Here is a 576,716-nt window from a genome sequence, read left to right as displayed (position 1 = left end):
CACAGAGATCACGGTGAACCCACCGCTCTGGCAGCCTGGCTCGCGTCATCCATGCGGAACTGCACACAATGGTGAGCTTTATTGAAAAGGTTATCGGTCACCTCCTTATACATTTGTGTGTCACCGATTGTGAGATTCCACAAAGGACCCCAGGGAGCCCTGTAAGGACCCACCGGCAAAACAGCAGCAGTAACCTTCAGAGCAACTGGCACTGGATGCCCTGCAAGTCCACACGGCATGAGTTCCTCATGGAGAATATGACAAATATGAGCAACGAAATCCCTAGACAAGCGAGGCTTGTCTGTGGCACTGTCTTTCCTTCATCTCCATGTATGAGCCGCGTCTTCTATAGACCCTTGGTCATGCCAAAAATCTTTGTGGGTTTGGCCCCTCCTCGTCAACATCTGGGTCTTCCTGGGGCCTCGCCGGCTCTCGTCTTTCTTGAGCTGTGCCAATTGCCGACGGGCCCTTCTTCTCCTCATTTGCATCAAAGCTATCAGGAAGGCAGCCTTGCCCGAAGCCTGCATTCTCCACTCCTCCTGTATCTGTTACTAGATACAATTGAGCAATCAATGGTAGTCCCTGTGAAATGGTCTCCCTCCATATACAAGGCAGGATTGCAGTCTCCAGCCCTTGACTTTCCCTCAGTCTACACATCACATACCAAGGCTGATATCCTGGAGGACAACTCATGGTTATGTTCTCCCCTCAGATGTGACTGTGCATTCACAATGAGGGTCTTAATTAAGTTCAAAAAACCCAAGTCCTAGGGGCCACAGTCAGCCTTGCATTGGTTGTCCTCCAGTGGCCTTGACAACAACTATAGATATTCAACCCTTGCACTTATGCCCTGACTGCAAGCATAGTGCTTTGAATGCCATGGCCAATGCACTGGGAACATGGAGGCCTTTAGAGCCCATGCTGCCTCTGTGCAGCCAACGTGGACATTGATTTTTTGACCCTACATCCATTCTGAAATGCCTCTGTAAGGATCAGAAGCCAATTAAGACCATCGGCATTGCAGCACCTAAACTTAATGTGTTCTCGCCTGAATGTGCATTAGTAAAGGAAACAAGATCATTCATTGTGCATTGGACCCTCGGGTCCAGGACTCAGCTGAGCCATGCTCTCCACGGTTTGAGCAGGACACTTATAGGGTGTCCCTTCAATCGGTCAAGAATTGCTGTGCCGTATTCCTCCCACATGGCCTGATACCCCTCCCCGACTGATTTTTGTCGAGCTTGATTTTTGAACTGCGTTATTTTAAGGTGAGCTCGGAAATGATGCTACTGCCCTTGGTCTAGGAGACCAGCTTCCAGCCTCCCCCAAGTTCCCACCAAGTTCCTCCCATCCTCCTCCATCCTCACCACCTCCTAAATCCCATTCCTCCTGTCACTAACCAGCCTTCCCCATTACCCTTGAACCCATCATTATCCATGTGGATATTCCTGTTCTCCCCCCGAGCCTTTTAACGTTGATGTCACCATGTTCTTTGTCGAACTGACCCCTCCCCTTTTTGAAGCCACCTGACTTTCCGGGACCCCCCCCCCGCAACAAGACCATCCAATACCCTCTCATGACTTTTCATCTCCCGACTTGGAGGATGCAGATGCCTTCCCTGACCATGACTGCACTACCTGCCCCACAGTACCATGACTCTAACCCCCAGGACAAAATACCACAGGTGACTGACCACAGCCCTGTGCATGACCATCACTGCCCAGAGAGGCCATCCCCTGCCCAAGACCGGGACCAAGACATGCATGCCTCGCAGAACCCTTTAACATGGCCCACACAGACCCAGGACGGTCTCTTCAATATGCCCCTGACAGCATGGCCTCAGCCCCAGGGACAGTCTCTGACTCCCCCTTGGACAATCATATGACATTTGCCCCAGGACAGTCTTTCACACCCTGATCCTTGATCACTGCCCAGAAGCCTCTGTCTTCCCCCTTCCCCACTGCGTTCCAACCAGTCCTGCCTCCTCCTTCCCCCTCCCCATTGGTATTGCCCCCCATGCCCAGCCTTGGCACAGCTTCTGATACAAGCCCCCAAAATCTCACAGAAATGCTCTTACGTCCTCACTCCAAGTTAAGTGCCCTGCCAGTGAATAATTAAGAGGTAGGAGAAAGCAACGTCTACATACCACAAAGTCATTGATGAAGTGACACTCGCCAGGTGCAAGTCACTCAGGAACCAGACCATTCTAGTTATCCGCTGGCAGGGCGCTTAACTTGGAGGGGGTGGGGGTGCGTGATTCCAGCGAGTTGGCCTTTTAATTAGCATTCATGAGATGCAAATGAATGCAAATGTGGTTCCTAACATAGATCAGCGGGAAACTCAGCCCCCACCTTAACCAGGCATCAAAGTCGGGAGAACAAAATTCCAAACTACTTTCCTGCCAGCGGGAAACTGACTTTTTCCATCACGCCAAATCCCGCCGCGATTCCTGCCGCTAGCGGGAGATTCCGTCCATCAGCTTCACCCGTAAAGGATCGGTAAAGGACTAATGTAGCCGAGAACTCCTAGGGCAGGGTCTTTGGTTCGGCGGCTGCCCGCGATCCGCGGGTCCGGGAGAAGCCAGGGAAGAGACCAGCGACCGCGATTTCACGCTGGCTGGCGAATTAACGCTAAAGCGCTCAGCGCTGCCGGGGTGGGGGAGGGTGAGCGCTGAAGTCAGCGCGGGAACGGGGGAGTGTGGAATGACCAACTGCCCGAAGGCAGAGAGCTGCCTCAGGGAGCTGAAGAATCCAAAAGCAACAAATAAAGATTTTCAAATGCTGAGAAAAATATCCCGCGTCAGAATCAGTCACCTGCACCTGTGTACGGTGAAAATTCTGTCCAAACATTTTTATTTTTTCCTTAATTAATATCGGAAACCTCAACGCCCCCCCACCTCAGATGAGGTTTCCTCAAAAAGGCAAAAAGCCGCCTGGTCCATTCGCCCGTCTGCCGGCCGTAATGTTGGACGGGCAACGAAACATTTCCGTCAGTTACGTTAATGGCCTTAATAGGCCTCCTTATTATCGGCGGGCGCACCGCCGACTCTGGCGTGCCGACCGAAATATCGCGCAAGCGCGCGATGGCATCAGGACGCTTGCCCAACGTCATCATGGGCTAATTTCACGCTCGAGTGGGTCAGGCGCACGCCCGCACGCCGAACGGAAAGAATTCTTCTCCTCGTGCATTGCAAGTCTAGCAAGCATCACTATCTTTACCGGGGAGAATTTTATGCTCCCCTAGGGGCAGGTTGGAAGGTGGGTGTAAGCGTAAAATTCGGCGTATGCCATGGACACCATTCTCAACACCTACCCACCTTCACCACTTATTTAACAAGTGGTGGGGAAGCTGTGGGCAACCCGCCCGCCCATGGGCCATTAAATGGCCACTTAATGGCATGTTCCCGCACCCACTGCAATTTTTACCGTGTTCGGCAGAGACCAGCATTGAGTGGGAAGCCCGGCAGCTCTCAGTGCTCAGGCTGGTGTTGGGCAAGGGGGCTGATTGGATGTAGCCACCCCCCCACCCACCCAAAGGTCTTCTCCCTCCCTGAGGTTCAACTCCCCCACCCCCCTCACCTGTCTACCACAGGACCCCAAGCCCCACCCACTCACCCCCTTCCTCACATCCCCTCCCCTATTGCCTGCTAGCCTGGCCCACCGAAAGCCCACGCTCACCTCCCCATCCGGCTCCGATGAAGATCCCCGTGGGGGAACGGGATGGAGTCCCCACAGCGTCCACTTCTCCCGGTTGCTTTGCTGGGACCAGGGAGCTGCCGGCTATTCAGTTGTCAGCCATCGGAGGCAGGACCTCCTCGCCAGATGAGTCAATTAACAACACGCCGAGTGTTAAATGGCTGTGGGGCAACCCATCGGATTAGGCAGGGTTCACCCTGAAATTTATGCTGGGGGGGGTGGCGCGGTGGGCACCTTAGTGAAACATCAAATTCTGTCCTGTGAGCCAATGGGAAAGAAAGTGTTAAATTTGAAATTAGGCAATGCAACTGCAAGTTGTGATGGTCTAATGCTGTGCTTAAAGGGAAAGTAATTCGTCACTTGGTATACCAAGTGATATTGGCGACTGATTAAACCAAACTGATCACTTTAATCTTTCACTTCACATTTTTGTTTATACATCTTATTCTAGGAAACACTGTTATTATGGCCAGCAACTTCTGGGATAAAATATTGGTACCGCTAATCTGAATCAGCAATTGATGCAGTGTTGCTGGGCTGGGGTCAGAATTTGAGATGATATTGACCACAGCAAGCACCTTAGTCCACCCGAAAACCACAAATTAAACTGTTGATCTTTTTTTATATATGGGCATCCTAGTTTTGAGATATTTTTGGAGGATAAAAACATGATTTTGACACACAGCTTTCTGTCTGACCTTATAATTGCAAGTTGGTTTGGCTTTGACAGGTGGGCACCAATTCTACTATCAGTGCAGCTCTAATGTCTGACTGCCCCATACAGTTGGAAAACCCAGTGACCCTGCCACTGGGGAGAGTTGCTCAAGGTGCCCCCCATACCTCACCCCTTCCCAAAACCCACCCGTCTTTTTATGGGATGTGGGCATCACTGGCTCAGCCAGCATTTATTGCCCATCCCTAATTCCTCTTGTTCAGAGGACATCTAAGATTCAATCACATTACTGTGAGTCCAGAGTTCATATGTAGGCCAGACCAGGTAAGGATAGCAGACTTCCTTCCCTGAAGGGCATTAGTGAACCAGATGGGTTTTTACAACAATCAACAACGGTTTCATGGTCATCATCAGACTTGTAATTCCAGATTTTTATTGATTTCAAATTTCACCATCTGCTGTGGTGGGATTCAAACCCAGGTCCCCAGAGCATCACCCTGGGTCTCTGGGATACTCGTCTAGAGACAATACCACTACACCACCACCTTCATGTGCACTGACACTCAAATTCCTCAAGAGACAACATTCATGTTGTTGGCCTGGCATGAAGCTACCAGACTGGTTCAGCTTTCAAAAATACAAACTGGGGAATGAATCTGCACCCTTATTGGCCTCGGTACTGTACCTCACTCAGTCCAAATCATTATTCAACGGATGATTTATACAATAAGGAGAACTTCATATCATCTATTCATTTTCTCTTCCATTGCTTGATTGGAGATCTAAATCAAATCTTGTTGTGATTTCCTCCAGGCTTTGGGGCTGGTAAATGTATAAAGGCCCTTTCATCACCACATTTACCATCTATATTCAGATTGGTGGATGGAGCCTACTCAGAGACTTTACTGTTCAAATTTCTTCCTCCCCCCTCCCAATTTGTTTTGCTGCAAGTCTAATAGATGCGTGTTCCTATCATCAACCCATTCTCACTATTCTCATTCTTTCAGTCAGGGTAGTTAGTGGTTGTCTGCTTCTAACTGATAAGTAGGCGACAGGAAGTTTAGAGCACCATAATTATTTCCTTAGTCAGTGGTTTTTCCTTGGACCCAGCATGTTAAAAGCTGGAAATTTAACATTCCTGACTATGGGTCACTTGTTAAAAATGTTTTCAGGCTAATTTTATTTTTGGCATGTTCCTACAATTTTCAACCTAGTGTAATGTTGTGTATGCCTCCCCAAAGTGAACAAATGCTGTTTAGTACCAGTAGACAGAGACAGAATTTAGATTTCTGTGTCTTCCCATGGCAAATTCAAGGGCAGTGAATCATATTGAACCAACACTCTTCTATCCATTAAAACTAGTGAACAGAAACACTTCCCCAGCTCTTGTCTCTAACAATCATTTCTGTCCTCTAATCCTGCAAGCAATTACTTGGAGCCCAAATGTTAGGGAATCCATAATAAATAAGCCAGGCTGTGAGCCTTTTGCAACATCAGTTTTCAAGCTGGGTTCCACATACAATAAAGGTGGTCGGTGAGGAGATTCTAGGTACCTGCCATCAGCTTTCTATATTTCCTTTGTGTTTGTTGATTCACCAGCAAGTTATTTATTTTGCTCGTAGGATCATAAGACGATATAGCACAAATGGATAGACTACAAAGCTAGGGTTAATGCCAACCCTCCCAGAATCGTCCTCAATCCCCCAGCACCTACTAAAAGCAGTGCGGGAGATTTTAAAATTGTAGGGTTCCATTCTGGTAACAGGAAGCAGGTGCAGGATGTAACCCCATGGTCTCAGGGTTGCAGCGCGTGAATCTGCTAATGTAACCATCAGGAGGGAGCAGGCCAGGGCCACCACCAGCCGGACAGCAGAACCTGAGGAAGCTGTTTGTTAGCACCCAGTGTTCAGGGCATCATCCTTCTGGAGACCGTGTGTGTGTGTGTGTGTGTGTGTGTGTGTGTGCGTGTGTGTGTGTCAGTCAGGCGGAAAGACTGGGATCTGAGACAGAGGGGGGAGCGAGGATTTTTAACATTCCTTCATGGGATGTGGGCGTCGCTGGCTAGGCCAAAATTTATTGCCCATCCCTAATTATCCTTGAGATTCAGCAAAGGCTGCTTTAAAGAACACCTCGATCGTGATTCCAGAGGACACTCGGATGCAGCAATTCTAAACAAGGGTACAAAGTACTTTTGTCCATATATGTGCATCAAAGAAACCCATCCCCTCCCACTAGTGTCCGGGGCTTTGGACTTTGCCCCACTGGATGGGCTCACCAGCTCGTGTCACACCGCTGGGATTGTGACATCACTTCGACTGACGTCTCCTGGAATATACCCAGCTGGAGCTGGCAACCCTACATGCAGTCCATCATGTCTCCTGATTAGTTCCCACACCCCTGCCGATCCTCATAGACCTGTAAAAGGTTTCCCTTCAAATATTTAGTCAAATCCCTTCTCGATGTTATTTTTGCATCTGCTCCCGTCACCCTTCCAGGCAGCACTTCCAGGTCATAACTCGCCGTGTAAAAAAAAATGTTTTTTCATGTCGTCTCCGGTTCTTTTTACAATTATTTCTGTCCTTTATTTAATGACCCTTCTGCCCACTGGAAACAATTTCTCCTTACTTATCAAAACCATAACCTTCTCTGTTCTCAGGAAAACAACGCCAGCTTCTCCAATAAAACCAGAAAATGCTGAAATACTCGGGCAGGTCTGGAAGCATCTACGGAGAGAGAAACAGGGTTAACATTTCAGGTTGTGACCTTTCCTCAGAACCTTGGCTCAGCACCACCAACTCCATTGTCATTTAATGTCTCATATCTTCTATCACAGGCTTTCTCCTTTTGTCCTTTTCCCACCCTCCCCATTTGAGCAATTTAAGACTTATGACGTTTCTAACATTTCCCAGTTTCTTTATTCTTTCAAGGGATGTGGGCAGCAGTGGCAAGGCCGGCATTTGTTGCCCACCCCTAACTGCCCTTGAACTGAGTGGCTTGCTCAGCCATTCCAGAGGGCAGTTATGAGTCAATCACAATGCCCTGGGTCTGGAGTCCCATGCAGGCCAGACCAGGTAAGGATGTTGAAAGGTCATTAACCTGAAGCATTGGCTGGAATTTTCCGGCCTTGTTGGATTCGGGCTTCATGACGGGCCGGGCAGGGAATAATATGGCAAGAAGTCCAAAAATCGGTTTTGTGCCATCGTGCAACGAGTTTGCAATTGCCCACTCCACCCATCCATGGTTTCCCACCACCGCACATTGGGAAAGTCATTTTAATACATTGGCATCTAATTATAAGCCCTGCTCACCGGAATCATCCCCCCCGCGCATTAAATTTACTGCCCACGTTGGCGTGACTTCAGAACAACGTGCTTTACTACTGCCTTTAAAATCTGGCAACCTGATCTTCGAAGGGAGCTTGAAGGTGAGTGCACACAACCTTGCTCAGCGCTCACAGGCTATGCCTGTAGAACATCAAGGATGAGGCACCGCATGTTCATGGGGAGCACAGGCAAGTCGCTTTCTCCTGGCTGGTGTTCAGTGCAGCTCCGGGGCAAGGGCTCCAGTGTGGGTCAGGCCGGGGGGAGAGGGTGGGGTTGCGGGGCAAAGCAACACAGACTAAAGGAAATACTCAAGCACCTGCCGGGTGGAGGGGGAGGTGAGGGAAGCTTGTCTGCCCACTCAAGCAACGCAAAAACATGAAAGTGCCACCAAATGCTCCAGAACTTTACACCCCCCTCAGGCACAGACTGCAAATTAATGTGCATTTTAGGGGGCAGCAGAGCAGTTGGCCAACTGGGCAAGTTGTAGAATCCCCTGGCAAAAGGCGGCCATGGCACAGACACTGGTGGAGGTCCAGCCTTGCCGTGTGGGTTAGGAGAATGCCTGCGCCTGAGCTGAGAGCACAGCATGTAGCTCAGCGGCCGAGGCTGCCGCCAATCGGTCAAGTGGAGTGGGGCAGGGGTGCGTGGGGTTTCGGACAGCCAATGAGCGCAATACACATTGGCCACCCAAATATTAACACTCCCCCGCCCCGAGTCGGGCCTAGCTCTAACCTACAAGCACCCCCCCACCAACATCCCCAGGTCCAACCTCTCCCCGGAGACCCAACATCCCCCCGCCAACATCTGATCCCCCCCACCGAACCTGTGACCCCTCCGAAGCCTGACCCCACCCCACCGCCAGGCCTTCGACCCCCCCCTGACCTCTGATCCCTCCCAGGCCTCCAATATCCCCCCCACCCCCACCACCGGCCTCCAATTCCTCTCCCCCAAACTCCGATCCCCACCCCTCAAATCCTATCCACTTACCTTAGACACTTATTATTTCCCTGGCCTGTCAAGGACCCTTAAATTTCAATGGACCTTTAAACTGACCTGGTTTATGGCAGCTAGTGATGTAGAAAAGAATTATGCGGCCTCCTTCACCCGAACTCAGCTGCACTTTGATGCTGGGCCCTGGAGAATGTGCTGCACTCTATGAATCTTGCTCGATAGGCTGGGGAAAAAATTCAGGTAAGAAATTGGGCATGGAGTGGCAATTCTACGCTGGTTCTCACTCCAAGGAAATTAAAGCCCCTTCTATTTTTAATCCAAGTTTCCAGCTTGTGCAGTATTTTGCTTTTATACTTGTATTTATATAGCACCGTTAACATAGGTACACATCTCAAGGTGCTTCACAGGAGCATTATCAAGCAAAATTTGACACCGAACCACAAAAGGAGTTAATAAGGCAGGTGACCAGATGATAGGTTTTAAAAAGCATCTTAAAGGAGGAAAGAGAGAAAGCTGAGATGTTTAGGAAGGGAATGCCAAGGTTTTGGGTCTCAGCGGCTAAAGGCACTGCCACCCATGGTGGCACAGTTAAAATCAGGAATTCTCAAGGGGCCAAACTCAGAGGAGTACAGATATCCTGGAAGGTTGTAGGGCTGCAGGAGATTACAGAGATGGGGGTGTGGGAGGGACGGGATGAGACCATGGAGCGATTTGAATACAAGAATGAAAATTTGAAAAAAATCAAGGCATTTCTCCATGAGCCAATGCAGGCAGTGAGCATCGGGGTTACGGGTGAATGGGACTTGGTGCCAGATGATCTAGGACGCCTGAGGGAACAACCATCAGTTCTTCTTCGAATAATATCACAGGATCTTTTACATTCACCTGACAAGGGCCTCAGTTTAATGTCTCGTCTGAAAGACAGCGGGGAATTCCTCAGTGGAGTGTTAGCATAAATCTCGTGCGCAGGCCTCTGGATTCATGCTGATCCACAGGCAGGAGTGTTACCAATGAGCCAAGGCCAAGATGTTAATATTTAGTACCAGAATTTAAATACTAGTTAGAAACATTGTTGTGCCATTTGTGCATGATGTCAACAGGGCTCCAGTGGGTCTTTTCCCTTTATAAAAGGCCCCATTAAAGCTGCAGCTCTTGGCTTGTATCTTTCAATGCAAAAGGAGTTGCTGTGTTATCCTTATGCTCCAGAATGGAATCATTGCAATGAATTGTTTTAATTGTAGTCAGTCTTTATGATGGCGAAACCTAATTATTGTACACCAGAATGTAATTGAGGAAAATGTAGCATTATAACACCAGAAGAAAACCAGTGGCAGGAATTGGTGAATCTTTGGTTAATAAAAAGCTTTATTATTTTTGGATGTGCACAGGAGTGCAAATTAGTATGCAGGAGTAACCATCAATAGTTTCCAGCGTCTATATGATAACTCCGGATCAGCCATGAAAAGAGCAGGGTTAGTGTCATCATCGGTTGACTGGGAATTTTGTGTAGGGATTGCTGAATTTATTCTTGCTTCGCTTTTATTGGTGTGAATTTTGTGCTTATCACCATGGGGCGCCAGAAAGTGGAACCCTTCCCATTTCATGCCCACTCGTGCCAACATCAAGTCCTCCTGGGCCAGCTACAAGCGCAGTTGGATGCCGACTGAATCTACACTCTCTACACTGTGCCCCCAGTTTTGGGAGAGCACTCTTAACTGCACCATTTCTGTGCATGTTTTTTTCCATTTGCCACACCGGCTTCCTGTGGCCTCTTTGAAGTTGTGTTTTGCATGGTGCTCATGTGAAGCTGGCACCCAATGCGTGGGTCTCATGCAATGTTTGTAACCCACAAGTGAACTTGCTGAGATTCACTGAGGTTGGCAAATTTGCCTCCAGGTTGTGGACCCACGTTTCAGAACCCTGCACCATTAGCACAAATTGTGCATAATGCAGCTAGAGAAAAGTTGTCCATTTGGTGCTGCATTAGCTGCAGTTTATCACTGTTAGGTGTCATCCAGTAGGAGCTAGATTGGTACTTACATCTATATTCATTCTGTCAATGCAGGTTGGATTTGAACTTAGATCCTTAAAAGGCTGATTGCCATAGATCCACATCAACTGTTTTGCGATTTTCAGGCTGTAAATAAAATGTACAAGTCATACTTTTTGTGCCAGATGCAATTGTTTGTCAAGGGAAAGATGTTCTCCATGTTCTGATTGACGGCCAGCCCCTGTTTCAAATATTATGCCACCAATCGATCTCAGTTATACTGTCAGCTCTGCATTGTTCTCGGAAGCTTAGTACCTGTGTTTATATCGATATGCAAAGCTCTTTTTACCAATCTGTAATTTCTCATTTTGGAAAAAAAACAAGAAAGCAATAAGCTCCTTGCTAACAGGAAACTAAGAATTTATATAGCACCTTTCGTCACCCAACACACTTCACAGCCACAACATAAACAAAAATTGCTGGAAAAACTCAGCAGGTCTGACAGCATCTGTGGAGAGGAAGACAGAGTTAACGTTTCGAGTCCGAATGACTCTTCATCAGAACTAAAGAGAAATAGAAATGTAGTGAAATATAAGCTGTTTAAGGGGGGGTTGGACAGGTGAAGCTGGATAGAGGGCCAGTGATAGGTGGAAGCAAAGGAGAGATTGTCAAAGATATCATAGACAAAAAGTCAAAGGGATGTGGACGGTGGTGATATTAGCTAAAGGCTGTGCTAATGGTGACATTAAGGGTAGAAAGCAGGATGAGCAAGTGACAGATAGCCCTAGTGGGGGTGGAGTGGGGGGAAGGGGTTGAAAAAGGCTAAAAGGTGGGGTTAAAACAATATGGAAATAAATTGTAAAAATAATAATAGAAATGGGGTGGGAAAATAAAAAAAATATATATATATAAAAAATATATAATTATTTGAAAAAAGTGGATAAAAAAGGGGTGAGAATGGAGGAGACAGTTCATGGTCTGAAGTTGTTGAACTCAATGTTAAGTCCAGAAGGCTGTAAAGTGCCTAATCGGAAGATGAGGTGCTGTTCACACTTCACAGCTAATTGAGTATCTTTTAAAGTGAACTGTTGTAATGTATACAAATATAGCAGCCAATTTGTGTACAGCAAGCTCCCACAAGCAATAATGAGAAAGTGACCTGATATGTCTGTTTGAGCAGTGTTGGTTAATGCATAGATATTGGTCAGGGTACCAGGGGAAATTCCTTTTTCCCTCTTTGAAATGGTGCCTTGGGTCTTTTGTGTTCGCCTGAGAGGATACAAAGTATGGAAAAACTCAGCAGGTCTGACAGCATCTGTGGAGGGAAAGGGCAAAGTTAACGTTTCGGTCCGTAATGACTCTTCTTCAGAACCAAAGAGAAGTAAAAATTCTTTAGTTCTGAAGAAGAGTCATACGGACTCGAAACGTTAACCCTGTCTTTCCCTCCACAGCTGCTGTCGGACCTGCTGAGTTTTTCCAGCAATTTTTGTTTTTGCTTCAGGTTTCCAGCATCCGCATTATTTTGTTTTTATCTTAGGATACAAAGTATCCTCGGTTTAACATCTTTGCCGAAAGAAGGATTAGAATTGAATTTATGAAGATCCCAAGATGTCCAACCGATCATCTGGGGAACTTTTCAATGTTCACTTTACATTGCTTGTGCATGTGCTGCAGTTGGTTGGAAAGTGAAGTGGTGTGAAGTTAATGCACCAAAGTGACTGCTTACTGACCACAGCGCCAAAATACTTTAGCATGGACGCTTAACTGCAATTTAACTGACCTTGTAAATGTAAGCGCTGTAAACGTGAGACCTGTAAATTCAAGCTGAAGGATGCAGCCATTCGGTATGAAACAACACATGGTTGCTGTGGCTTCTAGGTCAATCATCAAAGGGGAAAAAAGTCTGGTTCTTCAGAACACCTGAAACATGATGAAAACAGGAAATGATATCTCACACCCGCTGCAGAAAAATCCCAAGGACACAGACACAGACCCTAACAAGGTTTTCATTTCCTGCGTACAAGTAATTGCTATTTGCAGCGTAGAGAAATAATATAGGTACACAGTGAAAATCAATTGACAGCACATGTCAGAATATATTATCAAAAGGTTTCTACCCAACTGGCTGCTGCCAACGCTTTTGTTCTGAATCCAGAGTTGATTAGTTTTGGATAATTTGAGAGTGTGACTTGAATGTGCAACACACTGTGTGCATTTTTTTTCCCCTCCCAAGTTTGGCTTCTTACAGAATGGAATTGTTGCTGCAATGTTTATGCTCACTTATATATGCAGAACAGGCAGCGAGTACTGAAGCATAGGGAGCAGTTCATTCAGTGACGTTGAGGGGATGTGACGTCCAAGCCCAGACAGTGAATGGGTGACTTCCTGCCCAGTGCTGTGACTTGAATTATTTCACGTATCCCATTTTACTATTGCTCTACTGTGAAAGAGCCAGCTGACAGTATTTGTTGGTGCCAATGCTGGTAGCGGCACTGGTGAAAATAATGTTGCTAAAATTGTAAAAAAGGAGGTTATTTTGGTCAAAAGAGGAAAACAGGTGCTAAATGGGTGCTGTGCCAATAATAAAAACAAAAAGCTAAAAGCTACTGCGGATGCTGGAAATCCAAAACAAAAACAGAATTACCTGGAAAAACTCAGCAGGTCTGGCAGCATCGGTGGAGAAGAAATCAGTTAACGTTTCGAGCCTTCATGGCCCTTCGGCAGTTCTGCCGAAGGGCCATGAAGGCTCGAAACGTTAACTGATTTCTTCTCCGCCGATGCTGCCAGACCTGCTGAGTTTTTCCAGGTAATTCTGTTTTTGCTGTGCCAATAAGATCAGCCTATTTGATCCTAAATGCTGATTACTGTAACTTAAATTTTGCCAGGAGGGACTGAACCAGAAACCTGGAGATGTCAGTCTCAAGTGTTAAGTAGACACAATGTTAGCTGTGGATTTCATGCACCCACTTCCACTGAAGGGGTGGAGTGCTCCGACCGACACACAGCGACATGTTGCAGGATGACTCAGGTCCCAAGGGAGATGGTATACAGATCCTTGGACGCAGTGCTGGAAAGCTGGTGGAAGAGTTTTGGAGGAGGTGGGATGTCCTGTATCCATGGCGGAGAGAGGATACCACCTCATCCTCCTCACCCTCCTGTGCCTCTCTTTGCTTCAGCTGGTACTGCTATGCCTGGCCTCATTGCCTGCCTCCTATTTCTTGTCCAGACCAAGGAGGACCCCTAGTAAAATGTAAATAACCAAGCCTTCCCTTTTTCCTGGTGATTCCTATAAGATGTCTACTAAGGTAGAGTAGTACATCACTGACTCTTTAGAGGTGAAGTTCTCAGAGAATTTGCAGGATAAATGTTGCTGTGTGATAGTGAAGTCTTGACAAGCTATGTGAGAAAGTGCCCCGATGGCCGGGATTTTCCGGCCCTGTGGCGGGCGGGACCAGCCGCAGGCGAGGAAGAGCCTCAGCCAGAAGTCCATTGACCCTGTGGACGATCTCAGCAGCGGGCGGGTGCAGAAAACCCCGCCCAGTGTATTTTACCGGTTGTCTTCACAGCTCCAGCAGCAAAGGACATGAAATGCTGAGTATCCCTTTTGTGCTTTAAATCAGCATCAAAGCTATGCTTGTTCCCACTAAACTTATTGCTGATAGGAGAGGGCTTTAATAGATGGGCTAGCTACGAAAATGCAATGAGCCTCTTTAACGAGCACTAGCAGACATTGTAAGTGTGAATCAGCTTTTAATGAGCCTCTGGTAGCACTGGTTTCAACTTCTTTACCAAGGTGACACCTTGTGCTAAATAAGATAGACCAGCATTAAAGATAAGACACCATGTTATCCAATATCTTTAATGGTTCTCTCACTTCAGGTATTGTCCCTTTCTCCTTTAATTCTGCTGTCATCACCCCTAACCATAAAAACCAACCCTTAACCCCACCATCCTTGCAAACTACCATTCCCAACCTCTCTTTCCTCTCCAAAGTCCTTGAACATGCTGCATCTCCCAAATCTGTTCTCATCCTTCCTGGAACTCGATGCTTGAATCCCTCCCATCAGGTTTCTGCCCGTGCCACAGTACTGAAATATTGGGATGACTGAAGCCATTGTGTTCATTCCCTGCTGTATATCCATTTCCGAGCTACTGATCCCATCCTCTCCCTCACAACTGTCCAAGACTGAACCAGTCTGCTCACAACCTTGGTGTCACATTTGACTCCGAGATGTGTTTCTGACCTCAAGCCATCTCAGAGGCCACCTATTTCCACTTTTGTAGCATGGCTCGACTTTGCCTGTCTCAGCTCATCTGCTGCTGAAACCTTCATTCATGCCTACATTACCTTTAGACTTGACAATTCCAATGTACTCCTCTACCCTCCATAAACTTGCGATCATCCAGAGCTTTTTAAGCCTGTGTCTTAACTCACACCACATCCCATTCTCCAATCACTCCCTGTGCTCGCTGACAACATTGGCTCCCGGTCAAGATTTTAAAATTCTCATCCTTGATTTCAAATCTCCCCATGACCTTGCCCCGCCCCATCTCTGTAATTTTCTCCAGCCTGTAACTCTCTGAGATATCTGTGCTCCTCTAATTGTGGCTTCTTGAGTATTCCTGATTTTAATCATTCCACCAAAGTTGGCAGTGTCTTCAGTTGCCAAAGTCCAAAGCCCTGGATAACGTCCCTACTTCTGCGCCTCTCTCCCTCACTTTCCTCCTTTAAGACACTCCTTAAAACCTACCTGTTTGATCAAGTTTTTGGGGAGACAGTGGTGTAGTGGTATTGACAGTGGACCAGTATTCCAGAGACCCAGGGTAATGCTCTGGCATTACAGCAGATGGTGAAATTTGAATCCAATAAAAATCTGGAATTAACAGTCTGACAATGAGCATGAAACCATTGTTGATTGTCATTAAAAAGCCCATCTGGTTCACTAATGCCCTTTAGGGAAGGAAATCTGCTGTCCTTTCTTGGTCCGGCGTATATGTGACTCCAGACCCACAGCAATGTGGTTGACTCATAAATGCCCTCCGAACAAGGGCAATTAGGGACGGGCAACAAATGCTGGCTGAGCCAGCGATGCCCACATCCCATGAACGAATAAATAAAAATCTCCTTTTGTTGCTCAGTGTCAGACTTTGATTTATAATGCTCTTGTGAAGCATCATGGGACATTTCCTTACATTAAAGATACTACATAAATATATAAATATAAATTTATAAGCTGTTGTTGTCATTTGCTTTTGCTAAGTGCCTGGAATTGTATTGAAAGGAGCTGGGGTTATTTCTTCATTTATTACTTGGATTTGAGTGCTGCATGCCTTGTTCATACTGAATCCCACATGGTGGTTTCTGCACACACAGCCAGAAAATGGGACCACCACCGTCAAAAATAAACAGTCAGCTTTGCCAACATACACGCACCAAGCTGCTATTTGTTCCACCTGGGAAGAATTTAATCTGCTCACTGACGCCAGCAAAGTGATTTCTTGCATTGTTCACCTGCGCACAAAACTTGCCCCAAATCAGTGGAGGTCTGTGGAGAGGAAATTTAAATCATAATTGTGCCTTTCAAATGTCACAGTTGGTTTTATTTTGCCTCTCGGTCTCAGCAACCCAATGACAAATGTTAATGGGGTAGATCCCAGAGCATCAGGAGCCTAGGTTGACCCATTTCCAGTTGAAATATTATCTTTAAGTTCTTCTTGCCTTGTCTCTCTTCCCTAACATTTGCTGACCTACGTTGACTCCCAGTCCGGCAATGCCTTAATTTTAAAATTCTCATTCTTGTTTCTAAATCCTTCCATGGCGACTGTCTTTAGTTCTGCAACCTCTTACAGCCTTACAGCCCGCTGAGATTTCTGAGCTCCTCCAATTCAGGCCTCGTGCATCCTGATTTCCATTGCTCAGCCATTGGTGGCCATGCCTTAGTAGCCTGAGTCCTAAACTCTGGAATCCCCTCCTTAAAGCTCTCCACTTCTTTACCTCTTTCTCATCCCTTAAGGCATTCCATTTGACCTGCCCTTTTGACCAACATTTTGGTCAACTATCCTCATATCTCCTTAAGAAGCTCAGTGCCAAAGTTTGTTTAATAATGCTCCTGTGAAGTGCCTTGGGATGGTTGACCATATTAAAGATGCTATACAAATGCAAATTGATGTTGTTGTTATTTTGCTGAAGGCATTATCCTCCTGCTAAATTACAGTTCTGCTGATACTGGTCATTCGCTCAGTTGAATGGCCGACATTACCTTCCCCTAATCCAGGGGCGTTGGGATTACTATCACTGATCCAGCTGAGATCACTTAACTCAACAAAGACTGAAGACCTGCCTTGTCAACTACTCAATGGACAAACCCTCTGGACCAACTGGGAATCATTTGAAATCGTTCCATACATCTCATCCTAAATGTTTAATTGTTTGGCAGTACATTTTGTTGCCTCTTGTGTGTGAGCCATTTCCTTCTCTTACAGTTTGCATGAGACTACGTCAGTTAATTCCCATTTGACACTCACAAGTTCTTCCAACCATCAAACCACAGTATCAGTACGAATGTCTCCTGACTCATGTTTAGTTTATCCTTTGAATCAACTGTGGCATAATTACTGACAGATGAATAGTGAACAACTTGGACGCAGTTTGGGAACACATCAAACTTTTAGATCTCTCTGTGTGGGTTATTTTTAATTCATAAAATATATCATGTCGAGTAGCTCTGCAGAATCTGAGACTCTGAGATTTCCAATTGTACGGGTATTGTAAATACTCTTTTACTTATTTTTACACCAGATTTCATAAAAGAATATTTGTATGACCTGACACACTTGTTTCAAATCTTTCCATATTCTCAACTGTACTAACATCTATGAAGGGATGAGGGGAAAGTTGGCTGTGGTAGACTGGATCAAAAGGTATGATGGTAGACAGGCAATACGGCCAACATTTAAAGATGTTATACATTCCTTTGAGGCACAAAAACCCAGCAGGAAAAGTGATCCAGCATTGGCTAAAAAGAGGAGTTAAAGATTGTATTAGATCAAAGGAAGAGGCTTATAAAGTTGCCAGTAAAAAGTAGGCAGCCTGAGGATTGGGAGCTTTGTAGAACTCAGCAAAGGAGGACCAAGAAACTGATAAAGAAAGGGGAAAATGGAATATGAGAGTAAAACTAGTGAGACGCATAAAAACGGAGTGTAATAACTTCTATAGGTACATAAAAACGAGCAAAAGCAATTGTGCACCCATTACGGGCATTGATGGGAGAATTTATAATGGGGAATAAGGAAATGGCAGAGATGCTAAACAAATACTTTGGCTGGAAATTTCCCCCTCCCGCCCGCCCGCCACGGGACCGGAAATTCCTGCCCGAAGCCGACAGACCTTTGGCTGGTCCGTCAAATTTTCCGTCCTGCCCACAACCATTCCCGCCACAGGTGGGAAGGAAGGTTTGGAGGGGGCGGGAACCAGAAAAACCCAACCTTTGTGTCGGTTTTCAGGGAGAAAGATACAAAAAAACCGCCCAGAAATACGAGAGAACCTAGGCACTAGCAGTAATGAGGAACTGAAAGAAATTAACATTGTAATAAAGTAGTACTGGAGAAATTAATGGGACTGAAAGTCGATAAATTCCCTGGACCTGATGATCGACATCCCAGAGTGTTGAAAGAAGCGGCTGCAGAGATAGTGGGTGCATTCTATAGATTCTAAAATGGGTCCTGCAGATTGGAGAGCAGCAAATGAAACCTCACTATGTAAGAAAGGAGGGAGAGAGAAAATGGAGAACGACAGAGCTGTTAGCCTTACATCAGTAGAAGGGAAAATGCTAGCATCTTTTATAATGGATGTGATGGTAGGGTTGACCAGAGTCAACATGGATTTCTGAAAGGGGAATCATGTTTGACATACCTGTTAGAGTTTTTTGAAGATGTAACTAGCAAAATAGATAAGGGGAACCAGTGGAAGTGGTGTATTTGGATTTTCAGAAGGCTTTTGAGAAGGTCCTACACAAGAGGTTAGTAAACAAAATTGGAGCGCATGGTATTGAGGGTAATAAACTGGCATGAACTGAGAATTGGTTAACCGACAGAAAACAGAGTGTAGGAATAAACGGCTCATTCTCAGGTTGGGAGGCTGTGAAAAGTGGGATACCGCAAGGATCAGTGCTTGGGCCCAAACTATTCACAATCTATATCAATGATTTGGATGTGGGGACCAAATGTAATATTTCCCAGTTTGCTGATGGCAGAAAACGAGGTAGAAATGTGAATTGGGAGGAGAATGCAAAGAGGCTTCAAGCAGGGTTAGACAGGCTAAGTGTGTGGGCAAGAACATGGCAGATGGAATATAAAGTCTTATTGTGTACTCTGTCTGATATACCACTCTGACTCCACCTTTGGGCACAACAATAACTTGTATTTACATAGCCTTTTTAACATGGTAAAATGTCCCAAGTTGCTTCAGAGGAGCGTTATCAAAAAAAAACATGTCTTCTTATTCTTTCTCCTGATATTCTTCTTAACGTCCTGCCCTTTTGAAGTATCTTATGATGTTTCACTGTGGTAAAAGTTGGAAACCCTACTCCAACCCAGGCAGGGAGCAGCCAAATGAGCAGTCTGGAGATTAGCCTGGAGACTTTATCATCTGTATGGCTGAGTGATACAATGCAAATGGCCTTTATCACCTGTCCAACAGGGGAACATGCTTTCATGTAACTTTTAGTGATAAGCCATTCTCAGTATCTCAGATAGATCATCATTTCCAATTTCACTGGAAGATCCTAACAGTGAACAGACACCTACATCCTTCCCACATGCCTGAAAAATTTCCTGCAATTCTTTGGCATAAACCGCAATTGTTGTAGTAATTTTCTCCGTACCCTGATTCACCTGCCTGGAGTGACACTCAAAATCTTCCATTCTTATGATAATTATAGTGTATGTTGAATACAACCTGGAAACAATCTACAGTGACCATGACATTCTTCAGCTGCAATAAGAATTATCTCATAATTAAAATCTTTTAAAATCATAATATGCATTTTGCTTGATGGTCAATGTTATAGGGGTTCATGTTATATTGATGCATGTTATAAGACTTGACATATCTCCCTTTAGTGGGCAGCCAATGTTGCAAGAAATACCATTTCCAATTACACCCTAACTAATGTCTTGTACAAGTTCAGTATTAAACTGTGCTTTTGTATTTTATGCTTCGGGACAAAGAACAGTAGATTCCATAAGCCATTGATCATAGCTGTAACTACTTATACTGATTTTAATGACCTACACTCCTCTTAGCCTGTTTGAAATTTAATTAAAGGTGTCTCTTTGTCCCCTAGTCTTATATCCAAAATGTATTACTTCACATTTTCCGCATTGAACTGAACATACCAGCTAACTTATCAGCACATCCCAGCAACTTACTGGATAGCAACCAGGAATGGGAATGTTAGTTGGTTTCCCTTCCCCAGCCCAAGAAAGTTGGGGTCATATATTCTGTTCTTGCTACAACACCAGCTGTGATCAGGCTAGGAATCCAACATGAGATCTTCCTGTTCAGTCTGGTTCAGGTCCGCACTGGACAGTCCATTTAGAAACAGCCATCAGGGGAGATGGTTGGCCGATACTTAATTCTAAATGGGTTCCACCATTAATGTGTCTTGAGGGGGAAACTAAATACTAGTTTCTATTCATTATCAGAGGAGAACTCCTGTGCTCTTCTTCAAATACAGCCAGTGTGATTTATTTCATCCACCTGATGTCTCATCCAACAAATTACACCTCTGACAGTGCAGCACTCTCTCAGAGTGTCAGCCTGGATTATGTGCTTAAATTAAATCATGCCATTATTTAAATCATACGTAGATTGAAATAATACAATGGTTAACTTGAATACAGAATATATTCAGGGCGCATTTGCTAGGGTATTTTAAAATTTCAGAGTATCAGGTAATATTCATTACTTTAGGTTTTGTCTTGTCTAATCTCATCCATATGTAATGTACCCTTTGGCAGTCTCACATACTATAGCAGTGATGTTGGGCGGGTATTGTGGTTAGTCAGAAAGAATCACACCTGAGTAAAGATGGTGAGAATATCAAAATGTTGCTGTGACTCTCAGATCGGGATTCACAAAAATGAAATCCAAGATGCGCCCGCTCTAAGACGGAGAATGACGTGTTTGTTTTCTCATGACAATGCCTCGCCTCATTTGGTCAGAGAGTAGCTTGTCTATTCCAAACAATCGCAAGGAAAGTGAAAACTGAACCCAGCAGTGAAGCATTCAATGCACGTCTCAATGTTTGAAAGGGAAAAAAAAAACGTGTAATGGAAGGCGACAGCACAGTGAGAAGAAGGTGGTCTACAGGACAGAAGATACACTTATTAAGCGTATTTTCTTTTCTTCCCACCCTATTCATTAATGGCAGCTGACAGGTTGAAGTAACTAGCTGATCTCACCTGGGCTTGTCTTCCCCTGCAGGCCCCAGTGGAGTCTATTGTAATTGAAGCACTCCAGTAGAAAAGCCTCTAGGATTACCACTGAATAACAGGAAAGCACACAGTTTCTTAAGTGTAACACTGATCTCTTACATGGAGGCAATCACTGAACAATTATACCTGTAATTTGCATTTTCCAGCTTGCACCAGGATCACTTTTTTTTATTGTACTGTGAAGAATAAACGAATTCAGGCGAGAGTCCAGGAGTGTGCAGGGCAGGTTGTGCATTTGCTTTGTTTTTTCCAGAAATCAGAGGAAGGCTGCTTCGTGTCTGAAAGTGAAGGAGCCGATATTTCAAGGAGAGGTTGTGCTCTGTGTACAGTACACCTCTCAAATATTTCATATGTGCGGTGATTGTGTGGCACCTCCAGCTGCAATCATTCTGGTGGTTGTTTGTTATTTGTGAGCTCTCTCTCTGACATCACACGTGTGCCCTAGCTTGGACATGTTAAAGTTATTATTGTCCTGTAATAAAAATGACACCTGCAACATTCATCAAAGCTTTGTTACACAGGCCTTCATGACGAGTAGCAATGTATTTCATAAGGTATGTGGCAATGAGTGCCTTGTCATGACTTGATCTGATGTTGTTTCCACTGAGTGACATCCAGGGCACTGTCATATTAAACTTGTTGGAACATATCCAACTGTGTACAATGCTAATTAAACAATAAAAGATATTATTATTATAATATATTATATATGTGTAGTGTTAACTGACAAAGTATGGTTTGAGGATTTTCACTGATGCCAAATTGTATTTTTATATCATGATGGAACTGTGCATAAATAAACAGAGGGGAATTATTCCATTTTAGATTACCCAATTATAACTGCTTCACCATTGTCATCTGCATTTTCAGTTGCCAGACCTCAAAGCTCTGGCATATCCTCCCTGAAACTCTTTGCCGCTCTACCTCACTTTCCTCCTTTGAGATGCTCGTTAAAACCTACATTTTCGGCCAAACTTTTGGTCTCCAGCTCTATCATCTCCTGTACAGCTCGGTGTCAAATTTTGTTTCGTGGAGCGCACGGGGACGCTCTATAACATTGAAGTGCTCTAAAAATACAAGTTGTTATTGTTGTTTTAACTAGTCTTAGGCAAAAAAAATGAGGCTACAGGCTCCACAAACCTGAAGTAGGAAAGTGTGGATTTCATTTATATAGAGCAAGTGGGGCCAGGCTCAATCCTTAGTGGGAGCTGGCCTTGCTTATGTCAGCCTCTGTAGCAGCAAAGACACTAAAATTGACTTTAGCACCCCTGAGCTAAGGTGGGGAAAATTTAGTCGAATTCCACAGTTCTGATCATTATCTAAAAGTTTCGGTTGGAATGTCAGGTCAGGAAAGCACCAGGCTTTGTTGTGATATCTCCCTGATTAAATAAGCTGCCAACATTGAAGGGCGGGTTTTCTGACTCCCGGCATAGGGCACAGAGCCTGACTGGCAGTGGGCACCAGAGACTGGCACAAAGACCTCATGCGACTGCTTTGCCAGGTACCAGATTTTCTACTGGCCATTTGGAGACCAAAAAAAAACAAGGCAATGCCACCGGTATGCACAGGGCTCGTTCCAACATCAAAATGAACTTAAAAACTCACACTGATTGTACTGACTTCAAGCAATACCCTCTCCACAGCTTGTCGTTTATACAGATTAATTGGGTGCATGGTTTTCATGAGCTTCAACCTGTTCCAGAAGGCTTCTTAAAGGAAGATGGTTTTTTGAGTTGTTAGTAAAAGTCTTTGGGGATTTTTTTTTGAGGTTTTAGTCAGACTTTGCTCTATGCAACGGATGATTTTAGTCTGCTATCTCTGCATTTTGGGGAGTGCAGAAATCCCTGTTAATGTTTTCTGCCATTATTCTTATTTGATGCTGATGTTTAAATCATACTTTTAATAATATAGTGGTCGGGATGGAGATTCCTACAAAAGTCCTGAATGTGTCACATGCTCTGGAAGAAGGAGTTGTTGAGGGGCCAACAAACGCACATGAAACGAAAGCTGATGTCTATTGGTCCTCATGCCTATAGACCCTCTCTACAGCTAGCTGGACATATGTCAGGGGAGACCTGTATTCATCCACCTCTGCTTCTCAGGAGTGGCTGCCAGCATCTGTTACAGGATAACGCAGAGCACATCTGGAGTGCAATGGTTCTTCTATCAAAGGAAAGGTTAGAGCATCTTGAGACACTCGTATCCCCTCATCCTTCCATTGACTGCTGAGAAGAGCTGTCAATTTGCAGTGCCCATTTGTATCGAGCAAGTGTCAGATGCTACACTTTCCCTCTGGAAAGAAGGCATCAGCTGGGCAAGATGCCCAGTTTTCACTTGGTGATCAGTTCCAGCAAGTGTAGGACACTGTAGATTGGAACATAAATAGGAGGAGGCCAATATTGAAATAGATCAATGCTAAATATAGAGATGGATTTGTCTATTGATTTTAATGACCATGAACAGATTGAAACAGTTTGTGTCACATCTATTCTGAGCACTTTTGATGTTACACAGGTTCCTGTAACATTGGTTGTCACAAGTCTCCACAGCCTCCACACCAGTTTATGACTAACCTTCACTTGCCAATGTCCTTACGTCTGTACCAGCAGACTTGCAAAGCAGTAAGTCTAGCACCAACACCAACAATCATAAACCCCACAATGTTGTACAAGGGCCAGTCCAATTTGCCTCATCAACATATTTTGCAATACACACTGATATGTCCTTAGACATGAAAGAAATCATAAACAACGTATGTCAAACTTTTTTTGTTCCTTATTTAAAAATGAACTCTGCTGAACCAAAAGATGGCCACCACAAGTCACCTGATGTCTGGAATTATAAGGCAGTATATGGATTGCACTGGAGACATTCCCTCACATGTTGGTCATGGAATCTCACACTTGGGAAAAAATATCACCCCCGTCAGAAGTGCAGGAGCGGGCGCGGGCATGCACACCTCCAATCAGCACCTCCGGTCGGGGATGCACAGCCATTTTATGTGGGCGGGCCAATTAAGGCCCGCCCAGCATGACGTCTGCCAGGAAGCGCTATGCGCTCCCTGTGCGGGCGGGGGGGATTCCCTCAGCCAGGAGTGCACTCTTTCGTGCATGAGGCTGCCTCAGGGAGATTGGCTCCAAATTTTAAAATGTTAATCAAATGATAGCAAGATTTCCCTGACATGTCCCCTCATGTAACACTGTCACTTTTGTCCATCATGTCCATCACTTTTACTGAAACCTTTATTAAATATTTTAACAACCCTCATGAAACTTCATCCCGCCTGTGGATGAGGTTTCATGCTTTTTCTTAAGTCCGCCAGGGCTCCTGGCCTGCCCGCCAACCCTAAGGTTGGACGTGCAGGTCCATTAATGAGGTCAATTACTTTTTAACTGGCCTCAATAGGCCGTTGACAGGTCAGTGGGCGTGCAGCTGATTCGGCTGCACCCCCGCCAACCTGAAAATGGGAATGACGCGGGGTGACGTCAGGAGTTCCACCCAACGTCATCCCGCGTCATTTTAACCGTCGGCGAGTGGGCCCCGCCCCTGCTCGCCAACCGAAAGACCCTCGCCCTGGGACTGTCAAGTTCCATCTTAAATTGAAAAGAAATGGACATCTTTTGCTTCTTCATGAGCTTACCACTCTAGTGGAGTCTGAGGATGTACCAAGACAATAGCTACCCAGAACAGGGTCATCAATATGGATAATGACTCTTTCAGCAGCTAATAACTAGGACATTATAGGCTACAAAACAAAAGCCAGATCCAGGCACTAGATAAACATCCCTTTATGAAACCTTGTGGAGGAAAGAGGTCACATGACTCGAGTGACCAATTTGAAATCTTTATCTATGGTTGAGAACTCAGAAGCAGGGGCAGTCTGCTGATTTACCTTCAACCTGAAAACATCTGAGAGCAGGACTCCAGGCTGACCAAGCAGCCTGCAATAAGCTCCCCTTGATGGCTGTTTATCTGGAAGCCACTGGCCACTGCCTGCCAAGCAGGCCCAGTCTGTGTACATGAACCTCATCTCACTGCATTGCCATCAGCTTTAAAGGAATTCAGGATTCAGCTTCTGTATTCAGCCAGGAACCCACCTTAACTGGATCTTTGCCGTGAAGGATGCCTCTGGATTTTGACTTTCTGGGCTCTGGCAAACACATGAACAGATATCCATTTCTGTGGTTCTTTTTACTGTGAAGTTATCCATAGTCGTAAAACCCCTCTTTCCTATTCCCTTACAGTATACTGGTGTGTGTGTGTGTGCGCGCGCGCGCGTGCACGTGTGTGTGTGTGTGCAAGCGTGTGTGTGTGTGCACGTGTGTGTGTGTGTGCACGCGTGTGTGTGCGTGTGTGTGCGCGTGTGTGTGCGCGTGTGTGTGTGCGCGTGTGTGTGCGCGTGTGTGTGTGCGCGTGTGTGTGTGCGCGCATGTGTGCGTGTGTGTGTGTGTGCGTGTGTGTGTGTGTGTGTGCGCGTGTGTGTGTGCGTGTGTGTGCGCGCGTGTGTGTGCGTGCGTGTGTGTGTGTGTGTGTGACTACACAAATAAAGGGTTTTTGGAAGGAGTGCCACAGCCTATTTTTAAAACAAAAACCACCTCTACTTACAGACAGCTGGCAAGAGAATAAGGAGTTCAGTTTTGCCTCCCTCTCCGTAACAAGGACACATTTCTAAAAACATGAATTATTGGGGTACTTCATATTGAAAAGTTATATTTTCTGTAGTCATACAGCTTCCTGTCTCTCTTAGCATTATCAATCTCCTTATAATATTACAGAATCTCTAACCACTGCAAATCATCAAAACTACACTAACCACATTCTAGAAACTACTGAGCTGTTTCAGTAGAGGTGACAGTTGCAATGATGCATAGTTAATTTTATTTTTAAACCTAATTTAAAGGGGGACCATCATATTCAAAAGCGGGTAAAATGGGTTGATTTTTCCCTCGCCTTGTGGTGGCATACTTGCAGTGGGGGAGACTGGGAAAATAGGGGTGAGCTATGTTGAGTCGTGCCCTCAATGCATCCCCGCCACCAGAGAACTTCCCCAGGGGTGGGCTAAGAAGCAGATTGGCTACCCACTTGACAGAGGTGGTCAGCCCAATTAACATAGTTGACACCCCAATTAGGGATGATTTTGCAGCCTTACACCGCAGGCCCAGGCCAGGGTGTCAATCCACAAAGAGTGCATTCATCAAAGGACGCAGTCACAGGTGAGACAAATCCAACAGCGGGTTTCCCCCTCTACCCCTTCTTATTTGCTTTCTGCTTTGCAGCACAGCAAGGGAGCCTCCATGTTGAGGGTGTCCCGGTGGTCGTCGACTTGCCTCAGCAGCACCAACCTCTCCCGGGAGCTCCAGGTCTGCAAGCCTTCCGATTGGGCTGGCAGCAGAGTGCCCACCCGCCACCCTTAATAGGGCAGTGAGCACAGAGGTGGCCAATTAAAAAGCTGCCTTTGGGGAAATCATGCCCACAGTCTGGGAAATGCCAGCTCAGGATGCCCGTTTGGTCCTGACACCATGTTCCCCAAGCCTGCAGAAAAATCCAGCCCAAAATGTCACCCACCTATAATGGTCAGTTGTGCAAAAGAGCTACCCAGCACTAGGCTGTACTAAAACCTAGGGCAGGATTTTGAGCTTGGCACGCTGGCGCGGTCAGCGGGTCCACTCGGGGTGCCACCTGCGATTGGCCCCTGACCGCCAGTTCACGCTGGCCGGCCAATTAACGAGCAGCCAGTGTGAAGGGCACGCTGAAATGCTCGGTGGGGGCAGGAGGAGGGTGAGGGCTGAAGTAAGTGTGGGTGTGGGGGGAACGCGGAATGAAAACTCCCTGAAGGCAGGGAGCTGCCTCAGGGAGCCGAAGAATTCAAAAGCCATGAATAAAGATTTTCAAATGCCAAGAAAAATGTCCACGAATCAGGATCAGTCACCTGACTATCTGGCTGATGTAAATTCTGTCCAAACATTTTTATCTTTCTTTTAATCAACATCGGAAACCTCGTTCCCGCCCTTGGATGAGATTTCCTCAAAAAGGTAAAGGCTGCCTGTCCGATTTGCCCACCCGCCAGCTGTAACGTTGGACGGGCAACGAAAAATCACCATTGGCCCCTACGTTAATGGCCTTAACAGGCCTCTTAATTGTTGGCAGGCGCGCTGCTGACTCTGGCGCGCACATGCTGAACGAAATATCGTGCGAGTGCCTGATGATGTCGGGACACTCGCCTAACGTCACCAGGCTTTATTTCACGCTCGAGTGGGACGGGTGTGCGCCCGCACACCGAGCAAAAAATCCTGCCCCTAAAGATTCCAGGTTCAATTCCCAATGCATACTATTTGTCTTTCACAACCAAGAACTCAATGAAAATAAGTCAGCTGGTCTCAGTTGTCCTGGGGTACGATAGGAAGCAATGGACTATGGTTTCCAATCCTGATCCCAAGCCAGGGAATTTTTCTGGAAAGTGAGGTGAGGATCGAGTTCACCTTGAACATCTCAGACAGTTCTATATCCTGTCAGAATTCACCAACTTGGCTGACACAAGAGGAATGAGCCAGTGGGACAAACATCTGCAGAAGTGTGAACTAATGCCTTCTGGAAGACAAGAGAGAAAGTTGGGAAAGGTTGAGGGCGTGGGTGGGTGGGGGCAATGCTGGAAAAGAAAGCTGAATTATTTTCATTCATTCACTGGACATGGGCATCATTGGCTGGGCCAGCATTTTTACTGCCCATCCCTAGTTGCCTTGAGAAGGTGGTGGTGAGCTGCCTTCTTGAACCGCTGCAGTCCCTGTGGTGTAGGTACACCCACAGTGCTGTTAAGGAGGGGGGTTCCAAGATTTTGACCCAGTGACAGTGAAGGAACGGCAGTATATTTCCAAGTCAGGATGGTGAGTGGCTTGGAGGGCAACTTGCAGGTGGTGGTGTTTCCAAGCATCTGCTACCCTTGTCCTTCTAGGTGGAAGAGGTGACAGGTTTGGAAGGTGCTGTCGAAGGAGCCTTGGTAAGTTGCTGCAGTGCATCTTGTAGATGTTACACACTGCTGCTACTGTGCATCTGTGGTGGAAAGAGTGAACGTTTAAGGCGATGGATGGGGATTGGTGGTGAATCCAAATGATAAAGTAACATTGCAGGTGACATTTCACAAAGTGTAGGAGCTACACAACAAGGCAATTTTGCCATCATTTAATGAGTACAAAATGGGAATGGAGAACTGACTTGAAGGAGAAAGGAAAATACTGGGCAAAGAAGCAGTTAAAATAAACCATGTAATCAAACAGTTGTGAAAGATCTTTAAGTGATTTCTAAGTGAAATGGTGTGGACTTCACAAGGTATAAGAGGGAAGAGCAGCAAACCTCGCTGTTGAGTTACTTAGTGAAGTAGAATAAATATAAAAAACTAAAAAATAAATAATGTGTGTCTTTACAATGTTTGAAATTAAGGAGTAGTTCTTTTTATTACTTTTAAAATAAGTGCAAAATGAATGTAGCAATAAATAAAGGAATGCTGTTTAAAGAATATAATAGATTGCGACATTCTTTGCCTGTTCAAAGCATGGACATTGTTCTATTTGCAGAATCTTCAAAGGCCTGTCTCTTGAGCTTTGGGAGGAGAAGCCAGTTATAGAATCATAGAATTTTATGACAGAAAGAGGTTGACCACACTAATACATCTGCACCAACTTTCTGAAATTGCAGTTACTCTCTCTCCCCTTTTCTGTACCCAAACCCTGTCAAACGGCCTTTGTTTATCCATTTCTCCTTCAAAGGTTACTTATGGATTCTGCTTCCACAGACACTCGTCGGTTCCGCCACATTCACACTCTGTATGTGGTGAAACACTGGCCTTGAGGTAACTGGATGCTGAGCCCACAGTCATCACAGAATTGAGAGGGAGCTCCAGGGATCTCTTGGCTCACTTTTTCACTTCACTGAGATGAGGGGGGGTAGTTGATTTTGCATCAGTGTGGTAAGCAGATTAAATGAAGGGTCAACCTGCTTTGCCAAATGCAACCAGCCAAATCGCTTACAAATTACGTAATATGATCATGTGCCTCTGGACATCACAAGTCTAAAAACGTCCCTTCTGAATGACCTAATGAAGTGAGGAAATAGTGAAATATTTTTTTCTCTTTCACAGGGTGTGAGCGTCGCTGGCTGGGCCAGCATTTATTGCCCATCCCCAGTTGCTGTTGAAAAGGTGGTGATGAGCTGCCTTCTTGAACCACTGTAGTCCCTGTGGTGTAGGTACACACATGGTGCTGTTAGGAAAGGAGTTCCAGGATTTTGACCCAGCGACAATGAAGAAATGGCTATATATTTCCAAGTCAGGATAGTGAGTGACTGACAAAGTACAGAATGATGGGTGACCATGGAACCATTTCCCAGCTTCAGCTTTGGCAGATGTGTGCCCTGGTCTATAAGAATAAACTATGTTTTTTGGATGCAAATCTGGGGCAGAAAAGTTGAATTTAGCAGCTCGAAAGGCACCTGAAATAGATTGAGTACAATGTTGGATGGGACAGTGTCCAGGCATTCCTAGCAGCCACCTTAAGCAACATATGTTAATGAGGGGCCTACTGCGTGTTTAAGGAGCCCTTTCGATGATTGGCCAGTGCTGAGTGAAGCCTGTGCCGTGCACACTCCCCTCAGATTTTCCTATTCATGCTGCATCTGAGCCGGTGATTCATAAAGGGGCCACTGAAGGCAACCAACAAAAACATATTTTTATCTTTTTAAAACCTTCATGAGCAATCAGAAGTAGTATTCACTGAGGCCACTGTTAAACCATCCTCACCTCCCCTCCCTGTCTCTCCCCATTGCCCCAAAACTTACCTGAGTGCTTTTGCTGCCATCACATGCTGATGAGGAGCCAGCGGCCTCTGGATTCCTGATTGGGATCAGCAGCTCGCCAGGATTATACTAATGCAGCACAAGGCCCAATTTTAGCCAACACTCCAGTCTCTGACTTCTATTGTTCAATCCGGGCCCATTGACTTTTGGGCCCAAAACCAGGCTTAAACCAATTTCTTGCTCTTGCATTCATAAGTTCAAAGATGGATCCTACCAGTGTAAAACCTGCATCATAGACTTTGGACCCTGGACCTCAGACAACCTTTGTAACTGTAGCTCACAATTTTCATCACCATCATTTTCAACAAGTTCTTTTAAGTAATGGTGGGTTCTGCATACAACGCTGGGGAACTGGAAACAGATGAATCATCTGTGGCGATGAATTAATTGGTTTTGACTTCAAATGCTTTCGCCACAAGAAAATTTCAGAAGACAGGAAATTAAAAGTTCATCAATATACATGAAGCACAGTCAGCAGTACTGAATATCCTGGATGATTTGCAAGACTTTATGAAACTGGAAAGTCTATTATAAAGAATGTTATGAATACTGAATGATATTAATTCTTATTTTTGAGTTAGTTGGAACTCTTAGCTGTTATCTTTGTGTTCAATGGATCAGTCCTTATAATAGCTTCCCATTGAAGTCAACAATATTTTAGTGGTTTAGCAAAAACAAATTTAAAATCTGATGTCCTGGTTTGCCAATGCATCCAGTTTGGCTTCCTCAATAAAATTCCCAAAGGACTTCTCTTTCAGGTGTCCTATTCATTCTAGCATTAACAGCTCAACATAAAATGCATGAAGCTTAGCACTGGTGAGCTGTGTGAAGTGCCTTTACGCCAAACAATCTAAAAATAACAATGCTTAGGTACTTTAGATACTTAAAGAAAAAAAATCAAATGTAGGAGGAGTGTGTTGAATAGAAAATCCTTCCCCACCCCCATACATGAAACACTGAAAAAAAAGGGTCCTAGCAGAAATCACCCAAATAAACCCATCTGATCAGGAGAGAATAAGTGACAGGAAAATTCAGTACTAAATTACTAAATACTACTGCTGCCCTGGTGCTAAACTTTCCTCACACTGACAGGCCAACCTGTGAAAACTGGCAAAAAAAAACCTCAAAGGCTTCAAATAAACAAACACTCTAAAACAATCTTGAAGATGGGCCTGTGATTTACAGTCATTTTGCACACACAGGTTGGACAGGTATATTCATCATTCCTTCACTTGAACAGTTTAGATTGTGGCGGGGAATTTCCCTCGTGTCTTAGTGGAGAATTCTCAAGCTAGTGTAGGTGTACATTGGTACTTTCTGTTGCCAGACCCTGGATTATTTTAAAGTTGCTTATAGGGTTGTCACAGTGACGCAGAAGGACTGGTCTCCCTGCCTCCACACCAACCCCCACCCCTCCTTCACTCCACTCACGCCATTCCCTGTTAACAAAGACAATCTTCTTTTCTCTCCTTGGCCTCCTTTCTGGCTTGGGACCCTTTTCCCTCTTTGTCTCAGTTTACACTGGCATTCTTTACCTGCTCCCATCTCATTCCTTACTCGCTCCCAACTAGCTCACTCTAGAACTCTTCTCTACCCAACATGGGTCAGCGAACATAAGGAGAATGGGACTTGGTACAAGTAAGGACACAGGTAGCAGAGTTTTGGATAACTTTCCAGTTTGCAGGAGGGTAGTACATTGGAGGCCAGCCAGGGGTACATTGGAATAGTCAAGTCTAGAATAACAAGGCAGGGGTTAGAGTTGCAGCAGCAGATGAACATAGAATATGGATGACTATGGGGATAGGTTTTAACTTCTGACAGTGGCGTAAAACAGTCAGCAGGGGATAGGCCGCCTGTTATGCACCCTGTCGACTTCAATGCGAAGGAAAATAAGGTGGATCTGTATAGCAGGTGGTCAATCTGCTACAGCCCATTGTCCACAACTGACGACAGTTAAAATCAGTGTCCATTTTTCAGTGTCTGAATCACATTCTGCCAATCTTCATTTCTTGAAAGTGAGTTCCCTTCTCTGAGTCTCAACTGTGTAGCAGACAGTCCAAGCTCCAGCATAAACCTTCCTGATATCCCTCTTAAATTTACATGTCATGTAAGAATGACCTGGTTTGACAAAGAGGTAACTCTGCTTGGCTGTTTCTTTCTACTTCCAATTCCAAGCAAGCATAACCAATGGCCATCATCAAAAAGAGAGGATATAACCACCCCCCCTTGACCTTCAACATTGTCAATCCCCACCATCAATATCCTGAGGGGTTACCATTGACCAAAAACTGAACTGGACCAGCCACATAAATACTGCGGCTACGAGAGCAGGTCAGAAGCTGGGAATTCTGCAGTGAGTAACTCACCTCTTGATTCCCCAAAGCCTGTCCACCATTCACAAGGAGAGTGATGGAATACTCCCCACTTACCTTGATGAATGCAGCTCTAACAACACTCAAGCTTGACACCATCCAGGACAAAGCCGTCCACTTGATTGGCACCCCATCCACCACCTTAAACGGGCACTCTCTCTACCACTGCTGTGATGTGGCTCCACCCTGTCCCATATGGACTGCAGCAAGTCTAATAGAACCAACTGGGCTCACAAAGTTATAAAAACAATTAAAATTGTCTTGTTTTCCCCAATGGATGTACTGGTACGAAGTCAACTCAATTTGCAGCTCTTAGCCATAGCCATCTTAGACAAGGCCAGTGTCTGTTTGTTCAAATTCTGCCCTCAGGCACCCACCAAAGATTCCTCTTGTAATACTGTTCCAAGCTGAATTCTGTAGCTACTGAGCTGTTTTTTCCTTTTCTCAGCCCATGAATTGCTCACGAACACACGGGAATATTGGAGCAGGGCCACAAAAATGACAGCCTGTCTCTCAGTGCAACAAGGTGATGCTTCAGGTCTGTAAAGTAAAGCTTGTAGTGAACTGGAGCATGGGGAAAAACTACTAGTTGAACAAAAAGTGTTAGTCTTGTTGAGATGGCAATAATTTTGGAAACTGATAACACAGCTAACTCCTTGCATATAAAGGCATTGAGAGTATTGTATTGAATGAAAACATTTAAATGAATTGCAGCACCTCTGGGAGATCATTCCACATTTCACTTCATTTCTTTGGGTGAAGTTTTTTTATTGACAAATTCGTCATTGTGAGGAACGTCAGTACAGAAGAATGAAGTATTTTTGCAACCTGTGATAGGAACATCAGACACTCCCGAGTCAGGTATGTCTATACACAGGGTCCTGTTTCCTTTAGTCCTCCCACCAACACACTGCCATCCCTCCTTTAAAATGCCTTGGGTAATTTCACAAGGCTAATGTTTATTTAAGTTTAACATTTGTTAGCACTATTCCTTATTTGGATAAAGGTATCAGTAGCACACGCAGGTCAAAACCATTAAACTGGGGGGGTGGGGGGGGCGTTGGGTGACAGTAAAATCTGACGTAGCAGCTGAGGGATAACACAAAGACTGAACTAAGTTTTGCATGTGGGCAGAACTGTAACCAGTGGAAGTTAAAATCAGAAGAAATGGAACACTGGGCTGCTGGTGCACTGGGAAGAATCGTTTCAGCCCTGCGGAGATGGGGTGAAGGCGGGACCCAGAGCAAAATATGAAATTAGTGGGTCGGGTCAGCTCCCTGACAATTTCCCGCCTCCTGAGCTCTACAGGTATCTGGAGGCAGCCTACTAACGGCACACCGTGGAGGCCAGAGATGCTTCCTTTCAATCCCCCCCCCCATCATGGAGCCGTTGGGACTAGAAGGTCACAGCCATGGCTACAAGAAATCCTGTGGAGGGGCTCCTCTTTCCACAATGATGACCTGACAGCTGTGGCCATTCTTTATTTTTAAATTTTCTGATGGCTTCAAGATCGTCTCCATTTTGAGGTGCCCTTGCCATCCCCTACCCGTCTCAGTAGCACCCACCTCTCCCGGCGTGGCTGCCGGCCATCCTGAGCTTCAGGTCCTCTGATTGGGCCTCCTGCCTCGGGAACCCAGCAGCTGTCCTTAGTTAGACAGTGAATGCAGAGCTGACAGCTTAATTGGCCACCTCCCGTACCATTATGATGCCATGGGGCTAGCCAATCCCAGTGGTGTTAAGACCCAGATTTGACCTCGATGGCAGACATTTTTCTGGTAATATTCCAGCCACACTCACCTGTTTTACACTAATACACAAGGTCAAGATCTACCTGAATAAATAGTATCAAATTGATTGGCAAGGCATTGAAAGTGGCTTGGCAGTGATGACAGACTCAGCATATTATCAAGTATATTATCAGCTCTGTGATATATAAGGTCATGATTCGGCCACTGTATGTTGTTCTGGTCAGGCTGCATCTTGAATACTGCATTTAATCTTGTCACCAAGGCACAAGGAAAATAATCCAAGCCTTGGAATTGATGCAAAGGTTTACAGTATAGAAATACAGGAATGGGCGAAAGCCATTAACACCTCAAGTCTATTCCACCATTCAGAGATCACAACTGATCTGCACCCTAATTCGTTCTACCTGTCTTGCCCCCTAACCCTTAATATCATTGGATAACAAACATCTATCAATCTCAGGTTCAAATTTACAGCTGGTGGAGCATCAACCGCTGTTTAGAGAAAAGAGTCCCAAATTTCTACCACCCTTTACGTGTAGAAGTGTTTTCTATATGCTCTTCTGAAATATCTGGCTCTAATTTTTAAACCATGCTCCCTAGTCCTAGACTGCACCACTCCCTGCCCCCAGCACCCCGCCCCCTCTCCCCCCAACCACCACCCCCCCCAAGCCTCCCAACCATTATAAATAGTTTCTCTCCATTTACCCTATGTGATCCCCTTAATATCTTGAAAACTTTGATGAAATCACCCTTCAGCCTCCCAAATTCAGCAGAATGCAGACCTCAGTTGTATAATCTCTTCGTAATTTGACATTTGGAGTCCGTGTGCCATTCTGGTAACTTTACACTGCACTCCCTCCCAAGCCCATTATTTCCTTCCTGTGGTGTGGTACCCAAAACTGATCACAGTACTTCAGGTGTGCTCTAACCAGGGCTTTATGCAGTTGAAGCATGACTCCTACCCCACTTGTATTCTAGTTCTCTAGATACAAAGGCCAGCATTCCGTTAGCCTTTTAGGTTTATTTCTTTTACCTGCTCATGGCACTTTAATGATCTATGGACCTAGAACCCCAAATCTCTTTGGACCATCACGGTTTCTAGAATTTCTTCATTGAGAACGTACCCTTTTCTATCCTTTATGGGTCCAAAGTGGATGACCTCACATTTTCATACATTGAAATCCATTTGCCCTAGTTTTGCCCATTCACTTAATCTCTCAGTATCACATTGTAATTGTATGTCTTTATGTTTCCATTGACAAGACCGAATTCTAGATTCAGGAGGTAGAATTATGAGGAAAGGATTAAAAACCAGTTCAATTTTTTTAGCCTTAAAGGACGGCTAATACCTCATCAAAATGTTGATAATTGGAATAGAAAGGATTAATTGAGAATATTGTATTAAGCTAAAGAATGATTGTAGAATAAGATGTAGATACATGAGGAAAATTTAGGCCTCCCCTGCTCCAGGCTCCACTCTGACCCTTCCTCATGAAGCCCTGCTGAAGCCCCTTCCCCGTGACTTACTCGAGCGGCGGGGGTCATCTCTTTGGCCCACACCTGCGTGGTCATGCCGCCCCCACATTCTATTCCTGTCTGCTGACCAGTGGCCACTTCCCACCAGTTTTAGGCTGGCAGCAGCCCTGCAGCATGCAGATGGGGTGTTACAATCGCCTGGACCTCACGCCGTCAAAATCCAGGTGCTTTTCGCTCGGTGTACCACTGACCTGCTCCCACCCGCACATCCTCAACTACTGCTCCAAATCCCCAAGTTAAAAAATTGAATTGGATCTAAAAACTCTGGGGTCGGTTAAAAGACAATTACATGCTTTGATAGGAGGACAGCAGCTCCCTATGGGAGGGTAAAATAGATAAGGTGAATGTCCTTAGCCATCTGCTCTTATCTTTGTGGAACACTATGCATTATGTTTTAGCTTAGTTTCACCTCCTGATGATGGCTTGCCCACCTTTGTTATTCATCAACCAACGTGCAGCAATTTGCTTTTAAATGGGAGGGTGAAATTCCTCATATGCTCTAAACAATGCACATCTTACATTTTATTATGTAGTAAATTTATGGAGTGTGCTAATTCTATCAGCATGCACTCATTCCCAAGCCAATGACATCACATTTTTTTCCTTTAGTAGAACGATCAATAACCAGGGGCCTAGATTTAAGGTAAGAGGTAGGAGGCTAAGAGGGGAGTTGAGGAGAAATTTTTTCACCCAGAGGGTGGTGGGAGTCTGGAACTCACTGCCTGAAGGGGTGGCTGAGTCAGAAACTCTCATAACGTTTAAGAAGTATTTAGATATTCACTTGCATTACCATAGCCTCAAGGGCTATGGGCCAAGAGCTGGAAAATGGGATTAGTGTAGTCAGACCTTTGTTGACCGGTGTGGACATGATGGGCCGAATGGCCTCCTTCTGTGCTGTAAACATCTATGAGTCTATCTGTGCTGGCTCAGACACATTCAGCAGATGGATGACGACCGTAAACTCAAAGATCTTCTGTATGGCGAATTGGCCAGTGGGTCACAGCCACCTGGGCGTCCATACCTCCTCTACAAGGGCACCTGCAAGCAAGATATGAAGATGGTGGTCGTTGACGCTGACAACTGGGAGACAGTTGCTGTTGGCCGTGACCTCTGGAGGCTGACTGTTTGGAAGGACATTGGAAGAGATGGGCAGAAATGAAAAGCTCAGCTGGCCAAGAAAAGGGCCGAGGGAAAGAGGGCAGTGAATCGGGAAACCTTCTCAGTCCACTGTCTTCCTCTGCAGCAAATGCAGCAAAGCCTGCCGTGCCAGAATGGGGCTCCTGAATCGCATCATGTGATGCTTCACACAGTGTTGACCACCACAGTGCAACCCATCGTCTTACAAAACGAAGGCTGCCAAAGAACATTTATGCCTCAGCAATAATGAAGACCTCTCTTTTTTGCCCTCTTCTATAATTGCCCTTATGTTATTCATGTTAACATTCAGATCCACCATTAATTGTTTTCTTTCCACCGATTGTTAAGCTGTTAACCACCAGTTAAACACTAGAATGCAAAATTGACCCATGTTTGCCTTTCAGCTCGCACAATATTACTGATCTCCGCTTAACATAACAAGGTTCCTTAGAAAGCACCTTCCAAACCCTCGACCGCTACCATCTAGAAGGACAAGGGCAGCAGACACATGGGAACACCACCACCTGGAAGTTCCCCTCCAAGTCACTCATCCTGACTTGGAAATATATCGCCGTTCCTTCACTGTCGCTGGGTCAAAATCCTGGAACTCCCTCCCTAACAGCACTGTGGGTGTACCTACAGTTCAAGAAGGCAGCTCCCCACCACCTTCTCAAGGGCAACTAGGGATGGGTAATAAATGCTGGCCTAGCCAGCAATGCTCACATCCCATGAATGAATAAAAAAACCTTTCCAGGTAATGGCAGGAGACCTGGCCAAGTTATGCTGGTTTACTATTAACCATTTCAATGCCTGGGGGGTAGATGATTTGGCATACTGGTGAACACAATAATGTCAGAACCAGGATTCAGTTGGCAGTTTTTAATGAAAGATGTGGCACCCATTCGAGCACCACTGCATTTATCAACAAAGATGTCAACCTATGAATATCCAGATGGTGTTTATCCACTGCCAAGGAATTATTTAGATGAATGTACGAATTCAATTTAAATGAATCCTTGGCTCACCATTTATTTCAGGGTGACAAGATTAATGATAGATCATCTTACGTGTGTAGGTGTTATCACCTTACATAGAATGTGGAAAATCAAGGTACAGGAAGCAATGTTTGTAAAGAACTGGAACATTTTCAGCTGCAAATAATGGTGATTTCCCATCCACCTATCATTGCATCGCATCATCCCAGACAAAGTGTCCCATCTACAGTTGGACAACATTCCAAGGTATCTCTTTCTGACATTTTTTTTTTTTAGAGAGCACACTGACATTATTGTATCAGCCAGTGAGTTGGAGGCAGGGTCGAACGTACAGAAACATGTTTTCTTCTCGTGCATAACACTGAGAGAGAATGGTGATTGGCCAATTAATTAACCTGGCTGGATAAACCAGTTCTGATGCTGGAGACAGCAACTGGAGCTGTCTGAGTGTGTCACGTAGGTGAACAAACCCGCAAAGTGAAAGTAATGGAGCACAACAATTCTTTTTCATAACTGGCATTAAAGAAAGCTCTTAAAAGAAAGGTGGAGGATTGTTGCAGCAATTAAAAACTGAAACCAATTCAGTGTTTTGCATTTTCTGCCATTCACTTGAGTTTCCGGGAATTATTTTAAACATTTTACTTAAAGTGCCCTTACTTAACTTGCCTTTCTTTTGGGTGTCAAAGTGATCAGCTGTTGCAGATATAGGGATAGACAGGGATAGTTTCATCACTGTTTTATACAATTCATGCTCATGTGATTTTTCATCTTTAACACAATGAACCTTAAGACATTTTTACCATCAGTTCTCCCCTTACCTGTGGCCCTCATAATATGCTGCTATAAGTGTCTCTGAACCATAATTCACAGCCTGCCTGTCACCTCGCAATGTTGCTGAAGTTATTATAGGAGATATGGGGTTTGTGGCCTTTAAGAAAAGATTAATGAGTAACTGCAGTATGAGAATAGAGGCAAAAAATGTCACAGGCTAGACATCTCCAGACAAAATTATGTATGTTCTTGCTGATCAATGATCTATTGTGTGATAATTACCACACTCACGTTAGAGAAGAGTGACAAAACTAAGCCTGATACAGACAAACATCATATCCAAGGATGCATTAGATCATTTGTTACCGGGCTAATTTCTCTCCAACTTTGCAAATTGGGCCTCCTGCAAGGTTTTAATCTTATTTTCTTCTCACTGAGTGTTCTTCGTATTTTCCATCCCTTTTCTTCATCTAGGACTGCAGCACACACTATTTACTGACAGGACAGAGTTGCAGGTCTGTGACAATGCTGCATTGTCAATGATCAATTGACAACGGTGAGCAAACTGCTCAAGGGGTCTCTCCTTCCACCTTTGTGGTGGAAGCATCGGACCCCCATTCACTGCCCGATCTTAATGTTAAAAATAACCCTCAATTAACCAGTAAAAATGCTATCAAATGTCCCAGGTAAAGATTTGTATTTTACTGTGTCAAATTGCAGAATTGACCTTTTTTCACACTCTTGAACTACTTGTTCCAAAAGCATTACACCAATCATAATCTGTGCAATAGATAAACTCTGTGTATGAATTCATAAGATATCTGAAATGGAAAAACAGTAATGTACACCATTGAACTGCTGGCTTTGTTAACCAGCCTTGGCTCAGTGATAGTGATCTCTCCTCTGAGTCCAAAGTTTATGGATGCAGGTGCCACTCCAGACATGTGAGCGCATAATCCAGGCTGACTCTTCAGTGCAACATTGGGAGAATGCTGCACTGCCAGCAGTGCTGTCTCTCAAATGAGAGGTTAGACCAAGGTCCTGACTTTCAGGTTCCACACCATTACTTAAAGAAGCTCTTTCCACTATCCTGGCCAATGTTTAATCCTCAAACAATGTTACCAAAAAAAGGCTGCTCTTTGTGAGGCCTTGCTGTGTGCAAATTGGCTGCTAGGTTTCCATGCAGAACAATAGTTCCTACACTTTAAAAAGTACTTAATTGGCTGCAAATCACTTTGGGATGCCCAAAGTCATATCAATGCAAGTTCTGTTACCAGCCCATGGAAAGATTTAACCAATAAGAATGGAACATAGACTCATCCAGTCACATATGTTGATTTATGGGTTCAAACTTTATCAACAGTAAGTCTCCACCAAGTAATCAACATGGGAAATATTGTTTTACGAGTGATGTACAGAGTTAGTTGGAAGTACTTTCCAGAGGAACCTCTGATATGGTCTTTGTTGCCAGACAAATCCAAGAAAAATGTCAAAGACAACACCAGGAACTCTTCATTGCAGCCATCAGCCTGACCAAAGCATTTGACTCAGAAAATCACGAATCTCTGTGGATTGTGCTCCAAAGATTTGGATGTCCAAGAAACTTCATCACAATCCTGCAACTGCTTCATGTCTGACTGCAACTGTCTTGAATTGGAGACCTGAAACAGATACCTTCAAAATCCAGACCAGTGTCAAGCAAGGCTGTGTGATAGCCCCCACACTATTTACAATCTACCTGGTAGTGGCTATTCACCTCACCTAATGATTGTGAGGAGCTTGTTGTGATATTGTACACATGCCAATGCAGACAATGACATGTACCTTTAGGAAGCTGCACAGTGACATCACTATGATATCACCGTGTGTAAGGCTGGAGGATAAAAGGTACAGCTTCCATGTTAGATGTTCCCTATTGCCTGTGATCTCTACTGCATGTGTTCACCACTGTCTGTATCAGGAAGACTTTATCTATACCTTATGAGTCAGGCATATAGTCAAGTAATCAGCCTGTGTAACTGTTAGGACCCAGGCTAGATTAGGCCTGCGCAGAGCCGTATATAGTTGTTGCTAGTAATAAGCTTCATGTAATTGTGTTCAACCAGAATCCTCGTCAGTCTCAATATCTTACTTAGCAATGGATAGCATAGAGACAGATCCCTTGAGGTCTACATCGAGTCCCTCAACATATATGGTGGCAGCAGACCAAAAGACCACAACAGAGCTTGCTACCAATCGTTCAAAATGACGACAATTTGTCCATTAAGCTGCATCACACTTTGAGTCCCAACATCTTAATGATGAGGCTGAGAAGGAAAGAAAAGGAAGCAAATCTAGCATTCCGGATCTCACCACCTCATGGGACATCCTGTCCCATGTGCCCAAAGATCTGCAGGTCAAGAATCGCCTGTTCAACCACATGAAGACTCTAAGTAGACGTCATCCTTGACTTGAGGGAGTCGACAATGGCGATGACAGAGCTGCACTAACTAGCCCCACAGAAAAGACTAATACAAGACCAAGAGCACAACACTCAATAAGCTTGACACCACCCAGGACAAAGCAGTCCGCTTGATTGGCACACCATCCACAAACATTCACTCCCTCCACCACCGACACACAGTAGCAGCAGTGTGTACCATCTACAAGATGCACTGCAGGAACTCACCAAGGCTCCTTAAACAGCACCTTCCAAACCCACAACCACTACCATCTAGAAGGATAAGGGCAGCAGATAGATGCGAACACCACCACCTGTAAGTTCCCCTCCAAGCCACTCACCATCCTGACTTGGAAATATATCGGCCGTTCCTTCACTGTCGCTGGGTCAAAATCCTGGAACTCTCTCCCTAACAGCACTGTGGGTGTACCTACACCACACGGACTGCAGCGGTTCAAGAAGGCAGCTCACCACCACCTTCTCAAGGGCATCTAGGGATGGGCAATAAATGTTGGCCCAGCCAGCGAAGCCCACATCCTGTGAACAAATTAAAAAATATATTTCCGCTGCCTTGTTGCGCTTTAGTGTCAGCTTTTCTGAAGTACAAGTTTGAGTTTTAACCATTGAATCTGTTAGTGCTCTCATATGATATAGTCTCAGCTTCAACAACAACAACTTGTAGTCATATACCACCTTTAATATAGTAAACTATCCCAAGGCGCTTCACAGGAACATCATTAAACACAATTTGACACCAAACCACATAAGGAGATATCAGAATAAAAGCAAAATATTGCAGATGCTGGAAATCTGAAATAAAAAACAGTACGTGCTGGAAATACTCAGCAGGTCTGGTAGCATCTGTGGAGAGGGAAACAGTTTTCAATCAACTATCACATCTGCAGACCTGAAGTACTACATTGTTTGTAAAGTGTTTTGGGACATCCTGAGGTCATGAAAGATGCTCCATAAATGCAATCTTTTCTTTCATTCTCTCTTCACCTGAAAACTTTCACACTGGCTGAGGCAACGTTCTATGACCACAAACAGTGTGAGTCCACTATTGGCTCAGTACTAATGCCCCCATGTTTCAAAAGACTCAGGCTCACACACTAAGGATGCCTACGTGTGTGAATACTGAAGACATCAGGTTCCTGAGTAACGGTGTCCCAGCATAAGCTAACCCCTTGAGCAGGGGTGGGGATGGTGGATAGGGGTGAGATGTCATGGAGAGGGGTGCTGTGGGCAGAGTCGGAGGGGGAGTAGAAGGGCTTAGGGGTTAGGGGAAGGTCGGAGCAATTCAAAAATAGTCTGAATATGAAACTAAAAACCTTTCAGGAACCGATCCAATCACTTTCTGTAGCATCCACTTTCCCCACAAGCCAAAAGTTAAGTGTGTTATCTAAACCTGGATTAAGAAGCCATCTGCTTTAACCAGCAGTTTGTTCAGGCAACCGAGTGACTCCTTAATCCAGGCTTTGGTGTAATTATGAGTAGCTCCATCAGCATAAAAGTTCCTGTAAGCTATAATTGCACTGTGCCTCTCCTAGTGGTATTACCCTGACAGAGAGCGGTTCTAAGATGAACATTTGTTTTTATGTTATCTCGATTGCATTGGCCATAATAGACGTGTCATGTATTGCAGCAGCAGTTAATGTTCAAAGGGACAATGGTTGTGAAACAGGGCTGTATAGATAATCTGCGGCTGAGAAAGGGCATCATTGTAAGAAGCCAACAGATATTAGTCAACTGGTAATAAAATATTAATTACAAATTATAGTTTAGGTAGTCGTGATGCAGTAGTGAGATGCCACACTTTCTTACTGAGGGTCACCCAGGCCTTTGTAGCAAAACTCCTAGAACCAGGTCCTAGATTAACATTAGGAGAAGTCTCAAGCTATCCAAGCTGCCAATGCGCCACAGAATATGCATGGGCAGCAACTTTACATGTGCAGATAGATAAAATAATTGACAAAAATCGTATCCTTTGACCTCACTCCATCCATGGAATGTTTACAGTCAACATTATGATGGGTTCCACCCTATCCACTTAATCCTTTTGAGAGGAAGCCCTGTATAAAACTTACTGACCCTCAAAGATAATGAAACCCAATTTCGCCATTTCCTTTCCCGCAGTCATTCTATCTAAATATGCAAACAAGCCTCTGAGTCCATTGTTGCACACTGATTAACGGCTTAAATGTGATCAGTTGACAGGGATGCAAACACATGCTTCTTCACAAAAGGCTTTTAATTCCCCATATGAGATATTTTTAACACTAGTGCAGCGGAATAGGTCACTGAGGGAATTAAAACCCACAAGGAATTCCCGTCTTAAGGAAAGCGGGCAAGTCTTTACTGGTCCCTTGGTGATAAGCTGGGAGACATGGAAGCCAGTAAAATGCCAGGGAGATGGTTGGCACGACCCCCCCCAACTGGAGATAGGCTGCCAATTTGGCCAATCAGAGGCAAGACATCTCCCCGGGGCTGTCGACTTTAAGGAAGGGGCCTCCCTCTGGCTTCATGGGGGGAGGGGATGGGGCATCACAGCTAGAGGCTCATGGCCCAAGGTGTGGACCCGCAGCATCAAAGGCCACCCGATGCTACTGCCAGAGGGAATACCCCTCTGAGTGCTGGGGCCTCCGTCATCCTCTCTCTCAGTGGCGCTGCCTGGGCTGCAGAGCTGCCAGCCCTCTGATTGGGCCAGCAGTGCAGAGAGCCAGCTCACCGTCCTTGATTGGATGGCAGGCCTCCTGACAGCCAATTAAGAGACCGCCTCTCTTTGCTGTTGCGGTCCCGGTGCCCGCCCATGCGGGCTCTTGATTCATACATGGTTCTGATGTCCGGACTTACCCGCATTCTGAGAAAACCCTAACCAGTGGCCTAGATAGAGAGAAAGAAGAAAAAATCTTGGCTGATCTTATTACCTTCTGCAGGCATTGAGATACAGAGGAAAGTTTGAGCACTGTCTGCTCTTCTGGCTAGGATTAGTCAACTCAGTGAAGATCAAGGATTGAATCTGAAACCTTCCTTGTTTTGATGGCTTTCTTAGTGTTGGTGTTTGCTTTGCTCTTGATATTTCATTGAAAAACCACTTGCTACTCAGTATTAGCAATTATACACAGCCAAAAGCTAGTCTGAAATGAATATACCTACCTTTCAAATGATTCATTTCAACTTTAACGGGTGGGATCATCCTGTCTAGGTACTCAGTTAGCACGCTCTGCTGATTACAAAGTTGTTATGCTGATTAAATTGGCTTTTATTGTCATTGCTAAATTTCATTCCAGTCTTGTGCTCTTATATCTTCTAGGAATAACCTGAAGTTCTCATGTTCTTAATGGTGTGAGTAAATTAGCAGTGTCAGGCATTGCCACCAGGGATAGGACATTACCTGTCAAACGAAAAACCATAGGCAGGAAATGTCTAAGCTGACCTACATTGTCAATGATTCTGTTTAGGCACAAATGTGCAATTAAGGCGGTTAAATGAATGGTTTATTCACCAATCTCATATTCTGTGTAATTTACTAACATTGGCCCTAATGGCATCACAGAGGCATTTGGAGAGCCGTTTGTAATTTAAGAATTTTTACAAACACGGCAATGACTAAAAAATAAAATCAAGCTTATTCAGGAATGACCGTGACAAACATCGCAAAGCTAAAAGCTGCCACTTCTGTGTGGCGAATAACGGGTGGAATCTTCTGCTCCTGCCAGCGGCAGGAATGGTGATGGGCAGGGGAGCAAGATTTGGTGGAAGGTCAAAAATCAGTTTCCCGACGGTGGGAAATTAGTTTGGAATCTTGTCCTCTTGACTTCCATGGCAGCTTAAAGGCAGGCTCAGTGTCCCGCGGAGCTATGTTGGGAAACCCGTTTGCATCTCATGAATGCTCATTAAAAGGTCAACACGCCAGAACCTTGCTCCCCCTCCAAATCAAGCGCCCCACCAGCGGGAATTTAGAACGTTCACTTTCATGACTGGACATAAGTGGCGTGCTCCTGGCAAGATAGACTTCTCCCTGAGCTTTGAGGTCAGTGGGTGCAGCTTTCACCTTCCTTTGACACCATCACTGAGAAGATACCTGTAGCACAAGCTGCGACAAGGCTGGGCACATCGGAGGGGTGAGACCGAGGCAGGACTTGGGGGGGGTGCCAGTCAAGGAGCAGTGTGGAAGAGTGATTGGCTGTCAGGGTGCTATTAAAATGTGGCCCGCGCATGTTGGAGCCTATGAGGTAGCGGCGGGCGGGCCATTTCCTGCCCACCACACCACGAGATTCGACATGCTCCTCGCGGATGCATAATTAATGAGCTGGACAACGCAAGATCTGGTGTGTTCAGCCGCACCGCTCTCCAGCGGAAGTCACTCCGACTTCCGCTCTCGCCACCCGACTTAGTCCCCAGAATGGAAGATTCCACTCAAATACCGGGAGGAATTTTCCAGTCCTGCCAGCGACAAAAGTCAAGGGAGGCCCAAAAACCGGATTTCCACCAGCGGGAAAACAAGTCGCAGTTTTCCCCTCAGCACCTTCATGGCAGCCGAATGGTGGGTCAACTTTCTTGCTAATCTATGTTGGGAACCTCATTTGCATGCTTTACCATATCATGAATGTTCATTGAAAAAGCAGCTCGCCAGAATTTTTTTAAATTATTTGTTCATGGGATGTGGGCATCGTTGGCTAGCCCAGCATTTATTGCCCATCCCTAATTACCCTTGCTCAGGGGGCATTTAAGAATCAACCACATTGCTGTGGGACTGAAGTCACATGTAGGCCAGACCAGTTAAGGACAGCAAATTTCCTTCCCTAAAGGACATTGGTGAACCAGGTGGGTTTTTACAACAATCAGCAATGGCTTCAATCATGTTCTCCCTCCTAATTACATACCACAGATTCAAAAATCTTCAGTGAATTAGCAGACCTCATTAAGCAACAATTTCAGCCCAAGCCCTCAGTCACAATGCAGACGTTCAGGTTCAATTCACGGAACAGAGTCCTGAGGGAGACCTTTGCTACCTGTGTGGTGAAATTAAAACAACCCTTAATGATATGCTCAGGGATCGTTTGGTCTGTGTCATGCAGGAAGATGCTATGCAGTGAAGGCTGCTGGCTGAAGTGGATCTTGATTTTAAGAAAGCGTTAGAAATAGCGCTTGTGATTGAAAGTGCTGTAAGGGATTCACAAGCCATTCAAGGTGCTCAAATTTGCGCTGCTTTCCTAGTTGGGCGGGAACGGTCAGCTGAAAGTGGCGCAAAAAGCCAGGACTCTGCCAAGAAGCGGGAAATAGCCCCGCTAACCAAAAATTTGGAGGAAACAGCTTAATAGCAAATTCAAAAAATATTTTTTATTGATGTGGAAATAATCATACTCCTGACAATTGGCAATTTAGAAAGGTGGAGTGTTATTTTTGTCACAAAACTGGGCACATATTGAAACATTGCAAAGCAAGATTAAAACAGGCTTCCAGGCAACAAATGAAGTCCAATTTGGCAGAATTGATCCCTTTGAACCATCCACAGATCATTGGTCTCAATATATAGAACGTCTTACATTCTACTTTCAAGCCAACAAAATCACAGGGGAGGAAAAGAGGAGAGCGATTCTCCTGAGTATTTATGGGAGCAAGACCTACAGTTTAATTTGAAACTTGACGGCCCCAATGCCCCAGATTCAAAGACCTTCAGTGAATTCATAGACCTAGAAGGAGACAGAAGAGCTGAAGAATCAGCTGAATGAAGCTACAGAGGCTTTGAAAGCAAAAGTTGTAGAACTTTCCAAGATGCGAGCAGATAATGAAATCATGGGTAGCTCAACTACTGAACTAAGATAAGTTGAGGTTTCACCTGAGAGAAGTCTGGCCAACACTGAAGTCAAAAAGAAGGCCAAGACTAAACTCTGTGGTAGAAAGAAGAAGACAAAAAGGAAGAATGTTCTGAAAAGACAATAAAAGATGGGAATGAAAAAGTTAACAGGTGAATCGTTGGAAATTAAACTTGCTCTTTTCCTATTTCACTACTGAACAACCCCACACACTACGACCGGTGCAGAATTACTGATGAGGCACCGTTTTTGAACAAGACTAAGCCAGATACTTCCCAATTTGGAGGGGAAGGTGGAGAAAAGTAAAGGGGGTCAAAAAGCGACTCATGATTTGCATAGCCGTGAGTGACAATTTTACTGTTGAAGAAGCAGCATATGTAAGGAATTTCGGTGGAGGACCAAAGTGGTTACCTGGTAAATTCAGCTCTGTGATCGGACCATTGCTGTACCATGTGGAAGTGGAGGGCCAGATCACCCATAAGCATGTGGGTCACTTGAGAAAAAGGGACATACCCCAACAAAATGATGTTCCACCTGTAACCATCGTTGAACCTGCGGTTTCTGTTGAGGTTGCAACCAAGGATAGACATGCCCGATGTCTCTGTCGGAGTGCAAGACGCTGTACTGCCTGTGCCTAATGAGGTACCTGATATTAATGCGGTTCCAGAGAATGTGGTCCCTGTCAAAGAATCGGAAGTCGTGGAGCTACGACGTTCCACATGGATCAGGAAACCACCTGAAAGACTGAACATGAAATGAGTAAATATTGTAGTGTCATGTGATAAATATCCTTGTAAATACAAAATGTGGAGAAAAGTTAAAGTGGGAGGAATGTAGTAATTATAGTTCTGATAAACATAGGACTGTAGCTTTAAGAATAATCCTGTGTTGTAAAATCACATGATCTGTGTAAACCAGTGAGTTAGCGGCACGGGGAACCTCTAGGGAAGAGTTCTTGTTTAGTTATTGAGTTAAATGCACACATGTAGCTGCTGCTGCTGTTTTGTAAATAAAGTTCAATGTTTCCACCAAAAAAAGTTGCCTGGCAAATCAACTCTATAACAATCATGAAGCCTTCATTCTTGTAAAGGTCAGCACCCAAAGCTGCATCTAACTGGTGTGCGAGGTGAAAGGTAGTACATCAGCGCGTACCCTGCTTCAACTGCACATTGGGTAGTGGTTGCCACCTGAAGGAGACACTTTGAGCAGTCACAGAGATTTGCACATAGCTGTAGAGGCCATAATGGCTCCAGGTCATGTGCTTTCACACACAATGAACACATCTCAGTGTTGATGATACACCATTACATTTAACTCTCCAAAGCACATGAGCACACATAATTCAATGGTGTATTGCAAAGATTAAAGGGTAAAATCTCAATGTGCAGTGACACATTGGCTTGACATATCTCCCTTACATGACACAAGGGGCAAGTGACAAAGATGAGTCTGTTAAACATTGCATGAGTCTGAGGCACACAAATGGAGGCAAGCAGTGAGTGGGGGCTTGGGTCACCCCATGCAATAAGAGGGTGCATAGATTCATATGCAAGAGGCATTCACATGATGAGACCATTATCATGAACTCAAAATGTATTTAAAAAGGTGCATGATATGTACAGTGTGTGAACACCCATCTTCCAATTGTGCTCTCAGTATTTCTTCGTTCTTCTAACTTTGTCATTACGTCTTGGTGCAGCCCCAACATCCGCAGCAGAAGTGAAGGTGGCCTGTTGACTGCTATGCCCTGTTGCCTGAGATGACTTCGGCGAGCGTCTTCTGGAGGGCTCAGGCCTTGAGGGCCCGGGCCTCCTTTGGGTGTCCTGCTGTGGGGCAGGCGCACCCTCCTGGGCTTGTACAGCTGGAGCTGACGGGGTCACAGGCCGTGGGGATTGGGAGCAGCTGGACACTCTTGGAATCTCCTGGGTGAATAACCCCAGGGTGTCTACCTGATGGTCCTTCTCCCTTTGGGTGCCCAAGGGCCCCCTCCCAGACTCCTTGAGAAGAAGGGGCACCTGGATGAAGCTCGAGGTGCCCCCTTCCCTTCTCATCTAGCCAGTAATGAATCCCACCTATGCCCAAAGTGATGGAGTGCAGATCCAAGCACAAATCCAGCAGAACCTGCTGGACCAGAGTCTCCAAAGCAGCCGTCACTCTTCCCATGGTGGCCTCCAAGATCATACAGAGCGCGGACAGACTCCTTCATCCTTCACTCTAGTCTGTCAACTGCCTCTCGCCACTCCACCTAATGTTCTTCCAGCATGTGTGCGATGGCCATTTCCAGAGGTTCATAGCTGACTCAGGCTCAGTGGGTGTGTAGCCTCCATCTGCCCTCCAAGCGCCAAAGACCTGCGCTGTCATTGCCTCCGACTGCTCAGAAGATGTGTCAGTGAGGTGTTCTCCAGAAAGCGACACCGAGCCTGATCTAGATCTAGGACCCTCCGAGGTGTGTGCCCCTGCGCTGGTGGATGGTGTGGGTGAACGCAGTGACGGGTCTTGATCGAATTGACCCTCATCTGAGGTGGCCTAGGGGCTGGGGCTGCTGGTCTGGCTGCACCTCTGCCTGGGCCTGCTGGTACCTGTAACAGAGAGAAGGTAGACTTAGTTCATGAGCAAGCAAAATGCAATATGGATGTCACTCACTGTGAACGTTAGGATGTGATCAACTAATGAAGGGCTCATGTGTGCTGGGCTGCTGGGGGAGGTTGATCTCGCCTTTACTACAAGAGCAATCCCTGTCCTCTCCTGCCAACTCAGCTGCCTCCTCCTTCAAGGGAGTGAGCTCCTGGATGTCCACTGTCCCTTCTCCTGTCTGAGACCTGTCCCTCCTGTTGTGGGCCAGCTTGGTCTGGCATGAAGACAAATGGATGGAATGTGCTAAGAAGGGATGGAGGAGAAGTTGAGAAGAATGCATGCCTGCCTTGTGCTCTGAGACCTCCCCAGTAAGGGCTGAGGATGGAGTTTGTGCAGCAATTTAGATGAGATGGTGGTGATGTTAAAGTGTGTGTTAGACAATCAATGCTGATGTCTCCTCTGCTTAATAGTGTGTGAGGAGTGTAACCCTGTGAGTGCCTGATGCCATTATGAGAGTGTGAGTTTGGAGTGAGCAGAAGGTTGACTTAACCCTGGCAGATCAGGTTAGATCATTCACCTTCTCCCTGTGCTGCAGAGCATTTCTTCTTTGGGTCTCAATGGCACAGACCTCTGCTGCAACCCCCCTCCCAGGCCGGTGAGTTGATTTGTTGGACCTCCTGGTTCCATCCTTCAGGAAGAGGACATCATGCCATTTGCGGATGGTGTTGGGGACAGCCACCAGGGAGTTATGGCTGAACCTTGGGCGCATGGCTTCTTTCTCTTGGGGGTCATTTCAGAACACGCAAGCCACACAGCTGGGCTGCAAAGAGTGAATATGTGTGTACGGGTGGTGTTTAAATATGGCGCCAGGACCTTCGACCCCCATAAGGTGATGGTGGGGCAGACAGATCAGTGCCTGCCCTGCCACGTGATTCAGAGGTTTAATAATGAGGTTTCACGCATACAGTCGGGTGCGAGAACCCGCCCTACGCTGGTTATCCAGCCCAACACCACACTCAATCTCCAGAACGGAAAATTCCACCCACAAGCTCTGTAACACGTTGCTTACATTCACTTTGCTGCGCTATATTAGACTGAAACTTTATGTGGCTCAGTGGTAGTCTCTGTGAGTCGGAAGGTTATGGGTTCAAGTCCTACACCAGGGACCTTAGCACAAAAATCAAAGCTTTAATACCGCACGTAAATTACCTTTATTCCCAGCTGAATTTATGTCTTAAATGTGCAACATCAATTAAAAGCTCATTCCCGTAACATTCAGGAAATGTCACTTCTGCCATTTCACATGCAACTAGACTACTTTGCAGAAAGCTGAATAGTGTTACACGCACTGACAGAAGTGACTGAATTCAACATGCAAAAAAATGAGTATGTGCCAATAAAAACATTTAGTTTGAGAGGGTGTGTTTATGCTTAGGAAAACAAAAGTTCAGGAGACGTTATCCCACACTTAAAGAGAAAAAAAATATATCTTTAAAATTTAAACAGGGTAAGAAGCTTTTGGTTTTGTGTTTCGCACTCGACTGGTAATTTTGGTGTAATTTTAAAAAGTGATGATATCAGCGAGAGTGGATAGTTATAGAGTGGAAATAAGAAAGGAAATAAGATTTCACTTATATCATTCAGTAGTGTTGATGCAAAGCATTTTGGCTTCTCAATAACACTAAATTTGTGTTATAAATTCAGAACTTGGGCACAGCGTCTGTTGTGCTTGCCAAGTCTCTAGGATTGTCCTAGTATCTTTGGGAATTAAATAGCAATCTCCAGGAGACTTGTGTGAGCAAAACAGTGAAGAAATATCACAGGGCACTGAACAAAATGGTGTTTTTTGCATTTCCTTTGAACTTTCATTTCTTATTGTTATAATCCACCTGGCGACCAATCAGCTAAAAGAACCAAACTTCCTGAACAACCCCAACAGAAAAAATGGATGGACAAGATTTCATTTTTCATAACTTTTACTTAAACAATCAAACCAAAATCAATATAAATTAAACGAGAATTAATAGGCAAGTTATATTCAATGGAAACTAGAATTACATTTTAAATAACTGAGAGAACAAAGATAGATGTCAATGATTTACTGGCAGCCACCTTAGCACATACAGCACCAAATTCAGCAACAAAGTCCTTCAAAACTCTGACCTCCTTGGGTAGATTTCCATTTCATGTCTCCACACAGGCTTTAGCCACCGATTAACTTCCAGCCCGAGCCCCACAGGCATGGTCTTTCCCAAAATGACTGGCTCTGGTTAATCAGTCCTTTCAAAATAACTAAAGCAGGGGCAATAACTACTTTTCTTATCTCGATTGCTACAACCAGTCTTCAGGTTTCCTCCTTTTCAGCTGCCCCCACACAACTCTCCACATCCTGCTTGTACTGCTTTGCTGCTGAAATCAAATCTCCGAGAGCTCTGTGTATTCCTTTTTTGAATCAGCTTCCATTTCCTTAGCAACTTAGGGTCTCACACATGGGCTGATTTTCCAGAAATCTGATGTTACAGCCAGGAACCCAAAGTCACAATCCCCTTTCCCAGAAAACTGAAGTTTTCGTTTTGCTTTCAGTCAGGGATTGTCTCAAAAGGAATATAGGCTTTGAAACCAAAGTCAGCACACCAACCAGAACAAGCTTCCCCACTGGTCCCGCAAACGACAGATTTGATCACGTTATTTAAGAGAATATTGGAGATACTGGGAAAAAGGCTGTATCACTAACAGTCACAAAGAATCCCAATGTATAGCAAAGGGGATGATTTTAATGTTAAAACTTTTCAAAGTTCAAACCCAACTCCAAACTGACTCCAACCTCCGATCAAACTGAAGATTTAGACATAAATATGCTATATAATAGGCTATTTTTACTTAGTTCTGTTGAAGGGTCATTCGGACTCGAAACGTTAACTGTGCTCCTCTCCGCAGATGCTGCCAGACCTGCTGAGTTTTTTCAGGTATTTTTGTTTTTGTGTTGAAGATTTAAACAGTCATTTTGCATCAGATTACGTAGGATACACAGCATAGAAACAGGACACTGAGCCAGCCAGTCCATATTGGTGTTTCTGCTCCACTCATGCCTCCTCCCGTCTTTCCTCATCTAAATCTATCATCGTAAACCCTCTGTTCCCTTCTCCCTCCATTGCTTCTCGAGTTTTCCCTTAAATTCGCCTACACTACTCCTTCAACCATACCCTTGGTAGCCTTTCACAAGCCTTTAAAAGTTGATTTATACCATTGTTACTATTGTAAGATAAATGTAGCCCAAAGCACTGTATGGCTCCTTGTCCTATGGCCCAAAAGACAAGGGCCAGTGAACTGGAATGCCTGGGATCATTGCCTGGACCATTAGTACTGGGGAAAGCAGCTTAGTCTGCTGGAATGATGCCTTCTGCCAATCAATGAACATTCAAAGCATCGTTAACTTGACTCAGGCTGCATTGCACAGGGAGAGGGGCGACTCTGCAGCTAATAAATGCGATCCTGACATCACCCAATGTTGCAAATTGTTAACAAAAACAGAATTACCTGGAAAAACTCAGCAGGTCTGGCAGCATCGGTGGAGAAGAAAAGAGCTGAAACAAAAACAGAATTACCTGGAAAAACTCAGCAGGTCTGGCAACATCGGCGGAGAAGAGCACAGTTGACGTTTCGAGCCTTCATGGCCCTTCGGCAGAACTGAAGCATAGTTAGAAGAAGGGAGAAATATAAACTGGTTTAAGGTGGGTGGGGGTGGTGGGGGGGAGAGACACATTGAGGGTGTGGTGATTGTGGAGATGAGCAGATAATCAAAAGATGTCACAGACAAAAGGGTCAAAGAGGTGTCGAAGGTGGTGACATTTGTCTGAGAAAAGTACTAATTAAGAATGGAAGACAGGATATTCAAAGTACAGCTCTAGTGGGGGTGGGGTGGAAAGACTAACAAGGTTTTAGTTTAGATTTAAAAATAATGGAAATAGGTGGGGAAAGAAGAATCTATATAAATTATTGAAAAAAAAAGGGGGGGTGGGGAAAGAAACGGGGTGGGGATGGGGGGAGGGGGAGTTTAAGATCTAAAGTTGTTGAATTCAATATTCAGCCCGGAAGGCTGTAAAGTGCCTAGTCGGAAGATGAGGTGCTGTTCCTCCAGTTTGTGTTGGGCTTCACTGGAACAATGCAGCAAGCCAAGGACAGACATGTGGGCAAGAGAACAGGGTGGAGTGTTAAAATGGCAAGCGACAGGGAGGTTTGGGTCTTTCTTGCGGACAGACCGCAGGTGTTCCGCAAAACGGTCGCCCAGTTTGCGTTTGGTCTCTCCAATGTAGAGGAGACCGCATTGGGAGCAACGAATGCAGTAGACTAAGTTAGGGGAAATGCAAGTGAAATGCTGCTTCACTTGAAAGGAGTGTTTGGGCCCTTGGACGGTGAGGAGAGAGGAAGTGAAGGGGCAGGTGTTGCATCTTCTGCGTGGGCATGGGGAGGTGCCATAAGTGGGGGTTGAGGAGTAGGGGATGATGGAGGAGTGGACCAGGGTGTCCCGGAGGGAATGATCCCTACGGAATGCCGTCAGGGGGGGGTGAAGGGAAGATGTGTTTGGTGGTGGCATCATGCTGGAGTTGGCGGAAATGGCGGAGGATGATCCTTTGAATGCGGAGGCTGGTGGGGTGATAAGTGAGGACAAGGGGGACCCTATCATGTTTCTGGGAAGGAGGAGAAGGCGTGAGGGAGGATGTGCGGGATATGGGCCGGACACGGTTGAGGGCCCTGTCAACGACCGTGGATGGAAAACCTCGGTTAAGGAAGAAGGAGGACATGTCAGAGGAGCTGTTTTTGAAGGTAGCGTCATCAGAACAGATGCGACGGAGGCGAAGGAACTGAGAGAATGGGATGGAGTCTTTACAAGAAGCGGGGTGTGAGGAGCTGTAGTCGAGGTAGCTGTGGGAGTCGGTAGGCTTGTAATGGATATTGGTGGACAGTCTATCATCAGAAATTGAGACAGAGAGGTCAAGGAAGGGAAGAGAAATGTCAGAGATGGACCATGTGAAGATGATGGAGGGGTGGAGATTGGAAGCAAAATTAATAAATTTTTCCAGGTCCCGACGAGAGCATGAAGCAGCACCGAAGTAATCATCGATGTACCGGAGAAAGAGTTGTGGGAGGGGGCCGGAGTAGGACTGGAACAAGGAATGTTCCACATACCCCATAAAGAGACAGGCATAGCTGGGGCCCATGCGGGTACCCATAGCCACACCTTTTATTTGGAGGAAGTGAGAGGAGTTAAAGGAGAAATTGTTCAGTGTGAGAACAAGTTCAGCCAGACGGAGGAGAGTAGTGGTGGATGGGGATTGTTGGGGCCTCTGTTCAAGGAAGAAGCTAAGGGCCCTCAGACCATCCTGGTGGAGGATGGAGGTGTAGAGGGATTAGACATCCTTGGTGAAGAGGAAGCGGTTGGGGCCAGGGAACTGGAAATTGTTGATGTGACGTAAGGTGTCAGAGGAATCACGGATGTAGGTGGGAAGGGACTGGACACGGGGAAAGAGAAGGGAGTCAAGATAACGAGAAATGAGTTCCGTGGGGCAGGAACAGGCTGACACGATCGGTCTGCCAGGACAGTTCTGTTTGTGGATTTTGGGTAGGAGGTAGAAGCGGGCCGTCTGAGGTTGGGCGACTATCAAGTTGGAAGCTGTGGGAGGAAGATCTCCAGAGGAGATGAGGTCAGTGACAGTCCTGGAAACAATGGCTTGATGTTCTGTGGTGGGGTCATGGTCCAGGGAGAGGTAGGAGGAAATGTCTGCGAGTTGACGCTCAGCCTCCGCGAGGTAGAGGTCAATGTGCCAGACAACAACAGTACAACCCTTGTCAGCGGGTTTGATGACAATGTTGGGGTTGGACCTGAGAGAACGGAGTGCAGTGAGTTCAGAGAGAGACAGATTAGAATGGGTGAGAGGAGCAGAGAAATTGAGACGGCTAATTGATGTTTCGGGTCCACATGACCCTTCAACAGAACTGAAGCATAGTTAGGAGAGAGGTGAAATATAAGCTGGTTTAAGGTGGGGGGGCGGGGGGAGAGAGAAGTTGAGGGTGGGGTGGTTGTGGGGACAAGCAAGCAGTGATAGGAGCAGATAATCAAAAGATGTCACTGACAAAAGGATCAAAGAGGTGTTCAGATCTCTGTAATTGTTCCTTATTCTAGACCACTTGCAGTGCTTAAAGAAAGAAAGCCTTACAGTTCTATAATGCCTTTCATAATCTCAGGACCTCCCAAAGCAAGTTACAGCCAATGAAGTATTTTCAAAGTGTTGGCCCTGTTGCACAAACACAGCAGCCAATTTGCACGTAGAAAGCTCCCGCAAACAGCAATGAGATAAATGACCAGATCATCCTTTTTCACTGATGTTGGTTGGGGGATAAGCATTGACCAGGACACCAGGGATAGCTTCCCTGCTCTTTTTCAAAATAGTGTCATGGAATCTTTCATCCACTTCTAGCCTGAAAATCATTTAATCCTGCATTAAGCTTAATGGTCTGTCACAAGTCTCAGTTCTCCATTGCCTAATATTTTAACAAATTACTGTGTTTTCATCCCACTATTAGTGACAATGTCAGTAACTTTCAGACTGAATCCTAATGCAGCCCTTCTGCATACCTCTCCCTCCTAAACCTCCTATAGGCGCAGACACATTTACTTCTTCTCGTAGAGAGGCATATTACCTTCAGCCAAAGCAGTTTCTGAGCTACTGAGGCATGACCCTTTGAGAGGGAACAGGGCATTTTGCATTGATGGTTCCATTATGCACCTCCACTTAGTGTGATCATAGGGATCAGGTGGTAGGGCAGCCCCTCCAACAGCAATTGAAAGACAATCACATCTTTCATCTGTGTAGCCTTTCCTTCCACACCCTAGTTGCTGTGCCTCAGAGCTCCACTTAGATGAATTTTATGAGTTTGCACACCTCCCTTTATGTTGGCTGAGTAGAATAAAGAAAGCTGCTTTCAAAGAGACAGCCCTGGGATTAATGATGTGACATTTAACCCTTGCAGCCCGCTTCAATGTGCCTTTAATTGCAAAATCATGGCGCCATAATTAAACATACTGCTATACAAACAACAAGGACATTTCTATGCTGCACTGTTTATTGCTTGCCGTCAGGAAAATAAAACCACGAACGAACTTTAACAAGGACAGTGCCTTAGCAAAACACCCAAGTCTGCCAACGCACAAACCACACACAGCACCTGGACTGAAGTACTATGGGATGTTATGGACCGCCTATTTCTACCACCGTATCATTGCTCAACTCCACCCCTACCTCAGCTCATCAGTTGCTGGAAATATCACCCATGGGCTGCAACTTCCGGCAGGGGGGGGAGGAGGGGGGGTGCCCGCTCGCCGACACATAAAATGACGGTGGGGGTGGACGTCGGACGTGAGTCCCGGCATCACCCCCGCATCATTCAGGTTTTCAGCTCAGCGGGCACTTAAGGCCTTTAGAAATGTAATTAAGCTAATGAAAGGGCCTGCCCGTCCAACCTTAAGGTGGGCGGGCAGGCCAGGAGGCCAGGCGGCCTTTAGAAAAAAACGTGAAACCTCATCCACGGGCGGGATGAGGTTCCATGAGGGCTGTAAAATGTTTATGAAACGTTGAAATAAAAGAAGTTGACGTGTCCCAGCTCATTCGACAGTGTCACATGAGGGGGCAGGTCAGGAATTTTCTTTCCACACTTCCACACATTTTTAAAACTTCCTGTGATCTCCATTTTCCCGGCTCAGGGAATCCCCCACCCCCGCCTGCACACCGGGAGCGCACAGCGCTTCCGAGTGGAAGGCACGCTGGGCCAGCCTTAATTGGCCCTCCCGCATAAAATGGCGGCGCGCCCCCAACTGGAGGCGCCAATTGGGAACCCACCCGCCCGAGCTCATGCCCATACACCCACCCCACCCCACCAACGGGGGGAAAATATTGCCCCATGTCTTTTTTCTGTCTAGACGTGACTATTCCTGTAAGCTCCTGGTTGGGGAACTAGGCCGGCCGCTCACATTCTGCTCTCCATAATCTGTAGACCATCCAGAACTCTGTTGCCCGTGTCCTAACTCGGCCCAAGTCCCATTCACACATCACCCCTGTGCTTGCTTCCCTAAATTTGCTCTTGGTTAATCAATGCCTCAATCTTAAAATTTTCATCCTTGTTTTCCCTCCATGGCTTTGCCCATCCCAATTTCTGTAATCTTCCTACGAACATAGAGCCATCGAACCATAGAAAAATTACAGTGCAGAAAGAGGCCATTCAGCCCATCATGTCTGCGCCAGCTAAAAAGGGAGAAAAGAAACTAGCCGCTCATTTTAATCCCACTTTCCAGCACCTGGTCCGTAGCCTTGCAGGTTACAGTACTTCAGATGCAGATCCAGGTACCTTTTAAATGAGTTGAGTGTTTCAGCCTCAACCACCAACTTAGGCAGTGAATTCCAGACCCCTACCACCCTCTGGGTGAAAAAGTTTTTCTTTATGTCCCCTCTAATCCTTCTACCAATCGCCTTAAATCTATGCCCCCTGGTAATTGACCCCTCAGCTAGGGGAAACAAATCTTTCCTGTCTACTCTATCTAGGCCCCTCACAATTAGGTCACCCCTTAGCCTCCTCTGTTCTAAGGAAAACAACCCTAGCCTATTCAATCTCTCCTCATAGCTGCAACCTTCAAGCCCTGGCAACATTCTTGTAAATCCCCTCTGTACTCTCTCCATGATATCTGCGCTCATCCAATTCTTGCCTCTTGGCCTGATTTTAATCACTCCATCATTGGTAGCCATGTCTTCAGTTGTCAAGGCCCTAAGCTCTGGTACTGACAGATTTTGAGATGGGCCAGCTAGAGGGTAATAGAATAATAATGCACCTTTTAAAAAACGTAAAGAAAGACTTGCATTTATATAGCAAATTTCACCATCACCGGGCATCTCAAAGTGCTTCACAGCCAATGCAATACTTTTCAAAGTATAGTCGCTGTTGTAATGTAGGAAACGTGGCAGCTAATTTGTGCTTAAAACAAAAGATTCCCCTCCTAATGGCTTGACAGGTGTACAGCCAAGTCGTACAGACTAGAAGAGTCTTAGGTTTGATCCCACGTTCTGGTGGATTAGCCGATGACAGTGAGGACAGCAGCTGTGAAACCAGCAATTGTATTCTGTGCCCCTTGGCTGGGAAGAGGAAGCAATCCTATGGTTCCTGCTGGGAAGTCTTCTCAGGTGAGAACAAGATTGTGCTTGGATTCACCATTTCGGCTTACACATGAAGAAACGTACCACAGGTGAAGCATCAGAAGTTTGCCACCATTTCTAAAAGTGCACATAAGCAAGAGGCAATCTCTTCAGGACAAAAGGGAAGAAGATTGAGGCAAAAAGTGGGAAAATGTGAGGTCTTCTTGATTAGCACAGGTATAACTTTAGCCTTGCCTCTGGTATCACCTATCAGTCAGGCTTTTCAAGTACTTTAAGGTCAAGTGTACTATAGATGTCACAAAATCTTTTATAGCGAAAGAGGAGAAAAAAAAATCTTGCATTTACATAGCGCTTTTCATGACCACCAGACATCATAAAGCACTTTACAACCGCACTTTTTGAAGTGTTCTAATGAAAACATATGAACCATTTTGCGCACAGTAAACTCCCACAAACAACAATCCAATAATGACCAGACAATCCCTTTCTTTGTGCTGTTGACTGAGGGATAAATATTCACCAAGTCACCAAGAATAACTTGCCCAGCTGCTCCTCCTCAATGGGGACTTGGTTTAACATCTCAATCTCATCCAAAGATGACACTTGTGACAGTGCAGTGCTCCCTCAGCACAGTACTGGAATGTAAGCCTTGATTTTTATGCTCGAAAGAGATTAAACTACTCACATGGTAATACTAGGTTTCTCAAAAGCCTTTGACAAAGTTCCTCATGAAAAGTTATGTCCAATCTTCACTACTAGGGAATGATGGGGACATTATTAAATTGGATCTGGCACTTCCTTACCAATAGAAGACAGAGTGGTCTGTGATGGGGAATCATTCTCTCGTAGAGCTGTCCTCTTCCAAGTGACCCAGGTAAATGTGTTGGGACCTTTATCCTTCTTGACATGCATAAATGACCTTCCCAACAAGTTAAAAAACAGGGTGCGACTATTTGCAGATGGCTGCATGATTTACGCATCGGGGAAAATTCAAGATCATATCAATTCATTCCAGACGATCCTCTGCAATTGCAAAAATGGCAGGACCAATGGGAGGTGGCATTCAATGCCAAAAAATGTCATGTGCATTACCAAAAACATGGATCCATCAACAGATGGCTTTAAGTTCAGTAATCAGATTCTCCAGTGGGGTAGATACAAAATCATACCTGGGGGTTCATCTTAAAAACTATCTTCAATGAGGATTCCATATTCAGCAGATAACACCCAAAGCAAAAGGGTTCTTGGATTTCTGGTATCACAACAAAAATATCAAAGTTATAGCTAACCAAGCATTTGTTCAGCCAATCCTGGAATAGACAAGTTGTACTAAGTAATCAAGGTGCAAAAGAGGGGGAGAAAATAAATACAATAACTATCACTAGAGAAAAAGTACGAGGGATACTAATGGGGCTAAAGGCCGATAAGTCCCCGGGGCCTGATGGGCTGCACCCTAGGATATTAAAGCAAGTAACTACAGAGATAGTGGATGTACTAGTAGTAATCTTCCAAGAATCCTTAGATTCTGGAAAAGCCCCAGAGCATTGGAGAACAGCCATTGTAACACCCTTATTCAAAAAGGGAGGGAGACAAAAAACGGGTAACAATAGGCCAGTTAGCTTAACATCTGTCATTGGGAAAATGTTGGAGTCTATTATAAAGGATGTAATAGCAGAGCATTTAGAAATACATAATCTAATCAAGCAGAGTCCGCACGGCTTCATGAAGGGGAAATCATGCCTAACAAATTTATTAGAATTCTTTGAGGAGGTAACAAGCAGGATAGATAAAGGGAAGCCTGTAGATGTAATATATCTGGATTTCCAAAAGGCGTTCAATAAAGTACCACACAAAAGGCTACTTAATAAGATAAGAGCCCATGGTGTTGGGGGTAGTATATTAGCATGGATAGAGGACTGGCTAACTAATAGAAGACAGAGAGTTGGGATAAGAGGAGAGTTTTCAGGATGGCAACCTGTAACTAATGGAATGCCACAGGGATCAGTGCGGGGGCCTCAATTATTTACAATATATATTAATTGATTGATTGATTGACACCACATCCACAAATATTCACTCCCTCCACCACCTACACACAGCAGCAGCAGTGTATACCATCTACAAGATGCCCTGCAGGAATTCACCAAGGCTCCTTCAACAGCACCTTCCAAACCCACGACCACTACCATCTAGAAGGGCAAGGGGAGCACATAGATGGGAACACCACCACGTGTAAGTTCCCCTCCAAGTCACTCACCATCCTGACTTGGAAATATATCGCCGTTCCTTCACTGTCGCTGGGTCAAAATCCTGGAACTCCCTCCCTAACAGCGCTGTGGGTGTGGGTTGCAGTGGTTCAGGAAGGCAGATCACCACCACCTTCTCAAGGGCAACTAGGAATGGGCAATAAATGCTGTCCCAGCCAGCGAAGCCCACATCCCGTGAATGAATTTTTTAAAAATGACTTAGATGAGGGAAGTGAGTGTACTATCACCAAGTTTGCGGATGACACAAAAATAGGTGGGAAAGCAAGTGGTGAGGATGACACAAGGAGTCTACAGAGGAGTATAGACAGGTTAAGTAAATGGGCAAAAACTTGGCAGATGGAATATAATGTGGGAAAATGTGAGGTTATGCACTTTGGCAGGAAGAATAGAAGAGCTGAATATTATTTAATTAATTGGAGAAAGACTGCAGAAGGCTACCGCTCAGAGGGATTTGGGAGTCCTTGTGCATGAATCCCAAAAATACAAGTTCACCAGGTAAGGCAAATGGAATGTTGGCCTTTATTTCAAAGGGAATGAAGTATAAAAATAAGGAAGTCTTGCTAAAATTAGTTAGACCACACCAGAAAACTGAACAGTTTTGGTCACCTTATATAAGAAAAGATATACTGGCACTGGAGGCAGTCCACAGAAGGTTCATTAGGTTGATCCCGGGGATGGAGGGATTTTCTTATGAGGAGAGATTGAGTAGGTTGGGCCTGTACTCATTGGAGTTTAGCAGAATGAGCGGCGACCTTATTGAAACATATAAGATTCTTAGAGGTCTTGACATGGTAGATGCTGAGATGGTGTTTCCTCTTGTGGGAGAGTCTAGGACCAGAGGGCATAATCTCAGAGTAAGGGGGTGCCCATTTAAGACAGAGATGAGGAGGAATTTCTTCTTTCAGAGGATAGTGAATCTGTGGAATTCTTTACCGCAGAGGGCTGTAGAGGTTGGATCGTTAAGTGTATTCAAGCTGAAGATGAACATATTTTTAATCAGTAAGGGAATCAAGGGTTATGGGGAAAAAGCAGGAAAGTGGAGTTGAGGATTATCAGATCAGCCATGATCTCATTGGATGGCAGAGCAGATTCGATGGGCCGAATGGCCTACTTCTGCTCCTATGTCTTATGGTCTTATGGTCTGTGGGATCCTTTTATGGCGAGAGATATAAATAATATTGATGCAATCCAAAAACATGCTACACAAATCAGTATGGGAAAGACACCAGTGTCACATACTGCATTGAAGATTTGGAATGGGAATCACTCCGGCAAAGGAGGGAAAAGAATAGACCGACCGTGTTCTGTAAAATATGGAATGGACTGGTGGGATTTGACAGAAACAAGTACCTGGTGCCCTCCGGCAAATGAGAAAACACGAGGTAGCCATCCACACAAACGACAAAGACCATTAGTTTCCAAGACAGTATCAACAATTTTTTTTCCCAACAACAATCCCAGAATGGAACAAGCTGTGAAAGGAAACGACATTTTTTTATTTGTTCATGGGGCAGAATTTTGCTGTCGGTGAGCAGGGGGCGGGGCCCGCTCGCCGGAGCGTAAAATGACGCGGGATGACATCGGGCGGAACTCCCGACATCATCCTGCGGGCGGAACTCCCGACATCATCCCGACCCATTTAAATTTTCAGGAAGGCGGGGGCACAGCAAAATCAGCCATGCGCCCGCCAACCTGTCAATGGCCAATTGAGGCCATTGACAGGATCATTTAAACAATTAAAGGACCTGCCCGTCCAACCTTAAGGTTGGCGGACAGGCCAGGAGCCCCAGTGGGGAATAGAAAAAGCATGAAACCTCATCCACCAGCGGGATCATGTAGGGATTTAAAAAGTTTAATGAAGTTTTACTGTAATTTATGAACATGTCCCATCTCATGTGACATTGTCACATGAGGGGGACATGTTAGGGAATTTTTTTTTTTCTATTTTTAATCTTTTTAAAAGTATAAGCAATCTCCCTGAGGCAGCACTTAGCCTCAGGAAGATGTGCGCTCTTTCATGCGCATGCGTGAAATAGCATACTCTCGCTTTTGGGGAATGCCCCCCGCCCGCACAGGGAGTGCATAGCGCTTCCCGCCGGACATCACGCTGGGCAGGCTTTAATTGGCCCGTCCACGTAAAATGGCAGCAGGGCCCGCTTCTCCAGTGGGGATCGGCTCCCCGCCCGCCAGAGGTTGGGACGGGCCCCCCCCCGCCCGGCAGGCAGAAAATTCTGCCCATGGGATGTGGGCATCGCCAGCATTTACTGCCCATCCCTAATTGCCCTCGTTCAGAGGGTACTTTTAAGAGCTAACCACATTGCTGTGGGTCTGGAGTCACATGTAGGCCAGACCAGGTAAGGACAGCGGATTTCCTTCCCTAAAGGACATTAGTGAACCAGATGGGTTTTTACAACAATCAGCAATGGTTTCGTGGACACCATTAAACTTTAATTCCCGGTTTTTATTGAATTCAAATTTAACCATCTGCCGTGGTGGAATTCGAACCCTGGTCCCCAGAGCATTACCCTGGGTCTCTGGATTACTAGCCCAGTGACAATACCACTATGGCACCGCCTCCTATCATTTGAAATCTTCATGACTCATCTTCAGATCATTTCCATATAAGAGTTTGCATTATCAGGACTAGCAATCTCAGCAGGTCATGCCTGGTTTAACTAGCACTACCGATATAAATATTGGCGGAATATGTATATTCGCCTGTGATGCCGATACAACTAAAGCAGAAGCAGATGACGTAAAGGATCCTACAATAGCAGCAGTCGCGATGTTACAATTGGCCTCAGTTTTCTTGGGAGTGTCAATCTCTCTTCTCTTTCATGAAAATTTGGGGTGGGGTGGTGTGGGGTGGGGTGCTTTCCACAGGTCAAACCAGCACCTGCCCAAGTGTAGGTTTCACCTCACTGGGTGTTCCGCCCTTCACTGTCACGCCAGACCCACTGAATTATAGAATTGGGGACGCCTGGTCAGGGGAAACCAGGTTTCTGCCATTTTCCAAGGGCTCCTTTCTGTCTCTCGTCTAAGTTATGAACAGAGGCCAGGGGAACATCGGAACAAATTGTCCCCAATATCCCAATTGCTGCCTAACCAATGAGTTATGTAGGTTTAACGTTCTCTCTTTGCTTTTGAGCTCTATTTCTCTATTTGTAAAATCTAGAATCTTATTTTATAGCTTTATCGACTTGTCCTTTTAAGAATCAATTAGTAAAGGGCTAAGGTATGGTACAATGAATAAAGACAACTAGTCTTAGAAATCAGAAATTCCTGGATTCAACTTAAGAAAGAAGAAATAAATGACTGACTGACTGTCTTACGTATATTTATACGGTGTCTTTCATAAGGATGTCCCAAAGTGCTTTATGGCCAATGAAGTACTATTTGTCGTATAAGGGTATCTGGCATAACAAGGGTTAAAATAGGACTGAGAAACAGCACCGCCCACAGTGTGATGTAAAGAGACACATGACCTGAGACTAGGATCAGTTGTAAGCTTGACAGAGACCTGTGTAGAAAGAAATATGGAAATAGCTCACAGTTTGGGCTATACCCTATAGATATGTACATAGTCATGGGTTATCAATAAACACTTAGGCCAGAGTTTTTCCCTTGTTGGGCAGGCTCGGGCGGAGTGGGCAGGGGCAGTCGGGAAGCCTGCGATTTCACACGGGCAGGCCAATTAAGTCCCACCCTGCGTGGATCATGTGCGGCAGTACTCAGCACTACCTGTGCGGGCGAGGGGGAGGAGGGAGAGCGGGCCTGGCCTGCAATGCGCGCGAGAGAGCGCTTCAATCTCCCTAAGGCACGGAGCTGCCTCAGGGAGATAGAAGCGCTTTTTTAAAAAACTTACTAAAAAGACAGTAAAAAATTTTTTTTAAATGTCCCCTTATGTGACTCTGTCAAATGAGCTGGGACACGTTTTTAATTCAAAAATAAAGTTTTCAGTTAATGTTTATTTGCTTTAGGAAACCTCAGCCCGCACGTGGATGTGGTTTCCAAAAAAATGTAAAGGGCACTTGGCCATTTCGCCTGCCCGCCAACTATAAGGTTAGACAGGGCAGCGTTAATTTGATTTTAATTAGTTTGTTAATGGCCTTAATAGGATTTCAATTATTGGCGGGCGCACAGCCAACTCCGGCACACACCCGCCGAGTGAAATATCGCACGAGTACACAATTACATTAGGACGCACGCCCGACATCATCACGCATCATATTGCGCTCCGGCATGTCGGGCACGCGTTCGCACACCGAACGTAAAATTCTGGCCTTAATGTTCAACCATGCAAGACTCAGAGCCTCTTTTTGAGACCTACAGAGCATACAACATACAACACTATTGAAGTGTAATCACTGTTGAAACATGGCAGCCAATTTGCACACAGCTCCCATAAAAACACAGCAATATGGTAATGACCAGGGTCATCTATTTTAACAACCATTAGGGCCAGGCCATTCAGGTGAGAAGTCTTCAAAGGCTGGTAGTAGTGTAGTACTCTACTCACAAAAAGCAATGGATGCCAGCTCAATGAATGGTTTTAAATCTGACATCATTGAGCTTTACTATACAAGGGTATAAAAGGATATGAAGCCAAGATTGATGGATGAAATTAAGATACAGATCATCCACGGTCACATGGAATGGCAGAGCAGTCTCAAGGGGCTGAATGACCTATCTCTGTTGCTATAGTGTAATGATGTTGGTTAATGGATAAATATTGGGCAGGCCCCCAGGCAAAACTCCCATGTTCTCCTTCAAGATAGTGCCAAGGGGTTATTTACTTCCACCCAAGAGTGCAAACAGGTTTAACATCACATCCAAAAGACAGCACCTCTAAAAATACAGCACTCCCTCAGCACTGCACTGAAGTGTCAGTCTAGATTTTGTCCTCAAATGGGTCTATGAACACATAACTATCTGAGCCAGAGGCAAAAGTGTAACCAACTGGGCCACTGAGGACACTGCGATCTCTGATAGTTGCTCTCAGGAAGGGCAGTGGTGGGGAGTGCAAAATTTGGCTGCATCTCTCCACTTCCCCTTGCTGAGAGGAAAGAGCCAGTTTATATACCTGCTCTTGATCACTGCCCGCAGTAGAAAGTGTGGTTATGTGAACAAATTACCTGCCAGCACATGAAAGGGATGTGGTGCCTCCTCTTATGAAAAACATGAGAATACCTGTTTTCCCTCATTCTTAATGACCCACAAACGGAATCGCATTCTCAAAAATTTGCACATTTCAAAGCAGCACATTCTCATAATTTTGTTAACGGGTTGTTAAATGTGAAGGAAAGCAGACATTTCCCCATGCTGCCTAAAAAGAAGGATTTCAGCCCCTGCTGTCTAGGTTTCCACATAAAGAATGCTTTAGAGTTAAGAGGATTGTCAGTGCCCATGGAACGTAAGCCTGCGTCAGTCATCAATGTCAGAAGAGGAAGGGAGAAATTTGGAACAAAAAGTTTCGCTCGTTCAAAATGGATCCTTAGTCAAAAAATTAAAGATCCAACACTTGACATTACTTTCCACCATACTTCAATGAAATTATAATTATCCCATTTGGAAGCAATATCTTCCCCTGAGTCACATTCAACAGAAGGACCAAATATGTCCATTTGTGAGGCGAATTGGATATCACATGCAAAACCAAGTCACAAGTAAATTGTGGTGAGCCTCACAAGTCAAGATATTTATCATATCTCACTGCTGCTGTGACTTTGCCCTATTTATATCATGTGTTAAAAATTGAAACTGAACAGCACCAGCACATTGTGCACCATTTATTGAAGTGCTATGTTTCTTTTTCAATGGAAGCAGTCCATAATTCTTAAGTTGGCACATGGTGGCAGGAAGGGGAGACCGGGTTGGAAAATAAAAGAAGGAATAATAGATCTGCATATCAAAAATGAAAAGTGATGTAGAGCATCATCAGAGGTTTTATGTTCACAGGCCAAATTATAAGAACATTAAAAAATTAGTTACAGGCTAGTGGTTTCTGGGTCCCCAGGCTTGACATAGAATCTGTTGGGCCTGCTGAGCTTGTGCCAGCAAAGTTTCAGTCAAGGACGACCATTTTCCACTCTTCATGGAGGAAGGTAGCTCTCTTCTTCGACTCTAGTGTCTTCACGTTTGCTAGTAGGCGATGCTGTACCAAGCAAAAGCCCTTCGGACTGACAAACTACTTATTCCCAGATATAGATGTGACCTTATCTGGGTTATATCTGGGTGCGGGAGGCAAGATGGAGTTGGTGGGATGGGCAAGAGTTATGGAGCTTGGTAAGCCCAGCTGTTCTCCTGAGCTGTTCGCCTCTTCATCTAATTCGTTCCCTAGAATTATAAAAAAACAGGTAGTGGAACTTTCAATTTAAAAAAGGGCATTAAACTGGCAGCACTGGATCGGCTGCTCATTTTTTTAAAAATTATTCTTTCGTGGAATGAGGGTGCCACTGGCAAGGCCAGCATTTGTTGTCCATCCCTAATCGCCCTTGAACTGAGTGGCCATTTCAGAGGGCAGTTAAGAGCCAACCACATTGCTGTGGATTTGGAATCACATGTAGGGCAGACTTGATGGCGGATTTCCTTTCCTAAAGGACATTAGTGAACCTTTACGACAATCGATGATAGTTTCATGGCTAGACTAGCTATCAATTCCAGATTTTATTATATACTCCTGAATTTTCATAAGAACACAAGTAATAGGAGCAGGAGTACACCGGTAGAAAAGATTCAAAAGGTGCTATATGAATACATGTTGTTATTGCTGTTGTTGTGGAGACTTCCATTGATTCAGCTAATGTTCCTATCACCCAGGCAGTGAGAGGATATGCAAGGCAATGTCTGTATTATTTCTACAGGATGGGCCTGGGACAGTGAAGTTTAGCAGTAATTGAGAATAATGAGGAGGACAAGCCTGGAAAATTCCTTTTAGGTTTGTTACAATTGCAACGAAAGTTTTAATCCTCATACTGTACCAGAGGGAAAAATATTGCCTTAAAACTCTGGACAGCGGAGTCTACCAACCTTGTAGGAATCCATTTCCAATCAGTTGTGCTTTATATATACTATCATTTGCGTTGGTATCAAGGGACAGGTCAGTGAGTGGAATATTTTCAGAAAAGCATCTCTTTCATCACCAGCTGATGGATTCTGAGGTCAGAAGACACATTTCCCTCCCAACGAGCACTATGTGTGCACCTACCCTACACAGACTAATGTGGCCCAAGGCGGCTCACCACCACCTGTTCAAGGGCAATTAGGGATCGGCAACAAATGCTGGTCTTGCAGTGATGCTCATATCCCATGAAAGAATAAAGAAAAAAGGCTATTTCTAATTTTCAGTAGCCCAGGATTGAATTCTGAGGTCTGCAAAGTTAATGACGTCTCATCTATTTTACAAGCATAAACCAGTCACCTAAACAAATGATATAGTGGGCACCATGAACAAATTTGGCATCAAAAATACACTGCCTACCCCAATGGTAAAGATTGAAGAGTAGGTGGCCGGGTCCCATGCCTGTAACAAGCTTAGGCCGTTTGCATATGCAAATAAGATTCCTAACACTTGTTTCAGGACCCCATTCCAAAATTAAGCTACCTTGAACATGGCCGATTCAATAACAATTTTAAAAAGGAAGTAGATGAATATTTGAAAAGAAAACAATTGCAAGACTATGAAGGAAAAGCAAAGGAATGGTGCTATTGGATAACTTCTTCAAAGAGTTGGCACAGGCACAATGGACCAAATCGCTTCTTTCAATGCTGTGAAATTCTATGATTTTATAATTAGCATTGAGCTACCCTTGGCAGCCTACCTTGTCCAATTTTCAATCCATGAGCTGGAAATTTTCTTGCTTTCCTTTAATACAATGTAAAAATGTACAAAGCATTTGAATCTAATTTTGCTTGTTAGTACAGAACTTGAATATTGCTGAAAAGAGAGACATGTTGCTGAAGCTTTTCATCTTGCATGCATCAGGACAAATACAAGAATGCCAAATTTCAAACAATCACAAAAACTTAAACTACAGGGAGCTTGGGAAGCCAATAGTTTCCCATTGCTTTCTCCATGGCAATGCCTCAGCCAATCAGACTGACTTGCCAAACAATCAGCCCCCTTTTGTCTTGTAGTATAAATTGTCATGATTGTTTGAAATTTGACATTGTTGCGTTTGTCCTGATGAGTGCAAGATGAAAAGCTTCGGCAACATGTCTCTCGCTTCATTAAATCTAATGGCCTGAATTTTTCAGATGGTGAGGTTTCGCTTCCTGCCATCTGAAGAGTCAGTCCGAGTCCCCAGAGCCATTTCACGCTCAAATGAACGTGAAGTGGCGGCAGGCGCGACTTCCGCCCCTCACTCAGAAGGAAGTCCCGCCTTAGAGAGCCGTAGCCAATCTGATTGGCTGGCAGCTCTTCAGTCCCTGCAGCAACAGGAGTTGCAGTGGGCTGGTGAGGAAACACAGGAGGATGCCTGAGACTAAGCCTGGACACCAGGGGCCTAGGTAGGTTTAAAGGGCCCCAGGGCAGGCAGCTTAGGGGCCTGGAGGGGGGCACGAAGGGGGTGATTGAAGTCTCAACAGAGAGGCCACAGGTGGGATGTGTGGAGGGAGGTCCAGAGTACACCTTAGTGAGGTGTCTAACCTCAGAAGGGGGCTTCTGATGAAGGCACCCCCAGCCCCATCAGCCTCTCCCACGCAACTTCAATCCTCCCGCTAGTCCTAAAATTGAGGCTGGGCAGGAAATGGCCTTTAAGTAGCCAATTATTGGCCATTTAAGGGCCTCAATTGGGGCAAGGGTGAGCATCTTGCCTACCCCAGCGTAAAATCGCTGCATGGTCAGGACAGGCAGGAACCCAGAGGGAATCCCAGCCCTTCAACTTCAATCTCCCCCCTCCCCCACCTAAAATCCCAGCGGTGGAGGAGGATAAAATTCTGGCCAATGTGTTGCTGCTCCCAGTTGGTTTGGAATTTTTTTTTTTTAGCCAAAGGGTTATAGCCTTGATTCTGAAGCCACAATGTTAATTTTGGCTTTTGATGTATAATTTTGCTTCATTTACAACTATTCCAGTCAATTCTCAAGGCCACTTTAACATTCCTTACTGGACAGACATTCCTGTACAGGGGATTGTTGAGAACAGCAATGGACACTTTGGCAAATGTCATCTAAATTGTCTGGGCTTCAGTAAAACACAGCCCAATGAGAGGAAATGGTGCTTCAACAGGTCAGAAATGTTAATCTAAAAGCAATTGAGGAATTGCAATTTTATGTAAAATAATGGAGTATTAATAAAACCTTTTGGGTTAAACATGAGCGTGTCGCTAGGAATGGTGAAAATTTATTGGTTAGCAGGTTAGACCAGGGCGACCAACTTCAGAATCAGGCTTTGGCCTTGGAGCTGTCCCAAAGTCCACTAGATTTTGCTCAGCTTTTTTCTGTCATTTTTGTCCTGCTCGAATGCTCCTTCTAGTTCAAAAGAAAGGGTCGCTTCATTTTTGCCAAAGTCCAAAGCAAAGAAGCCAAATTGGAAAATGACCAAAATGCCCATATATTTAATATTGCCAGGGTCTGCAGCATTGACTTTGAAAAAGAAATATTGTTGGAAACTGAATGTTGTCTTAATCATGAATTTCTTATTTGAAATTTGAGTTTATAGCTTAATAATAGAGGCCGCCTGTGTTCTTGGTAAGCTGAATGATAAGTCATGCTTTGTCAGAAACATTATGCCATATAATACACATAGCAGTTCACTCTGTATAAAAATGACCTTGATTTCAGAGCAGGTGGGAGTATACACAAGCTGGCTGATGATATTAAGCCAGTAAATATAATAAAAAACTATGAGAAAGACTAATGGAAAATTGCAGAGGGACATGGATTAATTATTGATCGGATTCTTGACTAACAAGGGAGTCAAAGGTTATTGGGAGTAGGTGAAATGCGGAGATGAGGCCACAATCAGATCAGTCATGATCTTCTTCAATGGCGGAGCAGGCTCGAGGGGCCGAATGGCCTACTCATGCTCCTAATTCATATGTTCATGTGAAACAAGTAGGTGGAATGATGGTAGATGCAGTTTAATCTAAAACAATGCAAGGTAACTCATATTGGCCATAAGGACAGTGATAGTGTTGCTGGCAGTGGGTATAGCACTGGATGTGTGCCAGGCGCCCAACTTAAGGTGTAACAGCATGGGACCAGTGAGTCAACAGCAACAAGGGCTGAGGTTTCATCCAGAACCTTTGAAGCAGCATCTCAAAATAAAGCAGCATTTTCTAGCATGGCATTATGTAGGTCCAATTTCCATCTAGCCATCACTCTTTAAATGTCGGCCCCATTAAATTGATTTCAAAAAGGAGAGATTGTCAGACGGGGCCTATGTCTGAACACATTTTACGAACATATGAATTAGGAGCAGGAGTAGGCCACTCAGCCCTTCAAGCCTGCTCTGCCATTCAATAAGATCATGGCTGCTCTGATTGTAAACTCAACCCCACATTCTCGCCTACCCCTGATAACCTTTCACCCCCTTGTTAATCAAGATTCTACCTAGCTCTGCCTTAAAAATATTCTCCACTGCCTTTTGAGGAAGAGAGTTCCAAAGACACAACCCTCTGAGAGAAAAAAACTCTCCTCATAACCACGTCTTAAATGAGCGACCCCTTATTTATAAATAGCGATCCTTAGTTCTAGATTCTCCCACAAGAGGAAACATCCTCTCCACATCCACCCTATCAAGACCCCTCAGGATCTTAAAGGTTTCAATCAAGGCGCCTCTTACTCTTCTAAACTCCAGTGGATACAAGCCTAACCTGTCCAACCTTTCCTCATAAGACAACCCACCCATTCCTGGTATTAGTCTAGTAAACCTTCTCTGAACTGCTGTTCTTTGTTGTTGCGAGACATCTGGTTGTGAATGTGCTACTCACTCGCGAGTACAGAGCTACAGTGTAAAGCAATCCAACAAGGTGGAAAATGTAGTTGACTGCTTCACCAGCCTGTACTAATCATAATGCAAATAACAAGCAGAGAAAACTGGGAAACACTCCGACCAAACTTCTTAGCGCTGCACACACAGTAAAATTCACTCTACTTGTCATGCTGCAAATTATAGGATTTGGATGTTCTCCAGGTCTCACCTGTTCCCTCTAGTTTTTAGGTCAAGCAAGAAAAAAGGCATCTTTTGTCAAATAGATTATAATCACTGTACACCTAAGGGTGCAAGCAAACCCATTCAGATTGAACAAAGTACATGTCGTACAGAACAGGTAAAAATGCAGAATTAGCACAGGAGCAAAAGCTCCCAATTTTGGGATTAAGGATCCAGAAATTTGCAGCTGCATACAGTTTTCCACAGCAGAGGTAAAACTCCTATTTGGAAGATAATTGTACAGGTGTCATGTCAAAATCACAAAAGATTTCTGTTGCCAAATGTTTTTTATATCACACTCGTGCTGCCAAGTTCTCAAAGCATGGCCTTCATGCATCTGGCTGGAAGGCAACTGCAAAACTGGTTTAGGAGCTTCTAAAACGCAAAGGGGGGTGGCCAGAAGGTTACTGCAATGGTCATTCTTATTAAGCCCCAGCAGTTTTGCATTTGGTTCACAAGGCCCGGAATGTGGAAGTGATACTCGTCAGGGCCATGCACAATAGAAAGGCATCTTGTGTTTCAGCTTACCAATTCTGGGAGATAGCTCAACTTTGGTGAGTTGCCATGTGGAACTGTCTGACACTGACTCTAGGGGTTTATTTCACATTTATCCTCTGTGCTGGAGTGCAGTTATACAGGTGTCAGTGCTCTCTGATACCTTACTCATTCTTCATCTGTCAGTCTGCTCACTGAGTGCTGGCAAGCTACTCCGCCAAAACGGTGTCGATTGTGTTCTGACCCTATACCCACATTAATGCATTTCTCATCAGGAATCACCTGTCAACAACCATGAGTGGAAGACCACAGAGGATATTCCCCCCTCCCAACTAACTCAGGGGCTCTGAGGCACACTGATGTGTTCCTGGTGCTACCCTGGCTAGGCTTAGTGAACTCAAATGCAACAATTTGCATTTATATAGCACCTTCAAAGTGGTCAAATGTCCCAAGGCACGTCACAGGAGTGTCATCACAGAAAAACTGACACCCAGCCAAAGAAGGTGACATTAGGACAAGGGAGCGAATGCCTACCCTGTTGGCCGTGGCTCAGTCCGTAGCACTCTTATCTCTAAATCTCAAGGTTCCAGATTCAGGTCCTAGTCGAGGATTTAAGCTTATAAATCAGAGGTGACGTTCCAGTGGAGTACTGAGGGAGTGCTGCACCGTCAGGGATAACTTTCGGATGAGTCATTAAACCAAGGCCACGCCTGCCCATGGCCTGTAAAATATCCCAAGGTACTATTTTGAAGAAGAGAAAGGGAGATATCTCTGGATGTTTTTTTTAATCTCTCAATCAACATCACAAGAACAGATGATCTAGCCATCATCACTTTGCTGTTTGTGGAAGCTTGCTGTGCACAAATTGGCTGCCCTGTTTCCTGCTCTTCAAAAAAGTACTTCATTCCTGTAAAGCGCTTTGAGACATCCGCTGGTCAGGAAAAGTGTTATATGAATACGAGCATTGCCATTAAAAGCCAACATGCTGTCAAAGCTTTTCAGCTTGCACTCACCAGGACAGAATTGCAAGAATACAAAATTTCAAAGGGAACAAATATTTGTACTGTATTAGAAAAGGGTGCTGATTGGTTGGCAAGTAGACTCTGATTGGTTGAAGTGTTGCATGGAGAGTGCACCAAGGAACACTGAGCCCCAAGCTTTTGTTTAAATTCAAACAAGGCAATTCGACTCCGATCGGTCGAAGCATTGCCCTGGGGAATGCATCAGGGAACTGTCATCCCTAAGCTTTTGTTTACTTGATAAAGGTGCAATTCCTGAACGTCTTCTTTTTGTTTATAGAGGACAGGGCCTTGCGTGTGAATATATGTAGCTTCTATCAAGGATAAGTGAGCCACTTTGCAAACCCGACTGATATACTTGAATTGGTTGTTAGTGTAATTCTTAGCACAATCGGGATTGTTTAGTAAGTGTTGTCCAATCACGAAATCACATCTAATGTTGGACACTATCTTCTGAGTTTTGCAAGCACAGGTTGGTTGTGTACGGTCAGTGCTTTTCCTGTTGCGAACAACCAAGGAGGCATGCTGTTTGATATGATCCATCAGTTGTTGGGACATACAGCCTACATACTTGGCATTTGCACTGGCACTGAATTCATATACCACGTTACTCATTTGTGTGATAGGCAGGACATCTTTTTGGCTTGACAGCAGCATCCTGTTAGTGGTGAATACCACTCGTGTTGCTACTGCATAGTAGCAGTGTGAAACAGCTAGCTTCACCTCTTGTTCAAATTTTTCAGACGCCTTACCCTTCCTGGGTATTCTGAGGTAGACAGGACTGAAAGTGGCGACTTGAGGCCCATTCATGAGCTTGTGCGATATACAGCAAGCAATGATCTGATCGGGGGATCCCCCAGGAAGGCTTTGATGTGTCCTGTTTTGGCATCGAGCTTACATGCTGAGCAAATAGCTCAGGCTCTATTTATGAGATTGCCGATAAGGCCAATCTTATAGCATGTGGAGCAGTGGGAATCTCAGTGCGTATATTGACCAGTGAAGGTGAGCTTGCATCACACAATAGTAGAGAACCCATTAGCAGATTTCTCAACTGGCGTGGCGAGGGAAGGGAGCTGGTTTGACTGCTCCATTTCAAAGGTGAATTTGAGTGGGGATTGGAGCCTATTAAGGTGTGTGAGGAAATTCTTACATGCAGTTGCAGATTCAAGTATAACGAACATATCATCTATGTATCAGAAATATGCAAGTGGTAGGAGGTTAGGCAGGTTTATCATGAAAACCAACTAAAATGATTGTGAGAGCTGGGCCTCGAGGGGATCCCATGGCAACGCCATCTATTTAAGCACACATGGTGTTGTTAAAGCTGAACTCAACTGCAGGATTTGCTATGTTCATAAGTTCATTGAATACAGATTCAGAAAATGGTGGCATATCTAGATCGCCATGATATCGTGATGCAGTGCAGACATATATAGCGAATAGGCTAGCAATGTTGAATGAGCACATAGTCTTCGGGAAGGAGGAGGAATACAAGTCTTTCTTTCTTCCTAGTCAAAGATATCAGTTATAAGCAGAATTTTAAAGGAGGAGAGAGAGGGGGGTGGGGATGGAGAGGTTTGGAGAGGGGATTCTAGAGCTTAGGGCCTAGACAGCTGAAGGCACAACTGCCAATTGTCAGGATAAAGGTGCGGGAAAAACATTAGGTGCAAAAGTTGGAGAAACATGGGACAGGATTTTGCCCTTGGTCAGGAAGCCAACCGCTGCCCACGATCAGCTCCGCACCATGATTTCACGCAGACGGGCCAATTGCGGCGTGGAATGCGAGCGGCAGCGCTGAGCGCTGCCTGTGCAAACGGGGTGGGGCGGAGGAGGGAGAGCCGGGCAGTTCACGCAGGCGTGAGAAAGAGCGTTTCAGTCTCCCTGAGGCACGGAGCTGCCTCGAGGAGATTGAAGCGCTGTGTGTAAGAAAAAAATTAAGAGAGTAAAAATTTAATAAAACATGTCCCCTCATGTGACTCTGTCAAGTGAGCTGGGGCATGTTTTTAATTTAAAAATAAAGTTTTTATTTAATGTTTAGTTGCTTTAGGAAACCTCACGCCGCTCATGGATGAGGTTTCCTAAAAAATGTAAAGGTCGCGTTGGCCTCTTCGCCTGCCCGCCAGCCGTTAGGTAAATTTGAATTTAATTAATCGACCTTTAAATTATCGGCGAACGAAATGTTATGAGGCTGTGTGATGGCATCGGGACGCACACCCGACGTCATCGTGCATCATTTTACGCTTGGGCGTGCCTGGCGCGCGCCCGCATGCCGAGCGTAATATTCTGCCCATCGAATTCTCGGAGGGTTTTAGGCCTAGAGGAACTTACCAGGTCCTGGAGGCGCAGACCAGCAATCAAAACTGGACCTGCCGGCTAACGAAACATCTCAATATCTTTCTATCTTAACAGGCCTAAAAATACCAGCTGAGTTGCAAAATGGTTGTCATCTCTGCTACTACATATATAGGAATCACACAATTATCAAGCAGGCAATCTCCTCTGCAGGCATATTGCGCACAGTTTAGTGTTGTCAGATGATACAAATGAGTCTTCTTTTTTTACATGTGTCACTTGTAAAGAAAGTGTGCATTAAATGTAATGTTACCTAAGATTTTATTTTTGATATGAGCCTTGCTTGTGCATGCCAATAAATAAAAGCTCAGCCCCTTTAAATGCATTAATGCATGTACCTCACCTTCTGAAAACATGCCATTTGAAACTGGAGCTGACTTGAGGCAATGCTTGAGTCATTTTATTTTTCACTCTGCACCTGTCCTTAGGTGTGCATCTCCCTCCCTCCGCGAAACCTTACAGTATCTGATATAGTAAAAACCTTGAAGGGAATAGCCAGCCAGAAAGCATCATGAATCACACACTCTGCGGCCACTACCTGAGGCACTGGTTTGTAGCCTCTGCAGCAGCAGTGAAAAATACAGTCTGCCACTGTTTATCGCCCCATCTGTCAATAACCCTAGCTGAGGCACACTACCTGCCTCCCAGCGCCTTGATACTCAATGTCCTGTGCCAAGAAAGGTCACCAAGAGGTAAAGGAGCCCTTCGCAAAGGCTCAATGCCTGCAGTTTTAGGCGCTTCCCCTGTCTAATTGCAGCAATCAAAGAGTTTAGGAATTTGCAATCTACAGAAGGGCAGGAAACAAAATTCCAAAGCTTTGCACCAGCTATTGAGCAATCATAATGTTTACTTTCCAATCTCTTCCGTGTATATGTGTTTAAAAGGGCTGTATATACATGGTATGCCCGTAATGTCTATTTTTCTTTTCCTTGCTCCACAAGCCCCATGTTGGACTGCACAGCAGAATCAAAGTTAATTGTTTGAGTTTTTGCAATCACGCCATCCTGGTGATTTTTTTTTCTTTTTAAGGCGTGTATCCCTCCCACCACTCCCTTGAGAATACGTGTATATTTTTCACTGCGTTCATTGAAATTTTCATTGTTCACTCTAAGGTTTTCTAACTGACCATGTTAGTAAGGTGCAGCAAAGGACTGAAAATAAATATAAAATGGCGTTTCAGAGTCCATTAATTGTGGGAATATTTCACAAGGAAAATGCAGTCGCACAATTAAGACTCTCAGGACTTATTTGCAGCTTACACGTCTTTTGCTTTGTTCATTCTTGGGGTGTGAGTTTCGCTGGTGAGGTCATCGTTTATAGCTAGTTGCCCTTGAGAAGGTGGTGGTGAGGTGCCTTCTTGAACCACTGCACTCTGTGTGGTGTAGGTAATCCCTCAGTACCGTTAGGGAGAGTGTTCCAGTATTTTGATCCAGCGACCAGGAAGAAACGGTAATATAGTTCCAAGTCAGGATGATGTGTGACTTGGAGAGGAATTTGCAGGTGGTGGCGTTCCCATGCGTCTGCAGCCCTCGCCCGTGGGTTTGGAAGGCGCTGTCGGAAGTTTGGTGAATTGCTGCAGTGCATCACACTGCTTGTACTGTGCGGCGGTGGTGCAAGGGAAGTTGTTTATGTTGTATTGGCCAGAATTTTATGTTCTGCCGGCGGGCACGCGCCCAACCCAAACAAACGTGAAATAGCGCAAGATGATGTCGGGCAAGCGTCCCGACGTCATCCTGCACGCGAGCAATCTCCAGGTCAGCGGGCACCTGCGGGTGTCGGAGCCACACCCGCAAACACTTATAGGGTCACTTAAGGTCATTAAAAAAGCAATTGATCCCAATTTTACGTTGCCCGTGTGATTGTGCGCTCGTCGCACGGACAAAACAGGCCGCGGGCAGCCCACTTTTAATGAAACCTCATCCAAGGGCGGGATAAAAAAGGGTCAGGGGCATTGCCAGTGTGAGTAGTGAGGAGTTAAGGAGATAGTTTGCTGCTGCTGGCTTATTTGAACTTGACAGCTTAATCTCTGTTCTGAGCTTCAGTCTTAGCATTTCAAGGCTTCATTTCAGGACCCATTGGTGTCTCCAAAGCCCCTGGAGGATTTTGACCATGTGGGCCCTTCCAGGCACCAGACAGCCTTCTGTTACTGTGCTAATGGGGATTGTGGCCTCTGCTGGTGGAGCCTCCTCTGGGGAGGAAGAGAGGGGCAGAAGGGAGAACAGGCCAGGTGTCCCAATGCAGACTCCAGGAGAGGGACCTGTGGGAGGAGAGGCACAGGCACAAGGGACGCAGGGCCAGCAGGTAGTCCAAGGCGGAAGGAGCCACAGAAGATGTCAATATCCCGCTGCCAGGGTTTACAGGCGGCGAAGCAGCTACCTCAATATGTCCGAGATGCAATGCCGAAGGAGGCCCCGCCTCTCCAGGAAGACAGTGACCTCCATCTGTCAGAAGATCTGGCCTGAGATCAGCTCCAACTGTGTGGGTGGACACCCCATGCCGGTGGCTCTGAATGTCACAACTTCTATGCCTCTGGCTCTATCAAGGGGTATCTTTGTGTCCCAATCAGCTGTCCACAGGTGCATCAAGCTGGTGTTCAATGGTGAACAGAATCTCTGTTCAGGTGGGTAATGACATTTATTGATTTCTGTACGGACAAGGCCAGTCAGGTTGAGCGAGCCAGAGGCTTTGCAGTGATTGCTGGGTTCCCCTGCATCCAGGGTGCAATCGACTGCACACATGTGGCCATCAAGGTACCAGAGGGTCAGCCGGGTGCCTTCGTCAACAGGAAGGGCTTCCACTTGATCAATGTCCAGATAGTGTGTGCTCACAGGACGTAGATTCGGTAAGTCTGTGCAAGGTACCCTGGCAGCTCCCATGACACTTACATCCTCAGACACCCACAGGTTCCAAGACTGTTCACTGCTCCAGCTCAACTGGATGGATGGCTGCTGGGTGACCAGGGTTATCCGTTGAAGAGGTGGCTTATGACGCCTCTCCGCCACCCTAGAACAGAGGCAGAGCAGCGTTATAACAGGAGCCATGCCTCCACAAGGGCAGTGATAGAAAGAACCATAAGTCTTCTGAAGATTTGCTTCCGATGCCTGGATCGTTCAGGGGGAGCACCACAATACCTCCCAGAGCGGGTGTCACTGATAGTGGGTGCATGCTGTGCTCTCCACAATCTGGCACTGGCAAGAGGGGACCCACTGGAGGAAGAGGATCTTGAGGCAGCTCCACAGGCCACAGAGGGTGAATCCAGTAGTGAGTCAGAAGAGGACCACAGTGAGGAGAACGCTAAGGGCATGGAGGCCGACCTCTGTATCCTTCAGGGAGGCAGGGACACCAGGAACGCCTTGATCCAACGTTCCTTCAGCTAGGCTGCCAAAGACCGGCTTCCGTCTCATTCCAGGGCTGCCGCCTCCATCCCAGATGTTTGAAATTACCCTGTCCTTTGAACACAAAGTGCACTCAGTGCCTGGACAATGAAGTTTAGGACCACTCATGACCAGCATGAGATACTGGTGCACCCTGCACCAATAAAATACAAAGGTGAAGCATACTCAGGCCATTAAGACAAAAGCAAAATTTCTATCATGTTACAACTCACAACAAATGAACATAACAATATACGGTGTTAATGGTCACACCAGTAAACAGATTAACAAAACATTACACAACAGATGATCACCCGTGATCAGCCCTTCTTGTGCTCATGGTGCCTTAAACTTACGTTTGCAAGTGCTGCATCTTGTTGCACCCCCTCGCTGGCAGCGACATTAGAGGTAGCCTGTTGACTATGCTGTCCTGTTGGCCTTGATGATCATGACAGCCATCCTCTGGGCAGCGGAGCCTGTGCTGGCCCTGTCTAGGAGGGAGCGGCCAGTGCCATGGCTGGCATCTCCACAGGCATTGCAGCTTCTTCAGATGCCACGGTCACTGGCAGAGGGGCAGAGGAGCTGCTGCCATCATCCAGAGTGCTCTAAGAGAAACCCGCAAAGACCTGCAACTCATGCACCAACATGAGGTTGCTCTGGACCTCCCTGCTCACCATTGATGGACGGGCGCCTAGCTGGGATACTGGGTGCCTCATCCATCTCCCACACATAGACACTAATCGCCTGAGGTGAGGGTTTGCAGGTCCTAGCGCAACCCCAGGACCCTCTGATTCTGTTCCTGGAGCTGCCCCGCCATGAGAGTCATAACTCTCTCAATGAAGGAGGCAGTGCGCTCGGCCATGAGGGTCAGCACAGTGCTCATGCTCTGCATGGACTCTTCCACATCAGAGACCATGACACATACCCTCATGGATCTCTGCCAGATCCTCCTGCACATCCCGCTGGACATCCAGCATCTGCCGCCTAATGAACGACTCCAGAGGCTCATCATCTGCCTTCAACTCAGAATCATCCTGGTCTCCAGCAGCCCTCTGACTGCCAGTGCCCTGGGCACTCTCTGCCTCCGCCTGCTCCTCAAGCGAGTGTGAAGCCCTCACTACTCTGCACTGACATTCTAGCCGACAATCTAATGCCCACCCAGGTGCTGCTATCTGCACTGGTGCTTGATGCAGAGAGGGGGTGTGACACAGGTGCATCTGAAGCCCACTGGTCCTCTGGCATCAATGGTGGCTCTTCAGGGCCCTGCATTCATGGGCTAGCTGGCGATTCTAGGGGAGAACAAGGACGTATCACTGTACTTGCCAGGTGCCCTGGTGAGACCATGGAGATCTGCATCATGGTGCCATTGTCAATGGGGAATCCAGTTTTGAGGCTCCCATTAATGATGAGACTACACAAGACTGTTTGCACCACCTGAAACTCTCACCTCTGTGCACTACACACTTACTTTCATCAGAGACCCCTGCCTCTCCACAACTGGCTGACTGAGGTGAGTGGCGGCTCTCCAGCTCCAAGACACCCACCTCGTACCTCGTCAGAATGAGGAGGTTTGGGGGGCCTCCGCCTGTCTTAGTTCTCTCATCGGTGTTATGGCTTCTCTTCTCCTGAAAGGACAGAGGAGCATTGATTTGTCCACTCTCTACCTGCAGTGCCATTGCAGCCTGGCAAACCCCAGCCCCCTCTGGGAGACCTTGCAGGGCACATTCGAGTCGTGACCCTCGACCCGCGAGGCATTCAAGCCAAGCAGCCAGGTCTCACCCCCTTGGCCAGCTCCGGCGTCATTGAGAGTTGGCACTCAGACTCTAACACCCCTGAGCTCCACGGGGGGGACAGCCAGACCAGAGAAAGCGAAAGGGAATTATAGGCTCCCCAAGTTTCCAGTTTCAAAAAAGGCACAACGTTTGAACACATTCCTTTGTTTGCAGAGAATGGGTCCTTGCATATGGCTTTGTGTTGCTTCTAGTAAGTATAAATGAGCCACATTATGACCTCAGCTGACTATCTTAAATTAGAATAGCTATGAATGCACTCAGAATTGTTCACTAATTGCTGCCCAATCGCGGAATCATAGTCTTGAAGTTGTACTAAACATTACGTTGGCCCCAACTGGAAAATTCAGTGCACCGCATTTTGAGAAGGATGTGGGGTTTTGGACATTAGAGATTCATTATAATTCTTCCAGGGATGCAGGATTGGATAGATTTGAAATGCTGATGTTCTGCTTAGAACAGAGAAGGCTAAGGGGAGATTTGATAGAGGTGTTCAACATCATGAAGGATTTAGATGGAGTAAATAAAGGGAAGCTGTCTCTCAGGGCTGATAAGTTGACAGCCAGAGGGTACAGATTTAAGGCGATTGACAAAATAAAAACAGAGGCAACACATGGAAAATCTTTTGTACACAGCGAGCTGTTAGGAGTTGAAATGCATTGTCTGATAGAGTGGTGGAAACAGATTCAATAGCAGTTTTCACAGGAGAATTGAGTAACTACTTGAAAGGAGGAGAAATTGCAGGGATAGGGGGAAGAGCAGGGAATGGGACTAACTGGATTGCCCTTTGAAAGAACCAGCACAGGCTAAGTGGGCTGAATGGCCTCCATCCATGTTGCGCTTTTCTGTGATTCTATTATTAAAATGCTGGAATGTTTGAAGAGATTATTTGTTTGAAAGACCCCAGTTTGGAAAGAATTTTTCGGCCTGCTTTTTTTATACAATTGCCTTGGCAACCTGAACCTTGCTCTGTCACTGGGCTAGTAGTCCAAAGGCTATTGCTCTGGAGACATAAGTTCAAATCCCACCACAGCAGCTGGTAGATTTTTAAATGCAATCAATAAATCTGGAATATAAAGCTAGCCTCAATAATGGTGACCCGATAGCTTATATTTTTTGATTAAAAATCCAGCTAATTCACTAATGTCCTTTAGGGAAGGAAAGGAAGGAAACCTAGTCTGGCCTACATGTGACTCCAGGACCACAGCAAAGTGGTTGGTTCTTAGCCCCCCTCTGCAGTGGCTGAGCAAGCCACTCAGTTCAAGGGCAATTAGGGATGGGCAACGAATGCTGGCCTTTCCAGCGACACCCACAGCAAACTAAGCAAAAAGTGTTTCACTTTCAAGAGAGTTTAAAGTTGTTTCCTCTCAACCCAATGCTGCTGAAGCATCTCCTCCTTTCGCCTATCTCTCCAGAGCAGACTTCTCACAGTTAAAAGTTATATTCAATTGCCTTATTCAGCAACTCCATCTGTATATATAAGCATTAAATGCAGGAAAAACCTGTTTGTGTGAACACTTACATGGAAGCACAGGTGACACCTTAGTAGAAAGTTTTATTCAGTTAATTCCCTTTATCTTTCTCAGTACAAGAGCGTTTAAAGTATTGATTGTTATGTCTTTTTTAAATAAAGTTTAAATGAAATACTAATAAAGAATGGTGTTGTTACAGGTTACAGGCCAAATGCCTTTCTTCCTTAAAAATAAATCACTTAATCCGACAAGATTGAAATGATATTCCACAATGTTGTAAAATGCTGATGTAATGCAATGGCCTCGGTTTTACTCATTCTTATATTGATGTAAAATGCTGCTGTAATGCGTTAATGTTTACACTCGCCACAAATGGCAGGATTGGACTTCATGCCTGCTCACCGCCCATCTTCCCACCACCCAAGCCCTGCAAACACACAAACTAAAGGACAGAACGGGTGTCCAGGGCTGAATGGCCGACTCCTGTTCCTAGCTGAGCCACAATGTTGATAAAATCTTATTTTAAATGCACATGGGAACACAGATTGTTTTGTCTCATCATAAAAGCCAAATACCGCAGATACTGGGAATCTGAGATAAAAACAGAAAATGCTGGAAACATTCAGCAGGTCAGGCAGCGTCTGTGGAGAGAGAAACAGAGTTAACAGGGCGGGTTGAATGGAGGATGGTCGGGGGGTGGTCTCACCCACCAGCTGGAGAGCCAGTGAGAGTCCTGTGTTGAATCATGCAAGGAAAACCTGTATTAAGTGCCACTCAGGCACTTAACTGGGCAGCGATTGGCCTTCCTAGAAGTCCCACCCATCGAGAGCTGCCAGCCAATCAGAGGCTGGCAGCTCTATTGCATGGCAGTGTCACTGGGGAGTTGACGGCTGCTGCTGATGCGACATCTGTCAAAGGCCTAGGATTGTTGCTGGAGCCTAGGCCATAGGTGAGTGATGGTAGAAGGGGGTTAGCAGGATGGGGGTCGCAGGGGAAGGGTTAGGAGGGGGTCAGCAGCTAAGGAAAGGAGTGAGAGGGTTTGGCAGGAAGGGCAAGGGGTTGGCTTTCAGCGGTGAACCGCCCCCCCACCCCCGCCACCCTTCCCGATGCTGGGTCCCTTGTTCAGGCACAGAGTGCCTTTGAACAAGGGACCACCCCAGGAGCTGGCAAACAACCCCGTATGGGTTTGCTTGTCATGACCCCAACACAGCAAGCCTCCCATCCACTGCTGGGTTACTACCAGCAGTGGCAGGATGCGGCCCTTTAAGTGGGCATCCATTGCCCGCTTAAAGACCTCAATAGGTGGTGGGGCAGGAAGACCATCCAAGGGCTTCCACCTTGTAATCAGTCAGGGTGGAGGCTTGAAGATGGTAGGATTCCTACCCGCCCCCTGCCGCCTGATTAAATGCCACACCCACCCCCCCCTTCCCCTGGACGGGCATTAAATTCTACCCAACGTTTCAGGTCAATGATCTTTCATCAGAGTATTTCCAGCATTTTCTGTTGTTCTATGTCACGCTGAAGCCCCATATGTTGCAGGGACTAAAAATCCCATAAGCAGCTGCCCTTTTCCCTCCAAATCCTGGAGGCTGAGATTATTTTTCACCATCACCTTCTAACATACATTTTTGATGAGTGATTTTATTAAAGCGACTGTACTCGTAGAGCCCGCAGTCCTCTAAAATGGAGCAATCTGAGCCTGTAATGTTTTGCATTGAGCTTCAGTGCTTTGCTCATATTGACACAGCCGCCTGGCTTCCATTTCAACAGGGTGCATGATCCAAGAGGCTCTCCTTAGTTGGGTGTCTGGTGTCAGGAAATGGTTTCATTTGTAGGAGGGGTGTTGATCCACTAAACACAGTGCACTCTGAAGTTACCCTGAGAAAACACAGTGCACAAGATCCACGTCAGACTGTGCAGGAATGAGACTTGGCCAGAATCAGTACCCCGAGAGTAATCTACGTGCTACACTGAGGAAGTAAAAACATACTGAGGCCAAAAGGGCTGCCCGATTCAGCAGACATGCAGGGGTGCACAGTGAAGGTGAACAAAATACTAATCATTCCACTCCCTTGAATGGATCAAAGAGCCTAGCTCTGTGGCAGAGCAGAGGCTGCCAATAGTTCTGCAAAAAGGAGGACATCTTTCTGCAACAGTTCCACTGAATTCAAAATTTGCATCCAGTTAATTTGCTTACAAGAAGGAACAGTGAAAGCTCACAAAATTCTCGCTGGCCTGAATGGAATTAAGGAACAATTAGACACGTTTCTCGAGAAAGAATGGTTAATGAAAATGGAGGAATGATGGGTAAAAAGGATCAATCTCAGGTTCAATACATGAGTAAGACTGGTTGGACCTCGAGACCTCTTCCTATTACTAAAACCTCTTAATGAGGTAAATAGGAAATTGTTTCACCCAGATATCATGCAATAGGGCCTGAAATGGAAAATCAAAGTGTTGGCTGGGGAAGGGTTTATCCAGGCCATCCTGAATTCTAATCCAAAAATGACCCTCTTACTGGGGTCTACATCACATACTGCAGTACTCAAGAGCTGGTTCTTGGGTTGTCTAAAGTGACCTTTTTCTGACAACACTGCAAATAATTCCCATCACTGGTACTAGCGGGTACATTAGGTCAACAGTCCAAACGTGGCAAAATCAGTTATCTAATCCAGCACTGCAATGCCTTTTTTTAAAAAGAAAAATTGGCCTTTCAACGACAGGACAAAGTACAAGCCACATGTCAACTAATGTTACAAGCAGCATAATTGTGCTTTTGTGACGTGGTTAATTGTTCAGTAAGAGTCACATCACTCCTGTATAAATGGCGTCTTTGCATCACTTTAATAAATGTGGTTGCTAATGACTTTCATTCAATACCAACGCACTTCTCATTATTTACAACAGCCAACTTGCCAATTTCTATCTCAAAAGATCAAATGTTAATTATTAAACGTTTCCAAATGAAAATCACTTTTGATCAACTTTACATTGGGCAGTAGCACTAAATGTACAACTCATCACAATTAATAAAATTCAGAACACTCCTGTCACTGGCCTTTCTAAGTGGATGAATTAACATAAGAACACAAGACATAGGAGCAGTAGACCATTACTGCCCGTTGAGCCTACCCCACCATCCAATATGATCATGGCTGATCTTGGGCTTCAAATTCACTTTCCCACCACACCCCATATCCCTTGATTCCCTGAGAGAACAAAAATCTGTCTATCTCAGCCTTAAATCTATTAATTCCAAAGATTTACAATCCTTTGAGTGAAGTAATTTCTCCTCATCTCAGTCCCCATCGAGCCCTTATCTTGAGACCGTGCCCCCGTGTTTCAGACTCCCCGACCAGCGGAAACATGTATGCCATGTCCAGACCAACCTTAAGGGTGGAATTTAACGCCAACGGGATTTTACGGTCCCGCCGAAGTCAATGGAATTTTGAACGGCTCGTCGCATTTTACGGCTGCACCTCCGCTGTGACGGGGCTGTAAAATTCCGCCCCACGTTTGTGCTATGATTATGATTAGTGGTATGTTTCCTTTTAAGGCTTTCAGATTTTTCCCCATCTTCATTGAAAATGGCAGTTCTTGCTAGGGCTTGGATCCACAGCCGACATCAGTCCTCCAACCCCTTGCCCAAAGGACTCTTCTGGATATCTGCCTGGACAGTATTGGCAGGGTGTTTCATTGGGAGGACTTCACAGTCAAGACCCTGTAACAGGGACCACAGGATAGGAATCCAAAACAGGGGCATTGATTTACTTTTGCCACACAAAAGCATGGGAGGCAGAAGACAATCGCTATATTGAATGTTAATCAAACATGTTCGACTCTTAATGTGCTAGTTAAAGAGCTCTGTGGAATGTGTGTCATTAACATCAACATGCTATTAACATGCTAAAATCTGCAGTGGTGACTAAGGTGTAGAGAAGCATGTTAACTCTCAGTTGTAAGCCACCTGAATGTATCTCTGTTCCCAACACCTTGGCCTCCTGAGGAGCCAGCATAATTGGCATTAACAATCATTGACGGGAGTCATCTGCAGTGAAAGGAAGATTTGCATAAGTGATGAACTCAGTGACAAATGGAAAAATTGAGGAGATTCCATATCAATAGTTTGCTTCCATTTATACTGTATCTGGAATCTAAGCAGAAAAATTTCAATTCTTACAACAAGCTGTTAATAGAAGAATTGTACGCCAAAGGGTGTTCAGTATTGGCTTGTTAATTGCAGTGCAGCATTACCAGAATATCGCACAGGAGTCAAGCCCAGCTCTGCATGTGTGTGGGCCCCTGCTTTACAGATCCTAAACCCCTCCCCAAATAAACAGAGGCTATCCTGAGGAATGAGTGTTCTGTTGCTTTCTGCTGCAGGCTCTGTGCCACGCATGTCAATTGTCAGCTGGCATCATCACATGGCAGAGGTCACTACAGACAGCAGGGACTTGCCTAACTGATCGAAAGAATCTCTTCATTCAACACCTGTCAAAGTTAAACAAGGACTCACTCTAGTGAAGGTCAATGCAGCTGCTGAGATGCCAGTATCGTTCCATGGTATTAAAATAATATCTCACCTGTCAATTTTCAGTTGTTTAGTCAATTGTGTCATTTATAAATGTTCCCCTTCTCCCAGAATAGTTTCAGCTGAACTCACAGTTCTCAGGTGCCATTATAAGTCGGTGATGTAAAGGTTAAATTTTGCCTTGGAAATGTATATTGAGTTAAATAAATAATGCATTTATATAGCACCTTTCGTGACCTCAGTTTCCAAAGCACTTTACAGCCAATTAAGTTGTAATTGAATTTAATCTAATAGTTAATACTTTATCCTTACCTAGACTTTCAAGTAGGAGGTTTCTGCACCCTTGCAAACCTACAAATGGCGCAAAAGTGTTCAACAGAATTTTGTATTCTTCTGCGTCTGCTTACTCTGTAACACATTATTTATGTCGTTGTATGCTCATAATAATTTCCTACAGTGGCAGCATTGTTCTTCCTCTGAGTAACTTTGACATCAACTTTCAGAGCTAAGGGAAAGGAGTCCCTGGAAGCATGTCAACATTTGTGTGCGATCCCCAGGAGTGAGTCAATATCGCAGGGGGTCCTTTGCACAGAAAGAATGTTGTAGGTAATATATATTGACATAGTGCTATGTGTCCACTTTAAGGCACATGTGCACATTTGCAAATATATACGTGCTCACATATGACAGATTACCAAAGCACTGAAGGCTGACAAGCCAGTTTACCCTGAAGAAAAACACGTATATCAGGCTCAAATTTATGGCCTACCCACTCTTATTCAATTCTTAACAGGTTCTATCCAGCTCTAACTGCAGAGCTTACAATTCAAAAAGGCAGATCACTACATAAGACAACAGATTCAAACTCGTATACTTCTTCTGTTCATTTATTAATACAAGTAGCATAGGATTCCATTCTTTACAAGGGATTGGAACAGGTCAGGTAATATCTATTCACCAATAACTTACTTTACTAGAAAAAAAAAGAGAAATACTGTATCCTTAAAGCTCCACATCTGAAAGGTACTGCATAATGTACAAATAACTTAGAACCTGTTACATTTGTCTACGCTGCCAGTTTTCTATGTCATATTGCACATCTTTTTTTGGCTTTGTCAGTACCTTGAAAATTATAAGAACAAGATAGGAATTATTTTACAACGAAAAATAAAGGAAATTTAGAGGTGTAATGGATGACATGTGTTTAAAACCAGCCAGTAAAAAGATGCACAAGTGGTTATTATATAATATGTATGCTCTGCGCCATGGATAAGGGTGCACAGCACCATCAGTGTTTTTGGGTGGTTTACTGGCACTGCACTGTTAACAGGACTGACCATAACCTGCTTGTTAACTCCCAGATGTGCTGAATTTAATGAGTTTTTACAGTTATTTAGTCCTTTATTAACTTCATGTGGTTGAGGTAGAAGAGATTGGACAAGTTGAAAGCAAAAGAGTTTTTTTTTCCTTTTTAAGAAAGGGCTTGTAAATAGACTATAGAAGCTGTAAATGTTTTATTCACATCTCTTTTGAAAAAATAAAATAGACTGTAGCAGTTAAAAGTTGTACATGGAGCTAAGTTTTTTTTAATAATCATTTTAATGTTTTATGTGAAGTTAAGGAGACGACGGTTACAGTACTTGACTCTCAAAGCTACAGAAACCCTCAGAGCAAGACCTGAAGATCACAGGAGGTACACATTACCAGAACCACAGTATTTTGTCACTAGGCCTCAGGCTATGAGGCCAATAGTGCTAACATGCAATTTTTATATTTCCTGTACACCCACAAAAGCAGAAATTTTGTGGTGAGAGGGACAAGCAAAAACAGTCGCTGTGGTGCCAGGAAACCATCCAAACAACAGCAACCCAAAACAAAATTTAAAAACCCTCTCAAGCAGAACTGCATTAGATCAACAAAATTAAATCTAGTTTATTTTTTTAAAAAGAAAAAAATTATCGAACAAAACTGTAGCAGTCTTTTTTTTTCCACTAGCAATTATAATTCTGTTAAATGTATACAACCATTCAGTCTGTATAGCGTGTAATGAAATAATTCTTCTACATCGTCTTCTGGTAGTCTGAATTACTTACATACAAACAACAGTTACAGGAACTTGTTCACAATGCATTTCAGTCAGGGACAATAGCTGTCCGGAGTCCTCATTGGCAATATCCGTGTATAACACTGATTGCCTGCAACTGATAGTACTTCCTATGTGGAGGCTGAAGCCCAGATAAATGGTCTGTCTACAAGGTAATGCATCAAACAACTTCCACTGGTGTGAGGCAGTAGATCTGGGAGTTTGTTTTCGGCAGTTTTACGAGCAGAGAGGAGTAGTCTGGCTCTCTTCTGTCAGTTTGCTGTCTCCTCTTTTAAACTCTGTGCATCCCCCTCTTAGTCTGAGGGTCCTCTCCAACCATCCATGGCTGATCAGGGTACATACAAGAAGCCCCACGCAGTCTCACAGTTGACCCATTCTTCATTGTATATTTTACAGGTACTTGCAAGATTGGGGATGGGGGTAAAGGGGAGGGGGCCGGGTGGGGAAGGGGGGTGGTATCTTGTTTAAAATTATATTTCACAGCACAAGATCCTGTCTCACAAATAAACGGGTGATGAGTCTACAATGACGTATTCACAAATGGCGGCTGAGGATTCAGTGGTGGAGCGTACATACACAGCATACTGAGCTCCTTACAGGTGATGTCTAGGGAAACTCTTTATCTGAAGCGAAGCTTACTAACAGAAGTATAGTTTATGGTCGTCCAGTCTCAGAGGCTTCCTATCATCTGAAAACGGGCTGACATTGCTCGCTTTTTTGTCTCGTTTGGAAACTGTTAATGCAAAGCAGGCTTGCTCTGCAGCCCCAAGCCCCAAGCTCTGAGCAGGAGATCTCTAGCCCATCGCAGTGACCATACTGGAGGGGTGGTGAGGTCCGAAGGACAGGCTGGAAGGTGGATGCATTGCTGTTGGTGTCGTCAGCATGTGGCCTGAGTGGCTGAAGGGTGGAATATGATGAATCGGGGACACGTGTCTTGAGAGAGTTGTGGGGCTGAAAGAACTGGCCTTGTCCATGAGGCTCTTTGAAAATTCATCCAGACCATCGTGGGTCTTTTTGCTCTTCTTGGATTTACTGGACATTTTCCTGTTCCGAGTCTGGATTCCCTCCTTCTTCATGGTCAGTGGTCGATTAATCTATAGGTGGAAGAACAGAGACATTTTAAACTATTATGCTTCCTCTCACACTCCCTGCCCAAACCTACAATCTTCTCCCTTGTAAGTTCTGACTTCTGCTGAGGCATGGCACTATGGGCACTGGCAGCTCTTCAGATTCTCACAAAAGAAGCCAGCCTTCATGTGTGGGCCTAGGCTGTGAATGTTGGCAGGCTGTTCAACCACAGAAAGCTGAACCCAATCCTATTCTCAGACAACACACATATACAGAAGCACTAACTTTCCAGCACCATTCACTGAAGTGCAATCAGAAGTGAAAAAAAAAACAGCTCTTCCTTCCCCTTCCTAACATCAGATCGGTGAGGTTAATTCTAACAGCCCAAGTGCTACCCTGGTTAAGGTGAGCAAACTCACCACAGACTTCGTAGTTGGAACTGAACTATATGTAGCCTCTTTGTCTGTAAAGTAGTCCATTTTTATATATATTTGCAACAAGGAAAGTACAGATGCTGAATTTTGTTGTAACAATATTTTTCAATAATACATTCTATGTATTGTACATATGAACAGGGAGCTTCAAAATAGATCCTCTGCTGTTTGCAATCAAAACAGAAACATTTACTGTCTAAACCTGAGTTGATCCTTATTTTTGTCTGTCAGCTTCTTTGATACCGTGTGGCAAAATGAACACAGAAAGCGATATGAGACAAGGAATGTTCTCAAGTTTCTGTGAGCGCTATCTAACTCATTCTCATTTACAAGTCCGTTACTCAATTCCAGTCTTTAGATTCTTTGGTAACTTCAACAGCTGTCAATCAAGTTTTAAATGGAAAACTAACGCCTTCAAGAGTTAACACAGCAAGGATTTGCACGGCTGATTTTCATGCAGATGGGCCTTTAATTACAGAATCACAAAGAGCCTCAACCTCTTAGAAATTTTACAGCACTAAATCTAAAACAATAATACCTCTTGTGGTAAATGTCAGGAAATGATTGCACATTTTAAACACTTCCCTCGATAACACTGGTGCAGCACCAAAAAGAAGTACACAAAACAGACTTTTTAAAAACCAAATTAGAATCATAGAATCATTAAGCCACAGAAGAAGGCCATTAAGCCCATCATGTCTGCGTTGGCTCTCCTAAGAAGCAATTCATGGACTACTACTCCCCTCCAACACCCCTCTCCCCGCTGTCCTCTCCCCATGTCCCTACACATTTCACCTCTTCAGATATTCAGGAAATTTAGAAAATGTAGAAGAATTTACAGCACACATGGAGGCCACTCCACCCATCTTGTCCGTGCCATCTGAGAAATGAGCCTCCCAACCTAATCCTATTTTCTAGCACTTGGTCTGTAGTCCTGGAGGTTACGGGACTTCAGGTGCATGTCCAGACACCTTGTAAATGTAAATAAACTGAGGGCTTCTGTCTCTACTACCTTTACAGGCAGTGAGTTCCAGACCCCTACCACTCTCTGGGTGAAAAAGTTTTTCCTCATCTCCCCTCTAATCCTTCTACTATTCACTTTAAATCTATGCCCCCTAGTCACTGACCTCTCTGCTAAGGGAAATAATCCCTTCCAATCCACTCTATCCAGGCTCTTCACAATTTTGTACATCTCAGTCAAATCTCCCCTCAGCCTCCTCTGTTCCAAGGAGAACAGTTCCAGCCTATCCAACCTTTCCTCATAGCTGCAATTTTCCAGTCCTGGCAACATCCTCATAAATCCCCTCTGTACCCTCTGTAACGCAATGACATCCTTCCTGTAATAAGGTGAACAGAACTGTGCACAGTACTCAGGTTGTGCCCTAAAAATGTTTTATACAGCTTCCAGCATAACCTCCTTGCTCTTATATTCTATGCCTCAGCAAATAAATGGCGGTATTCCATATGCCTTCTTAACCACCTTATCGAGCTGTCCTGCTACCTTCAGGGATCTGTGGACATTCAATCCAAGGTCTCTCACTTCCTCTACACTTCTCAGTATCCCCCCACCGTTGTTTGACCTCCTCAAATGCATCACCTCACACTTCTCTGGTTTGAATTCCCATGTGCCACTTTTCTGCCCACTGGGCCAGTCCATTGATATCTTCCTGCAGTCCACAGCTTCCCTCCTCACTATCAACGATGTGGCCAATTTTTGTGTTGTCTGCAAAATTCCTGGTCATGCCCCCTACATTAAGTCCAAATCATTAATATATACACAAAAAGCAGGGGGCCTGGTACTGAGCCCTGCAAAACCCCACTGCAAACAGCCTTCTAGTTGCAAAAACATCGTCAACCATTACCCTTTGTTTCCTGCCTCGGAGCCAATTTTGTATCCAGTTTGCTACATTCCCCTGGATCCCACAGGCATTTATTTTTTTGACCGACCCGCCATGTGGGACCTTGTTAAAAGCCTTGCTAAAATCCATATTGACCACATCAACTACACTACCCTCATCAATCCTCCTTGTTACTTCCTCAAAAAATGGAATCAAGTCAATCAGACACGACCTTCCCTAAACAAATCCATGCCGACTGTCCTCGATTACTCCAGGCTTCTCTAAGTGATAGTCTATCCTGTCTCTCAAATTTGATTCCAATACTTTGACCACTATCAAGGTCAGGCTGACTGGCCTGTAATTATTTGGTCTATCCCTCCTCCATTTTTAAACAAAGGTACAACGTAAGCAGTCCTCCAAACCTTCGGCACCACACCTGCATCCGGTGAGGATCAGACAATGATGGTCAGAGCATCCGTTATATCCCCCCCAGCCTCTTTTAACAGTCTGGGTGCATTTCATCCGGCCCAGGTGATTTATCCACTTTCAAGGATGCTAATCCCCTTAATACTTCCTCTCTCCCTATGTTTATCACATCCAATGCTTCACAATCCTCCACCTTAACAATATCTGCATTGTCCTCCTCTTTTGTGCAAACTATCCATTAAGAACTACACCCATGCCCTCCACCCCCACACATAGGTTACCTTTTTGGTGTTTTATGGGCCCCACTCTTTCCTTAAAAAATTGATCAATAGTTGCCTCCCCTTTTTTCTTCCAACTAGGTTGTGCCAAGTGAATTTGGCCATCTCTAATGACGTTTAGGCAAATGTACAGAATTAATAGACAGACTTCTTTACCTGAAGCCTGCCACAATGCGCCTTTGAAAGAGTTTCTTGCTTTGATGTGGGCACTACATTTTCATACAAGTGGATCTTAGTTACATATTGTTTAGTTGGGAGTGGGATTAGCTGAGTCACTCTTGTAGAGAACCCCCACAGATGCGATAGGCTGAATGGCCCCCTTCTGTGCTGTAACCATTCCCTAATTTTAATTTAACTCACCGAGTTTATTAAAACCTCGGAATGTCCAGTGTGCACTTAATGCGTAAAACAGAACCATCACTCTTAAAAGATTGTTGATCTGCTGTGTTCTTTTTAACTCCTTTAACCAGTTTCATTTTCTTCACTCATAAAAGTACAAATTGCTGATCACACCCAAGCTACTCAAATGGATAAGTCAAAGTGCTGATCTCAACACTGCCTCCAGCACCGTACATCACAGATCTTAGAACACTTATTTTTTGCTTCACACCCTTAGTCCATGGCTGCAGTCTGTTGTATTATATCCAGCACAGAGTCAAACGTTGCACGCTACACACAACACTACACTACACACGAGGTGACTGTTAAGTGCTAAAATGAGCACAGGTTGTTAAGTTTACAATTGTGCCTTCAAAGCATTCTACTTACAAGTTTTTTTTTTGACGACCTAAGTAAACAAAGGTTTAAATCATGGGATTGTGTTAACCTTTCTGTTGCAGGCTGAAAATTATGGTTAACAGAGATTAAACCCAATGAAACCCATTCAGCTTACCAGACTCAGTTTTTACTCCCCAAAGCTTATTCCTCTTCCATTTCTTCCCTTCCATTCCTAGAGGTATTAGTTCCTGCTGGGTTCTATACCGCCTCTGGCATCTCACCCGAGCACCTATATGTAGGCCTCAAACGGGTCCCCAGCTATTCTACTATAAGGGCATCACAGCCTTACCTAATCCTGGGCTCACCCAAACTTAGTTGCTTTCCCTTGAGGAGGTGCCGGGCTTGGGCTGGTGGTTATAAGGTGGAATCTTTGCTGATATTTTCCCCTTCCCCAGCCTAGGGCTGCTGAGGCCAACTTCACCACCCCATCCACTGTCCTTGTTGAAAACTGTTAGCTCAGCACAGCCGATGGCTGAAACCACAGATCTTGCTGGAAAAGCACACTGTTTATTGTTAAAAAACAGAAAGACATCAAATGTTCATATTTCTCTCTGGCTGCTAGAAACAAACTATTGTTTTTAATTAGACGTCAGCTTTCAGTGTACAACATTTGAACTGTTCTGCATGTGAGCCAGTGAGTAAACATATCATCTTTATTCTCACACCCATCCATTACCTCCAACTAAAACAAATATCTGGCCAATTAGCAAAGAAACCGAGGACTAACTGAAAAAGTTCCTTATTTAGGTTGGGGAATGGGCTTCACTTATCCCTCAGGACAACTGAAACTTTTTCAAGGTTCTCACTACTGGCTTACTGCCCCAGATAAAGAAAGTCCAAGCCCTTCCGATCTTAAACCGGTTCCCCCATTCTCTGGCTTTCTCAGCCGTTCAATTTCCACACTCTCCTCTCCCTTCCTCAGCACAATAAACTTTTTACAGTGGATAGAGTCAAACTGTGTCCCATGACGTCAACTCCATTCCCTGGCTCAAGGTCCATGTCTGCAAAGACTAGGTTAAGCTTCTAAAACAAAAACAGAATTACCTGGAAAAACTCAGCAGGTCTGGCAGCATCGGTGGAGAAGAAAAGCTTTTAGCTTTTTGTTTTTATCTGTAGGTTAAGCTTCTGTCTGTTTTCCAAACTCCAGTTTGAGCATTCACTTTCTAAACCAGGGCCTGACATAAAAGCTGAAAGCAAGTCCCGCACAGTGCCAGTATGGTAGAGAGCAAACCTTCATCTGGTGGTTTTGATCTTTCAGCTTTCTCAGATGGTTTCTGATTCTCTACTTTCGTCTTATAGGTTGGCCCTCATCTCTCCCTCTCCCAATCCCATTATGAAAGGCTGCAATAGGAAGACTGCCATCATAATCAGACTGAGCAGCACTGACTGAATTCCCTAATTGTTTTATGAGTGGGGAACAATCCACCAAACCTGCCCAAAAGATGATGGTTAACCCTGACCTAACTGAACAAAATGCTGTCATAATGGTATGACCAAAAATAGTTATTTTAGTATAAACAAACTCTTCCACAGTTATAGATCTGATACATTACTTAGTTTATTTTATTACTGTCGCCAGACTAAGAAATATGTCTAATGGATTCTGCAGCTCCAAATGCCTACACAAAACAGTCAATTTACTCCAGAATAATTCATTCTGTGAAGTGCTTTGAACTGTCTATCACATATATGTTAAAATTATGATTTTCCCAGACTGTACAGCGAACACATTTCAATGGAGTGGACACATTTTAATTTATGCCTTTGATTAATTTAAAGGGAAGGCCATTAACCATAAGAAATTATTGAGGCTTTTTAAGAGCATGTTGTTTCTTTTACCATTGCTAAAATGGTGCCTTCATTCCCACTTTTTATTCCTCATTATCATTCACCCCCCCGCCCCCCCTAAACATAACACATGATCTGATGGTCTCCACATTCTTTGGTTATTCTGCCACCAGGATAGGCAATGCCGCCCGGCACTACATCCAAGTTCACTTTTGGCTGCCAAATCTGTTCTGAGCCTACCTAATTCAATCCTAGTTAACACCATTCTTCTCATTACCGACTAAAACGCTTGCCAGTTCTTTGTATTTTAACTCAAAGCTGTAAATCAGCCAGCAACTGAGTAAACGTGCTCTTTGAACAGAAATTGTATTAATGCACAACAAATCAGCCGCTACCCATTCCAACTACTTATTTACCTATGTAGTTTGTTAGTGCAATTAACTATTCAAATCTGTTGAATTATAATTAAAATTGGAGCACATTCAACTGTTTCTGCTCAATAAATTGTCATCATGACATACTGTAATATTTTATTGAATTTTTAAATTTGTGGAGGTTTAATGGTAAGGAAAGTATATTACAACTTGGTCCAAATACACTTAGCTTGCACTAGGTGGCCCATATTGCCCATAGGCTAACCATAGGGCATAGACAAGCGTTAGTACAGATTTAATGAGGTATTATCTAAACAATGTTGTAAAGATGGACAAGAGAGAAGAAATGTACAGTTACTGAGCATATCACAAATGATTTGATAAAGAAATCAAGGCTGGTTAGTGAACATTAAGCTAATCTCTGCCCTTCAAACTTAGCATCACTGTACATTATTAGAGTTCAAAGCAAATGTTTGTTGAAGTGTGAATTGCCAGTTAGAAAATGAGTACAATACCTGTTCAAAATTACTGGCAAATATATCAAAGATCTGCAGTGATGCAAACCCTGATGCAAACACTTGCACTCTCTTAGAAACGAGTACTGGAGGCTAGTCATTATCTTTTTCAATGCAACACTTTGCAACATTCTTGTAAACTTGCTAATAATAAGACTGGACAGAGATGGGCAGAGCCTAAATCAACAAACATGACTCAAAAGCCTGTGGGCTAAAGTTTATTGGCAGCTGCCAGATAAATGCACACCAGATGAAGTCTGTCCACACTGATGCACCGTAAGGATTAATTGATTGAATTAGACTGGCGCCACTCACGTGACAATTACTACAGGCCCTTAAATCCTCCCCAATAAACTGACAACAGAGGTGGTCTCTCCCACACAGCCCCACCCCCCCCCCCCCCCCCCCCACCAGAACCATCCTGCTCACGTTTCAGGGCTGACACACAATCAAAAGGTATCACTTGCAATTTAAACCGTGCACTTCTGATTTCGTTCTTTTGTCAACCTTCACTCCATAGAATTTGATTAAAAAGTGCACGGCGCACATATTAACACGTCAACCAATTCAAGTCAATTACATTCATGCGATACTTCAGTCCCATCTCATTTACAACTGAATTGCCTTCAATTTCAGTTTTATAATCGGCTACCTACTTTGACTCGCTGGATTTATTCCACAACATTAACGTGCATAGTTTCTGAAATGGTACTGCACAAGTTTGACCAAACACACATCATTTGTTCCCCCTCCCTTGTACGGATTAATTTACATATTAATGGCTTTAAATGATGTATTTATTACAGGTTTTCTGGGGTCATTTTTTTCTCTCTCTGGCGCGCGTTTTCCAACGAATGGCAATGTCATAACGAAACTCAGGGTGTTATTTTAACTTGCTTTGACATCTACGTCACCCTTTTACATGGGGATGTTTATTCTTCAGCTCGACAGCTCAATACATCAAACTTTGCTGTTCTGTCCAATTTTCTGCACCTAGATTTTCCAAGTTTACAGGCACAATAGTAAGCCCATTCCCATTTTGTTTTTTTTTAACCTCCTCATTATCTTGCCAATCTGCATTTTTTTTTTATTATTAACGTATTCGATTCAAATTTTGTGTCATGGTATTTTTTTTTTCGCCTACACGCTGCTGTCAGCTGATCTCGAATTTAATGGGGTGTGTCTGGGAGTGGAGCTCATTTCTTTTAACTTTCTCTCTCCCGGGATGATGGCTATATTTCCATTGACTGGTCTCCACTGCGTCTTTATGCGGGTTTTGCACCCCTCCCACCTCGCACTACAATTCTGATTAGCATCAGTTTCACAAGCCATCTTCACTCGGTATACATGTGGGGTGGGTGATTCCTGTAAGGTGCACCCTGTTTAAGCTCAATTCACCCACGTAAACATAAACAGAAATTGTTGGGGATACATACATCTCTTACGCCTTGCACCATCAACCCTTTTCACCTTTAATCTCTCCCACCTTTCAATAGACACCTTCCCTGTCTCCTGTACCTGCTTAAAATCTGTCACCTGACCAAAGGTCGTCGACCTGAAGCACTGACTGTCTCTGCCCACAGATGCTGCCTGACCTGCTGAGTATTTCCAGCATGGGCGGCATTTTTCTCTGCACTAGCCCCCTTAACGAGTACCTCTGTTTCTTGGTGTTAAAATTACAAGTTCCCACCATGGAATGACGCAGCACAGTGGGAGGCCATTCGACCCATCGCGCCCGTGCCGGGTACTGGCTCGGATTTCGATAGTTGCACCTTCCCCCCAATCTAAAGGTAATCGAAAGGCGCAGGGCACACCGATTGCTGAAGGAGTTTGGGACAGGGACAGAATAGATCTCGCTGCGGGGCAATGCAATGGCCCCTTTTGTACTTACGTTGTGGAGTTTGTAGTAGAGCCCACAGGCGTTGCAGACAGGGTCTCCATTGGCATTCCGTCTCCACAGTGTGGTGGTGGTAGTCTGACAGTTCGCACAGGACGTTCCTGCCCGTCTGGCAGCAGACTGGAGTAACAAAGGCACAAAGGGATTTTCTTAAAAACTTACACACACACACGTGAAATCTGTACAAACAAATCCACAAGGTTTGAGTGCAATTCTTCACTGAAACAGCTTGTGATAAACCTTGTATATGTTTGGTCTCTTCCATTTTCTTTACCCATCTCAAGCCGAAAATATCTTCTAAAAATTTAGCATGTACGCACAATTTGTATCCCCTTTCCTACCTTACAAAAGTACTTCGTTTATTATAAAACGCGTTGGGACGCCACTAAATGCGCCATATATAATGCACTGCTCATTTTAAACTGTATTTCATCTCTCTAAATTGACAATGGATGTGGGAGATTTTAACAAACTGTGTTGGGAATGCAATGGTCGGACTGCAAGCTCGTTGTATATAGAGTGCGAGGTAAATGGATGGCTGGATAAGGATCTACTCGCTGAAGCCAAAACCCATGGAAAACCGAAATCTGCACAAATACTACCTGAAGTAACTTTGATGACCTTACAAGCCCCTGAAATGGATGAGTAACATCTAGGCAAGTGAACAGAAAATTAAGCCGGGCCTGTCAAATGTTCCACAAATCATTAAACAATTGCAGGGCGAGGACTGAGCTTTCAAGATTTGTAAATGCAACATTTTTTTTGTGTTTACAGTTTCTTTTATATATGAAGGTCGCGCTGCTTTGTAATTTAAAAAATCGCCATTGTATATTTATACGGGAATCAGTTTATTAAGCAGTGTTCTGTTGAAGGGTCATTCGGACTCCAAACGTTAACTGTGTTCCTCTCCGCAGATGCTGCCAGACTTGCTGAGTTTTTCCAGGTATTTTTGTTTTTGTTTTGGATTTCCAGCATCCGCAGTTTTTTTTGCTTTCATGTTAAGCAGCGCCGGTTGGAATAAACGCTCTGCGAAACTCCTGTGTTCTTTGGTAAGCAGGTATTTTTTTTTATTATTATTGGTTACGGGATGTGGGCATCGCTGGCTAGGCCAGCATTTATCACCCATCCCTAATTGCCCTTGTTCAGAGGGCATTTAAGAGTCAACCACATTGATGTGGGTCTGGAGTCACATGTAGGCCAGGCCAGGTAAGGACAGCAGATTTCCTTCCCTAAAGGACATTAGGGAACCAGGTGGATTTTCATGACAGTCAGCAATGGTTTCCTGGTCATCTTCAGACTTTTTAATTCCATATTTTTATTGGATTCAAATTTCACTCTCTGCCTGTGGTGGGATTCGAACCCCGGTCCCCAAAGCATCACCCTGGGTCTCTGGATTATAAGTCCAGTGACAATACCACTATGCCATCGCATTGGATAAAATATTTGTTAGGAAGCAAACGGTGTTATAATTAAAGAAAAATGGCATTTTCTGTAATATATTTGTGCAGGTTTAGACAGGAGAATGACATGTGTCTGCTTAGGAGGGGAAGTGAATCTGCGGGGGAGAGGGTGGGTGGGTTGAAACCCTTGTATTTTCCCAATATCCGAGGGTCTGTCTTTACCTACGATAATACAGTTCCCTCATTTGGACCCATCGTTTTCTGTTGCGATTCCCTGATTCGTTTTCCCAGCCAGCAGAAATGTATTTTTAGGACATGCACTGATCCATTTAAAAAAGCAACAGACGCAATTCAGAAGAGGCCTGGATTGAATAATTCTTAATACGTGTTATTGTGCTAAGAACACAGAACAGTCTGGACTAAATAGGGTGCCACATATTTCTCTGCTGATGACATAGACTTCGAGCTGATCCTGTTTAGACAGCCACTCGAAACTCCCTGCACCAAACTTGAATCACTCCATTTCTTCCCCCCCGCGCCCCCCCACCCCCCCCCAACCAAGCCATTCCTTGTTCAAACACCTTTGTGTTTTGCGGTCGGGAAGTGATATTGTTGTAGAAAGCAGTTATCTCGAGCCGGCAGATATCCGGCCGTCTTTTCATAGGAAGTCAGCTTTTTACATTAGAGAGCAGGGGAGGAGGATGGAGAGGAGGGAGGGGGGGGGAGAGTGTAAAGAAAGGGGAGATCTGCTGCCAAATAAGTGCACTGCAAACATTTCCCCTCCCTCGAAAGTTTTCCTATTCTAACGAGGCTGTGAAAGATTGGAATTCCATTAGGGGTCAGTCATTAGAATCAACATTTTCACAGGACTGCCCTGTGGGGGGATGGTTTGGACAAGGGGAATACAATTGATACAACATTCAATAAGGGCTGATTAATTAGCAGTGAATTATTATCAACGATTTTTCTTTGTTTCCTACGGTGGGAGGGGTGCGGGGGGTGATCTGAACGATATTCCTGGTCATCTAGCGACGTCTTGAAGGACAGGAATAAGGCAGGTTTAAATGAAGGCTGTAAAACAGAGATGTCACCAGTCAGCAGTGAGTACCTTTGGCTAAGGTGCCGGCAAGGATATGGCGTTTTCTATAGGCTTGAGGGGAGACTCTATCAAATGGTTCCGGACCCACAAGGGCTTGTCACTTAGATGTGCTCTACCGTATGTTTCAACTGGAGTGAGAACATTGGGTGTCTAGGTGTGTGTGTGCAAGTATATCAAAGGGGTTTTTGGTGGGTCCTATTAAATGACGTAGATGCAATGCGTTTATTTTTTTTAAAAAGCCAAGCAGCAACACTGACAACGGAAAACCAATAAGAACCTTCTTTGTATACCATCCAGGAAGTCAGGGTGCGATTAACTGTGTAGAGTAAGGGATGTATTGGTTGCTAAGAGCTCAGTTTAACTTATTTTTTTCTTTTCGTTTTAAAAACTGACTCCACTTTCATTTCCATTTAAACTTCAGATGTCTTCAGTAATGAGTTGAAGCCTCTGAGAACGAAAAAAAAAGGGGACAAGATGCGTGGCGGGCGTTGACATGAATGGGCTTTCTTCTTCAAGAATACTACCAAAATAACTAGAAATAGCCGCGCCGTTTCACAGCCGCCTTTCCTTCCAAAACATTTGAAGAGCTGGTTGCAGTACTCGAGGTGTCGTGTCAATTTCCGCAACCCCCCCCACCCCCCCACCCACCACGGCCACCACCCACCCAAAAAAAATCTTACTCAGATCAGGAAATGAAAAGCTGCTGTTTGATCATTTGATCCCCTGCTACGTACCAGTCTCCTCTTAGGTTTGATGAGAGGTCGGTTCTGGCCGTTCATTTTGTGGTACAGACCGCAAGCATTACACAGATAGTGCCCAGTGCCGTCCCTCCTCCACAGGGGAGTAGAGGTGGCTCCACAGTTCACGCATTCTCGACCTTCTGAAACAAAATCACAAGCCAGTCACTTCCCAGCCATTTTAACGCGCCACACTTTATGAGATGAATTATTCGGTTGGGAATGCATGCTGTAGTACTCTATGCATTTGTGTCGATTTACAGCAGTGCTGTCCAATGCATTAACCACTAGCCACATATGGCTAATTGGAAATCCAGATGTGGCTAATTGCCTTTCTACTTAGTAAATAAAACATGAACAACAGACACCGTACTTGGGCATGTGATCTCAATATTCATTTCGTGCGCAAATGTTTTAACCTTTTTTGTGCGTTTGTTGGTAAAATAAATCGAAAGCAAAGGGTGCGAGAGTGTCTTTTGGCCGCTGCGAGTAATTTACATCCTTGGCTACTAAATGGTGACAGATGTTTGTTAAGTAAATATACACATGTGAAATGTGTGTGTTAAGGTAGTTTCTGCTAAAATTAGTGCATGCGGCAATGGTATCTCGTCAGCAATTCCATTGGGCAACACAGGCTTAGGGTATACGTGCAGAGGCCTAAGTGTCTGTAGCCAATAAACAAGCATAGCTATAATTTCTAAAGTGTATTATCTATTTTACTGTATGGATGTACATCCCTGTGAAACAGCGTCAACAGCTGCCTGAATATTATGCCTGAATGCATATTCAACTGTATGTATTATTATAGAACATTGTGCATAATATTAGAATGTCTCTGAACATGTGTGTATAATATTAGGGTGTCCATGAACACGTATGTAATGTATAGTTGGCCACTTTCTGTAACGCAGACGGGCAAATAGTGACCGATTTTGAGGATTACGTTTGTAGAAGGTTAAAGGCTGCGTTGTAATATTCAAAGCCAAGAGTGGAATAGTCCGTTCTCAAAGCTACCTCTGTAACCCAAGTTGATGTATTTGGAATGCTTTGGCATCTTTACCTCCTGTATGATCTGCTTCTGCCACGCTATGGCCTTTCCTCTCTGCATGCATGCAGGGCTGTTTGTTTTTGTTTATCTTTCAGCACATCACATTGTATAAGTCCTCGTGAAATGCTCTAGCATTACTTCTGATGGTTAGTCATCTTCATTGCTCTTTTAAAATGATCCTTTATTTAATTTCTACATAATGTGCCTGGCGCCACAGAGGACATTAACGTACGATAAAGGGTGTTCTATCTCACTTTTTAGGCAAATATTTGCAATGTAACGAGGACACAATTACATTAGGCTGAGTGCAGTCTTTTAACTTGTGGGTTAGGATATCTTGTTAGGGCTATTTGTAAGCGCTAGCATAGGTTATAACGAAACTTTAATGGTCGCTGTCTATTGGGGGGGTCAATGGATAACTAAATGAGTAATTTTACATGCATTCGTGGATTCGCATAATGGGACAAAGAAATTTAAAAATAATATTCCCCAGTTATATATTTGCCAGATTTGGGTCAGCTGCATAAGGGTCAACCATGTGTAAACAGATTCTATAGAACATCTTTTAAAATTTGACTGATGTACATACCAACACGCACAAAAATATTAAAACAGTGGCTAATTGCACATTTCACAGTTTTCAATAAATTGCATGACAACAAAATGCCATGGATACTGCAAAAAAAAATCTTAATTTCTAGATACAAAAGTGTCAACTGTGCTAACGCTGGCTGTCTCCATCAGTATAGCAAAAAAATGCACATCAACTATTGGTGACGACTATGTGAGCACTCCTAGCTGTTGACAGTTGACATCTTTTTGACAATCATATGCCGTTCACTGGACAATGTCCTGACCTACATAAAGTCGCACACCTATTAAAATGTCGAATGCACATATCCCCAGTTCACTACAGCTTGATCGGTCAACTTCCAAATGGTGCAATTTACAGTCACGAAGTATTTTTTCGCGATCCCCTGAAAAAACAGAAGGGGAACGGTCAATGCATTGCTTATTTATTCTTTATGCCAGTCTGAAGAATGGACTCAGACACATTAAAAGGGACTTTTGTGCATTAGATTTTTTAATAAACATTCAAAAAAAAGGGGGGGGCAGGAATATTGTGATCAATCCTGACTGAGCCTGAGGTGTCTTCAAATTCAAAACATTATCAGTTTCACAAGCCCAAATTTCGCCGCCAACTGAGATCTACTTGGAGCTGAGCTAAAAGTTAAAGGAGCAGGTCAATAAATCTCTGGTTTGGGGAGCTGGGGATCATCATAAAAACTGTCAAACTGAAAATAAAGTGAGCTTGCAAAGGGGGTACTGCAGCTTTAAGAGACAAGAGTGAAGATGTGTATTTTTTTGAAGGGGGTGGTGTACAGTGGGGGAGGAAACTAACGTCCCGTTGTTTCAGCAGCAACGCTTGTACATTCAGCTAGGCGCGTGTACGCGGTGATAACCGCAAGAGTTAAAAGTTAACTGGTAACATCACAACTACTAATCTTATCGTCCTTTAATTTTTCTGCACTAACTTCTAAGTCACTATTACTTTTTTTTTCTCCTCTCAACTTTCTCCCCCTACACGTTTCTTCTCTAGCCTCCTCGCTCTTCAGCGTTACAGTGAATCTTTAAAGAGCATGCAGAGTATTGAATGAGTACGTTTACAAGAGGCATCCGCACCCTAACCACAAACTCTAACCGTTTTTCCAAAAGTTGCAGCTTGACATACTCTTTACAGAAAAGAACGCAGTCTAGGGCAAGGCACTCGTACTTTGAACCAAAACAACGTTCCCACTCCTTTACCTCCAAGTATTCGCATCCATTTCGTTTTTTTAAAAAAAATTATAAAGGGAAGAGAGGATTATGTTGCGTAAAATCTTCTCTCGGCGTGACTTTTCCAAACCGCAAATACCTGGCCTAATGCATTTTAAAAAGTCTCCCATAAATACTGTGAAAAAATACATCAGGCTGAGCGACAAAAGTGACCTATTTTTAAACAGTTTTTTTTTCACCTAGTGCGTATCAACTTACACCTAGTCTGCTGCCACATACAACACTACAAGAACCGCTTTGTAGAAATCTAGCTGATGCAAGTCATTTTCAATAAATTAGTGCTAGGGCCTGATCTGCTGTACAAATAGTTATTAATCTCACAGTAATCCCACCAACATACATAATATAATTGTGGAAGGGTATTTTGGAAACAGCATCCAGGCAACGCTTAGAAGCGCCCTTCATAACGTTTTCATAAACATGCATATTATTAAAGGAATAACAATGTCAAAAATGCTGAACAGAGAAACCACTTCTATGTTCTTTTGTGGGACCTGCTGTGGTTTCTTTACCCATTGCCCAAGTTGTTATTACTTAATAAATTACTTAATAAATAAAACTGAGGTCTTGATGAAGACAGTGTTTATTGATTGCGTTCAATTTGCTCATTAATGTACACTTCTGTATTTGCTCTTGTGCTGTCAATGTCTGATTCTTGCATTAATTAGATCAATGTTGCCAAGTGTGGGTTATTCAATCACCGACAGTATAGCGTTAGGCTATAGGCTTCATTTGTAGAAGCCTATGCCCACCACCCAACACGCAACCACCCACCCCCCAACCCCACCCCAACTCTCTCTCTCTCTCTCTCTCGACTGCTCTGCAGTTTGGCCTGTGTCTTGCCGCATCCGGAATCTATTAAAGTTCACGGCGCTGAACAAACAATGTAACCGTCGAGTGCATCAGTCTGAAAATAATTGGATTAACTAAAACATCGAAATGCGAAAAGTGCCAGTCTGCTTGTCCCAGTCGCAGTCAGGGCTCCGCCGATACAGCTCCAGAAACCTGATCAGATTCACCAGATCGCTGGATTCACCAGATCCCTCCCAGGGAAGCAGCACTAGATTAAATTGAGTTCACACTCAGCAATAAAAGGTACATAATAGAAAGGGATTGCAAAAATCACCGGGTATGCTTTTGTATTGCAAAGTGCAACGTCGAATGGGAAAGGTGCTGCTGATCCCTTCTGTTTAAAATTCATCAGATTGCTACAGTAACAAACTGACATCTAAGCTCCCATCACAGTTGATAACCAACCTGTGAACTACTGTACCTGCGCTGCTCAATAAGGAAATGGGAGGTGTGACTTGATATTAATACAGATAGGTTATTTCCAGTGTTTAGCTTGAAATCTGTGTCAGTATACGATAATAATGTTGCAGTGATATCCTATTTCAGTACTCCTTTGTAAAATGGCTTAGTTTGCTATTTTTACGGGCACCAGTGTAGTATTTTTTCCATGCACCAGGCTCAGTGTGTGTGTGTGTGTTTTGAAGGAGTTTTAGGAATCGACTTCTAGCCAAATTCAGAACATGAATGTTCCTTTCTAGGTTTTATTACTAGTAGTGATATAATCACAGGATTGCAGGTTTTGCTGCAAATGTGCCCCAGCTCTTTTGTTCTACTTATAAGCTAACACTAACCCCTATTGGTGAGTACATGTGTTTTACTTATTACAAATTGGAATTCATAAATAATTCTCATTGGGTTAAAAAAAAAATCAGTTTAATTCAAATGTAAGTTAGATTGGAACCCATAGGTTCTCAAAGTGGCATATTTTGTATGTGCTGCATGTACCTACTGGATACAGGCTACAATGCCTTCATTAATTATTTAATGTAAAGCTTTCTAAGGTATTGTTTGTGTTTCCTTGTGCAATGGTAAAGCACTTGTTTTTCCAATCATGAGGTCACATTATCTTAAATAATTCTGATTAAGTCATATCTAACTAATAACTATCTAACTAAATGCAATTAATATCTAGATGATAAACATGAGGGAAAGATTATCAATTTGATACAGTAACCCCAATTTCACACTGCCTCCAAGTGTTTCAGCGAGCAACACCAGGGTGAGTACTGGATGTCTTGTTCAGTAAGGAATGGAGTGACACTTACCTGTGCTGGAACGTGCTTTTGGTCTTGCTTTGGAAGGGAAGCCCGGGGGAGATCCTCCAAGCAGGCTGCCAGATGGGAAGAGGCTAGAGCTGTATTCAGGGACGTAAGGTGGGTAAGAGGCCAGAGGGTGATGGGCTGAGGACGAGCACCCTCCTAATGCCATGCTGCTTCTGGGGTGAGAGGATCCTGTCTCCAACTTCATGCCCTCAGCCAGGGACACCTGGTACTTGATGCACTCCTTGTCCTCCTGGCGGCTGGAGCTGGTGGATCCAGGGGTGGAGATGGTAGGGTCTGGGGAGACATCCTTGGGAGGGGTAGGGGGAAAGGTGAAGAGGTGAGGGCTGGAGTGTCCTGCTGAGAGGGATGCTGATGAGGAAGGAGGGTAGACAGAAAGAGCTCCCGGGGAGCTGTGGTGGAGTGGAGCCTTGCTGAATGCACTCAGATTCCAAGGAGAAGCATTATGATGAGAGGCAAGGGCTTTTCCTCCATCTAGCCAGGACAGAGAGCCATGAAGCAGAGGTGGGCGGCAAACCTGGCTCCCTAAAATGACAAAATAAAAGTGTGGATCAGTATACAACATAACACTTCAGAATCCCTACTGATTTTTTTTTTAGAATTACTTATCAGAGATGCCACAATTTATCTTAAAACAAACCCACTTTGGTAGTGACCCCATTTGTTCTAATTGTCCACGCTCATCCCTACCTGGATTCCCAACTATTGACCAAGGATAATGAGCTGAAGCTAAGAAGCATTTTTCTTCTTTATAGACCATATCAAGCGCTTGGTGTGAAAGCATTAAATTTCCTCAGCATAGCCATTCTTTATGTAAACTGTGTACTGCAGTGGATATAGTGTATTAGTCTAATTGGAAGGAGTGTGCAGAGTGGAATCTGAGAGGGAAATCCAGAGACATGCTTTTAGATACAAATTTTCATGTATTTTCTGTATAAAAAGTAAGAATTGTTTTTAATGACGTGTGCGCCACAAAAACGCTAAGTGGCAGGAAAAATAAAAATCCTCAAAGGTGCTTTCAGTTTACAATGTATATAGCTTTCTCCGCCAGCTACTAAACCTGTCACGAACAAACACCGCAAGTGACAGCCTCTAAAGCTGTTCAACAAGTCGCAAAATGAACGCCCACGCTGCTAATGGTCACAAAAAAAAACATTATGTTGCCCAGTGTCCAGTCATGCTCTGAAATGTCAAATTTAACGATAAGCAACAATAAATGTGACAATCCCCAACGGATTAGAAAACTTGGTTTCAATTGGCATCATATCTTGAATGTGCTTTTTTTTAAATATAAAAAAAAACTAATAGTTTCGAGACACGTAAAACAGCACCTATTACATCCGGGAAGTACTCGCACTAAATGGCCCAAATGGCCCCTCTTTCTGATCTCGAACAATATGTCCACTTCAGATCAAATAATGCAGCACGAAGCTTTTTTTTCTATCCCTGGAGTTTGAGGCCTGATTTAGTAACAAAACCTCGCCTTATCGCAAAACAGTTCAGCATAAGTCAGCTTTGCACTGTTGCGCCCTCCCCATGGAAGTTGTTAATGTAAGTTTAAAAAAGGAAAAAAAATAAATAAATCTCACTGGAAAAGCAACTGATGTGTGTGTCCTTATTTCATTTCGCGATGCGCAGTTTTCTGAGACATGTGTGCGGGGCTGGGTGGTTAATGTTTGGAACTGAGAGCGCACCCCGAGAGTTCAGACGAATAGTGAAGCCTTACCGTGGTGGGGAGGTGGGTATCTCTGCACGGTTGCCCTCACCGAGTTCCCATAGTAGGATGCAACGTGGTTGGCTTGGCCATCAATGTTGAAAAGTACATCCACTTCTTCGGACGGGAGGTAAGGCGCCGAGTCCACGTACCCATGACCAAGGCCGGGATGGTGAGAGTCAGGATGTTGCCCATTTAACACGGCGGGGTGATGGTGTGTCATCCAGCGAGGCTGGTCAACTTCCATCGCGATCAGACTTCGAACGAACTTGTATTACAACGTATCTATCTATATATATATATATTAAAGTCCGAGAGTTGTTCTCTCTAAATTACAGAATCCACAAAGTGATCCTTCGCGGCTGCTATCTCATCCACCTGTGCGGCAGGGGAGAGGAAAAGAAAGCGAAGATTACTTTAGTCGAAACTGACACCTGACCCCTATATAAAGCAAGAGAGGTGGGAATAAAAAGCAAATAAGACTAAAATCGAAACTAATTTAAAAAGACGTACACTGCCGAATGCCCCGCGTCGCTGAATGAGAATAAAGTTATTAACTTAACAAGGAACATTTTTTAAAAAAAAATAAAAGCCATTAGTCCTATCTCCTGAATCCACTTGGTATCGAATGCACGATACTCCCAACCCTCCAGAGAAACTTCAGTTAAACCGCGACTTTAACCATGTAGGTACCTGATCAATAATTGTCATCTCGACATGAACTTTAACGCGGCTCGCTACTGAATTACAAATATTAACAGTTCTACCGTAAAAGCATCTTTTGTACTGCGGCTCTGCAACATTTGACATTTTCACATTTTGCAACGCATCCGCCCTTTAAAAAGATTTGGGAGGGGGTGACATGAATGGATTGTTGCTTCGTTTTAAAAAAAATAATAATTTAAAAAAAGAACAGAATGCAGGGCAAACCTTTTTCTCTTTGCTGGCTTGAGAGAGTTTTGTCAGTCGCGCACATTGGCTGTGGCTGGAGAGCTGACTGATCAGATTGTGTTTATGTCCCAGTTTTTTTTTACAGTGGAGGCATTCTCTCTGAACTGGCGGATGGCGCCAGTCGGCTCAGTGCACGGCGCGTCGGAACTTAAAAACAACCCACCCCCTCGCGGCCAATCAGAGACCTCCTCTCCTCTTCTCCCAGACGCTCCACGCTCCGCCCCTAACCCCCCCCCCCACCTGATTGGTCAGACCGCCCTCAGCCTTCTGCCCCCGCTCTGCTGCCCATTGGTGGACTAGATGCGCCCTAGGCCCCGCCCCACAGCCGCCCCCTAGCACCACCCCATTGGCTGATCCTTGGGCACTATTGTCACAGGGTTCGAATGAGGAGGAGCCAACGGTGTTTTTTTTTAACAATCAGAGGAAGTCCCCGCCCACACGGTCCTGGCTGATTAGTGGGAAGGGTTTTGGGGGGGGGGGGGGGGGTTGGAGAAGTCAGAGTCTATTGGTTGAGTAGAAATGCCAATCATTTCGCTTCCGCAATTTAAGTTCGTCCCAACTTTTCCAAAAAAAAGTCAATAAAAAGGCGCATTTTTCATAAAATGTCAAATATATTTAAAAATAAGGTGATTTTTTTTTGTCAAAACTCATCGAACATACACTTTGCGTGCATATTACGAGAAAACGTATCAATGTGCTCATTTTAAAACTGTTCAGTTATATGCGAGCAGCATTGCAGTAAAAATGTAACGAGAGAGAGGTGCAGGAATTGAGAAACAGAGATTCCCGTTCACGCGAAAGGGTGAACAATTATGAAATACACATGAACATTTGAACAGCATATTATAAACGGCGGGTAAGCAATTAGCAAATGAAGACCAGATTCGGGAGTGAGGCATGCCAGATCATCAAGTCAGCTCTTAAGCAAGCAACAACTTTCGTTATATTAGCGCCCTTTAAGTTAAAACGTCCTCCAAGACGCTTGGCCAGGAAAGCAAAATTCGACATGGAGCCGATGTGAGGGGGCAGGTCAACAGCAAAGGTCTAAAGAGGTATATTTTAATGAGAGTCTTAAAGAAGGAAAGAGAGGGGGTGGTGGGGGGGTGGAGATGGAGGGAAGGGACGTGGTGGACCCCAAAAGCAGGTCCGGTTAAAATCGAGGGGATCGGAGGGGCGAAATCAAAATTGGAGAGTGCTTCTCTATATTTCGTGTGTAGGGAAGGGTGGCAACAGGTGATCTGCTCCCGCCTTCCCCCCCCCTCTCTGGATAGGTCGCGTCAGGTAGGCACAGTTGCCTCGCCTTTGGGAGTCATTCCACTTTATTGCATCGGAATAGGAGGGCCGCGGGCTGGTATTTAGTGTGTAATTCCCAGTTCGGCTGGTTCTGCCTCACAGATTGACAGTATGTAATTGGGAAATGGGAGGTTGCTCTTTTGATGCTATGCATTTTACTGAGATGGCCAGCCACGCCGACGCCACTTGACGTGACGTCATTAGTTGAATAAATAGTCAGGAAATGATCTGGGTACAATGAGGGGGCGGACAGGGAATTTCACATTTAAAAGGCTAGAACATGCCGGCGGAAGCGACATGCAACCGAAACAAAATACATAACATAGGTCAGAGAGTGAAAATTGTTCATTCTGAGCCTTTTTTTTTGGAGGGGGCGGTGGGGGGGTGCGGTGGAGTTGGTGGGGAAGGGGGCGATTTAAATAAAAAGTTGGAGCGAAAGCCCTGAACATGATCACTTTCCTAAAAAAAAATTTATTTGCAGTCACGACCTCGCTGAAGCATTAATATCTGGCGATTCTGGGTGACAATCTAAGGTTACAGGCTTACATGCATTGTTAGTTACCATCTACATCATTTGCTGAAGTTTACAATTCACCCAATGCGAACTGACAGAAACAATTGAAGCCGAAAATGCATTTGTGCTTTTCATCATCAGGCTCCCTGAATGTCTCCACTAAATTGCAATCCAACCGTATTCCAAATAAGGTCGCGAGTCCTTTTGATCTCAAATCACTGTATCGCTAGCCCTAAACGTGGAGCTCCTGTTTATAAAGCATGACAAGGTTTGTCAGGAACTTAAGTTTAACGATCAGGCAAAACCCTGCACCACATGCTTTTCAATATATCCTCTTCTACCTCTCCCCTCTTCTACCTCTCACCTTTTTTTCATGAATTTGAATGTTCCGTGTAGGAGGTGATTAATATCACGATCGATTTCTGCATCACAAGTTTGCGGTTAACTCCTTTGCTTGTTAATTCACCGAAAACAATGATAATCAGGGCACATCCATGCTTGGATGTCATATTTAATGTTCGTGCTTTCAAAGCTCGGTCTATTTGAACAATAAAATGGACGCCTTCCCTTTAAGAGGAACCGAATACTTTCTTCTCTTGTGCTTGTCCATTATAATGTTTGTTTTTGCACCTCCCCCCCCCCCCCCCTCCCCGCTCCCATCCCTCTCCCCCGACTAACTTGCACACCTTCCTTCCCTTGTTTTGTTTCTTAACGAAACTACAAGTCTCAGCGAGCACTTGGCTAGGCCAAACCGAGCTTGCAAATGCATGAAGTGAAATGTTTGTTCACATCGAAGACGGTGTCATGCACAGAGCGCCTTTTACTGACACCACTGGAACCGGGTCTGGGCCAGGTTCAATATTAAAGATGGACCAATAGAGTCCCCCGTTCGCAAAATGCACAGCTTCATAACAGATCAAACCATCTTGAGGTTTAACTGACCCACCCCATCCCAACACTTCAGGTGGGATCTTAGCAAAGCTTAACAAGTCCAAGTAGTTGACCAAAGGGACGCTTGTGGGTGAGTAAAGACACAGGAATAGCTGGTACTATAATTACAATTTATGGACCATAATTTATTGAGGGCGACCTCCTCCCCACCCTCCCCCAACACACACACACACACACACACAAACGCGGTTCGGGGGAAATTATTATGGTAAAATAACGGGTTCAGCCAATTGAGACGCGTGAAAACTGATTAAATATCACCGTTGAATATTTTAATTACACCGCAACTGTAACTTTAACAAATGTGGAGTCTCAGAAGAAGACCTTTTTTGTTGTTGTTGTTGTTGTTGGTTATTATGCTCTAGCTGTCACTGGTAAACCCGCCCCGTTACACAGTGTGTGCTGATTGACAGAAGCCGGGCTAATGGGCGCCATTGTTTCCACAATTAGCGCAAAAAGGAACAATTGCGGGGAGAGGTGGGGGGTGAAATAGCGTTTCATTTGATTTGGATTTTAAAAGGCGCGCTACCGCGAGTGAAGCGGATTGTATCTCACTCCAAAGAAAGAGAAAGACAAAAACAGCAGCGAAAGAGAGGGAGAGAGAGAGAGAGAAACTGCCTGGGGAACATTACAGTATCCGTCGATTCACATCGATCTCCTCCTAGAACATGTTGGCTGTTGTACTGTGATCACGCACCGCATCGGAGACAGACCACGTGTAACCGGGCAGATCCTGACTAGCCAGAAATTACTGTTTAATTAAGCGGCTAACAGTTGCACTGTGTTGCTTGTGGTCGGGTTTGATCTTCTGTCTGTCTCTCTCTCTCTCTCTCTATATATATATATGTTTGGTTTAATCACCGCTCCCCTCTGCAGGTAAAGTTGTATAAATAACCCCTCTGGCTAAGGCACAGGGTTATACTGAGGACACGCAGCCTGAAGGCGGACAGCTCATATGATTAGAGGAAAATGTTCGCTCGTGAAAGAAAAAAAACTTAAAATATACAGACTAACTCGTATTAATAATGGAGGTCGATTCAAACCAGTAAATGTGCGTGTGGATGTGAGTGGTCCGTAATGAACCAACACTAGGAAATACCCTGAACCTAGATACTGAACGATGCGAATGGATTATAATCAGTTTCTTTCGCTTTAAAAGCCTTTTTATAAAGCTTTTAAGACAAAAAATAAGATAATGGAATCCGTTAGTCTTTATCTGAGCGCCATATATTTTATTTCAAATCTTAATTACAACGTATTCTTGGTAACCTGTCCACTGACAGATCACTTTCTAAATCGACTGTGATATAAACGCGGAGTTTTCTAGATTTATGGAACTGTTCTCATTGGTTTGGATAAAGGAAACCAGACATCTGTAGGCACAACCAACAAGCTGATTATTTATCGTTCTCCTCACTTCCCCAGAACATTCTTATTTAAGTGCTAATTCGATTCTTATCAGATTTATCACTTACAGAAAGAGTAAAGGTGTTACCGTGCTGATATATTTATTTGTTTTGGATTTCCAGCATCCGCAGTAGCTTTTAGCTTTTTGTTTTTATCTGATATATTTATAGTTAGGGGGTGACACGTGGAGGGGAAATGCGTTTTCATCAGAAAATTGATCAATCCGATGTTCAGGCGAAATATTAAAAAAAAAACTGCACAGTGCAAAATGAGTAATCGGTGATTGTACAAGACTTAAGCAAAGAGAGAGAAAAAAAATGTTCAAGATGTTCTGAAAGTGTGGCGACACTGATGTGCTGGGGTCTGAGTGCAGGGTGAGTGTCTGGTGGGACTCTAAGCCCCTTCCTCGCGCGTGTGTGGACATGCTGGGCAATGACATGTCAATTTCAGATCTCAAGCTGGTAAGTTCCGGTGAGTTCCACTCTTTAACTAACCCAGGCTGGATTCTAAAACAGCTAGCGTCCTTTTACTGCAGATTTAAGCTGGGTTGGTTTTTTTTTTCCGTTCATTTACTGCTGATTCCGAATACGAGCAATATGCCTTTAAAGCGTCACTCCCCTCGCTTTGTTCCAACAAAACCCCGAGTGTGTTTTTTTTTATTACACGAAGTTAAATTAAGCTTCAGTTGTCCAAAGTAATCTTAACAAACAAGTGAGGGGAGTTTAGAGGTCAGTTCCATTTTGGGTTGAGCAACGTGTGGTTAGTAAGGAGAAAACTTGTCAGGGGTTCTCTGGACTAAAGTCGGTAGTATAAAGCTGCAATTGTGACCATATTCACTGTGCCGGTCAGTCGCATTCTGTTCTCAAAGTTTGATGGGACAGGACTAACTAACTCTGTACAAGACACGTAATATAAATTCTACTAGAAGCTTAAGGAATCCACACACGACGTTGGATTAGCTATTAAAAAAAAACCTCAGGCCGAGCAGGGAAAAGCGTGAAACTGACTCGAATGTTGTTGGAGGGAATTTTTCACAATTGCATTAAATATTAATCCTCGCCCAATGGCGGGTGCCTTAAACTAAGAATAAGATCACATTGGAGCGAGAATGTGTTACCCCAACTCCCTTCCTGATATAATCTTACGGGGGTAGATTCTGGTTCTGGTCGCTATATGTGACCAGCGTTCATTGCAGCCAGAACTACTCCCTGCCTTTGATGAAAAGTGGGAACTCATTGGAAAACTAAACGCTGTCTAGTAAGTTACATCCTAAGACGTTAATATCGTCCCTCAGCACTGTGTCTCGGCCCCCGTTTGAAGGCTTGATATATCTTTTAACGGTCGTCCGGTTTACCGACATGGGGTAGGGAACCATTCTGTTGACGTTTGACAGAATGAGGGATGGAGCGCTGGTCTGAGCTATTGACATATCTCTGGCTTTGTCAGGTAGAACACTCGACCTGGTACACACTGAGATAGTGGTCAATGACTGTGCGGGAGATAACTGAAACAGTCGATTCTGAACTCAAGTGTTTTCCCCTTGAGTATCAGGAAGGACCTATCGCCTCTCACAGGTGACGCTGTGTATGTTTGATGCAGGAGTGTGTGAATAAAAGCGCCGACACTCATCATCAGAACTTCCCCCCTCTCTGCGAAGCGCTGTACCTTTCTCTTCCTTAACAGCAGAAACTCCACGGGGCGGTGAAGGAAAAATAACGGCCACATTGTCCAGGAGGCATCTCATGTTTCATCGCAAAAGTTTAGCTGGTTAAATAGACAGTACTTTATCGCTCTGTCCTCTCTGTCAAATCTCACAAGTGCACCGGGACCCCGGAACCCCCTCCACTCCGGCCCTGAACGCTCCCTAAGGCACGCGTATAGTTTTAACATGGCAGCTGAGTCCAAATTCAGATCCAGCAAGAAATACTTCAACATTTTCAACGAAAAGCGTTTTAATAGTCAGCTAAAAACCTGGGACGCAGCGCACACGGCGAACTGATCGTTATCTGTGCTAAGATTTGATTTCAAAGGAAGCACCCGCGAATGCATTTGTGTTAATTCATTTCCCTCCCATTTTGATCTTCACGCCGCAGTCAGTTTGCAGTGCCACAAATAGCATCACAAAAAAAAAGCTGTGTCTCTTTTTGTAATGTCACAAGGGTGGTTCATATTGCGGGCGACTCAAAATAGAGAGAGAGAGAGAAAGAGGATGACACAAAAGTAAGAGTAAACTGAAGGCGATGAGATTCGTCTGAGACCGTGGTTAGGGAACCGGGCGCCAGGGGAGAAGGTGATGAACGGCCTTTCGATACTACGCTGAAGACGGGTCATAAATTTTATCCTCTAAAGTAACCTGATAGATGAGCAACGTTATGTTCAAACTGATAAGCCATTATTGTCCTAAATAGTGAGAGATTCAAATCTCCCCAAAATGCAAAGGGCCATCGCCTCTTAAAAAAAAATCACTTCACATTTTTTACCCTTAGGAGTAATATGTTTAAAGCTCCACAAATGCATTTCCACATATATTGGTCTACGTACTTATTGTGTACATATATATATATATGTATATATATATGTACATATATATATATACAGACAGGTGGACAAACACCCATCCACATACGCATATACATGAAAAAAAACGCGTATCATACACAACTACATAGGTAAGCATATGTGCATTTCACTTACAGATGATCTCGTTGATGAATCAGCCCAGAGAAGTTAGGGAGCGTCTTTCTGAAAAAGTGGAATTGACATGAAATTGATCAGGTATTATTTCAGTGGGGAAAAGAAGCATTGCGGCCGTTAAATCAGGACCTTGCGGAGTGACACTCCTCCTCACCCGGCTGCCTCTACTCCACCAGCGTTCCACAGAGTTACCCACAACGCCGACCCGATCAGAAATAACGTATATCATTCATCGCCACCAAGAACTTTTTTTTCTCCCGCACGGATGTTTCAAAGAGGGCTCCCGAACAAAACAGTAGCGCGTTTTACCACTGCCGTCAGCGATGCCTGGATTATCAGCTACTTTGCAATTTACCTGCCCAATCCTCTCTCTCTCTCTCTCTCCCCCCTTCCCCCGCCAAATAAAACAGATCACACTCAGTTAATAAATTCCACTGTGAAACACCACATCGATTGATCAGTGAAAGATTCTAACAAACCCGTCCACAAAAACAGAACTTGCCGTTACTTAGGCTATAGCGAGCCTGAGCATGTTTACCTGTATTGGAAGTTGCCGTTAAATTAATATCTAGTTTAACAAATAACAGACGCGCCTCGATTTTGGTCGCTTTCATATCGTTTTTTTGCACCTTTTAAATTCGAAGCGGGTTTAATGAAGCCCAATTTCATCTTCTATGCTGTTATAACAGTTCGTTCTGCATCTGTAGCTCTCTATGTCGCCCGTCGATATCCATTAATTGTGTTCCATTCAGCACAGTAGAAAGCGCACCCCCCTACCCCACTTCACCCCAGTTATGATCATTTTCTGATTGGCCTCAGCACCATATAACGTTTCTAGTTTATTTGAAATCGGACAATTCTATATGCATATATATAGACGACCAGACTGCCCCATTCCCAAGCAACTCCTCCAGTTCTAATGGTTACCTGTAGATACGAATTAATTTTGATTAGTTTCATACACCGTAATGTAACACCCCACCCCCAGCCCCCACCCCACTTTGTACAATGGATATTGATGAGATCAGTTGCATTTCAGGGAGGGTCTTCAAATTCCGACCGAAATTGAGTTCTGACGAGATTTAATTCAAAGGTCAGAACCACTATTCACCCCGATCAGTTTCACATCACGCACATTTACTCAAACAGCCCTTCATGTGTGTTTTTTTTTTAAATGATACCAAGACCCGGTTGCTATGTTCTCCCAGATGAACTTGCATTTTGAAATTCCTCCTTCCATTATGTCTGAAGATCGTGTTTTAATTCCAATCGAACCGGAATACGTCAAACCCCCCTCTACTCCCCCTACCCCCCAACCCACCCAATCATTTAGTGGAATTGCAAAACGGTTGATAATCCAGGCATTCCCGATCAAACTGTTAAATCGACATTTGATTGACAGCGCATTGACAGAATAACTTCATTACAAAATTCGGGTTGACATGAGGAAAAGAGAACGCAGCCCCCAGACACACGACCCCAGCGGCTGTCAAAGCGGAGACGTTTCCTAATCCTATATTATTCTTTATCTAACGTAAGGAGCGAACTGTTATTAATGTCACCACCACCACCAGCACCCCACCACCCCCGCCCTCCCAGCCCCCAGCCCCCAGCCCCCCGTTTGAGTGCCTTCGGGGCTGACCCCACTCCACGTGGAGGAGATGTTGAGAAAATATAAATATTTACTGACCTCTTGAGCTCTTGTGTGGAGTCTGGCGCTGGCAGCTCGCTGTGGGTTGTGTGTGTGTGTGTGTTTTTTTTTTCTGATCTCTCTCCCAAAACTTATCGCAGAGTGACAGACAGACGGGCAATGTGCAATTAAAGCCCGGCTCGCTATTTCAACCAGGGATAACTCTGCATTCAGCCGTGTCTGCTCACGTAAAGGCAGCGTCTCGAGTTCTCTTCCGGGTTGTTAAGGTAGCTCCGGTCAAAGGGAGGACTGGCCATCGGGCTCGGTGGTCAATCAATTACTTTGCAGCTGAAGTGGTTTTCGAGGTGAAAGGGGGGTGTTGGGGGGGGTGGAATCAAGCCTTTTATATAAGTGGGGCTGTAATGCAAAGGAAGGACTAATATCTGCCTGATTGATACCAATTATTTCATGCTGTTTATTTCCTGCAGTACAATTTTCAAAACATTAAAACAAATGTTTCAATGTCCAGAAACGAATGTTCTCACCGGTTCTATTAACGAAATAGATTATTTCACCAAATCTAATATGATTGCTTCAATATAATCTCTCAATCTCTCGCTGCCGCTCTTTAGAGATCTCTCGCTCTACCTTAAACTAGATGCACAGGACGAATGAATGGATCAAACGGGTCGATTCCGTTTTTGTTTGATCAATTTTACCTGAATATTCACGCGCCAACTTTCTTATTAAGCTTATCACAGTCGCCATAAGGCTTCAACATTCAGTCTCGCCAACGGTCACTAGGAGGTATCCTTCAGACAGGACAGGGGAATACTCCTAATGTACAGCGCTTGGATCGATGTCTTTAATGAAAAGATAATCTTTCAGAAGTGTTGCTGACTGATGGTATCTTTGCAAAACGTGAAGATTTTGTTACACTGACAGTAGAATTTTCTTCACACTAAATTAAAGCTGAATTTGAGCAATAAAAGGTGTTTTTTTTTTCCCCCACCTTCCCTTTTGTGTGATCAGAATAATGATAAATGTCATATTGGTTCAAGTACTGATGATATCCAGCCCCTTTCACACCAGCTTTCGTCCCCCAACGACAAATGTTAGCCCATTTTGCTCAGCCTATGTTTCATATATTTGCTGCTTTATAACTGGGAGTAAAAAATCGCGCGGAATCTGATTAAACCCCCCTCCCCTTGGACTGATGAAAGGAAGGTTAATATCGCTCATTGTATCTACTTGTATGTTAAACGTGAACAGACCGCTGCAATTTCTATCTTCGCTGAGCGAATTCAGTCAAACTATTAGATTAAAAGATAATTAAGTTACATACAAATGAAGAGAATTGCAGATTTTCCCCTCAAAATGGTGGTGGGGTTGGGGGGGGCGGAATCAGAGAAAGTCACGAGCCGACATGGAGAAACCCGACTTCAGGTTTATTGCAGGACATGTTAACATGAAGAAAGCATCTTTTCTCCCCCTCCATGTTCTTCAGTATAAAGAACAATTGTAGGTGACGCACCGAGTGGCGGATTCCGTTAGATGAGCGCATTCTCCGGATTCTATTGTTTGCCGCTACAACAATTATTTATTATCATATATCGACTTTGTCTTTTTTAGGATTGATGTCACAAAACGACGAGTTACACACTAGGTCATGAAAACGGAACAATTTAGATTTTTTTTTTAAAAAAAACATGCCGTGTTTTTAATAAGTATTAATTGTGTGCAACACTTTTCATAAATGATTTTCTTTCTCTGAGCCAGAAGGTGATTGACATAAGTTTGATGCGTTTCCTGTTCACTGTAGTCGCATTTTTTTTGAATTGATCGGGTTATGGAAACCATTGGAGACGGAATACGAATACAGTTCAGGGCTAGTGAGAGAAAAACTGCAAAAGGTTTCACGGTACAAATGGGACCAGAGGCAGTGAAGGGTTTTACTTTGTCAATGCAATATGGTTTTTTAAAAAAAACAGCCAATTTGGGTGACCTGACTGATAGTAGTTGACATACATTAAATTAATATGGGTAAGATTTTTGTCACAGTGTATCCAATACACTAGGCTGCTCCTTTGTGTTGTGACAACCGCCCACTAATCCGTCAGCCTTGTTTGCTTTTTATCTGCTTTTTGAGAGAAAAAACATTTTGGGTGTTTCCAATGGACATTACATGACACACGAGAGAAAAAGTGGAATCTGAAACACACTTTCACCTCTACCGTACAGTGAAAGAGTTTGAAACAGATTAATATTGTAAAGGTATACAATAACGAAACGATTGAATGTCCTCATGTAATATTCGTGGATAAGGATGGATTAAGATTATATACTTACAACCTGCAACTACATATGAGATTTACTTCAACATGAATTCTACTTTAATTTTTAAAAAACTGTATGAGAATCGTTCCCTATTCATCTCTAGAATAGATGACTCTGCATGTCGGAGCATGATATCAGTGCTACTTCCTTCGCAGAAGTAGGAGTAAGGTTGTCTATATGAGCTAATTAGCATTAGTAATGTTATTATTAAATCGATGAAACACAGTTAAGCGATAGCAACACGACCAAGCGGGGGCTTTTAGCAATAATTGGAAACTTTTTGATATAACGAATTTATGATTGAAGACCACTTATAACCATCCCATGAACGTGGAAAAAAAAACACGATTATAATTTCATTTAAATAGTCCACCCTCAAACCCACTGAATTTTGTAAACAAAAGGAATAATTTGAAGGGGCGCGAGGAGAATTGGAAAGATAAAGTACGAATAATGATATTACTCCGCGAATAATCCAACCCTCCTGATATTTTATCTTGATCTAACACCGTGGTCATCTGTGGGCAAATGATATAATCAACCGTGGGCATCTGATTGATGAAATGAGATCTTAATATCATCTGAATGTCCCTCCGAGCAGCACCGAGTCACAACTAAAATGATAACAGTCACACACACACACACACAAAAAAATGTCAATTTTAATTTTTTCCCCCCCTGCCCGTGTTGCGGAGGCTGAAAAAATTTAATTAAATTGTGTTAATGCCGACAATTTTTCATCCGGGCTGCGTTAGTTTTATTTTATGGCGTTCTTGGTTTTGACTTTTTAAATATTAGTGAAGGTGGCGAATTATAAATGACTTGCTCCTTATCTGTGCTGCTCACGGAGCCAGGATAAGAAGGGCCTGATTAAGAAAGAACTCAGGGCCAACGTCGGATTCATAATGATTTCGAATAATGCAGCCTTATCTCAGCGCTGCAGATAATCAGCCTTTCAACTCGCAATGTTTTGTTACATCGGGTAATTTATTGCATCTAATACATCACAATGAATCTGATGTAAAAATGCGATGTAAAGCCCCCTATTTTCCATCCATAGGGTAGTGAAATGTCTTAGGATTTTAATTGGGAAAACATAGTAGATCTGATAAGGGCAATAATCTGCCTTTGAGTGCTCTAGTGCTGTTTAATTAGTGTGTCAATTTCCAGCCTGAAATTAACTGGATCGACCTGAAATTGGGCGCTTTTCCCCCCTTCCCAAAACACCGCCAGATATTTTCATCAGACTGCAGGTCTAGAATGCTATTTTTTTCCTAAAATAAAAACAATGATAATTATCATAAACATTAGGGACGGCGCATCATTAAGATCATAAAACGAGGGTGGTCAATCCATTAAATATTTTATTTTCTTCCCCCAACGTTCATGCCTAGTGACAGGCGTTTAAGGAGTAGTTTTGAGGGTAAATAGGAAGCACACGGTTTACTGCATTCCACAAATATCATCACATTCCCATTCCCAAAAGACGACACAAATCTAGTGGAAGCTCCACAAATTAATTATGTGGACTCTCTCTCTCTCTCTCTCTATACTATATACTATATATATATATGTCGAGAGAGAGAGAGAGTCTCGTTTCTTGGATATCTTTATGCGTACCTTACACGACATCGGTGATCATTGGGAAACATATATAAGTATTGTGGCACTGATTGTCAAAATACATGGAAAACCTGGAGAAAGGCTTTGTGAAAAATTGGACAAGTCTGTGGCTGCACTCATTGAAGAAAACATACTGCCTGTTCCTTTGTTTCTTGATCTATTGATCCTGTTTAGGAAGCTTTGCTTCCCCTTGCACAGAATAGCTGAGAGACAAGCGCCTATGGAAATTCTGTCTCCCTGTTTTTTTAAACATAAGCTTTCGTCTATAAACACATTTTTAAAATCGTGTTCGCATTTTCTTCCCTGATTGATTAGATGTGGGGGACAAAAGCCGCTGTTGGCTGTACATGTACTGGCTGAACAGCAAAGCAATCTAGGACGGCAGCAGTCGGATATAGAGCATACACCCCTATCCTCTGCATAATTAGCCATTTATTTAAGCATTTCCACGCAAATTTAAACGTGGCTTTCCGCACAATAGTTGCATGTTTCTATTTGTCGCATAGACCATTGGTGATTCAGCACCAGGTCTGTGGGTAACGGGATCCCACACACATTTCAGCGTTTCTTCTTTACTAACATCACCAGTGACTTTTATGGAGGAGAATAATTTGGAACAATTAAATATCTTCAGAAATCTTAACCCTTTCCACTAGCTCCCTATCAAGTTTACGGAATTAAGAAGCATTGCATTGACGCTGGACCATATATAAACATTCACCCACACGTTAAATACGACACTCGAGAATATGTTTATTCATTATCCATGCCCACATAATCATTCCACTTTTTAAAATTAGCTCCACGTATTTAACCCGAATTTTCGTCCATTTGCCAGCCATAAATTTGCATGCTATTTGCAACTTTAATTATTGGAAGCGCATCTTGCCTCTCTCTCCCTGTCTCCCTCGCCTCCGCTTTAAACCCCAGCGTCCCTCGCCCCCCCAGTCCCCCTCCCCTCTCACTTGAGACCTCATTTGTATTTAAAACAAAGGCGAGCCTCCGTGAGAATAATCTCGTGAGCAATTGATTTTTGATATCAAAGTTTTCACTGTATTTGATTATTTTTTTAAAAGTACAAAAGACATTGATCTGCATTGAGCCTCATCAGACAGTCCTCCCAGCACTCCACGTTGTTTGACAGTCTAGCTTGGCCTATGATTCAAAAGGAGATTGCACAGCAGGTGCTGCTCGACGTCAGTCATTGCATAGAGACACACAATGATATTAAATATAGTTGTGTAAAAGTCACGGGGTCGGGAGGGGGCGCGAATTGGGGATGAAATATATTTAGCAAGCAAGGAACTCAGTGTTCTAAGGGAAGGGTACCTGGTCCCCATTAGTGCTGAAGCGACAGCATGCGCCCCTGTCCCACCCCCATCTTGATGCTTGGCTCCCTCCCGCCCCCCGTTTCTTACATTGTAAGGGGAGACAATCTCATATTGGAGACGATCCATTTTATTGACAGGTCCGGTTCCAAACCAGACTGATTCCACAGGGGTCTCTGGTTGGTCGATTTCACCTTTATGAAGCTGACAGAATTGTAGATCTTTGCAAAGAGGGATATCCCAAACTCGGGGTTATTTAATAAATGAGGGTGATAATTCCATGAGAATTCCAATCATGTTGGGGGGGGAAAAAAACGACCTGACCGCCACCGCCAGTGTACCTAGGTGTGTTGTTAACCACATTAACAAACAAGGAGATGCAATTTTGCACGGTAGTTATACTTGGGATATATTATTAATTGTTGTGCATCTCTGCAAAAAGTTTGTATCATTCGCAGGCAAACAGGAACGTTCAAGTTAACTTTGATAAACGTGGACAACTAAAAGCGGTTGGAATAAAACTGGAAACGTTCAGGAATTGGAGTTGGAATGAGGAGCGCACTCGAGTCGATGGCATCTACCGCGCACACATATTAGATAAATGTTTCATTGTCATTTAATCTTCCTTTATCTGGTCGTTCTTAAATGCCTTTACAAGATTCAAATGAATTTAAATAATATTTAATACAATCAGAGCGCTAGCGTACATTTAATAATGCGACATATGAGAAGCTAATTGTTATCAGCGATTTTAAATATGGTCTAGTCCTGCATTGAGTGTGTTATTGATAAACTAAGTTTTTTTTTAAAAAAAAGTTAAACAGTATTAAGACGAACAATGCTGCGATTTTTACTTTTGCTACTCTCTGCACAATATAGGCTGCTTTCAGTGTTGCTCCATTCGGGAATTCATTAAAGTATTATTAGAGACTCTTTAAGCGGCTTAGTGAATGGCTGTTTGTGGAGATTCGGGGACTCCAGCAAAAAATGGACTCGGTTTCACTACAATCGCTGGAACAAATAAATGTCGTTTAGCGTTTACACCCCGGCTGGCGACGTCTTGTCGGTGGCTTGCTGGAAATCTGCCTCTCCACACGGCTAAAATGTCCTCAACTCTTTACAGAGTCCAACTTTGAAGCTATCAGATTCTACTGATCGCCCTCATTTCACAAGGCTTTGGTTACAGCAATGAGTTGTCCGAATTTTACTTACTGCTCCGAGGTCCTCAATGAGTGTCACCGACCCAATATCAAATAGCTTTGGGGGTGGGGGGAAGCGGGGGTGGGGGGTGGGTGGTCACCAAATTTCGTTAACTTTTTTTTCTCGCTGTGTGTTCAGTTGGATTCCGCTTAAATAACCTGAGCAGTTTCACCCAGCCCCAACCCCCTGCCTCCTCTCCCCCACCACCACCCCACCGCCCCACAAAAAAATTGAAAGGCACAAACTCTTCAGGATTTTAATTGGCCTCATTAACTGAAACAAAATGCGGACAGAGAAGCAACTGTTCATTGACAACGTCACAACTTTATAGGGACGAGAGTTTAAATATTGACATAGGAGTAATAACATTGTATTGTTGGAAGTTTGTGATCTGACTCTTGACAAAGGCAGAGGGATTTTTCTGAGCTCGAAGTATATATCTAGATATATAATATTGGAATAAACTTCCATACCGAGCTCTTTGTCATATGACTCATATAGATTCATTCCATTATTGGAATACATGAATATTCATTGGAATAGATGCAATTAAATGTATTATATACTCGACTGGAACACACATGTACATCATTTTGTTCAGAGATGAAAATGTGTTTAAGTGGAATACACGCATGTGCACACTGTCTTGTTTAAATATCTTAAATTATTTAAAATGTTAATTAATTATTGGTGCGGTACTCTGTACTCGAGACCTGGAAGGAGTTTAGACCCAGAATTGGGGAAGTTGCCAGCGATCAATATAGTGAAGCGGGAAACAGAAGCAACTAACAGAACAAACAAAGATTTCAAGTTCTCCATCGTACGCTCACGGTGTGGACCAGTGTCCCAGCTGGGGGAGAACACGGAGCGTGCTTGGACCCATTGGTATTTGCAACATATGGAGCATCCATTTAGCGAGACTGGAAATTTAACTTTCCAGTTATTATGTGTTGTGGTCCATTCTCAAAACACACACGTTATCTATCACCGACCATCAGTGAATGACTCAAAATCTAACAATATACTATAATCTAGGATTAGGGATATAAACGGAGAGAGTAGAAAGTCTTCATCTGTACTGTGTACTCTGGGTATGTCGGGTTTGTGATATAGGTACTTGGGGCAAGTTCGGGGCTACAATGCTTGCATTCTGTTGCCTCCAACATACCGGAGCCACATACGACTGCAAAGCTCAAAGAGTTAAATCGAGTATCTCGCTGAGTGTGGGGATATGATGGTCTCCCAGCGCCGTCGGATTTAAATGTCGCCAGCGTCAAATGATATAAATAATCTTAAATAAATAAATAAACGGCAAATCTGTAGGCATATTGGAGTTAATGTCGTTCAAAGGGCTTACATGGCATATTGTAAGGGGTTGGAGCCAGTGGTGAGGAAGTGGCAGGATTAGCTCTAGAAAGAGATGCGAGTTGCAGAAGTTGCACCCTTGGGGTGTGAAGAGGGTTCTCCCCCCAAATAACGAACTTAACCGATAGGATTTAGGGAAAAGCAAATTTGACGTTATATTTCTTCTCGCAAGACTCTCTGATTGACATCCTGCACCACGGATCGGGTTAATCCTGTCTTCACTTCTGCGTTTTCATAACTCATTTATCCCTCCTAGATTATGACTTTGATCGTTACCATGGAGAAAGCGATAGGACTAAGCCATTTCCATGTCTGTAAGGAGACCATTATTCCGCATGCATAGGCCATTTTCAAAAAGGTCGTCACAAAGTCATCGGCCACTGAACAGGTTTATACGATGGGCTTTATTTTCCCCTCCCTGTCACACACAGATACACACACAAACCCTCTAAATATAAATGTACTTTGCTTCTTTTCAATAAATAAGTGTGACAGCCTTTTAAGACAGAACAGAAGGGAAAACAAACAGCAATTTACAAAGCTCCTGCATAATGATCAGTTTATTCATCGCAAAGAAATAGTTTGTTTAGTCTTTACAGTATGGAAATGATGTTCTAAAAGTCTGGAATTAAACATAACCATTTAATGACCTGTTGTAAGGGCCTGTAATATTGCAATGCAATATAAACATAATTACTTTTCTTTATTAGTACCTGGTAGAGTTTGAAATATAAGATGCATAGACACACACATACACACACATACTCACTCACACAGACACATACACACAGACACATACACACAAATTCACTTAGACACACAGGCACACACACACACACACATATACATACACACACAGACACACATGCACTTTCACAGGCACTCACACACACACACACACACATATATACACACACAGACACACATGCACAGGCACACACACAGACACAGGCACAGATTCACATAGACACGCAGACGCATACATACACACATATACACACACACGTATTCTTACAGTATCTTTATCTCCAGGCATCTTGGTACTAAGCGGCCGGCGCTTTTTAAATAGACACTGCTGCGACTGTCAATAATCTCATTTATTGAAAGATGGATGCTGTGTCAAGGTGTGTCAATGTATTCGTAAAACATAACGCTGAAGTGGATTTATTTGCGCATAATATTTTAATAATTTCTGGTATGGTTCATTTTCGTTTTTCTTCCATCGTACATTTAATTTCTAGCAATTGAACGGACTTTAACAGGAGCCCTGCCCTTATTGTTGGGTCCCTAACTTATTTCGGAAAGATATCGCTGTCAGAGTACCGGGGGAAAGGGGTGAATGGGGGCTGTCAGATTACCGGGGGAAGGGGGTGAATGGGGACTGCTAAAGGAGACAATTACAACCACTTTCTCCCTGTTTTCTTAATAAAACTTTGACAGGGCGGCTTAGAAAAGCGTTTGATTGCCTATTTTATGTAATAAACGCCCTTGGACTAATTGATGGGCGCCCAATACTTCATTCCTGGTAAAGGCTTTGAGAGTAATGTTGATGTTTAGTGGAGCCTGATAACATGTTGTTAACAACTAGATAACAGAATAGCAAGATACGTTTGTTTATCTGTTTTTAGATAACCGGCTGTTTGGTTTGATGATAAGTTTTCCTTTTGTAAATGATTGCAAATGGAGACGCGACCAATCCCCCTCTTCCAATTTGTCATGAAACTGTATCATAAACTGTATCATCATAACTGTATCATCTTCCAGGGAAATGTAGAAGGTTTTCATTATTACCAAGTTACCTGCCATATATTGTTGCAGGAATTTATCAAGAGACATTTTGGCTTTGTAATACCGTACATCAGAGCACTGTAATAATCGATAATGTGCTGGATTAGTGAGTGACTGAATATTCAACATTATTTCTGTTAAAGGGACAGATTTGGACCTCGAATCAACCAATGAAATAAACGGATGCAGTTTAAGAAAGGAAGATGCGTTGCAAAGTTTAGCTATAAAGTTTAAATCGGGTGGGAATTTCGGGACTATGTCGGAATGACATAACTGATGGATTTGTTTTTATTGTATTCAAAACTGACCTCAAGTGGTCATGTGTTAAGAGATGGCATTCACCCACAAACATTTAAATTATTCTCCAAAATTTGAGCTTTTCCGGCCGAAGTGCTTGCAAATATTCGGGAGAACCGGACTGCTACGTCCCATTATTTATTTATTTTTTTTTTTCTCTCTTACAATTTGGGGTTTGAAGTAATGTTATCGAGAAAAGCCAGCGTTTCAATAGCTGAGCAGTTCAGATTTAATATTTTTGTTGATTACAATCCAGGCAGGTTAGACAACCGGGCGTATTGTCCGCTTATCCGTTTCAACGTGATCCACTTATCTCTCAGTTGCTTGGTGGTACACAGTCAGATCAGAGAGACCTTTTTCTTCCAGCACCCCCCCCACCCACCCCCTTGATGTTTTTTTTTCCTCTGTTTACAGCTGCCCTCCCTCTCTGAACTGTGGCCGCTGCAGCTCGCTTTGACAGGCTGCAATAGCGGCAAGGCACCAGCAGATGGCCCAGCGCTGCGCTCCAAGGCTTAAACGTCCTATTCATTCTGCTCCAGATGGAAACTGCGCCCCCTCTGCACTTTGCCAAGTTCTGTGATTCTTCAGTTAAAGAGCCAGTTCCCCCCAATTCCCCCTCCTATCTTTACCAAAAAAAAAACAACACCAATCCCTGGGAAACATCAATCCGATGCAGTAACAGCGTCGACTGAATCTATTTATTCCATTGGACGCTGCTGATTCTTTCTGTTTTGTTTTGTTTTGCTTTGTTTTAAAAGTCTTATGTCAACCAGCCGTGACTGAATTTGTGCAAACCCATGTCCCACATTGTCACTGTCGCAGCTGTGGCCCCGGGACCATTTGAATTGTCGTTGCTGAGACGATTCGGTACAATGGAGGCAATTTAGTGGCCATCCCGATAAGAACACAAAACCCTCTCCTGATCAATATTTGTAGAGAGGGGTTTGTAGAGAGGAAAGGAGTTTGTAGAGAGGAAAGGAGTTTGTAGAGAGGAAAGGAAACGTGGGGTCGCGGCCTAGTCGGGGGGGTTATAAATGTGTACCAGAGTATTCACATTAAGCTATTAAGCAGCTTAAGAAAACATATCAAACCGCAGTAAATGTTAGGGGCGATGTTAAAAACAAAACCCCAAGATAATCCGAAAGAAGTGATGTTCATTAATGTTTTTTTCGTGATTTGCCTCATTAAACAGAAATGCTGTCAGCGGATAAATTGATGAAATTCTTAATTAATTTCCCACCCTTCCCTTTTCCACGTTTTTTCAATAACACCGTTTATTATGTTCAGCAGTAGACGCTTGCATGTCGGACTTGGGTTCAATCCGCCCAGAAGTGGGGCCGTTTGATCTACCTGCCCTTTCTGTGCTTTTATTGCACAAAACGCATCAGGCCATCAAAACAACACACTTTCATGTCAACCTTTTTTAAAAAAAAAATTTCAGCTGCTTTTCACTTGCAGTGTCAGCCAATATTATTTGTGCTTTCAAGAAAGGGGAGAGGTGTTCTAGAATTTATACAGGGTACAGTGTACCAGGGAGATGTGTATTGTTGATCATTTAACCTACCATCAGGATGCGTGTGCATTAATTCACGTTAACCATTTTAGGTTTGGGGATAACACACATCGCTTTAAGCAGTTAAACGATTCGGCTTATAATACAATAAAGCAGAATATTTATTATACTTCAGGACATGTGGAGCCACTCATGAATGAGTGCTTATATAATTCCTGCTAAACACATGCATAGTGAATCCATCCCAGTACAGGCTCCATTCATCGCAGTGCAATGTTCCTGCAGTGAGTCCAGTCCAGACCCTTTGCCATAAACTCTGGCCTCCAGCAAAGTAGTGCCAGCCCCATAAATGAATTCACCTTAAACATCGCTATGATGCTAACACTCTACATAACACCATGCAAAATGGGAAATTAATACTTAAGATGGTAGAAAGAGGTATCACATCTGACAGAAAAAGATCTTTCATTTGATGAGGAGCTCCAATTAGAATACTTTCAAATTTTTCGTTTTTAGATCCAGACAGAGCCACTGTGAATTTCCAGGCTTTTCTACCTAGAATGATAGGAAGCCAATGCATAATCGATAAATCCAACAGAAACTTTTGAAGATGAAAGTATTCGGGATATAATTTGTTTGAATGATCGGGAGATCATTGATCACATCCCGAGTAGGACACTCTTAAAATAAGAAAAGCCAATCGAACAGCCAAGCCATTGGCCATTTGCCTGACAACAGCACAAGTGAGAAGCGGAAATGACTCTGGTGAGGTACAGGAATTGAGTGAATCTTGGAGGGGTCTGTAATGAGCCTCTGCTATTTACACTATTCAAGACATGGAGTGGGGAGATTCCAGTAATATTAAATGTGCTGCCGATACCAGGCTATATGAGCAGGTTAGTAGTGTTGGGAAGATCGATTGGGGAGGATCCGGACAATGTAAATAGGTAGACTAAGGAATGATAGCTAAATACTAATGTGGAAAAAAATGCACACTGGAACAGAGAGCATGGGTACATATTGGATGGGTGTTCATTGAAGCGGGAAGTGGGTGTGGTTATTAACTGTGCGCTTCTGTATCTGGCCAAAGTGAGGCTCCTAATGACAAGGCTGACCAAGTTCCAGATTCATGTCAAGGGCATTTGATGATGGAATTAAATCACCTGCTTTAATCCTGTAAACCTGTTGAAAATGACACATGAATACATTTTGGAATTTTAAAATATGAACTTGTAAATCCAGCTTTTAAGGAAGGCTAAAAAAAAATGAACTAGAAACCAGGGATTACTTGCTAAAATCGCTGAATTTGGCTAACAACAAAGGAATGAATACATAACTGTTGAAGTTAACCAAAATCAGAAAGCAAGCTAGGAAGCTTCACCTAATTCATGCGTAGCACTGTTGCTACAGAACATTGAAGAAAGAAAGCATTGCAAGTTATTTTCGAAGGACATGGTTAGAGATAGGGACACCATGACAAAGATAGCTGTCTTCTCAAACCTCATCTGAAAAGAGAGAGGGAGAGAGAGAGAGGATAACTACTGGCAATGGCTTTTGCCAGCAGAGAGAAAGTATGAAAACAGCCATCTTATAACCATTTCTAGGCAGCAGAACAAGAAGCTGTTCAAAGAAGACATCAAGGAAAAAAAATAACCCCTCCGTCTCCCACAGTTGAAGAATTGATCACCCTGAGCTTTGAATTGTTCTCTCAGGCTATAAGCATCTTGATCTGTGAAGCTGTTGTGTCCTAATGTCAATCCCAGCCATTATTTAGGAAAGTATTTCAGCCTCAGGTTGATTTTTGTTTTACATCCTGCACCCTGAACAGTAAAGAGTTAAAAAGAATCTGCAACATTGTGACTAATTTGGGCATCTTGCCTTCAAAAGGGTATTGGCACATTGGAGAGAGTTCAGAGGAAAATGCCAAGGATGATTCCAGTACTTAAAACTCAGCAATGAGGTTAAGAAATTAATTTATTTTCAGAAGAGAAAAAAGACTGAGCAGGAACTTGATCCAGATCTTTAAATTCCGATCAGTATAAATAATGCATTGCAGTTTTATTAAACTAAAGCGTCATCACACAACGAGGGCTGGAGTGCAAATTGGCAAACGTCAAGTAAAACTACAGATTGGAAAAGAAAACCAGAGGGAGTAGATGTTGCAACGGACTCCTATCAACAGTCGTTTTGGTGATTAATTTTTTAAAAGAGCAGGACAAAAAAATTGATAAAGAAAAGTCTTAAAGGATAAAAAATAAATTGAAACAAAGGTGGTCATTGGAATATTGCATAGAAACATAAGATACAGGAGCAGGAGTAGGCCCCTCGAGACCCCTCGAGCCTGCTCCGCTATTCAAGAAGATCATGGCTGGTCTGATTGTGGCCTCAACTCCACTTTCTTGCATGCCCCACTTACCCCTTAACTCTCTTGAAGATCAAAAATCTGTTCAACTCAGCCTTGGATATATTCAAGGACCCAGCTTCCACTGCTCTCTGGGGTCATACATTCCAAAGATCTGCATCTTAAATGAAAGATCCTTATTTTGAAATTGTGCCCCCAGTTCTAGATTCCCCCATGAGGGGAAACATCCTCTCAGCATCTGCATTTCAAACTCTCCTCAGAATCTCATATATTTCAATAAGACTGCCTCTCATTCTTCTCAACTATAAAGTGTACAGGTTCAACCTGCTCAACCTTTCCTCATAAGACAACCCCTTCTTCCCAGGACTCAAGCTAATGAACCTCCTCTGAACTGTCTCTAATTCAAGTATATCCCTCCTTAAATAAGGAGAATAAAACTGTACACAGTAATCTAGGCGTGATCTCAACAACATCCTACCCAGTTGTAACAAGACTTCCCTCTTGCAATAAAGGCCAACATTCCATTTACCTTTCTAATTACTTGCTGTAACTGCATGCTAATGTTTGGTAATTCATGCACAAGGACACCCAGATCCCTCTTTACCACAGCATTCTGCAGTCTCTCTCCATTTAACTAATGTTCTGCTCTTCTATTTTTCCTATCAAAGTGAATAATCTCACATTTTTCCCACATAATACTCCATCTGCCAAATTTTGCCACTCACTTAATCTATCTATATCCTTTTGCATATTCTTTGTGTCTTCCTCACAACTTGCTTTATCACCTATTTTTGTATCATCAGAAAACTTGGTTACAAGACACTCCGTCCCTTCATTCAAGTCATTGATACAGATTGTAAATAGCTGAGTCCCAGCAGTAATTCCTGTGGCACCCCACTAGTTATAGTTCACAAGCCTGAAAATGACCCACTTATCCTGACTCTGTTTCCCGTTAGCCAATCCTCTATTCATGCTAATGTATTACACTTAAACCATGAGTTCTTATCTTGTGTACTAACCTTTATGTGGTCCCTTATCGAATGTCTTTTGGAAATCCAAATACACCACATCTACAGGTTCCCCTTTAACCACTCAGTTTGTTTTATCCCCAAAGAACTCTAATGAATTTGTTAAACACAATTTCCCTTTCATAAGACAATGTTAATTCTGCTTGATTGTGTTATGGTTTTCTAAATGTCTTGCTAGTACTTCTTTAGTAATGAATTCCAGTGTTTTTCCAATGACAGTTGATAAGCTAACTGGTCTATAATTTCCTGCTTGCTGTCTCCTTCCTTTCTTGAATCAGTTTGTTATACTTACAGCTTTCTGGACGGCTGGGATGTTTCCAGAAACTAGGGAATCTTGGAAGATTATAACCAATGTATCCACTACAGGATGCAGGTCATCAGGTCCAGGGGACTTGTTAACCCTTAGTCTGATTAGTTTTCCTAGTACTTTTTCTTTAGCAATAGTAATTGTTTTAAGCTTCTCCCTCCCTTTGGTCCCTTGATTTTCTACTACTGCTTTCAGTTACTTCTACTGTGAAAGCACATACAAAATACTTGTTCAAAGTCTCTGCCATTTCTTTGTTTCTCATTATTAATACCCAAGTCTCATCTTCTGAGGGACCAACATGTATTTTAGCTACTCTCTTCCTTTTCAAAATATTGTAGAAGCTCTTACTGTCAGTTTTTATATGCCTTGCTAGTCTACTCTCATATTTTAATTTCTCCCTCTTTATTTTTTGTTGGTCATCCTTTGCTGGTTTTTAAAATGTTCCCAATTGTCGGTAAAGTTCTATTAGGACTGTGGAAAAATAACCAATGAAATGCAACTGGGCAGGTTTTTGTTATGACCTCAGATCAAAGTCAGCAGACAAAGGGGAAAATCAGTCCAGTGCAGTCTGATCACTGCATAGATGAATATGTTTGTTGGGGTCAAGGAAGAATAATGCACAGTTATACCTTCAGGGAAGATTCATCTGTAGTTATTAGAATTGAAGAGAGCATAACTTTGAAAATTGCACATGGTCTGTTGGAAACGATTGCACCAGAGTGAACATTCTCTTTTTTATTCATGGGATGTGGGTGTCGTTGGCTACGCCAACATTTATTGCCCAACCCTAATTGCCCTTGTGAAGGTGGTGGTGAACTGCTTTCTTGAACAGTGGAACTTGTACAGTCTATACTTTGTTAAAAGCTAATAATTCTAATTTGAACAAAACTGCCAATTCGTTTTTTTTTTCATTTCATCAGGGTAATACGTAGAATCAGGCAGCATAGAAGGAGGCAGTTCAGTCCATTGTGCCAGTGCCAGCCCTTTGAAAGAGCTATTCAATTAGTTCCATTTCCCTGCTCAAATTTTTATCCAATTTCCTATAGAAAGCTGCTATTGAACCTGCTTCCACTATCCTTTCAGGTAGCAAACTCCAGGAGAGACTTGACATACTGGGATTATTTTCATTGGATTGCCAAAGGCCAAAAGAGGATTTAATGGAGGCATTTAAAATAATGAAGAGGTTGAAAAGGGAGGTTTCTTGCTCCTTTTTGGAGGAGTCATTTTGTTTTAGGGTGGGGAGGGCATGGCAGTGGTTGACAGTTTGCAAATGTTACTGAGAAAGGAAGTAGCATGGTTAGGATAAATCTTTTTAAACAGCAAGCTGTCTGAACTTGTTTCAACATAGGGAATGGCTATTATTGTGACCATTGCATCTCTTAGGGAAAAGTATATAAATGTTTGAGGCAGATGTAAGAAAATGTCATGGTGTTTCACCCATATATCCTGTATGGAATATTCTTTAACTTCGATGGGGTACAGGCAGTTATGCTGACTAAAATGTAAAACTTCATGATACTTACATTTTGCATCATGCTTCGAGGTGAATGGGGATAGTAGTTTAGTCATAATCTTACTGGGCTAGTGATTCAGAGGCCTGGATTCGTGCTCTGGAGACATGGGGCCAGATTTTCAATTGCCGGCAGGGTCAGGAATGGGAGTGGGCACCATTTAAAAATCACGTCCCTAGAGGACATCTCTGCAACCCGACAACTCCAGGGCTTGATCCAATTTTCAAAGGGAGGGCAAGACGGGGGAACAGGAAACCCACTCGCCCCCAACTAAGGCCCATTAAGCTCCTTGAGAAGCTTGTTCATGGGCCAGGAAGGGCAAGGACACAACTTTCATTTGTGAATTCGGTGAACTTGAACAGGTTGGTTCACTTCAATGTATAGCTGTCAGGTTCAATGCAGGGAGAAGTCAAGTTTCTTTTTATGCAGTGAAAAGTTTTGGGACCTGGGTGATCTTGTACTGGGAATTTAAATTCAATTAATTAATAAATCTGCATTACATGCTCGTCTCATTAATAATAATGATGAAACTACTGAATTTTCATAAAATCCCATGTGGTTTACTAAGTCCTTCAGGGGGGTAAATCTATCGTCCTTACCTGGTCTGACCTATATGTTTTTTTAATTCTTTCATGGGATGTGGGTGTTGCTGGTTAGGCCAGCATTTATTGCCCATCCCGAATTGCCCTTGAGAAGGCCTTCTTGAATTGCTACAGTCCATGTGGTGTAGGAACACCCACAGTGCTGTTAGGGAGGGAGTTCCAGGATTTTGACCCAGTGACAATGAAGGAACAGCAATATAGTTCCAAGTCCGAAAGGTGAGTGGTTTGGAGGGGCACTTGCAGATGGTGGTGTTCTCAAGCATCTACTGCCCTTGTGCTTCTAGGTGGTAGAGGTCACAGGTTTGGAATGCGCTGCCAGGAATGTGATTCTAGACCCACAGAAATGTGGTTGACTCTTAACTGCACTCTGAAATAGCATAGCGAACCACCCAGTTATATCAAACCGCTACAGAAAAAAGCTCTGTGGGTATACCTGCACCAGGTGGACTGCAGCGGTCAAGAAGACTGTTCACCACCATCTTCTCAAGGGCAATCAGGGATGGGCAAAAAAACACTGACATTGCCAGCGATGCCAACATCCTAAGAAAACAGTTTTAAAATGGTGTGTTGTTATGTGATCCACGTGATAGGAAGCAGGTTGAGGCAATAAAGAGGGTGCAATACTGATTCACTTACATGGTATGGCATGAGATAATGATAAAACAAAACAGACCACAATGCTTGTCTACATATCGATAGTATACTTCAATGAAATTCATTGTCTGTAAAGCACTTTTGGAGAGACGTGATAATGCATTTTATAAATACAATATTTTTTTTATCCCTTTCTAAATATGCCAGATATGACATTTTAGAAATTCTCTGAACTGCAAAATAAGCCATAAATCCACAGATCATTTTAGGTCCCAAAATGTTTCTTTTCCTGTCATGAAGTTACGAGTCCAAAACTAATATTTTGTTCCAAGATATTACGCCACAAATACAATTGAGCAGTGAGTCTAACTATGGCACAGTTTGACTGTCAAACCAGCTGAGTATAGCTTTGCTGGGTGGAATTTGTTTTAGCAATGATGCAATCTCATTGTATGATGAATTTCTGGCATGTCATAACATTTTATTATCAGAGTGGGGTTTATCAAAATACAACCAGATAAATATTAAGTGAGTTGCATTTGAGCATCGATCTTTAATAAAAACAAGCCAAGGGATATTGTTAGAATAATACGTTAGGTATCAGGGGTCATGGTAATTGCATTAATCTAAGAAAGAGAAGCTTATGTAATAGATAATAGGAGAGGTAAAGCAGAATAATTTTATATATTTAAGCTTCAGATGTAGTAAATGAGGATAAATTGCTTCCACTGGCAAAAAGGTCAGTAGCAAGAGGACATAAATGTAAGGCAATTGTCAAAAGAGTCAAAGGTGAGATGAGGAGAATTTGTTTTATGAAGTGAGTTACCGTGATGTGGAACACTGCCTGAAAGGGTGGGGGAAGCAGATACAATAACAACATTCAAAAGAGAATTGGGTAAATACTTAGAGGGGAAAAATTGCAGGGCTATGGGCAAAGCAGGGGATTGGGAATAATTGGATAGTTCTTTCAAAGGGCCAGCACCAGCACAATTGGCTGAATGGCCTACTTTTACACCATAAGATTCCGTGAGATATTGAGATCTGTGCTGTGCCAGGAGCTCTTAAAGGATATATTAAGAAGCCTAAATAACACACACATCAAGGCGGGAGAATGGCACTAAGTGAACTGTTTGTTCAGAGAACCGGTGCAGACATGATGAGCCAAATTGCCTCCTTCTGCACTGTAACATTTCTGTGATTCTGTGATGTATGAAGCTCCCTGATGGTTGAGTTGGTAGTGTACTATCTAATGAGTGAGAGGTTATCTAGACAGGAAGGTTCTGGATTGGATCTCCTGAATGGTGTTGAATTCAGTATGAGCAGCAATAAGGATGCTACAATTGACATTAGCATTGATCAGCTTAGCGACCAAAACAAATCCACTATTGCTCCTACTCTTGGCAATATCCAGTGAATCCTGCCATCATGTGTGGGTGGCAGGTGAGGGTGGGTTTGGACTTGACTGGTGTTAACCCCTTTGTGGAATGACCTCTGAGATTGAAGCCTAGCATTTTCAATCAACACTGGTGGTTATCTCATTGAAAATAATGCTGATTGGAAAACTAAGCACTCACTTATGAAATGGATAAAGAGGCAATGGAGATGGTGCAGAGAAGATTTACAAGGATTCTACCAGAAATGCTTGTGTATACATAGCAGAAAAGGACTGATAGACCGGGTTTCTTCTCTCTTGAAAAAAGAAGGGTGAGGGGTGACCTCATTGAGGTTTTAAAATTATGAAAGGTTTTGATAGAGTGGATACAGAGAGAATGTTCCCTCTTGTGGAGGAAGCATAACTGGAAGCCATCAATATAAAACAGTCACCAAGAAATCCAATAGGAAATTCAGAAGAAACTTCTTTACCCAAAGTGGTGTGAGAATGTGGATCTCGCTACCACAGGGAATCGTTAAAGCAAATAATACAGATGCATTTAAGAGGAAACAAGACAAACATCTGAGGGGAGAAGGGAATGGAGGGTTATGGTGTTAGATTTAGATGAGAAAAAAATGGGAGGAGGCTTGAGTAGAGCACAAACACTGGTATGAGCTGGTTGGACCAAATAGCTTGTTTCTGTACTGTATATCCTATGTAACATGTAAGTAAAAATCTGTACTAGTATGAATCAAGTCTCCAGGAGTAAAAACTCAAAAAATGAAAGAATGCCAGGAATTTTGACGAATGCACATCAGTTTGCTGGGGCAGGGAGTCGGGAACTGCGTGATGTGGAAATTGCTCCTGTTCCTTCACACTGGGAGCTCACAACACAAATGCAACCTAGAGGATTGGTCAATGGGCTAAATCTCTAAAAGAACAAGCCACTGATTATGTCTGCATTTTGCTCACACTAAAGACCTCAGAAATAGCAGACTCCGTCCACAGTATGTTGGGAAACTCTTGATCACAGGATTGATTGACAGACTCCCACTTGTATTCTCATCTTTCACTTTGACATGCTTAGTTGTCAGGTCCCTAGTGGACTGCGCTTATTCTTTTAATCGTTCAATGGCATTACCATCACTGAATCCCTCACTATCAACATCCTCGGGGGTTACCATTGACCAGAAACTGAACTGGGCTAGCCATATAAATGCTGTGGCTACAAGAGCAGGTCAGAAAAGGAATCCTGTGGTGAGTAACTAACCTCCTGACTCCCCATACATATGTTATTTTCTTATTTTAACAAATTCACAATTCATGCAAACATTTAAAAAATATAATAGGCCTGTGCTTCAGTAATCTCTCACTTTCCCTGACATACTTTTTGTTTATTCATTCATGGGATGTGGACTTCGCTGGCTGGGCCAGCATTTATTGCCCATCCCTAGTTGCCCTTGAGAAGGTGGTGGTGAGCTGCCTTCTTGAACCGCTGCAGTCCATGTGGTGTAGGTATACCCACAGTGCTGTTAGGGAGGGTGTTCCAGGATTTTGACCCAGCGACAGTGAAGGAACGGTGATATATTTTCAAGTCAGGATGGTGAATGACTTGGAGGGGAACTTCCAAGGTCTGTCCACATCTACAAGACACAAGTCAGGAGTGTGATGGAATACTCTCCACTTGCCTGGATGGGTGCAGCTCCACAACACTCAAGAAACTTGATACCATCCAGGACAAAGCAGTCCCACTTGATTGGTACCACAGCCACAAACATTCACGCCCTCCACCATTGGCACACAGTGGCAGCTGTGTGTAGCATCTACAAGATGCACTGCAGGAATTCACCAAGGCTCCTTGGACCTCACCTTCCAAACCCACGACCACTACCATCTAGAAAGACAAGGGCAGCAGACACATGGAAACACCACCAGCTGGAAGTTCTCCTCCAAGTCACACACCATCCTGACTTGGAAATATATCGCCGTTCCTTCACTGCCGCTGGGTCAAAATCCTGGAACACCCTCCCTAACAGCACTGTGGGTATACCTACACCACATGGACTGCAGCGGTTCAAGAAGGCAGCTCACCACCACCTTCTGAAGGGCAACTAGGGGTGGGCAATAAATGCTGGCCCAGCCAGCGAAGCCCACATCCTGCGAATGAATTAAAAAAAAGTGTTAGGGAAAGTGAGAGATTACTGAAGCACAGGCCTATTATATTTTTTAAACATTTGCATGAATTGTGAATTTATTAAAATAAGAAAATAACACATGTACCATTTCCCCCCAGATATTATGGCCTACTTTTCTTCTTATTTATGCCAATTTGAGAAGCAGCATTATATATCATCACCTACACCACATGGACTGCAGCGGTTCAAGAGGGCAGCTCACCACCACCTTCTCAAGGGCAACTAGGGAAGGGCAATAAACGCTGACCTCACCGGTGATGCCCACATCCCATGAATGAATAAATATTTAAAAAATCCTCTCTGTGGCCTGGAATGAATAGAATCTATTCCACCAGGAAATAGTAGATGCCACCAATTCATCTTCAGCAAGCGGTTGCAGTGCCCATGGGATGTTTCCAGGGAGTAAAAATTAGTGGACAATGTTTGATAAGATGATCCATGGTGTGGAAAGCTTCTCCACAGCTGAGAATGGGGCTAGCCTTCATTTTCCATTAATGTAGCAGTTGGTTGCAGTAAGGCAGAATTATATGGCCCCATTGTGGCAGTGGTGGTGCCACAGAACGCAGCGAGCTGTTCAAAAGTCCATTGACTTGGGCAAGACCGGAAAATGCCAGTGGCGGGTGGGTCCATAAAATTCCACCCATATCCATTCGGAGCAGGAGTTGGCCATACAGCCCCTCGAGCCTGATCTATTCGGATACTGTTTGCAGTGGTGGTTATTCTCTGTGGCATGGTGAAGACAGGCAGCTGATCCATGAAGTCAATGATCAGAACCCGATTCTTGACCTCGCTGGTTTCCCATATCTTCTGCCATTTGAGTTCGGCTGAGAGCTCCAAGGTGTCTGTTAATCAGAAGGTATTGCTGGGCTTAAGACAGCGTCACAAGCGTTTTTTTTTTACCCAGTGTCAACTTTGAACACTGTGGGTCAGGTATAGCTCAACCAGCTTCAGTGTAAAGTCTATTTTATCCCAGCTTAACAATGTGGCTAAGAGGGATGCCCCTCACTGAATCTGCATGGATTTCTCTGTTTCCCTGAGCAACCAGCCAGTGGCTTCTTTGAATAAGAGGGAACTAGGTTCACTCTGCCCAAACACAGGAACCTAGCAGCTCAACAATGTGGCTTTCATCCTCCTGGTCCAGGTGGGATACAAACCCAGGTCTTAAAGGGCAGTACAAGCATTCACTGGAATACTCAATGTTCCTAGAAATGTCTTCCAAAGGATTTTAATTATAAAACTGGTTTTCCTGTGATTGGCATTCGCTGATAGTACCTGGCAGTTTGATTACCTTCCCCTACCCTTCACTCCCATCTCTGAACAAAATCTCCACCTGGTTAGAAGGTAGAATGCACCCTCAGTTTTCACCTTTTGTAAACGGTTGCAATATACCCCCAGTCGGTGTTGCTCTGACTGTTAGTCTGCAGGTTATAGTCAATACTTGTATGGGATGGCCATCTGATTTTTCCCTTTAAGAGTCAATGATACTAAGGACCATGTTTGAAGCTGGACTTAGAAAGAAATAAGCAATTTGCATTTATACAGCATTTTTTATACATCAGGTTGGCGCCTCACAGCCAAAGTTTCTAAGTGTTGCCCCTGTTATAATGTAGGAAAAATGGCAGACAATTTATGCACAGCAATCTCCTACAAATAACAATGCATAATAACCAGATAATACATTCTAGTTATGTTGTTTGAAAGATAAATATTGATCAGGACGCCAGAGAGATCTCCTCTGCTCCTGTAAAAACCCTATGGGATCTTTTACATCCACCTGAGAGGGCAGATGGGGATCTCAGTTCAAAGTCTCACCCAAAAGATGAGCAACTCCTGCACTCCCTCAGTACTGCACTGGAGTGTCAGGCTAACTTTTGTGCTCAAGTCTCCGGAGTGGGACTTGAGTCCACAGTTTTCTGACTCAGATGTGAGAGTGCCACTTCCTGAGTCGCAGCTGAAGTTTCCAGCCTCAAACCTATGTAGCAGCCTGAGCACTAGGCCAGCAATATGAAATGGATGCCCTTCCCACAAGAACTCTTAAAAAGCCATGCCACCCTAACAAAATACAAAATCAAGACAGTCCATGATCTGTCCCAGTGAGGTACCAGCTACAACATTGTGCTCCAATAACCAAATAACAGGAGGGCATTTAATCTATACGATGATGCAACACAAGACCATCTAGATGAAAAATTTCATATTTATATTTCCTGGCTGATGCTATGAGTCAAATATCTAATCATTAATAGTGTGGTTCTATTGTTACAGAGTGTGATAATGCCTCGGGATGAGAATGAGTGGACAGTACTGACTGACACTGCTCCACATGTATCAACGTGTGAATATTTAATCACATGTCTCAATCAGAGCTATCGACTGGCACCGATGTTTTTAAAGTTAGAAAAGGAAAAAACTGACTCTCTCATCAGCTCTATTTTCAACATTGAAAGCTTAGGGGTTGAAGTTACAGAGTGCGATGCCATTGTTCAACCTGGAAAGTTCTGGAGTTCAGTATACTATTGGTTGCAAAAACTGCTGTAATTAACGAGAAGCCAATGTGATTTGAGATCACTTCTGTTTTGCTGGTTTGTAGAATATTTTATATATTTGATTTACCTCAAAGCAATGCAGAGATGACACCAGTTTCTAACTTTTTAAGAACTTCATTTACAGTGCGTTGACAATATCTGCTTGTCCCAGCTCAGCTTCTGTTTACTTTAGCTTTGAGTCCACATCCAGCCTTAACCAATCAAGCACAGTGAGCATAAATCAGTTACCAGACTCACACAATCAAACACAGAACAGGTGAACAATTGAACAGAACAATCACCCTCTCCACATGGCTTCACACCAGTGGCAAAACACCATGTTGAAATGACTCCACATAGTCTCAATGCGGCTACACGCTCATTCTGCATCACTGCAGGGGGACCATTACTTTCCTTATCACAGGAGCTGTCGGCAGATCAGCGGCAAGGAGCTTCACTGGAGCTATTGACAACAAGCCTGCCACTAGCCACCAGGGGGAAAATAATGTCATATTGCATGTCTGGAAAGTCAGGCAGCCAATTTGAAATGATCAACACTGTAGTCTTGGATAGGAAGATACCTTTAACATCTTGGCACATCACCTGCTGGGCGTTTGTTATTTATACAATATATTGCCATGAGCAAAATTAATTATTTAAAACAACATATTTTGAGAGATTACCGTTCTTTTCATTTACAAATGAGCTCTTTCCACACTGTCAGTCATCAACAATGTCTTTTCGTGCAGTAGATGAGCTGAAAGATTCAGCAGAGAAGTTAGTTCCTTAGTTTTTACTGTAGGCAGACAGTTCCTGGCTGGGGAGTCATACTGTCAGACTGCGAGTTACACTGTACAAAATAATAGCACCTCGGGTCAAATGTGTCATTGAGAAAATGAACACATTAGCACGTAATCTAGAAGGGATATCATATTCAGCCGATAATTTGATTTATAGCACTGAAATTGGCTCTTCAGCCCAACTGGTCTATGCCAATCTTAACCCTCCACGTGAGCCTCCTCCCTCCCCTCCACCCTATCAACATACCAGGAATGAAAGCCAATTATGATTTGTCCCCTAATTTGGATTGTTTTAAATGTAAGTAAATTATTTTCTTTTCCTCCCAGTCAAGTTTTGAGACATGAATGAGCTAAACTGATCGATGTTTTCTGGACCAGTTATAACTGAAAATATCCCCCCTCGCTTTCTCCTCTCCTCTCCTGAACGTGACGATAGAGGGTTCCTCCTGTGCTGCATTTCCTTTGGCGCTTGTTCTCCAATGTCTATTCTTCACCTGTAATCCCAGACGGTGACTGTGAACAGGCTACGTGACAATCGCAGTTCAGCCTGATCCTGCTCTGACTGGATCTCACCGTACGTACAAAAGCAAAATACTGCCAGGTGCTGGAAATCTGAAATAAAAATCAAAAAAAAAAATGATGGAAAAGCTCAACAGAGTGGACAGCATCTGCGGAGAGAAACAGGGTTAGGATGCTGCCTGACCTGCTGAGTTTTTCCAGCACTTTCTGTTTACTATTATTATATGCGTCCTGACCATCAAGCCGCCACGAGTTGCTTCTGATTTACATCAGTGATTTGGATTCAAAAATCTAATGCAAGTTACACAGATTAATGTTGTATTGCCTGGAATTTAGAATGTTAAGGGATGATTTGGTTGAAATTCTCAGATAGAGTAGATGATGCGAAACTATTTTTGCTGGCTGGGGAGTCCAGGACCAGGAGACATTGGGCAGAATAATACTGGTGGGGGGCGGGTGACCATGGAAACCATGTCAGCGTGGAGCCAACATGCTCCACATTGACCCGTCCCGCAGCCATTAAGTGCAGGGGGTTGATTAACGAGAGCCAAGTGGGAATTTTGCCCCTCGTTAAGGCGAAAGTCCCACCCTTTGGAGCTGCCGGCCAATTGGATTGGCCCCAGTCCCGGCAGTGCCAGGAAGGCATCAGCAGCAGCTGCCGGGGCCACAGGAAAAGAGGAAGATCAAGGCCCATGGATTCCCGGATGAGATAAGTCTTGGGTCTTGGGCCGTGAAGGTTTGGGTAGGTTGGGTACAGGAGCGGTGGGGGGAGGGGGGAGGGGGGTGTGTTTAAGGGACGGAGTGGGTATGAAGGAAGGGGGGATTCGACCTAATGGGGGGGCCACCCTGTGATCAGCCAGGACAGCCCCCGAAGAGCGACACCCCACCCTTCCCTTGTGCCATTTAGCATTTAAGTTTAAAGATCGGTCTTCCCGTTCCGGCCCTGCTGCCCACGCCAAATTTTTATGGCGTGGGAAGCATATTATCAGTGTCAATTGGTTTGATAATAAGCCTCATTTACCCTTAACTATTCATTTAAATATGGCGGGCTTCCGGTTTTGTGCCCACCCATACCCCGCCACACCCGCCCCTATTTTATGGGGGAGAGCTCAAGGGTGGGCCGGAAGGTGGTGGGACTGACGGTGCATGGGACAGGTAAAATTTATCCCATCGTCTAAAAATCAGAGCCCGGCTTTTCAGCAGTGAAATTAGGCAACACTTCTACACACAAACAGTGGGAGAAGTTTGGAACTGTCTTCTACAAACAGAAATTAATCCTAGCACCAATGTTAACTTTGAAACTGTGACTGGTAGGCTTTGTTAATGAAAGATGTTAAGAGGTATAGGCAAAGGCAGGTATATGGAGTTAGGTTGCATATCAGCCACAATCTCATTGAATGGTGGAACAGGCTGGAGGGACTAAAGGGTTTCCTCAATTTCTTATGCACCCTCATCCCTATTGGCCAAGTTTTCAGATAATACCAAATTGATACCAGTGCTAAATATGTTTTTGGCCAGTGCATACCTAAGTTCATTTGTCTCCTTTTATAGAAAATATTATAGCTGGAGAAGAACCATTTTCTTGATGAGGGCCTCCAAAGCAAGGGGGCATAACCTTAAACTTAAAGCTAAGCGTTCAACCATGATGTCAGGAAACACATCTTCACACAAAGGGTGGTGGAAATCTGGAACTCTCTGCTCTCATACAGCTGTTGAGGGTCAATTGAAAATTTCAAAACTGAGATCGATAGATTTTTGTTAGGCAAAGATATTAAGTTTATGGAATCAAGGTGGGCATGGGAGTTAAGATACTGATCAGTCACAATCTAATTGAGTGACAGAACAGGCCTGAAGAGCTGAATGACTTCCTCCAGTGCCAATTTTTCTATTTTAAACTATTTTAAATCAGTTATTGCCTGCCTTAAAATATTTCATATGATGGTGTCCTCTGCTCAAATCACCAATTTCAGCAACATAATGGGAGCACTGTCACCTTTTGGTTCACCTTCATGTCACACGCCATCTTAACTTGAACTTATTTCATCCTATCAGGGAAGGCAACCCAGGAATTAATGCTGCACTAACCTCATAATTATTATTAAACACCCTCATTGATCCTGAAAAGGTAATTTCTCTTCACATTGATTAAAAATTCCACATATTATTAAAAACATTATTTTTTTTAAGCCCGTTTATCCTTATTTTAGCTTCCATTTTAATACCACCATTATTCATATCATTATCTGAAAATTTGAATTAGAAGTGAGGGATTTTAAGTGCTTTTAACTTCCTGGTTTGCGGCGCGTGGATACTTCGAATTTGATTGGTTGCCTCCATGCGTGCTGACATCACTGCTGCTGTGCGCCGGGACGTCACCTTGACCTGGTGTCAGATTTAAACTGCTGCCAGGAAAGGGGAAATGCCCACCGTACAAATCGCTAGATGTTCAGGGGCAGCTATTTTCAAGGTCAGCGGTGAGCACCTTGCTTCACTGCTGACCGCAAAGTCTAGGCCATTATTTCTACTGGTTAATGATTTGGTACAAAATGGTCATACACTTAGAGTTAGTTCTCAAAGCATTTAAGTTGGAATAATCTTCTTCATGCAATGAATTATTCAATTATAAAGTATATTATCATAGGTGAAGTTGAGTCAATCACAACATTTAAAGGAGTTAGGTAAACACTTGAAGAAAATTATAAAATATTCCATATAGCATGATCATATGTCTTCATATGTAATATCAGTACTAGTGCAACACCTTCCGCCCTCCGTAGGTCATCAGCTTTTCTTATTATAAATGGTACTTACCCTGGTAACTCATATACAATCTGGTTTCTATTATCACCTCTGCACAAACCAGTATTCACATTCCCCATTACTGTCCCTCATCAACAGGAACAATAGGGCCAATCTTCTGACGCGTGTTCCCAGTGGTCAAGGCTCCATGTGGGAGAGCACATTTTTCAAACCAGTGCTTGTATCTCATCTTCCTCCTGGGCATGCTACCGCCTGCTGAAGTAAATGTTGACTTTAGCAACTTTAGGCCTTCATCTGCCAGATTCTCCCTTTGACTTTTCCAAATGCGTTTCTTTCCATTTTGTACAGCACAAGCATTGTAGAAACACAGGATAACAGACAGACGGAGTTGAGAAGGAGTAGGGAAATGGGGATCAGGCTAGGTATCACTGAGTTGGAGCTAATTGCAGCACAGAGACTGTGACCTTGTAAAGGAATGCATTTTCTTCAACTTTATTCAAACTCGGTTGCAAGCACACACACACACACAAATATAGTGCTTTGTGAACACCACTTGAAAAGAAAGAAACTGACAAACGGCAGAAGAATAAGTAATAAAAGGCCGCAATGGCACACAGAAAATGAGATCTAGAGTGAAGACAAAGCAGAACACCATTAAGGAAATCTACAACATATTCTTGAATAAACTTAGTGGATGGAGATATCAGCACATTCTGAAGGTCCTGATGATTGACAGTGGGGTCGTTATTGACTCATTTTTCCCCCATATGTTTTAGGATGATCCAAGGGTGAAACACAACATGAAATACCATGGAAACTGCTTAGAAGGAAAACATTTATTTTCTTGCAGACTATTGGTGTAGAAAAAAATAATTCGGAAGAAATTATTTTCTTTAAAGCGCGAGGATTATGAAATCGTCCAGCTTTAAGTGCTGCTTAAAATGAGAAAGCTGAGATTTCTGCCTTTTGAACCCATGTGATTCTGCCTGAGGCCCCTCATTAAAAAGAGATTCTGGTGGATTCCAGATGTAGGAAGAACTGCTTACATCACCTCCCAAAGCATTAACTCTAATATGTGCTAATATGCTAATTGCACTCTATGTCAGTCACTGTGAACTTAACCTCACCCATTCAACTGAAGATTGACTACTTAATGTGAAATCCAACTTTGCATTCCCATCTGAAATGAGAAAACAAGAGAGTACGGAAAGATCCAATTTGTTTAAGGGCTGAGGCAGTGAAGGTCACATCTGGCAAATTAAGTGATTATTGCTTGATGCATAAGACTACGTTCCAAGTTATTTCACATGGCAGCAATTCACCTAAACATGACTTGGATTTTTAAGATCCCAAAGAAAAATTATTAAAAGTTATTTTTCAAATGAGACGCCTCTTGGGTTCCATATTGATTGAGGAATCCGAATACGGTTCTGAGGTGAAGCATCAAACATGTATGGAAAATTGTTCTTGATGGCTTCTATTTCTTGTTAAGAGGCCTGGTGTGTTTTTGTTGACCATGATAGTGAACCACAGTGGAGGAGTCCCTGATAATTAGATCTAATTGTTGTGATCCCAGCTGATGTTAATACTGGACAAGTCAGATTCCAGAGTGAAACCTGACTTGATAGATCCTAACTTTTTTTTTTAGAAACATAGCGATAAGTTACTGAACAAATTCACAGGAGTCTACTGTTGAACTTTTAATATAATGCATAAAATATTTATTAAAACAAGAAAAATGAACTATATTACACCAGACAAAAAGGTTGGAAGATCTCAATACAAACACAAGAAGACAATTCAAATTCCCACTATACCTTTACCCAAGCAATATCTTTACAGACACATAAACCAGCAAAGAGTTACCACTCGCTTGACACAAAGGCTTATCTCTTGGGACTGGCACAGCTGCAAATGTTTTTTCTTCCGATGAATTCCAGAGCATTCACTTGATGTTCCTTGTCCCTCGTATCTCTCCCTCAGACCCCCAAAAACCACACTCTAAACTCCGTTTCTTCATCTGCAGAGCAACCAAATGAGTTCCCTAAACTCAGTCTTCTAGTAGCACCTATGCTGAACTGATCACTTTGCTCAGTCCCACAACTGATTATTCAATTAACTACTGTTCCACTAGCTTTGCAGTTTTCTTCTCAGAGCTTCAGATCCCTGTCTTCTCTCTCTGACACACACACTGAACACCCCTCTCTTAACTCCTGACTTTTCTGTGTATGTGCTCTTGGACCACTATCGCTAGGTAACAGTAAAGCTTTTCTACTTTGTGTTTTGTCTCTAGAAACACTGACCTTTCAACCCCTTTAAACCCATCCCTTTAACTTCAGGGGTTGTAAGGCATCATTAAAAATGTATATATACAAACAAACACAAAAGGCCTGACATTTCAGTCAGGTAAGAAATAACAAGGGGAAGAAGACACAGATGGGAGTAGTCTAGAGGCCCCCTAACAATAGCTATGCTGTTGGACAGAGAATAATGACATAATGAGGGCATGTAAAAAAAGGCAATATATTAATCATGGGTGACTTTAATCTCTAAGTAGATTGGGAAAATTAAACTGGCAGAGGTAGCCACGAGCAAGAATTCATAGAGTGTATTCGGGATAGTTTCCTAGAACAATATGTTGTGGATCCAACCAGGGATCAGACTATTTTGGATCTGGTAATGTGTAATGAGGCAGGTTTAATAAATGACCTCAGAGTAAAAGATCCCCTAGGAAACAGTAACCATAACATGGTGGAATTTAGCATTTAGTTTGAGAGCGAGAAACTTAGTTCGGAAACAACTGTGCTAAATTTAAGTAATGGTAATTACAAAGAAATGAGGGCAGAGTTGGCTGGAGTGGACTGGGAAAGGAGTTTAGCAGAAAAGACAGTTGATGAATAATGGCAGATGTTTAAGAACATAGTTCATGAGGAAGGGGATAAACCAACCATGGTTAACCAAGGAAGTTAAGGATAGTTTCAAAGTGAAAGAAAAAAACATACAAAGTCAATATAGGCCCCTTAGAGAATGAGACTGGGGAAATAATACTGGGGAACCAGGAAATGGCAGAGGGGTTGAATAAATACTTTGCATCAGTTTTCCCGGTAGAAGCCACTAATAGCATTCCAAAAAAACTAAATAATCAAGGGGCAAAAGTGGGGGAGGAAATAAATACAATAACATCACTGGAGAAAAAAATACTAGGGAAACTAATGGGGCTAAAGGCTGATAAGTCCCCTGGGCCTGATGGGTTGCAACCTAGGATGTTAAAGGAAATAGCTGCAGAGATAGTGGATGCACTGGTAGTAATCTTCAAAGAGTCCTTAGATTCTGGAAAAGTCCAAGAGGATTGGAAAACTGCCACCCTTATTCAAAAAGGGAGGGAGACAAAAAATGGGTAACAATAGGCCAGTTGGCTTAACATCGTCATTGGGAAAATATTGGAGTCTATTATAAAGGATGTAATAGCAGAGCATTTAGAAATGCATAATCTAATCAGGCAGAGTCAGCATAGCTTCATGAAGGGGAAATCATGCCTAACAAATTTATTAGAATTCTTTGAGGAGGGAACAAGCAGGATAGATAAAGGGGAACCAGTAGATGTAATATTTTTGGATTTTCAAAAGGCATTCAATAAGGTACCACACATAAGGCTACTTAATAAGATAAGAGCCCAATGGTGTTGGGGGGTAGTATATTAGCATGGATAGAGGACTGGCTAACTAATAGAAGACAGAGAGTTGGGATGCAGAGGGCATTTTCAGGATGGCAACCTGTAACTAATGGAGTGCCACAGGGATCAGTGCTGGGGCCACAGTTATTTACAATATATATTAATAACTTGGATGAGGGAAATGAATGTACTATCGCCAAGTTTGCGAATGACACAAAAATAGGTGGGAAGGCAAGTGGTGAGGATGACACAAAGCTTCTACAGAGGGATATAGACAATTAAGTGAGTGGCAAAAGCTTGGCAGTTGGAATATAATGTGGGAAAGTGTGAGATTATGAACTTTGGAAGAATAGAGGAGTGAATATTACTTAAATGGAGAAAGACTGAGGAAAGCTGCAGCACAGAGGGATTTGGGGGTCCTCGTGCATGAATCCCAAAAATAGCATACAAGTTCAGCAGGTAATAGGAAAGGCAAATAGAATGTTGGCCTTTATTTCAAAGGGAATGGAGTATAAAAATAGGGAAGTCTTGTTAAAACTATACAAGGCACTAGTTAGACTATACCTAGAATACTGTGAACAGTTTTGGTCCCCTTATCTAAGGAAAGATATACTGGCATGAGAGGCAGTCCAGAGAAGGTTCACTCGGTTGATCCCGGGTATGGAGGGATTTTTTTATGAGGAGAGGTTGAGTTAGTTGGGCCTGTACTCATTGGAGTTTAGAAGAATGAGAGGTGACCTTATTGAAATATATAAGATTCTTAGGGGGCTTGACAGGGTAGATGCTGAGAGGTTGTTTCCCCTTGTGGGAGAGTCTAGGACCAGAGGGCATAATCTCAGAGTAAGGGGTGCACATTTAAAATAGAGATGAGGAGGAATTTCTTCTTGCAGAGGGTAGTGAATCTGTGGAATTCTTTACCGCAGAGGGCTGTAGAGGCTGAGTCATTAAGTATATTCAAGGTTGAGATAGACAGATTTTTAATCAGTAAGGGAATCAAGGGTTATGGGGAAAAGGCAGGAAAGTGGAGTTGAGGATTATCAGATCAGCCATGATCTCATTGAATAGCGGAGCAGACTCGATGGGCTGAATGGCCTACTTCTGCTCCCACATCTTATGGCCTTATGGTCACAAGTCTATCCAGACATCCCGGCACCTAGGTTCATAAGCAAAACCTAAATGAAACTGAAACCATTTTTACCTTTCTTAACTCAAAAATATATATATGGATTCAACTTAAACCCAGTGAAAGTCCATTGTATAGAACCATAGAATCTTTCAGAACAAAAGGAGGCCATTTGGTCCTTCATACCTGTGCTGGCTTTTGGAAAAAAACTTCGCAATTTAGACCCACACCACTTCTTTATTCACATAACCCTGCAAACTATTACTCTTTAAGTACATGTCCAATTATGTTTTGAAAGTTCCTCCCAACCTGAGTCAACCACCCCATAAGGCAGTGCATTTAACATCTTAATAACCCTCAGTCTTATGAAATGTATTCACATTTCTTCTTGAGTTCTTTTGCTAATTATTTTCAATCTATGAGCAGTGTTTAGCAATCTACTTGTCAGAGTAAATAATTACTCCTTATTTGCTCTATCAAAACCCTCCAGAATTTTGAGCACCTCCATTAATTCTCTCCTTAACATTCTTTCCTCTAAAGAGAACAACACCAGCTTCTCCAATCTCTCCACATAACTGAACTCCCTCATACCCGTTATCATCCTGGTAAACTTCCTCTGTACGTTCTCCAGGACTTTGACATCCTCCCTGAAGTGTGGTGTCCAGATTTGTACACAATTCTCCAGCTGAGGTCTAACAGAGATTTGCAAAGGTTTTAGATGAATTTCTTGTTTTGTATTCGATAGCTCCATTTACGAAGTTTCCGTAAGGCTTCTTAACCATCTTATTAACTTGCTCTGCCACCTTCAATGATTTGTGAATATGCACTGTTAAATCCCCCTGCTCTATCCCATGCAGTTTGGTACCAATACTGCCTCTCCATGTTGTTTCTCCCAAAGTACATTGATTCACACTTAGCCACATAGTAAACCTTGGATATAGTGTCATCATCGTTCCTCGAAATGAGGATGACGTTTGCCAATCTTCATGATATGTGTGCCTTCAGGTGTCTCAACAGGCCAATCCTGGAGCCACAGTAACTGTGCTTTCGTGAATTCAGTTGGAGCAAAAAAAATTAACATTAGCCATGATACAGTAAAACATTCCACGCTGGAAGTTCAGTGTGATGAAGCTATTTATGGAATATCCTGATATAATGAAACCCTGCTCATTGTGATTTCAAATGCAGTGGAACTGTTTATCATGGAGCCTGATATATGGAAACTTTATAATGAATTCAGCAACAGCAAAACCTGTTTATTTTGAGGTTGTTCCATTGTCTTGATTCATTCACCCTTTAAATGAATGGATGGCATTCTTGAGACATTGGAATTATTTCAATGGTAAAAATGATGGTAAAAATATTAAACACCAGCAGAGCAAGTTAATAAGGTGGCTAAGAAGCCTTACAGAATACTTTGTAACTAGAGCTATTGAATACGAAAACAAGAAATTCATCCTAAACCTTTGCAAAAGAGCAGTTAAATGTGTCTCAAAGATATATAAAATGCAATGCCTCTAATTATAAAATATTTGATCACTGTGCAATGACGAAATCTCTTAAAAATGTCAGTTCCTCAGAAGTCTACTTATGACTCATGTTTGAAATACTCCCTCTGTGTCTCTGCACAAACTAGTTAGCTCTTTGTTCATTCTTTCATGAGATTTCCTTTCTTTCCTGAAGTCCTTTTCCCAGAAAATTCTTCAACATCATTTCTTTTTTGAATTGTGAGAATTTTCTGAAATGGCCCATTCATTTGACAAAATAGTAATTGTGTCTCTAAGTTATTTTTCTCCAATAACTACCTCAATTAACTTATTGTGTTGTCTTTCTCGTGTTGCTTCAGTACTTTGCTGTGTGACTTTGATCTGACTGTCCTAGCAATTCCAACAGCTGGCTTCAGGTATGGAAAAATTTCTTGATATATCCACAATTTCCAGTGGCACTTTTCTAGAGAATTCACTAAGATAATATGGTTTAATATCGAAATAATTTAACACTTGATAACAATTGTATAAATATGCATTTGCAAATATTTATATCACAATGATTTAAACTTAATGAGAAATTCTTTGACCATGCTTGAACCCTCAGTTAAATTTAGATGAGAAATGCATAATTAAAGTTTAGTGATATCTATTAGGCTGAAGAAAGTGATAGCCAATTTACTTCTGGTCCCCAACGATCCCAGACAATTTGAATGAAATACCCACGAGATATTTTTAAATAAAATGAAGTTGTAGGTAAAAGTATGTGAAACTGAACTCTTACATTCTAGTGCCTTGCCAGGAAATTATAAACCTGCTAGCCTAACAGCTGTTGTGAGGAAGTTATTGGAATCTATAATTAAGGACAGAGGGACTGAGCGCTTAGAGAAATTTGAGCTGATTAGAGAGAGCCAGCATGGATTTGTAAAGGGTAAGTCATGTCTAAGAAACCTAGCTAAACCTTTTTAGGAGAAATTAAAGAATATATTTTATATTGACTTCCAGAAGGCATTCAATGATGTTCCACATAAGAGACTGCTAGCCAAAATTAAAGCTTAAGGGATTGAAGGCAAATTATTGATCAGGTTTGGTGATTGGCTAGGTGGTAAATGATGGAGAGTGGGGATGAGTATGTAGTTGGATTGCAAGGAAGTCACTTTAGTTGTTCCAGGGGGATCTGTTTTTGAACCTCAACTGTTCCTTATATTTATTAATGACTTTGGAAACACAATAGAGGGCCAAGTATGCAGATGACACAAAAATTGGTGGTATAGTTTGAAATGTAGATGGAAGCATAAAATTGAAGAGAGACTTTGATAGATTAAGCCAGTGGGCAAAACTGTGGTAGAGGGACTTCAATGGAGTGAAGTATCCAAACTGCTACTGCCACCTGCATTGCTTGAATGAAATCTTTCCTTTGCCAGCTCAAACTGCCTGATCTCTCTCTCCCGCTGCATTTCTCTTTTTCCCTTTCCATTTGGATCTTTCTTTCTCTTTCCCCTGTTAAGTCCAGGTGAGGAAGGGTGAACAGACTCGATCCTCTCTTTTTCCCTCACTCCCAGGTTGTTTATAACAAGAGTTTGAATTTAAAAAGGATATGATATATGTGCTTGACTGTGTGCAGTTTTTAAAGAAATAAACCAAAAGGTATTCCTGAGTAAAACACCTAACGGGCTGATTTTATTACTAATGCTCACCCAGGTAAAATATTAAGAATGTTTAAAAAATGTATAAATACTTCCCACAAATGGGGGGAAAAACACACACACACACACACACAAACTCCCAAGCATGCAAAAAGAAATAAAGCTCTGCAGAGTATCAGATGTTTAAATTTGGCCAAGTTAAAAAGGTAAAAGAGATAAAGTCAATAAAAAATTTAAAATTGTGCAGTCTTGGCTCTTCACTGAAGTGTGTGGAATCCAGCTTATGAGATATCAAATTAATATTCCATGTAGAACATCTTCATAATATTCCTCTCTGTTCTTTTTTCCTTTTGGAACTCTATTCCATTTTCTGTAAGGTAATGTCTCTGTCTGTCTGAATTCTAGCTAATGTTACACTGTCAATTTCAGTTTCTATGCTTGTTTCCCTTGTTTCTAATTCTATATCAAAGTGATCAGCTAGAATTTTGATGATTTCGGGCTTCCTTGCTTTTGGTTTTATATTTACTTCTACCTGCTTGACTACAGTTCTTAGTTCCTCAGTAGTTAATGCTTTTAATGCAGCCCAACCTCACCCAGGTCTACAAGGGTTTTAGCATTGAATGTGACCATCTTTATTCCTTGGAGCGTAGAAGAATGAGGGGAGATTTGATAGAAGTTTACAAAACGATGAGGGGTATAGACAGAGTAAATGCGAGTAGGCTCTTTCCACTTAGATTAGGAGAGATAAACACGAGAGGACATGGCTTTAGGATGAAAGGGGAAAGGTTTAGGGGGAACATTAGGGGGAATTTCTTCACTCAGAGGGTGGTGAGAGTGTGGAACGAGCTACCATCTGACGTGGTAAATGCGGGCTCACTCTTAAGTTTTAAGAATAAATTGGATAGATACATGGATGGGAGAGGTCTGGAGGGTTATGGACTAGGTGCAGGCCAATGGGACTAGCGGAATAATATTTTGGCACAGACTAGAAGGGCTGAATGGCCTGTTTTCTGTGCTGTAGTGTTCTATGGTTCTATGGTTCTAAGTACTTAGCACAGTGAAACCACGAGAAAGCCTGCTGATTGATTTTTTTAACAATTTCAATGACCAATTTCACCTCCCGCTTCTAATTTATTTGTTGTCTAATGTTTCCAATCACGGACCCTAGCCCCTAGTCTATTACAGACCAGGGGAGAGATCGTAGGATGGTTCCTTCTATTTTTCAACGTCTTGACTAACTGCAACAAGATGTCTTTTAAGGAAGAAGTGTTTCAACCTCTTGAGCGCTGTGTCAAGACTCCCAAGAACAAACATAGGACAGGCCTTCAGTTTTATAAAAGAAAGAATTAATGTTTATTCCTTCACACACATAAGAAAAGGTGATTATAAAAGATGTAGGATGCACTTAGACATTTAAAGAGTCCAAAAAGTCACTATCCTCTGTTCTTTTGAGATGCCAGCTGAAGATTTTGCAATCTTGATGTTTTTTCCTTTGGTTCCCTGAAGAAAATGGAAGTTGGAGGTTTCTGGTGCTGATAATTCACAGTGGCTAATGCCTCACAATAGTAGGTTTCTGGCTTTGCTTCAGTCAAAGCTATAGTTGGTGTACTTGTAGTTCGTTCCCCTTTGTTGGGCGGGATATCTCCCCTCTGTGGCTTCTTTGTCTCCTTAATTGACTGACTTGAGGCTGCTACGCAAGATGGGTGTTAAGCTGGTTTCTGTCAGGTGACCATAGTATTGGTGTTCCCAGTGTCCACAGAAATGGTTCCTGTGACATTAGCATTGACACACAATGGTGTTTGAATCTCGGCCATTTACTTCTCTTTGTGATCGTGCGGTTTTCCTTCAAACCCCTGCTGTGGAATTTCATCCGTCGCCACTAAGTCTCTGCAGCCATTGCACGTCAGTTTCTGTTGGACATATTGTATAGGAAATAGTAGCTGTTAACTCCACAGCAGAGATCTGTTGCGTTTTTAATGCCTCTTCAATGGAATGTCCCAAAGAGGTCATTTGCATTTTAATCCCGTCCAGACATTCAGGCTACCTCCAGTCTTGGACAGTTTGATGCATATTTGCAGACAAGGGGGGAGGTCACCTGACCCCCTTGACACCATCATGTTTCAAGGTAAGTTGTCTATTTTTTCATAAATTCATGGGCATAACTACATGGGAATGACATCAGGTATAAGAAATCATCACAATAGGTTATTGGAAGGATAGCCTTTATAACGATAGGGATAACATATAAAGAGGAGGAAGTTTTTCCTATAGCTATACAATGCCCTGGTTAGACCACATCTAGTGTCCTGTGCACAGTTCTGGGCAGCGCACCTTAGAAAGGACCTATTGGCCGTGGAAGGAGTGCAATACAGATTTTAAAGAAGAATTAAAAGGAAATACTCACATTTATGTGGCATCTTTTACAACCATAGGATGCTCCAAAGTGCTCTAAGTGATATACCTTTGAAATGTAGTCAATGTTGTAATATAGGAAATGTGGCTGTGAAGTTGCACAGGGTAGGCTTCCACAAACAGCAATGTAATAATGACAAGATGATCTGTTTTTGTAATGTTCATTGAGGGATAAATATTTCCCCAGGACACCAGGGATAACTCCCTTGCTCTTCTTTCAAAAAGTACCACAGGTCCTTTACATCCGCCTGAGAGGGCAAATGGGGCCTTGGTTTAATGCCTCATCCAAAGCATGGCACCTCTGACATTACATGACTCCCTCAGTCCTGTATTGGATCTGTTATCATCATTATGGGTCTTAGAAGGGATGTTTGCAGTCTGCAGTTGTAGATACTGCTGGAGGCAAGGCTACTGGTAAACTCTACATTTTACTGAGCATTATATTAACTATGTACAATACAGGCTCAGCATGAGGCTCTACATAGAACTATCTCTCTCCATGCATTGTTGTCATGTGATCTTATATTACTGATCATGTGGGCTACATATTTACATATTTAACATTAACCCTTTATACGACATCTTCCCTCAAGTCTCTGACCCTCAGGAATATTATTTGCATGATCCTCATCTCGTCCCGAAGCCTCTGACTTTATCTCTGCTTTACAGGGATAAATGTTGTGCTGGTTTCACCAATCTCCCCAACTTTGTTCTCAGCCCTCGTGAAGGTTACATAGGATTTAAGTTCTCCATGTTCTCTTTCAAACTCTGAGACTATTGGTTCTCTCTTCGGGTTGTCTTCCTGATCATATCAGTAGGTAGTTCATTCCATTGATGGTGTTCTTCTTATTGATATGAGTGCACTTCTATTTCCTCTCACTATCCTATTCGTGGTCTTGAGAAGATAGGACCTCAGGTCTTTTGTCTTTTCCAGTACTTGGCCTTTTCAGCTCCGATCTCTAATCCAGACTAATTCACCTGATTGAAGCCCTGGTAAATCATGCACTCTATGGCATTGACTGTAGTTTCTGGTTTAATTTTCACAATATTCCTCCTTCTTCTCCCTTGCTCTCTCAAGATCAGTTGGTTTTAATCACGGCACGTGGAAGAACAGGAAGTTGAGTCCGTAATCTTCTTCACATCAGAAGGTCTGATGGAGCTAACCCATTCTGAAGTGCTGTGGGACAGTTCAACAGTGTTAAGTTGATATCATCATTCTCTTTCAACAAAGCTTTTACCATTCTGATGCCTCTTTCTGCCTCACCATTTGCATGTGGGTACCTGGGTGAACTAGTTACTTGGACAAATGTATAGTTTTCTGTAAATTTCTTGAACCATTCATTCACAAACTGTGGACATTGTCTGAAATAACAAGACCTGGAATGCCATGTGTGGCAAAAGTTTCTTTTGTGAGTTGATAACTGCTCCTGAGGCTGTACAATGGAAGATATTTAACCTCAATCCATCTAGAGAAATAATCGATGACGATGAGGAATGTCTTCCCCTTCAGCTCGAAAAGGTCCATTCCAAGACATTCCAATGGTCTGGATGGGAATGAGGAGACCGTAAGTCACTCTTGTTGCACTTGGTGATGGATTTCACAGGCGATGCAGCTCAAAATCATTTCCTTTAGTGGTTTTGAGATTCCTAGCCACCAGACTGAATTTCACTCTTGAAAACAGCACTTTGTAATTCCTTGGTGTCCCTGATATGCTGTCTGAAGGATCTCAAGTCTGAGGACTTTTGGTATGACCAGGGCCTCATTGTAAACTAATAAGTCATCTACAACCCTGAAATGTCTCTGTTGCTCGAAGTATTGATTCAGAATAGGATTTTTTGGAATATATTCTGGCCATTCATCTTTGCAGTATTCTCTAATTTTAGTACATTCTTCATCTGCCTTTTGTGTTTGTTGGATTTGATTAATCCTCTGTGTTGCTGGCAGGAATTTTGTAGTCAATGAGGTATATGACTCTACATCTGCGAAGAAATTTATGTCCCCCTGTTCAGACTTCTCAACAGGGGTGCATGGCCATTCATCTGCTGTTGTTTGTTGTTTGCTTTGGACATATTTGATCTTGGCATCAAACCCCATGAGTCTCAGCTGAAATCTCTGGGCTCCAGTGGCATCTTTGCTAGTTCTTTGGTATTTAGTAGTATGACCAATGACTTGTGGTCTGTCTTGATGGTTAACTGCAGGCCTAAGATGTAATTGGCAAACTTCTCAAGGGACCATGTGGCTGCCAATGCCTCTTTATTGAGTACAGCGTATTTTTGTTTCATTTCAGTCAATGATCGAGTTGCATAATGCCTGTGGGTTCCAGCTTTCAGATTTGGAAGAGGACTGTTCTTAATCCAGTTGATCTGGCAACCGCAGCAACTACTGTGGGAAGTTCTGGGTCATAGTGTGCCAATACGTCTGGCAAAATGAGCATTGCTTTGATTTTTTGGAATGAAAGTTGCTGATGATCTCCCCAACACCATGCTTGGTCTTGACTGAGCAATTGTTGTAGTGGTTCGTTCACAGGTGCCTTGATTGGGTAGGAACTTCCCTACTTGATTGACCCCATGGAGAGTTGAAGCTCCATAACCTTGTAGGGTGGTGGAAAATCCTGGATTGCCTTGGTTTTTTGGGGTGCTTGAAGTGTGTACGGTGTCCCAAAAATGCAATGGTGGGTCGTGTGAACTTACACCTATTTTGAGAGTTAGCCCTGCTTCTTCCAGCGTTGCAACACTGCTCTCACCCTTGTATCATGCTCTAATGTGATGGACCCCCATGGATCAAGATGTCACCCATGTGGCAGATGGCCCCTTCCAATTCCCTCTAAAATGCCTGCCACTGTTCTCTGAAAAAGCTATGGAGCCAATGTGATTCCAGAGGGTAGGAGATTAAAGCAATACCCTCCAAAGGGCGTGATAAAAGTAGTCAGTAATTTGATTCATTCATCCAAAGGTAGCTGCCAGAAACTACTGTTTGCATCTAGCTTTGTAAAAATGCTAGCTTTGCCAGACTGTCATTTGTAGATGCTATTGGCTGGATCACCCTTTTCCACTCCTTTGTTTAGCTATGTGAGGTCAACAGAGGTTTGTATTGAGCCATCCGGTTTCGGTTCCGGGACCATGCCTGAACACCAACGTGTGGTGACAAGTGAAATGACTCCTTGGTGCAGCATTGACTCAATTTCTTGTTTCATTTTCTGCATAAGTGAGTGGAGAGCCTTCTTTGGCATGAACAAGCACACTGGTTTTGCATCTGGTCTTAATGTGATGTGATAAGCTGTTTTCAGCTTCCCCAGACCTCTGGAGAGTTTTGGGAATTCTGTCCTGAATTCTGTTGACCTTTCTGGGCTTCTCAGTTCATCAACTTCATGGATGAGTTGTAGATCAGTGCAAGCTTTCCAACTTAACAGTGACCATTTTTGATTGTGGATCACATACAAAGTTTCTGTGGTTTTTTTTACCTTTGTACTGGAGTTTAGCAGTCAACTGTCCCTTGACTTTCAGCTGAATGTGCCTCCTGGACTGTGGAATCTTATGGTCGATGTCTACAGGAATTCTGGCTTCAGCCACTGTTCTGCGTTGGAAAGAATTGAAACTCCTGACCCAGTGCCTAATTTTAAGTTTGCTTTGATCACAATATCTGCATTCAAGAGTTCCCCTTTGATCGTGTAAATTCTCCCAAGAATGGCACTTCATTATCTTTACCTTCTTCAACTTCTGGAATGGTACATGGCTTTAATTGTCTCTCTTTTAATTTTGGTGGAAGAGCTTCTTTGCTGCAACTTGCTGATTTAAAATGGCCTCTCTTCTTGCAGGAATGGCACTCTGCATTTACAGTGGGACATTCTTCACTCCGATGTAGCCTTTTCCATCCACAATGAGGTCACTGAATAATGGCAGCTACTGTGCCCTCCTCGTTTTCCCTAATTTTGGCTTAGGTGTCCAGTTACTTCCGTGTGGTACAAACTGTACTGTATCAGTTGTTTTTCTCCACGAGATTTCCTTTTTGCCTCAAATAAAATTTTTATTTTGCTTTCTCACTTCTGCCTGCCTTCAATAGAGTCAAACCTTCCCTTGACTGCACAAAATCTGATAAGGTCTCCTCTAAGACTCCTAAAACAATATGATCATGAATTCATTTGTTCTTCAGGGTTCTATATTTGCAATTCTCAGCCAACTGATAAGAGTCATTGATGAAGGAACATATGCCCTCTCCCAGTCTTTGGGTGCACCCATTGAATATTGATCGTTCTATAATGGTGTTTCCTCGAAGATTAAATAAGTATCAGAGGCTTTGATAACTTCTTCATAAATTGCTGTGTCTTCATTTATGCCCCATCTGACCATTATGTCACCTGCACTACCGCCTATGGCGTAGAGTAAAGGGCTGACCTGTTCCTTGCTTGTCTTCTCTGCTAGTCCCGATACTGTTCTGTACCTGGTAAACTTGTGACACCAGTTCTGCCATTACTTGGCTTGATCCAGGCCTTCCATGTGATCGAATCATCTGATAATAGTAGGATTTTCTCCATGGCTTCCCTTCACTGTAGCCTTTTCTGGAGTTCTGTTGAAGATTTTCCTGCGCTGTCCTTGTCCTGCAGTCGTTTTTCTCATTACCTTTTGCAGCCGCTGGGCTCTTCACTGGTTAACTCCTTCAATGTGTGTTTTCCTGCCATCATCTTTTATCATCATTGTGCATCTTAGAAGGGGAAGTTTGTAGTCTGCATTTACAGATACTGCTGGAGGCAAGGCTGTCAGTAAACTCTACCTTTTATTGAACATAATACTAACTATGTCCAATACAGACTCAGCACAAAGCTCTACATAGAACTATCTCTCTCCATGCTCTGTTGTCATGTGATCTTATGTGATGATTTAGACTATATATTTACATATTTAACTTTACCCCTTTATACTCCACTGGAATGTCAGCCTTTTGTGCTCAAGTCTCTGGAGGGGGATTGTGAACATAGAACCTACTGACTCAGAGGAAAGTGTGTTACCAACTGAGCCAGAATGTTGCCAGTGGTTAGATTATGAGGAACAATTACATAAATTAGCCTGTATCTCTCAGAAGGGTAAGGATGATTTGATTGAGGCTTTTAGGATTTAAAAGGAATAGATGGGGTAAATAGAGAGAAACATTTCTGCTGGAGGTCTATCTATGACAAGGGGACAAAACGAGAGCCAGGTTATTCAAGAGAGAAGTTAGGAAAAACTTCTTCATGCAAAGGGTGGTAGATGGATGAAACTCTCTCCCACAAAAAGCAGTAGATGCTGGTTCAATTAATAATTTTAAATTTGAAATTGATAGAGCTTTACTAGACGAGGGTATAAAAGAATTTGGCGCCAAGGTGGGTGCATGGAGTTAAGATATGGCTCAGTCATGATCTCCTTGAATGGAACAGCCTTGGCAGACTGAATGGCCTACTCCTGTTCCTAGGCAGGAAAAACATTGAAGCCAATGCTTCCATTCTTAGTGGCAATATAAATATATCCCTGTTAGAACATATGTGTGGAATCATACTGCGTGAAGACATCATCAGTCTGTGATGCACTCTTTGACTGAGCAATCTACTGATCAGCACCAATGTTTAACATTATACGTTCTTGTGGATTGAGTCACTGCCTTCTTGGATGCTTTATAAATTCTTTAAGCATTGAGACCAATATTTTTGACTATGTTAATGTTAAGCTTTTTGGCAAACACTGTGAATCAACCCATGGGTGAATGTAAAGAAGCATTGATATAAAATATAATACTCAACAAAAACTTATACTATTCAGAGCAAAGAGATCTGTGGCATTTTAATCTCATGATAAGTGCTTTGTTTCTTGAGAAACCTATATATCCATTTGTAGCTGAGGACAATGCCACAGTTATTAATTCCCTCCAAATGCTTTCACTGCATAAAACGATTTGTTACCTGATTTTTAGGTCCCTTGTTCCATGCACTATTCCTCGTCCAAGACAACAGCTAGACAGCCTGTTCCTAGGTCTTTAAGAACTGTTTTCAAAAAGCCAATGCTATTCAGGGGTGTACAATTGGCTTGGAATGATTTGTCAACAGATCTTGCTTCCTTCTCAGTGATATAACACAATCACATCGATTTTATCCCTCTACACCTCCATCCCCTACCAGGACAGTCTGAGAGCAGTCCACCTCTTTCTTTAACGAAGGTCTGAACAATCCCCATCCACCATTACTCTGCTCGACCTGGCTGAACTTGTTCTCTCACTGAACAATTTCTCCTTTAACTTGTCTCACTTCCTCCAAATAAAAGGTGTGGCTATGGGTACCTGCATGGGCCCCAGTTATGCCTGTCTTTTTGTGGGATATGTGGAACATTCCTTGTTCCACTCCTACTCAGGCCTCTCCCACAACTCTTTCTTTGGTACATCGATTACTGTTCTGGTGCCGCTTCATGCTCTCGTCTGGACCTGGAAAAATGTATCAATTTTGCTTCCAATTTCCAACCCCTCTCACGTTCACATGGCCAATCTATGATACCCCCCTCCCCCCTTTCTTGACCTCTCTGTCTCCATTTACGGTGGTAGAATGCCTACCAATATTCATTACAAGCCCACTAACCCCTGCAGCTACCTTGACTACAGCTCTGCACATCCCGCTTCCTCTAAGGACTCCATCTCATTCTCCCAGTTGCTCTGTCTCCATCGTAACTGTTCCAATGATGCTACCTTCCAAAACTACTCTTCTGACATGTCTTCCTTTTTTCTGAACTGAGGATCCTCCCCCAGCCCCCACTGTAGTTGTCAGGGCCCTCAGCCGTGTCCGACCCATTCCCGCACTTCTGCCCTCCACGCTTCCCCTCCCTCCCAGGACTACGATAGGGTCCTCCTTGTCTTCACTTTCAACCCCACCAGCCTCCACATTCAAAGGATCATCCTCCACCATTTCTGCCAACTCCAGCATGATGCCAGCACCAAACACACCCTCCCCTGACCTCCCCTCTCAGCATTCCACAGGGGCTGTTCCCTCCGTGACACACTGGTCCACTCCTCCATCATCCCCAACACCTCAATCCCCTTCCCACTGTGCAATTAGGGATGGGCAATAAATGCTATCTTGCCACTGATGTTCATATCCTGTGAATGAATAATAGAAGAAAAAGATTGAATATGGGGTAGAACTTTATTGAGGTTAATAGATGCATGCAGCATGATTTTGTCTGAAAGCAAGGGAAAATCTGGAGTTGAAGCTGCTAGAAGTCCATAAACCTCTGTTTGGCCGGTTCAATTTAAAAGTCTGAGGCTTAGCACTGCTAACTGTGTGATACCAGGTTTAAGTACAGTGATATTACTGTTTGTTTTTGGGCAGAAATGCAGTATTTTCTTAAAAGGCGAAATAGTTACATAGGAATTCAGCATGAGAGTGTGAATTCCCTCTAGAAACAAAGCTGATCTATACGTTAATCCCACAGTTGTTGCGTTTAAGTAATTGAGCAGATAATGTAATGTTGTTCTTGAAGGTTGGTATAAATTGATACATGGGGAGCCTGCACCACATTATGGTTACAGTGTCGGGCGAAAAGGCTCTTCCAACCTCTTGACTCAGTTCAGATTTGTTAATTTTCATATTGTATCCTGTAATTCTATGTTCAAAATATGATTACCTCAACATCATCTGGCTTTCACGGTACTTTCAAACCTCAATTTTCTTACCTCCAGGGGGAAAAAAGTTCAGAAAAAGCAAAATACTGCAGACGCTGGAAATCTGAAATAAAAACAGAAAATGTTGGAAAAACTCAGCAGGTCTGACAGCATCTGTGGAGAGAGAAACAGTTAACATTTTGAGTCTGTATGACTCTTCTTCAGAGCTCTTCCTGACCTTTTTGAACATTACTCAGAGCTCTGAAAAAGAGTCATGCGGATTCGAAATGTTAACTCTGTTTCTCTCTCCACAGATGCTGTCAGACCTGTTGAGTTTTTCCAGTCTTTCCTGAAAAACAGTTCAGGTCTGCAATTCTCTTCTCATAACTTATTGTCCTAGACACAAAATTATTTTTGTTTTTGTTTTCTGAACCTTATACAATGCATTCATGTCTTTTAAAAGTGAAGTTCTCAAAGCTGTAACTCTTACAAGTTATTGCTTCCAGCTCTGAGCTACAAGCAATGGAAGTGCTTTTTGGGAATTGAAGGACAAAAGTCAGTGTGTTTAACATCAGTTGACAGAAATTTTTCATGAGCCTGACTTCCTGCTATGCATTACCAACTTTTGAAGATCTGTGATAGGAGGTGCTAACTTGTAAAAATTATCCCAATATTCCAAAAGTGGCCTCACCAATGATTTACACAAGATTACAATAATTTATTTTTATTGACAATAAAATGGATCTTAATATTGGATTAACTTTGTGGATAACAATTATATAATAACTGAAAACTTCCAGTGAATGATTAATATTCACAGACAGATAATTTATTTTTTCATCTCTGACATTCTCCGTGTTCAATTTTAGTATTTTCATGTTCAACTGTTAATTTATTTTAAATTATGTGCACTGAAATCTACTCATCATCCCCCCTTTGCCTATTTCTTTAATTCTTCCTGACCTTTCTGAGCATTACTCATTCATCAAAAACATTCAGAAATGCATAGGTCTGGCACACCTGTGTTTCAGGTTAATTGTATGGTGATGTGTTCTATAAAACAAAACTATTTTAGCGTGGCAATGTCCTGGAATTTGCAGCAGTAATAATGGTGAAACTGTTAATATTTTCAGTCATTTCTCCTCTGAAACTAACAGAAACTTATGGACTCCACAAATACCCAGTTCAACACAGAAGCCCAGAAGGTGCTGTCAGTGATATTATGCTTCTCAAGAAGGTGTCCTGTTGAAGTTCCTGCAGACAGCAATCAGGGACAAATCAATGAACTGATGAAAATTTGCCCCTTTATCCTTTTAGCCTTGCTGTAAAAACCCTTGAAAATGTTAGACCTGGTCGAATGAGGTGTAACTGAGTTTTAACAGTGTGCTAAGTTCATAATTAGTGATAAACACCTTCAGCATACCTGAAAAACTAATTTTATATAAGTGGAATGTCAAATTTCACTATCATGCTAAAAAAAGGTTATTTTTAAATAATTTTTTTGAAGAAAAAATAGGTTTTTGATATTCCTGCTTCTGCCTTAATCCCCTGTGTATGTTACAATCATTTATTTTCTTTCTGTAAAACTTTAAAGAAAAGTGAAAATTTCAAGTTAATAGTAACACATTCAGTGGTTTTTACTCCCTGGTTTGCTGTCTGTGAGAATGTTTCAATGTGATTAGCTGCTAACCCTGCTTGATGATATAACTGTTGCCGGACGCCAGGATGAGTTAACATCAGGGAAGTTGAATTCCATGCCACAGAGATGGCTAGATCTTTGTAGGCAGCTTCTTTCTTGAGTGCCAACATTTTGACGCTGATCTCAAAATCAGGGCCGTCGTTAATTTTTTGTTAAGTAACACACAACTGCCTGATGGAGGTTAAAAAAAATCTACGTCATTTTTGCGAACAGCTTTATTCTGATTTCACCTTTTTAATGAAAGGGAAATGGAAAACCAGGATGTAAAACATAGATTAAATAAGCACTGAAAATGGGACACTTAGTTATGTACCAAATCAAACACATGTCTGACTGCGGGAACTTCTTAAGTAGAAACATCTAACTGCTCTCCCCAAAACAAAAACAGAATTACCTGGAAAAACTCAGCAGGTCTGGCAGCATCGGTGGAGAAGAAAAGAGTTGACGTTTCGAGTCCAACATGACCCTTCAACAGAACTGAAGTATAGTTAGGAGAGAGGTGAAATATAAGCTGGTTTAAGGTGGGGGGCGGGGGGGAGAGAGAGGTTGAGGGTGGGGTGGTTGTGGGGACAAGCAAGCAGTGATAGGAGCAGATAATCAAAAGATGTCACTGACAAAAGGATCAAAGAGGTGTTGAAGGTGGTGATATTATCTAAGAAAAGTGCTAATTAAGAATGGATGGCAGGATACTCAAGGTACAGCTCTAGTGGGGGTGGGGTGGAAAGACTAACAAAGTATTAGTTGTAGATTTAAAAATAATGGAAATAGGTGGGAAAAGAAGAATCTATATAAATTAATGAAAAAAAAAGGGAGGGGGAAGAAACGGGGTGGGGATGGGGGGAGGGGGAGTTTAAGATCTAAAGTTGTTGAATTCAATATTCAGCCCGGAAGGCTGTAAAGTGCCTAGTCGGAAGATGAGGTGCTGTTCCTCCAGTTTGCGTTGGGCTTCACTGGAACAATGCAGCAAGCCAAGGACAGACATGTGGGCAAGAGAGCAGGGTGGAGTGTTAAAATGGCAAGCGACAGGGAGGTTTGGGTCTTTCTTGCGGACAGACCGCAGGTGTCCTGCAAAGCGGTCGCCCAGTTTGTGTTTGGTCTCTCCAATGTAGAGGAGACCGCATTGGACTGCTCTCCCCCTTGTTTTTAAAGGAACAATGGTTGGCATTTTTGACTTTTTGCTACAGGAGTACAAGCCTCTTCCATTTTTTGCAGAAAAGTGACTCAGCAAAATTGACTATCTCCCAAAAAGTCCTGTTTAAACTGTTTGATTTAAATTTGAGCCTTACTCAAGTAGATTCCTAAATTGTCAAGGGAATAACTCCTAACTGTACTTGGAAAGCACTTCGTTGATCGAAGTGCTTTAGGATGTCCCAAGGTTGTGAAAAGTGTCACAAGAGTGTAAGCTTGTTCTCCCTTTCTTGTTCAGACCTGCAGCAATACTGACAAGATATCACCAGATGCAATTCTTTCCTTGCATCAGATTCAGAACAGGGGTTGAGCCAAGACTCTCTTACTGGTGGGAAGTGGAGAGAGTATGTCTACCACTTATATTCTTCATGCTTTTTACACTGCTTGCTCTTCTTGAGCCTGTGAGCAGATCCTCCTCTTGCCCAGGACAGCTGCTGTTGTTTCTCAGACCCAGCTTGATGAGGATGTTGAGTCTGCTGTACCAAACACCTGGGAACGGTTCCAGGAGTAATCCTCAGGATTTATGCTGCTCATAGCTGTTAGATTTGTTTTATCTTTCCTCCAATACCTTTCCCATAAACAGAAGCACCAACAACATATTCTATTTCTAAGACCCTAAGCCCATAAATTCTCACCAGGTAACTCTGTACATAACAAGGCCTTGAGCTTCTATCCTGGAACCCATGCCCAGAACATTGATTGCTATTTATAGTAATTGCTATTTATAGTATTTTTTGCTGACTGTTTTATTATTCATATTGGATTAGACCATCGGAAGGACAATGATTTAAATTTGCTCATCAGGGTATGCTGATTATCCTTCACCTGGTATACTCCTGTTCCCATCTAGAATGTTCCTCATGAACTCAAAATCTACATTATGAGTTGAGATGATTAAATTCATTTTGAGAGTAAAGACTTCTTAGCTTGCATGGGAGACCTACCACGGTGAACAAACTGAGAAATAGCAAGGATGAACAAAACCTAAAGCAGCTTAAATATCCCTCCCCCTTTCTGCAAAAAATACAAATATGAATAGTTGCTTGGTACTACAGAACTTGAGTATTGCGGAAAAAAGAGAAATGCTGTCAAAGTTTTTCATCTTGCACTCATCAGGACAGATGCAAAAATAGCAAATTTCAAAGGGGAACAACAATTTATACCGCATGAGAAGAGGGTCCCAATCTAGAGCCGCCACCATTGCCTGAATCTGTATTCATTGAACATATGAACTCAACAACTAGTGCATGTGAGTTCAGCTTTAACAACACCATGTATGCCCAAATAGATGGCGTTGCCATGGGAACCCCTCTAGGCTCAGGTCTTGTTAACATCTTCATCAGTTTCCATGAGAAACGCGTCTTCAATGGAATGACCCCTAACCTCCTACACCTTGCTATTTCTGATATGTAGATGATATGTTTGCTATATTTGAATTTGCAGTTCCTTACACACCTTAATGGGCTCCATCCTGCGCTCACCCTTAAAATGGAACAGTCAGTCAAATGAGCTTCCTTTCCTTGACATGCTAGTTGAGAAATCTGCCAATGGGTTTTCTACTACTGCAAAAATTCACTGGCCAGTACGGACGTCCCTCTTTTCCCATTCCTCATTTGACCACAGTAGATGTTTTAAAAGGATAAGCTGACTAATTCAGTGAGTGATTAACGGAGTACATGCTGTGACTGTAAAAGACAAAAACAGATAGGTTTCCTTGAGTTTCTTTAAAAAGAAAAAGATAATTTTTATTGTACTTAACTCAGTTTATGTAAAATAATAAAATGCTCCAGCTTACATACACACACACAGGTTCACAAATACAAAAATAGATACAAAGTGGGGGGATAATTTAAGTGATATTGTTAAAGTCCAATAAAGATTAAAGTTATACAGTTCTCATTGATGAACCAACAAGAGGGAAAAACATACTTGACCTCATCCTCACCAACCTGCCTGCTGCAGATGCATCTGTCCATGACAGTATCGGTAGGAGTGACCACCGCACAGTCATTGTGGAGACGAAGTCCCGTCTTCACAATGAGGATACCCTCCATTGTGTTGTGTGGCACTACCACCATGCTAAATGGGATAGATTTTGAACAGATCTAGCAACTCAAGACTGGGCATCCATAAGGCGCTGTGGGCCATCAGCAGCAGCAGAATTGTACTCAAACACAATCTGTAACCTCATGACCTGGCATATCCCCCACTCTATGATTAGCACCATGCCAGGAGATCAACCCTAGTTCAATGAAGAGTGCAGGAGGGCAAGCCAGGAGCAGCACCAGGCATACCTAAAAATGAGGGGTCATCAACAGTGCTATCAAGCAGCACTTGCTTAGCAATAACCTTCTCACTGATGCCCATTTTGGGTTTTGCCAGTGCCACTCAGCTCCTGCCCTCATTACAGCCTTGGTTTAAACATGGACAAAAGAGCTGAACTCCAGAGATGAGGTGAGAGTGACTGCCCTTGATATCAAGGCAGCATTTGACCGATTGTGGCATGAAGGAGCCCTAGCAAAACTGGAGTCAATGGGAATTGAGGGAAAACTCTCCACTGGTTGGAGTCATACCTAGCACAAAGGAAGATGGTTGTGGTTATTGGAGGTCAGTCATCTCCGCTCCAGGACATCACTCCAGGAGTTCCTCAGGGTAGTGTCCTCAGCCCAACCATCTTCAGCTGCTTCATCAATGACCTTCATTCCATCATAAGGTCTGAAGAAGGGATGTTCGCTGGTGATTGCACAATGTTCAGCACCATTCACGACTCCTCAGATACTGATGGACAAGACTTGGACAATATCTAGGCTTAGGCTGACAAGTGGCAAGTAACATTCGCGCCACACAAGTGCCAGGCAATGACCATCTCCAACAAGAGAGAATTTAACTATCACCCCTTGACATTCAGTGGCATTACCATCACTGAATTCCTCACTATCAACATCCTGGGCGTTAACATTGACCGGAAAGTGAACTGGACTCGCCATGTAAATGCTATGGCTACAAGAGCAGGTCAGAGGCTAGGAATCCTGCGATGAGTAACACACCTGCTGACTCCCCAAAGTCTGTCCACATCTACAAGGCACAAGTCAGGAGTGTGAGGGAATACTCCCCACTTGCCTGGATGAGTGCAGCTCCTACAGCACTCAGGAAGCTTGGCACATCCAAGACAAAGCAGTCCGCTTGATTGTCACCCCATCCACAAACGTTCATTCCCTCCACCACCAATGCACAATGGCATCAGTGTGTACCATCTATAAGATGCACTGCAGGAATTCACCAAGGCCCCTTCCAAACCCATGACCACTGTCATCTAGAAGGACAAGAGCAGCAGATAGATGGGAACACCACCACCTGGAAGTTCCCCTCCAAGTCATTCACCATCCTGCCTTGGAAATATATTGCCGTTCCTTCACTGTCACTGGGTCAAAATCCTGGAGCTCCCTCCCTAACAGCACGGTGGGTGTACCTACACCACATGGACTGCAAAGGTTCGTGAAGGCAGCTCACCACCACCTTCTCAAGGTAACTAGGAATGGGCAATAAATGATGGACCAGCCAGCGAAGCCCACATCCCGTGAATGAATAATAAAAAATAACTGACCTGGGTGAATCCAGGCTGAGTTTGGTGGTCCTTTTGGTTAGGTGCAGTGGCCTCCTCCTTCCATGTCTGGGAACAAGGGTGTCCCTCCTGGCAGCCACCTCCTCCAGGAGGACCACTAGACACTCGCCTGAAAACTGCAGAGGGGCCAAGTGCCCACCCGACCTGCCCTCCCGCCTGGTGTCTCCAGCTGCACTTGAGGCCATAGCTTCGGGGTTCAGGATGCTGCAAATATGTTCTTTCCTGGCAGCCTCCAAGTAGCCGCCTGTGCCGTTTTTAAACCGGCTGCCAGGTCGCCATTGGACCCGGCGACTGACAGGCCCCTGTCCCCGCCCTTCCTAACCACCGGGAAGACACGTTTCACGCTGGGAGGGCCTTAATTGGCCAGCCAGCATGGAATCGCGGTCAGGGGCCAATCACAGGTGACGGCACGTTTCCCGACTGGTCACGGGCCCGCCAATCGCGTGCGCCCACCACGGGTAAAATTCAGGCCCAGGCTTTAAGCCTCTCATGGGGACTGATTTTTTTTAATTTTAAAAATATACTTTATTCATAAAATATCTGGAAGAGCATTACCAAACATTTCAAAATCGCCATCACAAAAAGTACAATCAGATTCAACTTTTACACATGGATCACGAGGTGCATCAATACAATCAATGAATATTACAATCATTTCAATTTGGTCATTACAGACAATCAGACAATGGTATTGGAGTTATCAACATGCACCATGTTGCAGTTTGAGGTGCTTCAATACAATTATAATACAATTAGTATTCAATGCATACATTCATTTTGAGCTGCGCAGCCCAAGGGGCTCTCAACAGTTCCCGGCCCCTCAGCTCACAATGGCAGAAAGGTCTTAGACAGCGACCGTTCCCCATTGCGCCTTTGCGGCAGCTGCCCCAAGCTTTAGTGCGTCCCTCAGCACGTAGTCCTGGACTTTGGAATGTGCCAGTCTGCAACACTCGGTCGGGGACAACTCTTTGCGCTGGAAGACCAACAAGTTTCGGGCAGACCAAAGAGCGTCTTTCACCGAGTTGATGATCCTCCAGCTGCAGTTGATGTTTGTCTCACGGGGACTGATGCTTCAATGTAAGTCTTAGAAAACGTTGCCCTTCAGTAGTCTTGACCTTTGGACAATGCATTAAATAATGGTCAAGTCTTCACTTTCTGGTGGTTCCAAGGGATATTAAAAATTCTATGGTATTATCTGAAGAACAGAGCATTCTCCTTGCAGTCTTCTCAGCGCTTCCCTGTCAACCACCACCATAAAGACAAATTAACTAATTATACTTTTTATTGCTGTTTAGTGATGGTTTATTGGCACAAACATGGTTGTCACATTTGCATACATGACAGTAATTGCACTGAAAAACATTTCACTGCTTTGAGGCATACAGAGCCATAGAATTGTGAATTTTTAATTTCTCTGTCTGCACAATGGCGTCACTGTGATCATGGAATTACCAGGCTTGAAATAGTGAGCATGGATCCAGGTGCCATTCTTCAAATACTTTGTGCTCCCCAATCGTAATTCCATCAATTTTTGATGGAAAGATTTTCTAATGTTATTGGAAATAGGATAATAGCAGGTACCAGTGTTACAAGTGGGAATCCAGGATATGGAAGAATAGCGGATAGGATCTGTATTCTACAATATTGAATCTTTTTATTTTAGAAACAGACTTTTTACTATCTAATATATATTAAGGTGCACATTTACAAAAATAAATTATCATTGAAGTGAACTTCTGTATTGCAAGTACAGAAAATGCAGCAAATCACTAAGTGTTATGTTGCTGCAACAATACAACACTTTCAAAATCAAATAAAAACATCAAAATCATTTTCAATCTTGTGGATTGAAGCCATACTGAGTAAGCTCTGGTTTAGAACTCTGTCCTATCACCTCTGCAACTTGGTTGCATATAGAATGAGTGTCAAGCCTACTGGCTTTAAGGCTCCTATGTTAATTTAGAAGCTTTTGTTCATCTCTTTGACGGTTCTGAATGGCCCAGTTGGTAATTGCAATATGTGGCTGAGTAGAACAAGACACTGACAGGTTTAAAAGCAAAATACTGCAGATGCTGGAAATCTGAAACAAAAACAGAAAATGCTGGAAAAACTCAGCAGGTCTGGCAGCATCTGTGGAGAGAGAAAAACAAAGTTAACATTTCGACCCTTCTTCAGAGCTGAAGAGAAGTGGAAATGTGATGAAATTTATACTGTTTAAAGGGGGTGGGGCAGGTAGAGCTGGATAGAAGGCCAACGACAGGTGGGGACAAAGGAGGGATTGACAAAGATGTCGTGAACTAAAGGACAAAGGGATTGTTAATGGTAGTGGTTAGTGCTAAAAAAGGTGCTGATAGTGGCATAAATGTAAGAAAGCAGAATGTGATTATAGCAGAAAAAGGATAGCATTGTGTAAAAGGACAACATGGAACAAGTGACAGATGGTCCTGTAGGGGATGGGGTGAGGGGAGCAGGCAGTGGTCGGGAAAAAAGGATAGAAAATGGGATTAAAAAAGGGGATAAAACTATGGATAAATGAATAAAAATAAAAATAAGTGGATAAAAAATAAAAATGAATGTAGAAGAAAGGGGATAAAAAAGGGGATGAGGATGGAGGAGAGAGTTCATGGTCTGAAATTGTTGAACTCAATGTTAAGTCCAGAAGGCTGTAAAGTGCCTAGTCGGAAGATGAGGCGCTGTTCCTCCAGTTTGCTTTGGGCTTCACTGGAACATTGCAGCAGGCCAAGGACGGACATGTGGGCATGAGAGCAGGGTGGTGTGTTGAAGCGGCAGAGTGTTGTCAGGGCCCAAAGCCTTTGCAGTTTCCAGTGCCTTCAGCCGTTTCTTGATGTCATGTGGAGTGAATCGAATTGGCTGAAGACTGGCACCTGTGATGCTGGGGACCTCAGGAGGAGGCCAAGATGGATCATCCACTCAGTACTTCTGGCTGAAGATAGGAACATAGGAGCAGGAGTAAGCCATTCAGCCCATCGAGCATGCTCTACCTTTCAATACGATCATGGCTGATAATCTACTTCAATGCATTTTTCACACTATCTCCACATCCCTCTATGTCATTGGTGTTTAGAAATCTGTCAATCTCCACTTTAAACATATTTAATGACTGTGCTTCCACAGCCCTCTGGGGTAGAGAATTCCAAAGATTCACCACCGTCTGCGTAAAATAAATTCTCCTCAAATCAGTCCTAAGTGGCTTCCCGCTTATTTTGAAATTGTGTCCCCTGGTTCTAGACTCGCAATCAGGGGAACACCTTACTTGCAGCTACCCTGTCTGTCCGTTTAAGTAGTTTGTAAGTTTCAACAAGATCACCTCATCCTTCGAAACTCTAGAGAATACAGGCCCGGTTTCCCCAATCTCGCTTCATTAGACAGTCCCGCCATCCCCTAACTAGCCTGGTGAAGGCATTTCAATGCTGAAAATGCTTCTGCCTTGTCTTTTGCACTGATGTATTAGGCTCCTCCATCATTGAGGGTGGGGTTATTTGTGGAGCCTCCTCTTTCTGTTAATTAATTGTCTGCCTCCATTCACCACTGGATGTGGCAGGACAGCAATACTTAGATCTGATCCATTCATTGTGGGATCGCTTAGCTCTGTCTGTCATTTGACATACAAGTAGTCCCGTGTTGTAACTTCACCAGACTGACACCTCATTTTTAGGTATGCCTGGTGCTGCTCCTGGCATGCCTTCATTGAACCAGGGTTGATCCCCCAGTTTGGTGGTAGTGGTAGAGTGGGGGATATGCCAGGCCATGAAGTTACAGATTGAGATTGAGTACAATTCTGCTGCATCTGATGGCCCACAGCACCTCATGGATGCCCAGTTTTGAGTTGCTGTATCTGTTTGAAATCTATCCCATTTAGCATGGTGGTTGTGCCCGAGTATCCTCAATACGAAGAATCGACTTCGTCTCCATAAGGACTGTGTAGTCACTCCTATCAATATTGTCATGGACAGATGCATCTGCGACAGGTCAAATGATGAGAACAAGGTCAAGTAGGTTTTCCCCTCTTTTTGGTTCTCTTGCAACCTGCCGCAGACCCAGTCTAGCAGCTATGTCCTTTAGAACTCAGCCAACTCAGTCAGTAGTGGTGCTACTGAGCAACTCTCGGTGATGGATTGAAGTCCCCCACCCAGAGTACAATCTGCTCCCTTGCCACCCTCAGTGCTTCCTCCAAATGTTCAACAAGGAGGATTGCGGATTCATTAGCTGAGGGAGGGGGCGGGGGGGGGGTGGGGGGGGGGTGGCAGTAGCTGGTAACCAGCAGATTTCCTTGCTCATGTTTGACATGATGCCACGAGACTTCATGGGGTCTGGAGTCGATGTTAAGGACTCCCAGGACAACTCACTCTTGACTGTATACCACTTTACTGCCAACTCTGGTGGGTCTGTCGGTGGAACAGGACATATCCAGGGATCGTGATGGTGATGCCTGGGACATTATCTGTAAGGTATGATTCTATTAGTGTGACTATGTCAGGCTGTTGTTTGACTAGTCTATGGGACAGCTCTTCCAATGTTGGCACAAGCCCCCGGATGTTAGTAAGGAGGACTTTGCAGGGTCGACGAGGTTGGGATTGTCATTGTTGTTTCCAATGCCTAGGTCAATGCCGGCTGGTCCGTCCGGTTTTTGTATGTTTGAATGAAATCAAATCTAATTCTTCTAAACTCCAGAGAATAGAGGCCCAGTCTATTTAATCTTTCCTCATAGGACAATCCCTCCATTCCAGGAATTACTTTGGTGAACCTTCGTTGCACTCCCTCCATGGTAAGATCATCAAAACTGTACACAATACTCCAGGTGCGGTCTCACCAGGGCTCTACATAATTGCAGTAAAACATCTTTGTATACGCAAATCCTCTTGTAACAAAACATACCATTTGCCTTCCTAATTGCTGTACTTACAACTGGCAAGCTAAATAAGGCAAAGTTATTAAGTTTATTTTTCCTGAAAGTGCTGGCCATAAGGACAACATGAAAGATCTTTACATTCTGGGATAAGTAGGGTGAAACAATGGGATTTACAGGTCAAAGGGAGAAAATATATTTAAGGAAAGATGGGAAGCTGTATGGGGAGTGGCCATATATGATCTTGAGAGGTGGACTGTGTGAAATAGACCTGTGAAAAAGCAGCCTTTCGTTACCCAGAGAAGTATTGGTTTGGTCCAGAGTGCAAGGTTTTGTTAAATGCCTTGGAGTTCCATTGTCGAGTGAGAGGGAGAGAGAAGCTGTGAAATACCTCCCATATAGCAACAGTGGATGCTTGTGGTAATATTGCTGATTGAGTTTATAGATTAAGGTTCTATTCTGACTGTTGCCTGAAAGGGGTGTGTAGTTGTGGTCTAGTTAAGTAGAAATCTTCTGAGAACTGTTGTAAGACTAAGTCTAACTGTAATTTTGTGTTTAACTTTTTCTTTTGTTAATAAATATTTAAATTTAATCTTTAAAATCTCCACAGGTGAAAAGGGGGTGAAAAATTATTGGGGGTAGGCGGGAACGTGGGGTTGAGGTTACATTCAGATCAGCCATGATCTTATTGAATGGTGGAGCAGGCTCGAGGGGCCAAGTAAACTATTCTTGCTCCTAATTTGTATATTCGTATGTAGGTGGTAGTGGGCTGTTAACTTCTGAATTCAGTGAACATACCTTAAAAATTACAAATTGCAAAATCATTGTGATGACTTGACCAAGTTGCCCTTTGGGATTTGGTCAGCCTGGCAATTACTATTTGAGATATCATAATATTAGTATTACACTGGCACTGAAATTCAGAGTCCACTTGCCAACCATCGGCACTCTCTACTCATACAGCATAAATCGTTGTTCCCTTTACATTTAGTATTCTTGCAAATTGTTCTGATGAGTCCAGGACGAAAAGCTTTGACAAAAAATGTCTCTTTTTTCAGCAATACATTAAGATGCCTTCAAACTGGGAAATGGCTGAAGTCTGACAAGATGGACACTGCAGTCCATACTTCTGAACAATGTATTTAATTTTATTTTGAAATTATTCATTTGAAATTTTTTCCTTATAAAATCCTGGTGTCCTTCAAATGAAGTTCTTCAGCAGCTTCTATAGCAATATTTCAAACTACAATTGAAATTCTGAAGACATGTTACAAACGATTCCATTCTCCAAAAATAGCAGTACAAATACATTACTGTCCACTGCAGTATCTTTTTTTTTAAAAAAATGTAATTTATTCTCTTAATAAACCTTAGCAATCCATTATTTTGGTTACAATCACCATGCCACTGTTGGTTAAAGCAATGAGAGCTCTGAGCAGAGAAGATAAAATATATTACAAGCTTAACTATAAGGATGACAAGTCCATATAGAATGCAAAAAATGATTGTGATATATAATACAAACTTTCATTTTAAAAGTATACAATTAATTACACAAAAAGGCTAACAATGGGTTTCGTTCTCCAGCCTTTTCCTGGAATTGGGTGGAATCTCTGAACAATTTTACATTTTCTGCACTGTACAAAGACATTTAATCAGGCCTCACATTGCACTGGATCTCATTGTTTACACAGTTCATCATCACCGCTGCCCTTAAAAAAAACTGGAACAAAAAAGGAGCAATCTGTCAAAAAAAAAAAGAGGGATGCAGTTTGAAAACCCTCTCAATGTGCTCGCGATTTCTTTCTCTTATGTTTCTTCTCCTTCTTCTTATTGATGCACTTCGGGCAAAACCATTGGACTTCATCTGGTGGCGCTGCAGAAATCCCAACACAAGGCCTGATAAAATGAATATCAGAGGTGAGATACTGAACATTTCAAGGGTATTTCAACAGAATTAAACAACCTATGCACTTGAAGTCTTTACACAGCACTAACTAGTCAACAAATATAAGATCACACCAGAAAACAGCTTCCCCATCAGTCTTTGTAATGCTCCTATGGCATTTAGAAAATTATGGGCCAGAGTTTGGTGTAGCAGGGCATCTAAAACTGTCTGCCATTAGGAAGACTTGCCCATACGCCCTTCAGCTTAAAACATTTTTCCACAAAGTTGCTAAAAGTAAGAGCTAATAATGGCACCGCGAGGGAAGCATCTGGGGCCCGAGTGAATAGGGCAGCCAACAGAACATCATCTTAACCAATCAGATTGAAGGATTGGGAAACAAACAGTGGAAGGACTGAGAAGGAGAGGAATTAAAGGGGGTGAAAGTCAATCTGAAATCTGGTACAGAAAGAGAAATAAAGACCGAAATATTAGATTTTGAGAGAAAGAGAGGGACAGGAAAGAAGAAGAAAATTAAAACTTTAAAATTGGAAGGTTAATTGGAAGTCATTACCACTTATCAATTGTTAAAAGGGTATTTACTCTTGAAATGATAAGACTTAACTTCCTGTGTTGCATTTATCGGGCATACATGAGCAAATACAACAAGTTCTTCAAAAAAGAAAGGGAGGTTAAGGGTGAGATGTTATTTTCGTGAAACTAACTGAAGCAATGCAACTCTGGCAGCAACTTTGGGAGATTCCCATTTAACCACACATCCGCTCCTTGCCTGAAGTTGCTGTACCATTTACCTATAAATTACAGTGTCATTGGCTGTACCATTATTTTAATAGAAAATTATAATTCAATGAAATGAAAGTAAATGTATGATGTTCCCAGCAGGTGTAAAGCTCTATTAAAATATGCCTTCAAAATGTGCTGCATTTATATGATTGCACCTGAGGCCTTACGCAAGCAAGTGATGCCAGGTCAGCCCCTGGAGATAGGTCACGCCATTGGTGGCTCTAACAGTAAGTGTTGGATTATGATCCTGTTTGAAGTCAAACTCAATCACATGATATTGTACCTTCCTGAAATTGGGCTTTAGTAGATTCCTTCCAATGTCATATATTGATATATTTTAGGAGGCGCTACAAGAAAAATCGCCCCATCACTTGAGATAATCAAAAAGTCCATTTATAAATAATGATAAAAATAATGCAGAGAAATAAAAAAGTGAAGCCATGTTTTAGAGATTTAAAAAAAGGCTGTCAGAACAACTTACTTTCTCAAAGGCAGATTTGTTATGGAACATATGATAATTGAGGAACATCAAAAGGTCGTTAATACAAGTTGTAATCATTGTAATGTTTTCTGAGCATTTTGAAGTTTGATATAATGGATCATTTTTTTTTGGTTGGGGGGGGGTGGGGGAAGAGGGGAAGTCCTAATTCTTCTCCCCTTTTCATTCAGGTCTTGCTTCCTCCAAGTCCACAATGGTGAAGAGAGCAGGTAACCTTCCTTAGGAACAGGGTAGGGCTCCCCTTGAACTGGTCACAAGACGTTTCACAACAACAGAGTTCATGTGCCAGCTTGGTTTCAGGTTATTTTCTGTCTCCACACCTCTCCTTTTCCCAGCTGGAGAGACACCTGCCCTCTTTACAGCAGTGTGCAGATCTTAAAAACAAATTAGTGTCCAACAACTTAGCACATTGTACATTAGTGATCCAATGTACCTGCTCAACTATTGCTACATCTTAAAAATGCTCTGAAAACAAATATAAGGAGGACTGTCGCTTCCATTTTGGCACGTTTCATCCTTAGATTGTAGTAAAATTTACTGTAATTATTCAATATAATTACATGCTGTCAGATTCTGCTTGTGCTTCTCTTCAATGGGGACACAGTGGGTTTAAGATCAACGTTCATTATTCCAACAGTTTCACAGATAAGCAAAAGATTCAAGGAAACAGATTTCTTACCAATGATACCAATCATCACAGTCATCACAGCCAATCATTGGGCTGCCATCATCTGGCTTGTTGCAGCCAGGACAGATCCAGATTTGATTTCCCCATTCATCGCGTATCTGAGGGGACAGGAGAAACAAAATTGTTTCTAATTTAATTGTAGAACAATTATTTTGAGAGTTTGGTGTACAAAATTGTGTTCGGTGTCAAATTTGCCATTCACAGAAAAAGTGTATCACCCTTTGCTCCCAGTTTCACAGATTTACAATAAAAATATTGTATAAATAGGAAGTGGTAGGTGTTGAGAATGGCTGATATTCCATAAGGGAATCTGATAGCAGACCCAAAATATTAGGTCTATTTAATAATGGAATAAAACCAGTTCTCAGCATCTCATGAATCACCCAACGATCTTCACGGTAAATTCTCTACCTGGTGTGATGTTGTGCAACGATATGGGGCTGGGGCTGGGGCTGGGGTTTTCATCCTCATGGTGGGTAGCTGGGAGTTGGGAAAATCCCTGGCTCTGCCCAACTGCCTCAAGAGAAAGTGCCAGGAAGGATGGGGTGTTTCATTCCCGGGGTGGGGGGTGGGGGAGTGGGTGTGGGCTAGAGTCGGGCCAGCCGACCAGGGAAAAATGTTCGGAGGTAGCCACAGAGTCCCAAGGTGGGCTGTTTAAAAGACTCAGTGCTGTGGGACTTCATCCTACTTGTAATGAAAAAAGGCCCTCTTGCCCTCACTCCATGCACACATTCCAAACCCCATCCATGCCACCTCATGCCCCCCCATGCTCCCCACCCAACCTCCACATGGCCTCTCATGCCAAGCAATGGCACTTCCATGACCATTCACCCACTATACACTGTACAGAAACAATGAACCCCATGGTGACAATAGGATGTATTTAAGAAACATTTAAATAAGTTATTCATTGATAGCTTTCCACTTTCTTAAAAAAAAAACTCCTTTTTACTTCAGGCCAATAAAAGTGTCAATCATCCACACCCTTTGAAGTATCAATAGCAGAAACTGCAAGTACCTGAAACCTCTTAAGATTGTGTAAATAAATATTGTGCAATTGATAAAAGAGCCGTATCAGAAGCCATATAAATACTGTGGCTACAAGAGCAGGTAAGAGACGAGGAATCCTGCGGTGAGTAACTCATCTCTTGATGCCCCAAAGTCTGTCCACCATCTACAAGGCACAAGTCAAGAGTGTGATGGAATACTTTCCACTTGCCTGGATGAGTGCAGCTCCAGCAACACTCAAGAATCTCGGCATCATTCAGGACAAAGCGGCCCACTTGATTGGCACCACATCCACAAACATTCACTCGCTCCACCACCGATGCACAGTGTGTACCATCTACAAGATGCACTGCAGGAACTCACCAAGCCTCCTTAGACAGCACCTTCCAAACTCACAATTTCTACCATCTAAACAGACAAGGGCAGCAGACTCATGGGAACACCATCACCTGGAAGCCACCCTCCGAACTGCTCACCGTTCCGTCTTGGAAATATTTTGGCATTCCTTCACTGTCGCTGGGTCTGGAACTCCCTCCCTAACAGCATTGTGGGTGTACCTATGCCATATGGACTGCAGTGGTTCAAGAATGCAGCTCATTACCACCTTCTCAAGGGCAATTAGGGATGGACAATGAATGTTGGCCTAGCCAGCGATGCCCACATCCCATGAATGAATTAAAAAAAAATCAGAGAGCCAGAGCTGTCAATATAATGTTTTCCCTGGGCTTCAGCTGTTTCAACAGTGTAATAAATTTCTGGGCTCTCCGTCAAGCAGCCAAGAACCCAGAAATCCATTAGAGTACTTAAACATCAGAGCCCCAGTGAAAATATTGCTTGATTGTCAGCTCTGGTTCTCTGATCCCTTCCATCAATTGCACAATGTTTGTTTACACAAGATCAAAAGATTTCAAGTGCTTAGAGTTTCTGCTATTGATTCTTTAAAGGGTCTGGATGATTGACACTTATTATTGCCCTGTCATAAAAAGCAGTTTTTTTTAAGTGGAAAGTTATCAATGAATGACTGTCTTTTTTAAAAAGTTTTTTTTTACACATTCTATTGTCACTATGAGGTTCATTGGTTCTGTACAGTGTATATTGAGTCAACGGGCATGGAAGTATCACGACTTGGCGTGTGGAAATTTTTAAACTTGCCTCACAAAAAATTCCCTCATGCAGATGATGGTTCACGACACCCCTGAGGTGCTGTGAGCCATGACTCTTTGAAAATCTGGCCTGACTCCTTGAAAATTGCAGAGGGTGAGGGCACGCCCATCTTATCAATGGAGCCAGTCAGGTCGGGAGGGAAATGTGCGGACTCGCTACCTGAACTAGCCTGCGCCCTTGAACGGTCTTGGTGAAAATTGGAAACCCCAGGAATGGGGTTGGGAATCCTGGAATCGGGTCGCAGCTGCCATTTTCACCTCTCCGCGGAGTCTCTCTGACTCTGTGCAAATCTAGCCCCTGACCTCAACAACCTGGAATGAGGGGGCCAAGAAAATCTAGCAGGGTTCCTGTCTGTGTTCACTAAAGTACACATGATGTACACCTGGTATGAACTGAACAGAGTAGCCATTTGAGGAAAGTACCAGAGAGTGGCCAATATGAATGGAGTATACCCAAAAACAATTCAGCATCGTTAACTGCAGGTCAAAACACTTGGGGTAGGAATAGTTAAGCAAAGGGATTCATGCAGTTCACAATGTATCTTAAAATCTAAATGTGAGTTGAATGAACTACTGTTAGGCTATTAAATGAGCTGACGACTGCAGCAGTCCAGTGTTCTTCCATCTACTCAAGCAATGCAGGCTCCCTTATAGATGAAATCTGCCTATGGAAATAGTGGAGACTAATGTATTATCTGGAGCTCATGGAACAAAGATATGGAATCTCCTGTGCAGATACAAGTGTGACACCTGCACATTGGCTTACATAACTGCCATAATTCTTCCTAAATGCTATAATTTCACAGTTAGGTTGTGTACTAGCTTCTTGAAAACATGGATTCTTCTGATATCTCTGTGTTCTATCTGAAATGAAGAGGATGAATTGCCTGAGTGACATTAATGCATTTTCTCAAGTGCCATCATTATGTTGCTTTCATAACTTTTTATTACTGCTGCACTGTCTGCTTTTCTAACTATGACTAGAACCAATTTACCAAGAAAAGAAACAACCAGCACATACCATCTGTTTGAAAACCAGATAATTTATCCCACTGCACCAGATCTTGAAGAAATAATTTGGCAAGTAAAATGGGCTCATAAAATGTGCATAGTAATTTCAGATTCACCCCACCTCGTAATTTTCTCCATCCTCTCTCAAAGGCACTGATTCAAGTTAAGAGGTTCCAGTGCAGATTTTAACCCTCAACCTCTTATTGCTAATGAGGGTATGTTATCTGACAGGACCCAGTCTCCATCTCTTAAAGCAGATATTTTTTAAAATTGTGCATGGAACCCAAAGGCATTTAAGTTGTACAAAGTTCCTTATTGATTGCTCAAATTAACTAAACTCACTTTAACTTTCAAAACAGGCCGAATGAAACTCAGGTTGCTTGAACATAAATGGAAGGCTTCCAGTGCACAAAACATTTGAGTGAATTTTTAAAAAATGTGAGGAGCTATGTACTTTGTCTGAAGGCTTTGTACCCATCTTGCAGAAATGGACCAATTTCTTATGAATTGCCAAGTTAAAGAATTTTCTGTATGTGTTTTTGTGTTTAATGTATTTGATGTTTTTATACTGTCACAAAGTAAAATTCCAAAATGATTTCATATACTACGGGGAAGAGTTGGGGAGCTTGCCTGCACCAGTTCAACAAGTGACCCCAGCATGGCTCAGTTCTGGGAATGCTGAGATAAGATCAGAGACCAATGGCATTTACATTACAGTCTTTTATAGTGGTGTCTTCCTTGCTACATAGAGGCAAACTTGCATCCTCGCAGGTCTCTATTTACACTGCTTTCAGAGGCCTCATGGCTGCTAAAGATGGTCAGGGAAGTACTTTTAAGGGCCAACACATGTGAAGGTTACTCTATGCATGTCACATCAGAGTGAAATGCCTACCAGAATAACTTCTGAACAAATCTTACAACGTAACCAAGGCTTCAAGCAATAAAATCATGCTTGGGTGGACAGAGTTCCTGAAATTGGTCTGTTGAGTTAGCTATTCCATAAGTACTGTAGACCATGGTGCCTACCACTTTGTCTTATACATTACACCCACCACCAACATAATATTTTGAAGCAGGAAGCGCAGATAAAAGATACAGTACAAAGGCACAGGCACCGTTTATGCTTTGCTGAGAAGTGCAGTTATTTGTGGTTCCAGCATTGCAGAATCAAGGCACAAAACAAGCTTACTTAGCAAATTTAATGTGCGAAGTGAGTGAACAGTGTGGGAGGGTGTAACCATTTCCTTCACTAGCTCTACATTCACAATGATAATTTCCTTGGCACAAGACAACAAAATTACTAGAAAAGACAATACAAATCTTGAAATGAACCCCAAACTTGCTAGCTAACATTTTAATTCTCTACACAATCAGTTGAGGTATCCAACAATGTAGAATGAAGTATGGGGTTACAGAGGGCTGAACTCACTGATTTACTCAATTTGTGTCAAATTTTTTTATTGGGGAAAAAAAGACCAGATCTTGCAGAAAGATGGTCAACATCTACTGGACTGGAAGTGGAGACAAGAGGTGGTCAGAAAGAAGTCACTGGGGAACTGCTGAAATACATTTTAGTTAAATAGGAAGCCCAGCAAAACTCCTCCAAAGGCTTAGTTGATAAATTCATTGCCCACTGTGAAACTAAGCCATACAGGCTAGTTCGCTGGGTAGCCAAGTGATAAGTCTGTTGGATAATTTTCTATTCATGCGTAAGATGTGGGCTTCACTGGCTAGGCCAGCATTTATTGCGCATCCCCAATTGCCCTTGAGAAAGTGGTGGTGAGCTGCCTTTTTGAACCACTGCAGTTTATGTAGTGTAGGTACACACTCAGTGCTGTTAGGGAGGGAGTTCCAGGAGTTTGACCCAACGACAGTGAAGGAACGGCAATATATTTCCAAGACAGGGTGGAAAATGATTTGGAGGGGAACTTCCAGCTGGTGGTGTTCCCATGTGTCTGCTGCCCTTGTCCTTCCAGATGGTAGCGGTTGTGGGTTTGGAAAGTGCTGTCTAAGGAGGCTTGGTGAGTTCCGGCAGTGCATCTTGTAGATGATACACACTGCTGCCACAGGAGGGAGTGAATGTTTGTGGATGGGGTGGCAATCAAGGGGGCTGCTTTGTCCTGGATGGTGTCAGCTTCTTGAGTATTATTGGAGCTGCACTCATCCAGGCATGTGGAGAGTATTCCATCACACTCTTGGCTTGTGCCTTGTGATGGTGGACAGGTTTTGGGGAGTCAGGAGGTGAGTTACTCACCACAGGATTCCTAGCCTCTGACCTGTTCTTGTAGCCACATTATTTATATGACTAGTCCAGTTCAGTTTCTGGTTAATGGTAACCCCAAGGATGTTGGTAGTGGGGGATTCAAATGATGGTAATGTCATTGAACGTCAAGGAGTGATGGTTAGATTCTCTCTTGTTGGAGATGGTCATTGTCTGACACTTGTGTGGCACGAATGTTACTTGCCACTTGTCAGTCCAAGCCTAAACGTTGTCCAGGCCTTGCTGCATATGGACATGGACTGCTTCAGTATCTGAGGAGTTGGAAATGCTGCTGAACATTGTGCTATCATCAACGAACATCCTCACTTCTAACATTATGATGGAAGGAAGGTCATTGATGAAGTTGCTGAAGACGGTTGGGCCTAGGACACTACCCTGAGGAAATCCTGCAGCAATGTCCTGGAGGCGAGATGATTAACCTCCAACAACCACAATCATCTCCCTTTGCGCTAAGTATGGCTCCAGCCAGTGGAGAGTTTTCCCTCTGGTTCCCATTGACTCCAGTTTTGCTAGGGCTCCTTGATGTCATACTCTTGTCAAATGTTGCCTTGATGTCAAGGGCAGTCACTCTCACCTCACCTTTGGAGTTCAGCTCTTCTGTCCATGTTTGAACTGAGGCTGTGATGAGGTCAGGAACTGAGTGGCCCTGGTAGAACCCAAACTGAGTGTCAGTGAGCAGGTTATTGCTAATCGAGTGCTGCTTGATCTAACTGTTGATGGACCCCTTCCATCACATTTCAGTGAGGGCAAAGGTACAGCTGCTTCAACTGGCTTTAGGACTCCAAACTAGGGCAGGGAAAGATGTTCCAGGATGCAAACTCAACAAGGGATTGGGTTACATGAGATCTGGGAGTTATCAGATATGGGAGCTCTAAGGTATGAGGAAGAAAAAAGACTTCTTTCCTTAAAAAGCTCTCAATTAATCAGTGCTCTCCCTAACTACCCCACCTTTTCTTTTCTCTCTAAACTGTTTGGCCATGTATTACCACTTACCCCTGTACCAACCCTGCATCACCTCACCCCTCGTCATTCCCTTTTTGAATCCAGTAATACTTGCCTGCAGCACCGAAACTGCCCTTGTCAAAGTCACCAATAACATCCTTTGTTACTGTGATTGATACGTACTATCCTTTCACCGTTCTTCAACTGCTCTGCTGTGTTTGACACAGTTAACCATTATATAGTTTCCTCATAGTTTTTCTTTAATTCTTTCACGGGATGTCAGTGTTACAGGTGAGGTCAGCATTTGTTGCCCATCCCTACTCGTCCTGGAAATGAGTGGCTTGCTAGGCTATTTCAGAGGGCAGTTAAGAGTCAACCATATTGCTGTGGTCACATGTAGGCCAGACTAGGTAAGGTTAGCAGATTTCCTTCCCTAAAATTGTGTACCTATATAGCATTCCTTAAATGACTCCATATCTATCTGTTACAATTCAGCCAGTACATCACCTGCAATGGCATTTTTCCCCTGGCCCTATATTGTCAAGGTTCTGGCCTTTGTTTCCTTCCTTCCTTTCTTTACTTTTATGCTGCCCTGAAATCATATGTATGATGTCACTTTTCACTTATATGCTAATTATATCATTCTTGACTCCTCCTCCATTATTGTACTGTTGAACTGATCTTCAAGTCCTGGATGAGCAAGAAGTTCCTTCGACTCAGCATCAGCAAAGGGAGGGAAGCTATTGTGTTTTGCTCCTACCGAAAACTCCCAACCTCAGCAACCAACTTCATCTCTAACTTTGACAGTTCCCACAGCACAAGCCAGAGGGTGTGCAATGTCAGTGTCCTGTTTGGCTCCATGGAGAAACTTCAAACCCCACATCCTTGCCTTTGCCAAGCCTACCTATTTTGACCTCCACAAAATTGCCTGACTTTTACCGCACTTCATTCATTTATTTGTGAGTTTGTCACCTTGACTCAATTATTTCAAAGCTCTCCTTCCTGGATCTCCCAAATTCAGCCCTATACAAATTACAACTTGTCAAAATGGCCACAGTCTCCATTCCCTCCTACACGAACTCTCATTCCTTATTATGCCTGCACTTGCCAACCTTCAATGGCTCCGTTTTCCCTACATATCAGTTTCAAAAGTCTTCATCTTTGAAATAATCCATGCCCTCGCTTTTCTCTACCTCAGCAATCTCATTTAGCCATATGTTCGTGTATCTGTCGTCCTCTCTTCTGATTCTCACCTTCTTTCATACCCCTTTTTTTGTGTTCCTATAACATTCAACCTAAGACGTTCTGCCTAATTACTACTTTCCCTTCCTTCAAAAGGCTATTCAAATCTTCTTCCTTCGTTTCTTGCAGTCTGGCTTTTAAAAAAAATCTGTGAAGAACATTTTTACATGAAAGGCTCTATGTAAATTATAGTTGTTCTTTTGGTTGTGGGAAATATCGTTGGTAGTTGTGATAAAAGTTGGTCAAAATTATTTCAGTCCCAGCACATTATACTTAGTTTCAACTGAAATCATATTATTCTAGGAGACTAAGTGACTATGTAGGTATATTGTTTATAGATGGAATATTTAAGGTTACAATCAGGACTAAAGACTGGACAGTTCTTATAATAAGATCACATAATGTTCAATATAGTTTGACTAGAAGGCAGGGCAACAGAACCTTCTGGATTCTTCCAGATTTTCCACAGTAAAGCCACAGGACACTTATTTAAAATAAATAGATGGCCTACAAAACTCCTCTGAAGGTTTAGTTGATAAATTCATTGGCCAATGTGAAATTAAGCCAAACTGGCTAGTTTGATGCCTAGCCTGTGACAAGTCTGTTGATTTCAGCAAGGACAAAGATACAGGTACTGGAACTGGTTTCAAGACTCCAGACTAGGGCAGGGAAAGATGTTCCAGGATTTCTGCCCCTGATTGTTATTGAGTGTTCAGGAAGAAATGTTGCGTGCGTTAAGTGAGCAGAGGATGGAGCTTGGTTGCAGTACTTGCCACAGTAAATACTCTACCTCACTCACACATGAGACATGACAAGGTACTAGTGGTTCCATGGAACTGTACCACAGCACAGGATGGGAGAAGATGGGAGGTAGAAATAAGCCCTTTAATGCAATCTTTGATTTTCTTCAAGGAGTTCTGAAGTTAACATAACCATTCACAACAAAGACATGATTAATCTATATACAATGCTATGTATAAAATGTTGTTTCAATGCATTAAGTTGCTTTTGTTTGTAATTCCTTTTTTTGACAATATTTCTTTCATTGTGAGAACATTTATAGAAATGAGAAAGTTTATAAAATATGAATTTAAGCTCCAAAGTGTTACTCACCACGTAAGTACTGACAGTCTCTGTAACTACACTTCTGACTGGTGTCTTAGAGGCTCCTGCTCCTGAGCCAGAAGCTGCAGGAGATACAGCAGGAAGAGTAGGAGCTGGAGAAGGGGCTGCTGTGGGTAGAGGAAGAGGAGCTGGTGTAAGGGGCGGGGCAATATGAATTGGGGGTGGTGCTGGAGATGGTGGTGGTGGAGTCTTTGGGTGACCTGCAGGAGGTGATGGTTTTGCCTCTGTGACTGGGACCACCTTACTGATGACTCTGAAAAAACAAACAGAAAATATGAGTTAATGCATTCTAACGATTAAATGCTTATTCACCAAGATGAATTAGTCATCAGGAGATAGTTGGCCACATTTCCAATTCAACCTCCTGCTTAAAATAAACATTCAATTATTTTGCCAAAATTCATTTTGATGTCACTAGTGCAAACCACCTACCTAAAGTTATTTAATTTGGACCAGTTCTGAATTGTTGAACAGGCATTCAAAAAATCTTGCAGTCACTTTCCCTGGGGGTAGTGAGTAACTGCATCGCATGATGTGGCAATGAAGCAAACAAACCAGGTAAGCTCCGATTTCAATAACTGGGCTGTGCTGAACTAGCTACTGTAATCGGGGCAGTAGCGGAGGCAAAATTGGACACAATCGTATTTTAGCCAGGGAATGGTAGGAAAAATAGTCGGGTTTTTCATTGCTAATTGCCATTCCATGACTGTGACTTGAAATTGTTGGTGTCTACACAAGATTGCTATCAGGCAAGATGTTCCTCTTTCCACCAATGCCCTGCCTTCCTCATGGTTTTCTGGAAAAGGAGGTGCTCAGTCATTAATATCCAAACAGGGGAGATATTGAGAGGAATGTCCACACTGCATCCAAACATGAGTCTTTAGGACAAGAGGAAGAATAGAGGAGACAGCAAAAGGCTTTTCAATCGAACGTTAATATTTTTTGTGAATAACAATGCTCAATTACTCGTATTCACTACAGGTAACTTCCTTGAGTTACTTACAAGTTAGCAACCAGGAACAAGATCAATTTAAAAGAAATGTATACTTACTTACAGATGCAAATAAAAATGATGAAAAGGCCAAACTTTAAATAGGCTAGCCCATGAAAACTGAATTTCTATTTAATCTACCAAAATATTAGTTATGCAGACATTTATGGTTCTCTGAATCAGGAACATATTTTAAAATTTGTTTTTGCAGCTCATTTTAAAAGATGTGTTTAAAGCCACAAACAAATGTAACCAATCAAATCTGCACATTAATTCCACAAATAGCATAGGATTGAGATTTTACACCTCAGCAACAATAATTTTTCAAAGCATTAACTGCATAAAGTACTCAAGTGATTTAAAAATCAACTGTCTTGAATTGTATGAGGGTTAGATTCATTAATACAGGGCAGTTATCAATCTCTACTATTTTCTATGCAACTATAACACACTTTAGCCTTTAACCCTCTAGTGACATGGGCGTATTTAATGCCCTGGATGCCACAAGCCTGTGGGTATGTCTATGTTTGGACATGATTTTTGACTCAAAAGTTAATTGGGCACCATTGTCCAAATCAAATATTTTCACTGTTTGTTTAGATCTTATTTTCATCCAATGATAGTCTTTTTTAAAGAAAGCCGCTCTCATATCGAAAGGATGGTCAGAATAAGGAGAGTGATAGAAAAGCCTTGTTCCAAATATTTGAGAAATGCCACAAAACACTTCACATACCTTAAAGTGCAGTGACTATTGCTACACAGCCAAAAGAAAGAAATGAAAACTTGAAAGCTTTAAATGTAGAAGCAAATCAAGAAACAGAAAAGTTAAAACAAAAGAAAAGAGAGAAAGCAAGGAAACAGGATATCAGATGGGAACATAGGAAAGGCCTCTCGAGCCTGTTTGTCATTAATCAGATTACAGCTGATCTGTACATTAATTGTGATAAAAGTTGGCTAAAGTTATTTCAGTCCCAGCATACTATACTTAGTTTCAATTAAAATCGTATAATTCCAGGAGACTAATTAAGTGACAATGTGGGTATATTGTTTATGGATGGAATATTTAAGGTTGCAATCAGGGCTAAAGACTGGACAGGTCTTATGGTGAGGGTAGTACAGTGGATGTTGTCTACATGGCTTTCAGTAAGGCATTTGACAAGGTCCCACATGGCAGACTGGTCAGGAAAGTGAGATCTCATGGGGAAGAATTTTCCAAGACGTAAAATGACCCGCGGTGACGTTGGACGGGTGTCCCAACGTCACCGCATGTCATTTAGATTTTTAGTTCGTTGGGCGCGCAGCCGAGTCGGTTGCGCACAGTCCGAAATGTCAAAGGCCTATTAAAAAATAATTAAAAGTTAAATGAGCTGCCTGCCCAACCTTAAGGTTGGCGGGGGGGAGGGCAGGCGAAGAGCCCCGGCGGCCTTCGCATTTTTCATGAAACCTCATCCATGGGCGGGATGAGGTTTCATGAACTTTTAAAATTCAATAGAAATTATTTTAAAAATTCATTGACATGTCCCAGCTCATGTGACACTGTCACATGAGAGAACATGTTTTAAAAGCTTTTTTTTCCCCTTTAGTTAAATTTTAAAACCTCAAACTGATCTCCCTGAGGCACCTTTTTAGCTGGTGCAGACATGATTGTCTGAACGGCCTCTTTCTGCACCATAACTTTTCTACGGTTCTGTCTGGTTAAGGATAAGCCAATTGCAAGTTTGTAAAATTCCTTCTCAATGCAATATTTTCGTATGAAATTCTGTGGTGAGCCATTCATGTATTTTGCTTTCACAAATACCGTTAAATTGTATTTCTCTGTGCCACACATCGACAAACTCTATACGAGACATAAGAATGTCTACAGGGAAATTTTTGTATGAAAGGTCATGTCAACCACCACTTAAGTACAATCAAAAACTATTTGAAGTAATTAATCGAAGGATTACAAGAAACTACATTTGTTTTGCACATCTTGATTCAAACAGTTTCCAATCAACATACTAAATATAGTTTGTACAAGTTGAAATGTTAACAGAATTTCTTCTAGTGCTAGATGCTAATAATAACCTTCCTGCATTAGCTATATGCTGCTAAAATATAGCTTTGAGATAAAAAAAAACAAAACATCTGAAATATTGTTGGTCCAGCTTCAGTTCTCCTACATTTGGCATATATTTCAGTGCTCCTAGGTCACATTGTAATGTGCTGCAGTTGAGCAAAATGATTGTCACTAAATGCTCATTATGCAACTTGTGTGACGTGCCTCTGGATGTTATACTACGTTAAAGGTGCTGTATAAATGCAAGTTGTTGCTGTACCATTGCCATTTTGACAACTGAAATGTGACCAGCAATTTACAGTGTATCTGAAACTACATAATGACCCATGTCTGACCAACCTTGAAGGATAAATTACACCTAAACATAGCAATTATTAAAGAAGGGAACAAACAACGTGACATTTCCGTAACATGATGTTCTGACTTTGGAAAAGGGCACACAGGAAACTAAAGAGAAAAACAAAGTTGATGTGGGTGGAATTGGATGGCAACAGTCAGACTTTCAGAGCTATTAGAAAGAGTGCTTGAGGTTACGTTTCACAAGCTTACAATGTAAAATGCACCACTGTTTTGGTTTAAAAAAAACCAAAAATAATTTTGTTTTTAGATTTATTAATATTCAAGATACACACCAAATTTAAGATGAGATCTCCTAGGCAGTATTAGATGTAAAAAGTGTATTAAAATAAAATTCACAAAGATCACTGGGGTTTGTGGCTTTTTTCACATAAGAACTGTTGGTTTTAGTTGGGTTACCTGGAACAATTGCAGCACTTCAGCATAAGGAGAATGACTGAAAAAAGATCGGTGGTTAAAAATCTGCAGCCTCCAATTCCCTGTTGTTAAAGTTAGCCACAACATCAGGAATGCACAATGCAGAGGCTAGGCATGTGTCAGGCATTTCCCCAGAGATACAGTAGGGAGAATCAGTTTCTGAATCATCCCAGACCATGCTCATGAATCTTGAAGCGTACAACCAGCAAGTTAACCAATGCCCTCTTGGATTGGGAAACAGTACAACGCTTGGTAAATGCAGAAAGGAAAGATTAATTGAAGATCGGAGGAGAAAAAAAAACAACAGGAGAACAATGGTTAGAGCATTTTAGGTACAATTAATATAAGGGGACTATACCGCATTGCGTTGTATTCATTGATTGACAAATGTCTACACCCCAATTTGTAGCTCTAGCACACGTTTAACTGCTATCATTAATTGCTTTCTTCTTCTTTTTCCCAGGGAAGAGGGACTTCATTTACGAGGATAGATCAGAGAAACTGGAACTGCTCTCCTTGGTGACGAGAAGGTTGAGAGAACACTTGACAGAGGTGTTCAAAATCATGAGAGGTCTAGACAGAATAGGTGGAGAGAAACTGTTCCCATTAATGGAAGAGTCGAGAACAGATTTATGATAATGACAAAAGAACCAAAGGTGTCGTGAGGAAAATCTTTTTTATGCAGCGAGAGGTTAGAATTTGGAATGCACTGCCTGGGACAGTGGTGCAGGTAGATTCAATCGTGGCTTTCAAAGACGTATTGGATAATTATCTGAAGAAAAAATTTTGCAGGGCTATGGGATAAAGGCGGGAAAGGAACTAGCTGAATTGCTCTTGCAGAGAGCTGGCACGGGCACAGTGGGCTGAACGGCCTCCTTCTGTACTGTAACCATTCTATGATTCTATATGATTCAATTCTTAGTCATGCTTCCTGTGCTTGCTTTGCTCTTTTCCAGTACAAATCCACCTTTCCCTTTCGTCTGAAAATTCTTATTTTCACCCTCTTTAATCTTTAATCTTCCAAGACTGGCCTCTCTTGCTCCATTTTATGGAGCTCACAAATACTAACAATGGAATTTATTTTTGCACAATGGTCTATCATTAATGCTGAGTGATGAATTTACAAGCCTGTAACTTCTCAGCTCCCCAGCGTTGGATTTGGGGTATCCTCTGGGAAGTTCCCAGGTAAGGGTTTACATGGCAAATGCCCAGGAGTACACACTTCCTCTGGACAACTGCACTGCTCTGTGAACCAACTGAAAATGCGGTTTAAATCGCAAACTTCGTATGGTTCCGTCAGGGTTATACCAATAGTTACTCAGAAAAGGTTAGAAGAATTAAAACCTCTTCTAACTTCCGAATAACTATTGTAAAGACCCAGACCGACCCCACAGGACTCCCCCACATGTCAGACCGACCCCACAGGACTCCCCCACATGCCAGACCGACCCCACAGGACTCCCCCACATGCCAGACCGACCCCACAGGACTCCCCCACATGCCAGACCGACCCCACAGGACTCCCCCACATGCCAGACCGACCCCACAGGACTCCCCCACATGCCAGAACGACCCCACAGGACTCCCCCACGTCAGACCGACCCCACAGGACTCCCCCACATGCCAGACCACCCATCCTGACCTCCGACCACCCCCCCAGACCTCAGAACAACCCCTCATCCCCCCAACACCATTCCCTGGACCTCTGACCAACCTGTTCCACCACCCCGAACCTCTGACCAACCACCCCCACCCCACAAATCCTATGCACTTACATTACACTTACCTTCTTGCTGGCCCGTCAATTTCCCTGGCCCTTTAAACTTATCTGCTTTATGGCAGCAAGAGGGAGTGGCCTCCTGGAACATGCTGGAGCTACGTTTTGCTGCGGCCTGCAAGGAGTCTTTCGATGAAGACCTCAAGCAACTCCAGCGAACGGAAGTGGCAACTTAATTTTCAAGACCAGGTAAGTAGGTATTTATTTCTTCTAATTTCTGAGGGCCAGCACTTTCCAACGCTAGTTGGAGGTTATGGCCCTACAGTGTTATTAACACTGACTCAATAATCATCTTACAGAGTGGAATGCCACAAAAGTTCTTAAATAGCACATTTTTGAAATATAAATAAATGAGGATGCGTATTAGAACTAAAACAAGAATTAATCTAGTGATGGACAGCAGACAGTAAATTATACATGATGTAACCAACATAACTCATTCACTCTTCCTTCACTCAATGATAATTTCTGAAGTTCAGCTCAGACTGGTGGAATAAGAGTCTTTTGCTTGTGGGGCATCAGGAATCTATGTAACATGAGTTCTAATTGTCCCAACTCCTTTCAAAGCTACTCTTAGTTCAGCATGAACCTGGCATTTCACTCAATAGGGTCACAGGTTAGCTGCTGTGGGAAATGGAATATTAGATTTGTTAGTAGGTGGGAAATGACAAATTGTTAGATTGGTACAGAAGGAGAAACTCTGGAAGTTGTGCTGAGACATATTGTAGGGCAATGTAGAGGGAGGCATAATTTGCACCTAGCTGTTGTGCATTGATACAGACACTGGGTGCTCGAGAATGTTCCATTCTACTACATTCACACATATTGATGAAAGCAAAATTTACAAAAATTTATGAAGCTGATTAACTGGACAAAAGAATAAAATAAATCAAACACAATTTTTGGCTGCAAAATTCTACTTGCCAAGGAAACATAAATGATTCTTGTACTGTCTACCAATTAATAACCATTAACTTGAACTAATGAACTCAAAACACCATGGGGGGAAGAGAGGGGATAATATCCTTCTCAAACATTTGCCAGACAGAAATGGAGTATTTTTAGTCTCACTTGTATGTGGGAAAGTAAAGTTTATAAAATGACTTCAAATAGCTGCTGAACAGTTTAATCAGTGAGAAACGGGACATGCACAAAGACAGGAGGTTATTAGGCTTGCACTTAAAAGGGATTTTAAAAACATTATCTAATGCTGTACTTCCTTCCTAAAGTAATAGCTGGAAAAAGGCATACAGGATAGTCACAGATGTCTAGTGAGCTCAAAGCTGCAGTCTGGGAATTGTCGCTCAGCTTCTATCCAAATTAGTGCTACAATCAATTAAATTTAAACATCCAAACCTAATTCTGCATTTGCATTTGAAAATTTCCTTCAAAAAATGATGCATTATCAACAGGATTGCTGTATCCAAGACAAACAACTATTAAATACAGTGTCTGCTGGCTGAAACCATAAGGGTTCATCGACTCCAGTGCAACCATATCTTTTTATCACACATGATTGATGCCAATATCCACATTCTAATGTGATTACATGTTATCACACAAACCTTGCACAAAACACTTGCAACATGACATGGCAGTTTATGCGATAAGGAAGTTCAAAACACAAAATTAGAACAACTGAATTCCAGTACTAAGCTATGGATCCTGATGAGGGCCTCTCATTAAAATCCAGCACTTTAAAATGTACCATACGAAATCCAATTAAAATTGTGTTTATGTTTGAACTATTCAATAGAATATCATGGATTTAAAAGATAACAGTAGAACCCAACTGAGATCCACATCAGTTTATCAATTACATAGCAGGAGAAGCAACATAAATTTGACAATTAAATTGATAAGACTGCATGATGGATTTCTGCCCTTTCTACAGCATCTTGCAAAAAGGATCCATTTGGGGATTACAAGAGATCTCAGTGCCCCTCATCCAAGAAGAGGGAAGATACACCTACAGTTCCCACTCTGGATTGTTACCCTCTGACTACTTTTAGGAACAGCACATTTGTTGATGCCAGGAGAGAATGGAATTGGCTTGGCTGTGATACTCTCCATGACTGAATGGCCTGTTGATATTCACCAACTATCTGAGTTTGCACATGAAACTTGGCATTTGGGAAAGATACCAAAGGGCAGCCAGTGGCTGCGAAACTGCTGTCCAAGTCAGTAGAGTTGGGAGAGAAGTGGGAAAAATTGGAGCCGGATGGAGATTGCTAAAAACGGAAAGAAATCCACTACTGGTCAGAATTTCAAAAAGTTGCTGTGAATCATTTAGATTGGGTATTTACTTTAAGCAGTAATAAAGCATAATTTGTGATTACCCTTGTTATGGCATTGTATGGCGTACTTACGATTTTATTAAATATATTCGTTGAAAGGACAAAACAAGCATTTCTAGAAGACAGGGTGTAAATTTGAGGTTTCAATGGAAAATCAACAACTGCGGTATTACTAATCCTGCCTGTAGGTTAAAAGTAAAAACCTGACTTTAGACCCTAACACAGGTGGGCTACAAGGGAGACCCAAAAGGTCAGTCATATTAAATACTATAGAGGGGTCATGGAAGAGCAGCATGCATAGTTGCAGTTGCATAGAATATCATTGATAACTTTGAATAGGGCAGTTTTGCTGTTGCAGGCGGGATAGAAAATTGGACAAGAAGGATATGTCACGGACAGGGTGAGAGGGAACTGCTGAAATCCTTGGTCCCTTTCCCTGATGCCTATCTTCAGTGAATTTCTGAGAGGTGCGTGTGTGTTTTTTCAGCCCCAAGTGTGTGGACAATTTGGATAACTAGCAGCAAGCTTTTTGTGGGTTTAAATAAAGATGATTGGTTATTTAAGCACTCACCCTGAAATCTAACTGGCATCCACTCACACAGCACACACACAAACACAATCTAGGAAAGTATAGTTGAAGAGGATAGTGCATTTTTACCAGTTATAAACAAAAAGAACAGTTCATAATTCAGGTGATTGTCTTGTTCTGGAAAACATGTGTTGCAGGCCTGTTGAGAAGACATCTTCACGCCTGAAATGTAGTTTGGGTGAATTCAACAGCCAAACTTCTACGCCACAGTCGTTTTTAGGATTCTCTCAAAGCGATGGACTTTCTGCAGGCCATGAAGCTAGTTTCTTGTAGTTTCAGTACCTGGAGTCAGTTTGCTGGACCTGAAAAGGAATAGGCTTGGAGACCTTGCAGTGTTCCAGTCTCTGGTTCTTAAGGCATGGAGGTTATTGTCCTTTAAGCCCCTCCTTTCTACAGGCAGCATTTAAGGGTTAAGACGAACAAACATGGATGCATCACCATGTGACTCCTTACACTGTAGTCCCTTTACCAAATATGATGGTGGTCTTAGATTAATGAGTCACATTCTGGTTTATTATTTTAAGACATTCATCCTGAGGGGGTTAAGATAATCGTCTTTGTTTCAAAAAAGACCCATTCAATTCAGGAACGTCTTCTGATGGTCTCAGGATATGTGCAGTTGACATCTTTTTATCTACGATGTACCCTGCTGTCTGTTAGTGAGTCAGTTTATGAATACCCAAGCCAGGTCAGCTGACCTTTGGTGGCCATCTTTGCAGAAGCACATTTTCTTTTTAAAATGGACCAGGTTTATTTCAAAGAATCCACATTGAATAAAGTTTGTATCTTAAAAGTTAGAATATGATATGACTTGACTGGGCATGACAGAACAGGTAGACTCAGAGTTGGGTGCTGATGACACTACCATCTTAATGAGGAATAGGAGGTTAGAGAAGAGGAGGTTAGAGATGGATTAGTAGTTGGAGACTAGAGAGTTATTGAGGCCAGGCTTTTTAAGAATATGTCCAATGCAGCTGTATTCGAAGGGGCAGATAATTATAGCCACAGAAAGGGGGAGGTTCCTAATGTCAATGAGCAGTGGAATGGTAATCATATGGAGTATAAAGTTTAAGGGAGAGAGACTGATGAATGTTGTGGGGTGTGACAGTAACAACAGAGAAATCAACAGCAGTCTTGCTGGTTGTCTCCGTTTTCAAGAGAATAAAACACAACTTGTTCACACTGGGTAATATAATTAATGCAGAAAAGAGAAAATAGAGAATGTGAAAAGGTCACTTAGATCATCAAACCTACTTCCTCAGACTATGTACAGCCCGCTATACCATGGACATTACCCAATCTAATTAATTTCTTGATATTTCAGATTTACTGTGAACAAAATTAAATTCAAAGGATCATGCAACATTGCAGTTAATAAGCAGCTGGAGTACAGAATAGTTAGGAGGCAAGTTCCTTTTCCCTCCCTGACCCAATAAATTTGGTTCTGATTTAAATCATGTTAGGAATGAGAAAACAATAAATCAGATTCCACCCAACTTGCTCTAATACATCTTATAAAGTCCAGCTCAGGGTTGGTTTAACAGAGGGCTAAAATACCAACTGTAGCCTTGGTTATGTGATGTTGTATAGTGGGTGGGTGAGTAGGAAGAAAATAACGCTGTGATTTTTCGGCCCCGTCATGGCCGGGCCCACTGCAGGAGATTTGACGGCCCAGCCAAAAGTCCATTGACCTTTGGCAGGACCGGACGATCCCAGCAGTGGGCGGGGCACGGAAAATCCTGCCCAACTTATAAATTGCATGACCTTATCTACTTTAGCCCTGGTACCATGGAAATCTTTACACATACATTGGTTGCTCCCAGATTCAACTATTATAATACTTCTCTTGCCGGCCTCTCCAGAAACAACTTGCCCAAAACTGCCACATGTATCCTGTCTAATATTTGGGGTGGAATTTTCCTGGCCTCTTGATGGTGGACTTGGAATAGGGTAGTACCTGGAAAATAGGGGGGAACTTTCCCAGGGTGGGGTGGGAACAGAATGAGCTGCCCACTCCATGGCCCTCCACCACGTGGAGGCCACCAGTTCAATGGCCATCGGAGTCGGAGGCTTCGTGCCCCACTGATGGGGCTACAGGTAGGAAAGGTCACACTCGTGGCCCAAAGGCCTCCTCCAGAGAGGTTTCCTCTTCAGTCCAAGGGGCTTATTGTCTTTGACCTTCATAATTTTTGATTTTGATTCATGCCTCCGAGGGCATAAGACATAGGAGCAGAAGTAGGCCATTCAGCCCATCGAGTCTGCTCTGCCATTCAATGAGATCATGGCTGATCTGATAATCCTCAACTCCACTCTCCTGCCCTTTTCTCCAAAACCTTTGATTCCCATCTCCATGTTGAGGTGCCCTTGCAGTCCCCAACCTGCCTCAGCCATGCCATCATCTTTCCTGGTGGTGCTGCCAAGGCTCCAGAGCTGCCAGTCCTGATTGGACCTGCAGCATCAGGAGCCTGCCTGCTGCCTTTAATAGTACAGGATACCATTGGTTTAGAAAAAATATCAGATGACTGGTTGGAGTCCTAATTTCTAGATATTTCATTGTTCAGTCACAAGCTTTCCAGAGCTCTATTAGTAATGCCCTACCGTTAAGTAATTAAGTTCAGGAAAAATGTATAGCCTAGCTGATGATGTTCCAGCTCCCTGAAACTTTCTTCACCTGGGCATGCCAATTAGACTCTATGAAAATCAGTCATTACTCTGATATTATAAGTCCTTATGATTTACAAATATCTCTGGTGACAACACTCTTTTTGTTCATGTGGTATATGAATGAGTTTTTAATAAGAAGCAACTAAACGTATTGTTAGTTCTTATTCTGCTCAAGATGACATGCTATAAATAAACCACTCATCCTATGTGGAATCTTTCCTATTGTTCAAATGAAACGCATATGGTGACAATGACTACTGAGTATCATCTTTACAAACTGCCTATCATCCTGTCCCAAACTTCCAATGTGTAAGCAGATATCAGATTATTACACAGTACTGCATTTTGCTCTGAAAAAAAATGCTTCCATTTGCATTAACCAAACTGCTAATCTGATTGGTCTAGGAGCCATTTCAGTTGTCAGGATTGACAGTGTTTGGCCTGATATAAAATTAGAGTTGAATAATTCTATTCAATGTTTTTTTAACTAAGCTTCTTTTCTTCCCAGCTTAAACTTTGATTTCCATGGTTAACTTCACTCTGTTCAATGATGAAAACTTAGCCAAAGAGTTGCCAGCTACCTGTTATACTAGAATTTCTATTTTCTGAAAAGAGTTTGTTCTGCACAGTATAATTATCCTCTCACATTTTCTTTCTAAAGTATCACCTTTGCTTGCATTTAGTTCATGAATAACAGTTCCTACAGCAGGCCAATTGAATAGATAGTCTTCAATGAGGAAACAAACACCGCCCACAGCTGTGCTTAATAATGGCCCCATGCTGCTTACGTTTCACCATTTGCGCTGCTGGTCACGGTGGGCTAACTGCTAAAAACACTGGTTGCATTCATGAAAACGTGCTGCAGGAGGGGCTTTCATCAGTGTCTCTTTACCTAATTCCCCACCACAAAAAGACAAGTATATGGATTGGGTCACAAGCTGCACAGGCTGAAATGCAAGCCTGCTGCTTGACAAGTTACCAATGAGTCAATCTTTTCCACCCCTGACCACACATATTGATGGAAGGTTATCCGTATTCATCATGTGGATAAAGCAATACCAGTAGTTTAATAACCCTTTTATTTAGCTATTGTGTACAAACATTATATGGCCTGCCATATAAATTACCTAATACTGATAAGTGCTTTGCTCACTTAAGGCCACACAATTAACTCAATAGGTTTTAGACAACTGTTCATTAACCAGGTTTCTTTAGACTCATAAGACAGTTAATCACCTCAAAACAAAAAAGCTGGGTTAGAACACAGATTTTCCTATTGTATGAAGAAGAGGAACGAATGAGGAGGAAGATATTTATTTCATTTAATTAACAGCAATCTCATTTGTAGTGAAGTCATCATCCTGGAGACCAAGCCTGGCATAAGTGCACATGTCTCTAATCTAAACCCTCCAACATGTTTATGCCTTAAGTTAAAATAGATACACAGCAGCGTTCTCAACATTAGGAAAATTACAAGAGTGAGATCTTCAGTAAGTGAGATCATTATTGATGTCAAACCCACATTGAAGCATGTTCCATTTTTTAAAGAGTAATTAACTGGATATGGAACAACCCTGAAATGATGGGTTCGAATTTACACTGGATTTAAGGACAGTGTAAACATGTGGCCAGGCCATACACAGAGTGAGTTCGCCTCAGTTCCCAAGTTAAGGGAAAAAAATTAGCTGAGGTGCCGCTGGCAACATGAATTTCTTGACACAGGTGACAGCACAACTGGACTTGGCTCTGGTTCTCCCACAGTGGCATGACTTGCATTCGTACTGTTAAGGTTAATACATGTATTAAAGCCATACTGGTGAGGGGCTTGATGTGACCTAACCTGTGGAATAATGGCTCACTGAGGAATCTTCAGGAAGGGTGGAGAGAAAATTTTCATGAAAAAACATTATTTGTATGTGTTTTGTATCTTCTACCTTTTTAATGAATTATATTTACAAAGATCAGCATGTTTGCTCCTTCTACTGACAATCTATCACAGATTCTATCCAACTTATTTAATATTTTGAAGGAAAGCTCTGCAAAGTTTCTCTATGATTGTCAACAACATTTCAGAAGTGTATGTTTTTTTAAACACAAGCTGCTGATGTACAGTCCTGGCACTATATCCGTACAACTTGGCTTACAGTCATGTCACTTACGTGATTTTGGCCCAGTAATGGCCAATTCTCGGTTCTTCAACAGATAGTGTGGATTAAAGTTTGGTATAGGAAACAGTACCTATGTCTAATACTATTGCTATAGTGTAGCATTAAATAAATGTGCTGTGGAAGGGGTGTGATTTTCTGGTGGAGATACGGAATTAAAATGGAAGCTGCTTTTGCAAGGTTGATAAAGATCTTGAAGCAGTAATTGCACAGAAAATGGGTAATACTAACGTTCTGGCAAATATACTTCCTCAAGAAATTATAGGTCCCCGGTTCACTCAACACCAATAAATGCCCACTTATTATAAATTTGTATTATAAATCTATAATTTCAATCAATAAATCACATCTGACCAACCAGAGAGGATATTTAATGCAAAAGATGGCCAAAAACTTCTGGATTGTTACAATACCTTTTGTGTTGAAGCATTCCTATTGATAATTGTCAAATGCAATGATTCATTTGAGAAGTGGGAATTCTTCAATTAACTTGATAATACAAATGCAAATAGGATATCTCTTACAAAGGTTGAACCTACTTGCTCTTCACAAATTACCCTCCCTGCTTAATATCATAAAATAATAAGTTAGAGGTACTGTGCTATCCTCAAATGGTGTATTTTCCTTCCTTGCACAAAACAGAGCTGCTCAGTTGGTATTCTGTAACACTGGAGTCTGCAGAACACAGCACAGAAATTTGCAGATCTATTTTCTCTTCTAAAGTAACAATTGTGGCTACGTTAAAGCCAACAGGTAGCAAAATTATAAGTGGACACAGGTCAGAAATGCTTATTACTACATTACCTGGGGCAGTTAAAATCAGCAGCAAAGTCACCCTCAGACCTTCAGAAAATCTTACCCAAATCATGTGTCAGACAGATACTGTCTGGTTCACAGGCAGACTTGATGTGAGGTAAAAAAGAAAATGAATGTATGGCTGTATTTGTAAGAATGGGAGAACGATGGGATGAGAAAAGGCAGTCACCTTTTCCAGTTGTTGAATCCAGGTCACTTGATCTCAGATTGTGAATCCTTTTATAGCATTTATAAGGTGTAATTCAAACATCCACTATAAAACAGCAGCAATTAAAACTTAATCCCAGTACTGGCTTGTTAATGAATTAATAAAATTCAGATGAAATAAATAAAATTAGCCTGTGGAGTTCAAAGGGTTAAGTGAGTTCAAATTAAAGATGCAACCCATAATCAAGTGATATGTCACAGTGGTATAAAAGAAGTGAAATGCAGCTTGTACAATGGCATCAATGCCGCTAAAGTAATTTGCTACTACTATTTTTCCTTTAGACTAATAAATCTTAAGCAATCATTTAAATTAGCACAGTTGGTGATTACTACCACTAGTTGTTATTGAACAGAGGATGATTAAAGAAAAATCATTAGCTGAAACTCATTTTTTAAGGGGCACCTGGACAGAGCACATAAATGTTTAAAATCTACACAAGCCAATTAAATTTCAGATCCATTGAGGATAAAATCTCTTAAAGTGATTAAATAAAGCAAAGCAATTAAATTTTTGTGTTGATCACATCTATAGATAAACTCTTTACAGAGAAACTCTGAATTCACAGTGACAGTGAATTAAGTCTCATTTGGGTTTGACTATCTAACCTACAGAAACACTCATTTTGGCTTCATTCCACATCACTCTAATTGCTTCCTCCATTGTTTTTTTTGCCTTCCAATATGTTATTGCTTCTAGGACAAAGCATCATTCATTTGGTCGCTTTAATCTGACATGGAATTTAACCATTTAAAAACATAATTTTACTTTTGTAGTGACATCACCAGAAGCATTCCTGGAAGACAAACTTGCATTCTTCATTGGAAACCTTTTGTTAGCTTTCCCTATCACAAAGAGTATTTTTATAGATGTTCTACATGGGCCTGAACCTTCTGGTCAGTGTGCGGGGTCGGGCCCCACTCATTGACGCGTAAAATGATGTGCGGTGACATCGAGTGTGCGCCCCGACATCACCGCGCATCATTCCGATCTTCAGTTCGGCGGGCGCGCACCAGGGTTGGTTGCGCACCCGCTGAACTGTCAAAGGCCTGTTAAGGCCATTAATTAACTAATTAAACTGATTCTCAGGGCTGCCCATCCAACCTTAAGGTTGGCGGACAGGCGAAGAGCCCTGGCAGCCTTCGCATTTTTCATGAAGCCTCATCAACGGCTGGGATGAGGTTTCATGAAGTGTTTATTAATTAAATAAAATGTGTGCTGAAAATTCACAAACATGTCCCAGCTCAGGTTATATGACGGGACATATCTGAGTAATTTTATCTTTGATTTTTTGAGATGTTTTATTATTAAACTAATCGCCGAGGCAGCTCCGTGCCTCAGGGAGATCTCTGCGCTCTTTCGCGTGCATGTGTGAAAGAGCACAGTCTCTGACTCTCCCTCCTCCCCCCACCCGCACAGGTGGTGCTAAGCACTTCCGGGTGCCCGTCACGCTGGGTGGTCTTAATTGGCCCGCCTATGCAAAATGGCGGCACGGAGCCGATTGCGGGCAGCAATTGGCTATGTGCCCACCCACACCCGGTCCCGAATTGCTTGCCCGGCGAGGAGAAAATTCTCCCCATGAATTCAAAAATTATTTTCAGAGAGAAACTGTAGAAAATGGAATAGTGACATAAGTAAGCTAAATGTAGAAGAAATAAGAGGATTTGAAATTTTTGTTAGAAAAAGTGTCCAAAGGTTAGTAAAAATATCATATTTCAGCCTACCCATTCATGTTATAGAACATTATGCTGCCTGTATCCTAACTTGCGATCAAGCACCGTTCACCCTTCACCTCTGCTGCTATATGCTACCAACTAATTTCCACATCTTTCTCTCAATTTTATACATAATCATTAAGATAATTATGTCCCATTTGGTTCACAGTTTGGTAATGCCCATTTTAAAATTCTCATCTTTGTTTTCAGATCCCCTCCTTGCCCATCACTAACTCTGTAGCCTCCTCCAGTCCTACAAGCTTTCAAGATCTCTGCACTCTTCCAATTCTGGCCTCTTACATGTTCCCAATTTTCGTGGCTAACCTTTGGGTGGCTGTGCTTTCAACTGCCTGGCCTGTAAACTCTGGAGTTTTCTCCCAAAAAGTTTCCACCCCTCTCTCTCTCTCTCACTCTCCTTTAAGGTGCTCCTTAAAAAAACCTTGACCAAGGTTTTGGGCACCTGTCCTAATATCTTATGTGGCTCGGTGTCAAATTTTGTTTTCAAGATTTTGCTCCTTTTCCTACATTAAAGACGCTGCATAAATACAAGTTGTTGAAGGTTTAGAAAAAAAAAGCTAACCGTGAGTCAGTAATATTATGACATACTGTCCTGCCTTTTACGAGGTCAAAAGTTGTTTTCGCTCCAGACTGTCATATATTCTGAATGCTGCTTCACATGTAACGTCAGGGGGGTGGTTTCGCAATCTTTTTGTTAAAGCGGCTAGCAGTAATTATGCAAGCACGGCCTCGGGACCCCTAACACCTTAAGACTAAAGTTAACCCATGTGGTTATGCTAACTATAATTATCACAAATGTAAATAAAGATGTTAAACGCATCAGCCTCTTTCTCAAAGTGCTTTAAAAATTTGGCAAAAGTTTTTACTTACACTATGATTTTTTTTTTCTCTTTATTCTTTCATGGGACATGGGCATCACTGGCAAGGCCAGCATTTGTCACCCATCCTTAATTGCCCTTGAACTGACCTTGTTAGGCCATTTCAGGGGGAGTTAAGAGTCAACCACATGTGGGTCACATGTAGGCCAGACCACGTAAGCACAGCAGATTTCCTTCCCTAAAGGGCATTAGTGAACCAGATGGGTTTTTTACAACAATCGATGATACTTTCATGGTCACTATTACTGAAAATATTCCTAGCTTTATATTCCACATTTATTAGCCGAATTCAAATTCCACTAGCTGCCGTGGTGAGATTGAACCCATGTCCCCAGAGCATTAGCCTGGGTCTCTGAGTTCCTAGTCCAGTGACATTACCACTATGCCACCGTCTCCCATTTTACATGTGAATACAACAGTGTTGAAATAGGTTAAAAAAGATTCTGTTTTTGCAGAACTGTTAATATGGTGCCAACTAATTTCCACATCTCTCTCTCAATTTTAGATAAAATAAGAACTATTAATGTCTCATGCTAAAATATTGCTGAATTTTGCTGAAAAGAGAGAAGTTGATGAAGCTTTTCATCTTGCATTCATCAGGGAAACGCACGAATAATAAATTTCAAATAATCACAAAAATTTATGCTACAGGAGAAAAGGTGCTGATTGGTTGGCAAGTTGACTCCGATTTGCCGAGACGTTTCCATGGAGGTAACACTGGGGGAACTATAGGCTTCCCAAGTTTCCAGGTAATTCAAAAAAGGTGCAAGGCTTGAACACATTCCTTTTGTTTTCAGAGAACAGATTCTTTGTATGATTGTAAGTCGCTTCTAGTAAATCAGCCACGTTAAGAGTTCGACTAATTATCTTAAATTGGTTGTTAGTGTAAGTATTAGCACACTCAGGATTACTTAGCAAGTGCTGCCCAATCAAGGAATCACATCTAACAATAGACGTTTTGTTTTGGGTTTTGCAAGCATGGGCTGGGTGAATACAGTCTGTACTCTGCCTATTACGGACAACTGGAGGAACATACTGTTCGATTTGCTCAGCCAATTGCTGGGAAGTACGGTCTATGTATCTGGAATCGCACCAGCACTGAAATTCATACACAACGTTGCTCAATTGTCTAGTAGGCAGAATGTTGTTTTGGACTGACATCCTGTTAGAGAAAATACCACTTGTGTAGCCACTGCATATTAGCAGTGTGAAACAGCTTCCTTAACCTGCTTTATCTTTCCAGGGTAATTTGAGGTACACTGGGCAATTTTTAGGTTCAAAAGTGGTAATCTTTGGTCCAATCAGAGTCGACTTGCCAACCAATCAGCACCCTTTTCTCCTGCAGTATAAATTGTTGTGACTGTTTGAAATTTAGCATTCTTGCATTTGTCCTGATGAATGCAAGACAAAAAGCTTTGGCAACATGTCTCTCTTTTCAGCATTATTCAAGTTCTGTACTATCAAGTGACTAAGTAGAATTATGAAAATGGCAAGTGGGGCTGGAGAAAATTCTAAATGCTAGTAAAAAGCAGCAAAATTCAGGAGTAACCATTCTGGCTCAGAGTAGGCTTGCAGTGAAAAAATTATGTTGCTTCTCAAAGAACTCAACTTGTACCTAGCACTAAAATTGTGCATGCTATGTTACCAAATGCATAACAACATCCATAGAAACTGAAGATCATACTTGGATTTGCAGAAGTAATACAGCACTTAAAAGCCACTTCTTCCCAATAAGTCACCACCATTAGTGAGAGTTACGGAAAAAAAATCTGCAAGAGGTGGTATCCCACTAATATGGTGATTTCTTATGATGCCACGGGCAAGCATTATGAACGGTTCTCTACAGAATTGTGGATATTGTACAAAAAGGAATTTACAAAATTAATGTATTTCCATTGTCAAAAAACTGCAAAATTATTATTGCATCATGTAAATATAGCTCTTAATCTGTACAGCACAGATTCCACACTCCATTTGATTCTGGAATGCTTCAAACTCTGACCTCATTCTGTTTTGCAGCACATACTTGGCAGAGTTGCTTTGTATAAAGTGTTATAATGCAATGTGCAGTATTCAACAAAAACAGAAAACTTTTTGCGATACAAAGAAAGGCAGGGCAAGCTCCACTTCACCTTGGGAAAGGGCCCAATGAAATAAAAATTAACACATGCCACTACAGTGTTCTGCACAGCATAACAAAAGGTTGGTAAATCTGTCAAATAAATATTGAAGTTTCTTTTCATGCTATATGCAAGTAATTGCTGGATCTGTTATCTGGGGAAAATTGGATTTTTAAAAATTCTTTCACAGGATGTGGGCGTCGCTGGCTAGGCCAGCAGTTTATTGCCCATTCCTGATTGTCCCTGAGAAGGTGGTGCTGAGCTGCCTTCTTGGACCACTGCAGTCCATGTAGTGTAGGTACACCCACAATGTTGTTAGGGAGGGAGTTCCAGGTTTTTGATCCAGCGAAAGTGAAGGAACAGCGATATAGTTCCAAGTCAGGATGGTGTGTGGCTGGGAGCAGAACTTCCAGGTGGTGGCGTTCCCATGCATCTGCTGCCCTTTTCCATCTAGGTGGTAGAGGTCATGGTTTTGGAAGGTGCAGGTGAAGGAGCCTCTGACCTGCTCTTGTAGCCACAGTATTTATATGGCTGGTCCAGTTCAGTTTCTAGTCAATGGTAACCCCCAGGATGTTGATAGTGGGTGATTCAGCAATGGTAATGCCAATGAATGGCAAGGGCAGATGGTTAGATTCTCTCTTGTTGGAGGTGGTCATTGCATGGCACTTGTGTGGAGTGAATGTTATTTGCCACTTGTCAGTCCAAGCCTGGATATTTTCCAGGTCTTGCTGCATTTGGACATGGACTGCTTCAGTAAATGAGGAGTCATGAATGGTACTTAACATTCTGCATTCATCAGTGAACAGAGTGAACATCCCCACTTCTGACCTTATGATGGAGGGAAGGTCATTGATGAAGTAGCTGAAGATGTTTGGGTTGAGGACACTACCGTGAGGAACTCCTGCAGTGATGTCCCGGGACTGAGATGATTGACCTCCAACAACCACAACCATCTTCCTTTGTGCTAGGTATGACTCCAATCAGTAGGGAGTCTTCCCCCTGATTCCCATTGACTCCAGTTTTGCTAGGGCTCCTTGAAGTCGCACCAATGCTGTCTTGATGTCAAGGGCACTCTCACCTCACTTTGAGCTAATTTCTTTAGTCCATGTTTGTCCATGCTTGTCCAAGGCTGTATTGAGGCGAGGAGCTTAGTGGCTCTGGCAGAACCCAAACTGAGCATCAATGAGCAGGTTATTGCTGAGCAAGTGCCGCTTGATCACCCTATTGACGACGATCATCAGTAAAGTGATGGAAATTGAGTGTAGACTGATAGGGCATCAATTGGTCGGGTTGAATTTGTCCTCCTTTTTGTGTACAGGACCGAGATAGATAGATTCTTGATTGGTAAGGGGATCAAAGGTTACAGGGAGAAGGTGGGAGAATGGGGTTGAGAAACTTATCAGCCATGATTGAATGGCGGAGCAGACTCGATGGGCCGAATGGCCTAATTTCTGCTCCTATGTCTTATGGTCTAGGACATACCTGGGCAATTTTCAACATAGCCGGGTAGATGCCAGTACTGGGACAGCTTTGCTCAGGTTGCAGCAGGTTTTGGAGCACAAGTCTTCAGTACTATTGCCGGAATATTGTCAAGGCCCATAGCCTTTGCAGCATCCAGTGCCTTCAGCCATTTCCTGATATCACATGCAGTGAATCGAATTGGCTGAAGACTGGTATCAGTGATGCTGGGGACCTCCAGAGGAAGCTGTAATGGATCAGCCACTTCTGGCTGAAGATTGTTGCATACGCTTCAGCCTTGTCTTTTGCACTGATGTGCTGGGCGCTACCATCATTGAGGATGGGATATTTATGAAGCCTCTTCCTCCTCCTGTTAGTTGTTTAATTGCACATCACCATGTGGCAGGACTGCAGACCTTAGATTTGATCAGTTGGTTGTGGGATCGCTAAACTCTTGTCCATCGCATGCTACTTTCGCTGTTTGGCAAGTAGTCCTGTTTGGTAGCTTCACCTGTTGACACCTCATTTTTAGGTATGCCTGATGCTGCTCCTGGCATTTTCTCCTGCACTCATCATTGAACAAGGGCTGACCCCCCCAGTTGATGGTAATGGTAGAGTGGGGGATATGCCAGGCCGTGAGGTTATAGATTGTGATTGTACACAATTGTGGTGCTACTGAAGGCCCACAGTGCCTCACGGATGCCCAGTTGAGTTGCTAGATCTGTTCGAAATCTGTGCCATTTAACATGGTGGTAGTGCCACATAACACAATGGAGGGTATCCTCAATGTGGAGGGTATCCTCAATGTGAAGGCAGGACTTCGTCTCCAAAAGGGCCGTGTGGCGGTTACTCTCACCAATACTGTCATGGTGGATGTATCTGTGACAGGTAGATTGGTGAGAACAAGGTCAGGTAGGTTTTTTCCTCTTGTTGGTTCCCTCACCACCTTCCACAGACCTAGTCTAACAGCTATGTCCTTTAGGACCCAGCCCACTCTGTCAGTAGTGGTGCTACCGAGCCACTCTTGTTGGACATTGAATTCCCCACCCAGAATACATTCTGTGCTCTTGCCACCCTTAGTGCTTCCTCCAAGTGCTGTTCAACATGGAGGAGTGCTGATTCATCAGCTGAGGGATGTGTGGTAGGTGATAATCACCAGGAGGTTTCCTTGCCCATATCTGACCTGATGCCATGAGATTTGGGGAAGTTAAAACAGGTTTGCCAGTATGGCAGTGTAGGGAAAGTGCCTTATGGGTCACATGCCAATAGAATAATACGAACATATGTGTTAGGAGCAGTAGTAGGCTATTTGGCCCTTCAGGTCTGCTTCAATAAAATGATGGCCGGTTTGACTGTAACCTCCCACCTATCCCCAATAATCTTTCACTCCCTTATTTAACAAGAATCTATCTACCTCTGCCTTGAAAACATTCAAAGACTCTGCTTCCATTGCCTTTCGAGGAAGGGAGTTCCAAAGACTCACTACCTTCTGAGAGAAAAAAATTTCTTCTGGTTTCTCTTAAATGGGCGATCCCTTATTTTTAAACAATGACCTCTAGTTCTAGACTCTCCCACAAGGGGAAACATCCTCTCCTCATCCACCCTGTCAAGACCCTTCAGGATCTTAAATATTTCCATCAAGTCACCTCTTACTCTTCTAAACTCCAGTGGATACAAGCCTAGCTTGTCCAATCTTTCCTCATAAGATAACCCACCCATTCCCGGTATTAGTTTAGTAAACCTTCCCTGAACTGCTTTTAACTCATTTATATCCTTCCTTAAATAAGGAGACCGATACTGTACAGAGTACTCCAGACGTGGTCTCACCAATGTCCTGTGCACACAAAGTACAACCTCTCTACTTTTATATTCAATTCCCCTCACGATAAACGATAACATTCTATTAGCTTTTCTAATTGTCTGCTGTACCTGCATTCTAGCTTTTTGTGATTCATGCACTAGGACACCCAAATCCCTCTGAATCTCAGAGCTCTGCAATCTCTCACCATTTACATAATATTCTTTTTTATTCTTCCTGTCAAAATGGATAATTTCACATTTTCTCACATTATATTCCATTTGTCAGATCTTTGCCCACTTGCTTAACCTATCTATGCTTTCTTAAGTCCTCTTCACAACTTACTTTCCTACCTATCTTTGTGTCATCAGCAAATTTAGCAATCATACATAACTCTGTCCCTTCATACAAGTCATTTATAGAAATTGTAAAAGGTTGAGGCCTCAGCACTGATCCCTGTGGCACACCACTCGTTACATCAGCTGTAGCTGATGCAGCTTGTGCCACCACCCTCAGGAGTTGACTGCATTAAGAATGAAAGGAAGAGCCTGCAATCGTATAGCACCTTTTCTGACCTCAGTATGTCCCAAAGCAATTCACTGCTACTGAAATGCTTTTTGAACTGCAATCACTGCTGTAATGCAGGGGAATGCAGTAGCCATTTTGCGAACAGCAACGTTCTGGTTGTGGTATAAATGTTTGCCAGGACATAGGGAGAATGCCCTTGCTCTTCTTTGGAAAGTTCCATGGGACCTTGTACATCAACTTGAGACTGAATCACAGAACTTTTTCAGTGCAGGAGGCCATTCAGCCACTGAGTTTGCACTGGCTCTCTGAAAGAGCATCCTACCTAGTTCCACTTTTCTGCCTTATCCCCATAATTTTGCTCATTCATTTTTTTCAGACAGCAATCCAATTCCATTTTGAATACCTCGATCGAACCTGCCTCCATCACCCTCTCAGGACGTTCATTCCAGACTCCAACTACCCCCGAGTGAAATTTTTTTCCCCCCCACAGCATTCTTACTCCTTTTGCCAATTATTTTGAATCTGTGCCCTCTAGTTCTTGATGCTCTCTTGAGTGGGAACAGTTTCTCACTATTTACCCTGTCCATACCCCTCAGGATCTTGAATCCCTCTATAGCCTTCTTTTCTCCAAGAAAAACAGTCCCAACCTCTCTAATCTATCCTCAAAGCTACAGTTTTAAATCATTCTTATGATTCTTCTCTGTGCTCTCTCCAATGCCTTCACATCCTTCCTCAAGTATGGTGTTCAGAACTGGACGCAGTATAGATGAGGCTTAACCAGTGTCGTATACAAGTTCAACATGACCTCCTTACTCTTGTACTCAATATCCCTAGTAATAAAGCCTAAGGTACTATATTCTTTATTAACTCTCAACATGCCCTGCCATCTTCAATGTACATATACACCGAGGTCCCTCTGTTCTTGCACCTCCTTTAGAGTTTCTCCCTTTATTTTATACTGTCTCTCCATATTTGTCCTGCCAAAATGAATCACTTCACACTTCTCTACATTGAACTTCATCTGCCATTTGTCTGCCCAATCCACCAACATGTCTATGTCCTTTTGATGTTCAAGACTATCCCCATCACAGTTGACAACGTTTCCAATCTTTGTATCATCTGCAACTTTTGAAATCATACCCTGAACACTACAGTCTAGGCCATCCAATCTGAAAAACAACCATTTATCACTACTTTGTTTCCTGTCACTCAGCCAATTTCTTACCCAAGTGCCTACATTCCCTTTTATTCCATGAGCTAGAATTTTGCTCACGTGTGTTGTGTGGCACTCTATCAAATGCCTTTTGAAAATCCATACACGCATCAACAGTGTTTCCTTTATCAACCGTCTCTGTTACCTCCTCCAAAAACTCCAGCAAATTAGGTAAATATGATTTTCCCTTAATGAATCCATGCTGCCTTTGCTTAATTATCCTACACTGGTCTAAGTGACTACTGATTTTGTCCCAAACTATAGTTTCCAGAAGTTTCCCTGCCACTGAAGTCAGTCTGACAGGTCTGTAGTTGCCGGCTTTATCTTTGCACTCCTTTTTGAACAAGGGTGTAATATTCGCAATTCTCCAGTCTTCTGGCACCACCCTGTGTCTAAGGAAGACTGGAAGATTATCACTGGTGCCTCTGCAATTTCCACTCTAACTTCCCTCAGTACCCTTGGATGCATCTCATCTGTTCCTGATACCTTATCATTTTAAGTAAAGATCACCTTTTTATCATCTCCTCCTTAATTGTAAATTCTTATACTGTACCAGTTACTTCCTCTCTCACCTCGGCCTGGGTAGCATCTTCTTCCTTTCTTAAGTCAGATGCAAAACACTCGTTTAATACTCCTGACATTTCTCCTGCCTCCATGTGCAAGTCCCCTATTTTATCCATAATCAGCCTCACTCTTGCTTTTACCACCCTTTTATTATTTACATGCTTATAGAACACCTTGGGATTCCATTTTATGTTCGTTGTCAGTCTCTTTTTATGCTCTCTCCTTGCTTTTATTTTTAGTTTTTTCATTTCTCTTCTGGACCTTCTATATTCAGTCTGATTCTCCATTGTATTTTCTACCTGACATCTGTCGTACTTGCACTTCTTCCTTTTCATCTTCATTTCTATCTCTCTCGCTATCCAGAGCCCTCAGGATTTATTTGTCCTACCTTTCCCCTTCAAGGGAATATACCTTGACATTGCCTGCAATAGTTTGTTTTTAAAGGTGGCCCTGTCTTTTCTGCCAACATTTGATTCCAACTCACTGGACTGTGATGCTTTCTCATCCGATCAAAGTTGGTTTTCCCCCAGTTAATTTTCCCTGCTCTGGATTGTTCCTTGTCCTTTTCTGTGGCCAACCTAAACCTTATGATACAACGGTCACTGTCCACTAAATGCTTTCCCACTGATATTTGGTCCACTTGGGCCAACTCATTCCCCAGAATCAGGACTAACACTGCCTAACCTCTCGTCAGACCGGAAACATGCTGCTGCAGAAAATTACCTTGAACACATTCCAGGAGCTCTCACCCCCACAACCCTGCCCCGTCCCTTTGCACTATTCCTATCCCAGCCTATATTTGGATAATTGAGGTCCCCCATTGTAATTACTCTATAATTCTTGAACCTCTTTATAACTTTTTTGCAAATTTGTTTCTCTACATCCCTCCCACTATTTGCTGGTCTATATACTACACCGATCAAAGTTTTTGCACCTTTTTCATTCCTTACCTGTAGCCAGAGAGATTTTGTCCTTGACCCTTCTGGAACATTCTCTCTCTCCTGTAATGCCATCTTTAATCAATACTGCCACTATCCCCTTTTTTTCTTACTTTCCTGTCTCTCCTAAGCACCTTGTACCCAGGAACATTTAATGCCCAGTCCTGCCCTTCTTTGAGCCAGGTCTCTGTTACAGCAATAATATCTTAGTTCCATATGTCGACCTGTGCCTGTAGTTCAATAATCTTATTAACCCACAATCCAGGCTTTTTTACTTTCCCCCTTACTCTGGCCCCTCTAATGACTTACTATTGCCAACCCTAATTCTTTCAAACTCTCCAAGCATTCTATTTACCTTGATATTACTCCCTGATATATCCCCTTTATCAGTTAATACTTCTCTACTTCCCATTGCCAGTTTTTCTCCTCTCCACTCTGAATTTCCCCTCAGGTTCCCATCCCTCTGCCAATCTAGTTTAAACCCTGCCCAACAACAATAGCAAACCTCCCTCGAGGACATGAGTCCCAGTCCTGTTGAGGTGTAACCCATCCTTCTTGCCCAGGTCCCACCTGCCCCAGGAACGGTAGGTGTGGCCTCAGTTTAATATTTCATCCAATAAATGGCACATCTGACAATGCAGCACTCCGTACTGTAGTGAAGTGTCAGCCTGGATTATGATTCTGTTTTCCTCTGGAAATGGTGTTAGGTTTAGTCAGACTGTTTGCAACCTCAGCATCCTACCTGGCCCAAGGCTGAGATTCTGATCCCATAGCCGCTCCATCACAAAGACGAGCCACTTCTACTTCTGTAACAATGCCCACTTCTGCCTTTGCCTTAGCCCATTGATGCCTTCATCTGTACTATCGTTCCCTCCAGAATTGAGTATTCCAATGTTCTCTTGGCTGGCATCGCCTAAACATTAACTCATGCAAAACTCTGCTGCTTGTCTCCTATCCCACAGGCCTACTTACCAATTACCCCTGTGCTCAATGACCTATTTTGGATCCTGGTTTCTCTAAATTTAAACTATGCATCCTCACATACTTCTATCCGTCCCTGGCAGGGATGTCCTCTGCTTTCTGGGCTCTTCACTCTGGGATTCTTTTTCTGAACACCTCTGTTTCTTTCTATTCCTTTAAATCCCTCCTTAAATTACTTTTTTGGCAACATTATAGTCTTTCCTTGGTTTGGCGGTGATTTTTGTCTGATTAAACTTCTGCGAAGTGCCTTGGGATGCTTTTCTATCTTAAAAATAGTACATAAAAGCGAGTGCATCTAAACTTATTATTAAATAAGCAGGTTGGCATTATTAAAAGTTAAGCACAAGTGATTTCCCATCTCCTTCCCAAAGAACTGGTAAGGCCTATGTTAAACTCCTAAGTAGTTGTGAGGCATGATGCTTTTTTATTCTCTTAGCACCTCTGTGGAGGTGAGGGAGCCTTACTCTCGAAGAAGAGAGTTTGCAATAAATTATCAAACAGTTGATTTTTAATCTTGACAATGTGTGATTGATAGAAGATTTTACACAGACTGAAATGGACAATTTGTGCTCATCTTGTGCTCTTGTGTATGTAGTCATGCTACATTCCTACAGTAATTACACAGAGGACAGGCTACCTTGGAACAAAACCCATCATCTTCTGGCCTTGAGGTCAATCACTTAAGTACTACAATATACAACTGATCACTGTGTTTCATTCTCACACATCATTAGTGTCCTTGTAAAGTAAACCAAACTGTCTCAGGTCACCACCTTCACTTCTGAGACAGGAGCCACATGCAATTTTTTCCCCATTTTTCCCCACAAATACAGTCAACTTCTACTACTTCATGATGACATTCTGGCAATGTACAATAGGAACACTGCATACTTGTCAGTGAAATAAAAGACAGCAACATAATCTTTGGGGTTCAGATGACATTAATTCATAAAAGTAAAGCATGAGCAATCTAGATTTGTCATCTGAACCTCAAGGCTGGGTCACTGTCTTGGAATTAAGAAAGCAGCACATTAATCATTATAATATGGTGATTTTTGTTTCCTGTCCTTTCTTCTCTTCGATGTGACGGACACGCTGCACATTTCATTTTCAATTTCCAGTTTCCTGCATTTGCACTTTTTTGCTTTTTGCATGAATGAAGTACTGACATTCCCAGCCTGTTTCTTGTGCTCTTTGCTTTCATTTGCTCTCACTAGCCCCTGCTCCCCTTGTCCTGTTATGCTAGGTCCATGGTCATGTTAATCATTGATGGGAACTTAGCTGAACCTGTTACTCAAACTTTTTGTAGGGAACAGTCACTGATTTCTGTCCTCAATGACACAACCTGAACTTGGTAACCTAATATTACTTCAGATGGATTTCCTTTCTCTTGTATAGCAAATAACAAAATTGAAAGTTTTACAGTGCAATTTACAGATTTGGGCAATATCAGAATACACCAGCAGTGTTAAGTGACCGCATTAAAACTAATAGACAGCACAAATATCATTTATTTCTCTGGGGATTCTCAAGGTCAGTACTCTCATTCTTTCTATGTACAATAGGCACTGGTACTACATTTGTGCTTTTCCAATTGTTCTTTTATTGTACTCTTTGTTTTATAATGCCAATTTCTTCACTTTGAAATCACACACATTTGATTTATACAGTGGATTAGCTTCTAGTGATTGTGAGTTTATAAGGACAAATGCTGTTTTCGACAGCCCATTTAGATTAAACATGTTTGGTTGTACTGATCAGTTTGTATTGGGAAGGTAGTAGTAACAGTTTCAGTAGCATTGAAAATTTAAGCATTTGATCAGTACAGAGCTGATGCATACACCAAACAAAACACCTTTCTACTACAGAGAACTGCTGTATTAAAATGAAGCCTGCAAAATAAAATGTTAAGAAGATAATGGGGAAAGAATACCTCAAAGTTAAATTTAAACAGGAATACAATTGAGCGCTGTTTGGATGCAAACTCAGGTTTAGAAAAGCTGGCTACAGAAATCTTTTGGGGAACTATTCAAGTAGATTGTGATAATCAGATTCCACTATATTTCTAATGTGAAAGCTGTATCGTTAGTCATTTGGAATTCCCTCCAATTTTTGTGATTTTTAAATTATGATTATTTAAAAAACTTATGAATAGCTGTGATTCATGACTCTTTACTGTTCTTGCATGTTCTCACACAGCTTCTACAGTTGTTTTGATAGTTTTTTAAATTGCAGATGCCCACAATTATGGGAAAGCATTTCTATATCTCTTCCAATGTTTCCACAAAACATAGGAATGAGCATGAACCTAAGAGAACTGTAGGCATGTTCTTAGTGTTGGCATGTGTCTTTTTTCCCTCTTTGCGAACTGAAAGAATGTACTGTGAGAATCAACTGTATCCTCAGTGCTTATAAAACCTTTGATGAACCAGTTTGCACGAATTGCAGAATTGCACGAAGTATCATGTGTCATAACACAGATCTTCTAGCACCAGAGTTATTTTTGACCATGAATACTAGTTTAGGACCTTGCTTCTCAGCACCTCCATTATTCAAGGTATCAATTATCTGTAACAATTTTTATGGCTGTTAAGGCTTATTTTGAAGAAACCAGCTAAAATGCAATTGAGTAATGAGCATTGTTAGGTTATTCAAGGAGGTGGTCGGTTAGTTCAGTTGGTTAGATGACTAGTGTGTGGATCAGATTAACCCCAACAGCACAGGGTTCATTTCATGTACCAGCTGAGGTAGACTTAGGGCCTGCCTCCTTGCCCTACCCACAGTGAAAAAAAATCACTGCACTTTGCTGTGGTTTGGTGAATAATTGGCAAGGATCCGCCTTCAGGCAGAGAATTGAAGAAGAAGAAGAAGGAGGCGATTAGTCAAATGGCAACAGAGCTTGACCCAGTCCTTACCCAAATTCCATTCTCACAGCAAGTGATCAGAAGTAGGTACCTTACTTGATTTTTAACAGTGCCTAACCCAGTTGTGCTGAGGTTAACTGTAGCATTCTTATTCTCCTCCCAGCTGGGATTGGCTAACTCAGTGTGGACCTATGGTCAACTTAGGGCCTCTCTTGACTGTATGTTTCAGAGGATAAAATTAGAGTTTTTGCTGTGGTCCAGAAATATATTACAATAATATATGAAGAGGATAAGTATTTAACAGAATTACTATATAATCCTGAATGCTTAACTTGCATTTCTGAGTCCTCCCTTGTTCCAATAGCTTATGCCTTCAAACTGCAGATCAGAGATAGCCTTCCTGTACCATGAGATGATTAATTAATATTTCTATACCACTCTAGCTTCATTCATGGAGACACTAAAATAGCACTTTATGAAGTCACTGAAGCCTATCTTCTAAAGAAGAGTCACTTGCAGGTTCCCTTGTACAGCACTTGTAAATAATTAGACATTGGAATGACTAAAAACTTTTCTTTACTGTGGTAAACAGGTATCACAAATTTTAGATATGATTCCAATGTTCATATTCCCATCAAGTCCATGTGCAGCCAATTTAATATTAAGATCATATCATGAAACTGGCAGATAGGTGGTGAAAATGGCTGTTCCCTCAACTGGTTTTGCACATCCACACAATAGTCTCCCTTTTAAGTCCACCCACCACTCTACCACTTAAAATGTTATATTTGGTCTGGCTAAAAAAAAATTGAGAAGACAAGTAATGAAAGTACACTGCACATGCACAACAGACCTACAGAAGTGAATTGGAAATTTCAACTATTAAGAGAACGCATACAATCCTTGCTATGATGGGTTTCTAGCTAATTTATAATTTATTCATTCAGTCCTTCACTTTCCCTTGAAGAACTAAGCCTAGCAAATTTAACTACAGAAAATAAATACCAATTTTTACATGAAATGGCACAGTTCTTTATCTTAATGTAGACAACATTACCATTCTAAATGATTAAAAAAAATACAGTACTCACATCTTGTCCTGGCCAGCACCAACTCTCAGGGTAAGCCTTGGAATAACAGGGGAAGGAGCTGGTATAATGGCTTCAGTTTTTGCCTGGGACAGAAATACAGTGATAAGCATAGTATTGCTAATTAATATGTTGCAATTCAAATATATGCACTTTGATAAAGCCAAAGTAGAAGTCATTTTAGCAATAAAATATTCAAATAATTTGATGTTGAAAAAATACCAGGTAAAATGTATTTACATAAAATAGTTACAGTTCCCTAGATGCATTGTGACTCCAGTTTTGCAACGAATGCAGTTATATGTAGGTCCCTATTCTAGAACTATGGTTGTTTTGAGCATTGACAAAAGAATTCATTGATGTCATCTGCAACCTTTAAATGGATTCTGAGGCTTTGAAGTAGAAGTGGGTATTTGAACTAGGCAAAGGATAATAAATCTGGGCCAATAATTTAAGTTTAGGCAAATAATTTTGAAGTTATATTCTTCCATCTATTAGGTCCCCATCACTGTCAAAAATCTTAAAGCAGGAAATTTGTTTCTTAGCTCTGAGGAAGAGTCATCATTCATCTTTAGTTTCTTTCCCTGATGGCCAGGTTGAGAATGAAAATTCATTATCTGGATACTGATGCAAATCGTTACTTCATCATGACGTGGTGTAGCACAGTAATATTACAAAATATGGATTATTGGGATCCCTTCAAAGCATCTTATTTTTTAAATTTACATATATATTTTTTAAGATATGGGCAATGCTAACAAGGCATAGCTGTTGCCCATCCTAAGCTGCCCCAAGAAAGTGTTGGGAGGCCTTCTCCTTTCGAGCACTGCAGTTCTTGATTAATTTTCCTATAAGTGGATTGCCCAAGTAAAAATGAGAATAATTGAAATTGAGTAGGGACTATTCCTAAGTAATAATCTCATCGAAGGGTTTAAATGATGAGGGAAACCAGGAGAGTGAAGATGAGCAATTTAGAACTGCCATTTGAATCCTGGACTAGTGTGCAGGTTGTGAGGTATATTTTATAACATATCCAGTCTTTTTGCTACCAACAGGTGCTATGCAAGTCAATTATGGCCGATTCACTCTAAACTAGATTTTCCTCCCATTCACAGTTAATGGGCGGAAAATCTAAGCAGCCATGGAATTGCTTTGATGTGCGACGCCAACCGCACAGGATGAATGAATGTGATATACTGGAAATTTACTCAGTAAGAATTCACATTTAGTATGTATGGCAGGTTATATTGTCTTCTTAATTGGCTATATTTGATGAGTTCAGATGAAAAAATCTACAATTTTCTAAGACACCTGTTTGTATGGTTTGTAAAGTTAAACGAGTTGTGGGGTTATCCTAATGCCTCAATGGAGAGCAAGCCCAACAAATAATGGGGAGAACTACAAATGTGAAGTTGGTTTAAGAAGTTTTAAAGACATTGACATTGCTTACTGTGATCCCCCTATTAGGATATGTGGTAGCTTTATAGGTGGTCCAAAGTGACCTGTTTAAGGTTTGTTCTAGGTGTAGTTAAATATGATTTCAAGGATGCTTATCTACTGTTGACTGTTTCTTTCAAGCCAAATAGATACAATTTTTAAAAAGCTGGTTGGCATTTTGGCAAGCCCGATTAGAATTAATGGTTCCTGAAGTCTGAACAAAACTGTTGCCCTATTATATAAAGAAGTTAGGCCCTCTCCAGAGAGAAAGTTAAGGTATACCTTACATCAACATTGTGGAGTAGTGGAAGCCAAGCATTGGGAAGGGGTGCAATCAAAGAATATAAATTTCTTGAGAATGATAACATTCTGAAACTAGCTTGATGAAGAATTTGAATATAATCCTAGGCATTCTTTAAACTGAAAAAAAAACAAAGGACCAAGTCCCATGGTGCTGGATGTTACAAAGGATGAAAACAATAAAAGAGATTATGAATATCAGGCAGTGGTAAATCTAAGCTTGAGTTTTAAAAACCTGAAAGTTATAGGAAGAAAGATAGATAAACAGGAGTTAGAAGCTTTGAATTTGGAAGTTATGTGGAGAATAGGGGATTCTATGACAAGTCTTGATTTCAGAATGGAATGGATGTAGGGAAGAGGAAAAGTTTATAGGATTTTTTTTCTATTTGGGAGGCACTGGAGAGAAAGTTCAGAAGAGAACAGAATTCTGTTGAGATTAGCCAGATTGGAGTACCCTAACTTTGTGCCAAATGAGGCACAGTTGATTGATCAAAATCTGCTGTTTATAACTCTTTGGAGGCTGAAACAACTAAAAGTGTTAGGAAGTCCATTTAAAAGTCTTGCCAAATTTGGCCTTCCAGATGATAAAGGAAGGTTAGGGATTAGGGGAGATGCCCACATCTTTGCAATGCCCCCCAAAAGCATGATTTTCTGAAGAACCTGATAGCAAGTCTCTTTATCCATATCCGATTCTCTCTTATGTTTCACTTTATCCCAAAATGGATCTGATGTTCCCCACTTTGGATCAGTGCTAATAAACACTTCAGAAAGAATACAATTAACAGCAGCACCTGCTTTTATGAACAAATTTAAAAGTGACAACCCGTCAGGAGATCCTTAATCATTAGGAAGTCAAGCTCACCTCAGCTATTAATAGTTTCACAATGCTATGTTTTCTAACTGAGCCATACAGACAGAAATTTTCAAATCTGGTTTGTGCAGAATTTGGTTACACTGTCCTCAGGTCAGGGAGGAGGAAACCAGCTGGTTCTGATATTTATTTGGTGGCCCATGTTGGAGAATTAGCATGTGTGAAAACCGAAATGAGAACAGGATCGGTTGTATCAACCCCCTCTCTTCCGTGCATAGTCAAGCAACCTGCTAGCCTTGGCTACCACATAACTAATGACCACTTGTGCAAGACACCAGGGGGTTGCCATTAGCTGTGAATCCATTCTCACAACAAGTCACTATTTTCAGGGAAAATTAATGAGGAAAAGAAAACGTTGTGCACCCTGTAATGATGTCGTCATGGAGGCCAAAGCCGAATTTGTTTGGATTCCAATTTATGTGGAATAAGACAGTAGTTCTTCAGAAAAAGGCCAGCCTTTGTGAAGGAGTGACATTACTGAGAAGGAATTAAGGATTGTTACAGTACACTTGTCTTCTGTTTAGAAAAGTGTAAATAAATATATCTTTTAGTGGACAAGTAAGATTAGGCTTGCTTGCTAGTCTCAGGAACTCATTACTGATGCTAAGTCTGGCCAATGATTCAGCATACCGTTATCTATACTGAAGGAGAGAAATTGGATCTCTTCTCAAGATATTGCTTAGTGGACAGAGCTGCATCTACTAATGAAATATTCACAGAACCAATCAGCATCGAAGGGATGTCTTGTTTGCAGAGTTGTTACAAAAAAAATACGATTACCTGATGAACCTAAGTTAATATATTCCATTACAGATGACATTCAGCAATCTTTTTCGGGAGGTGCTGAAGTTAAGGGAAATTGATGTGCATTGTGCCAAAGAGGTACTTGGTAATAAGCAGTGATTTTTGAACAGCTACCTATAGACCCATGAAACTTAATAATCAGCGAGTAACCCAGGTTTTATGTTCTGGATTGATATATCCATGATCATATCAAATAGCGGACAGGCTCGAGGGGCCAAACAGTCTACTCCTCCTAATTCGCATGTTTGTATGTAAATATTCTTGTCAAAACATGAAAATTGGAACTTGATTAAATAAATTTAGGCTATTGCTTAGAGTTGGGAGGTGTCAACTTATGAAATGCTCTCGTGTTTGTTATGAAAGTCTGTGAAAGGTGACCCTGGATAAATAAGCATGTGCATGTGTGCGCAGAGGGGAGAAAGACACAGTCCACCTGTTCCTCACTGGTAGAGAAGAGGGGCACTTATTCCATTAGGGAGACTGCATGATTAAAGAGGTCCTTTTTTATATCTTGCAAAGATGATGAGATTAGCAATCTGAAAACAATTTAGTGAGAGAAGGAATAGGCTGCGCTCACAATTTGCCACACTGAGTTTTCTTATTCTAAAGGTAAGATTGCTGGGCTGCAAGAAAAGTTCATGACATTTCTTTTGATGCCAAGTATTTGTATATTCAGAATTTCACAAGGGATTTGTTTTGGACATAAAATATTATCTGATAGAATACTCTTTTTGTTTAAAGATGGGGAAAAATAGAATTTACTACCTTTATGCAATACAGTTAGATAACGTCTGCCAAAGTAGAATAGAAAATAGTTTTCAATACATCTGGTCCAAAGCCTGGCAAATTGCTGACAAAAGGTAGGAAAATGTATTTGTCAACAGCATATAAAATGTAATGCAATGACAAAATGTTTCTTGTACTGGATCCATTCGTGTTATTAGGTGCTCTCAACAGAATTTAAAGGTGAACTGGTAACATTCCAAAGCATCAAGAAAGCAGTACCTGAATTACTGTCTCATTAGTGTGTGTCATGGATCAAGGGCTAGGCAACAAACATTACAATAGAAACTGATTTGTTGAATCGGATAATAAAGGATTTGCAATACTTCTGACATTCTGGAATGCAACTATCTTCTCTCATAGCTACAGGAAATACTATACAATTACTTTTTGTTCTACCTAAAGGTCAGCTATTTTATAAGGGGAGGGGAGCAGGGGAGGGAAAGAGAGGAAGAGAAAATCAACATTAAAATTCTTCAGAAAAAAATCACAATCCCATTCTTCAGCTTTTACAACCATTGTGTCTGTTAGGACTGTAGAAAAATGATTATGCAATATTTTAACTACACCACAATTTCATTCAGAAAGCACAGCTGGCAGCATCCTTAAGTGTGGTCTGCTTTTTACCCACTTCTAAATCTCACACCTGTGTCACTGTGGGGAATTGTTACAATTGATACCACCCACCATCACCCCTATCCTCATCATAAATGGTGGGATAATTGAGTGCTGGCCTGAAATCATTGAAATCACGATGCACCACACCGTTGACGAGCACTGCAGAAACCCTGCTTACTGTATCTGGGAAGAAAAAAAAGATTGCAACTCCACTAATTTTAAAAAATATATTTTTCCTTTTCCCACCTATTTCTATTATTATTTTAAAATTTATTTCCATCCATTATTTTATTTCCACCTTTTAGCCTATTTCGATCCCTTCCTCCCAACTCACCCCCACTCGGGTCATCTGTCACTTGCTCATCCTGCTTTCTACCCTTAACATCACTATTAGCACATCCTTTAGCTAATATCACCACCGTCAACACCCCTTTGTCCTTTTGTCTATGACATCTTTGGCAATCTCTCCCTAGCTTCCACCTATCACTGGCCCTCTATCCAGCTCCACCTGTCCCACCCCCCTTAAACAGCTTATATTTCACCTCATTTCTATTTCTCTTTAGTTCTGATGAAGAGTCATACGGACTCGAAACGTTAACTCTGTCTTCCTCTCCACAGATGCTGTCAGACCTGCTGAGTTTTTCCAGCTACTTTAGTTTTTGTTTTTGTTTCAGATTTCCAGCATCTGCATTTTTTTGCTTTTATCTTATTGCAATTCCATCTGTTGCCAAGCTGGATATGAGTCTACTCTTTTTGATTCTCTTACTTAACATAGATGGTGTAATGGCCCTAGGGATTTAGAACACTTTAAGAACCAGAAATCCTAATTTGTCCCCTTTGTTTGATCTTAACCCTAGCACAGAAACATATCTCTCACCACCCCTTTCCTCTAGGAACACGTTTAGTTGTTTCCGAAATTACTTATTTCAATTGATACTTATTCCAACTCTCTTTTCTGTAATTACTCCCTTGTCTACTTACTCTCAGTTTTGGAATCATTTGAGCATTGGCAATTTATCTGAATCAGCTTCATTAACACTAAACATAATTCTGAACACTTTTTATAGGGCTCCCCTTTTCAAATACAGACAAATTTCTCAAACTTCTCTCAAAATTCAGATCCCTGAAACACAAATAATTTTATCTTTCTCCCTGTGCCATGGTAAACAATATTTTTCCTGTGGCAAGATGGGTAATTATTATGACTGGCTTTTCACATTGGATCCATCACTTTTGACTTGTATTCTACTGCTCTGCTGATACAGCCTCTTTCTTGTGGCCATGCATTTGGATACAGTGATCGTAAAATTTCAAAATGCTAATAACTATTTATAAATATATAAAAATGCTATACAATAACTATTTAATTCAAAATATGTTCCTCATTTTTATATTGCAAATTAATTATTTAATATTTGATCTACACGGGTTTTACCATCAACTGTCCCAGCATGTCACAGATCTAAATCCGTTCGGATGGTTGCACTGTTTCTCAGTATCACCTGAAAACCTGTTCTTAACATTCTGTTCCAACTCACTGGTCCAAGGACAAGTCCAAAGATTGCCTCCTAGAGGGTTCTAGTAACAACCACATTTTAGCAGGAAATGTTTACTTTTTGACTGCCCTTTCTTATTCCTGAGTCAACTATGTATTCTATAATGTCATTTATTCAATGACTCTTTCTCTACAAGATTATAAGCTGAGAAACTTTGTCATATGCTTCTTTCAAAAGATTCCAGTGTTAAGAGTTTCCAATGCATTTCCCTTGTCCGCCAATGTGAATTTTTGAAGAACTTAAGTCAATTATGCAGGAATTCATTCTTTATCAATTTATGCTGAGAGGATGCTTCCCTTCATGGGGGTATCTAGAACTAGGGGTTACAGTTTCAAAATAAGGGGTCTCCCATTTAAGACAGAGATGAGGAGGAATTTCTTCTCTCAGAGGGTCGTTAGTGTTTGGAATTCTCTTCCTGAGCAAGCAATGGAAGCTGGGTTTTGAATATAATCAAGGCTGAGTTAGACAGATTTTTGACTGACAAGGCTTATGGGGATGGGGATGGGGGGTGGGGTGGGTAGGCAGGAAAGTAGAGTCATGGCCACAGTCAGATCAGCCATGATCTTACTGAATGGCGGAGTAGGCTTGAGGGGCCGAATGGTCAACTTCAGCTCCTATTTCTTAAACTTCTAAAATTTTCTTCACATTAGATTCTTTTGAAATTCATTTAAAAGATTTTGCCTCCCACTGATGTAAAGCTATGATTTTTAGATATGCCTCTGCTCTTCAAATACTAGCATTATATCTGCATTGGTATACTTTTTAAATAAGTTCTTTACATTGAAGTTGTATTCATGGGAACACCACCAGCTGGAAGTTCCCCTCCAAGCCACTCACCTCCTGACTTGGACATATATCGCTGTTCCTTCACTGTCGCTGGGTCAAAATCCTGAAACTCCCTCCCTAACAACACTGTGGGTGTTACCTACACATGGACTGCAGCGGTTCAAGAAGGCAGCTCACCACAACCTTCTCAAGGGCAATTAGGGATAGGCAATAAATGCTGGCCTAGCCAGCAAAGCCCACATCCCGTGAATGAATAAAAAAAAGTGAAGGACAACATGGTAGATCACAGATTAATCAATTAGTCATTCACTAGATGGTTTAATTAAGACATTTATTTCTCAATGAAAGAAATATATGTGCACACATCCTGCAGGGCACTATGGATTTGAAATGCCTGTGAATAGAAACAAGTTTGTACATTTGAGAAAAAAGACAACTTCACAAGAAGTCAAATTTAATAAATGGACTAGATTACAAAGTTGGGCTGGTGACAGGGTTTAAAGCAAGATAGTGAGGGGCCATTAATATAAGACTCCTTTGTGGAGTACTAGAAATACATTGCCAGTGGATTTGTTCGCAGTCTTATATATAAGCACCATTCTTTTCACCTGGATAAATAATACCAGTCACATAAGCCCCTTTTTGGAGTGTGTTGCATTTTTCTGTTAATCTTCTGGGATTTAGATTCTTTTTACTACATACCTCAAGGCACAAACTGATAATGCTCTGTTTCTCCACATTTCTTCTAGGACACCCGTGAAGCGCCATCACAAAGTGAAAGCGTTAGAGTGGTTCTCTGAAAAATTCATTTTTCAAATCCTGTCTTGCAGCAACAAAACAACTTCGCAGCTTATCTAAGCAGATTAATGTAAATTACAATAGTATCTAGGGACATCTGATGTCTTCTGGCTTCATGATTTTCTTTACTACATATATGCACTAGAAAGAAAACCTCTGAGCTTTTGTATGAAGTTCAGCAAAGGCATAATTCACAATACAAACCTAAGAGTAGCACATGAAACAGTTTGGTCATTCATAAAATTTTAAACATATTTTAATCACCTCTCTGCGGTAACCCTTTATAAAATTTCTATACTGTAAACCTACTCTAACACCCAGCTTTAAAATACATAAACACCTGGAACTATTTCCTTGATGAAAACAAATAGATTCAAACCAAGTAAATAGCTAATTTAAGGGATTTTCTAAAACATAAGTTGTGGTCTGGTTCTGAAGCCACACACTGCAGCTGGAATTTAGAAATTCAGAGCTTTGTACCTGCATGAAGACCAGTTTTCCAAAATAGGTCTTTAAAAAAAGATTAATTAAAACAAAAGTCAACATTCTCACAGCAATGGCTTGTTAAAAATACTTAATACTGATACTGCTGGTAGTTTAATCTAGCTTAGCTATAGTCATACTCAACTATTGACAGAACACTGTTAAAGCAATACACACTTTATAGTACAGCTTACTTTTTCATTTTTATGCTTATCTTTTTCTTTCTCCTTTTCCTTCTTTTCCTTCTCCTTTTTCTCCTTTTCCTTCATCCTTTCCTTGTCCTTGTCTTTTTTTTTCTTTTTCTCCTTTTTGTCTTTTTTCTTGTCCTTCTCTTTAGACTTTTCCTCAAATAGTCTTTCTGGAACCATAGGAGACACTGCTGGCAAAACACACTGAGTCTTGACACTGCTTGGGGTGCTGAACAAGGGTAACGGGACCTCTTTTGGAATAAACCCAAGTCCTGTTGAAGGGGCCTTGGCTTTATGTTTATCCTTGTCTTTATTCTTTTCTTTATCCTTTTTCCCCTTTTCTTTATCTTTCTTCTTTTCTTTGTGTTTTTCTTTGTCCTTTTTAAAACTCCCATCTTTATGTTTTAACTTTACATCACCCTCATCAAAGTCTTTAATTCTAAATTTAAATGGATCTTTCTCGTGTTCTTTACCAAATTCCCTAAAAAAAATCTTGGACTCTTTGTTGGCTTCCTTTTCTTTATCCTTGTTTTTCTCTTTGTCTTTGCCCTTTTCCTTTTTTTCTTTGTCCTTATCTTTTAGCTTTTCTTTTTCCTTTTTCTTGATTTTCATCTTAATTTCTTTCTTCAGCTTTTTCTTCACATCAGATGAAGATGCATGCTTTGTACGTTCTTCATAGAGCTTAAGAAGAGGTTCTGGAGTTGGTGGGGAAGCAGAAGGGGAGGACAGGTCAGGCATGGATGCAGGCACAGATGGAGGTGTACCTAAGCTTGCCTTCCTGACAACCTCATTAATAGAATCATCCAAAGTCCATGACACATTTGTGCTAGTTGTTGGCCCAGAAGACGACACTGGGGTTGCACTGCCCCTGCTAAAGCTGCTAGATAGGGAAAGCATCCGTGGTGTTGATGATTCTGAAATAGTGAGTCTTCTGGGACTAGTGAAGATTTCGCTTTCTGATTCGGACCCAGAAGAAAACTCAAAGGGGTCTGGCTCACGCTCAGCACAAGCACGAGCTATAACAGCATCAATAGAGTCATCAATACTCTTATCAGGCACTGGCAATTTTTTTGGCGACATATCCAAAACATTTGGTTTCTCCAATTCAGTTGTTGTATGTGGCTGTTTTGTGTGAATATTTTCTTTACCAAGTTTTTCAGACCCTGAATTACAGACAGACAAAGGTGTTCGGTTTGGAGTTTCATTCTTGGCAGTGGAATGAGAAACATTTGCTGGTATTTTTGGACTTTTAGGACTTTTAGGGCTTTTTGTACGCATAGGTGATTTTTTGTCTGATTTCAATGAAGCTTTTGGAGAGCGAATGGGACTTCCTGAAAGTGCCAACTGAGATCCTTTAGGGGATTTGTTTTTCTGTATTGGTGAAGAGGAGACTTTAGATTTAACTTTAGATATGAGCACTTTTGAATCTGAAGATTTGGGGGTTGAAAGTTGTGATGGTTTTGGTATGGGTGCAAGCATCGGAGGTTCAGGTGAGAGAGGCAATGAGCCAGAATGATCTGGTGGTGCAACTGGAGATAAAACAGGAGGCACCCTTTGAGAATTGATCATACTCAAGGGTTCCCTTGGTTCTAAGACACCATCAGGGCTCTCCATTTTACAGCCAGCTGTTCTAGCTCGCTTTGCAACTGGTAAGTCAACAGAGTCAGGGCTTTCGAGTGGTCTCTTGCCCAAAAGGTTTTCATCATTAACAGCCTCTTCCTCTTCCATATCCTCCTCTTCCTCTTCAAGGGGAACCTGCATAGCTTCTGCTGATGTACCTCCATCAGTGGGGACCTGCTCCTCCTCTTCCTCTGTCAAAGAAAATGCAATATTAGAAAAGATAGAACTTGCATTTATGTAACAGCCTGTCATTTCCAATGAGTTTCACAACCAATAGCTTACATTTGAAGGGCAGTCACTTGTTACGGAGGCATACACAAAAGCAAATTTTCATAAAAGGATTCAGAAATAACAAATTAGATTAATGACAAATTAATCCACTTTTGCCGGTGTGAGAGAAATGTTGGACAGGATATTGGGAATACTAGCATGTCTTGCTTGAATGGCGTCATGGTATCTTTTATGTCTGCCTGCATTGCCATGACAGGTAAACAAGTAAAAGTTTAATGTCTCATCCTAAAGGAAACAACCCCAACAATGTTATAATTTCTTCAGTAGTTCACAAAGTGTTAGCCTAGTTTATGAGCTTAATTCCTCAATGGGCTTAAACAAAAACCTTCTTCCCACATTTATATTTGTGTTCGGCCACTGACTTCTCTAGCTTGGATTGTTCATTTTTGGTGGTCAGGTGGAGCTAAAACTGCAAGATTTTATTAGGGCTGGTAGCTAAGAGAATACTGGATCGTAACTAAATGCAAGTTGTCATTAGACTGGGATCCTATTTACAGTGCTCTTCACTTTGTTCTGACATCGCATCTGACGGGTCAGTGTGGATGTCTGTGGCTCAAAACTATTGAAGTGTTATATATGCTGGAATTGACATAGAAAGAGTAAACGGCACATCGCACCGAATCATCAAATAAGGTTATGAGTTACAATTTTGGTCCCTGCTACAAATTTCAGATCTGCATTAGATAATTTCTTGGGTTCAGCGCCACCAGGTAATCTGTGTTCCTTTCAACTAGGAGCTTACCTTTACCACCCAATATCTAGTCATGTGATAGTGTGGATTATGAGTACATATGGGGCATATTCACAATACCTCTTCTTCCTGAAGATTTAGCATTCACACATAAGAAATTCTTCCTGCCAGAGGACTGGTTTCTAACCATTATAATTAATGTTGCTCTTTCTTCCCACAACTGCACCCTTCAGATGTGATGTCAGACCAAAGTGAAGAGCACTGTAAAAAAGACTCCAGTCTAACAACGTGTATTTAGATATCTTTACAAGTAAAATAACCTAAGGCACTTTTTTTTACATGAGTTAATAAAATTTGACCATGAGCCACATAAGGAGATATTAGGACAGGTGACCAAATACTTAGTCAAAGAGGTAGGTTCTATGTAGCATCATCAAGAAGAGGAGAAATGTAGAGGGAAGAGGTTTAGGGATATAATTAAAGAGCTTAGGGCCAGGCAACTGAAGGCAAGCCTGTCACTGGTGGAGTGGTGTGAATCAGGGGTGCAAAAGAAGCCAGAACTGGAGAAGTATTGGGATCTGAGATTTGTAGGGTTAGACAGGTGTCAGAGGTTTGGAGGAGCAAGGTCATGGATGGATTTGAAAATGGGAATGAGAATTTTAAAATTGAAATGTTGCCAGACCGGGGACCAACACAAGTCAGTAAGCACAGGGGTGATGGGTAAATGAGCCTTAGCTCAGGTTAAATATGTATGTTATGTTAAGACGAATGAGTATAGAATAACTCGTGATATGATCATCAGCAGGTAGACAACACTTCCGAAACAGGGATAAGGTAAGTTTTATGTTCATGTTTTACAGCATTGGTTTGAACGTAGGATCATCAATATCCTACAATTACTAATCAGCAAGCAATGCAAGGCCCACCTTGTTGTGTTAGCGTAAAACTCAAACTGTTCATTATCCAAGTGTGTTCACACTTGGTGTTTAAGTGGCAAACAGATTAAAGGCAAGGTGAACAAAAATCAACCACACTCAAAAAATTATACCCTCAGTAATAGTACCTCCTTGTTTGGAGATTGCTATGAAACCTGGATTCAATTTAGCAACTTGTATCTTGCAATATCCACAAAGTTCAGAAAAAAATGGAACTGTTAAACAATTACTGACACTGACCTAAGTTGCATATATTTTGTTATTTCTTGTGAAACACAGAACAGCCTGTTCCCCGACAAGTGCTGTAAGAGAACTTTATATGGCAGTATGTTTTATGTTAATCATATAATCATTCAACTCATCATGCCTGGGCCAGCTCTCAGAGCTTTCCACTTAGGCCCTTTTCCCTGCCCTTTCCCATACCCTTACGGTTTTCTTTTTCAAATATTTATCCATGTCCCTTTTAAAAGCTATTATGGATTCTGCTTCCACCTTGCTTCTGATAACACATTCTGTGTCCTAACAAGCAGTTGCAAAAAACAAATTCTCCTGACCTCTCCCATCCTCTTTTGGTACATTTATGTGCTCCAGTTTTCCCTAGTTATCTCAATGAATATCCTCACAACTGCTGGGCAACTTTATCAGATTTTGTGTGTTATACTGAAAGTTCTCTAATCTCTCTGTGTATTGTCTCGGCCCAGTCACCTTGGGAAGGAAGAGGTTGCCCCCTGCTTGGTCAATGGTATGAGTGAAGGTATCTACAGGGATCCTGACACATTAACCTTTTAACATCTAATTAATGAACTCTGCTGCAAATTAGCATTTTCTTCTTAAAGCTGCTTCCATGTTAGGTTTAGTATGATGTTAGTGCTTTTGGGCTTTGACATTTGGGGGATCGCACATCCAACAGCAACCTTGAGTGTCCCCAGTAGCGAGCTTTAGTAAAACTACAAAGTTCTAGAGGTGTCAGCTGTGGCTCAGTCCATAGCACCCTCGCCTTTGAATCAGAAGGTTGTGGGTTCATGTCCCACTCCCGGAAACCAAGAACTGTGATTGTACTCAAAAGAGTTGCAATCAGTGACTGTTGATAACTCGAAAGAAAAAAAAACTACAAAGTTCACTTTGGAGTTGCATTGTAAGCCGAAGCACAGAGGCCTAAAACCGATATAAAGGCAGCTTGAACAGTGAGTAAATGAAAGTCAGGAAACTGAAAACAAGTGATCTCATTAGTTAGAGGTTATGTTAACAAATAATGCATACCTATGGATCAAAGTATTTTTTTTAAATGAAAAGAAAAATGAAGCTTCTTCATGCATTTTTATTCTCAGGTCTACCTAATTATTTTATTTCCTTCTGCTTTGAGACTTTAATTACAACAATACTGCATTTATTGAAAAAGCCACAGGGAAATCGTTTACACTGGCCACAGGAAATGAAGTTCTGCAGTGCTGAAATCTTAGTGGGGACCTCATTTCTACTTTCTGACTGTTTTATACAATTTGACAGGAATAGCTATAGGACAAGCTTTCTATTGATTTAACGGCAGTGACCAACCTGCATTACAAAAGGAAACATTGCTTAAGTTATGCTAGAAGAAATTCATGCACAAAATGCTTTTATTTACAGGGAGATTGCAGCAGAATATTCTGTTGAGACATCAGGAAGAGGCAGAGAAAAACGGGGGAGGAAGAGAGGTGGGGAGGACGGTGAAAAGAAAAGGAGAAAGCTACACCATCATAGGTAGGAGAGAATGCTGCTCTGTGTTATGGTCCCAGCTGATGTTACTGGGATAAGCCAAATCCCAGGGAGGAACCCGGCTTGGTAGGTCCTAACCTTTATTTTTTTGTTAGATACGTGGAGAGTGGCTTCTGAACAGAGTCACAGGAGTCAGCTGATAAAACTTTTAGCTAAAGAACAAAACATTTATTAAACCAGAAAAGATGAATTATATTATAATACTCCTTCACCCACAGCCATACCTTTACAGACATATGCAGATTTGTAAGGATAACACAAGTTACAAAAGCTATCTTACACTACAATGTTAACAGTAAGTACACAGTCCATGTAAACAAATAGGTGACCTGTGGTCAGACACATCACACCCTGAAACCAAGTGACAGATGGCACCCCAAACAGATACTACAGATCTCTCATCAACTCCCCCAGAAGCTTGTCACACCATGAGTCAACCGGTCTCACTGAACTCCATCTTTCACACGAGGGTTTCCAATCTCCACTCTCCAAGAACTCGCTTTGGAGTCTTCTCCCAAACCGATACTTTCTCTCAGACACCTTCTGCAAGGGTCCACCTCCAGAGTTTCGAACTCTCCTTCCAATGTTCCTCTCACCGGAATACCACATGCATTCAAGCTTTCTTCCACGCACTCTCTCACTGACTCAGCTAACAACAGAATGCCACTGCTTCACAGGCACATAGTGAAGAGTTACAGACCTACAGCTGTCTCTTTGGACCTTCTGGCTTTTTGCTTTAAATCTGCTTCCTGCAGCTTTCTTCTCTTTAAGTTCGAAGCTTGGAGCCTTCCTCTTTGCTCCTTACTGTCACTTTCACAGAACAAGGCCTTTTCCGGAATCCTGTTCTTCTTGGGACTCCTCCTTTCTGGCTCACTCCTTGGACTTGGGACCTTTCTGGAAATCTGCTCTTTCTACAGTTCCCTCTCCCAGTATCTAGTCTCTCTGGAATCCTGGGACTTGCTATCTGTCCCTCTGCTGTCCAGTCTCTCTGGCAACTGCTGCCAACGGAACTCAAACTGCTTTCAGTTTTAATCTTTTCTGTGGGGAGAATTTTCTGTGGAGACAGTGTCACATGAGCTGGGACATGTCTATGAACTTTGATAAAATTTTTTAATAAAGTTATAAACCCTTCATGAAACCTCATCCGCCTGTAGATGAGGTTTCATGAGAAATGCGAAGGCCGCCTGGGCTCTTCGCCTGCCCGCCAACCTTAAGGTTGGACGGGCAGCCCAGACAATGTTTAATTAGCTAATTAATGGCCTTAACAGGCCTTTGACAGTTTGGCGGGCATGCAGCCGACTCCGGCGCGCGCCCGCTGAACTGAAATCGGAATGACGCGCAGTGATGTCGTGACGCACGCCTGACGTCATCGTGTGTCATTTTACGCGTCGGCATGCGGGGCCCACCCCCGCACGCCGAACGGAAGATTCTAGCCTGTGTGTGTGTGTGTGTGTGTGTGTGTATGAGGTGGGGGGGCCTCCCTTTTTGGACCCCTGTTAATGGCAACAGCACAGTTTTTTTCCTACACTTGTTTGCTTGAACTCTCCTTCAAGAGTTGTAAAAATCTCTGCAGGTATACAAACAGAGCTTTAGACCTCCTGTCTCCACTCAAAAATGAGACTAGATCCCAGGTTTCACCTTTTAACCCACAAATAGAAAACAAATATGAATTAAACTTAAAGATATACCCTATTCTTAACACACCCAAATGCACGTATAACTATCTCTATTTCCTAACATCTGAGGAAAACACATGTCCACTGCCTTACTAATGGCCTACGATGCAAAATGGCTATTCTCTAACAGACGGTGAGCAGCACTAGAGATGCTCCAATTAATTAGAAATAAACTGAAGTGATGCATTGATAAAATTTACAATGATTATAAAACAAAACAAAATATTGCAGCTGCTGGAAATCTGAAAAAAAAAACATAAGCTGCGAGAAACACTCAATCGGTCAGGCAGCATCTGTAGAGAAAGGAAGGTCCAGTTAACGTTTCAATGTCATGACGTTTCGTTAGAAAGAGAAATCGTTCATCTGTAACATCTTTCGTTCTGACTACAGGTCAGCAAGTTGAAACGTTAACTGTATTGTCCTCTCTGCACAGGTGCTGCCTGAGTTGTTGAGTATTTTTTCTGATTTTAGCACACTTCATGAACTGTTGGTTCACATGAAATCGTAAGCTAGTTCCTCGCTTAGTTCTATTCCAACTGATCCAACCATAACATCTCCAGCAATGGCTTCTCTCCTGACCAATGTACCATTACCGTTAAAATCCTCCAAGGGTTTATGCTTGGCTTCCTCCTGTTCTCATCTGCTGCTCCTTGGTTCCATCATCTAAAGACATGAGGTCAGCTTCCACATGCATGCTGACAACACTCCATTCTAGCACTCCTCCACTTCTCTCGATCCCTGTCTTGCCTCTGTGTTGTCTGACTACTCGTTTGACATCCAGTCTTGGACGAGCTTCTATTCTTCCCTGTTACCATTGGGAAGACCAAAACCATTGTCTTTTCCTATTACAAACTTCAGACTTTTCCCACCAATTCCATTCCTGTACCTGGCCATAGTCTCAGGAAATCAAACTTCTCTCAACCTAAGTGCCCGTTTCAATCCGAAGCTAGCTTCTTGTGCAACATACACCTATACTTCGCCTCATCACTGGTGGCTGTGCATTCAGCCAGCAGGCTTCAAGCTTTTGAGTTAGATTCCTAAACCCTTCCATCTCCTCCTCCTACTTTACAGCCCTTCATAAAACCTACTGTAATGACTAAGCACGTGTTCACCTCTCCTAATATCTCCTTCTTTGTCTTCCCATTGCAACTTTTGATTAAGCCCCTGTAAAGCAACTTGGGACATTTTCCTATGTTAAAGGCACTAGATAAATGCAAGTCATTGCGGTTTTGGTGGTGACGCTCATGAATTATGTGACTGTCATTATTTGATTTATTTTGTCTAAACAATATGGCTCCAACATATATCAGTCAGTTTTTACTGAAACAAGACAATTAGCTTCTTGTTAAGATACTACTGGTACTACAATTTCCAGAGATTTAGAAGGGTGCTGATGAAGACAGATTGCAGCTGAACACAAGTGGTCTAAAAATGTCAGCACAACCCAGAGATGGAATTACAGCCCTCAATTGTCACCATAGCATCTGTTAGGCATACAGCCATAGCCAAAAAGGTTAACAAAGCTAAGCACTATTTAGCATATAGAGGCCTTTTTGGGAATTCAATGAAATTAATGTTTCATCAATTCATTATTTAAAAAATAACTTGAAATATAATTGACTGCTGGGACAAACCTTGAATGATCAAATGCAGCATGTAAAAAAACAATGAAAGGATTAGATCTGGAAGGATAAATGAATCAACAGCATTTCACAATCAAACATGCTACTTTGTCCATCAGGTTGCCAAAGCTGCAAAATATTCCAGCACTCAATTTGGTAATTGAAATTTTCCAACAATTGAGAACTGTTGTGCGAGGAATGGTGCTGACATCTGAAACTTTGCCAAAATGCTGTTTGGTAGAGACAAATGTTAGCAGGATGCAACAATCATGAAGCAGAACATTACGTGATCTATGGAACTGAAAGTATTAAAGGTGGTTTGGATGGATGGATGGATCCTCCCATCATTTCGATGGATGTGTTCAGCAAGGAGACCAATTGTTCACTGTCAAGGCGATGTCGCTTCATATGCGATGTTAAACCAAATCTTGATTTGCAGATCTGATTGCAAATGTCACATATGAAATCACTGTTAGAGGGGTGGATGAAAGCACTGGCTTTATGGCGTGCTCACTTGTCCTGAAGGGACCTGACTCTGTTCTCAAGTAAAAGTGATTTACAAGGTGACTATATATGTAGCTGGTATGTATCAGAGCAAAATAACTTTTGAACACTTAATTGGCCAAGTTCAAAAAATATCAGTAAATAATTATTCAGGGCTAACAGAGCCCTTAAGGCACATTTTCCTAAAGAAAAGCTGTTCAAATTCACAATTCTTTGTAAATAGCAAGATGAAAAACTGTGAAGCACAGTTACAATGAGTGCAACAATAAACAGTAATAATGCTATACTGTATAGGAATACATAAATCCCATATAATTCAGACTGCTGCTTTCTCCTCCTGCCAGTATTATAACTGCAAGCATGATTATCATGATTGTGCTAGATCACAAAAGGAGCCAAGTAATATTTGCAGGAGGAATAAAATGCACAAATAGCACCCTGCAGTACTTGATTGAACAGTCACTTCATTTTTTAAAAAGTAAAAAAAAAAAAATCACTTTGTGACATCCGAATGCACAATTCTGTACTGCAGGGTAAAGCAACTACTGGACTGTGTAAGCACAGTAATGTAAAACAATTTACAGTATTATGAATGGCCTAATCTATATGTTAATACTAGTGGATCATATAACTCCTGCTTGAATAAGATAGGGGCATAGTTGGAGGGTTTCTATAGTTACCACCAATGGCAACTGTTCTGAAAGGTTGCTTGAGTGACATAGCACACGTTGTTCAATTGGTACCCAGCAGTTGCTTATGATATGAAGTTATGATAACAGCAGTTTCTCTTACATCTTTCCCCTATCACCTCAGATACTTTAAATCACCTCTGTTCGTCATAGGCTATTATTCAGTCACCAGATAATATAAGCTTAAAGCTTGACTGGCCTACGTCAGTTCTAAGAACTATTAAGCACAGTGGAGGCACGTGGTCTCTCCGGAGAAAAAGAGTGACAAAATAATTTTTTTTCAAACAAAAAAAAATCCTTTAGCACATCAGCTGATGCCATCTTGCAAACCTCCTCGGTATCTCTTGTGTGAGATATTACCTAGATAACCTGTTCTTTTTTTTAATGTCATAAGCTGGTGTAAGAAGACCACAAAGGAGGGGTTAAACAAAAGTTACAAGTGCTTGATCAAGCCAGTTGCATGTCTTTATCACAAGACACCAGTTACTTAAAAATAGCATTTCAAAATCTGTGCTAACACAGAAATGAGGAGGACTTTATCAAAAAGACAAGGTCAAGGAGTAAGTTGCCCATCTGTTACAACAGCTGGGTAACTACATGACAGTAGTTACTTTTTAATAACTGCAATCCCTAATGGCATTGCACATTATCTAGTGGAAAAAGTGTTTTTTTAAATATGCAAGAAATTTAATTAAAATAAACAGAAGTATGGAAATAATGAATTGATCATTTCTCATTTTTTGGGCTTTAATCAGATTGGGACAATATAAAGGATTATGGCAGCTTTACACATCTGTATTACTGTACATTACACTTTTACAAAAGATGTAGCTTTTTAACATGCAACGCTTTCAGGTGTTTCTATAAACTAAAAAGCAATAATATTCTGTCAACATATGAAACCTGTATCTTTAGAATTATTATTTCACAAATCATTTACAAATTTCAAATATACATGCTATACAGCTTAGGACTTGCTCAGCAATAGCTGCAAGGACAGTTAGGTTTGGCTTTGAGTATCATTGCATTATTAACATCCCTTGTACAAAATGGAAATGAAAATGTTGAATAACACAGTTAGTTTTAACTTAATTACTGCACAAATTTTAAACCTTGATAGTAGATTTTTTTTGTAAATTAAAGAAGCAAATTTTAATTGTCAATATTTTTAGGTACCAAAAGATTGGGTTCTCCACTCTCCTACTTTTCCGATTAGCAGAAACTCAAGAAGAAAAGAGATCAATGCCATCTGTAAATCTCCATGAGAAAACACACGAGGAAAGCATCTTGTTTTACAATTAGTGTTAACAGGTAAATTTGTTTTGAAACCGCATGTTCATTTTTTAAAAACAATTTTCATAACCAATCCTGGGTGTGATGAAATTTGAATTTCTGGTTTCATTTTACTGGAAGTCTAGTCTGTGCCTTTTGACTGAAGGACCAAATAGCTTTATAGCCTCAGTGTATTTAAACAGCAGGGTTGTAAGCTTAGAAATAATTTAAGTGTCAAACTTGTAAACATAAAATTTATATACTGGGATAAAGTAATCAATTAATCCTCCATTGTTTATTCTATATAAGTGTAAAGGATATTGGCTCAAAATTTGCAGCCTTGTTGACAGTGAACTGCCAGCATTCGCCGCCAGACTCTTGACTGCAACTTCTGGGTTTAGCACCAAGTGCAGATTAATGTGTAAATTCTGAAGTTGCAGTCAGTCATTCATTGCTCTGTAGCAGGCTGCATTTCGTGGACTCCCTGGACTGATAATCAGAGGAATCAATTGCTCTGGCGAGAACTTCCCCATTTCTTGTGTTGCTGTTAGAAACCCCACATAAAAGTTAAGCCTTGTTCAACGAATGGGTTTTTAAAGGCAATCTGAGTAATAACTACTGTTGAACACTGGGTCTGACCGCGAAAAAAATGTTATCCAAGGAGGAAAAAAACAGTAAAAACTGGGAAATAAGAACACTGGTCCGAATTGGTCTTGTATACCTTAAAATGGAACACCAGTAAAAATTGGGAAATAAGAGTACCGGTCCGAACTGTTTTTTCCTTCTGGGATATTTGTGGAATGTTGTTAAATGTCTCCAATAATGATTAATGACTATATTTTTAAAACTAGATTTTGAAATAATTTTTTTTTCATGACATTTCAGCTTCTGCCTTAATCTTATGCGTATGCCCCAATCTTTATTTTCCTCTCTGTAAAATCTTAAGAAGCCATTTTAAGTGCTTTTCATTTCCTCATTCACTGTTTGTGAGAGCACCTTAATGCCATTGGCTGCTTGGATAGCTTGATAACATCACTGCAGTTCAACGCTGGGAATTCCCATTAAACCTTGCCACAATCAAATGCACATTGAGAGGTAAAGTGCCCGCCACAGACACTACTATATCTCAGTGCAGCTTTCTTCGAAGTCAGCGGCGTGGGTCCTTGCTATGCCACTGACTGCAAAATCCAGGCCATTAGATTTGTGTGGAATTTCAACTTTAAAGAAATAAAGTGGATTTCAACAGAGACTTGTTGCAATTCTTACATGATCTGTTGTTTGGGTGGACAGGAGACTCACTTTCAATTATCCATAGGAAACAATGGATGGAAAGAAGGATGATGTTACATTTATATCGCCTCTTGTCATATCTCTTAGGATGTTCCAAAATGCATCATGAAATACTGTGAAAAGTAATCAGTGTTGCTAAATAAGCAAATGCTTCAGCCATTTTGCATGCAGTAAAAATCCATACAGCAACGGGATGAACGATCAATTAGTTTATTTTTGATGGCGTTGGCTAAACAAAACCATTCTTCAGAACACTGAGAACTCCTTGCTCTTGTTTTTAAACAGTGCCATGGAATTGTTAACATTCTCGTGAATAGGCAGACTGTTTAATGTCACAAGGAAAAGATAACAATCTGGAAGTGCAGCACTCCCTCAGTACTGCACTAAAGTATTCATATAGAGATGACACGGACAGTAAAATGAGAAGGCAGAATTGTTGAATGTTTTCCTAGTGTTGGGTTCCTCCAAAAACAAACCCAACACTAGGAAACCTAACACTGTGGGCAGGATTTTCCCGTCGGCGAGCGGGGAGTGGGGCCCACTCGCCGACGTGTAAAATGACGCGGTGACGTCGGGCGAAATTCCCGACGTCACGGCGCTCCATTTTAACTTTCAGGTAGGCGGCGCGCAGCAAAATCAGCTGTGCGCCCGCCAACCTGTCAATGGCCAATTGAGGCCATTGACAGAGTAATTAAACTAATTAATGGACCTGCCCGTCCAACCTTAAGGTCACTTTCAATTATCTCATGTGACAGTGGACATGTCAGGGAATTTTTTTTTCTATTTTTAATACTTTTAACAGTAGAGCCGATCTCCCTGAGGCAGCACTTAGCCTCTCTCAGATTTAGGGATTCCCCCCTGCCCGCACAGGGAGCGCTCAGCGCTTCCATGCGGACGGCCAGCCCACGTAAAATGGCACTTCAACTTCGCCCCCAACGGGGGGAAAATCCTGCCCTGTATATATCTAAAAAATTTGTTCTTATTCGTTCATAGGGCGTTTCTGGCTAGGCCATTTCAGGCCATTGCTGTGGACCAGACATTACGGCCAGACCAGGTAAGGATGGCAGATTTCCTTTCCTAAAGGACATTAGTGAACCAGATGGATTTTTATGACGATCAACAATTGTCGACAATATTTTCATGGTCATCAGTAAACTTTTAATTTTAGGTTTTTTTTTTACTGAATTAAAATTTCACCAGCTGCTGTGGTGAGATTTGAACCCGGGTCCCCAGAGCATTACTCTGGATCATTACACTGGATCACTCATCCAGTGACGATACCACTACGACTCTCTGTCTGGGAGTTATCCCCAGCAGTTTCCAGGACAAAAAGATTGTCCTCTCAGTTTCGGGAATGTCATACCTCTTTATGCCTAAGGAGCTACTAACAGACAACCTGGGACTGGTCAGATCAATTTCAAAGGGAGCTACAGGAAGGCCATTTGAATTTGATAAGCCAATCTTGCTCGTGAAGTCAGTGGGTCTACTGAGACAATGGCTTCCCAAGCGCCAGACACTCAACTTCAGTAGCAACCCTTTCAACCCATAATGGCCGAGACATTATCAGTCCTGAAAACAACAATTCCAGACGCTGAAAAAACATCCCTTTTGAGGTCATTGTGGAGGAGGACGATCACATGACCCAAGGCTCCGGCCCTTGGAACAGTTTAATATTACATTTCTGGGCTGCACACAGCAGTTTGCTGTTTTGCCATCCAACTGGTGAGCCACAAAGAAGCTGGCTCTGTCCAGACAGGGCAACTGCCCATCTAACCTGACTCTGCTGAAAGATTTCGCACCACCACCTACGGAACCAACTCAATCTCTGCATGCCTACTTCATCTTGCGACATCAACACCACCTGAGAAACCTATCCTACAACACCGGGCTCCAGCCTGCTGAACCTGAAACGCCTACGTGAAAGGATTCCTCATTGGACTCTGACTTTGGGACTCTGGAACTCACGTGAACCAATTTTCAGTTCTTCTGCGGTCTTTGCACTGTAAACATCCTTTTCCTCTATCCCCTCTTTACTGTGTGATCCTTGCTTGATGGGTGGCAAATGGATATTCTACTGTATGTGGAAGGTTTGTTGTCTTGTTTGGCACTGCAGGGTTGTCCCAAAAGGCACCGGGTGGGATCTAGGCTTAATCCTATGTACAGACCTGAAGGGCCTGGAAACCGATTCAGCAGAAGGTGACATTTGGGCAGAATTTGAAAAAGAAATATTCCCCAACAACACCATGGTCCAGATGGTCCAAGACTACATGGTCCTTGGTGTTACTGGTCCAAATTTATTGCTTGTCCATGCCAAACTCTCAGACCGTTGTACAGCTCTTTCAATACATCTCATATATTCAAACTGCAATTTACAATTGGAAGCTTTTGCAAACTGACAATTTCCACGGGTTTCATGCAGCAAATTTCTGTAACACAATTGAGACTGATGATCATGTACTGGTAACTAGCATAGATTAAGTACACCTGTCACAGTATATGTGTTCCTTCAATGTAAATTATTACCTCCGCCATTGAAGGTGGGCAGTGATGTTTTCATCATTTTTTAATCTGTTTGTGAACAATATATCTCAAACTATTGGATGAATTTCAGCGAAATTTAGTACACATGTAGGGTATAACGTAAGGAAGAACTGATTAGATTTGGCTACAGATGCGAATCTGGATCTTGGAAAGTTTTTAAAGGATCCGTTAACATTGGGGTACAGGACAAATTGACTTTTTTTTAAAGAATGTTGTGAGTTGTTTCACTTAGAATGTTGTTGATTGTTTTCTAATATTGTGGTGAGCTGTCAAAATGAGCAGAGTTTTCAGAGCAGGTTGTTGGATGTAGATTGGCCTGAAGCCTCCTCATTGAGATGGAAGCTAATAAATAAGAAAAATCTTTTTTCAGTTTTGTACTTATAGAGCATCAAACAGGCAGGGAAAAGCCTCAAGGAAGAGCTGCATAATTGTAATAATGTTGAGTTAACAAACTGTGGCGGAGCAATGAGCTCTACTGAGTGCCTTCTTCACTTGTCTTAGTAATATTTCACTTCTTGCAAAATAAGATGGCACATAAAGAATAATGTTACTGTAGGCCTGCCAATAGTAAATCTAGAAAAACTTAATTTTGACGAGTGGAATGTTTCAAGCAAAGTGCCATGATTTTCTATCTGAAAGAGAGCAGATCAATTTTTTTGATCCAGTAAATAATCAGATAAAGAGATACCATATTTGTACAGGTAGACACACATTGTATCGAAACCAACATTTCCTGGCAATCTCAGGCACTTTGTGTTTCATCAACCTGGAACGCTTCCATTGCATCTTTGTTCTGGTTTCGATTGTCAGTTCTGTAGCCAGAAGCTGCCTGTGCACAGAGAAAGACAGACAGGGAAAGACCAGATGGCTCCTCAAGCCTGTCTAAAGCCGTCATGATGCAACTAAGCATCATCCGTCCCATTATACCCTTCAACTTGTAGTCATGAAATCTCCTGGGAGATTTAAAAATTCCATGCTTTATATTTATCCCTGATGTGTAGCAGTATAGATAAACTCTGCAAATGAAACTGTAACTTGTGGCTTTTGATCATGAAGGGCCATTTAACTTGCAAGGTTTTTCTAATACTAATATTTAAATTGCTATTTTTACTTGGCTTATTCTTTAACTGAATTTCATAATTCCGTTTACGATTTAACTAGATTACCTGTGCTGCATGCAGAGGACACTCTATAAAGTACTTGCCCCATCTGTTCACCTAGAAACTCTGGATAAATTATTTTTTTTTATTCATTCAAGGAATGTGGGTGTCACTGGCTAGGCAAACATTTATTGCCCATCCCTAATTGCCCTTGTTCAGGGCTGTGGGTCTGGAGTCATATGTAGGCCAGACCAGGTAAGGACAGCAGATTTCCTTCCCTAAGGGACATTAGTGAACCAGATGGGTTTTTACGACAATCGGCAATGGTTTCATGGTCGTCATCAGACTTTTAATTCCAGATTTTTTATTGAATTGAATTTTCACCATCTGCCTTGGGGTCCCCAGAGCATTACCCTAGGTCTCTGGAATACAAGTCCAGTGAAAATACCACTATACCAGCGCCTCCTCACATGCAAAAATATGGTAGAAAACTGCTTTTTCTGGACCAAATAATCTGTTTCCATTTGATGCAGGAGATGCTTTTATTATGGGAGAGGGATGAAGAGGAAGAGATGTACACAGGCAGAAAAAACACCAGATGCTCCTAAATGAGATGTTTTTGGAGAATCAATAGAAGTATTTGCTGGGAAAAATATAACGGTTACATCGACACTCAATCTAAAGATCTGGGCGGTTATCTGTTAGGTTTTGAAAGCACGTAGACACCCACGCTGCCCTTGAGAATGTGTGTTTGGGCCCAAATACATTATATGGGATTTCTGCTTAGGAAAAGACTTCTACACTTTTAACAAATATCTATTTCTTTTTCATGGACACACTCCAGGATTGTTTCTTTAGGGTTTAAATGGTATTAATTTGTAAATTAACTACCATACCAATCTGGCTAAGATGCAGTTTGTCCCATTACTGTAAACCTCATAAGGCATACTTCAACATGCCCCCTCACCTCCTGCCAACCATGTATTTTCTACACTGCTATAGGCTTGCTCAATGCTTATAATGACCTTGACAAAATTCTGGAAAAATAATCTCTGGACCTCCAGCTCTGAGCTATTTTTGAACTGGCTTTGAATAATTGTCATACAATATGAGTTTCTTGATTAATTGCTTGAGATAAGGCCTACTTTCCTCACTGGCCTCCAGTGGTTCCATTACTTCCCACAATCACTTCTTTTTCCCCTAGTTTGCAAGCATAGAGGGATGCGCAGAGAAGGAAAACTCACAGATGCCAGGGAGGGCAAAAATGCATTACAGGAGGATTATCAGCAGACAATGACAAAAAAGGATTAACTCTTCCAATGCCATTAACACTAATAACAGGTAATTATTTAGCTACATGCTAAAGGGTCATTGAGTGATTAGCAATATTTTCACGGAACACAAGGTCGTCTTTTCCGCTGTCTGTGATTCTCTTTTTAACTATATACAGAACCCACCAGCATACAATTTGCGAAAGAATGCATTTTTCAAATGAAAGAATATGAGATCAACTATAATATGATGGAAACATTTCCTTAAATTTTGACTTAATTCTTGTAATTATAAATAGGATACATATTCCACAAATGCAAAACCATTGTTTTCAACCTGTTGTGAAGTGGTGACGTGTACAACTAGTGCATCTATGAAAAATGCTGTCTGGACTGTTTTGATTCAGTGCAAATACCAAAGCAGAATTCAAATTATAAACTGACAATATTATGTTCTGATAAACCAAGAAAACAGAGACTTTATCCACAATGTTTAATTTTTCATTATTTGTTACTATATGGTAGGTTCCTTCATTATAACTCTCTTAACTTGCTTTGATGCTTTTTTACTTCCTCTCCTATTGCTCCTCTTTGTCTTTCACTCTGCCTTTGCCTCTAAGAATTGTTTTGCTTATTTTCTTCATTTTCATTTTTAGATTGTTCTTTTAAACCCTTTTTAATTTCTGCTGAATAACAAGCCTCCTTACAGTTAGTGCAACATCCCTGAAATCTAAAGGGTGTAGGGTTTGTTGCTGTATGATAAAATACAGTAAGTAACCTGTTAGAGGATCATGTATATATTGCAAATGGAAATTGAAAACTGTCGGCAACTGCAAACAAAAGCATTTCCCTTTGTATACTGAAGGCCAAGACCCATGGTGCAGAATACCAAGATTGAAAACAATTAAAGAGAAGTTGACGTAAATCAGTAAATAATATGTAGTAATTAGTAATGATGTGAAGCATGAGTTTTAAATGTTTGAAGATTGTGGGAAGAGTTGAATGAGTCCACAGTTTGAGATCCTAGTTAAAAGCAGATGATGTGCCATAAGTCCCGATTCAGTACAGTGCAGGTGTTGGGAGGAAGAAGAGCATGTAAGATTTTCCATTGCACCAAGGCTTCCCTTCTTAAAGGTACCAGCAATATCCTTTATGACTGATACCACTTTGCACTTACCCTACCCATCCTCCTTAACCTCTTAGCAATGTGTGACACAGTTGACCATTTCATTCCTTATCGTCTCTCCTCTGAGGCAGCACCCTATCACTGTTCTACTCCTACTTGTCCTAGCACAGCAAGAACATGTGTAATGGCTTTTTGTCCCACCTCCCATTTAAAACATTTTTTTCATGGGATGTTAGCACCGCCACCAAGACCAGCATTTATTGTCCATCCCTAATTGCCCTTGAGAAAATGGTAGTAAGCTTTCCTTGTGAAGGCAGTAGTGAGCTGCCTCCTTGAACCGTTGCAGTCCATGTGGTGTAGGTACACCCACAGTCTGTTAGGAACAGAGTGCCAGGACTTTGATCCAACAACAGTGAAGCAGCGAAGATATAGCTTCAAGCCAGGATGGTGCGTGACTTGAGAGGGGAAGTTGTAAGCGGCACTGCTCCGTGTGTCTGCTGCCCTTGTCCTTCTTGGTATAAAGGCTCCTTCGAAGTTGCTGTCGAAGGAGCCTTGGCAAGTTGCAGTGCATCTTGTACATGATGTACACTGCTGCCACTGTTCGCCAGTGACAAGTATGGAAGATCTTCCTTTCAACAAGATACCACAAGCACATAATTGTAGACTACTACAAATAAGTGAATTGTAAGAATGGCCAAAAGCCTCAAATCCACCAAAAGGGGGCAAATATGATAACAGCAACACATTTGTGTCAAATTGTTCTTTTGCATAAAATATTTGACTATGTTAGAAGTGATACAACTTTTTAAAATGTATTCTTTCATGGGATGTGGGTGTCACTGGCAAGGCCAGCATTTGTTGCCCATGCCTTATAGCCCTTGAATTGTGTGGCTTGTTCAGTCATTTTTAGAGGACAGTTAAGGGTCATGTAGGTCTGGAATCACATGTGGGCCAGACCAGGTAAGGGCAGCAGATTTCCTTCTCTAAACAACATTAATGAACCAGATAGTAGCTTCATGGCCACCATTACTGAGACTTGCTTTCAATTCCAGATTTTATTAATTGAATTTAAATTCCACCATCTGCTGTAGTGGGATTTGAACCTGTGCCCCAGAGCATTAACAAAAACAGAATTACCTGGAAAAACTCAGCAGGTCTGGCAGCATCGGTGGAGAAGAAATCAGTTAACGTTTCGAGTCTTCATGACCCTTCGGCAGAACTTGTTTTTCCAGGTAATTCTGTTTTTGTTTTGGATTTCCAGCATCCGCAGTAGCTTTTAGCTTTTTGTTTTTACCCCAGAGCATTAGTTGGGGCCTCTGGATTACTAGTCCAGTGACAGTACCACTACTCCACCATCTCCCCCGGCTTAAAATAAAGTGTAATGCTTAAATGCAATAAATGATCCGAAGATGTTTTACATAGGAGAAAAGCATACTGAATGGTAGAAGGTGAATTAGGAGAGTTGGCTGAATGCATGGTGGAAAAGTCAGGTTTCTCCCTTTAAACATGGAGAAGGAAACAATGAGATAGGTCTATTGAGTGACTTCTAGAGGGTAGGTCCTAAATGGCTGAAAGTTTTGATACAGAGTGAATGTACAGGAGGTTGGAATGGCAAGATTACAATGTGCAAACTGGGAAACATGGTTGGAAGGTTAAAGATTGAAAAGCATCATGGAGGGACTTGTGAACTTCTGTTGCTCAATTTAAAATGGATCATTCAAATGATTTTAGTGCTAAAAACAGCTAAACATTATCAGGAGGCTGTGCAATCCTAGTATTCCAACTATTTGCATACAAAAGCTCAAGAGCCAAAGGTGGCTTTGCTACCACATATATATGTTTAGAATGGTGTAATACCCACTTCTGATTCACTCTCCCATTTCACCAGATGTATACAATATCTCTGCCAATCTATCTTGTGGGCTAAGGATTAGTGAGGAGCCATTGCTCTGAGCTGTGGCCTGCTATCCACATCAGGTCCACACACAAATGTCCTACCAGATTTGAAAGCCCTCTGGTTAGAATTATTGTAAATGTAACCCTCTTATTGCTAATGTAGACAAGGTAATTGCAGGCTCTATGACAAGTTCAGAGGAAAGGTGAAACGATTCAGTTTACAGATTACTGACACAGGATGTTATTTACTGTTATAAACTTAGCTGTAAAAAGAATGATTAGATGACCTTCTACATGATAAGTGTAGGTTAAAGATGCATGGTTCTTCTATTGACCCTGCTCTCCAACTATAAGACCTCCCAATCAGTTTACATAAATATATTGCAAATTACAGGAATTTGAATCAGGGGTGGCAACAATGCAACATATTCACAGATGACGGTGTAGCAAAACATTCATGCCTTAAAATCAGTGGTAACAGTCAGTAAAGGTTATCACGGCAATCAAGATTACTGAAATTTCAAATTGTGCAGGACAACCATACTGATAACTAAGAATGCTTATTGTGATAATTATAAGCTCCAATGTGATAATTTCATCCATCTGATTTTGCATAAAACTTGTCAACAGAAGATCCTGGAATTCTGCACACATGTAGCTTATTTGAAAAGATGGATTCCCTGCTTTGCTGTTAAAAAAAGGGATCCACCGAAGTAAAAATTTTAATTAAAAAACAAACAAACCTAAATTTCATTAGGCAATTAGGCTGCACATTATCTGTTATTATGCAGTAGCTTCAGCATCTTGTTACTGCACGATACAACAACTTGAACTTACACACTATGTTACCACAGTCAAATCTGCACCAGTTTAGGATTCACATTAATATATCATCTTGAGCAGGTAGCCCAAAGGTTCACTTACATTGCAAGTTTAGCAGTAGTGATTTTCACTTTGTATCTACGCTAAACTTGGTAGTAATCGTCCACAGCTCTGGTTTTAATGCTGTAAATCCAGTGCAATGCCAAACCTGGTTTTCAGAGCTCTCTGGGTATGGGTGAGGGCAGCTGGGTAGATTGGATGATTTATTATACCCTGCTGGCACTTTTTAAACCTACTTTATCTCAGTTTAAACGTAAAGATCAGGAGCTCTCCACTCCCTGCCCTCTAAGTATTTACATTTCTCTATGCATTTGAACAGGGCAACTGAAGTTCTAGCAAGGCGAAAGACCAGCAACGTAATCAGAGTTCAACCTGGTTGGAGTCCAACCTCCATCTATTGGTCTCAGACCAGTAGCTGGACACCAGCACTGCCTTGGATTCAAACTGACTGCAATATGCTGCTAAGCCATTTCTCAAAGGGCAATCCACTGAATCGTCCTCAAAGTTGGTTTATACCTTGTTATGACTGGTCCCCGGATGAGGTCCCCCAGTTTGTTAACTTCCCAAACAGGACCTCAATTTTGTTACGCTCCCGGGTGAGGAGGAATGAGCTGGCTCCCCTTCTTTATTCAACCCCCTTGGTTGGTCACAACAAGGTTAATTTAAAAGGGATCCCTTCCTCCATGGATACCTTTCCCAGTCCAAATGTATTTATTTTTTAGAAGGAGCCAATTTAACCAGGCTTCCTTGAGTCAAAGAACGAGTAAGTCTATTAGTTACTAAAACCCAAGAAAAATAATAAAAACACAACACACATACACACAGATCAGAAATGAGAAATTAAAAGTCCAAATGAAACTTTAAAAAAATATACAGATCAATCTTTGGCTTCTCTGTGCGTCTTTACATTGAGGATACCCTCCATCATGTTGTGTGGCACTACCTATGTGCTAAATGGGATAGATTTTGAACAGATCTAACAACTGAAGACTGGGCATCCATCATGCACTGAGGACCATCACAGCAGCAGAACTGTACTCAACCACAATCTGTAACCTCATGGCTTGGCATATCCAACCTCTACCATCATCATCAAGCCAAGGGATCAACCCTGGTTCAATGAAGAGTGCAGAAGGCCTGCCAGGAGCAGCACCAGGCATGCCTAAGAATGAGGTGTCAACCTGGTGGAGCTTTAACACAGGACTACTTGTGTGCCAAACAGCATAGGCAGCGATAGACAGAGCTAAGCGATTCCACAGCCAATGGATCAGATCTAAGCTCTGCAGTCCTGCCACATCCAATCATAAATGGTGGTGGACAATTAAACAACTCACTGGAGGAAGAAGCTCCACAAACATCCCCATCCTCAATGATAGGGGAACCCAGCACATCAGTGCAAAAGATAAGGCTGAAGCATTCGCAACAATCTTCAGCCAGAATTGCCAAGTGGATGATCCATCTTGGCCTCCTCTGGAAGTCCCCAGTATCACAGATGCCAGTCTTCAGCCAATTCGATTCACTCCATGTGATATCAAGAAGTGGCTGAAGGCACTGGATACTGCATAGGCTATGGGCCCTGACAATATTCTAGCAATAGTACTGAAGACTTGTGCTCCAGATCTTGCTGTGCCAATATAGCCAAGCTGTTGCAGTACAGCTACAACACCAGCATCTACCGGCTATGTGGAAAATTGCTCAGGTATGTCCTGTACACAAAATGCAGGACAAATCCAACCTGACCAATTACCGCCCTACCAGTCTACCCTTGATCATCAGTAAAGTAATGGAAGGGGTCATCAACAGTGCTATCAAGCGACACTTGCTTAGCAATAACCTAGTCACTGACGCTTGGTTTGGGTTCCGCCAGGGCCACTCAGGTCCTGACCTCATTTCAGCCTTTGTTCAAACATGGACAAAAGAGTTGAACTCAAGAGGTGAGATGAGAGTGACTGCCTTTGACATCAAGGCAGAGTTTGACCGAGTGCAGCATCAAGAAGCCCTAACAAAATTGGTGTCAATGGGAACCAGAGGGAAAACTTTCTGATGATTAGAGTCACACATAGCACAAAGGAAGGTGCTTGTTTGAGGTCAATCATCTCAGTTTCAGAACATCACTGCAGGAGCTCCACAGGGTAGTGTCCTAGGCCCAACCATCTTCAGCTGCTTAATCAATGACCTTTCTTCCATCATAAGGTCAGAAGTGGGGATGCTTGCTGATGATTGCACAATGTTCAGTGCCATTTGTGACTCCTTAGATACTGAAGCAGTCCATGTCCAAATGCAGCAAGACTTGGACAATATCCAGGCTTGGGCTGACAAATGGCAAATAATATTCGCGTCACACAAATGCCAAGCAATAACCATTTCCAACAAGAGAGAATCTAACCATCATCCTATGACATTCAATGGCATTACCATTGCTGAATCCCCCAGCAACAACATTCTGGGGATTACCATTGACCAGAAACTGAACTGGACCAACCATATAAATACCACGGGTAGAAGAGCAGGTCAGGGGCTAGGAATCCTGTGGTGCATAACTCACCTCCCGACTCCCCAAAGCCTGTCCATCATCTACAAGGCACAAGTCAGGGGTGTGATGGGATACTCTCCACTTGCCTGGATGAGTGCAGCTCCAACAACACTCAAGGAACTTGACACCATCCAGGATTAAGCAGCCTGCTTGATTGGCACCCCATCCAGAAACATTCACTCCCTCCATCACTAGCGAACAGTGGCAGCAGTGTATATCATTTACAAGATGCACTGCAGAAACTCACCAAGGCTCCTTAGGCAGCAACTTCCAAACCCATTATCACTACCATCTAGAAGGCCAAGGGTAGCAGGTATATGGAAACACCGCCATCTGGAAGTTCCCCTCCAAGCCACTCACCATCCTGATTTGGAAATATATCACCGTTTTATCACTGTCGCTGGGTCAAAATCCTGGAACTCCCTTCCTAACAGCACTGTTGGAGTACCTATACCACAGGGACTGCAGCAGTTCAAAAAGGTGACTCCCTGCCACCTTCCCTAGGACAGTTAGGGATTGGCAATAAATGCTGGCCTAACCAACGAAGCCCACATCCTTTAAATGAATAAAAAAGGTGATACATTGTGGCCATTAAGTTGGATGATTCTGGTAGAGCTGAATTTGGCAGTTACGCAGTTGGTTTGGAGACACTTGGGGTGAGATTTTCCGGCCCCGTCCGCTGGAATTGTCCAGCCCCGCCGAAAGTCAATGGACTTTTGGCTGGGCCATCAAATCTCCGCCGGCGGGTCCCACCATGATGGGGCCAGAAAATCCCGGCCTTGGTTCTGCAGGATAGATGAAGAAGCTGTCCTATTTCCTTTCTGATTGTGACCTCTGCTGAGCCTTGCCCCCAGCAAGAGAGAGAGAGAGAGAGACTTTGCCTGCAATTACAGGGGTGACTAGTTGGTCTTCTTCTTGATGTCACACACACAGCACAGTAATACGCACTGCACTGCTCTGCAGCTAGTTTTTTTAAACACATTTCTCCCTGTGTATTCATGTAAGGGAAAAAAAAAATGACTTGTGCCCAGGGTCTGTTTTCTTTGATCCCTGACCATTTTACACATTTTGAGATACAAATCAATAGGAGATGGATTTTAGATGTCTGCTAAAATGTGGTAATCAGTCTTTTGTCTCTGCAACTAAAGAAGATTAAAGTTCAGTATTTTGCATCTTTCCTATCTTCCTTTTTAGTGTCTCTGCTTGAAGAAGGCCATGACACCTTTTCAGGTGCGACATTCCATGATCTCTCAGGACAGGTCTGTCAGTATAATATGTATAACATAGGAACTTTCCAAAAAAGTGGTCACTTTACATTATCAGCCATCTTTTGCCCAGTGTCCTTGCTTGTATTTCTTTAAAAACACAAGTCTTCCTTAAAAAGTTCAATATGCCCGTAAGTAATTTGTGACGGCAATCTGCTTTTCATGACAGCTTTCTGTGAGACGTTTGGAAAATAACTTTAAAATCTAGTAGCTTAATCATCATTGTTTAAGGCCTGTCTATAAAACCTTGTGAGGAAAAATGGCAAACATTAGTGGAAGTGGCAAATCAGTTAGGAAAATTATCTGAACAGTTCAGAGTACAGGAAACAAGCTAAAAATTTAATTTTGTAAGAATCTTTGAAATGTTTCAACAAAGTTAAAATGAATAAACTTGCGTACTCAAGTATTTAGTTACACTGTCTACATATGTTGTATAAAATACATTTTAGGTTATCATAAAGCAGTGGTGGTATGCATGATCATGACATTTATTTTAAAATACAAACTTTTAACAAATGAAAATGCTAACAAAAAGACAGAAACAAGGAAGTCACGGTACGTTATTTGACTGTAATCATGAAAGACTTATTGTTCCTCAGTGGCACGAATATGGCAGGATAGTTTTTACATTTTCATATTAACCAAATGTCAACATTTGATAATCACAGATTGAGCCAAATATTCAGTATGGCTCTTGTCTATTTTTAGATTGTTTATAATGTAATAATGTCATGGCCTTGATAACTTGTGGGGTATAACACTCACCTGAACACACACAAAACTACAGTATTTTGGGGTGGTTGTACCCAATACTGAAAAACATACAGATCAAATTCACTGAAAAAGATTATTCAATGATATTCAGGAACAAATGCCTACCATTTATTGTAACCATATACGATATACACTGCTTACAGTAAAATTGACCTCATACAAAAATTATTTTACTTAAAATAAATTCTTTCAAGTTCTCAACTAGGTTAGATTGAAAACCTCTAGGCTGAGGAAGATGCGGATAATTTAAGTGAACTGTTGAACTCCACTGAGAGGAATAGTCACCTGAAAACTTTGTGGCTTTCAATTAGAGACTAAGCTGTTGAATTCTCCAGAGAGGAATCACTTTGCAAACTCCACATGCTTTCAATTAAACAATGAATATGCACGGATTCTCACTTGCGCATGGTCAACTTAATGTCCATCATTTGATTTACAAAAAGTACCTACACTGCAATAAAAATATTTAACATTTTTAATATGATTTTTGATTTTTCCTAACTGCAAGAGCAGACCTCAAAAAGTTAACAAAATATAGTAACAAATTGCTTACAATGTGGCAAAACCAGCTATTTCCCTAATAGCCAAATATTCCTTTTGGGCTGGTGTATATATTCTTAACGGTTAAGATGTGTTCAACTGAAACAGTTATGTTGGTTTCAAGTAATTTCTGTATAAGAAGGTAGTGGCTTGGCCTGCATGACACAACTGTGTCAGTCAAAGCGTTAATTATGAAAAGGGTTTCTCAATTGACGAATCAGGCATTTCTCTCAAAAGTCACATTATATTTTGATCAGGCTTTTGCAGACTGAATGACTATCTTTACAGACAATGCTGGGTATATCTAATCAGCAATGTCGTCTTGCTTTTTTTTTGCCATTGTTAGTGTGAAAGTGTACCTTAATGGCTGTAAATTAACTGAAGTACAGACATATGACTTTTGCAAAACAAAATGACCCAAGTTCAAATGTTATTGTAATACGTGACTGCTGCTATTCCCTGGAGAGACACCTTCAAAGCAATATACACTTTATATAGAGGGATTCTGGGCTATAAGATCTGCTTATGATACCTTTAGGGAATACTGGCTGTTGTTTTGTTTCAACTGACAGCATTTAAAAAAATGATTAAATGAAGAATTAGTTCTAATGGACAGGATGATGTACCTATTTAAAAACATTGCCTCATACGATGTATCATACCTTGTGGCTTTGCTTCTATATATTCCCTTTGAAAATGGCAGTGATTCTATCAAATAAAAGTCCAGTTATTGATTGATATCATCTCTTCTGAATAAACAAGATCATACTGGATATTCTACGTAAATTGTAGTGTTAATGCAAAACAGTACGATTATTAATCCTGGGCTACACCACCCAGGATGTGCCTTTATGAATTAGAGAACCCGTGTTTAAAAGTTAAACTCTTGCTTCCTAAGTAAAACAATCAAGTGTTCTGGAACTGCCCGAGAATAAAAACAATTAATCCACCTCTGTAATATGTAGCAATGTTTTACTAGATCGATAAACATGTACCTCTGCAGGACAATCATAAAGGTTATAGAAAATTTAACTCATTTTTTCCTTCAAAGTTTGAAGAAGTTGGTAATGGCTACATCCTCTTATAGATAAGGTTCTAGATGATAATTTGATTGAAACACAGTGGATTGTAACGGAACAACTGCCACTTTTCCTGAAAGATGTCATCGAAGTAGTTAAATTTATCAAGCAAATTGTGGATCGCTATCAATGCTGTTTAATGTGTGTCTGTAAAACCAGTCCCTATAAGACAACAATTTTTTTCTGATAAGATACTGTGGAATACACCTATGCCTCACTAAATGTTCTCAGTAGCAGGATGTTCATTAATTTCGAAATGCATCTAAGTGAAAGTGAAATGCAAATTTTTAGTGGGGTTCTTTCACTTGTTACTACACATGATGTGGGTTTTATCAGCAACTGCTCAATCTTCTGTGCTATTATAATCCTGCAAAAGTGTTTAATACTTTCTATACATTAACTTCAAAATAAGGATTTGTTTCCCATCACACCATTCAGTGTAATTTGTATACTCAAATTAAGTCAGAGAATTTGTTCTTTTAGAACAAATACCTTTCTCTATAAAAAAAATGTTTCATGTTTGTACAGATTTAATTAGCATAGTTCTGACAACTATTTCCAATTTTTGCAAAGCCAGAACTCAATTACATTAATAATGAAAAGGTGAAAAAAACAGTATCTACTATTCTCTTTGCCTTACTATGCAAGCAAACAAAGTGGTAGAGATTTTGATTGCATGTCAAATATGAATAACAATGATTTCAAAATTGTGAATGGAAGATAACTAAAGTGCCAGGAATAAAAGAGAAGTAACCACTGAAATGGGATCTTATATGTTATTGCGTTGTGTCCTGCTAAAAAGTACTGTTGTGGAGTGAGTCTCAAAAAGCTGCTGGCAGCCACCTTGGATTTTACCCGATGACACCTGGCTTTAAAGGAAGCAAGATTTTGATGGTAGAAAGTGAGATTAATGTATTGGTGTAGTCATTTCAAAATTAGCACAAGCACAAAAAAAAGACATGTCACTTGAAAGTCGATATTAATGTGATTAGATGGTCCTCAACTTACTCTGTATCTTGCTCAAAAGTGCTCCAGTCGTCCTGAAAGGGTTAATATTTTTCAATACTACAAAACACAGTCATTAAGGTGGCTCTTTGAAGGTTTGCTCAGTAGCAGCACTTAAAATGTACAGCTAAATCATTTGATCGGCATGACATCACAGGAGAGAAGGCTAAATGATTTGGACCGCTGCGAATGATTAGGGAACCACATGCATACTTACCCCAGGTCACACTGGCACCAATGTACAACTATGGTATGTATAGCAAAAAAAAAGCTGCAACAGACCGAAACCAAAAAGGGACATCCAAACCCACATCTTGCTGTGGTTGGCTTGTAATGCATATGCCTCAGCAAGGAAGCACAACCTACTACACATTGTTTATACAAAAGATTCCTTTTGATCGGAGCGACGGCAAAACCACAGGCTGTGCTCGTCCCCAAAACAAAATGTTTTTAACTTCTCGTTTTTGCAATGCTCGGCGCCAAGCTGAGAACAGTAAACAATAAACATAGGGTTAGGAATGACAAATTGCTTTTATAGTTGAACAAGTGATGACATAGTACAGTACACGATCCTTTTTTGCAGCAAGGTATTTGACTTGCACTCAGGTGAAACGGTTAATGTATGCTACATTTTCCCATTAACAATTAGAAGCTGGGACTTTTTTGAACCTTTGGCGTTCCAATTTTCAATAGGGAAATATAAGTTCTGCAACTAGTCGTTACTGGTACACCTTTACATAAATTCTCGGCAAGTAATGAAAAAGGTTTAATATCATTTTTGTGACAGAATAATTAAGAAAAATGGACAGAATTGTAGAACAAAATCCCATGTAATAAAAACAAGAATTTGATTTACTCAACGAAAGTTGAGAAATGTACCTGATTCAATGTCACAGATGTAAGTTTACCACTACTGTGTGAGTGCAGATCTGGTGCAGCTGGCCCATCATAGCAATTTTGAAAGTGCAGTTCTGCCCTCAATCCATGCACCCCACAGGAGCTAATTTGTTAGAATGAATAAAAGTTAAATTAAATTAAACTGGAGCATTGGTCAGACCAGAGGTTATCAACCTCTGGGTCATTATTAGGGCCATTGTTCTTTTAGGTATATATTGATGACCTGGATTTGAATATGTTGAGGACATAATTTCCAAGTTCACAAATGTTGTTCGTAAGTTCATAATTTCCAAGTTCATAAAATTTAGAAATGCAGTAAATAATGGGGACAGTAACAGATGTCAGTAGCACATAGATAAGTGAAATGGGCAGATACATGGCAGACAAAATTCAACATTCAAATGTGAAATAATACAATTTGATAAGAAGAGTGAGGAGAGGCAATATGAAGTCAAGAGTACAATTTTAATTGTTGCGCAGAAACAGGGAGACCTGGGGGTCTTTGTATAAAGGTGACAGGACAAATGAGAAGGTTGTTAAAAAAGCATATGGGATTCCTTGGCTTTATTAATAGAGGCATAAAGTTCAAAAGCAATGAAATTAATGCTAAACCTTTAGAAAACACTGGTTAGGCCTTAGCTGCACTATTGTGTTCAATTCTGGAAAAGACACTTTAGGAAGGATGTCAAGGTGTCGGAAAGGGTGCAGAAGAGATTTATAAGGTCATAAGAAATACAGTAGGAGTAGGCCATTTGGCCCATTGAACCTGCTCCACCATTCAATAAGATCATAGTTGATCAGACTGTGGCCTTAACGGCCCTTTCTTGCCTGTCTCCATAACCCTTGACTTCCTTGCCAATCAAAAATCGGTCTAACTCAGCCTTGAATATATTAAATGACCTCTCTGTGGAGCAGAATTCCAAAGACTATCGAGCCTGCATCAGGGATGAGAGAGCTCAGTTATGAGGAGGAACTGGAGAAGCTGGGGTTGTTCTCCTTTGAGTGGAGGAGGTTAAGAGGAGATTTGATAGAGGTGTTCAAAATCATGAATGATTTTAACAAGGAAAGTAAGTAAAAACTGTTTCCAAGCCAGAAAGGCTGGTAACCAGAGTACACAAATTAAAGTGATTGGCAAAAGAACCAGAAGCAACATAAGGAATTTTTTTTGTCTGGAATACACCGTCTGAAAAGATGGTGGAAGCGAATTCAATAGTAACATTCTTAACAAAATTGGATAAATACTTAAAGGAAAAAGAAAATAGCAGGGCTATTGGCAAAGAACAGTGGAGTGGGATTAAATAGATAGCTCTACCAAAGAGCTAGCACAAGCACGATGGGCCAACTAGCCTCTTTCTGTGCCATATGATTCTATGAATGTCAAGCATTGCATTAATTTTAGATGGTTGGGAAAAAATGTTGAAGACCTATTTGTGCTTAGAAGGGCCCCAGATGCGATTTATGTCTTAACAGGGAACTCGTTTCATCAAATACACAACCCTGCTTTGTCCTGGAAATCAATGAAAAGCCTGAGACAGATTTGTGATATGGAAGGTATTGATATCTTTGAGTCTGTTTCAACAGACAGCTCTTGGGTATAAAGATATTTTGGGTATAAACTTTACCCAAGTGTCAGTCTTGGCTCAGTCGTAGCACTCTGTCTCTGAGACAGAAAGTTATGGGCTCAAGCCCCACTCCAGATAGTCAAGTACACACCTAAGCAGACATTTCAGAGCAGTACGGAGGGAGTGATGCACTGTTGTAGGTGCTGCCATTTTAATGAAATGTTAAATTGAAACCCTATCTGCCCTCTCAGGTTCATGTAAAAGAGCCCAAGGCACTTTTCAAAGAGAAGCGAGGGTGATTATTTGGCCGTTTATCTCATTACTGTTTGTGGGACCTTGCTGTGCACAAATTAGCTGCCACATTTTCCTACATTAGAATAGTACTTACATTTCAAAATTATTATTTGGCTGTAAAGCGCTTTGTGATGTCCTGAACTCGTGAAAAGTGTTGTATAAATTCCAGTTATTTTTCTCTTTTTATTTTTAGTTCATGTCAGTTCTCATCTGGCCTGGGCAGCAGATCATAGGACTTGATGAATAAACAAGTTAATGGGTTATTTTCTCAGAGATGTGTGGTCCAAATTATGAGAAATTGTGGTAGTTTTAAGATGGGATATTTTGAAACTGATTTTTGTAAATCAATTAAACCACCATGATTTCCCATTAAGCTGTTAGTTTACTATTGATTCTACTACTTTTCTATTTCTTAAAAAAACTGATTTGGATGGGTTGTGAAGAACATTGAGATAAAAACAAAAAACTACTGCGGATGCTGGAAATCCAAAACAAAAACAGAATTACCTGGAAAAACTCAGCAGGTCTGGCAGCGTCGGCCGACAGGTAATTCTGTTTTTGTTGTGAAGAACATTATATGTTCAGCTATCAGTTTATAATACATTCCGGAAAGTTATCAGCAATATAGGTGTATAGTTCATCCAGATTAATGTCTGCATAATACAATGTTTAGATTTACAGGAAATATGGACTTGGCTGTGGAAATGGTCCTTTCTGCTGAGCTTGAAAGAAATTTTATAGAGATCACCTGAGCTTCAACAAATTCTAGTCATTCTGGGAACTTCTAAAGAGGCAACATTCTGATCTAGTATGACTCTTGTAAAATTTGAGCTAATATCTCACATACGATTCTCCGGTGCCACTATGTCAAAATCGTCTCTTTTCTTAAAAACTCCCACTCCCTGCTCTACCAGGGATTCCATGGCGTGAATATTTGGTGCTTTTGTGGAAGTGAGATCAATCTGGTTCTTTATATGTGGGAACATAATAGATTCAATCTTTGTCTACAGACTGTGACTGGAGTCCTTTCCAAAGTTCAGATCTTCCCAACTGGTTAGGTCAACCATGCGTTGCTTCAAAAGCTGAAATAAACAGCACAAAGGGGTGTGGAGAGGCAGAATGCAGATCTGGAGCACGCTGGCCTAGAACAGGCCAGAATATAAAATGTTGAATGCTATGTGCAACTCTGAAATTTGGTGCAATATTCTTGGAGATACAATATTTAGATGTAGCTCTTTTGAAGTAAAAAGGCAAAGTACAACACTGTCAGAATCAGGGATAGTACACCACTATATAAAAGTATGGGCTGATTGAATACCTAGTAACTCTTCCATTGTTCAAAAAAAAGCAATGTGTGTTGAGTTAAAAATAAGTAAGTCACACAAACAATAATGCTGATCAACATCCACAATTCAGATACAACTCATAGCTGGTTAACAATACCGCTCTGCTGTTAAATCATTACAAACCTGGAATTATATAAAGAATTATCTATTAAATTATGAATTTATAAAATGCTGCAGAAATTAAACTTTGTTAGACTTTTGCTACTTTACTTTTCTTTGGCACCAACCAATACTTCTTTTGAACTTATAAATTAATGGTAAGCCAGGGTTGATTAGCTGCAAAAAAAAAATCAAAGTTCCAGCAAAACTAATAGCATATTATTCAAACCTAAAAACTTCTGCTTTTAGATCTCAATACTTCTTTCATTTTACTTGTTTATTCAGTTTTTCTTTCATATGTTTCATAACTAATTTTTAAAAAAAATAAAAACAAATTTTTGCTTTCAAGTCCTTCTCTGGCTCACTAATCAAGCTGTCAGCCCATGCAGGGTTACCACATTGGCTGGATTATCAACAAACTATTCTTCAGCTCTATTTATTTAAAATAAGAATCCTTTCACACTGCATTGTAAAGTTATGTAAAACAGTTATTTGCTGTGTAAATTAAGATGTCTTTAAAATGACAAAAAGAGAATAATCAAACCATAAACAATGAACTGTCCTCAAAATATCCAGATTGATTCAGATAAGACAAAGTATGCATAAACTGGCATCATTAGCAGTTAAAATGGACAGATTTTAAATAATTGCTATTAGTATTTTCAATGATTAATGTCATGATCCTCTGATATACATATTGAAAATATTGATTATTTCAACAGTGAATAGTACTGGCTATCCCATTTAAAAATGCATGTAAAGTTCCAGTTGTTTCCCATTGTTTATGTAACCCTAACCCAATTAATTAAATATAGTTATTTACAAATGCCCAATTTTTACTGGAGATTTTGCCCCCAGAATGAATTTCCAATGAGTTTTTTTGCACATTTTATCACCTTTTTGTCTTCAGATCAAAAGACGTTCAATGTCTTTGCTCCATTTTCCCAATATTGTATAGTGAATTAAACCAACACAAGATTATTGTGCAAAGACTTCAGGAGGGGAAAAAAATGGAAGTGAGCAACAGTAATTTAAAATGGGGTCAAGTCTTCAGTTACGTAATGAAATTGTTCTACATTTCTTTTCAGATTCACAAACTGCATTAATCTGAGGAAGGAAAGGGAATCTGGGAAATGAATACTATTCAACAAAGTTGTTTAATCTCATAATGCTTAATTATGTAATTACCACTGTTCCAGACATTATGAAATTAGATAGAAGGTACTATATCTGAACTGAAAAGCAGATTTATTTTCTACATTTTGCAGTAAATTGCAAAAGCATACTCAATTTCTAAAGGGCAATATAGACTTTTTTCACTGGATTGTTTTCAATTTACATTTTGGCATCATTTAGACTGTAAGAAATTAGCAGCCAAGTTTTTTTAAAAGTAGGAATCAAATATACAAAGACTGAATTGAAGTTATACTGTATAGGCCCAGGTTCATGGCAGAGGCAAAGGCTAATTAAGTTTTCTACTAATCACAGTTCAAAAAGCTGTACAGGCATTGGCAGTGAACCCTATATGCTACTTTAAAAAAAAATGTAGCCTAAACTTACTGTGGCTTGGAAAGGAACTCTAAAGAATTACCTGGGGACCTCACTTCCCTCAAAATATAGCGCCACTAATACTCTCCAGATCTGCTGGCCCCTTTTCTAACTGTGTCAAGAAAATGTTTACGTTCAGGATGGGTTCATCTGAAAGGTCAAAGAAATTTAGGAGTCTTAAGATCCAACGACAATAGTACTAAAACTTCTGCCTCAAAAACGGAGGAGGAAAAAAAATTAAAAATCATTTACTTGCTAAGATCAATGGAAAAATTATTTCCACTGCTTTTCAATTGCTACCAGCTTGTAATTTTATAAAATCACCATCACTGTGGCAAAAGAACCATGTTTCATCTGCACTTCAAAGGCTTGTACAGTTTGAAGAAAAAAGCATGCTTACGTGCTTACAATGCATTTAAAACCTTGATGAAAATAATGGGGACTATCTAGTGTAATTATTTGTGATTTCATCTAACAGACATTTGGCTACTAATCCAAAATACATTTACAAAACAGAAGTAAACAAGGCATAAAAAAGCCAAAGGCGTAACACAGAACTGAGGGGGTTTATCCCAAATAAGATATGATTCAAACAAATTCAGCTTTTGAATGGACAGCTTGATCACTCAATGAGATTTTGTCGCCACTTTTGGAGGAACTGCAATGCTTTCCTGTTAGATTCACTCCTCCACACCTCCGCACTCAATATTTTACTAAAATAATAGAACCCACCGGGATCATAGTTCCATAGAACCTTTTGAAACTACTGGTCCTTCCATTGTGTAACAATACAAGCAAAATACCATTGACAGTATTTCTAATGTTAACTGTCTTTAAATGTACTGATACAAACAGTGCATCTTCTGAGGTTCCCAAATAAAGCTTGAAAGAAACCAGTGACCTGCGTACAATTTTCTTGACTAGATATCCTAATGTGATGACAATTTCACCCATTACAGCAAAAAAAAGTTAGCACATCAATCAGTGGTTGTAAAATCGAAAAAATAACCAAAATGATATTAAAAAGCACGAAGTTTGAAATTGCAATTCATTTCTTTAAGCAATAAAACTCAGAGGAGACTTCCAAACAAATATTTTTTTTGAAGTTTTATGTTCAAAATTTTGGAATAACCTGCACTGATAAGGCAAGGATATTTTGTAAATTTAATTAAATTCTTAACCATGAAATGTAGCAAATGGGCAAAATATATGAGCTCCAGACTAGATAAGTCTTACAAATGTGCACTCAGGCATGTAAATATTGGACAGAATTTCTAAATGGATAACAACACTGGGAATAAGAACTGCATCATTCTTAGAATCACATATTGAGATGAAAATATTGTAAAACCCTGCCAAAGCTCGAGAAAAAAAATGCGTTGCGTTAGGATTTTTTATGGACAAATGAATATCCTGAATATATTCAAGGTACTCAGCATAGAACAATAAAGAGAACAATTGTCTATACAAATAATGAAATAGAATCCACCTGAAAAACAAAGGCAAGTTTTCAGTAGGAGATTAAAAAGATAGCTTTTTCTATTAATGTATTTGCTTTCATTTTAAAAGTGGTTGTTCATAGAATCTCACGTATCAAAAAACAATAGGAAATTAAAGTTGAAAAAGCTCTATTATAAACTAGAAACTTTTAAGCCACCCTTTAAATGAGCTGTGTAAAAACTTCTTTAAAAATTCTGTTAGACTCCCATGTAGCAAACACATACCAAGGTAGCATTTTTTAAAGATGTGACTATGTTCCTAATTTGTATTACATGATTCCACTTATCTGCTGGTTACGTGCCATCCATGTAGTGGGCTGGCATTCTTGCAGCAATCATGGTGAAAAGACCAAACAGACTGGCGCCTGGCGTCTGGCATCTCCATGAGAAAGAAACGGCTGAATGACAATGGATGTCATCTAGTCATACTGCATGCAGCAGCATGTATTGGCATGTGAAACTGTACAGACACTGTTCTGCCCCAGACACCACCTAGCTAAAGTCTACTGCAAGCTGCTGTAATTACAACTGCAATTTTTAAACAATTAAAATTTCAGAACTATTTTGAAAAAAAGAAAAATAAAGCTATTTCCCCTCCCCAAATCAGCTCCTTTAGTCTCCATGCCTGAAGTACTTCTAGTCCCTCAGCAGATCTCAAAACATTAAACCCTCCCCTTGTTCCAAACTTAACTAAAAACATTTAAGAAAAACAGTTTGAAATGGTGCAGTTCATACACGTCTCCAGTGAATGAAACAGAATTTGTACAAGAGTCTTAACATGAGAAAAATAAGTAGAAATATGAACTCATCAGGGCCACTGTAATAAATTGTTACATTCATATCACTTGGTTTATGAAATACTGCCCTTCCTTATTTTTGAGTGAGAGAGGAAGAAAAGTATAACGTTGTTTATTAGTTGAGGAGTGGGGGGGGGGGGGGGGGGGGGGGGGGGACTGCGGGGAAGAGGGGTGAAATAACATGTTTGAATTCAATCATAAATCTGCTCAAATACCCATCATCATAAACCTTGGCCATCACTTTGACATTGTCAATTACTATTAAAGAGAAATTTGGTTTTAAAACTTGTCTGTTTTGATATGAATCCAATGCATTACAATTAATGAAATACTTAATTTGAATATAAAAGACCTCAACACTTCAGTGTTCTAACCAAATTATTCCCATTAGACTTAGCTTATTTTTAAACCCCAAAATACCAAATCATTTTAACTTCTTCAAAACTTACATACTTAACCAAAACTAAAATTATGTAGATACATGTTAAATAGGAATTTTTTATATTTGTGTACATAATCTACATTTTCAAATTGATAAGAAGCTTTTATTTCTTGAATTGTTTATTTTGTTGCCAATTTCTAAATCAATGGGCAGAATTTTACAGTCCCGCCACAGTGGGGGCGCGGCGGTAAAATGTGGCAAGCCATTCAAAAGTCCATTGACTACGGCGGGATTGTAAAATCCCGCTGGCGTAAAATTCCACCCGATGACTTTGGTGATATGCTCACTGCAAGTAATTAGTTTGTGTTTATACTTACTGTGAGTGTATGGGATACCTCTATTTGTTCCTCAACCTCATGGTCTCCCAACAAATTTTACCCCAAATGCTACTATGAACCAGCTGTTAAGGTGGCAACTTACTGCAGCCGAGGTGAAACTCTCCCTCTTATTTTCCCAGTTCTGCTTTGGGTTGCTACCTTACTCCCATTGCTCTCACGCTGCACATCAACGCTCCAATGCGCTAATTATCTTGTAATAAAACATATTCCTGTGGAACTGTCAGTGACATATTTACCAGCAAGGAAAGTTACTCTTAAAATGCTTTTTCTGAAATAAAAACAGGGCTTCAACTTCTCAATTTGAAGTTTTTCCAAAAAAAAGTGAACAGCAGAGGGGAAATGAATAACTCAGCAGATGAATTACATTGTACTTTTTCAGTAAATTATGCTTAGAAATATTTAAATTAATTAAAATATAACATTTGTACAAAGTTTCTTTTGGGAGGAGCACATTGCCAGACTGTGGGAATGAACAGAAGGTAAAATAGGAAATTTTTATATTTGTGAGAAAAAACAGCGTACTTTGCAAATTGAGTACCTATACTGTTACATTCTTATGGACAAAAAGATAATTGTGCGGACACTAATGAATTAGGGTATTAAATTATTAAAATATCTTGAGGCGTTTTTTCCAATAGAAATTTTCAGAAGTCTGTCACAAAGACTTGATGCTAAATGATTAGAGGCTGTCCTTATTCAAGTTTCAAGGAGTTCTGTAACAGAGTATGCAACTGCTGAAAAAGTTCAAAGCCATAACATTTTTTGCGACTTAAAACCCAAAAAAAAATCGCATTCTAATTAAATGCAGTTTTTGCCAAGATCAGGGCCATAAACAATAACAAAATGTCATAGTTATGGTGTATTTTTTCATAGCTGAGCCCAAATACAGTATCCTGTATATTAAGGCCAACTCTTGTATTCTAATTTTGTGCAAACTAGACCCATTGCCAGGCTCGGTTTCACACTGTTAAAGGTTTGTGTAGATGGCAGAATAACCAGACAGTTTTTTTTGCTGCCCTACTACAATATGCATAAATCTTCCTTCTCATTTTTAATGTAGAATAGATTTTTAAAAACGTACATAAAGATTTGAACTGTGTCACTCAGGTAGCTGCTAGCTTTATTTGTTGGTTCAAGTTTTTTAAGTAAAATTCAAATATAAATGTTATTTTCAAAAATAGAAAAAAGGGAAGCAAAGTTATATCTAAATGAGTCTATCCTGCCAAATATGTATTCAAAAGTGCAACTAAGACATTGAAGATTATTATCTTAAGTACAAATTTAGGTAACCGAAAGGAATTATTATTAAATAAACAACATAATTACATTGTTTCCTAGCATTTCCTTCTTGCAATAGGAAGTTAGAAATTGTGTTTAAATGAAATTACTCCACTTTTCCAATCAGCTGATGAGAACAAAGAGTTGCATTTAAGAAATATTTAAACAGTGAAAACACTTTGAAAGAAATGGTTGAAAAATATGAAAAATGATAACATAATAGGTGTGGGGAAAATAAACTGTAGCCTCAAAAATGATGCCATAAAATTACCTTGCATTTCTTAATTGCCTGTAACAGATGAATCAGACACCGCATTACAATTCAAAATCACATACAGTACAGTTCTGGAATCTAATTACACATTATCTGAAGATTTGATAAAATGTATTCTGAATAATTGCCGAAGAATTGATGAAGGTCACTTCACAGAGAATACAGGAAGTTCGGTTGAAACCGTTATCGCCACCGTTTCAACGTCATAACAGCTCTACAAATAAAACTTAATAAATGGACACAACACCCTACATTAGATTTCAAAAAGACTCATTTCACGATCTTTACTGTGACACCTGGCATAGAGCTGGCAGAAAAAAAATGTTTCTTTAGAATGTCACAATCACAATCCCATTAAAGTAAATTTAAAATATAAACTGTGACAAGGAATAATCCTCAACTTCCTTTATTTCTGTCATCTTTCTCTTTTTTTGAAAAAAAAATGGGCCTCCTTGTTTAAGCAAATGCTGATGACAGTGAGGAATAACGGCTTTACAGGAGTTACTGAGTCTGACGATTTGAGCGAACAGGGTTAGTTACAATCATTAACCCATGGCATAACTCAGCTCCAACTCAAGGGGGGACATTTTCCCTCCCGTTGGGCGCCGCCATTTTACTTGGGCGGGATACGTGACGTCCGCCAGGAAGCGCTATGCGCTCGAATTGCGGGGGGATTCCCTCAGCCGGGAGTGCGCTCTTTCACGCATGCGCGAAAGAGCGCACAGATCTCCCTGAGGCAAAGTGCTGCTTCAGGGAGATCGGCTCCCATTCAAATGTTGACAGAAAGGTAATAAAAACATTCCCTGACATGTCCCTCATGTGACACTGTCACATGAGTTGGGACATGTCCTTAGCTTTTATTTAAACATTTGATAATGAGGTTTCATGCTTTCTCCGAGGCCCGCCTGGGCTCCCGGCCTGCCCGCCAATCCTAAGGCTGGATGGGCAGGTCCATCAATCAAGTTAATTAATTTTTTAATGGCCTTAATAGGCCGTTGACAGTTCGGTGGGTGCGCAGCCCGCCTGCCGAACTGAAAGTCTAAATGACGCGGGGTGATGTCAGGACGGATGTCAGACGTATCCCTGTATCATTTGATGCGTCGGCAAGCGGGCCCTGCCCCACTCGCCGACCGGAAAAACCTGCCCAAGATAGTGATGTCTTCATTCCCACTGATTAAACAAACATTAAAACTGAATTTGAAATAATTTAAAGTCAAGTATTCAAGATTTTAACTTCAAATCCAAACTCTTTCTTTAAGTAAAAATAAAAAGATATTACATTTCAGTTAAATTGCAATAATGTAGGCAAGTATGGTAGCAACATCCCACAAACAGAAGATTGACATTTTTGAGTGGTGATGTTTGAGGAAGGAATGTTGGCCAGGACATGTTAGCTCTTCCTTAAATAGTGTCGCTTCATCCAAATGACAGTGCTTTTGTCAAAGCAGCATTAAACGCTAGTCCAGAATATGTGCTCCAGTCAAAGGTTGGGACTCATGCTCAACCTTCCAAAGTAGAGGCGAGAGCACTGCCAACTGATCCAAGCCGTTGCATCAGAACCAAAATAACAAACAGCAAAATAAAAGCAAAATACTGCGGATGCTGGAAATCTCAAATAAAAACAGAAAATGTTGAAGAAGAGTCATTCAGACTCGAAACGTTAACTCTGTTTCTTTCTCGAACAGATGCTGTCAGACCTGCTGAGTTTTTCCAGCATTTTCTGTTTTTATAACAAAGAGCAAACCTTCCCATCTGAACATTTTAGGGCCTGTCTTTCCAGTGTAGGCAGGTTTTATTATTTAATTTGTGGATAATCTCTTACCTCTGCTCGCAATATTATTTTCCACTTGACATCTACGCAAATCGTAATAGTTTGTTTCTGGAATGTGTGGATTACATGTACTGTAGGTAGTCTGATGTAATTGTTACCTACTTCTAATTTACGATTCTGAAAACAGGTGCAGTAACAGTGATCAACAGATCAAGCAATCCTTACCCTCAAAATGGTGGGAACCGAGTTGGCATTCAGGTAAAGCATATGAAGCTGTTAGAAAAAGAGTTTATTTACTTGGGAAATAGAGTTTATTTACTACATTCCTGAATTTCACTGCTGAGCTGGATGCTTCTTCTTCCCATATTGGTACTACAAATTTCAAATTAAAAAGCCGAATATTTGGCATAAAATTGATATGTTTCTAATAATGCCTTTACATCATTCTGTTCCATCTAGAAAACATGTTAGAGAGAAATGAAAAGAGAATTTTTTTAAAAATTATGCAAATGCTAGAAGATATCTAATTAGATCCCATGCTTTTTTGACTGGACAACAGCTGCAGTGGAGCTGTGACTACCTTTGGCTGCCAGTAAGCCTTGCAGCCTACCTGCAAGAAAACAAGCATCTTTAACTTTTTCACATATATTGGCATTCAATAGCAACTGTGCACAAAGACAGATTACAGTATTGCAGAAGAACCACAATGTTTTTTGTAAAATATATATATTAGCATAAAGTTCATTCAGCCTGCTTTTTATATCACATGCTGATTTCAGAGTTTCAACAGATGTCACAATCAACCACAGAATGGACTGGAAGAATCTATGTTATCCATGGCTGAGTCTGAACTTGTAAATAACAAACAAAGTAAATATTTTGGTGCCCTTCTTGAATCTGTCAGCACAACACAGACTGTAAATCAAATTGTTTTGCTTGACATTCTTCTCATCGAATACATTCAGCATTCAACAGACTGTACCCACTGGAATGCATTTTATTTACATGCAAAGTTGTAACTATTAAATCAACAGATTGACATTTCAGTGTTAATTTCCTGAAAAATACCTATTAACTGAAACATTTATTAAGCATACAGAAAGCCCATTTTGAAGAGTTGGGCCATTACCATCAGCTCATGCTTGCTGTTAACTCAGTATTCTGACAATCTTCAGGATATTAAATTCAATCTTGGTGTCACCTAATCACTCATCGGATTTATCTTATTGCCTTATTCACTCTTTTCGTGTCTGGTGGTTTCCTGCAGCATGGGCCTTGGTCAATTCATTGATGGCAGTGAAATAAATTGCAAATAAAAGGTACAAGTCTTAAGTATACTTTTATGGTTCTCATTTAAACATTTTATTTGCTCTATCAAACCTTTAAACATCATAACTGCTTTAAAAACTAACATGGTTTAGTTTTTATTCATTAAAGTCAGCATATTATAGAAATGGAGTGGGTGAACATTAAGATAGCCAAGGTGGTTTGGGATGCAGTTGTTTTAAAGCATTGACCAATGTGTAGCTGCAGAGATTCAACTTTTATCGAAGTGAAAGCGAGAACAATGGAAGAGGAGAAGACAGTGATGAAGAGTAATGCACAAAATGACATGACAATGGTCTCCAGGAAAGACTGGCAGAGACAGAAGGAAGGAAGAAATGGGGAAAGAGATTGCCATCAAAATAAATACTCTGACCTTTAATTCACTAATATTTTCTCATGTAAGCATTATTGTGGTACAGAAAATAACTTGAATTACTGAAAAGTAAACTATTTGGCTCCATCATGCATGATAGCAGCTAAGATTTTTATAATTGTACAACGTAATTGTAGCAGTGATTTGTTTTTAGTGGAAAAAAACAGGAAAGGGAAGTTGTCAGAGGAATGCATGGGATCCCCTTCTCCTGCTACCAGTGAACTCTTACAGCTATTTCTGTTTTTATTCTATATCCATCGTCTAGAAATGAAAACTCAGGAAATTTATTCTTGCTGAACAAGTTTCTGCATCGGCATGTCAGTGACTGTTGATGCAGAAGGAGCTGCTTTTAAGGGCTTCGTCCAGGACTGTAAGGGAGCTAAATTAACATATGCTGCTGAAATGACAAGATCACTGAAACACAAGGGTAAATAAAGGTATCGAGCAATGTTAATTCAGTCCCCTCATGTTGTCAAGCTCAGTAATTCTGCCAAGTCCATTTTCCAGATTAGATCATCAACATTTACTGTGTATACCAAAGATCAGAAAAATCATGAGAGATTATTGTAACTTTTTTTATCAAAAAGTGGTGCTGATAATAATACTCACTTTTGAAATACAGACCAAATGTAACAGAGTACTGAAGGGGTTAAAATCCAGATTTTCACTGTGAACAAATTCACTCAGTAAAACAATTCTCCCAGTATTTACACAAGAACAGCTGAGCACAAATATTTTACTTTACAACAGGGAACAGGAGTCATTAGTATAAAAGTTTACATTGAAGAAAAGGCATTAGAGGCATTAACTGAATATACATTGAAACAAAAATATAAATTTTTAACTGCGTGTCTACATGTTACAAATGCCAGAGGCAAATATTATAAAATATTACAGAGGAGTGCAACAAGCCCTTTTTGTATAATCCCATTAAAACATAAAAAAGTGAAAGTAGTCTATCAAAGAATCTCTCAAGTTATAGCAATCTTTTATACCAATCAACACTTGGTAATGCTTTTGCAGTACTGACTATTTAAGGAATGAAAAGAAACCAAAATTAGCATCTTCAGACTATCGCCAAGAAAGGTCAGAGTTTATAGAATTAAAATGAGAAAGCTCCATACAATTATTAAGTAAAATTGATCATAAGCCAATTTTAGGATTTACAGACAGCAAAAATCATCAGCTACTCTGAATGAAAAATTAGCAATCAGATGTCAATTCCCATTTCTTGCGTCTTACCCTTGCAGGCTCAACTTTTAACCCCAAATCACAGCCAATGCTATTGCACATCATCAGTCTCCTATTAACACGGAGCCCAATGGGGAGTGAAGGTATCTTTACATTCTGAGAACCATTAAAAGTTAACTAGTACTGTAGATCATGATGATTTCAACGGTAGGGATGAACTTTCTGCCCTTTTTGCAAGGATGCCTTTATACCTTCATCTCAACAGACCCTGCGTTTTTCTGACCAAAAAAAAGGAAAACCTACTGTCAAATTTCTGCCAATGTAACAGTTGGTAATAGCAGAGCATTTAGAAATGCATAATATAATCAAGCAGAGTCAGCATGGCTTCATGAAGGGGAAATCATACCTGACAAATTTATTAGAATTCTTTGAGGAGGTGACAAGCAAGTTAGATAAAGGGGAACCAGTAGATGTAATATATTTGGATTTCCAAAAGGTGTTCGATAAGGTAGCACACATATGACTACTTATTAAGATAAGAGCCCATGGTGTTGGGGGTAGTATGTTAGCATGGATAGAGGATTGACAAACTAATTGAAGACAGAGTTGGGATAAGGGGGACATTTTTAGAATAGCAACCTGTAACTAGTGGAGTGCCACAGGGATCAGTGCTAGGGCCACAATTATTTACAATATATATTGCCTTGGATGAGGGAAATGAATGCACTATCGCCAAGTTTGTGGATGACACAAAAATAGGTGGGAAGGCAAGTGATGAAAGTGACACAAAGCGTCTACAGAGGGATTCAGACAGGTTAAGCAAGTGGGCAAAAACTTGGCAAGTGGAATATAATGTGGGAAAATGTGAGGTCATGCACTTTGGCAGGAAGAATAGAGGAGTTGAATATTATTTAAATGGAGAAAGACTGGAGAAAGCTGCAGCACAGAAGGATTTGGGGGTCATTGTGCATGAATCACAAAAAGCTAGCATACAAGTTCAGAAGGTAATAGGGAAGGCAAATGGAATGTTGGCCTTTATTTCAAAGGGAATGGAGTATAAAAATAGGGAAGTCTTGCTGAAACTATACAAGGCACTAGTTAGACCACACACTTAGAATGCTGTGAATAGTTTTGGTCCCCTCATCTATGGAAAGATATACTGGAATTGGAGGCAGCCCAGAAAAGGTTCACTAGGTTGATACCGGGTATGGAGGGATTTTCTTATGAGAGATTGAGTAAGTTGGACCTGTACTCATTTGACAGTTGACCTTATTGAAACATATAAGATTCTTAGAGGGCTTGACAGGGTAGATGCTGAGAGGTTGTTTCTCCTTGTGGGAGAGTCTAGGACCAGAGGGCATAATCTCAGAGTAAGGGGTTGCCCATTTAAGGCAGAGATGAGGAGCAATTTCTACTCCACAGTCAGTCAATCTGTGGAATTCTTTACTGCAGAGGGCTGTAGAGGCTGCGTTGTTAAGTATATTCAAGGTTGAGATAGACAGATTTTTCATCAGTAAGGGAATCAAGGGCTATGGGGAAAAGGTAGGAAAGTGGAGTTGAGGATTTTCAGATCAGCCATGATCTCATTGAATGGCAGAACAGACTTGAAGGGCCGAATGGTTTTATGGTTTTATCGTCTTATGGAGGTGCACAAGTGTTTGACTATTGGTAATTTTACTTCCTTCCGCCCTCCTTGCGAGCGATGCTTGATAACTGCTTAAGCACTTTCCCATTTCAATATGTAGCTAAGTAAAAAAAACTGTATAAATGCCTCTATTACCATGTCACCCTTTACTATTTCCTCAAAAAAGAATTAGAAATATGCATTGTCACAAATAAAGGCAAGTCTATTTCACAAAGTTGAAAAAGTTTCTTATCTTTGATAGGTGAATAAGCAATATGCTGTCAGACCACATAGTTCAGGCTAAAACTTCAAATTGCATTTATTAGAAAACAGCAAAAACAGGAAAATAACTTTGTATTATCATACCCTTTGTTTTCTAACAAAAAAGTAACAACATATTTTCTGGCTTTTAGAATTCTTTTTTCTACAATGTCCAAACTGATAGCTTCTGATAATATTTTATGTATGTGCAACCCATTGATCCATGGATATATGACTCATGCTTGTGACACATCAAAAAGACTGAACTAAGTCAAGTAGAACTTAAGTAGAGCTGCTACCCGAATAAGTCTATAAAGCCTTAATTTGCTTTGAAATACAAACATACAAAAATTACACAGAGAAAAAGACCCACTGGTCTTTTCCATATTGTCACAATGCCTTATGCATCACAAAACAAATGCTCAGTACCCACACAGGGCTTGATAATTTCCTGGGAGACTCAGGTCAATGGGGAAGGAAGGTAGAGGGAAACATGAAAATTCTCTCTGACCCTTTAAGTAATCAAAACTGGTTCAGGAAATCAGGTCACAAAGAATTTACAGCACAAAAACTAGCCACTTGGCTGGTTACAGAGTAAAGGTGATCTTCACCCCAGCCAAAAATATGCTCAGTTCTCTCCTGAAGGAATATAGCAAAGCAATGTTCACTGTATGAGCCAGTAACTTGTTTTCATAGGTCGACTATTTTCTGGCAAAAGCAGAACTGCTTAACATCCATCCCAGCTCTGTCATTATGCTATTTTTAAACTTGATGCCTGGTCTCCTTAACCTATCCAGTTAAAATAATTGGTCCACATAAACACATTTGAGTGCCTTCACTATTTTTATCAGAAATTGACACGCAGTTTACACTTTTCTAGAACACACAGAACTAGCCCTTTTGAGTATATCTGGGTAACTAAGGTGTTCTAAATTGAAAATAAATCTTGTGGCCCTCCTCTTCACCCTAGAAATGCCTCAACATCCCTCACTACATGAAGAGACCAAAACTACAACAAAGCATTGGGAATGAAGCACATCTAAGGTCATGAACTGAGACAAAATGGTATGCAAAAGCAAAATACTCTGGATGCTGGAACTCTAAAATGGAAATAGAAAATGCTGGAAATACCCAGGAGGTCAGGAAGCACCTGTTGAGAGTGAAACAGAGTTAACGTTTCAGGTTTGTGATATTTCATCAGAACTGTGGTATGCTTTATTTTATGGTCAATTGTCTCATTAACACAATCTAGCTTGCTTGAACTATAGCTTCACAGCATTGGTCATGAATCTTTAGAGAGAGATCCACTATAATACCCAGATCCCTCTCTTTCACCACTAGCTTTAACTCAGTTCCATGATGTGACGTACCCACTTGCATATCACTAAACCCAAGTTAAACATAATTTGCCAAACATAAGCCCGTTTCTCCAACACACTGAAATCTGCTCACAGTAGTTCAGCATCATCCGCAGTTTTAACACTTGAAAAAAGCTTGGTGTCATATGCAAACTTACGGATCATCCCCTACCCCCGCCACCAATATCCACAACTAGGTCATTAACAAAAATAGCAAAGGCCAACCTCTTTAAAAACATACAGGTAATTACAGCCGTTATTCTTGTCACTTAAATGGACAGGACTGTGGATAGCAGCACCATTGCTGTGTGGAACAATAGCAAGTCACACCTGAAGCAAAACCTCTGGAAATTCTGTCTTGCCTAACTACCTACTACCTGTGATTACAGCAATCACTGATGCTAAGTTAAGATTCTTCCTGCAGTGTCAGGGATATATTATCATTTGACAAGCTTGATTTATTTGACCAAACAATCATGACCTTCTGGACTTCTGTCCACAGGCAGTGACATAAACAGGTGGGCCATCTTAACCTAATTTTTAATTCCAAACAGTAACTGAATATTGCTACACATCAAGTCAAAAGAAAATCCTTTAGGGGCTCCATATTAGCCTCGAGTGCACAGAACTGTATACAATTCCATGCGAATAAAATACAATGTAGAAATATTTCATGATATAACACACAGTGGAACTTCACTTCAATCACATTCAGCGCAACACAACTGTGGAGCATGATAGAACAAACAGTGGGACACAACTCAAAACTTTGGGTTGAAATATTGGCCTGGAAAGGCTTTTTCTTATTGAAAAAATCAAAAGGTGTAATAAAAACGTGAAACCCAGTATGTAAATTCAGTCTTCCAGCAATAAGCATAATGCAGAGACCTCACAAATTTTAAGATGGTTTGAGATCTAGCACTGTAAACGATGTGAACTTCACATTGTAGTTGTAAACCTATCAAGTTACTCTAGATCTCATTGTAAACATAATATATGGAATAGAACATGGAAAGAGAAAAGAAAGGCGAGGGGATGCAAGCACGAAAAGAAGGGAGAATACTGAAAGAAATAGGATAGAGAGATTGCCAAACAAGTAAAACATACAGACTGATGTGATTAAAGAAAAAAATGAAAGCGAAGACAAACAATTACTTTGCTGAGCCACTGTATCTACATTCAATTCCACTTAAATGAACATATAAGAAAATAATGAAAAATTTAAATCATTTTCTATTATTGTTAAGTGATTGACCAATAAAAAAACTTAGATCATTTATCATATGCACACTCAGTAACAATGGCCTATTAAACTATGAGCTCTATTTTACACCAGCCACAGTTAATCTATTTCCTAAAGATTGCTATTACAGTAATAAATTATTTTTTTCAAATTATCTAGTGCCTCTCTGCAATGCACTAACTGGGCCATCAGGAGAGCTAAAATAACTTTTTCAAACATTTCCTAGGGGACAAGAAGGAATCGACTGCATCAGCTTGTGAAATTCCGCAACACAACGTGTTATGACTTTTATGTGTTTTTATACTGTACATTTAAAACAATACCCAATGCAGTTCAATGGCAGAGTGAATTGGAGTGGGTTGCTTTCTACAATCTGTCTTTGATAAGATGTTCACATTTTTGACTCCCAAAATTGCTCAACGCACCATATTGTGAAAACTTGTACGTAAAAATTGACAGCAGCTTTAAACTATCTTCTCTCAAACCAACAATTTACACCAGAGACAATTATTTAATCTGTTCCTGAATATAACTGATAAGAAAAAAGGGAACATTTTAACCATTTGCTGCCAATGTGCATTGTAAACCAGAGAGGTTATTTCAACGCTGAACTCATGAAATCTCATGTGATCCCATCTGTGTAGGAGCCTTGCATCAAGAACATGCAGTAGCTTGCTATTATGCAAAGTACCCAGAAAATAGATTACCCTAGAAATCATTATTGATCCATGGGGAGAATTTTCTGCATGTCGGGCAGGCTGGTCGGGAGTGGGCACGGAGCCAGTCGCTGCCCGTAGATGGGGTTTCCTGAAAAACGCGAAGGCCGCTTGGGCTCTTCACCTGCCCGCCAACCTTAAGGTTGGACGGGCAGCGTTGATAACTACTTTAATTGGTTTTTTAATAGCCTTCATAGGCCGAATGTAATATCTAAATGAAGCGTGATGACATCAGGACGCACGCCCAACGTCACCATGTGTCATTTTACACGTCAACGTGTCGGGCCCACCCCCGCACGCCAATGTCAAAATTCTGGCCCATGAGTTTAATGTGTTTGTATGGCATTCTGTTATCCACTATTTTTGCTGAGGTGTTAACCTAGTGGAATTATAACAGTAACAGTAGAATGTAACGTGAACAAATGTTTGTTAATATCAGCAATAGTAGTTTCACAGTTTTCATATTGCCTCAGTTTTGAAAAGAATTGTGAAAATCACTAAAGATGTGGCATAAGCACGACACATAATGGGAATCAACTTTATGAAGCCAAGAGTCAGGCCTGCAAATCATTTCAGCTTCACAGGTTATACACCTGATGGTAAGCCACCATAGCTTAGTGAAGTATTTTCCTTTAATGCTTTCATATCTTAAAGTATATGGTAACAACAAGGTATTTAAGTATGCAACACAGGTAGAAACTAATACTTGCATACTAAGTCCCAACTTGGTGTATCCAGATTGGGACAGGTTATGAAAGTCTAACCACAGGGCCAGCTTTTTAAAAATTTAAATCAAAATCATAATCTTATACCTTCCTCACTGCATAGTATGAAAGAAAACAAAGTGTGAAGTTATTCATCAACATCAGCTATGCCAGGAATGTTATGAAGTGCCCACACTTCTAAATGGTTAAAGAAATAATGTTCTTTCGAGTTATCAACAGTCACAGATTGCAACTCTTTTGAGTACAATCACAGTTCTTGGTTTCCGGGAGTGGGACACGAACCCACAACCCTCTGATTCAAAGGCGAGGGTGCTATGAACTGAGCCACAGCTGACAGAGCAGCAGAAAACAAACTAGTACACATTGATATGTTCACTTACAGTTGAAACAATAATGCTGTGATTGTAAAACCTTTGTATACTCACTCAGATTACTGGTTTGCGAATTTTCATTATGTCCTTCAGGTGCCTCTGCTTAAATGTTCTTTCCGCTGTGGATACGACTATCACTGTTAGCTTGGACAGTGACATCCATAAGCCCAATATTAATTTTCATTAAGAAAGTAAAAAAAACACACAGGATCTACCAGCAATTATGAACTTCAATTGCATGTGTGTACGAAGGGTTTTATTACCCAATTGTTTCAGTGCTTTACTTCATGTCAACACAAGCACTGCCATGGTAAAACATTTAATATACATAGTTCAACGTTGCTCAATATACTTAAAATTGGTCTCAGAAAACAATTGTTTAAGATGTTGCCTGACTCAACCTATTTTGACTGGAATACACAGCTGAAATGCCACATCTCAGCTTGCATTATCCTGATGGCAGTGAAGTCTAATCACAAACAAAATACACAGGTGAAACTCAGCAGTTTTTGAGCAAGCAATAGACAATTCTTTAGTGATTAACGTTTGGCTGTGAGCTACTACTGTGCTGACCACCCTGCTGAATGAAAAATCCTTCCTTTATTGAATACCGCAGGCAATGAAGTGAACCACAACCACTAAAGAACTAGTACAACCCTTCAGAAAAAAACAGAAATAACTATCACCTTCAGTGACCTGCAATGTAAAATGGCAACTCCTGTTTAGAATTGCAAATGAAATGCTGCCTTTGAATCTAAAAGATAAGATCAGTTACACCCAGCACACTGCAAAATGGTTTATAAAGCAAATGGGTCAACGTATGGAAAAAGTGACCTCCATTTGACAGTGAAACACAAAATAGAAAGTAATAATGGCTGTATACTTCTTTGAAAACTCCATAAATCTCTTCTTTTGAATTTGGGGAGGGAGTAAGGATTCTTTTTGCCAAATCCTTGTACATTCCTTAAAGTAATAAATGGTTACTAAAGTAATGATGCTTATCAATTTATGATGGCTTGCTCAAGAAAGTATAAAGAAAAAGCAGGCATTTATTCTTGGGAAGTAGGCAATGCTGGTAATTCTGCATTTATTGTCCATCCCTATATGCCCTGAGAAAAGAGTAATGGGACTGTGCACACCTAGGCTACTCTTAATAAAATCAGTTATCATAATATATATTGAGATTTGAATAAGAATGGTTGTGCCTGCAAAATTGCTAACTGAGTTCACTTGAACTAAACATAAAAAAATTTAGTAATAATTCTGGTTCCTTGAAAGAAAGGGTTTTCAGGTACTGTATAAACTCTCAGTTAAACGTTGCATGCCTGAGCAACCAGGAAATTTAAAAGTAACTTGTTGCATGAATGTCATGGCCAAGTATTTTGTTTGAAGTTTTTAGTATTGACCCTTTTTTGCAGCACAGAGAAACAGATTTACAACTCAGTAACCTGAAAAACTTGTGCTTTGATAACTTATCATTATGAGGAAGAAAGATGAAGCACTTTCTCCATTGGTTCTTTTACCAAAACAGATCGTGTGCGGCAGTCAAATGGAAGAGGAAACTTTAATTAATAAAGCATTACGCTATGGATAAATTTTATGTCCTAGTTTAGGGTGGGAATGTACTAGAAGATATTATTTCATATAAGTAATTTACTGTAGAATTATGGTTGAGGTTTAGAACTGGAGCTTGTTAGAAACTTACACTTGAGCCTTAAAAAATTATTTTAGCAATTTCCTCCCCACATTCTTAAAATTATTCATACCATGCTAGAAAATGGTTCGATTGGAGCTGGGTACTCTCCAGCACCTTATCAAAATGTGTAAGCCAAGATACAGGTAGGTAATTCAACTAAGTTGCATTGCCTTAGTATTTTTCCCAAAAAAGACTGCATGGGAATTGCACGGGAAGTTTAAATTTCCGATGGGTAATTACGCTGCACTAGGAACCATCATCCAATACTCTGATTGAAATCAGAGATTTTAGATGGTCTGATTCTCTTAGCAGAATAGTTACCAAGGAAAGGTTAGAAGGATTAAAACCACTTCTAACTCCTGGGTAACTATACTAGTGACACCCCCCCCCAACCCCGATGGCCCACTAAACCCCCCAGCCACCCTCCTGACCCGACCACCCCCCCCAAGCCCGACCACTCCATCAACCTCACCCTCCCAACCATACACCCAAGCCCCTGATCATCAACCCCCCAACACCCCACCCCACCCTGTCCTCCCCTACTGAACATCCTAACCCCTCACTCACATACCTTACACACTTAACTTCTCCCTGGCTTCTCAAAGTGGCTGAGACTTTTAAACTTATCTGCTTTACAGCAGCTGGTGCTGTAAAAAAGGTGTGGCCGAATCTAGGAAGGAGTCCGAAGCTGCTGCGCTGCACATTTCTCATCAGGTCCAGGACTGAAGATAGGGCAAAAAAATGTGCAGCTCCCAACCTGGATAAGTAAAAAGGAGCGGAGTGGCAGTCTGACAGTGCTTGCCACTCCACGGAAGTTCTGGCCCATTAATGTTTTTGCATACACTCAGCTATAAGTTGACCCTCCTTTTCAGTCACGACATGGTATACTTGCATTAATAGTTAGTCTCAATTTTTCACCCCATAAATGCATATTTTACTTACTGGTGCCTTATAACTGGTCGCAAAGGATCAAGCAGACGATCCAGGATGCACAGAGTTTAAGACATGCCCACTTTTTGTGTCAGATGCTGATGACATTTCAAAATGGCACCCACCCACACTAGTGGTACACATTTATACAGGGTGTATAAGTCAACGCCTATTTTTGAAGGGATTATTTGAGGTTTCAAACGTTGACTTACATGTCAACATCTACAGTATATCAAACTAATTACGATGTGGCAGTAATCCCCCTTGAAGTCCTCATCCAGTTACCAGTCTCTCATCACATATAGCCTTCTTAGTATCAGCTCTTTACTTATATCTTTCTTCAATCTGTAACCAAGATCATGGGTGATCCTTCAATCCTTAGCTAAACGATATGAATTCATAATCAGTTGCAGATATTATTCACAGGGCTACAGAAGTACGCGCATTGCTCACACTTCAACGGTTGATCTATTATGTTGCACCAGAGCAGAATGCTGAGGAAAAGAAGCATTGCATTTTCCTAAAATTGAGTTTGACCTCAGCACAAATGCAAAGAGAGCTGTCATGTACATATCTGAGATAAGCATAATGGGAATTTAAGACTTAGATAAAGTTTAATATGGAACTAAACTTTTATGTCTTTATATTTGTAATGAAAAATACAGTAGTTTCAATACAAAAAGGAAAAAGCACAATAAGTACTTGAAAACATGAAATGCTTAACAGGTTGATTAGCATCTGAAAAAGAAAGGGAGGGTTAACATTCCGGGTGTGACACCTCCTTAGTTTTGAAAGGTCACAACTGACTGTTCTTTCAGATGCTGATCAACTTGCTCTTCATTTCCAGTATTTTTGCTTTTACTTCAGAATTCCAGAATTATTTATTTTCGATTTATCATTAAATTTTTATAGTATATCAGCTGCATTTTGTTCTTAAGTGAAGGATAATGAATAGCGAGTTACAAGCCAGTAACCCCACTGAGTTATTCAGGTAATATCAAACCGCTAGAGAAGATATAGGCATTTCATTTTTATAATTTTTTAATTTTTTACTGTGTTGTGGTTCATTTGACTTGAAGCTTCTCCCAAAGTCATTTGAATTTGAAAAGACTACCTTGTGACTGAAAGGGGGCATTAACAGTTTTATGGTATACAACATAACGGTATAATGGATCTTGTGAGTAACTTAATATGGTGGTAAGCCTTTGAGAAATAAAGTAATGTACTGTAATATCAGATACTACTTTTTCCTGCAACACGCAGTCGTAAAATAAACTGTTAATATGCATAATATTCAGATACCCATATAAGCTGTTAGCTGGATGTTCACTCTATGATAAATATTGGAGCAATAATGTGCAAAATATTTAACTTAGTTTAAATCATTGGAGAGGTATGTATGAATAATCTTGCTACCCATGTGATATTTGTTTTTTTAAACTGAACACAGTTAAAAACAAACACACACTTAGATCAAGTAGTTTTTTCAAAGTATATACACAATCAGGGTAGCTTCTCTTGGCTTTGTTACACAACCCCTGCAAATGGAAACCGGTTGTCTCTTTTATACTGTAAAGCACAGCATAATTCTTGGTCTACCATTACTGGTGCTATAACACCAGTCTGTTGAAATGCAAGGTTCCTGAAGCAGACATGCCTACATCTATTGACTGTGCTTACTTCAGTTCCTCCAGTGAATGCACTGCAAATTGATCGCTTGCTGCTCCCAGGAGCATTTTCAAGTCTTCTCACTGCCATTTCACTTCAGCAAATTATGCTTAATTTCATTGTATTTGACCACGCAATGAAATTTACTCTAACTGGACACTTCCTTAGTCCGTGACAGGCTTTGTGGCAGCGTTTCTTTCTCGTTGGTTTATCAGCACATTTATCAGTGCATTACTACCAGCGCCAGCTCTATGAGGCATAACAGCACTCTCAATACTTTGTTTGTATTCAGCAGACTAGCCTTTGCATTCAGTGCTATTACTGTTACTTTTATATGTTACTAAATGAACTCCTGGCTGCACTGCAATGTAATCTTCCACCCACATTTTATGCTGCGATTAAATCCTATTTTCTAGCCCCTCTGGTGATAGACGAAAAGCTGCACTGTACCTTTTCATTAATATAGTAATTCTAGTCTCCAACATATTTATTTGTTACAGCAGAGTAGTGGCAAACATCATTGAACATTATTATACTTGCATGGTCTTTGGACACTAAGGTAAGGTTTAAAAACTACACCTTTAGCTACATTATTAACTACATGTCCTAGCTGCTCAATCGACAATACTGATGACACAGTCAGAGAGACAGGTGGTCCATCATGATATAACCTAGCTATAGATATAATACTCTATATTGTGGAAATTGAATTTCTCAATGATCAATCGCAGATTGCTGATTAAACCTCTTGTGTGAACATTATCACATATCACGGATATAAAGTACAAATCAGCATCCTCTTCCTGGAGTCAAATTGACTAAAAACACGTTAAAATACCTACATAAAAAAAATTAGAATTGAAATAACAACCGATACCAGTGAGTTGTTTCAAACCTCATTTTCAAGATTGTGATGTTTTGAGATGTATCTACACCGCTCAACATTTGCTTTTACAGTTTACACCACCCGAACACCTCAACAAATCACTTTCAGGATCCTTGTCACGCAAATATAATTCTTTATTATTTTTGTATTCCTGATAAAGTAAGACTTGTTTCAGATAAACAAATAACAAAAGACTGTTGCAATGACATTATTTCATACTGTTTAAGCCTTGTGATTTTTATTTAGACCAAAAATATATTCTTTTGACCTGCAGTGTTCAAACCAAAAACGGAAACAAAATGAAACCTCAGACTGCTTATCATTAACAATCAACTTATCAACAAATGAGTATGTTTTAGTAAACAAATGTTAGAAATGTTGCTCATCCTCAAGGAACGTTACTTACAATTTTACAGCATTAGTATCAAAAACAGAATTTGATAAACAGTGTTTCAATCAGTATGTGCTAAACTGGTCATAATAATCCGGAGAATGGAACAAAACTGAGAGTCTAGTTTCATCCTACTTCAAAGTTTGCATCCCAAAAGCACTGTACACACACAGGTTAAGTACAAAAGACAAGTCATAAAATAGATTAATCACTTACCCTTTTCTTTAAAATACAAAACCTATTTTTCTTTTCAATTATGATTTAGGAATGACATTGGTCTGATGCATTAGAGAATGCAGTAGTTCTTTTTCACATTAAGAACGCCCGAGAGTTTCAGTTGACACTTTGCCTGTACACCTAACTTCACAGCATCCAAGCTTATTTGTGCAATAAATATGCTCTTTTTAAAAAAAGGCAAAGAACTGGGCCATTTGCCACATAATTGCTGCTGGTAGGTCCAGACTGACTGAAACCTAAATGTTGGAGCCACAAAAAATAAGATGCATTTCAATTGAACTGAGCTTGACCATTCTATTTTAATTCAGACACCATTCTCAGGAATACTTTGAAAACTCCTTAAAATTTACATGTAGAACATTCTGTACCTCTAAATGTTCCAAGTAAAACTGCAATGATATATACTATAGTGTTGTTTTTAATTCATGCTTGGGATGCGAGCATAGCACGCAAGGCTGGCATTTATTGTCCACCCCTAATTGCCTTAGAGAAGATGGTGACCTGCCTTCTTGGATCGATGCAGGCCATGTGGTGTAGGTACACCCACAGTGCTGTTAGGAAGGGAGCTTCAGGGTTTTAACTGAGTGACAGTGACGTAGCAGTGATATAGGGTGGAATTTTCCCAGAATTGCACTAAGAACGGTAGTGGGTGGGTAAAATGAAGTCCTACCCGCCAATGAAAATGTCGGGTTTTCATGCCGTATCTTCCCGAGCCCACCTCATTACTTATGCATTCTTGGGAAACACGCCGTTTCTATGGCGGGCGGGCTCTCATTCACCTGCTCGACATCACTCCGTTGTAGCATCACGCCGGCTACCATCTTTAAAAGGCAGGCACCAGCAAAGCGCCCATTGCCACCTGCTCACCACAGCTGTCCGGGAGACATGGTCAGCAAAGGCAAAAAGACTGCAGCTCGGACACCACCCCCCACCCCGCCATCCCCCCCCCACCCCCAGCAGTCGCCTCCGGGGCCAGGCATCAGTTGCCCCTGACCCCCGGTGCCCCTGAGGCCTGTAAACAATGGGCAGGCTGTGAAGTTGGGTTGCTGCTCACTCACTTCAATTCACCCAAAGTGAAGGCCGCCAAGTTCACGTCACCTGCGTGCTGTTGTGAAACACGTCGGCGTGCTTTCCCGCCGATGTGGACGGATGATACGGCGGGGTTCCAAGAGCCTGGGGGGGGGTGGCCTTTTAATTATATGTTGATGTATTACAATTAGCTCTCTGCCGACTGATGACGGGAAAAATGGCTGAGCGGGAGATTGCAACCTGCCTTCACGCCGTCGTGAAGTGGGTCCCATATTTTCCGCGCGTGCCACCTATCACGCCCACCGCCAGCGGGCTCAGAAAATTCCACCCATAGTTCAAAGTCAGGATGATGTATGATTTGGAAGGGGGCTTGTAGATGGTAGTACTCGCATGCATCTGCTGCCCTTGCCCTTCAATGTGGTAGAAGGTGCAGGTTTAGAAGGTGCTATTGAAAGAGCCTTGGTGAGTTAATACAATCCATCTTGCAGATGGCACACACTACTGCCACTGTGCACTGGTGGCGGAGGGACTGAATGGTTAAGGTAGCCGATGGGCTGCTGATCAAGCAGGCTATTCTGTTCTGAATGGTGTTAAGCTTCTTGAGTATTGTTGGAGCTGCACTCATCCAGGCAAGTAGAGAGCATTCCATGTGGTGTAGGTAAACCCACAGTGCTGTTAGGAAGGGAGTTCCAGGATTTTGGATTTTGACTGCGTGACAGTGAAGGAATCACACTCCTGACATAGCTTCTTCAATTTTGGTAATATACATGTCTTTCCTATGCATAGTACGACATGGACTAAGTTGCTGAAAAGGTGTTTTTTTAAGGGCAGGAGTATTATACCACTTCAAAAGTGGTCATTTGTCCTGTGATAACCAAGCTTCCAATAAAACCATGTTGCCTCTGGATTTCTTGCATGTGATCGCCTAAATTCAATGCATGGTCAAAATGTTCACAGTTAATTTTTTTTAAAACTGCAGAAGGATTCAATATTTCATTCATACAGAAGGAATAGAATGAAGCTCCGGTCTTCAAAACTCTGGTCATTCTAATGCATTACAAAGAACTACATCTTGAAAGTATTCTGGGTAACTTGTTTATTAATGGCCCACTTTGGAGCCCCATGGTTACTATAATCATTCAGGACAAAGCAGCTGCTTGATTGGCACCCCATCCACCACCTTAAACATTCACTCCCTCCATCACCGACACACTGTGGCAACAGCATATACCATATACAGCTGCACTGCAACAACTCACCAAGCCTCCTTCGACAGCACTTTCCAAACCCATGACCTCTACCGCCTAGGAGGACAAGGGCAGCAGATGCATTGGAACACCACCAGCTGCAAGTTCCCCTCCAAGACACATACCATCCTGACTTGGAAATATATCACCGTTCCTTCACTGTCATGCAGTCAAAATCCTGGAACTCCCTCCCTAACAGCACTATGGGTTCACCTACACCACATGGACTACAGCAGTTCAAGAAGACAGCTCGCCACCACCTTCTCAAGGGCAACTAGGAATGGGCAATAAATTCTAGCCCAGCCAGTGATGCCCACATCCCATGAACTAATTTTTAAAAATCAAATGTAATTTAATTTTCCCTGTTCATCACCATAAACAAGGGTTATGAGGCTTCACTGACTCTTGTCATTTAAGATAAAAATAGCAAAGTATCTGGATTCTCAATGCTGCGGCAGGATTATTACTCTGCAAGTAAAGACTCTGAATTGATTTCAATTAATGACCAGATGTCAATTAACATTGATACCCACGTGCAATCTTATTTATACTGTCTCAATTGGTTTCCTTCAAATCTAGGAATATCTACCACAGAGCTTATGGTAGGAGCCACTATTACTCTCACCAAGGAGATGTTTGATATTGTCAAAGGTTGGTGGCATTTGCAACTTGTACATTATCATCACCATTGTAGTTCCAGAGTCTATCTAATTGTCTGATATCTGAGGCTGTGGGCTTTGACTGGTACCCCTGGTTTTAATTCTAAACTACCAGATGTTTATCACATCTTTTCTGAAACTTGAGCTGGAAAAAGGATACTTCCCAGAATGCAGACAGTAGTTCAAAATCCCCCAAGCAAATTAATATCTCAGTACCAGCAAAGTTAGTACTCTGCAATGTTTAGTAACTCTTCTACGTATAAAGCCCATTGTCAGTCCGTGCATCTTTTTTTAGCCTGATTTGATACTGACAGAATGTAAGAACATAAAAACGGAGCTTGTTTTGTACAACTGAAAAATGCTGGATGTCATTTTTCTGTCTTCCTCAATTACAATACACCCACAGCAAGGTTACATGGGAGAGTTACCCAACATGGACTTCTTACAACTTGACTTTCCTCCATATGTCAGCTATTACCCTCTTTTCATGTGATGATTGAACTTCACTAAGAAAATTTACCTACTTGATACAGATCAAAAATATTTTTCAACATTAACTATTAAAAAACAGATGTATCTGTCCTCTTTAATTAGGATCTAATATCCAGAAAGAATTTTTAAAAACTATTAATTGCAGCCTTCTTCAAGGACCTACCATTTCAGGTCTCAAACTTATTGGAGCACTACTTAGTGATAGGCCCTTAGGAACTCCCCCCTAGTTAGATCAGTGATTGACATTTTTTTCAGTGATTCTTACCATCAGAAGGCATCAGAGAATGGCTGAGTAAACAGAAGAACATAATTAGCACCCAATTTTCCAGCCTTTATTGCCTCCAGATCAGCATCCAGTACTAAACAGGATATTGATCAGTGCTGAACTCCATGAAGACTGACAAAGCTGACAAGAGTTGAGCAGCTTTGAACTGAAATGGCTGGAATCCTGCAAGGTAGGAGGTAGTAACAAGATTCTTCCTACCCACTTTTGCAAACTAGAAGGGGGAGATGGTATTTTAACCACTGTACTTTCCTTTACACTTCTTTTCAGGCAGGGGTGGAGAACCTTTTTCTTATCATGGGCCATTTACACATAGACAAAATTGGTCACAGGTCACGCACATAAAAATCAACTTAATTTATTTTTTCTGAGAGAGAACACAAACGTTCAACTCACTCGCTGTTTTAATGCGATGGCTGAATTTGAATATTATTTTGTTAAATGTTGTTATAGTGATTTAGCTGCGCTTTTATCCAAAGCAAATTTGCAACAATGATGATAAATGCTATTTTGAAGGTGCTACTGTCATAGGTATATATTTTTAGAAATCTTGCTGGGGGCTGGATTAAATTGAGCAAGGTGCTAGCAGGTTCCCCACCCCTGCTTTAAGGGGGAAAAAAAAGCAATTTGCAAGTATAAAAGAATCACAGGACAAACAGCACTTTTATCCTTTCACTCCCTAAAGAAATTCTCTAAATAAGTCATCTGTACATTGTGTATTGCCCTAAAGAACCCACTCCCTTGTTTTCTGAGATACTTCCATTTTTTCCCAAAATACTTTTTTGTGCTGAGGAAATTGTAAGTATTTACTTCAAAAAAATCTTAGTTGGAGTAGATTAATGGAATAGTAAGTTTTAAGATGGTCTAAGACCGATGAAAGTAAACCAAAGTTAGGGGCTTCAAAACATAATTCATGACCTCAAAAATAAGTGGAACATAAGTCCAGTTGATACTTTGTTTGATAAATCCTATGAAAGCACCAAATTGTGAACACATTTATACAAAAATATTACCACATTGGTAATAGTGACTGGCAAAGTTGCTGTGTGTGCATACTGTATCTACATTTGAAGATACTACTTGAAGTCACTGCTAATACTCCATTTCTACTATTAAACTACTTCCCAAAGATACATTTTTTGCAATACAATCGAGCTGCTGGTATTTCAAATTCACCCTTTTGGCACTGCGAGGAAGATTCAAAACTCTGACAACAGCACTGGAATGACTGGGCACATGCAGCAGTATATATTCAACTGTATAAAAGTCATTCATAAATTTGCATTTTGGGCTGCGGGACTCCCCTAATCTTTGAGGGTCCAGACAGGTCAGCCATCTGAATCTCACATTGGTGGACTATGCGTGGGCTGAGAGTTCAGCATGCCCACCTAAGGATAAAATGGTGACTTAGGTTCCTGCACTACCCAAATGCTTCTGCCGCAGTGACACACTTCCCTTGGCAGCATGGAAGGTAAAAAGTCCAAAAGGCTGTGGTTTGAGATTCTGGAAACAGATACACTGTTGAGTTAGTCCTAGCACCATAGACATTGGTACAGTCTAAGTACCAGGTTCTATAGTCTGTTTCATTGGAGGTGATAAACGCTGTTGGGAGAGAATAAAAATGGGGCAGGATGCAATGACAAAGCAGTGAACAACTGTGCATAGTTATTGAAAATATGTAACATTTTTGGCTGCAATAAGAAAAGGCTGAAGGGTTTACAGTACTAACGATGCATAGCTTGGTCACAGCAGTTATTTTGCAAAGGCATGTAAACTATTTGGAGAGATTCTATTATCACTTTTCCTATGGGAGAACAGCTAAACTGATTTGTTTGACCCTCCTAACTCAAATGTTCTCATGGGAGCCAATTCAATTGCAATTTCACATTCAGTCAGGTTGATCAGCAATGGCTAAACAGCTACATTGCTGTACCCAAAATTCCCAAAAAAATCACCTCAATTATAAACAATGACTTAGTTACTCAGTGAATACATGATAAAAAAATAACTGAACAAGAATTAAATGCCAATCATTCTGAATTTTCTTTTGAACTTTTCTAAACCTTTGACAATGTTACCCTGTATATATGATGCCTGTGATTTCACATGTGTCATCAACAGCATCTTGTATGTGTGTTCATCCAATATGCAATGCCATCAGTCTTTTCAACATTGTATACAAAATCATAGAGATGACCACAATTTTTTGTTAGAGTTCCTGACTCTCAGTCCTGTACAGTCAACAGGCACTGATAGCCCTTTAGGAACATTGCCGAGTGACTGTGCACAGCTTTACCAGTAGAATACGTAGTATAAGGGTCTGGCATATACAGAGTTAATATGAGTACAGTACCGCCACACAGTGATGTAAGAGAGCCCATGACCAGCACCCAGGCTCAGTGCGGGGTTGGACAGAGCCGTGTGCAGAACCCAAGGATGGAGACAGCTCCTTGCTTGTACCCTCCACTGTATATTTGTAAATAGTTCTAAGAGTCAATAAAGACTTACAGTTAACCTACTTCAGACTGCAAAGGCTTCATTAAAACTTACCGAGATGTAACCAACACCCCACATCATGGTGGCAGCTCATGGAAAAAACCGAAAACCTCACTAAAATGCAGAGACAAACCAAAATGCTGGAGGACCGAGAAAAAAAATCTAACAAAGCATTCTGATCTGAAAAGAAGCTCCAGAAGCAAAGGTGCAGAGGAAAAATCACCAGGACATAGCTCCAAAGAAAGGCTTAGAAGCTGTAAGGCAGAGATATTAAAATTCTTCACTGCAGCAGAAGGCTCCAAAGGAACATGTGTATGAACATACAAATTAGGAGCAGGAGTAGGTCGTTCGGCCCTTCGAGCCTGCTTGGCCATTCAATAAGATCACGTCTGATCTGATTGTAACCTCCCGCCTACCCTTGATAAATTGTTCACCCCCCTATTTATCAAGAATCTATCTAGCTCTGTCTTAAATGGGCAACCTCTTATTTTTAAACAATGGCCCCTAGTTCTTGATTCTCCCACAAGAGGAAACATCCTCTCCACATTCACCCTGTCAAAGACCCCTCAGGATCATAAAGGCTTCGAGTAATCATCTCTTACTCTTCCAATTTCTTGGAAGTCTAGCTTCAGGTCCCAGACAGCAGAGTCAGCAACCTAATAAGGGTGAGCTAAAACTTTTAAAACTCCAGGATACAGCAAGTCCTGAGAAATCTTTAAATAATTCAGAGCCAGAAGTGCAGTTTGAAAAAAACTGGCACCTTAACACATGGTGTCCGAACTTGCTCCCCAAAAAATTACAAATAATTAATTAATTGAATACTTCTGGAGAAATGCGACTTTTAAACCCAGGTAAAGGTAAGCGAAAGGCAGGATTCGACAAATTTGTGATTTCAAAGTAAAACGCTGAGCAGGAGAACTCTGCAGGCAGCTGTTCCAGGCAGCCATAGTTGAAATTTTTTTTTCAAGCACCATCACCATTGTCGTGGAGCACACCAAAACCAGGAAGTGTGGGAAATCCCTTTGTCTCCAAGTGAACAGTGATGCTATCCTGAAATTCAGACAGCTCTTAAAGCAGAACATACACTTTTAAAATTTTGAACATGGATCTAAATTCCAAACTTTCAAGTCAATTCAGACTAATCCAAGGCCCAGATCAATCTCAAAATTGGGGTCTTTGGAGGAAAACATTCTTAAGAGACAGCATCACTTCAGGTTTAAACAAAAAGTCAGAAGAAGAGCAGGTGAACACGCTGCTTTACTTGGTAGGCCTGATTGTGGACAACATTATTGTACGGCAGGGAATATGATGAATCATCCACAAAATTCAAAGAGGTACTCAAATCATTCAACACTTATTTTAATCTAAAATGCAATAAAATACTCCAAAGAACTAAATTCAATAAGAGAATCTAAAAGCCAGGGGGACCAATCGATTCATTCATCATTGCACAGGATGGCCGAAGGTTGTGAATACAGACATTTAAAATCTGAACTCAGAGACAGAATAGTGGTAGGAGTAGCAGACAATGCACTATCTAACCTCTTGCAAACAAAGGAAAATTTAACCCTGGAAAAGATAATCCAGATAGTTACACAGTCTGAACTCAGTGGGCAGCACAAGACCATTTTAAGGGGCGAAAATAAAACATGGTGTGGAGGCCAACCCTCAGTCCAGCTAGTTAAGCCACACAGACAAAGAGACACTCTAAGTCAGGGAAGGCAATACAGTCAAGTCTTGCTATCCGCAGGAGTTACGTTCTCATGAAACCTTGCAAATGGCAAAATTTCGAACAATGAACATGGTTCCAGCCATGCGAGGACAGCCTCGATTGCCACTTTCTTTAAAAAAAGAGCATAGGCGAGAAGACAAGCAGCTGTGTTGCCTCCGTGTCCGGAAGCTTCTTCCGCCTGGATCAATACACTAACTGTCAGCACCTGCCAAAAGTCATTTGTAAAAGAAAGTCACGTGAGCGTCTGTCCACTTCATGTGATCCCGGTATTGGAATGCAACAATTACAGGGAGAAGGAAATGCAAATGCACATTACTCACGCAATGGAATGTATAAAATGCAAAGCGCGGGTAAGCGAAAACACGAACAACTAAGTCACGAAAGGCGGCACATTACTGTACCCAATAAGGTCAGCAGAGCAACCAAGCTGACGCTGTGGAGCAAAGAACCCCTACAGGTGAGATCAATGTCCTGCAATTTCAGCCCAATGCTTTCAGTGCAACAGGATTGGACACTACAGCAAACTGTGCAGGGCAAAAACTCTGAAATGCACAGAAGGCTCAAAGATTATCCACAAGGTCGAGACTACAAGCCCAGAAGAGAGACAGCCATGTTTCTGGATGAGGTCAAAGATCTTGATTTTTCATTTTGGAATGGAGACATTTCAGTCAATGGCCATTTAACAAATTTTAAGTTAGACACAGGAGCCAGTGTTAACAGTCCTGTCAGACAAAGAACATGGCTAAAAGGCCTCTGGCTTTGAACAACGGACACAGCACTCTATGGGCCTGGAGGAATCCAACTTCCAATAATATGCATGATTTTCAAACCACCAAGGTATGGTGGCAAACAAATTTTCGAGCTGATGAACAGAGATGCCTTTGTAGCCCTGGACCTCCTCAAAACAGCAGAAGATGTCAAGACAACCACTGTCATTAATCATACCGAACTGCAAGTTCCCGAGTACTGAAACAAAAAAAGCGTGTACTGACTGGGAATTCAGCTTTTTCCAGAGCAGGTTTGTCCATTCTCGTTGCAAGTGCCAGAAAACCTACAATGGTCAGACCAACCAATTACTCAGGAGGTAATTGCAGTGGAGGATGTAAAAGAGAGTGACCAGCAGTCCTATGAGCCTCAAACTCCAGCTCCGGCAATGGTACAACAGGTCAATATCGCATTCATATGCTGCAACTCCCAGACAGCATGCCAAAGCCACAAAAGATGCTGGAACCTGGTAGCAGCCGTCCATTGATGACAGCGAAACACTGAGGTGAGCGTACCACTAAATCTCATTCTAGTCACAGGACCGCTCATTCTCCACCACAGAAGACATCACGACGACCCACTCGACGATGGAAGAGAAAGAAATGACAAGGAGATGAGCACAATGTTCATCCACCCCGCAAGAAAGAAGTTAGAGTAGCAACCACTGACCCCGACCAGCACAACAGCCGAGCTGACCAAGTGCAGTTCAACACGAAAGAATGGAAGAAAAGGATGAAAACATACCCAATTGCCAGAACAACCTCCAAACCAACAGAACAAACCAGCAACGACAGACCCTAACAGTCCTCCAACAGTACTGTGAACAGGATATGGAAGGGTTCTCAGGCTCCAGACTGCCTGAACCTTTGAATTCAAGGACTTGAAGTGGGGAAGTGGGGTAATGATAATGTAGTTTTAACAATGTAAATGTATGATGGTGACAACAATGTAAGACATAAGGTAAACGGGAATCACTTAAAATACACTGGATAATGACTTGGGGGAGGTGTAGTTCAAGGGTCTGGCACATATAGGGTTAATGTGAAATTGAGTACAGTACCGCCCACACAGTGATGTAAGAGAGCACATGACCCACACCCAGGGTCAGTGTAGTGTTGGACAGAGCCACGTGTAGACCCAAGCATGGAGACAGCTCCTCGCATGTACCCCTCACTGTATATTTGTAGATAGTTCTAAGAGCCAATGAAGACTTAAAGTTAACCTACTTCAGAGTTCGAAGACTTAATTAAGCCTACTGAACTATAACCAATCCCCCACAACAGAGAACAAGATTGGGGTTGGGTGGTGGGATTAATATCACACATCAACTCAATCATTTTTACCCAGAGATTCAAAACACACATTTTCCAGCAGCTGTTCCTGGATAATATTCAGGAGCAGGAACCAAAGCTGACTTTTCTCCTCATTTGCTCAAGGATGGCGTGGCCAACTGTAGGGATTCAGCACAGACGTGGCTAGAATCAGCCAACTGAGCACAACCAGTGATCCATCCTGATTCCTTGTTAGTGTATGGCTGAGTGCAGCACATGATATATTTACTCACCCAGCCCCTATGATTATTGCGCCACGTGTAAAGTTGGCAGAAATGGCCCTGAGGAGCTGGTGCTAACTAGAGCTCATTATTAGCTTTCATAAAGACTTAAAGGTAGTTAATGCATTGCAAAAATGAGTTAGATTCTGTAATTTGAAATGAGCGGATTGCTGTTATTGTAATACATAATTTCACCCAGTTGTATGGCACCTAACAAAGGCAAAAATAATTTGCACTGCTACACTACAAGCAATATTATAATCCTTGTTTATAGAAAACAAGAATTTGCATCCACATAACAGCATTAATGTAGCGAAACACCCTAAGGCACTTCTTATGAAAGAGTGAAAAAAAGTAATTGTGTACCATGTACTGTAGTCACTGGGAGGAGAGTTAATGGAGGTTACTGAAGGAGAGGCCATAAAGGTTAGGTTTGAAGGTGGGGAGAGTTGAAGCATGGCAAAAAAGTTTATGAAGACAAGTTAACAATGGTGAAGTATTAAAATACTTGAGCAGCACCGGGTACATAAATCATCTCAGACTAAATTAATTTAACCTGCTGTGGAAGATGGCATAAGAAGACTGAAAACTTTTCATTTTGGAGGAAGGAAGAGTAGTAGTGGTAGTAATAGATAGAATCCAATTTCATGGGCTTCCCTCAGGGATTGGGAGGGTATAAGGAAGGAAAGATCCGGACACCAGTGTCATCTTTGTCTGAGTTGTAAACGTGGCGTTTCAATGATCCGATCCCTGATAACTGCAATAATGAAGATACCAAGTACAGCAAATTAGTACAAGACACGTTGTCTTTGCATAGGTGCATCAAGTATACTAAAGTTATGATATAATATTTAATCATGTGGATCACAATTTGATTCCTGAAACTGGCAATGGAAATGATGGTATGAGATAGAAGAGTATGGAACCTTGTCTGTCTGTTCAGGGTTGAGTTATAAGAACACCAAAGCTATTAACCACATTAGACAAAGTGTAGATAATGAAATTAAATCAAATTGCCTTAAAGCTGTCAATGTGGCAGTTTTGAAGAGAAAACAAAGTGGTGTACCATTCATTAAGGATGGCTCAAACGTCAGCCAACTGGCTAGAGGTGAAATCATAGGTTCGAGAGAATTGCATTTTGAACAACATGATACTCCAAATAAGGCGAATAAGCAATGAGAAACCTAAGAAATTACACAGGTTAGGGATCTATTTGTGAATGGTTACAAGATGTTCTTCTTGCAATTAAAAGCTGTGGCTTAGTTGGTAGCACACTTGTCTCTGATTCACAAGGTTCCAGGTTTGAGTCCCACTCCAGGTCTTGAGCACAAAAATCAAGCCTGACACTCCAGTGTAGTACTGAGGAAGAACTGCACTGTCAGAGGTGTGCCTTAGCCTACGGCCATACTAGTCTTAAAACATCTGACCTAGGAAGCTAAGCAGACTCAGGCCTGGTTAATACTTGGATGGGAGACTGCCTGGGAACTCCAGGTACAGTATGGTTAAAAGCCTACGGACATACTAGTCTGAAAAAAAGACGTCTGATCTCAGAAGCTAAGCAGACAAGGCCTGGTTAGCACTTGGATACCAGTTGCAGTAGGAGGACACTGCTTCTATAGTAGGACATTGCTTCTATAGTCCAGTGGTTATCATGTTCATCTAAAACATGAAAGATCCCAGGCTCGAAACTGGGAACAAGCGTTATCTTTTGGTTCTGGGATTTTGAGATCCTTGTTGACATGAGAGCTAAGTGGTGGAAGAAGCATATGCACAGGCTGAAGCGTAAAAGACAAAAGATGAGACAGAGGTCCAGGTGAACAACTGCTGAAGATGCAGTACTGATCAGGCTTTGTTGAATCTTACATGGCAAATGGACTCTGATGCTTCTGTTTATACATCTTTTTCTAAGACCAACAATTTAGAGGCACTTCAGATGCTGGTCATGAGAAGATCTTGTACCTTGGTCTGTTGTGGTACTGTGCCTTCATGTACAGTAGTTGCAAAATAAAATGTGAAAACTCAAAAAAAAAAGCTAAGAACACACAGTTAACAACTAATTCATCAACAATTGCAAACAAATTGTTGTGAGGCAACCAATTAGTTTGTTCAGTAAACCAAATGGTTTTAAATAACGTAATGAAGGTCAGATGTGGTATTGGTTGCTTCCTCTTTTTGGAGAAGCATGATTTTTTTTCCACCAGCCAAATGTGTGATCTCTCGGATTAATGCCACGTAATGGGGAGTTTTGCGCTATAAACCTACGATCAGGTTGTTAAGCCCCAAACTAATTTCACCTTTTTATTCCATGGAATTGAGCATGTCTTGGAATAAAAAGATAGTGAGTTTATCATTGCCATCCTGTCCCTCACAGAATAATTAGGATTTAAAACATTTAAGGACCACACTGCAAAATGTGGTACAATTTTACAGAATAATGTTCTTATACTAATTCTTGCTAGAGTTGCACTGGGTTTTGGTGAGACCATCTGGAGTGCAGTTTTAGTCTCCACATTTAAGAAAATATATACTTGCATTAGAGGTGGTACAGTGAAGGTTCAGTAAATTGATCCCTGGGATGAGGGTGTTGCCCTATGATGAGAGGTTAAGCAAATTGGGTCTATTTTCTCCAGAGTTTATAAGAGTGAGAGGCGATCTCATTGAAACATACAAGTTTTGAAGGGCTTGATAGGGTAGATTGTTTCTGTTGGTCAGGGAATCTAAAACACTTGAGCAAAGTCTCAGGATAAGAGGCTGATCATGTTGGCCTGAGATGAGGAGAAATTAGTTTAAAGGATTGTGAATCTTTGGAATTCTCTGCCCCAGAGGATTTTGTAAGCTCCACCACTGAGTAAATTTAAGGCTGGGATAGACAGATTTTTGGTGTCTCAGGGAATCAAGGGAAATGGGGAACAGGCAAGGAGGTGGAGGTGGAGTTGAAGTTGAAGCCCAAGAATGACGGAATAGGTTCAAAGCGCCATATGGTCTACTACTGTTCCTAATTCTTGTGCTCTTGTGATCTCAGGAGCTTCCTTGTTTTAAAAATGTGTATTATATGAATACTCACAATAGTTACACAAAGAGAAGAAAACTTAAATGGGATTTATTTTATAATTCATCTTCAATAAACAAATGTGCATACTGGATAGAATACGGTTTCCATTATATAGGATCAGTGAATTTTTATCAAGTGAGTCAGTTACTTCCACCAGTCTACTTTGACCACTGATCCAGCAGTCTTAATTCTGAGCTCCGCTGCAACCTGCACATCGTCAGGAAAGATGCCTACACTTGCTTTTGTTTCCAGTTTGAAGAGCTAAAGAAAGTACAAAAGATCTTTTCAAAAGAAAATCCATGTCTGTTTAAAAACCGGGAGGGAATCATTCAAGCTACAGCATATTCTCGGCATAATTTTCCGCAGTGCTAGCATTGCTGAAATAGATAATCAAAAGCTGACTTCAACAGCAAGCTGATTCTCACATCATCAGTAATGAACAAGCAAAAGTACAGTAGTCTGCAAAGGATGAGAAATAGGCTGTCTTCGGCTGCAACTTACTATACTGTCATAAATTCAATTGTAACAATTATAATTATATCTCAGAGGAAAAGAGGGAGAGATAAAATAAAACCATATTTGTGTGCTTCACTGATACTCGAGGCAGCTCAGAGGGTGAGAGTCAATACTACAAAATAGTGCATACAATCCCAGTGGCTGCTCTGAGATTTTCTTACACGGACTCTGTTACATAATTGTAGGATTGCTATAATGGTGGCATTCAGACTGTCAACACTACTCTCTCTGATTCTTGCAACATCTCACACACTGATGTCCAATGGATAACAATTTGCTACAAGTATCCCCCCATCAAACGACAGTTATGTGACCAGTCAGAAGCAATTATAAATAAATGTACAAGGATAAAGCCTTACTCTGTAATATTTGCCTGTAGAACATACCCCATAAGGAATAGGACGAATAGGCCATAGGATGAGTAGGTGCAGGCCCTCAATCCTGCTCCACCGTTCAGTAAGATCATGGTTGCTCTGATTGTGGTCTTAACTCCCCTTTCCTGCCTGCCGCCCATAATCCTTGACTCCTTTGTAGATCAAAAATCTAACTCAGCCTTTAATATATTCAATGACCCAGCTTCCACTGCTCTTTGGGATAGAGAAGTTCAAAGGTTAATGATCCTCAGAGAATAAATTCTTCCTCATCTCCACCATAAACGGGAGATCCCATATTTTGAAACTGTGCACTCTACTTCTAGAAACTTCTATGAGGGGAATTTTGTTCTTCTTTTGTTTCCCAAAATGCTCATTTTTATTTTTGAAAAACTCTCCAGTTGGTGGCTAGCGTCCTTATGGAAGCCATAACCTTCTGAGTTTTGTCAAGGCTAGGCATAGACTTCCATATTATTACTTCCATACAATCCATTACTTCCATATCCTTCCAAAGCCCCAGTTACATTTCCATTTAAGGATGCCAACATTTGGTGTGGGCTTCAGCATAGCCTGCACTCATCTCTGACAGTCATAGAGGCCTACAGCACAGAAAAAGGCCCTTCGGTCCATTGAGTCTGCGCTGGTCAAATACCCAACTATTCTAATCCCATTTTTCAGCACTAGGCCCATAGCCTTGCATGCCATGGCATCGCAAGTGCACATCCAAATACTTCTTAAATGTTATGAGGGTTTCTGCCTCTATCACCCTTTTCAGGCAGTGAGTTCCAGATTCCCACCACCCTCTGGGTGAAAAAATTCTTCCTCACATCCCCTCTAAACCTCCTGCCCCTTACCTTAAAATTATGCCCCCTGGTTATTGATCCCTCCACCAAAGGGAAAAGTTCCTTCCTGTCGACCCTATCTATGCCCCTCATCATTTTATACACCTCAATCATGTCCCCCCTCAATCTCCTCTGCTCCAGGGAAAATAACCCCAGTCTATCCAATCTCTCCTCATTACTAAAGCTCTCCAGCCCAGGCAATATCCTGGTAAATCTCCTCTGCACTCTCACTACTGCAATCACATCCTTCCTGTAATGCGAATTCCAGAACTGCATGCAATATTCTAGCTGTGGCCTAACGAGTGTTTTATACAGTTCCAGCATAACCTCCCTGCTCTTATATTCTATGCCTCGGCTAATAAAGGCAAGTATCCCATATGCCGCCTTAACCACCTTATCTACCTGTCCCACTACCTTAAGGGACTGGTGGACACACACACTAAGGTCCCTCTGATCCTCGGTACTTCCAGGGTCCTACCATTCATCGTGTATTCCCGTGCCTTGTTTGTCCTGCCCAAGTGCATCACCTCACACTTATCCAGATTAAATTCCATTTGCCACGGATCAGCCCATCTGACCAGCCTGTCAATATCCTCCTGTAATCTAAGGCTATCCTCCTCGCTATTTACTACCACACCAATTTTCGTGTCATCCGTGAACTTACTGATCAACCCTCCTACATTCAAGTCTAAATCGTTTATATATACCACAAACAGCAAGGGACCCAACACCGATTCCTGTGGAACCCCACTGGATACAGGCATCCAGTCACAAAAACACCCCTTGACCATCATCCTCTGCTTCCTGCCACTCAGCCAATTCTGGATCCAATTTGCCAAATTGCCTTGGATCCCATGGGCTTTTACCTTCGTTATCAGTCTCCCACGTGGGACCTTATCATAAGCCTTGCTGAAGTCCAAGTAGACTACGTCAAATGCATTACCCTCATCTACACACTTGGTCAATTCTTCGAAAACTTCAATCAAATTGGTCAGTCATGACCTCCCATTAACAAAACCATGCTGACTGTCCTTAATTAATTCCTGCCTCTCCAAGTGTAGATTAATTCTGTCCCTCAGAATTGCTTCCAATAGTTTCACCACCACTGATGTTAGACTGACTGGCCTGTAGTTCCCTGGTTTATCTCTTCCTCCCTTCTTGAATAACGGTTCCACATTGGCTATCCTCCAGTCCTCTGGCACCTCTCCTGTGGCCAGAGAGGTACTGAAAATTATTGCCAACGCCCCTGCTATCTCCTCCCTTGCCTCACTCAGCAACCTGGGATACATTTCATCTGGGCCTGGAGATTTATCTACTTTTAAACCTGCCAGACCACTTAGAACCTCCTCCCTTTCTATGCTAATTTCTTTAATTATATCACAGTCCTTCTGCCTGATTTCCATACCCACGTCATCCCTCTCACTTGTGAACACCGACACAAAGTATTCATTTAGAACCCTACCTATGTCTTCCGGCTCCATACACAAATTACCATTATGGTCCTTAATGGGACCTGCTCTTTCCCTAGTTATCCTCTTACTCTTAGTGTACTTGTAAAATAACTTTGGATTTTCCTTTACTTTACCTGCCAATGTTTTTTCATGCCCCCTTTTTGCTCTCCTGATTTCCTTTTTAAGTTCCCCCCTACACATTCTATACTCCTCTAGGGCTTCCGCAGTTTTGAGCCCTCGGTAACTGCCATAAGCCTCCCCGTTTCTCTTTATCCAATCCTGTATATCCCTGGATTTGTTGGTCCCACCCTTTATCTTTACTGGAATATGTTGCTCCTGTACTCTCCCTATTTCCTTCTTGAATAAGTTCCACTGCTCTGACGCAGATTTACCTAAAAGTAGCTGTTCCCAGTCGACTCTGGCCAAATCATACCTGATCTTACTAAAATCGGCCTTCCACCAATTTAGAACTCTGATTTCTGGCCCATCCTTGTCCTTTCCTATAACAACCTTGAATCTGACGGAGTTATGATCACTATCTGCAAAATGCTTCCCCACTGATACCTCTACCACTTGCCTGGCTTCATTCCCTAAAATTAAGTCCAGGACCGCCCCTTTCTTGTAGGACCTTCTACGGGCTGACTTAAAAAGCTCTCCTGGATGCATTTAAGAATTCTGCTCCCTCTAAACCTATCACACTATGACTAACCCAGTTAATGTTGGGGGAGTTGAAATCCCCCACTATTACTACCCTATTATTTTTACACTTCTCTGAAATTTGCCTACATATCTGCTCTTCTTTTTCTCTCTGACTGTTTGGGGGCCTACAGTACACTCCCAGCAATGTGACTGCTCCCTTTTTGTTTTTAGGTTCTACCCATATGGCTTCATTTGAGGAACCTTCTAAGATGTCATCCCTCCTTACTGCTGTAATTGATTCCTTGATCAATATTGCAATACCCCCTCCTCTTTTATCTCCTTCCCTGTCTCGGCTGAAGACCCTATGTCCTGGAATATTGAGCTGCCAATCCTGCCCCTCTCTCAACCACGTCTCTGTGGCAGCAATGACATTATACTTCCAAGTGTTAATTTGTGCCATCAGCTCATCTGCCTTATTCGTCAGATTCTTTGCATTAAAATAAATACCATTCAACCTTGCCAAACTCCCTTGTGCCTTAACTGGCCTATAATTTCTATGCCTTCCAGGCTCACTTGCTCTCACTTCTAATTTTGGCTGTGCATCTCCCCCTGCTGAACCTCCTCTCTGGATCCCATCCCCCCTGCTAAATTAGTTTAAACCCTCCCCAACAGTATTAGCAAACCTTCCCGCAAGGATGTTGGTCCCATTCTGGTTCAGGTGCAACCCCTCCGCTTTGTATAGGTCCCACCACCCCCAGAAACGGTCCCAATGTTCCAGAAATCTAAAGCCCTCCCTCCTCCACCATCTCTCCAGCCACGCATTCAGCTGGACTAACCTCCTATTTCTATACTCACTAGCGTGTGGCACCGGAAGTGATCCAGAGATTACTACCTTTTGAGGTCTTGTTTTTTAATCTGCTTCCTAGCTCCCTAAATTCTGCTTGCAGGACCTCATCCCTCTTTTTACCTCTGTCATTGGTACCAATATGTACCACGATCTCTGTTTGTTTGCCCTCCCACTTTAGAATGCCCTGCAGCCGTTCAGTGACATCCTTGACCCTGGCACCAGGGAGGCAACATACCATCCCGGAGTCACGTCTACGGCCACAGAAACGCCAGTCTGTTCTCCTTACTATCAAGTCTCCTACCACTCTTGCTCTTCCCCTCTTTTTCCTCCCCCCTTGTGCAGCTGAGACACTCATGAGCAAGGCTGCACTCCCCAGAGGAACGGTCACTCTCACTGTTTTCCAACACAGAAAAACAGTTCTCAAGCGAGATGCACCCTAGGGATTTCCTGAATACCTGCCTGACACTTTTCTTCTGACTGATGGTCACCCATTCCCTCTCTGTCTGCAGTTCCGTAAGCTGTGGGGTGACCATGTCTAAAAACGTGCTATCCATTAAACTCTCAGCCTCGCGGATGCACCTCAGTGTTTCCAGCTACCATTCAAACTCCGAAACTCAGAGCTCAAGTAGCTGCAGCTGGTGGCACTTCCTGCGCACGTGGTCGGTCAGAGCGCAAGGAGTGTCTAGGACTTCCCACATGTTGCAGGCGATACATAACATGGAACTGAGCTGCCCTGCCATGCCTCTAGTTGAAAAAAAACCCCCTTACTTTCAGTTAAATACAGTAAAAAATAATTAAACTATTTATGTACTTTAAATAAAAACTAGAACTCTCACCTTTCCTTAGCTTAATCTATTTTAAACTGGAGGAAAACTGGAGAAAAAAATTACCCACCACTCACCAATCTGCTCTCACCTTTCTGCTGATGTCACTTTCTGAAGCTTCCCTGCATTTGCGCTGTTTCTGATCTCTCCGCCGCTCTCTCGTGCTGTCTTGTGATGTCACTCTTGTTATTTTCAACAAGGACTGACTGCAGGACACCCAGGCTGCTTCACCGCGATGCTGACTGCAGGACATTCTTCCCAGACTGCTTCACCGCGATGCTGACTGCAGGACACTCTTCCCAGACTGCTTCACTGCGATGCTGACTGCAGGACACTCTTCCCAGACTGCTTCACTGTGATACTGACTGCAGGACGCTATTCCCACTCTTCTGATTAATGTGTGGTAGACAATGAATTAGATCCCCAATTTTTATTGAATTAACCTATGTTCAGATGGAGCAAGTGGTTCTGGAACCACCATTTACATTTTTATTAACCTGGTTGGTGACAGGAAATGGGTGGGGTTCCTGCCTCAATGATTTTACAGACATATTTAGCTTTAGTAATCCATGAACTATGTATTCCCAACCTTCAGATGGCATTCTTATATACCTATGTGTAATAGTCCATTTAAAAAAATATCATGTTTATCTATCACATAACTTTCCCTCCTCACAATCTATAGCGTATCTTTGGAACTAGAATATTTCAGTGGGATTTCAGTACATTTTAAAGTAAATGTTGCGCATGTGACGTTTTCATGCAGTGTTCACTGAAAGTATGAAAATCAGCCAGCAGAACTATTGCAGATTCTATTTAAATCAAACCTGGATCATATCTGAAGGTTGTGGTCGTTGGAAGCCAATCATCTCAGCCCCAGGACATGACTTGTTTCATCAATGATCTTCCCTCCATCATAAGGTCAGGAGTGGGGGAGTTTGCTGATGATTTAACAATGTTCAACACCACTCGCGACTCCTCAGATACTGAAACAGACCGTGGTCGCATATAACAAGACCTGGACAACGTTCAGGCTTGGGCTGATAAGTGGCAAGTAACATTCTTGTCACACAAGTGCCAGGCAATGATTATCTCCAAAAAGGGAGACTCTAAACATCTCTCCTTGACATTCAATGCTGAATCCCTCCGTTTCAACATATTGGCGGTTACATTGACAGAAACCTAAATGAACCAGCCATATAAATACTGTAGCTACAAGGGTAGGTGCGAGGCTGGGAATTCTGTAGCAAGTAGCTCAACTCCTGACTCCTCAAAGCCTGACCACCATCTGCAAGGCATGAGTTGGGAATGTGATTGAATACTCTCCATTTACCTGGGTGAGTGCAGTCCCAACAAGAGTCAAGAAGCTTGACACCATTCACAGCAAAGCAGCCCGCTTAGTCGGCATCCCATCCACCACCTTAACATTCACCCCCTCCATCACAGGCGCACAGTGACAGCATTGCGGACAATCTACAAGATGAACTGCAGCAGCTCGCCAAGCATCCTCCAACAGCTCCTACCAAACCAGTAACCTCTACCAACTAGAAGGACAAGAGCAGCAGAACGCATGGGAACACCACCATGCAAGTTATCCCCCCAGGCCACACACAATCTTGACTTGGAACAATATCACTGTTCCCTCATGGTCTCTGAGTCAGAAACCTGGAACTCCCTTCCTATATGGACTGTGTGGTTCAAGGCGGTTCACCAGCACTTTGTCAAGAGCAATTAGGGATGGGCGACAAATACTGGCCTTGCCAGCGACATTCATATCCCATACAATATTTTTTTTTAAATTCTTTGAGCTGTTCAACACTGATGGAATACTGGTGATTAGAGATCTGTTATTGGTGAGTGGTAGGAACATTTTGAGATGAAGAATTATCACAGTACAATATAGGTACAATTTCAAAGCAATGCAGACGTAAGTCTGTTTCTTTCATATAGTGAGACTTTTCACAGCTAAAACAAGCAGAACATCCTTTCTTTCTTAACCAGTTATTTTTATTGCTATAACACTTTGGTGCTCCCTGCAGCTCAGAAATCACCATTTTCCTGAGTGTGTTTATTCTTAATACCCTTAAATGCTGCTTAGATATGGTTGTTCAGCTCATTTTTAAAAAAGTATGAAATAAAATTGTGTTGCGTTTTTGCTGGGAAGCTAGTCCACTTGTATACTGTTGAAGGGAGGAGAATCTTTCCTATCTAATTTTATTTGTGCTTTAACTCTGTACTCAGGTGCTCCAGGTCTATGGCCATGTCCAAAATAAATAATTTGCATATCTGCACATTCTAGACGCCTCCAGCACGAGCAAGAGACTGGAATCACATTTTCTTAGTGAAAAATGATTTAATTCTCCACATCTCTCCTTGCAACTAAGGCTAATGAATTGCCAAAGGAAATCTGGGAAAATATTGCTGAAAGCCGTTCTGGGCAGTACAAATCATTGGATTCAGTATGGAACAAATTAGCCTTATTCCCAGAATCACCCTTTTCTGAATCCTCTTCGACACACCAATCCCATGATTCTATAATGGAACTAAAGCTCTTGAATGGTCATAATTTTCCTTAATGACTTCCTCCCTTTTCAACTTTGGATTTGTGATCAATTTGCTCATTTCTTTAGTTCCTCAAAAGCCACAACAGAATGGATTTTCTGAGCCTTCGTTCAGCCTGCGCAGAAACAAAGGACCACAGTGTTTCTGCTCAGATTTATGTGAAATAATAGAAAATAATGTGATATAAGTAACATTCTGCTCTTATTCTACAATTGATCCAATTGGAGTAGTAAATGATTATTTAATAGATCCTTTTCCGACTAAAAAGATCTTCTAAGCAAGTTTTCAATTCCAGGATGAATGGATTCAAAAAAGGTTGACACACAAGACTGAACTCAGCTCCCAAGCAGTTGTGTTTTGTGAACAACTTCTCACGTAGGTGGAATACAAAGCTGGAAAGAAGTTATAAGCTTAACATTTTACATTTGAACATATCTGACAAAATTCAAAAAACAATGCAAAGTAATTGATGACATGAATGTCACTGTTTTGATAACCTTCTGTATTAAAAAAAACTGCTGCAGTATATGCATCCTATAAATTACTCATGCAACTTTCTACGCTGGTAGCATTTGAGTCTTGAGGCATTCAACTTAGATGGTCAAGCATTCCAAAGTGGTGTGGTCCATGTCAGTGCTTGCACAATGGGCAATTTAAAGGTGTTTCAGTTTCAAATTTAATCTGCCCGTCGTCATCACTGTTGCTTTCATCTTTATTATGCATTTGAAGGGGGGGGTATCAGGTTCAGCTGGAGACCTGCTAATACGCCACTAATCATTCTCTAGACGTACTATATTTAATCAATGATAAAGTGGACTGAATCACACTGGACTTCATATGATTGATGATACTAGCTCTTAAATTTAAAAATATAATGGAGATAATCACACATTATGAAGAGGCTCCAAATGGCCCAAAGATCCAAAATCAAACTTTTTTCAGATTGTGCTAATCTTGTAAATTTCCATACATGTTGGTCCTTTCAGGACAAAGCATTTTGCAACTGATAAGCAGGCTAGCTGCGGCTGGATCTTGTAGTGTTCCAAAATCTACTTCCCAGTACATTAATGCAGTAGGTTTCTTTGTTGAAATTTCAAGAAATCTATTTACCTGTCTGGCGTCTATGAAATGTTAGATAAATTGTTTGCAAATTCAAAGATGCTAGGGAGAGCCACTATATAATCACATTGGATCATTTAGGAGTTTTTGTTCCATTCTGAGACTAGTAGCTGGAGCTCAGCTTCCAGTCATGCAGAACTGTGTTTATATTTCTTGGCTCCCACTGGTTGCAACTCTTGCACAGAAAAGTGCTCTGCATATGCCAATATACACGAATAATGTTTGCTTCATACAGTTGAAAATATAAAGATTTAGAAAATGCAGAACAGAGAAATCCTGCTCTCTAAATCTTTTAAATTCAGAGAGGTATAACAAATGTCAACGAGGTCCAATGAGCTCTGGATTACCTTGATCTGACATTGCAATGGATTAATGCTCTGTGCAGTGTCAAACCGAAATATGCAAAATTACTGCCTTTGCTTGGGAGTCAGCTTGTGCCTTGACTCCACATTTACAATGCAAGTTAGCACTGGTATGAAGTGAAAATCACATCGCTCTGATACTAGATTTAGCAGAAATTATAAGAGCTCCATGAGATGAAAAGTGACTTAAAAAACTCAACAGAACGGAATTGCTTCAAGAGTTGAATCTCTGATGGGGGATAAGTCTAAGAACTAAGATTGGATCGGTCGCATTTTATCAAGATGATCGCGATCATTTGATTTTCCAAGGGATTAAATTAAATGAGAAACAAAAACAAAAATAGCTGGAAAAACTCAGCAGGTCTGACAGTATCTGCGGAGAGGAACACAGTTAACGTTTCCAGTCCGTATGACTCTTCACCAGAACTAAGGAAATATAGAAATGAGGTGAAATATAAGCTGGATCTTATAGTGTTCCTTAGTTCTGATGAAGAGTCATATGGACTCGAAACGTTAACTGTATTCCTCTCCACAGATGCTGTCAGACCTGCTGAGTTTTTCCAACTATTTTTGTTTTTGTTTCAGATTTCCAGCATCCGTAGTATTTTGCTTTTAAATTAAATGAGAAGATTGGTTACAGGCTCTCCCCCATTCTCCCCTCCAAGTCAACCGTCAACAAGGTAGTTTTAAGGTCCTATAATTTGGATCCTGGAATCAGTTGCTTTCCATACTGTTCTTGTCTTCCAAAAGATGTTCACTAACTTCAAAAAAATCAAGTCTTGTATTTCCAGTAAACAGCCTACTGAACTGCTGTTCAGAAGACAACAGTGTGCAATGTGTAGTCAGTCTCTAAAAAATGACAAATGCAGTCAACTTCTCCATCCCTGATCATCAATAAATTCTACTGCTATAAAGCGTCCATAGTAGTGGGGTTGTAAAACACAAGCAGAACACTGTGCCCATGGCATACTAAGACATCAATAAAGATATAATGACATATTAAAAATAGCAAAAATCCCAAGACAAACCCTATGGGTAGCGTCGTTGGTAATTTTTCATCCTGAAAAGCATTGATTTGTGACCCCTTTATTGAATCCAATTATTTACCCAACACAACATCACACCTATATTCCATGGCTGCATTCCATAGCCATTAATAAGATATGGAGCCTTCTCAAATGTACTTCTTTCGTTCACCATTCAAAAAGTTTTCCATGGAATCTATACTCCAATTACAAAACTGGAAGATTTGTCAAGGACTCAGTCCATTGAGGCTTCCTTCACACTGAACTCCTCTAACCTTTCTGACATGGTTGCCCCATCCTCTGTCTGCGAGCTGCATTCAACCTGCCTTTTTTAAATTTCAGAAACCTATTTGTCTAATCGCTGCTCAGGCGTTAGCCTTGACCCAGAGGCAGTCTCACATTGGGAAGTTCCCTGAAAAGTCCCGAGTATTCGTCATTTCTTCCTCCTTTGAACATGAATCTCAGGAATTTGTGCATTCAGGAATTTGGGCAACTGTGTTCAAATTGATATTATTGGTTCAGACAAAGTGACTCTTCAGCATGCTTTTTCTAAACCTTCCAAAATACTGATCCTAATACTTCCCATTAAAGCATCTAGCTGCCCTTTCAATAAGTCAAATGTTTTAGCCTCAAAAATCCTTGCTAGCAAATGATTCCAATAGCTGATCGTCCTCTTGTGTGAAATACTTCCTGATATCTATCTAAACATGGCCTTCACAATCCTGACCCAGGTTCTGGTGCAGTACAATCTGAACCTCTGCCTAGACATCTTTCATAACTTTCCCCCTTTAACAATTTCCCATCATTTCTCCATATCTTACTGTTTAGGATGTTGTTGTTGAAGGCATTGGTGTTCCTTCCAAAATGGTTGATAACTTTATTTGGTATTAGCTTTCAATTCCTATGGAATCAAGATTGATGAAACCTATCATAGGATTGTCTGTGTTGGCTTTGATAGTTTATTTTCTCCAACAAAATTTTGTTTACCACTTTCCGAATTCTTTTGTGACTAGTTGCATACAGCCCATACTGAAGATTTAGCTGGGTTTCCAGACAATAAAATCATTCTCTTTCAATATCAAGTCAAAAAATTGCTCATCACACTACCACACGTACATTCTTCATCCATTTCTGTGTTTAAAAGAAGCCCTGTACTGCACTCGTGAGTTTGGTAAGGAGACAAAAACTAAGCAACATTTCTAACTTTTGGCATTGCTCAATATTAGCCCTGATGATTCTTAGACTATACTCTGAATCTTAGCACCACCACAAAATAATATACTGTGTTATATTATTTCCAAACTTAAATCCAACTCTGGTAGTGGAATCAACCTCAGACCAAAGCCTTTGGCCCTTAGCCAAATCAATGACTGTACATGACACCACTGGCAAGCTGCCAAACAACAGACTGCCAGCTGCAAAGTTTACTGAGCCTAAAGCAGTTACAGCACTCACTTATTCATCTTTGGTTTCATTCAATAAGTTAAGTGGAAATTATTTTAATGCATGTCACATTTTGGAAACCAATTTGCCAACAAATTCCATAATAATCCTTTAAGTAGCCAGGTGACTACAAAGTTTAAAAATGTTCCCTGACAAATTGGTTGTTTAATAAATCTGTGTAATTTTACACTGGAGTACCATCTTATTCCTTAGTTTGAATTTAGCTTTTTATTCTTTGATAATATTTGATTGAAAAACTAAGCGTTTTATGTTAAAACTAAATTGCCTAATTTACACACTTCATCCATGAACTAATTGAATGGCGGAATAGGCTTGTTTCCCAGATGCATAAAGGCAGTGATAATTTTATCTAATATAAAAAAAACGAGTTGGAAGATATTTTTAAAATCATTACATAATAGTTTAATGTCATTTAATTTTGAGAAATGTACGGTAGATGACAGCATATAAGTCATCCGGGTGTATAAGACAACCCCATTTTTTTCACCATCAAAATGCATGTTTTGGCCTGTACTTTGGCATATAAGCCAACCCGCCATATTTTAGCTAACATATGCATGATTAGCATTATACTCACATTAGGAATTGGCCTCCATTTTTCAGTGCCGAAATACATGTTCAGGGTTATACTCACCTTATGAGTTGGCGGATGGGATCAAGCAGCTGCTAGGGACCATGTTGCCAAGATGATGCGTAGATTTAAGACATACCGGCATAGAACAGACTGCACATGGCTAACTATGAACAGAAATGGGTCCTCCAGCAAAATGGTTGATGTATGAAGCTGGTTTCAAGCTAAAAGTTGTAACATTTGCTAACTCATCAAATAACTGTGATGCAGCGAGGGGATTTGGTGTTAATGAAAAACAGGTGTAAGAATGGAAGGAGGAGGAATCCACCCTGGAGAAGATGCGCAGGACCAAATGCGCTATGAGATCAGGGACCAGCGCTGGCCTGGCCTTGAGAAGCATGTACCGAAATGGGTCCTCTAAAATCGTCAGAATGGCCACATTATCACCAGAAATACAATGCACATATCCACACTTAAGTGTGTCAAATCAAACCCCAAGTCCAGAAAAGATTTTAGAGCAATAGTTAGATGGCACAGCAGCTTTATGGAACGAAAATGTCTAGTCTTGCGGTAGAAGACCAAGATTGCTCAGAGACTACCACAATATCTCAATGCCAAAATTACAAGTTTCCAGCAATTCATTATTAGACAGCGGCAAAAACACGAGTGCCCATTATGTCAGATCGGCAACAGGGGTGAAACATCCATGAATTTCAATACCCCTAGGAATCGAACTGTGGAATGGAAAGGTTCGAAAACAGTTCTAGTGAAAACCTCAGGGTGTGAGAATTCAAGATTCGCGGTGGTACTAGCCTGCATGGCCGACGGAATGAAATTAAAGCAACTGGTAATTTCAAGTGTTAAACCGTATGTGAATGTGGCTTATTATTGTGAGACATGTTCAGATCCCATACAACCGATGAGATCAAGAGGCACCTGCGAAAAAAATAACACCACCCAAATTGCAGTTATACCAGGGGGTCTAACATCTGTAGTTCAACCTTTGGACGTGTGTCTCAATAAGCCATTCAAGGATCATGTTCGCACCGAATGGAATAGGTGGGTGGTTGACGGAGAAAAAACCTTCACAAGGAGTGGAAATATGCTTGATGTTTTGTGTAGTTTTGTCATCAAACAATGAATGAAAATGAAAGTCGCTTTAGTCCCAGAGGACCATAGGCTGCGCTCATGGAATGCTATTAATGCACAAATTGTCATCCAATCATTCAAAAATTGTCATCCAATCATTCAAAAAATGCAAAATATCCAATTCATTGGATCAAAAGACATCTGATCCAGAGAGGAATCCTTACGCTGATGCCATAGCCAAAATGGCTCAGGAAGAATTTGATGAACTCTTTGCATCAGATACCGAAGACCAAATCTTCCAGTCTCTGGATCGTCAGGGCGCTTTGGAAGTCCAGATGCGTGGACCTACGTGGGAATTGCCTGGGAAGTTTCAACTTCCGATGGACAATTTCTCTGCTCCCCAGGATTCTCCGCGAATGCCTCTGACTCTGAGTTAGTCAGAGACTTCAGACAGTTCTGTGGTACTTACCTGGGCAGTTACCCAGGAATTGTTACACAGCTTAAAACCTAGTCTAATATCTGTGTAGCTCCACAACTGAACCCCCCTAATCACTCCCCAGACCGCCCGACTACCCCCTGAACTGACCCGACTATCCCCCTGAACACCCCCAGACTCAATTCGACTACCCACCTGACCACTCGATCGCCCCGACCCGACTACTCCCACAAACCTACCTGACTATCCCCTGACTACCCTCCCAACCCAACCACCCGCCCCCCCCACTGACCCAACCTGTCCATCCCCCAACCCCGTGACCTGACCTGACTACCCACCTACCACCCCAGCTCTCGAGGGCTATTAGAGATGGGCAATAAAAATGCTGGCCTACCCAGAGACACCCACATCCCGTGAAACGATAAAAGAAAACACCTTACCCACCTATCCATTTACTTATTCACCAGCATTCAAACTGGACCTTTAACCTTACCATATGGCAGCTAGTGACGTAAAAAGGGTGCATGTTCTGTCTTCCCCCGACTCTACTCTGCTTCGACGGAGTTCACCAAAGGAAGCTAGGCTTCCGTGGAAGCTGGGCTTGGGAGGTGCCGGTAGAAATGTACAGCAGCGTTGAGTCGGGGGAATTTTTGATCGCAGCAGCAATCCAATGATCATTGCTGCTGCTCACAAGATCCAGAAAAATGAATTTGATGGTTTTTAAACACTATGATTGTAGTTCATACTATCCTTGTAGAATTATTTCATTAAATAAAACATGACACAATGTTTAAATTTGAATTACCAATTTTTTTTCACATTTCAAAATGTCAACCACCCACATCACATTTTATATGCGGCATATAAGTCAACCACCATTTTTATAAGCTTTAAAGGTCAACTTACACATGGTGATCTAAAATATTTGATCCTTACATGTAGCCAACCCAAAAATCACGATCGCATAAATGCAGACAATGCCAGCCAACTATTGACGAACTATTAAACATTACTGACCAAAATAACTGAAGATTAATTCTAGTTTTAGATTATTTGGGCTGGTGCAAAATGTGATCAAATGGCTAACAGGATGCAAAATAAAAAGTGCAGAATGTAAAAGCAAGGAAGTACCACCTTAGGTAGAGCACTGACTGTTCACTGCAAAACAAATAAATCATCTCTCTTTTCCTTTTCTTTCTTACCCCTGAGTGTAATTGGTGGGATAAGAAAAGTTACTTGTTCTGCTGTTATTCTCTCTCCTTCATAAGTACAAATCAAGCAGCATCAGTTTCTCTTCATTTCTTCCTGCTAGGAAAGGGTTCTAATTTGTACAGGCCAATTGAGTGCCATGCCACAGTAAACAACTTCCCTTCCTCTTAGAAGATACCACTAACCTGCCCAAACTAAAAGTCACCACTGGTAACTAGTTGCTTCACATTTGGGAAATGAAAGGCAATGAAACAATCGATACCCCATGCTGCTCGTGGGATCCTTTCTGTGAGCTTTCATAGTTCACCAGAGGGCAACCGACAAGTCGGATGGAGAGGATAAGAGATTCTGAGAAGCTGTTACTGCATGTCATGGCATCCAGGAAAGAGAAGATTGCACATGAGTCACTGTGGTACCCTAACTGTGTAAGGGATCAATTGCACTGAATACTCTGTTGCTTTGCTGCAAATTCTATGTAATTCTATAGCATAAAAGAAGTCTTGGACATAAAGCAGATTTTGCCAAACATATTGTCAAAGCCTGGCTCACATGGAAAAAATAAACAACATAAAGTTGCACTGACCATTATCTTCAAAAGCCTACCATCTCAAAAATCAACTTGCATTGAGAGGGTTGTAAATTTCTCATTTGAGCTACTGGCCATTAAAATTGTTCAGTTGAACAATGACATGCACTGAGTACCTGTGCGGAGAAAAACTTGAAAGCACAAAGATTAATCAACATGAACCATTCATGCGTATGTACATTTTGAACCCTTTATTAGTTGCAGCAGCTAAAGGGATTTGCCTCCAAACTCTCAAATTGACAGGTAGTTGTTTCAGTGCTTATAAAACTACTTAAGGTGGAGATTTATAATCACTGGGAGCAGTATTCCAACTCCAATTTCATTTTGATATTACATCTGAAAAATCTTTACAGATAATGCTGTGGCGATCTAATTGAGCATTCATGCAAAACAAATAGTTTGAAACAGGGCATTTCTTCTTTTATTTCACAATATTGCATAACTAATTGCTGTGAAATAATATGTATTGTATTGGTGATATAATTCTGGCAAATGAAAGAACTGGAAACAACACGCACATAGACATATTACCGATTGGAATGCTACCGTCAGCTCAAAACAAGTGCATGGATATTACCAGTGTGATGCTAGGTATGTAGCCCGTACATCCCAAAGACTGATGGATCGTATCAAACAGCATGTCCCAGCCACTGTTCGCAATGGGCAAGGTACAGACCGAACCCAACCAGCCCGTGCTTGTAAAACTCAAAACAATGTCCAACATTAGATGTGATTCTATGATTGGACAACATTTGCTAAATAATCCTCAATGTGCTAAGAATTACGCTGACAACCAATTTAAGATTGTCAGTCAGGCTTACAATATGGCGCATGTGTGTGTACTGGAAGCTATATGTATTAATACACAGGGCCCTGTTCTTTGCAGACAGAAAGAACAATGTAAGTGATAGCCATTCGCTGATTCATTCTTCAGGACAATGCCTTGACCAATCAGGGTCAAGCCACCTAGTTTAAATTTCAAACACTGCTTGGCAGTTAACTGTCAGTCACCATCAGGGGAGCATTCTCCATGGCAACACTACTTGCCAACCAATCAGCACTCTCTTCACACACAGTATAAACTGTTTCCCCCCTTATATTGGTATTCTTGAGTGTCCTGATGAGTGCAATGACATGTCTCTTTTTTCAGCAATATTCAAATTTAAATTAAGTATGCTGAAGCACATTTTTCCGAGGGCAAAATTGGTGTTAATTTTTTTCCACAGAAACCAACGTCAGTCAGAGATAGAAAGAAAACAAAAATGGAACACCAGAAATTGAGTATCTTAAAAAGATCCCAGGTGTACTACTTAGTAACAATATGTCTCAGTAATGTGGTAAACTCAAGACCATTTTCCATATTACTTCCACATAAATAGTCACAAACACTAATACAAAAATTCTGTAACCGTGAGAATATTTTCAAGTTGTGATGTCAGATGCACAATTCATTAGGACATTATTACATGCAAGTATAAAACAGAAACAAGGCTAACTAGTCTATGTCAGTGTTATGCTCCACATGAGCATATTTCCACCTTCTTCATCTAACCCTATCAGCATAACCTTCTCGAAGTAATGAATTTCCTGACTACTTAATAGATGTGGAAAACCTAAAATATAACTAAAACAAGGAATGATTTCACAAATGGGGAATTACGTCAAATTTAATCAAGACAATTACTTATGAATTATCAGGTCTGACCATTTAAAATAATATTCCTCCTTTATTTCTCATGCACCCTTCCCAGAAAAAAAAATCCACATATGTTCTCATTTATTTCAAAAATGATATAGCTATTGGGCCTTTCACTTGATTTCAATGAAAGAAGTACTTCCATTATCTATCAGCAAAGAAAACAGCCAAAAAATATTCATAGGAAATTAATAGAAAAGAATGCAGAGGTAAATTAATTCGGACATACATACACCAGTCATGCCACCCAAGCTTCATCTTTCTTTCTTATCAAAATAATCAGGTCACAAATACTTGATGCATGTCAAGTGAAACCTTCCCGGATTTATCAGGCAAAGAAACTGATCAAGTAACAAATTTTATTCCTCAGCTCCTAATCCTTTTTGATGAGTATTACAATCTCTGTGTTCACTACTTCTGTACTAAGTTGGACACATTTAATTTCCTTTTGGTTTTTTACAAGCACAAATCCAAAAGCAGTATCTCTACTACATGACGACTAGGTTTGTAATATTAACCACCACTGGTACCAATTAGAAGTTACAACTCTTCCTCAGCAGAAGTACAGATATTGATGCTGAGTGGCTCGGTTATAATCCAAAGCAATGTTTGGAGTTTGTGGAAACTTTACCATTAAGACTGAAAGTTACCCACAAACCCAAACCTCAATACTCAGCAAGAAAGAAAACCTTGACTCGAGTCTACTGACAGCATTTTCCATTGTAGTAATGTGCTTCACAGAGGCAGCAAATTCCCATTTGTGTGCCTCAGTTAGAGCATACAGAGAGCAAACGCTAATTATTTTTTTAATGTAGTTGAAGCTCAAGTCATTACTTAACCATTTAGCAAATGTAACTATGTGTTTACTAGTGGTCCTGACCTCTTTCTAGCAATATTTCTCCACTAGTTTAATATTTTAAACACACTTGCTAAATATAATAGCCAGAACTCATAAGAGCTGTATGAACTCAAACCTTACATGAAAACCTCCTATATTTGCCATAATTGAAGAGGACCTATCAGTAGATAATAAAATTATCAGGTGATCATCAGCCCCTGAGTTTTGAGGCTACACATACTGTACAGCAATGCCCTAAGTATAGAGGAGGGGGTGAGATTGATATCAAGAAAAGGACAATATAAATACCTTACTGAATTTGTGGCATTGATTTAAGTCAGACAGGAGGAGACTGATGTCAATGGACTGTCAGTGGTCAGTGGAGACTCTTAGTCTCTCAAAAGATTTTCAGGGGATAATCAAATATGTGGGTAACAGCAGAGTGAAGAATGGAGGTTCTGCTGTGCTACACCCGTCATTTGCTCCTTAAGTGAACAATTTTCTTTGTCCATTTCAGAGTTAATAGTGTTTAAAAAATAGGAAAGGAGGAATAATAAACTCAAACAGAACAATGCGGAGAAAACTAATAGTGTATTATGCAGGCAGGTTTAATGAGGGCATAACAGTAGCCCTGGACAACTGTAAGGCGGTATAAACTCTATATCAATTGTGTTTAACTATATTCAGGTGAAGGGAACTGATTTGGGTTTCACTTGAGCATATACAAAAAGACACTAATTTAAACTGTGGTGTGGTTGAGTTAATAGGTACATGCTTGTAATTCTTTTTATCCAATCATGGGATGTCAATGTTGTTGGCCAGGCCAGCATTTATTGCCCATTTCTAAGTGCCTTTGAGAAGGTGGTGAGGTGAGCTGCCTACTTGAACCGCTGCAGTCCATGTGGTGTAGGTTAGGGAGGGAGTTCCAGGATTTTGACCCAGCAACAGTAAAGGAATGGCAATATATTTCCAAGTCAGGACTGTGTGTGGCTTGCAGGGGAGCTTCCAGGTGGTAGTGTTCCCATGTGTCTGCTGCTCTTGTCCTTCTCGATAGTAGAGGTCATGGGTTTAGGAGGTTCTGTCCAAGAAGTCTTGGTGAGTTCTTGCAGTGCATCTTGCAGATGGTACACACTGCTGCTACTGTGCGTCAGTGGTGGAGGGGGTGAACATTTGTGCATGGGGTGTCAATCAAACGGGCTGTTTTGTCCTGGATGGTGTCAAGATTGTTGAGTGTTGTTGGAGCTGCACTCATCCAGGCAAGTGGAGAGTATTCCATCACACTCCTGACTCATGCCTTGTAGATGTTGAACAGGCTTTGAGGAGTCAGGAGCTGCAGGATTCCTTGCCTCCGACCTGCTGTTGTAGCCACAGCATTTATATGGCTAGCCCATTTCAGTTCCCGGTCAATGGTAAGCCCCAGGATATTGACAGTGGGGGATTCAGTGATGGTAATGCCATTGAATGTCAAGGAGTGATGGTTAGGTTCTCTCTTGCTGGAGATGGTCATTGCCTGGCATTTGTGTGGCGCGAATGTCATTTGCCACTTGTCAGCCCAAGCCTGGATATGGACTGCCTCAGTATCTGAGGAGTCATGAATGGTGCTGAACAATGTGCAATCATCAGCGAACATCCCCACTTCTGACCTTATGATGGTAGGAAGGTCATAGATGAAGCAGCTGAAGATAGTTGCTCCTCGGACAAGACCCTGAGGAACTCCTGCAGTGATGCCCTGAAACTGAGATGATTGACCTCCAATAACCATGACCATCTTTCTTTGTGCTAGGTATGACTCCAATCGGCGGATAGTTTGCCCCCCGATTTCCATTGACTCCAGCTTTACTAGGGCTCGTTGATGCCACAGACGGTCAGTCATTCTCATCTCATCTCTGGAGTTCAGCTCTTTTGTCCATGTTTGAACCAAGGCTTTAGAACCATAGAACCATAGAACACTACAGCACAGAAAACAGGCCATTCGGCCCTTCTAGTCTGTGCCAAAATATTATTCCGCTAATCCCATTGACCTGCACCCAGTCCATAACCCTCCAGACCTCTCCCATCCATGTATCTATCCAATTTATTCTTAAAACTTAAGAGTGAACCCGCATTTACCATGTCAGATGGCAGCTCGTTCCACACTCTCACCACTCTCTGAGTGAAGAAGTTCCCCCTAAACCTTTCCCCTTTCATCCTAAAGCCATGTCCTCTCATGTTTATCTCTCCTAATCTAAGTGGAAAGAGCCTACTCGCATTTACTCTGTCTATACCCCTCATAATTTTGTAGACTTCTTTCAAATCTCCCCTCATCCTTCTACGCTCCAAGGAATAAAGTCCTAACCTGTTTAATCTTTCCCTGCAACTCAACTCCTTAAGACCCGGCAACATCCTAGTAAATCTTCTCTGCACTCTCACCATAACATCCCAATTCCTATACTCAATACCTTGATTTATGAAGGCCAGTATGCCAAAAGCTTTCTTTACAACCCTGTCTACCTGTGACGCCACTTTCAGGGAATTATGTATCTGAACTCCCAGATCCCTTTGTTCCTCCGCACTCCTCAGTGCCCTACCATTTACTGTGTTTGTCCTACCTTGGTTTGTCCTTCCAAAATGCAACACCTCTCACTTTTCTGCATTAAATTCCATCTGCCGTTTTCTGGCCCATTTTTCCAGTTGGTCCAGATCCCTCTGCAAGCTTTGAAAGCCTTCCTCGCTGTCCACAACGCCTCCAATCTTAGTGTCATCAGCAAACTTGCTGATCCAATTTACCACATTATCATTCAAATCATTGGTTTGGACAACAAACAACAATGGTCCCAGCACAGATCCCTGAGGCACACCACTAGTCACAGGCCTCCAGTCTGAGAAGCAATCATCCACTACCACTCTCTGTCTTCTCCCACACAGCCAATTTTGAATCCAGTTTACAACCTCTCCATGGATACCAAGTGTCTGAACCTTCTGAACTAACCTCCCATGTGAGACCTTGTCGAAGGCCTTACTAAAGTCCATGTAGACAACATCCACAGCCTTTCCTTCATCTACTTTCTTGGTAACCTCCTCGAAAAACTACAAGTTTCGTTAAACATGACCTACCATGCACAAAGCCATGCTGACTATCCTTAATCAGCCCTTGACTGTCCAAATAATTGTATATCCGATCTCTCAGAACACCTTCCAATAATTTACCTACTACTGACGTCAGGCTCACTGGCCTGTAATTACCTGGTTTATTTTTGGAGCCTTTTTTAAACAACGGAACAACATGAGCTACCCTCCAATCCTCCGGCACCTCACCCGTGGCTAAGGACATTTTAAATATTTCTGCCAGGGCCCCTGCAATTTCTACTCTAGTCTCCCTCAAGGTCCGAGGGAATATCATGTCAGGCCCGGGGGATTTATCTACCTTTATTCGCTGTAAGGCAGCAAGCACCTCCACCTCTTTAATCTCTATATGTTCCATGATACAACTGCTTTTTTCCCTTCCTTCCTTATACACTATGCCAGTTTCCTGAGTAAATACTGATGCAAAAAACTGTTTAAGACCTCCCCCATCTCGTGAGGCTCCACACACAGACCACCATTCTGATCTTCAAAGGGACCAATTGTGTCCCTTACTATCCTTTTACTTTTAATATACTTGTAGAAACCCTTCGGGTTTACCTTCACATTATCTGCCAAAGCAACCTCATGTCTTCTTTTTGCCTTCCTGATTTCCTTCTTTAGTATTTTCTTACATTTTCTATACTCTACAAGTTTATTGAGGTCAGGAGCTGAGTGACCCTGGCGGAACCCAAACTGAGTGTCAGTGAACAGATTATTGCTAAGCAAATGCCATCTGATCGCACTGGTGATGGCCCCTTCCAACACTTTACTGATGATTGAGGGTAGACTGATGGGGCAGTAATTGTCCAGGTTGGATTTGTCCTGCTTTTTGTGTACAGAATGTACCTGAGCAATTCCCACTACATGGTAATCAGCATGGTTCCTTGCCCATGTTTGACCTTCATGTGGTCTGAAGTCGATGTTGAGGACGCCCGGGGTAACTCCCTCCCGACTGTATACCACTATGCCTCTACTTTTGCTGGGTCTGTCCTGACTGTGGGACAGGACATACCCAGAGATGGTGATGGTCTGGGACATTATTTGTAAGGTATGATTCTGTGAGGATGACTATGCCAGGCTGTTGCTTGACAAGACAAAAAATAAAAAAAAAACCATCACCCCCCACTCCTCAACCCCCTCCTATGGCACCTCCCCATGCGAATGCAAGATATGCAACACCTGCCCCTTCACTTCCTCTCTCCTCACCGTCCATGGGCCCCAAACACTCCTTTCAAGTGAAGCAGCATTTCACTTGCATTTCCTTCAACTTAGTCTACTGCATTCGTTGCTCCCAATGTGGTTTCCTCTACATTGGAGAGACCAAACGCAGACTGGGTGACCGCTTTGCAGAACACCTTCGGTCTGTCCGCAAGCATCACCCAGATCTCCCTGTTGCTTGCCATTTTAACACTCCACCCTGCTCTCTTGCCCACATGTCTGTCCTTGGCTTGCTGCATTGTTCCAGTGAAGCTCAACGCAAACTGGAGGAACAGCACCTCATCTTCTGACTAGGCACTTTACAGCCTTCCGGACTGAATATTGAGTTCAACAATTTTAGATCTTAAACTCCCTCCTCCATCCCCACCCCCTTTCCGTTTCTTCTTCCTCCTTTTTGTTTTTTCCAATAATTTATATAGATTTTTCTTTTCCCACCTATTTCCATTATTTTTAATGTATTCCACCGATCATTTATCTATACCTTTTATGCCTTTTTAGTCTTATTTCACCCCACCCCCACTAGAGCTATCTGTACCTTGCTTGTCCTGCTATCCATTCTTAATTAGCACATTCCTTTAGATAATATCACCACCTTCAACACCTCTTTGTTCTTTTGTCTGTGACATCTTTTGGTTATCTCCTCCTATCACTGCTTGCTTGTCCCAACAACCACCCCCCCTTCTCTCTCTCTCTCTCCACCCCCCCAACCACCCCCCCCCACCCCCACCCCTTAAACCAGCTTATATTTCACCCCTCTCCTACTTAGTTCTGTTGAAGGGTCATGAGGACTCGAAATGTCAACTGTACTCTTCTCCGCCGATGCTGCCAGACCTGCTGAGTTTTTCCAGGTATTTTTTACTTTTTATTTTGGATTTCCAGTATCCGCAGTTTTTTGTTTTTATCTCTGTTGCTTGACAAGTCTGTGAGACAACTCTCCTGATTTTGACACAAGTCCCCAGATATTAGTAAGGGGGACTTTGCAGGGTCAACAAGGCTGGGTTTGCCGTTGTCGTTTCTGGTGCCTAGGTCGATATTGGGTGGTGTGTCCGGTTGACTTTTTAGTAGTTTGATACAGCTGAGTGACCATTTCAGAGGGCATTTAAGAGTCAACCATATTGCTGTGGATCTGGAGTCACATGTAGACCAGACCAGGTATGGATGGCAGATTTCCTTTCCTAAAGGGCATTAGTGAACCAGACAATCGACAATGGTTTCATGGTCATCATTAGACTTTTAATTCCAGATTTTTATTGAATTCAAATTCCACCATCTGCCCCAGAGCATTACCCTGGGACTATGGACTACTAGCCCAGTGACAATACCACTACGCCACTGACCCTGCTGTAATGTTTCACTCTGTAAATAAATACAAGACTAAGTAAAGATTGGCTCCAGTACTATCCTTCACCAACTGCCTTTCTAGTGTCAAGTGGCAATCTTCCAGCAACACAACTGAATAAAGGCGGTTCAACCCATTGAAGACAAATGGGCTTAATTCCCAAATTAACTTTGCAGTTATTAATGAAACGGACAAAAATATTTCCAAAGAGAAGTTCATTTAATATGCTCAAAATCAGACAATTCTGCATCTATGTTGGAATCAAAAGGATCCAATAAAATACCAAATCACAGGGTCCTACATAAAGATTTCAAAAAAGCAGTGGTGTCAGGTATGGCTTCTATATGACACAAGCAACTGATATCTTAAAATTGCTTAAGTACTGGCAAATGGAAACCAGAGTGAGTAAAGAAGCCACAGCAAAACTAATGGGGACAAGACCCAGCTGCTTTACAACCCTAAAGCAGCAGGGTTTTTTTTTATTATACTCTGGATTTTAATAGATGCTTGTCAAAGATAGGACTACCAAAACAGAACAAACATGATCAAATCAAAGTCACCACAGTATTGTGAAGAAACCTAGTTTCACCCCATGGGATACCACGGTGCATTCATACATTGAAGTTTTATTTCATGTGTACTCAAACATTCACAAGAAATGTACTACACATGCGCACTTCACAAGCATCTGCTGCACAATTTGTGTGATCTGGTTGTGATCGAGATCATCCAATTACAAGGCTAATACAATTGAGCATGAAATTGACTGGGAGGCCTTAAAACAATCCTTGTCAGCTTTCATGAAAAGAATTTAGAGTATTAAGATAAATATTTTAATTAAAGGTCACTCTGTCAACAGTAGCAGTACACTCTTTTACTAGTGAATATGAATTGTAACTGTCAATAGAAATAAATGCATTATATAGCCCAACATAATATTCAAAAAACATCATTGTGTTATGTAAACTGAAACAAAATCTTTGTACACATTGGACATGCAGCACAGATTTGAAATCATAGGCCAAATGTGCCCTACAAGATACAAGATGAACCTTAATCAAGGCCAGTGTGGATAATGTTTACAGTAGGTTATAAAAGCCAGCACCATTCCCAGTAACCAAGGTAACTGTCTTAACTAAACAACTGGAAACAAACAGAAGGCTGCCAGAGAAAACCAACTGCACACTTAAAAGTAGATCTAAACTTTTTCAATTGACAAAATCATTTACATTTCAATGAGATAAGCTATGACCAGCCCCAATGAAGATTTATAATTTGACAATGACGGAACTATTGCTTAGCAGCTGGAAGCAACTTTCTATTTATTCTGTGCTCACATTATTGGTCAAGCAGCTGTATGCATAATAGTTTTTTTAAATTTGGGATCCAGGTAGCACAAGACAAAGAGTAATGTGTCCCATGTTCAATGCTTCCGGTTTTCTTACTCTGGAACTCGACTATTAAAACGCAAAGAGTATTTTCAAAATAAACTGCTGCTTGTTATTAGGGTTGTAGGACCCAGGAAATTTTTCCACATTAGTTTTAGATACTGTTTGCTTCCATTTCTCAAATTATTTCAAAGCTTGTCTAATATTATTTTACAGAACCAAACCCACAGGGTGTTTGTTGGCAAATGGACTGCTGCAAATTAGAAAATCTGTTACAGTCAAGTTCATTTAAATGAAAAACTGATGAAATAATAAAATTTTTAAGATCTCCATGCACAAGTCCTTTTTCTACCTTTCCAACGATAGCTGTTGCTGTTAAATGAATTGCAAAAGTTTGGATTATTCATTTTAGTGTTGGTCTGCCTCATTAGAGTTGATGCACCAAGCCCTTTTGCCAATCATTCCGATGAGTTCTTTATATAGGTTATATAGTTCTGCCGAAGGGTCATGAGGACTCGAAACGTCAACTCTTTTCTTCTCCGCCGAAGCTGCCAGACCTGCTGAGTTTTTCCAGGTAATTCTGTTTTTGTTTTGGATTTCTAGCATCTGCAGTAGTTTTTTGTTTTTATCTTTATATAGGTGTTTTGTCTAGGTGGGAAAATCTTCTGCTAACCAATTCAGTGATGTTTAAGAGTCTTTTCTTTACTTCAACAGATGCTACGGCTCAGGCATGTTTGATAATCATTGTGATGTGCTTTTCTTTAGGTGCAAAAAAACACCTCATTGGGTGCTAATGTTCAAGCCTTGTGATGTTTAAAAACCTACCCATGTTTTAGTGGCACACTAACCCTTTGGCGACAAGCTGACACAAGCTCTGTCCTTTTTTAGAAAGATTTGTAGCGCTACATTGTCATGTGTATATCGCAATTAAGTAAATTACATAAACATGCTTTCAGTTTTCTAAACTGTGGCCATTTTTACCTGTAACTGCAATCCAGTTTGCATTTCACTATTAGCTTCAATCCAAACTTGACACAACAGTTAGAACAAGTAAAACCAATGAACAGGTTAGTGAATAAAATTACTTGGCAAAGTCATTATTCATTTAACTGTTTGCATGCACAAATCAACAAAAAGGTTAACAGCATGTCTGTGAGCATTTGATGCCAGCAAGTGATTTGTCGTAACTTTGTTCTATAAGCTGTTGAGTTTTTTAAGACTTTATGAGACAAAATATAAAGATTTCTAAGAAAACAGCAATATTATGCACTTTCTCAGTTACGCTCAGCCAGTCAGGGCATACTGGGGGGGGGGGGGGGGGGGGGGGGGGGCGGTGTTTAGTTAATACTGAGGAAGAATGCAACACAATACAAGAAGAGGGCAACAAACTTGTAGAATGGACATGTGAAATCACCCTAACACCTTTATCAGAATAGTGTTTTCCAATAGTTCTAATTCAATCTTCATTCCTGTGTTTTCAAAATGTTCATATTTTATAGTCAGATGTTCAAGTAAAAGTCACAATTTAGTAATAAAAAATGAGCTCCCTCTGATCAGGAACTGGTTAATGCATTTCACATGAATTTGATTTGCGTGTTCATGTAACATTCCTTAATCCATTTATTGGACAGCATTAAAATAGTGCACAAAATATTTTTTTTCTGATCTTTCTAACCACTGTGCTACAAGAGGAATCTATATCCTATAAACAGTGAATATTTTGCCTCAGTTTTTTTTGTAACTGATTCTGCACAGTCTCCAGTATTTGCTTTACACTAAATAGTTATCAGTTGTCACTGCTCCTAATCTCGCTTTGCTTGACTAGACATCCGTTTTCCTCATGCTACTGTGAAGCATCTTAGCACTGTATAAATGCAAGTTGCTATTGCAGTACTGATAAAGCTGCCTCTTTTGTTAACAGTTACTGCGTACAGACAGCCTCTTGTTCTGTAGTAAGGGCAAGTATTATAAGTGTTGAGACAGTATAAAGGCATTTGCCAGATATACATATTGCCACAGTATGCCATTCTAAAGATCCACATCGCTTGTTTGAAATGCTGTGTTTGGACTCTGCAGATACTAGTATTTTGGGACAGGGTAAGAAAAAGATGAGAATTTTTTCATTGGAAAGCAAGTCTCATCAGCTAATATTCATTTTGACAAGTACAAATATTCTTTTCCATTGCCAAAACCTTTCCAATTTTTAAAAATCCATTCGCACGCCAATGAACTTAACCAGGTAAAAATGCCTCAATAAACTTGCTTTTAGAAATGTACCAAAATCAGGGGTAAGCCAGAATATTACCCAAAAACATCAATAAAATTACTGCTGGGTGAATAGGTTCAGCTAGCTTGTGGCACAATGGCATCTGACTCCAGATCAGAAGGCTGCATGTTCAAATCACGTTAAGCTCACGGAGTTTATATCTGGAAAAAGTTCATTGTGTGGGGATGTTCACAACATGATGAATTTCTAAAGCAATTTCAATCGATTCAGGCAGAAGGTCAGAATGGCAAAATACTGTAGTAGCCTCTTAATGGCACACTTATAATGAGCAAATACCTGCTTTATCCAATCCGTTCTAATAAGCAAACACTAGAAGCCATAGGGAATGAAGTGGCTGCTGAGTAAATGCTCCCTGTAAACAAACAATCACTCCAACACATACCACACTTGATTACAGAGACTTTGGCACCTACTAAATTTCGCTGATGCTCCACGTACTGATAATCTAAATCAAGAAATCCAATGGCAGAATTTTGAGGTCGGTGGGCAGGCACGGGCGACGGGACCGGGAGCAGCTAGGAAACGGCCCACGATCGGCCCCCGAACGCGATTTCATGTTAGTGGGCCAATTAAGGCCGGCCCAGCATGAAACGCGGCTCTTCACTAGTCAGGAAGGACTGAGATGGGGTGGGGGCCTGTCGGCCGCTGGGTCCAATAGCGACCTGGCAGCCGCTTTAAAACAGCCCAGGCAGCCCCAGGAAGGCTGCCATGGAAGGACAAAAACAAAAACAGAATTACCTGGAAAAACTCAGCAGGTCTGGCAGCATCGGTGGATAAGAAAAGAGTTGACATTTCGAGTCCAATGACTCTTCAACAGAACTGTTGAGTCATTGGACTCGAAACGTCAACTCTTTTCTTCTCCACCGATGCTGCCAGACCTGCTGAGTTTTTCCAGGTAATTCTGTTTTTGTTTTTGTTGTGAAGAGTCATTGGACTCGAAACGTCAACTCTTTTCTTCACCACCGATGCTGCCAGACCTGTTGAGTTTTTCCAGGTAATTCTGTTTTTGTTCTGTTGAAGGGTCATTGGACTCGAAACGTCAACTCTTTTCTTCTCCACCGATACTGCCAGACCTGCTGAGTTTTTCCAGGTAATTCTGTTTTTGTTTTTGTTTTGGATTTCCAGCATCCGCAGTAGTTTTTTGTTTTTATTGCCATGGAAGGACGTTTGTTCTGCGTTGCCTTGATGGAGTCGAGTGCGGCTGGAGAGCCAGGCAGGAGGGCAGGTCAGGTGGGAACTCAGCCCTCTGCTTTTCGGATGAGTTCCTCGTGGTCCTGCTGGAGGAGGTAGCTGCCAGGGGTGATACCCTTGTCCCTAGAGATGGGAGGAGGAGGCCACTGCACCTCACAAAGACGGCATGGGAGGAGGGGGCAGTGCTGGTCAGCAGCCATGATGTTGTGCGGCACACATGGGTGCAGCGCCGGAAGAGGTTCAATGATCTGTTGCGCTCAGGAAGGGTGAGTACCGTGTTGGCATGGGTCAGTGTGCAGAAGTGTTAAGGTGACCTCAGGCGGTCAGTGACTATGTGTGGGAGATGGATGAGGCACCCAGTATCCCAGCTAGGTGCCCATCCATCAATGGTGAGCAGGGAGATCCAGAGCAACCTCACGTTGGCACACGAGCTGCTTGTCGTCTCTGCGGGCTCCTCTCTAGGCACTCTGGATGATGGCAGCAGCTCCTCCGCCCCTCTGTCAGTGACCGTAGCATCTGATGAGGCTGCAATGACTGGGGAGATGCCATTTGTGCCACTGGCCGCTCCCTCCCAGGTGGGGCCAGCACAGGCTCCACTTGCTAGAGGACGACCACCAAGGTTATCAAGTTCACCAAGACACCAAAGTCAGCAGGCTGCCTCCAATGCTAGTGGCAGCAAGACGTAGCTTTTGCAAATGTAAGTTTAAGGCACCATGAGCACAAGCGGGACAGTTCACGGGTGATTTTCTGTTATGTTTGCCTTATATGTCTGCTGGTGTGGACATCAACACCAGTAATTGTGATGTCATATTGATTTCAATGTGACGATAACATTAAATTTGTTTTGGTTCTGATGGCCTGAGTATGCTTCAATTTTTTTCTTTCTGGTGCAGGGTACGCCAGTCTGTAATGCTGGACGTAAGTAGCTGGGTACTTTACCGAACAGGCATTGAGTGGATTTTGGGTGCAAATGAAAAGATAATTTCAAACATCCGGGATGGAGGCAGCAGCCCTGGCGTGAGGTTGAAGCTGATCTTTGGTAGCCTAGCTGAAGAAGTGTTGGATTAAAGCGTCCCTGCCTCCCTGGAGGTTACTGAGGTCTGCCTCCATGCCCTCAGCGTTCTCCTCACCATGCTCCTCTTTGGACTCACTACTGGACTCATCATCTGTGGCCTGTGCAGCTGTGTCAAGATCCTCTTCCTCCAGTGGGTCCCCTCTTGTCCCCAGATTGTGGACAGCGCAGCATGCAACCACTATCAGTGACACCTGCTCTTGGGGGTATTGTAGTGCACCCCCTGAATGGTCCAGGCATCGGAAGCGCATCTTGAGAAGACCTTTGGTCCTCTTTATCACTGCTCTTGTGGAGGCATGACAAGCATTGTGTCATTAATTGAAGATCAAATCTTAGAACATAAAATATTGTCTAAGGGGTGCGGAAGGGGAGAAAGTTGATTCAAGACAGGATTAATATTTAACCAAATTAATACAGTTTCTCCTTTCCCATCCCAAAAATGAATAAAACAGGAGGATTTTAAATGATAAGCCTAGCATTTTGATATTCCCAAATCACAGAAGTTAACTTGTTACTAATAACTAAAACTTTTAAAGGTAACTAAGAAGTTGACTGCAGACTGTATATATTTGCTTTCAACAGGGCCTACATTAATTTTCTATATGTGGCTTAAAATGTACAAAGACTGAACAGTACAATAGTTAAACAGGGGTATAATTCAATATATATAATTTTATATAAATGTAAAACGTTGGTGGAATGTTGAATGAACTTCTACTTACTGTAATGTTATAGACATTTTTTTACAGATCATACCTGTAAAGAACTATCTACCAGAAGATAAATCTGGTGAGAAAAGAGTTAAAACAATTTATTGTTTCAACAGAAATAATAGAGTTCAAAGTGGCTGTCATTATTCTTCATCAGAGAAATATATGTGCAAACCTCTATATGCCTGGGATCCCAAGGAGGCAATTTTCTTGAGACTTGGAATTTCCTACTTGAATACAACCAGGAAGTTTAACCTGAAAATGTGCCCATTCCGCCAATGTCAAGTTAGGGTCAAATTTCGTGCAAATCACTTCAAAGTATTCCAAACGTAAAATTGGTATAAATTAGCGTAAACCATCAAAGCCCAAGGAAAGCAACAAACTAGCAACATATATTCCTTCCTGAATATGAAAATGTAAGTTTCAATTTATTCAACCATCATTATGCATTTTAGGAATAGCAGAAGTTTTTCAACTTTTAACATGATTTACATTTATGCCATAAAAAATCCATTCAAAGAATTATAAAATACAGTGCAGGACCCATTGAGGGTAATTTTTTACTTTAAAAAAATGTTCAAAAATTGTAGTAACACACGAAAAAAAAATTACAAAAGCAAAATGCTGCAGATGCTGGAAATCTGAAATAAAGTGAATTCTGGAAATACTCAGCAGCTCAGGCAGCAGTTGTGGAGAGAGAAACAAAGTTAACATATCAGGTCAATGCTGAGTATTTCCACCAGGTTATATTTTAAAGAGAGCCCCTGATCAAATGTAATTGCTGGAAACTCACATATAAGGCTCTGTAACCTGGAAGCAGGGAAAATATTATGGGTGTTAATATGCAATACGTCAGCTCCTCCCAACATCCTCAGATGGATAATTGAAATTAATGGATAATGCAAATCTTCAAAATTTAGCCTTGCATGAATGTTAAAGCACGCGGGCAAAGGCAAGAAAAATATAGATCATAAAAGAAACATCAGGTAACTTTATTTACCAAGAAAAGAGATGAAGTATAAATTACAGAATAAACAGTGCATTCAGGTGACATCTTGCATTTTATCCTGTAAAAATTTAGGCAGATAGTCATAATGGAGAATAACAGGAATACTGATAATGAAGGTATAATTCTATATTGTCTTGTAAAGAAATCAATTCTTACATGTCTCAATGGTTTGCTGGGTTGATATATTGCATGGTGTGACATTGAACCACACGAAGAAAGCTGCAGATGTAACCCTGGTATATTCTCAGCTACAGAGGGACAGGTCACCCCGTGCTCGCCTTCCCACTCCACCAGCCACTGCTGAGTGCACGTGGATAAGGTTATGGAAAAAGTTCAGCTTAACTTTAATAGCCCACGGTCAAATGGCTCAAATATACTTGAAAACCAGCCAGCCACATAAATACTGTCTCTACAAGGGCAGGTCAGAGGCTGGGTATTCTGTGGTGAGTGACTCATCTCTTAACCACCCAAATCCCAAAACCAACTATAAGGCACGTCAGGAGCGTCATGGAATTTCACTTGCCGTGACTGCAGCTTCAGAAGCACTCAAGAAGCTGTTTCTCTCTCCACAACTGCTGCCTGAGCTGCTGAGTATTTCCAGAATTCACTTTATTTCGGATTTCCAGCATCTGCAGCATTTTGCTTTTGTAATTTTTTTTTTCGTGTGTTACTACAATTTTTGAACATTTTTGTTTAAGTAAAAAATTACCCTCAATGGGTCCTGCACTGTATTTTATAATTCTTTGGATGGATTTTTTATGGCATAAATATAAGTCATGTTAAAAGTTGAAAAACTTCTGCTATTCCTAAAATGCACAATGATGGTTGAATAAATTGAAACTTAAATTTTCATATTCAGGACAATCCAGGACAAAGCAGCCTGCTTGATTGGAACCCAATCTTCTACCTTAAACATTCACTCCCTCCCTGACATACCATGGCGGCAGTGTGTACCATCTACAAGATGCAGCAGCAACTTGCTTCTTCAACAGCATCTTCCAAACCTGCGACCATTACTATCTTAAGGAACAACAGCAACAGGCACATGGAATCACCACCACCTCAGGTTCTCTTCCAAGTCATAACCCATTCTCACTTGGAAATATATAATGTCATCCCTTCATCGTCACTGGGTCAAAATCCTGGAACTCCTTCTCTAACAGCACTGTGGATGTACCTACACCATATGGATTGCAACAGTTCAAGAACGTAGTTCACTACCACCTTCTCAAAGGAGGGCAGTTAGAGATCAACATGAAATACTGGCCTCACCAGCGATGTCTACATCCCATGAACGAATAATAGAAAAAAAGAACTAAGAGAAGCTCAATAGCCCTTGAAGGCTTAGTTCCCAAGTTTTCCTGCCTATATATGAGCAAATTAATGATCTCTGTTTGGTATCTAGCAACGTCCACTCTCACCCCAATTATAAGCAAACTGTTTGAGAAGTTAAAAATTTATCATTTTTAACCCAAAAGATGAATAATTGCAACATTTACTCAGTAAAATGAAATGGAGTACAAAGCAACTAGTAGCACTAAACAAATGAACTTCATTGTCAAACATCTTTAGTACCATTGTTGGGTGTAACTGTCCTGCAATCCAAAGTACCTATGCTGTATATGACACCCTTGTCCCCACTAACAACTGCTATTGATCAAACAATGCGATCAGAGTATATGCTGTGACTAGTACATTTTCATTAATATACATGTAAAATTTATTTTAATATTTCTTCAAATATCTGCCAGATCCAAGGTAAAAGAAAGAAGGAACATTCTGATGTATGGTTATTATAAAAAGTACATATTTTTAAAAGAAATTCGGACTTCTTATGCCAAACATAAGTCAGGACGTGTATTAAAATCTAAGTACTAATCCTTTCCAAATTCAGGGAATGAACTTGATACAAAGCAAATAAATTCAGACCGCATTGATCCCAAAGCTCTTATCTTTGTAAATGAAATGGTCTCTTTAAATTATGTGGACTTTGCACTGAAGAAATATTGAAGACTACAAAAACTGATAGCCTCCAGTGAGTGAAATGTAGAGAGATAAGAGCTGTAGAGATAATATTGGAAGGGTATATCAACAGCAATATCAGTTGGTAAATGGAAAACTATTGTGAAACTGATCTAGCTCTTTTTGAAAAACAATTGCAGGGACAAGAATAAGAAGACTCTGCATATTAGTCTCCTGAAATCTGAATATAATTCACTAGTGTTCTCAGAAGATTCAATAGGACTATATCCTTTTCATTTTTAGTAAAATACAGACAGCTCCATTTCATTAAAAAAAAGCTTTAAAAAACCGTATAAATCTGGCCAACCCGATGGTGCCAGGGGTGGAGACAGAATGATGAAGGAAAATCATATATCTTAGAAGTGCTGAAACAACTGCTTGGTCCCAGTCCACCCCCTCATTCTACCTACCTCAAATGTAACTGAAATGATAGCATTCCACTGAAGTTGACCTCTACGAGAAGAACCTTGATTTACATTCTTTGATGTTGCAATCCTAAATCAAATAGTGCTGGACCGGATGGATCTGGCCCGATACATTTTTGTTGGTATACTAGATTCCGATTTCAATCTCTGGGTAGAGCTTTTAGTCGGCTCATTTTTATTGAACTACTGCTAGGCAAAGTTCTTTTTCTGGCACTTTACTGTGCTTAATTTTTAACCCATTCTATTCCCTAAATTCCCCCTACAGCGAAGTACCAGCAGAGAAGGCCAACAACCATTAACATGATTTACAGTGTTAGTCTTTACTTGTAGATGATCTTCTTTTCAGGGGATCATGTAAAATTAAAATTGTCAGGCCATTTGCAGATCCACAATGTTTCAACTCATTCTTATCTGCAAGTTACTAACACACACAAATGCGGTGTTATTCAATTGTTTGGGTGACCAGGGAACAGAAAAGAAATCTAATCTGGGATCAAAATATCATTGAATTAAAAAAAGATTTGCATTGTATGGAAATTCTTATTAAAGGAATGACAAAATTTATATCAAGTACACTAAAGCAAACATTTAGGATGATAGCTGCCATTGTGAACATGCCTCTCAACAGCAATGCAGTAGTAAAAAAAAAATGAAATTGGTTCAGAACAGTGTCCAGGCATTCACTTAGAAGTCCTGCATTAAAACAATGAGGTTTCTCATTATTAATTACAATACTAAATTTCTTTTTCTTTCCCATTAAATTTATTATAGGAATTTTAATTAGCCAAACAGCATCAAGAACTAATCAAAAATTCAACATAACTGGTCAAGATTTAGAGAACAAGTTAAAATCACACTTTGTTGTCTATTTATACAACGAAGTCACACTTCCTTTTAAGTATTATCCCGCAGTTTTTTTTAATTATCTGCATATATTTATCCATCTTTAAAATTAAGTTACCATACAGTTTAAAGAAAGCACACAACAGACTCAGTGTTGGTGGGCTATTGTAAACTTGTAACATTTACAGTTTATAAACTCCAAATTAAATCTAGTCAATATAATTCCCACTAAAATGAAGGTTAAAATAGAAACGGGGCAACACTCTGTCTTTGAAGAGAGCCATGCACTTCTAGCATAAAAGGGTTAGTCTAATGGCAAAATATTACAGTCATTGGGAGCCTCATTATTCCTCTAGATTCCATATATTTGGAAAGGAAATAGAATACCATCTCAAATTAATGTCCATTTATTCATTTACTGTGAATTAATCTAAGATAAACCCAGATATGGAGTAACTTTACTTCACAGTCTGTCTGGTCTTTAAAAAGTGGCTATAGACGGACAAAATGAGGCAATAAGGTTTTAGACACATGGACATCACCCACACCACATCAACAAAACTAGTGTTCTAGAAAATGAAACTAGAAAATGGTCACTTGTCCTTTGCAACTACCACTGTCTTTAGAAAACAATAGTTCACCAATGTCAATGCATGCATTGCTACTCAAAAATCTGAAGTACCACAAGCAATATTCTCAGGAAACGTCAGAGGGCATTTTCTAAAGACTTACATGGGTGTTTGTCACCAGAGTTAGTTCCCTCAATTCTCATGATTTGACCCGAATGCAGACTTGATATAAAACAGAATTAACACAAAAGGCAGAATCTAATGCCTGAATAGAAAAAAAAAGATTGTTTAAAAATACATGTGGCATTGTAAATTGTCATTTTGAAAGCAAAAAGCATCTAGCCATATTTGTAAAATTCCATTTAACTAAATTAATGATCTTGATAATTAAATGTCACAAATCATCTCTATATTTAACCTGAATATAATTGTTTCTTCTAGAAATATCTCCTCAAAAATGCCTATACTAAATATATTTAATGGGCTTGGAGACGAGGTTGACCATAATTCATGTACAAGAATGTCATGCCTCTACCCACAATTCTTTTAAGCTATTACCCAAGCTACGCTTCCATATCTATAATAAGAAACAGGTTTAATATAGCGTTGATTCTATACATTATTCCTATCTGCACTCATACAAGAGGTCTTGAAGAATAAAGACATCTGCTTTAGATTTTATCTTAGTGACCAAACAATTGACCATGAGAATGCTGGTTTAACAGCACCACCTAATGTAAAGATAATGAAGTACAACACTGCAGATGACATGAAACATTTCAGAAACAAAATTATTCTCAGAGAGTTGAATCAAGTTATTATTTTGGCTTTAAATGTACATTCACACAGAAGATAGAAGAAAGGTTTAATGTTCCAAGTGCTCTCCTAAAAATCTAGATCAGTCACCTTTACTTTACTTTTTGGGAGTATGGATAATATTCTTGCAGAGGAAAAATTGTAATCAGTCCCCGACATCTATCCATAGAATGTATTTTGTTCAGCCCTTTCTCATTAACTGTTACTGGCAGTGTTGTACATATGCCTTTAGTGACCAAGAAAGGAAGGCCTAGATCTAGGTGACACGAAAACTTTAATAGAAGCGTGCCAACGTACTACAATCTATCAAGCCTGATGAAAAACTGCAAAAAACTTCTAGCTCATTAGTGTGGGATGTGCTGATTCAAGGGCAGGGAAAGAAAACTGGCAGTGCGATCTGTCTGGGCTGCTCTCATACACTTCAGAGGTCAGTTACAGAGAGAGCTAAGAGCAGTTGGCTTGCATACTTACTCCCGATTTTCTGCAAATTTGTTTTATTAAGCATCAAAAAAGACTTTATGCACAGCTGGAGAACAACAGCTTTCACTGTTTGCTCATCGTTAGTTCAATTTCATTTGTGGGTTTCATTCAAAGACGCAAAATTAAATCTAAAAATCTTTTTTTTGCTTACAATGTGGTACTATGGAACATTTTATATTAACTTCTGTGAAAGCTTTTGTGTCCCTAGATGTACCACTTAAAACATATGGTGTTTCACAGGGTCATCCTACCAATGTTATCTACATTAAAACAAATTCAGAGTTATCAGATATATTAATAAATCCGACTCACTTGAGAGTTAGAAAAAGAGTAAAAAAGAGATCTTTTGTAGGGATCATGCAGCAGTGGGGGCTGAGGTTAGAAGAGAGTTGTGACTGGGGAAGGCATGTGAAAAGAGCTTGATGGGCTGTGGGTCAAATGGTCCTTTTCCAAACTTCTATGTGTGGTTTGAATACAAGTGAATAAATGATTATACTGAAAACAAATGATCACCTTGAGGTAACACATGAACAATATTATTGCCATAAAGGTTAGCATCTAAATTCAAGCCCTACACATTTTTGCAATATTTATAAGCTCATGTTTCCAAGCCAAGATCAATAAAATGGATATGCAATCAGCAATAGTACTACAAAAACCCTACCATTACACACTGAATACTAGAGGATAGCCCTCCACATGGATACTGGGTAAAGAAGTCTGATTGCAAAACATGATTTACAATCCAAGAGATAAACTAACCTTTTTTTTGCAGCAAAATCTAGGTATTATTATAAAGTGCGTCTCTTTGCAGAACAATGGTTCCCTATATCAGGCAAATGAAAGTGCTTTATCTTTTACACGACAGTCTTCATTTTTATATATTGGTCCTAACACCTTGGGATGAGTGGACTTCAGTCTCTCAGTTTTCTGCACACTTTTCATTCTTTGGTAGAACTTTTCCTCTTAACACGAAACACTGCAAATTCTTTCCAGGAGATCAAGAAAATATGGATGCAATATCATGTAGGGGACATTTTCATTTATTTGCCAAAAATTTGCTTAACCTGGAACAATAAGTATATGCCTATTCTATTAAATGATACAATTAGCTGAGTGAAAATATTTTTCCTGCATGCAAGAGCTATTTAAAAAACCTCTTTGAAGAAGAATATAACTGCAATATGAAACAAGAATATTGTTACAAGCAGGATGTTTAACATGTCCTAGAGGTTGCAGCATATTAAGAGGGTGAATATGAGAAGTTATATACATTTTTTTACCAGTTGCCATACAAAAATTCAAGTTGTTGCCACTATTTTTCTGAAGCAAGTTGCAGAATTCTCTCGATGCTTTCTTGTCAAAATTCTAACTAGATTATAGTTCACCGTCTATCAACAGCAAGGCAGGGAGGGGGGTCATCTCAAAGAGAATAATGTATTTTCTTAAATGGTATATACTGTGTGTAAGTGACACCTAATAACTTAGTAAAAGAAGCAAAGGAAGCTGGCACCGAGAACAGATTCTTCTAAAATGCTGCAAGGGTTTCTAGCCAATGGTAAGCCCTTTCTGGTGGCCAGAAGTTGTTCATTTTGAACTGAAAGAGTCCAGCTGAGATGAGCCACCTATCAGGAAACCAACACTATTTACTGCTCTGTCGCAGGGCAGAGAAAGCCGAAAGAACCTTATCCTGTTCTTTTAAATTCAAGCCAGGCATTCTTCTCCTTAAATACACTGGAGTCAGGAGGAAATGAAAAGCGATCCTTCCTGAGCTCATGTGGCACTAGAGGTTCCTGCATGTCTCGCTCAATTGCCGGTTGGTCGTGAACTATTATTTCCTGTCAACTCTTTCTTAATAGCGTGTGACAGGGATAATTAGTGTTGTACAAAGAGAATGGAGAGAGACCTGTAGAATTCTTAACTGACTCAAAAAAAGGTCTGTGCCTATGATCCTCAATGATTAAGCATAGACACTTTTATTTTGAAGCAATGCTATCAATGGCAGGCAGGCAGTCCATATTCTACCATTGATGACATTCTAATATAAAGTACGGTATTTGCATAGTCCCAGCACTGGAGCATATGGAGACCCGTATTGTTGTGGGTCCCGCAAACTAATGTCAGGTCTCCTATTATCTGTAAACATGCAGAGGCAGATTCCATAGACTCGCAGCATCAATAGCAGGTCTCCAGCCTCTAATGAATCTTGATTTGGAGTAGTGGCAGCAAGAAAGGTAAATAGGAGACAGCAGCACTCAGAGGTCACAGGTCTCAGTTTCAGCGCTGCTCCTCTCTCTCTCTCCCCCCCCCCTCCCCCCCACCCCCACCAACTTAAATGTAAATGTGCCATGATGAGTTTCCCTTTTAAATTCAAGACCTCCCATGTAAACAAAACACATTTTTCAACTCTAAAAATGAATTAAGTTATTGTGGTTAATAGTAATTAAATGTAGCTAAATACATCAGCCTGGCATACTGTTTAATATTTTTGGCATTCTCTTGGTAGCATTATTAGTGAGGTCACTATTAGGGCTGGATGCCCAATGAAATTTAGCCTTCTTGAAGTATTAGGAATGGGTACTATGAAATACAGACTGATAACCTACTATATAACACTAATATATAATTTTATGGTGGCTTTATCACCTAATTTAATATTCAGTAAGAGCAGGTCACATTTTCATTGGCAAGTGTCAAACTTGAGAATTTGCATAACAAGGTCTCAACATTGCCCAGTTCATTTATTAAAGTTCTCCAGCAAGATGAAAATTCTGCTTCCAAGCACTGCAATAGCCCATCTTTCAATAACCCCCTTTCTACAAGCAATGTCTGCCGTAAAAGCCTGATAATGCCACACTTCTGAATTTGCCAAGAGTTTACAGAACTAAAGGTGCCTTGGTGCAGTGATCAATTTCATAGCTAGCAGACTCAGGTTCAGATAGTCCATGGATTACAATTAGTTTAGACATCTACCACGTATTCCAATGTGGATACAGACATTGGTTAATTCAGTATGGCAATTACAGTGGCAGTACAACGAGTTGTACTTCCAAAAGGATTCATCACTAAACTCAAGGCTAGGGAAAGTTTGAAGATTCATTTATAACCCTATTAAAAATAATCTTCTAAAACTCAAATGGTGATTTATAACCAGTTTAAAAGTAAGTTGGTAAACTTTCACAAATTGATTTTAAATATCAAGAAAAAACTGCAAATGCTGGGAATATAAAATAAAAACAGGAAATGATGGAGCTGTACAGCAGGTCAGTCAGCATCTGTGAAAAAAGGCATTTATGACTTTTCAGCTCTGATGAAGGATATATATCCAAAAATATCGTAACTATTTTTTTCATCTCTCTACAGATACCTACTGACCCTGTGTGTACTTCCAGCTTTTGTGTTTTTATTTGAAATGTATTACCTATAGAAACAAGAGAATATGACTATGAGGGCTTCATTGCCAATTCCCCAATGGGAATTGCTCTGGGGAGGAACTAAGCAAAGATGAGTCATTTCTTTCCACTGAAGGAGAGGTAAATGGAAAGCAGCATCTCCTACCAGGTAGACAGTAGCATTCGCAGAGATCTCACTCCCACAGGCCCCAGCCTTCAGATGATGGGAACAAAAAAGAGGTTCTTAAAATGATAATAGTGATAATAGGGAAAGGAGTGAAAGAGTTCTGTATTCTTAATATACTGAATTAAACATTCTGGTAATTCCATATTTGGACACCTTAATGATTATATTTTGTAGAATAATATGTCTGAACTTTTAAATTAATTTTTCATAGAATTTGTTCACACATCACCTGTTCCAGGCTCATCTATATTTCACTTGTACTTTATTGGGTCTGCTGACTCAGAATCGCAACTGGGCCACTTTTTGCTTCAATAACAATGAATATTAGTTCACAAGTGTGACCAAATCTGAGCTAAGACTGCCACCTGCAGGTGTCGTAACAATCTGCAGTACTGCATAACTGAAACAATTGAAAACACTAAAATGGAATGTTGTGTATGTAACTGAATAACAACATTTATTTGAACATCTAAGTCTGTGTTAGCAAACATATCCTAATATGGCTGAATGTTAAGCAACTTGTACTGTGCACTTGTTTGTTTTAAAAAACAATATTTACCAAGAACTCGACATGTAACCACTTTCCATTTTGTTTTTACAGACTTGACAATCACTTGTCTTTATCTTTCACACTAAGATATCTTGTGAAGATTTTGGGGTGTGGGGGGGCCTTTCATATTGCACTATTTCTGCACCATACAGATAAATTATCAGCCGATTACCAGGAAAGACTGGCAAGAGCAAGTGTCCTGAAACCCAAAGTTTTAAAACATTTGCCCTAATCGGGATTACTAAAAATTAGTTAAGCTACAAGTGACATTAGGGCTGAAGGTATTACTACTATGCTCAGTGCCTCTCTGAGCTTTCCTCTTGTTCCTGCTAAGTTCTAAATATGTTGGACTGCAAGTCACTCTTACTCCCTACATCTCACTGCACTGAAATGCATAGTCTCCTACTAACTCTTTCTTTTTAAGACATCAAAACTGTTGGGTTCTTTATCTCACTGTCTTCCTTTACTTTGGCCTTTCAAACAGAAGTTTAGTGTCTCATAATTACTATTTCCTGATTTAACTCTTCTCTTTCAAAGCATGGCAACATCAGCATACGGACCTTGGCTTGATTCCTCAAAAAAAGCATTGGCCTGGATTTTACAGCCAGTGGCGAGGGACAGTGCTTATCGCTGATCACAAAGAAAGCTGCCCACTAAGATTTATCAGGATCTGGAGCTTTGATGTCCTCTATTCTGACATTGATTTTGAAAATAGGGGATATGTAGCATTCACTATCAATGAAGTCATCCAGCAGTTTGAAGCCAATCAGAAGAACTCGTACAGGCAGAGGAGCAGAAAGTAAAAAGCATGGATTATAATTCACATCTTATTGTATAGAAAGCAAACAAAGATTGGGACAGACACATGGGATTAAGGTAGATGTTGAAATATCATAAACATATAAAAAAAAAATTTAAAAGTCATGCAATTTTTAAACGTTTTTCACTCCCCATATCTAAAATTAGTTTTTCAGGGCAGTTGTTCAGGGGGACTCATGATTAAGTATGCCAGTAAAAAATGAGTTGCACTTTATTTAACCACGTTTAACCATTTACATAGAGTTATATAGGCTATTCAGCACAGAAGCAGGCCATTAAGGTGAATTTCAACCAAGAATAGTACATAAAAGGTTTAGGTTCATGTCAAATCATGTATTCTGTGTTGATTGCATTGGTGAAGACTGTCAGAGCACATTTTGTGGAGCAGTAGGGTATTGCTGACAGCAATTTCTGCATTTCCGTGCTTACCTGAACATATGTGGATGCCAGAATTTGCTGTCAGTTTTACATAGTAATGACAGCAAGCGCTGACAAATTTGACATCATTACAACCACAAATTCGTTGTGTATTACAATATACCACTATTATTATCCTTTCACTTACGCCACCTTGTTCTGCGAAGCGAGGGCCACTTTTAAAATAATTAGAGGTTAGAAAACATAACTGACAGGGAATTTAAACTTCACACCTGTGGCTTATATCAGAATAACTAAAGGATCAGTCATCAACTCACTGAGAGCCATCCACTAACCTGTACATTAACATTTGACATAATTTCTAAAACAACCTGCACAAAAAGGGACAGTCAATATGTAGTAGTTGCATAAAACATTATTTTTTTTAAAAAATGAAGTAAAAACATCATCCCCTCAATGTTTCCCAGTGCTTAAGACAGTTTTTAATTAAAATGGCCAATTAAGTGAAAACGTACTGTACTCTGTTGGATATATGCACAATGCTCATATGAAAGATTAAATTTTAGTTTAAGTGAAGAATGACAATGATATTGGAACTTAAGACAACTTTACCCTATGTCAAATACTACTAACTCCCACAGTACCATCTGTTGAGTTTAATCGCAGCAGTGATGATAATATTTCTGGCCTTTTTTCACCTTTACCATCTCACATCCATTTAAATGGTCTCCAGAGTGTCTCTATCAAATGCACAATTGTGAACTAATTTAGCAATCTGGGAATAGTCAGATTCTGCAATTCAATAAAATGACTCTATATATCATCTTCATTCAATTAAATATATTCTACAAATTTATTCTACATCAAATTCTTCATTTATTCCCAAGGTTGGATTGGTTATAAAATTTTGAAGATATGCGCAACAATCTGGAGCATGTATGCTAAGAACCTTAGGCTCTGAATTTTTACTATTACTTCAAAGCTATATTGTAGTCAGTAGATCAATGTGCCATAACCTGCAGTGTATGAGCAATTGTTTCCATCTTCACTCCCAGAGATTAATAAAATTGATAACATTTCAGCACTCTCCTCCATGTCTGTGTAATTTCTGTGAATAATCTGTGACATTTCAGTCTCTAAATCAGTCCAACTATATAGATATTGCAGCTTGTCTGAGTCTTAACTAATTTAACTAAAACTGGTGTAATTGGCCATGGTTTTGGTGCCTTAGAAAGATCTAGTAGTCTTCAGAATTCATTACCCAGAACGAAATTTTAAGAATAGGACTTGAGCTGGGTCCTGGGGGACTAATGGCCTTGAACACACCTATCCCAAAAAAAGTCAGTGCCTTAGAATAAATTGGGAAAGGACATTTTAAACTCACAGCTAAACACATGGAAACTTTTTAGTTAAGAGGCAAAGCTATAAATGTAAATACAGAAAAGGCAGGGAATTGGGAATTTAAAAAAAGATCAGCACTACCAAAGCCAGTAAAAATGTCAAAACAGGTTTGATGAAAGGAAGTATTCCTATTTTCTTAAAGATTATACAGACTATTTGATCACAAGCAAACCCAATACTTAGTTGCCAGCTCAACAAGTAATCCAAAGTGTTTATTCACTTCAGGTGATAAAATGCCTTCAATCTGGCATCCATTTAAAATCATTAAAACGTTTTTCCAAGATAAGAGGTTTACTACCTGTGTAGGGCCATTGGTTATTTCTCATAACGGAGGTCGTGAAGAAATCCTATTAAGTAAATCCTTGTGTTTTCTGCAATAATTTAAGTTAGAATAGCCCATTCCATTCAAGACACATCTTCCATGCATACGAGGTTCTTTCTGATAAATTAAGAATTTTCAATTTTCAAGCACAAATATTTTACTCCTTCCCAACCTTCTGTCAGATTGAAATCTAGACTCCTGTTCAATCTTCCAAAGAGTCAATCTTTTCCAAAAAAAATTTAACGGTTGAAGGGCTCTTGAAAAGTTTGCAGAGCATATTAAGCCTGAAATCCTAGTCAGGCTTCTGCTGAAGAGTCACATGGACTCGAAGCGTTGACTGTGTTCCCCTCCGCAGATACTGCCAGACCTGCTGGGTTTTTCCAGGTATTTTTGTTTTGGTTTTTAATTAAAACTGCCTGACTATGCATCTTCAAATAGTTTGTAAATAAACTTGTTGATAATCTCTACTAGGGGGCGCTGCACATCACAGCAGCAACACAGCTCAACTTTCTTTAAACCCAAGCAGGAGGCAATTTATGGTAAATATTGCAGTGAACAGATTAAAAGCAAAATGGTTACAAAGTTTTCTTAAACAGATTGTGTAGTCTATTCACTGATATTTACCAACAAAATACGAATCAATTTCCCTGACACCCTTGTTAGTGGCATTCTATACAATTCTAATTACCACAATATGAATATTTGCTTGCAATGCTTTACACTGAGAAACAACAGACCATATAGACAGCACCCTAGTAAAGAACGATGGCAGTGATTTTAAGGTAGTAGTCTAACTGAAGGTTTCAGATGATGTAAACTACATGTAAAGCTTGAGAGTTTTCAATGGTCCAAGATTGCTAATACAGCCTTAGATCTTTTTCCTGGTACCATTCAAAGAGGGAGGTCTAGTGGCACAGTGGGTAGCATCCTTGCCTCTGAGCCAGAAGCTCTGGGTGTGAGTCCCACGTCAGGACTTGATTGCGAAGGAAGGTGCATTCATAATGTGGTCAAACTGCAAATCCTCCCAATACACACCAATGACAGGTGGTAACAGCGGGAGAGATTTCTGGTCAGCCATGTGATGGAGAGAATGTTGGAGCCTCTACCATTACTATCCACTTGCCTACACAAGCATGTAAACAGTGCATGCTGTCACAGTAACTTGGACTCCTTGAGTGAACTGCAACACACCACCACTATTACCATTTAAAGGTTAATTTACTGTTTTGGAACAGTAGACATCATTAGTGGTCTCCATGCCTATGTCACAAAATAACATCATGCAATACAATTAAAATTTTACTATAGCAGAATTCTTTTTTAAAACCAGCAGTTGATTACTTGGAAAGCTGTTCATGCTGTTTTCATATCATTTGTTTTCAGTTTCTAACCCAGCAGCAAGACAGAATTACCACCAGTGTTTTCGATTTGTTAGGTGCCACAAAGGAGAACAATGACCATGGGAAGAGACACACTGAAAAGAAATCCAAACCTTTTTTGTAGGAGGCAAGTATTACAATTTACCTGAATGTCAGGAAAATCAATCTGCTCATCATATTTTAGAAAGAAAAACACAGGACTTTTACTCTAAATCAGACCTCATATAAACGTAATAAAGGTTCAGCAGCCTTTTATCGAAAGAGATTAGTTGATTACTGTCAGATGATTAGATCATATCAAAACACCAAACCATTTCAACTTAACAACATTCAACAAAGCCTGCAGGTGCAGTTTCTGAGGCATTTGTTTCCCCAGAGGTGTTGGTAAGAATGCAAAATTCACAATTTACTCCCATTGTTCTGCAGCCAAATGCAAAATCATTTCTTAATTTCAGATTTTAATATTTCCTCTGGTTTTAATCATGTCAATGCAAAGAACCACAACTACTTTTAGAGCAGACATAAAATAACTGTGGAAGAGAAATAATGTTACTGGATTCAAAAATGAATACAAGAAGAAAGGCACAAAATTGTAAGTAGTGAACATATTTGTTATACAGTGTCTCAAATCAGGGACGCCCAAACTATTGTTCAAAGACCGGCAATGTCTTCTTGCAATCTGGCTTACAAAGCTCAAGCAACTCAGTTCCATTTGTGCTTATATTTCATACTCACTAGTTTGTTCTGATCTAATTCATGGGCCTAAAGGTTTATAAAGGGCCATTCTTAGCAGTACTGTCTCATTAACAGTGTCAGCCATGGTTCGTTTTTAGCACTCACCACCGAGCCAGAAGTTCTAGTCCCTTTCCAGGGAACTGAGCCTACAAAATCTAGAATAACACTGCAGTGTACTATTGAGGGAATGCTGCACTGTCGAAGGAGCCACCTTCTGCATGTGTTGCTAAAATGACTGCCCTCTCAGGTAGACAAAATATCCCCTGGCACTACTTGGCGCAGAGCAATTACGCTGTGTGCAAACTGGCTGCCACATTTCCTACATTACAACAGTGGCTACACTTCAGAAGCACCTCAGTGGCTGTAAGGTGCTGTGGGGCATCCTGAAGTCATGAAAGGTCCAACACAAATGCAAGTCTTTTTTCATTTGTGAATGAATCCTAAATCAGTACACCAGGATTAGTTAGAATCTATAGCTTGACTTTCTTGCAAGTTAATGGAAATGTTGATTTAAACTTTCTATTTGGCCCCAGAGGCTCCATGGTACACATTTAAGTGACCCACAAAGACAGAAAGCTTGGACCTCCTAGTTCATATAATGTGCAATAGAGTATCAATCTTTTTAACAGCCTTAAGGTTGTACTGAAAAAGAGTTGGCAGAATTCAATAAAAATGCTGAATGGCTACTCTTAACTATCCTGTTGTGGGGAGGCACTGAGCAATGAGAGGAATTAAAGACTTACCTCAGACTTCTCTCAGAAACTCCCAACTGAAGGAGTGAATTTTGCACAAACAGAAAAAACACACTGTTGGGTTTCTTAGCAGGAAAATGCATAACACAGGAAGACAAAATTTCAATAAAATTGCAATGAAATGACTAATATGGTGATTTTACATCAAGCTTTCAGTGCAAGTAAGATTATTCTAATAAACATTTGTTGATGCAAATTACATGGAATAACTTATCATTTATGAATTTTAAAGTTGCTTACTTTATTTGCCTTCGCATATGTGTGCTGCACTCATTTCATTGTGTTACAAACTAAGAAAAATGTTGAATAATCAGATATCAACCTTATTAAACTAAAGTTATTGAACTCAAAACTGTAAAAATGCTCCTTGTACCATAGCTTGAACGTTGCAATATGCAGGATAGCTCTGTGCACGCGCAGGATTAAGGTTCACCAGACAAGTTCAAATCACTAAAACCGCTCTCCGAGTAATATTGTGCAGAGTTGCTGCGATAGCCTGCACAGCTCCACATAATAAGACCTTTGGTTATTTGATCAAGTACCACAGCATCGTCAGGTTTATAAATTAAACAAGGAATTCCTAGTAGGTCAAAGTAGTCAACTGGAACATTTGGCTGAATGTCAAGCCAGCCAATAAAAGATACATTTTAACACAAATTGTAAATTATCTGATCACTTCCAAACGTAAGAATAGTCTACAGATAGTTTCTCCAAGACTTGTACTTTTATAGCATGTCCTTACGTTTTGCAGAAAATCTTAATCAATTCACATAGAGGTGGTACAGTAGTTTATTGGTTATACTGACAAATAATCTAAGGTCATGAGTTCAATTCCCATTATGACAAATTGTGGCAGTGAATGCAATAAATCTAGTAATTTGTACACTGACACGAGAAAGAAAAATGACAATGAAAGCCGCCAGAGTGTTGTAAAAACACAGCTGGTTCACTAATTCCTTCAGGGAGGGGAAACTGCCACTCACTCTTACCCAACTGTGAATCTAGTCCCACACCACATGTTTGATTCTTAATGCCTCAGGGATTCACAATAAATCATGCCTTGCCAGTGTCGCCACATTCCAAGAATAAATAAAATCAAATTTATAATGAATTACTTTGAAGTTCATGACTGTTGTTATGGTCAACAGGTCAGTCAATTTTGCACACAGCAAGATCTATGAGATCTCTAACATTCACCTAGGAAGACTAGTCCTCTGTTTAAAGTCTTATCTGAAGGATGGCACCTCTGACAATGCAGAACCCCCTCAATACTGTGCTAGGTAGCCAATCTAGATTAGGCACTCAAAGATTAAGTGTGTCTAAACCCAATTGCATGATTTAGAGGTAAGATTACTGCCAACTGAGGTAAACTGACACAAAAACACCTGTGGAGATTATGTCAAATTGCATAGAAAATGGTTATAAATTTGGATAATTTATAAGCTTAAAGGCATACTTTCCTATTAAAAATGTACAAGTAAAACTCTGGGTTTATATAAAAAAAAGCAGATTATATAGCAAATAGCAGGAATCCTTAAAACATAAGCATACTACATATTTGCACATAATAGAAAGTAGTTAACAAGAAAAAGCAGTCTTATCTAGGTAATCCTTTTGAGAATTTGGATTTTTATGCTCCCAACAGTTACAAATACTGGTAATATTTAGTAAGATGTTTGAACTTAAAAATATCTAATTGGTCTTTATTTCTTTTTCAAATTTTAACAACAAATGTCTATCCAACTGGAATCACACATTTGTTATGAATTGGATCTTTTCCACCAGGGAAAAAGGCTTCCGCCCAGTTATGCAGCACAACAATGGACTGCATAAGACAAAAGATCATTAAGAAGGCTGCAGATACAAATTGGGAATGCATTCAATCATGATGGATTCCATGAGCAACCTTTAATTCCTCAAATACTACCCTGCACTTTACTGAAGTGTTTACTTGATTTACAGTAATGCTTTTCAGAGAATCTTGAGCACATGGCCTAGGCTGACACTTCAGTGCAGTACTAGAGGAATGCAGCATTGTGGGAGGCGGCATATTCCTGATTAAACTGATGCCCCATTTGTCTATTCCAACAGTTCAGGTGGACATAATAGAACAGAAAGGTGAACAGTTAATATTCTTCCCCAAAATGCTATCAAAAACAAATGATTTGATCATTTTGTTCATTTGCTGTTTGTTATGCACAAATTGGTTCCCATGGTTGCCTAAAAAGCAACAGTGATGCACTTCAAAAGTAATTCATTCATAGTGAAGCAGTTTGGGCATCTTAAAACATGATAAAGAACTATATAAAATCCAAGTTCTTTCATTCTTCCTAGGAGGACATAGGGCTTAGGAGCAGGACTAGGCCATTCAGCCCTTCGAGCCTGCTCCGGCATTCAATCAGATCATGGCCGATATGGTTGTGGTCTCAACTCCACTTTGCTGTCTACCCCCCGTAACCTTGGACTCCCTTATCTATCAAAAATCTATTTAACTCTGCCTTGAATAAATTCAATGACCCAGCCTCCACTGTTTCCTGGGGAAGAGAATTCCACAAGCTAACGACCCTTTGAGAAAACATTTCTCCTCAACTCTGTCTTAAACGGTAGACCTCTTATTCGTAAACTGTGTCCCCTGGTTCAAGTCCTTCCAACAAGTGGAAATGCCCTCCTGGTATCTACACTACCAAATCCCCTCAGGATCTTATATGTATCAGTGAGATTTTTAATCTGGTTTAAAATGAAAGAGTCTGCAAGAGGGATGCAGTTTTAAGCAGAATTAAAGTGAGACGAGATCAGCCACGATTTAATTGAATGACGGAGCAGGCTTAAGGAGTCAAATGGCCTACTCTTGCTCCTACTTCTTACACACTCCTCCTTCATTACACTCGTGATATTCAGTTGCCAAAAGTTGTCACGTTGGCTATAAAATAAAGGACCCTTAATTCGATGCCTTACAAACGTGCTGTTCCGCTTGTGCCTTCGATGAGATGTTCAAATAACCTTGCCAACCAGTGAAATTTGATATTTAAAGACCTCACCTTCTTGTGATGAGATGAGTGGAGGCATGTATTCTGGAATATACTCCTTCTCCTCACCGAGACTCTTGGTTCCAGGCTGTGGGAATTGAAGCACATTATTTTTGCTGACAGGAAATGCTGGGATTTGGTGTGCAAATCCAATGGGCTCGAGGTTGTGAATATAGTCTTCAAGTTCTGAAAGGCTGATTCCCATTAATTTAAAGGCCTGGCCTAAATCATCCAAAACAGGATCTGTGCGGCCATCTGGCAAAGCATAAGAAAAGGAAAGTTTAGTGGCACTGTAAAATATTCTCATAGAGCAAAAAGAAATTAGCAGTTTCCAAGTACAATATTAATACTATTACTACAGTTTCAGTCAGCCTATATGCTAATTTGTTTTTGCTGTGGGTGAGTGTAACCTGAGGCAACCCAGCCCCCAATTTCCCCTCCCCCCCTTGCAGGAAAGAACCTAGCTTCTGCTTGGGACTTCTTTGTTGTTTTGTAGGAAAATGTGACATCCTTTGTCACTGTGGCAGAAAAACAGTGTTACACCAACAAGCTGTGCCACTCATGTGTCCAGTTTTGCCATTTTTCCAGAGCAACGTTCCAGTCTGTCTCCACTAATGATCGTTCAGTCATTATTTAGGTTTAAACCTTGTAGCTTGTAGTATTTTGATTAGAACATAAGTTGAATGAACTAATCAGCAGCAGGATTTAATGTGGCAGCATGATGAAAAAGTATTTGAAATGCTACATTTCAATGACAAAATATTACATTAAATTGCAGAAAAAAGACTTGCATCTATATAAATTTGGCTTTATATAAATTGTAGGTGACTATATCGATGATTGTAAATGTCAAAATAATCAGATTTGACTATCTGATTTCTCCCATACTTTTTAACTTTCTAAAATCTCATCCAATATCTATCCCATTCTTTCTATGACAGCCTATTCTTGCAACCCACCCTCACTCAAGTGCTCAATGAAGTGAACTTAAGTGAATCTTAATTGATGATTAGCTCTTTATTCATGATAATGCTTCTCAACAATTAATAATACCAAATTGTCTCATACCATACTTTGATGTAATTCAGCAGTTCAGTGCAATGATTTATTCTGCCTATGCTACTGCCAAAATACAGGGTTTTCAATATTGTCTTAATGAAGGAACTCTCAAGTCTTATCATGCAAAAGGCCACTAATTCAGTGTCAGCTAGAAACCCAGTGCATTAGAGTACACATTGCTGTAGTCACAATGCAGTCAACAGCACCTGAACTGTGGTGTATTAATAAATCCAAAATTTTAATTAGTAACAAAGATGTTAATTAAATGCAAATGCATTCAGGTGCTTTTCAATTATTAAACGAAAATCATTTTTTGAACTTTACAGCAACGGATTGTCAAAATAAAAAAACACAATTTATTATTTTTTTAATTGAAAATGTAAGTTAAATTAATAATTAGAATAATTTTGGGTGAATTCATCTTAAAGATACTATAGATCATCAACTATGTCTAATTATAAAATGGAAACATAAGTATTTTTGCATTATGTGCTGTTTAAATTACTTTCAAAATGGCAGCCTTCCGTCTCAGTTGATGGTTTGTACCATGGTGGGTGACTCTGTGTTAAGCATTGCCTGGTATGGCTCAGGAACCCCACTCTGGCATGGCAGTGTCTGTCATATTTCTTGCAAAGGAAGACAGTGGGCTGAGAAGGTGCACGATTCACAGACCACTGTTGACTCTGGGCCCTCTCCTTGGCCAGCTGAGCCAAGTTTCATGCTGTCCAACGTCCTTCCAAACAGTCAACTTCCGGAGGTCATGGCCATAAGCAACTGTCTCCCAGTTGTGTCAACGTCCGCCATCTCCATATCTAGCTCGCAGATGTCCTTGCAGCACAGGAATGGACGCTCAAGAGGTCGTGGCTCAGTGGCCAGTTCACCATACAGAATATCTTTGGGTATATGGCCATCATTCATCCAATGAATATGGTGGGCTTTTGGTATTGGCCTTTTAATATTCACTTTTGCACTTAAGGCTGTTGCACAAAGCTTCCGTGCCTCTTGCTTGCCAATTTCTTTATGTTCCAGTCCCCTTTCCCCAACCCACTGAAATCTGGTTACCTAGACAATATTCTTTATATATGAGCTTTGATTGAGAATACTGGCAGGCTGGTTAACCATTGTGACAGGTGAAAAGGCAGCAATCACAGCCAAATCTGATCACATTCATACAAGATATCCATAAACAACATGCTCCTCACTTGCTACATAATGATCATAAGCAAAAGCCCAGCTGGTTTTACACCTCCGTGCTTTACAGACGCAGAGGTAAACTGCAGCATCCATCTGGTTTAAAATCAGCTAACTCAGCATGGGCTAGGCATCGAATCTGGGACATATCTGCGCTATGTGTCTTAATCACTTCTTACCTTAACCAGTTGAGGTGACAGATTAATCTAAGAAACATTCCCCACCATGTTTTCTAAACCAACTGCTAATACATTAAGAACAATTCTGCTGGCGACATTGATTTTGTTACACAATTGAAATAAATTGCTGCTTGATTTTATGCAATGCAATGAAGGATTCACTTTACTAAAATATCATGAGTTTGGAGCAGATCAGTTTGGTCAACCCTACTAAGTAAGGACAAAACTGAACCAGAATACAAACAAGTTTCTTTAGAGCAAAGTACAATGCTGTAACGAACTCCAACCCTTAACTTGAGTTTAAATCGAAGTTGCAGTTCGGAAACTACAATTCCCGTCGGGCCTCTGGACTTCTGCACGTGCACCGAAGAACGGCTGCACACATGTAGTTCGTTGTCTTCAGGCCAGGAATCATACCCTACACACAAGTGCATAAGAAAAGGAGGTGAGGAAGTGAAACAGCATGAAACTGGAGGCCAGGTGAACGGAACAGGAGCGCCATTCGAGAGAAGGTGTCCCAGGGCACAGGACACAAGGAGGGGGACAGGGAGAAGGTCCCAAACCAAGAACAAAGTCCAAAAACGGGCAGGGACAAAGACAGGGATCAGAGATAGATCCCACTGAGTCAAGATAAATGGCAGGAGCAGAGAAAAAGGCTCCAAGTTAAAGAAAGAGCTGCAGGGAGCAGACTTAAAGCAAAGGGGCTCGAGAGAAGCCCAGAAAATCCGAGAGGACAGCTGAAGGTTGGTGCCTCCATGCTGCGGGTCATAAGGGGAAGGGTACTCCTTTGGAGCAGTCGTGTTCTGCTCGGCACAGCCGAAGATCTGAAAGTGCGCTTGGAAGGTGAAACGTGAGCGTACTCGGAGATCCAGAAGAAATAAATCTCAGAATGCGAGATTGAAATCCTGGAGATGGATCCTTGTTGAAGTCATTCAAGTGGGAGCGACATTTGGAGAGAATTCTAAGGCATGCTCTTGAAATGTGGAAATTGGAAACCCTCGTGGGAAAGACAGGGTTTCAGTCAGAACGGTTGGCTCACAGTGTGACAAGCATCTGGATGAGTTGTTGAGAAATCCACAGAATCTGCTTGGGTCGCACCTGTCACTTACTTTGGAGTGTGGTGTGTCTGACCACAGTTTGCCTGTTAATTCACATCTACTGCATACGTACCCTGAATATTGGAGTTTAAGATAGATATGGTAAATTGTTTTATTTCTCCAAATTGTCTGTAAAGATATAGCTGGGGTGAAAGAGTAGTGAATATTTGAATTATATTCTTGTGTTGGTATTGTGATCTTTCCAATCTTTTTGTCTGGTGTAAAATAGTCCATTTTTCTTGTTCTAATAAAGATTTTAGTCTTTCTGTTAAAAGTTCACCAGCAGACTCGAGTGAATTTGTTCAGTAACTTAACTCCACAGTTTCTAAAAAATAATAAAAGTTAGGATCTATCAAGCCAGGCTTCACTCTGGGATCTGACTTGTCCAGTAGTAACATCAGGTGGGATCGTAACAACGCATAGTAGCCAAGTACGTGTCCAAATTCAAAAGAAGAATGTGAAAGAAGATGCCATAGTTATGTACAAACACTTGTAAGACGGAAACGAAAATGTATTTATGAAATAAAATTTAATTTGACCTGTCCTGAGATCACAGTTGTAAACAATGACAGCTGCTACTGAATCAATGAAAAGGACAATGGAAAAGAGGATCATGGACAACTGTGATAGCAATGTGAAGAATCAGAGGACCATCAAATACAGTGTTGGTCATTGAAAGATGCTCAAGGAAAGGTTATAAAAGACTGTCATGGTATGATGGGGACACTAAATAAGTACTTTGCATCAGTCTTCGCTCTTTGATTAAAGATGATATTTAATGGTCGAATTAAAAGGTGCATTTAGCAACCAAATTGTTTAATATTCATGTAGATGAAATAGACTGTTTTTAAAAGAATAAGGTCCCTTACAAAGATAGAGTTACCAACCCAGGTAATACCACCCTAAGGCCTCAAGTGGATGGGATAAATCTTTGCCCTGAAGCAGCCCATGTCCAAATGCAGCAAGACTTGGACAATATCCAGGCTTGGGCTGACAAGTGGTAAGTAACATTCACGCCACACAAGTGCCAGGCAACGACCACCTCCAACAAGAGATAATCTAACCATTGCCCCTTGACGTTCAATGGCATTACCATCACTGAATCCCCCATTATCAACATCCTGGGGGTTACCATCGACCAGAAACTAAACTGGACTAGCCATATAAATACTGTGGCTACAAGAGCAGGTCAGAGGCTAGGAATCCTGCAGTGAGAAACTCACCTTCTGACTCCCCAAATCCTGTCCACCATCTACAAGGCACAAGTCAGGAGTGTGATAGAATGCTCTCCACTTGACTGGATGAGTGCCGCTCCAACAACACTCAACAAGTTTGACACCATCCAGGATAAACCAGCTCACTTGATTGGCACCCCATCAACAAACATTCACTCCCTCCACCACCGACGCAAAGTGACTGCAGTGAATACCATCTACAAGATGCACTGCGGAAACCCGTCAAGCCTCCTTAGGCAGCACCTTCTAAACCCACGACCAATACCATCTAGAAGGACAAGTGCAGAAGATGCATGGGAATACCACCACCTGCAAGTTCCCCTCCAAGCCACACACCATCCTGACTTGGAAATACTTCGCCGTTCCTTCGCTGTCGCTGGGTCAAAATCCTGGAACTCCCTCCCTAGCGGCACTGTGGGTGTACCTACACCACTTGGACAGTAGCAGTTCAAGAAGGCTGCACCCCACCACATTCTCAAGTGCAACGAGAGATGGACAATAAATGCTGGCCAAGCCAGCGATGCCCACATCCCATCAATGAAGAAAAAAAATATCTTTAATGGCTCACAGGAATCTAGAATTGTTCCTTTAGACTGGAAAGAAGCCAACATAATCCCAATCTTTAAAAAGGGGGATAAAGCAGAACTGGTTAACAATACGTTTATTAGCTGGACATCAGTAGTAGGCAAGATGTTTGAGGGAACTTTTAGGGATGAGTTATATAACTACTCAGACATAGATGGCCATATGAGGGACACCTTACACAGCTTCCGAAAAAGGTTGCTTCTGAGCAGCATGGACGTATTTTTTGAAGAGGTCATGAAGCAGTAGATGAATAGGATCCAATAGGCATTGTCTGCCTGAACTTTCAGAAATATTTTGATATGGTACCACATTAGAGGCTTTCCTAAGCAATAAAATATTCTGGAACTAGTGGTAATCTACTGTGCTGGTTGGAGAATTGATTGATAGCTCAGAGACCAAAAACAGTCATCAATGGACTTGGATCTACTTGGAGACCAGTCACCAGTGGAGATCCCAAGGGATCAGTGTTAATACCTATTTTTTTAAACTATTTTCTTTAATGATCTAACTATAGGCGTTGAGGAATGAAATGCAAGTTTACTGACTAAACTTGCTAAGCTACCATTGAAAACATGCGACCACTGCAAGCAGATGTACACGAACTGGCTCTTTGGTCCCGTGACTGGCAAATGATGTTTAAATTAGAAAAGAGTTGTGGGCAGAGCAAGTGCTGAACATACCTGGAAAAAGAATTAAAGCCAATAGTGAAAGAAAGGGATCTGGACTTCTGAGGTCTATGCATTATCCTCTAAAGGTTTATGATTAATGCTGTGAAGCTATAGCTAAGGCGAATATGATGTGCCTACAGGACAATTCACTATATTAAAAAAGCACACCATTTTGTCCTTGTAAAAGGCCTTGGTTAGGCCTCAGCTAGAATACGGTGTTTAGTTTTTGCCTCCTCACGTGGTGGGTGATATTGAGGCTTTGGAAAGGATGCAAAGGAGGGCTAGTCAATTAAGTCTCAGTTTAAAACATCTTAATTACCCTGCCAGGCTCAAAGCGCTGGGTCAATTTATAGAACTACAGGCTTAGAGGTGATTTGATCAGGGTTTTTAAGATAATTAAATAGAGTTTGTTTGGGTGGATCAATTGTTCCAACTGAATAGCTTGGGGAGGAACATTTTGCAGAGAATAGTGGACCTGTGGAACAGCTTGCAATCTCATTTGGTGAATGCTAAATTCACTTAATTTCTTCAAGCGAGGGCTGGTTCTATTTTTCAGGCAAGAGGCCCCTTGTAATGTTCAGGTCAGGGTGATGTCCTAGACTAACTTTGATCGTCTAATGAGGTTGGAGAGGAATTTTCCAGATTCCCCCCATTCCCCTCAGTTGGCCTAGATTTTTAGCTGGTTTTTCACCTCTCCCTGGCGATCACATGGCTCTGGGTAGGATGGCAAATGTATATATTGTGATCCACTAGGTGTCACAACCATATGGGATAGTCTGTATGGACTAGTAGGTCTTTTCCCGTACAGCATTTTTCATATGTTCATATATATTCTGTGAAGGGTGATCTTACCATGGCTAGTTGTGCTATAAAATTTTCTAACTTTTGATTCAAACAAAAAACATTATTTGGCTGAAACAAATTCCTTTTAAAGTAATAAATAGCCAGTGACCCTGAACATTTGCAGCATTACAATAATACAAGCACTCAAAATAGCTTCTTTGAAAGTTTGGAATTTTAAGCTTCATTTCAAACTTCTGAAATTATAAAGGGTTTTGACAGAGTGCTGGCTTTTATTTATTAACTCATACTTTTAAACACTTACTCCTACTATTTTCCCATTAAATTTCTCTACTACCACCTCCTTTACTATGATATTGGCAAATGCTGTCTTCTTCAGTGAAGATGTATGCATTGTACTCACTTAGAACTCAGCTATGCCCCCTACCTCTACAAAATTATTTTCTTATTGGTCCCTTGTCAGCCCAACTCTTCCTTTAACTACCTTTTACTATATTTATACTATAAAAGACTTGTTACCTTTTATGTTAACTATTTCTATTCTCACACACACTTTGTCCTTATTTCCTTCTTCAGTTTCCCTCTGTACATTTTATGTTTGATACTCTACTACATTACAAAACTGCCATTTATCATAACCCTCTTTTTACTGCTTCACTTTAATCTCTATATCTTTCATCATCCAGGGAGCTCTAGCTTTGAATACCCTTCCTTTCTTCCTCTTGGTAATGTGTCTAGGCTGTACCCGAACTGTCTCCTCTTTAAAGGTCTCCCATTTCTGGGATGAAGGTATTGTCTTACGAGGAACAAATCAGGCTTATACTCCTTGGACAAAAACAAAAATACCTGGAAAAACTCATCAGGTCTGGCAGCATCTACAGAGAGGAACACAGTTAACGTTTCGAGTCCGAATGACCCTTCAACAGAACAAAGTAACAATAGAAGAGAGGTGAAATATCTGCTGGTTTAAGGTTGTGGGGGGGGGGGGGGGGGGGGGGGGGGGAGACAAGTAGAGCTGGATAGAGGGCCAGTGATAGGTGGAGATAACCAAAAGATGTCACAGACAAAAGGACAAAGAGGTGTTGATATTATCTAAGGAATGTGCTAATTAAGGGTAGAAAGCAGGACGAGCAAGGTACAGATAGTCCTGGTGGGGTGAAGGAATCGAAAAGGGCTAAAAGGTAGAGATAAAACAATGGATGGAAATACATTTAAAAATAATGGAAATAGGTGGGAAAAGAAAAATCCATATAAATTATTGGGAAAAAAAGGGGGGGGGGGATCGGAAAGGGGGTGGGGATGGAGGAGAGAGTTCATGATCTAAAATTGTTGAACTCAATATTCAGTCCGGAAGGCTGTAAAGTGCCTAGTCGGAAGATGAGGTGCTGTTCCTCCAGTTTGCGTTGAGATTCACTGGAACAATGCAGCAGGCCAAGGACGGACATGTAGGCAGGAGAGCAGGGTGGAGTGTTGAAATGGCAAGCGACAGGGAGGTCTGGGTAATGCTTGCGGACAGACTGAAGGTGTTCTGCACAGCGGTCACCCAGTCTGTGTTTGGTCTCTCCAATGTAGAGGAAACCGCATTGGGAACAACGAATGCAGTAGACTAAATTGAGGGAAGCGCAAGTGAAATGCTGCTTCACTTGAAAGGAGTGTTTGGGCCCTTGGACGGTGAGGAGAGGGGAAGTAAAGGGGCAGGTGTTGCACCTTCTGCGGTTGCATGGGAAGGTGCCGTGGGAGGGGGTTGAGGTGTAGGGGGTGATGGAGGAGTGGACCAGGGTGTCCAGGAGGGAACGATCCCTGCGGAATGCCGCCAGGGGGGTGAAGGGAAGATGTGTTTGGTGGTGGCATCATGCTGGAGTTGGCGGAGGATGATCCTTTGAATGTGGAGGCTGGTGGAGTGATAAGTGAGGACAAGGGGGACCCTATCGTGTTTCTGAGAGGGAGAGGAAGGTGTGAGGGCAGATGCGCGGGAGATGGGCCGGACACGGTTGAGGGCCCTGTCAACCACCGTGGGTGGAAAACCTCGGTTAAGGAAGAAGGAAGACATGTCAGAGGAACTGTTTTTGAAAGTGGCATCATCAGTACAGATGCGACGGAGGCGAAGGAACTGAGAGAATGGGACGGAGTCCTTACAGGAAGCGGGGTGTGAGGAGCTGTAGTCGAGGTAGCTATGGGAGTCGGTAGGCTTGTAATGGATATTGGTGGATAGTCTATCACCAGAAATTGAGACAGAGGGGCCAAGGAAGGGAAGGGAAGGGAAGTGTCAGAGATGGACCATGTGAAAATGATGGAGGGATGGAGATTGGAAGCAAAATTAATAAATTATTATTAAATTTATATAGATTTTTCTTTTCCCACCTATTTCCATTATTTTTAAATGTATTTCCATCCGTTGTTTTATCTCTACCTTTTAGCCTTCTTCGATTCCTTCACCCCACCCCACCCCACCACCACCAGGACTATCTGTACCTTGCTCGTCCTGCTTTCTACCCTTAATTAGCACATTCCTTAGATAATATCACCACCTTCAACACCTCTTTGTCCTTTTGTCTGTGACATCTTTTGGTTATCTCCACCTATCACTGGCCCTCTATCCAGCTCCACTTGTCCCACCGCCCCCCCCTTAAACCAGCTTATATTTCACCTCTCTTCTATTTTTACTTCGTTCTGTTGAAGGGTCATTCGGACTCGAAACGTTAATTGTGTTCCTCTCCGCAGATGCTGCCAGACCTGCTGAGTTTTTCCAGGTATTTTTGTTTTTGTTTTGGATTTCCAGCATCTGCAGTTTTTTGCTTTTATACTCCTTGGAATTCAGAAGAGAGGTGATCTTAATGAAACATATAAGAACCTGAGGAGGCCTGACAGGACATATGCTAAGAAGATGTTCTCTCTTGTGGGAGAATCTAGAACTGGGGGCACAGTTTCAGAATAAGGAATCTTCCATTTAAAATGGAAATGAGGAGGAATTTCTTCTCTTAGAGGGTTGTTAATCTTTGGAATTCTCTACCTCAGAGACCAGTGGGTCACTGGATATATTCAAGGTTGAGTTAAGACACATTGTTGATCTACACGCGAATATGGGTTATGCAGGGCATTCATCCCTCCACAACCAATGCACAGTGGCAACAGTGTATATCATATACAAGATGCAGTGCTCACTAAGGCTTCTTTGACAGCACCTTCCAAACTCGCAACCTCCACTGCCTAGAAGGTCAAGGGCAGCAGCCGCATGAGAACACCACCTCTGGAAAATTCCTCTTCAAGTCCCATTGTCCTTATTTGGAAAAATATCGCTGTTCCTTCACTATCACTGGGTCAAAATCCTAGCCTATTCCTGCTCCTATTTCTTATGTTCTTAACCCTCATTCCCTGTTTTACCTGACAATTTTTGGTTCTAATCTACCTGCGGTAGACACCTTTTCAACCCACTATTAATTATTAATGCAGTAACAGGAACAATATTAGCCAAGAACCACTTAACTAGCATTTGGAAATTCCTCGGTCCGATATATCCAAACTACTAAAACTCTCCAGGCTATTGGAAAGTTGAGCTTGCAGCCCCACTATTGTTGTGTCCTCTAATAAATATAAACCTGGACTTGAGCTTGGAAAAAATCACTGTAACAGTCACCTTACACACCATGCAGGTTTAATTACATTTAATGATGCTATTACAGAGCAGCGATTCCTACTTTCACAGTGTTCCCATCCATACTGAATGGGGCTTCAGCAACCTAAAATATAGATAGCAAATATAAATTCAGCATTCATTTTACTTGGGAATTAAGATGGGAAGGTTCATCACAAGGCATTAAGGGAAACTCCTTAATATTAATTTCAAGATGACTCGTCATAGCAATATTAAAAAAAAATTGATCTTGAAGTCCAGCCACAACTATTAGCACTAAACATCAAAGACTATGACAAACTAGTAAAAACATATTTAAATCCAATCTGTACAAATAACAGAAAAATACATATGAGGTCTTCAGAACAAGTGCATGAAATACTGAGAACATTTGTTAATTATAATGGCCAAATAATTATAAACCTTCTGACACATTTTAATAGAGACTACTGACACAGGAAACCTACTGTGGAGAAAATGCTTCCTGCAGTACTATAAAGAATTGCAGATTTTCTTACAACTAAAATAATATCCATGCATTTAGCACCAAATCTAATTTAGCTAATTATGCCATGCAATAGACCAAAACAATAATCCAGAGAAAGGTTAACTCAATGAAGTTCTGGTAAAGCTCCATTAACCTTTTTCAATCAGGCCAACACACCAACCTCACAAGCTGCCAGTCATTTTCCTACAGACTTGGTACTTAAAAGATGAATGAAGTATCGTTTTAAATAAACTTTCTCAACATGCACATTACTTAAACAGTAGAGGCATTTATAGTGCTTGTGGAAGTGATTGATGATCAGTGGTTACACAGCTATTTAAATGGCAAAATCAATCTTCTGAACTACTATGCACTTGTCAACATCTATATAAATGCTCTGTCCATACCCTTTCAGGTATACTCACAATCCATATTTCTATTATAAATCATAAAACTTAGCTGTTCCTCTCATCAACTTTCTCCCCTTTTCTCCTGAAAGTACTGACTTTTGTTGAAATGCAATTTCATGGACAGTGAAAGTCCTTTGGTCGTTTGTTATAAGAACACAGGAATAGGAGTGGCCATTCAAACTCTTGGGCCTGTACACCATTTAATTAGATCATGCTTAATCCGTACTGTGTCTAGAAAATGAATGCTGATGTGCTTTTAATTACAGGGACATCATGGCAGAGCACATGGGTGCACTTTTACCAAAGGTCACTGGGTAAAAATCAAGAGAATGAACTTTGACTGATTTTCACTTTCCCAATACAGGGACACTTAGACCAAATCGCAAGCTGGGTTTGGTGAGCCCCACATGAACTGGAAATTGAATCTTGAACTTTCTTGATTGATACGATTGGTAAAGTTCATGGATAAAATGTAGTCTTACTGATGTTCTGCTTCTACATACAGACTTAAAAAAACTGTACGGTTTAGCATTCTGTTTTTTCATGGTGTTTTAACCAGTGACTTTTCATGATGTGATCAGGGAGTCTTGCAATGAAAAGCATAGAGAGCTTAAATAGTTTATTTAAATTAACTGGCAAAAGTATGCTGGGTTAGTAGCTATATTTACTGAAGCTAATACCCCTGTTTACAATCAGTTTCAGAAATGCCTCCCAGCTAATTTCCTAGCAAAGTCATCAGCACTTCAAAATATCCAACAAAAATATTTCAAAATAGGTTAACCATTTTAATGGCACAATGCTGTAGCATACAGGACCTGAAATAAGCAACATCAGTGCAATGGAGATACCCTATCCTGAGTTTCAAGTCTCACTTCTGCTACTGTAGGAAAATGCCAGGCTAAGTACTTACACACTTGGAGCCAGAATCATCCCTAAGCCACTATTGTGCACCCTCCAGTGGCTGTGCCGAAAACCTCGGAATTATTGAGCCACAATACACTAAGTCGATTGGTGGCATAAAAAAAGTATTAATCATTGTTTTAACCTTTTACATTTTTTTGAATGGGACTGATTAATTGGGGGAAAATTACAGAAAATCCTCAATTCAGCGAGTGGGAAAAGTTACTTCTGAGTGTCACAAGTTAATGCAAGCTGAAGGAAACTTTAATTAATTAAATCTGATTTTAGCAGAATTATTAAAATTAATTTGTAAAGCAAATGTAAAGGCTGAAATCATTCACTGTACTGAACTTTTAAAAATCAATAGTTGTTGGTGACTGTCTTGAGCAGAACATCAGTAAGACTACGTTTTTTTAATTCATTCATGGGATGTGGACATTACTGGCTAGGCCAGCATCTATCGCCCATCCCTAACTGCCCTTGTTCAGATGGCACTGCTGTAGGCCTGGAGTCACATTTAAGCCAGGTAAGGATGATAGATTTACTTTCCTAAGGGGCATTAGCCGACAATGGTTTCATGGTCATTATTGCACTTTTTAATTCCAGATTTTTATTGAATTCAAATTCCACCCACGTTACCCTGGATTACAGGTCAGCGACAATACCACTATGCCATCGCCTCCCCGTTGTTCAGATCTATACCATGGTCACTATTATATTAATGAGCAAATCCTAGTGTAAAATGAAACATGTCTACAGCAAACACAAAATGCAAATAAAAGTCACAAAATCTGTACATTTGGCTGCAGATTTTCAGTAATATTGTGTAATGCAACAAAATTGCAACATGTTCTTAGAAGTGAGGTTACAAGGGTTACCACATACTGATACAGTCCTATGACATCTTGAATGCTGAAAACACCTCCACCCAATATCCTCAAAACCTCAATTACAAATTTCAAAAAACATCTGTAAAATACAAAACTTATGTATACTTAAGTAATTTATGTATAATTACAAAATTCATCAACAAAATTATACGCATATACAATGTAGTGTTTTGTACATGAATGTTGTACTATAAAGTGTCTAGACAGGACACCTATTCTCTTATAACATCTCAGATATCACGCATTTATGGTCTTGTCGTCAAGAAAACACATAAAACATCCCTCTTGAACAGGTTCTTTTATAGCTTTCCAAAGGCAACATTGCAATATTGTATGGTGTTTTGAAATGCAATTAATTTAGTAGAAAATTATTTAATTGGGGAGTTTTTAAACTAGCATGATATTCCAAACATCACAGTTGATGAGCCCAAGATGCTTTGTTCAAAATACCAAGATGCTTTTCAAAATTACATGGCTACTGCACATGTAGTTATGAAATATTGTTATCCAGATAAATATTATATATAACCTGCTTAAAATTTACTAATGGAGGCTTGACATTTGCAGCATTTCTAAAGCTGATGTCACTGACAAAATATCACCGAGATGTCAATGTAGTTAGTTCCAGAACTTTTAAACCAAATACGATGAGAACTGAATTGTGTGCAGAGGTGACGTGGTTGTTTCTTTCTCATTTCTTTCCCCATAACAACTCCACTTAACTGACTCAAATGATAATGGGGAAGAGAGGGAAGTTAAGTTAGTATTAATTACAGTGATGCCTGCTGCAGCTGCTTGTAGCTACTCCTACCAGGAGATCTGGAGTCATGGTATCTCAAACTCATCTGTTTTACCATCCTCACACATCCACTGTAGGTCGTCTGCAACCATTCTGTGATGTCTGTCATCCGACTACACCTAGCTCGACCCGCCTTCCTGTAGAAGAGATATCTGTAGCTTTTCAGCTCTGGTCAAATGGCCAAACTACTGACATTTTCTTTTCTGGGTGTCACTTGTGAAGAGTTATTTTTGTTCTTGTAATTTCCAGCACTTCTTCATTAGTCTTATTGTTTGTATATGGAAATTTTAGCATACTTCTTAGCATTCACATTTCAAAGGCCTCGATCTTTTTCCGCAGACCTTTATTGTCCAGCTTTCTGAGACACACAGCAAAGTGGATAGAATGTAGCATCTTCTGAGTTTTTTTCTTGTTGTTAACACATCCTTCATCTTCATAAAATTACTTTTGGCTATCTCTATCCTTCTTCTAATTTCAGCCTCATATCTATCATCTTCTGTTATCATTTGTCCTAAATAGACAAAGTTAATTACTTGTTCCAGTGTGACACCATCCATTTCAATCTCCATTCTAGTTTCTTCTAATGTATTACTTCTAACTACCATTGTTTTTGTCTTTTTGGTGTTCATCCTCAATCCATATTCTAAACCTCCAGTAGGCTTATGAGATCATTAGAAATTGGAGCTGGTATAGGCTATTTAGTCCTTTGAGCCTGCTCCACCATTCAATAGGATCACAGTTGATCTTCCTCGGCTACATCTTCCCGCACTATCCCCATATCCCTTAATACCCAAAAGTCCATCAACCTCAGCCTTGAATATACTTAATGACTGAGCACCCTGGGTTAGAGAATTCTAAACATTCAAAACCCTTTGAGTGAAGAAATTTCTCCTCATGTCAATCCTAAATGGCTGATCCCTCATTCTGAGACTGAGGCTCCGAGTTCCAAATTCCCCAAGCAGGAGGAACATCATCCAACCTGTCAAGTCCATTAAGAGTTTGCTACATTTCAATTAGATTACCTCTCATTCTTCTAAACTCCGAGGAATACAGGCCAACAATATATAATGCAGGCTGTTGGGCAGGTTTGTTGCTCAGAGGCTGTTTGGTGAAGTGTTTATACAGGGAGGGAGGAAAACCTGGAGTGAGTGAAGTTCTTGCTGTGTGTGTGTGTGTGTGTGTGTGCGTGTGCGGCTGTCTAAGGATGTGTGTGTATTTGTGTGCCTGCCTGTGTATTTGTGTGTCTAACTGTGCATGTGTGTTCACTGTGTATGTGTGTATTGCTGTCTAAGTGTGTCTGTGTATGTGTGTATTGCTGTCTACGTGTGTGTGTGTGTGTTGCTGTCTACGTGTGTGTGTTGCTGTCTAAGTGTGTGTGTTGCTGTCTAAATGTGTGTGTTGCTGTCTAAATGTGTGTGTATGTATTGCTGTCTAAGTGTGTCTGTGTGTGTGATCATATATTTGTGTGTTTAATTGTGTATGTGTGTATTTCTGTCTAAGTGTGTGTGTCTGTCTATGTGTGTATTGCCGTCTAAGTGTGTCTGTGTCTTTGTACGTGTGTATTGCTGACTAAGTGTGTGTATTGCTGTTGAAGTGTGTGTGTGTATTGTTGTCTAAGTGTGTGTGTGTCTGTGTGTGTATTGTTGTCTAAGTGTGTGTGTGTCTGTGTGTGTATTGCTGTCAAAGTGTGTGTGTGTGTGTATTGCCGATGTCTAAGCGTGTCTGTGTATTGCTGTCTAAGTGTGTCTGTATGTGTGTGTATTGCTGTCTACGTGTGCATGTATATTGCTGTCTAAGTATGTCTGTGTGTGCGTATATTGCTGTCTAAGTATGTCTGTGTGTGCGTGTATTGCTGTCTAAGTGTGTGTGTATTGCTGATGTCTAAATGTGTGTATTGCTGATGTCTAAGTGTGTGTGTATATTGCTGTCTAAGTGTCTGTGCGTGTGTGTGTATATTGCTGTCTAAGTATGTGTGTGTATATTGCCGTCTAAGTATGTGTGTGTATATTGCCGTCTAAGTGTGCGTGTGTATAGCTGTCTAAGTGTGTGTATAGCTGTCTAAGTGTGTGTATAGCTGTCTAAGTGTGTGTATAGCTGTCTAAGTGTGTGTATAGCTGTCTAAGTGTGTGTATAGCTGTCTAAGTGTGTGTATAGCTGTCTAAGTGTGTGTATAGCTGTCTAAGTGTGTGTATAGCTGTCTAAGTGTGTGTATAGCTGTCTAAGTGTGTGTATAGCTGTCTAAGTGTGTGTGTGTGTACTGCTAAGTGTGTGTGTGTACTGCTAAGTGTGCGTGTGTATATTGCTGTCTGAGTGTGCGTGTGTATATTGCTGTCTAAGTGTGCGTGTGTATATTGCTGTCTAAGTGTGCGTGTGTATATTGCTGTCTAAGTGTGCGTGTGTATATTGCTGTCTAAGTGTGCGTGTGTATATTGCTGTCTAAGTGTGCGTGTGTATATTGCTGTCTAAGTGTGCGTGTGTATATTGCTGTCTAAGTGTGCGTGTGTATATTGCTGTCTAAGTGTGGGTGTGTACAGCTGTCTAAGTGTGGGTGTGTACAGCTGTCTAAGTGTGGGTGTGTACAGCTGTCTAAGTGTGGGTGTGTACAGCTGTCTAAGTGTGCGTGTGTACAGCTGTCTAAGTGTGCGTGTGTACAGCTGTCTAAGTGTGCGTGTGTACAGCTGTCTAAGTGTGCGTGTGTACAGCTGTCTAAGTGTGCGTGTGTACAGCTGTCTAAGTGTGCGTGTGTACAGCTGTCTAAGTGTGCGTGTGTACAGCTGTCTAAGTGTGCGTGTGTACAGCTGTCTAAGTGTGCGTGTGTACAGCTGTCTAAGTGTGCGTGTGTACAGCTGTCTAAGTGTGCGTGTGTACAGCTGTCTAAGTGTGCGTGTGTACAGCTGTCTAAGTGTGCGTGTGTACAGCTGTCTAAGTGTGCGTGTGTACAGCTGTCTAAGTGTGCGTGTGTACAGCTGTCTAAGTGTGCGTGTGTACAGCTGTCTAAGTGTGCGTGTGTACAGCTGTCTAAGTGTGCGTGTGTACAGCTGTCTAAGTGTGCGTGTGTACAGCTGTCTAAGTGTGCGTGTGTACAGCTGTCTAAGTGTGCGTGTGTACAGCTGTCTAAGTGTGCGTGTGTACAGCTGTCTAAGTGTGCGTGTGTACAGCTGTCTAAGTGTGCGTGTGTACAGCTGTCTAAGTGTGCGTGTGTACAGCTGTCTAAGTGTGCGTGTGTACAGCTGTCTAAGTGTGCGTGTGTACAGCTGTCTAAGTGTGCGTGTGTACAGCTGTCTAAGTGTGCGTGTGTACAGCTGTCTAAGTGTGCGTGTGTACAGCTGTCTAAGTGTGCGTGTGTACAGCTGTCTAAGTGTGCGTGTGTACAGCTGTCTAAGTGTGCGTGTGTACAGCTGTCTAAGTGTGCGTGTGTACAGCTGTCTAAGTGTGCGTGTGTACAGCTGTCTAAGTGTGCGCGTGTACAGCTGTCTAAGTGTGCGCGTGTACAGCTGTCTAAGTGTGCGCGTGTACAGCTGTCTAAGTGTGCGCGTGTACAGCTGTCTAAGTGTGCGTGTGTACAGCTGTCTAAGTGTGCGTGTGTACAGCTGTCTAAGTGTGCGTGTGTACAGCTGTCTAAGTGTGCGTGTGTACAGCTGTCTAAGTGTGCGTGTGTACAGCTGTCTAAGTGTGCGTGTGTACAGCTGTCTAAGTGTGCGTGTGTACAGCTGTCTAAGTGTGCGTGTGTACAGCTGTCTAAGTGTGCGTGTGTACAGCTGTCTAAGTGTGCGTGTGTACAGCTGTCTAAGTGTGCGTGTGTACAGCTGTCTAAGTGTGCGTGTGTACAGCTGTCTAAGTGTGCGTGTACAGCTGTCTAAGTATGCGTGTACAGCTGTCTAAGTGTGTGTGTACAGCTGTCTAAGTGTGTGTGTGTGTGTATATTGCTGTCTATGTGCGTGTGTATATTGCTGTCTATGTGCGTGTGTATAGCTGTCTAAGTGTGTGTGTGTATATTGCTGTCTATGTGTGTGTATATTGCTGTCTATGTGTGTGTATATTGCTGTCTATGTGTGTGTGTATATTGCTGTCTATGTGTGTGTGTATATTGCTGTCTATGTGTGTATATTGCTGTCTATGTGTGTATATTGCTGTCTGTGTGTGTGTATATTGCTGTCTACGTGCGTGTGTATATTGCTGTCTACGTGCGTGTGTATATTGCTATGTGCGTGTGTATATTGCTGTCTACGTGCGTGTGTATATTGCTGTCTACGTGCGTGTGTATATTGCTGTCTACGTGCGTGTGTATATTGCTGTCTACGTGCGTGTGTATATTGCTGCCTACGTGCGTGTGTATATTGCTGTCTACGTGCGTGTGTATATTGCTGTCTACGTGCGTGTGTATATTGCTGTCTACGTGCGTGTGTATATTGCTGTCTACGTGCGTGTGTATATTGCTGTCTACGTGCGTGTGTATATTGCTGTCTACGTGCGTGTGTATATTGCTGTCTACGTGCGTGTGTATATTGCTGTCTACGTGCGTGTGTATATTGCTGTCTACGTGCGTGTGTATATTGCTGTCTACGTGCGTGTGTATATTGCTGTCTACGTGCGTGTGTATATTGCTGTCTATGTGTGTGTGTATATTGCTGTCCAAGTGTGTGTGTGTATTGCTGTCTGTGTGTGTGTGTATTGCTGTCTAAGTGTGTGTGTGTAATTCTGTCTAGGTGTGTCAATGTGTGTATATTGCTGTCTAAGTGTGTGTAATTCTGTCTAAATGTGTCAATCTGTGTGTATTTGCTGTCTAAGTGTGTCAATGTGTGTGTAATTCTGTCTAAGTGTGTCAATGTGTGCAATTCTGTCTAAGTGTGTCAATGTATGTGTAATTCTGTCTGTGTGTGTAATTCTGCCTAAGTGTGTGTGTAATTCTGCCTAAGTGTGTGTGTGTGTAATTCTGTCTAAGTGTGTCAATGTGTGTGTAATTCTGTCTAAGTGTGTCAATGTGTGTGTATATTGCCGTCTAAGTGTGTCAATGTGTGTGTAATTCTGTCTAAGTGTGTCAATGTGTGTGTAATTCTGTCTAAGTGTGTCAATGTGTGTGTAATGCTGTCTAAGTGTGTCAATGTGTGTGTAATGCTGTCTAAGTGTGTCAATGTGTGTATATTGCTGTCTAAGTGTGTCAATGTGTGTGTAATTCTGTCTAAGTGTGTCAATGTGTGTATATTGCTGTCTAAGTGTGTCAATGTGTGTGTAATTCTGTCTAAGTGTGTCAATGTGTGTATATTGCTGTCTATGTGTATCTAAGTGTGTGTGTGTGTGTGTATTTGCTGTCTGTGTGTGTCTAAGTGTGTGTGTGTGTATTTGCTGTCTGTGTGTGTCTAAGTGTGTGTGTGTGTATTTGCTGTCTGTGTGTGTGTGTGTGTGTGTATTTGCTGTCTGTGTGTGTGTGTGTGTATTTGCTGTCTGTGTGTGTCTAAGTGTGTGTGTGTGTATTTGCTGTCTGTGTGTGTGTGTGTGTGTATTTGCTGTCTGTGTGTGTCTAAGTGTGTGTGTGTGTATTTGCTGTCTGTGTGTGTCTAAGTGTGTGTGTGTGTATTTGCTGTCTGTGTGTGTGTGTGTGTGTGTATTTGCTGTCTGTGTGTGTGTGTGTATTTGCTGTCTGTGTGTGTCTAAGTGTGTGTGTGTGTATTTGCTGTCTGTGTGTGTGTATTTGCTGTCTGTGTGTGTCTAAGTGTGTGTGTGTGTATTTGCTGTCTGTGTGTGTGTGTGTGTGTGTATTTGCTGTCTGTGTGTGTGTGTGTGTGTGTATTTGCTGTCTGTGTGTGTCTAAGTGTGTGTGTATGTGTGTATATAAATAGGACTCGGGTACTCACACAGCTCGCTGTAGCGATGGCAGCCCCGGGTCAGCTGCTCGATGTACCTGTTGAGCACATCGGTGAGGATGTCGCAGGCCGTGACCTGCACCGAGTCCCAGCCCAAAGCCTGGCAGATCTGCGCCACCGCCACCCGCAGCAAGGCCCGCCCGTAACTGTCGCACATCCCGGCTCGCCGCCACACACACGCGCGCGCGCGCCACAGACAAAAAAAATAAACAAAACGGATATTGTCTCTCTCTTTCCCCCGATCCCCTTCCCTCAATCCCGCCGAGCCGGCATGGCCCTGTTCCCGGGAGCCGCCGCCGCCGCCGCTCGGCCCCTCACTCCCGAGCCGCCATGTTGTCTTCCGCCGCCGGCACTGGACTCCGAGACGCGACCAATGGAGCGCCGGGAGGTCACCCGCCCGGATCGCCGATCGATGCGGGCCGGATCGGTTCGTCAGGCCTGCCATTGTTGTTGCCCTGGAGACTGGCTCGGATGGGATGGCGGCTGAAGGGAGAGGGAAGGGGAGGTCTTTATAAAGTTGCTTCCACCAAACGCCTCACGGTTATAATGGGATCGAGCGCGCTCAGGTTGCCCGGGCAACCGCTTTTGAATTTATAAAGCGCCTTTCACAGAAAGAAACCCCTCGCTGCAGCGGGTTTAAAAGCAGAATTAGACCTTCGGCCGCAATCAGGAGATATTCGGGGTGACAGCTTCACCTCCCGCAATGTCCTGGGGGAGGCGAGCGGGCCCTCAGCGCCCCGACTCCAGAGTGGGCCAGGAGACCGGGCCCTGCCCACCCCCAGGGCACTGGGTTCCCCCCCCCACCCCCAGGGCACTGGGTTCCCCCCCCCACCCCCAGGGCACTGGGTTCCCCCCCCCCACCCCCAGGGCACTGGGTTCCCCCCCCAACCTCCAGGGCACTGGGTTCCCCCCACCCCCAGGGCACTGGGTCCCCCACCCCCAGGGCACTGGGTCCCCCACCCCCAGGGCACTGGGTCTCCCACCCACCCCCAGGGCACTGGGTCCCCCCCCCACTCCCAGGGCACTAGGTCCCCCACCCCCAGGGCACTGGGTCTCCCCCCCCCCAGCCCCAGGGCACTGGGTCCCCCCACCCCCAGGGCACTGGGTCCCCTACTCACCCCCAGGGCACTGGGTCCCCCACCCCTCCCCCAGGGCACTGGGTCTCCCCCCCCACTACAGGGCACTGGGTCCCCCCACCCCCAGGGCACTGGGTCTCCCCACCCACCCCCAGGGCACTGGGTCCCCCACCCACTGCAGGGCACTAGGTTCTCCACCCACTGCAGGACACTAGGTCCCCACCCACTGCAGGACACTAGGTCCCCACCCACTGCAGGGCATTAGGTTCCCCACCCACTGCAGGGCACTAGGTTATCCACCCACTGCAGGACACTAGGTTCTCCACTCACTGCAGGGCACTAGGTTCCCCACCCACTGCAGGGCACTAGGTCCCCACCCACTGCAGGACACTAGGTTCTCCACCCACTGCAGGGCACTAGGTTCCCCACCCACTGCAGGGCACTAGGTCCCCACCCACTGCAGGACACTAGGTTCTCCACCCACTGCAGGGCACTAGGTTCCCCATCCACTGCAAGGCACTAGGTTCTCCACCCACTGCAGGATATTAGGTTCTCCACCCACTGCAGGACACTAGGTCCTCACCCACTTCAGGGCACTAGGTTCCCCACCCACTGCAGGGCACTAGGTTCTCCACCCACTGCAGGACACTAGGTTCTCCACCCACTGCAGGACACTAGGTCCCCACCCACTGCAGGACACTAGGTCCCCACCCACTGCAGGGCATTAGGTTCCCCACCCACTGCAGGGCACTAGGTTCTCCACCACTGCAGGACACTAGGTTCTCCACTCACTGCAGGGCACTAGGTTCCCCACCCACTGCAGGGCACTAGGTCCCCACCCACTGCAGGACACTAGGTTCTCCACCCACTGCAGGGCACTAGGTCCCCACCCACTGCAGGACACTAGGTTCTCCACCCACTGCAGGGCACTAGGTTCTCCACCCACTGCAGGGCACTCGGTTCCCCAACCACTGCAGGACACTAGGTTCTCCACTCACTGCAGGGCACTAGGTCCCCACTCACTGCAGGGCACTAGGTCATCACCCACTTCAGGGCACTAGGTTCCCCGCCCACTGCAGGGCACTAGGTCCCCCACCCACTGCAGGGCATTAGGTCCCCCACCCACTGCTGGGCACTATGTTCCCACCCACTACAGGGCACTATGTCCCCGCCAGCAGCAGTCGTTGGCCTGGGAGGATGGCTGATAGGGGAGTCAGTCAGCCCTGGGGGCTCCCCTCAGATCAGGAGCCTAAAGCCTGAAGAGAGCAGGAGCCTAAGCCCAGGGTATAGGCTGAAGGAGGTACCAGAATCATTGTGGAAAGAGAAGAGAACAGGACTGAAGTCAGAAGCCGAGGCAGCATTTCACGCCTGGTGAGTCATTGCTTTGAGGAGCCGAGGTCACAAATAGGGCAGAGATCTGGAGCATCGGCCATGAATATTCTTTGTAGATGGCTTGTTTTTTTGAAGTTAAGCTTTCCCTTGAAAATTTATACAGCATTGATGCCAGTGAAATAAAGGAACCTTGTTTTGTTTACCTTTCAGCAGTCCGTGTGCTTGAATACCATGTTACATTTGGTGTCAGAAGTGGGACTCCATAGCACAGGCATCCAGTCTTGCCCACATGTCTGTCCTTGGCTTGCTGCATTGTTCCAGTGAAGCTCAACGCAAACTGGAGGAACAGCACCTCATCTTCCGACTAGGCACTTTACAGCCTTCCGGACTGAATATTGAGTTCAACAACTTTAGATCTTGAACTCCCTCCCCCATCCCCACCCCCTTTCCGTTTCTTCCCCCCTCCCTTTTGTTTTTTCCAATAATTTATATAGATTTTTCTTTTCCCACCTATTTCCATTATTTTTAAATCTATACCTTTTATGCCCTTTTAGTCTTATTTCACCCCACCCCCACTAGAGCTACCTGTACCTTGCGTATCCTGCTATCCATTCTTAATTAGCACATTCTTTTAGATAATATCACCACCGTCAACATCTCTTTGTTCTTTTGTCTGTGACATCTTTTGATTATCTGCTCCTATCACTGCTTGCATGTCCCTACAACCACCCCCCCCAACTTCTCCCCCTACCCCCCCACCTTAAACCAGCTTATATTTCACCCCTCTCCTATTTTTACTTAGTTCTGTTGAAGGGTCATGAGGACTCGGAACGTCAACTTTGTTCTTCTCCGCCGATGCTGCCAGACCTGCTGAGTTTTTCCAGGTATTTCTGTTTTTGAGATGGAAAGTTGCCTGGCCGAGATGGAACAGCTGATGGAAGAGTTGAAACTAATGATGTCCACGAGGGAGGCCAAAGCTGCTCCAGTATTGTTGAGGCTCAGGCGTCAACTGAGGAAACTGAACATTCAGACCAAAACCAGGCAAAGGCTCCCGAGGTGCATTCGCTCGACTCTGTGAAGGAAGAACACATTCTACCTGCCATTGAGCAGGAAGCTGGACAGATTCAGGAGAAGACCGGAGACACCCAACAAGCAAGCAACTGAAGACTGGATCGAGGATACGCAGTTGGTCATGACATTCAGACGCCTTGATGAGAGTGAGCAGATGGCTCACTCGTTCGTAACAGAATGCCTGTGCGAGAAAGCCCGTCGGGAAATACTGGGAAGAGATACATATGTTCAAAGAAGGCCACAGCACATCTTTGAAGTCCTGGCACAGTTTTTTGGGGACAGCAGTACTGAGGAAGTTTTATGAGTACAAGCAAGCCAAGGGATGAGCAAACCTGGTCTCCATATCCCTAGAGCTGGTGAAGTTGCTTGACCACATTGTCCTCCTGGATCCATCCTTCAAATTGACCAGGGATACACAGCTGAAGGACCGCCTAGCTGAAACAGTGAGAGATGGAACCATCCAGGTGGAGCTGAGGAGACTTAATAGTGACAACCCCAATTGTTCTCCTTTGACACATGGGATCACATCATCCGGATCATAGGGAAAGATGGGACTCATAAGACCAGGACAGAGGTCACCATCAGTGAGGTGACTGTTGGTGTGAACGGGGTTGTAGACCTTAGGCTGAGGAGGCAAACAGAACAGATTGCTGCACAAGAAGTGCAGATCCAGTCCTTGCTGTCCTATGTCCACATCAAGCCTTATGGCCAATCCCACTCAAGGGATACTCCAAAGAGATGCTGGAATTGTAATGGGTCTGGACACTTCAAACAATACTGCACTCAACAACCGCAGCCATCACGGATGTCAGGCATGGAGACCACATCCAGTGCAATGGCCTCCCCTTCCCTCATAGCCCTTTTGGGGAAGAAAGATGGAAAACTGAGTATCTGTGTCGATTACCAGGTACTCAACGTGAAGACTCATAAGAATGCTTACCCTCTACCTAGGATTGCGGAAGCATTGCAAGTCCTCAAAGGTGCAAAGTACCTCTGAAGTCTCGATTTGGCCCGTGGTTATAACTAGCTTCCCATCACTGAGGAAGACATTGAAAAGACGGCATTTCAAACAGGCACCAGAGGACTTTATGAATACACAAGAATGCCAGTCAGGCTTTGTAATGCCCTGGCCACCTTCAGGCACATGATATGAACACACGAACAAGGAGTAGGAGTAGGCCATTCAGCCTCTCGAGCCTGCTCCGCCAACTAATAAGATCATGGCTGATCTGATAGTAACCTGAAATCTGCATCCCACCTACCGCTGATAACACTTGCTTTTGGCGACCTTAATTTCCAGTCCCTCCTTGTGTATCTGGATGATATCCTCATCTTTGGCTCGATGCTCGAAGAGACCATTGAAAGACTAGACACCATCTTAGCCCACTTGTCGAAGTTTAACTTGAAAGTCAAAGCAGGGAAGTGTCAACTTTTCCAGACAAAAGTATGGTACCTTGGGCACTTTGTCACCAGGGAAGGCATTACTCTTGATGATGAGAAAATCCAAGCAGTACAGGAGTAGCCTTGGCCTAAGATGGAGAGGGAATTGCGTGGGTTTCTTGGTCTGACTGGCTACTATAGGAGGTTTGTGCAAGACTATGCACAGTTAGCCACCCCACTGCATCACTTACTGAAGAAACTAGGGAATGACAAGGGAGTGGTGGGGGATGGGTGGGTGGCATGAGGCATGACACTTCATGAACCTTCACAGGGAGCTAGACCCCAGCATGTGAAGACTCCTTTTGTACTCCCAGGCCTAATCTCATTTCATCACCTGTCCTTGGCTACTGGGATTTCCATCTCCTTTTCATACAGGAGACAAGTTTCCTTGGCTTAGCAGCAGTGCCGTCACAGGTTAAAGGGCAGAAAAGAGTGGCTATTGCTTATGCCAGTTGGAGCCTCAAGCTGAACAAGAGGAATATGCAGAATTATCCCAGTATGAAGCTCTAATTATTCCAGTATGAAGCTCAAATTGCTAGCTTTGAGGCGGACTATTTCCCAGAAGTGCAGAGACATTCTGATCAGTGCAGAGTTTGAAGTGTTTACAGCCAACAACTCGCAGAGCTACTTTCAAATATCTGCCAAGCTTGGAGTGTCAAAAACCTGATGGGCCACTGAACTCGTTCAGTTGTGATTCCAGAACAGGTGCAGGTCAGTCAAAAAGTTATGCGAATGTTGATGCTCTTAGTCAGAAAACTGACCATGGGAGTGACCCCCCCTCCCCAGTTAGAGGGGGCTATGGCTGGTGTTATGCCCGTGCCTCAGGCCAAAGGCAGCATTCAAACCCCAATTCCTCATGACATCCAGCCTAGGGTTCAGCAGAATGTCACTGATGCACTTATGAGTGAGATCCAAACCAGGCCCACAAGAGGTGGACCCGCATGCGGATTCACCTTTGCCATCCGTCTCAAAAGAGGAGCTCAGGCAGCTTTAGCTGGTTGATGCAGACATTGGGAGATTTCACCACTCCTGGAAAGCCTAACATCCACCAACCCGGCGCCATATGGTGAGGGAGGCCAAACAGCATGGAAACTGATGAGGCACTGGAAGAGGATCAGGAAGGAAGATGGAATTCTCAATTGGTTGGTTCATGAGAATGGGAGAGAGAGATGAAGCAACTCATCCTTCCCAGCAGTCTCAAGCAACAAATGCTGACAGCGGTTCATGATCAGGTTGGGCACCAGGCATTGGAAAAGATAACTGCACTGACCAAGGAGCAGTGTTACTGGCCCAATAGGACTGCCGATATTGATGACTACTATCGGAACTGAGAGTTGTACTTTGGCCAAAGCAGGGAAGTGGCTTCACTCCAGCATGGGATCCCTGATTGCCCCTAGGACCCTGGAAGTCCTCGCAATGGATTTTACAATCCTCAATCCCTGTAGTAATGGGACCGAGCATGTTCTCATAATCACGGATGTCTTCACCAAGTGGACTTCCGATCAGCACAAGAGTATTCCTCCAGAACAGGAATATCATAACAGGAATATTAAGATAGAAGATGTCTGGGATCCTGAACTCCACAAAGTCACCACAAGATGCTTGACACTGGTGGCCACACCTATGTTGTTGAAGCTGTAGCCGGAGGGTAGCCTCAGAAAATGGTTCACAGAGGGGAGATGCTCGAGGCCAGAAGTCTGGCGGGTGAAATGGGAGCAAGCAGCTCACTCAACAGCATCGCTGAACCTGAAATGTTGGTCGGCAGCAGCTTGAGCGAAGGGGAATCGGATAGTGATGAGGAATCCTGGAGTTACCAGTGTGTTGTGAATCCAGGGAGGGTAGCTGGTATTCCAGTATTGGAAGAGGACGCAGAAATGACCTGCAGTGAGGCTGAAGCGACAAGTGCAATCGCAGGAGACAAGACCGATTTGGAACCCTACGTGGCTGATCCGTAACAAGACCTGGATCCCATTAAAAGGGCCAATACAGATGAAGGGCTGAGAAGGTCATCTTGACTGAATGCTGGATATCATTCCAACCCTTAGCATTTGCCCCAGTTAGCGCTGCAGCACAAAAAAAATACTGCCACCAATGTGGATCTGAATGTGCTAGCTATCATAGCTCAATCGAACCTGCTGATCACATGATTGCTTAGCAAACAGTCACCATGTGATGTGCATTGTTGCCAGGGCGACTGTCAAGCAGGGAAGTGTGCAGAGTGAAAACAGAATTACCTGGAAAAACTCAGCAGGTCTGGCAGCATCGGTGGAGAAGAAAAGAGTTGACGTTTCGAGTCCAACATGACCCTTCAACAGAACTGAAGTATAGTTAGGAGAGAGGTGAACTATAAGCTGGTTTAAGGTGGGGGGCGGGGGGGAGAGAGAAGTTGAGGGTGGGGTGGTTGTGGGGACAAGCAAGCAGTGATAGGAGCATATAATCAAAAGATGTCACAGACAAAGGGATCAAAGAGGTGTTGAAGGTGGTGATATTATCTAAGAAAAGTGCTAATTAAGAATGGATGGCAGGATACTCAAGGTACAGCTCTAGTGGGGGTGGGGTGGAAAGACTAACAAAGTATTAGTTGTAGATTTAAAAATAATGGAAATAGGTGGGAAAAGAAGAATCTATATAAATTATTGGGGAAAAAAAGGGAGGGGGGAGAAACGGGGTGGGGATGGGGGGGGGGGGGGGGGGGGTGGGGGGGGCGGGGGGGGGGGGGTGTGGAGTTTAAGATCTAAAGTTGTTGAATTCAATATTCAGCCCGGAAGGCTGTAAAGTGCCTAGTCGGAAGATGAGGTGCTGTTCCTCCAGTTTGCGTTGGGCTTCACTGGAACAATGCAGCAAGCCAAGGACAGACATGTGGGCAAGAGAACAGGGTGGAGTGTTAAAATGGCAAGCGACAGGGAGGTTTGGGTCATTCTTGCGGACAGACCGCAGGTGTTCTGCAAAGCGGTCGCCCAGTTTGCGTTTGGTCTCTCCAATGTAGAGGAGACCGCATTGGGAGCAACGAATGCAGTAGACTAAGTTAGGGGAAATGCAAGTGAAATGCTGCTTCACTTGAAAGGAGTGTTTGGGCCCTTGGACGGTGAGTGGACGGTGAGGAGAGAGGAAGTGAAGGGGCTGGTGTTCTTTCCACCCCACCCCCACTAGAGCTGTACCTTGAGTGTCTTGTCTTCCATTCTTAATTAGCACCTTTCTTAGACAATATCACCACCTTCAACACCTCTTTGATCCTTTTGTCTGTAACATCTTTTGATTATCTGCTCCTATCACTGCTTGCTTATCTCCACAATCACCACACTCTCAACTTCTCTCTCTCCCCCCACCCCCACCCACCTTAAACCAGCTTATATTTCATCTTTCTCCTAACTATACTTCAGTTCTGCCGAAGGGTCACGAAGACTCGAAACGTTGACTGATTTCTTCTCCACCGATGCTGCCAGACCTGCTGAGTTTTTCCAGGTAATTCTGTTTTTGTTTTGGATTTCCAGCATCCGCAGTAGCTTTTTGTTTTTATATCAGTGTGCAGAGTGGGCCTTTGGCTTCCCGACTTCCAGCATCTGACCAGAGCAGAGACAGAAGCTGGGCCCAGCCAACTGCAGGACATTCCCCCGCGGGGAACTGGATCCCTGTCAGCAGAGGTCGTCGCCCTGTGAAGACGCCAGGCAGGGGATTCAGTCAGCCCTGGGTCACCCCCTCGGAATAGGAGCTGAAGTCCCCGGCAAACTGAGTCAGAGCTAAGCCAGATAATGGGCTGAGAGCTGGAGGTGGGACCTGAGCTGGGGCGGGGGAGCGCTAGAGAAGGAGGGAAAGCTGGAGCAGCAATTCAAGTCTGGTGAGCCACTGTGTTGAGGAACTGAGGGCACAAAGAAGGTAGAGATCTGAAGCATCGGCCATGAATATTCTCTGTAAATAGTTTGTTTCTTGAAGTTAAACTTTCCTTGGAGAGTTTATAGCTTTGGCGCCCGGTAAAATAAAGGAACCTTCTGTTTCTAACCTTCATGCAGTCCATGTGCTTGAATCCCATGTTACATAAAGCCAAATGAAAAAAGAAAAAAGGGCATGGCCAAAAGCATGGTCAAAGTCTTAGCTTTTAAGGAACGTCTTAAAGATGGGAAGAAAGGCAGAACGGTTCAGATAGTGAATTCCAGAAGTTAGGGCTAAGGCAGCTGAAGCCAACACTGTCAATGCTGGGGCAATTAAAATCGGGAATGACAGAATTAAGGGAGCGCAGATATTTCGGAGGGTTCTAGGGCAGGTAGGGTGGCCTGCAAAGCCGAACACCTTCACGATGTGCATCGGGTGACCTCACCACACAAGGGGATATGCGCCATTGGAGACATGACGACAAAGGCAGGAGTGGCTCAGAAAAAACATCAAAGCAAACCTGACTTTTGCGTCCCCATCGTATTGAGGCCCCTGCACGTGGGGAAAGGAATGAGCACAGACCCCTTCTGGTGCTTTACTAAGTGGACTAGGGGGTCAAAATACCGGATGTGAAGTTACCTGGTACCGGACAATGGCCAAACCAGCTATAAACCAGACTATCCGGTTCAAAACTGGATGTCTGGCTATTCTAAGGGCAGAAGGAGATTAGAGATATGGAGAGGCAAGGCCATGGCGAGATTTGAAAAGAAGATGAGAGCTTTAAAATTAGGGCATTGCTTTACCAGAAGCCACTGTAGGTAAGTGAACACCGCAGTAATGGATGAACAGGCTTTGGCACAAGTTAGGACATGGACATAGATTTTAAATGAGTTTAAGTTTATAGAGGGTAGAATGTGCAAGGCTGGCCAGGAGTGCGCTGGAAGAGTCAAGTCTAGAGAAAAGAAGCGCATGGGTGCAGGTTTCAGTAGCCAGTGAGCTGAGGCAGGGGAGGAGTTGGGCACATTTTATAGGAGGCTTGATGCATATGAGTGGGAAAAGAATAGTGGAGCAATGGGGGAAGGGTGGGAGATGATCCTTTTGGGGTAAAAACACCAGAATAGATCAGTTCAGCTGAATGGACTGTTTCTGTGCTTTGTTATGTCACAGCTGATGGTAAATGCTGAGCTGCTCAAATCCCAAAGGGAAACTTGAAACAACTTCCACGACTGTTTTGCAATTTGTATATATTTCGAGATGTGTGCCTTGAATTCAGTAGTAATAATACCATCGAGTCTTATAGGTTTCTTACAAAACTAAATTAAGCTTTTAATAATAAAAAAAAATTTTAAGCACATACACAGATTTACAAATTACTACTATAATAACTTGTATCTCTGCTAATTAATCTAACTCCCAGTTACATCTCCATTAAGGTAATAGTAAAAACACAGATTTTAAAAGACCCAGGCAAAGTAACACGATACCCTGAACAGTCGAATTCAAAGTGAGTTTTCTTAACTTCAGTTCTTGCAGACAGCGGTTTGGGCACAGAGGCTGGAGGCTTTTCACACTTGTTAGATCTTAGAATGCCTTCCCTTGCACACAGCTTTCTCTCTCTTATATATATTTCCTTTTTTGAATGAAAATTCCCGTTGTTTCACTATATCTTTGGACACTACCTCTCTAATAATAAAAAGCTACCATAGTACCAATTTTACCAGTAATCTTTGGGAAAAATAAACATACTATTTCTTAACCTCTCCTGGCTAAGTGAAACATTTCACCACCTCTTTTGAATTCAAGCTAGTCTGGTTTATTTAAAAACGCAAATATTCTCTTTACACCTCACATTCTGAAACTTCACCCATGTTTACCTATTTAACATTTCAAACCTATCTTATCTTCTGATATACCAAAGCTTTCAGACCTTCAGTTCACACACACAGACCCCACTATTACTCTACAGTAAATTCTAATAATATTATGAAAATTATTATATCTTCCTGACAGCTTGCAATTTTGAGATACAAATGAACGCTGTGAATCATTCTTATTGTTGCTTTTATCGAATGTGCCCGATTCCCATATGTTTAAAACTCTAGTTTAATCCCTTTATTCAAATAGTTTTGCTGTAACAACAAATTCACTTTTATGTAGCAACACATGATAAAACTGTAAATGCTGGACGTCTGCTGTGTTTCAAGGAGTTTGTTGTTTATATCTCACTGTGCCTTTAAAATTGAAAGCATTCCAGGATGCTTCCCAGAAGAGAAATAACATGAAACAGGTAAGCTACCTGTTCCCAGATCATAGCTTCTGTTGTTACCAATGCAAGTTTATTGAAAACAATAATAATCAATGCCTCTGCAGAAGAGACATGTCTTTATTTAAAAAGGTTTTTGCATCCTGATTACATTTTAGAAATTCCCAGATAGCTCAAAAACCAGACTAATCAATCCAAGGATAACCCTTTCTTCCCATCAGGCTTTTGCTGGAAATTTCTAGCATTTTTGGTTTTGCTTGAGGAAAAGAAATGATTAGTTGACATGGATTCCTAACTGTATATTTCTCTAGTCTTTTCTAATTCATTTACGGGATGTGGGTGTTGCTGGCTAGGCCAGCATTTATTGCCCATCCCTAATTGCCCTTGAGAATGTGGTGCTCAGCTGCCTTCTTGAACCGCTACAGTCCCTATGGTGTAGGTACACCCATAGTGCTGTTAGGGACGGAGTTCCAGGACCTTGACCCAGCAACAGTGAAGGAACGGCAACATATTTCCAAGTTGGGACAGTGAGTAGCTTGAAGGGGGAAATTCCAGGTGGTGGTGGTCCCATATATCTGCTACCCTTGTCCTCCTAAATGGTAGCTGTCGTGGGTTTGGAAGGTGCTACCTAAGGAGCCTTGTACATGGTGCAGACTGCTGCCACTGTTCGTCGGTGGTGGAGGGAGTGAATGTTTGTGCGTGGAGTGCCAATCAAGCAGGCTTCTTTGTCCTGAATGGCATCAAGTTCTTGTGTGTTGTTGGAACTGCACTCATCCTGGCAAGTGGAGAGTATTTCATCACACTCCTGACTTGTGCCTTGTAGATGGTGAACAGGTTTTGGGGAGTCAGGAGGTGAGTTACTTATCGCAGGATTCCAGCCCCTGACCTGCTCTTGTAGCCAGTGTTTATATGGTTAGTCCAGTTCAGTTTCTGGTCATTGGCAACCCTCAATGTTGATAGTGGGGGATTCAGCAATGGTAATGCCACTGTATTTCAACGGGTGTTGGTTAGATTCTCTCTCGTTGGAGATGGTCATTGCCTGGCACTTGTGGATGCAAATGTTACTTGCCACTCGTCAGCCCAAGCCTGGATATTGTCCAGGTTTTGCTGATTTTGGACATGGACTGCTTCAGCATGAGTCACGTATGGTGCTGAACATTGTGCAATCATCAGCGAACATCCCCACTTTTGACCTCATGATGAAAGGTAGGTCATTGATGAAGCAGTTGAAGTTGGTTGGGTCCAGGACAGACAGCCTGTGGCAACAAAAATAAGGTTAAGTTTTAGTCGAGTATTTTATACTCGAATTTTGGCTTGTTGCTCCTGCTCTAAGTTAAATATTCTGCTTATATTTTTATCCTTCTTAGCATTTCAAACGCTTGGACCATGACTGCTTTCTCTTCAAGGGAAGCATGTCAAATTTTGTGAACTTTTCTTAACTTAAAATCCTAATATCCCAGATTAATTCTTGTCACTTCACTGAACCTTGCCTGATTCATCAGTCTTTTTAATTGTAGGAAGCCTAAAACTGTAATATTCCAAACGTGGCATCAGTTACCTACAAGAAGTTAGTGACTCATTTTGATGTGTAGAGAAATGCATTGTGACATGATTATTTAGCCACTGATTTCTGTTTTATTTGTTCTTGGGATGTGGCAAGCCAGCACACATTCCCTATCCCTACTTGCCCTTGAGTAGGTAGTGATGGGTGAACCACCTTCTTGGGTGCCAGTAAACCTTCAGTGCTGTTCGGGAGAGAATTCCATGGTGAGACTTGAATGGGAACTAAATGCCCTGGTCCCTGGAATGATGGTCATTCGCCTTTCCCCTTTTCCTTATTCGCTCTGATTTACTGAGAAAATGGGTAGTTTGACACAGCAGTTGAATGAAACAAAAACAATTCCTAATACTAGAAACCACTGATTCCCACCACTCTCAAAAATTATGCTAGATGTGTCCTTGAGTTTTAACCAATTGCAGGTATTGTTTCCACTTATTTGGATGGTATAGCAAACATAAGACATGTACAGAACCATATCAAAGGTGTTCTGCTGGTCTAGGCTGATTAAGCTTTCCTTCCTGTAACTAAATCATTACAATTGAATGGCATTGTGCTCTTTTAAGATCACTTACCAGGAAACAAACAGGTTCAATGTTGATGGTTTATCAATGAATCCTCAGTTAGTTACTTTGGAAAATATACTATCTCTGGTCATTTTCTTTCTTCCGTTCAGATTATGCTTAGATTAAGCTCTTATAAATTCTCAAGTATTCTATTGTGGTTTTCCTGGAAGTTTGGACTGATATCCTTCCAAAGGGTTGATTCCAAATCAACTGATGTGTACAAGTCAAGTCCACTGACTTCCTCAGCTACTTTGATTATACTATATAAAAGCAAAATACTGCGGATGCTGGAAATCTGAAACAAAAACAGAAAATGCTGGAAAAAGTCAACAGATCTAATAGCATCTGTGGAGAGAAAAAAAAGCTAACGTTTCGAGTCCTTATGACTTTTCTTCGGAGCTGAAGAAGTGATAAGGACTCGAAATGTTAACTTTTTTTCTCTCCACTGATGCTGTCAGACCTCCTGAGTTTTTCCAGCATTTTCTGTTTTTGTTTGTGACTTTGATTACACTTCCTTTCACCCTGCCTCTTGTAGGAAATTGATTCTATTCTCCCACCACATGTTCCAACAATGCTGCCTTCCACACCAGAGCTTTCAAAATGTCTTCCCTTTTCCTCAGCGAAGGATAATCTTCCATTGTGATTGACAAGGCCCTTGAGTGTGTTCATCCTATTTCTGCCCTCGCACCTCCATCCCAATACCACGAAATATCCCTCGAGTCCTCACCTTCCACCCCACCAGTCTCCACATTCAATAGTTCATTCTCCACCATTTCCATCACCTCCAGCCATCCCCTTTTTAGTATTCTGAAGGAACCACTCCCTCTCTGACACCCTGGTCCACTCTTGCTTCATCCCAAATACCTGCAATGTTTCCCTGGCACCTTCCTAAGGAAGTTGAATAGTAGATGAAACACCTGTATTTCACTTCCTCCTTGTCCCAGACACTCCTTCTGGTTGAAACAGAAGTTTACTTGTACTTCTTCCATCTTAATATACTGTATTTGCTGCCCACAATCTAGTTGCTTCTACACTGGGGAGACCAAATGTAAATTAGGTGACTGCTTTTCTGAAAACCTCCATTCGGTCACAACTACTGCGTGTCTAGTCATTTGCCACTTTAATTCTCCATCTCATTCCCACTTTGACTTCTCCATCCTTGGCCTCCCAACAGTTTCATTAAAACTCAGCCCAAGCTGAAGGAACAGAACCTCATCTTTCTATTAGGTAAGTTCTGGAATAAACACCAAGTTTATCAACTTTAGACCCAAACCACCGCTCCCATTTTCTATCAGATGGCAGGTACTCCCCATGTCTTCCTTTTCCATCAACCAAGGATACCCCCTCCATTGTGGTTAACAGTGCCCTAGACTATGTTCATCCCACACTTCTGCCTTCGCACGTTCTCCCTCCCAGAACCAAAACGTCCCTCATGTCCTCACCACCTACCCCACCAGAGATAAAAATGTAAAGGAACCATTGACTGTGTAAGGTTTTTATTGTATTATAATTTACAAACTTTAGAAGGTTCCCATCAATTAAACAGAAACACTGTCCATCATCTTCGAACAGAAACATGTTTTTATTCATTTCCACTGGTGTCTTTCTGGAGCATCATGTTTACCTGCAAAATTAACACAATGTAATAAGTAACTGAACTTCTCAGGATTAGTTCCATGAAGGGCAAAGTACAAATCCTATTTTTTCATCTCACCACTAAGATGAGTTTCTGACAGTATAAAAAGTATGAAATATTTACTTTCAAATCTATTAACAACTATAGCGCACAATCAGGGCAGATTAGAAGTGTCTTGCTTCTGTATTTTTAAAAATTGCTTTTGCACCATTAAATTTATTTTTTGAGCATTTCTATTATAATGACTTGCACCATGGAGTTGCGCTTCCAGTGCTTCATACCGCAAGTTGTTAGATAGGCAATTCTTCAGAGGGTGCTGAATGGAAGTCATGTATTTCCCATTCGTGATCAGGAATTGGTGCCTAACCACTCCTGGTTGCATTGCTGGACTAAATTTGTAACTAAAATTGTGCTGGAGAAGAGATTAATTTTCTCTTCTTTTCAATGACTTAAACTAAACATCTAGCAGGCAGAATAGGAAGATCTATTTCACAAGTTACTACCAGGTACTGTATTTTTAACATTGTCCACTTTTGCCACCTGTACCAATATAAACCATTACCTCTTTGTGGTCCAAAAATGCTGCTGCAAGCTTAAAAACTCCTTGTAATCGCAGAAAGTAAAAAAGGAAATACAATGATTCATGAAGCTATACATGCAATTCAGTCATGGCTAAATTTAAGCCCACAGCAGCAAACAAAGACAGCAAGCCAGATGCATAAAGCGATGTAATTTAGTCACAACAGCACTTAATGTAATATGAAAATGATAAGCAAAAACACTAAGTGAAATGCACAAAGCTACAAATGAAACTATACTGCATGTAATTTAAAGCCACACACAATAAGAACAGAATTTATACAGTGGCAAATTATAGTGAAAATAAAGTGAAACCAAAGCTAATTTGATGGTACACATCCACCTATAATCCTATGCCCCAACAGCAAAATGTGACAAGGATTACACAACACTTTAGGACGACATGGATTAGCTGGCACTATGAGAAGATAGGTGTTAGATTCAATTAATTATGCAAAAGAAATGTGTGAAATACTATATTTGTGTAAAGAAGAATAGGGAAAAGAAGTACACCTTAAATGGTAAAAGATTTAAATGGAGTAGAAAGCAGAGGGATTCCCACTCTCATCCGAGGTGGCAAAGGGGTAACAGGAGAGGTCTTCAAGATTATGAAGGGTTATAAACAACATTGCTTCCAATGGCCAGCGAGACAATAAAACAGCGATCAAATTTAAGAAAACCACAGAAACCATAATGGGTGGTTTGAAAAGTTATTTTTGTGAAATTCCCAGGTTTAGCCAGTTGTCATCCAAAGCTCTACTGCCCTGGTGCTCACTCACACTCAGTCCCATTCATTTTTTTATTCGTTCATGGCATGTGAGAATCTCTGGCAAGGCCAGCATTTATTGCCCATCACTAATTGCCCTCAAGCAGGAGATGGTGAGCCACCTTCTTCAGCCACCGCTGTAGTCCATGTGGTGTGGGTACACCCATAGTGCTGTTAGGGAGGGTGTTCCAGAGTTTTGACCCTGCAACAGTGAAGGAATGGCAATATAGTTCCAAGTCAGGATTGTGTGTAGCTTGGAGGTGAACTTAAAGGTGACGGTGTTCCTCTGCGCCTGCTGCCCTCATCCTTCCAGACGGCAGAGATCACAGCTTTGGGAGGTTCACCAACACCCTGTGCTCGCTGACCTACATTAGCTCCTAGTTAAGCAATACCTCAATTTTAAAAAAACTATTGTTTTCAAGTCCCTTCTTGGCCTCAACCCTCTCTAGTTTTATTTTCCTCCATCTTTACAATCCTCCAAAATATCTCTACTGCCCAAATCTGGCCTCCTGAGTATCTCCTATTTTTAATTGCTAACTGCTGCCAGCTGTGCCTTCGGCTGCCAAGACCCTAAGAATTCCATCCATAAACCACTCTTTCTTCCTTTAAGATGCTCCTTAAAACCTGTCTCTTTGATCAAGTCTTTGGTCATCTGCCCTAATATCTCCTTCTGTGGCTCAGTGTCATATCATTTGGTAACACTCCTGTGAAATGCCCAATATTTTATGACATCAAAGGCGCTATATAAATACAAGTTTTGATGTTAATAAGTGCCCATAAATTCTTGTTTCAAGGGAATTTTATAGTTGTTTTTAAAGGAGAAATATTAAACAATATAGGGAGCGACCAAGTGCAATTACAGCAGTAGGTGCCTCATATAGAGAAATGCACTGTTGGTCAAGTTGAGATTTTTGCCGATTCAATTTTATTGTTCAAACCGATTCCAATTTCGGAAGGTGTTACCACAAATAGTTGCAATTAGTTTTCATTGGAACTGAAAAGCAAGCTCAATTATAAATGACATGCCCCATCATGGTCTCTTGGGTAGGGAATGAAGAGGTAAAGAAGGCAAAAGGTAGAAAGAGCAATGACTTTTGCAGTTAAATGCACAGACATTAGACTCAATGTAAACACAATGTCTTACTTCACAAACTCAAACGTTCATGACTTTCAGAACATAATGGATCAAAATATTGTTTGAATATAGACCATAAACACCCTAGGGCTACACAAAATTAAGAATACCAAGTGTGTAACAAAGCCCCTGGCCTTAAATTTAATCCTGACTTAGTTATTTTTGAGTAAAGCTTTTGTATCCTGGTATCTAGATTTCACATTATTGACTTCTCATTTTCCACCTTCACCCCCAATTTGTTTAGGGTACATATTTCTTATACATTGCTCACTAAACCATTATTATTTTCCATAAAGGAAATCATATCAAAGTAGCCATCATACAACTGGTTCATGTTCACCATAATACTTACAGAGCAGCAGCACCGGAGATAATCTCAATCAGCTCCTTGGTAATGACAGCTTGGCGAGTGCGATTGTATGTCAATGTCAGCTTGTCAATAATTTCAGCTAAAAAAATAACAATTTTAAGTGTGTTACTTTACTTCGCTATTTGTTCTTTCCTAAATCCAACATCTGGATTGGTAGCTGCTGACTCTCTCAGTAAAATAACACTCTGTATTTGCATAAAAAGAAATACCAAGTTGCTGAATGTGATTTGCTTTCACGTTGATTCCAGTTCCTAGCTCAATTTTTTAATCTGCTTGGTTTTTGGAGATTTGTGGTGAGAATCCGGGTCAGTGATTTTCCCTTCTCTGGTTTCATAAGAGGCACACAACACTTGTGGCAAATGATCTGCTCCTGATCTCTCTGCTATTCTCCATTCTGAAACTCAGGATAAGGAGATACATAAACTGCTGTGCAAAGTGGGAGGGAAGAGGGGGTGCAAGGAGAGGAGGTACTACTCATCCTGAGAATTTGGCCCCATCCTCGTCAAAAGCATTTGTTTTCTGCTCAAAACTTGAGAGGGGGCAGAGAATGGAGAGAGAAAAACCATGTGAACCAGAATGCCAGTGCTCCAACTACCACACGAACACAATTTCTTACATTCTTGAAAATCTGCTGTACAAACTAACACCTGGTGTGCAACGTGTTGAATTCAAGTCAAATGACCAAGAATATAAATGCCACTGAAAAGCCATATTGCAGGAAGCAGAGAAGGCAGCCAAGAATATGAAACAGTGGATAGTTTGGGCCATGTATCTTTTTCCTCTTAATTGTTTTTCAATTTATAGATGCATGAATCAGGAAATAAAGTATCTTTATGAAATAATCTCCCTCACTACAAAGTCAGCATTTGGATCATATATAGCAAAATATGCAGCCATAAAACTAAAGCGGAAACCCGCCATGCCATCCAAAATGTCACCACCCAATTTAAGGAAGACAACTAGGGATTTTGAGGTTTTTCTCCCCACCAAAAATAGTTTGGATGTAGGGGAAGATCACCCACCCCTCTCCTCCCACCCCAAACTAATTGTCTCTGCCTCAGAAGGTATTGACTTTTTATTGGTTTTACTACTGGCACTGGCTGTTCTCCAGTATAATGCTCCAATGGCCATCACTTATGAGTGCACTGACAGCATCAACAGACCATCCCATCATGATCAATCCTACTTCCACCATCATCTCAATGCTTCCATACAAGGATACTGAGTCACGATCATAAGGAACAGCAGCTCATTTTACTCTCAGAAGGAGCACTAGAGAGTGAGTTAATTTGACACATACTTGGTATCAATTTGATACCTTCCTGATCTATAAAAGCTCACGCACTCCCTGGGTAAATTTGGAGAACCATTAGGAAAGATATATTTTTGAAAATATCGTAAAAATTTCTTACAAGCATTCTTGCTGGCACTATCCATAGCAGTCATCCTAGCACTCTGCTCGCTTGTAGTGGATTCCTTTAAGCTGAAGTAAATGATGTTTACCAGTGAGAACTCCTGGTAGTTTCGCAGGACATCAGCATCAATGTCATCATAAACACTCATGTTCTCTAGAAATAAAGTCAAAGGCGGATTAACAGTTAGGTTATCACAAATGTGAATAAGTTACATATTTGGCAATGATACAAGATGATGTGAAAATAAGGACCAAATCCAAATCAAGTTCAACTTGATGAACTTCCATGATAAATGTAAAACAGCCGGATAAATATATATTCTACATGGATAATTAAAGATATAAATACCAAACTACATTTGAGCTTTATGACAGTGCTTGCTTAATGTGTTTGGTGTGGGATTAACACAATTCTGCATAAACATGTTGGTGATGCTCAATCATAGACAGTTTGCATATCCAACATTGAACCCAGCTCGATAAATTCAAAAGCAAACAATTACTAAAGTGGCTGGTAAGTATTTTAAGTAATTATTTTTCTCCCAATTGTTACAAGAAATTCAAATACATCTTCTAGCCAGAAGACAGCAACTCTCTAATACATGGAAGTTCCATCAATAAGTGGCTCTCAATACTGTGAACAATCTGCAGCCTTCTTGGTTCTAGGTGCTTTCTCAGTACTGCAATACAATTTTTAAAAGTTTGATAGGTCCAAAAATGATGTTAATCGCCAACTGTATTGAAAGTTACCCACAGAAGGACTCACTGTATGCATGGATAAGTTGACCCTCTTTCAAATGCCCACAACTCTTATGTAGAATTTCTCCAAACTTAACACTTTAAAGTTGTGGTTGTGGGCTACTGTTTCCCCTCTCTACATACATTATTGGTCTCTAGTCAAAGGAATATATGTGCATTCAGTCACTACAAATTAAGCCGTCTACTATGAATTAGATTGAGAATGCAAGACATAGGCCATGAACTGTTATGTAATCCAGTATCATACAAATTTACACCACAGATGGAGGCCACTTGTCCCATTGTGTCAGTGCTGGCCAAAAAGTTATTCAGCCTAATCCCATTTTCCAGCTCTTGGTCTGCAGACTTGGATATGCACTTTGTGGCGTAACATACAAGTGTTTTCTAAATGCAATGAGGGGTTTTACCTCTACCACCCTTTCAGGTAGTGAGTTCCAGTCCTGCACCACCCTCTGCATGATAAAAATTCTCAACTCCTCTCCAATTCTCCTACCAATTACTTTAAATCCATGCCCCCTTGGTTATTGGCCTATCTGCTAAGGGAAATAGGTTCTTCCTATTCACTCTTATCTAGGTCCATCAATTTTCTACGCCTCGATTAAATCTCCCCCCAAGCTTCCTCTGTGCCAAGGTAAACAAGCCCAGCTGATCCAACCTTTTCTCAGTTAAAATACTCCGGTCTTGGCACAATCTTCATAAATCTCCTCTGTACCATCTCGAGTACAAACATCCAAGAACATAAGAAATGGGAGCTGAAGTAGGCCATTTGGCCTTTCAAGCCTGCTCCCATTCTATAAGATCATGGTCTAGTTTCTACCTTAATTCTAACTTCCCACATAATCTCCAGATCCCTTAATTCCTTTGGTACTCAAAAATCTATTGACCCCTGTCTCCAATATATTCAACAACTGAACATCCATAGCTCTCTGGGGTTGAGATTTCCAAAGATTCATAACACTTTGAGTGAAGAAATTTCTCATCTCATTCCAAAATGACCAACCACTTATTCTGAGACTATGACCCCATGTTCTAGAATCCCGAGCCAAGGGCGTCAACTCACATCCTCCTTGTATTGCAGTGACCAGAACTGTAACGTGTACTCTAGCCGAGGTCTAACTCGTGTTTTAGTTTTTCCAGTATAACCTCCTTGCTCTTATATTCTATGCCTTGGGTAATAAAGGAAAATATTCCAGATGCCTTCTCAACCACCTTCTCTACCCTGTCCTATTATCTTCAGGAATTTCATGCACTTCAAGGTCTCTCTGTTCCACTACACTTATTGGGCCAGAACTTCCAATGGAGTGGCAGTCACAGTCGGATTGCCACTTCACTCCTATTTACCTACATTGAAATGCAGCTGCGCTTTTTTCACACGACCTTCCGACTTGGACTGGGTGTGAACTGTTCAGGAACCCTCTGTCAAGTGCAGCAGAATTGACGCAAAGAAAGGCACACCTTTTTTATGGCACTAGCTGCCATAAAGCATTTTTAAAAATTCATTCAAGGGATGTGGGCTTCACAGGCTGGGACAGCATTTATTGTCCATCCCTAGTTGCCCTTGAGAAGGTGGTAGTGAGCTGCCTTTCTGAACCGCTGCAGTCCATGTGGTGTAGGTACATCCACAGTGCTGTTAGGGAGGGAGTTCCGGGATTTTGACCCAGCAACAGTGATATATTTACAAGTCAGGATGGTGGGTGACTTGGAGGGGTGCTTCCAGGTGGTGATGTTCCCATCTATCTGCTGTTCTTGTCCTTCTAGATGGTAGTGGTTGTGGGTTTAGAAGGTGCTGTCGAAGGAGCTTTGGTGAATTCCTGCAGTACATCGTGTAGATGGTATGCACTGCTGCTACTGTGTGTCGGTGGTGGAGGAAGTGAATGTTTGTGGATGTGCTGCCAATCAAGCAAGCTGCTTTGTCCTGCAAGGTGTCAAGCATCTTGAGTGTTGTGGAAGCTACACTCATCCAGGCAAGTGTGGAGTATTCCATCACACTCCTAACTTGTGCCTTGTAGATGGTGGACAGGCTTTGGGGAGTCAGGAAGTGAGTTACTCGTCACACGATTCCTAGCCTCTGACCTGCTCTTGTAGCCACAGTATTTATGTGGCTAGTCCAGTTCAGTTTCTAGTCAATGGTAACCCCCAGGAGGTTGATAGTGGGGGATTCAGTGATGGTAATGCCACTGAACATCAAGGGGTGATGGTTAGATTCTCTCTTGATGGAGATGGTCATTGCCTGACACTTGTGTGGCACGAATGTTACTTGCCACTTGTCAGCCCAAGCCTGGATATTTTTCAGGGCTTGTTGCATTTGGACATGGACTGCTTCAGTATGAGTCGTCACAAATGGTGCTGAACATCGTGCAATCATCAGCGAACATCCCCACTTCTGACCTTATGATGGAAGGAAGGTCATTGATGAAGCAGCTGAAGATGGTTGGGCCGAGGACACTACCCTGAGAAACCCCTGCAGTGATGTCCTGGAGCTGAGATGACTGACCTCCAACAACCACAACCATCTTCCTTTGTGCTAGGTATGACTCCAACCAGCGGAGAGTTTCCCCCCCGCCCCCGATTCCCATTAACTCAAGTTTTGCTAGGGCTCCTTGATGCCATACACCGTCAAATGCTGCCTTCATGTCAAGGGCAGTCACTCTCACCTCACCTCAGGAGTTCGGCTGTTTTGTCCATGTTTGAAGTGAGGCTGTAATGAGGACAGGAGCTGAGTGGCCCTGGCAGATCCCAAACTGGGTGCCAGTGAGCAGGTTATTGCTAAGCAAGTGCCACTTGATAGCACTGTTGATGACCCCTTCCATTACTTTACTGATGATGGAGAGTAGACTGATGGGCGGTAATTGGCCGGGTTTTGTTTGTCTGGCTTTTTGTGTACAGGACATACCTGGGCAATTTTCCACGTGGCCGGGTAGATGCCAGTATTGTAGCTGTACTGGAACAGCTTGACTAGGGGTGCGGCAAGTTCTGGAGCACAAGTCTTCAGTACTATTGCCGGAATATTGTCAGGGCCCATAGCCTGTGCCTTCAGCCTTTTCTTGATATCATGTGGAGTGAATCGAATTGGCTGAAGACTGGCACCTGTGATGCTGGGGACCTCCAGAGGAGGCCGAGAGGGATCATCCAGTTGGCACTTCTGGCTGAAAATTGTAGCAAATGCTTCAGGTCAGGAGTGTAGTCAGTCAGGAGCTGACGGGTAGTCGGGGGGGTGGTGTCGGGAGTGTAGTAAGGGGCTGAAGGTTAGTTGTGGGTGGGGTCAGGAGGGCAGCCATGGGCAGAGAATTGAGAAAGAAAAACCATGTGGCCCAGAATGCCAGTGCTCCAACTACCACACGAGCACCATTTGTTATATTCTTGTAAATCTGCTGTACAAACTATTATCAAACACCTGGTGTGCAACATGTTGAATTCAAGTCAAATAACCAAGATCACAAATGCCATATTGCTGGAAGCAGAGAAGGCAGCCCAGAATATGAAAGAGTGGATGGTTTGGGCGAAGGTTAGTTGGGGGTGAGATGCAGGTTTGGGAGCATAGTCACGGGGCTCAGGAGGGTAGGTAGTTGGTTGGGGTGGGGCGTTCGGAAGAGTAGCTGGGGGAGGGGTGTGGGGCTTTGGGAGGGTAGTCCGGGTGGGGAGGGGGGTTCAGCTGGGTAGTGGGGTGGAGGGGGGGCGGGGGGGGGGGGGGGGGAGATCAGAAGGGTGTTCGGGGGGGTGTAAGGAGGGTGGGCCGGTTCGGAGTCGAGAGGATAGTCAGGGACGGGGGTGGGTGTGGTCAGTACTATCGTTACCCATGAGTTAGAAGTGGTTTAAATTCTTTGAACTTTTTCTGAGTAACTATTCTTGTAAGACAGTCAGAACCATCCAAAGACTGTGATTTAAATCAGAGTATCACATGGTTCCCAGTTCAGGGTAATTGCCCAATGGAAATTTGAATTTCCCAGGAAACTGTCGTGTAATCTATTTGAGGGCTTCCGGAGGGGTTCCCGCAGTGTATCTTTGAGGCACCCCCCGGATATGACATCCCAGATATCGGAAGTTATGGCCATTATTTGTGTATTCCCTCGCCTTTGTTGCTCTCCTCAAATACATTACCTCACTTTTTCAATTAAATTCTGCTTGACACTTTTCTGCCCAACTGACACCTTCCTGTAGTCTACATCCTCTTTCCTCACTATCAACCACATATTCAATTTTTGTCTCATCTGCAAAACTTCTTAATCATGCTACCTACATTTAAGTCTAAACCATTGGTATATACTAGGAAATGCCAGGGACCTAATATATCTGCGGAACCCCACTAGAAACAGCCTTCCCAGTCACAAATTCCCATCAACTATAATCCTTTGCTTTCTGACACGGAGCCAACTTTGAATTCAGCTTGCCACTTTCCCCTGGATCCCATGATCTTTTACTTTCCTGACCAGTCTGCTCTGTGGGACCTTCCACGCAAGCTACATCAAACTCCCTATCTTCACTGACTCTCCCTGTTATCTCCTCAAAAAAATCACGCATGCCAATCAAACCTGACTTCCCCACAACAAATCCATGCTGATTGTCCCTAATTAACCCAGGGCTTTCTAAATGAAGATTTATACTGTCCCTCAGAATTTTTTCTGGTAATTTGTCACCGCCGAGGTTATGCTGGTCGGCATGTAATAATTTGGTCTATCCCTTTCCTTCATAGTCCTCCAACCAATCCTCTAGCCAAAGAGGATTGGAAAATTATGGTCAGACCCTCCATTATTTCCTCCCTTGCTTCTTTTAACAGCCAGGGTGGCAATTTATCTCTTAATATTTCCTCTCTCACTAGGTTTATACCATCCAATATTTCACACTCCTCCTCAACTATCACATCTGCATATCTCCCTCTTTTTTGAACACAGATGCAAACTACTCATTAAGAACTATACCCACTATGCAGTACTTAGCTTTTGGTATCTAACATTCCTAAGCTTCCCTTTTTTGACAACCAGGGCTCTAGATTTGAGTGTTCCATCCTTTTCCACATTTGTTCTGAACTCTCACCATCTCCTCGAATGCCTCCCGTCACTCTGACACTAATTTACCTTCAAGGAGCTGTTTTCAGTCCACTTTTGCTAAATTAGAGCTAAGCTTAGTAAAACTAGCCTTGCCCCAGTTGAGAATTTTTACTCCTGGTCTATCACTGTCATTTTCCAGCACCATGCTGTCTGGGTGATTTAACTGAGCTAACTTATGACTAAGAGCAAGATGCATTGCATGGTTCATCAACAGAATTTGCCTAATTGCATTAAAGTAATTTTTGAAACTCTAGAAAATACTTACCACCGTACATGAAATAAGGTGACATGCCCTTTCTCTTCTACTCAAATCTATCCACAGGATTCTTTAAATGTTTAAATGCGACAATAAGAGGTATGTCTCCCATGTCTGAACGATGAAGTACGCATGATGCAACAAGATACAATGAATTATACCAGTGTAGCTGTCTCATTTTTATAATAAATTATGTTCCAGTCAAGCGAGTCGTATCTCTGCAAGTATGACTACTGAAAGATTTATGACATTAAACTGTTCTCTGTATTTCTCCTACAACTTTTACAACTAAAACAAGTTTTTTTTTTGCAAAATTAAGAGTATAATGTACAACTATCTCTTCAGAGGTTATTTGTTTAGACTCAGTGGCAGTTCTCATTGGTACTACCAATGTCAACTATATATTTTGAAATCATATATTAAGCTATCATGATAGAAAGTGGTAATTCAATAAGATGAACCATATTCATTTATCTATCTTACAGACAGCATGGTAACTTACCAGAATTTGTAAGTGTGTCAAAAGAGAAGACTGGTTTCTCCTCAGTCTTATAGGAAATCACAGACCTAAAAACAAGGATAAGTTATTTGTGGCAACATTTAAGATGCAGCTTGTAGGCACCTTTAAAAGCAATTTAAAGTTGCATCTGTAATTACGAAAATGCGTAGAGCTCAATGTGGAGTAAAAGCCACATGACCCCAACACCCCAAAGTATTTTCCTTAATGGTGATCCACTTATTTCAACATCTTGCATTTATATAGCACCTTATGTCGCAAGATGTTTTCTCCCCCTCTTAGCTGTCTAATGTGTCATAGATTCTGCGTCAATAAACAGAAGACATGTGCTTCTTCACATCCGTCATGAAAACAATGATGCTAGCATCACAATTCTGGTATAAAGTATTCCAGTGCAGAGGTTTGCACTGTTGTCATAATCGTGCAGGGATTTCCTTTTTGACCCTGACCACCATGGATTCAGTGCTGTGAGCCGGGCAGAAGCCAGACTGAAGCCAGACTGAAGGGATTGGAACAGGAAATTTTGAGAGAAATGGGCTCTATGCTGGGAAGCAGTGCCATATTAGGATAAACAGATCTCAGCTTTTTATTTTGAGTGGAGTAATGGGAATGGTAGATTTGAAAAAGGGGTGGAGGGAGGGGGGTTTCTTAGGAAAACAAAATCATGAACAATGTTGGCAGACATAGGGGCCAGGAAAGGTAAACAAGTGGTTAAGTTGAATGGGGAGGCCAATCAAGGGTGCAGAAGGTAGATCTTAGGAAGAACCTTTAAAGTAGAATCTATGCGCTCTTTTGAACCAGTGGCCTGCCAAGCGACTTACTTAAATCTGTTGAATATAACAGAACCTTTATCAAATTCAAAGCCAGAGTTCAAGAGCTCAGAGGCAATAACTGAAGCATCACCAAACGTTGGTGGTTTCCGGCCCATTTCCTTGAACATCACCAGCATGTGACTTCCATATTTTCTACAATTTAAAACAAAAACTGAGTCAGACTCATTTGTTTTGAAAAGTTATACATTGTTAAATAGTTTCCCAACACATCTGCAGAATGTGGTTCTACAACCTCTGTAATCTTATCCTCATTGCCTCTAATTTATTAAACTATGGTACTGCTAAAACCAGTACTGGAATCTTTCCTTGCAATGACATGAATATTACAGCAGTCATTTGGATGATTCAGCACATAATTCTGGATTGCTTTCAGTGATCAAAACCCCTCAATTTTTAGGTGTAGCTTAATATTTTGCAGTCAATCGGAAGAATTTCTCTAACCTTTTCATACTGCAAAGCTGAAGACACATTGCCTTCACTGTTACAAAAATAAAAATAGCTGGAAAAACTCAGCAGGTCTGACAGCATCTGCGGAGAGGAATACAGTTAACATTTCGAGTCCATATGACTCTTCATCAGAACTAAGGAAAAATAGAAAAGAGGTGAAATATAAGCTGGTTGAGGGGGGTGGGACAGGTAGACCTGGATAGAGGGCCAGTGATAGGTGGAGGCAAAGAAGAGATTGCCAAAGATGTCATGGACAAAAGGACAAAGGGGTGTTGACGGTGGTGAAATTAACTAAGAAATGTGCTAATGGTGACGTTAAGGGTAGAAAGCAGGACGAGCAAGTGACAGATAGCCCTAGTGGGGGTGGGGTGGGGTGGGGCGGGGAAGGGATCGAAATACGCTAAAAGGTGGAGATGAAACACCTTTTAGCCTATTTCGATCCCTTCGAAAGGTGGAGATGAAACACCTTTTAGCCTATTTTGATCCCTTCCCCCGACCCCACCCCCACTAGGGCTATCTGTCACTTGCTCGTCCTGCTTTCTACCCTTAATGTCACCATTAGCACATTTCTTAGCTAATATCACCACCGTTAACACCCCTTTGTCCTTTTGTCCATGGCAACTTTGGCAATCTCTTCTTTGCCTCCACCTATCACTGGCCCTCTATCCAGCTTTACCTGTCCCACCCCCTTCAACCAGCTTATATTTAACCTCTTTTCTATTTTTCCTTAGTTCTGATGAAGAGTCATATGGACTCGAAACGTTAACTGTATTCCTCTCCGCAGATGCTGTTAGACCTGCTGAGTTTTTCCAGCTATTTTTATTTATGTTTCAGATTTCCAGCATCCGCAGTATTTTGCTTTTGCCTTCACTGTTAGTGTGGCGTTAAGAATTTTGCACTTTGTGTAATGCAAATATTGAATCCAACATAAAATAGAGTCTAACACGAAAACAGAGTCAAGAGCAAAATCAGCAGCTCAGCTAGTTACAACACAGGTCCCTAAATGGTGCTGGGGGAAAATGATGAACATTTATGAAATACTTCTCCCTCCTAATGTTATGGGGAGGTAGCAAGCCATTTAAAATGACAGATTAACATTTCTACTAAAATAGCAAAAAAATAAACTGATGGTGCTAAATATTCATGCCACTAGCCCACAATGTCATTTCAAGGCCAGTGTTTTAGCCAAGAGTAGATTACCAATGTCCTTTGTAATCAAGCATGAATATGTTCTCAGACTCAAAGCCAACACATACCTATACAGCAGTGCTCTCAGCTTCTCACCAATAGGTGCAATCTTAACCTCTTTTCCAGCAGCAGTCAATTGCTCTATTTGATTTCTTATGGCCTTAGCAACATTACTGTGGATACCACCACAGAGACCACGATCAGAGGACACCCCAATGATCAGGTGTCTGGCTTGCTCTTCGGGAGGTTGAATTTCTGCCTTGTCATATAGAGCTTAAAAAAGAAAAGGATCAATAATAAAACTTGTATTCATTTAGTGCTTTATCACATCTATCAAAAAAACTGAAAAACACCTTTTAGGGTCCAATCAATTCAAGTGCAGAGCCTTCTGTGTAAACAACCAAGAAGCTACCTTGCACAGCAAGATCCTATAAATGCCAGCAAGACACATGCTCAGTTTTTGATGGGAATTGTTAAGGAATAATGGGTAGCAAGAATCTAAAAAGAAATTGAGCAATTCTGTGGAAACAATAAATGGTGCAGGCCGTATAATGTACCAAAAGCATCTTGTTCGGGCTGTGCCTGATTACTAGCTCATTTATGGAATCTGCAGTTCGCAAGTTTGACTAATATTCATTTGCACATTAATGAAATATTTCAAACGTTAAATTAGAAAAACAATTTTGATCTGGCAGGAATCACAGGCAGCATTAAGTGGATAGATTGATTCAGCCAACTTCAGTCCCTCAGAGCCCTACACAGATAGGGCATCAATCAAAAAAAAAGCTCAATATTATTGCCTATAAATGTCGTATCCATTAATAGGCAAGAAATCCCTTCCACAATCTCAATATTAAGTTGTCATTATTAAATCATTGTAGTGCAGTTGCATTTGTTATCATACCGAGAGCTCCTGTTCCATAAACTCTTGCTGGTTTCAGTTCTCTCTCAGCTCTTGCATATTTTGCCGCAGCCACCATTTTCATGGATTGGGTAATCTTTTGGATGTTTTTGATGGACTTCAAGCGCCTGGTGACTGAAAATAGGCAAATATTTAATCAGGTAGTGGTTTATCAGGGCCATATTTTTACAGTCCATAGCCAAGACTAAAATGCATTTTTCCAAGACGTCACCTTGATCTATCTGCTTATAAATGTCATGTGCCATTGTCACCAGCTGTGGTTTTCTCTGGAAGAATATGAAAAGCTACTTGATGGCAAAAATATGTGCTTTTGATGGAGAATGTTTTCAAAAATCAAATAATTAAACTATTCAACTAATAGGAGGCAATTCCTATTAGTGAAAAAGTCTAGCTGCATTCAGTGTTTTCATTTCAATTAAGACTTTTTCCTATCTACCTGTACAACAATAAAGAAATAAATTTTGAAGAGAGCAGTTAAAAAAAATGTTAACTTTGTTCCTGTGTTTTACAGTGACTCCCTCCTTGCCCCCAATAATTGGACCAAGCAGTCTTTTTGTTTAACACTGAAATTCAATGTAAAAAGGAATTATTTTTAAAATCAAACTCAAAGCATTGCTTATGCTCCAATGCTATGTTACTTTTTCAGACAGAAAACTGCTAAACTTATTTTACTTTTGTTTACTCTGAATTTTACATGCAATTTTTAAGGTTTTGTTTGATGCATTATCATACGACACCATGAGCCAACCGGTCTCACTGCACTCCCGTCTTTCTCCCAAGGGTTTCCAATCTCACCGCTTGAAGAACACGCTATGGAACTATCTCACAAACGACACTTTCTCTCTGACGTCTTCAACAAGGATCCACCTCCAGGGTTTCGATCTCTCCTTCCAATGCTCCTCTCCCTTGAATCGCCACGTGCATTCACCCTCTGCCTTCCATACACTCTCAGATATCCAACCGTGCCAACAGAACACCGCTGCTTCACATGCCCAGAGTAAGTAGTCACCAATCTTTGGCTGTCTCCTCGGACCTTCTGGCTTCTCGTCAAGACCACTTTGCCTTGATTCAGCTCTCCACAGCTTTCTCTCTAATTTGGAGCCTTTTCCTCTGCTCCTTACTTTAATTTCACTGAACAGGATCTGTTCCAGATTTCCTGTCCCTGTTTCTTGACTTGGCTGACGTCTTGGGACCTTTTCCTGTTCCCATTCCCTGGTTTTGGGACTTTCTGCTTCTCTTTTGGGACCTACTCCCTGCAGCTCCCTTCCTGCCAACTCTGGCAGTTTCTATGGAATGCTCCTACCAACTGAACTCAAGCTGTTTTCCATTTTTCTCTGTGTCTATGGGCCGCCTGTTGCTAGGCAACAGCAGTGTTCCATACTTTGTTATAACTTCCTTAAACCACTTCAAGGGTCATAAAACCTCATTAAAATGCAGATATACAATCAAACCCACAGACTTGCAGGCAACATTCTCCTAGAAAAAACCTCAATGCAACTAGACCCAGGTTTCATCCTTTTAACCTACAAATAAAGGAATATAAATTAAACTTAAAGCCATATCTTGTTCCTAACAAAATGCAAGCGTCAGCTGTGTGATAGTACCGTATGTTTTAAAAAAAGATTATGGAAAATAATGTCATTTTCGGCCATACAAATATAGACAATTGCGTATGCATTGAAGATATGCTCATCAGCTTCTGACAGCTGATAAAACAGGTGGTTAAGAGAGAGCCAGCTATACCATTACCATTTTTCCAAAATTATATAGCGAAAAGCAGCCAATAAGCTCAAGTGGTGCAAAACTGCTGCTTCTACGTGATCTCACCCACTATGAAACATAAAATTGATGCCAATTTAGCCAGTTATATCGCTCATCTTGCAAGCCACCAATGCAGAAACATACTTCAGTAAAGATATCCACTATTATTTCACCAAAGGAATTCTTGGAAGCCATGATACTATAAAAGTATTCAGGTTTAAGACAGTCACATGTGACTTTGTTCTGAAATAATGAAGAAAATAGGATACTCACTGTCCTTCAGAGTCGCCATGTTTCGGACTTGGCCCCTGTAACAATTGAAACCAGACTTTAGTAAAGCTCAACAGAAAGCACAGGTTATTTGGGGAGGATGGGGAAAATGTACCCAAAGTTTTTAAAAAAAAACAAAGACTAAAAATCTTATCCAGCCTCTCAACACGGCAATGCTGGAGGAATGAGCTACTGTGATCATATCTATTGGCTGATTTTCTAGGACACATGCTAAAACACACATCTGGGATACAGAGGGATAACCCCACATTGTTAAACTGAGCAAGGCTCACCTTGTTGCAATTAGTTAATCTGGTTGCTTAGTGCATGAATTACCAAAGTAGAATTTCCTACATAATGATCATGGTACGTATTTAGCAGGACATGTAAATGATGCTCGACTCTCTGCTTTGTTAGTACTTTTTGATGTTCCCAACAGCTCATGTTCACAGGAATATTTAAAGACACTTCTACTTGTTGCTGAGGTTCCAAAAGAGCAGTGCTTATTCAGATGATCACAACCTCAGAATTTCAGAAGTTCACACTGTCTTTCACTTGAAGGTTAATAGAAAGCAGTGTTTATTTTCTCTCTGATCTGAAAACCCATAAATAAAGTTTGATTAAACACACAACAGGATGTATAGAGTTTAACACTATCACACTGTAATATGTTGTCAATGGTGACAGTATATTAATATAAAAGATGTCAATGGTTCCAGAAAGAGATTCTGGAGAACAGTTATATAGGTAGAATTTATCACAGGAGGCCTCACATTAATTAGAATTTTTTTTCCTCCTTGTTCAGAATAGAACGAAACAATACAAATTCACTGACTTTGTGAAGATCTAAAAGATACAGAGACTGAATCATTATTGTATGTTAGTCTCTAAATCCATAAAGTAAATTATGCCATACAATGAGATTACTGGAAAGAAACAAAATTGATCCAAAGTACTGACATTTTACACTTTTGCTGTATAAGTCGTGCTTTTCTAAGTGCTTTATTAATGATCCTAGCATAACAATTTTGACTGATGATCAATTATAATGTAGCCAAGTTCACGTGTGCAGTTGCAGCGGCACACTTGACCACATATCTCATCATCTCGTTGACTAGATACTCAAATAGTACTAACATCTTGATGTACAAAAAGGCAATTCTGAAAATCCTCCTTCACTCTACAAATCAAGCTAATGCTTTCTAACGCTGGAAGCTGCAGGCAAAACTTAAAGGAAAACTTTGTATATTCAGCCCAACATTGTAAATAGTTTGCACAAGTTCATCACTTCAATATTTCCACACTGACACTGGGCAAATATAACACACCCTAACCCTACACAGCAGAAGTGGTCCAGGTTCAATTTCTGATCAGTATTAAATTAGCTAGCCTCTTTCAGATCAGTAGCAAAGTAGTACAATTAGATGGAGGCAAATAAAACAGGGGTTCCAACTCTCATCACTATACTCGACAGAATGCTGGAAGTGTGAATAACAGAAGGGAACAAGGTAGGTCTTGACTGTTATGAGGAGAACACCAATAGCCCAGCCTACTCAGTGCCCAAACGTTCACATGTCGAACTGGCAAATTAATTGCCTGTTGCTGCCTTTGGTACTATATCCCAGGCAAAATCACCTATGTGAAAGAATTAAAAGAAAATAACTGGACAGGAAAACTGCAACTTTTCTAACCCAGCTAAAGACATTCCAACACTTTTTGAAAACCTTGAAAGGACCTTCAAAGAGGAAGAAGTTTGGTAGTTACAAATTTTAAGACTAGTCCTGTCAAAGCCATCATCATACTGAATGACCTGTGATTTATTAGATTAGCATTTTTCATAGTGGCATTAAGTGAACATAATTTGCTTCTGCTAAATAAATTTCTTTTTTTTTAAACCTGGAACTGAAAACACAGACACTAAAGGAGGAAATCCAAAAATCATTGACCCACTCTCATATTGTATTCAATAGAGCAATAACTCTTGCTCCTGGTTCAATTTCGTACGAGCATATGAACTAGGAGTAGGCCACTCGGCCCTTCAAGTCTGCCCCACCATTCAATGAGATCATGGCTGATTTGATTGTAACCACCTGCCTACCCCGATAAACTTTCACCTCCTTGTTCATCAAGAATCCATCTAGCTCTGCCTTAAAAGTATTCAAAGACCCTGCTTCCACCGCCTTTTGAGAAAGAGAGTTCCAAAGACGAACCTCAAAAAAGAATTTCTCATCTGTCTTAAATGAGCTTTCATCTTGTATCACTAAATATTATATAATGAAATGTCCATCCAGTAGCCTGCTATTCTAATGTACCAAATTAAGAAAAAACATTTTGTACTACATTTCCAAAGTAACATTTAGACTCATCGGCTGTTCTTATAAAAAAAAAGTTACTTTGATTCCATGCCATAAGCTTATTTATAATTGCACCAAACTCAGTGAACAGCACAATGTTATTTTGTTTCAGTCAGTTAGCAGATTCATTTAAAATAAAGTATATGGTGAAGAACCGACTGCAACCCAAATGAATAAAACAACACAGTATTTCACCTTTTCTACAATGGTGAATAAAGAATGATGTGCACATGTTATAAACCACAACTGGACAACACTGATGAGCAGTCTCACAAAATAGCTTTCTTTCTATTTCACACTTTTAAAGATTTGTTGTGTATTCCTAGCATTTTCTGTCTCAATTTTAGATTTCTCTGTCCAATTTATACAAAACCAAGGCCCCATCTACCCTTTCAGGTGGGCACAAAACAATCCCAGGGCATTATTTTGAAGAGAGGGGAGTTACCCCCAGTATCTTGGCCAATATTTACCCCTCAACATCACAGAAACAGATTATCTGGTCATTCTCACATTGCTATTTGAGGGAGTTTGCTGTGAGCAAATTGGCTGCCAGATTTCCTGCATTACAACAGGGGCTGGCTGCTTTTTGGGCGGGGAGGTGGGGGGGGGGGGTCCTTTGGTCGTGGAAGGCGCCATATAAATACAATACTTTCATTCTATTTAAATCAATAAGGTTCTCCCTCCAGAGCAGAAAGGAAGAACTTCCCGATAAGTGACTGGCATGGGAGCGCGCATTAAATGCCATCCTGGGAGGTATGGGGGGCAGAAAAGAGGGGGAGTGCATTTCAAAGCCATGAAAGTCTTCCAAATCACTTTAAACTCACTGCACCAGGGCCTCGGGATTTCCTTTAGAACAGGCCTTCAGCCTGGGGGTCATCGACCAAGATCAAAAACACCGGGGGCATTACATCTTCCCGAAGCTTAACACAAAATATCCTTCTCTAAAGGCATGAGAAGCGGCCTTCTCGTGAATGCGAGACTATATCCTTTACCATTGGGGCTCAAAGAGCAAAGCTCCTCTTCTGGCAAACATGGTGAATCCTCTCGGGCGGATGCGGCTGAAGGTCAGCCCGGAGCAACCGCGCATGCGTCCCACCTCCCCGCCGCCAGGGTCACGTGATCCTCAACCCCCCGGATTGCCGCGTTGAACCCTGGGAGCTGTAGTCTCCCCCCACCGCCGATCAATCGCGACTAAACGGGTGACCAAACTACAACTCCCGGAAAACCCTTCGACAAATTTCTTCACATCACACTCCCCCCCCCCCCAAGCTCCGAGGCCGCCTTCTCCTCCTCCAACGCAATGATAAATTTGCAAATACTCCCTGTCTTAAGAGGTTTGATTATCTAACAGAAAAGGGTAAAAGTACAATCGTGGGGGGGGTGGAGGGGTGGGGGGGGAGGCGGGGGGGGCTGGAAATTAGGCACGTTCATGACGGGTGCGGGGTGCGAGAACGTGGTGACGAACACACGTTGCGCAGGAACCGGTGACGTCAGCGCGTCCTGTGTCGTCCGGCTGCAGCTGCGAGAATGGGCAAAGCCGAGTTCCTGACGCCGAAGGCCATCGCCAACCGCATCAAATCCAAAGGGCTGCAGAAGCTGCGATGGTACTGCCAGATGTGTCAGAAGCAGTGTCGGGACGAGGTGAGCGAGCGAGCCAGCCAGGCAGCCAGGGCGGGGTACACCTTTCACATTCGGGCCTTGCTGAAAGGATTCGGGGCCCAGGCCCTCTGGGATGGGGTGGGGGAGAGACCCGAGGCCTGGTCAAGGACGGACGGACGCACGTTGGTTGCCTTCTAGGGAGCGCCAGGGAAGGTTCACCAGGACCGGTTCCCCCCCGGGACGAGGGGGCTTGTCCTGTGAGGAGAGATTGAGGAAACGAGGCAGGAGTTTCGATGAAGAGTCAGGTTGGACTCGAAAGGTTGTCTCTGCCTCCCTCTCCCCAGGTGCTGCTGAGTTTTTCCAGCCTTCCGTTTCTGTTTTTATTTCAGATTTACAGCATCCGCAGTATTTTTTTTAACTTTTATTTCAGTGCCACATTCCCTGGAGTTTAAAAGAACCTCCTTGAAACATAACATTTTTGGAAGGAAGAATGAGGAGAGGCCGAAGGGCACAATTCTAATGGGACGGTACAGGAGCTAAGGGGAGGTGTCAGCTGTGGCTCAGTTCATAGCACCCTCGCCTTTTGTCAGAAGGTTGTGGGTTCATGTCCCACTCCCGGAAACCAAGAACTGTGAATGTACTCGAAAGAGTTACATGCGATCTGTTGATAACTTGAAAGAGTTACAGGAGCTAATTTGAGGTGTCAGCTGTGGCTCAGTTCATAGCACCCTCACCTTTGAGTCAGAAGGTTGTGGGTTCATGTCCCACTCCAGGACTTGAACAAAAAAAAGTCAAGAACTGTGAATGTACTCGAAAGAGTTACAGGAGCTAAAGGGTCTGGTGGTGGGTGGGTATAAAGAACCAAAGTGGATGTGAGAAAAAAAAAACCTTTTTTATGCAACTAAGTGGCTAAGGACCTGGAATTCACTGCCTGAAAGAGTGGTGGAGGCAGATTTAATCATGGCTTTCAGAAGGAATTGGATTTTTCTTTTAAATAGAGGAAACATTTGCAAGGCTTTGGCAGGGGTGCGGAGGACTGTGATGAGGTGAGTGGCTCTTGGAGGGAGGAGTTGCTCGTATGGATACAATAGGTTGAATAACCTGTGCTGTAACCATTCTATGATTCTATGAAAATTCTTAAGGAGCTTTACGAGGCAGATGCTTAGAAAATGTTTGAGAATCAAAATAAGGGGATAGTCATTTAGGACTGAGATGAGGATAAATTTCTTCGTCAAAGCATTGAAATTCTCTACCTCAGACCTGTGGATGCTGTTTCATTGAGTATATGCAAAACAGGGGTGGCGGGGAGGGCGCGAAGGTTTTTGGGTAGTAAGGGATATGGGGATAGTGTGGGAAACTGGAGTTGTGGCAGATGATCAGCCATAATCTTGTTGAATAACAGAGCAGGCTCAAAGGTTAAAATGGCCTACTTCTCCTATTTCTTACCTTCGAAGAACCTGGATCCGGAATATATAACTTAATGACTATCTTTTTTCATTGGAGTGTGCACGTCTGCTTTTAATGGGAAAGCTTAGTTGTTCATTTCTTAAAGCTTTAACCTTTCTTCTGAAAGTATTCATTTTTGCTCAGTGATTTCTTTTAGTGTGTTAAATATTCAGTACGTTAAGGGACCGATTATAAACTGGGATTAGGAGTGATAATAGCGAGCTCTCCCATACCTCAACTCACTGGCACTGCCGTACAAACCAAAGGATGCCTTTTGTGATTTCTTTTTTTTTATCCTCGCCCAAGTCAAATTTTGCTCCCAGTGTTTGAGTGGAACAGGCTGTGTAAGGACAGTTGGAGAGGATGAGAATAAAATATCAGTTTACGGGATATAGATTTTGGGGAGAATACTGTCAGGATTGTTTGACAAACCTATTAGATTATTTTGATAAACTTGCTGACCTGTGAATAAGGATGAGACAGTCGGTAATATTTATGTGAATTTTAAGTTTAACTTTTCCCATATAGGTTAAGTACAGGATTCAGTCTCAAGGAATAAATGCATTGAATTTGGTCAGTATACCAAGTTAAGAGAATTGAATCTTAGAAAATGAAGGCATTAAAGATTCTATATAGGTAATGCTTTATTGTGTACCTCAGAAACATCAAAGATATTCACATAGTGAATACATTACAGTGCACCAATTTATGTGGGCCCATGTGGTGGCATCTTACAACCAAGACCCCACAAAAGGCAACAAGAGGATAGAATCTCCCTAAATTTGCAGATAGCACTAAATTGGGAGGGATAGTCAATATTGAGAAGGACTGCAACAAATTGCAAGACAACATTAATAACCTTACAGAAAGGGAATATAATTGACCATTTAATTTCAACACTGTGGAGTGTGAAGTTTTACATTTTGGTGAGAAAAATAAGCAGGTCCCATTTCTTAGAAAATAAGAATCAAAATGGGGCTGAGGAGCTTGGGGCTGTGGGAGTACAAATATACAATCACTAAGAGTAGCAAAGCAGGTCAATTAAGCCATAAAAAAGGTCAAGTATTTGGGGTTATTTCTAGAGGGATAGAATTGAAAAGTAGAAAAGTTATGTATTGAGCCTTCATTAGACTACACATGGAGTATTGTGTACAGTTCAGGTTGCCATATTATGAAAATTATATAGAGGCACTGGAGAGGGAGAGGATTTATAAGGATTTTATCAGAAATACCAGGTTATACATATCAGGAATGATGAACAGGCTGGTCTTTTTCCTCTTGAAAGAAGATGGTTGATAGGTGATCTAATAAAGGTCAATAAAATTATGAAATGTCTGGTTAGGAGTTGGTTGTTCGTGGTGTGCTACGCTAATTGGTGTTGGGGCCCCTATTCATTTTTATAAATGACTTGGAGGGTGGAATCTGTTCAAAGGTGTCAAAATTGAAAACATTATCTACATGGAAGTTGTGGCTAATTATGAGTGTGGTTAATTACTGCACAGATCCAGAGAGATATGTGGATAGAGTTTGTGGGCAGGAGTATTTAAAATGGGTAGGTGTAAATTAATGAGACTGGGCAACATGAAATACTTACTCAGTAGGAATAATTGAGATAGAAGTTTTGGAGCAGGAAGGACACTTAGAATATTGATAGAGAGATTGCTAACACCAACAACCAGGTGTCCCAGGTGATGGAGGATCAAATAAAATATATACAGCATAAACAAAAACCTCCTACCTGGCTGAACATGACCACTGCTTATGGGGTATCATAATATTGAAGCAGATTCAACAATGGACTGCAAGATTTGTACCAGAATTAAAAGGATTGAGTTATGAAGAAGATTTGTTTATTCTGGGATTTTTTTTCCTTGCTCGACAAAGAGGACTCTTCATAGACGGTGTATGAATCTGTGACAAATTGCCAGTTCAGGCGGTTGAATAGTTCCAGAAAGAAACCAGACAAGATCTTTGCATTTGCAAAGATTCATTTTATATAGTGAGATACATCACCAGAAAGAAAGGCAATTGAATGGCCAGGCTAGATGGGAAAGTGGTCGTTTCTTCCCTGAAATATGTAGATATGTGAATATTGATAAGATTTATGTTGTATTCCAGAATGGTTTCAAATGTCATTGCATGTCGGAATCACACCAGCGACAGCTTCTGCTGGCATCGGAGAACCCACAGCAGTTCATGGACTACTTTTCAGAGTATGTACAGTGTGACACTTTAAAACCCTCTGTCAGTTGTGCTCAGTATGATGTTATGTATTGAAATTCATAGCTTTTGGGTGATGCATAAGGTTTTAACTTTAAAGAAAAACATAATTTCTTGAAACTTACCCCCTGTCTTGCTGTATCCAACTTAGTTGTTTCTTTATTTCAACGTTTTTCATTCTCTCCTGCTCCATTACAATTCTGTAAAAGAATCTATTAGATCTGCCCCAGCGTTACCTGGACCATCGTTTTGAAAACAGGGTCTGTATTTAATATAGCAGTAATGAATGTTTTTATTTAAAATTTTGACGTAGCGTAGAATGTTACAGCATGCAAAGAGGACATCCATCCCATCAAGCTTGCGCTAGTATTTTCCTCAACATTTGGCTTCTTGCTTGATCACGATCTTCTGCTTATAAACTGAAGTGAATTGGAAATTATGGAAGTAGTTTTGTACACAACCAATTGATTTTACCCCAGTGCCTTTTAAAGCACCGTGACCCTACACATTTAGCACTGTCCTCTATTTAGAGAAAGCTGTGCACCATCATTTAACTTAAAGTTTGAAATGGTAGAAAACTAGACAGTCGACAGGCCTATTTAAAATTTCTCTTCTAAAGTTCCAAAATTTAGCTTTTGCAGTGGTCTAACTTGTGCTGGTCAGTCAATGTGAAACTGCCTCCTACAGGTGATCTCAGACTCCATGCAAAATGTCACAACTAATGTCATTTGTGCTGCAGCTGTAGGACTTATGGTGTGTAGGTTCAATTCACAAATTACTTCAGAGCAGTGCAATTGTGTAGTGTAATTATCCCATTAGAGCTTGAGAGCCCGGAATTAAAATAATTGGTAAAGAAGCCAGGGGAGCTGAGAAGTTTTGTTTTAAACTCAGCAAGTTGTTATGATTCGGAATGAATTGCCTGAAAGGTTGGTGGAAGCAGATTCAGGAGTAACTTCAAGATAATTAGATCTGTACTTACAAAGGAAACATTTGCTAGGCTATGGGTAAAGAACCAGGAAATGGAACAATTTGCTACCCTTTTCGGAGAGCCAACGCAAGCCAAACGCCGCCTGCTCCTGTGCTGTATAATTCTATTCTACAACTCAGCAGTGGTGGCGTTTTCTACGGATGTCAAATTCTGAAATATTGAACAGAATTTCTTTTTCCCCTCCAGGGAATTTCGCAATGAATTTCTTGAACTACTTCGAAGACGTTTTGGTGAGTTTGTGGTCCCTTTCATTCCGCGCACAACCTCTGTAGATCTAACTTGGCTTACAGCGGGGTTCAAATTTTAAGCAAACAAGTACTGTGATCAGTATTTGTTGCTGGCTCACCTGTGTGTCCTTTTTATAAGGTTATATTGATATTAACATTGCCCCTCATTAGTGCTTCATTTGTTCCCAGAAATGAAGCACACAAGCTGGCATGCCAACCGTTTTCAGCCTGTCTGCTCATTAATGTTAGTTGGCAATATGTGTCCTCTTGACAGAATAACAGCAAAACCGTTTTTTAAAATTCATTCACGGGATGTGAGCTTCGCTGGCTGGATCAGCATTTATTGCCCACCCCTGATTGCCCTTGAGAAGATGGTAGTGAGCTGCCTTCTTGAACCACTGCAGTCCGTGTGGTATAGGTACACCCACAGTGCTGTTAGGAATGGAGTTCCGGGATTTTGACCTATCAACAGTGAAGGAATGGCGATATATTCCCAAGCCAGGAATGTGAGTGACTTGGAGGGGAACTTCCAAGTGGTGGTGTACCCATCTATCTGCTGCCCATATCCTTCTAGGTGGTAGTGGTTGTGGGTTTGGAAGGTGCTGTCTAAGGAGCCTTGGTGAATTCCTGCAGTGCATCTTGTAGATGCTACACACTGCTGCTACTGTGTGTTGGTGGTGGAGGGAGTGAATGTTTGTGGATGTGGTGCCAATTAAGCGGATTGCTTTGTCCTGGACGGTGTCCAGCTTCTTCAGTGTTGGAGGAGCTGCACTCATCCAGGCAAGTGGGGAGTATTCCATCACATTTCTGACTTGTGCTTTGTAGATGGTGGACAGGATTTAGGGAGTCAGGAGGCAAGTTACTCGTCGCACGATTCCTAGCCTCTGACCTACTCTTGTGGCCACATTATTTATATGGCTAGTCCAGTTCAGTTTCTGGTCAATGGTAAACCCCAGGATGTTGATAGTGGGGGATTCAGTGATGGTAATGACATTGAACATCAAGGAGTGATGGTTGGATTCTCTCTTGTTGGAGATGGCCATTGCCTGACACTTGTGTGGCACGAATGTTACTTGCCGTTTGTCAGCCCAAGCCTGGACATTGTCCAGGTCTTGCTGCATTTGGATATGGACTGCTTCAGTATCTGAGGAGTCGCAAATGGTGCTGAACATTGTGCAATCATCAGCAAACATCCCCATTTCTGACCTTATGATGGAAGGAAGGTCATTGATGAAGCAGCTGAAGATGGTTGGGCCAAGGACACTACCCTGAGGGAAATCCTGCAGTGATGTCCTGGAGCTGAGCTGACTGACCTCCAACAACCACAACCACCTTACTTTGTGCTAGGTATGACTCCAACCAGTGGAGAGTTTTTGCCCTGATTCCCATTGACTCCAGTTTTGCTAGGGCTCCTTGATGCCACACTCAGTCAAATGCTGCCTTGATGTCAAGAGCAATCACTCTCACCTCCCCTTGGGAATTCGGCTCTTTTGGCCATGTTTGAACTGAGGCTGTAATGAGGTCGGGGCTTCCGTGAGCAGGTTATTGCTAAGCAAGTCTCGCTTGATAGCACTGTTGATGACCCCTTCCATTACTTTACTGTTGATCAAGAGCAGACTGATGGGGTAATTGGCCGGGTTTTGTTTGTCTGGTTTTTTGTGTACAGGACATACCTGGGCAATTTTCCATATGGCTGGGTAGGCGCCAGTGTCGTAGCTTGACTAGGGGTGCGGCAAGTTCTGGAGCACAAGTCTTCAGTACTATTGCCGGAATATTGTCAGGGCCCCATAGCCTTTGCAGCATCCAGTGCCTTCAGCCATTTCTTGACATATGAGTGAATCGAATTGGCTGAAGACTGACACCTGTGATGCTGGGGACCTCCAGAGGAGGCCGAGAGGGATCATCCATTTGGCACTTCTGGCTGAAGATTGTTGAGAATGCTTCAGCCTTTTCTTTTGCACTGCTGTGCTGGGCTCCTCCATCATTGAGGATGGGGATATTTGTGGAGCAGCCACCTCCAGTGAGTTGCTTATTTTTGTCCACCACCATTCAAGACTGGATGTGGAAGGACTGAAGAGCTTAGATCTGATCCTTTGGTTTTGGAATCGCTTAGCTCTGTCTATCACTTGCTGCTTATGCTGTTCGGCAGGATTACACAAGTAGGCCTGTTTTATAGCTTCACCAGATTGACACCTCATTTTTAGGTACGCCTGGTGCTGCTCCTGGCATCCCCTCTTGCACTCTTTGTTGAACCAGGGTTGAGTGGGGGAATATGCCGGGTTATGAGGTTGCAGATTGTGTTTGAGTACAATTCTGCTGCTGCTGATGGCGCACAGCGCCTCATGGATGCCCAGTCTTGAGTTGCTAGATCTGTTCGAAATCTATCCCATTTAGCACAGTGGTAGTGCCACACGACATGAGGGAGGGCATCCTCAATGTGAAGGCGGGACTTCGTCTCCACAATGACTGTGCGGTGGTCACTCCTACCGATACTGTCATGGACAGTTGCATCTGCAGCAGGCAGGTTGGTGAGGATGAGGTCAAGTATGTTTTTCCCTCTAGTTGTTTTCCTCACCATCTGCCGCAGACCCAGCCTAGCAGCTGTCTTTTAGGACTCTGTCAGTATTGGTGCTACTGAGCCACTCTTGGTGATGAACATTGAAGTCCCCCACACAGAGAACATTATGCGCCCATGTCATCCTCAATGCTTCCTCCAAGTGAAGTTCAACTTGGAGGAGCACTGATTCATCAGGGAGGGAGGGTGATATGCGGTAATCAGCAGGAGGTTTCCTTGACCTGATGGCATGAGACTTCATGGGGTCTAGATTCTGAGGACTCCCAGGGCAACTCCCTCTCGACTGTATACCACTGTGCAACCACCTCTGCTGGGCCTGTCCTGCCGGTGGGACAGGACATACCCAGGGATGGTAATGGTGGAGTCTGGGACATTATCTGTAAGGTATGGTTCCATGAAGATGACTTTGTCAGGCTGTTGCTTGACTCGTCTGTGAGACAGCTCTCCCAATTTTGACACTAGCCCCCAGTAAAGAGGATTTTGCAGGGTTGACAGGGCTGCGATTGCCATTGTCGTTGGTGCTTAAGTTGGTGCCAGGTGGTCCATCCGGTTTCATTCCTTTTCGACTTCATAGCGGTTTGATATAACTGAGTGGCTTAGGCCATTTCAGAGGGCATTTGTGACTGCAGACCCACAGCAATGTGGTTGACTCTTATGTAGGCCAGACCTGGTAAGGACGACAGATTTCCTTCCCTAATGGACATTAGTGAACCAGATGGGTTTTTACAACAATCGACAATGGTTTCATGGTCATCATTAGACTTTTAATTCCAGATTTTTTATTGAATTCAAATTCCACCATTGGCCGTGGCTTCGAACCCGGGTCCCCAGAGCATTACGCTGGGTCTCTGGATTTCTAGTCCAGCAACAATACCACTGCGCCTCCCCCTTTCGCCCATTCTCCTCTAGGTTCACTAAAGAAGTGAGCTGTAGAAAATGTGAAGTGAATGCTACCTCGGTTTACCTTTGCTACTTCAGCTCATCTTTATGTAACTTGGGCGTTTACTTTTTTTTCATACCGAATCAGTGTTCCCAAGGAACATAATATCATGTAATTCAGAGACAGTATTGTGGGAAGATTATTTATACAGTCAATACCATTATTGAACAGGTAGTAAGCAATGCCCAATAATGACCAGGAGTGACTTCCTTTCTGATTTGATTGTCCACCAATGCCTTTGTGGTGAAGAATGTTTACTGCCAACTTATATGTGTTTGGGACCTTTCCACATAGGGAATACCAGGATTGGGTGGAGAATTAGATACTACCACTTTGACCCCATCTATACCTGCACCACCATGTCACCCTTGTGTTTGGAGTTTTGTTTTAATTTCTTTCTTCTGGTATAGATCCAATATTAGCATGATTTCTGTTACTATAATATGCATTCCTTCTAGTAGTAAGATACATGACCTCAATTTTTTTAGGAACCAAACGTGTTCACAACAATGTTATCTACAATGAATACATCAGTCACCGGGAGCATGTTCATATGAATGCAACAATGTGGGAGACACTGACTGACTTCACTAAATGGTTAGGCAGAGAAGGTGAGTGATATCTGCGTGATTGTTATTTTTGAGTTAGTTATCCTTGCCTCTCCCCTATACCCTGATTTAATTTTTTAAAAAGTCACCCCCCCCCCCACCCCGCGTTATTTTTGCAGTCCGCAGTTTATGGATCAAGTTTCTCCACCTTAACACAAAAATAGAGATTGCAAAACAAAGACTGAATAGTGCATTAGAACTGATTTTAAGTCTAGCTAACACTTGTTGGAAGAATCATAGCTGGAGACAAGCGAGTAGTAATAAAGCAGTCCCCATCACATTTATTTTCGCATCAAATCTCAGTGTTCAGATGAGCTGTTTGAGATCCATGTGTTTTTAAATTACTGTTCAGGCAGTTGTAGTTATTAAGCATAAGCCTGCACAAATTGATCACCATAGCTTAAGTTTATTGCATTCCAATTTCAGGTTACTGCAAAGTAGATGAAACACCCAAGGGCTGGTACATTCAATACATTGATCGAGATCCCGAAACTATTTGTAGACAACAGGAACTGGAGAAAAAGAAGAAGCAAGAGCTGGATGATGAGGAAAGAAATGCCAAGTTTATTGAAGAACTAGTTAGGAGAGGAAAAGAAGGGAAAGAGGAGGTAAAATGTTGATCATTCATATTGAGGAATCATTGTTTCCCTTTGTGATCCACCATCATGTTACCTGTTCCAAAGCACCCAGCACCTGATCTGCTGTGGTTTCTCCTGTCCTGGCATGGCCAGCTCACAAGTGTTCCAAGGTTCCATCCTTGTGTTTTCTCCTGTTCCTCAACTATTTGCTTCCCTCGTTAACATTAACCATAGATACAGGGTGAACTTTCATATGTTTAACTGAGCAGCTCCTGTAGGCATCACTTTTGACTCCATAGCTATCATGGTGCTGCATGATTGTTTGTAACTTAACATTGTCAAATCCAAAGCCACCGGTTTAAAAATTCCATACCTTAACCCTGTCCCCACCCAGACCCCCAACCATGCCCCAACCCATCTCCATCTCATTTGTCCAGATGGCAGGCGACGTTATTGTTCTGCTTAACCCTGAGCCTAGCTGCTAACCTCTTATTCTATCCATCACTTAAGTTCATCTACTTCCACCTCAGCAGCATCACCCACCTCTGCCTCTACTTCGTCCCAACACCACTGAAACCCTTATCCATGCATTTCAGTTCTGGATTTGCTTCTTCAAACCTCAAACTCCCCTAAGCACTTCTTGCCAGCATCTTGCACTCTACTTTTTCACAAATTCCAACTTGTCTAATATTCCACTGCTTATACTTTATTCCACATTGCATCAACTCTATTCTCTGTGATGTTCATTGGCTTCTTGCCACCCCACAATGCAATGAATTCGAAGTGTTCATTGCCATATACAAATCCTTCCATGGCCTTTCCGCATTCAACAATGCAATCTCCACCAGCCTTATTTACAGCTACGTACCTCCTTACCTGGCTCTACACTTCTTCACGCTCTTCTCCCCCTTCCTTCTCCACCCTTATTGGCAGAGCTTTCAACTGTTTTGGCCTCTCCCTCTGGAACACTTTCTAAATTGTTGTTATGTTACCACCCTCCCCATCTTCAAAAGCCTCTACAAAACTTAGCCCTTCAACTATGTCTCTGTCATCGCTTCACATTGAAGCTTCACTGTTATTGCTTATGATCCATTTTTTGCACCTGAAATCCCTTGAGCAGCTTACAGTATTAATGGCACAATCTAACTTTAGCTTTTCAGAACAACTGAGAAACTTATCCCTCCAGAAATGTTGTCACAATTCCAATGAAGTCAGTTATGACACTAATAACTAATGATTTTAATGGAAATGTTCACTTTGCCACTCTCTATCAGGAAAAATGCACTCAACCCTATTTAGAAAAGAAGCACTAGATTATCTGAAACAGACTGTATTTTGAGAAACTAATAGAACAGCTATTGATAACCAACATAAACCATACCTCTCAATATTACCTTGTAGTACTGCAAAGTAGGTTTTCTTTCTTCTCCCCCCTCCAATTTTCTCTCTCTTTTCTCTGCTTAACCTTCCTCTCCTGAAGACAATGATTCCCTAATGAGCTGAATGGCCTTCCTCAACTGTATTAATCTTGTAATAGCCTCTTTTTAATCAGATAAGCAAACACACTATCAATCAATTAGTTAATTATGTAACACAGCACCAAAGTGATCAATATATTTTGTTGAGGGAGAATAGATGTTATTGCAGATGGAAGATAGATGAGTAATATATATTTTTTAGTTTGGGAATCCCTATGCCACATTTAAAGGGTGCAGCCTCTTTAGATGTGGTTCAAAACAGAATGTTCAGCACAATCTCAATCTGTAACACATGGGTGCAAATCCATAGTGAAACATCCTCTTGCAGTTCACAGTTGTCTCTTGAGTTGACTATTCCAATGTTCTCCTAGCTGAATTTCCATCGTCCACCCTGCATAAGCTTGAGGTCTCCAAAAACTCTGCTGTCTATGTTGCACCAAGTCCTTTTCACCCATTAACATTGTGCTCACTGTTGGTTCCCACTCCTGTAAAGCCTCAATTTTAAAATTCTCATCTTGATTTTCAAATTCCCCCGTGGTGTTGCTCCTCCCTATCTGTGTAAACTCCTCTACCCCTACAGCCCTCTGCGATATCTGCACTCTGTCAATTCTGGCCTCTTGTGCACCCCCTATTTTAATCGCTCCACCATTGGCAGCTGTCTCAGTCCTAATTTCTCCGCCCCTCTACCACTCCTCCTTTGAGAGGCTCCTTAAAACCTTTTAAGCAAACTTTTGGTCATCCGTTCTAATGTTTCCTTATATGGCTTTGTGTGAACTTTTGTTCGATCACACTCCTGCGAACATTTTACTCTACTAAAGGTGCTTTTTTTTATTCATTCACGGGATGTGGGCTTCGCTGGTTGGGCCAGCCTTTATTGCCCATCCCTAGTTGTCCTTGAGAAGGTGGTGGTGAGCTGCTGCCTTGAGCTGCTGCAGTCCATGTGGTGTAGGTACACCCACAGTGCTGTTCGAAAGGGAGTTCCAGGATTTTGACCAAGCGACAGTGAAGGAACGGTGAAATATTTCCAAGTCAGGATAGTGACTGGGTTGGAGGGGAACTTCCAGGTGTTCCCATGTGTCTGCTGCCCTTGTCCCTCTAGATGGTAGTTGTCGTGGGTTTGGGAGGTGCTGTCGAAGGAGCGTTGGTAAATTTAATTACAAGTTCTTGATGTAAGAAACATGATTACTATTTTACTCTTTTAGATTGTTCCCGTTTTCACGGAGTTGAAAAGAGAAAATGAGGAAGGAAAAGGTACGTTTGTGAAGTGAGAACTTTTTTTTATTGTTCTCTTAACTTCATCAAGCATCATGCTTCATTCTGTCTATTGCATATGTGCGTAACTTGAGACTTCAATTGCTTCTCAATCCCCATAAAATATCCTATTTTTCCTGAAAGAGCAGAAGGTGTTGTGACACTTTTTTTCCTCACCTGTGTCTACATGTGCATGCTCTCCTTGAAAAGTTACTACACATTAATTGAGAGCAGGAACCAAGGCTAATTTTTCTCCTTCCTAGCACAATGTTATTAAGTCCAGTAGTAGCATCCCAAATGCCACCCTTGCTGATATTTGCTTACTGACTGTAAGAATCAAGTTTGAGACCATTTCAACTGAATTCATTTTGACGCAGTTTATCTAATTCTTATCAATTCTTTTACACTTTCTCCATTTGTTTCCTTGGTCAGCTGAAAATTGTACTTCAACCACCTATCATCCATTAATGCTAATTGTATTTTCAATAACTGTGCCAATAGAATATCACCAAATGGCTTTGTCTCAAAAATCAGTGGATGAGTTTCATCGGAACATAGGAGCAGAAGTAGGCCATTCAGCCTCTCAAGCCTGCTCCACCATTCAGCTAGATCATGGCTGATCATCTACCTCAGCACCATTTTCTGGCAGTATCCCCATATCCCTTGATGCCATTAGCATCTAGAAATCTATTGATTTTTGTCTTGAACATACTCAGTGACTGAGCTTCCACAGCCCACTAGGGTAGAGAATTCCAAAGATTTACTACCGTCTGAGTGAAGAAATTCCTCCTCTTCTCAGTCCTAAATGAGATGTTTCAAAAAAGACATTTGGAAGTCCTGTAGACTCTGGAACTCCCTTCCTAAATAGCTTAACCTCTCTCTCTCCTTTAAGACACTCCGTAAAATGTTTGACTAAGCATTCAGAAGGCTGGCTTAGCACCTCCTTCTGTGTATTGATGAGAAATTTTGTTAAATGTGCTACATTAATGCAAATTGCTTTTGTTTAGCTCTTAAAAATGAGTAACTATGCTGTTTAATCAATGCACACGTGTTTAGCAATGGTACAAAGCACATGCCCAAGGGGCAGGCACTAAACATTCTCTGCTAAAGTTAAGGTTGAAATTGGAAAATTTTTCTTTTACTTAGCAACACCTTTCTGTATTTATCTCTTCTCGTTGCTTGTTGGCTACTTTCAGTTAAATTCTGAGTTATTCCTGAATATTTCATTCCTGTATTGAAGCATTTTTAATTTTCTAGATTTTACTTCTTCAGCAAATAAGCAGTGAATGAATTATTTCCCTCTCACCCAGCTCATTTGTTCCCCTTAATTTGTTCATATACTAACTGCACCTTAATTATAACTAGAGGAGTTGATTTGCATTATTTTAGGATTGACTTTCAATGTCCTACAGAACTATTTTGTCTGAAATGTTCCACCATAGTTAATACTCAATTCAAGTTAATTATTTTAGTATATTTTTTCCTAACTAATGTTTTAAGATTATTATTAGAAAATGGATTATTCATGGAAGCTACCTATATTTTGATGCCTTTGAGGTTTGACACATCAAGTAGGAGGGCATCTGTCACAGAAAGGGTTAAATTATATAACACATTTCCAGCACTTTAAGACCATAGACAATCAACCCAAGTCTAATTTCTTACTTTTGTTTATAGTTGCCTTTAATTTAAACAAAGGACAAAGTGCTTCAACAACAGCTGCTCCTAAATCTAGGTAAGGAACCTGTTTTGCTGTTTTGTTATAATTTAATAACCATTCGGGCTGCAACCGAGGTTATTTGCTGAGCAAGCCAAATCCCAGAGGGAAACTTGTCTTCCTGGTCATAACTTTTTTTGTTTAGTATTTTGAAAACTAGGGAAAAACTACTGACTCCAGAAGCCTAGAATCCCAATAACACTTTAAAGATTTTAACATTGAAAGATTTATTAACAAGATGAAAAAAATCTTAAATACGCAAGATTAAAATTACACAGTTGAAACAGTCTTACAAACCTTCCCAATAAAAAAACCCCACATTGTCAGAACACACAAGTAAGCTACTTGGCAACAGCTCCCATATAGATTTTTAACCATAAAAATCCAACAATATTACCCAAGGCTAAAACTGCCGCCACTTCAATAAAGTATACCACACGACTTCTCACTCTCTTCCATTCTGCTGTGGAAATCCGAAGGAAGTTCAGAAACGGACTGCTTTCTGAAAAAAAACTTTTCTGGCTTGAAATTGGATGGCTGCTCCAAATTCATAACTTCTCTCAGCACAGAGCTGGTCTCAGGGCATCTTTCCCACACAGCCACCTCAACTCAACTACACATCTTTTCTTAAATATCTTTTTTTTCCCTCTCTTTCATCCTAGACTCCATTGTCCTAAGCATCTTTTTGAACTCAACTTTTCCGAAATGTAAAGATCCCTCATGTTTTCCAATTGCCTCCACTTTCAGCTCAAATAAAATTTAATAACTTTCCCTTGTTTACTCATGAAACCTTTGTAAGTTGTAAAAGTTCGTTAAACTCCCTTTGAAATCTTGCAGCTGAAATGTCAAGCCCTTACCTTTCACCTAATGCAAATTTTAAAACAAACCTATTTACTTGTAATTGCAACTTCACTATAGTCTCTCATTACAAATGCATGCATCTAGCACCTTTACCTTTCATCTCTCAGTTCCCACAGACAAGCTGTCTTTACTAACTTTACCCCAGTTTAATGAACCATGGGCACGCGTGCACGCCCTTCTTTACAGAAGACCACCATATTTTCACAAGTGTTAAAATAATAACATCCATTTTCACAATAATGCACCTCTTAAAGACTTTATTAAAAAAATGTTGATTTTTCTGACACACTTTCTACTTTTTGTGTAGGTTCTTCTTGAGTGTAAAATGGCTGTTAACTGAGAAAGGAAATACATTTTTGCAAAAGAAATGTTGCTCTTTGAAGATTACATTTTTGGCGTCATTTGTTTTATGTTTTCCCTAGTAAAAATTTTTAATTGCATCATTTGCCCATGTTTTTAATAGCCCACTTCCTCTGAATTGGAATGCTGATGTTCATAATTATCATATCAATCCTGACTGGACAGGCAACTTGGCAACATGGCTTCTGCAACAACATTCTTAAGGCAGACGATAGCCACAGTGGAGCTGTCCGTAGTTATTCAATTCACGTTTGTGTGTTATTCTTCCTCTTTGTCTTCCCCTTCGCCTCCCCCCCGACCCCCACTCTGTGAACGCGATAATGATGTAACTACACTTACGCTCGTAACTGAGAGGTATTTTAGTAGCATAGCAACCCACTCGTTAGAACTTTTGTGGATGATTGTCTCATCAATTCCTCATACCTGATCTCCTTTATTTCTGAATAATCAGCCATTATGTGGACTTCAGGAAACTGAGTAAAACGTAAGCGACAGTAATACTCATCATAGACAGTTGAATTTATTCTGTTAACTCAGTGCAGCGAGTGAAGATGCTGTTCCAGTTGTTCAAATGTTAATTGGACATGTGGCGAAGTTGTTCAGATTTAGAGTACAACTGAGACAGGAAGGGACATGTGAAACATTAATGCCAAATTTTGCTGAATGAGGTAGATGGGCCTTATTTCATTTATTGCATGTTCTTAAGTTGGAAGGGTCAATCTAGTCCACGAAGAAAATGTTGACTGCCCTCACTGTTCAGGAGAGTCAACTAACATCATTGTTTGAATCACAGGGTGGTCTGCAGCCTAATCACCAGCTCGCTTAGCTGAGGGTGGGCAGGTGAGGTTGAGAAGAGGTGGGGGGAGGTAACAGCCAGTTGATTACATAAGAATATTCAAACCATATCTTGCATGTTTTTCAGTACCCTGGGACCAAGTCCATTGCAAACGATAGCTTCGGTAAAACGAAAGGAATTGGGTCACACTTCTTCCGATACAAAGGACAAGAAGAAGAAGTCTGCACTGGATGAGATTATGGAGGTAGAGTACTGAGTGTATTTCACTTTTTCGCTCCTGTTGTCCGGTAATTGATTTTGTAGTTCCGAATGTTTGTTTGAATGAAGAGCAGGCATGTTTGGATCTGTTGCAGCCCATTATTCCTGATTTTAAACACTCCACCATTTAGTTGCCATATTTGAATTCTCTCCCTAATCCTCTCCACCTCTCTACCACTCTCTTTTTAAGGAACTCCTTAAAACCTACTTCTTTGACCAAGCTTTTGACCATCTACTCTACTATCTCCTTAAGTGGCTTGATGTCAATTTTTTGTTTGGTAACACCTATAAAGTGACTTGGGATGTTTTGTTATGTTAAAGGGTTAATGCAAGTTTGGCGTTGTAATGGCAAAGATCAGCTCCACTTGATTAACCAGCAACAAAGAGGGGGGAACTTCATTGCAATTTTAAAACAAAGTTGCTAGTTTCCCAGTTACTACTGGAGTCACTCACCATTGTGCCCAGGATTACTAGGAAGCAGTTGAATATGGGAGTAATTAATTAATGGACAGAGGAAGTTCAGTTAAGGGTTTTGATGAAGGTTTTGTAAATGTTTTTGGGTGATTTCGTTTCTCCTACTTGTTCAGAAGGGTGGATTCTGACACTACAATGTTTGACATAATTACAAAAGTGGTTTGGCTATGGGAATTCTATTATGATGAGAAGGAGCAACCAAGAAATGTTAAGCTGGTGAGGTTGAATCACAGATAGTTGGTAATGTGCTGCACCGCTACTTGTCCCCAGATATTGTGTCATGCCTCAGCATTTTGATTCTTTCCACTTCATTTTTTTGTCTGATATTTCTTACCCCCACCACCTCATTCTTCAGCTTTTGGCAAAGGCTATTAACAGCTAGGAATATCCTTTTAAAACTTGAAGTGACCACATCCCTGTTGTTTTCAATTACATTGGAAACTTCTAGCTCTAGCCCTTCAGCCACTGATCCCCCATGAGCTTTCTGCACATGATCTACACTGGAAGCTGCAATGAATATGGGAATCTATTCTGTGTCGGTCGCCCTCACTGGTTAAACATTAATCTGTACATTTGCAGAATGTTATAGTCTAATCAGAATGTCTCCCTAACTTGCAGCATTTATTCTTCATTTAGCCAATGGGCTTAAGGGTGAATTAGTTTTGTGTTTAGAATCATAATTTTGATTATCTTTTTGTGTTTAGTTCGAAGAGCAGAAAAAGAGAAGCCTTAGAAGAGACTACTGGCTTCACGCTGTAAGTTCAGAAAGTAATTCTTGTCTGGCCAACTTAAAATGGAGAGTTTTTTTAACACTTCTTTTGTTATCATGCGTAAGATTATAAACGGAGCTCCTTATAGAACAGCTTGGCTGCCACTTGCAGCCTATTTATCCTTTGCCCAAGACCAGTGATTCACATGGCAAAATAAACTTGTGGAATATCATCCTTCAAAAACTAGTGAAAATCCAGCAATACCATGTAGGTTGAAATCCATTTTTACAGAGTCACAATAACCAGCACCCTGTCAATGGTCCTTTAGTGGAGCTACGAATAAGTTTCTCTAGGCCTCCATTCATGGTTTGCTTGTCTGTGGAATGGGGCTCAATTGTCTTCACTTATTTAGCAGGATGAAATATTAGGAAGGCTGCCCCCAAACTCTCAACAGGAAGTAGCCAATTAAAGTCCTTACAGAATTATTAACTCTAGAGACAAGGTTTTTTTCCCTTGTGGTGTAGTGCCTGACCTCTGGTTACTAACTAATTATGAGTGCAATCAGGGCCAGAATTTTACATCCGTGGGCGGGCGTGCGCCCAATCCGAACGGACTGGTGAAGTAGCGCGAGATGACATCAGGCAAGCACCCAACGTTATCACACACTCACGCGATATTTTGCTCAGCGGGAGTGTGTGGCAGTCGAAAGTGCACCCACCGACAATTAAGTGGGCAATTAAGCCCATTATCGATGCGATCAACAGCGATTTTTACGTGGCCGGTCCATATTTACGGTTGGCGGATGGGCCATTCTCCCAGGCGGCGTTCACGTTTTTGCTCAAACCTCGATCCAGGGCGGGATGAAATCTCCGTGGGGAAATAAAATAAAAAGAGATATCTGGGTTCTGGCTTTTTTGAAGTTATGCTTTCAGGTGCTTGATTGTACTGCATGGACATATTTTGCAGCATTTTTGTCGTATCCTTTAGTCTGTGGAGGTTTGCAGATCCCTGGGACAATTGCCTGCCTTTGGGGAGCTCTCTCGAAGCGCTCACCCGCACCTTGGTTATGTCGGCGCCCACCCTCTTCCTGCCCCCACCCCGGCAGCACTGAGCGTTTCAACAGTGGCTGGCCATTAATTGATCAAACAACATGAAATCGTGGCCCATTTCCCATCCGCTCCCGGGCTTGCCGATCACACACGCCTGACGACCAAAAAATTAAGTCCCAGGTCACTCTGTTAGAAATCACAGTCATAAATCTATGACGCATAATTCATTACAGTAGTGCTGAGAATGGCCCTCAAGCAGCATGTTGGGTAGGACTGTGAATCTCAACACAAGCGCCACGTAATGTTAAACAAAAACAAAAAATGCTGGAAATACTCAGCAGGTCAGGCATTGTCAGAACTGCTGTCTCCACAGATCTGACCTGCTGAATGTTTCCAGTATTGTCTGTTTATTTTTCCCAGGTTTCCAGCATCTGCAGTATTTTGCTTTTGTGAAAATATTGAAGCAGTTCCGTAAATCGTGTTGATTGCCTAAATGTGGATGAAGTGTGTGTTTGATTTAGCCCCCAAGCAACATCTGTTAAGTGTATGGTCTAAGCATATGGTAAAATGACCAAGCTTCAGGAGCTCTTGAAAATTCAATTGATAAGTACTTTTTTCCCATCTTAACAGGGAATAGTTGTTAAATTAATAACCAAGAAACTTGGTGAAAAATATTACAAGAAGAAAGCTATGATAAAGGTAAGAAAAATGTAGATTTCTGAAATCCATAAAAAGGTTGACCTGTAATTTGCAAAGCTTGTACTGTAGAACCTCAATTAATTGCTGCTCACATTCTACTAGATGAATAAGGGAAACTGGCAAATAATTTAGTCTCCCAATCCCTTGCCTGACAGTTTTATAGCTGCTTGATCTATTTGGATCACCTAATTAAGTTCTCATCATTGTGATAAGACCCACTTTTTTCCATGTCATGATGGGGGGAGAAAAGACTCGGCCATCTAATCTGAAGTTCAGTATCTGAGCTGCAGTGATGAATTCTGCTAGGTAATGGATTTCTAGATGATAGCTAGTTACCCTACTGGATCAATTACTTAACATCTGAACAATCAATTAGAAGTGCTCGATTATATTTTAGCTTGTTTAATCAAGACTAAACTTGCTTACTCCCAAAAAAAATTCCAGTGGATAATGCAAATTTCGTTAAATTGGTAAAGACCTGAAATGATTTGTTGCTAAGCTGTTTACAAGAATTTAGGTGTGTCAATAATGGTTCTATTGCCTCTTAAGTAAGAAGGTTGTGGGTTCAAGTTCAACCCCAGAAACTTGAACGCACAACCTACACCGGCGCCTAAGTTGTAATACTGAGGGAGTGCGGCCATTGTCAGAGGGGATGTTGAACAGGAACCCTGCCTGCTCCCTCAGGATTGATGTAAAGGATCCCATGGTGCTATGTGGCGAAGAGCAGGGAATTCTCCTGGAGTCCTAGCCAATATTTATACCTCAACTAACATCTAAAACCAAAACTGATCATTTATTTTATTGCTGTTTGTGCGACTTTGCTGTGTGCAAATTAGTTGCCACATTCCCTATGTTATAACAGTGACTACACTTCAGAAGTACTTGATTGGCTATTAAGCACTATGCGATGCCTTATGAAAGGCACTGGATAAATGCAAGTCTTTCTTACGCTTGGCTAAATGAAAAAAATTGTACTAATGGAGTACGATTCACCTCGCATTACAGGAAGTTCAAGAAAAGTACACTGCTATTATTAAAATGATTGATTCTGGAGACAAACTGAAAGTTGACCAGACTCATTTGGAGACAGTTATCCCGGCCCCTGGTAAAAACCCACATTTCTTTATTAATTGTTACATTTGTCCTGGAAGATTGTTAGTAGTTATGGAACTCAGGCTGTTAATAGTAATGACTGAAACATTATTATCTAACCCCTGCTATTTTAGGTAAGAAGCTGTTGGTGGTGAATGGTGGTTACCGAGGAAATGAGGCCATTCTGGATTCTATAAATGAGAAAAACTTCAGCGCTACAATAATTATAGATTCTGTAAGTACACATCTTCCTTCCCTAGGGAAAAGGATTAATGAAATGGCCATTGTCTCATTGCCAAAAATCCATTAAAGAGATTGCATTGACCTAGTAACTTCTTTCCAATTATTGATGAGTTAATGAACATCAAAACAAACAATTTGCAAAGATCTTGGTTCATGAATAGGCTAGGATAATAATTAGCCTTGCAATGGTGAAAAATAAATTTAAAAACTGCACTGGTTTTGGTATCCTAAGTCACTTTCTGCTGCCATGTAATTTTACAGACAGCGTCATACCTTTTAAAGCTGTTTCAGTGGTTCTTATAAGATGCTGGATTTTCCACTTCTACACTTGCCAGCCAACAATTTTCTGCAGATTAAATTGAATGGGCACAAAATCATGGGACGAGAAGTGGAAAACCCCTGCCTGCTTTTTGAATTGTTAAAAGTTTTTCCAGATTAGGTTTGAATTTTCTAATCTCTTTGGAATTTTTACTGCTATTTTTACAAATGGATGATTAATCATTGTTTCTTCATAGGGACCTCTGCAAGGGAGGAAGATTGAAGGTGTACAGTATGAAGATATTTCAAAATTGGCATAAGAAGCCGTCTTAAGAGTTTCGACTTAATACTTAACAGTTCAAAGCATCATGTTGGTGTCCACTGATTTTTTTTTTTTAAACACAAACTCTACTGTGTCAGAGTTTTAAAACGTTTTCATCTCTAGCTTCAATATACATCTTGAATTTTTCTGCTTCCCCTGCCTCCCATGAGAATGCAATTCATGTTCTTTATTTCCATACATGCGATGGATGGGTGTATGCATTATGTTTCTTGTTTAATATAATCACCAGAAGCAAACTATTTAAATGCTTTGTGTTGTAGTTCAAGGATTTGAGCATTAGTCAAAAGTCATTAATTTGTATATTTGAATAGAAAACAATTAAAACTATTTTTGTTTTGTAAACATGTATGGTTATTTTGCAGTTAGAAAATCAAATTTGGAACTTCATCTCATGTATCTAATATTCCTTTTAATTACATGTTCTGGTATCAGATCTGATTATTTTACCATAACTTAAAACATATACCCATTGTACTGTTAACTGCACTTGGTATTTGATGGTCTTCATTTAGCTTGCGCCTCCAATCATATGTAATTAGTCCCCACAACGACATCAAGCTGTCAAATGGAGACTAGAATACGCTGAGTGTAACTGAGGAATATTGAGAAAGAATTTCCACTTATGTATTAATTTATAAGTTCATATATGCATATATTGACCATATTTCGACTCGTGGACCATATATAGGTGTGCAGTTTATTGCTGTCCATCTATTTTTCTGTTTTTTAGAGATGTTAAAAGTAAAGTGACGTTATAGGACAGAGTTCCTTAAAACATGAATTTTGACTTGGTTATTTTCCAACTACTCAAGTAGCTATAACAATTGTCCTAGACAGCAGCTTGAACATCTTTCTATATCCACACACCCTGCCAGGATTGGTGGGGCTATTGTACTACCATAGTCTAGCGATTCCAGCAGATTTACTGTCATTTCTCCAAAAGGCACAATGGAATTACTTAACCAATTCTGCTTATAAATTGGACATAAGACCCAGTGGAGGTCTCCTGAAAAAGAATGAGAGTATATGCCCCATTGTAATGAAGAAGTAACAAGATGATAATGTATCACATGCTTGCATTAACCTTGTGCCTTTATTTGGTACATATGCTGTGTTTATAAATTTGATAATCTCAATCATGCATTTGAAAATCACAGTCCTGATAAAATTTGCAAAATCTTGTGTTCATTCTGCACTACAATTTTTCATCCATTGTTGGTATTATTAATAGCCCCCCACCCCAGCAACATTCAACCAACCACGCTAATCAAAATAGAAAAGATGATCAACTGGAGTTTATATTACAATTACTTTCTCAGGTCTCCCAGATGCTGTAAACATTCTCTGCCTCAATTCCTGTCCATTTATCTGACCTGCGGTGGTGAACAAGCCATCCAGACGTTAATAGCTTTTTGGTGAGATACAAATCTTTCCTTTTAAAAAAAAAAGAAAGTTTTATAGCTGATATTTTGGTAATCTGTGTGGAATAATTTTGTTCAAAACGCTAGTGTTTTTGAAACCAGAAAAGCTGAAACATCTGCATTTCTGGGTTACAAAATAGAGGCAAAAAAAAACAACTGAGCAGCTTTATTTGTTTTTGAAACCCTTCATTTATTGCAGCCAATAGCAACATTATATTTTTCTGTTTACGATTTCAAAATCTGGGGAACTGGAAATTTTAATATTAACTCTGTAAAAATCCATGGCCAAAATAAGATTTCACTTTAACATTGCTGTGCAACAACCAGTGTATGGAAATCTGGAATATCAGTACTGCAGACCCTCTAATGTCTCACTGGATGCCATCTAACACGCATCATAATTGGGTGTTTAAATGGTTACATTAGCAAGAGAGCCACAAAAGTATGTAAATGGGTTATAGAACAGTATTTCAGTGAAAAATCACTGTATTTAACACTTTGCTAAAGGCAACATTCTTGTGACTATATTTAATGACTTGAATTTTTTAATAAAACTGATTTTCAAAATTAATTTACAATTATTTCTTTGCTGCAGATGCTGTTTCTCTCCTGTTTATCTTTCTAATCTTTCCATTTTCATAAAGCATTCATGGATGCTCCAAGAAGCTGTAGAGGTGTGGAACAAGATAATCTTTGAAATGTCCATCGATAAAGCCTTTCCCGCTGTTGTGGATAAACCAGCATTGGACATTTGTTCCATTTACCGTATCTGTCCGGTAGTCTTTCTGTAAACCCCTGTAGGATAATAGAGAATGTGCTTAGATCAAACCATGCCACTTGCCTTCTCACCCCTAATGTTCCCTTTAGGAAATGTAACTTCAGTTGTACAATTGCGTAATTCAAAATCCAACCCAGTACCACCCCATATACTCTACAGGAGAGTAGATTACTATTTTTAGTAAAAGAAAGTTAGTCTTTTTTTTAAATAACTGTGAGCGCAAGGAATAAGCAGGAAATAAAAATATTGACTGGCATCACAGGGATGTGGCTATAGTCATGGGATAGAGACAAGTGGGATGCAAACCGTTTCAGGAAGACTTGCGCCTTTCACTACCACAGGACATCCCAAAGTACTTTACTGTCAATTAAATACTTTAAGTGTTGTCACTGTTGTAGGAAATGCAGGAGACAATTTGTGCATAGGACAAGCCACATTGTGATAACGACCAGATAATCAGTTATTGTGATGTTGATTAAGGAATACTGCCTCGGACACAAGCGATAACTCCCCTGACCTCTTTTGAAATAGTGCCCTGGGATCTTTGATGTCCACCTGAGTGCAGAGTGGGGGGGGGCCTTGATTTAACACCTCATCTGAAAGTCAGCACCTTGGACAGTGCAGCAGTCCCTTAGTCCTGTACTGGAATGCCAGCTTTGACTTTTGTGCTCAAGTCCTCCAGTGGGAACCCACAACCTTATTGATTCAGCTGAGCCACAACTGACATGGAAGTGCTGGTACAGGTGACACTATGACCTTTGAAAAGGTAAGAGAATATAGCAGAAGGAGAGATACCGAAGCAATTGCAATAGAAATTAGTAATGATAAGCACAACAAAGTAATCAGCAATATATATTGTCTGTCGACTCAAAGTAAATGGATAGATGACAAGAAGCTTTAGTAACTCCGGGAACCTGCCGAAAGGAACTACACAATATGTGCCAGTCAAAGGGATTTGCGTATCCCAAAGGTTACATTAGGGCAATTGAAAGGGAGGTGTGAAAGTAAGTTCATAGAAGTGACTGCTTAACAAAACCCATAAATTTAGCAAATAGAGAAAAGTAATTTTTATATATATATATATATATATATAGGTGAACCTAACAAATCCAAGTTAAAAACTTGTCAAATTCAGCTGGCTTAACATGTTTCACTATGCCCCTCAGCTATCTGTCAGTGGTTGGTTAGGTGAATTTCTAGTGAGTTGACCTTAATCGGCTGAAGAAAATGAATCTCCTTTAAGATACAGCAACATGACGCTTAATGGGAGTGTTTTATCAATCGCCCACCTACTCCTTTGATTACCATATTAAATCCGTGTAACAAAAATCACTAATTACTTGTACCAGCTCAATGTAGCACATATAATTAAACTTGACAAGTCAAATGCTCTTGAACCTACAAATAATTGAAATCAAAATTTTACTGGGCAATAGTCCATTTGTTAATAAGTTTGCATTTTGTTTAGCTATTCTGTAGTCATCAAAACTATTAGTAAGTTACATGGAATATTGATTTGTACTTGTTTATAATATTAAAACTATACAAACAATAGTTTAGGAAATAAACTCGACCTATGTGAGGAGTCCTACTTGGGTAAAACATTAAGTCCCAAGCAGATCCTGAGCAATCTCCTGTCCTCCCTCCTTGCAAAGCTCCCAATGGCTGGTTACATTGTGCCACAGACAAAGGCTTGGGAACACAACCGAACAAGGTGAGTAATATAGGAAAAGCCGAAGAAGGGCAAATAAAAAAAAATATTTATTTCCTTAATTTAAACTTTATTGCTCACTGGACTTGGCGTAACTCGTCAGTCCCTTTATTGTTCACGTACCTGGTTACTGTAATTTTGTGTCCTTTCACTTCCATGGTGGCTTGTGGTTTATGAGGATCCAAGCCCTGGTGGATATTGTACACATTCACTTCAGGTTCATGGATGAACTGACCTGCAATGAGTATCATTTCTTTAAGTTTCTTGATAATCTGTCAGTACGACATGAGAGGTCTTGACTGTTTTATGTGTTGGAAGGCAGAAGGTTTAATGTTTGCTGTAACTTGGATGATGGACAGTATATAGGTTAACATAAGAATGATATGTTCCAGAGTATTATATGAACATATGAGTTAGGAGCAGGAGTAGGCTATTCAGCCCCTCAAGCCTGCTCCGCCATCCAATATGATTGTGGCTGACCTGATTGTGGCCTCAACTCCACTTTCCAGCCTGCTCCCATTAACCTCTGACTCCCCTGTTAGCCAAGAGTCTATCTACCTCTGCTTAACAATATCCAGTGAACCAGCTGCCTCCACTCTCTGGGGAAGAGAGTTCCAAAGATTCATCATGGCCTGAAAAAAAATTCTCATCTGTATTAAATGGGCCACCCCTTATTTTTAAACTGTGTCCCCTAGCTCTAGTTAGAGATCACATATTGTATTAAAAAAATCCCGAAATTGGATTGCATAGTTTTACAAAAAAGATTCGACTTTTCCAAGAGAAAACCTTTAGAAATATTAAATGCAGGGCATCCGCTGCATTGAGTTATATTATCAGCACTGTACTGGAAGCAGAAGACCACCGTCACCATTAGCTGTATTTATTTAGTGCAAAGCATAGCTTGAGACCTGAATGACCACCAGGTGAATACTCACACAGTAAAAAAGCTGCCAAAGGGGATCATTTTAACCTGAGTTGCCAGGCGAGAAACCCAGGGGATCGAGTGGAATGCAGGTTTTACACCTCAACCGCTAATCAATCATTGACTTCAATGGAGAGTGAAATGGGATGGAGTCAAAAACCAGCATTGCACCCGATCCTGTCAGTTTCCCAATGGGCAATTCAGGGTAACGTTGCCCCAGACAGAGGTTAGCTAGCATCACTAACTGCACCATTTGTGAATGGGATTAGCCCCAAATTCAACAGAGTGGCGCTTTTTGGCTTGAACATATTAAAAATGTCCCATAAAGGCTTGAAATAGTATCTAAATGACAGTGACGTGTAAGGGCCAAATGTTCTTTGATCCCTACATTCTTAACTTAAGAGTTTTATATTTTTACTTCTATATTTGATAGTTAAAACATTATGAAACTCTTAATATATCAATTCTGAGTTAATGGTTTGCCCAATAAACAACTTGAATACTAAATATTTACCAATCAATCCATGGACGTTTGTTGAGAAATTGTTTGTAGGAGGAGCATAAAATCCTAGGAAATCCACATTGGTCGGGTGATTTTTCCAGACACGGTGCAGTAAGATCAGGAAGACCATATCTTCTCCCACAGTGATGGTCACATTTGTATTTTTGTTCACTGAGACAACAGCACTGAACAAAAAAGTACACAAATAGTTTGAATACGTTTTGTGAGATTTACTAAATCACCCTGAATAGCGACCCAGCCCTGTTTGGCTTGTTATTGAAGGAAATGCTCTATCTGGCTTCTCCATGAAGGAGAAAATGTGGGGGGCTCTGGGTCACTGCTGATGATTTGGGGTAGGGATGTAGGATTTTACCACACCTTTCATCTATGTCCCTGAAAGACGGTTTTTCAACATAGTGCATCTTTTTTTTTAAAGGTATGTAATTTTGTAACTCAGTTCTGAATATACGACTAAATCTTCAATCATATCCCTTTTTCAAATCAAAACAAAAATAATTGTAATCATCTTTTCCTCTCAAACTTGACTTTTCCATGAGTGCGAGTTCATTTTGTGAGTCTGCCTCCATTTTGCAGAATCCTGAGTCCCAGAAAAAAAAAAATTCAGCTGTTTGCTGAATCCAGTTTAAAGCAAATGTGGATGCAATATTCCAAAAATGAACTCACCATTAATAAATGTAAGGTCAAAATAACTTGTTAATCTAGCTGTCAAATGCATGATTGCATTATTGATAGCAATTTCACATTGACTAGATGTTCCTATCCCTGAGTATTTCAGAGTAGGATAGTGTCTAGAAATACAGTTAACTTGTCATTTTTTGTAGGAGGCTCCCCTTAATTACAAACACACACACATGCACTTACACGCATGCACGCACACACATACATGCACTAAAATCACTAACATCTGATCTTCAATTTCCTTCACCTCAACCAAGCACATTTTGCTGGCCATATTCTGAAGAATTACAAATAACAACCCAAAACTTTCCATAGGCACTTGAGAATATTTCGGTGTTGCACTGCACAGCTTGATGGGCTTACCTAGCATGAGTCAGGATGCTTGACTCTGACCACCAAAGGAGAGTTTTGTGTTTCCCATCTTTCAAGCGAATATTCTCTGTGCTGACCTCAAAGCTCAGATTCAGGTTGGTGAAATGGAGTCCAATTGTGCCGAAATAGGTGTTCAGTTTCTTATTCTGGGTTTTCTTGCCACCAATAATTTTACCATTGATCGCAACACCTGTCAGCAGAAAAAAAATAAAGTGCCTGCCTTAGAAAGGACAGAAGCAGCCAGTGCAACTATTCTTGTGCAAATGTGCTAATCAAGGGTTGTGATAGCAGAACTGGGACAATGTTAACTGTATGTTATTTCTGAAAGAAAGAAGACACTTTTCTTGTTGCAGTATCAGTTCTCCACCAGCAGATGCTGATGTTGCACTATATATATATTTTTTTAATATATATTATATATATACCAGACACTTTTTGTTGCTAGAATCCAACAGTATCTGTTATGACTTAATTCTGCTCTCTTATTGCTGCAATAAGGGGTGCCCCATCATTAATAATTCAAGGCTTCAGCACTCCTTGTCCCAAAGCTTCTGAGAGAGACTAATAAACATTTTTTTAAATGGCCTAGATTTTCTGTTAATAATGGTTAGCCTATCAGCCATCACTCTTATTATGGAGTACAGGGGAGATGGCGATGTAGTGGTAATGGGCTAGTAATTGAGAGGCCCAGGCTAATGCTCTAGGGACATGGGTTCGAATCCCACACAGCAGCTGATGGAATTTAAATTCAATGAATGAATGAATCTGGAATATAAAGCTAGTCTCAGTGATGGTGACCATGAAAACTATCAATGATTGTCACAAAAACCCATCTGGTTCACTAATGCCCTTTGGGAAAGGAAATCTGTTCTTACCTGGTCTGGCTTACATGTGATTCCAGGTCGACAGACACCTCACTGCCCTCTGATAATGACATAGCAAGCCACTCAGTTCAAGGGCAATTAGGGATGGGCAACAAATGCTGGCCTCACCAGCGATGTCCACATCCCATGAAAGAATAAAGGAAAAAAAAATCAGCAACATGCACAATGTGCAGTTAAAAGAAAGCCTGAGGTTTCTGTCTGAGATACCTTGGCACAAGACTCAGCATCAAAATCTGTGCAAAAGTGTGAAGTTGGGGGTACATACCCTCGCATCAGAATGTGTTAGGATGGGTGCATGCTGGGATGATTGAATTTTAAATGCCGTATGGTGGGTGATAGTTCCTTCAGAAGTTAACTAATTTTGGAGAGTTAAAACATTAAAGGATTTTTAAAATCTTTTTTGGTCTTTTATCTCATTTCCATCATTTCTCCCCAACGTTTACTTCACTTTCTGCACATGATTTAAATCTAATTTATACTTCCTGGATTAGACATTGTATCTAAGTGAAGATTCTTCAATCTGATTGGCTGAAGAGCCTTGCTGTTGCTTGTCCTGCTCAGACATGCTGCAGATGCCCTGTAGCAGTCACCTTGCTAGCTCAGATACCAGACTAGAGCAAGTGTCCACTCAAAACCCCGCTTCAAGCTTGTGGGCAGCTGTCAGCATAGTGAATAGTGAGTGCAATTCCTTCAGCATTGACTGCAAGACCTAACCAATATGATTGAAGCTCATGCCTATATATTGATCTCTTGAGTAGATAAACAACTTTCTGAAAGTAAAAGTAATTGAGTTAACTCTTCAGGATATTAACTGACTATTTCAGTCCACGTCCGATTCTGGCACCTGCATTTGTGTAATGCTTTGAATTCTTTATAATGTAACGGGTAGATTTTCATTTCCACTGCCTTGACAGTAGTCTGGAGATGGTGGCCTACCCATTGATTTTAAGTGACTGAAAAATCAGGCGTATTCCACAAGAGCAGACAATCCACTCCTGCAAGATTACTGCCCAGGTGCTGAAGACAATAATCTACCTCATGCTTTACTGACATTCATTATTTAGACACTCTCAAGCAAGCTTGCTTCGATTTAGAATTTTTCATTCACGACGAGAACAATTCCTGCCTTAATAAGGAATGAAAGCATTTTATTTTATACTGATGCTGAAAATAATACATCCAATTTAAAGGTGGTTGTGTCATAAATATTTTCCAATGAGAAAATTTTCATTTTGGATTCTTGCTTCTATTGTACAGGTTGCACTCTCAAACCATAACTTCACAGATTTTCTCCTCGTTTTCTGCCCATTCTTTGCGATTGGTGAATTATCATCATCATTCTTCACAGAAACAGGCAAACATGATCACCGCAACCCCACCCCACCCCGCCTCCCCAACATAGCTTATCTTCACTAAATATATGATTGCTATCAAACTCAGACTTGAACCCAAGATCACTAGGGATAATTTTACCTTTAATCGAATGCTGAAAAACAGGCAATCATTTTACAGCTCTCCTGATTTTCCTTTCCGACAAATTTCTGATTCGCTGTTGTCTGATTTGTGGCCTGGAGAAGTCAAAATTGCTCCCGCCCCACCTGATTAACAAATATTATCAGCTGCTAACCCGGAGTAAGTAGTATTGATGGGGAAAAGTCTCACTTGTATCAAGCCCAGTTTGTTCAGTAATTTCATTGCTGCCCTTCACCTGATGACCCCCCTATCAGGCCCGATTTGCCTTTGCTGGATGGCCTTGCTTAGCTGGGAGGTAATTCAATGTCAGCACTTCCAAGGTGCAAATCCCTTCCATCCATGTGAAGAATTGTTCTTTTCAAAATAACATTTAAGATCCTCTTTTAAAAAATTTCTGTTTAGACTACATAGAGTTTTATGTTCATATATTTTTATATTTAAAATGAGAGGAATTAGGGAAACAGTTTTCCACTGTAATCCCTAATCCTGAATTATATATTTAATTACAAAACTCTGCACAGCAAATTACTCCCCCCATAGCAATGATTATATAATAGGGCTAAAAATAATCAGTATTTCAAAAGAATAGGCTAGTTTTTCTGTTACCTTTGATTGGATCTGATACCAGGTTCAGGATCTTTCCAGGCTGTGGATTAATGTTGAAGCAAATGTTCTGTTTACTCTTGGGCAGATAAATGATGAAGTGTGGATCATTTTCAACTAAATAGCAAGAATACATTCATGATTATTAAACTGGTTTCCAGTAGCATACAGCCTATGTCCGACTTCTTGGATTTGGTAGAATTAAGCAAAATACATTGATTTAAAGTAACTGTTCCAATGTTATAGCTTTGTATATAGCACAGCAGTAGATAGAGGGATGGGCAGGCTGAGATGACACCTTTTCCAAAAGCAACCATGCTAAGGGCCCTGACAGTAGGATTGGGCAGAAGGGGGAAACTTGTCGAGGAAATTAGTTTTGGCTTAATTTGTTTCGGGAATTCCTGATCTCCACCTAACACCAGTTCAGCAACTTAACTATCAAGATATGTAAAGTGTGGATCATATTTTGTTCTTTCTTTTCCGACGCCTCTAGACTTCTCCACTCTCCACCGCCTCCCACCCCACCCCCATTCCCCTCCCCATGAAGGCAGTGATTTCCTGGCAGCTTGCAGTTCCTTGAGAACTTGTGGTTTGGCGAGTTAATCGATCATGGGAGACACTTGACCTTTCTTTTCCACCCGAGCTTTTCACGTGTACACTTCTAGTAAGTGTAGCTTGATAGTCATGGGAAGCAGGGAACCTTGGCTGCAGGTTATCCCCTTCCTTCACCCAGGTACCCTCAGGTCAATTGTAGCCTTCGTCTCTTGCCTAAGCTATATCAGCTAAGTTGAGAGAGACCTGTAATTAAAGTTTTGACCCTCCTGGTTTGTATGGCTCAACTACTCGCTAGATATATTTTGTTTTAGTGAGGGGAAAAGGGACAAATATTTTCACACTTACAATTTGCAGTAAGCCTTTAGTATTTAGTATTTTTAATTGTGATTAGCTTCTAAAGCAAAGCGAAGGATACCTCTGCACATTCCTTATATGAGTACACCCAAAAGAACATTAGATGGAAGACGTGGAGTTAGATGGTTTTAAAACACAAGTCTTCATACCATGTTCAGTGTGATCATTGCACAAGTAAGAAATTCTACCCATAAGCTTCTGCACTCTAGTATAAACCACATGTAAACAGGCGGTACTTTTAAAAGCTAAATTGCTTTAAGTTCTACTTTCAATGAAAGTTGGCTCCATTAAATGCATAATGATAACTTCCCTACAAATATGCAGTCAGAAGAACAAAGGGGCAAGAATAGGTCATTCAGCTTCTCGAGTCTGTTCTGCTTTTCAATTAGATCATGGCTGATCTGTATCTTAACTCCACTTATCTAACTTTATTCTATATCCTTACCTAACAAAAATTTATTGACTTCAGGCTTAAAAATTCCAATCGAAACAGCATCTGCAACCTTCAGTGGTGTGGGGAGATTTCCTGATTTCCATTACACTTTGTGTGGAAGTGCTTCCTGACAACACTCCTGAAAAGCCTAGCTCTAATATTATGGTTAAGCCCCCCTTTGTTTTGGATTCACCCACCAGAGGAAATAGTTTCTCTGCGGCTAATTTATCAAATCTTTAACTTATTTTAAACCCCCCTTTTCCTCCTTTCTCTCCTGAAACTTTGGACTCCTGCCGGGGTCTAGATCTGTGGGAGAAATAACCTACCCAAACCCTGTCCCTGCTCAATGAAGCCAACAGGTCATTTGATAAAGATCACACAGTTGCGCCTGATTCTACTCTCACCCGACATCCACTCGCAGATATTTTCAAGAACAAGTCACTGAATAACAATAGAAGCAAAGACAATAATTTATTTTACCCCTCCCCTAACATGAAGCCACCACCAAACACATCTTCCCCTCCCCCCCCCCCCCCCCCCCCCACCCATCAGCATTCTGTAGGGATCGTTCCCTCCGGGACACCCTGGTCCACTCCTCCATCACCGCCAACACTCATCCCCTCCCCATGGCACCTTCCCATGCAATCGCAGAAGGTGCAACACCTGCCCCTTTAATTCCTCCCTCCTCACCGTCCAAGGGTCCAAAAACTCCTTTCAAGTGAAGCAGCATTTCACTTGCACTCCCCTCAATTTAGTCTACAGCATTCGCTGCTCCCAATGCAGTTTCCTCTACATTGGAGAGACCAAACACAGACTGGGTGACCACTTTGCGGAACACCTTCGGTCTATCCGCAAGCATGACCCAGACCTCCCTGTCGCTTGCCATTTCAACACTCCACCCTGCTTTCCTGCCCACATGTCTGTCCTTGGCTTGCTGCAATGTTCCAGTGAAGCCCAACGCAAACTGGAGGAACAGCACCTCATCTTCCGACTAGGCACTTTACAGCTTTCCGGACTGAAAAGTGAGTTCAACAACTTCAGACCATGAATTCTCTCCTCTATCTTCACCCCTTTTTAAATCCCTTTTTCAAATTCATTTTTACTTTTCGTTTACTTACTTTTAGTTTTATTCATTTATTCATTGGGTAGAAATTTTCGCTTGGCGGGCAGGTGAGTGCCCAACCCCTTCAAGCGTGAAATGACACGCGTCAATGTCAGCTGAGCGTGCCGACATCAACACGCAGTCACGCGATAGTTTGGTGGGTGGGCACACGCTGGAGTCGGCAGTGCCCCCGCCGACAATTAAAAGGCCATTAAATAATCAATTAAGCTAAATTTTTCTCTGCCCGTCCAACCTAATGGTCGGTGGGCAGGCGAAAAAGCCAAGTGGCCTTTGCATTTTTTTTTGGAAACCTCATCCTCGGACGGGATGAAGTTTCCAAAAGCAAATAAAAATAAAATAAAAGTTTTACAATTGAATTAATAACATGTCCCTGCTCATGTGAGGGGACATGTTTTATTGCATTTCTATTTTCTTTATTTTTTTTTGTATCGCTTCATCTCCCTGAGACAGCTTTGTGCCTCAGGGAGATTATGAAGCACTCACTCGCGCTCACGCGCGAAGTTTGCTCTCGGCCCACACTCCCTCCTTCCCCCCACCCCCGGACAGGCAGCACTGAGCGCCACCAGTTGCGTTTCACACTGGGTGGGCCTTAATTTGCCCTCCAGCGTGAAGTCATGGTGCGGTGCTGATCGCAGGCGGCGGGCGGCTTCCCACCCGCCCCCGCCAAGGGCAAAATTCTGCCCATTGTTTCACCCCCCTTTTTTTAAATCAATTTTTCTATCCTTTTTCCCCAGCCACTGCCCCCTTCCTCCCACCCCACCCTCAAAAGGGCCATCAGTCACTTGTTCTATGTTGTTCTTCCGCAGAGTGCTGATCCTTGTTCTGTTATTCACACGTTCTGCTTTCTTCCCTTTATGCCACTATCAGCACCTTCTTTAGCCCTTACCACTACCATTAACACTCCCTTTGCCTTGTATCCTTGACATCTTTGTCAATCTCTCTTTAGTCCCCACCTATCACTGGCCTTTCTATCCAGCTTCACCTGCTCCACCCCCTTAAACAGTATAAATTTCATCACATTTCTACCCTTTAGCTCTGAAGAAGAGTCATACTCTGTTTCTCTCTCCGCAGATGCTGTCAGACCTCCTGGGTTTTTCCAGCATTATTTCACAAAAAAAGCAGATTGGTCATTATCACGTCACTATTTGTGGGAGCTTGCTGTGTGCGAATTTGTAGCTGAGTTTCCCATATTACGACACTGTCTACACTTCAAAAAGTACTTCATTGATTGTAAAATGCTTTGGGGTGGTTGTGAAGGGTGCTACATAAACGTAAGCCCTTTCTTCCTTTAGTTCTACAGGTGTTAGGATTTGTGAAAATCAGGTGGGAACATTCTGGTACCATTATATATCCTTCAGTTACCACATTGCTATATCATACTAAAGTTTAAACACCGTTTTTTAAAGTTCATCCAGATGGGTGGAAAATAAACTGTTAATAAAATTATCCATGATAGAAGTAATATGTACAAGATTGTACCTGATGTGACAGGAACTTTCAATCCTAGTTTTGAGTCCATTTCAGGTCGAATTAGTTGTTGAGGAGGTTGAGGAGTACTCTTTTCAGCCCAAGATGGAATGACAGATGGCTTCCTTCCAATAATAGGCGTTCCTGGAGAATAAAGAGTATCAAATTATAATGAAATTTCATTATAAAGATGCTAATGTTTGGTTATTGAAATTAGTGTTCGGAAATTAAAAATTTGCTTATCTTGATTTGGTACATTAATCAATATTATCTGTGGAATGGAAACATACTAGAATTTTCAATCTTAGTTAGACATGATGACATACAGTGAGAGAGGAACATTGTAATTTGTGTGACATCTCTACCAATATATGGGTATAGTGGTATGTTGGTGGGCACAAAGTAGGATGCATAGATATCTTTAATTTAATATGATAGTATTGTGAAAATTTTAAAATGAAATATAATTTTTACTGTTATAAAAAGCAGTTCTATATGTAAAGATAGGATGGTTTTAAGTTATAATAAGGTCAAGTTGTTTCTAGGGGAAAAAGCAAATGTCCTAATTAATTTAATTATCTATATAAATAAACTCTAGTTCCTAGAGTTCATGACTGGCCTATTGTCTATATGTTTGTGTTTTTACTTTATATTTTCAACATTTTTATCGTTCCACAATACTGTCCATCCAAGAATTGATTACATTTGAAAAGATACCATGACAATGTTAATACAACAGGCAAAATTATGCAGTTTTGGTACTGTTTGTTTAACAATGTAAAATGTAATATCAGTTTCTTTAAACTGAAGCAAACAAGGATATTTTGATTATACCCATGGATAATCAGAGGTCATATATGTAAAGTTTTCAATATGACTTGATTAATCACCTATAATTTGTCATTGTTGCATAAAACTTTCAATATTATATTAATTACCCACATAAATTGTAGTAATTCTTTACTGTCTTATGCTGAACATGCATGACTTCACTGCAGTGCAGACATTGGAATTCCTCTGACTTTTCGATAATAAAAATTAATATTGAGCTTGTGACAATTTATTGCGTTGTTATATATTATAAAATGCTCTGATGTTATTTAAAGTGAAAGGAAAGTCTGAGGAAAGCACTTAGAAAAATATTTTGTATTTTTTTTTTAGTCATAGAGACCCAACTTGCTGTTGGCCCACTCAGCCTTCTGCTGCATCCTCAGACTGGCCCCATTTGAGTGTGGTGGCAGCCAATGACTTTTGCCCAGCACTGGAGCCAATAACCAACCCTGGGAAAAGCGATTAACATTCTTAATGCTTTATGTTAACCAACCTGGACAGCATCCATTTCTGGTGCTCTTCGGGGAATCCGCCAACAGCCTCTGGCCAGTTTCTTCACTTTCTACCAACATGGCAGTGACGGGTGTCACAAATTGGTGAACCAGGGCAAGACCTAAAATTCTGCTTGTGATATTCTTCTTCTGTAAAGCTGATTGAGCTAACACCCTGTTGCGAAATGGAAATTGAGGCAATTTATCTCTATGTGAGTAAACCACAGTGGCTGACAAAAAGAACAATCAAAATATTATTGAGGAACAATACCATTGTGGTCGATGGATAATTTTTGTATCTATTGTCAGATATGTTATTCTAAAGTGGTATTGCAGTCAGGAATCTTTAACAACTGGAAGTTGTGCTCTGTGATATCATCAAACAAATAATGTGCTTTATCAAATTCCTTTCATCTTTTAATGAAAGGATATATCATTTATTTTAAAATGGCTAACACCCTAGTTAAAACAGTAGACTGAGCAATTAAGCATAGCTCACTGAATAGGTCATAGCATGTTTATCCACCTAAGAGACACAACCCTGAGGGACACTGGTAGCACCGTAATCATAGAGCATCCAATCAGATAGTGATTGAATCACAATATTAGCTAATACAAAGACACCAAGACCCATATTGTCATGTTACCCAAATGAAGAAGATTGCAACGAGACTGCAGCGGTTCAAGAAGGCAGCTCACCACCACCTTCTCAAGGGCAATTAACAATGGGCAATAAACACTGGCCCAGCCAGCGATGCCTACATCCCATGAATGAATAAAAAAAAACATGGGACATATTGGGGAGAAAGTGTAGCAAAAAGGAAAAATAATAATCTTTGTTCAAAATGATTTATAAGACTCTCTCAATGGTTCAACTGGAAGATGTGTTTTTCAAGAATGGGGAAATAGGTGCTGGTCTATGGTTTCCAGCCCAGCTATCTAGTGTGGAACATACAGATTTGATCCTTGGCTTATGTTGGATTAGCAGAACTTAGCTGGGGGCAATAAATTGACCCCTATGCCCCACGGGCTAAGAACAGGGCTAAATACTCACTCATGTTTACTATCTATTGCTTGATATTCCCACTGGATGTCTGACAAGGACAAGATTGGGCCTGATTCTGGTGCTTCCCCCATATTTGAATAGATTGTAAACAGTGCATAGACGCATTTAGGCAAGGCTGCAGAAGGTTTAACACTGCCTGTTTAACCATATGCTAGCAACACTTAGTGTTTTCAGAGGAGGAAGGAAGAAGTACGTGGGATGGGGGTGAAATAGAAGGAGAAAATACACAAAAATAATCAAAGAAAGAAAGATAAGGTACTGAAGCAAAATACTACAGATCTTGGAAATCTGAAATAAAAACAAAAATTGCTGGAAATACTTATCAGGTCAAGGAGCAACTGTGGAGAGAAGCAGAGTTAATGTTTCAGGTAGAGATGACCTTTCATCAATTAAGGTACGTTGACAAAGAATACTAACCTTTCGGCTAATAACTGGTTAATAGTAAGGTAGGCCCAGAGCTGCTTTGTAAACCCTGGAAGAACATATTTCTGCTTAGCCAGAATCTTGTCAAGCTCATCTGTTGGAGAGTCCACTTGAAACATTAGGTCATCGTTTGCCTGAAAAAGTACAGAATGTGTAAAGAGCATGTCAGAGTTTCACATTAATGTATTCTATTGATCTTGTCACGGGTCTACAATCCAGAAATGCCTTAGAACGAAGACTGATGCAGTTTCACTGACAATACCTGGTCAAGAATGAAAGATTTTCAGTTGACGCTCCTGAGATTTCTCCATTATATTTTTACCGCCATTGTGGTCTCATGTCACCTATCTTCAACCTGCTGTGTTGTAATTTTTTTCTTCATTCACAGTACATGGACATCACCGGCTAGGCCAACATTTATTGCCCATCCCTAATTGCCCTTGAGAAATTGAGTGGCTTGTTAGGTCATTTCAGAGGGCATTTAAGAGCCAACCACATGGTTGTGGATCTGGATCGACACCCACCCACCCCACCCCCCATCAGCAGTAGCCTCAGAATCACGGGGGGAATTTTCCAAGCCCGCTGGCAGCCGGTGTGATAGGCGGCGTGAATATAGGGCGTGACCTGCTTCACAATGACATGAAGGCAGGTCGCGATCGTCTGGTCAAACCGCTGACAGCGAGCCACGTTTCCCGCCATCGGTTGGTGGGGAGCTAATTGTAATACATCAGCAGATAATTAAAAGATCATCCCGCCAGGATCTGCCATGTCGTCCATCCACGTTGGCGGGAAAGCACGCCAACGTGTATCACAATGACACGCGGGCGACATGCACTTGGCGGCCTTCACTTTGGGGGAGCTGAGGTGAATGATCAGCAGCGTTCTCCACAGCTCGCCTGGTGTTTCCAGGCCTCAGGGCGCTGAGGGCTGGGGAGGGTCAAGTGCTGCCCTGGCGCTGCATCCCGCACACGGGTAATCAAAGTGGGCGACAGGGTAAGCGAGGGAAGTGGCCACACATTAGGGACACCTCCATAACCTGACCAGGCCTCTGCAACTGAGACAGATCAGGTGCAGCCACAGTGATGTGACTGGGGTCGGGCTCCTAGCCTGCCCGCCCACGCCAGCAATGCGGAGGCACCAAAGGGCCACCAAGTGCTCCATACCTTACCACCCACCACCCCTCCCCACGTCCCCCACCTCCTCAGCACAGACTTCGAGTTCACCACCACTTTATTGGGAGCAGTTGGACTGCACACGTTGTACAATCTCCGCGCTAACGCTGACCATGTAGCAGTCACTGCTGGAGGTGCTCACAGTCCCTTGCAATCTCAGCATCCTGGTTTAGACCAGTGTCTCCCATGTTGCAGGTTGACAGGGCAGCCATGCAGCGCACTCACCTCTGGCCATCCGAGGGGTGACAACTACTCTCCAGAAAGCATTAAGGGGCAGTCACACAGGGCCAGGAAAGGTGCTAAGTACAGCCATAATAACCACGTCTCTCTCTCTTTCATGCTGCAGGGGGACCATGTCAGGATCATGGATCCTGGTGACCTAGCTGTGTGCCCGATGGCCTACAGAGACCATAGGAGACTGAGGAGAGCGTGACAGATGCTCCTGGCTGTGCAAAGGCAGGAGCACCAACCTCATGAAGAAGGGGCAGCAGGGGCTCCTGCACACGCTTCCCAGGAGCGACAGGGAGCCGTGGCTGGTTGGCGCCTAGTGACACCCAGGGTCTATAGATGCCGCCTGCCATTCCTGCAGATGACAGAGAACCAGTGTCACTGACGACTGCGCATGTCTAGGGACTTGGTGGCTCACATCTGCCACTTACTGCAGGACTTGGCGCCAAGGGGACATGGAGGGCACCCACTGCCAGTGGCTGTGAAAGAGACCGTGGTGCTCAATTTCTATGCCAGTGGCTCCTTTCAGGGCTCCACAGGTAACCTCTGTGGGATTTCACAATCCACAAATGCACCCATGAGGTCACGGATGCCATCTTCTCCATGGCACACAACTTTGTGCATTTCGCCCGGGACCAGGACAGCCAGGATGCAAGAGCCATTGGATTCTCCCTGATCTCGGGATTCCCACAGGTGCAGGATGCGATTGACTGCACTCGTGGTGCTCAGGTCTCCGTCACTACACTCGGTGGACTTCATCAACTGCAAGGGCTTCCACTCACTGAAGGGCAGCTGGTGTGCGACCACCAGAAATGCATCCTGCAGGCATGCGCACGGTTTCCAGGGAGTGTGCACAATGCTTATATCCTGAGTCGCTCGCAGATCCCTGTAGTCTTCCAGGGTCCACAGAGGTTGCAGGCTTGGCTCCTCGGGGACAAGGGCTACCCACAAAGGCCGTGGTTGATGACACCCGTGCGGCGGCCTCAGACTGCAGCAGGGTGACGCTATAATGAGGCTCATGCTGCAGCTCACAACTTGGTGGAGCAGACCATCGGGATGCTGAAGATGAGGCTCGGGTGCCTGGACCGGTCTAGTGGAGCCCTGCAATACAGTCCGCAGAGGGTATCACGCATCATTGTCGTCTGCTGCACCCTTTACAACCCGGCACTCCAATGGGGTGACGAACTGGCTGAGGAGAAGATGGAGGAGCTGGAGGTTTCCTCGGATGAGGAGGATGGCAATGGGGATGAGGGTGAGGGGCTCCTCAGTGGTGACGATGATGAGGATGAGGCTCTCACAATGGCTAGATGAGGCAGGCGCACTCAGGGGGCCCTCATAGCTGCCAGATTTGTGGAGGATGATGATGACATGCAGTGCAGTGACTCCATAGATCCTAACATCGCAGATGTGAATGTTTCACTCCAGCCTGGCTAATGGCAGCACTGATACCCTCTGTGACAATGCTCCTGTCATGGAGACGCAGTGGAGGCCCTAATAGTCGCTCAGCCGCAGGAGGGTGATGACAATATGCAGTGAGGACACTCCATAGATCTTCACACAGCCTCTGAGAATGTCTGACTCCTGTCTGGCCGAGGGCAGCTTGCTTGCGCTCTGTGATCAGGGCCATCTCAGAGACTCAGCCATGAAATCTTAGACGTACCTGATGAGAGCCCGCCCGCCATGGAAACGGCGTGTTTCGTGGGTGTGAATAAATAATGAGGCGGGCTCGGGGCGATACGTTTTTGTTTGTGGGTAGTACCCCATTTTACCCACCCGCTACCGCACTTGTGCAAGTCGGGGAAAATTCCGCCCATTATGTAGCCCAGACCAGGTAAGGGCGGCAGGTTTATCTCCCTAAGGGACATTAGTGAACCAGATGGGTTTTTTACGACAATCAACAATGATTTTATGGTCATCATTAGACTTTTAATTCCAGGCTATTTTTGGATTCAAATTCCGCCAGGTGCCATGGCGGGATTTGAACCCCGGTCCCCGGAGCATTACCCTGGGTCTCTGGATTACTAGCCCAGCGACAATACCACCACCTGCTGATTAAATTATCTATTTCAGTGCAAAAAATGAAAAATAAAACCAAATGTTTAAATCTGCTCAGCAGTGAGATTACCAAACTATGGCCGGGATTCTCCGGCCCTGTTCCGGGCGGGACCTGGAAAATCCTGGCAGGAGGCGGGTGTGGAAAATCCCACCCTCTATATTTATGATTGGGTATTTTAATCCAAACAAAATCAGGTACATTTTATTCAAGATATTCCTGATAAGTTGAGTAAAGGTTGACAACACAAAAATAAGGTTAAACAAACACACATGTCGCTGTATCAACTCTTGTGAGTTAGAATCCCATCAGCTCTGCTGTATCTGTAATCAACTGTTATATAAATTAGCCTTCGCCATGAAATATAAATTATTTGCACCTTGTCTTCCCCCAAACATGTGAAAAGCATAGATAGAGAGAGAGAGAGCTACATAAGACAGGGTAAGCAATGCAGGAAGCAAACAGAAATCTATCTGAAAAATAATTAAAGAATTCTTAACGTGTTCAATTGAAATTTCTTTGCCAGTTAAACAAAATCATTAACTAATTTGGTTTTCATAGTGAAATGACTATTAAAATAAATTTCATGTGCAGATAAATAGCTTGGATTCAGAAACAAAGTGTTCAAATATTCAGGTACAGTCCCCACTGTTTCAACCAGGTGAATTCATGTGTACAAAAGTTGCCTGTTTTATGCCATGGATTGTATAACACGGTAGCACCAGTAATACTGGTCCACAATAAAATAAGAATGTTCCTCCTGTGTAGTGACCCTTTGGCCAATTGTTTCCAGTCCCATCATCTCCTGCAGCTTCATTTAAACTGCAATTGGTGCTTAATCCAGGGTTTCCCAAACTGAATGTCACGCCAGTGCAATTGTGAGATGAGCAATTGGGGTCATGAGCTTCGAGGCAGCAATGGCGGCTGTGGAGCGGAGACTCAGGTTTGACAGTCCTGGGATAGGCTGCGAGTCCCCTTTAAATGTGGACAATTTTTTTTTAGCCTGTGGCCATGGCCTAATCCATTGAGCTCTGAGAACCAATCGCTGACATCAACCAAGCCCGCAAAATGATAGGTGTCTTAGTTGCTTTTTGTGTCTGTATCTCTGCTGTTTGAACCTCCACCATGCTCAACAACTCTCCCCCACCAACCACCTCCCCACGCCACTCCCCACCACTGATTTTACTTTGGGGTCACGCCAAGTGTGAAGCATTAAAATGGGATCACAGCAGAAAAAAGTTTGAGATACTGGCTTAATCCAAACTGTAACTCGACAGAGAGAATTAGAAGGGTTTTATGTAAACATAAGTTAATTGAACATGAATGAGTTGTTATTTACTAATGGTTTTCTTGTATTAAGTGCACCTTAACAAATTCAAACTAGTGAGCTAACACAGCCGTTTCTGCTTAAGATAAACAGCAAGGTGGAAATTGAGGTTAATGCAAGCCGATGTAACCGACTGCCAAACGTGGATATTTTAAGTGGTGGGGCCTGTAACACTAAACTAGGAAGGCAGTCCAGAAAATAAGAATTGAATGTTTTGATAAAATGTGTAAGTGGGCAGAACAATGCCAGATGAAATTCATTTAAACATAGGTAAAGAACTGCTCACTCTACAGTTAAAATAGTCAAGGACAAAACTGAAAGATGGTGGAGTTTTAATAGACACAATAGTTAACATGTTGAACCAGTGCAGAACAGCAGCCAAGAAAGCCCATAGAATGCCAAACTGCAAAGTCAGCACAGTGGAATACAAATCAGAGGAAGTCATGCTAATCTGTCTGGTTCTCTGATCAGGATGCACCTTGAGCATTGCATTTAACTGCTAGAGGCAGTATGGAGAACAGCTAAAAAGGTGATCCTTTCTGTCAAAGAGCTGAAATGTAAGGAATGTCTGTGGAGATTTGGGCTTGTCAGCCCAGAAGAGAGACATTTGAGAGGTGATCTTGTGAAGATATGTAAGATAAGGGAACAACAAAAAATAAATCTGGAACATTATCTTAAATTAAATGGTAAGAGTGGGTTAAAAAGCGAGAGAAAGTTACATTAGGAATTTTTTCTTTAATTTTATCAGACATATCAGGAATTAAGGCACAAACATATTTCATCTTAAATGATTTAGTTGTTAAATGATATACATCTATGAACAATATTACTCTGCTCATCCTGCACTCCTAACCATGTGGTATCATCTGTAAATTTACATATTCCACTTACAAAATGAGATCATCAAAATATTACGTTTGGCAGGTTATTGCTGTTGAATCTAATTGTTCAGACCGACTTTATTAGAATTATTTTCACTTTGCTTCCTATTCTCTGGCTCATTAATAATCCAATTTACAGCTGCGCTATGGATTGTATAAATTTCCATTTTCTCTTAAATCTTTTGTTGTAATCTAATTGGTTCGTTAAAACACTTTGGGCAGAATTTTCACCTCGGCGGCCTGCTTGGGCATGGAATGACGCGCATTGACGTTGGGCGAGTGTCTCCACGTCAACGCGCAGCGGCGCAATAGTTTGGTTGGTGGGTAGACGCCAGATTCGGCTGCGCGCCCGCCGACAATTAAAAGGCCTGATAAGGCCATTAGAGAATCAATTAAGTTAAATTTTTCACTGCCCGTCCAACCTTATGGTTGGCGGCAGGCGAAAAGGCCAAGTGTCCTTTGCATTTATTTGGAAACCTTACCCATGGGCGGGGTGAGGTTTCAAAAGCAAATAAAAATAGAATGAAAGTTTTAAAATTGAATTATTTAACACGTCCCTGCTCAAATAATGGAGTCACATGAGGGGACATGTTTTATTACATTTTTCAATTCTTTATTTTTTTAAGAAACTCTTCATCTCCCCGCCGCAGCTCCGTGCCTCAGGGAGATTATGAAACGCGCATGCGCAAAGTGCGCACTTGCCCCGCTCGCCCTCCTCCCCCGCCCCCCCGCCCGCACAGGCAGCACTGAGCGCTGCCACTCGCGTTTCACGCTGGACGAGCCTTAAGTGGCCTGACAGCGTGAAATGGCCTTCCGGCCTTGATCGCGGGCAGCGGTCGGCTCCCGACCACCCTTGCCCACCCCAGCCGATCCCGCCCAACAAGGGCTAAATTCTGCCCTCTGAAAAGTTTCTCTGGCTGGTCCTGTTTAAGCTGATTTACTGCTGAACATCTCAGACAATAATCTAGATGATTAAAGAACTAAATTTTTAAAAATTCATTTACAGGATGTGGGCGTCTTTGGCTAGGCCAGCATTTTTTGCCCATCCCTAATTGCCCCTTGAGAAGGTGGTGGTGAGCTGCCTTCTTGAACCGCTTCAGTCCATGTGGTGTAGGTACACCCACAGTGCTGTTAGGAAGGGAGTTCCAGGGTTTTGACCTAGTGACAGTGAAGGAATGACGATATATTTCCAAGTCAGGATGGTGAATGTCTTGGAGGGGAACTTCCAGGTGGTGATGTTCCCATGTGTCTGCTGTCCTTGACCTTCTAGGTGGTAGTGGTCATGGGCTTGGAAGGTGCTGCCTAAGGAGCCTTGGTGAGTTTCTGCAGTGCATCTTGTAGATGGTATACACTGCTGCTACTGTGCGTCAGTGGTGGAGGGAGTGAATATTTGAGGATGGGGTGCCAATCAAGCAGGCTGCTTTGTCCTGGATGTTGTCAAGCTTCTTGAGTGTTGTTGGAGCTGCACTCATCCAGGCAAGTGGGGAATATTCCATCACACTCCTGACTTGTACCTTGTAGATGGTGGACAGGAGTCAGGAGGTGAGTGAAATATCCTGCTTACACTCCAGATCAACTATTCACACCTCACTTACAGGCAGTATATTTTAAGGTTACTGTATAAATTTATGGCTTCTCACCATTTTCTGCTGCTTTTTACTAAGATCTTGGTCTTTGCCAACATTACTCATTTGGTTATACTCATGCCTTGTGGGTGCAGACACTTATGACTTTTGTTGCCATTTCGAAGCAGTACTGTGGAAGTGCTTCACTGCCAGAGGTGCTATCTTTTGGACGAGGTGATAAACCAAGTTCCTGTCTACCTGTTCAAGTGGAGATTACAAATGTGGATGTACTAGTTGCAGAAATGCAAAAGGTTCTCCTAGTGCCCTGACTATATAACAACAGCTGCGCTCTCCAAAATGAAACTCATTGTAAAACACTTTAGTTGTTTTAGCGATGTTAACAAATGCAAGCTTATCTTTTCTTTTACCTGCCTTCTTCTCCCATCCTTTCCTTATTTTTCACTCCTTTCCTCATCTCTTATCACTTAACCATCTTTTCCCACCTTCCTTCTGCCACTTTCTCATTCCCATTTTCTCCCTCCTTTTTTCCTTTTCTACTTTCTCTTTGCATCTTCATCCCATCCTTAGCATTTTATTTTGGCTTTTCATTTTATTCTTATTAGTGCACAGATAAGAAATGAATTTGTGTAAAGAATTAGCCATGGGACTAACGATTCCATTGCTGCTGTATCCTAATTGTGTAGGAACTTGAACACTCTAACTCACTAAAAACATTTATATGAAGCGAAATACAATTGCTTCTGGAAATGTTGGACTAAACAAGTGACAAGTAATTGTTATAACTGCAAGAAATACATTATTTTTGTTAATATCCAACAGTTGTAATAAGATCAATGCATTGCTTTGTGCACTTACTGAAGATGCTGTCACCAGACATTGTAAGGTTGAAGTTTTCGCATTCTTCAGTCTTCCTGCTATAATTAGTTCAGAACCGCTGAAATACTTGTCAAAGCTATCTTGTGTCACATCTGTCACATCTTCGCCATAATGTATGTCAATGTTTCTCAGCAATGGAGTGGCCACTTCTTCATAGAAATCCTGTCATTCACAATTAGAATCACAGTCTGGTAACATGCATCTAAATTGGACTTGAATGTTTCAACACATCAATACTGTGATATCATACGGTGTGAAGTCAACACCCTGTGCCAGGAAGGTGTTCTTCAGGGATAGTAGTGCTCAAGCTGGCATATTAGTTGGAAAACTGGAAAATAGAGTGACAGACACTCCGACATACTTCTCCATGGAACAGTTGGATGAGAACTCATAAACTACCTCATGGCCTAATTGGTGGTGCACTTATGCTGTAAGTGGTGACCTTGCATTTGCCCCCAAAGAGCTAGTTAGAATTTGACCACTTCCCGCCAGTCTAGGTTCTCTCTTTCACATCCAGGAGGATGATTCGGGAGCAGGTTAGACAGGGAGATCGTGAAACAATTCTCTTTGCGGTAAAGAGATTCTGAAGACAAAGTAACCTGAAAATAGCATACAACTTGAAGTGCAAGAAATAGAAGAACCAGTAAAGGAATGTACAAAATAACAAAACAAATGTTTAAAAGAAAGCAGATCAGACTAAAACAATTCAAGTGTTCACTTGATGCTTCCCAATATAAATATCTAAAAGCTATAGCAAAATACTTGGGGTGAAATTATGATTCTTACCATCAATTTGCCCGAGAGAAATTTATTGATAAACTGAATGTCATTGCTAATATATATTTTCCTTTGTCTAATTAGGGATGATGGAAATGTAATAGTCTGTCTCAAAGTTAATTGTAAGTTCAATCTACTGCCCAGAAAAGGAGAAGTGTTGGGGGAAGAATTGGGTTTATGGTCACTGCTGCAACCGTAACTGAACTGACAACAGAACTCACAAACAATGGGGGTCAAGGCAAAAGGAAAAGCAGAAGCAAAAAGCCTTAGCGGATTGTTATTGGCGATGCATTACCGTCAGCTGACTAGACGCATTGACATTTGCATGAATGCGCCGAGCGAGTCCTCGGTTCTCCAGGGCTAACCTTTCCAGGAAGTCGTAGTCCACATCAAAACCAATTCCAAGGCAGAAAAGGGAGAAATCTTCCCTCATTTGTTTTCTGATGTTCCTCTGTATGTTGCTCAGTTTGATTTCACCTGCATATTAAAGTCAAATTCTAAAGACCTGGAATCCCTCTTCGCATTTTTATTCACTATTCAAAATGTATGCATGGAGGGGAATTCATCACTTGTTAATAGTCACTACTGTTGAATGAGAAGAAAGAAGGACTTGCATCTATATAGCGCATTTCGTGACCTCAGAACTTCCCATAGCCAATGAAGTGCTTTTAAAATGTAGTCACTGTTGTAGTGCAGAAATTGTGGCTGCCAATTTGAACACAGCAAGCTCCCACAAACAACAAAGTGATAATGACCAGATAATCTGTTTTTGCGGATGTTTATTGAGGGGTGAATATTGGCCAGGACACGAGGGATAACTCCCCTGCCCTTCTACAAAATAGCACCATGGATCTTTTACATCCACCTGAGAGGGCCTCAGTTTAACATCTCAGCTGAAAGACAGTGCCTGCAACAGTGCAGAATTTCCTCAGTACTGCAGGCCACGACTTTTGTGCCCAAGTCCTGGATTGCGATGTGAACTCACATCCTTCTGACTCACAGGTGAAGGTGCTACCATCCGAGCCACAGTGATACAAGTGGGTGAATCAGGGTTAATTTTCCAGCAGTGACTCTAATTTCTGGCCCTCAGAAACATCACATTAGCAAAATATTGCTTGAAGGGGCAGTATAGTGAAGGGAAAGTGCTTTGTAAGCCTTGGTGATGAATCAGAGTTGAGCCCAAAAATACAAATCCAACAAGATGATAGACACAATTTCCTACGTGATCACACACAGATACTTTCACCCTTAATAGATAGAAAATAACAACTGTTTAAAAAATATACACTTAAAGTCAATTATCACCTCAGCAATTACCTCATCACAAAGTCCTTTGTTTCTGAAAGAAGCAAATAGGCATCCAAGATATTAGTGTGAATTTGCATGGAGCAATATTGGTATATGAACATATTAGCACAAAGTCATTTGGTAGTACAGAGCTTGAGTATTGCTGAAAAAAAGAGACATGCTGTCAAAGCTTTTCACCTTGCACTCATCAGGACATCACTCATCTTGCAAATCTGTCCTGATCAATGTAAGATAAAAAGCTCCTACAGCATGTCTCTTTTTCAGCATTTTTAACACATATACCTTTGTATGTCAGTATGATACTGAACAAATTCACAGCATTTACCTACGGAATATTTGCTGGCTGGAATAACATCAGTAACATGCATGGGATAACATCAAGCTGACCCTTAGACCACACTGGTGGTTTATAAGGCCTGTATTCTCAGCACGTTGTTGTATGGCTGTCAAACATGGATGACTTACAGCTACCAGGAAAAGAAGCTCAACAATTTCCATCTTCACTGTCTGCGGCACATCCTGGGAATATCCTGGCAGGACAGAATCACGAAAGCAGCAGTCCTCTCAAAGGCAGAGCTCCCGTGTTTGTTATCTCTCATCAAACAGAAGCAGCTTTGTTGGCTCAGGGATGTCCCCACGATCGATGACAGCCGCATATCCAAGGGCTTCCCTATAGGGTGAAGAAGCCAGAGCCAGATGACCAGTGCCAGAACGTCCAAAGCTCTGCTTCAAGGATGTTTGCAAATGTGGCATGAAGGCCCTAGACATCAATTATCACGCCTCGGAGTCACAGGCCGATGACAGAGGAAAATGGCAACATCTCCTGTGGGCTGGTATGCATCGCCGTGGTGGACAGTGGCTACAGCGGCTTGGCAACAGAAGCCAATGGTGAAAAAAACAATGCACAATGGCACTTGGCAGCTTCATGCTCGGCACTTGTGGAAGAACCTGCCTCCCAAGGATTGGCCTCTTCAGCCATCAGTAAAGGTGTGCCATATGAAGACACCCCGTCTGCAATGGATTTTTTTGCTACATGTCTACCATCCTCTGTAGATGGAAGGATGCTGGAGAATTTACTACAATTGTCAGGATGGCAGTAACATTTTTGGATACACTGTTTTAGCTAAATACTTAATTGTGCATTAATTCAGATGCAACTGTTCTTTGTTCACATTTCTTTATGTCCAATATATTTTGTGCAGTGATCATCATATTAGCCAATATCACATTTTTGGCTTCTTAGATATTTATCTGTGGAATGTAGTTCAACTGGGGGTTATTTTAAAATGTTTGTTAATTTAAAACTTGTTCAATTTATAGGACAGCAAGTGTCCATTGAGGTTCCAGTCTGAAACCTGACATCCTGGGGACAATGAAAAATAAAGGTCCAGATTTCGCAGTCAATGTCAAAATGAGAGTTCCTGCCACTAACCTTGAAGAATGGTCCCCACAGGAATCTAGTGTGGCATGGATTCCCCCAACATCAGTTTGAAACCGGCACCAAGTCAAGGGGATCTCCAAATGTCCAGCAACAGTGATGTCATAATGCAGGCTGCACAGCCAATCACATTGATGCATTCTCACAGGCAGCAAACCAGGAGGCAAAAATCACTGAATCCCTTCACTTTTCATTTAAATTTTAAAGATAATGAAATAAGTGACTGGGGCATACACAGATGATTAAGGTAGAAGCTAAAGCATATATTAATATATATGCTTTAATATATATATGTAATAAATATATATATATAATAAGAAGTGCAGCTACAAAATTAGTATGCCATTAAAAACCTTGTTAAACCTCATTCAATAAGGTGTAACATTTTGCAAGGGTGTTTGGAGAAAGCCTAGTAGCATGACAGTGGAAGTTTGTATCAGTTCACTGATTTCCACTTGATTGTTGTCTGTGGGGACCAATGGGAGAAGCACAGACTCACTGACAGCAACTTCTGGATTTCCATGTTTAACTGCACATGTGTGGACTCCAGAAATTGCTGTCAGTTTCATAGGACCAATGACTGTGATCGCAGACAATTTTTCCTATCATCATTACTACCAGAAAATCCAGGCAAAGTTGAAAGTCCAGCAATCTTTCACACTTATCGCTGTTATGACAGTTGGAAACTCAGCACAGGTAGTTGCCATGTAAGGCTGGCAAAATTTCTCTGAGTGTGGGCGGTGGGCAGATTGGTAGCCTGTTTTGCCACTACAGCTTAGGCTTTCTCATATAGACAGCCTGGTTTTGGGAAGGGGAATAATCAGCCAGGCAGCGAGCTGCGGTGAGAAGGTGGAAAGAACAGGAGAAGATTTCAGTCTTGTAAGCAAACTTGATGGAGTAGGTGTAACATTGTGGGTTCTTTAGTCTGTAGCATTACATGGATAGCAGTTGTATTGGCCAAATTACACATCTCTTGTCATACCTGTTGCTCTGTAAGTTTCATTTTACTGTCAGTGGAAAAGAAAGTTGTGGCTATTTGCAGTAGCAATATTAAAATCTTTTCTAATTACATTAGGAGTCAGAGGGTGATAAAGGACATCATAGTGCTACGGCATTTTCAGGTGAACTCCAAGGTCATGGCTGAGGTTTTAAATGGCTACTTTGCAATAGTCTTCACTCCTGGAGATCATGCTCAGTGACTATTAATGCAAAGTGTCTTTGTAAATGTTAAAGTGGATGCAAATGTAATCCTGAAAAGAAACAGGGGTCTCAAATTGGATCGAGCTATTGGTCCAGAAAGCATTTACCCGAGGCTGCTCAAAGAATGGAAGCTGTGCTAATTGAGGCCCCTACTCATATATTTAATAGCTTGCTGCAGTCTTTAATCATTTCTATTGACTGGACTGAGCTTCACGTTGTACCAATATTCAAAAAGAAAAAAAAGTCAGGCCCAAGAAATAAATTATAGTCCCATTAGCTTAATGATTGTCGTAAGAAAGTTGTTAGAAGCAATCATTAAGGATACTCTGAATGAGTACCTTGAAAGAGAAGGATTATTAGAGACACAACATGGCTCTGGAAAAAAAGGTCATGTCTTAAGAAATGTGATTGAATTATTCAAGGAGGTTACTAGGCTGATGGATGTAGGTAGCCCTGTAGACATTGCACCTTGGAATCCTTAAAGAGTTTTTGAAAGGTGCCTTTCACAATCTCAGAATGCCCTAAAATGCTTTACAGTGAATTATGTACTTTCAAAGTGCAGCCATTGTCATAATGTAGGAAAAGCCATTGATAATTTTCACACAAGGAAGTTCCACAAACACCACTGAGATAAATGACCAGCTATGTTTTTAGGCGTTAGTGGAGGGATAAATATTGGGCAGGACACTGGGAGAAATCCCCAATATTTTTAAATAGTGTCATGCAATCTTTTATGTCTATGTGAGGGGGCAGGCAGGACCTTGGTTTAATGTCTCAACCTAAAAGATAGCACCTCCCCCAGTACTGTACTGAAGTGCCAACCTAGGTAGTATGTTCATGTCACTCGAGTGGGGCTGAGCCCACTACCACCTGACTCTGAAGCCAGAGTGCTGTTACTGATCGATGACTGACACTTAAGTTAGAGTCCTGTGGGATTAGAGGGAAAATCCTGGGTTGGATAGGGAATTAGTTCCTTTTTAATTTATTCTTTCACAGGAATGTGGGCATTGCTGGCTAGGCCAGCATTTATTGCCCATCCCTAGTTGCCCTTGAGAAGGTGGTGGTGACCCAGATTTCTCCTAGACAGAGGGGCACCATTAATGGTAATGGTCTCTGTGTGAAGAGTGGTCATGAATAGAGTCCTGCAGGGATCCTCACAGTCTATAATAATGATCTGACCAAAAGTGGTGGGGGGGTACCATTCATGAGTTCAAAAATGGCACAATGATCTGTGCTAGTGTCAGAATCCTGACTGAGAAAGAAAAATTACAATCAGATCTAAATTGGATGTGGAAGTAGGCATGCATCTGGCAGATGGCCTTTAATGTCAATGATTATTATGTACATGAGTAGGGCTAATGCTCAGCACTTTTATACCATGCTTCATTTGTTTGTTGCTGACATCTTCCCAGAAGGTAAAGAGAGGATATTTCAAGCGGTTCGGTAAATCTATCAATTTCACTAAAGGAAGAAGGCAAGAGAACATCTATGAAATGCAAACAATTCAAGAAATTGGAAATGATGAAAGACGTGAAATTAGAATTCCTAGGCAAAGTAAAGGAGCATGATCAAGACATTTTGTCAGTCACTGCGGCAGTTAAAGGCTTTAACACGTTTCAAAATTGACACCGGAGCTGGCGTTACAATATTAACTAATCATCTGGAATGGCTCAAAACAGTACCCATCCTGCCATGAAATGTTAAATTGCAAAGCCTTGGTGGCACGGATCTTCTAGTAAAAGGTCACCAGAAGGAGTGACAGATTGTTGAGACCCTCCATGTTGTCTACAATTAAAGCATATTTTTAATGAGTGGCGATGTCTGTATGCAACTGGGTATTCTGGAAAAAGCAGATGATGACCTACAATAGGGCAGGTGCTGATCTATAGCAAGACAGCTGGGTGCCTTTTGTGGAGGAATTTCCAAAGTAGGGTGCAGAACAAACAACTTGTCATTCAGTAGCAGCTGGTGAGGTTTATTCATTGAGCGGGGGTTCACTCTCCATCACAGAGACACCACCCACTTGACCCTGGGAGGAATTTGAGATTGTGGATCTCTCGGTTCTTTTTGAAGATAAGCCGGAGGATGCGGACACAGAAGGCACTGCAGCAGACTGTGACCATTTGAACGAAGACCCTTTGGACCTAGTTTGGCTCTTCCCTGAAAAAGTTTTGGGAAAAAAGCCATTGTAGTACCGAGTGATCCATTGGAAGATGACGTCCTAGAGATTTGAATCTACTGCCGAAGCATATGAAGTCTCTTTTTTTGAGGAGTCAGCAGTGTTTGCTGTGGAAGAGCAGAATTTGTATCTTTGTCCCACTGAACTCACCAATGAGGTGCATTATATATTGCTGCCTGACCTTAGAGAGTTGTCCAGGGAGGACAAAATACTTGATTTCATAGAGGATCACACAGTCAGAGTTTTGATAGAGCCTATTAGCTTGGGCGAAAGTAAGTTGACACCCACACTTCAATCTCATCAGAATATCTTATTCCCACTAAAGTTGCCCTTCAGCACAGAAGCAGAGGCCAAATCCACAGAGCTTCTACAGTGGAAGAGTCCTGTACAAGACATTTGTCCAGATGTCATTCTGAAGATTCATCCCATTGCTGAAACTAGTGTTGTCTTTTCTTCTCAGCTCACACGGTCTTCCCATTGCCCACAGCAGAGCAGCCTCACACTGAAGAAAACGTGGCAATGTTACCGCTGCCTGCAGAAAGTGAAAGAAATGCCTGAGATGCTGTCGGGAAATCACCATTTTCTTTTCCTGTAATGCCTACAGGAATTTTGTCGTTCTTCTTGTCATCCAGATCGGTTCGATTTTGGGATATTGAATACTTTTTTTGGTCTTGATGCAGCAGTGAATGAATTGTTCAAGAGAGTGCAGTTGTCAATATCCTGACCGCTTCTCTCTTGGATCAGTCTTTCTTTGAGAAGGTTCCACGATCCTTACAGTTCAGTGGTTGTGGAGATTACAGTTCAATTACCAGTGGCCCTGGAAAGCTGCTGATGTTGTTATTTTCCAGGGAAAAGACGAGCATCTGCATGTATCCACGGCGTCCTCCCAGCGAGCTGAGAACACTGGGGGTGATTGAATCCTTTATAACAATGACTTGGGGGTGGAGTGAGGGGTAAAGAGTAGGAGTTGGATAGAATCTATAACAGTAAGGGAGGTTGCAGAAGTTCAAAAAAGTGATGTAAATAGTTTAAGAAGTAGTTTAACGTTGTTATTAAAAATGTTGACATTATACTTAGGTGAAGATCTATCATAATAGGCTAATAGTTACAGTAATGAGATAGTCATGTGTATCATGTACATGACAGTGACATCAGCAGTCATGTACTAGAGGCTCTATAGAGCAGATGGAATGGTCTGCATAGAAGAGAGATGTACTTACTCAGTAGCTCATCATGTATATAGTGTTAATTATTGGCTATCTCTCACTTGCGGGATGATTGTCTTCTGTGAATTTGAGGATGGCTGATGAGGCCAATTCAGGATCTGCAGACTTTATGATATGTAGGGCATATGTTATCATGTGGGTTGTCTGGTCGTGTATTATTATTTCGGGTCATGGCATGTTCTTTTTCCCACTCTCGCTTTCCTCTTCATTTGTTGTCATTGGGTCTCAAAATGCTAGGATCCTTCCCACAGACATTGCCACCATCTGCTTCAATCCAAGGCGATGGTCACCCAGGAGTTAAAGTCAATGTTGCATTTCTTCATGTTGGCTGTCAGCACATACTTGAAGAGCTTCTTCTGTCCTCCTCTGGTGTGTCTGCCCTGACTGAGCTGGGAGGAGAAGACCTGCTTTGGGAGCCTGGAATCTGACCTCTGAACTATGTGGCCAACCCAATGAAGCAGCTGATGGCGGATGATCATAGCCTTGATGCTTGTTGTGCCTGCTTGTGAGAGGGCACTGATGTCGGTCTTCCCACGTAATATTTACAATCTTCTGCAGGCAGCATTGATGGTATTACTCCAGTGCTTTGAGGCGCCTCCTATATGTTGTCCATGTATATAGTGTTAACAAATTAGCTTGGAGTAACCTACCTGAGTCAGACCAGAGTTACCCTTGAGTAGAGAGAAACCTTCCCAGTATAGATTAGACCACGAGACAAACCACAAAACATCAATCCCAATTAAACCACAAACACAAAAACGCTGCTTAGCTTTGTTAAACAATTGAAAAAAAAAACACACCCAGGAAATATTCTTGAATATTAACATACAATCAACGTATCCTCAGATATATTATTACAAAAATACTTCTGTGATTTAAGAGGAATCATATTAATTATACCGGGGGTTTTTTGGAATTCAAAAGTGAATGAAAGTACATGAGACTTCAAGATTTCAAAAATTTAACACAAAAAAGGGGGTAATTTGAGACTGTTTTCAGTAACAATGTAGTGCTGCAACTTACAAGTACCCACTAACCCTAACCCCAATGGATGCAGGATCCATCTACGTATAATTAGACCTTTTGGTGTTAAAGGGTGCCATTTAAACACAACTTTACCTTAGTCAGTAGGTTACATTGGAAATCATTGGTGCTTCTGCCTAATTTCATTTACACTATTCATGAGGATGATACTGGAAGAGAGTTTTTAAAAATGTATTCTTTCTTGGGATCTGGGCGTCGCTGACAAGGCCAACATTTGTTGCCCATCCCTAATTGCCATTGAACTGAGTGGCTTGCTAGTCCATTGCAGAGGGCAGTTAAGAGTCAACCACATTGCTGTGGGTCTGGAGTCACATGTAGGTCAGGTAATGACAGCAGATTTCCTTCCCTGAAGGACATAAGTGAACCAGATGGGTTTTTTACAACAATCAACGATAGCTTCATGGACACCATTTATTGACGCTAGCTTTATATTCCAGATTTTATTATTTGAATTGAAATTCTACCAACTGCTGTGGTGGGATTTGAACCTAGTGCCCAGAGGATTACCTTGGACATCTGGTTACAAACAGATATAGATGTAGAAAGGTTAAGTGAGTGGGCGAAGATCTGGCAGATAGAGCATAATGTGGGGAAATGTGAAATTATCCATTTTGGCAGGAAGAATAAAAGAGAGGCTTATTATCCAAACGGTGAGAGATTACAGAGCTCTGAGGTGCAGAGGGATCTGGGTGTCCTGGTGCAGGAATCACAAAAGGCTAGTATGCAAGTACAGCAAGTAATTAGGAAAGCTAATAGAATGTTATCATTTATCGAGAGGGGAATTGAATACAAAAGTAGGGAGGTTATACTTCAGTTGTACAGGGCACTAGTGAGACCACATTTAGGGTACTGTGTATATATTGGTCACTTTATTTAAGGAAGGATGTAAATGCATTGGAAGCAGTTCAGGGAAGGTTTACCAGACTAATACCCGGAATGGGTGGGTTGCCTTATGAGGAAAGGTTGGACAAACTAGGCTTGTATCTGCTGGAGTTTAGAAGAGTAAGAGGTGACTTGATTGAAACACATATGAACCCTGAGGGGTCTTTACAGGGTGGATGTGGAGGGGATGTTTCTCTTGTGGGAGAATCTAGAACTAGAGGTCACTGTTTAAAAATAAGGGGAAACCCATTTAAAACAGAAATGAGGAGAATTTTTTTCTCTCGTGCATCTTTGGAACTCTCTTCCTGAAAAGGTGATGGAAGCAGAGTCTTTGAATATTTTAAGGCAGAAGTGGATAGATTCTTGGTAAGCAAGGGGATCATAAGTTATTGGCAGTAGGTGGGATGCAGATTTCAGGTTACTATCAGGTCAGCCATGATCTTATTAAATGGTGGAGCAGGCTCGATGGGCTGAATGGCCTACTCCTGCTCCTTGTTCGTATGTTCGTACTAGTCCAGTGACATTACCACTACCCCAGTGTCTCCCCATTGCAAAGAATTGAGAAGGCTGGGCCTAATCCTCAGAAAGCTAGGGGCTACCTAATAGCAAGCTTCTGGATAAATAAAGGGTAGAAGCAGAGAAAATGTTTCCACTTGTTGAGGAGACCAAAACTAGAGGTCATAAATATCAGATAGTCAGTAATAAATCCAATAGGGAATTCAAGGGATTCCCCCCACTCCCCCTCCAGGGAATGCTCAGAACGTGGAACATGCCATCACAAGGAGTGATTGAGATGACTAGCATTGATGCATTTAAAGGTTAGCTAAATAAACACATGAAGGAGAAAGTAACAGGAGTTTATACTGATAGGGTTAGATGAAGAAGCGTGGGTTGACGTTTGCATGGAGCGTAAGTGCTGCCATAGACCAGTTGGGCAGAATGGCCTGTATCTGTGTTGGGGACTCCATGTAACTTGACGTACTGTAATATACTATATTTAATTAAGGTACTCTCCGAGAGTGCTTACCTACTGTGGGGTCTCCATCCGAAACCATAATGATGAACGATACAGATCGTGGATCCAGAAGACCCAAGTTGTTGGCTTCTAATAGTATATAAATGGCTGAAAGGATTGCTTCATTAATGTTCGTTCCTATTTAAAATAAAAGATTGAAAACTGCGAATGAATGATGCATGCAATATAAATGGATAGTTGTTATGCTAATATCAGTGGAACAGCTGGGGCAGAGAGAGGTCTGGTAGTTATAGGACTTTTAAAAAATTTGCTATATTTTTTAAAAAAGGACAACTTCCCTTTCTTTTCCTGGTGACCTGTAACTTTTCTACTTTTAGAAATTTTAGATTGTTTGATTTATGTATCCAATATCAATACAGGCACTGATCTTGTGCCTGGTCCTTAACAATTCAGATATCATGGGCTGGATTTTACACTCCTTTACCAGTGGGTTTGAAGGCTGCTGGGTGGGGTGGGGGGGCTCAAAAAGATCCAGTGGGCGGCCTTCCTTCCACCTACCTGCCTGCCCCTGACCTGTTTGAAATTTTACAGGGGGAGCAGGGGTGGCTTTGCATGGCCCACCTGCTCTGGACCCAATTGAGATCCTTTGAGGCCTCATCCCGTTGCCACCGGTATTTTACCCATGGCAGGGATAGGCCCATACCCTGAGGGAAGCCCGGCAGCTTTAGATACATGCGCTGGTGTTGTGCAAGGAGGTTGGGAGGGCAGGGGTGGGGGGTGTTGGTCATCTCCCTCTTTAACCCTTCCCTTGGCCCCTTGAACCCTGCCCCACTCCCTTCATCCCCTCGCTGAGACCTTCGACCCTGGCCTTACCCGGGCTGCTTGATGTGGTGGGACTGCGTGTAGTCCCGAGCAGTGGCCACTGCTCCTGGCTGCTGCTGCTGGAACTGCAGGGCTGCTGGCCATCTGATTGGTCGACAGCACTCCAAGGCGGGACTTACTCCCAAGAAAGGGGCAGAAGTCTCGCCTTAAACCAATTAACCCTGGTCCCAGCATTAAATTGCAGCGGGGCAGACGTCGGGATCTTGGGTAGGATGGGATGGCAAGCGCAGCCTAAAATTCAACCTGACATGTCAACAACATTTACAAGGAGAGAGAAATAAAGGCAGTTGCTTCACATTGATCTGTTCTGAACCGGAGCCAGGAATTTACAATCTCCTGCCAATCTGCAACCTTTCCTTACTAACAGAAATTAACCACAAATTCACCAGAAGTTTAACTGGACTAGGCCATATCAGCATCATGATAAGAACGCTGTCATCAGTGACTCACATCCTAACCATTCAAAGCCTCTCCACTATCTACAAGATTCAAGTCAGGGGTAACGTTCTCTCTAAACTATGCCAGTGCAGGGCAGTGCAGGGGACCAACAGGCAGTACACAAGCAGATGCATGTATGCCAGGCCACACGACAATCTTACAGGGACTGCACAGTCCAACAAACCTGCTACACGCAGCAAAGGGACATTAGAGGGAACATTGATCAAGGGTGAGATGGAAAACACACCACTTGCCTGAAATGGTGTAACCACAACATTTAAGCAGCTCAATATGCCATCCAAGGCATAGCAGTTCACTTGACCAGTGACCTTGTCACCGGACTCAATATCTACCTCCTCTGGTACATTGTGGTTCCAGCATGTACAATTACAGAATGCATTACAGCAACTCACCAAGCTTGCTTTGACACCACCAACCAGCCTTGTGACCTCTGCCCTCAAGATGTCCAAGAGCTATAATATCTTCAAACACCATCATTTTCACATTCCCCTCTGAGTCATACACTCTCCTGACTTGGACGCGGATCATTGTTCCTCTATTGTTACCGGGTCCAAAACATGGAACTGCCCATCTCAAACCATCATGGAGGGAGCGCAATCATTACAAGTAGTTGCAGAGATTCAAGAAGGTGGCCAGGCATCAGGCAGGGCAACCAGGTCTGGGCAATAAATACAGCCTTGTCAATATTGGCACCATCCCATTGGCAAATTAAAAATGGATGCTTCTATATACACATTTTGTCATCTTAAAGGGACAAGTTAAGCATAGGTTTCCCCCTTAGCAGCTGATTAATATATTGTACATTACGTGATTTCAATGCTCCTGTTTTGGTTAAATGATGCTTGAACCAAACTACCATGAGCAACACCAGAGATATACATGAGTAATCAATGAATTACCAGGAATGGAAACCACCTCATTGAGAAGGAATCGAAGCAACAAAATAAACTTGAAGAGGTCCCTCAATGGCTCTGTGAGTTTAGCCAGTTAGTAGGTGTCATCTAGGTCTCAGTTTTGCTGGCCAGTCTATACGGAGGTAGCTAATCTCAGCCATGTGACAATGAGGATGTTAGAGTTGCCCTCAGCACTCTACGTTAGTCAGGACTCCACTCCTGTTAGCTATTCAATGATCTCCGCTGGAAGTGCATTTTGGTGGCGCACAGGATAAGGCTCTGCTGTGACACTCACACAAGTGGGTCAACCTTGCTGGCCTGCAAGACTCACACATGAATGATGGCCACTTGAATGAGATGCTGCAGTGGAATCAGATGCAGCAAACAGTCCACTCCTTCAGAAGAGGGGAGGAAAGAAAATTGGCAGAAAAATTTGGTGAAGAAAAGGGAGAAGACAAATAAGCAAATATCTTCCAAGTAAATTTTAAATTACCTTTTTACTGGAGGTGGATGGTGCTGCATATTGGTGCCACTAAGTGCAAGTTCAAACCTGTGATTCCTCACTTAGCAAGTGCTATGCTATAATTGTGCCGTTGTGTGGATCGAGAGCAGGTCTTTCCCCAAAGGGAAGATCAGCAGTGGGTCACCCTGGGCTATTCTTACACATCTCCTAAACACGTACCACCACTGGGCTGGATGTTTCCAATGTACTTTTTGGCATCCTCAACCTGGCTAGGAGTGGCTGAAACCAGGTGGTCATTCCAGAAACGAATATTGTGGTTGAAGTCAATGATGGTGAATTGGTCCTCAGGACGGAGATCGGCCAGGATCGTTGCCATGGCTTCAACGGTCTAATTTGGAGAATGAAAAATATTGATTGGTTGAAGTGGAGTTTGCTTATCATTGGATTCAGATTTCCAGAATGATCAGTGATTTTAACAGTTGTTAGAAAGTTACATTTTTGAGTTAGTTGTCTAGTTTATTTCCACATACATGCAAAAGTTTAGCTATTCACGAAAAAAAAGCAAGCAATCTTGGAATATTGTCAAAAGCTTGCGTTTTTCTACAAAAAAGTTGTATTTTCTGAGGGCCCTCTCTCTGGCTGAGGTTTTGTGTAGAGCCAGTGCATATCAAAAAATCATCGGCACTTGTGCTAATGATCATTTATTGAATCAATCGAATGAAGAATTTCTGGATGTGTGCTGGATGTGTGCACCACTTTGTCAGTCACATGAGAGATCCTAAATTTTACCCTAAAATGTGTCCTTCAAATTCAAGGGTTTAATGTCTCTGGTAACATAGAATTCTCTTTGCGTGCTATTTTAATGTTGTCGCTAAGCTCTTTAATTAAGCTAATGATTGTGTTAAAATAGTGCAAAGAGGATTATTACACAAACGTGTTCCCAGTGAGCTACCAGAGGAAGATAAGGAATGCAGGATCGTAGAAGCTGATGAAGTGGAAAGCCAGATGACCAGATTCAATTGCGGTCGGATGCCTATATCAAAATGCGATGGTTCTGAATGCAGGCAACTTAGAAAAACAAATTACCTTTTTATTTCTGTTTTGCTTTTTCTTGAGAATTGGAATGTCATTCCAACACTTCCTAACCAACTTCAATCACAATGAAAGTCAGTGCACTTTGAACTGAAACGATACTCACAACCACAGCTAGCTCCTTTTAACTTAAATCCCAAACTGCTTTATAGAGAAGTGGGCACCAAGCAGTAGTAGCAGAAATAGGAGAGGTATCTGAATATTTAGTCAAAGAAAGAGATTTTAAGTAGGCCTTTGAAAACATTGAAATTATTAGCAAGATGGAACAGTTTAGGAATGGGCTTCTGATGGTCAGAAGTGGTGCCACTAAAGGATAAAGGATAAATGATTGTGACATCAGTAGTTTGTTGCAAAGATCTATTAGCAAAAACCTACAGTCGATTCTTAGGAAATTTTGCAGCCAGTATGTAGCAGATTTGTTCATACACAACATGTGCGTGCAGGATAATCTTCAATTATCACTGTGTATTCTCTACTTAAGGAGCAAATTTGAATGGATTGTTTAACAATGTTTTAAACTACTTTTGAAGGAACATCTATTTAACAGGAATTAATTGCAATCATTGAGTTCTCTGTTTATTTTCCTCAAGTTTTTGTACTTTGGACTGGCTCCAATATCCTTTTATGGCTCAGTTGTTGTCTCATTGTTAAGTAACTATCATTACTGAATTGTAGCCTTTTTCTTGTTTATACTGTCCCATATGTTAAAGTATTCACTTTTTGCTGTCACATGAGACTAACTGTAAATGAGATACTCCAGCACCATGCGATACCCTGTCTAAATATTTTACATAAATAAATAAACATCTGGACTGGGAACTCTGAATTACACTGCAAATTGAATATGCAGCCTCACCAGTGCCCTGAATAACTGAAGCAAAGTGTAAAAAAGATTGACAGTGTTACCTGGAAGTTGCTTTGTAAGAAATTATATTGACTGCTATTCTTGTGTTTAAACCTGTACTGCTGGGGAAGAAGGGATGGAGGATTCAAATTTCTGTAAGTTAGGAACATGTGAGTAGGTCCCTATTATAATTAACACAAAATTGATGTGTCAGGCATGGACATTTAGTATCACCCTTGCCTCTGAGTTATAAAGTTGTGGGTTCAAGTCCCACTCAAAGATCTGAACGCAAAAATCAAGGCTGACATGGCAGTGCAGTACCGAGGGAGTGCTGCACAGTCGGAAGTGCTGTCTTTTGGGTGAGCCATCAAATTGAGGCCCAGTCTGCCCTCCTAGGTGAGTGTAAAAGATCCGTGGCACTATTTCAAAGAAGCTCAGGGAAGTTTCCCAAGTGGCCTGGACAATATGTACCCCTCCATCAGCATCACTAAAACATTATGATTTTAAACGAATAGAAGCTAAAGTAGATACAACAAAATGGAAATGCTGAAGCTGGTGCTCCCTATCACTAGACAAACATACAAAATAGGAGCAGAAGTTGGCCATTCGGTCCCTGAAACCTGCTCCGCCATTCAATAAGTTCATGGCTAATCTGTGTGTTTTGAGTTTCACATTCCCATCTACCTCCGATAACCTTTGATTTCCTTGCTTGACAAGAATGTATCTGCCTCTGCCAGAGTGACCCTGCTTCCACTGCCTTCTGAGGCAGAGAATTCCAAACTCGCACAACCCTCTGAGAGGAAAAAAATTCTCTTCATCCCTGTCCCATAAGGGTGACCCCTAATTTTAAAACAGTGCCCCCTAGTTCTGACCCTCCCTGATGTGTCGCAGTGTCTGCAGCTCAGCCTCCAGCTCAATGACTCTGAGCTGAAGTTCCTCAAGCCATAAACACTTACTGCAGATGTGCTGGCCCTGGATCACAATGTTATCCAGGAGCTCCCACATGCTGCAGCCTTGACACATCACCTGTCCTGCCTTCCTTATTGTGTTTTAAATAATTACTTAATTATATTATTTACTTATTTATGTTGCTTTTTAAATATATTTTATTAACTTTTCCACCGATTTGTGTACTATTTTAAGCCTTATGGATTGAATAGAACTTACCCGCTTACCAGATACTCATCAAACAGTTAGCTTCTTTCCCTGAGTAGTAGTAGTAGAGCAACAACCAATTCCTAGAGGGTGGGAAAGATAGAAAAAGGAACAACTCCTCCCCCCCTTCACTGAACTCCCCCACTCACCAAACTCCAAGTCTGCACTCAGTTTCCTCAGCTGTACTCCGTTTGCATCCGCTATAAAGTAGTGTTGTTTGCTAACTTTTTATGAAGGGTCACAAACTTCCCCAAAGTAGTGGCATCTTAGCAATAATCCAACCCTCTGTACTACAGAATGGAATATGGGTCATGAAGCAAATGTGATGTGGGTGCCTGCCCAGAATTCCTCACTTGGCGGAGCTCCTAATTTCAACTGTACCAGCCTTTGATGTGGGTTGTGGACATTGGGGTAGCCCTTCCTCTCTCACTGCTTTATCATTTTGGAGAGCAAGAGGAGAAGAGGAGAGAACAAAACAAAGCAATGCGCTCATGAAAGCCTGAAGAGACACACCCTAGAATTCGGAATCTCTTACCTGTTGAAAATATATTGAGGGCCACTTCCTTCAAGGAAGCATGCAGAGATAAACAGTGTAATAACCTAGGGTATGCAGATAGTTGAAAATAAAAGAGAACCACAGAAACCAGTGAACATGTTGGCCAATGTAATCACCGGTCATGGATTCAAGTTGAACACAAGGGAAACAAAAGAGATGCTATACAGTAACTCAGGATCAACAGGAAACAATGTACAAATGTATATAGTTAAAGCTCATAGTGTCAGTAGATTCTGCTGTTTGGGATCCATGTGTCACCACGTACAGGTTTTCAGAAGAAAATTAGGCTGACCCTAGCAACAAAGGCAACTGGGAACGAAGAGGCCTCGATATGGCCAGTATAGCTTGATTGAGCTTGGAGACATAATAATTAATGGCATAGGCCAGAATTTTTATGCTCCCTCACAGGCGGGCTTCAGGTGGGGTGGGGGAGGTGGAGAGAGTGAAATTGAAAGGACGGGATTCTCTCTGGGTTCCCGCCCACCCTGACCACACAGCAATTTTACGCTGGGACGGACAAGGCCTCAGACCGGAAGTGGCCCTTATGTGGACAATAGGGCCGTTTCCTGCCCAGCCGCAGTTTTTAGGCTGGCGGGAAGATTGAATTTGCATGTGGGAAGGCTGAAAGTCAACAGTTACATCTCGAGTGGGAAATGGGGGGATGGTGTGCCTCCATCAGAAACCCCCGTCTGAAGTCAGGTGCCCACTCCCCCCCTGCCACCAAAGGCCTTCCCTAATTCCCCTACCTGGGACCGCTTGAACTTACCTGGGCTTCCGGTGACCAGTCTCAGTCTCAGGCATTCTCCTGCATTTCTTCTTCTGTCCACTGCAAAGCTGTCGCTGCGGGGACTGGAGAGCTGCTGGCCAGTCTGGTTAGCCAGCAGTCTCTAAGGTGGGGCTTCCTCCTGAGTGAGCGGCGGAAGCCCCTCTCGCAGCAATCACTCAAGAGGCCTTTCCCCTCTTAAAGGCCAGGAGGGTCCATGTAGGAATGGGCTGTTTTTTCCTGTGTTCCCCGACCTTTTTCTCAGCCTTTGAGATATTAGGTTACAGAAAAGATGGAAGGACCTGCTGCATCATTTCCGAACTTTCAAGATACCTTAATCCTGAAGCAATATTACTGAAGCAAAAATGTTTACCTGCTTCATTTTAATTCCCCACATTGAGCCACTGACATCAATGACAAAGACGATGTTTTTGGGAAGTGGTGGAAGATTGCTTGGAGCAAAGAAGTGAGCAAAATAACCATTGGAAATCTACAGTGAGAGAGAAAGAAGGTTATTAATGCTTCAGTACAAAATAAATATTCCCCAAAAGGTGAAAATAAATCGGTAAGGTGCAAGTGATATGTTCTAAAGATCAAGCAAGAACCTGAATATTTCCACCATTGAGCTCCCGTTTCACATCATATCTCACGACAATGCTTCCGTCAATGGCTGAGTCCGAACAATTTGGGCATTTCCGCTGCTGGTCCAAAGTTGGCTTGAAGGAAATGTGAGCCTAAAAATACAAAATGGAATTGTGAGTGCCTCATCGCCAAGTAATGGCATTCGAAGGAATCTAGCATTTGTCTCTGGGTTGTAGTTTGGGAGATATTGTGGTGGTGACTGTTTCTCCTTCACCCAGCATATCAGATAATGTCACTACACAGTGGCTTGTTGCTTCTGATACTTTGATGGGTTTTGCAAAAGGATAAAATAAAAGCAGTGATTGACACTATAACATATCCTAGAGGTAGCTCAGCGGACAGCCTTGTTACTCTGCTGGGACTAGAGTTGCTAGGTACAATAGCACTTCAGTTGGTTATGTGGGTTGAAGACATCTGGATTATGAGGGGTATCTGGACACAGCATGGCTGACTTTAACTGCAACCACCTGGCACAATCCGAGAGATATTGGCCTGAAATTGGTGCCAGATTATTTACTGTCCCATTTATGTTGACTCTCCAGCCACTTCTATCTTGGTAGTGGTCTTTGTATGGATGGCCTGCCACTTTTAGAGTGCAAATTGGGATTCCTTGAAGTAGACAGGACCCCAAATAGCAATTTTATCATAGAAATGGGCCAAGCGCATGCTGCAAAAACACTCAGGCCCACTTGTGCTTCTTCTCCAGATTGCTTTGCCCTCTTAAAGACCAGGAGGGTCCATGTAGGAATGGGCTGTCTTTCCTATGTTCCCCGACCTGTGAGTTGCATCAGAGTACTGGTTTGTCGCATGTAACTTGCTGCAGCAATGCAGATCAGGCTGAGACACTCAAGCTTCATGGCAGCAACAATGGATGGGCAGTAATAGTGTTAAAACATTCAAATCGGCCCCATCCTGTATACGTAAAATAACTGCATGGCATAAGGTTCAACCAAACTGAGCTTCATCAAGGTTTTTTTTAAATCAAAATTTGTAGTCAAGAAGAATCCTTCTCATGCTTCCATTCTTCCAAGGAAACATGCAGAAAGTCTGGAATAAAAAGTTTAATAACAGATGAATCCATAAGGAATGCTATGCTGAAATAATACAAATACATTGGGCTTGATCTCTAATGTAACGATGGAAATTTGCATCATATTTAAATATTTCCTGAATATCATATCCTTTTTTTATCTTATAACAGGTTTGTAATTATTTCCCCAAGAAACAATATGCTAATAAAATTAGTGAGACAAGGTTAGGAGAACTAACAACTTTAAGAGATGATTATGCGTTGGTTAGAAAAGTAAACCATTCAAAGCTACTCAATCCAACTGGCAAAAGTAAATTAGAATAGAGAATTAATTTATTTAAACATTTAAATTTACCACATGTGTGAATCAGGTGTTTACGTCTGAAGGTATAGGTCCTGGCAGCTGTCAGAGTGAGTACCCATATCCAGCTGTAGTATAAGAAACAAAAACAGAATTACCTGGAAAAACTCAGCAGGTCTGGCAGCATCGGCGGAGAAGAAAAGAGTTGACGTTTCGAGTCCTCATGACCCTTCAAGGGTCATGAGGACTCGAAACGTCAACTCTTTTCTTCTCCGCCGATGCTGCCAGACCTGCTGAGTTTTTCCAGGTAATTCTGTTTTTGTTTTGGATTTCCAGCATCCGCAGTAGTTTTTTGTTTTTATCTATGTAGTATAAGAAAGATCTCTTAAAGGGGTACATCAAATTAAAAATTTCAAGTACACGTAAACTAGTGGAGTAATGTATTGTCTGAGCAGATCCTGGGCCAAATACTATCAAAGAGAGTTTGTCGTTGAAGTTACTCATAAAACCAGGTGTGACTCGATTTTGAGATTCAGAGTACAATACTAGTATTTTGCACACAGAGTTATCTTAAGCACTGGTGTGTGACAGAGAGTGACAGGTTGATAGTCCAGCTGGTCTTATCACATGAGCCAGTACAATGGCAACCCCAGTTTGTAAAGCTGAGCTGGTACTCAGTGCAGGAGCATCTTAGATCTCATGAATTATAATTGGGGTTTGAAGACATCACTTTTTTTCAATGCAAAAGCAGAATGCTGAAAATGCAATGCACGTTACTTTTCATACAAGAGAGAAACATTTCACTTGGGCCCTTTATGAGGAATGGTTTGAATGGAGGGTTACATGTAAAGCAGTCAGATGCTGATTGACCCTCCAGGCATTTCTCCATTTTTTGTTTCACGTTTAAGATTTCTGGTATTTACAAGTTCCTTTCTTAAAAAAATCTCTAGTGTTTCAAATACACCTGTAAGGCATTGTGCAGTGAGCAACTGAAGAAGTGATGGTATAGAGCCAGTTTCTTTAATAAATGGAAGACGAGTGTTATTATATAGGATTCTGATGGGCTAGACATGATAGTTTAGGCCTTTGGGTAGAATATTCAAAACAACTACAGTACTGCTTTCTGATCTCTGCTATTTGATATTCAGGATGCATCCATCAGAATAGAAAATCCCATTCGAAGCTGTAACTCATGTTTACCTTGTTCTCTCCTTTTGTTATATGGATCAGCCCATCAAACTGTGCTCCAAGCATGTTAGGTGCTTCAATGCGGCTGATCCCTTGTGGCTCAAATATATAGACATCGACCTAAGGGAAAAATAGATTGTGTTTTTAAAAGATTGATGAACTGATTATATAAATCACCTTTTTATTTTTTTCTCTCCTGAAGGCGATGACTTTTGCTGAATGTAAACATATTCACGTTGTCTAACTATGAACAGCATCACAATGAAATCCCTGACGTGATGTCCGTACAAATGCAGTCCTAGCATAGCATAAGGATCAGCAGCAGGAAACCTAACCAATGTTTCCTTTCTAGTCCAGCGATGTTGAGCCAGTTACAATGCCCCCATTGGTGCTTGACCTGAGCACAGATTAGAGACAAATGTGTGACCTGCCTGGTCAGGATATCATAATGCGTTACATTTACCACTGAACTGATGGGAGTCACAATATTTATGTATTTATTTTAGTGAATCTCCTGTTGTCCCCAGATTAGTCTAGGATTTGGAACAAGGTTGAAATGCTTAGCTGCTAACCTGCCCTTCCTCTAATAGCCAACTGCAATAAATTGGAAAATCCAGGCATTTGCAGTCACGTAGGCCGGAATTTTTCCACTCCGGGACTAAGTCTGGTGGCGGGAGCGGGAGATCGGCGTAACTTCCACTGGAGAGCGAGGCGGGTGAACACGTCGAATTGTGCGCCATTCACCCGGTTAATTATGCAGCTGCGAGGATCATATCGCATGGCAGGGCAGGGCAGGCAGGAAGTTGCCCATCCTGCCATCATGTCCAGGCGCCATATTTCAAAGGCACCCGGACAGTCATTCACTCATCGTGCCAGGGCCTTGGGAGGCCAAGAATGTCGAGTAGAAGGCAACTAGCTCCGCCCACACGCTTCAGCGAAGCCTCCCTGGAAATTCCCTTCCAGGTCACCAAGGGAAGGTGGGAGGTCCTCTTTCCAAGGGGTGGGAGTAGGATACCCTCCCATCTGACCACAGCAGCGTGGGAGGAGGTGGGCAGGATGGGTCAGCGCCTGTGGGGTGCCAAAAGAGGTGCAGTGCAGGAAATGGATGCATAATCTCATCTGCTCCGCTAGGGTAAGTGAACCTTCTACTCTCCAAACTCACATCTGCAATGGTTTTTAAAAATTCTTTCATGGGATGTCGGCATCGCTGGCTAGGCCAGCATTTTCGTTGCCCATTCCTAATTTCCCTTGAGAAGGTGGTGGCGAGCTGCCTACTTGAACCGCTGCAGTCCATGTGGTGTAGGTACACCCACAGCGCTGTTAGGGAGGGAGTTCCAGGATTTTGATCCACCAGTAGCGAAGGGTACAGCGGTGTAGCTCCAAGTCAGGGTGTGTTTGTAGGAGGAGAGCTTGCAGGAGGTGGTGTTCCAATGTTCCCTTGTCTTTCAATGTGGTCAAGGTGGCCGGTTTGGAAGGATCTATCAGAGGAACCTAGGCGAGCTGCTGTAGTGCATCTTGTATGTGGTACACACTGCTGCCACTGCATCAGTGCTGAAGGGAATTAACGTTGAAGGTGGTGGATGCCCAGAAGGAAAAAGCAGTTCAGACCAGTACTCTCATTTGCCAGTTTTTACTGTTTTTTGTTCTGGGTGGGGTGCCAATCAAGTGGGATATTTGGCCCTGGGTGGTGTCCAGGTTCCTCGTTGTTGTTGAAGCTGCACTCATCCTGGCAAGTGGGGAGTATTCCATCACACGCCTGACTTGTGCCTCGTAGATGCTGCACGAGCTTTGGGGAGTCAGGGGGGTGAGGTACTCTCCACAGGATTCCCAGCCTCTGACCTGCTCTTTCAACCAACGTGCTCACCGCTCAATCCATCTGTCTTCATGCAGGACAAGATGACCCACAACAGGAGGGAGAGAGAGAAGATGGGATGTGGAATGCCGGAGCTGCGAAACCTCACGGAATTTGAGCAGCAGGCTGCAGAGCTGGCAGCAAAGGACAGGGACCAATGGCGAGGTCGGCCACTCCCAACAATCCAGCAAGGAAGCAGAGACAGCTTTGGATAAGTGTGTGCGTGATGTGTGTAATGTCTGAGCCAGCCTAGGCAGTCACCCATTCTCTCTTTTCTCCATTCCAGGTGCCAGCAGGAGGAGGGGACGGCCAGTGTCCTCCACTGGGGAAAGCCCCGGCCCACAGGCCACCTCAGAGGAGAAGGAAGACCCTTTCATTCCTGCAGAGCTGTCACAGCATTCACCTGCGCCCTCCACCAGCGCACAGGCGCACATATCAGCGGGTCATAGTTCAATGGTAGGCCCGGGGTCACTTCTTGGTGGTCACTGCACTGACGCATGTTCACAGCAGCAGGCGGAGGCAGTGAGAGCCAAAGCCTCTGTCGCTCAGAGGACTGCTGGAGAACTGGCCCCTGCAATGTCCGAGTCAGATGATGAGCCCTAGGACACATGCTGCAGATTCGGAGAGACGCAGGGCAACATCAGCAGTGCTGTCAGGGACCTTCAACCGAGTGTCACGAGGGATGGTGGAGTGCATCCGCGTGCTCTCTGATGTTATGGCGCTGACATGTGAGCACCTTGAGGTCTCCATGGGAAGGGTGATGGTTGCCTTGAAAACCCAGGTTCCCCCAGTTTCTGCCGGCTATGCACTCAGACCTGCATTCCATCGCTGTAGTCATAGCTGCATTTCAGCAGTGACTAGGCGAGAGGGGAATGGGGCACCTCAACCTTCCTCCAGGTGCCTCTTCCTCTCAAGGAGTCAGGGAGGGGCCCTCTGGCACACGAAGCGAGGAGAAGGCTCAGCTGGATGCCCCGGGGGCAAACACCTGGGACACTGTAAGGGTGTCCAGCAACTCCAAATCCCCTCTGCCTGGCACCCCATCAACTCCAGCTGGTCAGGCTGAGGAGGGTGCACCTACCCCACAGTAGGAGACCCTTAACAGGCCAGGGCCCTCCAGGCCTCAGACCTCCAGAGGACACCCGTCAGAGTTATCTGAGACAACAGGGTATAGCAGTCAGTAGGTTGCCCCCACCTCTCCTGTGGATATCAGGGATGCACCTAGACGTAGCAGTAGGGTAAGAAAAATTAAGAAGTTTTGAATACAGACTGGTAGCAAGGGTGTAAAATCACTGCGTATCGTTCTGGCACTTGTAAATATGTGTTCATTTGCACTGTTTTGATGTCTCCTGGATTCCATCTTGCTTCTAGTTGTTTTCGAGGTCATGCACATGCCAACCCTTCCAGGTGAAGAACATCCTGGAGGACCAGGGATGGGTTTTCCTCCCAAGCCTATCAGCCTGCACATGGAGAATCACTCTTTGACAAGTGCGATGAGAGCCATGTGCGAGAAGCCTCCCTCCCACACTGTACCACTTGTCTCCACAGCCTTCTGTGGTAGAGAATTCCACAGGTTCACCACCCTCTGAGTGAAGGAATTTCTCCACATCTCAGTTCTAAATGGCCTACTCCGTATCTTGAGCTTGTGACCCCTTGATCTAGACCCTCCAGCCAGAGGAAACATCATCCCTGCATCCAGTCTGTCCAGCCCAGTCAGAATTTTAAACGTTTCAATGAAATCCCCTCTCATTCTTCTAAACTCCAGTGAATACAGCCCTAGTCAACCCAATCCCTCCTCATACAACAATCCTGCCATCCCAGGGATCAGTCTGGTGAACCTTCGCTTCACTCCCTCTATGGCAAGTATATCCTTTCTTAGGTAAGGAGACCAAAACTGCACACAATACTCCAGCTGTGGTCTCACCAATGCCCTGCACAGCTGCAGTAAGACACCCTTGCTCCTGTACTCAAATCCTCTTACAATGAGGGCCAACATTCCATTTGCCTTCCTAACTGTTTTGTTGCGCCCGCATGTTTGCTTTCAGTGATTGGTGTCCAAGGACACCCAGGTCCCTTTGCACATCAACATTTCCAATTTCCAATTACCGCATCCATTAGCTCATTATGAAAGTCAGGGGAACAAGATTCCGACCTCATTGCCCAACGTCAGGAAACTGTGTTTGAATTTTGCCATATCTTCCGCCCCCTCCCGCCACGATTCCCGCTGCTGGTGGGAGGGGGCGACTCCGCCCACAGAAATTGCTGAGTCAATGACAGACAGCGCTGGCTGAACAGTTCCTCAGGCCCAGTAACTTGGGGGAGGTCCAGGGTCAGGCAGCAAATCTTTTCCTCTCATTGTCTTGGAGCTGGGAAGGTAGATGAAGAATCTCTGCCCTATTCTAATCTTCACTTGTCTACACCTCTTTCCTTGCCTCCCAGTCTGATGTCTGCCTGAAGACAGTTTTCAGTGCCACGTAATTTATATGTTGACTCCAGCTGTGAGCACAATTGTTGAATGCTGTATAAAGTGTGCATTCCATTCAAAGCCAGCTTCAAACTTGGATTGGGACTGAGAAATATGTAATGAATTGGGGGTGGGCCAAACCAACGGTAGACAATGAAGCTCACTGGCTGACTCTTTCCACACAAGTGAACACAATCATGGAATTTGACTCACTAATACTTAAAACGCTTCCAACTGCACTTTGTAACGAAAATAGCGTTTAACTTATTGAGTCATGGTAAATCAGAGATCCTGATAACACATTGTACGCTACATTGAATAGAACAGTATATCTTCCTCGGCAAATTGCCTTTACAAAGCACCTTTAACAGATGTGTAATCAGAGAGCGAGATTGAGTGACATTTAACGCACTCAAAGCCATATCCACTTGAACAGAGTTAAAATCGGGCCCCGTAGACGTTGAGCCAAAAGAAGAAGGTATGAGGAAGGGTGAACAAAAGCTTGGCCAAAGAGGTTAGCTTTAAGAAAGATGTTAGAAGGAGGAAGGAGAGGGGGAACAAACTCCAGGTTGTGGAATACTTGCCATCCAGTGAGAGTGAAACCATTTGACTGCACAGTACTGCATGAAAGACTATCAGATGTACCTGGAGTTGCTTCACTAAGTTGCCCGGGTGGAGTATAATAATCTGTTCGTATAGACCCAGTCGTCGTTGTAACAATTCTTGGCAGTAAAGTTCGAAGCTGACTTTGCTGCCTCCAGGGACATTCACTTCAGCTTTAAAGCTCTCCATCTCATGGGCAGATGTCCTAAACATGGAAAGCATCAATAAATTATTGAACAGATGTTTTCTTTGATGGCTGAGTATCTTATTGGGCAACTAACAATATACACAAGAAAGAAGAGTCATTTTGTGGCTGGGTTTGGAGACCACTTATCTATTGGCATGTTCCAATAAATAGAATGTGTAATACAGATAAAACACATAAACATCAAAGAAACATTACCTAATAATCCCAGCAGCTTTCCCTTGGGCTCGAGCTTGTGCATAAAGATTTCTGGCTACATTTTTTTCATGCACAGATCCAACAAACGTTATATCATTCACAGTCCTGTGTGAGAGATGGAAAGAATATTAATTAATTCTGCTGCAATAATGATAACAATCAACATCCTGGGGGGTTACCATTGACCAGAAACTGAACTGGACTAGCCATATAAATACTGTGGCTACAAGAGCAGGTCAGAGGTTAGGAATCCTGTGGTGAGTAACTCACCTACTGGCTCCCTAAAGCCTGTCCACCATCTACAAGGCACAAGTCAGGAGTGTGATGGAATACTCCCCACTTGCTTGGATGAGTGCTCCAACAACACTCAAGAAGCTTGACACCATCCAGGACAAAGCAGCTCGCTTGATTTGCACCCTATCTACAAACTGACGCACAGTGGCAGCAGCGTGTACCATCTACAAGATGCACTTCTGGAACTCACCAAGCCTCCTTAGACAGCACCTTCCAAACCTACGACAGCTAACATCTGGAAGGACAAGGGCAGCAGACACAATGGAGTACCATCACCTGGCAGTTCCCCTCCAAATCACTCGCCATCCTGACTTGGAAATATAATGCCATACCTTCACTGTTGCTGGATCAAAATCCTGGAACTCCCTCCCTTACAGCACTGTGTGGGTGGGTGTACCTACACCATATGGGCAGCAGCAGTTCAAGAAGGCAGCTCACCACCACCTTCTCAAGGGCAATTAGGAATGGGCAATAAATGCTGGCCTAGACAGTGATCCCCACATTCCGTGAATGAATAAAAAAAATGATGCAGGTTTCTTTTGGACTTTATTATCTAACATACTCCTATCATTCTTCCTGTGTCATAGTTACCTTGAACCGTGCAGAATCCCCAGCCAAGAGGACAGGCTGGAGACTCATTTCCAGGCCTGTGCTAGCAATGCTCTTTAGTTGTTTACTGAAATGTACATAACTCATGCCCAGATTTCTTCTTCTCCATTTTTTCCGTCCCTCTCCTGAAGGGTCAGACTTCTAGCTCAAGTCTGGGTCCTTGGTTGCCAGGTGCCATCCAATAATTTGCCGAAGTGACTTGTGCAAGAATTCAAAGTGATTGCGGGCAAGTTATTTAACATTGGAGGACATCACAACCAAACAGAATCCTCTCTCCAGTCAGTTCTCATCACAGTCACTGCATAATGACCAAGGCCAGGATTTTCTGGTCTCACCAGTGGTGGGCATTGTTGCTTGACTTTTGTAAGCTCCCCAAATTTTCCTGTCCTGCCTCTGATGATGCCCGCCATTGGCGGGACTGGAAAATCCCACCACAAGAATGGGAACCCTGGCTATTTTCCCTCTTTTTATCCCAGGGGTTTGGAGGTTAATCATGGTGCTTCTATAGATTAAATCTGGGGCTTAATGGTCTGCATGATGTGAGAGAGGAGGTATCTGGTACACTAGAAGAACTTACAATCAAGAGGAAGGAGGTGTTGGAAAGGCTATCTTTACTCAAAAATAGATAAAGGTACCAGGACCAGATGAGATGCATCCAAGGGTACTGAGGGAAGTGAGAGTGGAAATTGCGGAGGCACTGGTGATAATTTTCCAGTCTTCCTTAGACACAGGGGAGGTGCCAGAGGACTGGAGAGCTGCGAATGTTACACCCTTGTTCAAAAAGGGGTGCAAGGATAAAGCCAGCAACTACAGACCAGTCAGTTTGACCTCAGTGGTGGGGAAACTTCTGGAAACTATTGTATGGGATAAAATCAATAATCACTTAGACAAGTGCAGGATAATTAAGAAAAGCCAGCATGGATTCATCAAGGGAAAATCATGTTTAACTAACTTGCTGGAGTTTTTTGAGGAGGTAACAGGGAAGGTTGTTAACGGAAATGCTGTTGATGTGGGTGTATATGGATTTTCGAAAGGCATTTGATGCAGTATCACACAACAGACTTGTGAGCAAAATTCTAGGTCATGGAATAGAAGTGAAAGTAGGCAGTTGGATAAGAAATTGGCTGAGTGATAGGAAGCAGAGAGTAGTGATAAATGGTTTTTTTTTCAGATTGGAGGAAAGTTTGTAGTGGAGTTCCTCAGAGTTCAGTGTTAGGATCCTTGCTCTTTCTGATTTATATTAATGCCCTAGACTGTGGTGTGCAGGTCATGATTTCAAAATTTGCAGATGATACGAAGATTGGAAATGTTGCCAACTGTGATGAGGATAGTCTTGAACTTCAAAAGGACATAGACATATTTGTGGATTGGGCAGACTAGTGGCAGATGAAGTTCAATGCAGAGAAGTGTAAGATGATTCATTTTGGCAGGAAAAACATGGTGAGACAATATAAAATAAAGGGAGAGCCTCTAAAGAAGGTGCAGGAACAGAGGGACCTCAGTATATAAGTACATTGGTCATTGAAGATGGCAGGGCATATTGAGATACCAGTTAATAAAGCATTTTGTATCTTAGGATTTATTAATAAGGACATTGAATACGAGAGTAAGAAGGTCATGTTGATCTTGTAGAAGACACTTGTTAAGCCTCATCTGGAGTTCTACGTCCAGTTCTGGGCGCCATACTTGAGGAAGGATGTGAAAGCATTGGAGAGAGTTCGGAGGAGATTCACAAGAATGATTCCCGGGATGAAGAACTGTAGCTGTGAGGATATTTGAGAGAGGTTGGGACTGTTGAGAGGTTGGGAATCCAACAGGGCCTCAGTGAAAAATACTGGGAACGGGACAAGTACTGTTAAAAAGACAAGTCTTAATGCTTTGTGCCTTAACGTGAAGAGCATTTGCAATAAAGTGGATGAATTAACCGCGCAAATAGATGTAAACAGGTATGATATAGTAGGGATTACGGGGATATGGCTGCAGGGTGACCAGAGATGGGAACTGAACATCCAGGGGTATTCAGTATTTAGGAAGGACAGACAAAAAGGAAAAGGCGGTGGATTTGCATTGCTGGTTAAAGAGGAAATTAATGCAATAGTGAGGAAAGATATTAGCTCCGACGATGTGGAATCTGTATGGGTAGAGCTGAGAAACACTAAGGAGCAAAAAACGTTAGTGGGGGTTGTATATAGACCCCCCAAGGGGTTGTATGTAGACCCCCAAACTGTAGCAGTGATGTTGGGAATGGCATTAAAGAGGAAATTAGAGATGCATGCAATAAAGGAACATCTGTAATTATGGGTAACTTTAATCTGCATATAGATTGGGCAAATTATGTTAGTAAGAATACCAAAGAGGAGGAATTCCTGGAGTGGATACGGGATGGTTTTCTGAACCAATACGTTGAGGAACCAACTAGAGAACAGGCCTCCTCGACTGTGTATTGTGTAATGAGAAAGGAATAATTGGCAATCCAGTTGTGCGAGACTCCTTGGGGGTGAGTGACCATAATAAGATAGAATTCTTCATCAAGATGGAGAGTGACGTAGTTCATTCTGAGACTAGGATCCTGAATCTTAATAAAGGAAACTACGATGGTATGAGGTGCGAGTTGGCTATGATGGATTGGGAAATGTCACTTAAAGGGATGATGGTGGATAGGCAATGGCAAACATTCAAAGAGCACATGGGTGAACTGCAACAATTGTTTATTCCTGTCTGGCGCAAAAGTAAAACATGAAACCAAACCATGGCTTACAAGGGAAATTAGAGATAGTATTAGATCCAAGGAAGAGGCATACAAATTGGTTAAAAAAAACAACAGACCTGAGGATTGGGAGCAGATAAGAATTCAGCAAAGGAGGACCAAGGGATTGATTAAGAAGGAAAATAGAGTATGAGAGTAAGCTTGTGGGGAACATAAAAACTGACTGTAAAAGTTTCTATAGGTATGTGAAGAGAAAAAGATTGGTGAAGACAAATGTAGGTCCCATACAGTCAGAAACAGGGGAATTTATAATGGGGAACAAAGAAATGGCTGACCAACTAAATACATACTTTGGTTCTGTCTTCACAATGGAGGACACAAATAACATACCAGAAATGTTGGGGAACACAGGGTTTAGTGAGAGGGAGGAACTGAGAGAAATCAGTATTAGGAGGGAAATGGTGTTGGGGAAATTGATGGGATTGAAGGCCGATAAATCCCCAGGGCCTGATAATCTACATCCCAGAGTACTTAAGGAAGTGGCCCTAGAAATAATGGATGCATTAGTGGTCATCTTCCGAGATTCTATAGACTCTGTGACAGTTCCTACAGATTGGAGGGTAGCTAATGTAACCCCACTATTTAAAAAGGGAGGTAGAGGGAAAACAGGGAATTATAGACCAATCAGCCTGACATCGGTAGCAGGGAAAATTCTAGAGTCCTTTATAAAAGATTTAATAGCTGAGCACTTGGAAAACAGTGGCAGAATCGGACAGAGTCAGCATGGATTTACAAAAGGGAAATCATGCTTGACAAATCTACTGGAATTTTTCGAGGATGTAACTAGTAGAGTTGATGAGGAGGAGTCAGTGGATGTGGTTTATTTGGACTTTCAGAAGGCTTTCGACAAAGTCCCACATAAGAGATTAGCATGTAAAAATAAAGCGCATGGGATCGGGGGTAGTGTATTGAGATGGATAGAAAACTGGTTGGCAGACAGGAAACAAAGAGTAGGAATAAATAGGGTCTTTTTCCGAATGACAGGCAGTGACTAGTGGAGTACCGCAGGGATCGGTGCTGGGACCCCAGCTATTCACAATATATATTAATGATTTAGATAAGGGAACTAAATGTAATATCTCCAAATTTGCAGATGACACAAAGCTGGGTGGGAGGGTGAGCTGTGAGGAGGATGCAGAGATGCTTCAGTGTGATTTGGACAAGCTGAGTGAGTGGGCAAATGCATGGCAGATGCAGTATAATGTGGATAAATGTGAGGTTATCCACTTTGGTAGCAAAAACAGGAAGGCAGATAATTATCTGAATGGCTATAAATTGAGAGAGGGGAATATGCAACGAGACCTGGGTGTCCTTGTACACCAGTCGCTGAAAGTAAACATGCAGGTGCAGCAGGCGGTAAAGGCGGCAAATGGTATGTTGGCTTTCATAGCCAGAGGATTCGAGTACAGGAGCAGGGATGTCTTGCTGCAATTATACAGGGCCTTGGTGAGACTACACCTGAAATATTGTATGCAGTTTTGGTTTCCTTATCTGAGGAAGGATGTTCTTGCTATAGAGGGAGTGCAGCGAAGGTTTACCAGACTGATTCCTGGGATGGCGGGGCTGACATGTGAGGAGAGGTTGAGTCGGTTAGGATTATATTCGCTGGAGCTCAGAAGAATGAGGGAGGATCTCATTGGAACCTATAAAATTCTAACAGGACTAGACAGGGTAGATGCAGGAAGAATGTTCCCGATGGTGGGAGAGTCCAGAACTAGGGGTCACAGTCTGAGGATATGGGGTAGACCATTTAGGACTGAGATTAGGAGAAATTTCTTCACCCAGAGAGTGGTGAGCCTGTGAAATTCGCTACCACAGAAAGTAGTTGAGGCCAAAACATTGTGTGTTTTCAAGAAGGAGTTAAATATAGCTTTTAGGGCGAAAGGGGTCAAAGGATATGGGGAGAAAGCGGGAGCAGGCTATTGAGTTGGATGATCAGCCATAATCATGATGAATGGTGGAGCAGACTCGAAGGGCCAAATGGTCTACTCCTGCTCCTACCTTCTATGTTTTCTATATTTTTTCTATGTTTTTCTATGTTTTCTATGTTTTCTATGTTTTCCTCGGAGAAAAGAAGGCTGAGAGGAGACTTGATAGAGGTATTCAAGATCCTGAGGGGTATGGACCGGGTAAATAGTGAGAAACTGTTCCCATTCAAGAGAACATCTAGAACTAGAGGGCACAGATTCAAAATAATTGGCGAAAGGAATAAATGTGATGTGAAGAAAAAGATTTTCACCCAGAGGTTGGTTAGAGTCTGGAACAATCTTCCTGAAAGGGAGGTGGAGGCAGGTTTGATCAAGGTATTCAAAAGGCAATTGGATTGCTACCTGAAAAGAGAGAACATGCAAGGTTACAGGGATATGGCAGGGGAGCGGGACTAGGTGGAATGCTCTTTCAGAGAGCCAGTGCAGGCTCAATGGGCCGAATGGTCACCTTCTGCTCTGTAAAGATACTGTGATATTGTGGGATACTGTGATGACTTTGAAAGAAAGAAAGAAAGTCTTGTGTTTCATGACCACAGGATGTTCTGAAGCATTTGACAGCCAGTGAAGTACTTTTGAAGTGTAGTCATTATGGTAATGTAGAAAATGCAGCAGCCAATTTGCACACAGCAAGGTCCCACAAACACCAATGTGATAATGGCCAGTTAATTTTTTTAGCGATGCTGCTTGAAGGCTGAATATTGACCAGGACACCCTGACTCTTTTTCAAAATAGTGCCATGGGACCCTATATGTTCCCTTGAAAGGCCAGACTGGGCCTCAGTTTAATGTTTTATCCGAAAGTCCACAGCAACACTTCATTTATCACTAGAGAAATGACCCTCTTTTTTTCCCATCTCTTCCTGTGGGAAATGCTTGGTTTGTGCTTAGCATTACTCTCTAACAGCATGGTAAAATTGAGCACTCATGGGATGGGGAAGTGTGGATGCTAGTCTTCATATAGCACAAATAGCTTAAACCAAATTGGTTTGTGCATGGGTAGTTTGACCTGATATGCAGTTGTTCTTTTTGGTTTTCAAGGTATGATTAACACTGAAACTTAAGCCTAAGCATTGGTTTCAGATGTAGCATGCTGACAGCTTCACCTGTAGCTGTAGAATGTAGACCTGTAGCTGCAGCTGTACTATAGTTGACACTTAAATTTAAGATCTGTAATAATGCTCTACAGATGTATCTAATTTCTGTGGCAATGTAGTGCACTGAATCAATGTCAAGAGTCACAGTGTGACTCAATTTCATTGGAGTTAGTACCTGTTCACATTAAATGCCATCAAGCACTACAACTGCTCTCCTTTTTGGAAAATGTCACTAGTAAGTACAGTTAAGCCAAATGAACTGGAAAACATGTTCCGTTTCCATCCATCTTTGTCAAAAGACGTTGCTGTGTTTGCCCTGCGATGTTCACCAGTCACAAAAAGCTGCGACTGAAATGGGCACTGCAGTGTGGCACAATAAGCTAAGCAGAAGATGCACCATGACCAAGAGGGAAAAACATGCTTGACCTCATCCTCACCAACCTGCCTGCCGCAGATGCATCTGTCCATGACAGTATCAGTAGGAGTGATCACCGCACAGTCCTTGTAGAGACAAAGTCCTGCCTTCACGTTGAAGATACCCTCCATTGTCTTGGGTGGCACTACAACCATGCTAAATGGGATAGATTTCGAACAGATCTAGCAACTCAAGACTTGACATCCATGAGCCGCTGTGGGCCATCAGCAGCAGCAGAATTGTACTGGAACACAATCTGTAACCTCATGGTCCAGCATGTCCCCTATTCTAACATTACCATCAAGCCAGGGGATCAACCCTGGTTCAATAAAGAGTGTACAAGGGCATGCAAGGAGCAATACCAGGCATACCTAAAAATGAGGTGTTAACCTGGTGAAGAGATAACACAGGGCTACTTGTGTGCCAAACAGCATAAACAGACAGAGCTAAGTGATCCCACAATCAACGGATCAGATCTAAACTCTGCAGTCCTGCCACATCCAGTCGTGGATGGTGGTGGACAATTAAACAATTCACTTGCGGAGGAGGCTCCACAAATATCCCCGTCCTCAATGATGGAGGAGCCCAGCACATCAGTGCAAAAGATAAGGCTGAAACATTTGCAACAATCTTCAGCCAGAAGTGCCAAGTGGATGATCCATCTTGGCATCCTCTGGAGGTCCCCAGCATCACAGATGCCAGTCTTCAGCCAATTCAATTCACTCCATGTGATACCAAGAAACAACTGAAGGCACTGGATAGTACAAAAGCTATGGGTCCTGACAATATTCCAACAATAGTACTGAAGACTTGTGCTCTGGAACTTGCCACACCCCTAGCCAAGCTGTTCCAGTACAGCTACAACACTGGCATCTACCCAGCTATGTAGAAAATTGCCCAGGTATGTCCTGTACACAAAAAGCAGGACAAATCCAACCCAGCCAATTACCGCCCCATCAGTCTACTCTCGATCATCAAAAAGTAATGGAAGAGGCCATCAACAGTGCTATCAAGCAGCACTTGCTTAGCAATAACCTTCTCACTGATACAAAAACAGAAAATGCTGGAAAAACTTAGCAGGTCTAATAGCATCTGTGGAGAGCAAAACAGAGTTAACGTTTCAAGTCTGTATGACTTGTCTTCCGAATGGACTCGAAACTCCTAGAAGCATCTCAGAAGTCCCCAAACTGAGCAACACAACTGTTCACCAGTTCTGCTGAAGCCACCAGGCAACCACATTGCTGGAGTAGTGGAGACAGTAAACCTTCTTTTGGGAAGAGAACAAGGCGTTGGTGGTTTGGATGACAAGGATTCACTATAATATTGTGCTAGGAATTAAAACCAATTCCTTTATCACATTTGGAGCTATAGCTTCTCGATCTGCACTGTTGGAATTTCATTGACATAGGTACTGGCTGAATGATTTCAATACACTTTAGCAATAAAGTGGTGAAGGGGTAGTAGGGACTATTAATGCTAATGGGCTTTTTCTGACTTCTCAGGCTGGGGGAATTGAGAAGTTAGTCAAAAGCACTGCTCCCTGGTCTGTTGCCATGGCCCCATGGTTTGAATTTATTAATCAGAGAACAAGCTATTTCTGGCAGATGGGTTTCTGACTGGTGTTATCTCCAGTTGGAGTTAAAATTGGGACTTTGATGTCAGACAAGCAGTTGGGGAGTAGGAATGGCTTTTAAAACAATGTAGCAGACTGCTGCTTCTAAAGTTTACATCATTTGGAAATAACTTTGGTTTTAAATTTCCTTTAAAAATACACTTCTATTAACCTACCAGCATATACAGCTTTAAAAGTGGGGTCATATTGAGCAGTCAAACTTAACTGTCAACAACCTAAAGAGTATTCACATGAGCCAATGCAGAGAAAAAAAATAAAGATCCAATGTCCAACCATTTCACAGAATACATCATATCTTCTCAGTAAAATTGTCATTAGCGATAAGTTTTTTTAAAAAAAAGTCACTACTTAGCTCATTTTTATCTTAATCTTTGATATTTTACAACTGTGGTTTATGATTAAATTAATAACTAATTTTAGATACACTGGGGGTGAAATTGGTAATCACCAGTGAGAAATGGCCTCACAGTGAACTCGCCACCTTGTTGGCGTTGCACTCATTTACCTTTTCCAAGTTTCCAAGAGTCTTTCCCACAGGCGGTTAAAGGCTTCGATTTCTGTGCAAGCCTTGAAATGGGTGTCTAGATCAGACCGGAGCCCTGCTTAAATATTTAGATTGGATTCAATGCTCATTGCAGGACCCTGACCCTGATTTTCGTGGGCCAATGGCTGGGATGTGTGTAGCCCAAGCCTAGTGTGGAGTGCCCTAAGAGGTCTTTAACTGAGCCATTTTTGCAGATCTTTTCACAAACAGCCAATATTTATTTATTTTTTCATTTTTGTTGGGGATAGGAGGAGGCATAGTACTCCCACAAAAGCACCCAGCTACTGATGGTCACCGTGTGCGCCCACCCTTCCTCTCCATATGGGATTGCTTCTCCCATCTCCCCAGTCCATACTGCCAGCTGGCTCAGCCTGGCAGCTGGCCAGTTTTCTGCCCTCCTAAACTGCCAAGCTGTCTCCTAACTCTTGCTTGACTTCATACTACCATGGCCTTCACCACTGGCTTCTGCTATCACTCTTTGGGTGACATCAACTCACTTGATCACCACAGTAGGCCAAAATTGGCCCCATGGACTCTCATGGGTCAATCTATCAGCCTCCTCAATGGCTGCATCAGTACAGGCCCCCACATATATCAGTGCTAATTCACATTAACTGTGGATCCCGCATTTGATTATCAGAGCTTGGGTTCCAGCTGAGGTAGCAGTAAGAGTGATACATTTGGCCGCAGCACTACTTGGGTAGGGAGAGGAAAATCCTATACTCCTAAGCTCAATTTGTACTTAGTGACTCTCCTGGAAAATCTATATGTGTGGACTTTGGAAGCAGACAGCATAAAGTTTGGTCAAACGTCCTGTTAACGCCCCATTGTTCAGGCTTGCAAATGAAGACAACTCATTTCAGGACTTGGTGAGTAAGCCTTTGCCAACCGATGCCCCAGTGAGAGTCAGTCGGGAAACATTGGGATAAGCCCCTCCTGAACTGTTGCGTAATTGTATCTCTAATCTGAAAGTTTATACCATAGACACAAATGGTGATACACCCATCTTTCTGGTTACATGTTTGCTTCTTGTTCTGCAATTCTCATCCAAACCGCTCCTATCTTCTCTCTATAGGTTGACGAAAAGATTAACATAAATAAAAAAAGCTGACCATGATGCAAATCTGAAATAGAAACTGGTTGATCAGCATCTGAAAGAGAAAAAATAAAAAATACCCGGAAAAACTCAGCAGGTCTGGCAGCATCGGCTGAGTTTTTCCAGGTATTTTTTATTTTTTGTTTTGGATTTCCAGCATCCGCAGTTTTTTGTTTTTAGCATCTGAAAGAGAAAAGCTGAGTGCTGGTGAAGGGTCCTACGGTGAGATTCTGTGCATTTTGTGCACTGGACCCGTTTATGAAAGTAACCACCAGGAGCTGTTAAAATGAACAGTTTTTCTCGCTTTGAATACTCACATTGTGAAATTTGAGATGAAGGCTCCCTGTGGGATCTGTACATTGAACGCCACGTTCTGTGCACTCGATTCCTTGTTCACTACCTTAGTGCTGAAGACTGTTTCAGCCAAGCGTGAGGTGATAATGGATTTAACTTTATAGCTGTGTATGGTGAGCTGTTCATCCACGTGATCCTGTTTGACGAAATAAGGGGTTTTAACAAACATGTTTGTCTGTCACTGAGGGCATTAATTTGTAAATTAAGATAAATGCTTGCTCTCTAGAGGCTTCTTGCCCAGGGTCAGGAACAGTGCAGAGAAGATTAAGTGTAAAGCTTTTACATTTCTGGCCAGTTCTGACCATTTTGTCCTCAGAAGAGTGCCCGCTAGTGCTCTTGAGAGGTTTTATCTCTTCCCAGACCAGCTATCCGTGCGTACGTTCTGAATGAGATTAACAACATGCCAAAATTTGGGTGTTTAGTATCGCAGACCTGTACCTAGTGGACTAAAGTTGTCCAAGCTCATTTGGCATTGGCCTGCTGCTGGTGGCAAAAGCAAGAAATTTTCAACTGAACAGTTTGACCTAGACTTGAACTTTGGTCTGAGAGGTCAAATAATAACCTGCTTTTTAAATGCCAAATGGATTTTTGGCTGGCAATGTGCACCAGCGAGTTAATTTCCTGCCAGTGACAGAATGAGACTGAGCCTAAATTAACAGCACCGCCTCACTTAAATTCTATGCCCAGCTTCCCAATGTTCCAGGTGGAAAGTTGGCAGGGAGCAATGGAAAATTGCATGAGCTGGATGTTGTGGTCGATGGGTAAGCTGGAGAAATCAGCTGCAGAGCTCTACAATGAGATCCTGTGATTCAGGGTGTGGGGATAAGATCACAGCAGGCAAGGTCTCAGCTTTCCCAGAGGCTCCTCCTAGACCTACAGGAAAAGTGAAACATTTTTAAAAAAACCTTTTGAGGACCCTTCTGGCCCAAATGATCTTCACTGGGTTACCCTGGTGGGAAACCAATGTGTACCATCCACCAGATGCACTGCAGGAATTCACCAAGACTCCTTAGGCAGCACCTTCCAAACCCATGACCGCTACCATCTAGAAGGACAAGGGCAGCAGATACATGGGAACACCACCACCTGGATGCTCCCCTGCAAGCCACCCACCATCCTGACTTGTCACCATTTCTTCACTGTCGCTAGGTCAAAATCCTGGAACACCCTCCCTAATAGCACTGTGGGTGTACCTACACCACATGGACTCCAGCGGTTCAAGAAGGCAGTTCACCACCACCTTCTCAAGGGCAATTAGGGATGGACAATAAATGCTGGCCTAGCCAGCGACGCCCATATCCCATAAATGGATTTTTAAAAAACTTAATCAAGCCACCCAGGGAAAATTTGGGTCAGTTCCCAGTGATGTGATTGAGACCAATTGGTTTTGGTTTGGCTCAGTTGAGCAGGGTAGAATATGAACCTGTCAGCTCCTGACTGCTTTAGGGTGGGTAAATAAATTGGGTAATTCTAACTGCCCACATGCTGGGTTCCCACCAGATCTATTCAGCCATCACCAATTCATTTCTTCATCCATTCATTAAAACTATCTCCTGACCTCTGAAAGAGGCATATAATGTAAACAATGGAAATAATCAATTACACTTAGTTTTCAGGAGCTATTTCAACTCATTCAATGGTCTAACCAAGCTTTCAATAAAGGACCAGTGATAGGTGAAAGACAAAAAATTTGTGAAACTTGTGCATGTAAATTATTTACAAAAGTAATGTACCAGTAAAAGGAAAGATGTCAATAACCGAGTAGTCATGTAAACATCATGATCAGTAGATAGATAATGGTTAAACTGGTCAGCAATTTCAAACACTACAGAATAGCAAGAAAGAGCAATCCCACCTCTACCTCCTTCTCTGTGCTGCTGTCATCGCTTCTCTATAAAATACAAAAATAAAACGGTAAATCAACATTTTCTTCATGTTTAGAAAATGTAACTCATTCATGCCATTATAAAATGTTATTTGAATCGAGACAATTATTAATTAATCAAAAAAGTTACTTTATTAATTTGTTAACTTTATTTGTTCTTCATCAGTTAAGTCTCAAAGTCAGGGAGATTTTACAATGTTTCAGTGATATTGCTGATTCAGATCTATGGATTAAAATGTGACGATGCTGGAACTCTTGATTCAAAAACCAAAGTTGACATTTGCATTCAGGCTTAGCTACAGGGTGGGCCTTATGGGTCTTTGCCAAGCTGCATTGACAGAGGGCTCCTTTGCTGAAGCATTCAATCGCACCTATCAGTTCAATTACCAGGGCATGGCTATAGCAATATATAGACATGTCATTGCTGGCTTGGTATGCATTCACTTCTCAACCAGTATATCATGAAGAAAAAACTACAATCTCTGGTTCTGCAACAGTGTTGGACCAAATATTTCCGGAAAAATGCCAGTGAGTTCACAATGTGTGACATTAATAATGAGCAAATCAACCATCATGTTCAGGGGAAAAAACGATACATTGTGAACTGGTGAATCATCAGAACCTGTTGGCACTTCCATCATTCGCTATGCGCACATGGCATCTCAATTTTTGCCTCCATGTTATATTTAAAACGTTGCTAGATTTGCATATTATTTGCTGATTACTTCAAGGAGTAATTTGCCTTCAAGGAGTGGTTTAAATCTTCCGTGGATAAATTTCTGGAATGAATACAACCTCATATTTATTCACAGGGTACTGGCATCGGTTTATTCAAGTAGTACAGAGGCAGCGTGGCCTAAATGGATAAGGCATCTGACTTCGGTGTTCAAAAGATCGAAGGTTCGGGTTCTGTTGCGGTCGCTTAATACAGCAATCACTAAGTGAACTTCCTGAAAATCGCGGTCTAACTCGTCATTTGAAGATTCTGATTCATGTCGAGTCATGTCTAGTCATGTCATGTCGACACATGACGAGTCATGTCGGAGGGTAAGGCTGTAGGAGGGTAAGGCTGATGATTAACAATGTGACAATTACCAATGTAATGTCAATCAATCTGTCACAGGAAGAATTAATGTGTTTTCTTACTGCCCGTGATCAGTGTGTTTTCTTACCCTCAGAGTGATTGTCCCATTTAAGTATTTCCATCAGCGAGCTTATTTGAGGGTTTTATTTTAAATAAAGAAAGTTTGTATCATCGCACACTTTCCCCAGAGGATTATAACGTGACTACCCATTCATTCGACGCACACACACTTTCACAAGTACAAAAATTAGATACAGGTGAGGATAAAATAATACAATTACAATTAATGGTTGTCTCAGTCTCTTTTGTGGCAGGCCTGTAGTTTCTTAGATGAGTTAATGCTTCAGTCGAAGTAAAGGTCTTCTAAAGCAGGGAGTTCACAGTAAGCTGCAAGACTTCTTGTAGTTGAACTTACGGAAGGTTGATTCTCTTGCAGTCAGAACAGGTTGGTGGAAGCCCTTCTCCTACTTTCAAGTTATTGCTGTTTATTACCGTGGCTGCTTAGATGACGCGCGCAGCCGGTTTGATGGCTTTCAGATGGAACCCTGTCTGCAGAACAGCTTCTTGCTGAATTTTTAAAGTAGACCACAAAATGGCTTCCTCACCATGTGAGTTGTACAAGTTCAAAGTCCTTTTTCCAAAAAAGGGTGGTATGTATTGATTATACATTCTGTGTTGTCGTTTGACACTTTGAAATTTGCCCAGTCCAGGTTTGGATGAGAGACCATCATAATACAATGGAAGGTTGATGGGAATCCATACACATTCATCTAAAACACATTGAGTTTTGATGTTTCTTCTGTCCATGGTGAAACAAAAAGATGAGCCCACTGGAATGCCTGAGTTCTTTTAGTCCATCCTTAAACAAAGGGATATGTGAATTGTCCAAATAGCTGTGAAAGTCCATGTGTATTTGCTTGAGGCTCAGGACTGCCTGGAGTTCCGAAGGCAGAAGGTCACATGATTTGCAGTGGCCATTTTAATAGGCTGTGTTCAAAATTTTTAAGGCGTTGACTGAAAGTTCATAATATACTTGAACATGACAAATCTCTCTAGGCTCAAGAAGGAAACAATTTAAGCTGTTGAGTCTCATTCCTGTGAATGTTAAGCTCTTAGAGATTCAAAAAATTTCAAATTTTAAACGTAACATTTTTTTCTTGCTTGTCCTTCCTGCCTTTCTTTTAATCCAAACTTTCTTGCCCTCTCTTTATTTCTCTTCCTGTGCCTGATTTGACTCTAGTCCACCCGCCTTCTGCAGCGTTCCACTGCTTTGCTTCTCTATCCTTAAATTTCATTGGTTAAGGAGGTTGACTGTTGATCTGCTCACTCACTGAAGTCCCAGGTGCCCGTTTGCCTATGCCATTATCAGCTCGCACTTCCAGCAAGTCATGCCACAAATTATACTCAAGCTGAAGGGTGCAGGAAGAAGTTTAACATGGTGCACAACATGTGATGCCCCGCTACAGCATGATTTGGCTCATTTCTTTTGTGATGATAAGTGATTTAAGACCAGCTGTGGATTCATCTAACAAAAATTGTTCAAACTTAATTTGCTCAGGAAAGAGAGGAGGCTTTTATTTGATCTCTTTCAATTCTGATTCAATTCCTTATCTCTGAGATACACAGTGTTCTAGCTTACCGTTGTTAAAAGCAACATTTTCCATTTGCATTTGACTTATTTTGCCCTGACTGTATCTCTCCATCAGCAGGCCCCTAAACCCTCTCGCATGTTTGATAAGTCACATCAGTCAACCAACAGTTAGACACTTCACAAAGTCCGAAAGCCTTAAGTATTTGATACGTGCATAAAAGAGAAAAAGTAAAGTTACATGTCACTGAAATCACTAAACTTTGTCTTTCCTTTTTTATGAATGCAAAAATCAGTATTCCCTCACTGACCTACATCAGACAGAATTAAACATTGACAATTTGTGTATTATCTGCAAATCAAAATTGACATTTTCTCTGCAATGAGGAATAAACTTTCTTAACACTGTTCCTATCCATCAAAACAAAACGAATTGTGGGGATTTTCAGATTTTAAGATACTGTTTCTCCTTAATATTAGTTAACTCATATTCATTTTACTGACTTTGGTCTCACTTTAGGCAAGTTAACAAAATAAAGATATGATTATTTTCTTTGTTCATAAATTTAAAGACACACTGTTGGTGTTGGATGATGGAGCACTTTTTTTCTCATTTAGTACCTGTTTCCCTCGTCAAACACCCCCCAACACGCACCCCCACCCCCCCAGGTTAGACACTGAAAAGTACAGAGTACAACACTTTTAATCTACCCTCACACCGTGCCTAATCGCATAACTTCGTTTTGTGCCCATGCCACATTTATGAGAACTTTGGTTCATTTCCATTGTCACCCATTATTTTGCCTTCCCACAAGGTTAGTAATTTTAGTACTAAATTATGGTTATATTAATGTCTGCACATAAATCCAGACTACACACACAGCCCTTATGCCACATCACTCACATACTAGGATCCCAACAGCGGATAAAAGGCCCTGGAGGTAAAAGAATATCTTAAAATTCACAGCTCCTCCCTTTCCCTGAATAAGCAGTTTGTCAAATTGAGTTCTAATGGGAAGACTTCCACTTATTATGTGTCAAGGGTACTGTAGCATAGAGGTTATGTTACTGGATCAGTAATTCAGAGGCCAGGACAAGTAATTGTGAAGACATGAGTTCAAGACCCATCATGAGAGCTGCAGAATTTAAATTCATTTAATTAACTAAATCTGGAATTAAAATGCTAGTGTCAGTAATGGTGCCCATGAAACCACCCAATGCAGCCTTGGCTCAGCAGTGGCACGCCCATTACAAATCAAAGAAGAACAGGGGAATTCAGCCTGGTGTATTGGCCTATATTTATCCCTTAACCAACATCACTAAAAAAAAATGATCTAGTCATTAACTCATTACTGTTTGTGGGAGCTGGCTGTGTGCCATTGGCTGCTGTATTTCACTACATCACAACAGGGACGACACTTTGGTAGTACTTCAATGGATATAAAGTGCTTTGGGACGTCCTGAGGTTGTGAATTGTGCGATATCAATGCAAGTCCTTTCTTTCTTAAGAGTCAGCACCTTGAATAGAGCAGGAGAAAAAGGGCAAGAACATTGAAAAAAAAACATAAATGCATACTACGCACAAACTAATAATCTGCCCTGGAAAAGAATGTAATTTTACTTTTTATTTGCTTAGTGGACACCAGAGTGGAATGATTTCCCAGGTTCCTGTGTATAGAACATCATCATTATATTCCTTCTGAAAGCTTTTACAAAGTTTCTGATGCTACTGCAGACCATGACAAGAACCATTCTTCTACCCAGAGAGTCAATGAAAATCTTTGAGTTGCATCAAACTTTTTCCAGCACCCTCAGTGATTAGTGCACTCAATGTCAGCAGCTATTGTTTCATCCAGACAACTTTCATGCGATATACTACTGAAGTACATTGCTGTCAGAGGCAATGGATTTAACCATACCTTCTGGCGTCTTTCATATCTGTTTATGTTTGCAGGAGGACCGTCTGTCTTTTCATCAGATGCAGGATTTCCAATGTGCTGATACGGAAAGAAGTAAGTTTGTTATTGAGGCCAAACAACAACATAGATCTTTTATTAGTGAAAGCCACATGTCCCTTTTAATAGCTTTCCCCAACACTGAGAGACTTTTGCACCAGTCAGGTTTGAAAATAATTGAGAAAATGTAAAATACTACCGGATCCTATGTTAAATCCTAGACTCCTAAGTAATGGAAAATGACAAGAACAAATAACATATCTTTATTTAATAATTTTAGTATTTTGTTCCTGTCATACAAAATACAGGGAATGGCAACATAGCGATTATATTACTGGACTAGTAATCCAGAAAGCAGAATAAGTATCGATTGACATGTGTTCAAATGACAGCTGGGGAATTTAAATTAAACGAATTAAATAACCTCTGGAATGAAAAACTAGTCTCAGCAATGGTGACCATGAAATTACTGAATTGTCACAAAATTCCAACTAGTTCATTAGTGCCTTTTAGGGAAGGAAATCTGCTCTTCTTGCCTGGCCTGGCCGATATGTGACTCCACAGCAATGTGGTTCACTCTGAAATGGTCTAGCAAACCTCTCAGTTGTGTTCAAGAAGGTGGTTCACCATCACCTTGTCAAGGGCAGATAAGGATGGGCAATTTATGCTGGTCTTGCCAGCTACGCCTACATCTTGTGAATGAGGTGTCAGCTGTGGCTCAGTTCATAGCACCCACGCCTTTGAATCAGAAGGTTGTGGGTTCATGTCCCACTCCTGGAAAAACCAAGAACTGTGAATGTACTCGAAAGAGTTACATCTCATGAATGAATAGAAAAGAACTACTTATTGATAAACAGCCCTAATCAAAGTAATAAAGGATATGCATACAAAGTACCTATAAACACTGAATTCTCACTTAAAGCAAAATATGGTTGGAAACAGAAGGCTTAATTTAATATGTGTGTCTTTGTTTCATAAAATTAATTCAGTTTCTCAGATCACAGCAACACCATGGACCCTTTAAGTCACATGTTTACCTTGCAAAATTGAATGAACAATGTTAATTATCAAATTCAAACTTTTAAACATGTAAAACAAAGACCAAACAATGCACAAGCGCTGCAATAGGCACTTACACTCACATCAGCAAAGTCGCCTGCAATTATTTCAAGACTTTGTATTTCAGACATAAGCAAAAGCCAGATGAAGAGGATGAGATGTTTCATGCTGTCTGATGTTCTCACACTGATGATAGCAACACCAGATACAGGGCTGGCAGCTCACTTATAAATTCAGGCAAAACAACTGGAAAAGTTACATTTGAAGTTCCTTTCTTGAGTCCAGTAAACACTTTGACCTGAGCTATGGTCAATATTTGTACTGGGTATGTTACCAAACCTGCAAATAGGCTATAGAGGTTGTGTAAACAAGATTACATTCTCTGTAACGTTGAATTATAACCATTTGAAACCTGATTGATTTTTTTTCCCTTTTGCTTTGTCGGCTCTTTGTTATCTCACTTGATTAAAAAACTGGGAGATTCAAAAAATAAATTAAAATTACATCTGTAAGTGAGGAAATCCTACTGTACGAATGTTAAAAATAATGATGCATGTCAAGTAATTAATAAAGAATGCAGCCAGATAGAGCAACAATGAGTTGCTTGTGCTCATGAGATGTTCTATTGGTTTGAGGGTCAATTGGATTCTAGTTTAACTCCAATTAAACATGCTCTCAATGACACTTTAATTTATATCTATAAATTTATGTTTCTATAACCTGGAAAATTACCTTTCCAGTGTAAATGCGGACTCCCTCATGCACAGATATGGAAGAAAAGTGTCACATAATAACTGTTGATTCATTTTCTCTACATTTCACTCAAAAAAAAGGTGCCATAATTTCCAGTCATTCCGCTGGTGGCTTATCAGTGCCTCCATGTGGGATACTTGGATTGATGGCAGGTCCCCTTACAGATAAACTTTTGCACTTAGTAATGTCTATTAGAAATTTCTTTCCGGAGTTGAATCAATACTAAATTTATTTGGGGAGTTACTTCTCCTGAACCTGGATTATAGCCAGTTTCCAGTTATCAACAGGCACTGGCGGCAGCTCAAAGCGGGTTTTGGCCGAATTTCCTCGATTTCCAATGCATACTAAAAGTTTACTTTGACAGTGCCTCCCAGCATTGCCATTGCTACCACTGAGAAGATCAAGAGCAGCAATATGGTGGGATCACCATTACCTCCAAGTCACACGCAAATACCTGATTTTGTAATTTTTCACCATTCCTTCACTGACTCTGGGTCAGAATCTTGCACCTAATACCATCAGGGGAGCACCATCACCACGAGGAGTGTAGTGATTCAAGAAGAGCACTATTGTCTTTTCAAGGTAATTGTGAATACAACCTTGGCAGCATCACCTACATCCCATGAAAAACTAAGAAAAAAATTGCATCCTAAAAAACTGGTGTGAGCAGGAAAATTTGCCGATTGTTATGATTGCATTGCTGATTTTTTAGAATTTATTCTTTCGTGCGGCATAGGCGTCACTGGGCCAGAATTTATTGCCCATCCTTGATTGTCCTTGAGAAGATGGTGGTGAGCTGCCTTCTTGAACCGCTGCAGCTTATGTGGTGTAGCTACACCCACAGTGCTGTTAGGAGGGGAGTTCCAAGGATTTTGACCCAGCGATACTGGATGAACGGCGATATTTTTCCAAGTTAGGATGGTGAGTGACTTGGAGGGGAACTTCCAGGTGGTGATGTTCCCATCTATCTGCTGCCCTTGTCCTTTTGGTTGTAGTGGTTGTGGGTTTGGAAGGTGCTGTCTAAGGAACCTTGGTGAATTCCTGCAGTGCATCTTGTAGATGGTCCACATTGCTGCTACTGTGCCTCGGTGGTGGAGGGAGTGAATGTTTATGGATGTGGTGCCAATCAAGCCAACTGCTTTGTCCTGGATGGTGTTCAGCTTCTTCAGTATTGTAGGAGCTGCTCTTATCCAGGCAAGTGGGGAGTATCCCATCACATTTCTGACTTGTGCCTTGTAGATGGTGGTCAGGCTTTAAGGAGTCAGGAGGTGAGTTACTTGTTTCTGGTTCAATGGTAACTCTCAGGATATTGATTGAGGGTGATTTACCAATTGTAACGTTAATGAATGTCAAGGGAAGGCTGGTAGATTCTCAGATATAAGCAAAATACTGTGGATGCTGGAAATCTGAAACAAAAACAGTAAATGCTGGAAAAACTCAGCAGGTCTGGCAGCATCTGTGGAGAGAGAAACAGAGTTAACATTTGGGCATACGGTCGTGAAATGTTAAGTCTGTTTCTCTCTCCATAGATGTTGGCAGACCTGCTGACTTTTTCCAGCATTTTCTGTTTATTTATGGTTAGATTCTCTCTTGTTGGAGATGGTCATTGTCTGGCACTAGCCTGAAATGTTGTCCAGGTCTTACTGCAATTGGACACGGACTGCTTCAGTATCTGAGGAGTCACTGATGGTGCTGAACATTGTGCAATCAGCAGCAAACATCCCAACTTCTAACCTTATGATGGAGGGAAGGTCATTGATGAAGTAGCTGAAGGTGGTTTGGCCGAGGACACTACCCTGAGGAACTCCCACAGCGATGTAATGGAACTGACATGATTGACCTCCAACAACCACAACCAACTTCCTTTGTGCTGAGTATGACTCCAACCAGTGAAGAGCTTTCCCCCAATTCCCAATGACTCCAGTTTTGCGAGGGCTCCTTGATGCCACACTCGGTCAAATGCTGCCTTGATGTCTAGGCCAATCGCTCTCATCTCATCTCTTGAGTTCAACTCATTTGTCCATACTTGGACCCAAGGCTGTAATGAGGCCAGGGGCAGGATTTTTGCCTCACCGGGTGGGTGCAGCGGGCTGGCCCGGAAGCGGCCGTGAAACTGATCGCCGACTGCAAACCCATGCTGGTTCGCCAATTAACGGCCAGCCAGCGTGAATCGCGCGCTGATGTGCTCAACACTGCCTGGGTGGGGGTGGTGGGGGGAGGAGGGCGAGCGCAGAAGTCAGTGTATGCGCGCGGGCGCACTCAGCGAAAGCACAGAACTGCCTCAGGGAGCTGAAGATTTCTAACATTAAAAATAAAGATTTTAAAATTAAGGTAAAACGTGTCCCCACATGTGACTCTGTCACATGAGCAGGGACATGTTAAAAATGAGATTTAAAAACTTTTCTTTTATTTTTAATTAACATCGGAAACCTCATCCCGCCCGTGGATGAGATTTCCTCAAAAATCCAAAGGCCACTTGGCTTTTTCCCTTGGAGGTTGAGGGAAAAATTCAGTTTAATTAATTTATTAACGGGCTTAACAGCGCTTTTAATTGTCAGCAGGCGCGCTGCTGACTCCAGCGCGTGCCCGCCGACCGAAATAGTGCGCGAGTGCGCGGTGACGTCGGGAGGCTCGTCCGATGTCATCGCCTGCTATTTCACGCTCGTGCGTGTCGGGCGCGTGCCCGCATGTCGTGCTGAAAATTCAGCCTCGGGAGCAGATGGAAAGGCTACAAAGTCACAGGCGCCTGGGACAAATGACAATAGAGCTCTTCTTTAAATTGCAAAACCTAGGTGAACAGGCAAGGTCCACGATGCAGGACACCGTCATGGCTGAATGAATAGGAGAAAAGCCACAGTAAATGAGGCAATAATGATTAATGTCCAGCTTGGGTTTTGAAATCTTGCCAAGTGCAGAGAGAAGGCAAGGTCGAGGGAAATAAAGAGTTCCACAGTTGTTGTATCCTAAAAAAGAATGATTTAGAATAGAAAATAAAGAGGATTGATTTCAAAACAGCAAAGATGGAAGGAGAACGAAAAACACTGAGGATGGGATATTTGTCGTTTAGACAGACCACCAGAGGCAAGTCCAGAGAAGCCCTACCCAACACTAGAATACAAAATAGATAAATAAAACTATTGACTTGTCAGTCCAGACTGGCCAACTAGATTTACAGATACCTTATACCTCATTCATGCTGATATTTGGTATTAGAGTCTGGAATTCTGCTGCACTCCCACTCTAACATGGAGTGCTTTGTTGTTCAACTTGGGCCAGTTATATGTCTGATTCTTTTTTTTAAACAGAATTTGTGGATGTCAGTCACTCAAGAATGTATCACACAACAGCGTAACAATGACCCATGCTTCTTAAGCATCATGGTATCGTGAGATCTCACATCCTGAGATACACAAAGTGAGCGGAAATTGCCTCGTTGAGATGCAACTAGATGCAGTGCACACTTAACAACAAAGCCCCCTCGCCTTTGAATCAGAGGGTTGTGGGTTCATGTCCCACTCCTGGAAACCAAGAACTGTGATTGTACTCGAAAGAGATGCAATCTGTGACTGTTGGTAACTCGAAAGAGTTTCAATAATCTTAACAACAAAGCCCATGTGATTTAACAGCATATCTAAGGTTTTGTCTGTACATTGAGAGTAACAGTTTTGATATTCGTGCCTTTTATTTATTTGTTCATTGGATACGGGCTTTGTTGGCAAGGCAGACATTTATTGCCCAATTCTAATTGACCTTGAGGAGGGGTGATGAACATCTTCTTGAACTGCTGCAGTCGGTGTGGTCCAGGGGCACCAACAGCAGTGCTCCCTTTAAAATGTAGTTGTTGTGCGTGGCCAGTTTATTTCAGTGTGTGGTCCCTTTAAAAATGTTACTTGGGCATGCACGTGTGGGTTTGTCCTGGGGCAAGGGTGGCATGGTACCTTCCAGGTTGCTGTGTGCCAGTGCACCCAAGCAGCTTAATAGTGACATTGGCCCATTGGGCTATTAGGTTAGGAGTCCTAGGCCTGAATCTTGCGTTCTGAGGTCGGGCCTGACTCGAACGCATGTAAAATTGCACGCAAAGATGTTGAGCGTGCGTCCCAATGTCATCACGCACGCGTGCAACAGAGGTCAGTGGGCGTGCACAGATGTCGGAGCAGCACCCGCTGACAATTAAAGGGCCAATTAAGGACATCAAAAAGCCTATTGACCGCGATTTTACGTTGCCCGTATGAGACTCTGCCTCTCCAGGGACACAGTGACAGCAATATGTCACATGATAGGTCGGGAAATTACATCCAACGTGTGTGGGTGGACATCCCATGCCGGTGGCTTTGAAGGTCACTGTGGCCCTCAACTTCTCTGCCTCTGGCCCTTTCCAGGACTCAGTGAGGGATCTGTGCAGTGCATCTGAATCAGCTGCACACAGTTGTGTCAAGTTCATGACTGATGCTATCTTTAGGCACGTCTGCACGTTCAGCTATTTCTGGACGGACAAGACGAGGCAAAAGAGCACGAGGCTTCACTGCAATGGCTGGGTTCCCCCACATCCAGGGGGTAATAGATTGTACTCACATGGCCATCAAGGTGCCAGCAGGTGAGCCGGGAGTTTTCATAAACAGAAAGGGGTTCCACTCAAAGAATGTTCAGGTCGTCTCTGACCACGGGACACTCCAAGTTTGATTCTCCAAGTTTGTGCCCATTATCCTGGGAGCTCACACGATGCTTACTTCTTGTGGCACTCAAAGGTATCAAGGCTGTTCATGGCTCCAGCGCAAGTGGATGGATGGCTCCTGGGTGACAAGGGCTATCACTTGAAGAGGTGGCTGATGACCCCACTATGTCACCCAAGAACTGAGGCCAAGGAGAGATACAACAGAAGTCATGCCTCCACAAGGGCAGTGGTGGAGAGGACCACCGGGCTGCTGAAGATGTGCTTCAGATGTCTGGACCAGTCAGGGGGAGCATTGCAGTATCCTCCAGAGTGTGTCTCCCTCATAATCGTTGCATGCTGCACCCTGCACAAGCTGGTTCTGGCAAGGGAGGAAAGTGAGGCAGATCCACAGGCCATGGACAATGACTCAAGTGATGGCTCAGAGGAAGAGCCTGGGGATGCGCAGGACCTCGAGGCAGAGGACAGGAACCCTCATGGAAACAGGGACGCCAGGGATGCTGTGATCCAGCAAACCTTTTTTCCGCCAGGCATCCAAGACATCGATGCTTCATCAAGCCAATAGCACCGTCTCCTTTGCTAACATTCAATAAATGAGAACACAACCTAACACCCCACAATGCCATACATTTACAAGCCTGCGCTGCATCTGGCACCTATCATATCATCCAGACAACTCAGCCCATTTAAGTCTAATAAATGTTTATGTTACTTCACATAAACAATCAAAGAACAATCAAAGTCTCCATCCCTAACACAAGAGTCAAAATAATTAACGCAAAAAAATGTCACCTGTGAAACGCCCCTGTTGTGCTCAAGGTGTCTTCAACTTACATCTGCGGGTGCTGTGTCTTGATGTCTCCCCTTCGCTGACAATGCTGTTGGAGGCAGCCTGTGACTCTGCTGTCCTGGTGGCTCTGATGAATCTTGGCGGTCGTCCCCTGGTCGCCGGAGCCTGAGCAGGCTCTGCCTGGGCGGGTGCATCTGGTCCCACGGCTGGGCACTCTTCAGTCACCGTGGCATCATCAGATGCAGTGGACACTGGCAGAGGTGCAGAGGAGCTGGTGCCCTCGTCCAGAGCGCCCTGAGAGAATCCCACAGGGATGACAGGCAGCTCGCCTGCCAGCGTGAGGTGCGTTTGTACCTCCTTGCTCACCAGTGATGGACGGGGACCTAGCAGGGAGATTAGGTGCCTTATCTATTAGGTGATCTCCTGAGGTGACTGTCTGTGTAAGGCTTGCAGGTCCGAGTGCAACCCCAGGAACCTCTGAGTCTGCTCCTGAAGCTGCCTCTCCATGAGAGTCGCCACTCTCTCAATGGAGGAGGCAGTGCACTCGGTGCTCAGGGTCAATGCAGAACTCATCCTCTGCATGGACTCCTCCATGGCACAGACCCTCATGGATCCGCCAGTTCTCCCCGTGCATCCCGCTGGACATCCAGCATCTGCTGCCTGATGGACGACTCCAAAGGCTCATCATCTGCCTCAGACACAGCATGGTCCTGGTCTCCAGCTGTGCTCCCACTGTGGACTCCCTTGGACCTTTCTGCCTCTGCCAGCTCCTTATATGAGTGGGATGTGTCCTCATCACTGTGTAATACCCGCTGAGCTGAATAACTAATGCCCGCTGATGGGTGAGCATCTGCGCTGGTGCCTGGTTCAGTGAGAGAGTGTGACGTTGGCACAGGTGTGATGTCTTTCTCTGAGTCAATGGGAGGTCTTTGGGGTCACCAGCAGCTCCTGCAGCTGGTGCATCTGCGAGAGGAAGGCAAAAGATCAGTACATTCAATCATCATAGTCACTCTGCATGCTGGGTAGGCTGAGGAGACGGTGGAGATCTGCTGCATGGTGCCATCTGCATTGGAGCTTCAGTGGGCTCTCTGGCTACGACAGTTCAGTTTCTGATGAGAGGAGCCCATTATGTTTCCAATACCCACCGCACACGCGTCTGTCACCTGCACTCCTACCTTTATCTGAGACCCCTGCCTCACCACGACCAGAGGAGTGAGCTGGCCCATGGCATTCCAGCTCCAGTGCATCGCTTACATGCTTTGTGAGGATGCAGGGAGTTTGCCCTCCTCCATCTGTTCTGTGCCGCTCCGCAGCGTTATGACTGCTCTTCTCCTGACAGGGAAAAATAGTCTCGTATTGCTCCGTCTCTCTGAAGGTCCTTTGCTGGTTCCCACCCGCCCTCCCACCTGGGCATTAGGCAGACCGTGTCACTGTGGTACATCTCACCCTGCAGTGCACTGAGGCCAGTCGTGCTGATATCCCAGCCTTGGCAGGGCAGGCTTCAGTGCCAGTTGGCATAGGCATTCTTAGACCCCTGAACGTTCCAAGCAACGGGCACCTGACTAATGTTCTCCGAGCAGGTCCATGCCATTTCTGCATTTACCCTTGCTGACCGCAGGAGATCATTGAGCCTTTTGTGGCACTGAAGCCATGTGCAACGCGCCACGTTGTGCCCACAGACCTGGGTGGCTACCTCTGTCCAGGTGTCATTGGTAAGGTGGGCATGAGGATATGCCACCAGGCACTGACCTCATTGACCAGCACTCCCAGGCACTCATCTGAGAAATGGGGGGGGGGGGCAGAGTGCCCACCCGACTTGCCCTCCTGTCTTCCATGTCCACCAGGTGCTGAGGCCCTGTCTGGATGGCAGGACATTTGTTGGATTGTTTCCAAACAGCTCCCTCAGCCTCCCCCACAAGCCCTGGCAGCCTTCAGGGAGCTGCCTCTTCCGTTGTTTGAACACCCTGCCAGGTCCCCATTGGACCTGCCGCCTGACACATTCCCACCCCGTGCACGGAAAGCACATCGGCAGTCGTGTTACATGCTAGGGAGGCCTTAATTGGCTGCCCAGCGTAAGATCGCGTTCACAGCGCGAACTCGGCTGGGAGCGGGTTTTACATCAGGTGCACTCCGAGGGTAGAATACAGGCCCTAGGATTTTGGCCCAGTGTCAGTGAAGGAATGGTGATGTATTTCCAAGTCAGGATGGTGTGTGACTTGCAGGGAAACTTGCAGGAAACGTGGTATTTCCATTGAGCCTGCTGCCCTTGACCATCTAGGTGGTAGAATTTGTGGAGTTGCAAGACACTGTCAAAATTTATTGTAAATGAGAATCAAGGTATATTTAAAGTATAGAAGGAGAAGCACATACCTGTTATGGAATCTGCTTGATTCTCTCCCCAATTAAATTATTGGAAGAAAAATCTGGGGTGAGCTTCATAGTGAGTGTGCAACACTCTTGGTGCTCTTCCAACTTGGCGATGCTTAATGCCCATGTAGTGGAGGTATAAATCTATCCTGGTGCATCTGAATTATTGTGTGGCTAAACTCAACAGTTGCCCCTAGTCTGACACTACACCTCTGAGGAGTCCTTTCTGCTTTCTATAATTAACCATTTACTTATCTGATCTTAAATTTCTCCCTTGACTTCTGTGGCTTTTAATTGACTCTTTCCCTTGCTTGTTGCCGTTTGTGCCTGCATGCAGCAAGCCAACAGATAAACTTTCATCTTTCCTGTGGGAGTGTCAGGAAAAAAAATCTGCAATGGATACAGTCTAGCCATCCTATTGAGGCAATGAAATGAAAGGAGTTCAAAGGTTTTGATGGCCCTGATGCTGGGCAGATACAAGTGAGAGTTAATGATTTATAAATCTACCTCACTGGAAAACGCACAACAGCAATCAAAAGAGGCAAGCTAGTTTTTAATCTGATCATGTTTGTTTTGTTAGCTTACCCTACGTTGATAGCATTCTTTTAATTTTAAATATTTAAAAAAAATCTAACATCAAAAGTGCATTTGATTATATCTTTTGTTTAGCTTCCAACTAATATTTCATATCACTGAGCATGTCTGACTCAATTTAGAATCGGCTTAAATCAAGCGAGGATACTATACATTGCCTGATGATAATTTGACTTAATTGAGGATATCCCAAACTGTTTAATTATCTTAATTAAGAACTAAACATTAATTTGATTGAAGAAATGCTGGAATGACGGAACATTCTTTAACTTGGCCAATAATAGCTGAGGTTACTCTAATTTAATTAACAATATCCTTTGCCAGCTCAATATACCCAACATGTTATATTTTTTAAATCGCACTGTTTAATGGCATAGAATTAGAAGCACATGTGATTGGAGCTGATAGTTACTGGAATTCATTAGCCTGAACTATTTCAGCTTTGGTAATTGCTGTTTTCCAGTCTGCCATGTAACATCTTGTTTAGCCAAGTGCAAAAATATGAATTATTGCTAATCATCCAAAAAGAGTCATTGGGTGGAATCATCCCAGATTTGCAACAAGTGCTATAGCAGGTGGGTTTTACCTGTCGGCCGCAATGGCGGCTTTTCATGCCGTAACGTCTCAAACCTGCCGCATTACTTATGCATTCCCAGGAAACACGCCGTTTCAATGGCGGGTGGGCTCTCATTCGTCCACCACGCCATAACCTCACTGCTTCATCACGCCGGGCGCCATATTTAAAGTCCAGCCATGCTCAGTGCTTCCAGCCCAGGACTGCAGCAAAGAAGACATGGCCCCGAAAGGCAAGAAGACTGCAGCTCTCGAGCTCCTTCTGGACACCGTGGAAGCCGCTGTGATGTCCTCTAGGCCCGCTCTGGCTGCAGGACGGGCAGCTACATTACCACTCCGGCTTGGTAGACGATGGCAGTGGTGATCAATGCCAATGCTGCACAGAAGAGGTTGGCCATCCAATGCCGATAGGGAATGAATGATCTCATCCATGCTGCCAGGGCTTGGCAACCATCTCATCACTCTAAACTCACACACTCAAGCCCATCACACATTCACTGGCATCTCACTCACTGCCAGCTCAAGGGGCATCACCATCCATTCTCACACACACACCCTCACATGTCCATCAGGACTCATCTCCTCTGGAGAATGCCTCCTCAGCCCTCACCATCTTCAGGCCACTTGCATAGATCAACATGTTCCCCCACACACACACCCTGGGTTACCCTCCTTCCCAGGCATTCCTCCTCCTGCAGTCTCTTCCCTTGCCTGAGGCCACTTCTCCCCTTTCGCCTAGCAAGCCCTAGCCCTACAGCCATTGAAAAGCCACCCACACGTGGCTGGTCTGGTAGGTAGAGACCTGCCGTGAGCCCACCTAAAAGTGATGTGGTGCTGTCTGTGAAGCCTGGCGCTGATGACTGCGAATGCTGACCGAAGAAAGGTAGGCAAACAAACCTCGAAGTCCCATGCGAAGTGCAGCCGATCAGGTGCACCTCGGTAATGTGCTGTTGTGAAATACGTTGGCGTACTTTCCCGCCGATGGTGCGGGCAATCCAGTAGGGGGGATGAGTCCGGCGGGCTGGCCTTATAATGATATGCTGATGTATTACAATGAGGTTCCCGACGTCTGATGGCAGGGAACGCAGCCCTCCATCAGCAGGCTGAGCGGACAATCGCAAACTGGTTTCACGCCATTGTGAAACCTATGGCGCCATATTGACTGCCCACGCCACCGAACATGCCCAACGCTGACGGGCACAGAAAATCCTGGCCATTGCAAAAATAGCCATTCTAGATTACCACAGGTAGACAGACACTGATCTAAATGTCAAGAATGCAGAGCTTTAATTTTATTGTTAAAGATAATTTTCCTCCCTCAATTCAGTGGATTCCAATGTCACATGTGAGAAAGCTAGTGGTTTCTCAATTTGACCCTCATTCTCTATTGGCCTCCATTTGAAAGCAAAACCACGAGGGTTATTTTCTGCACAGAAGTCAGTGGGGGTGATCAACATGTTGGGCTTCTGTGAACCAGTTGTTTTCTCTTGGTGTCTCTTCCTGATTGGTGCTTAATGACTCACCCTGTGCTTCCTCATCCTGACAAACATCAGCATTTCCCACAGTGTGGGGAATATTCACTTTGTGCAATCGTGCGAAATGGGTGATAGTAAATCAATAACCCATTTTCCATATTTCAAAATTTTTCTGAAGTCAAATGAAGTAAAAGCCATAGATTGATACATCAGGGAAGGAGGCCTTTCAGTCCATTGTGTCTGTGCTGGTAATATTATGAAACTCTAGCAAGCCTCACCAATGCTCTCTTACCTACCTGTCGCTTACGGCTCCCGGTTTGGACATGAACGATGCAAAGATCTTCCAGCGTTAGGAACGCCAGTCATTGGAAGTTCTTGCTATAGGTTTTAATGACCTGCAGCATCGAGAATAAATTATGACATGAAAAGTCATTTTGTACACACACCAGGAAGCTTGTCTAATTTAAGAGTGTCTGAGAGTGTAATGGACCCTCACCTCAATATGCACCCAAAATCAAATAGGATGCTAGTGTTGTATCTCAAATATTATTGTAGCACTAGATGGCGTGCTGCAGCAAAGCAAATTGCCTGACTATTCAGATATGGTTTTAGACACAAATTGGTCTGGTTACTTTAAGAAATATTTAAACTTATTTATTCCCTTTGAAAACATTTTGCTCTGTATGTGGTGTCTAACTTTCCACTGAGATGACGGGGGCAGCACAAAACATCTTCTTTTGCAGGACACTTGTGCAGAGTAAGTGGAATATTTATTAACCTTTAGGAGGAGATGGGATTACACACTTTCTGCAGCTAGGGTGTTTTTAACCACCTTCATTTTCTTGGCTTCCCAGGCCAAGGAAAAACACTTTCCATTTTTCCCCCAACAAGGATATGATAAACCCAGCTGTACTCAAGGATCCATCTGGAAGGTTGCATGGGAAGCGTCACTAAAGAGGACAAACTTCATATCTTGCAAGTCACCCAAGGACGGAAACTCGAGAACGCATTTCTCTGAATTTAATTTTAAGGTTTTGTTTGCCCTCAGAATCTCCTCAACTGTAGCACGTTTCATCATAGTACTCAGTCCCAATACATCATAAAAGGCATCAGGTATTGTCTGTGTGCATTACCAGTTAAAGTGTTCAGTCAAATTTCTTAAATGGTCTGTTTCTTCCTTGGATGCAAGATCATCTTTCTGTGAGGGCCTGGCTCGATTCATCAGGGTACACTTAACACTTTCTAGGTATGATTGTTGATTTAAGGCTACTCCTGACTTATTCAGCTTATTGTCTCGCACTATATATTTAAAGGGTCCCATAGTCCGACTTCCAATCTTAAATTCCCCTTTTATCTTACCTATAACAAATCGCTCAAATTCTGCAGAACCTTCCCATAGAAAATCATCGATGTGCATCACAAAGATGCCTGCAAGTTTCCCTTTGTAATACCAGTAGAACATTGCTGGGTCTGTTTTCAGCTGAATATAACCTACTTTCAGCAAGACAGACCTAAATGGGAAATACCATACCCTCGATGCATCACTTAATCTATAAGTACCTTCCTTTAATTTTCCCAGCTTCCTTCTACATCACACATTTCCTTTTCACCCTTCATAAATGCAGCTTTAATATCGATTGACTTACATTCCAAAGAATATGTGGCTAAGAGAGCGAAGAAAATCTTCATGATCAATATTCCTGCAGCGAGGGAGTCCACTCTAACATCTTGGTCACAAATATCTCTCTTCAAAACCCCAAGCCACTAGTTTTGCTTTGGCCTTATATGTCCCATCAGGAAGTACTTTTTCTGTACATATCCACCTGTGTGGTACCGCTGGTTGTCTCCTATGTGACACTTCAGAGTATACACCAGATTCTTTTCAATGATCTGACTCTTTGTTTCACATCTCTTATCAATTCATCTTCTGATATGTTTGTAGCCACCAAAACATCCCGATTATAAGCACTTCTACTTTTAGTGGCATTCCTAGTTTGTTCTATAGTCCTTTTTCCAGTCAAACTAGGGCCTCTACTTGCCCTCCTATCTCATTCTGTACAACTGCTACATGACTTTGCCCTCCTATGATCAGAAGTTCTGTTGCCAGTACATGATCTTTTCCCTCGGGTCAGAGTCACTTCCAGATCTGCTATGGGAACTCGCACTGCATTTTCTAGCTTTCCACATTTTCACCTCATTTTGCCAATCATGGATCTTACCTCTTGTCCATCATAATGGACATTTATCCAATGTTTGAATTTTCCAGTGGCTTTCCCTTTTCTCTCCATAGTAGCCTCATCCCTCCATTCATTGGCCCCTTTAGGTACGAATGTTACCATAGTACCAATTTTTGGCAGTTGCATTGTGGGATAATTAGCCCAATTCTGTGCATCATTATCACTTTGTCTATTGTTATCCATCCCCTTATCTACCATATTCTGCTCCTCAGAACTGACAGACATATGAGTTGCGATGTACACAGGGTGTCCCATCACCTTCTGCTAATTGTTCAGATTCTGCAAGTTTACAATCAATCCCGATTAACCGGGATGAATGGACCTTAATAGTTTGGTTATCATTTTTCAGAATTGCTGCCTTCCCATCACACCCTATCACTGTAGCCAGACCTTTCCACTCTCTGACCTCTTTTATAGTATACTAAATCCCCAGGATTAAAGTTTATCTCTGATGGTCTTATGTGATGCCTTCTGCCTTGATGAATGCCCTTCTCCCTGCATGTCGGGCATTCAAGGACTTAGGAAAGGTGGAGCTAATTGTAGTGCCATCCATGGCCAGTTGGGGGGGGCGGTGATCACACATCACCAAAGGTATTTTGGGATTTTTCTCAGATCAACCAAGAGGGACTATTGCCCCCAAGCATTTGAAGTTGAGTTATTCACATGGGCTGTCCACGCCAGGGCAAATGTTAGCTTACAAATTGGTTGGTCAACTAAGATCTTGTGAAGCAGCTCATCAGTCACTGAGTGATTTCTTTCACAAACCCCATTAGTGAACAGACATTCAGCTACAGTGTTCGTCATTACAAATTCATATTTTCACACGTTTCTCCGAGTTCATCATTGGCAAATTCCCCCACTATTCTCAGTTAGGAATTTAGCCAGTACATCCAGTCCCAGTCCTTATCCATTTTCCATGATTTTATCCACAATCACTCTTGTCTTTACCATGTATTACTGTAGTCAGATCGAACCTTGTTGCCATGTCTATGAAATATAAAATGAAAATGTTTCTATCCTTGCCCCACACCTTTAAATCTATAACTACTACTGCATGAAAGTTTTATGCTACTAGAAGATTTGCTCTAGACCATGGTGGTGTCCTTCGATACTTTTTGCATATATCACATTTTTCACTAATCTCTTCGATAAGCTTTGTTTTCGATCAGATGCCCCTGCATCTTTAAAGAGGATTTTTAACTTGTGGCAAGAGAGGATGAGCAAATTGTCAACATAACTTTTAAGACAATTTGTCTTTTCTTTCTCTTAAATTCCTATCACATGGTGCCATTAATCCTTCTTTATCATTCTGATTAGAGATGCTAGGTTTTGTTAAAAGGATCCAATAATGTCCTGATTGAGTAAATTGTAAATCTACTGACTTTCCAAAGACTAATCACTTTATCATGTTCCACGTCTAATTTCATTTGTGCCTTTTTCATGGATGGCTTGCTCAGCAGCAAGGGTATCTCACTAGATACTACATGTAGACTAATAAAGTGGCTTCCCCCTGCTATTCTACATGGGATCACCACTCTTTTCACTGATGTTAATGTGCTGTCATCCCCGAACCTGAAGCAAGTAGATCTTTCATAGTCCTTGATCTTACTTCAACCCTTACTACTGAGTGAATCCATATAACATTTCAACCAATTCCGTTCCACATACTGTGGACATGCAGCTACTGCCCAACATGGTGCAATTAAATAAATCTGTGACTAGTATACTCATTATCTGACTGAAGCTTCTTATGGTCAGTACAATTCCCTCAGATTGATCAATATCGTCATCTTCCCCTTCTGAAACTTGTGCCTCAAAAATTCTGTTGTTTCACTTTGGACAATTTACCACATGATGCCCACAAATCATATCTGAAACATCTGTTAATAATTCCCTGGGCATTCCTGGGGCTCTTTCTTCAGTTATTATTATTCCATTCCTGTCGTCTAACAGATCTTCCAAAAAGGTTTACATCCTTCTTTCTTTCGTCTGTGATTCCTCTGTTGTTTTGATGTCTGTGCCCCGTATCTGAACAGTCTCAAAATGATTGAATCCTCCGTATTTTGTGACACCGCCAAATGTTCCATTTGTACTATGAAGGTTGCTGGAAATGACTGCTTTCCCCTGGAATATTTTCAAAATCTTAGACGCCCGATCCAAAAACATGTCTCTTTCCGAGAATTTAACTCCAGTTAAGACCAGGAGCCTATCCTGTGCAACTCTTTAGCACAATCCAACAATTTGAAAGTGAGCACTGAATTTTAGAAATCTCCAAATAGAATTTCTGCAAGTTTGCAGAAGTTTGTTAAATTCCATGATGTATTCTTCTATGGAATTATCATCTATTTTTCTAAATTTATCAAAGTCTGACTATGCCTCATATGCTTTTAATAGATCCCCTTTCTTATAAATTTTGTCCATAAATTTTAATAGAATGTCCAAACCTTCCTCAGTGTCCAGCTGGTGAGTCTCTAACTCTGAGAATACTTTGTACCTGATCCTGCTTTTGGTAGGAAGTGACGGTGCCAAGGGCATATCTTGCTTTTTCTTTGGTAAGGACGTAACCCATGTCCATATATCTACTTCATTTTGCCTTTGAGATTCAGAGAACATTGGTGGGAAATCATACCATGACACTTTACACTTGGTTTCAGCCATTCTTCTCAGAAGTAACTCCAATTACAGTCTTCTGTCAAAAAGAAAATCTTCACCATTAGCCAACTATTTTCTGTTACCATGTCAAATGGATCCAAGCCACATGGTGAAGAACAAAACATGACATAATTCTTTTCCTTAATAGTAGGTTTATTCACAAGATGCAGCTTTCCAGGCCTCTAACTACTGCTCCGGTGACCGAGCTGGCTTTTTTTTATGAGTGATTCCAGGCCTTAATCAATTAATGCCCCTCACCTGTGTATCTTTAACAACATAATCAACACACCATTAACAATGATCACGTTGTTTGTTGGAACTTGCTGTGCACAAATTGGCTTATGCATTTCCTACGTTACAGCAATGACTACACTTCAAAAGTACTTCATTGGCTGTAAAGCTCTTTAGGATGGCCTGTGGTCATGATAGGCACTGATTTGATGTTTCTCATTTTATACTATCGAAAATATTAAACTGAATCCATCATACCTATGCCAGCTCTTTGCTAGTGTAATCCAGGACTAATCTTACTCTGCCAGTGTATCTTTCCCCCACTTCAGCTATTTTGCCACTTTTTTTCTCTTAAAAGATGCAATGGTTTCTGTCTCAGCTTACCCTCTGTGTAAAACATGTCATGCTCCAAAAACGTTTTGTGTAAAGAAATTTCTTCCAACCCCTTAGTGACAATTTCAAATTGATGACCCCTCATCAGGGATTCCCCAGTGTCTGTGAGATCTTTCATCAAAAAAGTGGCAAAGTCAGGGTGAAGAAGCATCTCATGGCACTGATCAAAAGAAATAGGGAAGGGAATAATGATGAGTAACAATGAAGGGTATAAAAATGCTAATAACAATGCTAACGGGTTCACTGGATTTTATAATGCAGGAAAGGGAATGAGACAGATGTTTGCTGCACAAACATTGTGTTTTCTTCATAAATAAAACATATAGCCACATCTACAAAAGCAAAATCCTGCAGCTGTTGGAAATCCAAAAAAAAACATAGAATGCTGACATGTCTATATGAACTATTCTTCACATGAATAAATTCCACCTGAAATATTTGCAAATACACAACAGTCTGAACGTTTTCTGTTGTAATACTATTTATATGCACAGCTGGAAAAAAAAATGTTCAATTTTACCGTCAGCAGAAATCACATCTTTACTAACAGCGTCTTTGAAATTCTTTATTAGAAATGGTACTTATCGCAAAAACTGATTAAAAGGAGACTCCAAAATAACTTATGTTTAATGCATTTGGCTTTCTTCAATATCTCGGACCAGCAATAATTCAGTTTTTAAAATCATTTTATCTGCATCGGAGAAAGTCAGTTTCAAAAACGTCTGTTTTCCCCATTTACTGAGAGCGGCCATTAACCAGGCTGGATAAAGCAGTAACAATCTTTTGTTACCAAGTAATGGTGTCAGAAGGCCATCAGCTACACAGGAAACAAAAATATCAGTGCACAATAACCTTCTTTTAATTGAGGATTTCATTTAAAAAAAAACTCTACTGTAAAGCAGCTTTCTCTGTACTAAAACAGATTTGCACTCTGTTGAAATGAGGGAAACTGTGAATTTGAAACACATAGGCAAGTTTCCTATCTGTTAGTCAGCAGCAGGTAACCCTCCTCTGACACCATTACCTCGTGTGTAAAGGTTATTAGCCTATCTCCATGGCAGTTAATGGCTGCACCCAGGTAAATGGAAAAAGCTTCTACTTTGGAAGTCGTTTTAACTGAACAGAGGAAATTGTTAAACAATCATACTTCAAACTAGATAATCCAGAAGTATTCAGTACAAACTATTAAATACAAGTTAGCAGCCTGGACTTGCTTTTCAGTTGTTTAGATGGCAAAGAATATTCAAGTATTTCCTTTAATTTTGCACTGCTTGCCTGAAGAATAAATCTTAGCAGATCGGAACAGTATATGTGGTGCTACAGCAAAGTGAAGATCATGAATAGAGATATAAAAATGAACATTTAGCCAAGTGGTTGCTTAAATGACATAAAGAGACAAGAAATAAATACTCATACAAAATTAATGCCTTATCAATGAAACTTCTCCAAATACTTCACACCATAAATTACTTTTTGAAATGCAATGACTGTTGTGGAGGCAAATATGGCAAATCATTCGGTGATAACAATGTTCCATGAAGAACAATGAAAGGAGTAAAGAATCATTGTTATATTTAGATGCTACTGGATAAGAATAGAATCAGCCAGAGCATTTGGTTCCTCATCCAATTGTGCCCTGAAACCTTTCACAGCCACCTAAAGAGGCAGACAGTACCTTGGTTTAGCATCTTAAGGACTCCCAATGGTGCTGGTTTGGAGCACAGCTGCAGGTGTGCAGTTGTGTGCCTGTTTCCTGCCTGATATTCAAGAGAAAGGCCCACTCTGGATAAGGAGCAGTCACATGTCTGCAGTTTGCCCAGGCTGTGTAAGTGACACAGGGCAGGGAAATGTGTGGAAATGCTTGCTCAAATGTCCAGTAGGTGTCCATAAAGGAAAATCTACCCTGCAGTCTTCACCTCTAAGCCAGTTCGAATAAGTTGAGATACATTACCCAGTCAGTGAAACATTCCAAAAACATTTCAATTTGTGGGTACAAGATGGTGGAAGCTGTGCGTTTGCACAATTGTCCAATTAGATTTCCTTTGCTGCTGCTGCTGTATATAGTGAAAGGAAGCCAAGGCCATAATTATGTTGACTACATTAGTGATTGGGAAATCACTAATGAAGTGGCTTTATTTACTCCATTGACGTGTTCTGTTTTCTCCAGCAACAAACTAAAATTCAGCCACATGTTTTATCAACAAGAACCAACATCAGGTTACTCAATGCAATTAACTCCCAAAGCCACCAGGTCCGAAGCTGACTGAGTTATTTATTAAATGAAGTTTAGTTTCTTACATTCCCAGCTTCTGTTTCCTTACTCTCTTGTCCTTCTTGTGCATAAAATACCTGTTGGCTGAAGTCATACTGTCAAACCTGCTTTTGGGTCATGCACCAATGCACATTTTTCTGTAAAACTCAGGAGATTACCAAGGCCAGGTGGGTGTCAAGGTGGGTGGTTTGGGGGGAGGTGGGTGGTGGCGGTGGTGGTGAAGGGAAGTTTTTGGCTTCCATCCAGAGAGGACATGAAGTCAGTGGTGTGGCTGTGCTAGCGTTTGAGGCTGGAACCATTTTCAGATTTTGAAGTAATTATGGTTTTATTTGGTGTGTAATGTACCTTAAAATACTTGTTAAGGAAGATCACATGATCTGTAGCAACCGATAGGAGAATAGCGCAGGCTACCTTAGCAGTCAGTGTAGAGATAGAATTGGAGTTGAAAGCACACGTGTAATTACTACTGAGCATATTGTAATCAAATTTAATGTTTCCACCCAAGAAACGTCTGCAGATCAACTCTACCATTAATAGCACAACTCAACCACCCTACAACAAACTGGCGATGAGGATAAAACAGGATTGAACAGAAGAAATCAAGTTAAAAAGAAATTGGCACTGTACCTTTCCCAGTGATGGTAAGTAGCAGGATCTGTTAGAATTGAAGAAGCTATCCCCTCTCAAAGTGCCACAATTTGGGAGAGTTGATCCCTTTGAACCAGCCACAGGCAATTGGTCTCAATACATAAAGTGCCTCACGTTCTTTTTTCAAGCAAATGAGATTATGGGGGAAGAGAAGAGGTGAGCAATCCTCTTGAGTACTTGTGGGAGCAAAGCCTACAGTCTGATTCAAAGTCTTACAGCACCCAGTGCCCCAGGTTTGAAGAATTTTGATGAATTGGTGGACCTCATGAAGGGTTATTTTCAACCAAAGCCCTCAGTCACAATGCAGCAGTTCAGGTTTAATTTACGAAATAGAGCCCCGGGTGAGACAATTGCATGCTATGTGGCAAATTTAAAGCAGCTAATGGAACATTATGAGTTTAGTATGACTCTGAACGATATGCTCAGACATCGTTTAGTGTGTGGTGTGAAAGAGGACACTATTCAGAAAAGATTATTGTCCGAAGTGAATCTGGATTTCAAGAAGGCGCTAGAAATAGCGCTGGCCATGGAAAGCGCAGGAAGAGATTCACAAGCAATACAGGCTGCGCAAAATGGTGCTGTCCTCCACATTGGACGGGAAACCTCAGCCGAAAAGGTCATGAAAAAGAGAGATTCTACCAAGGAGTGGGAAACAGCCCCCGCTGGCCGAAGAATAAAGAAAAATAACTTAGCAGTGAAATCGAAGAATAATTTTAATGGAGGTGGAAACAACCAGCCTTTTAGCGACTGGCCATTTAAAAAAAATCGAATGCTACTATTGTCACAGAAATGGGCATATAATGAGGCAGTGCAAGGAAAGATTGAAGCAGGCTTGTAAACAAAAGAAGAAGCCCAATGAAATCTACAATGTAGAAGAGCCTGAAACAATAAATTCAGACATTTACTCGCTGTTTAATCTGAAAGTTGGAAAGACAGAACCAATATTTGTCACAGCGAAAGTAAATGGCAAACCTGTTAAAATGGAAGTGGACACGAGACCTTCCACTACAGTAATTGGGGAACATACTTTCAGGTATTTGAATAATGGTGAACATCAATTGAGTTTAGAACAAACAGCTGCCAAGCTAAAAACATATACAGGTGAAGACATTCAAGAAAAAGGCATAAGCAGAGTAATTATCCATTATAGAAGCCAATTGGCAAAGCTACAAGTGTTGGTATTGAGAGGCAGAGGACCAAGCCTTCAAGGGCAAAGTTGGCTAAGGGAAATCAACCTTGATTGGCCATTGGGATTCCAAAAGGAAGCTGGAAATGTTCCTGTTCTGAAAAAGGAGTGTGTAAGGACTCAACAATCTGAAGAAATGCAGGCTGTCTTAAGTCAGAACCTGGAAGAACAGCAAAAGAAACTCAAAGAGACCCCGCTTGATGACAAAGTTCGAGACAAGGTGGGCAACCTTCCAAGGGAAAAAGAAAATCTGTTGAAAGACCTTCACACACTACAAGATGCCCTCAAGTCAAAGTTTGTACCTCTGGAAAAGTATGAAGAGAAACAGAAAGAATTCAGCACCTCTCTGAACAAACTGAAGAATGAGTTGGCAGAGAAGAAACAAAAATGTTCAATTTTCCAGGAGGCAGCAAACAAGTACAAAAAAGAGATGGAAGAGCTGAAGAATCAGCTAAATGAAGCCAAAGAGGCTTAGGAAGCAAAAATCACAGAATTTTCCAAGAAGCAGACAGATAATGAAATTTTGGGAGACTCACCCACTGATCTCAGACAAGCTGAGTTTGTATCTGAGAGAAGCCTGGCCAATAGTGAAGTCAAAAAGGCCGAGATTAAAGTCTATGCTAGAAAGAAGAAGGCACGTAGAAAGAAGATACAGAAATACTAATAGGGCTTTAATTCTGGCAGCATATGAATACACTTTTATACATAGGCCTGGCAAACAAATCGCAAACGCCAATGCCCTTAGTCATTTGCCTTTACAAGAAAATGATGAGCACAATCCAGTTCCACAGGAACCTGTTTTGCTGTTAAATTTCTTAGATTCTTTGCCGGTACATGCTAGACAGATCAGAGATTGGACAAGTCTATCACAAATATGAGAACAAGTGCTACGTGGTTGGTCACAGGAGTCTGTATCTGATTAAATGAGACTGTACTTCAACAGAAGACATGAAATAACCAGCCAGGATGACCTCCGATTGTGGGGATCACGAGTGATAATTCCTCCAAAGAGAGGGGAGCCACTTGTAATTCAACTACACAGTGCCCATCCAGGAATTTCCTGAATGAAGACCATAGCACACAATTATCTATGGTGGCCTGGGAGGAAGGCAGAATAGAGAGTTTAGTAAAGCACTGTGTGCAATGTCAGCAACTGCAAAAGTTGCCAGCGACAGCTCCATTACACCCATGGGAGTGGCCAGGTAGACCCTGGGTGCGGATACACATTGACTACGTTGGACCTTTCCTGGGAACGAATTTTCTGCTCATTGTCAATGCCCATTCAAAATGGTTGGACCATTAGCTAGTGAAATCACCAATGTCAGGCGTTAAAGTTGAGAACCTGCGTCAGAGTTTTGCCATTCACGGACCACCAGAAGTAATCATTTCCGATAACGGCACGGCATTTACTAGTGCTGAGTTTCAATGGTTTATCAGCTTCAACGGTATCACTCATGCAAAAACTGCACTGTACCACACTTCCTCAAACGGACAGGCCGAAAGGGCAGTTCAAACGTCCAAAACAGGCATTAGAAAGCCAACTGGTGATTCCTTAGCAACCAAGCTAGCACGCTTTCTTTTCATTACAGAACCACCCCTCACACAACAACAGGTGTCACACCCGCAAAGTTATTGTTGAAATGCCGTCTCAGGATGAGATTGAGCTTAATAATGCTGTGTTTAGAGGGTAAGGTGGAAAGGAATCAGGGAAGCCAGAAAACTAAACACGACTGGCATAGTCGCGAGAGGAAATTTACCGTGGGAGAGCTGGTATACGTGATAAGCATCGGGGAAAGATCAAAGAGGTTACCGGGTGAAATAAGTGCAGTGACTGGACATCTATCTTACCATGTGGAGGTGGAAGACCAGGTCATCCGTAAACATGTGGACCATTTAAGGAAGAGAGAGACAAATCATCAAGATTTGGTTCCACCAGTGACCATGACCAGCTCTGTGTTTCCTGTTGAGGGTATGTGTCTGATGTTCCTGTAAGAGTTGAGGATACAGAACTGCAGGTGCCCACCCAAGCACCTGATGTTCAGGCATCTCCAGAAAAGTAGATACCTGACAATGAATCTTGGAGCTGCGACATTCCATATGTACCAGGAAACCACCTAAAAGACTGAACTTGTAAATTCCTTACCCAGCATAAATATTATGTTGTCTTTAAAAATGTGTCCTCGTAAATATAATATGTATAGCCGAGTTAAAGGGGGAGGAATGTAGTAATTATGGTTTAATTTAGTGTGTAATGTACCTTTAAGAATAATACTTGTTAAGGAAAATCACATGATCTGTAATAACCAATAGCAGGGTAGCTTGGGCTACCTTAGCAGTCAGTGTAGAGATAGAGTTGGAGCTGAAAGCACACGTGTAGTTGCTGCTGAGTATATTGTGATCAAAGTTAATGTTTCCACCCAAGAAGTGTCTGCAGATCAACTCAATCATTAATAATACAACTTGGCCACCCTACAACAGGTTTGAGCCTCATTCGAGCTGTAAGGGCAAATCAGCACTCCACTGGAGCGGACTGAGTAATTGGCTGAAGGTGTGACTCTGACCCCAGGGGTTGGGGAGTGAGATGCTGATCCCAGGAATAGCTGCACATGAGTCAGCAGCCTGCTGTAGTATATTTGTGGAACCGGGAAGAGGAGAATGTTGGCTCAAAAGGGAAAAAGAATTGTTTGGGTGCCTTTTTGTGGAGCAGCCATCAGCATTTCCCTTAGGGAATCACTGCATGGGCTAAACACTATCTAGCACAAACAGGAGGAGTGTATATCACACACAATCCATTCATTTGTACTTCAAAATTTCAACTGGGCTCCAGCAACATGGTCAAGCCCCGATGTGCACATTTAAAGATCCTCACATGTGGATAGGTGGGTGGCTATTTGTCCATTAACACTTGTCCATTTGCCTTGAGCATGCAAGGGGCAGCCTACATTCCCCCATCTCCAATTTTCCTCTTCGGGCTGCTTGTTATTCAGACAAGAAACAGGTGGGCGATAATTGAGAATACCCCCTGAAGTGTCATAAGGTTGCAAAGGGCGATTTGAATTCACAGGCTGCAGTATAAGCTCAGCCTCCATCACTCCTTCCAGTTCCTGGGGATACCCTCAAACGTTTGCATATTCCCCTTGTGGACCCACCAAAGAACCATGTAGCGCAGAACCATGTATCGTGCCTATGGCAACTGTTTGAAATAGTCCCAATTAGTCCCACATCCACTTCACCCTTAGATTTGCAAATTTGTCTTTCTAAGCATATATATCCAAGTTGTTTTTTTTTAAAACAAAAATCATGTTTTAAAATAAACTCTGAAATGTACTTTCAAAGCAAAAGGACAGAAAGTGGGGGAGCCAACTAGGCTGCAGCCAGGGGACCACCTCTCCAGTTCAGCCATGCCCTCCGGGACTAATCAGTGTGAGTCAGTCAGTTCAAACTAAAGCTGATCCAGCTTCACACTGCAAAACATCAGCAGAGGAAGCGGGACAATGATCGCCCTACTTTTATTATCATGCTCTTCTCTTGCAGTTTGGGGACAGGAGCCTTGGGGTTTAAAGGGCGAAGCCGACACAGACTTCCAATCTGTAAGTGAATGCCTTCAAACCAGATACATAATAAATATCAAAGTCCTGAGAGTTTAGTGAAATGAGTAAAAATAACTGTAACAGGCCGAAGACTTGAATCAAAGAGCAGCGATGAAAGGGGAAAAAAAACAATAAGTATTTAGATCTTATATCAAATTTATACAGTTTGTATTTTTAGTTGCCTTTATATCTGATGCAATTTATAAAGTTTGGCAGCAAATTTTCATAAAAGTGACGCAAGAATTGAATAGTCTAAAAGTGACTCAATGAAACTTGTTCTGACCTAATGCGATTTTATGTTTAAGGGGTTTCAGCGTCTTCCGAGGCAGGTCGTTGTATCACAGAGATCGGTAAGTCATTGATTTTTTTATATTATCCATTTAGTTTGAGTGGTAGAAAACCAGAACTGTGCAGAAATGTACAGTTCTTGCAGCTTTTATCAATGACAGCGGTTCGCAGGAGTCCTGAGGGATTACCGTGGTGGAATTTCTGACCTTGTCCTTTCAGCTCGGACTCTGCACCAACACTACTCCAGGAGCGAGCACCAGAACGTTACTCCACCTGCACTGTGACATTTTCTAGTTCGCCTTTTAAGGCTCTTTGATTCCCTTTTGCAATGGCAGCGCCATCTGGTGCATGATGAAAATTAAGAAACAAGTCCTCAGGACACCCAGAGAAATTTGCAACCATTAATCGTTTTTGAAGTGTCGTCACTGATGTTTGGTAGGCAAACTTAGACATAATTCATGTTCCTTCAGCGCCGTTGGATTGAAGCCCTGGGACTCCATATCTAACATGTGGGGGGCACCTTCACCACTGGGATTGTTAGAGGTCCAAAAGGGCAGCTCGCCACCACCCTGTCGAGAGCAGTTAGGCACGGGTAACAAACGCCACCTTTTGCAGCGATGCCCATGTCTGAGAGTGTTTTCTTTTAAGACGTGGCCATTTTGGTACAGCAAGATCTCAGAAACAGCAAATGAGATGAAGGACCAATAGTGATGGTGCTGGTTGTGAAAAATCAAGGCTATTACTCCAGTACAGTACTGAGGGAGGGGTCTTGTGGCACAGTGGTAGCATCCCTGCCTCTGAGCCAGAAGCTCTGGGTTCATGTCCTGTGCACTCAAGGACTTGAAGGTTACAGAAGGTAAATTCAAAATGTGGCCAGACAGGTTGATTATCAGCCTGTAAATCCTTCCAGTACACCAATGGCAGGCAGTGAGAGTCAGAGAGTTTCCTGGTCAGCCATTCTGCAGAAGGTAATGCAAACCACCACAGTACTTTGCCAAGTATAATCATGGACCAATCCAATGGAAGTCCATGGTCACCAAGGCCCTCTTAGGGCATGGTACCTGAAGGAGGAGGAAGACAGTACTGAAGGAGTGCTGTACTATTGGGGGTGCTGGCTTCAGAATGAGATATTAAACCGAGGCCCCATCTGTTTGCTCAGGCAGATGTAAAAGATCCCATGGCACTATTTCAAAAAAGAGCAGGGGAGCTCTCCCTGTTTTCCTGGTCACTATTTATCCCTTAATCAAAATCACAAAAGGACAGATTTTCTGGTGATAATCACATTGCTAGTTATGGGAACTTCTGTGTAAATTAGCTGCCATGTTTCCTGTTGAATGGTGACAGCACTTCATTGGCTAAAAAGTGCTTTGAGAGGTCTGGTGGCTCTGAAAAGTGCTCTAAAGTCTGTCCTTCCTTCTACTAATCATGAATTGTTATTCACATCTCATAACATTCAAAATATGACCATCTGGGACAAGAAAAGACCTTTCAATGCACCAAACTAGCTCCTTCCACAGATTTGTTTCAACTCATCCTCAACTGGACTCTACCCAACCTTTTCTTCTACTAAGGATATGTTCTGCAAAGTTACTCTCTGGCCTCGGAATGTAAATTAAGCAAAACTACCAAATTCCTACCTGCCCTTATGTCGTGCATTCTTGATGGGTTGTTTTCTTTTTCATGATATTTCCATGCGGCTGAAATCTCAGGAACACCCATCCACACAGACATTTCCTCACGTTAGGTGAAGACATAAACTGGGCAGTTTGTGGGAGCGATACGCGACCCTGTTGTGTTTGTGCCATGGGCAAATAAAGGCCACAGAATCAAAATCCGGCATTTTTTTTTCTGATGGGGGATAACCATAAGTTCCCCCATTCATTCACACGCAGAACATTTGTCTGTGCTGGGACCCATTGTTAATGATGGGAGAATTAAGGATTATCCACTTTTTTCAGTTCAGAACCTATTAAGCATAATGGAAAAGCACTCAGTCATGGGAGCTTCATAAGGTTCATTTACTTCTCACAAATAAATTTAAATGAAGAATACAGATTAAACTATTTGCATTCCAAGGCCATTTGTTTTGAAAATATTCTGATTTTAACAACAAAAGAGTACACTGCATCTTACAGCAGAGAATGAGGCCATTTGGCCCATCATACCTGGGCCTGCACTTTGAAAGACCTCTGCAATTCATCCCAATGCCCTGCTCTTTCCTCAAAGCTCTGCTAAATTTTTTGTTCCTTCAGGTATTTATCTAATTTACTGTTGTATATTCTTGTACCAGCCTTGTTTTTGAGTCAGAAAGTCCTGCCTTATGATTGGATTGAAGTCATCTAGGCTGACACTCAGTCACAGTAATGAATGGATGCTGTATTGATTGAGATGTCAGCCTTTAAATGTTAAACTGGTACTCTGTTTTACTGGTACAAGTAAACTTTATGATCCCAGTTTGAAGAAGAGTAGAATGCTGTCCCAGTTTCTTGGCCAACAATCCTCCCTTAAAAAGCATTAACTGGCTATTAACTGTATTGCTGATGTGACATTGTGCCATGAGCAAATAGCTGCCTACATAACAAAGTCACTGAACAATGCAAAGTGATAGAGATATTTCTGAGAGATGTGCCTTCAAAAAGCAAGCCTTTGTTCTTTGTCTGTGGATTCATACCATTTGACTGCAAGGAGCTGGTGGCGAAAAATGGATGCTACTGGCATGAATATATAAACCATTCATTTCTGAAGTACAGGGTTCTGTGTGACCCAACTTCTTTTGGCTGAGAGAAGGAGCCACAGGATTCCACAGGTTTTAAACAAACAAAAATAAACTTTGCTGTACAAGTTCAGAAAGATAAAACAATTCATAAGATCTATCTTATACTCTAACATTCAGGGTAAGTATGAGGTCCATGTGAATTAACAAGCAAACTGTGACCAAACACACCACACTACACAATAGGTGACAGGTGCTACCAAAGCAGATTCCATGGATTTCTCAACAACCCACCCAGACGTTTGTCACATTGTGAGCCACCCGATCTCACTGAAACTTTGTCTTCCTCACAAAGGCTTCCAATCTCCATATTGAAAATCTCGACTTGGAATTCTCTCCAAAAGTTGCTCCCTCTTGGATGGCTTCAACAAGGATCTACCTCCAAGGTTTCACTCTCGCCTTCCGAGATTCCTTTCCCCTGGATCTCCAAGTACACTCAAGCTTCACCTTCCAAGCAGAATTTCATATCTTTGGCCATGCCAAATAGAAAACCACTGCTCCAAGAGGGGTACCTTTGCCCCTTTGCACAGAGTCACTAACCTCTGGTTGCCTTTTCGGACCTTCAGGGCTTCCCTCGAGCCCACTTCACTTAAAGTCTGCTCCCTGCAGTGCTTTCTTTAACTTGGAGCCTATTTCTTTGCTTCTTTCTTTTAACTTAACTTAATGGGACCTATTTCTGTTCCCTGCCTTTTATCCCTTGACTGGGATTTCCTGTTGGGATCTCTCCCTGGTTTGGGGCCTCTCCCTGTCTCCTCCCATGTCCCTGTCCCAGAGACGCTCACTTGATAATGGCACTCTGTTCCAGCTCATCTGACCTGCGCAGGCGTGCAAGGCCAGACCTCAGCCTGAAGAACATAAAAAGGTAATACTTGGCATGTCTGGCCAGCTCCTGGCTGGCTCATGAGCGGGAGACCCGAGGTTCATCGGGAACTGGAGTTCCTGACCTCCGAACTTCAGATTAAGGTAAGTTTAGGTTTCATCACAACGTAAGGAACAGGAGTAAGTCATTCAGCCCCTCAAGCCTGCTCCAACATTTAGTTAGATCATGACTGATCTGAACCTCACTCCATTTAAGCACTTTGGTCCCATATCCCTTGCTACTCTTAACTAACAATAATTTGCCAATAATGTATAGGTAAAGCATGATTGTAAAGACATACCTCGCATTGTAATATTAATTATTCTACTGCAAGCATTTCTCAGCTCTTTCTTTTTCAAAATTAGACCCTCGCAGCTAAACTTATTCATTTTGAAAGCTGGCAAATGTCATGGCCTCCTTGGCAGCCCTCACCATCAGAGCCATTCTCAGTTAAGAAAAATGTGCCATTACTTCTGCTGAGCTGAAATACTTTGCTTGCTCTTTGCTATAGCCCACCTGATGGTGAAGGTGATATCTGACTCAATTCATTCAGCTTTCTCTCTAACCTGTTAATGAAGGTGAGAGCTATCTAAATTAATTCTGTTTTCCCTCTACCTCACCATGAAGGCGAGATGCAAAATAACGCCGTCGATGTTGAGGGCTCCCAGGGCAATACCCTCCCTACTTCATACCACTGTGCCGCCATCTCTGGAGGGATGGTGATAGTGGTGACTGGGACATTACGTGTAAGGTATGGTTCCATGAGTATGACCATGTCAGGTTGTTGCTTGACTACTCTGTGAGGGAGCTCTTCCAATTTTGGCACAACTCCCAGATGTTAATAAGGAGGACTTTGCAGGGTCGAAAGGGCTGAGTTTGCCATTGTCATTTCCAGTGCCTAGGTCAATGCCGCATGGACCGTCCGGTTTCGTTCCATTTTTTAGGCTTTTAGCGGTTTGATACAACTGAGTGGCTTGCTAGGCCATTTCAGAGGGCATTTAAGAGGCTCATGTAGGCCAGCAGATTTCCTCCCCTAAATGGCATTCGTGAACCAGATGGGTTTTTATAACAATCCACAATGGGTTTGTGGTCATCATTAGAGTTTTAATTCTAGATTTTTATTGAATTTGAATCTGCCATGGTGGGTTCCAAACCCAGGTCCTCAAAGCATTATCCTGGGTCTCTGGATTAATCGCCCAGTGACAATACCATTATGACACAGCCTCCTCTTGGGGCTACCAACTTCCAACACGCTCCAGCCCATGGAGAAAATTAACAGAAAAATGTTTCATTTCTGCTCAGCATGTTGTCTCAGGATACTAATGCTTGCGTTTTTGCTGTTTTTCTCTTTTGCAGGACAGTAAACCCCATATGACAGATTTCATAGTGAAATCCACTATCTTCTCCCGCTATGCATTCACAGCTGTTTCCTCCACTATGGTCAATCGAGCTTCTCGACCCAAAGATGCAGTTTTCCAAATGCAAATTCCAGCTGCTGCCTTCATTTCCAACTTCACAATGTGGGTATCGACCGGACTTGATCCTCTGTGGGGTTGCAATGGTTTATTGAGAGTTTGCAGCAGATTGACCGGAATGATCAATGAATAGATGATATTCTGAGCCAGCTTTTGCTGTAACAGTGCGTTTTCCATGAGTTAGATTTTCCTTTGCATCCTCCAGCTCAAAGCATTTTTGCCCATTTAAGTTTCAGGAAGTACAAACTGAAAACAGCGCAGGGAGGGAAACAAGGCAAACAGCAAGGTATCTTCTTCACCAATCAGATCAGCGGATTTGGAAATAAATAGCAGAAAAGCTGGAAGGAGGGTGAATTAGAATGGGGGAATTCAATATTAAAAACAAAAACAGAATTACCTGGAAAAACTCAGCAGGTCTGGCAGCATCGGCGAAGAAGATAAGAGTTGATGTTTCGAGTCCTCATGACCCTTCAGCAGACTGAAGGGTCATGAGGACTCGAAACGTCAACTCTTTTCTTCTCCGCTGATGCTGCCAGACCTGCTGAGTTTTTCCAGGTAATTCTGTTTTTGTTTTGGATTTCCAGCATCCGCAGTAGTTTTTTGTTTGAATTCAATATTAAATCAGGTACAGAAAGAGAAATAAAGAGAGGGCAAGAAAGATTGGATGGCGAGAAAGAAAAAAAAGGAAACAGATAAGGTAAAGTGAGAAAACAAAAAAAAAAAAGATTTAAAATTGGGAAATTTTAAAATCGCCATTAAAAATTCAAAACCTGAAGAAATGAGTCTCCACACTTGTAAAAGCGAAATTGCGGTGCCAGAGACGTTGCTTTGCAGTAATTAATTATCATCACATTGCTATACTTACACTACCGATTTCTGACTATCTGTGATGAGTTCAGTTCATATCTTGTGCACAAATACAGCAACTTCCAGATGTTCAATGCATTTCAATGATGAGGCAGGCAGCAAGCTTCTGCTTTTCACAAAGCTAATGGTGGACTGATGCAATTTGGACAGCATCCTTTGGAAATTTGCATATAAGCACATTTCAGGTACTCCACCTGAAGTTTCATATTTATGCATAAGTAACAGTAAGCCCCTTCATCCTTAACATCATTTTGACAGCAAATTTGGGTCCATCATTTTGAGTTGAGCATAAGGACTGTATTCTTGTTTTATCTTAGATTAATTAACTGAACTAGTTTTGCATGAAGGACGCAAAATAACATCATCAGTTAAACAGGACCTTAAGCATAGACTTGAGTGGTTTCAATGTGAGATACTCCCTTCCAGTCAGGGGTAGAAAAAACTAACAAAAGCCTTTTCAACTAATTAAGATATATCTTTCTTTATCTGTTCTCACTATCAACATGCTGGAGATCCACCATTTAGGCTTTGCAAGCAGAAAAAGAGATACTGACCTGATGTGATCACTGGGAGATGGTGTTCCCTAGAGTGTAATTGTTACTGTTACAATATGCTTTGGCATTCTTAGTCCCAGATGTTAATTGGGAGGAATTAGTGAGATATTAAGCACTGGCTGGGTACTTGGCTCATACTGTATATTTTTTTCACGGCTGACAGCAGAACCAAATTAGGATGAGAACTACTCGCAACTTGCACCAACTGAGAGGCTCCATGTTTGCTTTCAGCTCTGTAGCCAGCCATTGAGGGATTAGGGAAGATCTGCCAAGGCATTCCGAAACCAGATTTGACCTTAATTGGACCCATTTTGTTCTACCCAAAGGCACATCCTTAATTGCATTTAATGCTATTTCCCAGTAGCTGTCAAAATGAAAAGCTTAGCTACACATGAAGAGAGATTGTAAAGAGAAACAGATCTCTGACCCTAATTCAATCCTACGGATCTTCTGACACTCAGAAGCTTCTTGGCAACAGTCTGCTAATCAATCTATCTAGCTATGTATTTTGTAATATTATGTCATGACCCACTCAATAATGGAGAACTCATATAAGGAATCTATACAATATATCCCCCTCACTCTGCATTACATACTTTATGTATGGTCCACCAAGACAGTGGGAAGACAAGCATCACTGGCAAGGCCAGCATATGTTGCTTGTCCCTAATTGCCCCTGAGAAGGTAGTGTGAGCTGCCTTCTTGAACCACTGCACTCCATGTGGTGTAGGTACACCTCGAGTGCTGTTGGGAAGAGAGTTCCTGGGTTTTGACCCAGTGTCAGTGAAGGAATGACCATTTAGCTCCACGTCAGGATGATGTATGTCTTGATGGGGAACTTGCAGGTGGTGGTGTTCCCATGCATCTGTTGACCTTATCCTTCTGGGTAGTAGAGGTCGCAGATTTGGAAGGTGCTGTCGAAGGAGCCGTGGCGGGTTGCTGCAGTGCATCTCGTAGTTGACGCACACTGCTCCCACTGTCAGTGGTGGGAGGTGTGAAAGTTTAAGGTGATGGATGGGGTGCCAATCAAGCGGCTGCTTTGTCCTGGATTTTGTCGAACTTCTTGAGCGTTGTTGGAGCCGCACCCATCCAGACAATAGTTATCAATAAATGCATGGATAGGAATTACTTTCTATTCAACTATTTCTCTTGGGAATGAACAGCAAGATCCCCAATGCTGATTTCCACAACTTTAAGATAGGAAAAGAATTACACAGGTTTGATGGCGAACTAACCTCAAGTAGCTGCCACGCATGAGTACTTTGTACAAAGCTCTTCTACTTTGAAGTGAGTTACAAAGTGGAGCTAAAAGAATACCTGGCAGCATGTGATGAAAGGGTTCCCAGCTTGGCCTTGATGTGCAAAGTGTCCCACTTAGGCTCTCTGTCCTGTAATGAGATTTATGGTGCCCTGTGAAACACTGGTAGTTATTTAATTGTGGAATGTAGAAACCCATTCTCACAGCACAGACAGACCCAGAAAATAATGTCCGGACTTTACTGTGATTTAATTAACATTCAATCTGTGCTTTTGATTTTGTGCAGGATCATAGGCAAAAAGGTACATCAGAGTGAGGTGACAAGCAAAGCAAAGAAATCCAAAGGCAAAATAAAAGAACATTCTGGAAAAAATGATATGTAGGTATTCAATTCCTTATTTACCTGCACTCATATATTTAAAAGGCATCCATGGAGTGAAGGAGTTAAAGTTTCTAGCAGGTACTGATTAACTGACATGATATTTAAACTTGTCATTAGTGTAATGCTGATGGTTTACTGAGATAGTGGCTAGTTTAAAATAACAGCAAGTGCAAGCAGCATCTCAGAATTCAATTACAGTGACCCTGTCTTTACAGCAACTACTGAAGGGCCTTTATTCAAAACAGCCCATTATTCAAAATAATTACTTTCAGCTTAAAGAAAATGGTAGAAATGACAGACATAGCTAGTCACTGTGTAAAAGGATGGAACCCAAAGTGGAGGACTGATAAACTAGACTATACATTGTGATTTTGCCCCTGTGGTTCCCGCATGGTGAATTGCCAGATGAGCTACTAGGGTGCGGGTGAAAGGAAAAGCCAATTGGTGGGCCAGGTCTGTCCAAGTGGCTGTTTGATAACAGCCGTTGACAGAGATTTGAAAGTAAGGAAACCTAGCTGGCCTTTCATATTGGGGATAGTGCATTGTTTAGATCAGACAGAAGGGCTTTTATGAGTTCAATACAGCAGACATCAATAGGGAAGGGAGAGAAATTCCCAACTGAATTACACTTGAAGCACAGACTTTATAAAGTAAAGAATAAGCGGCATCAATAAAACAACAGGGAAAACAAGCAAATCTAACCCCCTGAACACATGCTTAAAATATGTCTAATCCTCTGTGCTTGATGTGAGTTTGTTGATTACTAGAGTTGGCAACATCATGTTTTCACCTTGTAAATGAACTATTTATTTTCTGGGGCGTCTCACTGTAATGTTTACATTTGCTAGTCAAAGACATTGGTCAGCTGTGCGGTGAATCTTGGTTAATTGGCTAGTCAACAGAAAGCAATGTCAACTGGCACTAGCCTTTTCCAGATGGTCTCAGATGAAAGAGTCACACAAGAAGAATGTACGTACAGTGATGGGTAAAGGTTCACGGGCAGAATGAGTTCAGCAAAAAACCCTAAATATTCCAGTCAGCATGTGTTTCTTTAATTTGTGAGAGGACAGGATAAGTCATGAAGTTATGATTAAGGGATGTCAGACTTGGATATTGAAAGTCTGTAGATTTTAAGAGGATGAAAAGATTGAGGGAGATAGAGCTTTTCACAGTTTTGATGGAATAGAATGAGTTAGAATGGAAGAATTGTGATGAGTCAAGGTTTCAATGCATTGGAGGGATGGCATAGTTGGAGGAACAAGAAAGGAAAATTCAGAGGGTTATAGTATAATACAGGTGGGGTGGTCGAGATGCACTTGCCTCTTTGGGGTCTGCTGAGTATTTATCCGCGTCATGAAGTGATTTATCGAATGGCCAGTTGGGGGCTGGGTGGTGGCCTGAAGGAAGTGAGGGTTAATGTGTCTTGTGTTTCCTAACAATAGAGGAGAGGTTTTAATCCTGGATGAGATTTTTTTTTGACTTTGTGAAGATCTGAATTTTAAGGTCAGTACAGCCAACATTCCGAAAGAATGCCCCACTCCTTTCTTGCATTTCTTGTAAGTTCCTTATTTCCATCATAATTCCACCCACATAATCTTTTTCCCCTCAATTTACAGAAGTATAACAGCACAGCTGAAATAAAAGATACTTTTTAATTACCTCTAATGCTGCTCAGAGCAGCTGCAACACAATTCTCGTTCACTCAAATTTCAATCTCATGAAAATCTCCACTCCCTGAGGGAACATTTAGCACAGCTTGGCCCATGTGACTGCAGATCACCACGTGATCACTTGGCAACTTGTCAACTTTCTTTGGACGGACAGCAGTGCACCATTTAAAACCAAGATTTGAGCTTTCTCCATGTCTCAGTGAGTGGCTAAGTCATTTGGGTCAGGAAGGCCCCACGTTCCAGACGTGGAACATCAGCTGAGGTCAAGATAAACTTTGGCTGTGAAATGGCTCGAAATGCTCAGCAGCATCTGCTGTCGAAGCCAATTGGCTGAGGTACGAGAGTGTACCTGGGATCCACGGAAGTACTCCCGGCAAAGCTTCAGTGCTTTCAGGAGAGGTGAAAAGCGACAAAAATAACGTGAAATAATTCAAGCGAAAATGTGCATTTGGCTGCATTTAAATAATTTGGCAAATGCCTATTAGCCTGACTTTTTATCCCACTGACACATGTACTGGCCGCTGTTATTTTGACCCTGGAGAAACGTTTGTTTATCTTTTCCAGTCTTTATAGTTTTCTGTCATTTTAACTGACAAATGTCACTGACTTCTTAACTGTGGCTTTGTTCCTAAGCCATTAGTGATCATAGGATTATATTAACAATGAAACTACCCCATATGTCAAATTGAGATGCAGAGGTCTTTATTAATGGCTAATCTGGAAATCATTAAACACAAAACGTACAGGTTGCGATATGGTTTGTGCAAATACACTTTAAATTTTTGTGGTTATGATATCCAGTCACACGACAACACAAGACAATCACAATAGTCCTCAACCAAAATCATTCATCATTTCATACCCCAGTACTGCAAAACAATGTAAGGCTAGAACATGGAACATTCTAACACATTAATCTATTGTTCCCTGACAGGGACAGTGAAGTGGAAATTTTCACTGTTACTGTAAGTTTGCCTGCAAGGACTAAAGGATTATTCCTCCTGACTTACGAAGAGCTGTTGGAGAGGCGTCTGGGAAAATACACACATGTGATCAGTGTCAGGCCCAAGCAGATCATTCCTAAACTCCTGGTGGAGATCCATTTGATGGAGCATTCCGGGATCACTTTACTAGAAGTCGCACCCCTAAGAAACAGCAAGAAGATCAGTCAGAGCACTGCAGGTACTGAAAAACAAAGTCGGATATTTATATTCTCAATGATATGTTTGCGATGAACAGGTTTGCTAAGTAACAGATAATGGATTTAGAATGCAAATTCAGTTTTATTTTAGCATTTTACCATGACATCACCAGTACCAGACTGCTAACATACTTTTAAAAAGTGCATTTAATGGGTTTTTTTCACTTGTGGTTTTATTCTCCTTTATCTGTTTTTCACGACACCTCTGCCTTCAAGTATGCAGGTTTGTTCCCTGTATGGAGCAGATACCCCTAAATGTCGATTGCAGGGGATAGTGCAGCTCAATTCATTTTCCCTCCACTCTGCTGTGCAATGTTGGTTGGTATAACACAAGAGAGAAGCTGACACAAGTGGAACTGCAAACCTACGTCTACATGCATTCAATAGCCCTTGGAGTGTTCATGTGCTAATGCTCAGCAACACTGTGCCAACACTCTGACTGCTACATTTCCAGGAATGATGTGTCTTATCTCAAAAGATTGTGTGAGGCACAGAGCTAGTCACTTCCCCTAGATCCCCACCCTCGCTCCCCCACCCAAGGACCTACCTATGTGCTGGTTCAGCATCCATGCTGGCCAGTGCTGTGAAGGTCCCACCAATTACATTGGTGTCTCTTCTCAGCTTTCACCGAGTGTCATTGGACATGTATTGGAGGTGCTGCATTCACTTCACGTGGGTTTCTGACACAAAATGAATTTCTTTGCCTTGGAGGCTATAATCTAGCTTGCTGCATCAGTGCAATAATGAAGGAAAGCTGCATTGTCAGAGGTGTTGTCTCTCAGATGACACATTCAGTTGAGGCCCTGTCCACAAGCTCAGGTGGTTGCAAAAGATCCCACAGCAATATTCAAAGAAAAACAGGGGAGTTATCTCAGCCAATATTTAATCCCCAACCAACACCACTTCAAAGGGATTTACTTTGTCATCACCTTGTTGCTGTTTGTGGGACTTTGCTGAGAGAAAATTGGCAGCATATTCCTACATTTCAACCGGGCCTTCATTTCAGAAGTAGTTCCTTGGCTATGAAGCACTTTGGGGCATTCGCGAGAGGCGAAAGGTGCTATATAAATACAAATTTTTTCCTTTCTAGCATTTTGGATGGTTATCTGGAAAATTCGCTTGTGAGTCGGCATTTAACAACTCATTTAATTTAAAAGCAATCTCTTGTTGTAGGTTAGCTGGTACTGAGTATCTTTTCTTTACAATAAAGATCGAAAAGCATGTAAATGGACTAATATTAAAACACATTTCAAACAGAGAAAATGGAAAGTCAGTAAGAAGTGAGAGATAACTATCTGAACTCATTAAACAGTATCACAGCTAACTAAACAGTGCACTGTACCAGAAAATGTAACTCATTTTGGGTCAATTAATACCTTTAAAAATGACCGAAATGTATATTGTTCAAAAAAGCAGTTCAGGGCAATTGAAATGATAATAAATCTGTAGTCCACAATGGTAGTATTAAGATCATCAGAAGGAAGGTTCAATCATTGAGGTAGTCAGGCACTGAGTAAGGTGATTGAATAACCATGTCTCATTTTACGTTCTCTTGTTCTTATGAACATTTTCTTATGTTTTAATACTTGTTCTTCTTTAACACGAAAGCTAAGTAATTCAAGTTCCTTAGTGGTTGAATATATTCATCATAGCTCCTACCGCTCTGAAGAAGAGTCACACAGACTTGAAAAATTAATTCTGTTTCTCTCTCCACAAATGTGTCAGACCTGCTGAGTTTTTCCAGCATTTTCTGTTATTATTTATTATAGCTCCTATCGCCTTCATTTTCTCATTTCTTGGTCCCTCTTTCTGGTTTGTTATTTTGAAGTATAATCTTTGGAATAATTTTGACGTAATCCTTCCAAGTCTTCCTCCTCTTTTCAAACTGCAGCCCCTGTAGGATGAACAAGAGACTTGATTTATTTTAACCAGCGCAGTGACTTTCTCGTTATTGCCCCTCGACCTTTAATACATTTGGAAGAATGCATGATGGTGCAAACTTTGCACAGCCCATTGGAAAGAATGTGCTTGATGGAAAAACTGATGTTTTCCCCGTCCTGTACCGTCTTGGGCTAAAAGTTTCACCTCAATCATTTTAGTGCGTTTAATTCTTCCAGCTTTTCTATCTACTTCTCTTTCAATAAAAGGAAGCAGGATCTGATTACACATAAAGGCATAATTGTACCTGGAATAATAGTGCAAAGGCTGGTTGCACTGGTACATGCATATTTTGGTTTCTGGAATTGACATAACCGAACTGGTAATGATGCAGTATAATTCTTGCACAGAATGTGAATTTCCCAGTCTTCATTATCTGTGACTTCTTCAATTCTACAATCAAGCTGTATCTGTTAGTGGTACTTGTTTTGATTTTAATCGTAACTTCAATGTTTTCATATCAACAAGAAAGAAGAAATTAAGTATCTTTTATATGCATTGTAGAAAATAACAGAAGGCCTATTGTTGGGTCCCAGATGTGGATGTTCATGAATGGCTGAGCTGAAACCGGATAAATACATGTATCTAATTCACCGTTCATGGAAACAGCAACTGTACTTCAAAGTAATTCAATATATTTGAAGTGCTGTGGGGTATCCCAAGAGATATAAGGCAATGTGTGAAAGACAAGTTTCAGAGTTTCAACTTTTAATACAATTGTTCTCCAGTGCACCAGTTAGTTTGCGGAACCCATAAGCTGGCCTAGGCATGTACAACCCATAATGTATTCGTTTCCAATAATGTGGCATCAGTGGATGGGAAAATCCTGTGGATTAACTTTGTTCGGTAACCTGTTGATTGCAATAAATGGAAGGAGAAGGGTTTGATTTTAACCACACTCAACTAGCAGGTGAGCAGATAATATTTAGTGTCAGGAAGTGAAGCTGGGCAAGTGACCAATTTGGAGACAGTGTCCATAATATGGTTAGTTTTAGCATAATTATGGGCAAGGATAAAGATAGAACAGGATAGAAAAGTTTTAAATTGGGGAGAGACCAATTTTATAAAGCTGAGAGGTGATCTGGTGAAAGTGGACTGGTTACAGCTACTTGAAGGGAAATCTGTGACATACTAGTGGGAGGCATTCAAAAGAAACATTCTATGGGCACAGTGTAGACATGTCCCCACAAAGAAAAAGGGTGGTACTGCCAAATATAGAGCCCCCTGGTTATCTAGAAGCAAAAAGAGTAAGATAAAGCAGAAAAAGAAAGCTTATGACAGTCACAAAAAATTAATGTGTTAGAAAGCCTAGAGGAGTATAGAAAGTACAGGGGTGAAGTAAAAAAGGACATCAGGAAAGTAAAGAGAGGATATGAAAAAATATTGGCAGGTAAAATCAAGGGAAACCGAAAGATGTCTTATCAGTACATTAAGAGCAAGAGGATAACTAAAGAAAGAGTAGGGCCTTCAGGGATGTACAAGGTAACTTATCCATTGATGCAGAAGATGTGAGCAGGGTTCTTAATGAGTACTTTGTCTTTGTCTTCACAAAGGAGAGGAATGATGCAGTCATTCTAGTTAATGAGGAGGAGTGTGAAATATTAGTTACAATAAGCATAATGAGAAAGGAAGTACTGGAGGGACTGACATCCTTGAAGGTGGATAAATCACCAGGGCTGGTTGGATTGTGTCCCAGGCTTTAAAGGAAGCCAGGGAGGAAATAACGGATGCCTTGAGGATCATTTTTCAATCCTCACTAGATACAGGCAAGGTACCAGAGGGCTGGAGGTCAACGAACATTGTACCATTATTTAAAAAGGATGCGAGGGATATGCCAAACAATTATAGGCCGGTTAGTCTGACTTTGGTGGTGGGGAAATTATTAGAATCATTCTGAGAGCCAGGATAAGCTATCATTTAGAAAGGAACAGATTAAGCAGGGATAGTCAGCATGGTTTTGTTAAGGGAAACTCTTGTCTTACTTAATTCAATTGAATGTTTTGAGGAAGTAACAAGGAGGATTGATGAGGGTAGTGTAGTGGATGTGGTCTATGTGGTCTAAAGCATTTGACAAGGTCCCACATGGCAGACTGGTCAGAAAGGTAAAAGCCCATGGGATAAAGGGATATATGGCAAGTTGGATACAAAATTGACTCAGTGACAGGAAACAAAGGGTAATGGTTGATGGATGCTTTTGCAAATGGAAAGCGGCTTCTGGTGGCATGCCACAGGGCTCAATGTTGGGACCCTTGCTGTTTGTTATATATATCAATGTGGGAGGCATGATTGGGAAATTTGCATATGACACAAACATTGGCCGTGTAGTTGATAGTGAAGAGGATAGCTGTGGACTCCAAAATGATATCAATGGTTTGGTTGAGTGGGCGGAAAATTGGCGAATGGAATTCGGTCTGGAGAAGTGTTAGGTTATGCATTTTGGAAGGGCAAACAAAGCAAGGGTATACTCAAAAAATGGGAGGATGTTGAGAGGGGTTGAGGAAGTGAGAGACCTTAGAGTGCATGTCTGCTGTTCCCTGAAGGTGGCAAGACAGGTAGATTAAGTGGTAAAGAAGGCATATGGAATGCTTTCCTTTAATGGCCAAGGTATTGAAGACAAAAGCAGGGATGTAATGCTGGAACTGTATAAAATGCTGTTTAGGCCACAGCTGGAGTTTGGTGTATAGTTGTGGTCACCACATTACAGGAAGGACAACATCATTGGGTACCACCTGCAGTTTTAACTTGATACTGAACCATGAAACCACTGACCAGTGAAGCCAAACTTAATGTGAAGAATAACAACGTGGATGAGAAAACAGGGGCTATGGAATTACACTCTTTGTATCTTCAGGAAATGAGAAGATGAGGATTGAGAAAAAAAAGTTGAAGCTTCAAGGTTATTATTTTAAAAAGAATCTTTAAACAACCTTTGAAAGTATCTCACTTGACAAACTATGTTCTAAAGCAGAGCTAGTAAATTTTCACTTATGCCAGGCTCGAAAATTCATTCCATGAGTCAAACAAGAATTCTATTTCATCTGGATTGAATATTGTACCTTGAATATATTAATTTAAATAACTTCTGTTGGTAAGAGGAGGAAGTATTATGACCAAAGGATGGAATAACTATCCAATACAGTTAAAGATTTTTAAAGTATTCTGAATTGGGAGGTCAAATTATGCAATATGTAAGGTTAGATTTTATTTGGTGCTGCATTAACATCCTCAAACCGAGAAATGACACTTCTCATTTTATTTTATAAAACTGTGTTATTGTCGTACAGGTATACATTTCAAAGTACAAAGTAATTGTTAAGTCTTCAATGTTTCCCTCCTGTGACGTTAAAGCCTCACCTCCACCATCCACCAAAATCAATCAGACCAGAACAACAGCCCACATCAGGTTTGCCCCATCTATTATACAGCAGGCTGGAATCAGTGAGAATGGAGTTCTGGGTGACTTCATTGTGAGATACGATGTGAACAGAGAACTGGGAGTTGGTGAAATTCAGGTATTACTCTTAATTGTTTCCGCATTCTCTGTCTGGAGTATCCCAAGAGTATACGTTCTTATTTATACAACACTCCAGAGAGCCTGCTTTTGACAAATTGCTGCATTATTATTAAGAACACGATTTAAATCAGATAACTTCATTTTAACTTGGTTCACAAGTTAAGTTGATGTTTATGGATCTTAAACAAGTACCTGTGTATTTTCCATCTGTGATATCTTGCCATAGGAGTTTGCCTTCGTACTCATTTTAAATTCATATTCCAAGCATCATTCACCTATGTTTATGTCCCACCTGAGCCCCCCAAACCAGACATCCCCTGGTTCATTCTTAAATCCCAGCAAAGTAAGAGCAAGTTGTTTTCACTTTTAGTTTCTTTGCCACCTGTTTCTTTTCTTCTCATCAATTTTTCCCTTCCCCTCTTCTCCTGAAGCTATTGATGCTTCTTGAGGTTTGGTACTCAGTATTCCAGTCACTTTCTGTTAACTCATCCAGATGGACATTCTTCAGGTGTGTCACAGTGAGACCTGGAATTTCCTGAGTTCCCACTTTCTGACAAATGACCCTGGTGTGAACTTCTTGTTCAACCACAGGAAATGTTGTAACCAAGAGCAAGTGTATTCTCATTAATGACTTCAAGATCGCTTCCAGCTGGGATTTTTGGATAGCGTCTATAAGCAGTAAACCTGGCTTACCTTGCCTATCCTAACCGCAGGGTGACTATTGCTAATTGTCACATACCCTTTTCTTCCCCTCCTACTCTAATTAAAATCAGTTCACTATGCAGTGATTTAATGTTGAAGGTGCTATTTGTAAATAAATGCCATTACACCATGATCAAGAGTTGGTTAATTTTGGTAAATGGTTGCTTTCTCCCAAAAGATAATTGCATCATTTTGTAACTAAATTCTAGTGCGCAGTTTAGCAGTGTGAGCCATCTGTAATACTCTACTCACCATCTTTTCCTGAGAAATAAATACTTCAAGGTTATATGCTACAGTTACTGTTTATGCACTCCATTTCTTCAGTAGAGTTCCTACTATCATCATCAAGTATAGCAGTTAAACACTTTCTCTACCTTTCTGCAACAATGTGCTTCAGCTGAAATTTCAGAAGTGAATGACCATATGACAACTATGATATTTTCCATTTCTCACACAAATATGGCCCATGTAAATGAGATTGTCAATTGGGGACCAGTTAAGAGACAGTGATTATAATATGAGCCATACTAGGATATTTTGTTGTTTGTATCCGAACTTTGTCCAACGCCATCACACAGTGGCAGCAGTGTGTGCCAACTACAAGATGCATTGCAGCAACTTGCCAAGCCTCCTTCAGCAGCATCTACCAGATGAACGGCCTCTACCACTTAGAAGGACAAGGGTATGGGAACACCAATACTTGCAAGTTCCCCTCCAAGTCACACATCATCCTGAATTGGAAATATCTTACTGTTCCTTCATGTTGCTGAGTCAAAATCCTGGAATTCCCTCCCTAACAGCACTGTGGGTGTACCTACACCACACAGATTGCAGTAATTCAAGAAGGGGGCTCACCATTACCTATTCAAGGGGAATTAGAGATGGGCAATAAGCACTGATCTTGCCAGCAATGTTCACACCCCGTGAATGAATTACAAAAAACCTCATATAACATAGGACATGAGAGCCATCAGAGAGGTGATCTTAAATGTGGGTCTCACAGGTTTATAGCCCTGTTCAACCCATTGTCACCCAGTCACCATCTCAGGATTACTTGTGTTACAAACACAGCCAAACAGAAAAATTATATGTTGTTGCCTTTAACCATGTCGAGAAGAGATTTGCTAACATTATTATTTTCACTTTCTAGGTTCAAAATGGATATTTTGTTCATTACTTTGCACCCAAGGATCTTCCTCCAGTGCCAAAAAATGTGGTTCTTGTGATAGACACAAGCGCATCAATGGTTGGAAAAAAAATCAAACAGGTATACATCTCTACTATGATACAGGGATCAACTTTATCATACTCAAAGAATAACCAGTTTACAGATGTATGAATATATCGTCATTCATTATTATCACTAGGCTAATCATAGAATCATAGACACTTACAGTACAGGGAGAGGACATTGAGCCTATTGGTGCCTGCACCAATTAAAAAAGCTATTCAGCCTAAATCCCATTCCCCCCTCCCCCCCATTGACTTTGACAATCACCTGTTTTGGTTTTTATCCATTTGCTGGTATCCCCAAACCAGTCAGTTCTACTTTGATGCATTAGTATGAATGGTGGTGAAGTATTGTCCTGAAGATTGACTCAGTACAAGGGAGATAGCTCATGTCTGGCTTTTAGGCTGACAGCAGGCACCAGAAGTTAGACAACACATCTCATCATTAAATGTGAAAATGTGTTTCACATTTCCAAAATTGTTAAATGCCACATTGTCTTGACATCATTCTTGTTTTCTTGCAGCTTATTTCAGTGCAAGTACTTAATGTGTCAAATATTTTGTAGCTTCAACATTGAGTTTTGCCGCTCATGCTGTCTTCAGCTTTTAAACAGGCAAAGACTTGGCGTTCGTCTTTGCCTCTGTTTGCAGCCAAATAAACTGTCAACATTCTGTTATATTTGGCAAGCTTCTCCTTCGGAATTAATACCAGTCAAAATTGGCCAAGTAATGGTGTCGTTCAATTGTAGTTTTTTATTTTTCTCCTTTACTGTTACTGGCTAAACATTTACAAAACAAAAAAAAAATGGATTGCAGAGGTGTCGATCTTTACGCTGTTCAACACACTTTCTTTGCAAGCGTATTCACTCTTTCATCAAATTGTGTGATGTATTTAGCTCAGTTTTGATATTGTGCCACATAGCAAATAACCCACAGATAGGAAGGAACAGGACACTAAGGTGGATTGAAAGGTGGATCGAGAAGCAAAGAGCGATTGTGAATAAACCTGTGTTAACTTGGAAAGCAGTTATTATCCACATGAAACTATCATTGATTGTCGTAAAACCCAATCTGGTTTACTAATGTCCTTTAGGGAAGGAAATCTGCCATCCTTACCCGTTCTGGCCTACACGACACCAGACCCACAGCAATGTGGTTGACAGTTAACTTCCCTCATTCAAGGGCAATTAGGATTGGGCAATAAGTGCTGGCCTTGCCAATAAAGCGCACACTCCATGAAAGGAGGAATTTTAAAAAGTCCATATAGTTCTAAGAGTCTGGGTTTTTAATTGATGTCTGTGGAAAACCTGTTGTCAGAGAAGGAGAGTGATATGCAGAAAGGATTTGGACTTTAAACATCAAGTTAAATACTGCCATAGATAAAAAATAGCCTGTCCAAAAATCCAGATATCACAATCCATTCATTTAGCAATACAGACTAAATAAAACATATCAGAAAACCTACTACAAAAACTATACTTTACATAACAATAATTACATTTCTAAAATGTGCTGTAGTTACGAAGTGAAGATTGTCAGCAGGTTGATACCTGAGCATCAAAAAGAGAGAAATTGTATTTACAATGTGCCTAATTACATTGGTCAGAAATGTTTCAAAGTTCTCAAAGGCACAAGTCAGGAGTGTGATGGAATACTCTCCACTTGCCTGGATGAGTGCAGCTCCAACAACACTCAAGAAGCTTGACACCATCCAGGACAAAGCAGTCCGCTTGATTGGCACCCCATCCACAAACATTCACTCCCTCCACTACTGATGCACAGTGGCAGCAGTGTGTACCATCAACAAGATGCACTGCAGGAATTCACCAAGGCTCCTTAGACAGCACCTTCCAAACCCACAACCATTACCATCTGGAAGGACAAGGGCAGCAGACACATGGGAACACCAACGCCTGGCAATTTCCCTCCAAGCCACTCACCAGCCTGACTTGGAAATATATCGCAGTTCCTTCACTGTCACTGGGTCAAAACCCTCGATCTCCTTCCCTAACAGCACTATGGGTGTTCCTACTCCATAGGGTCCGCAGCGGTTCAAGAAGACAGTTCACCACCGCCTTCTCAAGGGCAATTAGGGACGGGCAATAAATGCTGGCCTAGCCAGCGACGCCCACATCCCATGAATGAATAAAAAAAGTACAATGAATTACATCCTGGAGGGCAGTCACTGCTGTTATGTCGACAAATACAACAGTCATCTTACATGAGGCAAGGTCCCACAGTATCAATGAGATAAATAACTAGTTAGTGATAAGAAGATTAGACAGGAAGGCTCCCTGGTCTTTCATATATAATGCCATGGGCTTTTTATTATCCAGCTGCACAGGGCAGCATTTGTAACCCTGCAGCTCTCCATCAGTACTGCACTGGACTCTTCATTTTGATCATATCCTTCAGTTCTCATCATGAGGATTGAGCTGATAACCTTTGGCTGACTGAGGAACAAGAATGCTACTAACTCAGCTTGGCTGACAATAAACGATAAGCAAGTAAAAACTGGGTAGCTGGAAAGCATTTTATACTTATTTTGTAATTAAAATGCCATGCTTAGATCAAGAATTCTCTGCAATGGTAGTAGATGTGAAGAAAATTGTTTATTTTATTCATTGGCTGGACCAGCATTTATTGCTCATCTCTAATTGCCCTTGTTCAGATGGCTATATGTCTGGAGTCACATGTAGGCCAGACCAGTTAAGGATGGTTGATTTCCTTCCCTAAAGGACATTAGTGAACCAGATGGGTTTTTACAACAATCAGCAATGGTTTCATGGTCATCATCAGACTTTTAATTCCAAATTTTTATTGAATTCGAGTTTCACCATCTGCTGTAGTTGGATTTGAATCCAGGTCCCCAGAGCATTACCGGGTCCCTGGAATATTAGCCGAGTGACAATACCACTCTGCCACCACCTCCCTACCAAAATTAGAATATTTAATGGAAAATGTTTTTTTTCAATGAACCTCTCTGTCGCAGGTATATACCTCTTTTGAAGAACCCATGAATAATTAAGGGTCCCATTTGAAAGGGGCACCACTAACCTGTATTAACAAAAACAAACCAAAACTTTAAAGGAAGCTTAATAACTCAAATTAAAATAACATTCCTCAGGTTGATAATGCACTTCAGCCCCCCTCTTGTGTCCATCGACTGCAGAAGGCCTCAAGCATACCAGTGGCCACCGCGTGTGCCCTCTCTCCAGGGACACCCAGGTGTGGATGTAGCTGCGGAAGAGAGACAGACAGTCAGGCTGAATGAGCCATTTGACCCCCACTGCTGCCTGGACCTGTTGATGGACACATTGTCCAAGCCCAGGAGCAGTACCACAAGAAGGATCTTCCGATCTACCTGCCCCCCATCCCTGCTGCACATGCACTCCTCCTCTCCACCCCACGCACCCCCCTACACTGGGTGGCCAAAGATCAGGAGTGTGGGACTGAAGTGCAACCAGAAATTGAGGAGCAGATCTTTCAGATAATGGACAAGGGGCTGCAATCTCTCACACTCCGTATAAATATGAAACGCAGACTTTTCCAGGCTGCAGAAATTACAGGTGGTCCGAGAGTCCATGAGGGTGGCTTAACCCTCAATTGGAGGGGACTGCCGCATGGAACACACTCCACGCCAAATCCCAGATGGTTGCTGGGTATAAACATGCCATGTTTAATATGATATGTTAATTTATCACAAGGCTTTTTTTTGTAATAACAATGATGCTTTAACTATTTTGCATCCTAGCTATCAGAAACATTTAAATTACGTTAAATTGCTAAGTCCTCAGAGTGAATTCTTCCCAGTGTGCCCACCTTTCAATTCCTCAGAACCCACCTCTGTCCCAGACCTTCTGTAATTGATCTAATCATCAGAATATGAAATTCAGCTAACCTTATCGATCCAAAGTCTCATGGTACATTTCTTCATTTATTCCTATTAAACCAAAAACCAAAACTCTGAGATAATTTTGTGTTGAATTGGGAAAAGGAGAGAGTAAAAGCAAACCAAATATTTGTCTATTTATTCCACTGTTTGTTGGCATTTTCTCGTGCATGACTCATTTTCTCATTAACGAAAGAGAAGACCATGTGGGTGCCAGCTCATGAGTCACTTGCTTAACAAACGACAGCTGCTAGGCCAATTCAGAGAATAAAATGTTTAATTCAAGACATTGGAAATATGGCATTTGCAATATTTGTGATCTCCAAATCAGAACAGAGTAGGCATCACTGTCCAGCTGATTTGAATTGATTGTCATTTTCAATAGGGATAAAATTATAACCTAAACAGAAGCATCTGCAATAAGTAGTGTTCAATGCACATTAAAAAAAGGTGGCAAGGCAGGATTTGGAATGATTATGTCTTGTAACCAGTGATGAAGCTAATGTTATTTTGTTCTTTACACTAACATAATCATAACATGTTTTAATATTTCCCTCCCTGCATTCAGGGGGAGGCAGTGGCATTGTGGCATTGTTGCTAGACTAGTCTTCCAGAGACCCAGGGTAATGTTTAGGGGACCTGAGTTTGAATCCCATCATGGCAGATGGTGAAATCTGAATTCTATAAAAATCTGGGATTAAAAGTGTGATGGTGACCATGAAGCCATTACTGATGGTTGTAAAAACCCATCTGGTTCACTAATGTCTCTTTAGGGAAGGAAATCTGCTGTCCTTACTTTGGCCTGGCCTCCATGTGACTCCAGGCCCACAGTAATGTGGTTGACTCTTAAATGCCCTTTGAACAAGGGCAGTTAGGGATAGGCAATATATGCTGGCCCAGCCAGCAATACCCAAGTCCCATGAATGAATAAAAAAAATCCTAACATAAAATTTAACTTGTCATCTACAATCAAAATGCTACCAACTCTTAGCTTCCTTTATGTTCATACAAATTATCCCTATTCATTGGGATTATCCTAATTCCCTCTAAAATTGCTTGGAACATTTGCTTGCCCATTATATTAACACTTAAACTTGACAAATTACCACTGGCATTAGCTGCAATACCTATATTATTTGAGGGGTTGCTGAACAGTAACTCTGGGGGTGTGGAGAAACACACATTTCCAGGTAATTTATCACCATCAAACTGAGCTAAGTGTTTATTGTTGTAATATGGCGCGCTGAGGTGTCTCAATGATGAGATCCTTCTGAGTTATATATCTAAACATCAGCCGTTTATTGTTAATCTTTAATTATTTACAGATTCCAGGTTACTGTCATGCATGGTGCTGTTACCTCCATGCAGGCTGGTTCCAGAGTCTTCTTTCCAGATTGTTCTCTCAGTCTATTGTCATGTGACTCTGTGCATCACATCATAGGCGGTGCTATTCTCCAGTCCCATGTTAACCCTTGCTCTGCCAAGCACCTTTACATTACAATAGCATGCAGACACATACTGCAACATTCCCATCATTTACTTTTTGCACATTTTGATTCTTTTGAGTTACCTCAGATAGCTTTCCTTCATTCACAGTCATCTGCTCACCCTGCACTATCTGTCTTCCTTGCTCTGTGGTGTTTTGCCTCCCTCTCTCTGGGGTTTCTGTTGCCATCGCTCTGGAGTCTTTTGTTTCCCCCTCAATGGGATCTTTTGTTGCCTTCATTCTGGGGTCTTTCGTTGCCCTTGGCACTTTCTTGGGAATTTCCCTCTCTCTGAGGTCTCTTGTTGCCCTCAGCGGAGTTATCTGCTCTCTGGGGTTTCTTGTTGTCCTCCCTCCGGGGTCTCGTGTTTCCCTCAGCAGAGTTGCCCTCTCTCTGTGGTCTCGGGTTGTCCTTGGCGGAGTTGCCCTCTCTCTGTGGCCTCTTCTGATTTTCTGTCCGTGGCTCTTTCCTTTTCTTGTAGTTACAGCTTTAAATTGTGTTGCCCATTTAAGACTGACTGCAGTAGCCTTTTCTTTTACACTCAGGCTATCTCTGCAGCTGCCAGTTTGTCTGTTATTTTCCTGAGCTTTTTGATTTTGGCGGGCCCCCTGGCAATCGTGGTTGCTTTTTGTTTTAAATTCTCTAACCTTTTGGAACCTTTTGCTCTTCTCTCTTTTGTTTTGAATGTCCTGCAAGCCGGGAGACTCGATAGTCTCACCTTCCAATCAGGGCCCTTTTTTAAAAGTAAAGCTGTAGCACTTCTTTTTATGTGCTCTGCTTGACTGTTTTTTAATCTTAAGAGTAGTAGCAATTTTTTTGCTTTTCTTAAACTCTGCAGGCTTTTTCTTTTGTTCTTACTATGCTCTGCAGGCTTTTCTACTTAACTCTGCCAGCCTTTTAAACTTTTTTTTAGTATAGCCATCTTCCAGCTGTCCTCTGGATGCTGAGCCCTTGGGGTAGCCATACATTCTATAATGTAAGTATAGTTACGATTTTGTATTTTTGCTCACCACCTTGTGAACTGTGTCGCTCAGGTTCTTGCAATTACCTGCAATGGAATCCCATTCACTCTGATGGATTCCTCACTTTCAAGTCTGTAGTGAAGCTTATTCAACTTTCCCTTCAAGTTTTCTTTTTAGGTGCGCATCTCCCTAGTTAGGCTTCAGTTATTTATTGTGTTTCATACCTTGGGATACCGTTCTGGGTTAATTTTTAGCTGGCACCTTTCATAATACCGTGGATCACCATGTAGGATTATGGTGCTATCTCTGATGTGATACCTTGCAGAAACAACCACCGCTGCCAACCATGTTGTACTAAGGCTTGTGGTGGTGCCTCAACGATGAGATTCTACAGAGATGCATATCTAAACATGAACCGTTGATTGTTAACCTTTAATTATTTACAGATCTAAGGTTTCTGTCATGCATGATGCTGTTAACTCCATGCATGCTGGTTCCAGAGTGTTCTTTCTAGACTGCCTCTCAGTCCATTACCATATGACTCTGTGCATCATACTGTGAGCGGTGCAATTCTCCAGTCCCACATTAATCCTTGCTCTGCTGAGTGCCTTTACATTACAATGGCATGCAGGCACACACTACGACAGTTTCTACCCACTTCAGAGCCCATATGTGTTATGGGAAAACATACCATATTACAAACTGAGACATTGCATGTGAGATATATTTCAAATGCTTGTGTCTTGGTCAAAAGACCATGTGGAGTAGTGCATTCAGCTTTAAGCCCCACATCTCAGGAAGATATATAATTGTCCTTGCAGAGGATGCAATACAGATTCACCAGAATGATACTGGGGCTTAGAGGGTTAAATTATGAGGACTCATTGCATAAACTTGGCTTGTGTTCCCTTGAGTGTCAAAGACTGTGGGGTGATCTGATCAAAGTATTTAAAAGGTTAGAAGGATTCGATTGGGTAGACACAGAGAAATTATTTCCCCTGATGGGACGAGTCAAGAAGGAGAGGACATAACCTTTAAATTAGAGACTGGCCATTTAGAGATATATTAAAGACACTTTTTTTTCACGCAAAGGTTTTTGGAGCTTTCAAGATTCCCACACCTTTGTTAAGCAAGGGTACGCAGGGATATGGAGCTAAGCTGGGTAAATGGAATTGAGATACAGATCAATCATGATCTAATCGAATGATGGAGAAGGTTCAAGGGCCTACTGTTGTTTTGATGTTCTTACATCAATCAGTTATTACATCTGAGACCGATACTGCTTGTCAGCAGTGACAGGTGAGCTGCTGCACTGTTGAACTTAAAGATACAGGACTCTGACAACCATGAGTATTGCATGAGGATATCCAGTAGGAACAGGCAGCACAGAAGGCCAATCATACCCATCCAGCAATAGCTGAAGAGCAATAATGTGGGGAACATGATGAGGCTTTTCAGGGACAGAGGAGTGTGCCATTTCCTACAGAAAAATCTCCACACAAGACTTACCACATGTAGGGCACTGCCAATAGTATCATCATAACCATGGTACTTGGTACCATGGGGGAGATGGTAGCATAGTGGTAATGTCACTGGACTAGTAATCTAGAGGCTCAGGCAAATGCTCTGGGCACACAGGTCCAAATCCCACTGTGGCAGCTCGTAGAATTTAAATTCAAATCAATCAAATCTGGAATTGAAAGCTAGTCTCAGTAATAATGACCTTGAAACCATTGTCGGTTATTGTAAAAACCCATTTGGTTCACAAATGTCCTTTAGGGAGGGAAATCTGCCGTCCATACCTGGCCTGGCCTACACCTCTCTCCAGACCACAGTGATGTGGTTGACTCTTAGCTGCCCCCTGAAATGGCCTAGCAAGCCACTCAATGCAAGGGCAATTAGGGAGGGGCAACAAATGCTGACCTGGCCAGGAACCCCCACATCCCATGAAAAGAATAAAGAAAAAAAAAGTTCCCTATGCACATGCTGTTTCCACGTTTGCACTTCTGAAACCTGTGTACCAGCCTTTTCCTGGAAATTGTTGCTTAAAAGTTACAAATTCACCAATTAATTTGTTAGGCCAATATATTCATCGCATTTCCCACTAACAGCAGAATGAGGTGGCTGCATAATTCCACAGGTCTACTATCTTCCTAAGAGTACAAAGGTCACTGACTGAACCAGGGCCATAAAGATCTTAACTCCAGTGAAATACAGCTGGACTCCGATCACGTAAGTGTAAGTAATGTACGTACCCTATCTACAGAATGGCCCATATTTTCTGATCATGATCGGAACCCCTCTTTCAGACCCTGATCAGAAAACAATTACATCCTTACCTTCCTCCTATTTTTCTGGGCAACCTGCCAATGGAGGATCCTGCTGAACTGACACAGCACAGGGAATCTCGGAGACATCAGTGAAGGGAATCCACACAGATGCCACGCCCAATTTTATAGCACTAGCTGCTGTTTCCCATTAAGTAAAGAGTTTATACGTCTCAAAGCTTCTTTGATAAGCTATGGAGAGAAGGTAGGTCGGTAAGGGGGTACAGTGGGTAAGGGAAAATGGGTAGGGCGGGTAAGGTAAATGGTTACAGACGTAGGGTGGGGAAGGCAAGTGAATAGGGTGGGTAAAGTAAGTGGGTGAGGGGGTAGGGAGGGTGAAGGGGTAGCGTGGCAGCTGGGTAGGGTGAATTTGGGTCAGGTCAGGTCATGTCAGCAGGAGAGCTGGGAGGTTCATGGTGGGGAGTCGGGGGCTCAGGGGGCATTGGGTGGTGAGGCAAGTCAGGTCGGGTCATGCTTTGGGGAAGTGAGGGTGTCGGGGGGAGCTGGGGTGTCGGGAGGGGAGTTGGAAAGTGAGGTCAGGTTAGGTTGGGTCAGGGGGAAATCGGGAGGTCAGGGGTGAGTAGGGGGTAGCCAGGAGGTCAGTTATATAGTTACCCAGGAGTAAGACTAAGCTTTCCCTGTCTAACACTTCCTGTATAACTATTCGGGTAAATAGGTTGGAATTGCCCTAAGTTCAAGCTTCCGATGGGCAATTCCCACAGAGTCACTGGAAGAGGTGGGCCAATGTATTTGTTGTGGCTTCCTGTAGCTTACTTCTGTATATTCTACTTGTAGATAAATCCATCTATTAATTTTAGCCTGTACACACTGGTCTAATGACATGGAATTTTCTATCTTTGGATAGGAACATGTTATATAAAATTTGGTGCATAATTAGGGAATATCCCTAATTATTGCCCCACTCACAGCACATAAAAGGATGCAGGTTTTGATTCCTAGGGATCAGCTTTCTTAAAGAAGCTGCTGCTTTGCTGGGAACAGAAAACAAAAGTGTAAAGAGTGATCAAATTGAGCCAGGCTCGCGAGGTGTAATGTGGAGAAGATTGGATTATCACTATTTCTTTTTCAAACTATTTTATTCTAAACTTGCCTTTTCATCTTCAATTATGCGGTACCATCAGTTTGTTAAGCTTAATGCCCCAGGAGAGTCTTGGATGTTTTGGTATACCCTCAGAGCTGAGTTTTTGCTATCGTCCCATCAAGTCTCAACTTTCAAAAATGCCGCAGATTTTTTTTTCAGTTCACTTATTCATTCTTAGAATATGTCTACCATTGTCAAGGTCAGCATTTATTTCCCATCTCCACTTGCCTTTGAGAAGGTGAAAGTGAGCTGCCTTTTTTGAACTGCAGCAACCTGTATGATGAAGGTACTTTCACAATGTTGTTAGGCGAGGAGTTCCAGGATTTTAACACATTGACGATATGTGTCCAAGACAGGATGACACATGACATGGGGGGAAACTTGGATGTGGAGAGGTTCCCATGCATGTGCTGCCCTTGTCCTTTTAGAAGAAAGAAGTCTTGAGTTCGGGAAGTGCTGTTAAAGAAGCCTTGGCAAGTTATTGCTGTAACTAGTTTGTATATCTAGTTATACAAATAAAACTTCCAGCTATTAAGCAGAAGCAACTTCAATGATTAGCAACACCAATGTTCAACAATAGACAGAAAATTGCAATGAGCATTGAAACACAAGACCCCAGCTAACATGTAGAAATAAAAACTGGTTTCCATGTGCTTGGGAGTAAGATTGCTTACTGCATCTGAAACTATTTTGTATCAGCATTAAAGTGGAAGCCCAGTGGTAGCATAAGTGAACTTTGGTGTAATGTGGAAATTTAAAGGAAACCATCCCTCATTGTTGGGAGCACGACAATGTAAAATGTGTGCAGAAATGTTATACATCCCATTAGGCCTGATGGTCCATCAATATGTGCGTCCCTTTGCAATTTTGTATTTAGGAAGTAGCTGTTTCCAATCAGAGGTTCAAAATCAACGAAATGGCTTACTGTATAATGCATCCAAGATTGCTCCCTTGACATCATATATACCATAAAACTAGAAGAAAAACAGTTTGTGTAAAATATTAGTATCAATACTTGTTGGCTTTCTCTAAATTCTCTAAATAGTATTTCTGTGAATTCAAATCTCAAAATATTTGGCGAATCAGTATTGACTGGACTGGAGTTCTAAGTACTTGCAACTAATAAGTGTAATTAATGTTCTAGGAACAGCACAATTAATTTTCCCCTTGTTGTAGGATCTGTTTTTCATTATCATTTCCTTCCCACTACATCACTCCTCAACAGAAATTTTTGCGGGCTCATTTATTTATCACAAAATCCAAGAAAACCCTTGCAGATTTTTGAAAAATAGAATTCCAAACACCTTCCCGAAGATTTGAAAAACCAATATATATATTCCTTCATAAAGTGCTACCCACTATTAAACAATTTACCGGATAGAAGTGAAAGAAACTTTTTCAATAAAAGAAAAATAGAAATAACAAAAAGTAAATGTTGGAAATCTGAAAAAAAAAGCAGAAAATGCTGGAAATGCAAAGCAGGCTCTTCAGCATCCAAGGAGAGAAAAGAAAGTTTAGCTCACTTCTGATGAACAATCTCCTTCTGCCTTTACAGATGCTGACAGGCCTGCTGGGCATTTGCAGCATTTTGTGCTTTATTGCAAATTTGTCGGTTCATTTTCAGCAGTAAATATTTATAGTGTTGTACAGCAGGCCATCGGAGCTTTTGTAACTTGAAAACAGAATTTTTTAGGTGCACTTTTGTTTTGCACTGCAGCCAATGACCAGAGCTGTGAATGTGAGACCACTTTTAACAGGTTGTTTCTGACTGACTGACTGGAAGCAATGATTCCCATAGTTACCAGCTCTGGTGATAGCTGAAGATAATCAGTAACTTGGCACATTTGAAAGAAAAAATACTTAAAATGTCCCCATTGGTTTGGAAAGAATTTGTATGTGATACTGGGCAGTGACCTGTGACCTATGGTTCCAGGGATGCAGTTTCGTGGATAGAGGGTTGTTCTCTTTAGAGAAGAGAAGGTTGAGAGGAGATCTGATATGGATTTTCAAAATCATGAGGGATCTAGACAGACTAGATAAAAATAAACTGTTGCCATTGGCAGGAGGGTTGAAAACCAGAGGACGCCAATTTAAGATTGGGAAAAGAATCAAAGGTGACATGAGGAACACCTTTTTTACACAGTGAGTGGTTAGGATCTGGAATGCACTGCCTTGGAGGATGGTGGAGATAGGTTCAAGCACAACTTTCAAAAGGAAATTCGATAAGCACCTGAAGAGAAAGATTTTGCAGGGTCAAGGGGAAAAGGTGGGGGGGAGTGGGACTAGTTGAGTTTCACATGCAGATAGCTGGCATGAACACGATGGGTCAATTGGCCTCCTTCTGTGCTGCAGCCATTCCATGATTCTATGATACTCTTGCCATTGCATTTTGCTAAAATACCAATAACAATCTGCTTCCATCGAGTAAATCAGTGCTGGCAACTACATCCTTTGACCACACAGTGGCTAATATGTCAAGCCTCTTGTAGAATGGGATGCTTTTCAGTTCAGGCAATCATTGGCAGTGTCAGTCACTGACAAGTTAGAGGTTAGAACAGCTTACTACTAAGTAAAGCTCCTTCTACTCTGTCCTAACAGTGTGCTTGTTTCTTAGTCAAATCCTTAGAAGACCACCCCCTAGCGTTAGCATGGCATATTCCCATTTACCACAACTTATCTCAGTGGCACTGTCAGTTAGAAATTAGATTGAGACAGCATACTGCGGAGACTTCCATCTCGTTAGCCCAAGCTGGATTGGGTAAAATGCATCACAAGTTCCTTGTCAAGTCATAAACCAAGTAATGTGACCTTCCTCTTAGAAGGACCATCAGACAGGGCTTGGACTCGGGTGTACAGCTGTGTGGGTTACAGTTCCAGTATAATGTGAATCCAGGCTTATAAACATGCCACTAAAAATATGCTGCCACCTCCCTCAAAGTATGAAAAAGGATGCTGGTTGGGAATGCAGTAAAGGAATGCTGTAAGCAGAGCTTCAGATGGGGAGATAATGATTTCCACCCTCTAGTTTATTCTAATTCATTCACAGAATGTGGGCGTCACTGGAAAGGCCTACATTTATTGTCCATCCCCAGTGGCCAATGAGACGGTGGTGGTGAATCACCTTCTTGAACCACTGCAGTTCTTGTTGGGAAAGTCTTGGTCAATTTTGAAACAATTGAGTGGCTTGCTGGACCATTTTGGACAGCAGTTCACAGTTGCTGTGGGTCTGAAGTCACATAAAGGCCAGACCAGATAAGGATGGCAGATTTCTTTGTTGAAAGGACATCAGTGAAGCAAGTGGGCTTTTCCTGACAATCTGGTAGTTTGGTGGTCACCATTTTTGTTTTAGCTTCCAGGTATATTAAAGCAATTAACCAAATTTATATTCCCCAGTTGCTATGGTGTAGTTTGAATAATAGTCCAGTAACGTAACCACTCTGCTACCATAAAAATCACCCATAATGGTAGCAACTGTTTTTACCACTGCATCCCTTGTGGTTTAACATCACTCACGCAATATTGCTATGGCATGGCTTATAGAATATGGTGGGGGTGGTAGAGAGTGTGAGAAGTCTCCAAATGACATGATCAACATGTAGGTAAGTTAATTAATGAAACATGGCCAAAGTCTGCAGTAGAAAAAGTTTCTAAATGAAATACATAATACATAAATTATATGAAATAAATGCTTTCCCACTAAGCATTGTGTATATTTTCAGACGAAAGATGCCCTTTTCACCATCCTCAATGACCTTCGGCCCACTGACCACTTCAACATCATCAACTTCTCCAGCCGTGTCAAGGTCTGGCAAAATGGAAAGCTTGTCCCTGTCATTCGGGAGACTTTAAGGGATGCCAGGAAGTACATCTACCTAATGTCGCCTTCAGGAGGTGAAAAGAGCTGCATTTTATTTTCCTTCTGACCTCTCATTTTTAATGGAAAATTTTCCCTTCTGGTCTTTGGGACATTGTTCCAAAGGAAGCCACTCTGTATCAATAAGAGCTTGTGCTGAGCTCATCACCCGTTACATGTATACCCTTGTTCCATCTACATGAGAATTATCGGCATTAAATTAGCAAACTTAGTGAGTGAAACACTTGGCGATTTTTCCTGTCATGAAAGAGATATCTAGGACAAATTATTAGTTGTTACTGATACCAAGTCAATCACTAGAAGGGATACTTATGTTTTCCACTTCTTGGTACTTTGCACATATTTTACAATATCGGCCAGAGCTATAATTAATTTCAACTTTCTTGAAGGGATTTTTTTTTTGTCCATTATGTTTTTTGAATAGTTTTCCAGAACATTTAACGTTCAGCACAGAGGCCAAAGTGGGGAAAATCGGCCATGTGGAGCTTACTGAGCCCAAGATTATGAGCAACACCAGAACTACACACTCATTGAAAAACCCTTGAGAATATATCTGCTGAAAGATAAACAGTTCCCCCAGTGCCCAACATTCCAAGCCAGTTGCTTGTTGGCAGCATGGGGCTTACTTTAAAAATAATTATAGAATCAGCTAATTATGAATAGAGCAGTTTTCTTCTATTTAAAACAGATTGCAAACTCCTTCCAGGAACACAATTCCTCCTTATATCCCGTGAGTTACAGTGTCTGAGGTGGCCAGCAATCTCTTGCTCTGGACTTCCCTCCCTCTCTCGCCAATCGGGATTCCTCTCCCCGAGACTAACCACAATGTTGGGGACTATCTCCGTGCGTTCCCGGAGCCAGCTGAATGCCCACTTCTGCTCGCCAGCCAGGCTGCGATTCTTGATGAGCTCGGGCTGGAGTCCAATCCCCAATATGGAAATGAGGCCCGGGAGCTACAATCCCATCAGGCCTTGGAAGGCAAGCTTGGCATTTGCACTAGGCCTCTGCACAAACCAATACCAGCCCCAAGTTATAGTTGTAACCAATGACTCTTGTACCTCTCAATTATCTAATTTGCCAAATATCTGAATATTAAAACAAAAAGCTTTTGTTTAGAACCGGTAGCTCTTTCAGGAAGTCTGCCCAGATACAATGGGCCGAATGGCCTCCTTCTGTGCTGTGAAACTTTTTGGTTCCAAGATGGTAGCTTTGTTCAAAACCCTACTTTATTTCCTAGGTACCAACATAAATGATGCCATCCAGACTGCATCGAAATTGTTGAAAGGTTACATAGCTCAGCAGGACAAGAGTGTGCGGACAGTATCATTAATCATCTTCTTGACAGATGGGCGCCCAACAATAGCTGAAATCCAACCTCGTAAAATCCTAAACAATACGAGAAAGGCCGTTGAAAACAAGTTCTGCATCTTCAGTTTGGGAATAGGAAGAGATGTGGATTACAAGCTCCTCGAGCGGATGTCACTGGAGAACTGCGGAGTAATGAGGAGGATTGATGAAGACTCGGATGCAAGCACCCAACTGAAAGGTTTCTATGATGAAATTGGGACTCCACTCCTCTCGGACATCCGTGTGGATTACTCTGAAGATTCAGTGGAGTACGTGACGCAGAATTTCTTCACAAACTACTTCAATGGATCAGAACTTGTGATTGCAGGGAAGCTAAGAAACAGCACCGTCGACAACTTGCATGTCCAAGTTACTGCAAGCACCAGTGACAAACACCTCATGCTGGAGGCAGATGTGATTATTAATGACACCAGGAAAAGTTCAAACAATACCAAGGGCAGGTCCAATGATGCCAAGTTCATCCAAAGGGCATGGGGCTACTTAACCATAAAAGAACTGCTGAGATCTCGACTAAAGAATGGCAGTAGCAGAGAGAAGGAAATTCTTTCAGACAAAGCAAGAAATCTTTCATTGGAATACCATTTTGTCACACCCCTCACTTCACTTAATGTGATGAGTTCAGATGAACAGAGCAGCGGATCCACAGAGAATGTGATGAATGAATCTGAGGTGAAAGATGAGAGAGCACAGAATTTACAGAGAATAACCAAACCAGGTAGAGTAAATTAATACAATGAGCACAACTATTAACTTAACGAATTCCTTTTTGCCCTGTTAATCAGCCAGATGTTTGCTCTCAAAGTACCTGTAGAGGATTATCATTTTTGATTCTTTTTTAAAATGGAATTTGGACTACTTTCCCATTTTAGTCCCTCGATTCCTGCACAGGGCACTTCTGGATGAATCAGAACAAAGCCAACTGAGGACTAAACCCTCTCTATTTGCCTTAATGATGGGGCAAGGCATTCATTGTGTTTGCGTGTAATAAAACCATAAAGCTCTTAATAGAATCTGGGTTTACAATTTCGCCTTCAATGACCCTTCATCCCAATCCCAAAATGGCCCTTCCCTACCATAACAGTGTGAAATCTCCATTCTTGTGGTCCCTCTCAATTAGATTATCAATTACTAATAGATTAGAGCCAAAAATTGCTTAATCATATATATTAATTGGCAAAACATGTTGATTATTGGTTTATCTATTACTATGTCATTTAAAGTTCATTCAGCTTTACTGTTCTAAAATACAATGTTCTGATTGGCTGAAAATTGTCTATATAATTAAAAGGCTTATTAATGGTTTGGGCACATGATGTAAATCTGTCAATGGCTTCACAACTAAAAGACTCTATATGTGTCAAAGAGTTCACTCCTTAAAAGTATCTTGTGGAGCAAAACATTGTGAATGACTGAATGGTTGCAACATGCAAGGTTACAGTGTCAAAGGTGCAAAAATTCCATCGATTAGATTCAAAATGCAATCAAAAAATAGTTTCGTCCTCTGTCAGACAGGAAAAGCTCCCGGTTAAAAATCAGCAATCGTGACAGAACTAACCGATCAAATTGTTCAGTTCTCAAATCAGCAAGTAGCACAAAACTGGCCAATCCAATTGCTCAACTTACTTTGTGTTCTGTGAATGACTACTTTTTTTCTTTCACTTCCCACCACAGATGCTGAAAATTGAATCTTTACCATAATGAATATGTTAAAGTGTGATAATGTGTACCCGTTAAGTTAGCCACTGTGTTTGAGATGAAATTACCCCTATCCAGACTTGTTTCTCACTATCTATAATCTTGCCTTTCATTTATGCTCTTCTCCCAAAACTTGGACTTCTTGGCAGGAACTTCTAGCTACCAATGACTAAATCTGTATGTCCAAGAGAGATGCATTATGCAAGTTATAGTCTTCACGTATCATTTTTGAAACTGCAGTAACCAGAGCACACCATCACAACCCATTTTTAAAAATTCATTCATGGGATGTGGGAGTCACTGGCTAGGCCAGCATTTATTTCCCATCCCTAATTGCCCTTGAGAAGGAGGTGGTGAGCTGCTGCAGTCCATGTGGTGTAGGTACACCCACAGTGCTTTAGGAGTCAAGAGATGAGTTACTTGCTGCAGGATTCCTAGCCTGCTCTTGTAGCCACGGTATCTACATGACTAGTCCAGTTCAGTTTCTGGTCAATGGTAACCCCCAGGATGGATTCAGTGATGGTAATGCCATTGAATGTCAAGGAGAGATGGTTGGATTCTCTCTTGTTGGAGGTGGTCATTGCCTGGCATTTGTGTGGCGCGAATGTTACTTGCCACTTGTCAGCCCAAGTCTGGATATTGTCCAGGCCTTGCTGCATTTGGACATGGACTGCTTCAGTATATGAGGAATCATGAATGTTGCTGAACATTGTGCAATCATCTGTGAACATCCCCACTCCTGACCTTATGATGGGAGGAAAAATCATTGCTGAAGAAGCTAAAGATGGTTGGGCCTAGGACACAACCTTGAGAAACTCTTGAAGTGATGTCCTAGAACGGAGGTGAGTGGCCTGCATCAACGACAACCATCTTCCTTCATGCTAGGTATGACTCCAACCAGCAGAGAGTTTTTCCCCTGATTCCCATTGACTCCAGTTTTGCTAGGGCTCCTTGATGTCACACTCGATCAAATGCTGCCTTAACCTTAAGGGCAGTCACTCTCAGTTTACCTTGGGAGTTCAGCCCTTTTGTCCATGTTTGGTCCAAGGCTGTAGTGAGATCAGGACTTGAGTGACCCTGGCGGAAAACAAACTGAGCATCAGTGAGCAGGTTATTGCTAAGCAAGTGCTGCTTGATAGCACTGTTGATGATCCCTTCCATCATTTTACAGATGATGGAGAGTAGACTGATTGGTAATTGGCTGGGTTGGATTTGTCCTGCTTTTTGTGTATAGGACATACCTGGACAATTTTCCACACAGCCGGGTAGATGCCAGTGTTGTAGCTGTACTGGAACAACTTGGCTAAGGGTGCAGCAAGTCCTGGAGCACAAGTCTTCAGTACTGTTGCCAGAATATTGTCAGGGCCCATAGCCTTTGCAGTATCCAGTGCCTTCAGCCATTTCTTGATATCATGTGGAGTGAATCAAATTGGCTGAAGACTGGCATCTCAGATGCTGGGTAATTCCGGAGGAGGCTGAGATGGATCATCCACTCGGCACTTCTGGCTGATGATTGTGCAAATGCTTCAGCCTTATATTTTGCACTGATGTGCTGGGCTCCCCTATCACTGAGGATGGGGATATTTGTGGAGCCTCCTCCTCCAGTTAGTGGTTTAATTGTCCACCACCATTCACAGCCGGATGTTGCAGGACTGCAGAGCTTAAATCTGATCCATTGGTTGTGGAATTGCTTAGCTCTATCTATTGCTTGCTGCTTATGCTGTTTGGCATGCAAGTAGTCCTGTGTTGTAACTTCACCAGGTTGACACCTCATTTTTAGGTATGCCTGGTGCTGTTCTTGGCATTCCCTCCTGCACTCTTCATTGAACCGGGGTTGATCCCCTGGCCTGACGGTAATGGTAGAGTGGGGGATATGATGGGCCATGAGATTACAGATTGTGTTCGAGTACAATTCTGCTGCTGCTGATGGCCCACAGTGCCTCATGGATGCCCAGTCTTGGGTTGATGGATCTATTCGAAATCTATCCCATTTAGCATGCTGGTAGTGCCATACAACACAGTGAAGGTGGGACTTCGTCTCTACCAGTACTGTGCGGTGGTCATTCCTACCGATTCTGTCATGGACAGATGCACCTATGGCAGGTTGGTGAGTATGAGGTGAGATATGTTTTCCCCCCTTGTTGGTTCCCTCACCACCTACCACAGACCCAGTCTAGCAGCTATGTCCTTTAGGGTTCTTTAGTGGTGCTGCCAAGCCAATCTTGGACATTGAAGTACCTAGAATACATTGTACGCCCTTGCTACCCTCAGTGCTTCCTCCATGTGGTGTTCAATATGGAGGAGTACAGATTCATCAGCTGGGTGGTGGGGAGTGGGTGTGGGGGGCGCAGTCCGTGGTAATCAGCAGGAGGTTTCCTTCCCCACGTTTGACCTGAAGCCATGAGATTTCATAGATTCCAGAGTCGATGTTGAGGACTCCCAGGGCAACTCCCTCCTGACTGTATACCACTGTGCCACCACCTCTGCCCTGCCGGTGGGACAGGACATACCCAGGGGTGGTGATGGCAGTGTCTGGTATATCTGTAAGGCATGATTCCATGAATGTGACTATGTCCGGCTGCTGCTTGACTAGTCTGTGAGACAGCTCTCCCAATTTTGGTGCAAGCCTCCAGATGTTTCTAAGGACTTTGCTGGGTTGACAGGTTGCCGTAGTTGTTTCCTGTGCCTAGGTCAATGCAAAGGTCCTTTCAGTTTCATCCATTCTTGACTTTCTCACGGTTTGATACCACTGAGTCCATTTCAGAGGACGGTTAAGAGCCTGTGGAATGTGACCAGGCCAGGCCAGATTTCCTCCCTAAAGGGTATTAGTGAACCAGATGAGTTTTCATTAGTCCTTTAATTCCAGATTTTTATGGATCACATTCAAATTCCACCATCAGCTGTGGTGAGATTTGAGCCCCGATCATTACCGTGAGTCTCTGGATCACCCAGAACGTTACACTGAGTCTCTGGATTACAAGTCCAGTGACGGTACCACTACGCCACCACCTCCCCCCATATCATATGATCATTAGGCAGAAAGGATTCCTTCAATGGATGATCAGTGGAAACTCCAGGAAAATAACATAAGTGGCTGTCTGTGTCCACCACTTTCCCACACATTTCACTGATCTTCCATGGATGTTATAGAGGGAGATCGGAAGAACCCTTACAGAATCTACTGGAACAAAAGTGCCTCAGAGATTCAGTACTTAAAGACTTAACCATCAATTACATGCATGCTAACGTTTTAAATAGCCATTTTAAGTATTCAACAAAAGTCATCGTCCAGTTAATTGCCACATGTTATCAGGGCGGAGTTAAGTTAATGATTGGTTTAACACTAACATTTCTTTGTCTAGACAGCACTTCCTTAAGAAAGAGAAAGAAAACTATAGTGGTTTCAAAAACATCAGGTGGGTGCTTCAGCTTTGAATCTCTTCACTAAAGATCCTTCGAATAGTTATTTTGAACCAAGTCTTAGTCAGGACGGAAATGACAGTGTCCGGTACATTATTGTACCAGACTGCTAATTATGCAGGGTTTGCCTAGTTAACTTCACCATGAGGAACAATTTCAGGGTTGGTTAAAAAATCACAGACCGGCTACTCTAGGGCTAACTGACCGACTGTACAGAATTGTTAAGATCTGAAATTAAAAAAAACCAAAAATTACAAAAGGAATCATTTCCTCTTAGAGAACTCATCCTTGTTCCAGTCGATAACAGTTGGTGATATAAACCCTGAAATTATGTGGTGTATACATTAACATTGGGACATTGAATGGATTCTTATGAATTCCCTTTGCTTGCCATTTAAATGGAAACAATACCCTTTAGAATATAATAGTGTACAAGCTGACACCTCCATTAAAACACTGCACACAACAATTATACACATGCAATAAACATTTGTATACTTATAAAATTGGCCTGTTTATGTGATAATCAATATCTACAAGGTTGCATTTGCAAACTTTAGCCTAAGTTTATTTTTTTTAGTACCATTTGGTATGATATATAGTTTTCTTTAGACTGTTACCAAATTATTTTTGGGGTAGGGCGGGGCGTGGCGAGATGTTGATGTGAATAGCAGCAGTGAAACAGTTATTGCGGATTCAGATACAGTCAGCCAAAGGTTGAAGAATTCTGTGCGCTGCAGTTAGTTTAAAAATGTGACATTTTACTTTTGCCTTGGAGGGAGGGGGACACAATGGGGATGGAGACTGAGACATTAATGGTGATGTCAGAGCATTCCTCTAAAGGCAAGGGGCAGCTGAGTGGGAGGCAAGCTTCCATTCCCTTTGAAAGAGAGAGGGGAGATCGAAGGAAAATATTTGAAATCAAAGTGACTAAAGATGCAAGTGAATGCACCATAATATTCTTAATTAATTTGAAGGAGCTCCTTGCATGCCTTTGCTAAAGTCATTCCACAGCTGAATGCTGAAGAGCCTGTGAGAAAGGCTATGTGTGATTTTCCACATTGACCTCTGCTTTGGTTCTGGCCTTTACTTGACAGATCCTCAAAGGCTGCCCGATGACATATTCATAGCACGAAGGAGCTGTGAACCATTCTAGTCAGTGAGCTGGGGCGACAGTAAATTATTCCAAGGCACAATCTTAGATTATTAGTGTATTTTAATCCTCTATCATTTTATTCTTGACCACCTGTGTCTCCGTTACACAGATGGGAGCTGCCTTCCATTCTCTGGTTTGACTTCCCTTACGTTGAATCTATTTCAGTGATATCTTTGGTACAAGTAATATTCTAAATATAACTGCATGTGATCTCAAAAGCTCCAGTCTACTTAAAAACATGTTCTTTTTTTGTTCAAGTCTTGATTTCATTTGAGAAACTTAAAGGGAGGTCATAAAACTAGGCAGCATCAAACTTCAGAAAAAACAGGAGAGAAGATTAATCAGCAAATAGTGATTAAACAACACTACAGTTGGATTGTAAAAACTTTTCAGATTATAGAAGCAAGGGATAACTAAAAAAAGCCAAATTCGTTTTTCCAATTATTGTCAAACTGGTTCCCTTTCCCAGAAGGTCATTCCTCTCTTCAGACCACCCGGATTGATGCGGACTCTTTCACGCATACAGGCAGCTACATTGTACAGTACAATTCAATTTGCACTAACCAAAGAACAGGACATTGTTCAGACCAAAATTCCTGCCTCAATTAATGCCATCAAAGGCAAACAAAACAGCCATTCAACGTATTGGTCCTGGTAGGATCTTGCTATGTGCAAAATGGTTGCCACATTTGCCTGCATTTACATTAGGCTCATTGGGCTGAAATTTCCTGTTTGAGTTGCAAACTCGAAATCAGGCTGCCTTCTGGGTCAAGAACCCAGCCATGTGCATGGTGGAGCATCAGGTACAACCTTCCGGGGTGGGGGGTGGTGTGGGTGGGCGAGAGTTAAGAAGCTGCCTCCGGGAGCATCATCCAGTTAGAGATGACAGGTGCCCTGAGGATGTGGGAGGGTCAATCAGAGAGCCCAAAGCGAAGGGTGGCCGGCAGATCTGCTGTGGCTCCTGTCTGCTGCCAAGGTGAATGGGAAAGCCCAAGGCAGCAGATGAGGAAGATGCCACACGTGTGATGGGACCGGCAGCTAACTCCTCATTCTGAACGCCATCCAGTGGATCCATCTGCAGGTAACAATTGCAAGAATTTGCCTGTGAAGTCCTGAGCATTGCCAGCTTTGTCCTTTGAAGTGAAGACTGCATGTGAATCTCATTGCGCTTTTAGCTCCTGTCCTGCTCTCGCGTCCTGTGAGGATACAAGCTGCAGACACAGTGGGGGTCCCATGCATCCCTGGCAATATAACATAGCCATTCAAAAAGGCTCGCCAATGACCTCCACTGTTGCCTTCATAGACACTCTGCAGTCGTGTTGCCATCCCCACATGCATCCTTCCCTTAGGAAAAGGAGAGGAAATGGTAATATATGTCCACTTGCATTTTTCAAATTTTCTTGCCCTCTCCCCAACCTCCAAACACGCCTCCACTAGACCTGAAAAATGTCTCCCAGTAACTCATTATATGCAACTTTGAGATATTCCTGGTTAAGATTTTTGCCTTCCCTTTTTTAACAACTGAGAGGTTATAAATAATTAACAACAATTGCAAACAAATGAACTGAAGGTACCATTGCTTCAAACCTGTTTTACTGTATTTGCCAATTTAATGCCATCTATATAAACTGTAATATTTGTTTGTTGTCCAGCTGATGGGGACCCTCATTTTGTTGTTGATTTTCCTTTGAGCAAGCTGTCGGTATGCTTCAACATAGATGGCCAGCCAAGTGACACACTCAGACTGGTGTCTGACCATGAGGGTTCAGGTAAGTAGCAAACTGAAATTTTTTTAAAAAGCCTGATTACTTACTGATCATCAAAATGGGAATCATAGAAGCATCCAGCACAGAATGAAACCATTTGGCCTGTTATGCGTGTGTCCGATCTGTGGTAGAGCTATCGCTATCTATTTGACCCCACTCCCCTGCTCTTTCCCCATTGCCCTTTAAATTATTTTCCTTTCAAGTACTTATCCAATTCTCTTTTGAATGCTGGTTCCAGGTGACAGTAACTCATTGTGTAAAAATACAGTTTCTCAATTTGCAGCAGGCTTTTTGCCAGTTACCTTAAATTAGTCTCCTCTGGTGATCGATCCTTCTGCCAGGAGACGGTTTCCCTTACTCTATCAAAACCATTCATGCTCTTGAACAGCTCCATCAAATCTCCTTTTAACCTTCTCTGCTCTGAGGAGAGCCACCACAGCTTCTCCAGTCTCTCCACATAAATGAAATCCCTTATCCCTGGTACCAGTCTAATAAATCTCTTTCTCTATCATCTCTATGATGACTTTGACATCCTTCCTAATGTGACGTGCCCAGGATTGAACACCATGGGCAGAATTTTGCCCCCGTTGGGCGGGCTCGGCCGGGGCAAGCGGGAGAGGTTGGGAAGCCGACCGCTGCCCGCGATCGGGGCTGGACCGCGATTTCATGCTGGCAGGCCAGTTAAGGCCCGCCCTGTGTGAAACGCGTGCTAGCTCTTTGGCATGAGCCACATTTGTAAGTGATTTCAAATGGAATTGTGATTTCCATGAATATTTTCAGCATGGTAATGACTTTAATGTTGAGAAGTCTACTAATGATAACATCTTCTGCTTCTGGTAGGAGTGACAGTTAATGGGCAGTTGATTGGAGCTCCAGCACCTCCCAATGGACATAAGAAGCAGCGCACCTATTTCAGCGCCATCACCATTATTGTCAGTAAACCCTCCCGCTCCTATATTGAGATCACACCTCACAAGGTCATCTTTGACAGCCGAGATAGGTTTATCTTATCGTGTGATAAAACCATAGAGGTGGAGTGTGAAGGCTTAGCGGTTTCCGTGACTGCTCATTCCAAGGTCACTGTGACGATACAGGAGTATACCTCTTTTGTCATCCTGCTCCATCAGTATAAGAATCCTGCACCCTATCAGAGAGATCACCTGGGATTCTACATTCTCAACAGCAAGGGACTCTCCTCCAATGCTCATGGACTCTTAGGTAAAATGGCCTGTGCCTTTTTAAATGATATATTGTGTCAGTGTGTGTTGCAATGATGTTTAAAAAATCAAATTTAACAAAGTTTACAAAGTTTGTTAAGCTGTGCTATTACAGGTGACATGATACATTGACGATCTTAACAAAATAGTTTTGTATTTTATGGGGCTGCAGTAGTATAGCCATGATGTTATTGGAATAATAAGCTAGTGACTTGGATTAATGATCCAGAGACATGAGTTCAAATCCCAGAACAGCAGCCAGAGGAATTTTAATTCAATTAATTAAATAACTCTGGAATAAAAAGCTAGAATCAGTAATGGTGACTGTGAAACTACTTGATTGTTGTAAAAGCCCACCTTGTTCACTCATGGTCTTTACGAAGGAAATTTGCTATCCTTTCCTAGTCTGACCTATAGTTGACTCCAAACCCAAAGCATTGTGGGTGACCATTGGATGGCCTAGCAAGCCACTGAGTTATAGGGTTGGGCAATAAATGCCAGTGATGCCCACATCCTGTGACTTAGTAAAACATTAAAATATTTTATTAGTGCTACATTTTGAGGGGTGACAATGCCAGTGCCTTTCCTTGGCAGAGGATAGTTTAGGTCAATCACTTTTAGAGACCTCAGGCAGTTAGGGGTGTGGATGGGTTTTGGGTGTGCTGAGGGAGTGCGTATGTGTGTGAGTGTCTGTCATTAACCTGAGTTGCCATTTAGCAATTCAATTTGGTTATTAAAGATCCATTCATTCAAGATCCTGAAATAGCTCTTATGTAAATGCAATAATATTGAAGACTTGTGCTCCAGAACTTGCTGTGCCCCTAGCCAAGCTGTTCCAGTACAGCTACAACACTGGCATCTACCCGGCTATGTGGAAAATTGCCCAGGTATGTCCTGTACATAAAAAGCAAGACAAATCCAACCCGGCCAATTACTGCCCCATCAGTCTACTCTCCATCATCAGTAAAGTAATGGAAGGGGTAGTCGACAGTGCTATCAAGCGGCACTTGCTTAGCAATAACCTGCTCACTGATGCTCAGTTTGGGTTCCGCCAGGGCCAGTCAGCTCCTGATCTTATTATAGCCTTGGTTCAAACATGGACAAAAAAGCTATACTCCAGAGGTGAGGTGAGAGTGACTGTCCATGACATCAAGGCTGCATTTGACTGAGTGCGGCATCAAGGAGCCCGAGCAAAACTGGAATAAATGGGAATCGGGGGAAAACTCTCCACTGGTTGGAGTCATACCTAGAACAAAGGAAGATGGTTGTGGTTGTTGGAGGTCAATCATCTCAGTTCAAGGACATCAGCACAGGAGTTCCTCAGGGTAGTGTCCCCGGACCAACCATCTTCAGCTGCTTCATCAATGACCTTCCTTCTGTCATAAGGTCTGAAGAAGGGATATTCGCTGATAATTGCACGATGTTCAGCACCATTCATGACTCCTCAGATACTGATGCAGTCCATCTCCAAGTGCAGCAAGGCCTGGACAATATCCAGGCTTGGGCTGACAAGTGGCAAGCAACATTCCTGCCACACAAGTGCCAGGCAATGACCATCTCCAACAAAAGAGAATCTTACCATTGCCCCTTGATGTTCAATGGTATTACCCTCACTGAATCCCCCACTATCAACACTCTGGGGGTTACCATTGACCAGAAACTGAACTGGACTAGCCACATAAATACTCTGACTACAAGAGCAGGTCAGAGGCTAGGAATCCTGCAATGAGTAACTCACCTCCTGACTCCCCAAAGCCTGTCCACCATCTACAAGGCACAAGTCAGGAGTGTGATGGAATACTCCCCAATTGCCTGGGTGAGTGCAGCTCCCACAACACTCAAGAAGCTTGACACTGTCCAGGACAAAGCAACCCGGCTGATTGGCACCACATCCACAAACCTTCACTCACTCCACCACTGACGCACACTATCAGCAGTGTGTACCATCTACAAAGTGCACTGCAGGAATTCACCAAGACTCCTTCGACAGCATATCCACGACCACTACCATCTAGAAGGACTAGGGCAGCAGATAGATGGGAACACCAACACCTGGAAGTTTCCCTCCAAGTCACTCACCATCCTGACTTGGAAATATATCGCCGTTCCTTCACTGTTGCTGGGTCAAAATCCTGGAACTCCCTTTCTAACAGCGCTGTGGGTGTATCTACATCACATGGACAGCAGCAGTTCAAGAAGGCAGCTCACCACCACCTTCTTAAGGGCAACTAGGGATGGGCAATAAATGCTGGCCCAGCCAGCGAAGCCCACATCCCATGAATGAATTTTAAAAAGTGTTTCTTTTTGAAATTGCCTTGGTCATGCCACACTCAAAAGAGTTCAGGTTGCATCATAACTGGCTAAGAAGCCAAAAGTAGCAAACCAAGGTGAAACTACCTCATTCCAGCTATAATTCAGCTGGCCCATAGAGAAATAACAAAAAGCCAATTTCTTTCGGTAGTTTGCATCTTATGTTATTCATTCACGGGATATGGGCATTGTTAACATTTATTGCCCATCCCTAATTGCCCTTGAGGGGAAGTCTTGTGGCTCAGTGGGTAACACCCCTGCCTCTGAACTCGAAACTCTGGGTTCAAACCCCACTCCAGGACTTGTTGGCCATGGAAGGAGTGTTCATGATGCCATTTAATAGGTTGATAATCAGGCTGCTAATCCTTCCAAAGCTTTCCCACTATTTCCCAAAAAAAAGTGGGGGCGGGAGGGGTTGGGGGGAGAAAGTGTATGTGAAGATACAAAACAAACAATTGCCCTTGAAAAGGTGATGGTGAGCTGTCTTCTTAAATGCAGCTGAGTGGTTTGCGTGACCATTTTGGAGGGAAATTAAGAGTCAGCTTTATTGCTGTGGGTTTGGACTTATATATAAGCCAGTCTGGATAAGGACAGCAGATTTGCTTCCCTAAAAGGAACAAGTAAACAAGATGGGTTCTTGCATCAATCCAGTGGTTTAATAGGCACCATTACAGACACTAGCTTCTCATTTTAATTCTCATTATCTAATCAACATTCCCCTAGCTGCCATAGTGCAATTTGAGCTCATATTGCTGGATCATTTCAACATTTGCCATTTCAACACTTCACCCTGCTCTCACACCCACATGTCCGTCCTTGGCCTGCTGCATTGTTCCAGTGAAGCTCAACGCAAACTGGAGGAACAGCACCTCATCTTCCGATTAGGCACTTTACAGCCTTCCGGACTGAATATTGAGCTCAACAATTTTAGATCATGAACTCTCTCCTCCATCCCCACCCCCTTTCTGATCCCCCTTTTTTCCAATAACTTATATAGATTTTTCTTTTCCCACCTATTTCCATTATTTTTAAATGTATTTCCATCCATTGTTTTATCTTTGCCTTTTAGCCTATTTCGATCCCATCCCCTCACCCCATCCCCACTAGGGCTATCTGTACCTTTATTATCACATTCCTTAGATAACATCACCAGCTTCAACACCTCTTTGTCCTTTTGTCTATGACATCTTTTGGTTCTCTCCACCTATCACTGGCCCTCTATCCAGCTCTACCTGTCCCACCCCACCTTAAACCAGCTTATATTTCACCTCTTTTCTATTTTTCCTTAGTTCTGTTGAAGAGTCATACGGACTCGAAACGTTAACTGTGTTCCTCTCCGCAGATGCTGTCAGACATGCTGAGTTTTTCCAGCTATCCTTGTTTATGCTGGATCATTGTCCTGGCCTCTGGGTTGTTGGTCTAGTAATATAACACTGTGCTACCATACTGCCCTCATTTACAGAGCATGGAATTCAGCTGCTGATGTAGAAAGTAGCAGGAACGGTACTAAGGAAACACCTAGGTGGGCCACATAAACGGGATTACTACAATGCATTAATCATGACGGCTTACCTTTCCTCAGCATAAAGTATTGAGTTTATGCCTGAAGTATATAAATGCATGTGTAATTGAAGAAAATCATGTGCGCTATTTCTTTGGAGCCCCGCAGGCAGACTCAATGCTTTATTCCCATGGACAGCTGCAGCACACAGAAACTTGGCTTTTTCACATCCCTAGGATTCCAAGTGGGAGGAGGGAGTGCATGAGCCATGTAAGCTAATAGCCAGTAAATGATACATTATGTAAACAGTAATACGTGAAAATGGGCTAGGTTACACAACAGAGTTCTACAGGATCGACAGTTGACTTCCAATCAGGAAATCTGAAATACCGCCCTGCCCAAAGATTTCCAGGCCTCAACTCATCTAATCACAGTCGACCTGTTAAGACAAAGCATAATTTGGGGAAAAAAATACCTTCCACCATATTTCACTTTTTCTTGATTAGTAACTGTTGCCTGAAGTAATACAGGAAAAGTTTCTAAATGGCACGCACTCCTTAGATGAGGCATGTTAATGCTGAGGAATTTTCTCATTAACCACACCAAGGTCTCAAAACTGGTGTAAAAGCAGGCAGGGTAAAGCTATATCTATCATATCTCCACAATGTGCTTCAATGCTAAATCTCAGATGAGCAGAGGAACCTTTAAGTGCAGATAAATGTGGTTATTTTCTTGACAGTGATTCTTCATTCGAAGCTGGCTGGCGGCTTTGTGCTGTTGCTCCCATCTTGCAGCCAGTTGCTGCTTCCTGCCTGTTTCATGTGGGCAGATGAGTAAAGGCATGAAGATGTGACCTGGAAGTTAAAATCGGCTGGGACTCATGCTGATGAGGCTGGGGGTTGGGGTAGTTTGGCATTTGTCTTACTCCTCATCTGTTAAATCTCATTCCACACGAACATAAGTAGGAGCAGGCGTAGACCTTTTGGCCCTTTGAGTCTGCTCTGCATCCAACAACATCATGGCTGATGTTCTACCTCAACTCCGCCTTCCCATACTATCCCCATATCCCTTTGGTATCCAAAAACCTATTGACTTCTGCCTGTCTTGAATATACTCAACGACTGAGCTCTCTGGGGTAGAGAATTCCAAAGACTCACAACCCTCTGAGAGAAGAAATTTCTCCTCATCTCAGTCCCAAATGGCTGATCACTTATTCTGAGACTGTGACTCCATGTTCTAGATTCCCCAGCCAAGGGAAACATTCTCTCTGTATCTTCCCCTTAAGCCCCTATATTAGATGTTTCAATTAGATGTTAAAATCAAGGCTAAAATCTTTTACCTTATCACTCTGAGCCTGCAAGAATTATAAGAACAAGAGTAGAAGAGTAGACCATTCAACTCCTCAAAACTATTCTGCCTTATTTTTTTAGAATGATGGCTGATCTGTACCTTGATCTATTTACCCACGCTTTATTTTGATATCTTCCCATCAAAAATCTATCGATCTCAGTCTTGGCCCAATATATTTTTTTCCCTCGTTCTTTCATGGGATGTGAGTTTTGTTGACAATTTGTTGCCCATCTCTAATTAAACCGAGTGGCTTCATTTCACGGGGCAGTTAAGAGTCAACCATGCTTCTGTGAGTTTGGAGCCAAATGATGGTAAAAGAAATTGATGTGTTTTTTTCCAAGAATTTTCTTCCATATGAAACAAAAAGGAGATATTTTCAGACACCTGAGCAAAATCAGATCACTCTTGAAAGTACTCCAATAATATTCTTGTTGTCCAGTGACCTCTGCTTAAAATTATTCGAAGGACATCAGGTGCAGACAGTATTGGGTTAGGCTTTGAAGTACCCCCACCATTGGCCTGTGAAAATAGGATGCTGATACTCAATGCTCCCTCAGCACCTGGGTTCACACATGAAGCATGACCGCCTGGATGAGATACTGGAGGTGGTGGCGCCAGAGACTCTATCCACCTCCACAGAATCAACACCATTAGGAAAGGAGGGAAGACGAAGGGAGAAAATTGAATAAAGTGTTTGGGTATTCACAAACACACACTCATGAAGGCTGCTGTCGTTATACTTGAAACATAAAAAAAAGGTCTAATTCCCAATGCCTTTCCAAATCTGTAAGTGATCCTATGCCTTTCACCACTTCCATGTGAAACATTGATCTCCTATCCTCAATCCTGTTTTTTTAATGGGTTAAAGCCTGTGCATTGTTCCATGTTTAATTTCAGTACCCGACATCATTATAATAATATTTCTCTTGCAGGCCAGTTCTTATACAGCGAGCTCCAAATCACTGAAACAACTACGAATACAACTGGACCGGCAAGACAGCAAACTCAGGCGGGAGCTCAGACCAAAGGAAGTGAGGGGTCCAAGGGACCGGCGATCATGTTAAATATTAAAGATCGACTCGTGCCTGTGGTGAAAAAGCAAAGAAGGATTTACAATGGGCAGCACCAGGTCGACTGCTGGTTTGCTAAAAACAATGCCATCAACCTGATTGATGGATCATACAAAGATTATCTTGTGTCACATCTCTTTGAGACAACCACAAGCAGTGCCATTGAACTTTAACTTCCGTGGGTGGAATAGAATGTCCATCTTTTCGCCACTTTTTCTTTTAAAGCTGTTGCAATCGCAATATTTAGTTGGCTTTTGCACAATTACAAATGTCATGCTTAGTTTCCTTGGTAACCACATAGTTTTTAAGATTCCACTGCAGATATTCTCCTGAGATTTCCGTGGATAGCAAACATTTTAAAAGCTCGGTCAGTATCCAAGATTTTTGAAGTCACAGTCCAGAGAATCTTTTTGCAAACGAGTGAACTATTTGTCTCCAGGGATCCTCCTGATAGGAGTTTGCTTTGCGGCTTTTTGACAAAATAACCAGCCTAAGCTGAACAAAGAATATGAAAGGCATCACGTGTTTAAACCCATTCATTACCATGTCCCCTTCCCCCCAATTCCTTGCCAATTAGAGCTAAGCTGGGATAAATCAGTGACTTCCTTCAGTGATATTTTCCAAAAAAAAAAGCAAGATTTCCTCTTTCTGCCAGACTAACCATCCAACTGGGTGTCCAAAATAAAATAACAGATATGTGGCCTTGAACTGAACAATCAATATGACTTGTGTAAGGGGTAACAGAAGTCGATATCATATACAGGGGTGCAGTAAAATGTATGCTTAGCAATTAGATTTGGTGATATTCGGGACAGACTCTTTAACAAATTAATATGACTTTCCCCTATTGCTATTTTGATATGGGTGTTAAACCATTTATTTTATATTCCCCCATAAACAGTAGGGCAGAAGAAATCCATGCAGATGCAATAAATGTTCTTCTGCTTAAATTGCTCATGGCAATTTCTAAGTTTATAGGTTAGAAGATACAGTTCACTGCCCTATAAGACTACCATTAGAAGAATGTTTCAGTTACACAGCAGGTGTTGCCCCTACAGCATGTATGGAAAACAGTTGTTGGAAGGTTCAGGAGTAACTGAGAGCAGATTTGGATGGTAGCTCTGCACGAATTTAACGGAATTTATCTGTCAAAAGATGTTGAAGCTGGTATATACGTCGTAAAAGCAATAAAGCACAAGTCAGAGGAATGCCATATGCCATTGAATGCTCTGGTCAAACTATTACTTTGAATCTAGCTCTAATGATCCAAACACAAAGGAGGCATTCAGCTGTGAGGCCACTGTCTCGTGTCAGCGGAATGAGTAATGAGGAAATATTGAAGGAACTTAGACTTCTCAGCCTTGCAAGGCGGTGATGATGGCGTGACCTTATCTAAAATAGTAAACAACAGAAACGCAAAATCCAAAACATTACTTCAAACAAAACTATGGCAGTACAACAAGAGGGCAGAAGGTCAATTTGAGGAAAGCAAGCTTAGAACTGTTGTCAAGATGTTCTTCGCACCAGAAGGGTATTTCAGTGTCTGAGCAATCCCATTCATGGTGCTTGAAGGAAGCATAACTTAGGATGTTGTCGGCATGTGGGCAGTAATTTTCTATTCATTACTGAACTCGACATCTGGGCAGTACAATGAAAATACTAGACTAATTTAAAAACTGTTGGATACACTGATTGGGCGCCACAAGAAGGGACAAACTAGAGATGGACTGCTTGAGCCTCCATATTTCTGTCTACCTTGTGTGACACCATCAAAAGATTAATGGAGAATATGTGCCAAAAATACAGCAGGTAAACACCTGAATGGACATATGATTTCCCCGTGATTTTCTCCCTTTCCTCAGTGGAAGCATTTTTCGAATGAACTTATAAATCTGTTTTCGTTTAAGTACACAGTTGCAGCAAGTTGAATACAAATATTATTGATTTATACCTGGATGCAATATTGAAATTTTCCCTATGCGTTACTTTTGAATGTGGGAGAAACTGGTGCAGAGAGGAGGAGTTGTTTTATACAAGCCTACCGCCAAAGAAAGACACTGCTCTTCCCATTTTGAAGGTTTTTTTGATAAATATTTAAAATTTCCACTTATTTTCTGGTCTCTTGTACTGACAGGAACAGGAAACGCTGTGCTCATTTCATTATGAAAATGGATGAGTGCAGCTCCAACAACATTCAAGAAATTCAACACTATTCCAGGACGGTGCAGCTCACTTGATCAGTCACCAGCTTAAACATTCACTGGCTCCACCACTTGCACACCATGGCTGCAGTGCCTACCATTTACAAGGTGCCCCTGCAGCAACTCGCCAAGCTCCCTTCAGCAGCAACTACCAAACCTGTGGCCTCTACTACCCAGAAGGACAAGAGCAACAGGTGCAGGGGGGGGCACCACCACCTACAAGTTCCCCTCCAGGTCACATACCATCCTGCCTTAGAATGTTATTGCTCTTCCTTCATGCTCACTGGGTTAAAATCCTGGAACTCCTTTCCTAACAGCTCTGTAGCAGTTCAAGAAGGCAGCTCAACACCACCTTGCCAAAGGTGATTAGGAATGGCAATAAATGCTGGTTTTGCTAACGATACCAACACCTCATGAATGCATAACAAGAAAACACTGGGTACAAACACTTTGAACAGGTTTTTGTGGATTTTGTGACCTCCTTCGACAGCACCTTCCAAAACCATGACCACTACCATCTAGAAGGACAAGGGCAGCAGACACGTGGGAACACCATCACCTTGGAAGTTCACCTCCAAGCCGCTCGCCAACCTGACTTGGAAATATATCACCGTTCCTTCACTGTCGCTGGGTCAAAATCCTAGAACTTCCTCCCTAACAGCACTGTGGGTGTACCAACATCACAGGGACTGCAATGGTTCAAGAGGGCAGCTCACCACCACCTTCTTAATGGCAATTAGGGATGGGCAATAAATGCTGGCCTAGCCCGCATCCCTTGATTGAATTTTTTAAAAATTGGAACATGCGCAGGATGAGCAAGAGGTTGTGGTGAGATAGAGCTGAGTGTAGTCGGTATGCCTGTGGAACATGATGTGCTTTCAAATGATGTAGCTGAGGGATACAAGGAGGTCTACCAACTATTATTGTGACTAAGGACAAGATTTCCAATTCCCAAGAAGCATATTTATATTTGTTCGTCAAAAAGCAAGGAAAAGGTTGGATCTTTGTAACCAGTGAAAGGAAACTGAGGTGATCAAAAAATGGTTTGATTTTTGCCGTTCTTCACTGACTTTCAAAAACAAAACAAAAAGGTGAGAGGGGTTTGGATTTCCCAACACAAGCAGAGTGCTTATCCATCCTTACTGGACTTCTGCCAAACACAACAATACACCCTCAACCCCAGCTCCTTTTTCAGAGGCAGCACCTCTTGTATCTTGTGAACAGATTCCCCAGCCTCTGCAGCCTAGAGAGGAGACAGAGCTTGGCTGTGAGAGGTCTCTGCACTGAAGGTGAAAGTTTTGAAAAACTTATGGTATTTACAAAAGTAACTAAACATACATCACCAATCACTCTGTAATCAATTGCATGGGCTTTATGGTCCTCTAAATCTTAATTTCCTCTCTGCCGCTCATAGTAATGATGGATATTCAGTATTGCTATGGAGCAAATGATGGGTCGTATTTTCGACATTATGGACAGAATTTCGCTGGCCTGGTAAGAGGTGAATCCCAGTGTCTGGGGAGTGGGAAGATCCTGTAAATTATGTCAGGCCAGGATCCCTGCATCATCCCATCCTCTTCTGGTTTTTCCCAGAGATAGTTCCCAGTCCAGCAGTGGGTCCAGGGGAAAGGAATTGAAGTGATTAAAAAGGTAATAAAGAGCTTTTTTGACCGTGAGTTCCTCCTTTCCCAAAAGTGCACAGCTTCCGCACCATGTCTGCAACTCGCCAGGGTCATCAAGGTGGGTGAACAGCAGGAAAAGCTTCTTCAGTGAAACTGACAAGCTGGGAAAGCTATGATCAGTCAATGAAGAGCTCCAGCCATGGCCATTGAGAAGCTGCTGTCCAAAGCACATCTTCTCCCAGGTAGTGCTTTCACTGCTTGACAGGCGATTGTCAACTTCTTGGGAGGCACTTCACCTGTTTAACACTTCACTCAACGTCAGCTGCACTTCCCTAATGCCAACCTTTAACATGGCACGGGAGAAGCTTATACAGCTCTACCTTCTGCAGGCCCCCTCAATAAGGAGGTGACCTTTACGTTTTCAAATATTTTTGACCGATCAAAACATTCAATGTCACTTATTCACAAAAAGAACATTACAGCTTAATACCTTGGAATGTTTTTTTCGGAAGCTGTTATGCCCCGAAAATGTTCTACAAGGCATATTCCTGCTTATTAAAGGCAAAATATTTAAAAGAGTAATGGGACAAACATGTAGAGGAAAATGTCACCTCCATTCACAATATTTTGTAATCCACTTCAGGTCAGGTGACTGACTACAATGTTTCTCTTTTATTTTGAGCTTAGGAACAGTCTGGCAGGTTAATTTTTACTTGTCATACACTCGTAAGTGCGTTTAGAATTATGAATGAATCTATGAAACATATGCATCAATTTCCAAGGAACGAAATGTGATTCAGACTTTTAAGAATATGGCAAAACATGTAGAGAAGCAGTTATCAACTAAACTGGCAAACACTAACATGCCGAAAGACTATATACTTTGCAGTCAAGGAATGGGAATCTCCCATTAGCCCCAACTTCAGTTGGTTCCACTTGTACTGGCCCAGTCTTATATTAGATTCCATTTGATGCACTTACCATTGTTCTTATTTACACATTATCAGCTACACATATAATCAAGGCTGCCCACTAACAGTGTTCAAATATGAGTTGTTCAGATCTAAGTGCTTTGAATCTCCACTTAGTGGAACTCTGCACTGGCCCATCTCTACACGGATTGAGTTCAAGAACTGCAACTCAGTTCATTTTGTCTTGGAAGGATGTGTTTGTTAGATCTGTGAGTCAGTCTTTTTTTTAATATTCTTTCATGGGATGTGGGTGTCACTGGCAAGGCCAGCGTTTGTTGCCCATCCGTAATTGCCCTTGAGCTGAGTAGCTTGCTCGGCCATTTCAGAGGGCAGTTAAGAGTCAACCGCGTCGCTATGGACCTGGAGTCAGGCCAGGCTGGGCCGGGCCCCTAGTGGGGATTAGTGAACCAGATGGGTTTTTACAACAATCGATGATAGTTGTCACCATTACTGAGACTAGCTTTATATTCCAGATTTAATTAATTAAATTCAAATTCTACCAGTTGCCATGGTGAACCCATGTCCCTAAAGTATTAGCCTGGGTCCCTGCGTTACTGCTTCAGTGACATTGCCACTGAACCACCATCTTCCCCAAAAGTTAGAGTCAGCTCTTTCTGTAACATTATTTACATGGGTTCATCTATATTCATCAAACTTAGTCAAATTATGTACTCCCAAGTACTAGCGGTTTCACATAGCCCTTCCATTTTATACTTCTGCTGACAAAGATTTAATAATAATAGCATTTTCTTGAAGTTAACTAGCTCAGACAGGAGGCCTAGTAGCACAATAGGTAGTGTCCCTGCTCCTGAGCTGAGGAGCTCTGTGTTCAAGTCCCATTCCAGCAGCAGAATTTTCAGTTCAGCAGGTGGGTGTGGTTGGCAGGTCCAGGAGCAGCTAGGGAACAGACTGCCAACCACAATCAACCCCTGATTGTGAATTCTGCAAATGGCCAATTAGCAGCCAGTGTTAAGTGTGCACTGAAATACTCAGGGCTGTTGGGGTGGGAGGAGGGTGAGCACTGAAGTCAGCGCGGGTGCAGGTGAGTGCTTACAGCCCCCCTGAAGGCAGAGAGCTGCCTCACGGAGCTGAAGGCTCAAACAGCCTAAAATAAAGGTCACAGAAACTGGAAAGAAGCATCCAAGCTTCATAATCAGTCACCTGAAAATGTAGGTTATGAAAATGCTGCCCACAGAAATTTATTTTAATTTTAATTTATCACGGAAACCTCATCCTGCCCGTGGATGAGGTTCCCTGAAAAATGCAAAGGCCGCCTGGTCGATTCACCCGCCCGCCCGCTGTAACTTCCAACGGGCAACGAAAAGTCTCTGTTAATTGCGCCACCCAATTGTCACCTGCCGACTGAAGTACCACGTGCGTGCGCGATGACGTTGGGACGCTCGTCCGATATCATCACGTTATTTCATGCTCGAGTGGGTCGGGTGCGCACGTGCGCCCGCTCAGCAAAAAATTCTGCCCCAGGACTTGATGGCCATGGAAGGAGTGCGCGTGATGCAGCCAAACAGGTTGATTATCAACTTGTAAATCCTTCCAACATACATCGGTGGCAGGATTGGGAGAAATCCCTGGTCAGCCATGTGATGGAAAGAACATTGGGGCCTCTACCATCACTATCCATAGCACCAGACTACAACATGCATGTAAAAGTGTATGTTGCCACAGCAACTCGGACTCTTTTGGTGATCCGGGTGGCTGGTGTGGATCAGGTTGGTGCCAGCGGTACGGGGTTCTGGCTGGGGTGGATCCGGGACCTGTCTCCATGCCCTACCCATGGTGGAGATCATGGCGCTGTGGGCCGGACCTACCTTTGGGCAGTGAACTCGAGAAGATGAGAATTAGTTCGGATACCTATTATGTCTTTGACCTGAGTTGGTTCCTATCCCAGTTTCTCAAAGGGAACTCCAGTCCAGCTACATCCACATCCTTTGAATGTAAGTTCTGGCCAGAAATTGCCTCACCAGGAAGGGTTTTGAAGATCAGTTGCTATCTGACTGCTGCACAACAGAATAAATCCTCCTCCCTAATTTCCCCTTTTCCTGCTTTTGACACCTTCAATTGGGACGGCAGGACTAAACTACCTCTGGCCACTTCCTCGATCTGTTCACAAGGATGCATGCCAAAGCTTTAAGAGATGAATTCCCCCCTCCCCCAGCTCCCCCCCACCCCCACTGCCCTCAGCACTCAAATGACCCAGTGAATTCTGGTGAACCGTACACCAGGGAACCTTTCTGAGTTATGCATCCATCGGGGTATTTTGACAATGCATGTCTGGCAATATTTTGCTTTTTGATAACTGCACTGCATTTCTTTTGGGGCAAATTTAATGTAAATGATTTATTTTTACAGCAGGTAAATATTTTGAATTTATACTCATAAGTTCTTTGTATTAATCGTTAAACGTGTCTACTTTTCCCATCAGTTTAACAAAGCGTTTGTGTTAAGTTGATACAGAGGGGGCTCCTGGGGTGGAATTTAATGCTCCCCTTTGCGAGTTTGGTGGCGGAGTGGGTGGGTGTGGGGAGGAGGTGGCAGTCGGGGACTGTTAACCCAGCAGCGGGCAGGGGCTCACCATGCAGGGAGCACGACAAGCCAATCCGTGCAGGGTTGCTTGCGGGTTCTTGGGGAGAGGGGTTCCTCGTTCAAAGGCACTCAATGGCTGATTGAGGGGCCTGGCATTGTGAAGGGGGGGGAGAGGTAGGGTGGGGGTGGGTGGGTGGCGGTGCTGAGAGCCAATTAATGGCCACTCAAAGGCCTCATCCACCTCTGCTGGTATTTTTACCTACAGTGGGAGGAGGCCCAGGCCACCTGAGAAGCCCAGCAGCTTTAGCTGTGGGGGGCCCGCTGTCGGTCAAGAGGGCAACTGCAGCTCCCTGTAAAACCCAGCTCATGCAGTTCATGTTGCCTCTCCTCATTCTGCAATCAAAATGTATAACCTCACTCTTGTCGGAATTAAATGCATCTCCCATTTGTCTGCCCTCTTTACAGTCTCTCCAAGTCCTTCTGAAACACGTTACTGTCCCTATTGTTTCCCAGTTTCGTGGCATCTGCAAACTTTGAAATTGTGTCGTGCACACAAATGTCCAGGTCGTTAATCGTGTTCCTAATATCAATGCTTGGAAAATACCACCAACTTTTTCTGTTTTTATAATAATCCAAGTGTTCACTTTCTTACCTTGAGTCCCTTAAGCCTAAATATTGCTGCTGTTAATCTGGACAAAGAAGGCTGTAAATTACATCAGCCACGGAATGAGAGGGCGCATTTGCAGATTCCTCCTGTTGTTTTAGAATTTGTTTCTGGTGGAAAGATTAAGTGATATACTGAGGGCAGGGTTTTGAGTTCAGCGTGCGGGTGGGGGGGTTGTCGGGCCGGGGAACAGGTGGGAAATGGGCCTCCACCCGCGATCGGCACCCCCCCAACCACGATTTAATGCCGGTTTAGCCAATTAACGGCCAAGCCAGCATGGAAGGTGCGCCGAAACACTCAGCGCTGCCGGGGTGCGGGGGCGGGAGGAGTCAGCGTGGGCGTGGGGGAGCGCCGGAAGGAAAGCTCCCCGAAGGCAGAGAGGTGCCTCAGGGAGCTGCTGAATTTAAAATCAATAAAAACAGACTGTAAAACCCAGAAGCAATGTCCACACGTCAGAATGAGGCACCTCAACATAATGGATGTTGAAAATGATGTCCACACATTATTATCTGTTTTTTTAATTAATCTCGGAAACCTCATCCCGCCCTCGAATGGGGTTTCCTCAGAAATGCAAAGGCCGCCTGGCTGATTCGCCCACCCGTGTTACCCGCTGTAACGCTGGACTGGCAGCGAAAAATCCCCGCTGATTGACCCATTAACGGCCTTGATTGGCCTCTTAATTGTCTGCGGCCGCGCTACCGACTCTTGTGCGTGCTCTCCGACTGAAATGTCACGCGAGTGCACGATGGCGTCAGGACGCTAGCCCGAAGCCATCGCTCGCTATTTTACGTTCCATGATTGTTGGGCGCGCATCCGCACGACAAGGTCAAAACCCCGCCCTGAGAGTATTTGCGGTGCTGACCTCTATCCACTTTCAGTAACACACCTGCTCCCGAGGGCTCGACAATGATTTACATGAACCAGAACCTGGAGCCAAAAGACGGCATTCAATTGAATGCAAAACCTTTCTGAGTTTGTGTGCCTTCTGCCCTTTTTCTAAATAGTTGACCCTTGCTTCATTACCTTAAAAAATACTATAGATACTACTATACTTTAGATCAAAATACTATAGATAAGACCTTTTGTATCATATAAAATAACTTACTGTGTATGCTCATCAAAGTGCCTGACATTAGAAGTGGAATTGGAGTCAGTGGGTTGATGTTAGCCATCAAAGTTCCCCCATGTCCCATCTCCAGATGCCTCCAGTGTCCAAGAGACAGAGTAGGACAAGTGGAATGGAGACCGACAATTATACTTCAGGCTCCTTTTATGACCCAGAACAAGTCAGATTTGCACGAGTTTGAAATCGGCCTTCCTGGAAATGTCCATTTTTCACCAGGATCTTCAGTCAGATCCTGCCAGCTCCTCAGTTCATCACATTTTCTGAACAGCCCACCCGGCAGAATGACGAGCTGCATATTGAAAAGGGAATTGAAAGGAGAAAGTAAAGCAAAAATGATGAAACTTTGGGCTAATTATTCAGCCAAAGTCAAGGTGTCTTCAGTCTTCAACCAACATGTTCTCTAGTTGGCCTCCGTGTCCAAAGTAGAGGACGGCTGCTATCACCAGCACTGGCATCATTCACCTTGATCTCGAACATCTCACCACAACAGTGTCAGAAAGAAAGACTTAAATTTTCACAAGCTTAGGATGACCCAAAGCACTTTACAGCCAAAGACGTACTTTTGAAGCATAACCATGTTTACATGGCAGCCAGTTTGAGCACAGCAAGCTCCCACAAACAGCAATGCGCTAATGACCAAATAATCCGTTCTTTATGACGTTGATCGAAGAATAAATATTGACCATGACACTGGGGAATAACTGCCCTGCACTTCTTCAAAATAATTCCGTGGGATCTTTTACATCCACCTTAGAGAGTAGACGTGCAGGCCATCTGCTTATTGTCTCATCTGAATAACTGCATATCTGACAGTGCAGCACTCTGGCAGAACTGCCCTGCAGTGTCAGCCTAGATGTTTGTGCCCAAGTCTCTGGAGTGGGATATGGACCCACAGCCCCTGACTCAGCAGTGTGAGTGTCATCCACTGAGCCACAGCTCATACACAAGGGGTTTATTTAAGAAGTCTAAAATTCATGTGCTTTGGAGAAGCTATTTGTTACTTCTTCTGGATATATTTCACTTGAAAGTTTCAGTGCCTCTTGACATTTTTATATTTTCTGTAGCCAAAAATACAAGATGGGGTGCAAACTATACTGGCTCAATGCCAGCACACAAACATGGACACGATTTGAGTCAGAGTGCTCTCTAAAATGTCCAACTGCCTAGAACCTTGAAAATGCTGATGGGGATTCAGTTCATTCCATCGCTGTCGGGAAACTAGCAGAATGGCAACAAAGATGACCTAATGGAGAGCAGATATAAGGCAAGCCATTGCTGCAATGTCATCTTGTGAATAAAACTGTTTCTTCATTCCCAAAGAATGTATGTTCATCATACCCTGTGACTGAGTTAAAAAAAAAAGCATGCAAGAGGTGAAAATAGATGTTGTCCAATTCACAAGGACAGAAACATCAGAGAATAAAATAAAAGGTACATGAACTCCTTAATAGGTTAACTTGGTGCTAATGTGGAGTAATCCATGCCCCCGTTTCACTGGAAAATGTGCAAAAGTTGCAGAAAAGCAAGAACTTGCATTAATAAAATGCTTTTAATATAGAAAAACATCCCAAGGTAGTTCACAGAGTAAGAAAGCAATAAATAACAATTACTTGTGGGAGAATTTGGAGACGGCTTTGTTGAAGAGATGAGCTTCAAAAGACTTTCAAGTGAGGTGGGGCTGGTTGGAGATTTTTGGGCAAGGAATCAAAGTGATAGCCAAAACCTCTGTAGGATACACAGGGGAGGATGCCAGTGCCAAAGTATTTGAAGACATGAAAGAGAATTTGAGACCGTAGATGTGGGATGATACAGTCTCCCCCGGGCATATGTCAACCTGTGAATGCTCTGCAGTGTTGCTCTGGCCTTTTGCGCGCAGTTAATTTTCCACCCCACCATTGGTAGCAGCCTGTTTGAAATCTCTCTGCCTCTCCACCTTTAATAAGTTTCTGGAAACTCATTCCTCCCTCTCAAGCTGCGCCTTCCTGGCTCAGAGCTGATTCTGCTCTCTGTAGAACAATATTTATGTGAAAGGCAAGTTGTAGAGCTGTTTTAGACATGGCAAGGCAGACAAAGCACGAATGCAATGTCAATATCTTGCCAGTTTCCCACAAAACACGAACTTGGTGGTGCAACTGTCTCAGCAAAGCGTAAGATTGTGGAAGATAGTTGCAACAAAATAGCTTTGAAAAATCAGCCTTGCAAGTTGTGGAATTTTCTGATAAAACATATTTAAAATACAGTGGAGTTTAGAAGAGTTAGAGGTGACTTGGTCGAAACCTTTAAGATCCTGAGGGGTCTTGACAGGGTGGATGTGGAGAGGTCGTTTCCTCTTGTGGGAGAATCTAGAACTAGGGGCCACAGTTTAAAATTAATTTATTAATTCATTTAAGACGGAGACGAGGAGAAATTTTTCCTCTCAGAGGGACGTGAGCCTTTGGTACACTCTTCCTCAAAAGGCGGTGGAAGCAGGGTCTTTGAATATTTTTAAGGCAGAGCTAGATAGATTCTTGATTAACAAGGGGGTGAAAGATTATCGGGAGCAGGCAGGAGGTTACAATCAGATCAGCCACGATCTTAATGAATGGTGGAGCAGGCTTGAGGGGCCGAGTGGCTTACCCCTGCTCCTAGCTCGTATGTCAAACACTTTTGTGTCCTGCAAAAATTTCTAGGTTTGGCGTTTGCGAGCTCTGAAATTCAGGATAAGTTGTTTGACCAAAACAGATAATGTTTACCTTTCAAAAGAAAATGTACTAAGGGATGAATAGGCAATAAAATACTGACTTCCTAAAATGTTGTTGCTCTCCACGATAAGATCATCAAAGAAACGTTCTATCATAACCATGTACCAATTTCTACAGGACTGGATGAAGGAGACAAACGTTTCAGCAATTCAATGGCAATGCTGTTCCCAGGAGTCAAGGGTTGCTGAATGGAGTTTGGATCTTGAGTTATTTACATGTGTTAAGCAGTCAGTGTACAATGAGTGCATTGTCACGAGTTACCCAGCAGAAAAAATGGAAATTACATGCACACAATCCAAGT

The 576,716-nt window shown here is 42.0% G+C and overlaps 6 protein-coding genes across 13 annotated transcripts; 2 read left to right on the top strand and 4 right to left on the bottom strand.

The window, feature by feature from the left end:
* Positions 1 to 87,889: 87,889 nt before the first annotated feature.
* On the bottom strand, positions 87,890 to 108,861 carry gata3 (GATA binding protein 3). 4 transcript variants are annotated; one of them, XM_078552984.1, is made up of 6 exons: positions 108,496 to 108,861; positions 106,755 to 107,294; positions 103,677 to 103,778; positions 101,751 to 101,896; positions 98,512 to 98,637; positions 87,890 to 90,216 (listed from the first exon to the last, which is right to left on the bottom strand). In XM_078552984.1, exons 1-6 carry the CDS (start codon positions 108,728 to 108,730, stop codon positions 89,917 to 89,919), a joined length of 1,449 nt encoding a protein of 482 aa, XP_078409110.1. In that variant the 5' UTR covers positions 108,731 to 108,861; the 3' UTR covers positions 87,890 to 89,916. The 4 variants fall into 4 exon arrangements, with proteins under 4 accessions (XP_078409110.1, XP_078409111.1, XP_078409112.1 ...); XM_078552985.1 differs by having other exon boundaries at positions 101,751 to 101,893; XM_078552986.1 differs by lacking the exon at positions 103,677 to 103,778.
* Positions 108,862 to 176,405: 67,544 nt separating this feature from the next.
* On the bottom strand, positions 176,406 to 365,865 carry taf3 (TAF3 RNA polymerase II, TATA box binding protein (TBP)-associated facto). Of its 2 annotated transcripts, XM_078552981.1 has the most exons (7): positions 365,499 to 365,865; positions 345,727 to 345,969; positions 227,057 to 228,861; positions 218,430 to 218,512; positions 187,915 to 188,179; positions 179,146 to 179,252; positions 176,406 to 177,177 (listed from the first exon to the last, which is right to left on the bottom strand). In XM_078552981.1, exons 1-7 carry the CDS (start codon positions 365,662 to 365,664, stop codon positions 177,063 to 177,065), a joined length of 2,784 nt encoding a protein of 927 aa, XP_078409107.1. In that variant the 5' UTR covers positions 365,665 to 365,865; the 3' UTR covers positions 176,406 to 177,062. The 2 variants fall into 2 exon arrangements, with proteins under 2 accessions (XP_078409107.1, XP_078409108.1); XM_078552982.1 differs by lacking the exon at positions 345,727 to 345,969 and having other exon boundaries at positions 365,499 to 365,634.
* Positions 365,866 to 380,159: 14,294 nt separating this feature from the next.
* Positions 380,160 to 400,031, bottom strand: atp5f1c (ATP synthase F1 subunit gamma). Of its 2 annotated transcripts, XM_078552979.1 has the most exons (9): positions 399,925 to 400,031; positions 396,582 to 396,616; positions 394,530 to 394,661; positions 393,694 to 393,898; positions 391,979 to 392,122; positions 391,143 to 391,207; positions 384,579 to 384,734; positions 383,149 to 383,245; positions 380,160 to 380,304 (listed from the first exon to the last, which is right to left on the bottom strand). In XM_078552979.1, the coding sequence occupies exons 1-9, from the start codon at positions 400,017 to 400,019 to the stop codon at positions 380,301 to 380,303; spliced, it is 933 nt and encodes a 310-aa protein (XP_078409105.1). In that variant the 5' UTR covers positions 400,020 to 400,031; the 3' UTR covers positions 380,160 to 380,300. The 2 variants fall into 2 exon arrangements, with proteins under 2 accessions (XP_078409105.1, XP_078409106.1); XM_078552980.1 differs by lacking the exon at positions 380,160 to 380,304 and having other exon boundaries at positions 383,145 to 383,245.
* Positions 400,032 to 400,401: 370 nt separating this feature from the next.
* On the top strand, positions 400,402 to 422,044 carry kin (Kin17 DNA and RNA binding protein). Of its 2 annotated transcripts, XM_078552976.1 has the most exons (13): positions 400,402 to 400,573; positions 404,096 to 404,190; positions 405,372 to 405,415; positions 409,416 to 409,538; positions 409,962 to 410,143; positions 412,794 to 412,842; positions 414,520 to 414,577; positions 416,703 to 416,820; positions 418,013 to 418,063; positions 419,698 to 419,766; positions 420,772 to 420,871; positions 420,993 to 421,093; positions 421,617 to 422,044. In XM_078552976.1, the coding sequence occupies exons 1-13, from the start codon at positions 400,460 to 400,462 to the stop codon at positions 421,677 to 421,679; spliced, it is 1,167 nt and encodes a 388-aa protein (XP_078409102.1). In that variant the 5' UTR covers positions 400,402 to 400,459; the 3' UTR covers positions 421,680 to 422,044. The 2 variants fall into 2 exon arrangements, with proteins under 2 accessions (XP_078409102.1, XP_078409103.1); XM_078552977.1 differs by lacking the exon at positions 405,372 to 405,415 and having other exon boundaries at positions 400,435 to 400,573.
* Positions 422,045 to 423,144: 1,100 nt separating this feature from the next.
* itih2 (inter-alpha-trypsin inhibitor heavy chain 2) lies at positions 423,145 to 491,172 on the bottom strand. 2 transcript variants are annotated; one of them, XM_078552974.1, is made up of 21 exons: positions 490,992 to 491,172; positions 489,820 to 489,897; positions 485,199 to 485,234; positions 483,307 to 483,479; positions 472,551 to 472,655; positions 472,190 to 472,352; positions 467,244 to 467,351; positions 464,676 to 464,804; positions 464,444 to 464,560; positions 459,880 to 460,048; positions 457,015 to 457,140; positions 447,006 to 447,187; positions 445,913 to 446,095; positions 437,805 to 437,944; positions 436,324 to 436,496; positions 435,012 to 435,143; positions 431,071 to 431,184; positions 428,099 to 428,297; positions 427,049 to 427,221; positions 425,736 to 425,847; positions 423,145 to 423,918 (listed from the first exon to the last, which is right to left on the bottom strand). In XM_078552974.1, the coding sequence occupies exons 1-21, from the start codon at positions 491,079 to 491,081 to the stop codon at positions 423,771 to 423,773; spliced, it is 2,850 nt and encodes a 949-aa protein (XP_078409100.1). In that variant the 5' UTR covers positions 491,082 to 491,172; the 3' UTR covers positions 423,145 to 423,770. The 2 variants fall into 2 exon arrangements, with proteins under 2 accessions (XP_078409100.1, XP_078409101.1); XM_078552975.1 differs by having other exon boundaries at positions 490,998 to 491,172.
* A 24,019-nt stretch (positions 491,173 to 515,191) lies between these two features.
* Positions 515,192 to 565,408, top strand: itih5 (inter-alpha-trypsin inhibitor heavy chain 5). The gene is made up of 13 exons (XM_078552970.1): positions 515,192 to 515,344; positions 515,650 to 515,694; positions 520,621 to 520,784; positions 523,705 to 523,797; positions 526,405 to 526,652; positions 531,958 to 532,121; positions 533,976 to 534,092; positions 547,542 to 547,713; positions 548,934 to 549,779; positions 554,122 to 554,175; positions 556,988 to 557,104; positions 557,942 to 558,319; positions 564,412 to 565,408. Exons 1-13 carry the CDS (start codon positions 515,249 to 515,251, stop codon positions 564,720 to 564,722), a joined length of 2,805 nt encoding a protein of 934 aa, XP_078409096.1. The 5' UTR covers positions 515,192 to 515,248; the 3' UTR covers positions 564,723 to 565,408.
* The last annotated feature ends 11,308 nt before the right edge of the window (positions 565,409 to 576,716 follow it).

The sequence above is a fragment of the Cetorhinus maximus genome, chromosome 12 (assembly GCF_964194155.1).
Source record: "Cetorhinus maximus chromosome 12, sCetMax3.hap1.1, whole genome shotgun sequence".
NCBI lineage: Eukaryota > Metazoa > Chordata > Chondrichthyes > Lamniformes > Cetorhinidae > Cetorhinus > Cetorhinus maximus.
Note: the sequence above shows the minus strand (reverse complement) of the source record. Positions and strands in the feature narration are given on the sequence as shown.

Coding starts and splice junctions, on each gene's coding strand:
- taf3 (XM_078552981.1), bottom strand. CDS start 365,664: ATGTGCGACAGTTACGGGCGGGCCTTGCTGCGGGTGGCGGTGGCGCAG. Junction 228,862..345,726: donor ACTCATCTCATCACAAGAAG/GTGAGGTCTTTA, acceptor TTTCTTTGACAG/AGGAAGAGGAGGAGCAGGTC. Junction 177,178..179,145: donor TGTGATGATTGGTATCATTG/GTAAGAAATCTG, acceptor TCATTTTATCAG/GCCTTGTGTTGGGATTTCTG.
- itih2 (XM_078552974.1), bottom strand. CDS start 491,081: ATGAAACATCTCATCCTCTTCATCTGGCTTTTGCTTATGTCTGAAATA. Junction 472,656..483,306: donor TTCATCTCAAATTTCACAAT/GTGAGTATTCAA, acceptor TCTCTCACACAG/GACTGTGAATGATATAACGT. Junction 437,945..445,912: donor GTCTGGTGACAGCATCTTCA/GTAAGTGCACAA, acceptor GTACTTTTTCAG/GCAAACGATGACCTAATGTT.
- kin (XM_078552976.1), top strand. CDS start 400,460: ATGGGCAAAGCCGAGTTCCTGACGCCGAAGGCCATCGCCAACCGCATC. Junction 404,191..405,371: donor TTCATGGACTACTTTTCAGA/GTATGTACAGTG, acceptor TTTCCCCTCCAG/GGAATTTCGCAATGAATTTC. Junction 412,843..414,519: donor AGAAAATGAGGAAGGAAAAG/GTACGTTTGTGA, acceptor TTTTGTTTATAG/TTGCCTTTAATTTAAACAAA.
- itih5 (XM_078552970.1), top strand. CDS start 515,249: ATGATCGCCCTACTTTTATTATCATGCTCTTCTCTTGCAGTTTGGGGA. Junction 515,345..515,649: donor CCGACACAGACTTCCAATCT/GTAAGTGAATGC, acceptor TTTATGTTTAAG/GGGTTTCAGCGTCTTCCGAG. Junction 515,695..520,620: donor TCGTTGTATCACAGAGATCG/GTAAGTCATTGA, acceptor TCTCTTTTGCAG/GACAGTAAACCCCATATGAC.
- atp5f1c (XM_078552979.1), bottom strand. CDS start 400,019: ATGCGCGGTTGCTCCGGGCTGACCTTCAGCCGCATCCGCCCGAGAGGA. Junction 393,899..394,529: donor TTATGGAACAGGAGCTCTCG/GTATGATAACAA, acceptor TTCTTTTTTAAG/CTCTATATGACAAGGCAGAA. Junction 384,735..391,142: donor TGACACACTTACAAATTCTG/GTAAGTTACCAT, acceptor CTTTATTTCTAG/AGAACATGAGTGTTTATGAT.
- gata3 (XM_078552984.1), bottom strand. CDS start 108,730: ATGGAAGTTGACCAGCCTCGCTGGATGACACACCATCACCCCGCCGTG. Junction 107,295..108,495: donor ATACCCACCTCCCCACCACG/GTAAGGCTTCAC, acceptor TTGTCATTTTAG/GGAGCCAGGTTTGCCGCCCA. Junction 98,638..101,750: donor TCAAACCTAAGAGGAGACTG/GTACGTAGCAGG, acceptor TTGTTACTCCAG/TCTGCTGCCAGACGGGCAGG.